This window comes from Microcaecilia unicolor, chromosome 2 (assembly GCF_901765095.1).
Source record: "Microcaecilia unicolor chromosome 2, aMicUni1.1, whole genome shotgun sequence".
NCBI classification, from domain to species: domain Eukaryota; kingdom Metazoa; phylum Chordata; class Amphibia; order Gymnophiona; family Siphonopidae; genus Microcaecilia; species Microcaecilia unicolor.
This window is the reverse complement of record NC_044032.1, coordinates 208,725,864-209,302,579: the sequence shown is the minus strand read 5'-3', so window position 1 is coordinate 209,302,579 and position 576,716 is coordinate 208,725,864. Positions and strand designations below refer to the sequence as shown.

Sequence of the window (576,716 nt, the reverse complement as noted above, 5' to 3'; positions counted from 1 at the left end):
AGGTCTGGAAGCTCCTTAGGAGGAGCTTACATTCAGAGCAAACACATCAGGAGTTAGATATGGAAGCGAGACGTGGCCTTGTAGGAAAGAGCTGATAAAGTAATTCCATGCATTTGAAATGTGGTGCTATAGGAAACTTCTGAAAATTAGCTCAAGGATGATTACAAATTAACATATGCTTGAGATCATGGGAGTTGAAAGGTCCTAGACAAATGACGTGGTCAAAAACGAAAGGAAGGTCATTCAAGATGGTCACAACTTTCTGAGCTCCCAGATGCATCCTCCCATAACCTCTCCGGAGCCACACTAATACCAACTAAAAAGGACAGCAACAGTTTGAAGAAGCCACATCTAAAAACCACAGGCTTACACCGGAGCTTCACACTGCTCTGAGCAGCAATTCGAGGGTGCAGAGCTCAGCATTGGCAGGTGGAGGACTCGGCGGTACTGCAGCAGTTGGGCTGGAGCCAGTTACTTCCTAGTGGTGGGAGAATGGAAGCGGCAGCAAGCAGAGTGTCTGAGCACTGCAGGAACTGCAATGTGGAAGGAAAACAGGAGTTCTTTTATTCTTTCTTACTTCTTTGGCTAGGCTAAGGAGATGCAAGCATAGCAAGTCCTAGTCATGTGGACACCCTTGTGTGCTCAGCCTTCTCTGTACTGCAGCAGGACCCTGTAAAAACCTCATGTGGGTCTTAACCTGATTCTCAAACCAAGCTGAGGTCCTGTCTGGGAGTGAATGTCTTTGAAATACAGGGACCCTGATAACACTGACTCTTAAGCGCAAATAAGTCTGAGAGGAGTGTCCTAATGCAGTGGGCTTTAATCCTGGCATCCTGGGTTCAATTCCCAGTGCAATTCCTTGTGATCTTGGGCAAGTCCTCCATTGCTTCATGTACAAAAACTTGTCAGCCCTCTAGGGACAGCGAAAGTTCCTGCTCATAAAGTGTGATTGTTCTCCGCCTTGAACTTGATGGTTAAGCAGACTGTAAATGCCAGAACCAAATTAAATTAAATAAGTACCTGCAAAGGAGGGAGAGCCTTCTCTGCTGCAGGGAATTTGAGAAGGAATGGTACACTTGAATTCTTACCATTGCAGATTTTTGTGTCACACAATGCCAAAACAAAATAAAGCCTAAACCACTGGCCTCCTCGATCAAGGATTATTACATGGTCTGTCCTACAAAACTCCCATAAGCTGGAGAGTAATTGGGGGATGGTAGGGCCACCAAGAAAGGGGGGGGGGGAGATTCCCCCGGGCCCGGCCTCCAAGGAGGGAGGGCCAAGAGTACCGGCCATAAACCTTGCTAAACCTGGCCATAAACCAGCATTAAATTCCTCCCCGCCTGGTTCAGTATCTCTCTCTCGTGCAGACTACCCTGGACCCTCCAACTAGCTTCGGACATGTTCCCTCTGATCCGTCCTGCCTCTTCTAACAACTTCCTGTTTTTGTACAGGCGAGACACACAGCAGAAGAAATATTTTGGAGGCCAGCCAAAAGTAAGCTGTTTCTTTTTTTTATGCTGCAGACAGCCAGCAGGAACACTGCTGAGGGAAAGACAAGAGAAATATTGTACCAGGTGAGGGGGCAGCACCATGGTGGCAGCGGCAGTAAGCAGGTGGGGGGGGTGGCAGCAGCAGCAGGCAGGCGGGGCGCACTGTTTGCCCCAGGCCCGGCTTTATCTCTCAGCTACCCTGGAGGATGGGCTCTCTCCTTGCCTCTCCGTAGCAAAAGATCTGATTACACCCTCAATCTCCAAAACATATCTGGGATTTGGTACTTAAGGAGATCTGGGCAGCTAAATCCGAAATAGTGAACCTAGTGGTGGAATGGCAGGAGAATCCCCTGAGTTACTCATAACTCGGGTGGAAAGCCTGGAGGGCAGAAAGTTGGAGGTGAATGAATCCCTACTAGATAAGGTAGAAGATAAAGAAACCAAAGTAGGAAGGCAAATCTCTGGATTCTGGAGTATCCCAGACGGAAGAGAAGGTACAGACACAATTTCTTATGTTCAAAAACTTCTAGCCTCTTGCTTTCCGAAAACAAAAGCTACCCCTCCATATGAAATTGATCACGCTCAGAGAATTAAGACCAATGCTGGACCCAAATTTACCGCTCAGAATAATAGTGGTAAACCAGATTTCAAGAAACAGTTTTGGTTCTAAAGAAAATCCACCAGGTTAAATCCTGTCAATTTGATGGGTTGGATGTAAACCTTTTTCCCGACCTAAGTACAGAGACAATTAGAAGATGCAAAGAGCTTCTCCCATTTTAAAAGGAGTTACAGGACAGAGGCTTTAGTGGGCATATGGTTCCCAGCGGATAGCAGTAAAACAGCACCGCAGAAAAGAGGGTCCTGTAAGTGGAGACTCAGTCTTGTAATCTTTTGGATTGTAAGCAAAATGTATCCCAGCAGTAGGGAACTTCCCCCCTGTAGAGGTCATGGGCAGCCTCTCAGCCCGTACAGTCACAGGGATCCAGCTCACTATCAGAATACAGTGATATGGCTCCTTCTGATGAGGAATACCGTATCTCTAAATCTCCAATGCTTGTAATGGAAGGCAGCAGCTCCTCAATAGATGGGGATGGGGACAAAAATTGTCCCCGTGTCACTTTCTACTTTGAAGCCTGTTAATGAACTGGACTGTTATTTATGTTTGATTGATGCAGATGACAATACCATATCTTTAAACCCCAGTTCGTTGTGCTCTTGTATACAGCATTCTTTGGAGCGGGGCGACAAACCCTGACTTGGATTGAAGTCCCGATGGTAAGCAGCCTATCTTTATAATGAATAATTAAAGTATAATAGAATGATTGAAACAAACATTACTTGTGCCTGCATTTGTATGTTTTTATATATATAATATAGATATCGGGCTTTGGTTCCTCCTGATGAAGGAAACTTCCGAAATGTGGTCTCGCACAGAGAAACTGGAGAAGATGTAGAATATCAGCTGGCTTTAAAAGGCTTTAAAAGGTTTTTCAACTGGAGTGAATGTTTGTGGATTGTGCCCCTCGTTAGCCTTTCTCACGCTGCGCTACGGGGTTCCGCATGGAACACAGTCTCAAATTGCCTTCCAGCACAGCTATCTGGGCTTAACAAAGACGTTTGAACTTTGAGGTTAATGAATTGAACTGACAGATCAGCATAAAAGCTAGTAAGCACTATAATCTGTGCTCAACAAGGATGCTTGAAATTGACCTGGACGCATCGAATTGAAGTAGTTCGAAACAAGGAATTGAAATAGTTGTGGATCTGCTGTTCTATATTAGAATGTGAATGTAAAAGCTAAGCGGTGGATTAAATGATAATGTGCTACAGATGTTTATTATATCGAGAGTATTGTGAGCTATGTGTGAATGTGAGTTTCGAGGATAGTGGTAAGAAACAGGCACATGTAACATAATAAATAAGTTTAAGATATATATGGTGTAAGGAGTACTTTGTGCAAGTAAATATATCTTTGCCATATTGTTTTAACTGAACTTATCAGAGTCTACAATATGGACAACATTGAAGTAGAGAAAGTGCATTGACTTTATAGCACAAGATATCAAAGGACTACAAATGTAAAGAGGACAAGAAGATATTTTATTATATATAGATAGAAGTTACAAGAATAGATGTTTTAACAATCACCAATTTAGAAGTGGAGAATGTTTTGAATATTTAATAAAGGAAGTTAATTGGTACTAACAACAGTAACAGTTTCAAAAAAATTTAGAAGTGTTCAATAACTAGGAACAGAGATATATAGCTACCCAAGTGTGTAGTTTATTAGTTACAATTTAATGCCAAGAAGTGCTCACTGATGCACTTGGGGTGCAGAAATCCAAAGGAGATGTACTGGATAGAAGGAGAGAGATTGATTTAAGCTCAGCTCAGAAGGACCTTAGTGATGGTGTCCGAGGATCTCAAGGTGATGAAAAAGCGAAAAGGTGGTGGCCACGGCGAGAAAGATGCTACCCTGCATAGAAAGGTGTCTGTATCTTGCTAAGGACATAAAAAGACTTGAAGCAGTTCAGAGAAAAGCAACGAAAATGATATGGGATTTGTGTCACAAGACGTACGAGGAGAGACTTGAGGACCTGAACATGTATACCCTGGAGGAAAGGAGAGACAGGTGATACGACACAGGCATTCTAAGATTTGAAAGATATTAATCTACAAACAAACCTTTTCCAGAGATGGTACAAGGACATGAATTGAGGCTGCAGGGGGCTAACTCAGAAATAATGTCAGGAAGTACTTTTCACAGAGAGGGTAGTAGATACCTGGAATTCTCTCTCATAGGCGGTGGTGGTGATGAAAACAGTAACGGAATTCAAATGTGTATGGGCTAAACACAAAGAAATCCTGTATAGAAGACATGGAACCAAAGAAACTTAGCAGTGATTAGATGGGAACACCAGTAATTAGGAAGCAAAGCCAGTGCTGGGCAGACTTCTGTGGTCTGTGCCCTGAAAATGACAAGGCCAAATCAAGAGTATATATATGCAGTGTCACATCAAAATGCTACGAGCTTATCTTGTTGGGCAGACTGGATGGACTATACAGGTCTTTATCTGTCATCATCTACCACGTTACTATGGGGCTCATTTTCAAAGAACTTAGACTTACAAAGTTTCATAGTAACCTATGGAACTTTGTAAGTCTAAGTGCTTTGAGAAGATGTATATTTGCAAAAAAAAAAGTCACATTAATATTTGCTTTTGCCTTTGATTTCAATTGTAATTTCGTTTTTGGATCAACATAAAGTTCATGCTGGATGTTGCACCTTATTATAATATTGTAAGTTACATATTCTTTTAACTATGACTCTGGAATGGTTATTAAAGATTGAATAATAAAAAATTCAATCTTTAATAACCATTCCAGAGTCATAATCTAAAAGCAAGCAGGGTAAAGGAAAGGAATGGCAAAAATAAAATAGGAAAGATATCAAATCGAAAGACCATACAAAAAAAAAAAATCATTATTTAATTCTGTACAGTATAACCCCACAGTCAGACCCTCCCCCCCCCCCCCCCCCACAAGCCAATGGCCCAACATCTGGGAAGGTGGTAAAACTAGAGGACACGAGTCAGTCTCTGGAAGAGAAGACCAGGGTGAAAAAAATGAGTTTTCAACACATTTTTAGGAATAAATCTTTCAGATATGTGAAAAGTAAAGAGCAAAATTCAGCAAAGCATATGATGGTGCACTGTAGTTGTTAACCTTCATATCAAAGACAGCTCTAGAAGACAAATGTTCTTTCTACTGGGGTAATTCCTAAACCTATGCTCTGTTTTAATGTTTTCCAGTTTCTCGTTGTTCTGGAATAACAGGTGTACCACTTATTATGGTCCAAACTCCTAAAGCATTTCTTTCCTACAGTCACAGTTTATGGTTATTAGCCCTTCATTTATAATTTGTATGACGTGCTGCATGGGGATCTTTCAAGGTTAAGGACTGTAGAACCCTTTATGTACTTTAGATTCTTAGTGATGCTCATTGCTAGACAGGAAGAAGCTTTTAAATGTGGCAGCCACTAGTTCTGAGCTGAATGGGCACACTACCAAGGGCCTAAGAAGCTCCCAGAGGTATATGAAAAAAAATTTAGACCCATAAAAAATTCAGATGGCCCAAAGCATACGAGATATTAAAACTGCTATCTCACATACACATCAGTACTGAAGCTTTTGTATTACAATTTGAAATATTTTGTGGTAACAAAATGTATAGACTGTTTTATAATATATTTAGGGGACAGTCCGGATTCCCCCATCTCCACCAAAATGAACTACTAGCTAAATACTTGTACAGAAAAAAAAACCCCATCAGAAATCTGTTAACCTTACTTTAAACTCTGTTGCTCTGACCTATAACCCATATTTAGTCAGTTACTGGGGAAGGAAACGCACTTTCTATCGCCCGAGACAACCGTGTTTACTTCGGTCTTATTTTTTAGAGTCACACTTTGCAACAATAGTTTAGATGCTGGTGTTGCAGTTCTTTATATATTGGGCTGAATGCTACATTTTTGTATAAACTGCAGTTAATTCAAAATATGGCAGTATGTTTAATTTTTCGTTTCAAAAAATTTGAGAGTGTCTTCATACTTCCAAAAGCTTCATTGGCACCCTCTTAGGGCACGCATTGTTTTTAAATCCATTTGCATAATGTTTCAGGTTTTATATGGTAACTAGTAAAAAAGGCCCGTTTCTGACACAAATGAAACGGGCGCTAGCAAGGTTTTCCTCGGAGTGTGTATGTTTGGGAGAGTGTATGTGAGAGTGACTGTGTGAGAGACAGAGTGAAAGTGTGAGTGTGTGTGTGTGAGAGAGAGAGTGAGTCTGGGTGTGAGTGTGTTTGTGAGAGTGTGTGTGTGAGAATGAGAGTGTGTGCAAGTGTGTATGTGAGACACAGTGTGAGAGAGAGTGTGTGTGTGTGTGCGAGAGAGAGAGTGTGTGTGAGACACAGATTCTCTGTGAGAGTGAGTGTATGAGACCAAGCGAGTGTGAGTGACTGTGTGGCACATAAAGAGTGAATGTGATACAGTGTGAGACAGAGTGTGTGAGAGTGAGAGTCAGAAAGACATTGTATATGAGAGAGTGTGAGCCCTGCCCTCCCAATCCATGGCCATCTGTCCCCTGCCCCCTCCATTCATCCTTTCCCAGCAATTCCCCTCTCTCCCTGAGCCCTGCCCTCCCAATCCATGCCCATCCATGCTCCTCTGTCACCTGCCCCCTCCATTCATCCCTATCCAGCAATTCCCCTCTCTCCCTGAGCCCTGCCCTGCAATCCATATCCATCCATGCCCATCTGTCCCCTCCATTTTCATCCCTATCCAGCAATTCCCCTCTCTCCCTGAGCCCTGCCCTCCCAATCCATGCCCATCCATACTCCTGTCACCTGCCCCCTCCATTCATCCCTATCCAGCAATTCCCCTCTCTCCCTGAGCCCTGCCCTGCAATCCATATCCATCCATGCCCATCTGTCCCCTCCATTCATCCCTATCCAGCAATTCCCCTCTCTCCCTGAGCCCTGCCCTCCCAATCCATGCTCCTCTGTCCCCTGCCCCCTCCATTCATCCCTTTCCAGCAATTCCCCTCTCTCCGAGCCCTGCCCTCCCAATCCATGCCCATCCATGCTCCTCTGTCCCCTGCCCCCTCCATTCATCCTTTTCCAGCAATTCCCCTCTCTCCCTGAGCCCTGCCCTCCCAATGCATGCCCATCCATGCTCCTCTGTCCCCTGCCCCCTCCATTCATCCCTATCCAGCAATTCCCCTCTCTCCCTGAGCCCTGCCCTCCCAATCCATGTCCATCCATGCTCCTCTGTCCCCTGCCCCCTCCATTCATCCTTTTCCAGCAATTCCCCTCTCTCTCTGAGCCCTGCCCTCCCAATGCATGCCCATCCATGCTCCTCTGTCCCCTGCCCCCTCCATTCATCCTTTTCCATCAATTCCCCTCTCTCCGAGCCCTGCCCTCCCAATCCATGCTCCTCTGTCCCCTGCCCCCTCCATTCATCCCTATCCAGCAATTCCCCTCTCTCCCTGAGCCCTGCCCTCCCAATCCATGTCCATCCATGCTCCTCTGTCCCCTGCCCCCCTCCATTCATCCTTTTCCAGCAATTCCCCTCTCTCCCTTCCATGACCCCCCCCCCCCCGCATCCATGCTCCTCTCTCTCCCATGTCCCAGGCTGGCCCGCCCTCTTCTCCCCCCCCCTTCGCATCCATGCTGTCGTTTCTCCCCTGCCCTCCCACTCCCATTGTTCTACTTTACTGCCCACCCTCTTCTCTCCCCCCAACATCCCTTTTCTTTTTTTTTTCTTTTTAAATTTACCTCCGTGGCGGTTCTGGCAGTGCAGAGTCAGGGAAGAAGGCGGCGCTCCCGACGTCTAGCCTTCCCTTCGCTGTGTTCCGCCTTCTTCTGACATCATCCTTGACGTCAGAAGAAGGCGGAACACAGCGAAGGGAAGGCTAGAGACGTCGGGAGCGCCGCCTCCTTCCCTGATGCTGCCGGAACCGCCACCACGGAGGTAAATCTAATATAATAAAACGCACCGTGCGTGGGTGCGATCCGTTTGTTTTTTTTTTTTTCCGCCCTCGACGTCATGACGTTTGACGTGAGGGCGGGGCAGAGACGGCTGGGTGGCTTCACACCATGAATCCACGAACCCTACAGGGAGTGTTTGAGTGACTTCAGAACGTTGTCCTCAGAACGTTCACGGTGCGCTTTATTATATTAGATACTTTAGAACTGTTTATTCAAATGTTTCCCAATTTTTACTTTTCTTCTAGATTATGTGATTATTTTTTTATTGAAATCTCAGTCATTTATGGGTATTCGATTTAAGTGCCATTTTGAGGCACTGTTCTCTTATTGAGCAAGTTTCATTTGAAACATTCTTACCATGCAAATCTGTTCTGAGATGAAAACTTTAAATTTTCTTGTTTGGTAAATTTTAATTGTACTTCAAGGTTATATCTATTTTTGTAATTCCTCATTTTTTCTGAGTTATCTTTTTGTTAATTGCCTTGAACCTTCTGTTGGGACTAGTGCAGTCTATACATTTCTGATTAGATTAGAAGGGAAGGAGGGTATCTATTTATCTGTCTTGGGAGCCTATAATTACGAATGCATCCACTCTATACAAATACCTTAATGCAGCTCTACTAGTTATTTGCAAAGAAATAAAATGAACAATGGAAAAGAGGGTATTCATGATTTAGTTTGCTTTCATAGAAAACTGAATTACAACATAGGTTTTGCTATTAGTGCTATCTTAAAATAGAACTTTCTATACTGAAGAGCTGATGTTTAACCTGTGTCAGCAAGTGCTGCTTTAACACGACTATTGTGTTGGGAATCTTTTTCAAGGCAGTAGTGAGATGTAAACATGTAGACTAAAAACCATGTTGCAGCTTTGCAGATCTCCTCAATGGTGGCTGACCTCAAGCGGGCCATGACATGACTCTCTAGAATCAGCCAGCTTTGACATAAGTAAAGGACATGCAATCTGTTGGCTAACTAGATAAAGTGTGTTTACTGATGGCTGCCCCCATCCTGTTTCTGTTAAAAGAAACAAAAAGCTTGGTGGACAATCTATGGGCTTTAGTCCACTCCAGATAGAGGGCTAAGGCTCATTTGCAGACCAAGGTGTGCAGTGAGCTTTCACCAAGATGGGCATGACATTTTGGGAAAAATGTTGGCAAAACAAGTGAATGGTTAAGGTAGAATTCTGACATCACCTTCGGAAGAAACTTAAGCTTTGCCTTCACACCACATGAGGACCCTTTCATCTAGGATGGGATGGAACGCCCCCCCCCCCCCCCTGTTTTTTGGGATGGGATGGAAGAGGGGCACAAGGAAGTACTTGGAATAAAATTCCTTCCCTTTTTCCTCTACTGGCACAGACTCGACTGCATGGGACTGCAGAAGAGCAGAGAGTTCCTCTACAAGCACATCTTGGTGCTGAGAGCTGAGCCTTCATGCTCTCGTTGGACAATTTGGAGGAAGGTGTCGGCAATTTAGGGTGTGACCTTCCCTGAAATATTTGAAGAAACCACTGGTCAAATGATACAAGGAGCCACTGTGCTTGGAAAAAATTCAGTCTTTCTCCTATTGACAGGCCATCTGGGACAGTCACTTTTCCTACAGCTATGCTCTTGTGGAACAAGTCAAAAGCTTATCCCGGGGTGCTGGCTAGGCCTTTATGTCTGCAGCTGCTGAGGGTGGGAGTAGGAACCCTGGGATGGTTGAGAAGGGCAGGCTGGAGTATACCTACTCCTTTGAGAAAAGTAGGATCTTCTCTGATCGTCGCCCGAAAACCTCTGAAAAGTGGAGGCAGTAGAAGGAGTGGGCAAAGAGAGGGACTTCATGGTATCAGTTCTCTTCTAGATAAAGTTAGCAACCTCTTCCACTTTGTCCTCAAAAAGATTATCACCTCAGCAAGTGATGTCTGCTAGTTTCTCCTGAACCACTAGTTCCAGGTTTGAAACATGCAGATAGGCAAGTCTGAACATGCCAATACCTAATGCAGAGACCCTGGATGCCCTAAAGGCATCAAAGGCTGTCCAGGCCCAGTGATTTTTGACACTCCTTCTCTTTGGCTACTGGCCCATGGAGCTCTTCGGCCTTTCCTGAAAGCAGAGAAAGTCTGCAAACTCTGCTACACTGCGCACCAAGTTCCACATGTAGATGCTCATGTATAGTTTGGTAGGACTGAACTCAGGACACAGATCACCAATGCCAGAGTTCTAGCTGTCACGTTTTCCAAAGCTGGAAACGGGGTTTGTGAGCCCTTGGGCCACTGCCGAGGAATGGCAGTGGCAGGTAAAACCACCCCACACCGGAGACTAGGCAGAACAGGACTGGAACTCCGGACTGGAGTTGCAGCTGAGGCAAACCGGCAGGACTAAAGCAGAGCAGGTACCCTTAAACTTCACCTGCACTTGGCCACTTTTCACCAGGAGTTGAGCTCCTGGCTGCAGGTGGCCAGTAGGACTTACTGGGCAAGGCAGGACTGGATACCCACTAGGCTGAACCAGGACTGAGGGTCAGATGGGAAAGGAACATACAGGGGCAGCAGGGCAAGGAAGGGAAAGCTAAAGGGCAGGACTGAAAGCTGCAAGCAGCCACAAAAACAGGGAACAAAACACTGATAACAAGACACAGAGCTGAAAGTTGCAGAACAGCCACTAAAGACACAAACAGACAAGGACTAGAGACACAACAGAAGAGAAAACCAGGAGACTAGCCGGGTCAGGGCAGGCAGTAGAAAAAACCAGGAAACAAGCCGGGTCTGGGCAGACAGCAGAATCAGGCAAGAAACTAGACTAGGCAGAAGTGCACAGAGCACCAACATACCAGGGACCTTAGACGAGGCAAAGGCAGAGAGTTTCCAAATGGCTAATAAGCCCAGCAGCAACTGAGGCTCAGCTGCAGCAATCACCAGGCAACTACGGAAGCTGTGCAGGTTCAAACAAGACAAAGAAATCCGGCAGCCTGGAAGATCCGGACTGGACTGGGCTAAAGTCTGGAACGGGTGATAGTCCATAGCAGCCACAGGTTCTGGCCACCAGAGGGCGAGGTGAGCACAGACGTAACACTAGCATCCCACCCTGGAGGTATTGAAACATGGGTCCAGGAACTCTTAGCTCTTTTGAGGGCAGATTTGGCCAGCACAAAATTGTGCTGTTGCTTCTCCAATCTGGGAGCCTTTTGGACCCTGTATGTGTATAGAGTCCACCTTTCTAGATACAGGATGCACAGAGATTGGGGTCTGCCAATTCCTCATTTATGCTGTTCGAAGGATGTCATGCACGGGCACTGTCACAGTTTCCTTAGGAATGGCGTCAGTCAAGGATTTCCAACATTTCAGCCCTGGTCTTGTCCTCAACCTCCAAATCAAAAGGGACTACCTTAGACATGGCTTTAAAAAACTGACAAAGGAGAGCTCCTAGGGGGGGAAGGCTCTCGTTTCCTGAGGTGGGGATGGGTCTGAAGGAAGACCAAGGGAGCCCTCCTCCAAGAACTCCTCTGGTTCAACTTTAAACACCCAAGAGCGGTTCAAGTAAGAGTCAGAAAAATACTCTTCATGAGAAGACTGGGTGTGTCCACCTCAGTCTACTGGACTCGTGTCCAGACTCTGCACAAGAGCACCAAGGGAGCTTCCTCTCCCAATGGGCTGGAGAGAAGCACTGCCTCTTCTGATGCAGACATCAGTTCCAGGCAAGGCACTGGTGTCAACAAAAGAGCAGTGGGCAGAGCATGGGCACCCAGGACTGGTTGGGGCAGAGGCATGGTCAACATCGATGCTCTTGAGGTTTTGGCATTATGCCAAGCCAATATCTGCTCCAACTTCTCCTGCAAAAGGGCCTACAGCCACTCCTTAAGGGCAGGCATCCATAAAGGCAGGGCTGGTGTCGGTGTGGAAGCAGCCTATGAGGAAGATGGAGCCGAATTGGAAGGCTGATCCCGGCATCAAGGAGACTGGAGCATCTGAACTGACTCAACAGAGGGGGAGCACTCCTCTCGGTGCCGCTTCTCGGACACTAGCAGTGCTGATGACCTGGAGCTCTTGGCACTGTGCTTCAAGAGGGTCCGATGTCGAAGCTCCTTTGCCTTCACTCTGTGCATGACATTCGGGTCCCTTGGTGCTGAGGATGATTTTGAATCCTGTCATGTCCTCAGTTTTGGGTCCAATGTCACTTGGTCTCACAGGCTCCTATCAGTGCCCAATGTTGAGATATTCTCAATGCCAGTGCACTCCCAATGTCCTATGTAGGTCCACCAGCCATGGGGACCATGCTGCCAATGCTGATATCTTGGACTTAGAAGCGTCAAAAAGTTTCTTGCACTGAGCCTCTCAACTCTTTTGGGCTCTTTTCTGCAATTTAGGAGACAATTAGAGGCCTTGTGGTTAGGTCCTAGGCACAGCAAGCATCAATTGTGAGGGTCAGTCACAGAAACAAAAAAATGTAGGCAAATAAAGACCATATAGCCTATTCCAGTCTGCCCATCTATGCCATCTACTCTCCCTATCACTCCTTTAGAGATCTAATGCTCTTGTCCCAAGCTCTCTTGAATTCAAAGATGACCATGCCACACCGAGAACAATTCTTATAAACAATGTGAGCTTTAAGGGACATCAGAGCAAAAATAGCCAAAGTGAAATAAAAAAGCTCAATGATTAAAAAAAAAAAAAAAACCTGACCAGGTGCTCAGGCCTAAGATGGCCGATGGAGCCATAGGAAAAGAGAGAAAACACACTTGCCGAAAAAACCATATAGAAATTTTGAAACAGGGGTTAAGGGACAAGGGAAAAAAAATGTCCCATGTACTGAAGGAAGGCACCAGAATATCTTGAAAGATACACACTGAAATGAGCTGGCCACAATGCAACTGCTCTGCTCCACAGATGAAAAAAAGGACTGCTGGTGTCATGTGCCCATGTCAATTGGGAAGGCGCCCATGCAAGCACAGTATGGCACTGCTAAAGGCTTCAGAAGAATCCAGAACATTGTGCGACATCTGTGATAGGACTCAGTCAGATGACATCACCCATATGCAGTAAGTATTGCTCTGTTTATCCTCGGAGAAGAGAGATTATCTATAGATTGGAACTGCTTAGACATATACATTTCTGACAAACCTGTCGCTTGCTAATTAGGTATAGATTTCATCTAACTATAAAACAAATTCTAAAACCTCTGAGACATTAAATAATGGAAACAAAAAATGATGAACCTGGTCCAGACCATTAAAAATATTGATACAATGCAAAAACAGAGCTATGGCTCCATGGACTGTGTGGCGTACTAACTGCAGACAAGACTGAAATCTGGATACGCTGGCCAGCATGAAAATATATTTCAGGAAACCAACCTACAATGACTTAGCACTACATACAAGCTGCAGTGGTTGCAGGAGGACAAATCTAATTTTCTTGAAAAAGGCTTACCTTTGAATCTTTTTTGTGACCTCCTGCCAGCAACTTCATAACTACAATATTGGGTTTTGCAACTTTTAGAATCTGAATAACCTAAATAGAAAGAAATATTAAATGTCTGTGATTACTATACAATACTGATTCAGTCTTTAAAACTATATATATATGATTTTTTAATCGCACGATCACAAAGCGGTCCCCTCACATTTCCTCCTATACAATATATAGATAGCAGCTCTAAATTCTGAAAACTGATGTATTTCAATTACTAAACAAAAAATAAAATCATTTATCTTACCGTTGTTGTCTGGTGATTTTATCTTTCCAATCATCTCGTTCCCTGTCTCTGATTCTGCTTCCCTGTGCTCTGAACTCTGCATCCAAGGCCTCCTGTCTAGTATTTACTTGTTATTTTCTCCTCTTTCTCATCCTGCCTTATATCCATCTTTTACATTCAACTTTTAGCCATTTTTTCCTCCTTTTCAAATCTGTCTGGTTTCCATCTCTTCCCTTCCATTCATGGGCACCATCTCCTCCATTCTCTCTTCCCTTCCCTGGGCACCTGTCTCTCTCTTCTCCCCTCCCCTTCTGTTCCTCTCCATGGGCACCGTCTCCTTCTGTCTCTCTTCTCTCCCCTTTCCCTCCAGAGGCACTGTCTCTTTCTGTCTCTCTTCTCTCCCCTTCCCTTCCCCCGTGGGCGTAGTTTGCCCCCCCCCAAAACGCAGGGCCAGCACAACACTGTAGGCAGCTCTGGTCCCTCCTTCCCGCCAGCCCTCCTCTTCGTTCCTTCCTGCCCCTCCCCCCCGCATTTAAATCTTTTATTTCAGTCGCAGAGACGGCAGTGAATAAAACAGCACAGCAAGCAGGCTCACCTCCAGCCTTTCCTTTCCCTTACAGAGTCCCGCCTTCCCATGATGACGTATTTCCTGTTTCTGTGAGGTCAGGACACTATCTGTGAGGGAAGGGAAAGGCTGGAGGCAAGCCTGCTGTGCTGTTTTCTTTATTGTTGTCACTGCAACTGAAAATAAAAGGTTTAAACGCTCGGTGGGGGGGAGGAAGGAACGGAGAGGAGGACTGTTGGGGAGCTGAGGGAGGGCAGGTGGGGCTGGGTTCGAACTGAAAAGGGGGAGCTGGGGAAGTTACTGGACATGGATAGGATGGGAGGGTGGAGGGGGGGTCAAAGGAGAATTATTGGACATAGATAGGAGGGAGGGGGAGGAGAATCACTGGACATGGAAGGGGAGGGCAGGGGAGAGAGGCGAAATCACTGGACGGGGAGGGGAGAGAAGAGAAATTGCTGGACATGGATGAATGGAGGGGGCGAGGGAGAGAGGACAGTTGCTGGATATGGATGGAGGAGAGGGCAGGGGATAATGGAGAGTTCTTGGACATGGAAAGAGGGAACTAGAACTCGGGGAAGCTGGGGAAGTCACTGGACATGGAGGGAAGGGTGGGGGGGGGGTCAAAGGAGAATTGCTGGACATGGATGGAGGGAGGTTCAAAGGAGAATTGCTGGACATGGATGGAGGTTGCAGGGGAGAGAGGAGAGTTGCTGGACATGGATGGAGGGTGCAGGGGAGAGAGGAGAGTTGCTGGACATGAATGGAGGAGACAGGGGAGAGAGGAGAGTTGCTGGACATGGATGGAGGGAGCAGGGGAGAGAGGAGAGTTGCTGGACATGAATGGAGGGGAGGAAAGACAGGAAGGAGATGCACATGGATGGAGGGTAGGGCAGGGTGAGAGAAATCGCTGGACATGGAAGGGAGGGCAGGGGAGAGAGGAGAATTGCTGGACATGGATGGATGGAGGGAAGGGCAGGGGAGAATGGAGAGTTGCTGGACATAGATGGATGGAGGGAAGGGAAGTCAGAAAGGAGATGCACATGGATGGAGGGGAGGGGAGAGAGGAGAAATACTGGATATGAATGGAGGGGAGGCAGGGAAGAGAGGAGAAATGTTGGACAGGGACGGAGGGAAGGAAAGTCAGAGAAAGGAGATGCATACAGATGGAGGGGAAGGAAGAGAGGAGAAATGCTGGACATGGATGGAGGGAAGGGAAGACAGAGGAAGTAGATGCTCATGGATGGAGGGGAGGGGAGTGAGGAGAAATGCTGGATATGGATAGAGGGGAAACTGCTGAATTTAAGGGCTGGATCAGAACACTTTGAGGGTAGATACTGAAACTCGAGGAAGGATAGGGCCAGGGCTACAGATGGTAGACAGGACGCATAAGGACACAGGGGGATGGTGGACATGGTGAGTGAAAAAATATCAAATGGAAATAAGACACTGCATAAAACAGAAGACACTAGGACCAAAGCAAATAGAAAAACTAAATGATCAGGACCCAAAGTGGTGAACTGGATTAGGAACTGGTTGACGGACAGACGCCAGAGGGTGGTGGTGAATGGAATTCGCTCGGAGGAGCGAAAGGTAAGTAGTGGAGTGCCTCAAGGATCGGTGCTGGGGCCGATTCTGTTCAATATATTTGTGAGTGACATTGCCGAAGGGTTAGAAGGTAAAGTTTGCCTATTTGCGGATGATACTAAGATCTGTAACAGAGTGGACACCCCGGAGGGAGTGGAAAACATGAAAAAGGACCTACGGAAGCTAGAAGAATAGTCTAAGGTTTGGCAATTAAAATTCAATGCGAAGAAATGCAAAGTGATGCACTTAGGAAGTAGAAATCCACGGGAGACGTATGTGTTAGGCGGGGAGAGTCTGATAGGTACGGGCGGAGAGAGGGACCTTGGGGTGATAGTATCTGAGGATTTGAAGGCGACGAAACAGTGTGACAAGGCGGTGGCCATAGCTAGAAGGTTGTTAGGCTGTATAAAGAGAGGTGTGACCAGCAGAACAAAGGGGGTGTTGATGCCCCTGTATAAGTCGTTGGTGAGGCCCCACCTGGAGTATTGTGTTCAGTTTTGGAGGCCGTATCTTGTTAAGGATGTAAAAAGAATTGAAGCGGTGCAAAGAAAAGCTACGGGAATGGTATGGGATTTGCGTTACAAGACGTATGAGGAGAGACTTGCTGAACTAAACATGTATACTCTGGAGGAAAGGAGAAACAGGGGTGATATGATACAGACGTTCAAATATTTGAAAGGTATTAATCCGCAAACGAACCTTTTCCGGAGATGGGAAGGTGGTAGAACGAGAGGACATGAAATGAGATTGAAGGGGGGCAGACTCAAGAAAAATGTCAGGAAGTATTTTTTCACGGAGAGAGTAGTGGATGCTTGGAATGCCCTCCCGCGGGAGGTGGTGGAAATGAAAACGGTAACGGAATTCAAACATGCGTGGGATAAGCATAAAGGAATCCTGTGCCGAAGGAATGGATCCTCAGGAGCTTAGTCAAGATCGGGAGGTGGGGCTGGTGGTTGGGAGGCGGGGATAGGGCTGGGCAGACTTATACGGTCTGTGCCAGAGCCGGTGGTGGGAAGTGGGACTGGTGGTTGGGAGGCGGGGATAGTGCTGGACAGACTTGTACGGTCTGTGCCAGAGCCGGTGGTTGGGAGGCAGGGCTGGTGGTTGGGAAGTGAGGATAGTGCTGGGCAGACTTATATGGTCTGTGCCTGTGCCAGAGCCGGTGGTTGGGAGGTGGGGCTGATGGTTGGGAGGTGAGGATAGTGCTGGGCAGACTTATACGGTCTGTGCCCTGAAGAGCACAGGTACAAATCAAAGTAGGGTATACACAAAAAGCAGCAAATATGAGTTATCTTGTTGGGCAGACTGGATGGACCGTGCATGTCTTTTTCTGCCGTTATCTATTATGTTACTATGTTACTATCAGACAACAAAGGTAGAAAAAAGTATTTTATTCTGAATTTATTATTTGGAATATATCAGCTTTTGGAAATGCGAATGTGTGATATTTTGCATGTAAATTTCAATTTTTCTAGTACTGCTGCATGCTGAGTCTGACTTCTTGAGGTAGTTTTCCAGTTTCAGTATTTTGCCTTCATATTTTTTTATTTCTAGTTCCTTGGGTCATATCTGTTGTGTCATGTGTTTTTCATGTGTGATCAAGGTACAGTATTCTGCTAGTGTGTAGTATTTGCAGCCCCTTTTTTTTTTCACTAGGTAGTGTACTGGTGTTTTAGAGCCCAGTGTAATTACAATGCTGCCTTTCCACACATAAGGTTGTAGCTCGTCCTGTCCTTGGAATTAGTGCTGTTATGGTTTGGTAAGGTTATGAGTGTATTTTTGCACAAGTTTGTGTATAGTGTTTTGCAGTGGAGAGATTGTGTGTTGGCCTTATTGAGGTGGCACCAAAGCATCAGAAAGGGTGTAGAGCCTAAATCATGACACACTACCTCTTGAAGGATCTACATATAGAGCCTATGCATTTCTAAGGTCAACACTGGCATGGTATGGGAAAGGGGGTGGGGAAATACTACTGGAGAGGAAGAGGGAGTCGTGGTTATTCTCCCCCCAAAAAAGCCAGATTTTTCTACCTTCCTTCCTCCATATTAGCATATTCATTTGTGTGTGTGTGTGTATATATATATATATATATATATATATATATATATATGCAAATGAATATGCTAATATGCCCCGCCCCATCCTTTGCCCCCCCCCCCCCCCCAAATAAAACAGTCAAACTACGCCCATGCCTTCCCCTCTAAAGGCACAGTCTCATCTCTTCCCTTTCCCTCTATGGGCACCATCTTTTCCCTCCCCCCACTCCATGGGCACTGGCACTTCCCTCCACGATCACCATCTCCCTTGTTTTTTCCATCACCTATTTCCAGCATCTGTCCTTCTCAAACACATCTCTTTCTCTCTCTCTCCCTCCCAGCAAATCTTCCTGTGCTTCTGAACCCCCTCCTCCCATGAACTCCATTCTCTCTCTCTCCCTCTCCCAACAAGTCTTCCTGTGCTTCTGAACACTCCCCTCCCCGGTCCCCTTTCTCTCTGTCTCCAAAACCTTCAGCAAAAAAAAAAAAAAAATCCTCTGGTAGTGCAAGCAAAAGGGAAGGCACATTTCCCTTTCAGAAAAGGGCAAATCACTCACGTACTGTGCTTCTTAAAAAGACAAATAGATATTGTGACCTATAATAATGAGCAGCATAAGCTGACCCAAGAGCTCTGCCAGTATTTATAACTAACAATAGCCTTTATGCACCAACTAATTAAATTTCCGAGTGAACAGAAAAATAATGGCCTATCTCCAAAGCAGGAAGAAGTATGAGCTGAATCTGACCAGTAGTAATGGGTAATTAATAACAGCTTTACGAAAGAAAAGCTCGTAAGGTAGAGGTAAAATAATGAAATTCAGTTAAAGGGTGTCTGTAAAGACATCAAAAGGTAAAAACAGGCAGAAAAGAATAAACAACAAACCAGCGCTTTGGAGGCTGGGTCTTAGAGTCCCCTAGGTCCTTAACAACCTTCTCTAAATCTAAGAGCAATTTGCCCCTAAAGCTTGATGAGACATTGTTTAGAGGCTGCACCAGATGAACAGTGGTGATGCCATAGGAAGCTCCTGGCTATAACAGATAAGGCAATCTGCTTCGCTAAAGCCCGAATAAGATTATATGAGATGTCTGTTAAGTATGCAAACTTGTCTCAATACTAGGAACTTTAAGGGAGGCATGAGAAGCCGGTTCCAAAAGGGTGTCAGCAGTGAAGAAAGCTCTAGCAGATGTCTGCAGGGATAACGCAGCAACTTCAAAAGAGTTTGTGAGAGAATTCAAGCTACCTATCTGGAACATCTTTAGCAAAATACCTTCCTCAACAGGAAGGGTTGTCTTTTTTGTCATCTACCTTGGGTAACTTCAATATGTCAAGCTCATCTTGGAATATAGGATAAAAATGTGCCATAGCCCTTGCTACCCTAAGGTTGGCATCTGGAGTCCCCCACTGAGTGGAGATTAACTCCTGTATAGCCTCATGGATAGTGAAGGACCTTGGGTGGGGGGGGGGGGGGGGGTGCTCAGTACTAGCCATCAAAGAATTTGAAGAACATCTCTTCTCCTGCTCGAGACACAGATGTTCAAAACGTCTAGAGCTTTACTTATAAAGGAAGGTAATTCTTTTTGATGGAACACGCGGACAGTAGTGGAGTCATCAGACTCATCTAAAGAGATCTCCCCTTGCTACAGCATCTCTGGTAAGGCAGAGGGGACAGACACGGTCCCCCTTCAGAAACTGGAGGAGAAACAGGGTCCATATCTAGGTACAGAATTTACTCTTCTTTTCTTAGAATCTGTGGCCAGAGACGTAGAGGGAGCAGGTTGCTGGGAATTGGTATTTAGGAGAGATCTTTTTAAGAGAAAAGCCTGGTGCATGAAAAGAAGAGGAAAGGACCTGAGAAGGCAAGGCTTAACAAGTATCAGAAGAAGTGAGAGGTGAAGAAACAGCCGTAATAAGAGGAACCCAGGGGGTCAAAAATGGCCGAAGGGAGCATGCTCAGCAGAAGAGTTTTTTTTTTTTGTTTCATATGTACCCCGCGCTTTCCTACTCGTGGCAGGCTCAATGCGGCTTACATGGGGCAATGGAGGGTTAAGTGACTTGCCCAGAGTCACAAGGAGCTGCTTGTGCCTGAAGTGGGAATCAAACTCAGTTCCTCAGATCCCCAGGACCAAAGTCCACCACCTTAACCACTAGGCCACTCCTCCACTGTTAGAATAGAGCATCACACAGGAATTTGACGTACCTGCCATGACTCCAACCGAGAATGCAGAAAGCAAGCCCTCCCCCCCAGAGAGCCTCGATGTGGAAAAAGGCTGCTGAAACTGGCACGATACACTAGTTCAGGAAGGGAGCAGCAGTGAAAAACAAGCCACAGCAGATGAGGAGCCGACAGCAATTAAGAATTTTTTTTAAAGGTGTACTCATCAGTAGCTGGCTGAAGAAAGAAGTTAATTTCTCTGCACAGAAGAATGCAGGAATTTCTCACCTCAAAAAACTCAATTCCCTCCAATTAAAAAGCTAAACACAGTTAATTCACTGTGTCACAGAGACAAAGAAAGTTCATTTCCCTTCAGACAACATTTTTTTTTCTGTGGGGAAAGTAAGGTAGCGACAGGGGGGGGGGGGGAACATACCTCCACCAGGTGTACCCCAATAAGGCACCAGCAGCAACCTAAACATTCCTAGGCTCAACCAGGACCAGAACACAAGCCACAAGTTTTGAAGAGACTAGAAGTTGAGGGACACTGTCTACCACCCTCTGGAAACAGAGAGATACTAACTGACCAGAATCCTCACTGTCCTATACAACAGAGTTCAGTTATATTCTACCTCCACCTGCTGGCAGATGGTCGTAACTCATCAGTTTCTAGATTCTTATGCTGCTGCTAACAAGGACAATGCCCTTTTAGGTTTACAAGTAACCACACACAAATCTTAAAAAAAAAAAAAGAACCAAAATCACAATACTGAAATGTAGATATTATTCAGACAAACTGCTTTCCATAAGAATGGGATTGGGCATAGTAGTGTTTTAGTCTTCCTCAATTGATGCATTTCTTAGAATTTGTGAATAGCATTATTTAAGGCCCCAGTAAGTTCATGATCTTAACTTTTGAACACCAGAGCACTATAAAAATTTCAACAAGCACTTTTGAATCTTGTTTACTGAGCAATAGTTTTAAGTAGTGGAAAAGGCTGTAAACTGCTTTATAAGTAGCATCCCTCACTTGGAGGGAAATTAAATTTAAGAAAACAAATTAGAGTTTTACTTAAGAATAATACCTTAATTTCACTTTAACTATTATACAACTTGAGTTTTCTTATTCTGCAAGCATTAAATTGGTAAAAGAATATCTTATTTTAAAAAAGAAAAGAAATAACTGATTTGGTCTCACCTCCTGGTCTGGGTTAGGAATATTTTCCAAAATCATTTTCGCCTGCTGAAAGTGCTTGCTGGCTGCCATGTAAAGGTCACAGGATTGAGGAGGAGGACTGTACTTGTTCAGGTCAGACATTTCCTAGAAAGCAAAGCATCTTGTCAAGTCAAAACAATTACAAATTTCACACAAAGGCTCCCCTTTTCAAAGTCTGAGCCACAGATTTCTAAGTGCACGCACAATTTCTTTGCACAAGCTAAGACAAGATAACAAGCTTTACACAAAGCAACTGATTTAAATTAGCTTAGATGGCAGTTAATTTTATATCACCCTCCCAAATGAGCATAGATGGAGCCACTGGCCAGGAGGCACAAACTGTAGAACCAGGCTATTGTGGACAGTACAGAGTTTTAGAAATACTTTTTGCGTGTAATGCATTTTTTTTCAGATGTAAGAAAGGGCCCTTATAAATTTGTGCAGTCAAATACATATGTATAAGCAAGCCAACAAGATGGTATGTACTTCAGGAATCCTATGTAAACATTCTCTGGTGCCTAGCTTTGACAGATCAGGGGCAGAGTTGTAATGTATGAACATGTTTTATAAAACATGCAAATACATATACGCATTTGCCTTAAAAAGGTGCATGTTGAAATCTATTAAAGAGCATTTGGGCACTGCAATGGTAGTCCTATAACGGAAATAAAAGCCTACATTGCTTTTACAAAAGACACCTTTTTGACTTTTCACATAGGTGCCCTGACAAAAAATTAGCCCCTAAGCATCAATGGTGGGCAGTGGCTGAGATTCCCTCCCACCGGGCACTGCAAAGTCTGCTTTTGCAGCCTCCCCAGCTTTGGTCAGCCTGAGCAGCAGAAACCCAGCATTCTACCCAGGTCTTCCAGCAGTGAATCACTAGGCTGGCAGAGAAGTTTTTTTTTTTTTTTTTGACTCAGTAGTTCCCTCTTGTTGCTTTAGGCTTATTTTATTTAATTTTATTTATAGCCCACCTATTACCTAAGTAGATACCAATAAAAAATGAATAATAAAATCAACAAACAAAACATACAATGAACATTTGTACTGAATCCTTGGTCATCAAGCAGTTTTCTCAACAACAATATGCTCGTGCAAATAAATGTTTTCAAATTTTTCTAGATCAGTTGAAACCAGGGTTAGATCCAGTGTCTTGAGCTTTCAGTTGCCACAACTTGTGAATTTTCCTCTATTTTATACATCCTCTCAATTTACACCAGTCACTGCAGAGACATTCCGCAGCCAAGATCAAGCACCAGGATCTAGAGCTAGCAATCAAGGGTTTTTAATTTGACCACTAGGTGTCATCAGTGTATGAGGACCAACTCCGTCACCCTTGTCTCTGCATCATCCTTAGCTATTCCTGGGGGAGAATCCCTCACCCTGTGGAACATGCAGAATTCTGCTCAGTGCCAACATCGGGTCTCTTTCCCCCTCAGATCACATGGCAGGAGGAGGCCGTGAACTGCTGCACATCAGGTCACTTCCTCCTCCTCTGCTGGCTTAGATCAGACCATTTTTAATTGCAGGCGTCCCACGGTTCACATAAGCAGTCAAGTCTAAGCCAGCAGAGGAGGAGGAAGTGATCCGATATGCTGCTATTCACTTTCTCCTCTTCCTGCCACGCAATCTCTGTGCCAGCTCCAGCTCCATGAAGAGGGAGGCGGCAGAAGAGAAATGTGAATGTGCCACTGGTGAAGGTGGGATGTGGGGGGCAGAGAAATGTTAAATCTGCCGTTGGGGAGGGTGGGAGAGGCTGGAGCTTGAAGAAGGAAATAGGAGAACATTTCAGGCCTTAGGATGGGGCCATTCTATGCAAAAAAAAAAACCTAAATTAACAGTGCAGAATTTTAAAAAATACTGCACAGAATTACCCCAGGAATATCCCTAGCCCTGGACAACCAGGGGAGTGGAAGACCAGAGCCAAGAATTGAACCCAGTTCAATTTGCAGGCCACTGAGCAACCAAGCCAGTCTTTTATTTAATTTTTAACTTCTATAACAGGGGCGGGCAACTTGCAGCCTGCCACTGAATTTTATGTGGCCCCTGACACCAGGGAAATACACACCAAAATCATCATTAACCAGAGTCTGGAAATTTTAAACACTGTTATTTTGCAAATATTTTCAGAATAGCCATTCTAGCAGTTGGTTTCCATTGTTTCTAGTTACATTTTTACTTAATTATCCCAGGTGGGAGGATCCAAGATGGCCGCCTGAGCAGACGCGCGGGACGGAGCTCCTGTTACCCGTCGGAAACTGCTTCGATTGTGACTCCTCGGACCCGTTATGGGAAAGAGGAAGGGGAAATCTGGAGTGCCTACCTCCACGGGCAAGGTTGAACCCCCTCTTTTGAGGCAGATGACGTTGGAGGAGTCGGGACTCCAGACACCGGGAGTTGGAGTGTTCGCTTCGGGAGGTCCGGGACAGCAAGCAGACCAGAGCGCTGCGGGAGTTTCTTTGAGTCCTCCCTCGATAACGGTCCCTCCAAGACCTGGAAAAGGTACTACGGGTGCGAGTGAACAGCACGCTGAGTCCGGAAGTCGGTCCCCAGCGGCTGTGTGTGGAGACCCCGCTGCCTCGTCAACGCCAGTGAGTTTGCCAGCTCAGACAGTTTTGCTGCCTGGAAGAAATCCTGACGAACCTTCCATAAGTCTTGGAACTTTAAAGAAACCTGCTACCGTTGCAATGGAATCATTATGGGATGCAATACAAGGACTGAATTCCAACCTGCTGCAAATGTCAGGTATTTTCTGTGCTGAAGTTGCGGATTTAAAGAAATCACAATCTGATTTGGTAAAGAAAGTTACAGAACAATCTATAAAAATGGAGCTTTTTGATAAAGAACTAAAAACGGTGAACCCTTTGACGAATGCGTTGATAAAAGATACTAGCCTCCAACAACGCAAATTGGAATATTTAGAAAACCAGATTAGGGGGAATAACTTACGTTTTCTTAATTTCTCTAAATCCCCTCTTATTCCAGCGATAGACATGCTTAAAAAGTATTTCACCGAAGTATTAGGTATCCCTTTAGAGGGATACCCACCTATTACTAAAGCAATGTATATTTCAGGAATCAGAGGGAGAGAATTGCTTCCTGACCCCCAATCTGGACTAAACTTAACGGAATTTCTAGAATCTTCACTTGAGGCAATAACTGAAAGAACTACTTTGTTGGTCACCTTCGCTCTACAACTAGATCGGAATAATATTTTCAAACTTTATTTCTGCCACACTAATTCACCCTTCCTTGGCTCAAAAATTCAGGTTTTTCCAGATTTTGCTCGAGAAACCCAAAGGAAAAGAAAGCAGTTTTTGTTGTTGAAAGAGAGGATGTTGCAAATAGGAGGGACCTTTTTTTTAAGATTCCCCTGTAGATAGATGTTGTGTTTCTTTGAATTCTGTAAATTATATATTTTTTGAACCAGAGAAGTTAAAAGAATTTATTGTATCAAAGGAATAATGCTGCAGCAGTCCTTGAGTGCAAAGCGTTTAACCGGTTAGCGACACTCCTTACCCTGTGTGCTCGATTATATGAAGTAATTCATTTTTATATTATTTGGGTTTTGTTTGAATTTCCTTTTCTTGGATCCACACTATGAGGACTAATGGTTAAAGATTTTTCTTGATATGATAATGTGTAATGTAAATTTCTTTTTTTTTCCTTTGTGTGAATTTATGTTAATTGCGTAAATCTAAATTGAATAATAACAAATAAAAAATAAAAATAAAAAAATTATCCCAGGTAGTCTATGAAGCTCTGTGCATTTCCGCTTCTGACAATATATAATGTTGTGGCCTGCTAGGGGCAGTATTGACATGCATGTGGCCCTCCCCTGTTCTATATTATACTCTCCACCAGACCCCTCAATAAAATCCCTTCTGAATTTTATCAGGATGGTTGGTGTCCCTGTATCTATTTTTTAATGAACCTATATTAAAAGATCATTTTATCTATAGTTTGTTGCTGTAATGGAACTGTGCCTAAGGGTGAGTAAGGAGTCTCTTGTGAATTCTGATGGCCTGCACTTGTCACTGCTCACACACTCCTACTGGTTACAGATCATCCCATATTTTAAATCAAAGTTTGCATTCTATCTTTCTAATGCAACCTTAGAAGCCTCCAGTGTCTGTTAAATCCTAGAATTGATTAGATATATTTAACCTCACAAAATCCACTTTTAAAACCCTTTTATTTCAACAATTAAGGGCTGTTATAGGGGAAATCTGTCTTTTAATACCAGTGCAACATTTCTACAGATTCCTCTTACTGTTTCTTCTGAAGCAAGAAGTAGATTTTCTATGGTTTGGCCACCACTTTGCTTTACTGTAATATATTTCAAATTTAGAAGAAATGGTAGAAATCTAACTGCAGCTTGTTTTCAGGTTTTAAAAACAAATACTTTCTTTTTAAGCACAAATTGAGGGCTCTGCACTGTGCTCAGCTGGAGGATGTCTGCTTATTTATGAATCATCATCTAATATTCAGCTGAATAGATTTCCTATGGCCTTGAGTCCACTGCAGGTGAAAGACAGCTCCTCTCTTGCAATTCATGGAATGAAGACCTTTTTCCATTTTTATAGAAATATGGTGTAGAGAAAAATGTTATATAAACGACCAATTACAGTAGAACCCACCCCCCCCCCCCCCCCCCCCCACACACACACACACACCTTCTGATGAAATTTGGGATAAGGTGAAGCTTGGTAAGTTCTGGTTCTCACCAGCTCTGTGAGGTTAAATGACCACCATCAAAATTTCAACCTTACAGACCAGATACCTGAGCTCCAATGAGTCCAGAGACTTGAAGAAAAAAAAATGTTGATATCGTGTAATACTTCAAAGCCTTAATGGGAGATCTCAATTAAAGAACATGTTTCTAAAAGGAGCTTTCATCAGCTGGCTCAAAACGACCAAGGTCCCATAACACTGTAGAGGGTTTGACAGGAGGCTTCAAGAGAAGCAAGCCCCTCAAAGTGAACTAAAGGCTGGGCAGAGATAGGTTTACTTTCTACTTGGTGATAAGTCCCAGTCACGATAAGGAAGACCTTAGGAAACTGGAAGGATGGTCATCCAAATGGCAGAAGAAAATTAATGTAGACAAATGTAGACAATTTGGGAAGAATACTCCAAATCATAGCTGTGATGCTAGGGTCCACTTTAGGAATCAGAACTCAGAAAAAAAGATCTAGGTGTCATTGTAGACAATACGCTGAAACCTTATGCCCAGTGTGCGGCAGCGACCAAAAAAGCAAACAGGATGCTAGGAATTAGGAAAGGGATGCAAAATAAGACCAAGAATATTATAATGCCTCTGTATCACTCCATGGTACAACTTCACCTTAAGTATTGTGTTCAATTCTGGTTGCTGTATCTCAAAAAATATATAGCAGAATTAGAAAAGGTTCAAAAAAGAATGAAAGTGATAACAGGGATGGAACTCCTCCCATATAAGGAAAGGCTAAACAGATTAGGTCTCTTCAATTGGGAAAAAGACGGATGAAGGGAGATATGATTGAAGATTACAAAATCCTGAGTGGTGTAGAACGGATAAAAGTGAGTCGGGTATCCTGCTGAAGGCAGTAGTGAGATGTGAATGTGTGGACTGAAGACCACACCGCAGCCTTGCAAATCTCTTCTATAGTGGCTGACTTCAAGTGGGCCACTGACGCTGCCATGGCTCTAACACTATGAGCCGTGACATGACCCTCAAGAGTCAGCCCAGCTTGGGCGTAAGTGAAGGAAATGCAATTTGCTAGCCAATTTGAAATGGTGCATTTCCCGACAGCAACTCCCCTTCTGTTGGGGTCAAAAGAAACAAATATTTGGGCGGACTGTCTAAAGGGGCTCGTCCGCTCCACATAGAAGGCCAATGCTCTCTTGCAGTCCAATGTATGCAACTGACGTTCAGCAGGGCGGGTATGAGGACGGGGAAAAATGTTGGCAAGACAATTGACTAGTACAGATGGAACACCACCTTCGGCAGGAACATAGGGTGAGTGCAGAGGACTACTCTGTTATGATGAAATTTAGTATAGGGAGCATGGGCTACCAAGGCTTGAAGCTCACTGACTCTACGAGCTGAAGTAACTGCCACCAAGAAAATGACCTTCCAGGTCAAATACTTCAGATGGCAGGAATTCAGTGGCTCAAACGGAGACTTCATCAGCTGGGAGAGAACGACGTTGAGATCCCATGACACTGGTGGAGGTTTGACAGGGGGCTTTGACAAAAGCAAACCTCTCATGAAGCGAAAAACTAAAGGCTGTCCAGAGATAGGCTTACCCTCTACACGTTGATGATAAGCACTAATTGCACTAAGGTGAACTCTTACGGAATTGGTCTTGAGACCAGACTCTGATAAATGTAGAAGGTATTCAAGCAGGGTCTGTGTAGGACAAGAGCGAGGATCTAGGGCCTTGCTGTCACACCAGACAGCAAACCTCCTCCATTTGAAAGAGTAACTCTTTTTAGTGGAATCTTTCCAGGAAGCAAGCAAGACTCGAGAGACACCCTCAGAAAGACCCAAGGAAGCGAACTCTACGCCCTCAACATCCAGGCCGTGAAAGCCAGAGACTGGAGGTTGGGATGCAGAAGCGCCCCCTCGTTCTGAGTAATGAGGGTTGGAAAACACTCCAATCTCCACGATTCTTCGGAGGACAACTCCAGAAGAAGAGGGAACCAGATCTGATGTGGCCAAAAAGGAGCTATCAGAATCATGGTTCCACAGTCTTGCTTGAGTTTCAGCAAAGTCTTCCCCACCAGAGGTGGCTCCCTCTTAAAGAACGTATAACTTTCAAAATCTGCACGTTAGTCCATAAAATCATTTACGGAGACACCCCGTCATACATGCTTGACCTAGTGGACCTCCCATCCAGAAATGCCAAAAGATCTGTTCGTACCTATCTTCATCTGCACTTCCCCAGCTGCAAAGGATTAAAATACAAACTGACACACACATCCAGCTTTTCCTACATGAGCACGCAGTTGTGGAATGCACTTCCAAAACACCTAAAAACAACCAATGAAATAACCAACTTCCGCAAATTGTTGAAAACCTCTCTCTTCACCAAAGCTTATCACGAAAATCCATAACTAACTACAACACACCACTACGCGTCCCTGATTATGAATGTCTTTTTTTTTTCTCTTCAACTGTCTGATCAGATCGATATGTTAAGTTTACTACTCTTGTCATCTTTTAACAGCAAATGTATTTCTATAACCTGGAATGGCGTTGCCATTACAGGTATTGTAAGCCACATTGAGCCTGCAAATAGGTGGGAAAATGTGAGATACACGTGCAATAAATAAATAAATATGCATACAGAAGACCCTTCTCCCAATGAAGGAGAAAAGCATCCGAAGCTAGTCTATCATGGGCCTGAAGTCTGATACAGAACTGAGGGACCTTGTGGTTGGTCTGAGTAGCAAAAAGATCCACCGAGGGGGTGCCCCACGCTCGAAAGATCTTGCGTACTATGCCCGAGTTGAGCGACCACTCGTGAGGTTGCATTATCCTGCTCAACCTGTCGGCCAGACTGCTGTTTACGCCTGCCAGATACGTGGCTTGGAGAAGCATGCCGTGAGCGCGAGCCCATAGCCACATCTAGACGGCCTCCCGACATAGGGGGCGAGATCCCGTGCCCCCCTGCTTGTTGATGCAGTACATCGCAACCTGATTGGCTATCCAATCAAATTATTCAAATTCAGACAATCTCTGAAAGCCTTTAGAGCGTTCCAGATCGCTCGTAATTCCAGGAGATTGATCTGAAGACCTGATTCCTAGAGAAGGACCAAGCTCCTTCAGTGTGAAGCCCATCTACATGGGCTCCCCACCCCAGGAGAGATGCATCCGTTGTCAGCACTTTTTGTGGCTGAGGAATTTGGAATAGACGTCCCAAGGTCAAATTGGATCGAATTGTCCACCACTGAAGGGAATTGTGAAGATCGGTGGATAGCTGGATTGCATCCTCTAGATCCCCTGTAGCCTGAAACCACTGGGAAGCTAGGGTCCATTGAGCTGATTGCATGTTTTGACGTGCCATGGGAGTCACATGAACTGTGGAGGCCATATGGCCCAGTAGTCTCAACATCTGCCGAGCTGTTATCTGCTGAGACGCTCTGGCCATGGACATAAGGGTTGTCTGCCCTCTTCTCGGGGAGATAGGCATGAGCCGTCTGTGAATCCAGCAGAGCTCCTATGAATTCTAGTTTCAGAACTGGAAGAAGGGACTTTGGGTAATTTATGACAAACCCCAGTAGCTCCAGGAGTTAAATAGTCATCTGCATGGACTGAAGAGCTCCTGCCTCTGAAGTGTTCTTGATGCCACGTCAAAGGTGTCGTAGGCGCCCCTGGCCAAGAACCTACAATACATCTTCTGCTCCTTGACCAACTTGTGAAGCGACTTGGCCTGCTCCAGTGGGAGTCAGCCAAGTCTAGTATCTTGCATATAGAGTCCGGCAAAGAGATGCTCGTGAAGAGCTGGTATGATTGTATCCATGACACAAGCATAGAGGCCTGAAACATCTTCCTCCCAAAGAGTCCAAGGTTCTAGCTTCTCTGCCTGGGGGCGCCAAAGCATAGTTTCTAGAACTCCTGGCTCTTTTGAGGGCAGATTCCACCACCATGGAATGGTAAGGCAACTGGGGCATATGGTATCAATCTTCTTGAGCAGTACCAGGACAGACAGAGGGAACTCCTAGTTCTGCACAAGAATGTCTTGTAGGATCTTGAACAGCAGTACAGTCACAGCCTCTCTATGAGAAGACTCATAGTTCAGGACCTCGAGCATCTTGGCCCTGGGCTCATCCTCCACCTCTGAAGGAAATGGAATGGCAGCTACCATTTCCTTGACAAAAGAGGGGAAGGAAAGGCTCTCAGGAGAAAACGTTCTCCTTTCCTGTGGAGGAGAGGGGTCGGAGACAACATAGAACTCATCCTCTGAGAAGTACTGTGGATCCTCCTCCAACTCCCTTGAGCGCTCCTCATCGGTGTCAGTCAAATGTTCTATGTTATCTTTCTATCACTTTTTTCTCTTTTTCTCTCATCTTTTCTTCCCTAATCTCCCTGCTGGGAGGGCTGAGTTTGAGCAACCATGTCCTCGACAGGGGCATCGAGTCGGCGGCTCCTGTCTTGACTCCTGCAAAGCTTCCTCCACCGACATCGAGGGAGTACTGGCTTGGGTGGCAGTCAACACCAGCGTTGGAGGCCGCACCACAGGCTGAGGGCCAAGTGGGACAGGGTAGACGCAAGCACCCCTGATGTGGATGCAGTCCGTTACATGAAGGCAGCCAGCAGCTCAGGAAGCAAGGCCCAGATGCACTTGAAGGCCAACACAGGAAAAGGCTGTGGCATCTGCTCAGAGACAGGCAGCTGCTGGGGTCGAGACGGGAGGCTGGTCCTGGGTGCCAGAAAACCAATGCACCAGCACCTCTTGTATGGAGGGGGAGTAGTACTCCCAGCGCAGATTCTTCTTGGTGTTGAGTCCCTCAACAATCTGTCCACCTGTACCTTTTGCTGCTACACACCCATTATACTTATAGCCATAGAAGCCAACCTCCCAAAATAATTGGGGGTGCTAAACCCAATGGAAATTAGAAATTACCTTTCCTTGGATGCAGTCAATCTGCTCAATATTGGGGATGCTCAGGCACCCACAGACCTGGATCCTATGTTTATAGTCTGGCCCTGCCTGGTCTAGCTGCCACCAGTTTGCTATCAGGGAGATATAGGCATGTGTTGTGTTATGACTAGTCACTGTAATGAATGGTTTTACTCTTTGCCTTGGTCAACTGTGCCTGCAGCTGGACATGGCATCAATTATTATAGATAGATATAAGTATAGATAAAAGGAATAGATAACACAGTATCTTAAGATTTCACTGCCCTCAGTGCCCATTCATTTGAATTGGCAACTGAAATAATCTTTGCACAGAGAAACCATAGAATCCCTTAGACTTGCCCTGGGTTTGTCTGGTATTTCATCTTAATTTGATGCTTACTTCCTGATGGCATGTAGATAATGAACTCTGTGGACACGCCACATTCCTTTAGCTGGTTAGAATTTCTAGCTAGCCAGGCTTATCATAATCCATATCTTCGTTTGTAGGCCAGGTCAAGCACCTTCAGCACTATCCATTGAACGCATAATTTATGACTACTGTAAAATCAGTTCCATCTATGTTTTAATTGAAACCTCATTATTATCCATAGATGTACACAAATTCTTTGCTTCCATTGGTCTAGGATTTTGCAACCACAAAACACCACCCCTAGCTATAGCATTGTATTCAAACCTTTCTGCTTTTCTCAAATCCATCTACTCTTAAGTATGCTTTGCATACTATCTACTGTGGATATTAATGAGAATTTAGCTCATTCTGGTCATTTGGTTTGTGTAAAGGGATGCAAACAGAAAATGCCTTTATTTGGCAGTTTCTAGTTTTAAAACTAAACAGCATCCTAGTGCCAGCACACTAAAATGTAATACTATCCATACCTCGGCCTATATTTTAGTGGGCAAAATTGGCAATGATGGAAGACTAGCAGATATGCAGGACAGAGAAAGAAGTGTTTCTTGGATATTCTGTAGTGGGAAGGATATGATTAAGGTAGTGAAGGAGGGGGTATTTTATAAATTTGAAGTTATTAACCAGCAAGTGACAAAAAAATAGTGGGGTATTTCCATTGGAGTGCAAAGGGTGGGCATGAGCTGCATCAGAAGTAGAAAGCAGTAGCAGCATCTATGCTCACTAATGACCTAAGGTCAGATTAATCTTTAAGGAGAGAATATGCAAACTCTTCAATCTTATGCACATATAAGCTCATGAACAGCTATGTAAAAATACAGTATAGCATTCTGAAGAACCTAAGAGAATCCAAGGTAATTAGAATCCTTCCATTGGGCTCTAAGGAGTGGCTTCTAGTTCTTGGCCCTCTTGAAAGCAGATTCAACCACCACAAGGTGGTGAGGAAGTTGTTACTTCTCAAATCTGGGAACCTTTCAAACTCCATCTTCTTGTGACAGGGTGCACAGGGGGTGTGGGGGGGGGGGGTATCTCTCACATTTTCATATGTATATTCTTCCAGATCTTATTAACCAGCACTGTCACACAGGATATACTTTGCAGTGCTCTATGGTCACAGAATGTAGTGTAATGTTACTGGGACACTAGAGAGCTAACAATGTTATAGATAAAACAGTTTATGCCTTATATCCTTTAACAACGATTATGCAGGATTTCAAAATGTATACATGAAAGACTAAATTGCTTACTAAAATCTATACGCGTTATTTCAATTTATGCTGGAAATTCAGCATATTTGTCTGAATGTACATATAACAACATCTGAAGATCATGAAGTAGCTTGCATACACCCGTACTGAAATTCCATATTTATTTATAGCATACACATGCAACAACTAATTTGTCTTTACAGATTACCCCGCTATAAATTTTCCATAGAGAAATCATTTCCTTTTTAACCCAAATAAGATCTTTCATCTTTTTAAAGGAAGGCTCTAAAACTCACCTTGAACTGCAAATAGTGCACCGGGGGTGGTGTGATAACATTGTTAAATGGAGCAAACCGATGCTCATATCGAACTTGTTCACTATCCAGCTCAAACTTGGGTTTTCTTACTTTGCCATCCATGTCAAAGGCTATCATGGTCTAACAAGGAGAAAACGAAAAAGAAAAAATAATCATTTTGTGCACTGTAAAACATTAGCATTCCAGCATTTTATCACACATATATAAAACTAGGATGCATCTATAAGGTAAAATTATGTATCATACCTGATAATTTTCTTTCCATTAATCATAGCTGATCAATCCATAGACTGGTGGGTTGTGTCCATCTACCAGCAGGTGGAGATAGAGAGCAAACTTTTGCCTCCCTATATGTGGTCATGTGCTGCCGGAAACTCCTCAGTATGTCGATATCAAAGCTCCATCCGCAGGACTCAGCACTTAGAGAATTACACCCACAAAGGGACACTCTGCCCAGCTCACCACCGCCGAAACGGGGGAGGGGAAATAACCCAGCTCATCCCCACACAAGTGGGGGAGGGGAATCCGTCCAGCTCATCCCCGCGGAGCGGGGGAGGGACACCACACCCGCCGATGCGGGGGGATCTGGCTTATCCTGCAACCGCAACCGCGGGAGGAGCTGACTGACCCTAACATCGCCGAAGCGGGAGGGGTACAAAGCTGCCCTACAGCCGCACGAAGCGGGAGGGAGTGCCGGCAGAATTTAAGTCTCAATCCAGCCCCGTAAAACGGAGGGGAGAGGAATGCAGCAGCTCACTGTAACACAAACTCGTCTCAACTCTTGAAGAATCCAAGTGAAAAAACTTGAACACGAAGTCCTCCTGAAGGAACTGAAGACTAAACTTGAACCTAAAATTCAACCAGAATATAAACAGTACAGATATCTGGGAGGGGCTATGGATTGATCAGCTATGATTAATGGAAAGAAAATTATCAGGTATGATACATAATTTTACCTTCCATATCATCATGCTGATCAATCCATAGACTGGTGGGATGTACCGAAGCAGTACTCACCCAGGGCGGGACATTGAAATCCCTGACCTCAACACTGAAGCTCCAAACCGGGCCTCCGCCCGAGCAGCCACAGTCAAGCGGTAATGCTTGGAGAATGTATGGGCCGATGCCCAAGTTGCTGCCTTGCATATCTCTGCCAAGGAGACGGACCCGGCCTCTGCCATCGAGGCCGCCTGAGCTCTAGTGGAGTGAGCCTTCAGCTGGATAGGCGGCACCTTCCCCGCGGCCACATAAGCCGCTGCAATGGCTTCCTTGACCCATCTTGCCACTGTAGGCTTAGCAGCCTGCAGACCCTTACGAGGACCTGCAAACAGGACAAACAGATGATCCGATTTCCGGAAATCATTGGTCACTTCCAAGTATCTGATGATGACCCGTCTCACATCCAGATATTTGAGAGCAGAATACTCTTCTGGGTAGTCCTCCCTACGAAAGGAAGGGAGACAGAGCTGCTGACTCACATGGAAGCGAGAAACAATCTTGGGTAGGAAGGAAGGCACTGTGCGAATAGTCACCCCTGCCTCAGTGAACTGCAGAAAAGGCTCTCGACAAGAGAGTGCCTGGAGCTCGGAAACTCTTCTGGCTGAAGTGATAGCCACCAAAAAGACTGCTTTCAACGTCAGGTCTTTCAGAGATGCCCTCGACAAGGGTTCAAAAGGCGGTTGTTGCAAGGCTCTAAGCATCAGGTTGAGATTCCACGCAGGCACCACTGAGTGCAGAGGAGGGCGCAGGTGATTAACTCCCTTGAGGAAATGCACCACATCTGGCTGCGAAGCCAGGGAAGCACCCTTCAGGCGGCCCCTGAAGCAAGCCAGGGCCGCTACCTGGACTTTCAGGGAACTGAGCGACAGGCCTTTCTCCAGACCTTCTTGCAGGAACGCCAGCACTGAAGAAATTGGAGCAGTAAATGGAGAAAGTGACCCTGCTTCACACCACGCTGCAAAGGTACGCCAAACCCTGGCGTAAGCAGTAGAAGTAGAGCGCTACCTCGCTCTCAGCAGAGTGGCGAGACCTTGTCTGAGAAGCCCTTCTTCCTCAGACTCTACCGCTCAATAGCCAGGCAGTAAGACCACAGGTGGAGGGATCCTCCATCACCACGGGACCCTGATGTAACAGGCCCTGCTCCACTGGCAGTCGCAGAGGTTCGTCCACTGAGAGCCTGATCAAGTCCGCATACCAGGGACGTCTGGGCCAATCCGGACCCACCAGGATTATCCGGCCCGGATGCTTTGCCACCCGGTCTAGCACCCTGCCCAACATGGGCCAGGGCGGGAACACATAGAGAATCTCTTGTGTCGGCCACTGTTGGAGAAGAGCATCTCTCCCAGGGATCGAGGGTCCCGTCCTCTGCTGAAAAAGCGCGGCAGTTGGCAATTGGCCGATGACGCCATCAGATCTAGGCTCGGCTGGCCCCAGCGCTTCGTGATGTCCAAGAACGCCTGAGCAGATAGCTGCCACTCTCCGGGCTCCAAGGTATGGCGACTGAGAAAGTCCGCCTTGACATTCATGACCCCGGCAATGTGGGCCGCTGACAGCTGTTCCAGGTTCGCTTCCGCCCACTGGCATAGATTCATGGCCTCCTTGGCTAGAGGGGCGCTCTTGGTACCTCCCTGGCGGTTGACATAGGCCACAGCCGTAGCATTGTCCGACAGGACCCGTACAGGCTTCAACGCCAGTACCGGGATGAACTCCAAAAGCGCCAACCGAATGGCTCTGAGTTCCAGGAGGTTGATAGACCACTTTGCCTCTGCAGGAGACCAGAGCCCCTGCGCTGTCCTTCTCAAGCAGTGGGCTCCCCAGCCCGACAAAGAGGCGTCCGTCGTGACGACAATCCACTCCGGGGTCACCAGAGGCATTCCTGCAGACAACTTGTCTGTCTGCGTCCACCAGCTCAGCGCCTTGCGCACTGCTGGGTCCAAGGGAAGGCGCACAGCATAATCCTCCGACATCGGAGTCCAGCGCTGCAGCAGAGAGTGTTGTAGTGGTCTCATATGAGCCCTGGCCCAGGGCACTACTTCCATCGTGGCTGTCATAGCCCAACAGCTGCACATAGTCCCAAGCCCGAAGAGGAGAGGCTACTAGGAACTGGTCCATCTGAGCCTGAAGCTTGACAATCCGATTGTCTGGCAGGAACACTCTGCCCACTTGGGTGTCGAATCGAACTCCCAGATACTCCAGGGACTGAGTTGGGCGCAGCTGGCTTTTCTCCCAGTTGATGATCCACCCCAGGGAGCTCAAAAGAGCAAACACCCGGTTCACAGCTTTGCCGCACTCTGCATAAGAGGGGGCTCGGATCAACCAGTCGTCCAGATAAGGATGGACTTGTACTCCTTCCTTCCTCAGGAAGGCCGCGATGACCACCATTACTTTGGAGAAGGTCCGCGGAGCAGTAGCCAACCCGAACGGGAGGGCTCTGAACTGGAAGTGTCGGCCCAGTACTGCAAAACGCAGAAAGCGTTGATGAGGAGGCCAGATGGGAATATGCAAGTCCGCTTCCTTGATGTCCAAGGATGCCAGGAACTCTCCTGCCTTCACTGCCGCTATAACAGAGCGGAGGGTCTCCATGCGAAAGTGCCTGATTGACCACTTTGAGGTCGAGGATAGGCCGTACAGAACCTCCTTTCTTTGGTACCACAAAGTAAATGGAGTAACATCCCTTGCCAAGCTGATTTTCTGGCACCGGAACGACCGCACCCAGGCGGATCAGATTGTCCAAGGTCTGCTGCACTGCCACAGCTTTGACCGGAGACTTGCAGGGAGAGAGTACAAACCCGTCTCTTAAGGGTCGGCAGAACTCTAGCTTGTAGCCGTCTCTGATGACTTCCAGCACCCAAGCGTCTGAAGTTATTGTGGTCCACTCGTCCCGAACCGAGGACAGCCGTCCTCCAATCTGCACTGGGGCGTGGACCAAGGCCCCGTCATTGGGTACAAGACCCTAGGGGAGGACCGGAGGGAGCACCTCCGGGACGGCGGTCTCTGCGAAAGGAATGCTGCTTGGGGGAGAAGTTCCTCTTGAAGGAAGAGGGGGCAGAGGAGCCCGACCTGCCCGGGCGGTACCGACGGGCTTCCTGAAACCGTCCTCTGGAGGTACCGGGGCGAGCACTAGCCCGAGCCCTGACCTCTGGTAACTTCTTGCCCTTAGACGTGTCGAAATCGGTCACGATTTTGTCCAGCTCGACCCCAAAGAGCAGCTTGCCTTTAAAAGGCAATCTAGCCAGGCGGGATTTAGAGGCGTGGTCAGCAGACCTATGCTTCAGTCAAAGCCACCGCCGCGCAGAGATTGTCTGAGCCATGCCTTTAGCTGAGGCCCTCAAGACATCATACAGCAAGTCTGCCAAATAGGCTAAGCCCGATTCCAGGGCCGGCCAATCAGCCCTCAAGGAATGATCCGAGGGGGAAGCCCGCTGCACCATAGACAGGCACGCCCTGGCCACATAGGAGCCGCAAACTGAGGCCTGCAAACTTAAAGCAGCCGCCTCAAAGGACGACCTTAAGGCCGCCTCCAATCTTCTGTCTTGGGCGTCCTTTAGGGCCGTGCCACCTTCCACCGGCAACGCCGTTTTCTTAGTCACCGCAGTGATTAAAAAAAACCACGGTAGGCCACAGATAGGCCTCACGTTCACTTTCAGGCAAAGGATAGAGGCGGGACATAGCCCTAGCCACTTTAAGGCTCGCTTCCGGGACATCCCATTGAGCAGAAATTAAGGTGTGCATGGCCTCATGCACGTGGAAGGTTCTATGCGGGCGCTTCGTCCCCAGCATAATGGCAGAGCCAACAGGGGCTGAGGGAGAGATGTCCTCCGGAGAGGAAATCCTCAAAATGCCCATGGCCTGCATTAACAGGTTGGGCAAATCCTCTGAGCTAAAGAGCCGCGCTGCAGAGGGGTCATCCGCTCCATCCGAGCGGGGATCCGTCTCCTCCAAGGAATCCGCAAAGGACCGTTGGGAGAACTCAGATACGCTGCCCTCATCTACATCGGAGGAGACAAAGTCCTCCAAGGCCTGGGAATCAACCCGAGGGCGTTTACCTCCGGGGCCTCAACCTCTTTACCAGACGAGGGAGCAGGGGCAGCGTTTTGCATAAAGGAGGCCTGATGCAGCAGCAAAACAAACTCGGGGGAGAAACCCCCCAGACTGTGCACTTCCGCAGCCTGGGCTACAGCCCTAGACGCACCCTCAACCGGCGCTCGCAAGAGCGGGGGAGAGACATGCTGCGCATCCAAGATGGCGTCCGGCGCGACACTCCGCGAAGGAGCCGCGCGGGAAAAACGGCGCTTAACTTTAGCCGCTTTTGTGCCGTCGCCGAAATTAAGGGCGTTCATGGCATCAATGTCTCCCACCTCAAGGGCAGCCCAAGAAGAAGCCGTCCGAGCCGCGTGGCCGGCCAATATGGCGGAGGCGAGCCGCGGGGGATGGGCGTTTATGGCGGGAAAAACCGCCACACCGAAGGAAGGACCGGGACACTCATCGGCCACGAAACTGTCACCCAACAAGGGCCATAGGCCACGTGGAGACCAATCGGGGAACCCCCTGCCCGCTATAAAAGGTAAACATTACCTGCTTTCCACTCCGAGCTGTAACGACCTGGTATCCCAGTGAGTAGCTGCAATAAACGTTTAAATAAACGTCGAAATAAACGCCTTTAAGGACGTTCAAAATTTTTTTTTTTTTTTTCAACGGAGCCAGCGGGAGGGGGGAGAAAAGGAGGGACCTGGCGCCACCAGGTTTGCACTTGCTCAAGAAGAGCCCTCAACCCCAGGCACTCAACAAAACCTAAAAATTAGGCTTGGAGGCCTAGCCAGAGCTGCTGCTGTGTGTGACCACCACCTGCTGAGATAGAGAACATACTGAGGAGTTTCCGGCAGCACATGACCACATATAGGGAGGCAAAAGTTTGCTCTCTATCTCCACCTGCTGGTAGATGGACACAACCCACCAGTCTATGGATTGATCAGCATGATGATATGGAAAGGAATAATGCCATAGAATATTTCATATTTTAGCTTCCATTCATAATCTCAAGGATATAGAATAACATCCTTCCCCTTTAAAAGAGGAGAGGTGTTTCAAGGAAGCAGTGGTAGGGTATTATACTTCCTTTTTCTCATTTGATCACACATTTAGGAGCCCTTTTACTGAAGCTTAGCACGTGCTAAACTCTAAGAGGTCCACAGATATATAATGGGCTTCTTAGCACTTAGTACACGCTAATATCTGTTAGCACTCACTAAGTCTGTGCCAAGTTTTTATAAAAAGAAATGGGGTTGGGATTTAATATATACCGCTTTTCTGTGGTTACAATCAAAGTAGTTTACATATTATTATACAAGACTTACTTTTTTGTACCTGAGGCAATGGAGGATTAAGTGATTTGCCCAGAGTCACAAGGAGCTGTAGTGGGAAATTGAGCCCAGTTCTCCTGGTTCTCAGGCCACTGCAATAATCATTAGGCCACTCCTCCAGGGTTGCCAGGTAGAAATTTTTTTTCCAGCCCAATCCAGGCCAGAAACCAGCCCAAAACCCGCCCAAACACAAACCCCGCCCCTGACACCCCCACCCCCGCATCACCGGCCCCGCCCCTGCCCCCGCCGTCACCGGCCCCGCCTCCCACGTCATCGGGCCCGCCTCCTCGTCATCAGCCCCGCCTCCCCATCATCGGCCCCGCCTCCCACGTCATCGGCCCCGCCTCCCACGTCATCGGCCCCGCCCAAAACGTCACTAACCCCGCCCAAAAACGTCACTAACCCCGCCCCCCGCGGCCGAAAAAAATCAAAAAGCCGCCCAAAAAGCCGCCCGGAAGCCCTAAAAACCGCCCAAAAAACCGCAACCCGCCGCGGGCAAAAATTTCCCGCGGCGGGTCGCGGAAAACCGCCCAATTGGGCGGTAAAACCGCCCACCTGGCAACACTGCACTCCTCCCCTTAGAGAGAATGGCACATGAAACAGAGGCCACAGCAGATCTGAACTCTTACCAAGGCAGTTATTGTGCTTTAAAGAACTCCAACTACCCTTAAGCCTAACTTTCTAAAACCCACATCAATTTAAAACTCAATAATATGGTAATGATACTGAATCTAAACCATTTGGTAATCCATATTTAGAGAAAAGAACTGTGATTTCTGATTCAGAAGTAGTTTTGGCCTAGAGGTTTCCTCCTGCTGACTGGGCTTCCAGTTAAATTCAAAGCAGCATTTGGGCTAAGCTGCTAAGGGTCTTCCCCTTTTCTCTCTTTCCAAATTAAGCGTAGTCATTGCAGTGACAATCACTTGCAAGGAAAATAGAAATTTAGATCCTAAGTCTGGTCATTAGGTGTTGCTACTGTACAATGATTAGTATTCGCCTTCAGCAGGGGCTAAGAATCCTCTCTTTTCATCACCCAAATTCCAGCCAGTCAAGAAAAATAAAATCCAGGACTTCTGCATGGCAGTATACAAGGCCAGTCCATGACTCCTAAACTATAATACAGCTGCAGAAGTTCTGGGAAGTTGTAGGGTAAGCCATATACAAATTTAAATTACAGAAGATATTATTACTCATCGTGTAAAACTGTGATACAGCTACCACACAAGGAATGCAGTTTTCTTCTAAAATATCAATTATTGTGGAACATGGGATGCGAAATAAGTTCCTAGGTTCCCATTCCTAAGATTCTTTAATATAATCAATTTTGTTTTATTTTTTATGCAGCACAAACAAGTATATAATTTTCTTCAGGGAAAAGCAGCACAAAAGCAATTTAAAAGAAGAATCTCAAATATTAGTTACCACTTTACAATTAGAATAAATCAGCAACAGAGGGCAAGCTATCTAACCCCCGTTTACATAGCCGTGCTAGCGGCTGCCGCGTGGCAATGCCAACATAGCCCATTCAAAGTGAATGGGCTGTGTCGGAATTACTGCACCACCAGCCACTAGCGCGGCTTTGTAAACAGGGGGGGTAAGAAACTCGCAAACATTTAAATATTGACACTAAATTATTCATTAAAAAGGAAATACAGATGACTGCTCATTTTCAGTCTCTCTCACAACATATGTGAATAATATACAAAGACAATTACTTTCCTGTAATGGCAACTCTGCAAAGACACCTCAGAATAGCACATATTTGAGAATTCTCTCTCAAACTTTAAACATTCAAGAATATCCACATCATTGGGTGATTTAAATAGCTACTGGGAGTAAATCTCAGCTTTTTATTTTTTTTTAAACCCTAGACAAGCTTCAGTTTCTTTAATACAGACAAGTGAACAAACTACCAAATAAAAAAAAGGATGTAAATGATTTATTTATAGCCACATCTCCAAATTGCTCAATGCAGTGTACAAGAGAAAAACATAAAACAATTGTATATTCAAGTATTTGGTATACCGCTATATCAGAGTCTGATCAAAGCAGTTAACAAAAAAAAAAGTATATAAAACAAAGGAAAAGAACATCAATTCTTGAAAGGAAAGTAAACACATTCATAGCTTAAAGAAATAAGAAGAGTAGACTCAGGTGGTAGAGGGTAGGGGGAAACAAGGATGGGATGACTGTCCTCAATCTTTCAGGCCCAATAGTATTAATTAGAATCATTAATTAGAATCATACCTTGAGAGGTTTGAAGCCTTATTCCAAATATGTTTTAAGGTGAGACTTAAATTTTATAAAGGAGAATTTCGATCTGATATATTTTGCCATCATTCCATAATCTAGGCGCTAGGAAAAAGAAAGCTGATGATCTGGTACTTTCATAGTGAGACTGGGTGAGGGTAGAATGAAACAATACCCATCCAAGGAACTCAATGCGTGCATCAGGCAATGTTCCCTCAAGGCTGAGCAGCTTGCTCAACACAGACACGCACCAGCTGCTGACAGTTGTGCATCAGGAGACAGAGTTTGTCCAAGTGTGTGTCCCGTTCCAGCCAATAGCTCCCCATTTGCTCTCCAGGCTCTGCATTGGCACCGATTACAAATCAGGGAAACAAAGTTTGATGGCCAATCAGCAGCTCTCTGCGAGCCTCAGCCGCATCAGAATGTGTGTCCTGTTTCAGCCAACAGGATGATCAGGGAGACAAAGTTTGCTGGCCAATCGGGAGTGCTTCAGTTGGCAGGTCTCCATGAGCCTCAGCATACCTGTTTGTCAGCATGTATCTCCTGCACCCATTTTCTCTCCAGGTTCCGCACCCATCAGTGAGCCTCAGCCATTAACAGGGCTCTGTCGCTGACCCCAAAACGTGCTGTCTGCCTCTGCCTGCCCTGCACCAACTCGATGTTGCATCCTGCTTGCTGTAGCCAACCTCTCCCCATCTGTTTTCCAGGCTCCGCGCCAGTTGGTGAGCTGCCCTCAACTGTATCAGGGCTCCATTGCTGACCCTAACTAAAGTGTGCCTGTTTGTCTACCTCTGCTCAAGTCGACATATAAAAAGGAACAAATATTCTGTACAACTGTTCTTTATAAGTCACAAATAGAAAACAAGAACAAAAATGAGCAACTATAATACCGCCCCCCTCGTCACCCTCTACCCTCTACCATTCCAACCCCAACAATAGCTGACTTCTACTACTCCAAGGAACTGTAATCCACCCTGTTAAAATGTCCAGGGGTAAAAAATACAACCCCTTTTTTGTATGCCCAAGCAGGGGAGAAATATACCTTATGAAGCACGGTTATGACTTTTTAATCAGGGGATGAATAATATATTTATGGCTATTTGATTTTATTACACACTGGTTTATGCCATAGTTTCAAGTACTGTACTCTCCCACTCCTCTGAGACAGTAGTTAGGGAGCTTCTCTGTCCCTGTCCTTCGAAGCAAGACAAAACTGGATGGAAGCATAACCTGCACTTCTGCAGAGTCCAATCTCCTCTTGAGGAAGAACCAGATTGGAGGAAGAGTAGCCTAGTGGTTAGTGCAATGGACTTTGATCCTGGGGAACTGAGTTCGATTCCCACTGCGGCTCCTTGTGACTCTGGGAAAGTCACTTAACCCTCCATTGCCCCTGGTACAAAATAAGTACCTGAATATATGTAAACCGCTTTGAATGTAGTTGCAAAAAACCTCAGAAAGGCGGTATATCAAGTCCCATTTCCCTTTTCCCTCAAGGAGGAACATTGTATCCTGAACCCACGGCGGCTCAAAAGTAGCAACCAAACATTGCAAGCATGAGAAGCATCCCAACAAAGACTGAGCCTCTCAATGACCAAGATCCTAAGACAGAAATAGTCAGGGGTCTTCCAAAAAAAAGATCTCTGCTTACATCCTCTTTTAGTTGAAGAATTTCCTCCTCTTAGTGTTTTGCCAGGTAAACTTGAAAAGAAGACTTACTGCACCCATAGAAGGGTAAAGGATGCTTCAGATGATTCTCATATTGTCAGGTGCCAAGAAGTCTCTTCCAACAACACTGTAGTGCACTGCACTCTGACAGTGATGGCTTTGTGAGTTGTAGCTAAGTTCTAAAGCGGAAAAGTCTGTCCTGGCCAAAGGATGGTTTACTTCCCCCAGTAGCTGAGGGCCAGAAGTGCTTTCCAGCATGTTCCCATTAAGCTAATGGAGTTGCAGAGTCTGACTGCCCCCAAATTACTTTACCCCAGGCTAGCATCCTGGATGGCCAGACCATAGGTAACTGACTTTCTCCCTGACCTGAGGCCACGTTAATCCCCCCCCCCCCCCCCATGGGGCCACTGCTACCTCATCAGCTGCTCCAGATAAGGAGTCTTGCAGCTCAGTAGATAACTAATTAACTGTTTCAAGCTCCTCAGGAGAAATCTGCAAAGAGCCACTCAAGTGTACCTGGATCCCCTAGATAGAGAAAGGGTATTGCAACTTTGCACACAGTGATTACACAAGAGGAAAGCAAAACATAGGAGAGACATGTGTACCTGTGTCCAATGTACTACATCAACTGCTGTCCTGGAACAGAGTTCACAGGAAGGACTATGATCTGGGCAGTCTTGGAAAAAGAAGGCTGGAATCAAGGAGTAAGACCTTGAGTCTTCTCCTCAAAGGCAACAAAATCTTTCCTTCTTTTGGAGACAAAGGAACTCTCTTATACTCCACAGGCTGGGAAAGAGTAACATTTCTCTTTCCATAATTTATCAGCCATTCCAGTAATTCTATGGGCTGCACTGCATAAAGGGGCCCTTTAACTAGGGTTACCATTTGGCTCCAGAAAAAGGAGGACGGATTGAGCCAGCCGGGTTTTACTTCCATTGCTTTCCATTGAAAGCAATTGGAAGTAAAACCCGGCTGGCTCAATTACTTCCATTGAAAGCAATGGAAGTAAAGCCCGGCTGGGGTAACCCTACCTTTAACTAAGCTGTGTTAGGTACCAGCGTGCATCTAATGTAGCTTAAAATGGCATACCACAGGAAGAATTCAAGCTTCCTGCAGTGTCAATTTAGCACACACTAATCAATGTCCTAAAAAATGTTTCTGGTTTTTTCTTGGGGGGGGGGGGGGTGCATGTCATGGGTGTTCCTGCACTAATCAGTTAGTGCAGCTTACATTACTGCACTTTCCCTGGTTAGCACAGGATTACCACAAGCCCTTACCGCCTACAAAATGGGTGGCGGTAACTGCTCACATGGTAATTTTTTTTTAATGGCCTACACTAATGACATTAGTGCGCGATTATTAATATAAAAAAAGTGGAAAATGGGCTTTTTAATGGCTGCGGCAAAAATTAGCATGCCCTTGTGTGGGTTTTTCCACATGCTAAGGCCACTCTTTGCCGTGGCTTATTAAGAGATTCCCATATTGAGTAGATAGTAAAATTTTCATAACAGTATGAAATCTCCCTTACAAAAAGGAAAAGTGCATTTGACCACTTTATTATGTGAATTTATAGTATTTTTATTTTATGTGATTCAAGCATTTTGTTTAGGTGTGAATAATTTTAATTGTTTATGTTGTTACTGGCTTAGAATTTTTAGATAACACAAGCTATACATTTTTTAAATAAATAAATCTTTCCTCTTTAGAGGAGGAAGGCTCTCAAACTTGCTAAAGGTTTTAATAGACTATACTGTCTCCTCCTCCACTTCCCCCAAGAGTCACTCATGAGAGGAGTTGTCCTGACCTATCATGATCTGGCCAAGATTACTTAGGGGGGGAGAAGGGGGGAGTAAATGCACCCAAGAAGAGTCATCAGAGGAAGCTCCAATTCAAGGAGTTATAGCTCTCACTCTCTACCAAACACCTGTAACTGTCACATCCGTCGCTCCCTCCAGCTGCTCCTCCGCGAGGAGCAGGAGCCGGCGTCCTCCACGACGAAGGCCGGCATTCTTGAGGCCACGGAGGGGAGCTGGGGCTCGCCGGGGTGATGGCCGCCCAGTCCGGGGCCGAGGCCGGAGATCGCGGCTCCCGGACTATCGATCGCCGGCTACGGTGGCTGTGTTTGCGCCAGTAAGGGAAATGGCGCCAAGGCGCGATGGCCGGCGTTCCCTTCATTCTTGGGTGCGGGAACCCCGAGCTCTGCCTCAGAGGAGTTAGACTGGAAGGCCAGCACGATACACCCGCCTGGGAGGTCGGTCAGAGCCAATCAGAAGAGTTCCGTCGATAACCAAGTTCTGATTGGCCGGCTATGTCTACAGGGGCTGGACGGCTGACTGCCGAACAGTATTTAAGGAATGAGTCTGAGGTAGGAGGTTGCTTCAGGTTCTGTTACCCGAGGCCAGTCTCCGTGGTTCCTGTGTTCCGTTGATTTCCTGGTGTTGCTGATTTTGGACTGTTTCCTGGTTTTCTCTGCTAGCTGCCTGCCTTGACCTTGCCTGACTCTGACCACGTTGTTAGCTGCCTGCCCAGATCTGCTGCCTGTTTGTGGACTCTCTATTCCATCTGCCCGCTTCTCTCCTGGTTCCAGTCCAGGTCAGTCCGTCAACCCCGCGGCTCCTGAAGTCCCGTTGACCGCCTGCAGCTGGGGGCTCAACCCTTGGTAAACGGCGGTCGCCACGGGTGAAGGCTTGGGGTTGCACGGCTGTCCTTTGAGGTCCTTCGAGGCCTTACGGGACCTAAGGGCTCACCATCCTTGCGGATAAGATAGGAACCTGAAGCCATGAGCTCGCCCACGCAACCCGACCTACGGGACCTGGCTAAAATTCTCCAGCAGCAGCAGGAGCAGTTGAACGCCCTGTCGGGGGCCCTGCAGAATGTCTGCTCTCAGCTAACCTCGGTCCAGGCACAGAACCAGGCTGCTGCGGCGCACCAGGTCGCCGCAGCGGCTCCCCGTCCGGGAGGGTCCTTCCCGGGACCACGGTTCCCTGAGCCCACTCGGTTTGATGGTGTCCCCGGAAGCTGCCGGGGGTTCCTCAACCAGTGCAACTTATACTTCAAGATGCAACCAGAAGCTTTTGCCTCAGACCAGATAAGAGTGGCCTATGTTATCTCTTTGCTTACGGGACGGGCCCTAGCCTGGGCGTCCCCGCTATGTGAACAACAAGATCCGCTTCTGGACAACTACGCCGAGTTCCAACGCCAATTTCGCATGGTGTTTGATCTTCCAGGAAGGCCGTCTTCCGCTGCTTCTGAGCTGCTGCGGATCCAACAGGGTGAAGGGACCGTGGCGGACTACGCGATCCAGTTCCGGACTCTGGCGACTGAGTTGCACTGGAACCAGGAGTCCCTATCCGCGATCTTCCTGGAGGGGCTTCAGGATCGAATCAAGGATGAGCTGGCTGGCCGGGAGGTTCCGGGGCAGTTGGACGCTTTGATCTCGCTCTGTGTCCGGGTGAATACCAGTTTTCAGGAGAGGGCCAAAGCCCGTGCGGACCGACGGAGGGGATCTGGAGGCGGGCCCCGGTCTAGTCGGGTACCTTCTCCCCGACGGGGCTCCAACGAATCCAGGGCGACCTCTGAGGAACCTATGGTCATCGGCCGTCAACGGTTAACCCCGTCGGAAAGGACTCAACGCCTTCGGGCCGGCCTGTGCCTGTACTGCGGCGAGGCCGGTCATTTCATCCGCACTTGCCCCGCGCGGCCGGGAAATGCCGCTCCCAAGGCGCCCTGAGGGGAAGAGTCTTGGGGCACTCGAATCCCCTACCAGACCATCTGATAACTCTCCCGGTGACCCTGCGGTGGCAGGAGACGATGGTTCACACCCGAGCTCTTTTGGACTCTGGGGCGGGGGGAAATTTCATTTGTCAGGAACTTTTGCGGCAAATGGGATGGCCTACTCTGCCCTATCGACCCACCTTGCAAGTGACATCCATCCAGGGAACAGCATTACCTCAGCCTATCACAGAGGTGACTCCCTTTTTGGGGCTCCAGGTAGGGGAAGACCACCGGGAGGACGCTCAATTTCTAATTTTACCCCGCACCATTCATCCTGTGGTGCTGGGTCTGCCCTGGTTACGGCGTCATACTCCTGTTATAGATTGGACTTTAGGGAGGATTCAAGCTTGGGGTGGCGCCTGTCTTGAGACCTGTTTGAAGGGCCGGGAATCCAGCTGTCCCGCGGTAGTAGCCAATCCTAGAACTGTGTCAGCCTGTCAAGTTGCTCTACCTGAGGAGTACTAGGAGTTCGCTGATGTGTTTAGTCCCGTGGAGGCGGATGTGCTACCCCCACATCGGTCCTTCGATTGCACTATTAACCTGATGGCTGACAAAATGCCGCCACGGGGCCGACTCTTTACTCTGTCCCGAGAGGAAACGAAGGTCATGCAGGCCTACATCTGGGAGAATCTCCAGAAAGGGTTTATTCGTCCCTCCACGTCCCCTGCCGGAGCAGGATTCTTCTTCGTGACCAAGAAAGATGGCTCCTTGACGCCCTGCATTGACTACCGGGGTCTAAATGCCATCACCGTTAAGGACCGATTTCCCCTGCCCCTTATTCCGGAGTTGTTTGATCGGCTGCAGGGGGCCCAGATCTTCACGAAATTGGACCTCCGTGGAGCATACAACTTGGTCCGTATCCGGCAGGGGGACGAATGGAAAACTGCATTTAATACGCATGAGGGGCACTTCGAATACCGGGTGATGCCTTTCGGCCTGTGCAACGCCCCAGCAATGTTCCAGAGATTCATAAACTTCGCTCTTGAAGACCTGCTTTATGCAACGGTAATTGTTTCCCTAGACGACATCCTGATTTTCTCCAAGGATCCCCAGGAGCATGTGGCCCACGTTCGGACTGTTCTTCAGTGCCTACGGCAATATCGCCTGTTTGCCAAACTAGGTAAATGCTCCTTCCACCAGCAGACTCTGCTGTTCCTGGGACATATTCTTTTACCTGGGGGTCTACGAATGGATCCAGACAAACTTCGCGCTATCCGGGAGTGGCCTCAACCCCAAGGCCTGAAGGCGCTGCAGCAGTTCCTGGGTTTCGCGAATTACTATCGTCAATTTATTCCTCACTATTCGCAATTGACAGCCCCACTGACAGCGCTCACTAAGAAGCATGCGGATGTTCGGAACTGGCCGGCCGAGGCGCAAGCAGCTTTTAGTCACGTGAAGAAGGCCTTCGAATCCGCTCCCATCCTTCAGGCCCCAGATCCTAACAAGCCTTTTGTGGTAGAGGTGGACGCCTCAGCTTTGGGCGCCGGGGCAGTCCTCTCTCAAGTTAACGCCAAGGGCCGGCGTCAACCTTGCTTCTTTTTCTCCCGGAAGTTCTCCCCTGCGGAACGCAATTATACAGTGGGAGACAGAGAATTGCTAGCCTTGAAGTTAGCTCTGCAAGAATGGAGACATTTGCTGGAGGAGGCAGAACATCGATTTACAGTGATTACGGACCACAAAAATCTTTTGTATCTGCAGGAGGCCCAAAGGCTGAATCCGCGGCAAGCCCGCTGGTCGCTGTTTTTTGCAAGATTCCGGTTTCAACGTGTTCCGGTCAGCTGCACAAAATACCCCTGCGGACTCCCTCTCCCGAGCCTTTGAAGCCCCAGAGGACCTTGAGGAGCCTCATCCTATGTTGGATCCGGCCTGCCTCTGTGCGGCCCCGGGAGGGGTCACCCCGATGCGGGAACTGGTGCCTCCTCAGGACCGGGAAAAAGTAATGCGTTGGGGACATTCCTCTGTATGGGCCGGACACTTTGGGTTCCAAAAAACCCTCCGCCTGATTTCTCGACAGTACCAGTGGCCTCATATGAGGCAAGATATCCTTCAGTTCGTCACGACCTGCCCGACCTGTGCCTGGACCAAGTCAGTAGTGGGGCGCCCCTGGGGAGATCTGCAGCCCTTGCCCGTTCCTGTAGCACCCTGGGAGGAGTTGTCGATGGATTTCATCACGGATCTTCCCCGCTCCCAGGGGCACACGGTGATTTGGGTGGTGGTGGACCGTTTTTCCCGGATGGCACACTTCGTTCCCCTGCCAGGTCTTCCGTCGGCAGCACTGTTAGCCCAACAGTTTATCCAACATATCTTCCGGCTCCATGGGTTACCGGTTAGAATCATCAGTGACCGCGGGGCCCAGTTCACTTCACGATTCTGGAGGGCCCTGTGTTCTACTCTGGGGGTTGCTACCCATTTCTCCTCTGCCTACCATCCGCAGACCAACGGGATGGTTGAAAGGATCAACCAAACGTTGAAGGGGTTCTTGCGGGCTTTCGTCAATAAGCGGCAAGACAACTGGGCATCCCTTCTTCCATGGGCCGAGTTCGCCTATAACCACAGCGAACGCTCTGCCTCTGGGCAGTCTCCATTTTTCATGGTGTATGGACAACATCCGCGGCTTCCTCCGCCCATCCCCTCTGACGCATCTACGCTCATGGTTACTCAAACCCTGGCTGACCTGCGGGAGGTCTGGAATATGGCCCGAGAGCAGTTACAGAGAGCAGCCACCAGGTATAAATCGTTTGCTGACCGTCACCGACGCCCTGCTCCGGTTTTGCAGCCAGGGCAAAAGGTATGGCTGAGCACCAAATACCTAAGGCTCCGGGTACCCTCTCGAAGGCTGGGGACACGATTCATCGGGCCGTTTGTTATCCAGTCTCGGATCGGAGCAGTGACATACCGCCTACGGCTACCCAGTACTTTGCGGATCCATAATGCCTTCCATGTTTCTCTACTGAAGATCTTTCGGGGGTCTAAATGGCATCCACAGAATAAAGAGTCATTGGTTCCAGAGACTGACCCCGATCCCGAGTATGAGGTGGAAGAAATCATCGACTCCAAGAGGCGCCGGGGAAAGCTGCTCTACTTATTGTCATGGAAGCATTTCGGTCCCGAAGATAATTCCTGGGAACCGGCTACCAATGTACATGCCCCTGAGTTGGTACGAGCCTTCCATGATCGATATCCTCAGAAACCTGGACCTAGGAGGAGGGGGGCATCCGGGGGGATACTGTCACATCCGTCGCTCCCTCCGGCTGCTCCTCCGCGGGGAGCAGGAGCCGGCATCCTCCACGATGAAGGCCGGCCTTCTTGAGGCCACGGAGGGGAGCCAGGGCTCGCCGGGGTGATGGCCGCCCAGTCCGGGGCCGAGGCCGGCGATCGCGGCTGCCGGACTATCGATCGCCGGCTACGGGGGCTGTGTTTGCGCCAGTAAGGGAAATGGCGCCGAGGCGCGATGGCCGGCGTTCCCTTCATTCTTGGGCGCGGGAACCCCGAGCTCCGCCTCAGAGGAGTTAGACTGGAAGGCCAGCACGATAGACCCGCCTGGAAGGTCGGTCAGAGCCAATCAGAAGAGTTCCGTCGTTAACCAAGTTCTGATTGGCCGGCTATGTCTACAGGGGCTGGACGGCTGACTGCCGAACAGTATTTAAGGAATGAGTCTGAGGTAGGAGGTTGCTTCAGGTTCTGTTACCCGAGGCCAGTCTCCGTGGTTCCTGTGTTCCGTTGATTTCCTGGTGTTGCTGATTTTGGACTGTTTCCTGGTTTTCTCTGCTAGCTGCCTGCCTTGACCTCTTGCCTGACTGACTACGTTGTTAGCTGCCTGCCTCGACCTCTGGCCCGACTCTAACCACGTTGTTAGCTGCCTGCCCAGATCTGCTGCCTGTTTGTGGACTCTCTATTCCATCTGCCCGCTTCTCTCCTGGTTCCAGTCCAGGTCAGTCCGTCAACCCCGCGGCTCCTGAAGTCCCGTTGACCGCCTGCAGCTGGGGGCTCAACCCTTGGTGAACGGCGGTCGCCGCGGGTGAAGACTTGGGGTTGCACGGCTGTCCTTTGAGGTCCTTCGGGGCCTTACGGGACCTAAGGGCTCACCTTCCTTGCGGATAAGACAGTAACTCACAGAATTCCTGGTGCATTCTCCCCCACTAGGCTGATTTTTTTCACCTACTTCCCAAATAACTAACTAGAATGGCTTCCCAGTGTAAGGGTATCTTGCAGACAAAGAAGCAGAGGGAAACGAGGAAGGTGATGGAAATAAGATATCACCCCTCCTAATCCACCCTGCTTGACCACAGGGTCACCATGGTTAGAAGCCCAACACTTACCAGCACCTGGTCCACCAAACACAACTAAAAACAAAACCCTGGGAGCATACACACAATCCCCTGCTCTACAAGAAACAGCCAACACTGAAGCACAACGCCGAGGGCCTGCTCAATCGAAAACTGGAGCCTCAGTAATATACTTATCAACACCTGCATTACCAGAGACTGCAGCAGACATAACCAAACCTTGACAGCTTACCTTGGAAGAATGTTTACCAGTACCTGCTCTACAATGGACAGCTGAAGGTTGAGACTGCTCAGCTAAAGGCTTGAGACCTATGAGCACACTTATCAGTCCCTGTTTTGTCAGAGGGCCAGCTGAAAAGCTAAATCCTGGAGACAGATAAACAGGATGTTGGAGAGCCCAAGGAACATACATATCAGCACCTGGTACAGCAAACGAAACAGATAGCTAAATCTTAGGAACCTGCTTAACAGGAAGCCAGAGCCCTGGGAGTACACTTACTAATACCTGCTGTACCAGAACTAGCTGTACAATGGTGAATATCCTGGAGCAGCTTGACAGGAGGTAAGAACCTTAAGAGTCCACTTACCGGTTCCTGCTACACCAAGTGAAATCAGCCCCAAAATACCCTGGGTGCCTGCTGAATCAGAGACCTGAGTCCCGTAAGCACACTTACTAATACCTGCTCAACTGGAACAAATCAGTCTGCAGATCACTGCCAGGGAACCAGGAAACCTTTTCCAACATGGGAATCACTCTGCAAACTGTCACCCTGGAAGCCCAATTGGTGTTCTGCTCCAGTGGAAAATAACTCAGAGATCAGTCCCTTTCAGCCAAGCAATCTTGCTGCACTAGTCCATATGTCTCCACCATCTGTTGGAGACAGAAATACACTAAAGAATGGAAAGCAGTACCACTTGTCAGTGAAGTCAGTTCTGAGCCTTTTTTCTTTGTCTTCATCGCTGGAAGGGGGATGTAAACTACTTGTCCAACATGAACAACAAGGAAGAAGTTCTTTAAAAGCAGATGACTTCTTAAGATAATAGAAATCAGTTTTGACTGCTCAAGTAAAGGAATTAATATGCTTCACTCCCTTAACCACCAGTAACTAGAAATGGGGGGAAGGCAGATAGTCGCTCAAAAGTGCATGGTTCGGGATAAGGTATCTTTCAAAGATATCACCAAAAGAGGGAAGATAGGGTATCCTGAAAGTGAGGTTGCAAAAGAGACCGTAGTAGATCAGGTGTCCTTAAATAAAAATAAAAATCAGACAAAAAATTACAAATTAATACTGTTAAGTACTAAGCATGATGTAAATAGGAACAACAAACATAGTTTGAAATGTCTATATGCAAATGCCAGGAGCCTAAGAAATAAGATGGGAGAGTTAGAATATATTGCACTAAACGAAAAATTAGATATAATAGGCATCTCTGAGATCTGGTGGAAGGAGGATAACCAGTGGGATACTGTCATACCGGGGTACAAATTATATCGTACTGATAGGGTGGATCGAATTGGTGGAGGGGTAGCATTGTATATTAACAAAAGCCTTGAATCAAATAGATTGAAAATTCTGCAGAAAACACTTCTTGGAATCACTGTGGATTGAAATTCCACATGTAAAGGGGAAAAGGATAGTGACAGGAGTGTACTACCATCGGCCTGGCCAGGATGAACAGACGGATGCAGAAAAGTTAAAGGAAATTAGGGATGCAAACAAACTGGGCAACACAATAATAATGGGTGATTTCAATGACCCTGATATTGACTGGGTAAATGTTACATCGGGGCACGCTAGGGAGGTAAAATTTCTTGATGAAATCAAAGACAGCTTTATAGAGCAGTTGGTACAGGAGCCGATGAGAAAAGGAAAAATTCTAGACCTAGTCCTTAGTGGAGCGCATGATCTGGTGCGGGAGGTAATGGTGTTGGGGCCGCTTGATAACAGTGATCATAATATGATCGGATTTGAGATTAGCTTTGAAGTAAGTATACATAGGAAATCAAATACGTTAGCATTTAACTTTAAAAAAGGAGACTATGATAAAATGAGAAGACCGGTGGAAAAAAATACCTTAGAGGAGCGACTGCGAGGGTCAAACATTTACATCAGGCGTGGATGCTGTTCAAAAACACCATCCTGGAAGCCCAGGCCAAATATATTCCGCGTATTTAAAAAAGGAGGATGGAAGACCAGACGACAGCCAGCTTGGTTAAAAAGTGAGGTGAAGGAAGCTATTAGAGCTAAAAGAAAACCCTTCAGAAAACGGAAGAAGGAACCAACTGAAAATAATGAGAAACAGCATAAAGAATGTCAAGTCAAATGCAAAGCGCTGATAAGGAAGGCTAAGAGGGACTTCGAAAAAAAGATTGTGTTGGAGGTAAAAACACATAGTAAAATTTTTTTTAGGTATACTAAAAGCAGGAAGCCAGCAAAAGAATCGGTTGGACCGCTAGATGACCGAGGAGTAAAAGGGGCGATCAGGGAAAACAAAGCCTTAGCAGAGAGATTAAATGAATTCTTTGCTTCGGTCTTCACCAAGGAAGATTTGGGTGGGATACCAATGCCAGAACTGGTATTCAAAGCTGACGAGTCAGAAAAACTTAATGAATTCTCTGTAAACCTGGAGGATGTAATGGGACAGTTCTACAAACTGAAGAGTAGCAAATCTCCTGGACAGGATGGTATTCATCCCAGAGTACTGACAGAACTGAAAAATTAGCTTGCGGAACTATTGTTAGTAATATGTAATTCATCCTTAAAATCGAGCGTGGTACCGGAAGATTGGAGAGTGGCCAATGTAACGCCAATTTTTAAAAAAAGGTTCCAGAGGAGATCCGGGAAATTATAGACCGGTGAGTCTGACGTCGGTGCCGGGCAAAATGGTAGAGACTATTAAGAACAAAATTACAGAGCATATTCAAAAGTATGGATTAATGAGACAAAGACAACATGGATTTAGTGAAGAGAAATCTTGCCTCACCAATCTACTACATTTCTTTGAAGGGGTGAACAAACATGTGGATAAAGGGGAGCCGGTTGATATTGTGTATCTGGTTTTTCAGAAGGCGTTTGACAAAGTACCTTATGAAAGACTCCAGAGGAAATTGGAGAGTCATGGGATAGGAGGTAGTGTTCTATTGTGGATTAAAAACTGGTTAAAAGATAGAAAACAGAGAGTAGGGTTAAATGGTCAGTATTCTCAATGGAGAAGGGTAGTAAGTGGGGTTCCCCAGGGGTCTGTGCTGGGACCGCTGCTTTTTAACATATTTATAAACTAGTAAAAAAGCCCCGTTTCTGATGCAAATGAAACGGTGGCTAGCAATGTTTTCTTCTGTGTGCATGTGGGAGTGTGTGTGTCCCTGCCCTCTGGCCTCTCTCCCCTCCCCCCTCTGAGTCCTTCACTGTTACAGAGCCAGCGATTTGATTTCATGCTCTGCTGTTTTCCTTCACTGACTGTGTTACAGAGAGGGCGGGGCAGACACTCATAGGGAAACCGGATATCTCGCCCCCTTCACACTTCCGGCTGGAGGCTTCATAGAACGTTGGTTTTGCCTTTTATATAGAGAGATGATCTAGAGATGGGAGTAACTAGTGAGGTAATTAAATTTGCTGATGACATAAAGTTATTCAAAGTCGTTAAATCGCAGGAGGATTGTGAAAAATTACAAGAGGACCTTACGAGACTGGGAAACTGGGCATCTAAATGGCAGATGACGTTTAATGTGAGCAAGTGCAAAGTGATGCATGTGGGAAAGAGGAACCCGAAGTATAGCTATGTTTTGCAAGGTTCCACATTAGGAGTCACGGACCAAGAAAGGGATCTAGGTGTCGTCGTCGATGATACGTTGAAACCTTCTGCTCAGTGTGCTGCTGTGGCTAAGAAAGCAAATAGAATGTTAGGTATTATTAGGAAAGGAATGGAAAACAAAAATGAGGATCTTATAATGCCTTGGTATCGCTCCATGGTGCGGCCGCATCTCAAAAAAATATAGTGGAATTAGAAAACGTGCAGAGAAGGGCGACGAAAATGATAAAGGGGATGGTATGACTTCCCTATGAGGAAATGCTAAAGCAGCTGGGGCTCTTCAGCTTGGAGAAAGGGCGGCTGAGGGGAGATATGATAGAGGTCTATAAAATATGTGAAGTGTCTGTTTACACTTTCCAAAAATACTAGGACTAGAGGGCATGCGATGAAGCTACAATGTAGTAAATTTAAAATAAATCGGAGAAAATGTTTCTTCACTCAACATGTAATTAAACTCTGGAATTCGTTGCCAGAGAATGTGGTAAAGGAGGTTAGCTTAGCGTAATTTAAAAAAGGTTTGGCCGGTTTCCTAAAGGAGAAGTCCATAGACCATTATTAAATGGACTTGGGGAAAATCCACTATTTCTGGGATAAGCAGTATAAAATGTTTTGTACTTTTGGGGGGATTTTGCCAGGTATTTGTGACCTGGATTGGCCACTGTTGGAAACAGGATGCTGGGCTTGATGGACCTTTGGTCTTTCCCAGTATGGCAATACTTACGTACTTATGTATATGTACTTATGTAACTCTTCATCAACCACATACTCTTTTCATCAGGTTTATTGACTAACCCGAAGCTGTGCTATTTTTTCTACTGGTAGGGACAGCTTTTCTAGTCTTAATTCTGACACTGAGTCATCCTCAAAGAGATTTTACATCCAGCAGCAGCGTATACACTTCTCCCACAAGGGACATCTTGTATCTTCAGCAGAAGCAGTTATTGCAGTTGCTAATGAGCTTAATGGGAACTCACAACTGAGCAGAAATAAGATCCAAGTAAAAGAAAAATTGCACTGACTAAAAAAAAAGGGCAAGGCATTCTAATTGTTTGGATGAGCTCCACTGATATTCAGTCCATAGAGGAAACACGAGGGGCATAATCGAAAGGGACGCCCAAGTTTTTCTGAGGACGTACTCGCAGGACGTCCCCTTGAACAGGGGTAGGGAAATTATCGAAACAAGATGGACGTCCATCTTTCGTTTCGATAATATGGTCGGGGATGTCCAAATCTGGAAATTTAGGTCAACCTTAGAGATGGTCGTCCTTAGACTTGGTTGTTTCTGATTTTCGGTGATAATGGAAACTAAGGACACTCATCTCAGAAACGACCAAACTCAAGCCCTTTGGTCATGGGAGGAGCCAGCTTTCATAGTGCACTGGTCCCCCTGACGTGCCAGGACACAAACCGGGCATCCTAGGGGGCACTGCAGTGGACTTCATAAATTGCTCTCAGGAACATAGCTCCATTACCATGTGTGTTGAGCCCCCCAAAACCCCCCGAAAACCCACTACCCACAACTGTACACCACTACCATAGTATCCCTTATGGGTGAAGGGGGGCACCTAGATGTGGGTACAGTGGGTTTCTGGTGGGTTCTGGAGGGACACAGCAGCAGTCACATAATTCAATTGTATATAATAACCTACTTATATTCAGAAACTATATAAACCAGCAGTTACAAAATGAGTCAAGGCACCAAATGGGATAGCACAATCCTCACATCTGGAGTCATGACCAGAGCAGAAAAAAAAAAAAAGCTAGAGCGGCGTCATCAGCTTGTGTAGGCTCAAAGGAAAGCAAAGGCCTGCAGTGGTAATGTCAAGCAGAAACGAAGTCAGTGTTGCATGAGGCACAGAAGGAAGAGGCAAGGCTGGAGTTTGCCAGAATATTTTCTGCTATCTAACTGGGTTGCATGCAAAAAAAAGTTTTGTAAGTACTGGTATACACCCTCAGTTCTTCTAGCAATTACCTTGTACATCCCAGCACACATGTTCTGATATGCCTGGCTCAATGTGATTTCTTTGCTCAGAGGTCGAACTGCAAATATATTTCAAAATTGTTAATGTCTAGCACTCAGATAAATGAATTTATCAATCAACTACAAGGTTTATTTCAGACTGTGGGATTAAACGAATCCTGTAGCCTCCTGCCCAAATTACACACACAGTTAATGACTAGAAACAAATATCTGAGGGGCCCCATTACTAAGGTGCAGTAATCAGTTATCATGTGAATCAGGCGAGGCAACAGTTGCCATACTGGCACGACAGCTACCATTTGCTAACTCACATATTACATGCATATCATGAAATGAAGTGAATGGAGGGGTACTGAAGTCTGCGATAGATGCAGTGGGAGTTGCACCAGTTACTAAATATGTATGGTAATGAGAGCACAATAGCTTGTTGGGTAGTGTTTGATGAGTGCCTCAGAGGAGGGAGTGGAGACTGGGAAAAAAGGGTTGTCAGAATTTGCACTGGCAATATAGAATTGTTGCTCACTTGATCACTTTGTAGTAGCTTGAACTATTCTGCTGAATGGTTGCAAGCTGAGCACAGCCCCTACAGCTGGAGATTATTTTTTTAAATAAAGGGGAGGGGTAGGTTTTGGGTAGGAAATGGGAATGGACTGCTTCTTGTAGTTAGTACACAGTAACTTACAACATGCTGCCTCTGATCCAGACAGCAAAGATACAACACCACTGTCAATGCACTTATCATACACTAAACATTGTTCCTCTGCTGTAACTGCACAGTAAGTGCAGGGATACGCCCAATAATTACCACACAAGCTTTGAATCTGCAGTGTGCTAATCTGGGTACTTTAAGGGCAATTCTATAAATTGGAGCCTAAAGATAGTTGCTAATTGGGTGCATAAGATATAGAAGCACTCACCGTGTGACTGGCGCCAGAAATGGGCATTTATGCATGAAAATGCTGGGTGCTATTCTATAAACACATGTGTCAAAAGTGCTTGGTATGTAGGTTTGAAGGGGGATGCACATGTGGGCAGAGTGTGGATGGGTCACATGTAAGTCCCTAAGGTATGTGTGTAACAGAATACTATTACTTATGTGAACTAGGTGCCGACACTTATGACTGCCATCTGCTTGGTATAACTGTTGGCAACTAACTTTAGGTGCAACAATGCCAACCTGAGTTTGTATTCTATAATGGAATCTTGATGCCCAGATGGCATTATAGAATTGGCGCTATGCCCAAGGTATTCGGGTCGCCTACATCTTGGTGTCAATTTAAAGAATTATAGTGCAAAACTTTACCACACTTTAGTACGAGGGTCCCCTAAGTTTCAATCAATGAGAAAATTAATAAAAAAAAAATATTGCCCTATAGGTCCACTTACATCTGTAAAAAAAAAAAGAAAAGTCAAGGTGCAGGTAACAAGATTTTCAGACCAAGGGGAAACATTCATAAGTAAATGGCAAAACTGCATGCAGAATAGTGCACGACATTTCAAATAAAAAGAAAACATACATGACTCACAAATACCAACAAAAAAAATAATAAGTTTAAATGTTTAAAGTGATGTGCTGAAGAAGCAAAATATTTTTACCTTTAAGTGTTTTCTGATAACAGAGAAATAAGCAACACACCTGGGTCATGTGAGTGTTGTACGTCAATGGAAATTTTTTGACTGTCTAGGCATGTGCTGCATATGATTTACTGTGCATCATCAGACCCACTGTCACTCAATGTATCAGTCAACTAAGTTTAGAAAGAAAGGTATACAGAAGTCCCTGCATAAGGAGGAAGGTAGGTTGTGTGACTCACTGCATTGATCTTGTTAAACAGCATCTACTAAAATTAAGGTGAAATTTAATCTTACCTGTTAATTTTCTTTCCTTGAGTCCTGAAAGACCAGTCCATACCAATGGAATATACCCCCAACCAGCAGATGAAGTTAGAGATAAAACAGAGAAGCTTCATTGACATCACCAGTACAATAGCAGATCCAGACCAAAGCTAGTTAGTAGGAGTCTAATCAAGCTTAAACAAGACCCCAACAAAACTTCCAAAACCTCACCAGGAAACTACAAACTCAACAGATACAATTTTACCCCATTCTCATCATATTCCCTTGATCTCTTTTTTTTTTTTTTTGAAAGAGAACACAGAATGGACTTACCACTACTCAGTCTGGAAGTTGCTTCATTTAGTTAGGGCTTTTGGCACTTGGTTAAGATTTATTATTTTACTCAGTGTGTTCTTCTCCCCTGTTTCATGAGGGAGCCTCCTTCATCCCCCAGGACAGCTCCCTTGACTTCAGACAGTCAGAATATATTGGACATGCACAGCCCAACATGTTGTCCTTCCAACTTGGGTCTCCACAGGGGGAGAATGCCAGGAGGTCATCAGAGTGAGCCACCACTGACCACCTGAAAATTCTTGCTAGGGATAAGGGGAGGACAGGGAGGAGGGGGAGGAAGGGAAGACAAAGCCCAAACTGCCCCCTGAGGTGAAACCTGTGATATCTGGTCACCACCATGCTACCGGGCCCTACTGAGTCCATCAGAAATGGCAGCTGCCAGCATGGGTTCCAAGTCCCAGTCAGGACCCTCAAGGGATCCAGAGGGCTTCAGACAAGAGGGTCTCAGGAATGCTATTATAGCAGTACCTGATAAACAAGGAAGGATTCCCTATGGAGAAAAATGCCAACCAGCAGGTAGGGAAGAGACGTAGGTCAACCAGAAAATAAAGACTTTAATCCCAGAGAGCAAATACAATATGCTCAAAGTCTTTATTTCCAAAGAGAACAGATAGAATGGAATTGACATGGTCCCGTGTTTCAGAAATGAAATTGCCTGCTTCAGGAGTCTAGCATCTGATAAACTGTCTCAATGTATAATCTCAAAGCGGATAAAGCATTTGCAGCAACAGTATTTGCATTTTCTTGTGGAGTTAAAGACCAATTATTATTGCAGCTGGTTTTATGCTCTCTCTCTCTGATTTGACCTCGCTCATCATCCATGCCAGACCATTCTAGGTAAGTGAGGGTTTTCTGTCTCTATTTTCTGGCAGATCATAACCCACTTTCATTGTTATCTGGCAAGTCTAAATTTCACATTTACTCGCATTATTCACTATATTGCACCCTTAACTTCTGCCTACCTATTAACAAGAAGCACCCAATTGTGGGTGTTATCACATCCTTTCCTCAGCACCCTGTAGAATAGAGTGGACAAGCACCCTGGGCTCTCTTCAGACTTCCACATCACAGCTTTTGCCATCCTCTGTAAAACCTGAAAAATGTGAAGCCTCATTCTGCATAAGCCAGCAAATAATTGCAATGTCCAGGTTGAGATGTGTACAATACACAATACTGAGCATTTTACAGGTGGCTTCCTAAACACTGAGCTTTTTGTAAAATTTACATAAGAACACCAGGAAATAAATTCTTAAGTGACAGCACATACAGTAAGAGCACCTACTTTAGTAAGAGACATGTTAAAAAACAAAAACAAAAAGAGTGGCATCACATAGGGTTCTGAACAAGTATGCACCGATTTTATGACCTGTGTTTGCAAGTGCCAGTTGTCAAGTCATAATCAGCTGTTAGTTGACACACCTACTTCTCAGTAGATGTTAATACAGATGTCTAATTTTTTATTGTTTGCTTTTACAGGTGCAAAAGTCACATAAGCCGGGGGGGGGGGGGGGGGGGGGGGGGGGGCAGGTACGAATCCCCGTTGACTGTGAAAACGTTTATGGACACCTGGAACAGTCCTCTTCAACACAACTCAAATGAATCAGGCTCAGAAATCTCAACCTCCAACTCCTTGAAAACGAGAAGTTTGGTGAAGAGTTAGACTGGGCACAACAGATGCCAAATGCATATGTTTGACACAGAAATGTCAGTAGTACAACTTCTAGCATTGAGAGAAAACCAGTGCACATGCATAGGAAGTTCTAGAAGCATCCTCACACTGAACAAAACAGTCACATGACCCATGTGTGTTGCTCTTTGCATATACTTGTCAGAGAACTCACAGTACCTTTTTTCTTTTTCTTTGTTTTCTTACTGCTACGGCCTTTCTGCTGCTCTTCCATTATTCTCTCTTCTGCTATCTGAGAGCTGTCAGCACGACTCAATGTCGACATTAGCCAAGCATAAAGAAACTCAGAAAGATACCTAAATACATTACAGAATACATAAACATATGTTAACGTAACATTGAGCAATATACAAAAAAAACAAAACAAAAAAAACATACAGAAAGAAACCAGCTATACAGATGTACGTACTCAAACAAATCAAGATATTTAATCATTTTTAACTCCTACACGAGATTCTTGATACAAAAGTGGCTAACATGTCTTGTCTATTGCCTATATTTCTACTAAATACAACCAAATACATTTATACAGACTAATTTTATAAAGGTTTTTCTGTATGTAAAGCAGATTTTATATGTGGAAAAGGTCTTTTATAACATGTGTATGTATGCCTACAGGACAGCATATACTTATAGGTGCACAGCACGGAGGCATTTCTAGGGGCATAGTTACAATGTATGCATTTTTTTTTTTAATAAAATATGCAGGTATAGGCATAGAAAACACAAATAGATTTACACCAGTTGAAGTTCCCGCGCCATCTGCATCAGGATTAGGGTGGAGCTGCTCCCACAGTTGCCAAGTTGTAAAATGGAGAATGGAGCGGCTCCCTTGATCAATAAGGTTTCTGTGCAATGGTCAGCATGGAATCCTGATAGTGATAAGTGTAACAAATTAAATTAACCTAAATGGGCCACTAATTGTCTTGTTACTATGGACTCCATTACCTTAACGCAGTAAGGAATAGATGCCACCACTCTATAATTAGCCGTATCTTCCTTAGTGGCTACAGGATTTTTTTTTTTTTCAATATAGGTGTCAAAATAATCTGAGACAGACGGCAGCCAAAACAGCAAACAGGATGCTAGGAATTATTAGGAAAATGATGGTGAACAAGACCGAAAATACTTTAATGCCTTTGTATCACTGCTTGGTGCGTCCGCATCTTGAGTATTGCGTTCAGTTCTGGTTGCCATAACTCAAAAAAGATATAGTGGAATTAGAAAAGGTTCAAAGAAGAGCAACCAAAATGATAAAGGGGATGGAACTTCTCTCGTACGAGGAAAGGCTAAAGAGGTTAGGGCTGTTCAGCTTGGAATGATGGGAGATATAACTGTGGTGTAGAACGAGTAGATGTAAATCAATTTTTTACTCGTTCCAAAAGTATAAAGGACAAGGGGACACTCGAGGAAGTTACATGGAAATAATTTTAAAACAAATAGGAGGAAATATTTTTTCACTCAACAGATAGTTAAGCTTGCCGGAGGATGTGGTAATAGCGGTTAGTGTATCTGGGTTTAAAAAAGGTTTGGACAAATTCCTGGAGGAAAAGTCTATAGTCTGCTATTGAGGCAGACATGGGAAGCAACTGCTTGCCCTGAGATTTGTAGTATGGAGTGTTGCCATGATTTGGGTTTCTGTCAGGTACTTGTGACCTGGCTTGGCCACTGTTTGGAAAACAGGATACTGGGCTAGATGGACCATTGGTCTGACACAGTAAGAATACTCTTATGTTCTTATGAGTACCATGGCCTCCGCGGGTCTGAATCGAGTTTGAGTACCATGGCTTGACAAAGATGGAATTCCTGATGCCGAAGCAGAAGGATCTTCAATGTAAAGTACCACCACTACCTCAGAAATAAGAGTACTAGGCTCCTCTTAATGAAATAACCTCAGTATTTTCAGATCACCCCCTCCTCAAGAGGAAGCTCTTTCTCATGTAACTGTTCCTCCAATGATTGCTCCTCTGACCAAGGCCACATCAGAAGAAGTGAACATAGCTTCTTCTGCCTACTCCTGGAGGTCTAAACAAGATCTCTTAGAAGCCGGAGGGGCAGCAGGGCAAGAAACTGAAGCACCTTGTAGTAAATCTGACTGTCCCTGATTCAGTAAATAGGCCTGGGTTAAGAGCAATATAAACTCCAAAGAAAACGAACATCACAATGCAGCTGAATTCTCTGCTGAACCCTGAGGCTATAAAATGGCAGCGTGCTCTGTGCGTGATCAGACAGAGACTGCTCCTCACTGCAAGCCATCTCCGACAAAAGTGGTGCCTGTTCCTGCGCTCTCCTGCATCAAACTGTGCACCGGCACTGTCAGAGGGCCCGAACGCCCCAGCATATTCAAACACTGTGCCGAATTCTAAGATGTGCTGCTGCTGACTGCATCCTCCGCGTCCCACAGGATTCTTGGCTTGCATACACTGCAACGTCCCAATGCCAGCCAGTGGGTCGCACGGTAGAAACACTGCTTAACTGCCTCTGCAGGAGTATCATTCACCCTGTCACCAGAGCAGCACAACCTGTCCCAAGCAGTAAAGCAGGACCCCTCCTCTGCCCCAAGTAGTACTTGCAGCCCTCCAAACAGTTGAGTCAAACTTTAGTCAGACTTGCCACTGCTGATTGCTCCCCCCATGCTCACAGTCTCCACAAGTCTTACAACAGATGAGAAAGGAGAAGGAAAGAGGTTTGCTGGAGAGCTTGGGAGCGTATAACTGTGCTGAGCATTTTTTTTTTTTTTTTTTTTAAGGCTGTTGTGCTGGAAAAGGAGAGCTCCAAAGAAAACAGGGGAGAAGTGAAGGAAAGGAAGAAAATTTGCGGGGCACCAGAGTCATGGCTCTAGAGACCTTCAGCTATTATCTGCAGACCCAAGCCACCCGCAAAGCTCAACTGCGAACCAAGTTGATCAACTGGACCAGGAGCAAGTCACTCAGAACCAGAGGCTGCAAACAGAAAATACTGAGGAGCTAGACTGGATGCCTTGAGAGATGTCTCAGCTCAGTTTTCAGTTCTCTATCTCCACCTGCTGGTTGATGGACACAACTATCCCACAGGTTCTGGAATAGTGGGAAGCTATGTAATGGAAACTGTAAGTTGTAGAACATTTCAGATCTAGGGAGAGACTTTGTCACTCTGGGTTTCGATCGTCTTCCTGGGTTTCGATCGTCATAGTGATATTGCCTGGCAATATCACTATGCATAGCGGTAAATACAAGCTGTCAATTTTAACTAATTTGTTATTCATTTTTTCTGCAACACTTCTATTTCCACAAATAAATTTGAATATATACCAATAAAGAAAAACTATTCAGATATCTTTTACCCTCCCCAGTTTACAGAATGCAAACTTACCAGTATATGTAGTAGTATTCATGCATGCTGTAGAGTTCCAGTTCAAAACCACTAAGCAAATACTGGATCATAATGCGAAGATTATGATAGAGGACCCAGGTACCCAAGCAGGCCAAGTGCTGTCTTTGAGGCTCCTGTTTCAGTAACATGCTGTGAAGGGCTGCATCTACCTTCTCTGCCTACCAGGAGTAAAGAAAGATATATCAGAAGAATGCACTGTTTTGAATTATGGGGAAGGAGAGAAGAAGGAAGAAATGCAGTATACTTGAAATGACTTGCCCACCCAGTTCTTCAATTTATACAAGGATCTGAAAATCAATTTGCACACTTGCCTAGTGTGGATGGATTTTTTCAGTGGGCAAGGTAGCACTATTTCTAGCCCCAATTAGGCCTTCAGGAGGCAGTGGCGGCAGCCATGTCACTAGCCCTGGGTGTTCAGCAGGCAGTGAGGAGAAGATGCAAACTATGAGGGGAGTCAGTATAGGCAAAGACGTGAATGGGAGGATAAAAGAAGAGGGAGTGGGAAGGTGTAATAGAGGATGAGAATGGTGGGGGGGGGGGGGGGAGGGAAAGGAGAAAGATAATTGTTCCCTGGTGAAGAGGGGAAGAAACAGCTACATGAGGGCGAGGTCAAGTGTGAGGAAATGCATTCACCTTATACTCTCATTATCTGTTTCCCTTCAAAATAAAATTATGAGGGGGAGACAGTTACTCCTAGAGGAAATTTTTTCAACTCTCAGGTCAATATTGTCACTGCAGTCAGCTGCTTTTTGATTTGTTCTTTTAAACCCTGGCCAAGGCAGTCATACAATATCTGGATATTTAATGTCATTATCTGGATAGCAGCCAGTGCTGAATATCTAGATAATACGATCAGCGCCAAAATTTACCTGGATAGCAGGCTGAATACTGCCACTATCTGGATAAATTCTGGGACTGACCTGGCTTCACCCATGCTCTGACCCAGAACTATCCAGACAGTACCAAAGCGGTCTGTAAGTGGCACTTATCCAGAAGGCAAGTGATGTTACCCAGATAAGTGCTTTTCAATACTAATCCACCTATTATACTGTCCTATTTCAGAGTACAAACTAGACTAATATTAAAGCCTGCAAGTCAAAAATTGTAATGTCCTTCATAGTTATTATCAGAGGAAATCTAAGTGAATACATCAATTTGTTCTGCAGGATATGAACACCATCTAGAAAAGCCCGGTGAAGGAAGGCGACTGTAATTCTGCTATGACATTCTCAGTGCTGGTACAGAAGAAAGTCACTTTACCGCAGGTTATAAATTTAATTTCTTCTGCAGTCACAAGGGAATCAATGAAAAGGAAGTGCAATACTCACAACAAGCACTGTGCTAAAGGTTAAAAAACAAATCCCATCATTAATTACGAACACAGACATTAAAAATATAATACCAGGAATTCAACTTAATGAGAAAATGTGAATACATGCTAGTTATTTTTTTTCTATTCTGGAAAATGCATATAGATCAAAGTTTAAATGCTATTAAGTTACTGAAAATGATAAACTAAAGAGAATGGTCAGGTGGACTGTAACAGTAATTTAATAGTTTAGATCGTTATATACATGCAATTATTGCTCTCCAAGGTAGCATCTGTCAGATTCAGACGGACACCAGCTTCACTGCTGAAGAAAACCAGATTTAAGAAAACAGCTCAAAAGCAGAACAAAAAAGTGCAAAAAGACTTAAAGTTGGCTTCTTTTTATAGTTTCAGTGTAGTATAGGTTTTATTTTGTAGGACAGGGCCCAAAGAATCTCTAGGTGTGCTAATGAGCAATAAACCTCATAAAGATAAGCCACTATAGGGGCAGTAGAGTGAAATCCAAATAAGTCCTTTCAGTTAAATTACACCTTGCCTATACCCTTGTGGTGCAGTGACATACAAATCCTGATTTAGCAGTATTAAGACTTTGAAAAAGTAGTAGTATTAAGACCTGGATTAGTAGTAATATTGAGTACCTGAATTTCTACCCAAGAATGATACTTTTGCAGCTGAATACAGAAGTGTTCTCAACATATTAGCATAGTAAGTGACAACAGATATCAATTCATGATTAAATGAACAATGAATATGATATTGTATACTTTATCTCAAGTCTTTCTTTGGCATTTCTGGGACATAGACAGAAATCCGCCTGGCTCTGTCCTTGTGTTCCACCTACTGAAGTTGCAATCAAAGTCCATTCCAGCCTATTCAAATTAAACTTGTTATTTGCGGGACTCAGACAATAAAAGTCTGCCCAGCACTGTCCTCGGTTCCAGCTACTGAAGATGCCATTGAAGCCCTTTCCAGCTTATCCTAAACTGGATTGCCATATCTAGATACAGACCTTTTATAAAGTCTGCCTGGCACAGACCTTAGTTCTTCACAACCGGAGTAGACATCGAAGCATCACTCACAAATCCACCCTCTGCAGCCATTTAAGGGGTATTTATTTATTTTGTTTTTCTACCAAGCCTTTTTGAATTCAGTCACTGTTTTTGTCTCTACCACCTCCCTCAAAGGGCATTCCAGGCATCAACACCCTCTCCGTGAAAAAGAATTTCCTGACGTTATTCCTAAGTATACCACCTTGAACCTCAGCTCATGTCCTCTAGTTTTACCATTTCCCCTTCTCTGGAAAAGATTTGTTTCTATATGAATACCTTCCAAGTAGTTAAATGTTTGTATCATATTTCCCCTTTCTCTTTTTTCCTCTAGGATATATATATTCAGGTCTTCCAGAGTGTGAACGGATATAGTCTTATTGGATAGCAATCCATGCTCAACTCCAAACAATGTTAGGCCGGCTAATACCAAAAACATTAGAACTTTGTATTTTGGATTATACAGATGGTATGAAGCTGCCCTCTTTAATACAGAAGTTATTTGTGCGAAAAACATACTTGATGGGAAAGAAAGATATTAGGTTACTATGGATATAACCAGATCCACCGACCTTTACTTTATGAAAAAATCAAATGAATCATCTACTGTGCACAGAGCGATTAAGCATTGAGACTGAGGGAACAAGCAATAAAGTGCTTTCTAGCCATTTGGGATCGATTTCTGTCCTCTAACCTCAAGAATGTGCAGTATCCTGTTGAACAGGTTGAGAATGTAAAGGGGACGGGAGGGGGGAACAGTGAAGGGATTAAACAAAAAATTGATTGCTGTATTTTTGATATTGGATGACTGGATTATCAGTTCAATGATGTGTTCTGTTTCAGTTGAATACGTAATACAACTGCCATATTATGTTATGTTCTTGTACAATAAAGAAGAATTTGTATTTAAAAACAAACAAAAAAAAGGTTAAAAATGTCATATCCATGTCATGTTTATTGCACATCACAAAAGTAGTACTTGACAATTCGTTTGTGGAAGAACCTACTGTCCACTCAACCTTAAACAGCCAGCTGCAGCTTCTTGGTTTCCCATTTTCAATCTGGAATAGACACCGTTTGACATCTAATTTTGTTGTCTTTCCTTGCAGATACAGATTATCAGGTTTTTACACAAAGCCCTTCAAATCTGGTGTGACAAATCAAGCCACATGGAGAGCTAATGTCCATCTTGGACAATAATGCAGCAAGGTGCTTTGAGCGAGTGTGAATCGATGTACTTCTCAGGTGCTAAGCAATATGCAAGATGTAATATCCTGAGGTACTCCAGGGCAAATGAAACAAGAAGCATATGCATGAGGGAAAGCATAAGGAGGACAACAGTCCCACTGAAAAGGCAACAAACCAGACCTTTTCACATTTTGGAATACTAAAGGGAAATCCACACAAAAAGCAGCTGATCTTCAAAATACAGTGGGGGAAATAAGTATTTGATCCCTTGCTGATTTTGTAAGTTTGCCCACTGACAAAGACATGAGCAGCCCATAATTGAAGGGTAGGTTATTGGTAACAGTGAGAGATAGCACATCACAAATTAAATCCGGAAAATCACATTGTGGAAAGTATATGAATTTATTTGCATTCTGCAGAGGGAAATAAGTATTTGATCCCTCTGGCAAACAAGACCTAATACTTGGTGGCAAAACCCTTGTTGGCAAGCACAGCGGTCAGACGTCTTCTGTAGTTGATGATGAGGTTTGCACACATGTCAGGAGGAATTTTGGTCCACTCCTCTTTGCAGATCATCTCTAAATCATTAAGAGTTCTGGGCTGTCGCTTGGCAACTCGCAGCTTCAGCTCCCTCCATAAGTTTTCAATGGGATTAAGGTCTGGTGACTGGCTAGGCCACTCCATGACCCTAATGTGCTTCTTCCTGAGCCACTCCTTTGTTGCCTTGGCTGTATGTTTTGGGTCATTGTCGTGCTGGAAGACCCAGCCACGACCCATTTTTAAGGCCCTGGCGGAGGGAAGGAGGTTGTCACTCAGAATTGTACGGTACATGGCCCCATCCATTCTCCCATTGATGCGGTGAAGTAGTCCTGTGCCCTTAGCAGAGAAACACCCCCAAAACATAACATTTCCGCCTCCATGCTTGACAGTGGGGACGGTGTTCTTTGGGTCATAGGCAGCATTTCTCTTCCTCCAAACACGGCGAGTTGAGTTCATGCCAAAGAGCTCAATTTTTGTCTCATCTGACCACAGCACCTTCTCCCAATCACTCTCGGCATCATCCAGGTGTTCACTGGCAAACTTCAGACGGGCCGTCACATGTGCCTTCCGGAGCAGGGGGACCTTGCGGGCACTGCAGGATTGCAATCCGTTATGTCGTAATGTGTTACCAATGGTTTTCGTGGTGACAGTGGTCCCAGCTGCCTTGAGATCATTGACAAGTTCCCCCCTTGTAGTTGTAGGCTGATTTCTAACCTTCCTCATGATCAAGGATACCCCACGAGGTGAGATTTTGCGTGGAGCCCCAGATCTTTGTCGATTGACAGTCATTTTGTACTTCTTCCATTTTCTTACTATGGCACCAACAGTTGTCTCCTTCTCGCCCAGCGTCTTACTGATGGTTTTGTAGCCCATTCCAGCCTTGTGCAGGTGTATGATCTTGTCCCTGACATCCTTAGACAGCTCCTTGCTCTTGGCCATTTTGTAGAGGTTAGAGTCTGACTGATTCACTGAGTCTGTGGACAGGTGTCTTTCATACAGGTGACCATTGCCGACAGCTGTCTGTCATGCAGGTAACGAGTTGATTTGGAGCATCTACCTGGTCTGTAGGGGCCAGATCTCTTACTGGTTGGTGGGGGATCAAATACTTATTTCCCTCTGCAGAATGCAAATAAATTCATATACTTTCCACAATGTGATTTTCCGGATTTAATTTGTGATGTGCTATCTCTCACTGTTACCAATAACCTACCCTTCAATTATGGGCTGCTCATGTCTTTGTCAGTGGGCAAACTTACAAAATCAGCAAGGGATCAAATACTTATTTCCCCCACTGTATCTTCGGCATGATGTGCGAGACTTGTAAGGCTGTATTTTCAGAACTTTATGTTGGGCATGCTAGAAAGACACCGGTAAATATTCAGCTGGCAGCGGTCTATGTTTTGTTTTGTTTTTTTTAAACACTGACTGCTGCCAGCTAAATTAGCTCCAGATATTCAATGCCGGGGCATTGTCCAAGCACCAGCACTGAATATCTGGTTCTCACCTGACATATGATCACTGCCAAAACCTACCCAGGTCCCAGCCAATATTCCACTGGCAGCAACATAAGAGGATCAGTCCTTTTCCGCTCTTACCAAGTCCAATCCTATCTAGCGAACTACCCCCCCAACTCACCTGTAGGTCTCCACCCAGGGCCTACCTATAGCTCCCTGGTGGTCTAGTGGGATTGGTTGAACAGGAACGAACTTCACTTGCACCTGCCCCTAGTGGCTTCCAGTAGAAAACAGCACTCTCCGAAATGCACCCTGAGGACCTCCTCAGGCGTACAAGGCTGTGCTACATGCAAACCTGAGTATGTGGCCTAAACACCATTCAGGATGTTGCTTCCGCCAGCAAAGGAAGGCAGCTACAACCTAAGTTGAGCCCTCAGCTTGGTAATATGTTCCTTTGTCAGGAGAAGTCTTATCATCCTGCTGTTGAATAGGGCCCCCAGATACTCCAGAGACTGAGATGGAGACAAACTACTATTTGTACAATTCAACCCAGCATAAACCCTCAAGTGCATAAACCCTCAAGTACATGAATCACTATGCTGGATGCAGTCTAACTGTTCATAGCCAACTTGGTCTGTATCAGCTAGCTGTCCAGGTAAGTTTAGTTTATTGGTTTCTTGCTTAACCACTTTTCCAAAGAAAATCAAAGCGGTGTGCAGTCTAAAAGGAAAAAGAAAGGAACTAAAAAATATGACAGAAAGGATAAGATAAAGTGAGAAAAAGGGGAAAAAAAGCACACACACAAAAAACAAAATAAAACAAAAAACAATGATCTCCCCTCTAAGAAGGCAGCCACCACCACCATGAACTTAGGGAAATCCCTTCTGGTGGTGGCCAAACAGAAGGGAAGGGCCCAGAACTAAAAGTGTCTTCCACGACTACAAACCGGGGATAGCTTTGCAGATCTTGACTGACTGAAATATGGAAATATGCTTTCAACAGGTCCAGTGAGAAAAAGAACTCTCCCTTTTGGAATGACACAACAGCAGACTTCAATGTCAACCAGAGATCATCTTTCATGTTGCTTCTCACTCCATTCCCACCCCCCTTACCACCTAGAAGAGGCACAATAGTATGAAACTAAAGAAACCTTATCACTGACTCCCTCGCCACAAGCCACAACACATGGTGAAAAAACCATAACGGTGTCAGCAAAAGGGAAGCCTCACTGCAGAATGTAGCCATTGGAACTTGCATGGCATAATAAAAAAAAAAACCTAATGACCTGGAAGACAACCTTAAGTCATATAACAAGTTGGACAAATAGGCTGTCCCTAACTCCAGCTACACAGCCTCTGCACTCTCAGGCATTTACTGAGGCCACAACAGAAGACTGCATGCCATATAACCAGACTAATCAAATCAAAGTTTATAAGGCCACAGCAAAAGAGGAAAAAACCTGCTCTGACAAAGCCTCAATCCTATAATCCTGAGAATTTTGTTTATGGCAATGCCATCTTCACCTGGGACAGTAGTCTTGCATATAACGATAGACACCAGGACACTGATCATAGGAAAATGGAATAGATTGTCCCTGTCCTCACTAGGGAGGGGGTATATCGGACTGTCCCTGTCCTCAGTAGGGAGGGGGTATATCCTGGTCACCACATTTATTCCCCTGCGAACTGAGTCCAGAACCTCCTATTCTGACGAAACCAACTTCCTCACTGCTTTATGGAAGGATAAAGCCTGAAAAGATTCCTTCAAGAATAGGAAATCCCCTTCTGAGGGTTCCTCCACAGCCAGCTCAACCATGTGCAAGGGGACTCAGTAACCTGTTCTTCCCTTCTAAACAGACAGACTGCACAGTCCTCTTCTCCCTTAACTGACAAGGCCTTTCCCCACTGCTCTGAACAGAGTCCTCAGGTCAACTCACTTAGTTATCCCCCCAGCTCTCAGCTCTCCCAAAGGGGAGCCTGGGAAAGGACAGTTCTCGGAAACATTTAGAGCCTCCACAAAAACCATGGGCTTCTTGACAATTGGACCCATGGAGCCCTCTAAGCCTTTAGGTATACTGCCAAGGGAGTAAAGTTCATCATCAATGTATTTGTGTGCATGAAGTCATTTGTATTCAGCCATTTATGCGCATCAAAATGAAAACCAATTAATTTTAGATATAGAATAATGTAACTAAACTAGCAAAGAATTTTTACAAATATATACATCACATTTATTTTACAGATTTGTAACTACAATATTTGAAAGTCTAAGACATCTTATAGAACAATAGCACATTTATCAAAAGTTCTTTTTTGTATTTTCATCATTTGTACTGCAATGTTTCATGTACTACCTTTTTTGGTTAGACTCATAACTTACAGTACATTAAAAAAAAAAAGCACATCGTCAAAGATGAAGTTGGTGCCCTCTTCTTACCTCATCCTGCAAGGTGGCAAATTCTTCAAGTATATGACCAAGTTTGTCTCTCTGACGAGCCCGGTTGTGCCCATGGATCTGAATAAGGCTGCAAAATGGCTGACAGGAAAAAGGTAATGAGAGTCAGAATCAAATATGCTGGCTTACTGCACTAAGGCGAATTACTAAGCTGCATCAGCTGTTTAAACAGAGCATTACTGCATGCTAACAGCTAAACACAGTGCCCAGTCAACATGTGGTAATTCCTGCATTCAACAGCTAATGTGGAAGGAGACATGGAATGGATTGAGACTGTGCTTTATAATTAACACGGAGATAATTAATATGGCACATAAGGTGAAACTGTTAATGCCACCTCAAGAACGGTACTATACTATCTGCCATGTAGTTAACGTGCAGTAAAGACATTTTCTCTGTGTTAACAATGGATAAACACTGGGCATGCCCTCAAAGTTAATACAGATGTATTGCTGTTTCAGCACATTACTAAAACAATGTTGAGAAAGAAATCCTATATGCTGGAAGCCATAAAGTTTACTGCTAAGTCAAATGTTTCAAAAATAAAACACAAATGTTTTATCTAATATCTCTGTTTTGATGCCTAGAGAGAGTCAGGTGCTTCCAATCTGTCCAGATCAAGGTAGGCCTAGAGCAAAAACGATGGAGCCCATGGCCTGCTAGGCCTAAATCAGAGAGGAGAAAATGCAAATCTCAGGGGGTCTGAAATTATGGATGTCTAGTTGTTCAAGGAAGTTTCTATCAAGAAGCCTGAAAGAACCCAGCAAGGGCAAACACCCAGGATTTCAAGTCCATTATAAAACATGAAATTTCATTGCTTTGTCACCCTCTGATCATCATGCATATCTCCCTGTCCCTCATCCTCTCAGCCCTCTCTGTTTCTCACCTAGCTCATCCCTCCCTCATCCTTTCAGACTGTCACTGAAATACTTTGATGTTTCACTTATATATGCTGTTACTTATCAAAATTTGATTATTTATGATCTGACAAAGAAGGGCTACCTTCGAAAGCTAATCAAAAGATGTATTAAGTTAGTCCAATAAAAAAGGTATCATCTTATTTTTCTATGCTTTATTTTATTCTATTTCTATTGATTACCTCATTGAGGAGGAAATTATTTCCTCCTCTTAATCAAAAGCAGCATAGAAAACTACCAATTATTGTTATAGCTAGAATCCACTAATAGAAGATTCCAATACAGATTAGGAGGAAACAAAGAGGAAACAAAGAAAACTGATGTAAAGAAAACACTGCATAAAAAGGAAAGTTAGAATAGCATGATATAGCTTGATCCTATGAGTAGCATCATCCCCTTTAAGTGGTTCCCTCCCGCCTGGAGGGGGTCCTTCAGCTCTAGTTGCCACTAATGAAATCAGATGAGAATGTTCCCAAAATATATACTTTGCTAAATGGTAAGTTATAATACATTTACAAGGGATCTTAAGGTAGATAGAGGCTCCCATCTAAACAGCACCAGGAGAAGCAAAAATTGTTTCCTCTGTTTTTAAGTTTCATTTGAAATGTCCAAGAAAATCAAGACCTTAGAACTTTTAAACAACTTATTCCTAATCCCGATGTACAGTTTCAATAAGTGATCCCTTTCAAAACTATTACCCAAAATGACTATCAAAGTAGCATACTGATCTTATTCCAGGTCTATCTCTTCATAAAACCAAAGAATCTCCCCCACAAAATGTGCTGAATCACGTGTCTTTCCAAGACAGATAATATACTTGACTTATTGGAAAAGGTCCTTCTATCAAATTTAGAACTTCTAATAAATACTTTTGGTAATACTCTAAATTTCTTTAGGAAAGCTCAACAATCTTAGATTTGCACTCCTTATAACATTTTCTATGCTTTCCACTTCTGAATGAATCGCAGCAACCAAAGCTGCTTGAACTAGTCATCAATTGAATTACATTTGTTTTCACATTCTGAAAGTTTCCAGCCTTAGATTGTAACTCAGCTATTTTCTCCAACTGAGATTGTAAACTAGTTTCTATACATTTAAACTTGTGGTTTCAAGTCCTGAACAATCAGTAGCAACGTTTTTGCAAGATCTGCAATTGCTAACCAAATAGTATCCAAAGAGATATTAGCAGGTCTCTGAGAAAATATCCCCAAGAAATTTGTAACACACATTTCAGCTCCACTATGTTTTACTTGTTTAATCTCTTTGGCTCCCAGGGCAGTTCTCTCCACTTTCATTCTCAAGAGTGAATTCACTCTCAAATCCTGCATTGTCTACATATCCCTGGGTGTCTGTAGTCGGGGGGGGGGGGAACGACACCTCCTGCCTCTCGACCACTTCGATACAAGCTGCTTGACACTTCTTCAGCATACGGACAAGCAAAACTACAGGAGCAGAGGCCTTAAGTCTGAGCTCAAAGATACATCTGGCCCAATGAAACAGTTCAAACTGCCTCCATTCGGATACGATCCAATTGGGCTCTGCACCAGACTCAAAAAATGCTCTCTTTCATGGACCACATAAGAATCAATAGGGCCAGATATTAGCATAGTTGGGGCTGTAGAAAGCCTTGCCCATTGACCGCCCTCTCTTTTCCCCATAATTTTCAAGGTAACTCCAATAACAATGGAGAAAAAAGGCAAGAATCTGCAGAATCAGATCATGCCACCACCATCTTGGAACCCCCTCTCCTGCCTCCATCTTTCAAAATGTTAGCACCAGAGGGTAGGAGTGACTGGGCATCACATCTGCCTTTAGAAGTGGGTGGGAAATTGGGAAATTCAGCCAGGGTTGGTGGAGAGGTTGTGGAGCATTCTGGATGGTTTAGGGCAAATTATGTGGGGCTTACAAGATTATACACACCTGCACGAATTATGCATGCAAATAATCATGTTATTCCCCGGGTGTAACTAGACCAATTATCTATTAAGTATGGATTCTAAGATTATTGCATTGTATTACTTATGCTACATAGTTTATATGCCCTAAACATATTAAGCATACAAACGTCCTTGAAGGAGGAAGTGACATCACCGGTGTGGACAGTCACCCTTGAGTGAAAAAGTGTTGATGCAGCACTAAATATATGCTATAAAATCTTTCACAGACACTCTTCTTAGCTGAAAAGTGACCAATTGCCCTTTTAGAGATGTGATGACCACAAGACTAAAGTTAGACAACTAGAGAAGTTCACGCACAGCAAATCTACCTCGGGATCACAAAAAGCACTCAGTCCCTGCAAGGAGTTAAAGATAGCAGCACCAGGAAAGGCAGTTACTACAAAAGATCTAACAGATGGATCTAGTGGTGGCCCAAGGGTGGAACTTCCTACCCATGCGAGTGGGAATTTACTAGTGCTGCTTACGAAACTGAAATCAGAGGTACAATATGTCTGAACTGATATTAAACAATTAGTGGCTGAAATTAGAGGTACAATATGTCTGAACTGATATTAAACAATTAGTGGCTGAAATTAAGCAATATCTAGTGGAGATAAAGCGGATGCCATTGTGGAGATATTATCTCACTAATTAGAATTGAGACTTCAGGGCTAAAGTGCAATGCAACTATTCTCTTAAATATCTCATTTATAAACCCTATTTTCTATAGAAGAAAACCTCCACCTACCCTCTTCTATGCAAAACAAAACCTAGCTACCAACTGGCCTCAGAAATGTCTCAGCAAACAGATCAGAAGCTTCACAGTATCTTTGCGACCACAGAAAAATACTGAGCATTCTAAGGCTGCACAGTATTTTTACAGGACGAAATGTGCCACATTTCTTTGTTTTTCTGGCTCCACCAACTGGTCAACAGACATAACCCACTGTTTCTGGATTATTTTGGTATGGACACTAAGGAAATTAATGTTTGAATTTTATATCCTACTAAGACTTCACCCGTGGATAATATTTTTTTCCTAATGCCAAATAGAAAAATTGATCACTTTCAATGGTGGTTCATCATAGACAGCAGGATAAATCAGACACACAGATGGAGCGACATTTCCTGATGGCAGCAAGAGTTTTTCTGAGCATGCGAATGTTACCTGAAGAGTTTCCTCAGTCTAACGTAGAGCCTAAGTGTCAACTCCCTGGACAAGTGGGTCTGCATCTCTGTCTGATTTATCTTACTGTCTACAGAGACCTCCCCCTATACAACTGGTTTTCAAGATAAAATTCAATTTTGCAAAGGAAAAGATGAACAGCAAAAGAAAATATCTTCAATGGCAAAAGAAAAAAAAATAACAGCACACTACTATGCCTGCAGAGGCATGCTCAGAAAATCAGCCAGGCTTTTTCTGAACTCAGAGAGATAATCATGCAGTTGCTGTCAGATGACATCACCTCATTTGTAGCTACAAAAATACATGCAACCAGAAATTTGTACTGTAAGGGGACCAAATGTTATTTAGAAACACTGGCTCTAAACTGTACTGTTCTGAGGAGAGTAGCTGCTTACCCGAACACAGTGGCTAACAAAGGAATCGATGTAGTCCTTAGCCTGGTGGTTATTATACAGACAACATCTGTAAGAAAACATATATAGTAAGAACAGCTGACGTTTTGGCTGTTCTAAACAACAGACTTCTTATTTGTATAAAAGTTTTAGAAAAACTTACTTAGGAGATAAAACTGGAGGACTAACAAATGATCTTAATGCGTCTTTCACCATATCCTGCATTAGGTGTGTCCCAAACACCTTCTTGTTATCCACCAGAAAAGTAGTCTTTTAAAAAAAAAAAAAAAAACTCATTATCTCCTAACACCCAGATCAGTCAATATGAACACAAGGAGACAAAGTTTTTAGCAGCCATAAATGACTGTTTGATGGAGCAGCTGGTTTTGGAACAGACAAGAGGAGGAAATTAGTCCTCACTGCAATGTAAGACCTAGTGCAAGGAGTAATGGTGGTTGGGCTGCTTGGTAATAATTAATGCAATCAAATTTGAAGTAATCACTTAGGCGTCCTTTTACTAAAGCTTAGTGTGCAGTAATGGAATTAGAGTACACTAAATAATTCTAGCGTGCTCTAAGCTTTAGTAAAAGGGCTCCTTAATTTGCTCCTTTAAGAAAAACTAAAGCAGCATTTAACATTAAAGACGATATTATGATATAAAAATGAGGACATTCATTAGAAAAATACTAAAACGAGTAGTTGCAAGAGTTAAAAAAAAAAGTTTACACTCAGCATGGACACAGAAACTCAGACCAAATGTATTCCACGTATTAGAAAGAGTTGAAAGATGACCAGCACGGTTAAAGTGTGGAGGCTATTAAAGCCTTTTAAAGCCTAAATATTTATTTATCACATTTGTATTTCACCTTTTCCCATTCAAAAAATGGAAAACAGACTAAAATGAAGAAAGTAGAAAACAGCATAACCATTAGAAAGTTAGATGTAAACAATTAATAAGACCAGCTAAAAGGGAATTTGAAAATACTTGGGACAGAGGCAAAAACTCCTTTGTCAAGAAACACTCAGAGCAAAAAGACTGTAAAGGATTCAGAGAAACCACTAAACCAGTGCTTCTCAACTCTATTGTGGAGGCACACATAGCCAGTCAAGTTTTCAGTAGAGCTAACAGAGACTCCTGCGGGTTCGTGATATGCACTAACAAATCATCTGCAAAAGCTGCAATTTTGAAACAATGTGTGCCTATCCGGACCCCACAAATTGAAGCATTTGCTACAACATCCCGAATCAGAGGGTCTAGTGTCAACACAAACAATAGAGCTGACAGAGGACATCCCTGTCTCATGCCCCGCAGTATAGGAAAGGACTGGGAGCTCAATCCATTCACCCCTACCCGTGCACTTGGCTCTGCATATAACGCCCATAGAGCTGAAATAAAGTGTCCTGAAAATCCATAGGTCTTCAATGTATCAAACAAAAAAAATCCCGTCTGACCCTGTCAAAAGCTTTTTCTGCATCAAAGCTAATGAGCACTGACTGTATATTACCTCTGCGCCTGCAAGCCAGAGATGCCAATATCTTCCGAAGACTCTTAGCCACCGACCTACCTGACACAAACCCCACCTGAGCCTCATGCACCAGGTCCGGCAAAAAAAAAAAAACAGGTACCCAAGATCCTCGCCAGCAATTTAGTTTCAAAATTCAAAAGTGATATAGGCTGGTAAGATTCTGGTCTCTGGGGATCTTTACCTGGTTTAGGTAACACAATAATTTGTGCCTGTGCCAAGTTGGAGGGAGGTTGTTCCACATCTACAATATGGTTCATGAAATTTGTAAGCACTGGGAGAATTGCCTTACCCAAGAGCTTATAAAACTCGGCCCTAAAGCCATCAGGTCCTGGGGCCTTGTGCAAAGGACTACGCGCTATTGCTAATTCCACTTCTTCCTCTCTAATAGGAGCATTTAAAAAAATCTACATCCTCCTGTTTAAGCCTTGGCAAAGACGCATTATCTAAATACAGTTGCCCCAGCAGCTCCTGACTGGCAGGTGAGGCATACAGCTGTTTATAAAACTCAAAAAACTTTTACATATTTCTTCATCCGAATGAACGAATCTCCTGCTGTCATCTTTAAGTGATATAATTTTCTTAACCCCACCTTGAGGACAAATCAATCTGGCCAGCAAACTACCCGCTTTATTCCCATACTTATACAACCTGTATCTAAAATATGTTTGAGAGTTAAGGGCCCGACTATGTAAACATTCGTTGAGAGCCATCTGCAAACTCAGTAGATGTTGTTTATGTTCCTCCTTATGAGTCAACCCATACTGTCTCCTGGCCTTATCCAATTGTGAGCTCAGCCGCAGTATCTCTCTGTCCCTAGACTGCTTCACAAAATGAGAATAGCTTATGATTTCACCTCTCAAAACCGCTTTCACCGTTTCCCAATATAAAAAAAGAGGTTAGTACATAAGCACTGCCACGCTGGGAAAAGACCAAAGGTACATCAATCCCAGCACTCCGTCTCCAACAGCGGCCAATCCAGGCCCCAAGAACCTGGCAAAATCCCAAAATTTAATAACGATCAATGGACTTTTCCTTCAGGAATCTGTCCAGACCCCCTTTAAACTCAGCAAGGCCAGCTGCTGTCACTACCTTCTCCGGCAATGAGTTCCAGAGTCTAACCACGCGCTGAGTAAAGAAAAACTTTCTCCAATTTGTTTTAAACCTACCACATTCTAATTTCATCTTGTGTCCCCTAGTTCTATTATTGTTAGAAAGCTTAAACAAACGCTTCACATCTGTCCACTCTACCCCACTCAAAATTTTGTAGACCTCTATCATATCACCCCTCAGCCGCTAAAGAGTCCTAGCCTTCTTAACCTCTCCTTATAAGGTAGGCGTCCCATCCCTTTTATCATTTTCGTCACCCTTCTCTGCACCTTCTCCAATTCCTTTATATCTTTTTTGAGATAAGGCGACCATAACTGAACACAATACTCCAGGTGCGGTCGCACCATGGAGCGATATAACGGCATTATAACATCCTCATGCTTGTTTTCCATCCCTTTTCTAATAATACTCAACATTCTGTTCGCCTTCTTGGCCGCCGCAGCGCACTGAGCAGAAGATTTCAACGTCCTATCCACGATGACTCCCAGATCCCTTTCTTGGTCTGTAACTCCTAAAGCAAAACCTTGCATGACATAGCTGTAATTTGGGTTCCTCCTTCCCACGTGCATCACTTTGCACTTGTCAATGTTGAACTTCATCTGCCATTTGGATGCCCAATCCCCCAGTCATAAGTACATAAGTACATAAGTAGTGCCATACTGGGAAAGACCAAAGGTCCATCTAGCCCAGCATCCTGTCACCGACAGTGGCCAATCCAGGTCAAGGGCACCTGGCACGCTCCCCAAACGTAAAAACATTCCAGACAAGTTATACCTAAAAATGCGGAATTTTTCCAAGTCCATTTAATAGCGGTCTATGGACTTGTCCTTTAGGAATCTATCTAACCCCTTTTTAAACTCCGTCAAGCTAACCGCCCGTACCACGTTCTCCGGCAACGAATTCCAGAGTCTAATTACACGTTGGGTGAAGAAAAATTTTCTCCGATTCGTTTTAAATTTACCACACTGTAGCTTCAACTCATGCCCTCTAGTCCTATTATTTTTGGATAGCGTGAACAGTCGCTTCACATCCACCCGATCCATTCCACTCATTATTTTATACACTTCTATCATATCTCCCCTCAGCCGTCTCTTCTCCAAGCTGAAAAGCCCTAGCCTTCTCAGCCTCTCTTCATAGGAAAGTCGTCCCATCCCCATTATCATTTTCGTCGCCCTTCGCTGTACCTTTTCCAATTCTACTATATCTTTTTTGAGATACGGAGACCAGTACTGAACACAATACTCCAGGTGCGGTCGCACCATGGAGCGATACAACGGCATTATAACATCCGCACACCTGGACTCCATACCCTTCCTAATAACACCCAACATTCTATTTGCTTTCCTAGCCGCAGCAGCACACTGAGCAGAAGGTTTCAGCGTATCATCGACGACGACACCCAGATCCCTTTCTTGATCCGTAACTCCTAACGCGGAACCTTGCAAGACGTAGCTATAATTCGGGTTCCTCTTACCCACATGCATCACTTTGCACTTGTCAACATTGAACTTCATCTGCCACTTGCACGCCCATTCTCCCAGTCTCGCAAGGTCCTCCTGTAATCGTTCACATTCCTCCTGCGACTTGACGACCCTGAATAATTTTGTGTCATCGGCGAATTTAATTACCTCACTAGTTATTCCCATCTCTAGGTCATTTATAAATACATTAAAAAGCAACGGACCCAGCACAGACCCCTGCGGGACCCCACTAACTACCCTTCTCCATCGAGAATACTGACCATTCAACCCTACTCTCTGCTTCCTATCTTTTAACCAGCTCTTAATCCATAATAATACACTGCCTCCGATCCAATGACTCTCCAGTTTCCTTTGGAGTCTTTCATGAGGCACTTTGTCAAACGCCTTCTGAAAATCTAGATATACAATATCCACCGGCTCCCCTTTGTCCACATGTCCTACATTACAGCACTCAAATATTTCCCAACACTTCATAAGCTTTCCTTGAAACTTCGAGTTGTTTTGTAAATCCAATGGGAATCTCCAATGAATTCTTTCTTTGGCCCCTATGCCCACCTCCTACTCCATGCAAACCCACACGTGATTGGAAATGGCATAAGGCCCTATCTTCGCCCTTGACACTGAACTAAACAAACGACTCGATATTAATAATCTATCCGTGCCTGAGTGGAGTGAGCCCTCGAAAGGTGTGCATAATCTCTATCCATTGGTGGAGCACTCTCCAGACATCTACTAAATCAAGCAGTTGACCTACCCAGAGCAACCCCCTGTTGGAGTAATAATGCCCAGCCTGCTCTTTCCCAGATCTATCCATCAAAGGATCCCACGCAGCATTAAAATCCCCGCCTATCATCAAATCTCTATTCTGATAACGTAATAAGACCTGAATCATCTCTTGATAAAATGCTACACACTCTCCCACCCACCAGGTTTTAACTTAGCATGTTCTAAATGATTAAGGTGTGTCTCCTGTAACAAGGCAATATCTACTCTATGTCTGTTTAACTGTTGTAAAATTTTTGATCTTTTAATAGGTGACCTCCCACATTCCATGTTACAATTTTTACCATGTCAAACAATCCAATAAAGAGACAATAAGTACATTAAATTGTACAAAATGCCTAGAAGGGGTCAACAGTCATAAAGGTTAACAGACATCAATAGCATCTTCTTCCACACATAAGCTTCTTCTCCCCTCACCACTTCCCAACCCACCCCAACATACCTCTGTAGACCCCAGTTTGACCTCCCCTCTCCCATCCTTCGAACCCCTCCCTCTCCTCCCCCCCTGTGCCACCCCTTTCCAGACCTTGTTCCTCGTATGGGAACCATCACGTCTAACACCTCCCTGTGCTCCCTCCCGACATACACAGTCAAATAAACCCTCAGATCCCTAACAAGAACAATCTAAGGATACCAGCAAGAGATGCGTATATATATATATATAAAAAATCAAAACAAAACTCTCTCTCTATATATGCACTTGTATTCTCAAACGCCCTCCGACATCCACATACCCATACATACACATCCATGTTAGAACACTGTATAGTCAATCTCTTTCTCAAAACTTTCAATTCAGACTCTCCCACACCCAAAGCAGTCTGTTGTATTGATTAAGAGCTTGCTTCCTCTCCGATCTGGCACTGTCTGTGGTCCATTAAATCACCCTTCTTGTAGTCAACAAATATATGAGGACCCTATATAACTAAGTTCTCTTTAGCAGCTGTTCAAATGCTGTGCTTACCAAAACACAACACCGTCCACTGTACCAGTTGGGTTTCCACATCCTCGCCAACCTTGTTCTACCTGGGAACCATTCCTTTAGTCACTAAATATAGATCAACAAGACACCACACCAGCTGTCAATAAAAAAAAAAAAAAAAAAAAGTGTACAACTTATGTCCTTGCCAAAGCATTAGGTCTGCACGCTCTCCAAATTAGAGGTCTCATAGCTTCACCATCCTTGCTCTATCTCTAAATTCCAATGTGTTAGACCTCAATTGTAATCCAATAGGCCTCGGCGCCAGTGAGCAGTCACTGTGAACCTTCTATAGATGGCTCTGTCCTTGCACTCCCATTTTCCAACTGTGCCATAAATTTCCTCGCTGCTTCCACCAAGTCATAAGTCTTCGTGGATCCTTGATATGTAATTTTTAATGTGGCTAGGTATTGCAAGGTGAACCTGACTTTCATAGAAAAAAGTTTGGAACAAATTGGTACAAAAGCTTTGCGTTTCGCCGCCACCATAGCAGAGTAATCTTGGACACAAAGGATCTTCTGATTCTCATAAGTTAGTACCTTTCCCGAGCGGATGCTTTGCAATACAGCCTGCTTGTGGGCAAAATTTAACACCCGCAGTATGACAACAAGCGGTCTGGATGCATTAGGGCACTGAACCCCCACTCTATGTGCCAGCTCCAATCGCACCGGGCCCAAGCTCTCTGGCAGTTGTAGTTCTTTTGGGAGCCACTGTTCCAAAAAAACTCTTATCTCTCTATCATTAATCGCTTCAGGCAGCCCCACCAGGCGAAGGTTATTCCTCCGCGATCAATTTTCCAGCTCGTCCACTTTTGCTTCCAGGACCTCCACTTGAGATTTTAGCCGCTCATGGGTGCCTTCCACAGTTGAGACTCTATCCTCCATCTCGCTCGTCCGTTACTGAAAAGCCACGCACTCCCAGGCCAAATCCTCCAGCTGCGATTGCATCCGCTCTTATTTTGTATCAATAGGAGTCAATTGTCTCTCCAACAAATTTTCTAATATCATAGACATTTCTGATGTTATCTCCGCTATCCAGGTCGATGATACAGAGGGGCCTGCTGGGCTCGAAGGGGCCGCCATTTTATCCTCCACGTCTCCCTCTGCTCTTCTCTTTAGAAGAGGATTTCGTCGCCATCTTGTCAAATCAGAGGTACCAAACCAAACGCGCCGATGTTCCACAACCTTATTAGACCTTTTACACCTTCACTGATGGATCCATGCAGATATAAAACTCGGGGGGGGGGGGGGGGGGGGACACACTTCAGGGCCGGAGAACCTCTCACCAGCGGCTTCTCCCAGACATGACATCACGTGACCCCCCTTTTTAAAGAATTTTAAAGTAGCTCTTAATTTTTTTTCAAAACTCGTGAGTTTTGTGATTTGTAGAACAATAGAGCTTGAAGAGCATGCAGTAGTTGTACAGCTATATTTTATTTGTATTCTTGTATGATTGATTTATTTCCTGTTTATTTTTGGCGTTCCATTTCTTTTTCTTTGATTTTATCTATTTTACACAGCTTTGATTTATTTGTTAAAAAAAAGCGATTCGAGTCTAAATAAACAAAGGAAGTTTAGTGCCCAATGGATCTCTACTGGGGTCAATGCCCAATGGATCTCTACTGGGGTCAATGTTTTATTTTGTTTTTAATATATTTATAAATGATTCAGAAAAGGGAGCATGGGTAAGGTAAATACATATATAAATAATGAAAAATTATTCATAGTTGTTAAATCACGAGAAGACTGAGGAATTGCAAGATTGGGGGATTGAGCATTTAAACAGCTGATGAAATTAAATGAGCACAAATGCAAAGTAATGCATATAGGGAAAAATTATTCTGTGGGGTTACCGTATTTTTCGGACTATAAGACGCACTTTTTCCCCCCCAAATTTGGGAGGAAAATGGGGGGGTTCGTCTTATAGTCCGAAGGTAGATTTGGTTGGCTGGCTGGCCGGCCGCCCACCCTCCGAGTTCCGGATCGCTGTCAGGGTTACCTCCTCCCCCCCTGGCCCTGTCACCACTTCTCCCTACTCACGTGATCTTCCCTGGTGGTCTAGTGACGTCGGGGCAGGAAAGAGCCCCCTCTTTCCTGCCCAGCGCGCTGCTCTCCATCTTCCTGTATGCAGGACTCTTTCCTGCCCCAACGTCACTAGACCACCAGGGAAGATCGCGTGAGTAGGGAGAAGTGGTGACAGGGCCGGGGGGAGGGCGATCCCAAACTCGGAGGGAGGGAATCGGACAAGACGCACCGGAGCACCTAGGTTTTAGAGGAGGGAAAAAGGAAAAAAAAATTTTTCCTATTTCCCTCCTCTAAAACCTAGGTGCGTCTTATGGTCCGGTGCGTCTTATAGTCCGAAAAATACGGTAACTTTATAAACAGGGCACCAAGGAAGAAGAGGTATATATATTGTGCTTATTTATAAAATAAACATATGTACCTATGTGTCTTTATATAAAACAACCTCCCTGAATACTATCACACAAAATTATACCTGTCCAAGGCCTCATCTGCAGAGGCTTAATCTCATCTAATCTACAGCAGTTGAGCTCTTACACAATGCCATCACTATGATCAAAAACTGGAACAAGACGGACTGTTACAGATTCCTACACAGACACATGTCAGCAGAATCCTTCACCTCAGTTGCAGATGCAGGACATCTCACCTGATACAAAATAGGCAACCGCAGAAAACACGCAGACAAACTGAAAACAGAGATACCGGACTCTGCATGTCATGCAACACCACAGAAACAGAAAGAAATGCACGTCCTCCCGTACAGAGCAAAATAAAGTTGACAGATGTAAATTCTCACCACCAATTGAATCACTAAACCAAAGATAAAATAATTTTTCCTACCTTTGTAGTCTGGTGATTTTATTATTCCAATCATCTTGTTCTCAATCTTTTTGCTTTCTTCTTCTCTGTTTCCAGGGACTCCTTTCCATTTGCTATTTCTTTTTCTCACCTCTTGCCCTGGCACTCTTCCACATTCAGCTTTCTTCAATTTCTCTGCCTCCTTCTCAAATCTTCCCCTCTCCCCCCTTCCCTTCCATGTGCAGCCTGTCTCCCCTCTTCCCTTCATGTGCAACATTTCACTCATTTTCCTCTGTGCTATTGTCTCTCTTCCTCCCCATCCTCATTGCCTCCTGCGGGTCCAATATCTTTTCCTACCTTCCTCTTCCTACCATTCAGGCCTCTCTCTCCTGACTGCCGTAACGCTACAAACTTTGTGGTTACTGGCAGCTATTAGAACAGGTCTTCCTCTGGCCATCCACAGGCTTTCCCTCTGCCACGTCCCTCCCTAGTGGCAAAAATGAAGTTGTGTCAGAAGGAAGGACCCTGGGGCTGGCCAGAGGAAGGCCCATTCTAATAGATGCCGGCAACCACAAAGTTTGTAGAATTGCAGCAGAGAGGAGAGAGACCCGAAGGGTGGGAGAAGGAAGATAGTGAAGCAAACCCAGACCTGAAGGGGAAGTGTGCCGATTTTTTTGGGGAGTGGTAAAGCTATTATTTGGGCTGGCACTTGCCACCCTGTGCCACCCCATAGCAACGCCTATGACCTGGAGGAGATCCCCGCAGACTCTACAGCACATCAATGTGCCACACAGCACACCAGTTAAAAAATGCTGCCCTAGTCTTTACAGGCTCTTTGGAATTAGCACCCAATTATTTACATCAACTCTTGGTTCCTTACCAACTTTGCTCTTCCTAACAGACCCTTTCATCCCCTTCCACCTCCTTTCTGTGCAAGACTTGATGTTATTTGCTCCTCAGCTTTTGCTTACATTGGCCCAAAGCTTTGAAACTCTCTACCTTCATTTTGAAATAAGTAGTACTTCTCCATTTTTAAAGCATTGATCAAAACCTGGCTATTTAGACAAGCCTTTGGCATATATATTATTCAGCTCATCTATCTCCTGTGGGTTATTTTGCTTTGTTTTTGATTGTAAACCGCTTAGCGGTACATCAAGTGTTTGTAAATAAACAAATAAGCTTCTAACAGTTTTCCTCTGCCTCCCTGGACATCACGATTTTGGCTATTTTAAGACCAAAGGAACTTTAAACAAGTGAGCCCTTGTTTGGGGAAAAGCTCGCAAACCATTTTTAGCCATGTAGGCTTTGGAAAGCCCCTGCTTAACTCTGGGTATGAGCGAATAGGAATGGATCTATTTTTTAGGATGTGGTTTGGTATTTGTGGACTGGACCAACTACTGGCCCCGATAACAGCTAGGTTTGATAGACCTCTGATCTGACCTCATATGGCGCATTTTATGTTCTTAAGACCAGCATCCTATTTCCAATAGTTAACAATGCAGGTCACTTGAAGTTACCCCTTTCACAAATTTTCTTTTTCAGACTGAATAAAGTACTGTGTTTGCCATGTCAATCCCCACAGATATACAGAAATAGTAAGTCAACAGTTGCAGGCAATACCATTTTATTGAAAACTAAATTACAACTGTTTTTTTCCAGTGGAAAGTTACTGCCATCAACTTGTTTGACCTTTATTCTAAAATTATTCATGTAAATGAACAACACAGTTGTCACTTACTACAGAAGGCTCTGATTTTAGAAACCACATTTATTTTCAAATGTGGAGCTTCTTATATTGTACTGTGAGAATGGGAACTTAGCTTCTAACACATGAAATTTTTTGTGAAAAATATCACTATATGGGGGGGAAAAAAAGTCTTCCCCTCTTTGGATCACAATCCTGGCTTGAGCAGAGACGTTAGCCTTATTTTAAGGCAGTACTTGCAGCACAAATATGGAACTTGAGTTCTTCACAAAAATTCAACTGGTAGGAGCAAGAATAGAGTCACAGGATATCTACTGAAAAATGATTATTGAATAATACCCAAAAAGATTTGACTTACCTGCAACAAAGATCTTGAAAGAACACAAGGTGATTGTTCACTAAATTCACAGAAAAAATCCTAAATAGTAATTTAAAAGAATAGAGAAGCACTGTTAGTAAACATTGTTCCACTAAAACATGCTATCTCAGTTTATGACTTTCACAGCAAAAAGAGTTATAGACTTGTGAAACACTTCCTAATTTAACAATTTTGAAACTCGTTTTTCTTTAAACATATTTTAACTGTTACTATAAAGGAGATTCCTGTTGCAGTGGGCAGAGTAAACTTGCTAAACTGTAATGGGAGCTCACCTGTGAAGACAGCAGGGGAATGTGACCAACATGAAGGAGGATATCATCCTTGGAAGCTGCTCACAAGTTCAGAAACCAGCAAGAATAACATCACCCTCAGTAGGGATATATCTCCCCTAACTGTCCACAGAGAATATGATTATTTTAAAGGTATATCATTTAAATAATCATCCAATGTATGTTTACAATACATAGGAGCAAAAAGTACAGGAATATATTATGTTGTGGTAATACAGAAAGAGAACATTCATCAGAATTCTAGAAAAACATCTCTCCCAATATATAAAAGATTTTTTTAAATCAAAAACTCACTTTAATATCCGATTTCCAACAGTCTACCACAGGGGTGGACAATCTTTATACAAAGAGGGCCACCTGAATGTCAGTACTATACCTAGAGAGCTGCAACATTAAGTAATATGGAAACGGAAATGCAGAGCTGTATAGACGTTCTGTGATATGTAAAAAATTAACTAAAAATGACAAACTTCTAGAATGGCTATTCTGAATATAATTGTGGAATACAGAATTTAAGATTGCCAAAACTGTGCTCGCTTCGGAAGCACATAAAATTGGAACGATACAGAGAAGATTAGCATGGCCCCTGCGCAAGGATGACACGCTAATTCGTGAAGTGTTCCATATTTTTAGAGCACAGGAATGTGGGATTGGGGCAGGGGGGAAGGCAGAGAATGCTTGTGGGGGAGGTGAGAAAGGTGATACGTTGTTGGTGGGTACCTGGAACGTGAATGGGTTAAATAATCAGGGAAAATGCAGCAGAGTATTTAAGGAGTTGGGTAGACTGAAGTGGGATGTTACGTTTTTGCAAGAAACACATTTAAGATCAAGGGATACGCATTTGCTGAATCATAGGCCTTTTTTGGAGGTGGTGGTGCATCAGGGAATAGGACCAAAAAAGATGGGGGGTGTGGCTATACTGATCCGACAAACTTGTGGATTTGTGATTAAAGAGATGTTTCGAGACACTAGTGGGCGGTGTGTGGGTCTAAGAGGCTTACAGGGGAAAGAGCTGACATTGATTAACATTTATGCTCCGAATGTAGGGCAGAGGGAATTTTGTCAAACACTAAAAGAAGAAATCTTGGGATTTGTGAGAGGGCAAGTTGTAGTAGGAGGGGATTTCAATATTGCCCCAGATGCAAGACTAGATCAGTCGACAGGAGGAGGGCAGCAGAGCGGTCTTGGGAGGAAGGCATTGTTGCAATGTTTGAAGGAGTTGGAGGTGGTGGATTGTTGGAGGTTGTTACATGGGATGCAGCGGAATTACACCTTTTACTCAAATGTAGCTCAGACGTATTCCCGGATAGATGGATTATGGGTTCATCAAAACGGATGGCTTATGGTGAAAGCTGCTGAGATAGAGACCATTTGTGTTTCTGATCATGCACCAATGTGGATTAAATTACATGGGTTGGGTCAGAGTAGGGAACAAGTAGTCTGGAAAATGAATGAATCGTTACTTGGGGATGAGGAAGTGAGGGAAGATATTCAACGTACTATCTGGGAGTATTGACGTTTCAATGATAATGGGGAAGTAAAAGATGGGGTGTTATGGGATGCGCTGAAAGTTGTGGTGAGGGGTGTTTTGATTAAGTGGAGGGCACGTAAGAAAAGAGAAAAAGGACAACTGGTGTTGTCCTTACAAAAGAGGATATTTTATTTAGAGCAGATGCATAAAAGGAACCCTACAACGCAGATATGGGCAGAATTAAAACAAGTGTGAGAGGAACTAGCACAATTACAGACAGCAGAGGAAGATTTTATGAGAACTAAGCTTAAGCAACAATATTTTGAATTTGCTAATAAATCTAGTGCAATGTTGGCCCGCTATCTGCGGGCGAGAAGACGGCGTTCCCTTATTCAGAAGTTGAGGGATGAGAGTGGAGGATGGCACTATACTGAATTATAGGGAAATGTTTTGTGGAATAGTACCAAAAACGTTATAGTGCGTCTGGAGAACCACAGATGGTAGATATGGATCGGTTCTTGGATCAGATTCCTTTGCCATGTTTGGATGAATCTGAAAGAGCTCAGTTTGGGGAACCCATTAGATTAGGGGAAGTTCAAGGGGTGATAAAAAGACTCTCTAATGGAAAAGCGCCAGGCTTAGATGAATATTCGGCAAGGTTCTATAAATGTTTCGTAGGGGAGGTGGGGGACCTTTTGGTGCGAGTGGGGAATGGTGCTTTGGAGGGTAATGGGCTTCTGGAATCCATGTCTGAGGCTAGGATAATTGTTTTGCCAAAGCCTGGGAAAGATCCAGTAGAATGCAGTGCCTATAGACCCATATCCCTTCTAAATGTGGATGCAAAGATTGTGGCTAAGGTACTGGCTAATAGGCTGGCTAGAGTGCTTCCGAAGTTGGTCCATATTGACCAATCGGGATTTACACCGAAGAGACAGGTAGGGGATAATATCAGGCGTACTCTTCATTTGATCTGGGAGGCACAAAGATCTGGGGATAGTACAGTTTTGTTGGCCATAGATGCTGAAAAGGCTTTTGACCAGGTAAGCTGGGGGGTTTTGCGTGCAGTGATTAATAGAATGGGCTTGGGAGATAATTTTGGGGCTTGGTTGTCAGCGTTGTACACAGCACCGAAGGCACGCCTTAACATTAATGGGGGCTATACTGCCTTCTTCCCAATAGGTAGGGGGACCAGGCAGGGTTGTCCCTGGTCTCCACTCCTTTTTGCTATGTACATGGAACTGTTGGCTGTATTGATAAGGCAACACCCAGAATTTAAGGATATTAAGGTTGGGGGGATGGAACATCGAATTGCGTTATTTGCAGATGATGTGCTGCTTTATGTGGTAGATCTGGAGAGGTCACTTCCGGTGGTTTGGGGGATTTTTGAGGACTTTGAACGATATGCTGGCCTAAGAGTTAATATGGATAAGCGTGAACTTATGGGGATATCTTTGCAACATAGGGAAAAAAGTAGATTGAGAGCACTGTTCGAGTTTCGGTGGACCAAGCACCATATTCGATACCTAGGGATTCAAATTCCTAGGGAATTGGGTAGGGTGTATAGTCTCAATTATGGGAAGATAATAGATCAAATTCGGGGAGAGTTGTCTCAATGGAAGGGATTGTGGCTATCGTGGTGGGGGCGTATGGCTGTGGTGAAAAATAAATGTGTTGCCTAGATTGCAAGTTTTGTTTCAGGTGTTACCAGTAGAGGTTCTGAAACGGATATTGAAGCAATTGCAGGGTCTGGTGGGACAGTTTATATGGGGGGGGGGGTATGTATCCCTGTTTGGCGAGGCGAGTGTTATGGGGAGATCCTGAGAGGGGGGGTAGAGGGGTACCTAATTTTGAATGGAATTACATTGCTGCTCAATTGAGGATGATTGTAGATTGGGAGAGGGGAATAACTAAGCTGGCCAGTCAGTTGGAGCAATCATGTAGCCCTTGGAGCAATCATGTAGCCCGCAAAGGCCACTGAGCTCTTATTTGTGGACTTCTGAAGTAATGGGGGGGGGGGGGGGATATTGGCAGGGATACAGAACCCATATGTGAGGCATCTGCTTGAAGTGTGGGGAGGAGTGAGGAGGAAATGGGGGCAGTTGGAAGGGGTGTCAACACTGGCGTCTTTGCGGTGGGAACCAAGATTTGGGGCAGGGAGAGCAAATGCTAGGTTTGTGAGGTGGGAGCAAGCGGGCATTGTGAATTTCCGAGCAGTATTACAGGAGGGGAGGGTGAAGAGTTTCGATATGTTGTGTTCTATGTTTGGTTTATCAGGAGGTGACATGTTTTCTTACATACAGATTCAACATTTTGTGGGGGCACTGGGTTGGAAGGGGGGGAACCCACAGGAGAAGGAGAGTTTGGAAAATCTGTGGCTTTTGTTGAAGAAGGTTCCCAGGCCAATATCAGTGATATATAAATTCTTGAGGGGATATGACCCTAAGCCATTTGGTTTTCAGGGGGCTTGGGAGTAGGATTTAGGTTACCGCTTTTCGGATCAAAAGTGGTAAGTTATTTGTGGGGAGGTGCGGAAAGCCTCAGTATGTGTTTTGGTGTAGGAAAATGCATATAACGTTTTATTTCGTTGGTATTATACTCTGGAGAGGTTGAGGAGGATGTACCCTAACGTGTCGGATCTGTGTTGGAGGTGTGGTCTACAAAGGGGTTCCTTTTTGCATATTTAGTGGACATGCCCCGGGGTGGCACCTTTTTGGCAAGGGGTTATGAAGGCCTTAGTAAAGTTAATTGGATCATCATTGGTGTGCAGCCCTGTGGTGTGCCTTTTGGGCTTACACAATGAGAGGGAAACTTGGAAGGAGCGGAAATGGCTGTGCTGGGGGCTGGCGGCAGCTAAGTGCCTCATAGCACAGTATTGGAAGAGGGTGGATCCCCCGACATTGAGTGATTGGAAATGTAAATTGGGTCAGTTAATGCAAATGGAGAGATTAACGGCCTGCCGTAGGGAGGGGCAAGGAGGCATGATGGAAGATGGGCCCGCTTACAACAGCTACAGACAAGTATTTAAGTTAATGAAGTTATATAAGGGGGGTGGTTGAGGGGGGGAGAGAGTGTATCAAAGAATCATGGGGTGACTTCATGTTGGGTAGAGGTGAGGGTGGGTTAGAATGAATGGGTGGGGGGATAATGTATTTAGGGGCATAAAGTTGAGCTGGGTGGTGTTACAGTTATGATTTTGTTGTTCTTTGTTGCAGTGGGTACAAGAGGGAGTTGGTTTCAGAAATAATAATGTACTAGTTTAGTGCATATGGGCCCCTGCGAGGGTAAATGTGAGCGAGATGTGCTCTTGTTACGGAGTTATGCAAAATAAAAACAAATTATTTTAAAGTGAAAAAAAATATATTGGGCACCGCTCTGCCCCCCCCTCTCAGGAGCCCCCAACAATATACGTCCTGCCAAACGGGGATGTCTGCTCTCCCAAATAAACTGTGACAGAAAACCCTGCAGTTGTTTAAGTGTCCGCCTCGGAACCGCCACTGGCAGTAACAAACAGAAATAACAATCTAGGCAGCACATTCGTCTTCACAACCGCCATGCACCCCCACCAGGAAAGCCACAACCCACTTCCATCGGGATAACTCCACCCGTCCCAGACTTTTTCTTGTCATGCCTTTTGCTGGAAGCAAACCTTTCCTCAGAAACTACTGAAGGAGTCAAGTTACTGTGAAATATATGCTTCTGCTTTTTGTTTTTCTTCTTAAGAACCTACTTTTCATTGACCCCTTGTAAGCACGAACTAGTAGCCGGTAAGGAAGGAGGAGGTAGAACAGAGCCGCAGTCCTGTTGAGCAGGGAACATGACATGCACTGCTTGCCCCATGAGAGAAAGTGGAAAAAGTTTGTGCCACCTCGTGAAACTCCAGAACGGGGCCCAGAGGGGGTTGATGCTGAAAAAGTTGGCTTTTGCTTTGGAGCCGTGGCCGTAAAATAAAATTGCTTAAGTGAAACCGAAAATGAAACAGTCTACAATAAGGACCATGGTAGTGATTTGAAGAGAGGGCCGCAATTGTCCATGTCAGCAAAAGTATACTGAATGCTTATGGCAGTCTCGCCCAATGCGGGAATTCCATGTAGCTGAACTAGCAAAAAGACACCTATCAGTTGGAGGAGGGGTCCCAGCACCTAGCAGTATCAGAGGACATCACCATAAAGTGTGCCTGCATTTACCCTGCTTGTCTATGAAGAATATTCCCTCTCCCTAAATTTAGACACTATCTATACATTTCAGGTATATGATTGATGTCTCCAAATTGATGACATCAGTTCTTGATATTAAGCAAACAATAGGACTAATGTTCTAGATACCTACCCAAATGATGAACCTGTAGAATAATTTCACTTTCTTCTTTGTACTCATGTAGAAAATGTATACTATCACTTGTGTGGAAGTAAAAATTGTAATTGCTGAATGAACCTTCATATGTTATTTGTTATATCCAAACACTGGCTTTCATACTTACCAATATACTGTGCAAATTGGTTGAATTGACGACTTCACACACATTTTTTATTCTATCTATAAGTTTTGCAAAGTAGTTGACCATTTCTTCTTTCTTAATTATTTTTGCATATCGTGGAAAGGTTGGAGGAAGCAACCTCTGATTAACTAGAGGTTCAAACCCCATCATAATAGGATGATCTAAAATAAAATAAATTTAACATCTGTGAAAAGGAACAGGTAAATGCACTGGACAGAGTGTGATCATGTAACCCACATGGAAAAATTACAACTGAACCAATCTGACATTTTTCTGTCATCATTTACTATATGGAACCTCAGATGCTTTCAAAAATGATGGGATAGGATACCATTGCTCTATTCCATTTCTCTGTCCCTTGGAGTATCTACTCCTTAACCAAGAAACAGTACATGTATTGATCCCTGGGCATACTTTTATCTGGGAAAAGTGAGGACAGTTTTCAGACAACCAATACATCCAGATAAACAAGCATTTATCCATGTACTGGTACATGGCTTCTGGAAATTGCTTAACTGTACATTTTTATTTGATGCAGACACTTTATAAAGAGAATAAAGGCGTGCATGCCAACTCTTGAAAGACCAGGTGTACTACCTACAAAAAAGCAAAAATACTTACCTGTAGCAGGTATTCTCTGAGAACAGAAGGCTGATTGTTCTAACATGTGGGGTCGACGTCCGCGTCGGCCCAGGAATCGGCATTTTGCAAGCAAAATATAAACAAAGTTTTGCCAGAGTCTTCTGGCGTGCGGGTAGCGTGCACCGCGCATGCGCAGACTGATACGTCTCATCGGTTAAATCAAAAAGCATATAAAGAAATAAATAACTCCAAAGGGGAGGTGGGCGGGTTTGTGAGAACAATCAGCCTGCTGTCCTCGGAGAAGACCTGCTACAGGTAAGTATCTTAGCTTTCTCCGAGGACAAGCAGGCTGCTTGTTCTCACATGTAGGGTATCCCTAGCAACCAGGCTCACTCAAAACAATGAACATTGGTCAATTGGGACTCGCAACAGCGAGGACATAACATAGATTAACCTGAAACCATAAACAACTAACAGAGTGCAGCCTGGAACAGAACAAAAATGGGTCTAGGGGGGTGGAGTTGGATTCTAAACCCCAAACAGATTCTGCAGGACTGACTGCCCAAACCGACTGTCGCGTTGGGTATCCTGCTGAAGGCAGTAGTGAGATGTGAATGTGTGGACTGCTGACCACGTTGCAGCCTTGCAAATCTCTTCAATAGAGGCTGACTTTAAGTGGGCCACTGACGCAGCCATGGCTCTAACATTATGAGCCGTGACATGGCTTGGGCATAAGCGAAGGAAATGCAATCTGCTAGCCAACTGGAGATTGTGCGTTTTCCCGATGGTGACTCCCCTCCTGTTGGGATCAAAAGAAACAAACAACTGGGCGGACTGTCTGAAGGGCTTTGTCCACTCCACATAGAAGGCTAATACTCTCTTGCAGTCCAAGGTATGCAAACTGCTTTCGCCAGGGCGGGTATGAGGACGGGGAAAGAATGCTGGCAAGACAATTGACTGGTTCAGATGGAACTCCAACACCACCTTCGGCAGGAACTTAGGGTGCATGCGGAGGACTACTCTGTTGTGATGAAACTTGATATAAGGTGCATGCACTACCAAGGCCTGAAGCTCACTGACCCTACGAGCTGAAGTAACAGCAGGAATTCAGTGGCTCAAAAGGAGGCTTCATCAGCTGGGTGAGAACGACGTTGAGATCCCATGACACTGGTGGAGGTTGGACAGGGGGCTTTGACAAAAGCAAACCTCTCATGAAGCGAACAACTAAAGGCTGTCCAGAGATAGGCTTACCCTCTATACGGCGATATAGGCACTAATCGCACTAAGATGAACCCTTACTGAGTTGGTTTTGAGGCCAGACTCTGATAAGTGTAGAAGGTATTCAAGCAGGGTCTGTGTAGGACAAGAAAGAGGATCTAGGGCCTTGCTGTCACACCAGACGGCAAACCTCCTCCATTTGAAAAAGAGTAACATCTCTTCGTGGAGTCTTTTCTGGAAGCAAGACTCGGGAGACACCCTCTGAAACACCCAAGGAGGCAAATTCTAAGCTCTCAATATCCAGGCCGTGAGAGCCAGAGACTGGAGGTTGGGATGTAGAAGCGACCCCTCGTTCTGGGTGATGAGGGTTGGAAAACATTACAATCTTCACGATTCCTCGGAGGACAACTAAAGAAGAAGAGGGATCCAAATCTGACGCGGCCAGAAGGGTGCAATCAGGATCATGGTTCCACAGTCTTGCTTGAGTTTCAGCAAAGTCTTCCCTACTAGAGGTATGGGAGAATACGCATACAGAAGGCCTGTCCCCCAATGCAGGAGAAAGGCATCTGACGCTAGTCTGTCGTGGGCCTGAACCCTGGAACAGAACTGAGGGACCTTGTGATTGATCTGAGTGGCAAAAAGATCCACCGAGGGGATGCCCCACGCTCGGAAGATCTTGCGGACTACGCCCATGTTCATTGACCACTCGTGAGGTTGCATTATCCTGCTCAATCTGTCAGCCAGACTGCTGTTTACGCCTGCCAGATAAGTGGCTCGGAGAAACATGCCGTGACGGCATGCCCAAAGCCACATCTGGATGGCTTCCTGACACAGAGGGCGAGATCCGGTGCCCCCCTGCTTGTTGGTGTAATACATGGCAACCTGATTGTCTGTCTGAATCAAAATGATTTGGTTGGACAGCCAATCTCTGAAAGCCTTTAGAGCGTTCCAGATCGCTCGCAATTCCAGGAGGTTGATCTGAAGACTTTTTTCCTGAAAGAACCAAGCTCCTTGAGTGTGAAGCCCATTTACATGAGCACCCCACCCCAGGAGGGATGCATCCGTCATCAGCACTTTTTGTGGCTGAAGAATTTGGAATGGACGTCCCAAGGTCAAATTGGATCGAATCATCCACCACTGAAGGGAAACATGAAAGTTGGTGGACAGTTGGATCACATCCTCTAGATCCCCTGCAGCTTGACACCACTGGGAAGCTAGGGTCCATTGAGCTGGTCTCGTGTGTAGATGTGCCATGGGAGTTACATGAACTGTGGAGGCCATGTGCCCCAGGAGTCTCAACATCTGCCGAGCCGTGATCTGTTGAGACGTTCACACTATGGACACTAGGGACAGGAGGTTGTCTGCCCTTGTCTCGGAAAGATAAGCACGAGCTGTCTTTGTGTTCAACAAAGCTCCAATGAATTCCAATTTTTTGAACTGGGGTGAGATGGGACTTGGAATAATCTATCACAAACCCCAATAGTTCTAGCACTTGAATAGTCATTCGCATGGACTGCAGAGCACCTGCTTCCGAGGTGCTCTTTACCAGCCAATCGTCGAGATAAGGGAAGACATGCACTCCCAGACGCAAGACCAAAGGGCAGTACACAGTACTGAAAGTGCTGTGTTCCTAGCTGAAATTGAAGATACCTCCTGTGAGCTGGAAGTATCAAGATATGTGTGTAAGCATCCTTTAAGTCCAGAGACAATAGCCAATCGTTCTCTTGAATCATGGGAAGAAGGGAGCCCAGGGAAACCATCCTGAATTTTTCTCGGACTAGAAATTTGTTCAAGGCCCTTAGGTCTATGATGAGACACATCCCCCCTGTTTTCTTTTGCACAAGGAAGTACCTGGAATAGAATCCCCAGCCCTTCTTCCCATTCCACCACTTGGGCCTTTAGAAGGGCGGAGAGTTCCTCTGCAAGTATCTGCTTGTGCTGGGAGCTGTAAGAATGAGCTTCCGGTGGGCAATTTGAAGGTTTGGATTCCAGATTGAGGGTGTATCCTAACCGGACTATTTGAAGAACCCACCGGTCGGAGGTTATGAGAGGCCACCTTTGGTGAAAAAACATCAACCTCCCACCTACCGGCAAGTCATCTGGTACTGACACTTTTACTGAGGCTATGCTGAACTGGAGCCAGTCAAAAGCCCGTCCCTTGCTTTTGCTGGGGAGCATCAGGGGCCTTAGGCGCATGCTGTTGACGAGAACGAGCGTGCTGGGTATGAGCCTGGGCAGGCTGCCGAGAAGCAGGAGTGTACCTACGCCTAGGATAGGAATAGGGAGCACTCCTCTTCCCCTCCCAAAACCTCCTAGATGAGGAGGTAGTAGCAGAAGACGCCCGGCGGGAGAGAGAATCCATAGAATCATTATGCTTCTTGATCTGGTCAACTATATCCTCTACTTTATCACCAAAAAGGTTATTCCCCCCGGCAAGGAACATCTGCCATCTGCTGCTGGACCAAATGATCCAGATCAGAAACACGCAGCCATGAGAGTCTGCGCATCACTATACCTTGAGCAGCGATCCTGGATGCTACATCAAAAGTGTCGTATGTACCCCTGGCCAGGAATTTTCGACACTCTTCTGCTGCCTAACCACCTGGCGAAAATCAACCAAGCTGGGCAGTTGCCTCACGAAGTTCCGCAAGTGGACGCTTGTGAAGAGCTGGTATGTCTGGATCTTGGCAGTGAACGTAGCGGCCCGATACGTCTTCCTCCCAAAAGAGTCCAAGATTCTAGATTCTCTGCCTGGGGGCGCCGAGGCATAGTCCCTAGTGCTCTTGGCTCTTTTGAGAGCGGAGTCCACCACCATGGAATTGTGAGGTAGCTGAGACTTCATCAATCCAGGTTCACCGTGGATCCGATATTGGGATTCAGCTTTTTTTGGGATCATGGGATTAGACAGAGGGAACGACCAGTTTCCTTCAGTACGTTATGCAAAGGAGCCGTTGCAGCCTCTCTAAGTGGCGAAGGATAATCCAGGACCTCGAGCATCTCAGCCCTGGGCTCATCCTCAACCTCCATAGGGAAGGGAATAGCTGCAGCCATTTCCCTGACAAAGGAGGTAAAGGATAGACTATCCAGCGGAGAAAGTCTCCTTTCTGGTGGAGGGGAAGGTTCCACAGGGCTCGTCAGAAGAAAAGTACCTGGGATCTTCCTCTTCCTCCCACGAACGCTCATCTTCAGTATTGGACAAGTCATCCCTCAGAGCAGTCCGAAACTGAGCCTGCCTCGACGCCGTGGAACGACATCCTTGATGGCGGTGCCGAGAAGTCGACACCCACCTGGACTGCGGTGAAGCTTCCTCCACCGACGTCGAAGGGGAGTCGACCTGGGTGGCAGCCGATGCCACAGGCAGCACCGAGGTCGAGGACCTCACCACAGGCGAAGGGCCAGATGTCGCTACAGCAGATGGTACGGAAGGCGCAAGCACCCCCGACACGGAAGCAAACTGGCGCAGCAATCCTTCCAGAAACTACAGAAGCAGGGCCCTGATGCGCTCGTCGAAAGCCGCTGTCGGACAAGGCTGCGGGGTAAGTGGCAGAATCTGTTGAGGCTCGGGAGCAGGTACCGGGCTGCCAAAAGACCGACGCATCGGCACCTCCTGTACAGAGGGGGCGCGATCCTCTTGGCGCCGACGCTTCTCGGGTGCCAATTCCTTCCACGCCCTGGAGCTCCCAGCACCTTGTGTCGAAAGAGAACGATGACGGTGCTTCTTCGCCTTCGCTCAACGCCCGTCATCAAGACTCCTCGGTACCGATGAGGAGGATGTGGAATTCTCACGCCTCCTCAGGGTCGGGCCTGCATAACAGGAGGCCTCAAGGCAGGTGGAGACCTACTCGATGCCTCACTGCTCCTCCTAGCGCGAGTTGGTCTTTCAGCAGCCATTACCTCCGCTCCCGACGTCAACGCCGCCGACCTCAGTACCGATGTCGACGTTGACAACAAAGGACCGGACCGAGCCCCAAAAACTTTTTCTAACAGACACTACGGGAAATTTTTTTTTTTTTTTTTAATAGACAATTGAAGTAAAATAAAAGAAAATTTAGAACAAAAAAGCGAAAAAAAACTCGAATGACTCTTTCCTGGACGATTGTGCCTGTTAACAGAAAAAGGGCACAAAAAATAAGGGGACAACCCGGCCGCATCGAAAAACAAAGGAAACTTTAAAAAGTGAAAAAAATGACAAGACTTGCGGGAAATCAGTCCGCAAATGCGCGGTGCGCGCTGCACGTGCGCCAGAAGACTCTGGCAAAACTTTGTTTATATTTTGCTTGCAAAATGCCGATTCCTGGGCCGACGCAGACGTCGACCCCACATATGAGAACAAGCAGCCTGCTTGTCCTCGGAGAACTTTAATAACTTAGGGTTTTCTTTTACAAAACCATGCTACCAATTCTCGGTGAGGCAAATGGGCTTCCTCTCATCTGTCATGCGAGAATTGCTAGCATGGCTTTGTAAAAGAAGCCCTTAAGTATTCAATTAGAGTTCCAAAGACTAGGAACAAGACTGACACTAGTTTCCCTGACATCACCAGTCCTTTGATAAATGATCCCAGACACTAGACCAAAGTGAGATTATCATGAGCTGTTTAGTGCTGCAAAACTAGATCAAGTGGGGTACTTGGCAGAAATACTGTACAATAAAAGTTACAACTTGTTCTGTCCAACAGAGCACAGGCAGCAGTGTGAAAAAGGGACAAACAGGCCAATGTGTACAGTACCTCCTTTGGTGGTGTCATTTTGGGCCTGAATGCCATGATGTAGGGAGTGCTGAATGGCAGAAAGGAGGTCTGCTGCTTGGCTTATCAGCTTCTGAGCTTCTTGTACTGCACTTGTCTGGAAAAAAAGGGACAATAAGGGACAATATTCACATTCTTTCCATAATCAGCAACGTACAAAAACCAAACCCCAAACTAAAATTTCAAAATAAATTCTTTCCACCAAATTATATAAAAGTAATTAAACTAAAGAACATATTAGATTACTGGCTATCACGAAACACCTAGCCACCCATTTGGGGTTACCCACGGCCACTTAAGAGTGTCTATCCCCAGCACAGCTCAGGTCCACCTGCCGCTTGTGCTCTACACTAGCACCCCCTCTTCCCACAGACTGGGTCCCAACCGCCTCAGGGCGAGTCTCCGCTCTCAAGTTATCCCCAGTGATTTCTAGGTTACTGAGGCCACACTCCCAGTGGTCCCATAGTTCCCAGAAAGCACTCACAGACCACAAGGATTCTTCATCAATCCAGACAAGCAAAATGAACAAACAAATGTGTTTATTCTCAGAACTTCGAACAGTGGACAAAAAAAAACATGCATTTAACAAACAATAACCAGTAGCTGAAAAAAAATGATCAATTAAAAAACTAACTAAACATTTGCATACTTCCTAGAAAGTACCTGGGGAGAGGACATATATAGCTGTTCACCAGTTATAAAATAACTGTTTTTTACAGGGCTTCAGCAAAGAGCTCTCTCTCGCTTTTCTCCCAGGCTGAAACTGAAGCAACGGCCAGCCACTGCTGGGTAATTTCAAAACTCGAGGCCAATCAGAGCCCAGAACAGTCATGTTTCAAATAAAAACTGGCTACATCACTGCAATGCACTTCCTATTATCTGTGTGCTAACTAAGAAAGAGGGGTCAAGCCTCTGTAACAGTTTTAAGCATAAACATACATCATCTGCTGGCCAAACCAGAGAAATACAGAATCAATTAAAGCAGGAAAATATCCACTGTAGACACCAAGAATGGGTGTCTTTTCCTGAGATGGTCCGGTTATACCGGGTACAGCATTTGAAGTCACTGGGAGTCTTCGATGACATGAAAGGAAAAATGGCTTCACCGAAATTAAAAGTCGCAATGGTGCCTAAAAAGGGGAAAAGGGTACAAAAAGGATACCCAACCGAGCAGGCCTAAAACCGGCACGCACCGAAAAAGAACTAAAACTTAAATACAGGCAAACGTAACTAATTATAAGGGACTTTTTTTTTGTCAAATTAAAAACAAAGGAAGAAAAAAAGGGAGCAGGTAGAGAAAAAAAAATCGCTGAAAAAGCACAAAAACAGCTCTCTCCTGGACGTGTGAGGAACAAGCGAAAGAAAGCTGGCGTTCCTCATGCAGAGAAAATGAAATTGAAAGGCGCAGTCGTGCCGCAGGCAGGAAGGTACATGCACATGCACAGTGGGGCACTGCTCATGCTCCAGAAAGCTCTCTTTAATCTCTGGTATTTTGCTGGCCCGGGCAGCACAGGATGCGTTAACCCACTTGTGAGAATGATAAGCCTCAGAGAATAAAGAAGTCCTCTAGTTAAGGAGAATAACAATTAATAGTTCATGCAAGTCAGTAAACAAATCAACAAATTTCAGCTTCAAATAGATGAGCTTAAGGCCTTCCTGAACAAAGAATAGGAGTCAAATTGCCTTATTTGAAGATGTAGCTGATACCAAATTGACACACCCTCATAGGCAAAAGTAAGCTCTAAGAGATGCTTATGACGAGTATTTCTCATCGATGGATAATTAAGTTTCATACAAGTCAGCTGAGTAGATGGAAAAGATCTTGGAATATTCAACTATACACCAATTTCTCAGAGGCCAGGCCATATAGTAACTTTAAAAAACAAGGCACGCCACTTTAAATTTTATTCTCGCTCTACCAATGCAACTTCGCCAACAAAGGAAAGGCTCTCTCAAACTTTCATAATTGAAAATTAAATCTAGCAGCAGGCTGGGATCACGTGATGCTGAGCTGAGTTCCCAGCTCCCCTGACTTAACATCTATCCCCAGCGTTATTTTAGTTTGCCTTTTTCCTTATCAAGTCTGCAGTGCTTAATTCCTGACAGCATCAGTGAGTAGTCTGAGGCTTTTGGTACACAAATCGGGCTGAAATGTCGACTAAACAGCCGAAGAAAGATGGTGCTCGGGGACGTGCAGGAGAGGCTAGAACGGCGGATGGATATTCCTTGACCTCACAATCAGTGGGCTCTGCGTGGGCCGCGGAAGTCGCAGCGAAAGTTTCTCACATGCTGGAGTCCTCAGTAAATCGTAAGCTGCAAAAGGTAACTGATAAATTAGAAGGAATTGATGGTAAACTGGGAACAATTTGCTCAGATCTCTCAGCATATCAACAATGCCTCTCTGATAGAAGATAAGGTTCAACAACAAATTACGTAACTGCAAATCATGCAACAGAAAACAGATCACATTGAAACCAAGCTGGAGGACTTAGAGAACCAGGCACATCGGAGCAATATTCATATGACTGGGCTTCCGGAAACAATTAAGGAGACAGAGTTACGTGAGTTTCTGGAGAGTTGGCTCCCCTAAGGCATTAAAGTTGCAGCTCCCAGCAGGTTTGCTGCGCACTGAGCGCACACATCGTTTGGGACCCGTGAAGCCTCAGGACTCGCGTCCTCGGAGTGTAATATTTAAATTGCTGAATTTCGCCCACAAGCAGGAGATATTTCGGGCCTTACGTCATGAAAGCCCTCTGCAGTATGAGACTAATCAGATTCACTGTTTCCAGGATTTTTTAGGGGAGCTTGTAACCTCTTATATACCAAAAAGATCCAGTCTGCTCTACTTTACCTGGCACAATTGAGGATTTCGTAAGAAGGAAAGGTACATGTGTTTACCTCAGCTGATGAGGCGCTGCAGTTTGCGAACCGGGTGACTGGTCCTTCAGAATTGCATTGAGCTTCTCCTCCTTGGACACAACTTTGGTATTAAGGGCTTGCTGTGAGGGCTTGAAATTTCAGTACAGAGAGACTATTTGAGACGTTTCTCTTAGAATATTGATGAATGTGGGTTGTTTTGTTTTGTTTTTATTTTTTTTTTTACACAGCAGGGAGGGGGGGTGGGGAGCTCTCATGATCTGGTCCTGGAAGAGGATGTGCTTGGTTTAATGGGGAAGGGGAAAATGGGCAGGGAGGGATTGGTTGGATGTGGGGGTGGGATGTGTGTGTAGGTATGTTTTGGTTCTGGATGGAGTGGTATTGTGGGAGGGTTGGTGATTAGGATGAGTGTGGGAGGGTGCCCGGGGTCTGGGGGGTATCCCTTCTGGAGTCCTTTTTTTCTGAAGTTATTTTTTGTTGCCATGAGGGATTATTGGGCCCTTGGGATCACTTACGGTAGTATCGTGGAACTTGGATGGGGTTTCCTCTCCTATTAAAAGGACCAAGGTGCTACAGGCTTTACAAAGACAAAGGTCAGACTTTGCTTTTGTGCAAGAAATGCATTAAACTTCAGCAGAACATGTTAAATTTCAGAAAGGGTGGGTTGGTAGTTTGTTCAAGGCCCCTGCAGTCCACCGGAAGGCAGTAGTGATGATCCTTATCCAAAGAGGATTAAATGTACAGGTTAAGTCTACAGTCAAGGACCCAGGGGGAGTTATATTTTTGCTTCAATTGAGCTTGCTGGCCGTCTCCTGGTGCTATGTAATGTTTATGCCCCGAACATTTTAAAGTTTTCTATCAAGGCTTAATTGCATTATTGACCCCTTGCAAGGCTGGGCAGCTGATTCTCAGGGGGGATTTTAATTTAGTCCTGGACTCTTCTTTAGATAGATCAGCTTGTGGTATTCGGGGTCCTGGGGGAGGTCATGGCACCCTGGCATTGCTCTGTAATACACTAGATCTAGTGGATGTGTGGAGGTCCTTCACCCTATGGATCAGGATTATACCCATCTCGACAGAGCACATGCATCTCAATCCCGATTAGATTATTTGTTTCTAGTTTCCTCCTTTCTCAAATTCCCAGGGCAGAGATTGGTCCTTATGAAGTGTCAGATCATGCCATGATATGGTTTCAATTGAATTTGGGGTCTGGAGCAAAGGGGGGTTACACATGCAGATATCCTTTGGACTTAGTGGGAGACCAAAAGTTCCATGCCTTTCTAACGGAACATTGGGAGGACTATGAGTTTCATAATGGGGTTCATAGGCATCAGCCTGCTCTCTATTGGGGAAACAACGAAAGCTGTGTTAAGGGGGGACATGATTTCCTACAGAGCTCAGGCTCAGAAAATGAGAGATAAAAGAAATTCTTAGATTGGAAAAAGTGATAAGAAATCATAGAATTAAGTATGGACACTTCCCCTCCGAGACACAGAGAGTGGCTTTGATGACATCCCATAGGGAATTAAATGAACTTTTACATCAGCGGGCGGTGAAGTCGCAACTTTATTATAAACTAGTAAAAAAGGCCCATTTCCGAAACCAATGAAACGGGCGCTAGCATGTGGTTTTTTGTGTGTGTGTATGTGTCACAGAGTTATTTTGTGTGTGTGTGTGTGTGTGTGAGGGTGTGGTGTGTGTGCAGGTTGTTGACGTGTGTCTTTTTTTGTTTTGTTTTTTGCTTTGGGGTTGGGGGATGTGCTGTGCTTTGCTGGCAAAGTGGGTTGGATTGGTGTGTGGCTTTGAGGGTGTGTTTCTGTTGTATTGTGTGTGTGTGGTTTTGTCTGTCAAGGAGGTTTGTGGAGGGGGGGTCTTTCTGTTGGTGAAATGTAAATGTGGTTGTAGGGGGGTCAGCCTTTGTTGAGTGTTGTTTTTTTTTTCCATGTTTTGTTTTGTGTTGTGCTGAGGCAGCAGTGTTGTTTTAGATGGGCGGAAGGTAGAGGAGCACGTTCTTTGTCTGTCGGTATTTTTTGGCCGTTTCAGGGCTGCTGTAGGGGAATGCTGGAAGAAAAATGTGCTGTTGGAAGCAGCGCCATCTTTTTCCATTGGGCTGGGGTTCTGGGCATCCTGGAGGTGGGTGACGGCTTGCCTGAGTACGGGGATGGTTGTTTTAAGTTGGCGGAAGGGAGAAGAGCACGGTCTCGGGCCGTCGGGGGGTGATCCGGTATGTTTGGTCCATTTCAGGCCGGCTGCAGGGGAATGCTGGAACATTTATGCGCTGCAGGAATCAGCGCCGTCTTTTTCCGGGTGCTCGGGGAATCCCCGAGGTGGGAGACAGCTTGCCTGAGGCTGGGGATGGTTGGGCACGTCCTTGGCCGCTTCGGCAAAAGGGGAAGAGGAAGGGGGTGGGGAGTTACCTGCAGCCGCCTGAGAAACCATGTATTCTTTGTTTGTTTTGTATTATTAGTTTGCATTTCTGTTGAAGAAAAAGTGGATGCCTTTCGAATGATGGAGGTGGTGCGTCGGTGTGCGGTTGTTTCATTAGTTTGGCAGCCAGTCTCCAGCGATTCTTAGGCAGGGAAGGAGTACTCCTCCCCCTTCCTTGGTCGCTGTTTGCTGCTGGCTGGGTCACGGGTAATCCTTCCAGCTGGGCTGCAGCTTGTCTTGTTCGCCCACGTCCCAGATGGTGATGGGCACGTTGTTTTCCAGCTCCTCTGACTCCATGTCAAGCGATCCCAAATAAAGTCTGTGCTATAGGCCCTCTGGCACTCTTCAGTACTGGCATTAGGCATTTAAAAATTTCTCCCCCCCCCCTCCCCCGGTCTATTTTTGCACATACCCACAGCAGGAATATTCTTCTCTCATTCCAGCGGTGGTTCTGTGCTCTCCGTGCTGCACAGATAATGAGCCATTCTGCTGGGGAATGCTCCTCCCTTATTGTCACGTAGTTTCCTCTGATTGGTCCGTCTTACGTTGCCTAGTGTTGCCTGGGAACGGTGTTGTGATGGTCCTTTGTGTTTCAGAATGTTGAGGGTGTTTTTTCTGATTGGTCCGTCATGCGAGGGCGGGGCAGAGAGACATGGTCAGTGTTGTGGCTTCACCACCATGAATCCATGAACCCTTCAGTGAGTGACTGAGTGACTTCAGAACGTTGAGGGTGAGTTTTATTATAGTAGATATCAGATGTTTCGTCATGGTAACAAGGTGGGACGATTCCTGGCCCGTCTGGTCGGGAGATGGGCTTTCGTGGGTTCTTGGATGGAGGAATCCTAAGGATAAGCTGTTATGCTCAGATACCGATATAGCCGATTGTTTTCATACATATTATAAATCTCTTTATGCGTCGCCGGAGGGGGATGAATTGGATAGTGATTTGTATTTAAATAACTTAGTGTTACCTAATCTTTCCTCACAGCAGTGTCAAATTTTAAATAAGCCTTTGGCGGAAGGGGACCCCATGTTGGCTTTACAGCAGAGTGCGCGGCATAAAACTCCTGGCCCTGATGGGTATCGCGTGGAATTTTATAAACAATTTTATGAACAGGTTAAATTCCCGAAGCTTGCTATGTTCAATGCGATGGTGGCAGATCGTGCTCTCCCGGATACCTTGAAGTTAGCACAAATAATTGTGTTGCCTGAAGTGGGGAAAAACCCAGAGGATCCTGGTTCTTATAGACCAATCTCTCTCCTTAATGTTGATGTAAAATTGTATGCAAAAATACTAGCTAACAGATTAGCACAGGTGCTTCCAGACCTGGTTGACTTGGCCCAGGTCAGGTTTGTTCGGGGGAGAGGGGCGGCTAAAAATATGCGTTCTATCCTGGCTTCTTTAGAGGTTGTGGTCCAGAGACGTTTGTCGTCTATTCTTGTTAGTTTTGACGTGGAAAAAGAGTTTGATCGGATCTTATGGCCCTTTTTGTTTGCAGTGTTAAGGCATTATGGCTTTGAAGGGTTTTTTGTAGAAGCAATTCGGGTTCTTTGCACAGATCCACAGGCCTATATGTGGGTGAATGGGGTGTGGTCTCAGCAGTTTTGTATTTCAAGGGGTACGCGTCAGGGGTGCCAGTTATCTCCTCTCCTGTTTGTTTTGTCTTTGGACCCTTTAATTAGAGAGATACGCCAACATCCGGAGATTGAGGGAGTTCCTATTGGTCAGTCACAATTTACTTTGTCAGCTTTTGCAAATGATTTATTAATGCACCTCACCGATCACATAAGGTCACTATCTGCCTTATTGGAGTTATTTCAGGAGTTTGGAGACTATGCTGGATTTAAACTTAACTACTCTAAGTCACTAGCACTGGCGTCGACAGTGGAGGTGCAAAAATGGTGGGGGATGGTTTCCCACTGTGCTGGGCACGAGGCTCAGTCTCTTATTTGGGTGTGTGCCTTTCAATGAAGACGTCTGATTTGTACCATCTGAATATCACCTGGTTGTTGCAGGCTGCAGCGAAGCGATTGAAGGCATGGCTGGCACTGCCGCTCACGCTGCATGGTAGAATTCAGTTGCATCGCATGGTGGAGTTTCCGCCCTGGCTTTATATGATGCAGCTAATGCCGTTTTATATTCTAAAGAAAGATCTGAACTGTTGGGATGCTTCTGCTGGGGGGGGGGTAAAAAGTCCAAGCTCTCACTGCCACTTATGATGGGTTCATGGAGGGAGGGTGGGTTAGGTTTGCCAGATTTCAGGCGGCATAACCAGGCCACCTACTCCGTTATCTAGGGGATTGGTTTTTTCATAGGCAGGATTATACGCCGCGACAGCTGAAACTTAGTTATTTTGCTCCCTGCCACTTTTATTTTTTATTACAAGCGCCGTGCTCGGCTAGTCCCACTCCTTTTAGAACTAGTTTATTGTTGCACCCGCTGAGAATGTTCTGGAGGGATGTGGTTAGATTTTGGGGCCTGGACCCTCACACGTCTGATTTGCTCCCCATCGGAGGGAATCCGCTGTTTTCACCTGGAAATAAAAATACTACTTTTCGTAGTTGGGTACAAATGGATATTACCCGGTTGGAACATGTTCTGACTAATAGGGGTTCACTGTTGAGCTTGGGAACTCTGTGGATTGCTATAGAAATTAATAATATCTTTGCTTATAATCAATTGATTCATTATGTTCATTCTTTAACTGCAGAGGCCTTGGGGTCACGACATAGTCATCGCCTGCGACAATTTTTTAAGCCGGTGAGGGGAGATAAGCTATCCGTGTCTGGCCTCTGCAGAGCATTTACTACTCTCCCAACTCAGCGGGACAAAGAGTCTATTGTTACGCTGGGCTAGGGACCTGGTCCAGCCTAATCTTTCCTTGGATTTCACTATTTTGACATCTCGGATTCCCACACTGACTGTTAATGCAGACTTTAGGGAGTGCCAGTATCATATTTTGCATAGGGCATACCTAACCAGAATTCACATTTTTAAAATGGAAGGTGTGGAGACGCCCTTGTGTGCAAAATGCCAGCGAATACCTAGAACATTTTTTCATTCCCTTTGGGATTGTCCTTTGGTGCAGAGATTCTGGACCTCAATTTTGCAATATCTGAAGCTTCTCCTGGGCTCAAGGATTCCGCTTACCCCTTTCGGAGTTCTTTTGGATAAATATGAATTTTTTGTATTACAGAGCGGTCCTGGCTAGACAATTGATTCGCAAAGCCTGTCTGGTTGGCAAGCGTATTATTTTGAGTCTTTGGGTTAGTGACTCTCTGCCAGACTACTGGCACTGGCGGAATACATTTCATGGGCTTATGTTATTTGAGAGACGTGGGGCGCGTTCCTCTTTTAAGAGGAGGAGGGAGTTCCTTAACATTTGGGGACCATACATACAGTCTTTGCACCCACGAGAGAGAAACCTAGTGGTGAATTCTTTGTAGTATCTTTAACTTTGTGAATCTTATCCACTCTAAGTTTTGACCACTGAATGGTTTTGCTTTGTTTTACCTACATACACAGCTGTTTATTTTTTTTCTCACAAGGTGGGGGGCTAGGGTGGGTGGGAGGTTTGCTAAAATGGAAACATCAGTGCATACCTACTTCCTGGGTTACAGGTCATTTTATTGTTAAATACTCCTTAAGTAACTTTGACTATGTCTTGGGTTGTTTTGGTTTATTGTTGGGGAGCGGTAATAATACCTGGCAATTGTGGGACATAGGGATGTTATATTATTTGCCTGTGGATTAGACTGCGAAAGTGTTATTGAGGTTCTATTTAGGGGGCGTACCCATCTTTAGTTAAGAGGGAGAGAAGAATATTTAGATGGGACTGCCAGTTTGTTAAGTGGGATTGAGGATTTTTGCTATGTTGGCAAATGAAGTTTATGGATCAAATTAACCTTTTGGGTTATAGTAGGTTATGAGTGAAGGGGGGGGGAGGGAGGGAGGAGTTAGGAGGGAGAGGTGGGGGTTAATGCTAAAAATTGATGATGATATGTTATTATGAATAGCTGTGCGTACGATCACACAGTGTAATTTCTAACACGATAGGTCATGCTCTTTCTTTTGTATACTTGTGGTTTGTATGTCACCAATAAACAGTTTTAAACATAAATCTAGCAGAAGTATTCTGCAATAGTTGCAGCTTGCTTAACGATTTATCCTAAAGTCCACAGTACAGCGAGTTACATTAATCTACAAATGGAAACAGTATAGCCTGAGCAATATTCCTAAAACCCTGAGGACTCAACACTGATGAAATTGCCCTCAACTGTGTCAATAAAAAGAATAATTTTTTCGCCAGAGAATTAATTTGAGGTTAAAAAGTTAGATTAGAATCAATTAAGATTCCAAGAATTTTAGATTTATCTTCGAACTTCAAGATCTCACCAGAAAGCACTGTAAAATCCCTGTCAGTAAGGAGTTCATATTGACCAAACCAGACTCTTCGTTTTGGGCTTAACTTTAAGAACATAAGAATAGCCATACTGAGTCAGACCAATGGTCCATCTAGCTCAGTATCCTGCTTTTAACAGTGGCCAATCCAGGTCACAGGTACCTGGCAGAAACCCAAATACTAGCAACATTCCATGCTACCAATCCCAGGGCAACAAGTGGCTTCCTCCATGTCATCTCAATAACAGACTATATAGACTTTTCCTCCAGAAACCTGTCCAAACCTTTTTTTAAACCCAGATATGCTGAATGCTGCAATATCCTCTGGCAACTAGTTACAGAGCTTAATTATTAATTGAGTGAAAAAATATTTTCTCCTATTTGTTTTATAAGTATTTTCACGTAATTTCATTGAGTGTCCTCTGGTCTTTGTACTTTTTGAAAAAGATACTTACTGTAGCTGGGCTGTCTCTCTATGAGGACGTAAGCATCCTTTAAAACCAGAGGTCACAACCAGTCTCCTTTTTTGAAGGTAGGGAGTGAGGGTAAACCAGGAAACCATCTGGAACTTTTCTCAAACCAGATGTTTATTCAGGGTCCTTAAGACTATGATAGGACGGAATCCTCCCATGTTCTCTGTGATCAAAAAATACTTGGGAGTAAAATCCCTTCTCACTTTCCCTTGATGGAACAAGCTCAACTACTGCATCGGCCTCTAAGAGGGAAGAGAGCTCCACAGTATTTCCTAAGGTGGTAGGTTTGACCATAATATTCTCGCTGGGAAATTTGGTGGTATGTCAATCAGATGAAGAGGGTATCCTAGTCAAATCATTTTAATACCTAAATGCCAGAAATTATAATGGACCAGCAGTTTACAAAAGCCTGAATCTCCCTCCCACTGGAACCCTGTCCAGAACAGATACTGAAACACTTATGTTCTCATGGAGGCAGTAAAAACCTTATTACTAGTTTTGGCCAGTAAGCTGGTTGGGAATTCTGGGCCCTCTGTTGTCTTGGATGGCAGCAAGATCCTTGCCATGTCCAGGAAGAGAAAGAGAGACTGTTTTCTGCTTTCTTTTTGCCCATTACTGAATTGCTTCACCCTCTCTTAAGGAAAAGTCTGATAAGCAATGCAGAAAGTGAGCATAGCATTCTGAAAAAGTTTTCTCCCAAAAGATCCTAATGTCCGAGCCTCTTGGGGGGGAGGGGGGATGGCAGTGAAGACTGAGTGAGATTTGGAGCTCTCGACTCTTTTGACAGCAAATTGAACCCCAATTTTTAGCAGACTGAAATCTAATCAAAGATCATAACCCTGTCAGCGTGGTCTCATAATAGTCACATTCCACAACACCCGAATGCCTTTGTCTAAATATCAATACCATTAATAAATGCATTTATATTAGCAAGGAAATGTAATAATTTCATCAAAATGGAAAAAATATAATCAAATGAGTCTGCTTACCTCCTTCTTTGTAAATGCTATGAGAACCGTCAGTAACACTCGAGTAAATTTCATTCTGCTGAATACTGCTAAACACTGCTGGTGCTGAAAATGGGAAACATACCACACTACAGTTACAATGCACTGTTTCTCTTTCGAGAAATAGAAAATACACCAGAATTATTTGTTCATATTTACACAGAGGTACCAGAGGCAGGGCTTCAAACTACTTCCTTGTGTCTTCTGTAATCAGTCTGTACTTTTTTGTGACAATTGATCACAGATCTATTTGATGACATATCGTTTAAGATATCTTACTTTAACTTTCATTCTCCTCTGTGAAGATCATATCTGCTGAGCCAAGCCGTTTGAATGTTCTATTTTGTTTTCCCTTTCTATGCACTACAGAGGTATTTAAAACATGTTCGGGCTATGAGAAAAAGTGTTACTATTTCCTTCATCATTACTACACTCCTCATCATTTTTTTAAAATATACAATTCATCGATCATAACCTAACATTTCCTCAAATCCAAGCAACCTTCAAGAACTGCTTCTATTATTTGCGACAGCTACGCTACCTCTCTCCTTACATCGAGAAAGTAAATCTTATCTCAGCTGTGCATGCCATGATAACATCAAGACTGGGTTACTGCAATGCACTATACAGTGGTCTGACTACAAAGGGCTTGCACCAGCTCCAGTTGATTCAGAATGCAGCAGCAAGACTCACCGAAGGTTGCAAGCAACTTGACCATATCATGCCATTTTTGCAAAAACTTCATTGGCTACCAGTACAATACAGGGCTAAATTTAAAAATCTATGTCTGATCTTCAAGGCCCTTAAAGGAAATGGTCCCGAGTACCTGAAGAATAGGATGATCCTCCACACACTGCCAAGGACACTAAGGTCCTCTCAAGGACTATCACTAACCACATCCTCTCCAAAAAACATTACACGATATGATACCTGCAAGCGAGCCTTCTCTGGAGTAGCCCCCACACTTAGGAATGCACCGCCTGAAAGGCTCCGCTTAACACAAGACTATCTCTACTTCAGGAAGCATATGAAAGCTTGGCTCTTCAACCAGGCCTAAAATGGCAGAAGTAACTAACTTGTTAGTCTCACTCACACACACAAGGACTGACATGGGCTGCACATACTGCAGGAGGACATGTTTATCCACTCCTACCCTAGCTGAGATAATATTTAACTATCTCTCTGACCTCATGTGCAACTTTCTTTAAATTAGTCACCTTACCTTCGAACACTTCTTACTCTCTTACCTATCTATATGTTTCATCTTTGCTTTACCCTTCACTATCAATTAAAATGTTCTATTAAGTATTGTGTTAACATTGTAAGTAGTATACTATGCCATACTTTGTATTGTTATTTGAATATCTTTATTGTTGTTGTTGCCTATTGCTCATGTTTGATCTATTCTTATTGTATACTGCCTTGAGTGAATTCCTTCAAAAAGGCAGTAAATAAATCCTAATAAAATAAATAAACATAAGTATTGTGAACTAGTCTTGACATATTGTTAAGCTTTTTTGATACAGTTCACATGAAGGCTTTTCTTTTAGATATGGTTCACACCTTTTTCAGTAGTGGCTCAAGACAAGTTATATTATAAGCCTTCTAAGGTCAGGAAAATACCTCCTGTTCCTAAACCTATGTTGGTGCTGCAAAGAAATATCCAATCCTTTTTGGCCTACTCACAGTTACATATACCTAAACAGAGTAGTAGACCATAGCAATAAAGGCAAGTTGAAAAGTGCACACTTACATGATGACATAAGTCTATCTGTGTGTCTCTGTGTGTTCAGTGACGAATGGAGTGAGCCTCTCCAATATGTGCTATTGCTTGGCCAAAACACATTTAAAACCAACTCATCCAGTCTGCACAAATATTATCTATATTGTCCCAGCTTCGAAGCTCCAAAACATGTCCATATGTAACAATCACCCCTTATACAACGATAAATTATGTTTACCTGTTAATTTTTTTTCCTTTATTCCTATCAGACCAGTCCAAAACATTTGGTTGTGCCTGTCAGTTAGCTAATGGAGATAAAGGCTAAAGACTTGTGGGCTCTGCCCTTATAAGGGTACCCTGCAGACAGAGGTCTTCAGTATTTTAAATAGTGAAGTGTTATGACTCAGGGTAGTGAGCCCGTGGTTGGTAGGCAGAACCTATGAAAGACTAAGTCCCCACAGGCAAGAAACCCAGCCAGCTGTAGACAACCAGTTAGGGTAAAACAAGGCAGGCCAAACACAGATTACAAGGCTAAACGGGAACCCAGGAAAGCAGGAGAGAAAACAGGAGAGAAGGTATGCATACAGGGCACAAAGCCTGTACATGCGAGAATCCACTCACTCGGGCCGCAAGGCCGAGCTGGAACCCGTGCACACCAAAAGTAGGAAAGATAAGGCAGTAAGAGATACACTTAAGTAGCAGAACGGCTACACATACATACGAGGGAAAAGAACAAAGAAAGACCAGGATGGAACCCCTCACATAAGCAACGGCAAGCTACAATGTAACACAAGCACTCAAATACGGGAGAAAACAGAAATCCTTGCAGGCAGGCGGAAAATGACACAAAGTGGAGTGTCTGCAGGGATGGCATCTCAGGACCTAAAAAACAGGAATGCAGGCAGGGTGGCTTCCATGTGAGAGCACCAGCACTGGGAGCTGAGCAGTTTAAATCTCCCCTCTTCAGCATCTTGACATCACAGGAATGCGCCGGCACTGAACGCTGCAGGTCCCACAATGGGCGGCATCTACCTTTGCACGTTGGTAGCACGATTTGGACCCGGACTCAAAGTATGGTCGTGATGAAAAGGGTACTTCCCCATTCTTCTAAAGATACATTTGAGTACATTAAGAACATTATCTTGCTTTGTGCTTTGGGAATTTAAAGATTGGGGTTTAAAGGTAAAATTATGTATCATACCTGATAATTTTCTTTCCATTAATCATAGCTGATCAATCCATAGACTGGTGGGTTGTGTCCATCTACCAGCAGGTGGAGATAGAGAGCAAACTTTTGCCTCCCTATATGTGGTCATGTGCTGCCGGAAACTCCTCAGTATGTCGATATCAAAGCTCCATCCGCAGGACTCAGCACTTAGAGAATTACACCCACGAAGGGACACTCTGCCCAGCTCACCACCGCCGAAACGGGGGAGGGGAATTAACCCAGCTCATCCCCACACAAGTGGGGGAGGGGAATCCGTCCAGCTCATCCCCGCGGAGCGGGGGAGGGACACCACACCCGCCGATGCGGGGGGATCTGGCTTATCCTGCAACCGCAACCGCGGGAGGAGCTGACTGACCCTAACACCGCCGAAGCTGGAGGGGTACAAAGCTGCCCTACAGCCGCACGAAGCGGGAGGGAGTGCCGGCAGAATTTAAATCTCAATCCAGCCCCGTAAAACGGAGGGGAGAGGAATGCAGCAGCTCACTGTAACACAAACTCGTCTCAACTCTTGAAGAATCCAAGTGAAAGAAGAACTTGAACACGAAGTCCTCCTGAAGTAACTGAAGGCTAAACTTGAACCTAAAATTCAACCAGAATATAAACAGTACAGATATCTGGGAGGGGCTATGGATTGATCAGCTATGATTAATGGAAAGAAAATTATCAGGTATGATACATAATTTTACCTTCCATATCATCAAGCTGATCAATCCATAGACTGGTGGGATGTACCGAAGCAGTACTCACCCAGGGCGGGACATAGAAATCCCTGACCGCAACACTGAAGCTCCAAACCGGGCCTCCGCCCGAGCAGCCACAGTCAAGCGGTAATGCCTGGCAAAGGGATGGGCCTTCCCCGCGGCCACCCAAGCCGCTGCAATGGCTTCCTTGCCCATCTTGCCACTGTAGGCTTAGAATCCTGCAGACCCTTACGAGGACCTGGAAACAGGACAAACAGATGATCCGATTTCCGGAAATCATTGGTCACTTCCAAGTATCTGATGATGACTCGTCTCACATCCAGAAATTGAGAGCAGAGTATTCCTCTGGGTAGACCTCCCTACGAAAGGAAGGGAGACAGAGCTGCTGAATCACATGGAAGCGAAAAACAATCTTGGGCAGGAAGGAAGGCACTGTGCGAATAGTCACTCCTGCCTCAGTGAACTGCAGAAAAAGCTCTCGACATGAGAGTGCCTGGAGCTCGGAAACTCTTCTGGCTGAAGAGGTAGCCACCAAAAAGACTGCTTTCAACGTCAGGTCTTTCAGAGATGCCCTCGACAAGGGTTCAAAAGGCGGCTTCTGCAAGGCTCTTAGCACCAGGTTGAGATTCCACGCAGGCACCACTGAGTGCAGAGGAGGGTGCAGGTGATTAACTCCCTTGAGAAAGCGCACCACATCTGGCTGCGAAGCCAGGGAAGCACCCTTCAGGCGGCCCCTGAAGCAAGCCAGAGCCGCTACCTGAACTTTCAGGGAACTGAGCGACAGGCCTTTGTCCAGACCTTCTTGCAGGAACGCCAACACTGAAGAAATTGGAGCAGTGAAGGGAGAAAGTGAGCCTGCTTCACACCACGCTGCAAAGATACGCCAAACCCTGGCGTAAGCAGTAGAAGTAGAGCGCTTCCTCGCTCTCAGCATAGTGGCGATGACCTTGTCTGAGAAGTCCTTCTTTCTCAGACGCTGCCGCTCAATAGCCAGGCCGTAAGACCAAAGGGGGAGGGATCCTCCATCACCACGGGACCCTGATGTAACAGGCCCTGCTCCACTGGCAGCCGCAGAGGATCGCCGACTGAGAGCCTGATCAAGTCCTCATACCAGGGACGTCTGGGCCAATCCGGACCCACCAGGATTACCCTGCCGGGATGCTTTGCCACCCGGTCTAGCACCCTGCCCAACATGGGCCAGGGCGGGAACACATAGAGAAGCTCTTGTGTCGGCCACCGTTGGAGAAGAGCATCTACTCCCAGAGATCGAGGGTCCCGTCCTCTGCTGAAAAAACGCGGCACTTGGCAATCGGCCGATGACGCCATCAGATCTAGGCTCGGCTGGTCCCAGCACTTCGTGATGCCCAAGAACGCCTGAGCAGATAGCTGCCACTCTCCGGGCTCCAAGGTATGGCGACTGAGAAAGTCCGCCTTGACATTCATGACTCCGGCAATGTGGGCCGCTGACAGTTGTACCAGGTTCGCTTCCGCCCACTGGCATAGACTCATAGCCTCCTTGGCTAGAGGGGCGCTCTTGGTACCTCCCTGGCGGTTGACATAGGCCACAGCAGTGGCATTGTCCGACAGGACCCGTACAGGCTTCAACACCAGTACCGGGATGAACTCCAACAACACCAACCGAATGGCTCTGAGTTCCAGGAGGTTGATAGACCACTTGCCTCTGCAGGAGACCAGAGCCCCTGCGCTGTCCTTCCCAAGCAGTGGGCTCCCCAGCCCATCAAAGAGGCGTCTGTCGTGACGACAATCCACTCCGGGGTCACCAGAGGCATTCCTGCAGACAACTTGTCCGTCTGCGTCCACCAGCTCAGCGCCTTGCGCACTGCTGTGTCCAAGGGAAGGCGCACAGCATAATCCTCCGACATCGGAGTTCAGCGCAGCAGCAGAGATTGTTGTAGTGGTCTCATATGAGCCCTGGCCCAGGGCACTACTTCCATCGTGGCCGTCATAGAGCCCAACAGCTGCACGTAGTCCCAAGCCCGAATAGGAGAGGCTACTAGGAACTAGTCCACCTGAGCCTGAAACTTGACAATCCGATTGTCTGGCAGGAACACTCTGCCCACTTGGGTGTCGAATCGAACTCCCAGATACTCCAGGGACTGAGTCGGGCGCAGCTGGCTTTACTCCCAGTTGATGATCCACCCCAGGGAGCTCAAAAGAGCAACCACCCGGTTCACAGCTTTGCCGCACTCTGCATAAGAGGGTCTTGGATCAACCAGTCGTCCAGATAAGGATGGACTTGAACTCCTTCCTTCCTCAGGAAGGCCGCGAAGACCACCATTACTTTGGAGAAGGTCCGCGGAGCAGTAGCCAACCCGAACGGGAGGGCTCTGAACTGGAAGTGTCGGCCCATTACTGCAAAACGCAGAAAGCGTTGATGAGGAGGCCAGATGGGAATATGCAAGTACGCTTCCTTGATGTCCAAGGATGCCAGGAACTCTCCTGCCTTCACTGCCGCTATAACAGAGCGGAGGGTCTCCATGCGAAAGTGCTGAACTTTCAAGGCCCAATTGACCCCTTTGAGGTCGAGGATAGGCCGTACAGAACCTCCTTTCTTTGGAACCACACAGAAAAAGGAGTAACATCCCTTGCCAAGCTGATTTTCTGGCACCGGAACGACCGCCCCCAGGCGGATCAGATTGTTCAAGGTCTGCTGCACTACCACAGCTTGGACCGGAGACTTGCAGGGAGAGAGTACAAACCCGTCTTTTAAGGGTCGGCAGAACTCTAGCTTGTAGCCGTCTCTGATGACTTCCAGCGCCCAAGCGTCTGAAGTTATTGTGGTCCACTCGCCCATAAACGAGGACAGCCGTCCTCCAATCTGCACTGGGGCGTGGACCAAGACCCCGTCATTGGGTACGAGACCCTGGGGGAGGACCGGAGGGAGCACCTCCGGGACGGCGGTCTCTGCGAAAGGAATGCTGCTTGGGGGAGAAGTTCCTCTTGAAGGAAGAGGGGGCAGAGGAGCCCGACCTGCCCGGGCGGTACCGACGGGTTTCCTGAAACCGTCCTCTGGAGGTACCAGGGCGAGTACTAGCCCAAGCCCTGACCTCTGGTAACTTCTTGCCCTTAGACGTGCCGAAATCGGTCACGATTTTGTCCAGCTCGACCCCAAAGAGCAGCTTGCCTTTAAAAGGCAATCTAGCCAGGCGGGATTTAGAGGCGTGGTCAGCAGACCAATGTTTCAGCCAAAGCCACTGCCGCGCAGAGATTGTCTGAGCCATGCCTTTCGCTGAGGCCCTCAAGACATCATACAGCAAGTCTGCCAAATAGGCTAAGCCCGATTCCAGGGCCGGCCAATCAGCCCTCAAGGAAAGATCCGAGGGGAAAGCCCGCTGCAACATAGTCAGGTACGCCCTGGCCACATAGGAGCCGCAAATTGAGGCCTGCAAACTTAAAGCAGCTGCCTCAAAGGACGACCTTAAGGCCGCCTCCAATCTTCTGTCTTGGGCGTCCTTTAGGGCCGTGCCACCTTCCACCGGCAACGCCGTTTTCTTAGTCACCGCAGTGATTAAAGAATCCACGGTAGGCCACAGATAGGCCTCACGTTCACTTTCAGTCAAAGGATAGAGGCGGGACATAGCCCTAGCCACTTTAAGGCTCGCTTCCGGGACATCCCATTGAGCTGCAATTAAGGTGTGCATGGCATCATGCACGTGGAAGGTTCTAGGCGGGCGCTTCGTCCCCAGCATAATGGCAGAGCCAACAGGGGCTGAGGGAGAGACGTCCTCCGGAGAGGAAATCTTCAAAGTGTCCATGGCCTGTACCAACAGGTTGGACAAATCCTCTGAGCTAAAAAGCCGCGCTGCAGAGGGGTCATCCGCTCCAACCGAGCGGGGATCCGTCTCCTCCAAGGAATCTGCAAAGGACCGTTGGGAGACCTCAGATACGCTGCCCTCATCTACATCGGAGGAGACAAAGTCCTCCAAGGCCTGTGAATCAACCCGAGGGCGTTTACCTCTGGGAACCTCAACCTCTTTACCAGACGAGGGAGCAGGGGCAGCGTTTTGCATAAGGAAGGCCTGATGCAGCAGCAAAACAAACTCGGGGGAGAAACCCCCCAGACTGTGTACTTCCGCAGCCTGGGCAACAGCCCTAGACGCACCCTCAACCGGCGCTCGCAAGAGCGGGGGAGAGACATGCTGCGCATCCAAAATGGCGTCCGGCGCGACACTCCACGAAGGAGCCGCGCGGGAAGAACGGCGCTTAACTTTAGCCGCTTTTGTGCCGTCGCCCAAATTAAGGGCGTTTATGGCATTAATGTCTCCAACCTCAAGGGCGGCCCAAGAAGAAGCCGTCCGAGCCGCGAGGCCGGCCAAGATGGCGGAGGCGAGGAGCGGGGGATGGGCGTTTATGGCGGGAAAAATCGTCACGCCGGAGGAAGGACCGGGACATTCATCGGCCACGAAACTGTCACCCAACAAGGGCGAATCAGGCTTTAAGACCCCCGCATCCCCTCTAGAAGCGCCCAAGCGATCCGGGGAGCGACTCTTTACGCCCTCGCCCTCCGACGCCATATGCCACGTGGAGATAAATCGGGGAACCCCCTGCCCGCTATAAAAAGGTAAAAATTACCTGCTGTCCGCTCCGAGCTGTAACGACCTGGTGTCCCAGTGAGTAGCTGCAATAAACGTTTAAATAAACGTCGAAATAAACGCCTTTAAGGACGTTCAAAATTTTTTTTTTTTTTTTTAACGGAGCCAGCGGGAGGGAGGAGAAAAGGAGGGACCTGACACCACCAGGTTTGCACTTGCTCAAAAGAGCCCTCAACCCCAGGCACTCAACAAAACCTAAGAATTAGGCTCGGAGGCCTAGCCAGAGCTGCTGCTGTGTGTGACCACCACCTGCTGAGATAGAGAACATACTGAGGAGTTTCCGGCAGCACATGACCACATATAGGGAGGCAAAAGTTTGCTCTCTATCTCCACCTGCTGGTAGATGGACACAACCCACCAGTCTATGGATTGATCAGCTTGATGATATGGAATGAGGAAATGTAGGTTAGTGATAGGCAGAATAAAAATATAAGAAACCAAACTATCAACTAATCTCCATACTCTTTTCCCCTAGTTTTAAAACTTGAACTCCGTATCACAGCATTAACAGATAGCCCCTAGCAGACACTGCAGGACCTAGTTTAGTCATCATCCCGCTCACCCTCCCCAACACCCACCCACCCCTAGCAGAACTCATCACTTATAGTCATTGTAATTAGGATAACAAGCAAGAATACATTTCATTACCTTCTAAGAAAAAACACTAAATAAAATCACACAATATACCATTTAAAGACATTTTTATATTAAAGATATTAGCCTAATACCTTAGCGAGTTTTAAATTATAGAAAAACTCAAAAATACTAAGATGGTGTCAGAAGTCCAACAGCAAGAGGGGTGCTATCCAGTCTTTTGCATTGAGTGTCACATGTATGATTACCTACCAGTTGGTGAGCGGTTATGTGTGTGTGCCCGATGCAAACAGCTCCTAGCTCTCAGAGAATGGGTCCGTTCTCTTGAGGCTCAAGTAGCAGGCTTGGTGGAGCTAAGGAAGACATAGAGGAAACCTACAGGGATGTTGTAGAGAAGTCCCACCTCCAGTCTGATAGCCCTGTGCTTTCTTGGAGGAGGGAGGTCTCCTAAAAAGGAAAGTATCAACCTGAAGTAGGAAGTACTCCTGTAGCTAGGACCTCCCCACCAGGGGATGTACTATCCTCTCGCAACAAGGATATGTCTCCAACTACTGCCCAGGAGGGAAGGGTTAGGACAGCTGTTGTAGTTGGTGATTCGATCATTAGGTAAACAGATAGCTGGGTGGCTGGTGGACGTGCTGACTTGCTTGCCTGGTGCAAAGGTGGCGGACATCACGCATCACCTAGACAGGATATTAGATAGTGCTGGGGAGGAGCTAGCTGTCTTGATACATGTGGGTACCAATAACATAGGAAAATGTGGGAGGGAGGTTGTGGAAGCCAAATTTAGGCTCTTAGGTAGAAAGCTGAAGTCCAGATCCTTCAGGGTCGCATTTTCAGAAATGCTCCCTGTTCCACGTGCAGGCCTCAAAAGGAAGGCAGAGCTCCTTAGTCTCAATGCGTGGTTGAAACAATGGTGCAGGGATGAGGGATTTAGATTTCTTAGAAACTGGGCAATATTCTGGGAAAGGGGGAGACTGTTCCGAAAGGATGGGCTCCACCTTAACCGGGATGGAACCGGGCTGCTGGAGCTTTTAAAAAGGAGATAGAGTAGCTTTTAAACTAGAATGGGGGGGAAGCAGACAGTTGCCCAGGAGCACATGGTTCGGTGTGGAGTATCCTTGAATGATACTATTGAAACAGGACATTTAGGGAGTCCCAATAGAGAAGTTTCAACAATGCTGAAAGTAAGCCAGGTGTGCTTAATAAGAGAGCAGGATAAAAGATACGCACTATCCCCTTCAACTTCTAAGTAGCTTGTAGATCAAAGGAAAAAACACAATTTGAAGTGTTGTATACAAATGCTAGAAGCCTAAAAAATAATATGGGAGAGTTAGAATATATAGCGCTAAATGATGAGATAGATATAAGAGGCATCTCAGAGACTTGGTGGAAAATGGATATTCAATGGGACACTGTGATAGAAGGGTACAAATTGTATCGCAATGATAGAGAGGATCAAATTAGAGGGGGGAGGGGTTGCGCTATATGTTAAAGAGGGAATTGAGTCAAATAAAATAAACATTCCACATGACACAGATAGCAGCGTGGAATCATTACAAATTCCATGTGTGAAGGGAAGGAGTATTCTTGTAGGGATGTACTAACGTCTGCCGGAACAGAATGAACAGATGGATGAAGAAATGTTTACAGAGATTAGGAAAGCTGGCAAATTGGGCAATGCTATAATAATGGGTTATTTCAATTACCCCGATGTTGACTGGATAAATGTTACATCGGGCTGCCAAGGAGATAAAATTTCTAAATTTGATAAAAACAATTGCTTCTTGGAGCAGCTGGTCCAGGAACAGACGAGAGAGGGAGCCATTTTGGATCTCGTCCTTGGTGACGTGCAGGGCACAGTGCGAGAGGTACTGGTGTTGGGTCCCCTGGGAAACAGTGATCATAACATGATCAAGTTTGAGCTACTATCTGGGATGAACCCGCAAAAAAAATCTACTGTAGCTGCATTTAATTTTTGAAAGGGCGACTATAATAAAATGAGGAAAATAGTTAAAAAGAAACTAAAAGGATCAGCTGCAAAGGTTAGGACATTAAATCAAGCGTGGACGTTATTCAAAAATGCCATCTTGGAAGCCCAGTCCAGATGCATTCCGCGTACTTGCAAAGGTGGAAAGAAGAGAAAACGTCAGCCTGCATGGTTAAAAGGTGAAGTAAAAGAGGCCACTATAGCCAAAAGATCGTCCTTCAAAGAATGGAAAAAGGACCTGAAGAAAAAAAAAAGCAACATAAGGCAAGTCAGATACAAAGCATTAATAAAGAAGGCTAAAAGAGAATATGAAGAGAAACTTGCCGCAGAGGCTAAAACTCGCAGTAACAACTTTTTCAGGTATATTAGAAGAAGAAAACCTGCGAGGGAATCCATGGGACCGTCAGATCACAAAAGAGCAAAAGGGGCGCGCTCAGGGAGGACAAGGCTATAGCGGAGAAACTGAATGAATTCTTTGCTTCTGTCTTTATGGAAAAAGATGTAAGAGATCTGCCTGTACCGGAAATGGTTTTCAATGGTGATGATGCGGAGGAATTGAAAGAAATCTCGGTGAACCTGGAAGATGTACTGAGCCAAACTTACAAATTAAAGAGTAGTAAATCACCTGGACCAGATGGCATACATCCAAGGTTACTCAAAGAACTCAAGCATGAAATTGCTGATCTGCTACTAGTAATATGTAACCTGTCGTTAAAATCATCCGTAGTACCTGAAGATTGGAGGGTGGCCAAAGTGACACCGATTTTTAAAAAGGGTTCTAGGGGTGATCCGGGAAATTTTAGACCGGTAAGCCTGACGTCGGTGCCGGGCAAAAGAGTGGAAGCTATTATAAAGAATAAAATTATAGAACATGTAGACAAATATGGTTTAATGGGACAGAGTCAGCATGGGTTCAGCCAGGGGAAGTCTTAACCTCACCAATTTGCTTCACTTCTTTGAAGGCATGAATAAACATGTGGATAAAGGTGAGCCAGTTGATGTAGTGTATTTAGATTTTCAGAAAGCTATTGATAAAGTTCCTCATGAGAGACTCCTGAGAAAATTAGAGTCATGGGATAAGAGGCAAGGTTCTGGTATGGATTAGGAATTGGTTATTGGACAGAAAACAGAGGGTAGGGTTAAATGGTCATTTATCTCAATGGAGGAGAGTGAACAGTGGAGTGCCGCAGGGATCTCTACTGGGACCGGTACTATTTAACATATTTATACATGATATGGCAACCAAAACGACGAGTGAGGTGACCACATCTGCAGATGATACTATTCAAGGTTGTTAAACAAGTGTGGACTGTGAAATATTGCAAGAAGACTTTAGGAAATTGGAAGACTGGATGTCCAAATGGCAGATGAAAAAAATGTAGACAAATGCAAGGTAATGCACATTGGAAAGAATAATCCGAATCACAGTTACCCGATGCTAGGGTCTACACCTTGGGGGTCAGCGCTCAAGAAAAAGATCTGGGTGTCATTTTAGATAATATGCTGAAATCTTCTGCTCAGTGTGCGGCGGCGGCAGCCAAAAAAGCAAACAGGATGCTAGGAATTATTAGAAAAAAATGGTGAATAAGACCAAAAATACTAAAATGCCTTTGTATCGCTCCATGGTGCATCCACACCTTGAGTACTGCATTCTGTTCTGGTCGCCGTATCTCAAAAAAGATATAGCGGAATTAAAAAAGGTTCAAAGAAGAGCAACTAAAATGATAAAGGGGATGGAATGCCTCTCGAATGAGGAAAAGAGGCTAGGGCTCTTCAGCTTGGAAAAGAGATGGCTGAGGGGAGATACGATTGAGGTCTACAAAATCCTGAGTGGTGTAGAACGAGTAGAAGTAAATAGATTTTTTACTTGTTCCACAAGTACAAACACTAGGGGACACTTGAGGAAGTTACGTGGAAATACTTTTAAAACAAATAGGAAGGAAATATTTTTTCACTCAACGAATAGGTAAGCTCTGGAACTCTTTGCCAGAGGAAATGGCTGTTAGCGTATCTGTGGTAAAAAAGGTTTGGACAAATTCCTGGAGGAAAAGTCCATAGTCTGCTATTGGGACAGACTTTTTTGACACGGTGCCCCACAGGAGGCTCTTAAATAAACTCGATGGGCTGAAGATAGGTCCCGAAGTGGTGAACTGGATTAGGAGCTGGTTGACGGACAGACGACAGAGGGTGGTGGTAAATGGAGTTCGCTCGGAGGAGGGAAAGGTGAGTAGTGGAGTGCCTCAGGGATCGGTGCTGGGGCCGATTCTGTTCAATATATTTGTGAGTGACATTGCCGAAGGGTTAGAAGGTAAAGTTTGCCTATTTGCGGATGATACTAAGATTTGCAACAGAGTGGACACCCCAGAGGGAGTGGAAAACATGAAAAAAGATCTGCGGAAGCTAGAAGAATGGCGTAAGGTTTGGCAGTTAAAATTCAATGCGAAGAAATGCAAAGTGATGCACCTAGGGAGTAGAAACCCACGAGAGACTTATGTGTTAGGCGGTGATATGTACTGAGGGGGAGAGGGATCTTGGGGTGATAGTATCCGAGGATCTGAAGGCGACAAAACAGTGTGACAAGGCGGTGGCCGAAGCAAGAAGGTTGCTAGGCTGTATAGAGAGGTGTGACCAGCAGAAGAAAGGAAGTGTTGATGCCCCTGTATAAGTCGTTGGTGAGGCCCCACCTGGAGTACTGTGTTCAGTTTTGGAGGCCGTACCTGGCTAAGGATGTAAAAAAAATTGAAGCGGTGCAAAGAAAAGCTACGAGAATGGTATGGGATTTGCGTTCCAAGACGTATGAGGAGAGACATGCTGACCTGAACATGTATACCCTGGAGGAAAGGAGGAACAGGGGTGATATGATACAGACGTTCAAATATTTGAAAGTTATTAATCCGCAAACAAATCTTTTCCGGAGATGGGAAGGCGGTAGAACGAGAGGACATGAAATGAGATTGAAGGGAGGCAGACTCAAAAAAGATGTCAGGAAGTATTTTTTCACAGAGAGAGTGGTGGATGCTTAGAATGCCCTCCCGCGGGAGGTGGTGGAGAAGAAAACGGTAACGGAATTCAAACATGCGTGGGATATACATAAAGGAATCCTGTGCAGAAGGAATGGATCCTCAGAAGCTTAGCCGAAATAGGGTGGCGGAGCCGGTGGGGGGAAGAGGGGTTGGTGGTTGGGAGGCGAACATAGTGGTGGGCAGACTTATACGGTCTGTGCCAGATCCGGTGGTAGGAGGCAGGACTGGTGGTTGGGAGGCGGGGAATAGTGCTGGGCAGACTTATACGGTCTGTGCCAGAGCTGGTGGTGGGAGGCGGGGCTGGTGGTTGGGAGGAGGGGATAGTGCTGGGCAGACTTATACGGTCTGTGCCCTGAAAAAGACAGGTACAAATCAAGGTAAGGTATACACATGAGTTCATCGTGTTGGGCTGACTGGATGGACCATGCAGGTCTTTTTCTGCCGTCATCTACTATGTTACTATGACTTGGGAAACAATTGCTTGCCCGGGGATTTAGTATGGAGTGTTGCCACTATTTGGGTTTCTACCAGGTATTGGTTGGCCACTGTTTGGAAAACAGCATAATGGACTAGATGGACCATTAGTCTGGTCCAGTATGGCTACTTTTTCATATACTGAAAATTCTTAATAACTTAATTTTGAAAACAGAAACTTCATTCAGCAAAAATAAATTGAGAATAACTAAGAAACCCAGCTACGGAGAACAGCAACAATCAAATCAGTAATATCTGACTGTAAAAAGAAATCAGCATAATTTCTCCTTCCTTAGTGTCATTAACAGGTGGTATAAAAGCAATCCTTAAGAAGGGTAGGATTGTTTAACTCCTGCTCTGTGCTCCAAAAACTGCATCAAGCATGTACTGCCTTGTAAAATGTCAAGGAGAGATTTGCTTCCCTTTTAAGATAAAGGCTGAGGAACTCAACTAAGCCAGCGAACAACAGCAGTTTTAGAGGCTGCTTCACCCTTTCTTGGTCTGCCAAATTCATTAGTCACTTAAAACGTATTTGAAGAGGACTCATCCAACAAATGAAGCATCTTAAAATCCTCTCTGTAATCTTCTCTACAGAAGGAAGGTAGAAGCAGAACTTGATTCATATGAAAGACACTACCTTTGAAGAAAGAAAGGAATTGTCTTAATACAACCCCTCATCTCTGTGGAACAAAGAAAAGGACCTCTGTATGAAAAGGTCTACCAAACAAAAATTCTGCACATCGCCAACAAAAATATAACTTTAAGAGTTGCTCTCAAAATGGCTGAAAGAGGGGAGGGGGAGAAAGTCTCAGAATCTTAAGAATCAAGTTTTGGTCCATAGTTGCGCTTAGTGAGCATATGGGGGAAAGTGAATGATACATACCTGTAGCAGGTGTTCTCCGAGGACAGCAGGCTGATTGTTCTCACGACTGGGTGACGTCCGCGGCAGCCCCCACCAACCGGAAGAAGCTTCGCGGGTGGTCCGCACGCAGGGCACGCCCACCGCGCATGCGCGGCCGTCCTCCCGCCCGTGCGCGACCGTTCCCGCCAGTTGAATGACAAGCAAAAAACTATGAAACGCAACTCCAAAGGGGAGGAGGGAGGGTAGGTGAGAACAATCAGCCTGCTGTCCTCGGAGAACACCTGCTACAGGTATGTATCATTCACTTTCTCCGAGGACAAGCAGGCTGCTTGTTCTCACGACTGGGGTATCCCCTAGCTCTCAGGCTCACTCGAAACAAGAACCCAGGTCAATTGAACCTCGCAACGGCGAGGATACAACAGAAAATTGACCTACGAAGAACAACTAACTGAGAGTGCAGCCTGACCAGAATAAATGCGGGTCCTGGAGGGTGGAGTTGGATTTATACCCCAAACAGATTCTGCAGCACCGACTGCCCGAACCGACTGTCGCGTCGGGTATCCTGCTGGAGGCAGTAATGTGATGTGAATGTGTGAACAGATGACCACGTCGCAGCCTTGCACATCTCTTCAATAGTGGCTGACTTCAAGTGGGCCACTGACGCTGCCATGGCTCTAACATTATGAGCCGTGACATGACCCTCAAGAGCCAGTCCAGCCTGGGCGTAAGTGAAGGAAATGCAATCTGCTAGCCAATTGGAGATGGTGCGTTTCCCGACAGCGACCCCTAGCCTGTTAGGGTCGAAAGAAACAAACAATTGGGCGGACTGTCTGTGGGGCTGCGTCCGCTCCAAGTAGAAGGCCAATGCTCTCTTGCAGTCCAATGTGTGCAACTGACGTTCAGCAGGGCGGGTATGCGGCCTGGGGAAGAATGTTGGCAAGACAATTGACTGGTTAAGATGGAACTCCGACACCACCTTTGGCAGGAACTTTGGGTGGGTGCGGAGCACTACTCTGTTGTGATGAAATTTGGTATATGGAGCATGAGCTACCAGGGCTTGAAGCTCACTGACCCTACGAGCTGAAGTAACTGCCACCAAGAAAATGACCTTCCAGGTCAAGTACTTCAGATGGCAGGTATGCAGTGGCTCAAAAGGAGGTTTCATCAGCTGGGTGAGGACGACGTTGAGATCCCATGACACTGCAGGAGGCCTGATAGGGGGCTTTGACAGAAGCAAGCCTTTCATGAATCGAACGACTAAAGGCTGTCCAGAGATGGCTTTACCTTCCACACGATAATGGTAAGCACTAATCGCACTAAGGTGATTCCTTACTGAGTTGGTCTTGAGGCCAGACTCTGATAAGTGCAGAAGGTATTCAAGCAGGTTCTGTGCAGGACAAGAACGAGGTTCTAGGGCCTTGCTCTCACACCAAACGACAAACCTCCTCCACTTGAAAAAGTAACTCTTTTTAGTGGAATCCTTCCTAGAGGCAAGCAAGACACGGGAGACACCCTCCGACAGACCCAACGCAGCGAAGTCTACGCCCTCAACATCCAGGCCGTGAGAGCCAGAGACTGAAGGTTGGGGTGCAGCAACGCTCCGTCGTTCTGCGAAATGAGAGTCGGAAAACACTCCAATCTCCACGGTTCTTCTGAGGACAACTCCAGAAGAAGAGGGAACCAGATCTGACGGGGCCAAAAGGGCGCTATCAGAATCATGGTGCCGCAGTCTTGCTTGAGCTTCAGTAAGGTCTTCCCCACCAAAGGTATGGGAGGATAAGCATACAGGAGGCCGATCCCCCAATGAAGGAGAAAGGCATCCGACGCTAGCCTGCCGTGTGCCTGAAGTCTGGAACAGAACAGAGGCAGCTTGTGGTTGGTCTGAGAGGCGAAAAGGTCCACCGAGGGGGTGCCCCACTCTCGGAAGATCTTGCGTACCACTCTGGAATGGAGCGACCACTCGTGCGGTTGCATGACTCTGCTCAGTCTGTCGGCCAGACTGTTGTTTACGCCTGCCAGGTATGTGGCTTGGAGGAGCATGCCGAACTGGCAAGCCCAACGCCACATCCCGACGGCTTCCTGACACAAGGGGCGAGATCCGGTGCCCCCCTGCTTGTTGGTGTAATACATTGCAACCTGATTGTCTGTCCGAATTTGGATAATTTGGCAGGACAGCCGATCTCTGAAAGCCTTCAGTGCGTTCCAGATCGCTCGGAGCTCCAGGAGGTTGATCTGCAGATCCTTTTCCTGGAGGGACCACAGACCCTGGGTGTGAAGCCCATCGACATGAGCTCCCCACCCCAGGCGAGATGCATCCGTCGTCAGCACTTTCGTGGGCTGTGGAATTTGGAATGGACGTCCCAGGGTCAAATTGGTCCGAATGGTCCACCAGAGCAGTGAAGTGCGGCAACTGGTGGAGAGGCGGATGACATCTTCTAGATTCCCGGTGGCTTGGAACCACTGGGAATCTAGGGTCCATTGAGCAGATCTCATGTGAAGACGAGCCATGGGAGTCACATGGACTGTGGAGGCCATATGACCCAGAAGTCTCAACATCTGCCGAGCTGTGACCTGCTGAGACGCTCTGGTCTGCAAAGCGAGGGACAGGAGGTTGTTGGCCCTCGCTTCGGGAAGGAAGGCCTGAGCCGTCTGGGTATTCAGCAGAGCTCCTATGAATTCCAGAGACTGGGTTGGCTGGAGATGGGACTTTGGGTAATTTATCACAAACCCCAGCAGCTCCAGGAGGTGAATAGTGCACTGCATGGACCGGAGAGCTCCTGCCTCTGAGGTGTTCTTGACCAGCCAATCGTCGCGATATGGGAACACGTGCACTCCCAGCTTGCGGAGATACACCGCAACCACCACGAGGCACTTTGTAAACACCCGTGGGGCAGAGGCGAGCCCAAAGGGCAGCACACAATACTGAAAGTGCCGTGTGCCCAGGCGGAATCTGAGATACTGTCTGTGAGCTGGCAGTATCGGGATGTGAGTGTATGCGTCCTTTAAATCCAGGGAACATAGCCAATCGTTCTTCTGAATCATTGGCAGAAGGGTGCCCAAGGAAAGCATCCTGAACTTTTCTTTGACCAGGAATTTGTTCAGGCCTCTCAGGTCTAGGATGGGACGCATCCCCCCTGTTTTCTTTTCCACAAGGAAGTACCTGGAATAGAATCCCTGCCCTTCCTGCCCGGGTGGTACGGGCTCGACCGCATTGGCGCTGAGAAGGGCGGAGAGTTCCTCTGCAAGTACCTGCTTGTGGTGGGAGCTGAAGGATTGAGCTCCCGGAGGACAATTTGGTGGCAGGGAGGCCAAATTCAGGGCGTATCCGTACCGCACTATTTGGAGAACCCACTGGTCGGAGGTTATGAGAGGCCACCTTTGGTGAAAAAATTTTAACCTCCCTCCGACCGGCAGATCGTCCGGTACGGACACTTTGGCGGCTATGTTCCCGTGGATCCAGTCAAAAGCCCGTCCCCGGCTTTTGCTGTGGAGGCGCAGGGGGCTGCTTAGGCGCACGCTGTTGACGAGAACGAGCGCGCTGGGGCTGTCCCTGTGCCTGACGAGGCATTCGGGCCGGCTGGGTGTACCTACGCTTGGTAAAAGCATAGGGCGCAGCCTGCCAGGCCCGGGAAAAACGTCCACCTGCTGAGGTGGATGCTGAAGGCGCCCGGTGGGAGAGCTTGTCGAGGGCGGTTTCCCGCTGATGCAGTTGGTCCACCAGCTGCTCGACCTTCTCGCCAAAAATGTTATCCCCCCGGCAAGGGACGTCGGCCAGTCTCTGCTGGGTGCGGTTGTCCAGGTCAGAGGCATGCAGCCATGAGAGCCTGCGCATCACTATACCTTGGGCCGCAGCACGAGATGCCACGTCACAGGTGTCATATATACCCCTGGACAGGAACTTTCTGCACGCCTTCAGCTGCCTGACCACCTCCTGAAAAGGCCTGGACTGCTCCGGCGGGAGCTTGTCAACCAGGTCCGCCAGTTGCTTCACATTGTTCCGCATGTGGATGCTCGTGTAGAGCTGGTAAGACTGGATGCAGGTCACGAGCATGGAAGATTGGTAGGCCTTCCTCCCAAACGAGTCCAGAGTGCGAGACTCCCGCCCCGGGGGCGCCGAGGCGGTATCCCTCGAACTCCGTGCCCTCTTGAGAGCAGAATCCACGACCGCCGAGTCATGAGGCAATTGGGGCCGCATTAACTCTGGGTCCAAGTGGATTCTGTACTGAGACTCTGCTTTCTTGGGGATGGTGGGATTAGATAATGGTCGCATCCAGTTCTGAAGCAGTGTCTCTTTGAGGACATTGTGCAACGGCACCGTGGAGGACTCTCTAGGTGGTGATGGATAGTCGAGGACCTCTAGCATCTCAGCCCTCGGCTCATCCACAGAGACCACGGGAAAGGGAATGCAAATAGACATATCCCTGACGAAGGAGGCAAAGGAGAGGCTCTCAGGAGGCGAGAGCTTCCTCTCTGGTGAAGGCGTGGGGTCGGAGGGAAGGCCCACAGACTCCTCTGAGGAGAAATATCTGGGGTCCTCCTCCTCCCCCCACGAGGCCTCTTCCTCGGTATCGGACATAAGCTCATGCAGCTGAGTCCTCAACCGGGCCCGGCTCGACGTCGAGGCACCGAGGCCTCGGTGTCGTCGAGCGGTGGACTCCCGCGCCGGCGGGGATGAAGCTCCCTCCATCGACATCGACGGGGACTCCACCTGCGTGGCGGTCGAGACCGGCGCCACAAGCGGCGTGGAAGGCCTCGGCACCGGGCTAGAGCTCGCCGGCGCCACAGTCAACGGCGCCGAGGGCGCAAGCACCCCCGGCGCCGGCACTGCCTGGCGCATCAGCCCTTCCAGGATCCCCGGAAGGATGGCTCGGAGGCACTCGTCCAGGCCCGCTGCCGGGAAAGACGGGGGGCCGGTAGAGGCGTCGGTGCCGGAAGCTGCTCGGGTCCAGGAGACTGCACCGAAGTGCTGGGACCCTGACGCGTCGGTACCTCCACTACCGAGGGGGACCTTTCCTCTCGGCGCTGACGCTTACTCGGCGTCGACTCCTCTCCGGCGCCGGGGGCCGGATGCATCGATGGCGACCGATGACGGTGCTTCTTTGATTTTTTGCGGTGCCTGTCATCGGCGCCAGGTGGAATGGAGGAGGAGGAGGTCGATCCCCCTCGGTCTCGAGGGGCCGGGTCAGACAGGGTTCGGTCCCGAGGGCCATGAGCAGAGGGAGTGACCGGGGCCGATTGCCCACGCGGCCTCTCACCCCTACCGTCACCGGAGGACCGGCGGGCCGACGGGACCTGTACTCCTGGGGTCGATGCCATCGGTGCCGATTTCGCGGACATCGATACCGGTACCGAAGAACCGGCCGTCGATACCGATGCCGTCGAGGTCGACGTCGAGGGGCCGGCGCAAGTTCCAAAAAGACGGTCCCGAAGAACTTGCCTCGCAACTTGAGTCCGTTTCCGGAGACCAAGACACAAAGTACACGACTTGGTATCGTGCTCCGGCCCGAGGCACTGGAGGCATCAAGCGTGGGTGTCGGTCTGCGAGATAGGCCGGCCGCACCGACCACACTTCTTAAATCCACTCGGGACCTTCGAGGATATCGACGGAAAAATCGCGTCGGCGAAATCAAAGTCGTCGATGGTGGCGGTAAAATCACACCTCGAAAAACAACTCGACCGCGCGGCCACAAGGCCGCAACGCGACGCCCCCACTAGAAAACGAGGGAAAAAAACACAGCGCGTTCTTTTTTTTTTTTTAACAAAAGAAAAAAGCTTTTGGGGAACACGCAACGAAGGAACTGAAAAATAACGAAGGTTCGCGAACACGCGACGGTTTTCCGGGGCTGACTAAGAGAGAGCGGATAAACACGACTCTCTCCAGGTGCGGAAAAGAAAAGACTGGCGGGAACGGTCGCGCACGGGCGGGAGGACGGCCGCGCATGCGCGGTGGGCGTGCCCTGCGTGCGGACCGCCCGCGAAGCTTCTTCCGGTTGGTGGGGGCTGCCGCGGACGTCACCCAGTCGTGAGAACAAGCAGCCTGCTTGTCCTCGGAGAAAGGAGGGTTACTCCCCTAAGAAATCAAACATCCAGATGTGCCCCCTAAAGGTCATCTTCTTCAAAAGCCCTCTAAAACAGAATAACACTGCCACTAGCATTTTCAAAGAAGCAAGGGATAAACCTCTGTTAAGATCATCCTGAAGAAAAGCCAAAATGTTAGCTATGAAGGCAATATAAGGGGGACAGTGCTTGATCAGGACACCAGGATTCAAAAAACAGAAAGTAGAAATCGTTCTAGCAAGAAGCAGTGTTGCAACAGCATGCGACCTCTCAAAAGCCAGGCTTGAAGACCAAAAGGATCTTCCATGATTATCCATCCCTGAAGAAGTCTTTCTTTGGGGAAGAAGCAGTTGATCTACCTTGAGGACTACAAAATCTGCAAACCATGGCCTCCTGGCCTCTCTGGAGCTACTAGAATTACTGGTTCAGAATGGAAACTGGTCCTTTAAAAGGACTCCACTACCATCAGAAAAGGCAGAAATAAAGAAGCTGACCTTGCAGCCAAGGCAGGAAAAGCACATGACCCCTAGATCAGATGTCTTTAGCTCTCCTGTAATAAAGTGGCAGCCTGACATTTACTCTTGCTGCCATAAGATCCATCAATGGCTGCCCCAATGTCTTGTTATTAAAAACAATGCTTCAGGAAACATATATAAGTAATGCCACTCTCCCGGATCTAAGGTCCATTTGCTAAGAAAATTCACCTGGGTCTTTTGAACTCCAGCAATACATGTTGCCGGAAGATTCAGAAAGTGTGTTACACCCAAATCAGCAAATTCCTGCTTCCTTCACCACAGCTACACTTCTGGTTCCTCCTCGTTTGTCTATGTAGACTACTGCTGTCACACTGTCAGAAAGCACCCTGCTCTTCACACTCTGGTAAAGGACTGGAAGATTAGATGAACTGCTCCGAGTTCCAAATAGGTGATCAACTAGGATGATTCTCTTTGAAACTACGTGCCTTGCACCACTTAGTTGTTGCAGCAGTATACTCCCCATCTGAACAGACTCACATCTACAGGTCACTCAGGAGACTGTAGGATTAGTCACCAAAGCAGACTGTGTGGATAAAGCTACCACTTCATAGTAAACCTTGCCTGCAAAGTCCACAAAGGTCAAACTTCATAATCCTGCTTCAATGGAGACCAATGGGTCAGTAACAATATCTGTAGAGGCCTCATGTAAGCACCATAGTGATACAAAGGCATTATAATGCCCTTGTATCTATATAAAAAAAAAAACAAGCTCTAGAGACTTAAGTGCTACAAACAGCCACTTGCAGAATAAGTGCCAAAACATCAAAAGCTCGCTTAAGTCTCTAATTTGGAGGAAATGACATCACAGCTCTGGATGGCAGCCTTATTCCTGAGCTCCTGCTTCCTCACTAACTCAATTTGCTTAATCCCTTGCCATCCGCCTTTGCATTAGCCTTACCTGTGTTTCTGAAGTGTTGGAGAAACAGTATTACAGCTTCCCGAACTGTATCTGCTACTAAGGAGAGAGGTAAGCTCCCCCTTAAGTCAGGCCACAATTCTATATCTGAGTCGAAGTCTTTGCAGTCAGCGGCTGAACATCAGGAGGCCACCTCCTTTCGCAGAGTGTCTCGAGGTTTTAAGCACTATTTCATGGAAATGCGCCAAGAGTTGAAAAGCATATGGGAGAAGATTTTGGAGAAAATTTTACAGTACGCGCAAGTGAAGGACTTGAGAGACCCAGCTGATCAGCATACTGAGACTCTAGAAACACTGCACACTCAGACGGGATCGCTTTGTATGCAAATATGAAAACATGTTGCTTAAACTTCAAGATCTGGAGAACAGAGGGCGGCGGAACAACCTGAGATTCTACAGAGTGCCCGAGGCAACAGGAGTGGAAGATGTTCCTGCCATTCTGCAGCTGCTTTGCACTCAGCTCCTTGGCAGATGGGAATGCAGCCCCAGCTGAGCTTCAGCGTAAACATCAAGCACTGGGTCAGCCCCCCCACCCCCAATCGCCCTAGGGACACTGTGGTACAATTTGACTGGTATGATGTAAAGGAGCACATCTATCAGCAAGATCATCAGAAGGGTGCTTTACATTATCAGGATTCTCTAGTCCAAGTGTTCCAGGATCTTTCTGCGCTTACTTTGCTTAAGCAAAATGATTTTAAACCTGTGTTGGAGGACTTTACAAAAGGAAAAAAAAGCTTCATACCGATGGAGCTTCCCCTTTGCCTTGTCTTTTGTGTTTGAAGGTAAGACTCACCAAGTGAAAACCATCTCCAAGGCTTGGCAGATCCTGCCATCATCTTCATCTATGGTGGTTCCAGCTACTCGTTCTGAACTTCAATAGTGACAGCAAGTCCCGGATAAAGAGCAGATGTGGCAGTTCCTTTCTCCTGGGATTCGTTGAACTTTGACTTCTCTGTAATGTCAATCAACTTGATACCTATTAATTGTTAAATTTGGAGCTACTACTTCTCTCCTTTGAAGTGACATCCTTCTATATTTGGGTGTACTTTTACTGTTTGCAAAAGTGGGCTTGAGATCTAGCTTCAGGGATGCTCTCTATTGTATTGTTATGTTTCAATCATTTTGTATTAAAAAAATGAACAGAAATTACAGAAGATCATCAAGTAAATTACTGTCTACACCCCAATCCCCCCCTCCCCCAAAACCCAGCTACAAAAATCGGTAAATGCTCTGTCATAGAACATATAAAGACAGGCTCATGAACCTCAACATGTATACACTGGAAGAAAGGCGGGAGAGAGGAGATATGATGTTTAAATACCTCAGTGGCATTAATGTACAGGAAGTGCGCTTTTTCAAATAAAGGAAAACTCTGGAATGAGTGGACATAGGATGACATTTAGAGGAAACAGGCTTAGGAGGAATCTAAGAAAAAAAAAAAAACTTTCACAGAAAGGGTGGTGGATGTGTGGAATGGCCTCCAGCGGAGGTCATGGAGACAAGGACTGTGTCAGAATTAAGAAAGCGTGGGGCAGGCACATGGATCTCATAGAAAAAGGAGGAGTTAGTGGATGGGCATTTGGCTCCTATCTGAAGTCATGTTTCTAAGTTTCTGTTCGGAGCTGCTGTATAATATAGGTCCACCAACATTGTAAAGAAGGCGTGCGAGTTTGTAACCAGAAATGCATGGTTTTTAGTCCAAACAAAAGAGAGTCTAAGGAAATGCTTAAAAGTCTTAGGGACTGGATCGTTCAGTACATATTTACCAAAAAGGATGAGAGAGTGCAGTGTAACTTCACAGAACCACCAAAAAAGCCTGGAGCAAAGAATACCAAAACGACAGAATCAGGGGATGGTGCCAAAACATATGACAAATTCGTACTCCCAGACTCACACTTAGGGTAGTTCCCAACCACCACTACTCCAACTCGACTAGTTCGATGTGGAGAAATGTACAGTCTCAATACAAACTTGTAGAGGGTTTCTTTATGGTGTTCATTGACCACGTTTGTGAAGGTAGAGGAGGTAATCCTGTAGCAATTGAGAAGGCAGCAGACAACTACTACTACTACTGCTAATCATTTCTATAGCACTACTAGATATATGCAGCGCTGTACACATTATATGCAGGTTCTTTCTCTGTCCCTAGAGGGCTCACAATCTAAATTTTGGTAACTGAGGCAATGGAGGGTTAAGTGACTTGTCCAAGGTCACAAGGAGCTGCAGTGGGAATCGAACCCAGTTGCCCAGGATCAAGGTCCACTGCACTAACCACTAGGCTACTCCTCCAACCAACAAGGTAGTTCATGGGCCCAGACCTCTGCCAAAACCACATAATTGATATCCACAGTGGTCTCTTGTAAATGCCTGTGATGAAAAGTGAGAGGCATGCCCTCCCGTGCTCCCAAGGTCAAGGATTACATAATAGCATCCTGAATGTCCTCTATCAAGTCAGGCTATAGTAGAGAGGACAAATAGTGAGGCACTTGCATTTAAGAAAAAAAATGAGTGGATGGTAAACCACAGGCATTCTAACTCCTGAAAAGACTTAATTTTACAGTCATCAGAAACAACATGCAAAACATACTTAATTCCTTTTGCCACCCATAAAGTAAAACTCCCTCGCCACTGGGTCGGGGGAAATGGAGGATTATCACAGATAGACAGGAAAGGGGACACCGATGCCAAGAAACCACAACGGTGACAAAGCCAGCACCAAACCCAGCGGCTGGCAGAAAAAAATCTGAAAGTTCTTAAAAATACCAGAGGATAAGGGACGTGTGCCATGCAGAATGTGGCTCAAATGTATCCAAGGAACCAGTCCCACCTCCACAAATGTAGCAGAAAACTGCTGTTCCCCTGAGCCGATCATGGATAAGCTGCATACCACTGGCCACCCTGTCAGATAACGAATATTAAGTAACCCCATGCCTCCATGTAACTGACTTGTGTATGGCTGCAATAGGTAGCCAAGGTTGTTTGCCCTTCCACAAGAATTTCTGCAAAAGCCTATGCAGTATCCTCTCTTCTCTATTCCTTAGGTATAAGGGCAAGAGTTGAAATAATATAGCCAATGAGGTGCCACAATCATGTTGAAAAGATGTAGAAAAGATGTATACGGCCCTACAAGGAGGGTACGTGATCTACAGCTGTAGCTTACAAGCCGTGTCAACCGGTAAAGGTATGTTAAGATGGTACAGAGCAGACAAAGTCCACTGGAAGATAAATCCCTAAATTCTTTAACATTCGGTCCTCTCGTGTCAATGGAAAAGGCCTCTTCCAAGTTGTGCTTACTTCCAGCAATGCCTGGAGGGCTTTAGACATAAATTAAGCGGAAAACCCGAGATTTGTCCACATTTCTGAATTAACTATAATAGCAGAGGCTCTAAGCATAGTACAAATAAGGGAGAGAGCGGGCACCCCTTGGCAAGTGTCTAAACTGATCACCAATGCTGGGAGGTTCTGTAGCTTAAAAACTGTCATGGCTAGTAGGATCTTTCAGATGTTATGGACTGATTGTATATACCAGACAAAATCTGTCTGTACTACACCAACCACAGTAGGGAAATAGGGCGCCAACCAGTTCGCCAAAATATTTGCCAAGAGCTTCACATCTACATTCAACAACGATATCGGTCTATAGGAATCTGCCTCCTCTCTCGGCTTCCCTGGTTTATGAGTCAGTATAACGAGGGCCACGTTATCATGAAGGGGAAAGGCCTTCTGTATGCTAAGAGAGGGGAAAGGCCTTCTGTATGCTAAGAAAAGGCCCAGGATCTGGAACTGCCTAAGTTTGTAAAAAGCCCCAGAATACCCATCCGCTCCTGATGCCAAGTATGGATATAAGGACTTGATGGCCTCTTGCAACTCTTTTGCCTGTAGGGGGGCATTTAAATTATCTACCACCCCCAGGGGTAACCAGGGCTAGGCTGCCTGGTCAATAAAAACCTGAGAGGTGGTACTAGGAATGGAAGGGACGAAGTATCCACATAAAGAGATCAGAAATGTTCCAAAAAGACAATGGCTATATGATCACTGTGATTCTTGCCACTCCCTGCTGGATCTTTTAATGTGGAAACTGCGCAGGTTCCTCCCAGGATTTAACCATCTGGGCCAGAAGGCAACCTGCCTTGTACCAAACCTATGATATTTGTAACAGTAATACACCATGCTACGAGGTACAAGTTGTCTGTTCATGAATAAATGTATTGAGAGTCACTTGGTCGAGACAAAATTATCTTTATGGGCCTAGGTGGGCACTCTAGCATAGTGCCGCTGCGCCCACTGCAATTGGTGTTCCAGCTGTATAATATCCCCACCACCAGCCTTTTCCTCCCGAGACTGGTAGAGGCTATTATGTCACCCCGGAATACTGCCTTAGCTGTGTCCCAAAACAACAGGGCCTGATCTGTACATTGAGAATTATGATGTAAAAAATCCTCCCACCGTTCCTGCAAATAGCGTTGAAATTCTGGTTTATGCATTAAGTAGGAGGAAAAACACCAGCCTAGGATGGCTCAATAGTGAGAGAGCACTTCCAACACCAACCACACCATGGCATGGTTGGAGATAGCCTTTAAACCAATCCAATCTCCACTGCTGCACAGCTGCAAACAGACCCCTTGTAACAAACGCGTAAACTAGCCAAGAGAGTCATGAGCTCTACAGCGATGAATAAAATCGTGTTTGCTAGGATGTAATAACTGTCAAGCGTCCACTAGGTCAAGGGCTTGGACAAAAGAAGCTAAAACCCCTCAACCTGCCCTTCCCAACCCAAAAGAGTTCATGTAGGATTACTATCTAAGAGATCCATCACGAGGTTCATGTCACCAACCACTCGTACACGATCAGTATAAGGAAGCATATGATGCAGGTGGGTTTGGAAATAAGGAACCCTCAAAGGGAGTAGGGCCATAGACCCCTAATAAGTAGAACTCTCTGCTCTGCATCCATAAATGTAAAAACACCATAGGGATCTGCATGCCAAGGTTTTTCTTTAAAAAAAAAAAAACCTGCTATGCCCACTCTCCTGGCTTCCAATGAGGAATAAAACACTTCACCCACCCAATGTCTCCTAAGTTTTTGGTGGTTGACATCAGTGAGACAAGTCTCCTGGAGACACGCTATGTCAATCACACAGCAATCAAGCGCAGTTAATATTTTGGTCCTCTTTATTGATGGGGTAATACCTTCCACATTCCAGGAGGTAATTTTACACATATTAGCTGCAAAAGGCACTTGCAACAAAGAGGACCAAAGAGAACTGTAGCATGAGAAGTAGCACTGGAGGGACGCCCAGCCTCACCCCAGATAGAAAACTTCACGGGCAGCATTTATTTTTTATTTTTCATTTTCTATTTCTTAGCGTGACCTACACAATATGTTACATAATAATTGTTCCTTACAATTTAGTCGGTTGGACAGATCACATCACACAGTACCTTTATAACCCGCAAGCATATGCCCCTTTAGTAGCTGATTTAAACAGTAGTTTCTTTGACATTTATAATCGAAAGTAGTTCCATTTTACTAATTTCTTAGTTTGCTGATTTGATACAGATTGCTGGCATATGTATTCATGTACATGTAACACTCTCTTCATTTGCAACATTTTTGAGGTCCTGGAGCTCAAACGTACAAATATGCTGCTCGCTACTGGCGTCATTTTGCGCTGTGTATGGGAGGAGACGCTGCGATTTTCACGCAGATACTGTTCAACTTGGTATATCCAAGGTATGTTCATATTCTATTTCATTTTCACTCATGTTTGATTAATTCATCCGTTCGGCACTAAGTTTATCATCAACCTGGGCAAGTTTTTTTTTTTTTTAACAATGGCACTGCACAGCTCTGTTCAGCTATAATTTTAAGTGCACTCTGCTCCAACATAGTTCTGGTTAAAATAACATGGATTAATACTTTGAAGACCGGCATGATACTTCCTCTGCCTTTACTGTTTGTTGTTCTTAATCTCAAAGAGATCGCTATTTGAGGCCAGGCTCGTCTAGGGATCTACATGTTTTTGGTCCGGGTCTCTAAGATGTATGCTAGCATGGAACCTTTTGTTACACTTATGGTTCATTCTATGCAACAAGAATATTCTTCACCACTGTCAGTCACTGGGTCATATCTTTTCATTATTTTTTTTACTTTGCAGCTTGGTGTAACTCATACCCCATGTATCCTTGAGATGTTTATGTAGATTTGACAACTGGAATAATTATCAGCATATTTGCTAAAAATTGGTTGCTGTCTTGACAGGTAGAGTCCCTTATTTTGAGATATTTTCACCTCTCACTACCAATGGTTGATGGTTTGCTTTTACTTACAGTCACTGACCCTTTTTATATATATATTCCTTATATTTTTTTACATTTTCACAATATCTTTTCACTGCTGCTTTTGGCTCCTAGCCACTACTCATTTGCCCTCCCCTTGTTCCTTCCCTCCTTCTCACCCAGTACTTCCCTCACCCGTTACTGTCTTGTCTGTCTGTATTACTTAGATTATAAGCTCTATTGAGCAGGGACTGTCTCTGTGTCAGGTGTTCAGCGCTGCGTGCGTCTGGTAGCACTATACAAATGCTAATAATAATAATATATTATATATTCACAACACTTGTATTTTGTCACATTTATCACCTCTCTTGTTTTATTATTGGTTCCTGATATTCATGTTTATTAAGTTATAGTAATCAATTTTATCACAACTTCATTTTCACTAATCACCCAATTTTTATTTTTAAGTTTCTTTTAAATTTCAATTATGTATATTATATACAACTAGTAAAAAAAAGGCCCATTTCTGTATGTAATGAAACGGGCGCTAGCAAGATTATATGCAAATGTTGACTGTTGTTAAGCAAACAGTGCATTGAAAAGTGCAGTAATGCCAATGTTCGAGTGTGTGTTTGTGACAGAGAGTGAGACTGTGTGCGAGTGTGTCTGTGAGAGAGAGTGTGTGTGAGAATGAGTGTGTGCCAGGTTGGCCCCCCTCCCTGCCTGGGGCCCCCCTCCCTCTCTCCCTGCCAGGTACGAGTGTGTGTTTGTGACAGAGAGAGAGTGAATGTGTGTGGGAATGAGAGTGTGTGTGGGAATGAGTATGTGTGCCAGGGTGGCCCCCCTCCCCCAGGGTGCCCCCCCTCCCTCCAAGCCAGGAGCCCCCCCCTCCCTTTCTCCCTGCCAGGTGCGAGTGTGTATTTGTGACAGAGAGTGAGACTGTGTGCAAGTGTCTCTGAGAGAGAGAGAGTGTGAGTGTGTGGGAATGAGAGTGTGTGTGTGTGGAAATGAGAGTGTGTGCCAGGGTGCCCTCCCTTCCTCCCTCCCTGCCAATGTTCGAGTGCGTGTTTGTGACAGAGAGAGAGAGACTGTGTGCAAGTGTGTCTGTGAGAGAGAGTGTGTGTGTGTGGGAATGAGAGTGTGTGTGAGAATGAGAGTGTGTGCCAGGGTGGCCCCCCTCCCCCAGGGTGCCCCCACTCCCTTCCCCCTCCCTGCCAGGGGCCCCCTCCCTCCCTCTCTCCCTGCCAGGTGCGAGTGTGTGTTTATGACAGAGAGAGAGAGTGTGTGTGAGTGTGTCTGTGAGAGAGTGTGTATGTGGGAATGAGAGTGTGTGCCAGGGTGGCCCCCTCCCCCAGGGTGCCCTCCCTCTCTGCCAATGTGCGAGTGTGTGTTTGTGACAGAAAGATAGTGAGACTGTGTGCGAGTGTGTCTGTGAGAGAGAGTGTGTGTGTGTGTGTGTGGGAATGAGAGTGTTTGTGAGAATGAGAGTGTGTGCCAGGGTGGCCACCCCTCCCTCCCTCCCAGTTCCAGGGTTCCCCGTACCCTCTCTCTCCCTCCCTTCCTCTTAGTTCCAGGGTCGTTGTCCCCCAGTTCCAGGTTCATCGCTTCCCTCCCTCCCTCGTGATACGTTTTTTTGATGCTGAGCCAATGTAGTTTTTGTTGTTTCTGTTCAGTGACAGCTTGTTTCTGCTACACACCCAACTCCTCCACCTCCGGCTCTCCCTGTCGTACCTACTCCTCCCCCTGCCTGCTAGCAGGTGCGTGCGCCTCAACGCCATTACTGATGACGGAGGGAGAGCGGGCGGTGTCCCACACTCCGCTAAAGCCCTTCTCCCACTTCAGCGTGGAAGGGCTTCTAAAAGCCTCCTCACGCTCCTTGTCTGTGCTGTCACTTTATCCGCGACGGAGAAGCCGTTACCGACAACAGAGGGAGAGCGGGCAGGCGGTCTTGGACACTCCACTAAAGCCCTTCTCCCAGCTCAGCGGGGAATGACTGGCAGTTTGAAGGTTAGCAGTGCGCGAAGCTCTGACAAGTAGTGCGCGGGACAGCTGAGGGGCGCGCGCTGTATGTCTCTCTCTCGTGCGCTGTACGTTTGGTCCAACAGTTCGGGGTTTCTTCCTTTATTGTCCCCTGCAGAGCGGTAACTTTGCAGGGAGGCTGTGGTCCGCGTCTGTGGTGGAGGGCGGGTGTTGAGCACGTCAGGCAGTCGCGTGTCTTTTCTGTTTTTTTTTTTTGTTGTTGTTGTTGCTGCTGTCAAATTTGCACGTGCCGGTTTTGGGGGGGGGGGGGGGGGGGTTGGATCAGCTGTGAGGGTTTTTTTTTCACCGGGTGCGCGTCATAATGGCAACAGTGACGTCAGCCTTACTTCGGAGCCTAACTCAACAACTCTGAAGGAGGCACGGTCCCAGGCAACCAGATTAGAACGTTGGAGGTGCTTTTTATTATATAGGATAATCATTCCTTTGTTTTTGTCCACTTACTGTACCTGTGTTATATTTTATTTATGAGGACACCTGATGAAGACCAAACATGGCTCATGTCAGGTACATCTTTGTCAGCACCCTCTTCCACTCTTTTTTGATTCATTTACCTTGTGTGGAAGTATTTGTTTCCTGTTTTTGTTTTTCTTGGCTGATGAACACAGCCACAATTTCAGGACTGATAAGAATGCAAAGAAAAACAGGTTTATCAATAATATTTTAATTGATAAGATATTACTTGTTAGGCATACTTGTGAAACACTGCATTTAATAGACAACACATTACTTAAAAATAATTCAAACATGCAAAAGTTTAAATTACCTCAAGTTCAACTTCGGGATCCCTCTCTTCTCCTTGACGACTTCTAGTGCTCTAAAATTAAAGATGTTATAATGTAGACTCCTTGTTTCTATTTATAATTCCTTGCTTTTAAGCAAGCTTCATCATGATTTCACTTTCTCTTGCACCTTGTACCATTTCACTGGAACAATCTACAATCTATTATCCAAAAAGGCAGTCTCTCTAGCTAACTTCCAGTCAAAACTAAACATCTCCAAGTGGTGGATACTTGGAATGCCCTCCCGCGGGAGGTGGTGGAGATGAAAACGGTAACAGAATTCAAAAATGCGTGGGATAAACATAAAGGAATCCTGTTCAGAAGGAATGGATCCTCAGAAGCTTAGCGGAGATTGAGTGGCAGAGCTGGTGGTGGGAGGCGGGGCTAGTGCTGGGCAGACTTCTACGATCTGTGCCCTGAAAATGGCAGATACAAATCAAGGTCAGGTATACACAACGTAGCACATATAAGTTTATTTTGTTGGGCAGACTGCATGGACTGTACAGGTCTTTCTCAGCCGTCATCTACTATGTAAGTTGCCATATCTACAGATTTTGAGGCTAATTTTCAAAGCACATAGATTTACAAAGTTACATGTTACTATGTAACTTTGTAAGTCTATGTGCTTTGAAAATGAGCACCTAAATCTTTCATTTTTCCATTTAACTATGTACCATTGCATTTATCTATCATTTTCGATTGCCACCTCTCTCACGTGATGTGCTATATAAACAACCTGGTCCTGGAAGAAATTATTCAAGCACAGTTCTTGCGACGTACTGTGCTCTTACTCTCTGAGTTCTAGTGCTACCTGTTGAAAGAGTATCTTTTGTTTTTGAGTCTTGCAGATTCTAGGTCTGACCCATCACTGGAATCGCTATTGCTATCAGTGCTCCCCCCCCCCCCCCCCCCCCAGATTGCTGCCTCTCCCACACGACGTGCTACATAAGCAACCCGGTCCCAGAAGAAACTATTTTAGTTAAGCTCCTGCAGTGTACCGCACTGCGGCGGAACAGGTACTGTTCCTTGGGGTAATGCTTTGAGGGTCAAGACTCACTGATGATCTGTAACAGCGGCTTTCCTTCTCCCTTGCTGGGATAAAATTCCTTGGATACCTTTTACTTTGGCTCTGTGACCTAAGCAGTATAGCCTTCTTCCATTCGGAGGCTCTACCTGAGGCCTTCTTCATCCTAGTACTATGGAATTATCGACCCAAGGTAAATCATTCTACTCGTTTTCCCACCATTGCACACTTTCTGACCTCATTACCTTGAGCACCTGCTACCCCTTTCCACTTGAACACTCATTCCACTCTACTGAACTGTTGGTTCATGAAAGCAAAAACTCCTCTGCTTTGGGATTTTATTCTGAATCAAAAATTGAAATTCCTTTTCTTGACTGAAACATGGCTGAATGCAGAAGCATTACATCTATAATTCTCTTCCATCTGGATACGACTCCCTTTTTCGCTCAGGGAATCTCATAAGGGTGGTGGCCTCACCGCCATTTCTTTTTCACAGACTATCACGTTTCTGAAGTATCCACTTCTCTCCCTTACCCTGAACTTTTAGTGCTAAATATTTCTGCTCCCCCATCACTTAATGTCCTTTTACAATTGAGACTGCTGTTTGTAGTCCATTTCTGAAGCTACCATACTTTTCCCTAACCTGCTAATTCTCGGGTACTTTAACATCCATGTCGATATGACACAGCATCCTTGTGTGGCACATTTCCTAGATTTTATCCACAAGCTCAATCTTCACCAATGAGTACACTTTCCCACCCACCAGGCTGGCCCATACTTTAGACCTTGTCCTCAAACCAATCACTCCTAGTCTCTCCAACTCATCTATGTCAACAATAACCATTTCTTGGTCTGACCATTCTGCTGTGTCCTTTAACTTTACACTCCCTTTTATAAAAAATAAAAACACACTATAATCCTTCAGGTTTCTGGACCCATAGCTTTCACCGTGTAGACTCTGATACTCTTTATCTCGCTTTATTCATCATTCCAGCTGACCTCAATGACAAACCCTAGGACAAACAAGCTACACTCTGGCATACATAACTGTCCCAGGTTTCTGATTCTCTCGCTCCACTTAGGTTTATTCGTCCATCACATTGCATCAGAAAGCCCTGGTACCATGCCAGATTACATCTTCTGAAGTGTTAAGTCCCAAAAGCGGAATGTATGTGGAGAAAGACCCAAATGGCCTTGTTTCTGTTTCTTTGCAAGACTCAGCAGAGTATAACTAACATCTAAAAAAAATCTAAGGCATCCAATTTTAGCCTGCAATTAACCAGCGCCCCTAATCTCTCAAAGGAACTGTGTGCCATTTATCGGTCTCTCACTTCGGCCCCATTTCTGCAGTCTTCCGCACAACCGCTTGCCTGTGATCTTGCTGCTTACTTTAGTTCCAAGGTAAGCACTTTAACAGGCTTCCTCCTCAGACCTCCCCTCTGTATTCATCACCTAGGATACTGTATTGTTCCACTTGGTCTTCTTTTCACCTACAAACGGTTTCCTCTCCTTCTATTGTTCTTTAACATATGAAACCCTCTTTCTGCCCTATCAACCAATCCCTTCTACATAGCTTAGAAAGCCTCACCTAGGTTTACTCACCATTGTTTTGTCTCTTATCAACCTTAGTCTCACCCAGGGTCAATTTCCATCATCCTAGAAGACTGTGGATGTATGCCCCATCTAAAAGAAGCCCTTTCTTGACCCAGCCAATTCAGCCCATTACAGACCTGTTTCTAACCTTAGCTTTATTTCCAAAATCTTAGAAAAATTAGTTTTTTGATCAACTCCTTTCCTTTGCTGAAAAGATCTCCGCTCTCCACCCATCCCAATCTGGCTACAGAACACATTTTAGAACAGAATCTGTACAGACCAGTGTCCTCAATGAAGTGTTTTCCAATCTTGAAAAAGGAAACAGTGCCCTTACTATTTCATTATATCTTATTGATCATTACCTTTTATCTCTACTTTCCTCTTTCTGTTTCTCTGGCAACGTACTGAACTGGTTTTCTTCTTCCCTAACAGACTATTCTTTTAGAGGCTTACCCAGTTCATCTACAGTACCAGAATCAACTGACATCCCTTACATGCAGTGTACCTCAAGGATCTTTCCTCTCTCCCTTAATATTCAATTTGTTTCTCCATCCCTTGGCCAGAATTATCAAAGAACACGCCATCTATATCTAAGCCAACATCCTTCTCATTTACTTTATCAACCCAGAGGCCCCAGTACTTGGTCCCCTTCTTACTTCGACTCCACTGCCTTGTGGCTTTCCTCCCATCATCTGGTTCTCAACGCAGATACAACTGTAGCATGCTGGTTTACTAATAGTTCTTCCACACCCTCTAAATCCCTTTTTCTTTGCTGGGTTCATCTATCCAACCTGTCAACTCCTTCCGTTACCTCGCAGTTATACTTGACACCCATTTTTCTTTTAAACAGCATATCTCCTCTATTGTCAGCTTTCTATGTCCTACGACAGCTTCAAGCCAATCCTAATTGAACCATGACACATTCCAGAATCTCATTTTGTAACATCATCTTTTTGGAAATTCCTCAGGTTTCTCTCAAGAAATTTCAAATCGGTTCAGAAAATGGCGATTCACTTACTTTGTCATGCTTTGATGTTTCTCTTATATATACTATCTGCTAACACATTTGCTTATTTCCGATCTGACGAAGAAGGGCAACCTTCGAAAGCTAATCAAGAAATGTATTAAGTTATGTCCAATAAAAAAGGTATCACCTTATTTTCTTTTCCATGTTTTATTTTGCTTGATTTCTATTGATAACCTTTAAGAGTGGACTAACACGGCTACCACACCTCTCTACTTTGTCATGCCAAAAAGTCTGACAGAGTATCACCCCTTCTTATGTCTTACCACGGGTTTCTGGTCTCCTTTAGAATTTGCTACAAGATCCTACTTTTAACCTTCAAAGCTTTGTGTCTTGAAACTCTGTCCTCTCTCTCAGTTCTTACTATTCCTTACACTCCCTCTCGAATCTTATGCTCCCTAAATGACCACAGTTTGGATTTGCCTAGTCATGAGTTTGTACAAAAAGAACAAACCAGGCATCGTGTCTTCCTTTCCCTGGAACAGCACCCCTCTTTCCATTTGTAGCAAGCTATCCTTGCACAAATTCAAAACATTTACAAAAACACTGCTGTTCTCTCAAGCCTTCAGCATCCAGTGCGATGTGGTTTAAACATGGTCTCTCTGAATATCTAGTTACATATTGCTCCAGTGAAGATTGTTTTTTCTCCACTGTATCTGCTGTCCTTTTCTCCTAGATCATATGATTTTTTTTTTCTTTCTATCCTATCATAAGAACATAAGTGTTGCCATACTGGGACAGACCGAAGGTCCATCAAGCCTAGCATCCTGTTTCCAACAGTGGCCAATATAGGTTACAAATATGCTGCTTATCCTAGATGCAAGTAGTGGATTTTCCTCAAGTCCATCTTAATAATGGCTTATGGACGTCTTTTATAGGAAGCTATCTAAACCATTTTTAAACACCGCTATTTTTACTACGTTCTCTGGCAATGAATTCCAGAATTTAATTACATGTTGCGTGAAGAAATATTTTCTGCGATGCATTTACATTTACGCTAACTGCTTTTACTACACTCTCAGACAATGAATTCCAGAATTTAATTACACGTTGAGTGAAGAAATAGTTTCACTAATTTGTTTTAAATTTATGACTTTGTAGCTTCATTGCATGCCCTCTAGTCCTAGTATTTTTAGAAAGAGTAAGCAAATGATTCACATCCACCCCTTCCACTCCATTCATTATTTTATAGACCTCCATCATATCTCCCCTCAGCCATCTTTTCTCCAAACTGAAGAGCCCTAGCCACTTTAGCCTTTCCTCATATGGAAGTCATCCGTTCCCCTTTATCATTTTCGTCGCCCTTCTCTGTACCTTTTCTAATTCCGCTATATCTTTTTTGAGATGCGGTGACCAGAATTGAACACAGAATTTGAAGTGTGATCGCACCATAGAGCGATACAAAGGCATTATAACATCCTCATTTTTGGTTTTCCATTCCTTTCCTAATACCTAACATTCTATTTGCTTTCGTAGTGGCAGCCACACACTGAGCAGATGGTTTCCACGTATCATCGACAATGACACCTAAATCCTTCCCAGTCGGTGACTCCAAATGTGGAACCTTGCATCACGTAACTATAGTATGTATGGGTTCCTCTTTCCCAAATGCATCACTTTGCACTTGCTCACGTTAAATGTCATCTGCCATTTGGATGCCCAGTCTCCCAGTCTTGTAAGGTCCTCTTGTAATTTTTAACAATTCTCTTGCGATTTAACAACTTTGAATAACTTTAGTGTAGTCACCAAATTTAATTACCTCACTAGTTATTCTCATATCTAGATAATTTATAAATATGTTAAAAAGCAACAGTCCCAGCACAGACCCCTGGGGAACCCCACTATCTACCCTTATCCATTGACAATACTGACCATTTAACCCTACTTTCTGTTTTCTATCTTTTAACCAGTTTTTAACCCACAGTAGGACACTACCTCCTATCCCATGACTCCTTTGGAGTCTTTCATGAGGTACTTTGTCAAACGCCTTTTGAAAATCCAGATACACAATATTGACCGGCTCACCTTTATCCACATGTTTGTTGTTCACCCCTTCAAAGAAATGTAATAGACTGGTGAGGCAAGATTTCCCTTCACTAAATCCATGTTTGTCTCATTAAACCATGCTTTGGAATATGCTGTGTAATTTTGTTCTTTATAATAGACTATCAATTTGTCCAGCGCTGTTGTCAGGCTCACTAACATCCCGGATCTCCTCTGGAACCTTTTTTAAAAATCAGCGTTACATTGGCCACCTTCCAATCTTCTGGAACCATGCTTGATTTTAAAGATAAATTACATATTACTAACAGTTCCACAAGTTTATTTTTCAATTCTATCAGTACTCGGGGATGAATACCATCCGGTCCAGGAGATTTGCTACTCTTCAATTTGTCAAATTAACCCATTACATCCTCTAAGTTTATACAGATTTCATTCAGTTTCTCTGACTCGTCAGCTTTGAATACCATTTCTGGCACCGGTATCTATCTCTCGGTGAAGACTGAAGCAAAGGATTCATTTAATCTCTCCGCTATGGCTTTGTCTTCCCTGAGTGTCCCTTTTACACCTTGGTCATCTAGCGGTCCAACCGATTCCTTTGCCAGCTTCTTGTTTTTAATATACCTAAAAAAATGGTTACTATGTGTTTTTGCCTCCAATGCAATCTTTTTTTCAAAGTCCCTCTTTGCCTTCCTTATCAGCGCTCTGCATTTGACTTGCCATTCCTTATGCTGTTTCTTATTATTTTCAGTTGGATCCTTCTTCCATTTTCTTTAGGATTTTCTTTTAGCTCTAATAGCTTCCTTCACCTCACTTTTTTACCATACTGGCTGTCATTTGGTCTTCCTTCCTCCTTTTTTAATATACGGAATGTAGGCCTGGGCTTCCAGGATGGTATTTTTGAACAGCATCCACAGCTTTTGACCTTCGCAGCTGCCCCCCTTGTTTTTTTTTTCACCGTTCTTCTTTTATCAGTCTTCTTTTTGAAAATTAAATGCTAACATATTAGAGTTCCTGTGTGTACTTACTCCAAAGCCGGTATCAAATCTGATCATATTACGATCACTGTTATCAAGCGGCCCCAGCACAGTTACCTCCTGCACCAGATCATGTGCTCCACTAAGGACTAGGTCTAGAATTTTTCCTTCTCTTGTTGGCTCCTGTACCAGCTGCTCCATAAAGCAATCCTTGATTTCGTCAATAAATTTTACCTCCCTAGCATGCCCTGATGTTGCATTTACCCAGTCAATATCGGGGTAATTGAAATCACTCATTAGTATTGTGCTGCCCAGTTTGTTAGCCTCCCTAATTTTTGATAAGATTTCTACATCTGTCTGTTCATCCTGGCCAGGTGGACGGTAGTACACTCCTATCACTGCCCTTTTCCCTTTACACATGGAATTTCAATCCACAGAGATTCCAGCATGTGTTTTGTTTCCTGCAGAATTTTCAATCTATTTGATTCAAGGCCCTCCTTAACATACAATGCCACTCCTCCACCAAGTCGATCCACCCTATCACTACAATATAATTTGTACCCTGGTATGACAGTGTCCCACTGGTTACCCTCCTTCCACTAGGTCTCAGAGATGTCTATTATATCTAATTTTTCATTTAGTGCAATATATTCTAACTCTCCCATCTTATTTTTTAGGTTTCTGTCATTCGTATATAGACATTTCAAACTATGTTTGTTGTTCCTATTTGCATCTTGCTCAATAGTTGACAGTGTTAATTTGCAATCTTTTGTCTGATTTTTTTTATTTAAGGACACCTGATCTACTACAGTCTCTTTTGCAACCTCACTATCGGGATACTCTATCTTCCTTGTTTTGGTGATATCTTTGAATGATATCTTGTTCCGAACCATGCGTTTTTGAACAACTGTCGGCCTTCCCCCAGGTTCTACTTTAAAAGCTGCTCTATCTCCTTTTTAAATGCCAATGCCAGCAGCCTGGTCCCAGCCTGGTTAAGGTGTAGCCCATCATTCCAGAATAGGCTCCTCCTTCCCCAGAATGTTGCCCAGATCCCTAAAAATCTAAAACGCTCCTCCCTGCACTATCACCTCATCCACGTATTAAGACTCCAGAGCTCTGTCTCTTGGGCCCTGCATGTGGAACGAGTAGCACTTTGGAAAATGCGACCATACAGGTTCTGGATTTGAGCTTTTAACCCAAGAGCGCATGGGGACAGACTTAAAGATCTCAATATGTATACTTCGGAAGAAAGGCTAGAGAGGGGAGATATGATAAGAGACATTTAAATACCTATAAATGAACAGGAGGAAAGTCTCTTACAATTGAAAAGACGCTCTCGAATGAGGGCATAGGATAAAGATGAAAGGGGATTTAGTCCGAAGTAACTTGAGGAAATACTTCTTCACGGTGGCAAATTCGTGGAATGGCCATTGGTGGAAACAAAAATAGTATCTCAATTCAAGAGAGTTTGGGTCAAGTGCACAGGATATCTAAGAGAGTGATATGGAGAGGAGATAGCATGGATGTGCAGACTAGATAGCCTACATTTTCTATGTTTAAAGTAGCACTACTTCTGGCCTTTCTATGGAAGAATTAATGGAAATATATGAAAGCATCACTTTTTTTTTTTAAAGAAAGTTATGGAGTTCTCCTCTCTCTTTGCATAACAATGCTAAAGCATCATTATGACCAGAAAGGGATAAAACTGCATCTGTGAAAATAAGGATTGATCTATAAATATTGATGGTTATCAGAATTAAACAGCAAAACTTTCAAGTTATTTCATCATCCAGGGTGTTTGAAAAATATTTTCCTACTGTCCTCTGAGGCAGTGTTTCTCATCCCTTTCCTGCAGGCACACCTACCAGTCAGGTTTTCATGATTACCACAACGAATATCCTGAAAACTCAATTGGCTAGACTGCCTCCAGGAGAGGGATGAGGGCACTGCTCTAAGGAGCATTAAATGCCTCAGAAGACAACTAGGGAAACAGGAGAACTTGTATATGAACATTATAGACATCAGTCAAACATTACAAAACCTCTACTGAACCTAAAGATTATTCTGTGGGTATCATGGATATTAAGGTCCAATCATGATGGAATTTTAAGAGTACATGTTGGCAGCATGAACAACTGATTTTGGGCATAAGATCTCCACCACATATTAAGGAATGCCAGAATGCAACTACTAAAAACATAACTATTTCCTTATTTGGTCGAAACTGCCCAGCAAAAATGTCAAGACACTACTGATGCAACATCAAATACATGGTTCAATGGAGTGCCAATTATCTTCTGTTACCTGTTCAACTGCCTTAACAAATACAAAGGCTCTAGACTCACATTTAGTGGCCCTTAGTATCTGTGCTTTTGTTTTTTTTACTGATATTGATGGAGCTGTATCAGAATCTAGCTCTGGAGGAAGCGGGAAATGACCAAGGCAACCAGATGAGTAAGAGCATTCAAAAGTTTATTGCCAAAGGTGAACAAGTTTTCTTAGATTTTTCTTGTGGAAGGTGTGTGGACCTTTTCCTTTTTTTCTCTCAGAATCTAGCTCACCATTTTAACATCTCTCCTTGATTCCAGATGGCAGTGTATAATTAAACTACATTATATAATTGTACGTTGTTTACCGCTGTCATTTATGCTTGGCTTGGTTTTTGGTATTTAAGAATATTTTTCCTACATTTGTTGTTTTTCTTGAATTATCCCTGGATTTATTAACTAAATGACACTTTTCATGAGAAAACCAACTGCAACTTCCCTTTTCCTGCACTGGGATTAATCGATACACCAGTTGATGTGAAAAAACTGGGGTATTTATTTCATACAAACTATTTTTTGAATTCTTGGATAATCATAATGAGCTTGCATTTTCAAAATAAATAATATTGGTAATATATTTACAATTGGTTTTAAAATAGAAGTGCATTTTTTTTTCTATTAGTATATATACTTTAATGTATTCAGCAATACGAGACTACTTTTCATAAAGTAATGCAACAATTTCTCATTTATATTCTTACTATTCTACATGTGTTCAAGAAAATAGGATTTATGAGAGAATAAAAATAACCTTTATGTGGGATAATAGACGTTTGGACCTTATCTTTAATATTAATACTTTTTTAATTATTATTATTGACTTGGCTTTTCTATTTGGCTCTCCTGTGATCTTCAATAGAGATTTCTGCCTATTATTATTGTATAATTTGGCTTTCCTTCTTTATCCAATGTAAATCATTTCAAGGACTTCATTTTGATGGTGAAGGTGTTATTTACTTCTCTTTAAGTAGTGCTTTGGAAAAATCAATATTACCTTTACTCTCCTCTGCAGGTCATCTTCTACATCTTTTAACATACCTGAAAAGGCAACAGCATTATGTTTAGAAGGGATGAACTTGGAAGCACAGTGAAAGAAAAAGCCATTAACACTAACATTCAGGACACCATGCCAATCTGGTTTTCATGATAGCCGCAACAAATACACATGAGTTAAGTTTATATTACAGCTGTTTTTTATCAAAACTTTAAATCTCAATTAAATTTTTAACTGTGATTAATCACATTTTTAATCCCAGTCCTGAAGTCCCCCCCCCCCCCCCTCCTGAAGGTCCCTGGAAGAACCCCTTCCATCACAAAGACACCTGTAAGTGCATCCATCATCCTTCAGAAGACCCTCCACTACCTTGTAGGCCCCAGTCCTACCTAAAAGATGTCCGGTGGTCTACAACAGGACAAGCAGCAGCGATAACCACTCGCTGCTGCCTGTGCCACTCCAGGTTCAAAATGGTGGTCACAACTTCTAGCAGTAGTCTTGCAAAAATACCAACACTGGTCGCGGCTGCAATTTGAACCCAGAGTAGCACGGAGATTGCTACTGCTGCCTGCCCTAGACCACAAAGACAACTTTCAGGTAGGCCCAGGGGGCGTACAAAAGGGTGGATATTCTTGAGTGAGGGGAGGGATGCCCTTGGGGGGAGCTTCAGGTATGGAGGCTCAATGCAGTCAATGGGGTGATGCGTTTATTTTTTGTGATTGCCATTTAACATTTGTGCGTAAAACCACACACATTAATGAAAATTAACAGCAGTAAATTCTACATACACAAGTATATCTATATAAAAAGCTGTTGATCAATCACAGCTACTAATTTTAATCGCCACTAAAAACTGAGTTAATCATGACTGTTACTGTGATCAATCAATAGCACTAGGTTTAAATAGAACAGAGAGCATACAACTCTCTCTCATGCATTTTTAACGTGGGCATCCTGAAAACCCGACTAGTGCGGTATGCGAGAACCACTAAATTACACAATGCCACTAGGTTTTACCGGTTACTCGAAGATCTGTCACACTGTTCGCCATTTTAAATCCATAGGTCATGGACTGAAAATCCTCCTACATAAAATTACCATAAATAGAGGAAAAGAAAAAAAAAATTTAATCAGGTTAATAAGCAACAATATCAAAACTGAAAAAGGTACCAAAAATTCCCAAATGAAGATTTAAAAATAAATTCTGCACAAGGCTGGTGTTAGGCAGGGGCGGCATGTCCGCCTGACTCGGGCCCACCCTCCCACTACATACATTGTTTAGTAAAGCTTAACTTGAGTTATCTGCAGTAGGGCCCATTTTATTCCTATGAGATCTGTTGCAGATAACTCGAGCTAAGCTTTAGTAAACAACCCCCTTAATGTGTACCTGTATTTTAGAATAGAGAAAGGTGGGCAGCAGCATCAATTTGCACATCCCATTGACTGCAGAGCCCATATCCTGTTCTCTGCTACATCCTGTTCCCTCTTGATGTCACTTTCTGCTTCCACAAGGGCAGTATGCAGCAGAGAGCAGACTCCAGGCTTGGCGGCCAACAGGATATGCAAATGTTGCTTGCTTGCTGAAATATTGGCGCACATTAAAAGGTACAGGGGAGGGAGGTTCTGACAGCAAGATAGGGGGACATGCTGCCAGAGTCAGACCATTGGTGGGGGGGGGGGGGGGGAGCAAGAGAAAGAAAAAAAACTGGATGGGGGAATAAGACGGGATATTTTAGACTCTTACTGGGGAGGGATGGGAGCGCTTGTTTAACATTTGCTCAGTTTAAGTGGCAGATGATTTATGTTTCAGTTGGATAATCCTGTAGTAGTGTTTTTTTTCCTTTCCACATTTTCTCTTGCTATACTGTTTGTTATCAGTTTGGATAAGGTTGAACTGTATTTTAAAACATAAAAAGGTGATATCCAATGTTTTTGAATATCTGACAGCTATTCTACAGTATACTCTACTTGATTGTGATCTTTTTGTTCATGTTATGTTCAATGTGTTTCCTTTTTTCAATAAAGATATCAAACTTAAAAAAGAAAAAGAGGAGATGGAAATTTCATCACAAAACCATGGGAAGAAAGAAAAAGGGAGGGAGGGAAGAGATGCAGACCATATGGGGGGGCAGGGGAGAAAATACTAGCATGTCTCTGGGGTGGGGGCTGGGATAGGAAGGGGTTTAGGAGGAAAGGAAGAGAGAGTGCAGGGACAGGGACACAGAATATATGGGTAGGGGGAGCATTAGGGACAGAGGGACAAGGATGGAAAACAGTATGTGAGAATGAGGTAGGTAGGGATACAAAGAGGAGCAATGCTGGAAAAGGGGTGAGATAAGGAACAGAGCGGTAAATGAGAGGTGAGCTAGAGCAAAGAAGGGCAAATGTTGGGCACGGGGAAGAAGAAAGGGACTCAAAACACTAACTGTAATATGTTGGCTTTGGGAAATGTGCATTATAAAGCGATCTGTATTGTGTGCAATTGGGTTGTTTTTTTTTCCAGTGTTTCATGAGTTTGACTTCTTGGGGTTCCCAGTTCATTTTTTGTCATCCTATTTCTAATTTTGCAATCCTTTGATATGTATTTGGTAAGGGTCTGTCTGTTTTGCCTGTGGTAGTGTATTGGTGTCTTAGGACTCAGTTTAATAGCTGTTTATTTCGCCATTTGCTTCATATTAGAAAGATTTATGTTGCTATTGCTCAAATGGCCAAGAATCAGAATATTTTTTTTTGTATAGTGACTTCCATGGAGAAATTTCCTAGTTCTGATCTGCTATCTGTTGTTGGGAGGATTTTTGTGGATGCAGAGCATGTTAATATTTAACTCATAAGAACTGCTATACTGTCCATAAAAGTCATGTATGCAGTGTGTTACACTGTCCGTCAGGTGTGTCCCAGTTGCAAAAAGGTTGAAAACCACTACCCTAGAGCATTTAGAAAACAAAACATACAGATCATTACCTGGCTACAGGGCTAGTATGATTTAATGACTTTGTAAAGTTCTTGAATAAGTTCTCCTTTGCTTAATATGATTTTAGAGTTTGCGATTAAAGAAATAAATAAATCCCCAACACCTCACTTGAAATCTTATGTCCAGGGTGGGGGCATCTGACTGGTCTCCATAGGGCCCCACAATTACTAAGACTGGCCCTGATCCTGCACATACAATCATATTCAACATTCTTCATACACCCGAATCTCTGAGTTATAATCACACTTACAAGGACACAAAAAGGAGTACACTAGCTGTATAATTTTAATTAGCAATGCTAATGCTTAACTACACTACCATTCGTGGTCCTTAAGTCTGGACAATCCGAACCTCTCATAATACTACACATTATTATTTTCCTTTTATTCACATCTCCCTTTTACACTTCTTCCATTTCTGTAACCAGTCACTGCCATCCTGGATCAGACCTAAGGAAGCACCCTTCCCCCACCCCAAGATAACTCATGGGCTAAGGCAGGGGTGGACAACCTTAGGCCTCGAGGGCAGCAACCCAGTTGGGTTTTCAGAATTTCCCCAGTGAATATCCAAGAGATCTCAAGCACCAAGGTTGCCCACCCCTGCCTTAGCCCATGAGTTATCTTGGGGGGGGGGGGGGGGGGAGGAGTTGCATCCTTAGGCTTGGTCCATCTTTTTCTCAAGTCAGGAGAATCAAAAGAAATACTGCCAGACATAGCCAGGTGAGAATGCAGTGAATCGCTGTGATCAAACCACCACTTCCTGCAGCACAGGTCTAAACCAAGAAAACACATGAAGTCTTCACTATTACAAAAATCCTCAAGCTTTACAGGCCTAAAATAATAGTCAAAATATTTGCATCATCAGAAAACAAATAGAAAATGAAGCTAGTAACTGGACATTTATTACTAAGAGGAAAATAAAGTAATTTAACGGCAACTTTTGTTCAAAATCTAAACCTGTTCTGGCCACTCACACACAACCAGTTTGAGATACATGCTGAAGGTGTTGGAAAGTATTCCATTAGCCATGCTCTGTATCCTTTCCCATTGGTTTCATTTGTTTGTTATGTTCCCTGTTAGTGAATAACACCTGGGAAACTAAAAACACATGCTGGATAAGAAACACCAATCTCATATCTGCTGTTGCCCATTGCTTATTGCCACAGTGACAATGGGATAGAGATTAAGATCCCCTGGAGAAAGAGTTGCATGGTTGGGAACCTGTATAACAACTGGATGGTTGTCAAAACACTGATTTTGCTACTATGTCAACTGTTGACAGATCTGGCACATACATATTCTGTATTCTCATGTCTGTCCCAAGCCAGTTGGCTTAATTGAATCCAAAACCCTTTTCTAGACCTAGACTACTGGAGAAATTAACATAAGACTCTTCACTTCTCCATGAGAAAGCCTGGAAACTTCAGAGAAGAACCAAATGTATAAAGCATTTGAAAATGGAAAAGCATACCTCCTCAAACACAGCAGCTTTGTTTACTTTTTCTCTGGCAATGTCACATATTTTTAAGATCCCCAGAGCAAATGCCTTCATCACCGGATCCTCTATGAAGTCAGGGTTGTGAACATATAGGCAAGTAAATACAGTCTGTGCCAAAGAATGGCCTTCCAACCAGGTGATCTAAAGTGACAAAACAGATACACACTTAAAATTCACAGGACCTGATTTCCTCCAAAACGTCACTAGAAAAAAGCCACACACACAATATAAGCATACAGTGCTACAGAATAGCTGAAATGCAAAGTTTGAAAAACACATGCTGTGTACATGCTGTTATATTAGCATCTCTCTCGGACTATATACTTTTTATCAATTTTTTTTTACCTCTGGAAATCCAAGTACTGCTCTTTTATTGTATTCTGCCATGACCAAAGGTGCTGTTTTGGAGATAATTTGGGTATAAAATGAGTTATGAAGTATGGCTACTCAACTGGGCACATCAAAATCAAAAGTGCTTAATTTATAGGACCTATCTATCCATCCAGTGAGGATTACTTTTTAATTATTATACAAGACTTGTAAACCGCAAATTCCATATATAGTTTAACACTGGTAACAAAGAAACATGAACCAGTCGTTCAGATGATACACAAAAACTAATTAACAATATAAGTAGATTATTTATCAATAACTAATTACAAATAGCCACATATGTCACTTAAAATTCGATGTAGGAAAGAAATCCGTCAAAAGACGGAGAACTCTAGACACCCCACGGACAACAACACAATGAGAAAAAAGTGGGAGGACGACCAAGGATTCCAAAGGCTGAGAAGATGTTTAATAATAAAAATGTTTATTAAGGTATAAAGACTTAAAATTGAACACCATATATTTCTTAAATGAGGTCATCTTGAGCAACTTTCTAAAAATTAGATAATTACTCGTTGACCTAAGATCAACAGGCAAAGAGTTCCACAACTTCGGAATTTGATGAGAGAAAAGCATATAAAAATTTAGTAGACAAATTTCCAACCAAAAGATGAGTTAATAAAAGTTGTTCACACAACAGACTTGATTTTTGATGTAACATCAAGTTGGCCACATCTACCAAATAAGGTGGAGCAATACCGTGCAGAATCTGAAGACATAATCCCTATTTAAAATAAAACCTGGACTTCAACAGGAAGCCAGTGTAATTTAAGCATATAAAGATCATATCTACCAAAAAATAATATCAATCAAATTGCCGTATTTTGCACAAGTTGCAAATGCCCCCAAGAGGCCTTAGTAAATCCCGAAGAAACTAAAGTGTACGGGGACAGACTTAAAGATCTCAATATGTTTACTTTGGAAGAAGATGGGAGATATGATAGAGACGTTTAAATACCTACATGGCATAAAAGCACAGGAAACGAGTCTCTTTCAACTGAAAGGAAGCTCTGGAATAAGGGGACATAGGATGAAGGTGAAAGAAGTAACCTACAGAAATACTTCATGGAAAGGCTGGTGAATTCACCGAACAGCCTCTCAGTGGAGGTGGTGCAGACAAGATCTGTATCTGAATTTAAGAAAGCTTGGGACAAGTACACAGGATCTCTAAGCAAGTGAAAGGGAGAGTAGATGGCAAGGATGGGCAGACTGGACAAGCCATATAGTATTTATCTGCCTTCATTTTTCTCTGTTTCTCCTTGGGCTGGCAACAAACCACCAGAAAAAACCCCCAACACATTAGCACAAAATCCAGTTTAACTTCTAATTGCCAGTTCTTTATACAACAATGTCCATACCTTCTGAATCACTTGCAGACAATGGGGCAATAGTACCCAGATGCCCTGGTCAAGGACAGCCTCTAGTTCCAAGGGCTCTGGCTGCTCTCCTCTCTGCCTCAGGCCATTTTTCAGGACTGTGCCCTAACTCATGCGAACTTGGAGCTCCTCCCCTTTCCTGTCCCCTAGAAAGGACATCATAGTTTAGTTAGTTTATTTGTGCTTACTATACTGCCTTTGCCAACTCAGCAGATCAAAGCGGTTTACAAAATATCAGAGGAAACAAAGAACTACAGTACTTATAGAAAAGAATAGAGGCCCATCCATACATGCTGTATCAGGGGAGAGACTGGAACAGAGCAAGGGAAAAGGGATGGGGGTGGGGGAAGGGAAAAGAGGGGCAGGGTAAAAAGCCAAAAAAGAGAAGAGAAGATAAAGAGAAATAACCCAGTTAAGAGGTTCCAAAAGGTAACATAAAAAGCCAGGTATTTTAAGGCTTTTAAATCATTGTAAATTTATCATACAATGATTCACATCTAATTTCTTTTGGAAGAGAGTTCCAATGAAAGGGGGCAGAGAAAAAGAAGGCACAGTAGCATGTAAACTCCAGGCTGGTCATTTTTGGCCCAGGGAAAACTAAACAGTGGTCACTGAGCGAACCTGAAGTGTAATGAGAAGAATAATGAATGGTAAGACTCGAGACACAACACGGAAGACATGGCCTAAAAGCCCTAAAAGTGAATGTGAAGTATGAACAAGATTCTTTGCTGAACAGGAAGCCAATGATGATTTTTTTTTTTTTAACAGGGGTGAAGAGTCCTCAAAACAATGTTTGCGACAGAGAACACAAATAGCTGTGGTTTGCAAAGATTGGAGCTTTTTTAATTAGTAACGAGACAACCAAGATCGACTAGTTGAGCCTTGTGATTAGAAGGGGCTGTTTCACAGTCTTTAAGTCCTCTAGTGAATAAGTTATCCAGATCTGGTTGTCCTCTAGATGTAATTCTCTTACTTGTTAAAGGATCCTCCTGTTGAGCTATTGGACTGGCTTGTTTCATCTGTTAAATTCTGATCTGTAACTAGGATGGTTTTCTAAAGATTTAGGACACATTGTTTTGTCACCTATATTAAAACAGCTTAATGGAGATCTAGTCTCTAACCTTATCATTAATATTCCCTGTCTTACAAAATTGCTCAAGTTTATAGTGTTATCACAGTTAATTAAGTATATAGAAGATAATGATCTTCTGCATGATTCTCAGCATAGCTTTCGATCATTTCACAGTAGGGAGATCTTGTTGCTTTTGACATCCAAAGTGAGGTGTGTCCTGTGCAGTGGCGGACAGTTGGTATTGTCACAACTCGATATTTCTGCTGCCTTTGGCACTGTTAATCATGATATCTTATTGCATATGTTGTTAGAATTTGGTTTCAGTACTGTCTTTAATTGGTTTGGTTCTTTTTTGATAAACAGACAGTACTTAGTGTTAAAGGATGGCAGTTATTCATCCTTATGGGAATTCCCCCTGTGGTGTTCCCCAAGGTTCTCTCTCTCTGCTCCTGTATAATCTATATACGAGTTCTCTTGGTCAAATTTTACAGAAACCTAGTGAACTTATGTTGTCTTATGCAGATGACATTATTTTTCCCGATTCCTGTGGCTCGGGGTGTGAACTCTATTCTTTCTGTTATCAACAGTTGTATAAATAGGGTAAAAGCTTGGTCGGCCAGGTTCAAACTCAAGCTTAATGGTTTTCTTTGGATCTAGGAAAAATTCCCCAGATGATTTTGGGCGATGATGGGTCCATGTTGAATATAGTGAAAACCTCCAAAGTTATGGATGTAGTTTTGAATTCATCTCAGACTATGAAATCCCAGATTAATGATCTAATTAGAAAAGCCTATTTTAAACTGAAACAATTGCGATTGTTAAGATCTTGTTTTTTACAACATCATTTCAGGGTTATTGTGCAATTAACTTATCACTGTTAGATTATGGAAATTCATTATATTTGGGTATGTCTTCTAGGCAACTTTCAAGGATTCAAATGATCCAAAATTCAGCAGCTAGGCTATTATTTTGGAAAACACAGATGGATCATATAACTCCTCTGCTGTGTGCTTTACACTGGCTGCCTGTTCCGGCTCAAATTATTTTTAAAGATACTTAAAGAACTTTAATTTTATATTCAAGTTTTTGGATGGTACTGGCCCATAAGGTGGATATCAATTAAGTTTGTTAAGATTCATGACAAGCTCCAGGAGTTGTAATTTGATGTTAGCGTTTCCATCAACTAAAGGTGTATGGCTTAAAGCTGCTTTTTCTCTTTTTTTTTTCTTCTCAGCTGTTCATCGCTGGAAAAATCTTCCTTCAGATCTGCGTTCAATGAGTAGTTACTTATTTCAAAAAGCTTTAAAGACTTATTTGTCTTCTAGGTTGGGGAGGGGTTGTGATTTTCTTTTACTTATCTGTATTTTTTAGTCTTGTGTTAATTCCTACTTGATTGTACCAGTTTCTTACTTAACAGATGTATCTCGCCTTGAATCTTGATTAAGTTGGCGAGTATTAAGTTTCTAATAGCATAGCAGTATGAGAGAGTGAAAAGATTGAGGGTTGAAATAACGATGAAGAGAGCGCAACTGACGTAAGGTATAGAAATCTGTTTTATAAATAGTAGAAATGCGGTGTGCAAAGGAAAGTTGAGAGTCTAGAATAACCCCTAAGTTAACTGGTAAAACATCTGTCCCCATTAGGTGAAGGGGGAAGTAGGAATTGAAGGACCCCCGGTAAACCAACAGGCTACCATTTTTTGTGGGTTTAAGACCATTTTATGATCAAGGTGAGCCAGTTTTGAAGAGGGATAGTGAACGGGGAATATATGTGGGGAAAAAAAAAAAGTAAAATGTCATCAGTTTAACAGTAACTAGAAATACATGACGATTGGCTAAGAGTAGCAAGGGGATTGAAGAAAAGATTAAAGAGAAGAGGGGATAATATAGAGACCTAAGTAACACCACAGAGAAGTGACTGGAGAGAGGATATAGAATCAGTTACAACCTTATAGGATCGGTTTGAGAGAAAAGATCGGAACCAAGAGAGAACTGTACCTTGGAATCCGAGAGAAGAAAGGCAAGATATTAAAAGATCAAGTGAAACATTAAGTACAATATTGTGCCTATCTAGGTAAGTATGAATTTCATTGAGACGACCAGCTAAGATTGTTTCGGTGCTAAAGCTAATCCTGAAGCCAGATTGCCTGGGGTGCAAAGCAGAAGTGTTCTCAATAAAGGAAGAAGCTTGAAGGAAAACTACTTTTTCCAACATCTTGGAGAGAAAAGACGGGTTGGAAACTGGATGGTAATGAACTGGCACTAAAGGATCCAGAGAGAGTTTGTTTGGTTTTTTTTTAAAGAGATTGGACAAACTATGGCCATATTCCAGAGAGTGGGAACATGAGCAGAAGACAGACTAGTGTTTATAACAGTCAAGATAACAGGTAGTAAATTTAAGTTTGGAAGCTGGAACCACATTGACAGAAGATGGTTCAGCTAACAGTATATGGTACGCATGGTTTGAAAAGCCTCTGAGAGTGAGAACAGAGTCTGAAGATAACATGAAGACCAAGATGAGCACCCATGTGTTGAAGGAAGATTGTTGAGAGAAGATGTAGAGACAGACAGGGACAAGGGAGAACAAGGCACTGAGAAAGAAGAAACACAGGGAAGGGGAAAGGGAAATGGGACTTGATATACTGCCTTTCTGTGGTATTTTGCAACTACATTCTAAGCGGTTTACATATATACAGGTACTTATTTTGTACCTGGGGCAATGGAGGGTTAAGTGACTTGCCCACAGTCACAAGGAGCTGCAGTGGGAATGGCCAGGAGGAGGAGGTTAGGGGAATCCTAGGAATAGTTTTTAGGAGATTTGAAACCTTTGTACAGAAACAGAGGGAAAAAGTCTCTGCTTGTTCGAAGCTTAAGTAAGGTATGAACTGAGGATGTAAGATTACAAAAATTGAATATAATTCGCTAGTGGTTTGGGGCACTGCATTTCTTACTTGAAAAATATTCTCCTTTTGCCTTCCTAAGATGGAAATTGTAATCCCAGAGTATAAGTTTTAGATGGGCCGCTCAGTCTTTTGGAGCTAGTGTCTATGTAAGTGAAGACCACTATGATACCAAGGTTTAGTAGATTTTGAGGAAACATGCTGGACTAGTACCAGAGTATGGGAAACGACTGAATGCAACTCATTAGCCTGGTCATCAAGACTAAGCAAGGTAAAACTGGAAGGAAACAAAAAAGTGCTAGAAGGAAGTGTGCAGGGTTTGTATAGGACAGGTGCTAAGACCATTTCAGAGAACCGATACCGGATTAACATAAGCTGGAAAATGGAAAAAGTGACTGCAAGGCAATCAGGCCATGGAACCAGATTATAGAAAAAGTCAGAGGGGGAGAAGAGTGAATCTGATGGGACGAGAACCAGATCCAGGGTGTGATCACCCCGGTGAGTAGGGCAAGAAACCCACTGAGAGAGATAAAGATCAGAAATAAGAGACAGAAAAGTATTGGAGCGAGGCTGCTGGGGGACATCAACATGGGTGTTGAAATTACCAAGAATTAGAACATTGGGGAAATGAGTAGAATAGTAGAAATATCACTAAGAGCTTGGTATACAAGATCCCACTGATCCAAAGTGAGAGAAGTGGGCAGTAAACAAGCAATAGGGTAAGAGGAGTTGGTGCAGAAATGCGAATAGCAAGTACTTCTGAATAGGAAAGGGAGGAGGGATGGAAATTCCATAATTTGGAGAGAAATGTAAAAAAATAGCGAGGCCACCCCTTTCCTAGTTGACCTAGCAAGGGAGAAGACCTCATAATATGCAGCGAGAGATTCAAACAAAGTAACTTTCTTCCCCATTCCGAATCTAAGTTTTGGTAAAGTAAAGAAGGTAGAGTTTAGAGGAAGTAATGAAATCTGAATTTTGCTAGTTTTTGCACATATTGATCTACAATTTAAGAGACCGATAGAGAGGCATTTAACAGGATTATCAGGAGGGGCAACAGAGGGTGAAAGAGTTAAGAGGAAGCACACTTGGGATCACATGTGGGATCCCTCTAGATCACACGTGGGTAGCCTACCTCTAGACATGTTGTAACATGGACCAGGATCAGGTATTCGACCGGAAGAGTCCTTGGGGCACAGCCGTCAAGATAATAACAGCTCAGAATGAACGGGATATAAGTGGAAAAAGAATAACTCAGGAGTTAAGAGCCATCGAAAAGAGAATTAAAAAGAAAACCCATCAAAAATGTAAACTTGTGATGTGCAGCTTTGAAATAGTATGAAGGGGCAGAGAAATCGGTAGTGCATCCTTACATCTGGGAGAGTGGGCAGCTCTTGGGGTCGCTACAATAAGCGGGAAATAGTAGAGAACCAACACAGATTCACAGGAGAAAGAGTGGGAGGTGCTCAAGTATCTTGGGGGTGGGGGAACTGAAGTAAGCGGGCAATGGTAGAGAACCAACACAGATTCACAGGAGATGTCCGAGAGAGTGGGCAGTGCTCATAGATTTTGAATAGGGAAAAAACTAAGTTCCTGTGGCTGGGTCCTGTTGACCATCCATTGAATATCCCAAAATTCTACCATCGCTATGGATCAGTTTTCTTTCGAGACTTCATCAAACTCTTGGGGTGGAGGATGATAGTGCCCTTACTGTGAAAACCCAGAAAGAGTGATCAAGAAACCTATTTACTTAAAAAAAAAACAACTCCAAAAAACCCACTTTGCATCATCAGAAAGAACTTTGATCAATCAGCATTTAAGCTTATAGTACAAAGTTTGATATTGTCAAGAATGGATTATTGTAATGTTTTTTCTGACTGCACCAAAGCTTCCCTAAGGTGTTTACAGGTAGTTCAAAATACTAAGATCCGACTGATCTACTCATTAGGCAAATTTGATTCAGTGAATACTTTTATGATAGAACTGCATTGGCTACTTGCAGAAGTCAGGGTTCAATTTAAATAGGTGTAATGATCTCTAAACACTTTTATGGAAAGGCCCCACCTTACAGGGTTGACCTGGTTTACTTATCAGGTCATAGACCTTGCAGATTGCATGATTTAGCATTATTACGCTATCCTACTGTGAAAAAGATTAATCTGTAAATTTCTGCCATCTTCCTTTTCATATCAGGATGTTTCTACATGGAATTCCCTACCATTAGAGATTAGATTACTGTAAATAGAAGCTATTTAGAATTCAGAAAAACGCTTTAAGACTTTATTTTGAAAATTTGTTGTACTTGATGGATCCTGAATTAGCTAAGACTATCTGTGATTACATAATTCTTCTGTAAACATTTTGAACAAATGGTTCAATTATCGATGATTATGTAACCAGAAGGGAACTACACAGGTATCTACAGGTATAAGTTCTATAAAATGTGTAAAGCAGTGGTTTCCAAACCTGGTCCTGGAGGCACCCCAGCCAGTCAGATTTTCAGGATAGCCACAATGAATATTCATGAGATAGATTTGCATGAGATGGAGGCAGTGCCTGCAAATCTCTCTCATAAATATTCATTGTGGCTATCCTGAAATCCTAACCCACTGGTGTAATGTAAGTCCAAACAAAATACAAACTCAAAATTCCTGTGGTCTCCTTGCCCTCCCTTGTCTAAAAGGGTTCAATGAGGACAGATATCGCATTTTCTGTTTCCTCCCACAGACTCTTCCCTTGGCATGGTAGCACTCCACTGATTGCTATCACAGTGCTATCAGATTATGCAAATACAGTGCTCTCTTAGGTCACTGGACTAGAATTTTTCTTCTTTTCCTTAAGCAACAAAAAGACTAACCTTCTTTCCTTGCAGTTACAATTTCCTTTCACAGAGCAGGCCTGTCTGTAGCTGCCCCTGCTTTACACTCCTCTCAGTGAGACTCTACAACTCCCAAGAAATCTACCTTGACTGTTGCATAATATTGAAAATGCTCCCATCTGGGAATAGATCATGCAAATGGAAGTAACCCAATTCTATATGATCCGAGAGTTGAGGATATTCTAAGACATCCATGAGGTTGCACTCAATTTAGGCATACTATCAAAACAATAAAAAATTCACCTTATCAACGCCTCCTTGCATATTGGTTCTCTGTGAAGGATCTGGATCTTTACATCTACTATAATAAAACTCACCCTCAACGTTCTGAGGACACTGACGTCAGTGAAGCCAAGCTCTGACTTCCTTCAAGAAGGTTCGTGGTGGTGAAGCCACCAAAATCGCTCCGGGCCCCGCCCTCGAGGGCGGAGCAATGGTAGAACAACGAAGGGGTTGGCAGGGAGTGAGGCAGGGAGGCGGGGGGGGGGGGGGGTGGGAAATCGCTCCGGGCCCCAATGGCAGAACAACGAAGGGGTTGGCAGGGAGGGAGGCGGGGGGTGGGAAATCGCTCCGGGCCCCGCCCTCGCATCAAATGTCATGACGTTGGGGGCGGAGCAATGCCAGAACAACGAAAGGGTTGCCCAGGGACGGAGGGGGGTGTTGGCGACGAAAACCTTGCTAGCGCCCGTTTCATTTGCTCTGAAACGGGCTTCTTTTACTAGTGCTTAGATAAAATTCAAAGTGTTATAGTTGAAACGTGTTGAAAGTTTGCTTTTTTGGTCATTTTAACTGCATCAGTGTTACCAGATGTAGATGGCAAATGGGTCTGTCATCTTTTAGTTCAGAAAAATCCAAGAAGCAGCTTTTAATGAAGAAATTTTAATATTTTGAACCGACTTCTTTCAGTCTAGATAACACTAAGCTTTCACAGTTTGAAACATGTTCACTAAATGTTAGCGTGCGGTAATAGGCACTAGCGTATGTCAACACTTAATAAACATACCCCTTTATAACCACAAAAATGTTTCAGTTTATACTATCATTTGTTTCAAACTTGCTTCTTCACAAAAGGAATACACAAGAAATAAGAAGTTGAATCTTAAAACAAAATGACCCTCCTCTAGCATATAAATGTCCATGTATCACAGAGATGAGCTGGGAGGCGAGGTCTGATTTAGGGTCCAAGTGAATAGATTTTGCAAGCTGGAATCTAAGCATTCAATTTAAAATACAGAAAATAAAAACACTCTAGGAAAAGCTAAAATTTCTTACCAGGCAACAAAAGCAGGTGTCTATGATCCCTATAAGCTCAGGCATGGTCAAATCTTTTATTTTAATTGTGGCATCCTAGAACATAAAAGCAAAAGAAAATGGAAATTTCCAGCAACTGGTTACTTGTTCTTTGCATAGATAATATAATTAGTTGTGATGAGAGGACGATACAAAGGAAAACTGGAGCAACAAAACCTCAGACACACCTCTTAGATGTTTCTTATTAATAGCTTTAATTTCTTAAACCATGTAGAATGTGCTGAAGATATATACCCAGGTATGGCACACACAAACATATGAAGACCCCACAAATACACACAAAGAGAATGTAAATAATTCCCTACCCCAGTGGTTCCCAAACTTTCTCAGATCATGGTGCCCCTAGGCTACACATTTCTTCTCAAGTGTCCCCCCCCCCCCCCAGCCCTGGTCCCTCCTCCCCCATCCCCCTCCCCCCATACTCAACAGTACTTTCTACCTTTGCTGGCGGGGATGCCCAAGCCCCACTAGCGAAGAGATCCACTGTCTGAGGTTCAAGCTCCATGCTGCTTGCACAAGCAAATCAGTAGCCTGCTTCAGCCACCAACACCTGCATTCCCATGCATGCCCTCCTTCTCTCCGCCTTCCATCCAGCCTCTGCCCTCCCTCACACTCCCCCTTCAATCCAGCTTAAGCCCCTTCTCTGTTTCTTCCCTCAATACAGCGTCTGCCTCATCTCTGTGCCCGCTCCCCCCAATAAACAAATCCCTGCATCTGCCACTTTTCTAGATCAGCGGCAAAACAAACTCAGCCACGAGGAACCAGACTCTCCATACACATGGCTGCCAGCTATGCCCCGGAACAAGAAGTGATGTTCGAGGGGGCAGAATCATCAGCCGTGTGTATGAAGAGTCTGGCGCCTCATGGCTGTGGCTTGTTTTGCTGCTGCTGCAGGAATGTGTGTGTGTGAGGGCTGCAGGGACAGAGAGGATGCAGACGCTGGATTGGGGGAGCAGTAGCGGTTTGTGCAATAGCGGGAGGGAGGTCAGGATTTACCATGACACCCCTAAGAGTTCACTGCGGTGCACAGTTTGAGAACTGCTGCCCTATCTCCTTTATTTCATTTTCTTTCTTGTTAATTCTGCTATGAAAAGTACTTCACATATTTTCTTAATGGCTGCCAATTTGTGTCTGCCAATTTGTGTCACATATTTTGAGGTGGAGGGGGGGGGCACATGTAAGATGTGTTAAGGAGGTTAGGACTGCCAACTGTCTGGCATTTTTCAGAAGTCAGCAGAATTTTATATCAATGTCTTAAGGTGAAAAGATGGGTAATATATCTGGCCATTTTTCTGAGTTTAAAACCTTTAACTGCAGTTCTCTAGTGCCCCCCCCCCCCCCCCCCATGTGAGTGAGCCTGCCCTCTATGCTTTCACTGTAACCAGCAGTAGAGATTGTAGGTAGGATTCAGCCAATGAGAAGGCAGTTGGGACTGAAGAAGTGAAGATTCTCCATGTGGTGGGGGTTGGAAGAAGAATGAATACCCTCCAAAAAATGACCCAAAATATATTATATGGGAGCAGCAGCTCCAGTATACATACACTGATTTCACTGTAACATAGTGATTAAGGAATTACACCTTTCAAAACTGCCTTCCTCACTCACTCTCCTAATCACACACACACACACACACACATCTACACATGTATATTCACCAAACCCCATCCCACACATATGCATGTATATGCAGAGGAGTTTGACAGGTACAAAAAAACTTAAGAGTGTAATTCCATCAGAGCCAGAGAAAGCACCCGTTTCTAATATGTGAACTATGGTTGTTAAGTGACCATGCTGCCCCAGAAGTAGTTTTCTTTTCATTTAGCTCTGGTAAGGAGCTTCAGGAGGTTTTAGAGCTCCAGGTGGAAAGAGAAACCTGGAATGAAATCCAGTCAAGTGGAAGGGAGTTGCTTTAACCAGAAGCTATACCTGGGAGCTCCTCAGGTTGCTGGGAGGGTTTTGACAGGGGTGGAGCATGGGCTCTGTAGGAAACCGGGAGCCTACCTGAGGGGAGAAGTTTACAGGCTCCCTCAGTTCCTAGCTGTCCATGGGATGGCCGAAAAGGAAAGGTTGAAGGACTCCAGCAGCCAGAGAGAGGGAAAGAAAGGGCAGGGAAAAATAGGAAAAAGGGAGAGCACCAGCCGAGAGAGAGAGAGAGAGAGAGAGAGAGAGAGAGAGAGAGAGAGGAGGAGATAGAGAGAGTCCCCCCTCATAGACAGCAAGGCCAGCTAGGAGTAAAACAAGCTATCCAACCCAGGGCAAGAGGACCCCAAAGTAAAAGCCTGAGCCAGGAAGCTCTTGAATGGCAAAGGAGCTGTATGAAGATAATGAACCTAAGGGAGCCAAGGGCCCTGAAGCTGACATGGCAGTAAAGTTAAGTTACTAGTGTTATGCTGTGTTTTGGGAAGCTGAATTCTTTATTAGTCTTGGTGAACCCGGGGCTATGCATGAGAGATAGTGTGAGTGGAACACAGAACGGGGAGATACTGCCCTAGCCTTGGGGTAGGAATTATATAAGCCTCAATGCTGGAGTGTTGTTTACTGAACTGCAGAAGAATGGAGACACAAGCCGACTCCCAGAGAATTCAACAAGAACAAAGGATTCCAGTAAAAAGGATTTTCCTTATTTATTTGGATTTATTTACTACATTTTTGAAAGAAATCACTCCAGGCAGTGAACTTTTTCCCAGCATAAGGAGGCTGGAAGCGTCCACTGGGGGGGGGGGGGGGGGGGGCAGCAGAGGTGCTTGTTCTGGTCCTAAAGATAAAGTGGTGACTACAGTACTGCATTGAGAATGCATCTGGGCAAGCTCAGGCTGTGTTCTACAGTGGAATGAAGCAATACTGAAAGGAGCGCTGTTGTGAATATGTGTCGGGGAACAAAGCTACAGATGGTGCCAATGTCCCCCCAACATGTACCACAGAAAGATGGTACATTTAATCTAATCTAATACTTGATATACTGCTAAATTCCTCTAATGGGTCCTAAGCAGTGTACAGTAAAATTACTCAAATATGCATTTAAGTAATCATACATACAAAAGCACAGTCAGGATAAAAAAAAAAGCTAAGCTGTCTATTTAAGACTAAATGGTCTTGAAATAAAGTTTTCAAATTTTTATGAAATAAAAAAAAAACGTCCTGTCTAAAATCTAATGACAGTGAATTCCAATGATGAGTAACCTTGAATGAATAAAAGTTCATGGCTACATTTCGAAGCAATGTGTTTGACAGTTGGATATAGAAAGTTACCATCCTTAATTCTAGATGTCCTAAAATAGTTAGAATGATGCAACAAATTATATAGAGTCCAAACCATTGAGAGACTTAAAGACCAGACACATTAACTTATGATTCTGGCCCTAACCGGCAACCAGTGCAGTTCAATCAATAATGGCGTTGCTCTATCATATTTGATGTCCAAAAATCAACTTGGCACCAGTACTCTATAGCAGTCGTAATTGTTGCAAATGCTTCCAAGGTAATCCTATATAAACTGAATTACAGTTATCCAGCTGAGACAGTGTATATGCCTGTATCAACAAAGCGAAATGTTTCCTACAAAAACAGAAGCATACTGATCTTAGCTGTCTTAATTTAAAAAAAAATACTCTCTTTACTACGTTGTTAATTTGTGGTACAAGAGAAAGAGTGGTATCAAAAATAATTCCCAAAACCCTAGATGATTTCACCACAGGAAATAACTAAGATGTATCCACAGGTTTGGAAGTAACCTGTCCCAAAAGAGACAATGGCAGCTGAACAACAGGAATCGACTTGGGGACACTGTTGCTGAACCACAAGATCTTTGATTTGTCAGCATTTTATTCTAGCATATTTGCAGTTGCCCATGATGTTGCACAAAAAATACATGCAGCAGCAGCCTTGTAGGTATGTTTAGAATCATCTAATGTCGGAAGCAACACAAAAATATCATCTGCATATGACCATAAGTAAGCCCCTGGAGCCAGAGATAAACTTACTCGAAGAACTCATAATAATATTTTAAAAAAATAGGGGAGAGGGCAAACCCTGAGGCACCCCCACATTCCGGTATCCAGGGGTCTGGCTCATCACCATATTTCAAAACTGATTAACTCCAATTAATCAAATACATCACCCCTTTCAGTCCATGAGATATGATCTGCATGCTTTCTCTACTTGTTTATTCATCACAAAATTGAATAGGAAGCTCTTTCAAGAAACTATCTGTAAGAAAGCACTAAGAGTAACCTGCATAGAGTGGAAGTTGCAACACTAAAAGGCAATGGTACTACTTTGAAACTTTACATGAGACACAGGAGACTGGGCTCCATATGGTCATTTCTGTGCACATCTGCCTGAAGTAGACAAAAATCATTGTGCAGAGTAGATGATTTTTTATAAACCATCAGCTACTATGCTATTAAAGACACATTTGGGCTCTTTCGCCAGTATTTTTGTTCAGTGTGGGATCTGCTATGATGGCCAGGGCATACCTGTACTGGTTACTAGTAGTAGTCGTCCTCAGGTTTCTTTCAGAACTAGTTCTGAAACTAGTTCAGAACTAGTTCTACTCTTTTCAATCTGATTGATTGCTCACAAGCTATGACTCACTAGACTGCTACTAATATTAGAGGAAGAAGATATGATAAGTTGCATAAAAAGCATTACTCCTCTTCCAGAACTAAGAATAGGAGTCTGGCATATTTTAAATTTTTAGAAGGAAAAGATAGATCTTTTACTCGGGTTCCCTGTTTATATGCTAATGCAAGACCTGCAGTTAATAAGGCAGATATTATTAGAAAGTTAATTGAAGATACACAACCTGGCTTAATACTTAACTAAAAATTATCAAAAAAGCAAGTGTGGATTACAAAAATGCACACATAGAATCACAAAAGAAATCCACTGTGAAAACATAACCATAAAGGAAAAATGGAAGGAAAAGCATCAAAGAGCTCAAGAACGAACTAACGAGCTGAAATAATCCAATGATCACTTATTCCTTCATCCATACAAAATATATCAAAATATCCAAATATATCAAAAGCAAGCAAAACACAGTCTCTCTCAATTGCTTTTCTAAGTATAAACACATCAAAAAAAGTAAATCCAAAAGCACTTATCTTTAAGGGTTCCAAGCCCTAGTGTGTCCACAATTTGACAGATAAGGCTAAACTCACTGCTTATTCCATAATTATCATAATTTTGAGGAGGCATAGTGGACTGTTGTGACTTGTTCTGAGTTAATTAAGCAGGGAACAGGAGAGGGGATGAGATAGAGGGTTAAGCTCCTGCAGGGTGTTGGGAAGGGGGATTATGTTTACACTGTTCTTTGTCATGGCTTTAGAGCATACTCACTTGTAAGCAATTTATCTTTACTGTTCTCTCAGATGAGATGTATGGATTTTTCTGCATGTGATGACAAAGATATTTCACATAAAAAAAACAAAAATATTGTTGGCTGACCATCCTTACTCTCCACTCACTCCTTCACTGTTGGACACTCTCATCACCCATTCACCAACCAATGTCCTGTTTCTTTACATTTTCCCTAAACACATCAAATATGTTGCCTCCGGCATTTAAAAAAAAAAAAAACAACTCTTTCCTTTAGCTAATCTTCCAGTCTGGGCTTTTTTGTGTAAGGCACCAAATATAGGTAAACAATAATACAAGACCACTGGCAATTTATAATATGGACACCACTCAGAGAAAGAAAATGAGAAAACCTGCAGTACCACACCAGGTAACACTGATACATAGGACAAGAAGAGTAAGGGAAGCCAACCTTGATAGCTTGTTCAAAATTAAGAACCTTTCGATTGACCTGGTTTCCAATCATACCAGCATCCATTTTAGGATCCATCATTTCAATAGCTGACATAGCTTCAAAGAGACCAAACCTAGTGACAGGAAAGAAAAAATAACTATTTTATTTTTGCTTTGGTTTCTTCTTATTAAAAACAGGTATAGGGCTTGTGAAATGAGGACCTATTTGCATTTGAGATGTATATAAACCATATTTTATCCTGATGCTGTTACAAAGACCAGTTTCCCTTGCTAATCTAGCATTTGGGGAAGACAAAAACTACTAGGGGATTAAGAGGACCAACTCCCCCACCCTGCAGTGGAGTGCTGCTCAATAGTAGCTATCATTTTTTTTAAACATCCTTGGTAGCGGGAGTAACTTTCGAAGTCGATCTTTTGGCCACCCACATTTACTCCCCTTCCAAGAATAAACATGAATTTACCTGAACTCCCTTGTCCTTCCCAAAATGCACCCAGACCACGCCCCCTGGTTCTTTGCACACACTTGGGTTTGAGACGTGCATATCCCAGTTTTGTAAAATGCAGACAGACATTTATTCAAGATAAATGTTTAAGTGCCAGTTGTTTCTAAAACCACAAAAATAAAAGGATATGTATCAGCACATACCTGTTTATATGTGCTGGCTGTGAACCCATTGCTACTTTCTACATTTATTTTGCTAAAATGGACATTTGTGCTGCATGTACCCGGCATATAAAATGTCCACTTCTCCTGTATTTTAGAAAAAGCTCTATGTCAGCATGTTCAAAGAACGTAAGCATTTCCATATTGTGACAGACGGAAGGTCCATCAAGCCCAGTATCCTGTTTCCTACAGTAGCCAATCCAAGTCACAAGTATCTGGAAAGATCCCAGAAAGTGAATGATACATACCTGTAGCAGGTGTTCTCCGAGGACAGCAGGCTGATTGTTCTCACGAATGGGTGACGTCCGCGGCAGCCCCCACCAACCGGAAGAAGCTTCACGGGCGGTCCGCTCGCAGGGCACGCCCACCGCGCATGCGCGGCCGTCTTCCCGCCCGTGCGCGACCGTTCCCGCCAGTTGAATGACAAGCAAAAGATGAAAACGCAACTCCAAAGGGGAGGAGGGAGGGTAGGTGAGAACAATCAGCCTGCTGTCCTCGGAGAACACCTGCTACAGGTATGTATCATTCACTTTCTCCGAGGACAAGCAGGCTGCTTGTTCTCACGACTGGGGTATCCCTAGCTCTCAGGCTCACTCAAAACAAGAACCCAGGTCAATGGAACCTCGCAACGGCGAGGGTATAACAGAAATTGACCTACGAAGAACAACTAACTGAAGAGTGCAGCCTGACCAGAATAAATTCGGGTCCTGGAGGGTGGAGTTGGATTTAAACCCCAAACAGATTCTGCAGCACCGACTGCCCGAACCGACTGTCGCGTCGGGTATACTGCTGGAGGCAGTAATGTGATGTGAATGTGTGGACAGATGACCACGTCGCAGCCTTGCAGATCTCTTCAATAGTGGCTGACTTCAAGTGGGCCACTGACGCTGCCATGGCTCTAACACTATGAGCCGTGACATGACCCTCAAGAGCCAGCCCAGCCTGGGCGTAAGTGAAAGAAATGCAATCTGCTAGCCAATTGGAGATGGTGCGTTTCCCGACAGCGACCCCTAGCCTGTTAGGGTCGAAAGAAACAAACAATTGGGCGGACTGTCTGTGGGGCTGTGTCCGCTCCAAGTAGAAGGCCAATGCTCTCTTGCAGTCCAATGTGTGCAACTGATGTTCAGCAGGGCGGGTATGCGGCCTGGGGAAGAATGTTGGCAAGACAATTGACTGGTTAAGATGGAACTCCGACACCACCTTCGGCAGGAACTTTGGGTGGGTGCGGAGCACTACTCTGTTGTGATGAAATTTGGTATATGGAGCATGAGCTACTAGGGCTTGAAGCTCACTGACCCTAGGAGCTGAAGTAACTGCCACCAAGAAAATGACCTTCCAGGTCAAGTACTTCAGGTGGCAGGTATTCAGTGGCTCAAAAGGAGGTTTCATCAGCTGGGTGAGGACGACGTTGAGATCCCATGACACTGCGGAAGGCTTGATAGGGGGCTTTGACAAAAGCAAGCCTCTCATGAATCGAACGACTAAAGGCTCTCCAGAGATGGCTTTACCTTCCACACGATAATGGTAAGCACTAATCGCACTAAGGTGATTCCTTACTGAGTTGGTCTTGAGGCCAGACTCTGATAAGTGCAGAAGGTATTCAAGCAGGTTCTGTGCAGGGCAAGAACGAGGTTCTAGGGCCTTGCTCTCACACCAAACGACAAACCTCCTCCACTTGAAAAAGTAACTCTTTTTAGTGGAATCCTTCCTAGAGGCAAGCAAGACACGGGAGACACCCTCCGACAGACCCAACGCAGTGAAGTCTACGCCCTCAACATCCAGGCTGTGAGAGCCAGGGACTGAAGGTTGGGGTGCAGCAACGCTCCGTCGTTCTGCGAAATGAGAGTCGGAAAACACTCCAATCTCCACGGTTCTTCTGAGGACAACTCCAGAAGAAGAGGGAACCAGATCTGACGGGGCCAAAAGGGCGCTATCAGAATCATGGTGCCGTGGTCTTGCTTGAGCTTCAGTAAGGTCTTCCCCACTAAAGGTATGGGAGGATAAGCATACAGGAGGCCGGTCCCCCAATGGAGGAGAAAGGCATCCGACGCTAGCCTGCCGTGTGCCTGTAGTCTGGAACAGAACAGAGGCAGCTTGTGGTTGGTCCGAGAGGCGAAAAGGTCCACCGAGGGGGTGCCCCACTCTCGGAAGATCTTGCGTACCACTCTGGAATGAAGCGACCACTCGTGCGGTTGCATGACTCTGCTCAGTCTGTCAGCCAGACTGTTGTTTACACCTGCCAGGTATGTGGCTTGGAGGAGCATGCCGAACTGGCAAGCCCAACGCCACATCCCGACGGCTTCCTGACACAAGGGGCGAGATCCGGTGCCCCCCTGCTTGTTGGTGTAATACATTGCAACCTGATTGTCTGTCCGAATTTGGATAATTTGGTAGGACAGCCGATCTCTGAAAGCCTTCAGTGCGTTCCAGATCGCTCGGAGCTCCAGGAGGTTGATCTGCAGATCCTTTTCCTGGAGGGACCACAGACCCTGGGTGTGAAGCCCATCGACATGAGCTCCCCACCCCAGGCGAGATGCATCCGTTGTCAGCACTTTCGTGGGCTGCGGAATTTGGAATGGACGTCCCAGGGTCAAATTGGTCCGGATGGTCCACCAGAGCAGTGAAGTGCGGCAACTGGTGGAGAGGCGGATGACATCTTCTAGATTCCCGGTGGCTTGAAACCACTGGGAAGCTAGGGTCCATTGAGCAGATCTCATGTGAAGACGGGCCATGGGAGTCACATGAACTGTGGAGGCCATATGACCCAGAAGTCTCAACATCTGCCGAGCTGTGACCTGCTGAGACGCTCTGGTCTGCGAAGCGAGGGACAGGAGGTTGTGGGCCCTCGCTTCGGGAAGGAAGGCCTGAGCCGTCTGGGTATTCAGCAGAGCTCCTATGAATTCCAGAGACTGTGTTGGCTGGAGATGGGGCTTTGGGTAATTTATCACAAACCCCAGCAGCTCCAGAAGTTGAATAGTGCACTGCATAGACCGGAGGGCTCCCGCCTCCGAGGTGTTCTTGACCAGCCAATCGTCGAGATATGGGAACATGTGCACTCCCAACTTGCGTAGGTACGCCGCTACCACCACGAGGCACTTTGTAAACACTCGTGGGGCAGAGGCGAGCCCAAAGGGCAGCACACAATACTGAAAGTGCCGTGCGCCCAGGCGGAATCTGAGATACTGTCTGTGAGCTGGCAGTATCGGGATGTGAGTGTATGCGTCCTTTAAATCCAGGGAACATAGCCAATCGGTTTTCTGAATCATTGGCAGAAGGGTGCCCAAGGAAAGCATCCTGAACTTTTCTTTGACCAGGAATTTGTTCAGGCCTCTCAGGTCTAGGATGGGATGCATCCCCCCTGTTTTCTTTTCCACAAGGAAGTACCTGGAATAGAATCCCTGCCCTTCCTGCCCGGGTGGTACGGGCTCGACCGCATTGGCGCTGAGAAGGGCGGAGAGTTCCTCTGCAAGTACCTGCTTGTGATGGGAGCTGTAGGATTGAGCTCCCAGAGGACAATTTGGAGGCAGGGAGGCCAAATTCAGGGCGTATCCGCACCGCACTATTTGGAGAACCCACTGGTCAGAGGTTATGAGAGGCCACCTTTGGTGAAAAAATTTTAACCTCCCTCCGACCGGCAGATCGTCCGGTACGGACACTTTGAGGGCGGCTATGTTCCCGTGGATCCAGTCAAAAGCCCGTCCCCGGCTTTTGCTGTGGAGGCGCAGGGGGCTGCTTAGGCGCACGCTGTCGACGAGAACGAGTGCGCTGGGGCTGTCCCCGTGCCTGACGAGGCCTTCGGGCCGGCTGGGTGTACCTACGCTTTGCAAAAGAATAGGGCACAGCCTGCCGGGCCCGGGAAAAACGTCCACCTGCTGAGGTGGGTGCTGAAGGCGCCCGGTGGGAGAGCTTGTCGAGGGCGGTTTCCCGCTGATGCAGTTGGTCCACCAGCTGCTCGACCTTCTCACCAAAAATATTATCCCCCCGGCAAGGGACGTCGGCCAGTCTCTGCTGGGTGCGGTTGTCCAGGTCAGAGGCACGCAGCCATGAGAGCCTGCGCATCACTATACCTTGGGCCGCAGCACGAGATGCCACGTCACAGGTGTCATAAATACCCCTGGACAGGAACTTTCTGCACGCCTTCAGCTGCCTGACCACCTCCTGATAAGGCCTGGACAGCTCCGGCGGGAGCTTATCGACCAGGTCCGCCAGTTGCTTCACATTGTTCCGCATGTGGATGCTCGTGTAGAGCTGGTACGACTGGATGCGGGTCATGAGCATGGAGGATTGGTAGGCCTTCCTCCCAAACGAGTCCAGAGTGCGAGACTCTCGCCCCGGGGGCACCGAGGCGGTATCCCTCGAACTCCGTGCCCTCTTGAGAGCAGAATCCACGACCGCCGAGTCATGGGGCAATTGGGGCCGCATTAACTCTGGGTCCGAGTGGATTCTGTACTGGGACTCTGCTTTCTTGGGAATGGTGGGATTAGATAATGGTCTCATCCAGTTCCGAAGCAGTGTCTCTTTGAGGACATTGTGCAACGGCACCGTGGAGGACTCTCTAGGTGGTGATAGATAGTCGAGGACCTCGAGCATCTCAGCCCTCGGCTCATCCACAGAGATCACGGGGAAGGGAATGCAAATAGACATGTCCCTTACAAAGGAGGCAAAGGAGAGGCTCTCAGGAGGCGAGAGCTTTCTCTCTGGTGAAGGCGTGGGGTCCGAGGGAAGACCCGCAAACTCCTCTGAGGAGAAATATCTGGGGTCTTCCTCTTCCCCCCACGAGGCCTCTTCCTCGGTATTGGACATAAGCTCATGTAGCTGAGTCCTTAACCGGGCCCGGCTCGACGTCGAGGCACCGAGGCCTCGGTGTCGTCGAGCGGTGGACTCCCGCGCCGGCGGGGACGAAGCTCCCTCCATCGACGTCGACGGGGACTCCACCTGCGTGGCGGTCGAGACCGGCGCCGCAAGCGGCGGCGGTGTCGACGGCCTCGGCACCGGGCTAGAGCTCGCCGGCGCCACAGTCAACGGCGCCGAGGGCGCAAGCACCCCCGGCGCCGGCACAGCCTGGCGCATCAGCCCTTCCAGGATCCCCGGAAGGATGGCTCGGAGGCACTCATCCAGGCCCGCTGCCGGGAAAGACGGGGGGGGCCGGTAGAGGTGTCGGTGCCGGAAGCTGCTCGGGTCCAGAAGACTGCACCGAAGTGCTGGGACCCTGACGCGTCGGTACCTCCACTACCGAAGGGGATCTCTCCTCTCGACGCGGACGCTTCGGCGTCGACTCCTCGCCGGTACCGAGAGCCGGATGCATCGAAGGCGACCGATGACGGTGCTTCTTAGATTTCTTGCGGTGCCCGTCATCGGTGCCAGGTGGAACGGAGGAGGAGGAGGTCGATCCCCCTCGGTCTCGAGGAACCGGGTCAGACAGGGTTCGGTCCCGAGGGCCATGGGCCGAGGGAGTGACCGGGGCCGATTGCCCACGCAGCCTCTCACCCCTACCCTCACCGGAGGACCGGCGGGCCGACGGGACCTGTGCTCCTGGGGTCGATGCCATCGGTGCCGATTTCGCGGGCATCGATACCGGTACCGAAGAACCGGCCGTCGATACCGATGCCGTCGACGTCGAGGGGCCGGCGCAAGTTCCGAAAAGACGGTCCCGTAGAACTTGCCTCGCAACCTGAGTCCGTTTCCGGAGACCAAGACACAAAGAACACGACTTGATATTGTGCTCCGGCCCGAGGCACTGGAGGCACCAAGCGTGGGTGTCGGTCTGCGAGATAGGCCGGCCGCACCGACCACACTTCTTAAATCCACTCGGGACCTTCGAGGTCATCGACGGAAAAATCGCGTTGGCGAAATTAAAGCCGTCGATGGTGGGGGTAAATCATACCTCGAAAAATAAATCGACCGCGCGGCCACAAGGCCGCAACGCGACGCCCCCGCTAGAAAACGAGGGAAAACAAGCGTGTTCACACTTTTTTTTTTTTTTTTTTTTAAGAAAAGAAAAAGGGTCCGGAACGCGCCCAGAAACAAACAAAAAACTAAGAAAATTCGCGAAACGCGACGGTTTTTCGGGGCTGAACAAGAGAGAGCGGCGACGCACGACTCTCTCCAGCGCGGAAAAAACAAGACTGGCGGGAACGGTCGCGCACGGGCCAGAAGACGGCCGCGCATGCGCGGTGGGCGTGCCCTGCGAGCGGACCGCCCGCGAAGCTTCTTCCGGTTGGTGGGGGCTGCCGCGGACGTCACCCAGTCGTGAGAACAAGCAGCCTGCTTGTCCTCGGAGAATAGTAAAACACTGCTTATCCTAGAAATAAGCAGTGGATTTTCCCATGTCCATTTTAATAATGTCTTATCGACTTTTCTTTTAGTAAAGTATACAAACCTTTTTTAAACCTTGCTAAGCTAACTGTAAAATTTGAGACGTACTAACCTGCACATCTCAATTCCAACTTCTATGACCTGTCTAAAATGGAGCTGGTAACTTATTGTGCACCCTCATTAAAAGCAAATAGGAGAAAATATTTTTTTCACTCAACATTTAAGCTCTAAACCTTAGTGCCAGAGATTGTGGTAAAAGCACTTAGCATCCTAGAGAAAGGTCCATAAACTGCTATTAAGGTATAAGAGGGAAAGTCGCTACTTATCCCTGGAGTGGGTAATATGACATCTTGGTACTTTTTGTCCTGGATTGGCCACTGTTGGATACAGGATGCTGGGCTAGATGGACATCGGTCTTATCCAATATGGCGATGTTTATGTTCTTATATCATATCATGCATTGAAATTCTGTACATCACAGACATAACCATATGCTCATCACCAGGGTGTTGACTCTGAAAAGCTGTTCCTTATTAACCAAGATCAACCTATACAAGGACAACCCTAAGGCAACTAATGAGGACTACATAATTCAAAAGGTACCCAATGTAAAAAAAAAAAAACAACCCTAAACCAGTACCAAAAGATGCACAACTTTATCTTTATTTGCCAGCTAAGAGGAGCTGTAACATGCTTTATTTTGGTATTTTTACTACAAATTGCAATGTAGTCTGCAAGTTCACTTGAACTCATTTTAAGAAACAGAATTTTTAAGCAATTTTGGAGCCAAAAACCACACTGTAATAGAAGAAACAGACTGGGAAAAATTCTAGGGGGACCAATCAGCAGAACTCTTGAAACAGTGTCCCTTATATGCACCCCTCATGTGCAGGGGTAAATACTGGGACACAGGCAATATAGTTTATAGTTTATTTGGTACTTGATATACCACCATTACAAAAGCATCTGGTCACAGTGATTTATAGTAAAAACAAATCAACTAAAATAATGTAAAAGAAAGCCATTTTTTGACAGGAAAGTTGGCCAATGACACAGGTAGAGGAAGGAAGCCTGAGGAGTCTTTTAGCTACGGATTGTACTATAACAGCAAAATCGTAAGTCTCCAAACTCGGTGCCAAAGGCCATGCGAAAAAGATGAATTTTCAAATATGTTTGAAGCGGATAGAAGATATGCCGAGGAAGACATCCAGAGGCTCAATTCATACCTTTCATGCAGTCACACATCAGGGCTTTGTGTGGGGATAACCCCAAATTTACTAGTTCAATAGATCAATTATGATACGTAAAGCCCCTTCTTTATGACTGATACACAGCTACTTAAAAATATTTTAATAGGATGTACAATATTTTGAAAAACCTTTTATCCTGTGAAGACAGAACAGTGGAATTATACAATACTATGAAAAAGAACATTTTAATACATGGTTAAGATGATTACAAAATGAAATGCCTAGCAAAAATATGATCACATTTAAGTGGCAATGGAAGGACACAGATGCAATATACAATACTCCTAATACAACATTCATAAAGTGCTCTCTGCCCAGTCTAAACATTCCTTAATACAGTGGGCATATTTTGTTAAGTTTATTCCTTCCCTTGCTTCTTTTCTTTGTCTTTGGAAATTAAGAAAAATGTCTATTAAAAGACAAATAGAAATTTTATTAAGGAACATTAAGGGCTTCTTTACCAAAATGTGCTAGCAATTCCCACACGGCAACGCTGACGAAGCCTATTCAAAGTGAATGGGCTTTATCGGCATTACTGCACCATGAATCGCTAGCGTGGTTTGGTAAAGAAGCCCTTAATATTCCTTAATAAAATTTGCCCTAAATGAGTTTTTTTTATTTTATTTTTGTTACATTTGTACCCCGCACTTTCCCACTCATGGCAGGCTCAATGCGGCTTACATGGGGCAATGGAGGGTTAAGTGACTTGCCCAGAGTCACAAGGAGCTGCCTGTGCCTGAGGTGGGAAGCGAACTCAGTTCCTCAGTTCCCCAGGACCAAAGTCCACCACCCTAACCACTAGGCCTTACCCATTTTATAAAGATACAAAGTTCACACATCTAAGATGTACAAGAGACCAATTTTAACAATATAGAGGGCAAATGTCAAAGCAATTTACACAGGCAAAAGTGTTTTACTCCTGCTGTTTGTCCGAGAATTGCTCTCCCATAATGCCCAGAAGCTGCATAGTTCTAGCTAGAGCAAACTCCATAGGGCAGTGATTTTCAACCTTTTTCATCTCACAGCACATTTACAAGGAGCAAACAATTGTCAAGGCACACCATTGGAAGATAAAGCGAATGCTACATACCTGTAGAAGGTATTCTCCGAGGACAGCAGGCTGATTGTTCTCACTGATGGGGTGACGTCCACGGCAGCCCCTCCAATCGGAATCTTCACTAGCAAAGTCCTTTGCTAGTCCTCGCGCACCCGCGCATGCGCGGCCGTCTTCCCGCCCGAAACCGGCTCGAGCCGGCCAGTCCAGTATGTAGCAAGACAATACAAGGGAAGACACAACTCCAAAGGGGAGGCGGGCGGGTTTGTGAGAACAATCAGCCTGCTGTCCTCGGAGAATACCTTCTACAGGTATGTAGCATTCGCTTTCTCCGAGGACAAGCAGGCTGCTTGTTCTCACTGATGGGGTATCCCTAGCCCCCAGGCTCACTCAAAACAACAACCATGGTCAATTGGGCCTCGCAACGGCGAGGACATAACTGAGATTGACCTAAAAAATTTACCAACTAACTGACAGTGCAGCCTGGAACAGAACAAACAGGGCCCTCGGGGGGTGGAGTTGGATCCTAAAGCCCAAACAGGTTCTGAAGAACTGACTGCCCGAACCGACTGTCGCGTCGGGTATCCTGCTGCAGGCAGTAATGAGATGTGAATGTGTGGACAGATGACCACGTCGCAGCTTTGCAAATTTCTTCAATAGAGGCTGACTTCAAGTGGGCTACCGACGCAGCCATGGCTCTAACATTATGAGCCATGACATGACCCTCAAGAGCCAGCCCCGCCTGGGCGTAAGTGAAGGAAATGCAATCTGCTAGCCAATTGGATATGGTGCGTTTCCCCACAGCCACTCCCCTCCTATTGGGATCAAAAGAAACAAACAATTGGGCGGACTGTCTGTTGGGCTGTGTCCGCTCCAAATAGAAGGCCAATGCTCTCTTGCAGTCCAATGTGTGCAGCTGACGTTCAGCAGGGCAGGAATGAGGACGGGGAAAGAATGTTGGCAAGACAATTGACTGGTTCAGATGGAACTCCGACACGACCTTTGGCAAGAACTTAGGGTGAGTGCGGAGGACTACTCTGTTATGATGAAATTTGGTGTAAGGGGCCTGGGCTACCAGGGCCTGAAGCTCACTGACTCTACGAGCTGAAGTAACTGCCACCAAGAAAATGACCTTCCAGGTCAAGTACTTCAGATGGCAGGAATTCAGTGGCTCAAAAGGAGGTTTCATCAGCTGGGTGAGAACGACATTGAGATCCCATGACACTGTAGGAGGCTTGACAGGGGGCTTTGACAAAAGCAAACCTCTCATGAAGCGAACAACTAAAGGCTGTCCTGAGATCGGCTTACCTTCCACACGGTAATGGTATGCACTGATTGCACTAAGGTGAACCCTTACAGAGTTGGTCTTGAGACCAGACTCAGACAAGTGCAGAAGGTATTCAAGCAGGGTCTGTGTAGGACAAGAGCGAGGATCTAGGGCCTTGCTGTCACACCAGACGGCAAACCTCCTCCATAAAAAGAAGTAACTCCTCTTAGTGGACTCTTTCCTGGAAGCAAGCAAGATGCGGGAGACACCCTCTGACAGACCCAAAGAGGCAAAGTCTACGCTCTCAACATCCAGGCCGTGAGAGCCAGGGACCGGAGGCTGGGATGCAGAAGAGCCCCTTCGTCCTGCGTGATGAGGGTCGGAAAACACTCCAATCTCCACGGTTCTTCGGAGGATAACTCCAGAAGAAGAGGGAACCAGATCTGACGCGGCCAAAAAGGAGCAATCAGAATCATGGTGCCTCGGTCTTGCTTGAGTTTCAACAAAGTCTTCCCCACCAGAGGAATGGGAGGATAAGCATACAGCAGGCCCTCCCCCCAATTCAGGAGGAAGGCATCCGATGCCAGTCTGCCGGGGGCCTGAAGCCTGGAACAGAACTGAGGGACTTTGTGGTTCGCTCGAGATGCGAAGAGATCTACCAAGGGGGTGCCCCACGCTTGGAAGATCTGGTGCACCACTCGGGAGTTGAGCGACCACTCGTGAGGATGCATAATCCTGCTCAGTCTGTCGGCCAGACTGTTGTTTACGCCTGCCAGATATGTGGCTTGGAGCCCCATGCCGTGACGGCGAGCCCAGAGCCACATGCTGATGGCTTCCTGACACAGGGGGCGAGATCCGGTGCCCCCCTGCTTGTTGACATAGTACATGGCAACCTGGTTGTCTGTCTGAATTTGGATAATTTGGTGGGACAGCCGATCTCTGAAAGCCTTCAGAGCGTTCCAGATCGCTCGCAACTCCAGGAGATTGATCTGTAGACCGCGTTCCTGGAGGGACCAGCTTCCTTGGGTGTGAAGCCCATCGACATGAGCTCCCCATCCCAGGAGAGACGCATCCGTGGTCAGCACTTTTTGTGGCTGAGGAATTTGGAAAGGATGTCCCAGAGTCAAATTGGACCAAATCGTCCACCAATACAGGGATTCGAGAAAACTCGTGGACAGGTGGATCAGGTCTTCTAGATCCACAGCAGCCTGAAACCACTGAGAAGCTAGGGTCCATTGAGCAGATCTCATGTGAAGGCGGGCCATGGGAGTCACATGAACTGTGGAGGCCATGTGGCCCAGCAATCTCAACATCTGCCGAGCTGTGATCTGCTGGGACGTTCGCACCCGCGAGACGAGGGACAACAAGTTGTTGGCTCTCGTCTCTGGGAGATAGGCGCGAGCCGTCCGAGAATCCAGCAGAGCTCCTATGAATTCGAGTCTCTGTGCTGGGAGAAGATGGGACTTTGGGTAATTTATCACAAACCCCAGTAGCTCCAGGAGGCGAATAGTCATCTGCATGGACTGCAGGGCTCCTGCCTCGGACGAGTTCTTCACCAGCCAATCGTCGAGATATGGGAAGACGTGCACCCCCAGCCTGCGAAGTGCTGCTGCTACTACAGCCAAGCACTTTGTGAACACCCTGGGCGCAGAGGCGAGCCCAAAGGGTAGCACACAGTACTGGAAGTGACGTGTGCCCAGCTGAAATCGCAGATACTGTCTGTGAGCTGGCAGTATCGGGATGTGTGTGTAGGCATCCTTCAAGTCCAGAGAGCATAGCCAATCGTTTTCCTGAATCATGGGAAGTAGGGTGCCCAGGGAAAGCATCCTGAACTTTTCTTTTACGAGATATTTGTTCAGGGCCCTTAGGTCTAGGATGGGACGCATCCCCCCTGTTTTCTTCTCTACAAGGAAGTACCTGGAATAGAATCCCAGCCCTTCTTGCCCGGATGGCACGGGCTCGACCGCATTGGCGCTGAGAAGGGCGGAGAGTTCCTCTGCAAGTACCTGCTTGTGCTGGAAGCTGTAAGACTGAGCTCCCGGTGGACAATTTGGAGGTTTTGAGGCCAAATTGAGGGTGTATCCTTGCCGGACTATTTGCAGAACCCACTGATCGGAGGTTATGAGAGGCCACCTTTGGTGAAAAGCTTTCAACCTCCCCCCGACCGGCAGGTCACCCGGCACGGACACTTGGATGTCGGCTATGCTCTGCTGGAGCCAGTCAAAAGCTCGCCCCTTGCTTTTGCTGGGGAGCCGCGGGGCCTTGCTGAGGCGCACGCTGCTGACGAGAGCGAGCGCGCTGGGGCTTAGCCTGGGCCGCAGGCTGTCGAGAAGGGGGATTGTACCTACGCTTGCCAGAAGAGTAGGGAACAGTCCTCCTTCCCCCAAAAAATCTTCTACCTGTAGAGGTAGAGGCTGAAGGCTGCCGGCGGGAGAACTTGTCAAATGCGGTGTCCCGCTGGTGGAGATGCTCTACCACCTGCTCGACCTTCTCTCCAAAAATATTGTCCGCACGGCAAGGCGAGTCCGCAATCCGCTGCTGGAGTCTATTCTCCAGGTCGGAGGCACGCAGCCATGAGAGCCTGCGCATCACCACACCTTGAGCAGCGGCCCTGGACGCAACATCAAAGGTGTCATACACCCCTCTGGCCAGGAATTTTCTGCACGCCTTCAGCTGCCTGACCACCTCCTGAAAAGGCTTGGCTTGCTCAGGGGGGAGCGCATCAACCAAGCCCGCCAACTACCGCACATTGTTCCGCATGTGTATGCTCGTGTAGAGCTGGTAAGACTGGATTTTGGCCACGAGCATAGAGGAATGGTAGGCCTTCCTCCCAAAGGAGTCTAAGGTTCTAGAGTCTTTGCCCGGGGGCGCCGAAGCATGCTCCCTAGAACTCTTAGCCTTCTTTAGGGCCAGATCCACAACTCCAGAGTCGTGAGGCAACTGGGTGCGCATCAGCTCTGGGTCCCCATGGATCCGGTACTGGGACTCGATCTTCTTGGGAATGTGGGGATTACTTAATGGCTTGGTCCAGTTCGCAAGCAATGTCTTTTTCAGGACATGGTGCAAGGGAACAGTGGACGCTTCCTTAGGTGGAGAAGGATAGTCCAGGAGCTCAAACATTTCAGCCCTGGGCTCGTCCTCCACAACCACCGGGAAGGGGATGGCCGTAGACATCTCCCGGACAAAGGAAGCGAAAGACAGACTCTCAGGAGGAGAAAGCTGTCTTTCAGGGGAGGGAGTGGGATCGGAAGGAAGACCCTCAGACTCCTCGTCAGAGAAATATCTGGGGTCTTCCTCTTCTTCCCACGAGGCCTCACCTTCGGTGTCAGACACAAGTTCACGAACCTGTGTCTGCAACCTCGCCCGGCTCGACTCAGTGGAGCCACGTCCACGATGAGGGCGTCGAGAGGTAGACTCCCTCGCCCGCATCGGCGAAGCTCCCTCCGCCGACGTAGTCGGGGAGCCTTCCTGGGAGGTGGCCGCAGTCGGCACCGCACGCGGTACCGACGTCGGGGACCTCACCCCGGGCGATGGGCCAGCCGGCGCCACGCTCGACGGTACCGGAGGCGCAAGCACCGCCGGTACCGGAGGGGTAGGGCGCAACAGCTCTCCCAGAATCTCTGGGAGAACGGCCCGGAGGCTCTCGTTCAGAGCGGCTGCAGAGAAAGGCATGGAGGTCGATGCAGGCGTCGACGTCAGAACCTGTTCCGGGCGTGGAGGCTGTTCCGGGCTGTCCAGAGTGGAGCGCATCGACACCTCCTGAACAGAGGGTGAGCGGTCCTCTCGGTGCCGATGCCTGCTGGGTGCCGACTCCCTCGGCGACCCAGAGCTCTCGGTGCCGACGCAGGGAGGAGACCGGTGTCGATGCTTCTTCGACTTCTTCCGAAGCATGTCACCGGAGCTCCCCGGCACCGACGAGGAGGACGTAGAATCCAGCCGTCGCTTCCTCGGGGCCGAGGTCGAAGGAGGTCGATCTCGGGGGGGGCTGTACCGCAGGAGCCCTCAGGGTAGGGGGAGACCCACCCGAAGGCTCACCGCCACCAGCAGGGGAATGGACAGCCCTCACCTGCACTCCTGACGATGCACCACCGTCCGACGACATCAGCAGACGAGGTCCCGGTACCACCGACGTCGATGCAGCTATCCGATGTCTCGGCGCCGATGCAGAGGGCCGATGCCTCGATGCACTCGATGCACTGGCGGCCGAGGATGAAGGTCTGGACGCTGACGACGTCGATGCACTCGATGACCTTGGTGTCGATGCCGACGAAGAGCCCGAGAACAAAACGTTCCACTGGGCCAATCTCGCTACCTGAGTCCGCCTTTGTAACAGGGAACACAGACTACAGTTCTGAGGACGGTGCTCGGCCCCCAGACACTGAAGACACGACGAGTGCCTATCAGTGAGCGAGATTACCCGGGCGCACTGGGTGCACTTCTTGAAGCCGCTGGAAGGCTTCGATGTCATGGGCGGAAAAATCACGCCGGCGAAATCAAAATCCGAAATGGCGAATTTGAGCACCAAAAAGTTTTAGGGAGAAAATCTCGACCGAGGTCGAAAGAGGCCTACCCCGACGACGAAAGAAAACTTACCGGGGCAAAGACTGAAAAATACGGGAAGGGACAAACGAAGCCCGGGGGGCTTCCGGAGCACTTCCCAACAATTTTTTAAAGATTTTCCGAAGAAAACACACGTCAACGAAAAAAGGACGCACGAGGTCGACTTTCCGGGGCTCGACACGGCGAAAACACGACCGTACCGAGTGCGGACAAAAGAAGACTGGCCGGCTCGAGCCGGTTTCGGGCGGGAAGATGGCCGCGCATGCGCGGTGCGCGCGGGCGCGCAAGGACTAGCAAAGGACTTTGCTAGTGAAGATTCCGATTGGAGGGGCTGCCGTGGACGTCACCCCATCAGTGAGAACAAGCAGCCTGCTTGTCCTCGGAGAACCCATATCTGCCTGTCCCCACTAAAATTCATTCCATCCCTACCCATTTGCAAGTAATTTCCTCTAGCCATATCCGTACCTGTACCCTTCAGAAGTAGTTATTTCACTTTATTACACAGCCTTGAATGAATTCCTTCAAAAAGGCAGTAAATAAATACTAATAAAAATATGCTACTAAAATACAATGGAGCACCAATATACCTGCTACTGGGAAACTGTAACAAAACACTGGAACACTCCTCCCAGGTCCGAGCCCAGGCCCAACACCTCTAGCTCATTGTCACACTCCCTCAGCCCCAGCACCTCTCCTTCATTGTCATACTACCCAGACCCAGCCCAGCACCTCTCCCTTACTGTCACACTTTTCCAGCCTAGCCCCTCTAGCTCATCATCACACAACCCCAAGCCCCAGGCACAGCACCTCTAGCTCATCATCAGACGCCCATAGCCCCAGTACAGCACCTCTAGCTCATCATCAGACGTCCACAGCCCCAGTACAGCACCTCTAGCTCCTCGTCACACGACCCCAGTCCCAGCACCTTTCCCTCATTGTCATACTCCCACAGACCCAGCCCCTCTCCCTTATCGTCACACTCCCCCAGCACCTCTAGCTCCTCGTCACACTCCCCCAGTTCCAGCCCCAGCACCTCTAGCTCCTCGTCACGCTCCCCCAGTTCCAGCCCCAGCACCTCTAGCTCCTCGTCACACTCCCCCAGTTCCAGCCCCAGCACCTCTAGCTCCTCGTCACACTTCCCCAAGTTCCAGCCCCAGCACCTCTAGCTCCTCATCACCATCACGAAACACCTATCACCCACTTGGGACTAACCCTGTAGCCACTTAGGTGCTCTGTCCCCAGGACAACTCAGGTCCGCCTGCAGCTGCCGCTTGTGCTTTACACTAGCACCCTTCCCCCCCAGGTCCCACTTGCCTCTGGGCAAGTCTCCCATTCTCACTATTTCCTGGTGATTTCTAGGGCAATGGGACCACACTGCAGGGGTCCCACAGCTCCGAGAAAGCACCCACAGTCCCAAATCCACAAACCAGGATTCTTAGTCAGTCCAGAACAGCAAAATCAATAAACTAAAATAGGTTTATTATCACAGAACTTGAACAGTGATCAGAAAAAGGTGAATTCAGCAAACAATAACAGGTAACTGAATATGGATCAATTATAAAGCTATCTAAACATTTGTTTACTACCTGGGGAGTTCAGGAAATTAGCTGCTCACATGTAATAAAATATAACTGCTCACAGGGCTTCAGTAAAGAGATCTTTCTCTCTTTGCTCCCTGGCTTAGACTGGGGAAAATCCAGTACCTTCAGGCTAGATTTGAAATCCAGGGCCAATCAGTGCCCAGGACATCAATTTTGAAAGTAGCTGCCCAATGGTACTGCAGATTGCCCTTCCATAAGCTTAAACTGGAAGAGAGAGACTTTTTCTGCAATAGCTTTAAAACTCAAAACAAGCACTATCTGCTGGCCAATTAGGAGAAATACACTTCATGAAATAATACAGTTTTCAGGCTTAGAAACCCAGTTTCATCTTAGAAACCCAGTTTCATCAGTCACACTCCTCCAGCCCCAGCCCAACACCTCTCCCTCATTCTCAAGCCCCCAGCCCAATACCTTTCCCTCATTCTCAGACCCCCAGCCCAACACCTTTCCCTCATTCTCAGACCCCCAGCCCAACACCTTTCCCTCATTCTCGGACTCCCAGCCCAACACCTTTCCCTCATTCTCAAATTCCCCACCTCTGCATCCCACCTTCGAACTTGTGTTCGAAGTCACCCGCAACAGGCCCCGCGGCTTCTCTTCTCCAGCGTCCTGCCCCCCCCCCCCCCCTTCTGATGCAATTTCCTATTTTTTCCTGGCAGAGCAGCAGATAAATTGTGTCAGAGTGGGTGGGGCGCCAGAGAAGGAAAGACATAGGGGACCTCAGACAAGATTTTGAAGGTAGGCAGGTCAGTGTGAGACTGAGGGAAGAGGCACCAGATCAGGGAGGGCCTCTGGATTGATCTGATGGGACTAATGGAAAGAAAATTATCAGGTAAGAACTAATTTTATCTTCCAATCAATCCTCAAGTAGGGCGGGACCAAACTCCTCCAGAAGCCAACACAGAGGCACCGAAGGCCGCATCCCGACACGCCGCAACATCTAGCCGGTAATGCTTGGAAAAGGTGTGCACCGACGCCCAAGTAGCTGCTCTACAAATGTCTTCCAACGGCACCAGCTGGTATTCTGCAAAGGAAGTGGCTTGAGCTCTAGTCGACTGCGCGCGAACCTGCAGAGGAGGCGACTTCCTCGAGGACAGGTAAGCCAACGCAATCGCCTCCCGAAGCCACCTGGCAACCGTGGCTTTGGAGGCCATTTCTCCCTTCTTATGCCCATCAAAAAGCACAAAAAGGTGATCTGACCGACGGAAAGAATTAGTAGCCTCCAAATAGTGAATCAGAACCCGTCTGACATCCAAACACCGTAACCCCGAAAATCATTAAGGTAATCCTCCTGCCTGAAGGCTGGTAAAACTACCTCCTGGTTAACGTGAAAATGAGTCACCACCTTTGGCAGAAAGGAAGGAACCATCGTAATCGACACTCCTGCTTCTGAAAAACAAAGAAATGGATCTCTGCACGACAGAGCCTGAAGCTCCGACACTCTTCTAGCAGAAGCCATCGCCACCAGAAACAGTCTTCAAAGTAAGATCCTTCAAGAACGTTTTACACAGGGGCTCAAAAGGAGGACGCTGCAAGGCTCGCAGCACCAGGTTCAAATTCCATTCCAGCAAAACCGGAACCCGAGGAGGTCTAACATGGTTGACGCCCCTGAAAAAACGAACCATGTCTGGATGCAAAGCCAACAAGCAACCGCAGACACGGCCTCAGAAACAAGACAAGGCCGCCACTTGGACCTTTAAAGAGCTCAAGGAGAGTGCCTTATCTAGTCCCTCTTGCAAGAAGGCCAAGATAGACGCGAGCGAAGCTGACTCCGCTGATATCCCTGACAACAAACACCAAGAGACAAACATTCGCCAGACTCTCGCGTAAGCGGAAGATGTGGAACGCTTGCGCACCTGCAGCATGGTAACGATTACAGACTTGGGATAGCTTTTTCGCCTGAGACGAGTCCTTCCAATAGCCAAGCCGTAAGCCCAAAGGGGGTGGGATCCTCCATGACCACTGGTCCCTGAATCAAAAGATCGGGGATTTTCGACAAGGGCAAAGATCGTCTTATCAGCAGACGAACTAGAGCCACGTACCAAGGACGCCTGGGCCAATCTGGGGCCACCAGAATTACTGCTCCCAGATGACGCGCAATCCTAACGATCACCCGTCCAATCATGGGCCACGGAGGAAAAACATACAGCAGGTCCTGCGGCCACTGTTGCAGTAGTGCGTATACGCCTTCGGATCCGAACAAACCGGGGCACCTTAGCATTTGAGAAGCGTGCCATCAGATCGATCACCGGAACCCCCCAAAGGGACATGATCTGGTCAAAAGCTGCTCGAGAGAGTTCCCACTCCGCATCCAGCCGGTTCCGGCTGAGGAAATCCGCTAAGTACATTCAGGACTCCTGCAATGTGAGCTGCTGCCAAGAGCGAGAGATGCTTCTCCGCCCAAAGGCAGAGGGTAGAGGTTTCCACCGCCAACTGAGCACTCCTGGTCCCCCCCCCCTGCCAGTTGACATGTGCTACTGCTGTCGCACTGTCACACAGAACTTGAAACGACTGGTTCCAAATTAATGCCTCGAAGGCTTGAAGCGCTAGGCGAATCACCCGCAACTCCAAGAGATTGATTGGCAACCATGACTCCATCAGAGTCCAGACGCCCTGTGCCGTCCAGCCGAGACAGTGAGCCCCTCAACCAGACAGGCTGGCATCCGTCGTCACTACAAGCCACTCCGGAGTGGCGAGAGGCATGCTGCGTTGAAGATTCTCCGGCAGGAGCCACCAGCGCATGGCGATGCGAGCCCATGCCGTCCAAGAAAGTCGAATCGCATAATCCTCAGACAACGGAGACCAATGGCTGAGCAGGGACCAATATAACGGCCGTATATGACCTCTGGCCCATAGAACAACATCCAGAGTCGCTGCCATCGACCCCAGTACCTGTACATAGTCCCAGGCCTTTGGCGCTGAAACCTGAAGGGAGGAAAGCTGTCGGTGAAGCTTCATCTGGCGCGGTTCTGAAAGAAAAACTCTGCCCTGGCGAATATCGAAAAGAACTCCCAGGTACTCCAGTCTGGGTCGGCACCAGATGACACTTCTGAAGGTTGACCACCCAACCCAGTGAACGCAGCAGACCCATTAGCATTCTGCCCAAGATAGAGCATGTATAAGCCAGTCGTTGAGATACAGGTGCACTTGCACCCCCCCCTGGCCTGCAGGTAAGCCGCAACCACCACCATCACCACCGGAACTGGTAATGCTGTCCTAACACTGCAAAACGCAGAAAGCGTTGATGAGGTAGCCAAATGGGAATGTGCAAGTAGGCCTCTTTTAGATCGAGAGCTGACAGGAACTCCCCCGGCTGCACCGCTGCCAAGACGGAACGCAGAGTTTCCATTTGGAAATGCCATACTCTTAGCACTCTGTTGACTGCCTTGAGATCTAGAACTGGGCGAAACGAGCCACCTTTCTTTGGCACCACAAAGTAAATAGAGTAGCGACCCTGGCCAACTTCAGCAGAAGGAACTGGAATGACTGCCTCCAAGCGCAGCAACTTGGACAAAGTTTCCAGAACCACTGCTCGCTTTACGGCGGACTTGCAAGGAGACTCGACAAAACAGTCTGCCAATGGTCGGGCGAACTCGAGCTTGTAGCAATCCTGAATAATTTCCAAGACCCATTCTTCCAAAGTCATCCTGGCCCACTCTTCCCAAAACTGAGATAGCCATCCCCCTATTGAAGGAAGAGAGTGGGCCAGGGCCCCATCACTGGGCCCCTCTGTTGCCCTGCTGTCCTCAGGAATCCGAGGAGACTGCTCAGCGTCAGACCGAAAGGGCTGCTGTTTCTGTTGAAAACGGAGCTTCTGAAAACCACCAGACCGCCCAGGACTATGCCTGGCCTCCCGAAAACGGGGGCGGGTAGATTTCGATTGTGACTTACTTCTATCCTCCAGCAGGCGCTGACCCTTAGAATCTCCAAGCTCCTTCACTATCTGAGCAAGCTCCTCACCAAACAGAAGCCTCCCCCGAAAAGGCAAGCATGCCAAGCGGGACTTAGAGGCTACATCTGCTGCCCAGTGTTTAGGTTAAATCCATCGACGGGCTGTCACTGCCAAGGAAATCCCCTTGGCCGAAGCTCTAAGAATATCATAGAGGACATCCGCAAGATAAGCCAGACCTGACTCTAATGCCGGTAAGCATTCAATAAGGTTGTCTGGTGAAGACGTCTTTTGAACCCAAGAAAGACAAGCCCTCGCAGTGTACAATCTACAGACCGAGGCCTGAAAGCTCAACGTGGCTACCTCAAAGGACGCCTTCACCGAAGCCTCAAGCTTTCGGTCCTGCGAGTCCCTCAGAGCTGTGCAGCCCTCCACCGGCAAGGTGGTCTTCTTTGTCACCGCCATAATTAAAGAATCCACCGCTGGTAAACAAATGGACTCAAAATCTTCCTGTTGCAACGGACAGAGCTTGGCCATGGCTCGCGTTACTCTAAGGTTGGCTTCTGGAGAATCCCACTGCGCTTTAATGAGGACCTGCATGGCCTCATGAATATGAAAGGCCTTAGAAGGGGTCCTGGTCCCCGACATGATGGAGGGTGCAACCCCCGCTGGAGGCGCGGACTCAGGGGCTGAAATATTTAAAACTTCCAACGCCCGCACAATCAGGGAAGGGAGATCTTCCTTACGGAACAGCCTCGCCGCGGTAGGGTCATCCCCATCTCCCGACGGCAGCTCCCCCTCCTCAAGAGTGCCCTGCAGGGAGTCCCCTGAAAAATGAGCCTCATCGGAATCAGACTGGCCAGACAACTCATCCCCCGATCCTAAAAACTCCAAACGAGGTCTTTTAGGCAAGCCCTGAGGCAGGTCAGGACGAGGGCCATGCTGGCTCTCCAAAATGGCGTCCACTGAGCTTCCCCCAGCTGCCTTCAATAAAAAAGCTTTGTGCATAAGAAGCACACACTCTGGGGAGAAGGCCACTGTGCCTGCAGCTCCCAGCAGGGAAGAGCCAGACCCTCCTACTTCTGAAGCACTGAGGCATGCGTCGCGGGCAGAAACGGCTTTCCCGCCACCTGGGACTCAGCCAATTCTGACGCTTCCCCCACCAGAGCGCGCTCCGATGAGTCTGTCCGCTGCTTGCCTGCGATCCCTGCACAGCTTTCATATGACCCGGACGCTGCCCTATGTGCGCCGCAGCGCAAGCAGCGCTTCCCCATCTCTGATGGGACCGACATCGCTCCCGTGACTGTCTGCCAAGCCTCCCCCCCCCCGCTACCACGCGGTCCCAGCCCAGCGTACCTCTGAATAGCCTGAGAGGAGGAGGATCTGCAGCAACTCAGCACACGCGATGTGCCTTCTTTTTTTTTTTTCACCTTAGAAAAGGCAGAAGAGAAAACACAGGCAGATTCAAACAAATGTCCCCAAAGGGAAGCTGGTGGGGGGAGAAGGGTAGGGACCTGGCACCACCAGGTGTATCCCCAAAAGTGCTTCACACACCTCAACCCCACTAAAGACTCAACAGCACCCGAGGGAACGGGATAGGAGCCAGTTAATAGCAGAGCTGCACAGTATGTCCCTCCACCTGCTAGACAGAGAGAATACTGAAGTTAAACTGGCTGCACATGCCCACTTGTGGCGAACTTCGGAGTTCTCTCTATCTCCACCTGCTGGTTGAGGGACATAACCCACAAGTCTCTGGATTGATCTGGGAATGCAATGGAACTGGACATTACAAAAGTTTTAGCACTTTAAAACCAGCCCCCTTAACAAGCGCAGCCAAAAAATAACCAGAAAAACTAAAGGTTAAAGATATACTTACAACTTGTCATGAAGCAGCTCTCCTAAATTCAGTTCTGAAAACAAAAGTAAAGAGCATATTACTTTTTCTCCAAGTCTCCCAGTACAACAGGTTTACTTCTAGGAAATGCATCTGAGCATCTGTAACCCATTTCCCATTTTCTACGTTTTAGTCTATATATTAAAGTTTATAGAAATTATACTCTCACCATCAAAACAACAGGAAAGAGTTCAGTCCATTTCAAATAAGCAGCATTTCCCTGCAAAGAAAGAACCTGCACAGGATCCTCCTTACTCATCTCAACTTGTACACTGACCACAAAAATTCCTACTCTAGCTTCTTTACAAAAGTTTCCCTCTAAAGCACAATCTCACAGCTGCTTTACACCAATGTTCTGAGTGTCACTAAACGCACAGGTGCTCTGATTCGCAAAGAACACTACAATGTCCATAAAGAATGACAGCAAAAAATGCATCAATTTTCCCATGCCTAGCAGCCTGAGTTCTTCATAGTTTTTCATCAAACCTCAGTCACACAGAAAAATCCATATTATTGCCAAGTAAACACTATGACAAACTGCCAAGCAACATCAATTATTCCAGTTTTTATTGCTGGTTTCCATCACCACTAATGATGATGAATCCTTAAGCTTGTGCATGCACTTGCCAACAACTGTGCAGCATTTCAGAGATCAATATTCCAGAGCTGACAAGTTATCTGGTTCCAGGAGAGGGACTTTCTAGCTACTCCTGGCTTCAACTTTACATCCAATACTTTGTGTGTGTAACTCTGACTTCAGCCATTGAAACAAAATTCTGCAAATCTCATAACGCACCAAAGCAGACTTGATAGAAATCTATGACTGATTTAAAAACTCCCTTCTGGTACTGGGTAACTTAGCAGTTCGAACTCAAATTTTTATTTTTATCCTAAATTTCTAAAACAATTTTAGAGCACTGAGCAAAAGTAGGTTAAAATGTTTCCAATATTCCAACAGGTAATTTCTTGAAATAAGAAAAAAGGTGGTCTTCTCAGTATCAAACTCCAACCCCCAATTTGCACTGTGTACAAGCAAGCCCCCCGCCCCCCAATACCTCCGTTCACAGGATAAATCTCAGTACCCTTCTCCACCACCGCCAACTCCAGGCTCCGCTCATTCTGCCTCGCCTCACCCTATGCTTGGAACAACCTTCCTGAGCCCTTACGCCAAGCCCCCTCCCTGCCCGTCTTCAAGTCTTTGCTTAAAGCCCACCTCTTCAATGCTGCGTTCGGCACCTAACCCTTACCGTTCAGTGAATCCAGACTGCCCCAAATTGACTGCCCCTATCGGACCAACCGTTCACTTGTCTATTAGATTGTAAGCTCTTTGAGCAGGGACTGTCTCTCTTTGTTAAATTGTACAGCGCTGCATAACCCTAGTAGCGCTCTAGAAATGTTAAGTAGTAGTAGTAGTATATTGGAGTTTGTTATGACTGAATTTCTTCTCCTTTCAGTTGTCTGAACTTTGTTAACTGTGCAGCTCTATCTTCCAGTACTGCACAGTGGCTTTAACTTTATCTCATCATCACAATGCAAATCACCGCTAGCTACTATTGTAAGAGCACCACTGGCCAGAAGGAGTTGTGATAAACACAGGACTGCCCTACCCTGAGGAGGCCGCCAGAGAGCTCTGTCCTAGGAAAAGTCTGGAAAATGCCCTGATCTGGTCCCTAGAGGGAGCCAAAAGGGGTAGGTCCAAGTAATGACCTGAAGGGACAGCTAGGGGGTACTCATGGTATATGACCTGCCCTTCCATGAAGAGGCCACCAGGGGGAGCTCTCAGAGTAGGTGATGGAAAATTGGAGAGATTTCTGGGCCTGGACCTTTCTGGAACCAGAGGGAGGGACCTAAAGAGGTGAGGAGGATAATTAGCCACCCTATAAAGAGCATCCTCCAAGAAGAGAAAAAGAGAGGAGATGGGGGACCTGAAGCCAGTTGGAGGAGATTCCTGGAATATGGGAGAGAAGGATCCCTCTAAAAGCCCAGAAGGTACTGACCTGATAGGCCTTTTGGTAGAAATTAAAGTGTGTATTATTGGAAGTTGAATGATATGCAGGGAAGGAGGAGATTCCTGAAAGTGAGAGAGAAGGGTCCCTCTACAAACCAAGAAGGTGCTGACCTAGGATATCTTTTGGGGTAGAAATGAAACTGTATTATTGAAAGTTGAATGATATGCTGGACACTGTGTCCACACCCAGGAACTGGGTGCTAATAAAGAGTTACTGTTAATTTGCATCTGGTGTGGAGTGAATTTGCATATGGCTGAAAGCTGAGAAACCTGAGTTATATTCCCAAGAAGGGTGACCAGGGGGCCCATCAGAGGAACTGGTAAGGTGGCCTGTTACCAGGGGATACAGCTGGGAAGCAGGTCCACGAATGGGTGTTAATGAAGATGTCACCCCGAGTGAAAGAGGAGCCCAAAACATAGAGACCAGATTTACAGGAGTCACAGAGAAGCCTTGTTTCTGGGTGGTTCATTAGCAGAGTGCTAACGAACCCTGGCTGAGAATGGAGGACGGTGGACAGGAGCCACAAGAGGGTCCTCAGCACATGAGACCCCTGGGGGTTTACAGAGTCAAGCTGTTTAAACTAATTGTTTAGCCTAAAGGATGAATGACTATCACCATGCCATATCTTACAGAAAGACACCAGGAGCTACTACCACAGCCAGGCTTGCAATATCAAGAAGCCACAACCTAAAAAAGTCCATACAGGATGAGGAGATACGATAAAAACTTTTAAATATCTCCAGGGTAAAAATTCACTGGAAAAGGGCCTCCTTTGGAAAGAGGAGTCATAAAATGAAAGTAAACAGGGGACTGAATTGACAGTAATCTGAGAGGAGTTCTTTATGGAAAGGGTGATGGATACATGAAAACAGTCTCTCAGGGGAGGTAACGGAGAAAGAATAGTATCCGAACTCAAGAAAGCAGGGTACAAGCACAGAGGATGAATTGTAGAGCTTTGCAGTTGGTATAGATAGGCAGACTGGATAGGCCACATGATCCTTATCTGCCATCATTTTTTGTTTCAAAAACAGGAAGAGAACTGATCATGAATACATTTAACTCAAATCCTAGAATACCCTTCGTTTCCCTATTTTGTTTTCTTCTCACCATCTAACAATCAGTATAAAACTAACACTGTAGATTCACTAGTTTGTTCACCTAAATGAGGTACATTTGATATTCAAAGGTCTACAGAGGTGGAAGCTTTTTCTTACAGAACTTGGACACCAGCCAACAGTTTTATCCACCAGAAAAATTATTTCCTGTCCCTTATAAATTTACTTCATGTTTGACAATTTGTTGTAGTATGCGTTTCATTTTTGCTCTCTTCTTTGACTTCCTCCAGTCTCTTCCACTTGATGTAGCCTGGCACCAGGGTATTCCCCAGTGGCACCAAGTCCTCTCTGCAACTCAGCAAAGTAAAGCCATCCGGAAAGCAACTCCAACTGGTATCAGGTATTATCCAGCCCTGCAGGTTTGTGATTCTGAAACAAATTATCTCCAGAGACAGCATCATGCTTTCAATCAGTTTAGTGCACTATCAACATATGGTATAAACCAGCTGCAAGAATAACACCACATTCTGCACTGTAAGAAAGCTGAATGAGCTTCAACAAATATTGTGGAATAGACTGGAGAAAAAAAAAAAAAAAGAGAGAATTGTGTTCCTTGAAAAGAAAAAAAATACATTTTTTAGCTTTAGGATATCTCACACCATAAAAAAATATGAAGCCACAGCAGGCGAGATCATAGTTACTGATGCTAGACCAAGAAGTAGTAAGTCTGCATTCTCCTGCTAGCTTGGTATTAAGAGCTTTTAAGGGTTTCTGGGTGATGGAGAGAGATGATGGGGGAGGGGGAATCATTTGTTTTGCAAAAAAACAGGTGAAGCAGTCATTACTTTTGTATTGAACAGGTTGGATGGGGGACCTAGGGGTGATGGAGCATGTGTTCACTATTGGTCAGGTGGAAAAGAAAAATTATGAAGTGGAGGGTAGACAGCCATTTGCCTTATTAGCAGGCTGGAGAAGCGGAATCTGAAGGGACAGTGTCATTTGTTTTGGATCAGTTGGGGTGGGGAAATCAAGCGATGGAAATTATTTTTGTTGCAAGCAAGTAGGAGACTGGTTGGGAGGTAGAAGCTTTTCTTTTGTTTTTACTTTTAGTTGAGAGAAGGAAAAAGCCGAAGACTTGCCCTTCCCCAAGTAAAACTGCTAATGAACCTAAGTAATATGCTAAAAGTTTATTTAGAGGCATACTTCAAAACACTTAAGACTTACAAAGTTACACAGAAACCTATGGAACTTTGTAAGTCTAAGTGCTTTGAAAATCAGCGCCTTAATATTTTAGTTCCTGGCAAAAGTTAAAGTAGCATATTAGATTTAGCTTCTGACTTTGGGCCCAATGTACACTGCATGCTACATACCTGTTCAACAATGCCAGTGAATTAACATTTAACACACATTTAAAACATCATCCTCTTAATTAAATCCCTCATTTACAATTCATTATGACAGGAGTTTGAATTCATATAGTTTTTCTCTCTATGTTAATATATTTAATATATAGCTAGTACTCTACTGCCTATGCAGCGTGCTAAATCTTAAAAAACATGCACACTGGCGCTTTATCCTAAGGCCTTTCTTCAGGCTTCATTACCTCTGCAGGCCTCTTTGAAATCCTGAGTAATATCTATCCAGCTTGTATTGCTCTTCTCCATTTTGTCAGGTATAGGGAGTTCCCATCCTGAATCATCCTCCGCTGAGGCTTTCATGACCATGGCACCTGGAAGCAAAAGGATTTATACAGTAAAAAGAACAAACCAATGAGAGGTGCTCTAAAGAATACTGCATTCAAGAAAGAAAATAAAAAGCTAGTAAAAAAGAAGGCAGATGAGTCACCACTGCCAAGACTAATCAGATTTCTAGACCAAGTAAGTAGAGCTATTTAAAAAAATTGTATTAATCCATGCAAGCAACTAATTGAGTAGAGTAGCCTAGTGATTACAGTATCTGGTGGTCTTTTTCCTCCCTTATTCTAAAACATTAATAAAAATTAGGTGAGAGTGTTTGAATCGAGATTCACTGTTATATTGTCGAGACAAACAGGAAAGCCAAATCACACTGCTGCTCCTTGTGATCTTGGGCAAGTCACTTAGCCCTCCACTGTGTCAGGTACAAAGTTAGATTATAAATCCTCCAGTGACAGGAAAATAAAGTACCAGAATATAATTCACCTTGAGCTACAACTGAAAAAGGTGCGAGATAAAGTCAAATTAAAAAATTTTTTTTGAACTATTATGACATCAATTGTGGCAAATCATCATGTTCAGTTAATGCTGCATCATATCAATCAAATAAGGCTTTTGAAAACATTATGCAACATGAAGCACTTATGGAATGTGAAGTGGCAAAATCCACACAGTTCTAGATCAGTTTAAAGCTGGAAAGGTCACTATTGCATTCCTAGCTTTCCCTTGCCTATGGTAGAAAGGCTTTTGTCGGAGGTGTATCTTACAAAGCTCCAATGAATTCCAATTGTGGTGATGGGCTTAGTTGGAACTTGGAGTAGCCTATAACTAACCCTAGTAACTACAGCACTTAAGATGTTTGTGTGCAGCAAGCTTTCTGACTCTTCTCGAGATGTGCTCTTTACCAGCCAGTCATCCAAACAAGGAAACGCATGCTCTCCTAGTCTGAATAGGTACACTGCTACGACCACAAGGCTTTTGTGAATGCCTGAAGAGCTTGCACAAGGCCAAACTGCAGTACACGATGCTGGTAGTGATGTTTCTTAAAGATGAATCAGAGATTCCTCCTGCAATTGGGATGTATTTGTATGCGAATGGAAGCGAAGATCACCAGTTTCCAAGACTTGACTTGGAGTAGTTCCTTTAATAATTATGTCGAGCTACTACTACTACTATTTAGCATTTCTATAGCGCTACAAGGCGTACGCAGCGCTGCACAAACATAGAAGAAAGACAGTCCATGCTCAAAGAGCTTACAATCTAATAGACAAAAAATAAAGTAAGCAAATCAAATCAATTAATGTGTACAGGAAGGAGGAGAGGAGGGTAGGTGGAAGCGAGTGGTTACAAGTGGTTACGAGTCAAAAGCAATGTTAAAGAGGTGGGCTTTCAGTCTAGATTTAAAGGTGGCCAAGGATGGGGCAAGACGTAGGGGCTCAGGAAGTTTATTCCAGGCGTAGGATGCAGCGAGACAGAAGGCGCGAAGTCTGGAGTTGGCAGTAGTGGAGAAGGGAACAGCATAACGGCATAAGGGGGAAGTCCTTGAAACAGCGGGGAGGCGAAACATGCATGTCGGACATATTTGAGCCCCTAGTCCGTACATATTTAAGATAAGTACCTTAAAGAAGTTTATAAAATGAATTGAAGCCTATGAAGAATTTAGTGCTGTTTTAATTGCCATAAATCATTGTTGGTCAATTAGCACTACTGAGGCAAGAGTTAAATTGTTTAGAAATTGTTTGTGAGAAAACTGAAGAGTGAAGATGGAGTGGTGAGAGAAATAATAGCTGGGACTGAGAAAAGTATAGTGTGACAGAAAAAAGAAAGCCATATAATACATAAAAACTTCAATTACACAGCCAAGGGAAAAAAGAAAATGATACAACCAAAGGAATGGTACAAACAACATACATGACCCATTCCCATTTTGTATATATAAACCCCCCTTCCTACCCCCCAAATCCCTCCACGCCCAGTTCCTTCCCCCTTACTATGTATCCTCAATCAAATGAAGTGACTGAATTCCAGGTTGGTCCTGAAAAGCCTTCCAAAGGGCACCATATAATGTCATCTTGCCCCTCCATGACTGCAATATCCACAAAAGCTCCCAAAAGGCCATCCGAGACATACAACCTTCCACTTAGCAAGGGATGGAGGTTCTTTCCTCACCAGTGCTAACAGTACAAACTGTCTCTGCTAGTCCACTAGACTCTGGGCACGCAGAGCAACATCGGATCCCAACAACAGCACCCCATATGACCACTCATATGCTGTCCCCAAGACAGCCTCTATAGCAGAGATAACCCCACAACACAAAGGCTGCAACTTTGAGCATTCCAAAAAAATGATGCATCGTAGTGCCTCTCCCCACTTCACATGTCACACATATCAGAGTCCCAAAGTCCCATGGAGACATATTTTCAAAGCACTTAGCCTTCCAAAGTTCCATAGAAACCTGTGGAACTTTGGAAGGCTAAGTGCTTTGAAAATATGCCCAATGGTCTTCTTCCCTTTACTCTTGAAAATATATGCATCATGTAAAATTTTTAGTTGGATCTCATGGAGACCCATGTTGGGAGTAACTCAAAGCCAGAACAAAGGACGACAAATCCTATTCAGAAACTGCGTCCCCCAGGCAGGAACACTACCATTCAGCCATCTTTGCAACCCAAGGGAAAGGTTGCTGCTCATTCCCCAACCTGTACCACACTGACAATTTATTAGAGGGTGCTGGCATCTCCACAAAAAGGGTATCTAGCTGGGTAAAAATGGGGTGTGGGCGACCAGAACTCCTCAAAGAAAGAAGGCGCCGATGCATAGAAGTCCCCGGAAAGAATTGTTCACTATTTCCACCTCGGTAAAAATTACCAAGGTGGAAATAGTGAGCGATTCTCAAAACAAAATTGCATGCAAATTAGCTGCACAGACCTTTAGGGTGCAGCTCGGTAGGGAAAGTGCCAGGGCATGTGCATAGCAGTCAATCAGTAAGCGTGGCTGCTATGCGCATGCCCTGAATGCGCCTCCACAGCGTTTCATACATACGCAGCTGTGACTTTTTTTGTGGCCTGGAAGCTCTTGGAGCCAGAGACCCTTCCAGTGTACCAGCTCGGAGACTCACCAGTTCTAACGCCTTTGATCTTTTGTCCCAGGGCCTGCGGTGCTTTGTTCTCCCCCAGTAGGGCAAGGCTTTCTCCCAGAAGCTGGGCGGAGTTCTCTCGCAGCCATCGCATCAGTCCCTCAGGGGGCTTTCTCCCCACCATCTCCAGGTCCTTCAGGGGTTCAGTCCAGAACTTCTCCATCCTCCTGCTCAGAGCTTGGGACGGGAATGAAGGTTCAGTTTTGGGAACGTCCCAATCCAGTGCTGCATGGATATCAGTGGGATCCACCCCAGGCAAGCTGGGCCAGCTGCGAGTGGTAACCAGTGCGGGGAGAGGGATAAGAGTGAGCACCTACATGATAGGCAGAGAAACAGCCCCAATGCAAATCAAGAGAGCAGCCAGGCTCCTGATTAGCAGATTCCGAGGCTTCCTCGGCACCCATCAAGCTATCCCTCCTGTGATCACCTTCCACCTGCCTCATGAAAACACTGAACAGAAACAAGCGACACATAACCTGATGGAAGTTTTCCATGATGAAATCCAAACCCTAGTAATAAGAATTTTTCCTTGATCCATTTCTGATCAGTCACACTTTCCTTGCTACCGTTCTCTCTGCAACTAGACAGTTTAAAGAACAGCTGTCTACTTTTGTACAATGGACCATTCAGGAATGCCAATACAGAAAATATGAGGCGAGATCCAGAAGTCACTGCTACGACAGTTACTGACCACCTTTTACAAATCCCTCATAAAAGGTAGGCTTTTCTTTATGTGCATTGCTCAGGAATGGCTGTGCATCGCTTGGAATGAACATTTGAATAGTAATCAGCTCATTTACATACATTTTGCCTAGAATACTTATTGTCTGCTGCCACAAATGGTAAGAAGCTTGCAGAGCCCCTTTGTGCATTTTCTACCGAAGACTGTGCTCTCTAAACCGGCTGGAACCGGTCAAAAAATGCACATTACTGGCATGGTAAGTTTTGTGCATTGGGACCTGAATCTTTTGGGCACTCTACTGTGTGGATCAACAGCAAGAGCCCTGTCTAAACTAGGAAGAGAAGGAGGGAGGAAGATACCTCCACTTTTGAAAGTAGTAGCATCTCCTTTGCCCTCCACTCTGGTACCTCCTGAAAGAGGAGGCTGAGTCAGAAGTCATCATGGAGATGATCTTAAAAGCATCACTGCTGCTTGATTGGGGTAGCAGCCTCCTGCATCTTATCTCCAAATAAATTCTCTCCACAGCACTGCGTATCAGCAGGCTCTTCCTGCTTATCATAACTGAAATCTGAAGCCCAGAACCAGGCGAGTTTCCCTACTGAAAATATCATAAATCGCTCAGCCTGTGTATTTTCTATACTCTTCTCTTTTCTCACTAGTGAATGGAGTTGCTCAAGTTCTCCCAAAGGAGAATGTCAACAAACTCTGCTATACTGCACATTATGTTCTTTGACGGCATGCCGATAAAGAGCTGCTAAGAAGCTATGCAGGAAGCAAGCACAGCATTCTGAAAAAAAAAAAAAATCCTCCTTAAAAGACTCCAATGTCCAAGCTCTCCCAGGGGGTACTAAGGAATGAGACTTCAGAATTTCTGGCTCTTTTCAGAGTGGTTTCAACCACCATGGAATGATAAAGAAGCTGCTTCAGTAGCTATATGAATCTAGACACAGAATTGACCTTATTGTAAATTAGAGTGAGGGTTCCAAAATTCTCATCTACATATCCTTCAGGATTCTGTGACTAGGCACAATCACAGCCTCCTTGAGGGAGGGGTTGAGGAATTGAAGGATGTCCAGCATTTCTGCCCTAGTTTCCTCCTCTACCTTTAACTTAAATGGAACAGCATCAGCCATTTCCCTCAAAATCAATGAATGAGAGCTCCTCTGGTTGTGTTATGTTTATGCACTCACTTTTACATTCCTTTACTGCCCACTGTTTCCACATTTCTAGAAGATTTTAAATTGTATTTGTTTTTCAACTATGTGTTTGGTAACTACCCTATACCCTCTCACAGCAGGTTGAACTACAGTTTGTCTTTTGTTATAAGATTCGCAAGGTGCCAACTTAGCACAGCTTAATTTTAACGAAACGTCAGTGGTAACCTCACAAGCATTGTTCTAATAGATACTTTACACACACTGCTCTTAAGTGCTTTCTGTTTGATAGTGGTACTACGAGTCCCATGGTGAACACTGACAAACATTTTATGCTGTATACATGAGTTACTTTTTTATATTTTGTACATATATAGATATATTATTGTTCTACATAAGTGTTTTAATACATCTGTTTTTAGTGCCATCAGACACTTGAAACATCTACCCATCTCACATTCATGCAGTATGCACAGTTCCATTCTTTAACACCTTTATTTATATGTTTCCCTCTTATATAAATTTTTTTATTCCCCCTATCATTTTTTGTTTTGCTTGGGTGTGCCGCTTTGAGATCTGGGATTAGATTAGAATTTTGGAATCATCATTTATTTATTTAGATTTTGCTCACACCTTTTTCAGTAGTAGCTCAAGGTGAGATAAATTCAGATACTCTGGATATTTCTCTGTCCCAGGAGGGCTCACAATCTAAGTTTGTACCTGAGGCAATGGAGGGTTAAGTGACTTGCCCGAGATCACGAGGAGCAGCAGTGGAATTTGAACCGGCCACCTCTGTATTGCAAGACTGGTGCTCTAACCACTAGGCCACTCCTCCACTCCACATATGTAACATATTACATATCATGTAATATGTTACATATGTGGACCAACAGTTTTTTCAAATTACTAGTTACACATAATTCCAGTTTAATTGATGTGTTTTCACGAATCTGTCAAAAGTAGTTGCATCATGCATTTTCTTGAAGCATGTGTCTGTGTTTGAATGGCCATACATTGCCAGCACATGCACAGCAGCTAGCTCATGGAACAGCACCAGAATCTTTGAAAGTCCTTCTAAAGCAGCCCTATGTACTTAAAACCACAAGCTAAATAACTGGGGTTTTTAGTAGCAATAAATGATAGATGACCTATATCCAATCTATCTTAGGCTGTTAACCAAGCAGATGGAAAATGCCAAACAAGATCGAGCAACTTGGACAATACAAAAATATAGATAACAGATCACTAAAGACCAGTAGGCTAGGAACAGCAAAAAGGTGTACAGGTAGCACTGCTAAATATTATGCAGTCTACTCAGTGGTCAACAACAGCAACAACAACAAAAAAGGAATAAGCAAATTCCCCTTGTGGATGGAAGCCATGGGCTGTCACCATTCTGGCAGATCACTACTAACCCATTAAAATAACTCCAGAACTCTAACCCAAAAACAAAACGTACTGCCCTGGCCTTTTTGGCCTTGCGTCTGCTCCTCAGGTACTCACAAACAAGCCTAGCTTACTAGACATTCACAGTTAATAATATATATCAAGTCTATCTGTACAGATTGGTTACCTGTAAAACTAATCCCTGTGATATTTGGGAATCAGAGTTGTGTACCTCTGTCCCACCCATGTCATGCAAATCTACAGACAAGCCAATCTGTGCTCTTGATTGCTGTTATCTATCTGGTACCTGTAACAAAAATTACTTCTGTACCAACCATTCTCACTAACAAAAAAAAAAAAAGATGCACATAGGAGGTCAATACTCCTGGTCTAGAACTGTGTTGTCAGCGACTTCCACCCCACCGACCGTGCTAATAACAGCACAGTGCATACCTACAAGATGTACTATAGAAACCATAATGACAATAATAATAATAACTGTAATCACCCCCCCCCCCCCCCCCAAATCATCATCATATCTTTCAATGCTACAGTGGAGGCGGAAGTGGACAGGAAAGGAACGAAGAATCAGACATTGTTGTCCCTACCCCACGGAAGGTACGATTCAAACTCCACCCACAGCTCGTGCGCTCAGCACCGGTACTATCCCACCACGCAACAAACCACCAGCATGCAACACACCGCAACCGACTCCGCGCGTGCGCCCTGCACTGCACTCACTGCAGTAACCAATCAACTGCCTGATCCAACACAGGCACACAGCCTGAGAACGAATGTTTGAATTACGGTATTAGCCTCGCGAGAAAGTTTACGTAACCCCAGGAGGGGAGACAGCTCTCGCGATATCTAAATGTATCCCAAACTGTGCATAGCAGCCTAAGAGCCGAAGTAAAGATAGGGGGCGCGCTGACTAAGGAAGTTGGATTAAAAAAAAACAGGACAAAGGATGACGTCAAAGGCTGAAGCCATTTAGTGTAATCTCAATTTCCCTTCCCGCGCAGCCGTCATCCCCATACACGCAAAACAAAGCAAACCTATGAGCTGTTGCATCTATGCTGTTCTTTATTACAGGTAGCATTTTTATCTCACTTATATTTTTAAAATGCCGGCTTGTGCAGCATACGGATGTACACAGAGGAAGAATAATAACGGAATAACATCATAGGTAAAGTGGTCTGGTAACGTGTTAGTCCTCTTTTAAAGGTAAAAAGTAGAAATAAATCAAAACATATTAAAGAAAATAAGATAATACCTTAACTTAATACATAGTAACATGGAGGGGCATAATTGAACGGCGCCGGCCATCTTCGGGGCAGGCGCCACAAGGGGGCTGAGCCAACCGTATTTTCGAAATACGGTTGGGGCCGGCTAAATTGATCGCCGGGTGTAGAAGAGATGGCCGGCTTCGTTTTTCAGCCATAATGGAAACCGGGACCGGCCATCTCAAACCCGGCGAAATGCAAGGCATTTGGTCGGGGGAGGAGCCAGCATTTGTAGTGCACTGGCCCCCCTCACATGCCAGGACACCAACTGGGCACCCTAGGGGGCACTTCTAAAAATTAAAAATAAAACTAGCTCCCAGGTACATAGCTCCCATACCTTGTGTACTGAGCCCCCCAAATCCCCCCCAAAACCCATTACCCACAACTGTACACCACTACCATAGCCCTTAGGGATGAAGGGGGGCACCTAGATGTGGGTACAGTGGGTTGTGGGGGGGGGGGGTTGGAGGGCTCCCAGTTACCACCACAAGTGTAACAGGTGGGGGGGAGATGGGCCTGGGTCCACCTGCCTGAAGTGCACAGCACCCACTAAAAACTGCTCCAGGGACTTGCATACTGCTGTCAGGGAGCTGGGTATGACATTTGAGGCTGGCATAGAGGCTGGCAAAAAATATTTTTTTGGAGTGGGAGGGGGTTGGTGACCACTGGGGGAGTAAGGAGAGGTGATCCCCGATTCCCTCCGGTGGTCAGTTGGGGCTCCCTTGTGAAGCTTGGTCGTGAAAAAAAAGGGACCAAGTAAAGCCAGCGAAATGCTTATCAAGCCTGGCTTTTTTTTTTTTCCATTATCAGGCGAAGCCGGCCATCTCGTGAGCATGCCCCTGTCTCGCCCCGCCCCCGTCCTGCCTTCACTACCCTACCGACACGCCCCCTTGAAGTTTCACCAGCTCCGCGACAGAAAGCAGTTGAACCCGGCCAAAATCGGCTTTCGACTATACCAATTTGGCCGGTTTCAGGAGATCGCCGGCCATCTCCCGATCTGTGTCGGAAGATGGTCAGGGATCTCTTTCGAAAATGAGCTGGATAGTAATATAGTAGATGACAGTCTGCCCAACAAGATAAACTCATATGTGCTACTTTTTTGTGTTACCTGACCTTGATTTGTATCTGCCATTTTCAGGGCACAAACCGTAGAAGTCTGCCCAGCACTAGCCCCACCTCCCAACCACCAATCCCGCCTCCCCCCACTGGCTCTGCCACCCAACCTCCGCTAAGCTTATGAGGATCCATTCCTTCTGAACAGGATTCCTTTATGTTTATCCCACGCATTTTTGAATTCCGTTACCGTTTTCATCTCCACCACCTCCTGCGGGAAGGCATTCCAACTATCCATCACTCTCTCCGTGAAAAAATGCTTCCTGACATTTTTCTTGAGTCTGCCCCCCTTCAATCTCATTTCATGTCCTCTAGTTCTACCGCCTTCCCATCTACGGAAAAGGTTCATTTGCGGATTAATACCTTTCAAATATTTGAACGTCTGTATCATATCACCCCTGTTTCTCCTTTCCTCCAGTGTATACATGTTCAGGTCAGCAAGTCTCTCCTCATACGTCTTGTAACGCAAATCCCATACCATTCTTGTAGCTTTTCTTTGCACCACTGCAATTCTTTTTACATCCTTAGCAAGATACGGCCTGCAAAACTGAACACAATACTCCAGACGGGGCCTCACCAACAACTTATAATACAGGGGCATCAACACTTCCTTTCTTCTGCTGGTCACACCTCTCTCTATACAGCCTAGCAACCTTCTAGCTCCGGCCACCACCTTGTCACACTGTTTCATTGCCTTCAGATCCTCAGATACTATCACCCTCTCCCCGTCTGTATATATCAGACTCTCACAGCCTAACACATACGTCTCCTATTTCTATTCCCTAAGTGCATCACTTTGCATTTGTTTGCATTGAATTTTAATTGCCAACCTTAGACCATTCTTCTAGCTTCTGCAGATCCTTTTTCATGTTTTCTGTTAGAATATGTTTTGTATTTTTCATGCATTATCTGTCCAGCAATTTCTCTATGATTACCCTGTGACCTCTAATGTCACTTGCCTGGTGAGGTCACAACCATGTATTTCCTGTGGGTGTGGTTAAGGATTTTATAATGCCTTTTGGCCACACATGAGCTCTCTCTTGTTTTTCTTTTTCATAACCTGAGAGGACATCCTTGATAGAATCCATTGTCATCTGAGCACATGTAAAAAGTTGATAAACTAAATATACTGTTATATGTTTTTCTAAGCCTGCCTGCATATACATGCAAGATGTATTTTCTCTTTCTAACCACAAACTGTGAGTAAAAAGATGTTTTTACTTCATCTTTAAAAGAGACTGAGCTGTGGTTATTCTGGGGTGTGTAAGAGAGAGAGAGAGATGAAGATAAGAAGTTAATATTAATTGCTGTTACCATAAAAAGGGAACTTATTCTTATTTTTGCTAACGCTGAAGCTGTGTGTGTGTAAATCTGAAAAATACTCTGATAAGTATTTAATAATCCAACATTTTCCACTCCCTCCCGGGTGTCCACTCTGTTACAAATCTTAGTGTCATCCGCAAAAAGGCAAACTTTACCTTCTAACCCTTCGGCAATGTCACTCACAAATATATTGAACAGAATCGGCCCCAGCACCGCCTGTGGCACTTCACTGCTCACCTTTCCCTCATCCGATCGAATTCCATTTACCACCACCCTCTGGCGTCTGTCCATCAACCAGTTCCTAATCCAGTTCACCACGTCTGGTCCTATCTTCAGCCTATTCAAGAGCCTCCTGTGGGGAACCGTGTCAAAAGCTTTGCTGAAATCTAAGTAGATTACATCTATAGCACGTCCCTGATTCAATTCTCCGGTCACCCAGTCAAAGAATTCAATGAGATTCGTTTGGCACGATTTCCCTTTGGTAAAACCATGTTGTCTCGGATCTTGCAACTTATTGGCTTCAAGGAAATTTACTATCCTTTCCTTCAGCATCGCTTCCATTACTTTTCCAATAATCGATGTGAGGCTTACCGGCCTGTAGTTTCCAGCTTCTTCCCTATCACCACTTTTGTGAAGAGGGATCACATCCGCCGTTCTCCAATCCCATGGAACCAATCCCGTCTCCAAGGATTTATTAAACAAATCTTTAAGAGGACCCACCAGAACCTCTCTGAGCTCCTTCAATATCCTGGGGTGGATCCCGTCCAGTCCCACGGCTTTGTCCACCTTTAGCTTTTCAAGTTGTTCATACACATTCTCTTCCGTGAATGTTGCTATATCCACTCCATTATCGTTTGTAGTTTTGCCAGTCAATCACGATCCTTCTCCAGGATTTTCTTTTGTGAAAACAGAACAAAAGTATCTATTTAGCAAATTTGCTTTTTCTTCATCATTATCTACATAGCGGTTCACAGCATCTTTCAGTCTCACAATTCCCTTTTTAGTCTTCCTCCTTTCACTAATATACCTGAAGAAATTTTTGTCACCCCTCCTTACCTTTCTAGCCATTTTTTCTTCCGCTTGCGCTTTTATCAGACATATCTCTCTCTTGGCTTCTTTCAGTTTCATCCAGTATTCCTCTCTGTGTTCCTCTTCTTGAGTTTTTCTGTATTTCAGGAACGCCATCTCTTTGGCCTTTATTTTCTCGGCCACTTGCTTAGAGAACCATATCGGTTTCCTTTTTCTCTTGCTTTTATTTACTCTCCTTACATAAAGGTTTGTGGCCCTATTTATAGCTTCTTTCAGCTTGGACCACTGTCCTTCCACTTCTCATTCGTCCTCCCAGCCCATCAGCTCCTTCCTCAGGTATTCCCCCATTTTACTAAAGTGAGCATGCTTGAAATCCAAGACTTTGAGTTTTGAGTGGCCGCCCTCCACTTCAGCCGTCATATCAAACCAAACTGTTTGATGGTCACTGCTGCCCAGGTGGGCACCCACTCGGACATTTGACACACTATCCCCATTTATGAGCACCAGATCCAGCGTCGCTCCCTCCCTCGTGGGTTCTGTCACCATTTGTCTGAGCAGAGCACTTTGGAAAGCATCCATGATCTCTCTACTTCTTTCCGATTCCGCAGACGGAACCTTCCAATGTACATCTGGCAGATTGAAATCTCCCATCAACAGAACCTCTCTCTTCTTTCCCAAGTTTTGAATATCTGCGATCAGATCTTTATCTAGTTCCTCCAATTGTGTCGGGGGTCTGTAGACAACACCCACATGGACAGAGGTTCTATTCTCTCGTTTTAAGGTGATCCATATCGCTTCTTCCTTTCCCCAGGTCCCTGTCATTTCAGTCGCTGCGATATAATTTCTCACATACAGAGCTACTCCTCCACCTTTACGACCATCTCTATCCTTCCTAAATAGATTATAGCCTGGTATGTTTGCATCCCATTCATGGGAACCATTGAGCCACGTCTCCGTGATTGCAACAACATCTAAGTCTGCCTCCAACATCAGGGCTTGGAGGTCATGAACTTTATTGCTTAGACTGCGAGCATTTGTGGTCATCGCTTTCCATCTACATTTCCTGGTATGTGTTTCAACATTAGTGATTTGGGGGTGTCTTTTCTCTTTGGGTACCTTCATATCTTTTTGTTTCACCTTCATTGCTTTTTCTTCCGCTTCAGTTCTATTTTCAGGAACATCACAGTTCTGTAATGGAGCAAAAGAATTCTGTAGGGGCAACACTTGTGACGGCGGATGCTTTTGTGTCACATAACGAAGTCTGCCTGAGCCTACCGTGATCCATCTATTAGGTGGTTTTATCCTTTGAAGCAGTGGTGAGAATTTGGTATGATTCTGTGCAGTATGATTTTGTGCAGTCCCAGATGTTGCTTTAAGTGCATCTTTTGATTAGCTTTCGAAGGTAACTCTTCTAGGTAGAGTAGTAATTTGTTATAAATCGTAATCAGTGTGTCATTTGCAGGGGCTGGTTTATACAGACCTGCCAAGGGGTGAGGGGTCCAGATTTTTGAGAGGAAGATTTTAGTACATGCCTCCAGCCTCGCCCCACAGCCTCTGCCTTGGCCCTGCCCACTCTACCTCACAGCTCCGCCACTGGCACACCTCAATCCCGCAGCTATTGCAGAAAATATTTTATTTACACCAGTGACAGCAGGGATGGGGTAAGAGGGAGTGTTTCAGTTCACTCTATTATACCCCCTATCCAGCATCTATTCCCCCCAGGGGCATAACCACAAGACGGCCTCACACCCCCCTCCCCCACTATGAGCTTAAGGCAACTCCAAAATTGTGGCACCAGTTGAATTGCTGGCGGAGATGCCCAAGCCCTGCTAGCTGAAGAGGTCCACTACATGAGCCCCCTACTGTGCTGTTTGCGCAGTGCAGCAGTCGGCAGCATGCTTCAGCCACCGATGCTGGACCTCCTGCATATGCTCAGTTCAGGTACTTGAAAATCGAAAATAAGATGATACCTCTTTATTGGGCTAATGTGACAAAACAGTGGGTTTTTAAGCCTGTAAAACTGTATTAATCTTTCTTGAAGCATATTTCTCTAGTTTTGCCAGCAGGTGCTGTTTCCTTACTTTAAAGCTTTTACAGAGTAATGACTGTTTTTTCTTTAGTCTGGCACAAATAGGAAGTAAGATGCAGTGTACTTTTGAAACCTTGTTGTTCTGGGCTCTGATTGGCCCAGGATCTTAATTCATCTAGGATGTATTGGCTTTTTGCCCCAGTCTTAGCCAGGGAGAATAGAGAGAAAGATCTCTTTGCTGAGACCATGTGAACAGTTATATTTGATAAACTGTGAGCAGCTATATGTTCCTAATCTCCCAAGGTACTATTCAGCTAAAATACCAGCACCAGCATTGGCTCAGTGGAGCTGAGGTTAAGACCCTGGAGGACTGCCAAACCCTGATGGTCCTGGAGCAGTTTATTCAGTGCTATCATCCAGAGGTGAGGGAACATGTTCAAGATCACTAGACCCATACTCCACAGAAGGCAGCTGAGTTAGCTGACATCTTTATGGCTAATCTTCCCTGGTTGGCAAAGAGAAGCCGTCCTTATCCTTAGCAGCCGGGATCCAAGGGCAGCTAGGGCCCTAAGCCAAATATCCCTGCAGCCTCAGAGACTATCAGCAAACCCTCCAGTGTTCCCCCCCAAACCTGAAGACTTTAGTAATGAGCGTCCTTGTTATCAGTGTGGGTGTCCAGGACATGTCAAAGTGGATTGCCCAGATAATCCCAAGCCTGCACTAAAGAACATTTCAGTTCCTGCATCAAAGCTGGTGGCTTTCGTAGGTGGCTCCAGTTCCATATCAGTATCGATACTGAAGTGTGTGGTAACACGCTGCCATCTTCTGGAGAGCGATTCAACTTTTGAATAAGTAACTGTGCTGGTTTTTTACTTGCTATGGGGCCATAGTCATTTGGCCATCAATTGTATATGGTGCAAACTAGAGTACACACTATTTAAGCCATTTGGTGATAAAGATCACTGTATAGCTCCTGATGCAGCCCCTTTGGGCAAAACATGGATTGTGTCTGGCGTTTTAGGCTGAAATCCTATAATAATGATTTATCTGTACCTTCTACTGATCTGCTTTGCTTGTTTCCACATCAAAGATCATAATCCATTGGTTTAGCTTAAGAGAGTCTTGGGAGAGAATGGGAAGCTACTCCAGTGGATCCTGTCCCTGCAGATGTACAACTTCACTGTACAGCACCGGAAAGCAGTGAACATGGCATTGCTGATGGACTCTCCAGAAAGGAAGAGCCAGAACCGCCCTGACACTGGACTGCTGAGACACAACCAGCAGTCTGTAGAGATTGCAGTCCGGGATCTGTCTCTTAAGCAGGGAGGTGTGACAAAACAGTGGGTTTTTAAGGCTGTAAAACTGTATTCTTTCTTGAAGTATAGTTCTCTAGTTTGGCCAGCAGGTGGTGTTTCCTTACTTTAAAGCTGTTACAAAGTAATGACTGTTTTTTCTTTAGTCTGGCATTGAAACATATAAACATGATTTATTTATTATTTGGATTCTGCTCACACCTTTTTCAGTAGTAGCTTAAGGTGAGTTATATTCAGGTACACTGGATATTTCTCTTTCCCAGGAGGGCTCATAATCTAAGTTTGTACCTGAGGCAATGGAGGGTTAAGTGACTTGCCCAAGATCACAAGGAGCAGCAGTGGGGTTTGAACTGGCCACCTCTTTTTTTCCCTGTACCTAGATCAGAATAGAAAGATGGTTTGTGGGAAATTGCTCCTTTTGTTTTGTGGAATGCAGTGGTATATTATAAAAATGCACTTAATATTTTTTATTATTACTATTTACTACTGGTTGATATACAACAGAAGTTAGCCAAGTCAACTTCTTGCTTTCTAATACAATTTTTTATGTTTAAATCTTTTTATTATTATTATTATGAGTATTAAACATAGTAAAAATACAAAAGTCTCATTGATACACAATCTCATAGCAATAACCCCTCCCATTAAGCATGAAACAATGGTAGTTAAAGCCACTCCAGGAACACAAGCTTGATTGACTTCATAATACTAACTAAATGATATTGTCTAAATTTAGAAAAACTTTCACTTTCCCCTTCTAATACAATTTTTTAACAGCATTTTCTCAGTTATTACCCAAATGCAAACACAATGTTAATACGTTTTGGATGTTACTGAATTATATTATTCTATCTCACTGTATTTCCAGTTTTGGCACAGTATAAGTCATCACAAGAACAAAATATAAGAAAACCAATGGACTGCTTTAGGGGCTTAAAGTCCATTTAGTTATGTTTAAATGAATGAGAGATCTGCATGAAAGAAAATATTTATTTATATTATTTTCACTTATGAAAATCACTTGTCCCTGAAAGATGCTCAAAACAGAATAATCCATTTGTACAAAAGAGATGAGGTGAAGATGTGATTCCATGTGCCCCAATGAAAGGAGAGTTTAATTTTACTTCCAATCTTTATAACACCAGGCTTTCCATGGCAGATTACAACAACAGTTAAGATGAACCCATCAAGAAACAGGATGTCCTCACTGAAATTTGGCCATGTATTACTATATAGTATAGAACAGTGTAGAAAAATTAGCACAAAATGCAACCTTTATTAGTGCTATTTCCACCAGCTATAATAACTTTTGATTCAGTTTTAGTGATATTCAGTTTTTATTTCATTATGTTTATATCTACATATGGGAAGCTTTCAAATAAATTAAAAAGCTGTCAAATAAGTTAAAAAAATCTTTTGTCCTCCACCTTTTTAGGCACTACCTATCCAACTGGAACAGCTTTTGTCTTTTTATTGATGGACCATGCATAGGCAGTCCCTTATTTCTAATAATCTTTTTGCTATTGTTTTCAATAATGTTTGCTACTGTTTTGGATGAACCGGTGTGACGGCAATCTCCGCCTACTGGCTTCAGCCATATAATGGGCTAGATAAGCTCATCCCACCTCCTGTTTTATCTAACCTCCTTGGCGCTGACAGCCAAAGAGGTTTAATGACTAGAGACGGCATGAGTCTATCTGGATAACTGTGTGGGCTGAAGTCAGTGGGCAGAGCTTGCTGCCATATTGAGAGACACAAAACATTTGCAGATGCAATTGAAAACAATAGCAAACTTGTACAGTTTCTATTGTTTTATTAAACCGCCTTGGTTCTTGCATTCTTTATCTTAGGAGAAGAGCTGGGGGGGATGTAAGGGGTGTTAGAGAGGGTGTTTGGGGAGTTTTCAAGGGGTATGTGATGGGAAGGAGGGTTAAATTCAAAATGTATTTGTCAGTGCTCCAGAGTTTGCTTTGTTATTTGCAATGCTGTTGTGGTTTTCAGTGTTGCGCTATATGCCTTTATTTTTGCTTATACTGACAATAAAGCTATTTCTATATAAAAGCAATAGAAGCAATAGCAAACTGGATTTTTTTAACAGATTGATTGATTTAGTTATTGGGATTTATTAACCGCCTTTATGAAGAGATTCACCTAAGGTGGTATATAACAGGTACAGTTAAACATAAAACTTACAATTTTGTTAACAGCATAACAATAGCAAAATGACCAAGTATAAACATAAATACAATAAATGAGGTAAATGAGAGCAGCAAATTAAAACTTAATAATAGAACTAACATTAAACAATATAAAAAATATACACATTTAAGTGCACTGAAATTCAAATAACATAGATATATTACAATAGCAGCATAATATTAATGAAACACCTTATAAGCATGCATTAGTACATTCAAATCACATAGCTATGATGTTAATGCTTTTCTACAGCTTACCATGTGGCCGAAGTGCAGATATTTAGATGGGGACAAGAATGAGTGGTACAAAGTCAGATGGGATAAATAGATGGGGGGCTAAACTCTAGGCAAGTTCTTTGTACAGTTAAACAAGATATAAGAAACTGTTCTAAGTTACAGTGTATGTAGCAAGCTAGTCCAGGTGCAGAATGAATGTACAATTAGTCACCCTATGTATTAAAGGCTTGGGAGAAGAGCCAGGCTTTCTCCTGCTTCCTGAAGTAGAGGTAGTCTCAAGTTAGATGTAGCCCTTCTGGGAATAAATTCCAGAGCATGGGGGCTACTCCTGAGAAGACTTGCTGGTGGGTATCACATCCTGCAATTGCTTTTGATGAGGGTACAGATAGTAGTGCTCTTTGAGAGGAGGAGTAGCCTAGTGGTTAGTGCAGTGGACTTTGATCCTGGGGAACTGAGTTCAATTCCCACTGCAGCTCCTTGTGACTCTGGGCAAGTCACATAACCCTCCATTGTGCCTGGTATAAAATAAGTACCTGAATATATGTAAACCACTTTGAATGTATTTATTTATTGCATTTGTATCCCACATTTTCCCACCTATTTGCAGGCTCAGTGTGGCTTACAATGCTCCGTTATGGCTTTCGCCATTCCAGAATAGAAGATAACAATTGATGTTTCATAAAGATCATGTATGGTATAATAGGATTAATTAAACAGATATAGGAAGAAACAGTTCAGCATTTAAGGTAACTTGATGATGCATTGCAAAATCCTCAGAAAGGCAGTATATCAAGTCCCATTTCCCTTTCCCCTTAAAGGTCTTGAAGGTGTGTAAATGTCTAACTTATTACTACTACTACTTAACATTTCTAGAGCGCTACTAGGGTTACGCAGCGCTGTACAATTTAACAAAGAGAGACAGTCCCTGCTCAAAGAGCTTACAATCTAATAGACAAGTGAACGGTCGGTCCGATAGGGGCAGTCAAATTGGGGCAGTCTGGATTCACTGAACGGTAAGGGTTAGGTGCCGAACGCAGCATTGAAGAGGTGGGCTTTAAGCAAAGACTTGAAGACGGGCAGGGAGGGGGCTTGGCGTAAGGGTTCAGGAAGGTTGTTCCAAGCATAGGGTGAGGCGAGGCAGAATGAGCGGAGCCTGGAGTTGGCGGTGGTGGAGAAGGGTACTGAGAGGAGGGATTTATCCTGTGAACGGAGGTTATGGGCGGGAACGTAAGGGGAGATGAGGGTAGAAAGATAGTGAGGGGCAGCAGACTGAGTGCATTTGTAGGTAAGAAGGAGAAGCTTGAATTGAATGCAGTATCTGATCGGAAGCCAGTGAAGTGACCTGAGGAGAGGGGTGATATGAGTATATCGGTTCTGGCGGAATATGAGACATGCAGCAGAGTTCTGAACAGATTGAAGGGGGGATAGATGGCTAAGTGGGAGGCGGGTGAGGAGTAAGTTGCAGTAGTCCAGGCGAGAGGTAATGAGAGCGTGGACGAGAGTTCGGGTGGTGTGTTCAGAGAGGAAAGGGTGAATTTTGCTGATGTTAAAGAGGAAGAAGCGACAGGTCTTGGCTATCTGCTGGATATGCGCAGAGAAGGAGAGAGAGGAGTCAAAGATGACTCCGAGGTTGCGGGCAGATGAGACAGGGAGGATGAGGGTGTTATCAACTGAGATAGAAAGTGGAGGAAGAGGAGAAGTGGGTTTTGGTGGAAAGACGATAAGCTCGGTCTTGGACATGTTCAGTTTCAGGTGGCGGTTGGACATCCAGGCAGCAATGTCGGATAAGCAGGCTGATACCTTTGCCTGGGTCTCCGCGGTGATGTCTGGTGTGGAGAGATACAGTTGGGTGTCATCAGCATAGAGATGATACTGGAAACCATGAGATGAGATGAGATCAGGGAGCCCAGGGAAGAGGTGTAGATTGAGAAGAGAAGGGGTCCAAGGACCGATCCCTGCGGAACACCAACAGATAAGGGGATGGGGGTGGAGGAAGATCCATGAGAGTGAACTTTGAAGGTGCGGTGGGAGAGATAGGAGGAGAACCAGGAGAGGACAGAGCCCTGGAACCCAAATGAGGACAGTGTGGCAAGAAGTAAGTCATGATTGACAGTGTCAAAAGCAGCGGATAGATCCAGGAGGATGAGGATGGAGTAGTGGCCTCTGGATTTGGCAAGGAACAGGTCATTACAGACTTTAGAGAGTGCTGTTTCTGTCGAGTGAAGAGGGCGAAAACCGGATTGAAGCAGATCGAGGATGGCATGAGAGGAGAGAAAATCAAGGCAGCGGCTGTGGACTGCGCGCTCAAGTATCTTTGAGAGGAAGGGTAGGAGGGAGATGGGGCGGTAGTTAGAGGGACAGGTAGGGTCTAGTGATGGTTTTTTGAGGAGTGGCGTGACTACGGCACGACTTATTCTTTAAGAACTCTGGCCCACTTTGTCTGAAGACCTTGAAAATCAAACATAGGTGCCCTTTTACTAAGTGGTGGTAAGCCCAATGCAGTTTTACTGCTCACCATTCCAGAGCTACCGCTGGGCTACCACAGGAGCCCGGTGGTAGTTCCCACCCCCAGCGCACATCATTTCCAGTGCTACAAAAATATTTTCTATTTGTGTAACGCCAGTGATTACTCGGCAGTAATCGCTTCCTGGTTACCACCAGGTCAGCACAGGAGCCCTTACCATCACCTCAATGGGTGGTAGTAAGAGCTCCCAAAATGACCACACTGTAAGTGGTCCACTTATTTTTTTTTTTGTTACATTTGTACCCCGCGCTTTCCCACTCATGGCAGGCTCAATGCGGCTTACATATTGTATACAGGTACTTATTTGTACCTGGGGCAATGGAGGGTTAAGTGACTTGCCCAGAGTCACAAGGAGCTGCCAGTGCCTGAAGTGGGAATCGAACTCAGTTCCTCAGTTCTCCAGGACCAAAGTCCACCACCCTAACCACTAGGCCAAAAAGTGCAAACAAACTGAAACTCTAAAGCCGTGAGTAACCAAACAATATAATGAAGAGTCCAGTGATGATTTTTTAACAGTACACAAGATTTCTTTAAAAACGAGGAAAAGACCTCAAAACACCCAAATGCTTACTTTAATTTCAGCATCTTTAGCTGGGGTCGTGGTATTCATCATTGGTCAGAAAAACCTTGTGACTTTTTCTTTATTTTAATTAATATATTATGTCATATTTTATTCATCCTTTGTTAAAATAACTATTTACCTTTTTTGTTTTTGAAAAAAAGGTCTAACTTGTTTGACCATACATTCACAATTGTCTTGCACAATAATTCATAAGACAATTCGTACAGCAGAAGAAGTCGAGCACTTAACTGACACCCGACGGCGGCCAGACCCGTTTCACTCTGTCGGCTTATTCAGGGGTTGTGTATCGACATTTAAAACAAGAAAGGACAGTGTCATTCCTTTAATGATCACCTACAAAACATGTACCACAATATTAATTTATAGGGTTGTAATGAAAACTGACTATTTTTTAGCATATTTTGTGTATTATTCTTAACATACTGGTTGTTTTACTAATACAAAATAATTTTTCCAGTCACATTCTATCCTGCTGGCAGTTTGCTCGACAAAATGTCAGATGCTGAACTTGAAAAAACTCACCATTTAAATCATTTATTTTTTGGGAAAAAAGACGGCCTTTTACCCACTGTGGTAAAAGGGAGCCTCAGCCATAGGCGGTCGGTGGCCCAACTGTTTGGGGACGCTAAAGGGGGCGGGGTTAGGGGTGGGGCCATGGGTGGAGCTTAAATCCATAATTGTCTGATAACACAGAAAAAATAAATAAATAAAAATAAAAGTCACAATTAATACCTTTTATTAAATTTAGATATTAGCTATGTATCATATGTCAAAGAATAAAGTGGTTGCTCAAAGCATATACTAACCACAATCACTCAACTGCAAAACACTATGCACAACTTTGTGCAAAAACACACTCAGAACCTTACTGTACCATAAATATTACACTGGGCAGAACCTAATACACCAATATACCACCCATACGGAAAATGCAGACCGTCAACAATATGAAACAAGGGATTATAATATCACAATTCTCATGTAGAGCCACAAAACACCCTAATTCATGTTTAATGTGGGATAAAATGCCATAAATAAGTAAAAAATATAAACTTTTAATGTTGAGCACCTGATTCTCAAAGTGGACATATTCCAAACACTATAATGAAAATAAAATGATCTTTTCTACCTTTGTTGTCTGGTGACTGTTTTTCTGATCATGCTGGCCAAGTATCCGATTCTGCTGCTATCTGTCCTCTTAACTCCGTTTCCAGGGCTTCCTTTCCATTTATTTCTTTACTTTCCGCCTTTCTTCTTCATTTCTTGCCTTACATCCGTAAGTAAAAGCTGGGTCCTTTCCAGACTTGACTGTCCAGTGGATCCAGCTTCTGCCTATTATCTCCATCAATGTGCAGGTTTTCTCCCTTTTCCCTCATCTTATCTCCTTCCTCTCTCTTCCTTCCCCTCCATCCATGCCCAGCATTTTTTCTCTCTCCCTTCCCCTCCATCCATGTGCATCTCCTTCCTCTGTCTTCCCTCCTCTCCATGCATGTCCAGAATTTCTCCCCTTCATTCATGTGCATCTCCTTCCTGTCTTCCCTTCCCTCCATCCATGTCCAGCAACCCTCCTCTCTCCCCTGTCCTCCATCCATCCAAGTCCACCAACCCTCTTCTCCCCTCTAGCCACCCATGTCCAGCAACCCTCCTCTCTCTCCCCTGCCTCCCCTCCATCCACCCATGTCCAGCAACCCTCCTCTCCCCTCTAGCCACCCACCCATGTCCAGCAAATCTTCTCTCCCCTGACCTCCCCTCCACCCATGTCCAGCAACCCTCCTCTGTCCCCTGCCATCCCCTCTATCCACCCATTCCAGCAACCCTCCTCTCTCCCCTGATCTCCCCTCCATCCATGTCCAGCAACCCTGTTCTCTCCCCTGCCCTCCATCCACCCATGTCCAGCAACCCTGCTCTCCCCTCTAGCCACCCACCCATGTCCAGCAACCCTCCTCTGTCCCCTGCCATCCCCTCTATCCACCCACCCATGTCCAGCAACCCTCCTCTCTCCCCTGCCATCCCCTCTATCCATCCACCCATTCCAGCAACCCTCCTCTCCCCTGCCCTCCATGCACATCCAGCAATTCCCTTCTGTCCCCTGCCCCCCCTCCATCCATACCCAGCCCGATTCTCCTCTCCCCTGCCTCCATCCATCTGGGCCAGTGGCGCCCTGGGTCTCCCCTTTCCCTCCCCTTGCTTACTATCTGCCCCGCGCCATCTTTAATTTACCTCCTCTCCGTCCCCAGTGTCGACTCGGCCGCATCATTTCAAAACCCGCCCTGCTGCCCGTCTCTATTCTCCCCTCGCTCCCTTCGCGACGTGATTCATTCTGCAGACAGAGTCCCGCCTTCTGACATCATTTCCTCGAGGGCGGGACTCTGTCTGCAGAACGAATCACGTCGCGAAGGGAGCGAGGGGAGAATAGAGACGGGCAGCAGGGCAGGCTTTGAAATGATGCGGCCAACGCTGGGGACGGAGCGGAAGTAAATTAAAGATGGCGCGGGGCAGGCAGTAATTAATGGAAAGGGAGGGAAGGGACACTCATGGCGCCACTCGCCCGGCTGGGGAGGCTTAGCCTCCCCAAGCCTCTTATACTGGGCGCCTATGGCCTCAGCACTCGTCAAAAACATGCACTGACACTAACGCAGGCCCCCTTTTACCACAGCTTAGTAAAAGGACCCCTCAATTTTAAATTTAGCCCTGTAAGGTACTGGTAGCCAGTGTAGCTTTTGCAGGAAGGGTGCAATGTGGTCACGCCGATTGCAGCCTTCTATCAGTCGTGCTGCAGCATTCTTAATTAGTTGGAGCTGAAGCAAACTCTTTTTGGCTTGACCAGTGTTCATGGCATTACACTAGTCTAGTCGTGATGTTATGGCATGGACCACTGTGGTCAGACTCATATTATCAATATGTGAAGAGAGATTTCGTAGCTGCTGCAGGTGATAGAGACAGTTTTTAAAGGTTATTTGAAATTTGTGGGATCAGGGTGAGTGATGAGTCTAGCAGTATCCCAAGATTCCTGACCTGTGATTATAAGGGAAGTTCATACTGCTCAAAAGGTATTCTGAAGTCACGTATTTGTCCACTTGTTAGGTACCCAAAGAATCAGGATTCAGCAGAATATCAGAAATTTAGAGATAATGTAAGTTATAGATATGAACTTCAACTCACAAATTGTAGTGATGGTTTCATTTTGCAGTTTCTGATCCTGATGTCCTTTGATGATCCAATTGATGCAGATCCCTGGATGCTTTATTTTTTTGTGTGTGTAGATCCAGCTCAGATCACAAGCAAAGAAAAAGAGTGCTTGTTTGAAAAGTACTGGGAGGCAAAAAGTTGCCTTTATCCAAACAAAAACAAATTAAGTTAACTAAGTGAAGGAAAGAAAACAAAACAAAACTCAGCACTGGTACTCCAACATAGACTGAGCAGAAGTATGTAAAACTTTCAGCAGTAAATAAGCAATTGGTGTATTATTTATTTGAAAGCTTATTTATTTATTATTTATTTGAAAGCTTCCCATATGTACATATATATATATCTCATGAAATAAAATTTGAAATCACTAAGGAGTGTCGTGTTCTCGAGGACCTTGGCATTCTGTCAGGCTTCTTCCCCGGGAACCCTGGGTACGTGAGTACTTGGACCACGGCCGAGGAACGGCAGTGGCAGGCAAGATCACCTTCGGAGCGGAGAGAAGAGACAAGGCTGGACTGGAACCCCGGACTGGAGTCCTGCACTGGAACACTCGGGACTGGAACGCACCGGACCAGAACACACTGGAGTAGGCTTCACCTAAGCTTAGCTGCCTTTCCCCGAGGGTTGAGCCCTCAGGTTCGAGCAGCCGGTAGGGCTTACAGGAAAACCAGAACTGGAACCAGCAACAGGAACAACCGGAGTCAGGATCCAGTGATGCTCCCAGGTACCTAGGCTAAAGCAAGGCAGACAGGCAGGGAAGAGAACACAGGAGCTACATACAAGCTAAGCTCAAGGGAATGGGAATGACAGCTACGCTTGCCAGAGGAAGGGTTAGACTGGAGCTACAGTAGCTAACAGATAGAAAGGAGAGAAATGGCTGCAGCATCAGCCGCTGACCAACCTCAGACAGAGAGCAGCACCACTGCACAGGGATAACAGAAAGGCTAGAAGCCCACAGAGAATAATAAACACAGAAAGGCTGAAAGCCTGCAGGTCAGAGAGATACACCCAGAAAGGCTAGAAGCCCACAGAAAGGCTGGAAACCCCCAGGCCACAGTAATACCCCCAGAAGGCCTGGAAGCCCACAGGTAAAAGGGATATACGCAGATAGACTGGAGGCCCTCAGAGCAATGGGCACAGAAGGGCTGGAGGCCCTCAGAGCAATAGACACAGAAAGGCTAAAAGCCCACAGAGCAATAAACACAGAAGAGCTGAAAGCCCACAGAGCAATAAACACAGAAGGGCTAAAAGCCCACAGAGCAATAATACCCTGAGCCAGAAGGCAAGGCCCACAGATGATAGTAACTTGCAAAGCAGCAGGGCCGGAAGCCCACAAGAAAAGACAAGGAAAGCTAACTGTGCAAACAGCACACTAACCTCGGGACCTAAGGCACTGCGGAGGGATTGGCAATGCAAAGGCAAAGGCTGCAGTCTCTAAGTGCTTAATAAAGCCCTAGAACACCAAAGGCACAGCTGCAGCAATCTCTAAGCACTACGGAGGCTGTTCAGGCACAAACCACAGAGCAGGCAGAAAGCACAGTGAAACACAGAGAGGCTTCCCACACCCAGGTGTAGTGTAGTGAAGCAATTAGAGTCATGCTGGAAGCAGCCAGCACAGAGAGAGAGAGAGAGCTAACCCAGGCAACACCCACAGGTGCAGTATAGTGAGGCAATTAGTGTCATGCTGCTGGATGCAGCCAGCACAGAGAGCCAGAGCTAGCTCAGAAAGGACAGACAGAAGAAACAGGAGCCAGCTAGGAAGCTGACCCCCAGGAATAAGGTAAGTCTGAGGGTGGTCACGGCCACAGACGTGACAGGAGCCCTTTTACAATGCTACTACTACTACTACTATTTAGCATTTCTATAGCGCTACAAGGCATACGCAGCACTGCACAAACATAGAAGAAAGACAGTCCCTGCTCAAAGAGCTTACAATCTAATAGACAAAAAATAAATAAAGTAATCAAATCAATTAATGTGAACGGGAAGTAAGAGAGGAGGGTAGGTGGAGGCGAGTGGTTACAAGTGGTTACGAGTCAAAAGCAATGTTAAAGAGGTGGGCTTTCAGTCTAGATTTAAAGGTGGCCAAGGATGGGGCAAGACGTAGGGGCTCAGGAAGTTTATTCCAGGCGTAGGGTGCAGCGAGACAGAAGGCGCGAAGTCTGGAGTTGGCAGTAGTGGAGAAGGGAACAGATAAGAAGGATTTATCCATGGAGCGGAGTACACGGGAAGGGGTGTAGGGAAGGACGAGTGTGGAGAGATACTGGGGAGCAGCAGAGTGAATACATGGTAGAGCTACTGCGGCGTTGTCAAGTGCCAATCCAGCTCTACCACCAGCCTTCTGCAGGTAGTGCTTCCTCCAGCGGGCACCATTTCAGGTGTAACAGGAATTTTTTTTTTTTTTACCGCCAGGGGCTTACCTGGTGGGAATTGGGCAGCACCACGTTCTGCCCGCTTACTGCAGAGTTAGTGCTGAAGACCTTACCACCTCCTAAATAAGTGGCGGTAAGGACGCCCCCCGGAAATGGCCACATGGCAAATGTGCACTTATTGCACAGCTATTTCCTTTTTTTAGCCTTTTACCCACTGCAGTAAAAGGGGCCTCGACGTGCAGCAAATCCACACACTGACGTTACTGCAGGGTCCCTTTTACTGCAGCTTGGTAAAAGGGGCCCTAAGGGTCTCTTTTATCAAACCGCTCTAGTGGCTCCCGGTGTGATAATGCCGACAAAGCCCCTTGCGTGGCTTGAAAAAAGAAGCATAAAAAAGCATTAAAAATAATTGTAGCTGGTAGAAACAGCAGTAATAAACTAACTGTATTTTGTGCTAATTTTTCTACATTGTTCTATACAGTAATACATGGCCAAATCTCAGTGAAGATATCCTGCTTACTGATGGGTTCATCTTAACTGCTGTTGTAATCTGCCTTGGGAAACCCGGTGTTAAAAAGATGGACTATTTTGAAATTTACTGACAGTAAAATAAAACTCTCCTTTCATTGGAGTACAAGGAATCACATCTTCACTTCATCTCATTTGTAGAAGTTTGCATTTTAGATACACAAATGGATTATTCTGTTTTGAGCATGTTTCAGGGACAAGTGGTTTTATAAATCAAAATTTAAAAAAATTAATATTTTGTTTCATGCAGATCTCTCATTTGTTTATACATAACTAAATGGGCTATAATCCCTTAATGCAATACATTGGTTTTCTTATATTTTGTTCTTGTGATGACTTATACTGTGCCAAAACTCTTATCTCTTCCATCTGGTCAATAATAAAAGGAGTTCATTGTGAACACCCTAAAAGGTTGTTTTGTGGCTGTACATGAGGAATTGTGATATTGCATAAATAGTGTGTTTTTGTTCCTAGTAATGCATCCAAAGGTTATACAACCCTTTTAAGAAAGCCAGTTAATCATTTAACTTATTAGTGGAACATGGTATGGTCACATTTTCAGTATGGTAACACTAGAGCCCAGATAAAGAACAGGTTATTTTGACTTAGTCTTCGCTGGACCAAACTTGCTTTCCTTGTGCCATCACCAGCCAGTTGAATAGGCAATGCCTTAAAAGGTGGAGGATAAAGGCTTTTAAAAAAACATTTATATCCCACATTATTTAAGCAAACTCGGTTCAATGTGGCTTTCATTTGAAAATACAGTGTGACAGAATAATAGAATTCAGTAACATCATGGGAGCAAGTAGATGGATGTGTCTAAAACATTTAACAAAGTTGAGATTAGCATACATACCCAACTGGGCATTTAAAAGTCTGTCCTTTAATAGTGCCCCATGTTCAGAAATCATAGCCATAAGTATAGACAGTTATTCAAACATTATTACATGCACAAACCAGAACAGGCATCCATACACACATTGCAAAAGTAAACAACACTTAATTTTTATTTCCTCATTTCCATCTTCCAAAATTCTAGACAGCAGATGTACAGATCAGTAGGACCCAAAGCAGTCCAAAACAAGTCAGAAAGAATACAGTTTATTCCTAATTGTGTAACCACCCTTAGGTTTCACCTTTGGGTTTAAAAAGCAATACCACGTGCATACAAGTCTGGATAAATGAATTAAGGCCATAGTAGTAACATAGTAGATGCTGGCAGATAAAGACCTGTACAGTCCATCCAGTCAAAGTTTTAAGCAAATGCCCAAATATGTAGTACTTGGTAGCAATAATGAAACAGTGATGGGATATTCACATAGCAGGCAGCCAACCGATTTATTTTCCACTGAAAAATTAACTGTGTATCAACTTGGCAGCTACTAGTGTGCTGCTTGCATTTACATCCAAACAGACTTTAAATAGAAATAAATATATACAACAGAATTGGCACATTTAGGGTCCTGTTTACTAAGCTGCACTGTAGGCGCGCTAACTTTTCAGTGCGTGCTAATGTTAGAGACACCCGTGGTGTCTTTAGCATTAGTACACGCTAATTTTTAGCACGTGCTAAAAAGTTAGTGCGCTTACAGCTTGGCTTAGTAAATAGGGCCCTTAGACTGACTCTGGACCTTTACAAAGGTAACACTTCTCTCATTATTTAATACCTCTCTTTTAAATAGTAGTAATAAAAAATATCACATGCATTTTTAAAATATACCACTACATTCCACAAAACAAAAGGAGTAAGTTCCCACATACCATCTTTCTCTTTTGATGTACCCACAGGAAAAAAATTTTTTTAATGCTCCCAGGTATTCAACTTGATTAATGTTTTAAAAAAACGTTGCACTTATAAATAGAAACTCTGAATGTTGAGCACCTGATTCTCATAACATGATGTCTGTTTTGGTGGCCCTTTACTAGGTGAAAACATCTCAGCACCAATACTACTACTACTACTACTATTTAACATTTCTAAAGCGCTACTAGGGTTACACAGCGCTGTACAATTTAACATAGAAGGACAGTCCCTGCTCAAAGAGCTTACAATCTAATGGACAAATGTACAGTCAGTCAAGTAGGGGCAGTCAAATTGGGGCAGTCTAGATTTCCTGAAAGGTATAAAGGTTAGGTGCCGAAAGCAACATTGAAGAGGTGGGCTTTGAGCAAGGATTTGAAGATGGGTAAGGAGGAGGCTTGGCGTAGGGGCTCAGGAAGTTTGTTCCATGCATAGGGTGAGGCGAGGCAGAATGGGCGGAGCCTGGAGTTGGCGGTGGTGGAGAAGGGTACTGAGAGGAGGGATTTGTCCTGTGAGCGGAGGTTTCGGGTGGGAACGTAAGGGCAGATGAGGGTAGAGAGGTAATGAGGGGCTGCAGACTGAGTGCATTTGTAGGTAAGAAGGAGAAGCTTGAACTGTATGCGGTATCTGATCGGAAGCCAGTGAAGTGACCTGAGGAGAGGGGTGATGTGAGTATAATGGTTCAGGCGGAATATGAGACGTGCAGCAGAGTTCTGAACGCATTGAAGGGGGGATAGATGGCTAAGTGGGAGGCCAGTGAGGAGTAGGTTGCAGTAGTCAAGGCGAGAGGTGATGAGAGCGTGGATGAGAGTTCGGGTGGTGTGCTCAGAGAGGAAAGGACGAATTTTGCTGATGTTAAAGAGGAAGAAGCGACAGGTCTTGGCTGTCTGCTGGATATGCGCAGAGAAGGAGAGGGATGTTTTGGTGGCCCTTTACTAGGTGAAAACATCTTAGCACCAATACAATGCATGCTAGGGTGTCCCTATAACCAGCGCTTTGAAATTACACACTGGTTACTACTCTAATCAATGCAAGGTTATTCCATTCTGATGGTTCTTTTGTGTACAGCCATATGCTGCACAAGCCAGCATGTTTCTGTAACAGAGATGAAATAAAAATGCTGCCAACAAGCTTGCAACAGTGGATAGTTTTGCATTCACCAATATGGAGGGGGGGATGACTTCAACATTTTGACGTCATGACATCTCCTGTCATTAAATGTCCTTACTGACAACCAGATGGAAGTGGTCACAGTGACAACAAATCAGCAGCCTGCAAGGAGGAGGAGGATTTACAATGATGTCATAGAGCAGCTACATGTTTTAAGAAGGAACTTAAAACATGGCTGTTTTATGAGGCATATAGAAATTAGATCTACCCGTTTTTTTCTCTGCCATATGTTATGAAGTACATTTAAATTAGATCTACCCATTTCTCTTCTGTCATGTTATACCATGAAATTTTGTGATTATAGACATTTTATGAAAGATATGAGCATTAAGTGTTGATATTAAATTGTTTTTTTATGTCTTTGATTTTTATTATGAAAGTATTTTTGTAACCCGCTCAGAACTTTAGATGGAGTAGGATATAAATTTGTTAAATAAATAAAAAGGGGTGGAGGAATTGGAAACCATACCGTTATGAGTCTAAGCACTGTCAGATTAACAACAAAACTCAGGATTTGAACTTATTTGCTCTTTCTTTAACCAGTAGCGTTATTTATTGTCTTTATTTTGTAAGTGGTTTCTTTTTAATTTAATCATTTGGATATTAATATTATAATAAGTCCATTTCCCCCCTGTTTACTAAAGCTTAGCTCAAGTTATCTGCAGCAGGGCCCATTTTATTCCTATGGGCCCTGCCGCAGATAACTCGAGCTAAGCTTAAGTAAACAACCCCCTTAAGTTGAGAGGGCAAGAAGGTACCTATTTTTACTTAACTAGCTAAGAGGCCCTTTTACAAAGCAGCGGTAGAGCTACCACCACTTTGTCACGCACCAATCTGACACTGTTGCCGGCTTACAGCGGGAGCCTATGGCAGTGCCACCCCCACCATGTGCCATTTCCAGCATGTTGGAAATTATTTTACATTTTTTTCAACTGATGGTTTACCCGGTGGTAATCGGGCAGCACTGTGTGCTGCCTTAGCGTGGGAGCCCCTACTGCCTCCTAAATAGAAGGAGGTAAGAGCTCCCCCAGGAAATGGCCACTTAGCAAATATATACTTTCTGCATAGCCATTTCCTTTTTTTTCCACAAAAACACCTCTTCAGTAAAGGGGACCTCGGCATGCGGCAAATCCACGTGCTGAGGAAGGACACCGCAGGGCACCTTTTACCACAGCGTAGTAAAAAGGGCCCCTATTTCCTAATAAAATTACTGCTGAAAAATCTACAATTTTTGTAGTTTATGTTATCTACAACATAAAGCTGTGGATATTTATGCCTGTTTAGAAACAAATGTCAATTTTTTCAGATAAATTGTCACTTTGTTCAGGCCCCACCCAAAAGTACACAGTCTTGTCATCTTGCATAATTGTCTGTGGTAATTTTATAAGACACATTTTACATAGATGTACCTGTCATATATGCATGGAAAGCAATTTTATTCACCTGTAACAGGTATTTTCTGAAAACAGCAGGACTGAATCAGGCACACAAGTGAGAGATGTCATCCACTAGGGCTGAGATGGAACTACTTTGTAGAGCTTAGAATATTAATGTAAAGTTCTGAGCATGATGTGCCCTTCCTGCATATAGTGGTTTGTGCAGCTTCGTAGTTGGTTCCACAACTCTCCACAAGGTGGAAGGATTGTGTTCTTTATCCATCCTGCTGAATCGATAAACTTGCGAAGTACTTCAATTAAAAAATTGTAAACCTATGCAACACGCTACCTCAGAACAACACCGACATTGAAAACTTCCTTAATGAATTGGACCCAGCCACTGGAGAATACCCGGCAGATCGGACCTGGTTAAACTTCGCCCTCCTTACCGTTGAAACAGTTACCCAGGCGATTAGTAGGTTTTCCAACACTCACTGTAAACTAGATACCTGTCCTAGCTACCTAATGAAATCCGCCCCTGACCGCTTTATAGCAGACCTCACATTCCACCTAAATTACATGCTTCAGCAAGGCCTCTTCCCTAAGGAAAATGGCAATATCCTATTCACCCCAATACCAAAAGATACCAAGAAAAAAACAAACAAAATCACTAACTACCGTCCAGTAGCATCTATCCCGTTGGTGGTCAAACTGATGGAAAGCATGGTAACCAAACAACTTACAGATTACATAAACAAATCCTATATAATAATTCTCACCACCAACATTCTAATGTGTCTGCCTGTGTCCATGGCTCCTTCAGAGTTACTGAGCTACTACTACTACTACTATTTAGCATTTCTATAGCGCTACAAGGCGTACGCAGCGCTGCACAAACATAGAAGAAAGACAGTCCCTGCTCAAAGAGCTTACAATCTAATAGACAAGAAATAAAGTAAGCAAATCAATTAATGTGTACAGGAAGGAGGAGAGGAGGGTAGGTGGAGGCGCTTGGTTACAAGTGGTTACGAGTCAAAAGCAATGTTAAAGAGGTGGGCTTTCAGTCTAGATTTAAATGTGGCCAAGGATGGGGCAAGACGTATGGGCTCAGGAAGTTTATTCCAGGCGTAGGGTGCAGCGAGACAGAAGGCGCGAAGTCTGGAGTTGGCAGTAGTGGAGAAGGGAACAGATAAGAAGGATTTATCCATGGAGCGGAGTGCACGGCAAGGGGTGTAGGGAAGGACGAGTGTGGAGAGATACTGGGGAGCAGCAGAGTGAGTACATTTATAGGTTAGTAGAAGAAGCTTGAACAGGATGCGAAAACAGATAGGGAGCCAGTGAAGCGACTTGAGGAGAGGGGTAGTATGATTAAAGCGACCCTGGAGGAAGACGAGACGGGCAGCAGAGTTTTGAACCGATTGGAGAGGGGAGAGGTGACTAAGTGGGAGGCCAGCAAGAAGCAGATTGCAGTAGTCTAAACGAGAGGTGACAAGGGTGTGGACGAGGGTTTTGGTAGAGTGCTCAGAAAGAAAGGGGCGGCCATTGGTGAAAGTTCTCACTTGACTAAATTTTAATTATCTAGCCAGAGGGAAGATGCAGATCTCTGCTGGATGAGAAACACAACTGCCAGTAGCCAATTCTGAAGGATTTTGAAGGGGTTGTCAGAACTCCAGCACCACTTGTCAACAAAGTGCCTTGACAGTAGAATGCTAGATGTGCATAGAGTTGTAAAGAATGTAGTGTTGCTCCCTTGAACCTTTATTCTTTATATCTGAATATGCTCATAAGAGACTCGTGCAATAAAAGTTGACATAAAATGTGTGTGTATTGTACACCAAGGTTTATCTTATTCAGAGAGGTCTCTTTTCCATTTCAGTCATAATCACTGTGTACCTTTCACTTCCCCAGGGAAAGCCACAGCACTATTGTTGCCAGCCAATGACCAGAGGGTGAGGTGACCCAAACATTTCACCAGCCTTCTCATAGTGTGGAAGTCTTGTGGCTTTTTGATATAAGCAACAGTAGAGGGGGGGCCCCAGTCAGAATTTAAAATGCTACACCTTGGTTCAGCTAATTCAAATGGGACCTGCCACAGCTATTTGAGTGTAAAGGTTAACCACACTCAACTGAAGGTGCAGGTTAATGAGTGTTTCTGGAGACCCCCTGTCTTCTTTGTCAGCAATTTATATTTTTTGGGAAAGAACTACACCAATAGCTGTCCTAGGGAATAGCATAACACCTTTCCATATAGAGTAATATTGACTTTGGCCAGGGGCGTCTCATCCCTGGTCTGTGGACACACCTAGGCAGTCATGTTTTTCAGAATACCTTGAATGATTAGGCCTCAGATGTATTTTGTGGCCATGGAGGTAGGGCATGTGATTCTGTCAGCCCTAGTCGTAGGTATCCCTAGCACCCTCATGTGTCCAGATTGTGATGGTTTCTCTCATTATGTGGGTAGGTGTGTTGGTCATAGGCACATAAGAGAAAAAGAGGACATTTCCCTAAAAATTAAAAAGCCTTGTTTAAACTGAGGTGTTTCCCAGGAACAATAATTTTGAAGTTAATTTTATTTTCTCCATTCATCAAATTCTTCCAGTCAGTGATTTCATTCAACTTCCTGCTTAAAAAATATTTTCCAGATTTTCCAGTAATACATACAAAAAAGCAGATAAAACACCATGGCAATATGTTTAATTGTACAGCCCTATTCTCACACAAAACTGTACTTAAGTGATAATTCTCAGAATTAATTTCCAAAACTTTGAAATGTGTGATTCCTCACAAAAAAAAACCAAAAACAAAATTCTGATTTCTAGACTACTCTCCTTCCAACTGCCTGAAAAATCGGTTATTTTCCACAAACCTCTCTCACTCGCCTTTGGACTGTGTGTGGTTACCCTAGCAACCACAAAGGCTGGCATGAGCTCTACTTCAGGCACTCATGCAGTTCTCACACATACAAACTCACACACACAGCACTGTCTGCCTTAGGGTTGCCAACATTTTGACACTGGTGGGCCGATGATCAGAAACAAACATGGGCGCTAGAGACTATTAGCGCCATACTAGACCCTGTGATTGCTACCGCCTCATGATCAGAGCCCCCGAGCATGTGGAGCAACAAACTTGCGGGCTTTGACCACTATTAATACTACTACTACAAATCATTTTTATAGCACTACCATGCAAATGCATGCTAAACAGGGCTCATACCGCAAGTAGCATGCAAATGCATGCTAAACATATTCCACCCCAATGATCAGTGGGCAGCATGCCAAACATTGGCGTACTGTCCGCAGCAAACCCTATGCCAGCTCGGAGCTGGAATTAGAGTTTGCAAACCATTGGGGAGGAATGGTGAGCCCTGTCTAGCATGCTAGCAGGCCCCCTATTCCCCCCAATAGACCCCCCCACCCCGCAGGAGCAGGAATCCCAACACCCCCACCCCAAACCAGCACAGCAGACCTCCAGTTCTACCGACTCACCCTAACACTTCATGGGGGGGGGGCGCTGGAGATCTGGTGGATCTCCAAGCCCCCTGAACCCTCCCTTGCATCCCCCCCCCCCAAAAAGCCCTGGTGGCAGGGCCGCAGAGAGACTAAGCCGGGCCCGGGGCAAGGCTGCCGCCCCCCCCCCCCCCCGCTGCTGCTGCAGTCCTCAGTCTCACCTGCCTGCCCTCGGCTCTGTCTGCCACCGGACCACCTGCATTAAAATCGGCAGTGCCTCAGCTCCGTTTGGAAAGGCAGATCGCCTCCCTTCGGGCCTTCTCTCACTGTGTCCCGCCCTCGTCTGATGTAACGTCAGGTTTCCATGAAGGCAGGACACAGGGAGGGCCTGAAGGGCGGCAATATCACCTGCCTTTCCAAACGGAGCTGAGGCGCTGCCGATTTTAATGCAGGGGGCCCAGTGGCGGACGGAGCCGAGGGCAGGCAGGTGAGGCCGGGGACTGCAGTGCTGGTGGCCTGACCCCGGCGCCGGGCCCCCCTTGGAGGACCGGCCCGGGAATTTTGCCCCCCTTCTCGATGGCCCTGCTTGGTGGCCCAGTGGGCCACAAACCAAGCCTCCCCAAGGTGGCCCTCTTCCCCGCCCCCCCCGTACCTTTGTTTGAGGAGAGAGTAGTACACATCCTCCTCTTCCAATGCCGCCTTGAAAATGGCATCCTGGGATGCGCTGGGCGGGGCTTCACACCATATAAGGGAGAAACAAGATTAACAAGTGTTATGTTACTAATCAGTATTATGTATATGTACTAACAAGCCATGTATGTATTATCCTGAGTTTATTTATGGAAACCACAATATTGTAACGCTATATAGGATGCAGCACAATGCCTTGTAATTCAGACAGAGAATCTAATTGCTGAATCCCTGTCTCTCAGCGCTGATACAATAAACACTTTCTTATAATGCTATGAGAACTGGTTATTTAATTCTCTACCAGTGTTGGTGGATGGGAATCTGAAGACTTTGAATTGGACTGTTTGGATTGCCCAGGGATACCGGTTACTGCCTGGCACCAGGTAAGAAAATTTCTTCTTACTACGGTGCTGTGTATGGCTGAGCTTTCTCAATGGTCCCTTCAATGCTTCTTGATCTCTCACTTTTCTTTCCTCCTGCTAGTACAAAGCCAATATAACATTACAGAGACTTTGAAGGTGGTTTATTTCTTTGAAGGTGGTTTATTTAACTGAATAATTTGGCCAAATATTTCCGCTTGCACTTTTGTTACTTCTATCTCACAGCTGGGAATTTTTCTGTTCTTATCTCAGTGTGGTTTCAGGGATATCCTTCTTTTCAGTTTGAAAGATCCTCAAGCCCCCTCTGGGTCACACCCCTCTTTCCTTGTTAAGGGATTCCCAGGTCTGTCCCATCACCCTCTAGTCCACTCAAAATTTGGGAATATACGTTTTATAATGTGAAAATGATTGTTGGATTTGGGGATATCCTTCTTTCCAGTTTGAAAGATCCCCGAGCCCCTCTCGGTGACACCCCTCTTTCCTTGTTAAGGGGCTCCCAGGTCTGTCCCATCACCTTACAATCCACTTAAAATTTGTGAATATATTGTTTTATAATCTGAAAATGGTTGTTAATAAACAAATATTCTGAAACAGTGTATGACCCTGATTGTTGTACTGTATGTGTGTGTGCAATAACATGGCTGTGTGGCCAGGAATTTGTTGTGTGAAACCCCTCTAAGGGCTTCTGTAAAACAGAGACAGTTTGTTGAAACACATGATACTGTATGTGAGCTGGATGATAAGTGCCTGTCAGCTTTTAAATTCAGGACAGTGTTATGTTTTCAGTTTCCCAGGAATAAAGTTAACCCAGGGAATAAAGTTGACTCATTTCAGCCAAACTATGTTGATTCTGGGTTCTTGGCAGCAGCAGGTTCTCAAGAATAGTATGTAAGGGGAAGGGAGCAACATATTACATAGTCATTCTGTCTCCAAGTTTGGGCAGCACACCCTATGAAGGAGTGGCCTCTGGTCAGAGCAGCAGGCTGAGGACCAGGGAAACTGCTGCTCCTTGTGACCTTGGGTAAGTCACTCAATCCTCTATTGCCCCAGGTACAAATTTAGATTGTAAGCCCTCTGGGGATAGGGAAATACCTACTGTTCTTGAATGTAACTCACTTTGACCTACCTGTGAAAAGGTGTGAGCTAAAATGGATAAATAAAACTAAAAGTTTGCTTGCAATCTCTTTACTCGTATAGAAAGAAGCACACGGGTATTTAAACTAACACAGCAACCAATAGCTAAAAACAACTTTCCAGGGTGCAATCAAATGATAGAATTTTTATACGATTTATAACTATAGTTTTCCCAGGAGAAGCTGGACACGATATTTCACATATAGGGTGATGTCATCTGAAGGAGCCCAGGAGAAACACTTCCCAGCATCTTCCAGAAACCTTTGGTAGACTGTCCCACACATTCGTGCACACCTTCCCTCCTGCTGCCACTGATACATGGGACCAGTTTCTTCTTATCTGCGGAGCAGTGAGTACATGCTGCATCGTTCTCTCCTCAGCTCACATTTGAGTTCAGCTTTCGCTATCTTCTTTGCAAATTTTTCATTGTAAGTACTGTGTGGGACCAGTTTCCCCTTCAATTATTATTTTTTTTCCTTTTAGTTTTTGTTAGCATTTTTTGACGCTTATCCTTTATTTTCCACAGCTTGTCAGCTGAACCTGTTGTTTCATTCCTGTTTGGGCTGCTCTCTCACTTAGCTGTGTGGCACAGCCCTGAGCTGCCTTTCTGTGGTTTCCCTTTTACCTTCTATTTGTTCTTGTTGGTACTGTTTGTACCTGTGTGTTTGGTCTTGTGACCTTCCATTGGTGGCTGTGTTTTGCACAGTGTGCGCGGCCTACATAGTATTCCCTTCTGGAACTTTGTTCTTTTCCTTTTTCCCTTCCGTCTTGTTTGTTTGGGTTCCAATTTGGCCTTGCGGCCCGTACGCCTGGACTCTGTTACGTGTGGGTTCCAGTTCGGCCTTGCGGCCCTGTATGAGTGTTCTATCTTTCCTTTCTGGTGATGCTCTCTGGTCTCCCTGAGCGTGCTGAGCTTTGTAGCCTTTAGTTTCTGTGCTTGTGTGGGCTCAGTCTGCCTTAGGCCTCAGCCTAGGTCCAAGGGCTCACGACCAAACATGACAGCCACTTACCCGGCGGGAAAGAGCAACTGTCTGGTGGATAGACTGGGCAGGGTGATGCAGCTGCATGAGGGGTCGCTCAACATGGATGCAGCCAAGGAGATCATCCAAGAGTGAGACACCCCCTTAGTAGATCTCTTTGCTACTCACTTGAACAACAGAGCCCCTCAGTTCTGCTTCAGACTAAGATTATACAGCACGATAACCTTGAATGACTTCCTCCTCCATTGGGGGACAGGACTTCTGTATGCCTATCCTTCCATACCTCTCATAGGGAAAACTTTACTGAAATTCAAGCGGGACTGAGGGACCAGGATCCTCATTGCCCCCTACTGACCAAATCAGATATGGTTCCCTCTATTTCTGGAGCTAGCCTCTGGAGAACCGTGGAGACTGATTTGTTTTCTGACCTTCATCACCCAGAATGAGGGTCACTTCTGCATCCCAACCTCTAGTCCCTAGTCCTCATAGTTTGGATGTTAAAAGGTTTGAAGCTGATTCTCTTCAACTGCATGAGGATGTCTCCTATGTCCTGCTTACTTCCAGAAAAGATTCCACTAAGAGGTCATATAATTTTAAATGGAAGAGATTTGCCATTAACCTTTAGACTCTTTGCAGTCCACCAACCCCCCCCCCCCCCCCCCACGTCCCATTAATTATGATCATCCTGTGGTACCATGAGGGAGGACGGGCCATGGAGCCTGGTAAGACAAGCTACACACACACTGCAAGTTACAGTGAAAACAAATGATATTTTATTAAAGGTGTCCATGAAGGGCTCCTGTTTACTTCACAGGCGGGAAGAAAACAATATCCAAAGCTAATTCTATAACCACAACAGTGTCTTTGGGTGGCCTGCTCCTTCAGGGCCACAAGATACGTGAATGTCTTTTCCTCAGCAGCAATTCCTACTAGTCTCTGGCCCGGTCCATGGACCTAGAGTTATCAGCACGGTCTCTAGCAGGCACACAAGGCTGGCCTGCAACCGGCCAAGTCACAACACAAACTCTTCGACGTTCCAAGCTGAGCTTGACCTACCTGAACGTAGTGGCTGCAGTTTCTCAGCTTCAGGGTGGAGGCATCTGCAGTGGCCATTGCTGCTTTCCTCTGGCCTCCTCTAACCTAGCTCTGGCCTGGCTTTTTATACTTTCTGGGTCATGCCCTCCTGACTCCACTCCTCCCATGTCACGTCCCCCTTAGGCGGGGCTAGTGGTTTTAAACTGGCTCCGCCCCATCCCCGCAGGTTCTGTCTCTGTCCCCGCAGATTCTGTCTCTGTCCCCGTTCCCGTGGGCTCTGTCCTCATCTACAGAAGCCTTGAACACTTATGATTTTATATTTAAATCTTTTTATTAAAGTATAAAAAGGAACAATATGCTGTGCAACTGTTGTGTATAAATTGCAAATAGCAAACAATAATAACAATGAGCAGCTATAATAACCCTCCTTCCCACCACCACCCTCTACCCTTCCCACTAGAAAATGATACAGGGACAAAGTTTGTCCCCGTCCCTGTGGGCTCTGCCCCATCCCCGTCCCGTCCCCATGGGATCTGCCCCTGCCCCATCCCCGTGGTCTCTGTCCCCATCCCCAACCCCGCAGTTACTGCGGTTCCCTGTCCCCATGTCATTCTCTAGCTCTGACACTGTGAAGAAATGAAAGTGTCCTATAGACTCTCTCACACATCCCTACAACTAGCCTTCCCAAAATAATCTGGGTAAATGAGCTATTTCAAAACACATCATCTCTCCTACAAGTAAAAGATCCTCTGGTTATTTCTTTGAGCTTATGCCAGGATCTATTGTTTTGCTTTGACTTCAGCTGCACTTTGGCATGCTCCAGAAACTGCTGACCTAGGTGACTGTCTAGTCTTACTTAAGGTTTGGGCCAGCCTTGAGGCCTTTTATTCCAAAACCGTAAAAAGTACAAAGAATATAAGACAGAAGAGAAAGCAATTCTAGGACTAACATCAGCAACTGAAACTGCACAAGGAGGTATTTTTAGTAATTCACATTGCACTGCTGCTGTACCGGTGGATCCCCTGAGAGCAGGGTGTGTGAAAAGCAGTTGCTACAGCACAACCCAGTTGCTGGTTGCCCACTATGCTCTGTGCGATTATATAAGGTTGTTCACTATATTTTGCATTGCATACTTGTGTTCTGGTTAAGTAATTTTGAATCTATGTTGAGACAGAGGATACAGCATGGAACATAAAAACCAAATTACATAAAGTAAAACATTGTGTAGAGGAAGACTAAAAATAAATAAATAAATAAATAAATAAATAAATAAATCTACCTATGATTCAACTGCTAGGTGTTTGGTGATTTACTTTTATATGAACAAAAAGGACTGGGAGACCAAGAGGGGCATTTTCGAAAGGGACGTCCAAGTTGCGATTTGTACGTCCTTGCAAAACGGCCAAATCCAGGGGCGGGGAAACCCGCATTTTCAAAACAAGATGGATGTCCATCTTTTGTTTCTAAACTACCGTCAGGGACGTTCAAATCCTTAAATTTTGCTGTCCCTAAATTTGGACGTCCCTAGACATGGACATTTCAGATTTTCGGCGATTTTTGAAACCAAAGACGTCCATGTCAAAATGACCAAACGCAAGCCATTTGGTTGTGGGAGGAGTCAGCATTTGTAGTACACTGGTCCCCCTGACATGCCAGGACACCAACTGGGCACCCTAGGGGGCACTGCAGTGGACTTTATAAATTGCTCCCAGGAACATAGCTCTCTTACCTTGTGTGCTGAGCCCCCCAAAACCCACTACCTACAACTTTACACCACTACCATAGCCCTGACGGGTGAAGCAGGGCACCTAGATGTGGGTACAGTGGGTTTGTGGTGGGTTTTGGAGGGCTCGCTGTTTCCTCCACAAATGTAACAGGTAGGGGGGGATGGGGCTGGGTCCGCCTGTCTGAAGTGCACTGCAGTACCCACTAAAACTGCTCCAGGGACCTGCATACTGCTATCATGGACTTGAGTATGACATCTGAGGCTGGCATAGAGGCTGGCACAAAATATTTTTAAAGATGTTTTTTGAGGGTGGGAGGGGGTTGGTGACCACTGGGGGAGTAACAGGAGGTCATCCCCAATTCCCTCCGGTGGTCATCTGGTCATTTCGGGCACCTATTTGTGCCTTAGTCGTAAGAAAAACAGGTCTGGGAGAAAACGTCGAAGTGCTTGTCAGGGATGTCCTTGTTTTTTTTGATTGAGTCAAGGACGTCCAAGTGTTAGGCACGCCCATGTCCCACCTTCGCTATGCCTCCGACACACCCCCCTTGAACTTTGGCCGTCCTTGTGACGGAGTGCAGTTGAAGACGTCCTAAATCGAGCTTCGATTATACAGATTTGGTCGTCCCTGGGAGAAGGACGTCCATCTTCCGATTTATGTCGAAAGATGGACGTCCTTCTCTTTCTAAAATGAGCCCGCAAGTGATGCCTTGAGGAGAGAAGACATTTCTTCGCCCTCTATACCTGCTTTAATTGCCTTCCCTGGATGCTGGTTTCTCTTTGTCTTATGGACAAATTTCTTATTAAACCAAGTAGAATCATGTCTCCTAAAGGGGTTAAAAAATAAAAAGATCTGCCATGGCCTAGTGACTTTAAGATGGCGGTGCAATCTCCTATGGACACTTACACTTTTACCGACGTGCAGCTTCAACAAATCATGGCGCCAGTGGAGGTCCCTCTGAACCCTGCCTAGGTCAGATGTCCGGACAATTGAGTCAGCTAAAGTCATTTATGACTGACACCACAGCTTGACTGGGAGTACTTGAGACGAGCATCTGCAAACTTGAGGACACGAGGGAGGCTCTAGCGGCTTAAAAACAACAGGTGCAGCAGCAAGTGGCCCGAATTGACGACTTAGAAAATCGCAGAAGACAGTGTAATTTGAGACTTATTGGATTCCCTGAGCTTGTTTCGGATCGCTCCCTGCTTACAGTGCTGAAGCCTTGGTTGGCTAAAGTGTTTGCTCTCTTTGATAGTGCGGGGCCATTTAGCATTGACAGGGCACATCCTCTTGTCTGTGCTCAGGAGAGCCGGAGGCAGCCTCATGCTGTGACCATTAAGGTCCAGCATTACTTTCACAAAATGGAAATCCTTCATGGGTACCAACAAAAGAGGAATGCGCTGGCTTATGATAGGTAACCTATACAAATTTACCAGGATTATTTGGTGGCTCTATAGGAACGTCGTAAACAATTCATTCCAATATGTGCAGCTTTACATGAGGACAGTCAATGCTTCATGCATTTGTACCTGGCTACTTTGAAAGTTTTTGTCAATGGCTGTTGGTGTACATATTATTCACCTGACTCTGCAAAAACATGTCTGTAACAACAAGTGAAGTCCTCAGCTACAGGGACATGATGATTTTCATTTGACATGTGATTTCTACTCTTATCTTATCTTGATCCAGTACTAATTTGTTCTTGTTATGTTTTTGGTCAAACAGGTTTTAGATTACTAAGGGGCAGTATAAATGTTTGTATATCTGTTGTTTCAGGGCTATACAATTGATTTGAGGGTGGCGGGAGCGCAGGACCCCAAGCACTATTTATGGTCTGTCACTTTTTCACAGCACAATGTTGTGGCATAAAGTTTTGAGGGAATATCACAGGGAGGTTGTAGAGGGTGGGGGGGGGGGTTGTATTAATGGGTTGTTATTGGGGTTTCTGATGTTTCTTATCTCCTTTTTCTTTGCATATATCTTCTTGGGGGAGGGGTAGGAGGGTTATGGGAGATGAGTTCAGTATGGTGGGGAGGGTTTAGCTCATGTACTCTGGGTGGGTGTATTCATCCTTGCACACACATGTGACCTGTGGGCACTACTGCTAGCTCTCAATCTGGAGTAGAGACTGGGCCAGTGGCGTAGACAAGGGTGGGCTTGGGTGGTCCCATGCCCACCCACTTTGGGATCAGGCCCACCCAGTAGCAGCATACCTTTGATATGGCTGGCAGGGATCCCCAAGCCCCACCAGCTGAAAACTCCCAACAAGTGTCTCTCCTGCATACTTTGTAAGTAGCAGATCTTCGCCTGCAGTGAGCAGTGACATACAGACTGCTCGCACCAGCCCCACAGCCTTCCCTCTGATGTATTTCTGCCTAGGCGGAAACAGGAAGTTGCATCAGAGGGAAGGGTGTGGGGCCAACATGAGCAGTGTGTATTAGTTGCTGCTTGCTGCTGGTGAAAATCTACTATTTAAAAAGTATACAGGAGAGGGGGGATGTTTGAGAGACCAGATGGCATGCAGGCGAGAGAAGGAGAGACCAAATCACGTGTGGGACGGGGCGAGGTTCTTCTGCCCACCCATCTTGGGCCCAGGCCCACCCAAAATTGGGTGTCTGGCTACGCCCCTGGACTGGGCACCCCGGTCCTTTCTTTATTAAATTTTTTGTTGTTCAGCTTGTTTTCCTGTTTTCAGAGGGATGTCTGCCCCTAGTTGCAGGATAATCACGTGGCACATGGGTGGCATATTGTTCACCGTGAAACATACCAAAATTTTAACAGAGCTATAGCGTCAGGGGGAGAATGTGGCCTGTTTGCAGGAAACATAATTGACAGATCAGGAACCTTAAAGCTTCAGCGAAGCTGGGTGGGGGAAGTCTACTTTGCCTCCTCAGGAGGACGTAAAGGAAGTGTAGCAGTTCTTATTCGGAAGTCACTGGCTTGCACAGCAGAAACTTTGGTGAAAAATCAGTCGGGGCAATATCTTCTTTTGTGGCTGCAGGGTTGGGAACTTTATCTATTAATGGTATATGGCTCTACCCCATATGTTAAGGCTTTTTATCCACCTTATTGATACAGCTGCTTCCCTATATGGAGAAAACTCTTTTGGTAGTGGGAGATTTTAATCTTACCATGGATCCTGCAGTAGATAGTACTCCAGTCTCTTCAGTTCAAAATGGGAACGGTTTACTGCCTGCTTTTTGTGGGTCTTTGGATTTAGTAGATGCCTGGTGTCTGCTGCACCCTCTGGAGCTTGATTATATTCACCGGTCTTGGGCCTATGGCTCCCCGTCTTGGTTAGATTATACTTTTCTTTCCAGTACATTGTTCTTCTCAGTCATGGAAGCCGTCATTGGGCCAGAGAAGGTCTCTGATCACACTCTAGTGTGGATAGATTTGGAGGCCCCTATTCAATTCCGAATTTCTACGGGTTGGCAGTTCCCCACTTATTTGGTACACAACTCTGATTTTCAGACTAATCTTATTCATATGTGGGAAGAGTTTCAAGCTTTTAATGCTCAACATATTGATCAGCCTGAGCTTTACTGGCCAAAGCTGTATTGCGAGGGGTCATCATTGCGTATACAGCAGCACGCCGTAAAAAACTAGAGGTGAACTCCTACTGGCTAAGAGGGATTTTCTTAGAACCTCTACCCCTCAAGCAAAAGAAATATACCTTTCTACATGGGTGGCCCTTAATACCTTTATTCATGAACAAACTTATCCTAGAATTGTGTATCAAAAATACAGATTCGCTAAATTTGGCAATAAACCTACATTACTGGTCAGTATTGTCAAAGCATTGGGGGTGGGGGTGATAGAACTATAGCTTCTCTGAGAGATTCCTCTAGTCAGGTGGTAAAATCCCCAGATCATATTTTTCAATTGTTTCAAGATCATTTTCAAACTTTGTATTCAAAACAGCCTGAAGTGGATCCCTTTTTGATCTCTACTTTTCTAGATAAGGCAGGTCTGCCTCATCTGAGGGAAGAGGTCTGTCAATTGCTAAATGACAACTGCTAAATTGCTTTGAGCATTAGGGAGTTCAGTGGGAGGATTGTGCTTGGTGCATGTGAAGAAGAGTTCAGTGGTAAGCTCAGCTCCTCTGCGCATGCGCCTGGTAAAAACTGAACGTGAAGATCACACTGGCGTCTGTTTTCTGCAGCCTAAATATAAGCGTTTAAAATTTTTTTTTTCTGGATGCTTATATTTAGATGCAAGTAACAGATGCCAATGTGTGCTTTGGGTTTTTTTGTTTTTTTTAAGCATGGCCACTTTCTGATTTAGACACAGGACAAGAACGTCAATGTGTGCTTCATGTTCGGGTCTGCCGTTTCTCACAACCAGCGCTCAAGGGTTTGCACAGGCTTTCTTCTGCTTCCAAAAGCAATCAAATCCAGTACATTTTGCAGAAAGAAGCATGAGAATCACGGGGAAGCCTCTCTTCCAACACCCTAATGCCTGCTTGAACCTGGCGTTATGTTTTACAGCGGTAAGGCACCTTTGTTTACGGCGCTGTTTTCTGATCATCGGGGAGGAATATAAAATGACCTAATTTAAATGAGCTTGACTTAATTTCCATGCTATCTGCGCTAAGTCCTGGTGTGCTCATTGTTTGCTGTGCTACACCCCTCTGATCATTCTGCGCTGCCAAATGCGTGCGCCTGTATGGCGCTAATGACCTCTAGCACTCGCGTTTACTTTTGATCATCAGCCCCTCAGTACAGCAGCTTTATCCAGTTTAAGTGGTCCTAGCTCATTGCTGCCATAAGGCAAAGGCTCTTGTTTGTGTTGTGTTTTGTCTGTCTCACTTAACAAAACAGTAAGACCTAAGGAGTGGAGGAGTGGTCTAGTGGTTAGAGCACTGGTCTTGCAATCCAGAGGTGGCCAGTTCAATTCTCACTGCTGCTCCTTGTGATCTTGGGCAAGTCAGTACAAACTTAGATTATGAGCCCTCCTGGGACAGAGAAATATCCAGGGTACCTGAAAGTAACTCACCTTGAGCTACTACTGAAAAAGGTGTGAGCAAAATCTAAATAAATAATGAGTAAGGTTTATCAACTGTATGTGTCTGGAAAGCACTGTATACATCTGGTAGCATTATACGAAGAAAAATAATGAATACTGCCCTATTTGACTGACTGTACATTTGTCCTTTAGATTGTAAGCTCCTTGAGCAGGGACTGTCCTTCTATGTTAAACTGTACAGCGCTGCGTAACCCTAGTAGCGCTTTAGAAATGTTAAGTAGTAGTAGTAGTAATATACATTTATTAATTTTTTTTGCCTGGCAGTTTTCCTCTGCCCCTTTGGGCTTCCAGTTCATTCTGTACTGGTCTCTGCTAGAGTGCAATGAAATGTACAAACGTTTTACTATAAGATACCTATAAAAAGTCGCCCATCTCAGAAACGACCAAATGCAAGCCATTTGGTCATGGGAGGAACCAGCATTCGTAGTGCACTGGTCCCCCTCACATGCCAGGACACCAACCGGGCACCCTAGGGGGCACTGCAGAAATTGCTCCCAGGTGCATAGCTCCCTTACCTTGTGTGCTGAGCCCCTCAACCCCCCCCCCCCCAAACCCCACTACCCACAACTGTACACCACTACCATAGCCCTAAGGGGTGAAGGGGGGCACCTACATGTGGGTACAGTGGGTTTCTGGTGGGTTTTGAAGGGCTCACATTTACCACCACAAGTGTAACAGGTAGAGAGGATGGGCCTGGGTCCGCCTGCCTGAAGTGCACTGCATCCACTAAAACTGCTCCAGGGACCTGCATACTGCTGTCAGTAGTTGAGGACGCCCAAAATCGGCTTTCAATTATGCCAATTTGGGCAACCTTGGGAGAAGGACCCCCATCTCCCGATTTGTGTCGAAAGATGGGCGCCCTTCTCTTTCGAAAATAAGCCTGATAGGAAATCAAATATGTTAGCGTTTAACTTTAAAAAAGGAGAATATGATAAAATGAGAAGAATGGTGAAAAACAACTTAGAGGAGCGGCTGCGAGGGCCAAAAATTTACATCAGGTGTGGATGCTGCTCAAAAACACCGTCCTGGAAGCCCAGGCCAAATATATTCCACGTATTAAAAAAGGAGGACGGAAGACCAAACGACAGCCAGCATGGTTAAAAAGTGAGGTGAAGGATGCTATTAGAGCTAAAAGAAAATCCTTCAGAAAATGGAAGAAGGAACCGACTGAGAATAATAAGAAACAGCGTAAGGAATGTCAAGTCAAATGCAAAGCGCTGATAAGGAAGGCAAAGAGGGACTTAGAAAAAAAGATTATGTTGGAGGCAAAAACACATAGTAAAAACCTTTTTAGGTATATTAAAAGCAGGAAGCCAGCAAAAGATTCGGTTGGACCGCTAGATGACTGAGGAGTAAAAGGGACGATCAGGGAAGACAAAGCCGTAGCGGAGAGATTAAATGAATTCTTTGCTTCGGTCTTCACCGAGGAAGATTTGGGTGGGATACCGGTGCCAGACATGGTATTCGAAGCTGATGAGTCAGAGAAACTGAATGAATTCTCTGTAAACCTGGAGGATGTAATGGGGCAGTTCTACAAACTGAAGAGTAGCAAATCTTCTGGATCAGATGGTATTCATCCCAGAGTACTGATAAAACTGAAAAATTAGCTTGCGGAGCTATTGTTAGTAATATGTAAAATCCTTAAAATCGAGCGTGGTACCGGAAGATTAGAGGGTGACCAATGTAACGCTGATTTTTTAAAAAAGATTCCAGAGGAGATCCGGGAAATTATAGACCGGTGAGTCTGACGTCGGTGTCGGGCAAAATGGTAGGGACTACTATTAAGAACAAAATTACAGAGCATATTCAAAAGCATGGATTAATGAGACAAAGTCAACATGGATTTAGTGAAGGGAAATCTTGCCTCACCAATCTACTACATTTCTTTGAAGGGGTGAACAAACATGTGGATAAAGGTGAGCCGGTTTATTTATTTATTCTGCTGCATTTGTATCCCACAGTTTCCCCACCCCTTTGCAGGCTCAATGTGGCTTACAGTATGCCGTAATGGCGATCGCCATTTCCGGAATGAGAAGTACAGAATATTATTGCAATTAAAGTACAGAAAATATAAAGTAAATTAGAAGTAAATAGATATAAAATTCATTTCTAGTATTTGAGATCAAAGGTAATATATAACATTCAGTAATGACAAAGTAATTAAAGTAACCAAATAAAAAGAGTTCAGTGTTAACTTGTTCTGGTAAAGTTTTGATGTCAGGTCATTGTGAAGGATCCTTTTGATAAGTCTCTTTAAACAGGTTATTCTTTAGTAATTTCCGGAAAGTTGTCAGATCATGCGTTGTTTTTATGGCCTTCGGTAGTGCATTCCATAGTTGCATGCAGATGTAGGAAAAGCTAGATGAATAAATCGATTTATATTTAAGTCCTTTGCAATTGGGGTGTTATGCTTCTGCTAAACAGGCCAAGGAGAGGCTGGAACCCACTCTGGTAACAGGCTAGGGAGGGGCTGGAAACCTCTCTGCTCGGGAAGCTGGGTGGGACTTGCATCTGATTGGGCAGCTGGGTGGGGGGCTGACGTCTGCAGCTACAGACATCAGTAGCCAGGATCTACTTTAACCTGCAGTTTCAGGTAAACGCTGCTTTGGCGTTAGGATTTTCCTGCTATAAGCCTCTGACCTTTATTTCTTGTGAGCTGGTTGCTCTGTGCTCTGGGGGGAGTCTGTTTCCTCCCTCTTTGTGTTTGTCTGGTTGCTGGCTTGTCAGAGTTTTCTCCGTGTTCCGTCTTTGTCTTTAGCTACTCTCTGCAGCTGGGCTGTGCTCTCTGTTTGACTAGCTGTAGTGTTTGTCTTCTGTGTCCTTCTAGTTTGTTTGTTTTAGTTATTCTTCTGTTGTGGTCTTGCCTTTGTTTTCTTTGGGTGTGTGCTATTGTTAGCACTGCAGTCTCAGTCCTGGCTGTGTGGGTTGTTTGTGCCTAGTGTTTGTCTTCTGTGTCCTTCTAGCTTGTTTGTTTTAGTTATCTTTCTGTTGTGGTCTTGCCTTTGTTTCCTTTGGGTTTGTGCTATTGTTAGCACTGTAGCCTCAGTTCTGGCTGTGTGGGTTGTTTGTGCCTTGGAGTTCTGTGTGCTCCCTATTTTCCCTTCTGGTTTAAGTTTTCCTATTTTCCCTGTTGTGCTGGGCTCTGCCTGGTATGCCTAGTTTCTGTCAGTCTGGTTCAGCTTTGCCCGCTTCAACTTCTGCTTCCGCTGTTTGTCCATCAAGTCCTGCCGGCTGCCTACACCCAGGGGCTCAACCCCTGGGGAACGGTGGCCAAGCGCAGGTGAAGTCCTGGTTAGCTGCTCCAGTATTTTGTTCCTGCTTCACCACTTGCAGTACCCTATTGCTGCCAGCCGGTTCCTGTGTCTCCTCCTTCGGTATCTGGGTCCTGCCTATCTGCTGGTGCAGTACGAACGTCGTCTGTAGTTCCCTTTCCTTGGAGGTGTTTGGCCCCATTCCTTGGGTGCCTGGACTTCTAGGTGAGTACCCTGAGTTCTATTATTGTCCTGTTGCGGTTCAGTCAACCCAGGCCTTTCCTAGACTCCTTTTGACTTCGGCCTAGGCCTAAGGGCTCACGACCAGTGGATCTGAGTAATATGGGGTAATGGAGGTTCAAGAATGTGTGTGATGAAGTTTTTAAATTCCTTGATGGCAGGTCTATGAGGTCTGACAAAGAAAACGGGGTTTCACCATAAATTATTTTATGAACCAGAGTACAGGTTTTGAATGTAATACGATTTTTTAATGGGAGCCAGTGTAATCTCTGAGGGACTTGGCGCTTTCATATTTTGCTTTGCCAAATATGGGTCTGGCTGCAATGTTTTGGGCTGTTTTGAAGTTTTTAAATAATTTGTGCTTTACATTCAGCATAGATGGAATTGCAATAGTCCAAATGGTTTAACACCATTGATAGCACCAGATTGCGGAATATCTCTCTTGAGAAGAAAGGTTTTACTCTTTTAAGCTTCCACACTTCATGGAACATTTTCTTTGTTACATTTGTTGATATTGTGTATCTGGATTTTCAGAAGGCATTTGACAAAGTACCTCATGAAAGACTCCAGAGGAAATTGGAGAGTCATGGGGTAGGAGGTAGTGTTCTATTGTGGATTAAAAACTGGTTAAAAGATAGAAAACAGAAAGTAGGGTTAAATGGTGTCACATACTCAAAGTTGGAAACTGGGTTGTGAGCCCTTGGACCACTGCCGAGGAGCGGCAGTGGCAGGCAAAACCACCCCACACAGGAGACTAAGCAGAACAGGACTGGACCCCGGACTGGAGTTGCAGCACAGGCAAACAAGCAGGACTAAAGCAGAGCAAGTATCCTTAAACTTCACCAGCACTAGGCCACTTTTCACCAAGAGTTGAGCTCCTGGCTTCAGGTGGCTGGCAGGACTTGCTGGACAGAGCAGGACTGGATAACAGCTAGGCAGCACAGGGACTGAGGGTCAGAGGGAAAAGGCATAAACAGGGACAGCAAGGCAGGGAAAGGATAGGCTAAAGGACAGGACTGAAAGCTGCTAGCAGCCACTGAAACAGGGAACAAACACAGCTAGACAGGAGACTGAACTGAAAGCTGCAAACAGCCACTGAAGCAGGGAACAAACACAGACAAACCCAGAACTAGGCAAAGACATACAAACAAGACACCAGACTGGGAAACAAGCAATACAGTAAACAAGCAATACCCCAAACTAAACATAGACTAACTAGAACAGGCAAGATTTCAGGCAAGAACTAGAGCAAGGAAACAAAACTCAGGCTGAAGTGAAAAAGCACCAACATACCAGGGCCTTAGACGCAATGCAAAGGCAAAGGCAGAGAGTATCAAAATGGCTAATAATCCCAGCAGCACCTGGAGCTCACTGCAACAATCACCAGGCAGGTATGGGTGCTGTGCAGGGCCAAACAACACAGACAAGTCTGGCAGCCTGGAAGATCCAGAATGGACTGGGCTAAAGTCTGGAACGGGTAATAGTCCATAGCAGCCACTGGTTCTGGCCACCAGAGGGCGAGGTGAGCACAGATGTAACAAATGGTCAGTATTCTCAATAGAGAAGGGTAGTTAGTGGGGTTCCTCAGGGGTCTGTCCTGGGACTGCTGCTTTTTAACATATTTATAAATGACCTAGAAATGGGAGTAACTAGTGAGATAATTAAATTTGCTGATGACACAAAGTTATTCAAAGTCATTAAATCGCGGGAGGATTGTGAAAAATTATAAGACGACCTTATGAGACTGGGAGACTGGGCGTCTAAATGGCAGATGACATTTAATGTGAGCAAGTGCAAAGTGATGCATGTGGGAAAGAGGAGCCCGAATTATAGCTATGTCATGCAAGGTTCCATGTTAGGAGTCACAAACCAAGTAAGGGATCTAGGTGTCGTCGTTGATGATACATTGAAACCTTCTGCTCAGTGTGTTGCTGTGGCTAAGAAAGCAAATAGAATGTTAGGTATTATTAGGAAAGGAATGGAAAACAAAAATGAGGATGTTATAATGCCTTTGTACCGCTCCATGGTACCACTGCACCTCGAATATTTTGTTCAATTCTGGTCGCTGCATCTCAAAAAAGATATAGTGGGCAACCAGGTCTTCTGGGTACTTCGACTCCTTCTGCAGCTATTGACGCTTTGACGTCGATAGAGAACGGTGACAACCGGGAAGTGAGTTGTTCGCAGCAGCCCATTCAGAGACGGACACCGGAGGGGTGAAACCGAAGCTGTTAGAGGGGAGGATTGCAGCGAATACGAGCGGGACCCAGGCTGCAGGTATTTCGGCTCAGTTGGCTTTGAAAGTATTGCCTCAAGACATTGTTTCTAAACTTTCCCAAAGCAAGGCCCTGCCACACTCCCCATTACCATCAAGCAGTATAACTAAACCGGCCAATGTGATGTTAGAGTCACTGTGGGATATGGTCTACAATACACATTCCTCTATGCAAGATACGTTGAAAGAAAATACTAAGGATATTAAAGTTCTTTCGGAAGCCGTTCTGATACAGGTACAAGTGACTGCACAGCAGTCCCTTAAAATTGAAAAAGTGGAAACTAAGATTCAAGAAATGGGAACTTTGGAAACTGCTTTGGTTAAGGATAGTAACTATTTGCATAAACGTTTGGAATACCTGGAGAACCAGGCAAGAAGACTTAACCTTAGGTTTCTTAATTTCCCTAAGTCTCCTTTAATTCCTCCAGTGGAAATGGTGAAAAAATATATGTCGGAGATCCTAGGAATGGACAAAGATTCATTACCTCCCATCACACGAGCCTATTACATCTGGAATTTTAAGGGGAACTTAGGAGAACCCCCTTTACATGCGGTGGGTGAAGGAATGAACCTTACTTCTTTCCTCGAGAGCTCGTTGGATGTTGTTACTCACAGGACAACTATGCTGGTCACTTTTGTGCTGGAGCCAGACCGGAACGCAGTTTTAAGGCTTTCCTTAAGACATTTGGAAAAATTGCTTATGGGCTCAAAAGTTAGAATTTTTCCTGATCTCTCCATGCCAACACAGGTGCGATGCAGGGCCTTTTTGGAACTGCGTTCCAGAGTCGAGGCTTTGAGAGCGAATTTCATATTACGGTTTCCTTGTATTTGTAATATTATGCTAGAGGGTAAACAATTTCAATTTATGGACCCTAAGCAACTTAAAGATTTTCTAGATGCTAGAGTTGATGTGAATGTAGTATGCCATCCCACACAGCAGGCTGGAGTCTGAACACAGAGGTAGCAACTGTATATTTCTTTATATTTCCTTGTTACTGATATGTTTAATCTTGGAATCACTTTTCTTTAATTGTGGATGGAAGAATTGATTTTTTTTTTTCCTTGGAGATTTTTATTTTCTATTGTTAAATTGAATGCTGATTACAAGATCACATTGTTTTGTGAGATGTTATAAAATACTAATAAAGAGAAATAAAAAAAAAAAGATATAGTGGAATTAGAAAAGGTGCAGAGAAGAGCGATGAAAATGATAAAGGGGATGGGATGACTTCCCTATGAGGAAAGGCTAAAGTGGCTAGGGCTCTTCAGCTTGGAGAAAAGGTGGCTGAGGGGAGATACGATAGAGGTCTATAAAATAATGAGTGGAGTGGAACGGGTAGATATGAAGTGTCTGTTTACGCTTTCCAAAAATACTAGGACTAGGGGGCATGCGATGAAGCTACAATGTAGTAAATTTAAAATGAATCGGAGAAACATTTTCTTCACTCAACGGGTAATTAAACTCTGGAATTCATTGCCAGAGAATGTGGTAAAGGCGGTTAGCTTAGAGGAGTTTTAAAAAGGTTTGGACGGCTTCCTACAGGAAAAGTCCATGGATCATCATTAAATGGGCTTGGGGAAAATCCACTATTTCTGGGATAAGCAGTATAAAACGTTTTGTACTTTTTTGGGATCTTGCCAGGTATTTGTGACCTGGATTGGCCACTGTGGGAAATAGAATGCTGGGCTTTATGGACCTTTGGTCTTTCCCAGTATGGCAATACTTATGTAGTTTCCTAATCACTAGAACATATCAAGTGAAATCAAATTCAAACATATCATCACTGTGGAAGCAGACTGCGGAGTACCTCAAGGATCACCACTATCACCAATCCTTTTCAACCTAATGATGACCCCATTAGCCAAGTCCCTATCCGACCAAGGTCTTAACCCTTTCATCTATGCGGACGATGTCACAATATACATTCCTTACAAACATGATCTGACAGAAATCACCAACGAAATTAAGCTCAGCTTGAACACCATGGACTTATGGGCAAATGCATTTCAACTAAACCTCAATACAGAATAAACACACTGTCTTATCCTCTCATCCCAATACAATGCGAACAACCCCACAAATATAAACACCCCAGATTACACCCTCCCCATCTCAGACAGCCTGAAAATCCTCGGCGTTACAATCAACCACAACCTGACAGTAGAGAGCCATGTGAAATCTACAACAAAGAAAATGTTCCACTCAATGTGGAAACTCAAACGTGTGAAACCATTCTTCCCGAAGGAAACATTTTGCAACCTGATACAATCAATGGTACTAAGCCATGTAGATTACTGCAATGGAATTTATGCAGGATACAGGCTTATATTTGGAAAACGCGATTCGAAAGCGCCAAACCCCTCCGAGAAAAATTGCACTGGCTCCCAATCAAAGAACGTATTGCTTTCAAAATCTGCACCCTGGTTCATAAAATTATCTACGGCGAGGCCCCGGGATACATGACAGACCTCATCGACCTACCATCCAGAAATACAACCGGATCAGTACGAATATATCTAAACCTCCACTACCCAAGCTGCAAAGGACTCAAATACAAATCAACTTATGCAACCAGCTTTTCCTACATAAGCACACAACTATGGAACTCATTACCAAAAGCTGTGAAAACAACGTATAACCACTTAAACTTCCGGAAATCACTAAAAACTTACCTGTTCAAAAAGGCAAACCCTACCGACTCTACTTAAATGCCTGAACCCTGCAATACTACGAAACCAAAGCACGTAATGGACATAACATAACTCTTCCTCTATACGATTCCCTAATGTGTCTGTTCCACATGAACCTCATTCTACCAGAACATCACTGTGTAACTGTTTATACCGGAATTGGCGAACGTCTTTACGGTACTATGTAAGCCACATTGAGCCTGCAAATAGGTGGGAAAATGTGGGATACAAAATGTAACAAATAAAGAAAAATATTTATGTACTTTGTAAATTGTCCTAGCTTTATGAATTGTAACTTCTGGAATTTTGTTGCCCAGCTTCTTGATTATTGTAATCCGCATAAAACTTTATAGGTAAATGTGGAATAGAAATAAAGGGTAGCATAAAATAACATTAAGGAGGGGTCATGCCTTCATCCCTCCAGTGGTCAGCTGCTCAATCAGGGCACCTGACGTGATTTCAAACAAGTCTAGATAAAAATATTCTTCTTTTTTGCCTTGGCGTTTCTTCCAATTCCATTATCCTAATTTTCCAGACACCCTAATTTTGGACCAGCCCTAGTCCTGCCAGAACACGCCTCCAACACCCTCCCTTGCTATTTATTGTGGGTGAGAGACTGGGATAAGTCAATGCCTTTGTTGTTAACTCCCTGCATTTCTGGGATAAATATTCTTTTGATTCATTTGTTAAAAGTATTATGCATTATTTCGCAAGAAAAGTTTATCTTCATCTTCGATACCTAAGGCAAATTCACGTTACTCAGGTGATTGTACTCTTCCAATTAGACTGCTGTAACATCATATGCTTAGCAGTTTCTGGTGTATTATTGAATAAAGATTTTGCAGAATATGGTCGCAAAGTTGCTGTTCAGGGATACTAAAAGCCCACCTTTTTGATGCTGCTTTTAACTCCTAACCCCTATTCACTTGTTCAGAACCCTTATTTTATCATCCTCACTTTAATATTCCCTTATCTCTTGTTTGTCCTGTTTGTCTGTCCTAATTAGATTGTAAGCTCTGTTGAGCAGGGACTGTCTATTCATGGTCAAGTGTACAGTGCTGCATACGTCCAGTAGCGCTATAGAAATGATAAGTAGTAGCAGTAGGAATGAGCTGCACTCTTTTTAACAGAATTTCATTGGATGCCAGGTTGAGCTAGAGTGTGGTAATGTGACTCCGCGGACAGACCTGGGCCCTCAGTAAACACAGCCACACGCCTAGGTACATGTTTTTTTTCAGCACCGATTTTTTAGCCATGACTTATAGAATCTAGCCATATGGGTTCTATTTCAAGCCTGTGACTTATTTCTAAGTGATTAATTTTGAATATTATGTATTTGTTTTATCTGTTAGAATGGATTTTATTAGATATTTGAATGCACTTCTTTACATATCAGTGTTCTTGGTATATACTATTTTATTATATGATATTATAATGTGTATGATTTCTTATTCCCTGTATTCATACAGATCCCTTGAACCAAATCCAGGGCACCTTGAGGGTCACTGTAGATCACACCTTCATTTTCAAAAAAACACATTGAATTTGGCAGTTAAGCTAAAGCTACATAACAAACTGATCTAAAAGCTGGCTGGAAGAAATGGAGGCGCATTCACAAAGACCTTGAGAACATACACTGGCACTCTGTTACTTCATGGCAGAGTACTGTGCACAAGCCTGTGCCCAATCTGCTCATGTGCATACAGTGCATTTGGTGGATACATAGCTAAATTCCACAATGTGGATCATTAGTGTTATTCTGCAACCTACTGATTGATACCCAGTGGCTACCAGTGTTAATATTGCTCCACCACACCTTTGCTCTGGTACGGTCATTGGAGCACCACAGCAAGCTTACCCACTTCCATCCAAAAATTCCCAGAGGTTCCACTTTGCCGCAACATTTACAGCCCCCACCAAGATGCCTGCTGTCGAGAAATCCAATGTAGATTCACCTTCCAGACCAAGACCTGACTATAGACAGTCTGTGGCACAAAAGATGGTTGACTATGAACACACACAACTCTGGACTTACACAAAATCTGGCAAGTTTTGACATTCCACATTGATTTTGGTCATGGCTACACCAATTTCTATCAGGCTTTGGGCAATGCACATTTGACGAATGGCACCGGGGTTTCAGAAATGATCCATACTGCCCTATGAGGTCAGTTAGAGGATGAATAATCTACTAACATGTCTAGCTGGATGGTTTTGAAGCTCTGTATGCTGCATTGAAATCTGGCTTAGTCAAGTGACAAGCATACACTAAGAAAGAGGACACAAAATGCAGTCAAATTATATAACTCAGTGGTTCTTGGTTCCCACACCCCTTAAATGAAACCCTTGTGCACCCTTCCTAAAACATGTGTCCATTAGTAGCTACTGACAGTTACATATGTCAATAACTGTTAGACGCTAATTATGCTAACGTTTCTAAAATTACATTAGTACACAGTTATACTACCACTAATTGTCCTAATAACTGCCTTCACTATGTCTAGGAAGTTTTGATAAATTGAATCAGAATTGAAGACCCTTCTCTGTACCCTGTTTGAATTCTCTGGGCAAGTCATTTAACCCTCCATTTACCCAGGTACAAATAAGTACCTGTATATAATGTGGCTATGCCACATGAACTTGATCTTACCACAACATCACCCTGTATTTGTTCACACCGGAGCCTGCAAAGGCCTCTCCGGTACTATGTAAGCCACATTGAGCCTATAAATAGGTGGAAAAATGTGGGATACAAATGTAACAAATAAATAAATAAACCGCTTTGAATGTAGTTGCAAAAACCACAGAAAGGCAGTATATCAAGTCCTAATTCCCTTCTTATATCCATGGGGTTGCAGGCACTACTGGTTGAGGACCCCTGATATAATGGATCTCCCTTTCAGAGTGTGTGATTCTTGCAGTTTGGTATGTATCTGGGTTTCTAATATCCAAAAATAATCCTGTATTGGATTCAGGCAATGGCAAAGTTGAGCACATCATGAGAACAATCAAATAGTGTCATGCCACTATGATTGTAGGGCCGATGTTATGGTATCGGGCGCCATAGGTGAACATTTAGATTTGCACCACTTCCTCAATTAACTTTTAAGCCCAAAGAACACACCCTCAAGATTTTAATAATTAAACTCAATTATGATCACACAAATACCACCTCTTCCAGAACAATCCTGCAAAAAAGCACAAAGTGGTCCCCCAGCAAAAAAGAGGAGGTGGGAGCTCATAACATGACTGAACCTGAGCCTACTTGTTTGGTGTGTGTGGGGGGGGGGGGGGGGGGGGGGGGGGGGGAGGGGGGAGGAAGCAGAAAGGTGAAGTAAAAGAGTTTTGCGTGGGAGATGAGTAGGAGGTGCTTATCTTAGAAGCGATGGGAGTTTGGGTGAAGGAGAGGGTGACTTGGTGAGAAGTGAAGAATAAAAACATAAAAAGAATCAATTTAGCGGTGGTGGAATTATTGACTGGCTTTGAGGAACTTCACTGGAAAGCTGTGATTCAGGTCAAGATGGTAGTAGCAGGAAGTTGCAGCTGTTTTGATCTGAGGGACACGGTGTTACTGAAATTGCAGAATGTGGTGCTTTGAGACATCATGAGGAGAGCTGGAGTCACAATTCAGCTGCCCTTTTGTGAGGGACTGAGTTTATGCTGACTGATTCAGCACTACAATTTAAAGAGATGGTGCACCCTTTTGGTATGTGTGATTCAAAACATAATAAAGAAAGAAAATCAGCATAAGCTGAAGAAGAGGAACGTTGATTACATGTGTGGGATAGTTAAATTTGTTGAAGGGTGTATTGGAGGATTGTTTGGGGGGCTGTGAAGAATGAAACTGACTTGATGCTGCCACACAAGAGGGGTAGGGATGGGAAGTGGATGAGGGGGATGGAAAATGAGTTGCCAAGATGCTGGAGTGATATATTGAGATGAGCAGGGACAGGCAGGTGTCAAGAGGTGGTGGGGGAAGAAAGGGACAATGGGAGGGGTATGGGAAAGACTCTGAATAGCGGGATGGGCAATAAAATAAAGGTAAGGGGATAGAAACACAGAAAAATGTAGGAAGATAAAGACCATATAGCCTATCTAGTCTGCCCATCCATGGCATCTACTCTCCCTATCACTCCCTTAGAGATCCTAAGTACTTATCCCAAACTCTCTTGAATTCAGATATTGATTTCATCTTTACCACTTCCACTGAAAGGCCGTTCAACGAATTCACCACCCTTGCCGTGAAAAAGTATTCCTTCAAGCTACTTCTGAGTCTATCCCCTTTCACAATCATCTTATGCCCCCTCGTTCCTGAGCTTCCTTTCCACTGAGACTTGCTTCCTGTGCACTTATGCTGTGTAGGTATTTAAATGTCTCTATCCTATCGTTAGTCTTCTGCCTTTCTTCCAAAGTACACAAATTGAGATTTTTTAGTCTGTTCCCATATGCTTTATGAAGACCTCTGACCACTTTAGTAGCTGCCCTCTGGACCGATTCCAACCTATTTATATCTTTTTGAAGATGCGGTCTCCAGAATTTTACAAAATATTCTAAATGAGGTGTCACCAAAGTCTTATAAAAGGGGCATCATCACCTCCTGTCCCTATTGCCCAAGCATCCTTCTAGCTTTTGCCGTCGCCTTTTCTACCTGTTTGGCCACCTTAAGATCATCACATACGATCACACCCAAGTCCCATTCCTCATTCCTCTTTCGTGCATAAAAATTCTTCACCCCCTAAACTGTACTATTTCCTCAGGTTTTGGCAGCCCAAATGCATTTTTTAGCATTAAATCTAAGCTGCCAAATTCCAGACCATTCCTTTAGCTTCGCTCAGGTCTGCTCTATTGCAGATTTTGGTATCATCTGAAAGAGGCAAATCTTACCAGAAAGCCCTTGAACAATATCACTTACAAAAATGTTAAAAAGAACTGACCCAAGAACTGAACCTTGCAACACACCACTGGTAACATCCTTTTCCTCAGAGTGAGTTCCATTTACCACTACCCTCTGTCGCCTTCCACTCAACCAGTTCCTAACCCAGTCAGTCACTTTAGGTCTATACTGAGGACACTCGGTTTATTTATTAGTCGTTTATGTGGAACCATATCAAAGGCTTTGCTAAAATCTAAATACACTACATCTAGCGCTCTCCCTTGATCCAAGTCCTTGGTCACCCAGTTATAAAAATTAATCACATATCTGACAACACCTGCCTCTAGTGAAACCATGTTGCCTCGGGTCCTGTAATTCATTGGACTCAAAAACTTGTACTGTACTCTGTTTTAAAAAGCATTTCCATTAATTTACTTACTGCAGAAGTCAGACTTACCAGCCTTCAGTTTCCACCCTCTTCCTCACTTCCGCTTTTTGTGGAGAGGGACCACATCTGCTCTTCTCCAATAATCCCAACTCTAGAGGAAGGCTGGAAGAGGTAGAGGGCAGGGTTCTAGGGTACCAGACAGCTCTGGTAGTGTTGTGTCTGAGCAGCTTGCAGATGAAAATGCAACAGCATTTACTTCAAATGGTGTCATGAGCAGTGCTGAAATCAGATGAGAATGTCCTAAAGCAGATGGATTTTGAAGAATTGGGTGATCAAGGTCTGTATGATATGGAGTTGCATGGTGGGTCAGGACTGCCTAATATGGGTGGAGCTGGACTTTCTCAGGCTAAGAAAGGGGATGGGGGCTAATGAAATGCTTGTGTGATAAGTTGTTTTAGAGATGTTGGAGGAGGGGTGTGAAGTGGATAGAGTTTGAAAAATGCAGGTGAAGATGAAAAGAGGTTGTGCTGGAATTAGTGTGGGAGTTTGATTGTTTGGAGTCATCAGTATATTCATAATCATCAGCACATAAGGTAAGGGAGCTATACACCTTGGAGCAATTTCTGAAGTCCACTGCAGTGCCCCCTAGGGTGCCCGGTTGGTGTCCTGGCATGTGAGGGGGACAAGTGCACTACGAATGCTGGCTCCTCCCATGACTAAATGGCTTGGATTTGGTCATTTCTGAGATGAGCGTCCTCGGTTTCCATTATTGCCGAAAATCGGGGACGACCATCTCTAAGGATGACCATCTCTAAGGTTGACCTAAATTTTGTGATTTGGGCATCCCCGACCGTATTATTGAAATGAAAGATGGACACCCATCTTGCTTCGATAATACGGGTTTCCCTGCCCCTTCACCGGGACGTCCTGCGATGACGTCCTAAGGAAAACTTGGGCGCCCCCTTCGATTAAGCCCCTCTATGTTACATGAGTCATTCTGAACATGCTAATTACATCATTGTAGGGAATATCCCCCTACTCCAGCTGTGTCATTGGAATGAGACCTCCCTTCCCCCCCCCCAGAATGTTGGATGCATTGCCCAGCAATATTCTTAGCTGTCACATTGAAATTTTCTTCTGAAAATTTGCTTGATAAATAGTGCCTTAGATGAACCCTCAGCTCTGTATACTCTTAATTACCTTTCAGACACCTGCCCCACCCCTTCCCAAGATACTCATGGTCACCATCCATCTCTCTCAGAGCAATCAAATGCAAAACAGGAACCTGTATGTTTCCATATGAATCTGTGTGTGTGTGCGTGTATGCACACACACACACACATATACAATATACATACATGCATACATATACACAGGTCATTTGAAAAATTTTCACCCTCACTACTATGGGTAGCATTACACACTAATGGTTGTTTGAGTGTGTGGCTATCAGAACTTATTTATTATTGCATTCTAAGTGCTGCAGCTCTATGCAAGTCTGCCTATTTGGATTACTGTTCTTCCAAACTGGCTAGATACCAGCCACTTACATTAATTACATTTTAAATTGATAGGCCTTCCTTCATAAATACAAGCTCATAAGGCAATCCTAGGTAGTTCACCAACTTGTCTTGGCTTATTCAGAAGATCCTCCTGGCTTTTAGCCCAATTTCTTAACGTCTGACAGTATGCAGTCTTTCATTACATAATCTGTCATATATCCCAAGGTGCAACAAAGAACTCTTACAATGATTTAAGGTTTGACTACTGCTGCATAACTACATAGCAGATTCCTTGGATCTTCCATATGAATTTTAATTTCCGTTTGGCTTGTTGCTACCTTCTTCCAGATGTCAGATGGTTCAACGCTAGACAGTAGCGAATAAAAAGAGATTGTAGACAGAAGCAGAGAATGTTCAGGCGAAAATATAGAAGAAGGGAATAAAAGGGATACTGACAAGACAGTGGGGGTTGGTGTGAGTGAAAAAGCTAATGAGTTCTTCATCCTAAAGAAGTTGGCAATAAAACTCCTGCTTTTCACTATCCAATTGCCAGGCAATCTCTGATCATTCCGTTTCTCACTTCTCACCACCAGGCACCCATCCACACTCCACACATTGGCCTGATGATGGGCGGTGGGCCATGCCCTGGGGGCGGGGCGTGCGTGCTGATGTCACAGAGGCCGCAGACAGGTTCCTTGGCGTTCGGGAAAGGTTGTCTGGGGATTGTTTGGCGAATGCTGAGCGTTCGGACCGCCGGCGGCTGCCACCAGATCCACGCTGCGGCCGAGAAGAACCAAGTAACCTGTGAGTAGTATGTAATAGTGCGTGCCTCTTCTTGATTTTCCATTTTACGACTCTTGTTAGACATTCCGAATATTTCTACCTTAGTGTTGGGATGTGAAAACTTTAAATTGTATGGTTGTCGCAGTGGTGCAGCCTAAGGGTTCTTTTCTCCCCCCCCCCCCCCCCCCCAGTCCTTCATGCGGGGCTTGGTAGGATTGAGCAGCGGTAGCGACGGAAGGGAGGGAGGGAGGGATCGTACAGGGCAGCTCTAGTATTGGGGTGGGTTAAGGGAGCGATTTGTGGTGGTAGGTTGATGGTTGTGCTTGTGCTTGCTTCGCGTATTCTCGAGATCTGCTACTTCCATGTTTTGACAGCAGTATTCACCCTGTATTTTCGTGCAGATCTATTAGCTAGCTGCTTTCTCTTTGTTTAGTCCCCGATGTCCGGATTCTGTGTGCAGAGGCTGCTGACAGTTTATGAAGGTGAAGTGTTGTCCTTGCAGGGCAGGGGTTCTCCGCTGCAGTCCCTGCAATATTTTTGTCTCCCCTGCACTTGCTACACTATTCTGTATTTCAGCGGTGTCTCCCCACCATCAGCTCAAGGAAAATCAATTAGATTCCATTTTCTAGGGATTTTCGGAGCGAAACTGGAGGGACTTTTTCCCGTAGGTATGTTAAGTACAGACATATGTGAACCTATAGAATATATTGGGTTCCTCTGGAAACTGAATAGGTCTTTTTTGATAGTTCTCTTGAACTTGTTCTGCGTTGTCCTGAAAGCCTTTTTAAAGGGTATGTTTTATTTTCCAAGCAGCAGGCATGAGCGCCTTATCTGAGGTACCCATTCAGCACAAGCCTAGCAGATAACGATGTGCATGCACTTCTAATGGAAGGGTGGGGTGATTCAATTAATCCAAGGGATCCAGAAGCACAGGCAGGAGTTTCTGCAAATGGCTTCGTTTTATCTAACCACTCCGTTAGCCAAGTGCCTTAAGTTTAATCACTGAAGAGGCATTTCCCCTCTATTAGGTTAGAATAATAGATCATGCTATAGCTTTGTCAGTGTACTGATGCAGTTAATAGCATTTTCCTCCCCCCAGAATTCAGTGTAATCCGAAAATGTGAAAAAACTTGGAGTAATGTGTTGAATGTATTGATATTGCTTTTCCTTAAAAATAAATAAAAAAAAAAACCAAAACTGCAGCTAAATGCTTTAAACATGTATTTTTAAGGAGGAAACAGGCCTAGGGTATTTTCACCAAAGATATGTAGTTGTTCCTTATAGTATAAAGGCACTACCAGTAAATGTTGTCTTTAGTACTTCTTGATTTAACTGTGTATTTGAATGTAGTATTATCAGAATTTATATTTGGGGACTGCAGAGTTTTCAAGAAAAGGGTCGAGTGACATTTGAAATCACAGGTAGCATGCCAATGTTGAGACTACATGTTTTACTGTTTTGATGATTTGCATTGTTAGGAAAGGGGGTTTCTAGGTATGTTGTAGATAAGTGTTGAGAGATGAGTACCAGGAAGAAACCTCCATGTCCGTATACAGAGAGCAGAGGTGACCAAGAGAGAAAAACACCCCAGAGAGGTCACCAAGGTCCTTAATAAGTTGACCCAACACGGCACATGTTTAATGTTTTTAGAGACGTGATGCTGGCATTTTTGTCAAAATCCAGCCATGTTGAGCCAGTTTATTAATAAAGGACCTTGCTGACCTCTCTGGGGTGTTCTTTTTTTTTTCTCTTAGCCATCTCTGCTCTTCTGGGTCAGTTAAGTGTTCACATTTTTAGGTTTCTTAGAAGTTGGTAACTTTGCGTTCATCTTTTTCCTGCACCTGCCTTTTGAGATAGAGATGTGGTGCATGTCCTCCTCTCAACCACTCGCTTTTCTCTTTATTCACACCCTCCCCTCTCCTCTCTCTCACCTACCCAGGGGTTGATGCAGTTTAGCTTGTGCTTCAATTTATCTACCCATTGTAGTAATTTAAATAGTATACAAATAGGCCCTGCACAAAAAAATATGCAGTAACATGGGAGAACATATCGGATATATAGGCACACGGGTCTGCACTAGTGTCAACTAGAGATCTTGCACAAGAGCTCCAGTTGATACTAGTGCAGGGCCAACTATCCTTAAGGTGCTTTACCCTTTCCCCTGATGTTGCTGACACCTGTGATTCTCTGAACCCCTGACAACCCAACCTGAAAATTTTCCCTGGGGCCTAAGTGGCTCCGTTACTCCCCTCTCTTAAAAAAATACACTGAGGCTGAATGGACCATCCTCAGCATTTGTAAGCGGATAGGCAGGAATAAGTGGGCCTTGCTTCTGCCTTCCAACTTAGATTTGCATGAGATGAGGGATCTAGGGAACACACTGGGGCCATCGGGAACATTTTTGGGATGGAGGGCCCGGGGGGATGCAGGGGCTTTTTTTTGGTGGTCTGAGGTGGAGTACAGCACTGAACCACCGCCTGTTTCATCTTTGTCACTGCTACAAAATGAGTGTAAGAAAAATAAAAAGTGTAGTTTTTTAAAAAACATAGGAAGCAATTTAATTACCACTGCATTTACCCTTGAGCACAGTGGTTTTACACTGACTTTCCAATGTGTAGTGCATGGGGAAGGGAGGGAGCAATGCAGTAAGATGCATCACCTTCATCTCTAGCTAGTGAGCGTTGGTTTCCCTGCCAGTGATTTTTAGAGTGTGGGTCAGCTAGCTCTTCTCCCATGTATGGGGCCTGGAAGGCATCACTAGCCTTCCTGTTATTGACGTTACACATGGCAAATAATTAAACAGCCTCTTCTTCCATAGACCTGATCAGGCCACAGTGAAAAGCAAACCTCAACATCCGACTCAAACTTGGGTTCTTCTCAGGTGAAATATTTGGTTACAGTGTTCTAAGGTTTGGGGCACTTTCATTAGTCCTTCGGAATCCACTCCCTAAAGCAGTTCAAGTAAAAGATTTGGAGTTTCATGAAGGAGCTAAAGGCCTGATTTGGGAGCAGCCATATGGATAAAACTGTAGAAAGATAAATAAGATCATCTTGGGGGAATTAGATATTAGGTGTGCGTGATAAATTAGTATCAAAACTATAGCACAGGTCTCGGAAGTTGTTTATTAATGGAGTAGCCTAATGGTTACAGCACTGGGTTGGGAACCAGAAGGCCAAGGTTCAAATTCTTTGGCAGCTCTTGTGGCCTTGGGCAAGTGACTTAACCTCTGTGTCTTGTGAGAAGGCCATGGCAAACTGTACCTGTATCATGCCAAGAAAACTTGGGGAGGAGGAGGAGGATCCCCTCTTTGTGTGAGATCACCAGGAGTCAGTTTGACTCCAGGGTACATCTGGATCTGGAGTGAGTCCTTTACCTTTCCACAAAGAGGAATGTTCTAGAGTCCTTGCTCTCATGTTAAACCTAATTATACTATGATATAATGGAGGCTGAACAGATGTCATTCACAGGGTAGCAGGAGTCCCCATTACTTAAATTGGAGAGAACTATAAAAGGGCCTTGCATGCTGGAGCCACAGTTTTCCTTCCACAGTAAAGCAGGAGACATTGAGCCCATAGCCCCAGGATGTATTTGAAATAACTACCTCAGAAGAACTGCAGCTCACCCACTATCTTGGCTCAGCATCAGGCTGACAGGAGGAGGAAAATACAGATATGGGGAGGCCTTTAAGAAAATACAGATCTATGTAACAAGACGGGCCAGTCGGAATAAGAGAAGGAAAAGGGTAAAACAGGTCCGGTCCCTTCTTCTCACTCTTATCTTCCAGGTGTATCCTTACCTGTCTGCCTAGGGGCTTAACATTTTTTGTCCATTTTATGTTTTGTCGCAAGCATACTCCTACTTTGTTTCTTTGGAAGCATACTGCTTTATAGTTAGACCAGAGGTGTTTTATAGTGCGGAGCTAATATAGTCTGCTGGCACTTAAAGTTGCAGTGCTTTGGAGCTACTGCAAGCATCAGAAGAAAGGAAGGGGATGCTGTCTACCTGGATGCCACCAGAGGAAAGGAGAAGAGGCTGCATCTTAACGGGTAGAAGTTAATCAATTTCAATCTTTCAAAAAGTGCAAGTACATGGGACACTCTGTGAAATTACATGGAAATACTTTTAAAACAAATAGGAGAATATATTTTTTTCGCTCAAAAATAGTTAAGCTCTGGAACTTGCTGCCAGAGGATGTTAGTGTATTGGGGTTTTAAAATGGTTTCGACAAGTTCCTGGAGGAAAGGTCCGTAGTCAGTTATTGAGATGGACATGGGGGGAAGCCCCAGGATTGGTAGCATGGAGTGTTAATACTAATTGGGTTTGTTACCTGGATTGGCCACTGTTGGAAGTGGGATACTGGGCTAGATGGACTACTGGTCTGACCCGGTATGACTATTCTTATGTTCTTAAGGATTGTGAACCATTATGTTAAGGAGCTTTGTTGCTTTTAACTTTGTGTTGATTTTTGCCTGACTTTAAAGGAGTACAGATCACTGAATAAGAGTGTTCACTCAAATATTCTTTTATCTATTTGGCCTTTGACCTTTTTTTTAATTTTCCTCCAGTTTAGGCCTTGAGCTGTTTGTCCCTGTCCACCAGAACCCTTTTTATTTTATTATAGGTACATGACTTTGTTGGCCTTTCCTTACTTAGATACAGGCACGCACCACACACAGACACTCTGATGCAGTGCCTTCAGTTCTGTCCTGGACCCCAAGTGACAGGTTTGCTATATTTGTTTAGAAAAAAGTCTTGTGGCAGGTAAAAAAACAAGATGCAGAAAAACAACTGCAAATGATTAATAGGAAAAAAAGAAGCAATGGAATACCAGGTTCCCAATAACCATAAATATTTATTCTATATATAAAAAAAAGATTTAAATAAATTAAGAAGGCAAAACAGGGCAGCCTAGTAGGAGTAAATCAGTCCAGTTGCGATTCAATGTATATAATGTCTCAGCATTCCAGTCTGAATCGGGCATAAATGTTAGTCATTCAAAAACTGGACATGAGTTAAACAATTCCCTTGCACCAAAATGACCATTATAAGAACCACAGCATACAAGGAAGGAGGAAAAAGGGAAAAAAAATTTAAAAAGCCATAATATATATTTTAAGATCTAAAGGATCACAATAGTTCACGATAATCCAACAAGCTGCAAGATGCATTGACCTACAAAAATCCCATAGCAGGCCTTTTGGAAGTTAGTGTACCTTTTCCAGCAATAGTGTATTAACTACTTATACTGATTTTTGATTGTATGAACGATGTCTTAGTAAAAATTCAAGAATGTGTTAGAGCCTCAATTTCTAAACCGCGCTAGTGATTCTCGGCGCGGTAAATGCACTGCAGCCCATTCTGGGCTGCATTATATTTGCCACACGGGAGTTGCTAGCATGATTTAGTAAAAGAAAATGGAGCTACTTTTCATCTTTTTTCAGCTTAATAAGGTTAAAATCAAAGTACCTTCTTGTGACAGTGGAAACAACTTTCCTTTGGAATCCTCTATCCCAGTCTTTCTATGGACTTCCAGATTAAGAAATGTAGTTGAGAAAGTGTTTTTCCAACTTGGACAACTTTGATGTGTTGGGCACTTTTTCTTTCCTTATCAGTTGAAGAAAGCTATGCAGGCAGTAATGTTTATATTACGTAGTTATTTATAGCAGTATTTATATCCCACATTTTCCAAACATGTTTGGTTTGATGTGGCTTACAAAATTTAGTTGTTGTGATGAGAATTACATTTTAATAGCATAGATGGGGTATAATGAGAGGGGGAATTGAATTTTAGAAAGTTTATAGCAAAATGATGTAGGGAATTGAAAGAGAGGTAGGTCTTGGTTAGGAAGAGATGGTAGATGGAGGGAGGGGGAAGGTCAGGTAGCTTGTTCGTTTTTGTTGTCCGTTTTTAGGAACGTTTTGAATAGGTAGGTTTTGAGGTGTTTCCGAAAGTTGATGTAGGGTGTTAAGGACCTTAGTGATTTTGGGAGAGCATTCCACTGCTTGAAGCTTTGGTAGGCGAAGTTCGCTGTGTGAACGGATTTGTAGATAAGCTTTTGACATGTGGGATAGTGAAGGGTCAGGTAATTCCTTGCCTCCTTTAGAGTGTTCTTGAAAGGAAGGATGATCATGTCGGATAGGTATTCAGGTGCATCACTGTGGATTATGAGCCGGACCATGGTGCACAGTTTAAAGGTTATGCAGGCTTTGATTGGGAGCCAGTGGGGTGCTTGATAACTTTTGCTATCTTTTATACTTGCTTAAGAGACTCTTCAGACATTACAAAACACTGCTGCTAGGCTATTGTTAAAGGCCAGAAAATTTGATAGAGCTACCCCTTTCCTCATGGAATTACATTGGCTCTCTATGCTTGTTGCATTTTCAAACTTTGATATACAAAATATTATTTGGCTTGGCTCCATTTTATTTAACCTGTTTAATACCCCTCATTTCCTCCAAATGAGTGACCAAAAAGTATTACTAATGTGCTATTTTCTTCTTCAGCAAAAGGGATGCTATTTCTAAGTCAATATTTGACTCTTCACTTCCTTACAAAGCAGCAATCTGTTGGAGTTCTCTCTCTGTCTCCCAGGATTAAACTGGAAACTAATTATTTAGTATTTGGAAAGAATTAGTTTAAATATGTTTATTATCAAAATAGTAAAACAACTATTACAATAGGTGCAAAGAACAAAATGCTCTTTTTACCACAATGAGAAACAAGTAAATTGCGTTTACAAAATCCCCTCTTCTCCAAATCCAGCTAGAACTTCTCTCTCCCCCCCCCCAGTTCCCCCCCATCTCCTCAGAAACATAGGTCTACCCTTTCCTCTCAAACCCCCCAAACAAATATACATCAGAATAGGAGCAACCAATATGAGCAGTAAGACTGTCACAAGATCAGATGGAGAGTGGAGGAGTAGCCTAGTGGTTATTGCAGCAGATTTTGTGATCCTGGGGAACTGGGTTTGATTCCCACTGCAGCTCCTTGTGACTCTGGGCAAGTCACCTATCTGGGTTTCTCTCTGGACCAGATAGTATACATCCGTACTGAAAACTCAAAACTGAAATTGTGGATCCACTATTGGTAATTGGTAACATCATTAAAATCCGTCTACAGTACCTGAAGATTGGAAGGTAGCCAACATAACCCCAATTTTTAAAAAGGATTCACGAAACTACAGACTGGTAAAGCCTGATGTCAGTGCCAGGCAGAACGGTAGAAGCTATATGATAAAGAACAAAATGACTGAACGCATAGACAAATATGGTATGAGACGGTCAACATGGATTCTGCCAAGGTAAGTCGTCATTCTCCGTGACAGGATAAATGCAGCGCTGTGTCCTCCCATTGAGGTAGGAATGAAACCAGTTTAATGCATTGCCAGACTTTCTGCAAGCCTTTAAATGATCCACATCAAATGCAGCAGATATGTTCCAACAGTATGAGAAAATAACTGGAACAGTGATCCAACCCTTGTCTATTTAGATCAGTCATTGACAGCAGAGCCAACTCTGTACTGTGGTCCCTACAGAAGCCAAACTGAAAGGGATCCAGTACATCAGCTCATTGTAAATTTCGAATATTGACTTAAAAACAGTTGTTTTCAATCAATTTAGCCAGCATTGGTAATGAGGAAATCAGCCTATAATTATTAGGGCTTGCAGTATCCAAGCTCTTTTTTATTTATTTATTTATATAACAGTCTATACAGTTGCAACCTTAAATACTGATGGTAATGACCTTCGCTTTAAGCCATTAGTCCTGGTAGCAACTTTTGCTCCAGCTGCATGCAGTACCGCAGGTGAACAGATGATATCTCAAGAGGCAATCATCAGATGCAAAGAACTAACCTCGACCTCATTCATCTCTCTAAAATCACTCCATCTTTCATTACCTACCACAAGTTTTTTTTTTTTTTTTTTTTCCAGCAAGGAGAAAAGAATCAAAACCCGATACTAGCTTTTTAACGCCTTCAATAAAAGAAAACACTAGGAGTCTCGGGCTTGATAGGAACAAGAATATTAGACTGCTGTTTCTGCACCAGTTGCTTCATTACTCCATATAACTCCTTTGGCCTATTCAACCCCTCACTGATTCTCCCACGGTAAGTTGGTTCGTACGTTTATCGGACCTCAGCCAGTTCAATGAAGCCCATCTTCCTCCTAGACTTAGGGACTTAGGATGGGTAAACTTTCATAGCCAAATGGGTGAAGACAATGAGGTTCTGACGTTTTATTTTTGGCGTGATGGAAGTGTCATGCTCTTGCTGACATCTATAGGTACGAGCTTTTAACACCACAGGCTGGTTGTGGCTTCCTGGATACAGTTTGCCCACCTCTGTGTTAGGTGGTGACTAGGACATTCCTTGATCAGATGGTTGGCTGCTTTCTTTCCCCATGTTCATAGGCTTCTTTCCCCATGTTCATAGGCTGCTGGGTTCTCACTATACCATGTCAATGTTAGCAAAATTTTGTAAACTAATGTGACTTGCAAAATCACAGCTGTCTTCCTTGGTTGGTGAAGAACATGTTTTATTTTCTTTACAAAAATGTTTTGCTTGTTCCTTGTTATCACCTTTTATAGAGTGTAAGTGTATCCTATATTGGGTACCTGTAAGGAGTTGAAAATTGGGTCTAAATGGGACCCAAACTAACTATTTAGAAAAGTGCGTTATATGTATGAAAATACAAATAATGTTGGACTTTAGAAGACATACTTACTTTTTCTATAGTAGGTGGAGCCATTCAAGTACATTATTCGTGGTGGTAAAACAGATTTTATTTCCATTTCATTAAAAATGTTTTTTTCTTAAGCATTCTTTTGTAAAAGAGAAACAAATCATAACACATGACCAGCTTGTGTTAGACTGCCTATCTGTGCCTGTGCAGTTTTATCCAACTTCCTTCTGAAGTTGCTGTATCTTGAGTTCCCCTGAAGATGCCGTTTGACTGGCGAAACATGGCCCATGTAGGGAACTGGGGAAGTTGTGTTGTCTTTATTGGATGTTTTGAATGAAGAAGTTTTGCACTATATAAAAAAAAGTTATACACTAACCAGGAATCTGCATGAAACGACTTATACACACCACTGACTGCATCAAACCCACTGATTAAGTTAAGTAACAGCGCTAAATAATTTGCATTAGCAAATTTTTTTGGTTTACTTTGAAGATTTGATTGAGCTATAACTTATCAGGAGGAGGCAGGGTGTGCTATGATGTATGGAAAGGTGCTAGAACATCTCAGTTCCTGAGTTTAAGTGTAGACACCTAAAACTGAGCACATATCATAAAAAATGTTTTAATTTTTTTTCATTGCTTGTATATTTAAAATTTGAGTTAAAATTGGAGTTTCTGATTTCTACTTATATTCATATATAAGAAACTTGACTTTTAAGAATACCCAGTGTATATACTCAGTTTTATCCATTTGCCATATGGAGGTACTATGAGCTGCAGTTAGTGTAAGACTGTTAGTTATGCTGCCTTCTTGCATCTAGTACAGTGAATGTAGTGTAATTATGTTGCACTCCTTCACTTTGTTCAGTCTCTCTTCCTACTACTATGGCAGTTCCAGTGCTTTTAGAAACTGCCCTGAGATACAATGGCACTTCTCTGTGTAGGCTGTGTGACTTGTTCCTTGTGATCAAAACAATAGTTGTGTAGCTTTTCTATTTAGCTTTGCTCATCCCTGTGCATTCTTTTGACCATGTTTCCAGCTGCTACATCTCTCCCCCCCCCCAGTAATGTCTAAATGCTCTTGTTTAAAAGCGAGGAAGAGGGAAACCAAAATACACTCGCACAAGGAGCCTTCAAAATAGGGGATGTCAACTCAAATTATTGGACAAACACGACTTGGTCCGTGTTTTGGCAAAATTGCCTGCGTTAGAGTCTTAATAGTACACAATGCCACAAGATGTATAAAATTTCAGTGAGGTACAAATGTTTCTCTGCCGGTCTCTGGTCAAGTAGTGATGCGGTTATGTTGGCAAATCAAATATCCAGCAGCATTTGTGATTTACATTTGGTGTCTTGGCGTCTTCTGATTGATTAGTGTGTTGCAATTTTATGCCTATTGTGGAGGCTTCTAGTGCTTTTGTTTTTTTCGCTAAAAGAAAGGAATAACCAAAAGTGGCTGAGTGCTTTTAAATGAAATCTTTCCAGGGTGGCCCATGTAGAAGACCTGGATTTGATTCCAAGGTTGAATTTCTGCACATTGGGATGGTGTGGTGGAGGGAATCTTGGCTGTTGCATATTTTTGAGATGTAATGCTCAGACTTGATGAATTCTCATACGTTCTAGGCTCTAGAAGAAGATTAGTCTGTAGGTCCAGGGCAGTGGCGTAGGAAGGGGGGGTGGTCCCGAGACAGAGAGAGCAGTGAACCATCGCGGAGCTGACATACCCCAGCAACGTGCAGTCGGGGCGGATCGGCCCTCCTGCCCGTCCCTCGCCGCAGGTATGCGCTCCAGCGGGAGGAGGGTGCGCAGTGCTGCACCCGGGGGGGGGGTGCGAAGCGGCGACCCACCCCGGGTGTCAGCTCCCCTCGCTACAGCTCTGGTCCAGGGTCATTGCTGTAATGAGGCTGAGGAGTTCATAAAATGGAGTAAAATCCTACATAGTTGTAATCGGAGGCTTAGGGCTTCAGATTTCATTTGAGGTTGGTTCCAGTTGAGGAGGAGGCACAGATGAGCAGGTGAAATTGTTGAACCACATAACAAAAAAAAGAAGCGTACCACTGCAGATGGCAACTTAAACATGAAAATGTTAAATAACAGATGAGGAGCACTCATTAGAGTGCACTTTTCAAAATATGGTATAATGCATTGAGTAATTTTTTTTAAAGTATGATATTTAACTACACATGTCCCCCCCCTAAGCGGTGTGGCAGTGCCATCCTAGCCCATTCAAAGTGAATGGGCTGTGTCGGCATTAGTGCAAGTCAGCTGCTAGCATGGCTTAGTAAATGGGGGGGGGGTTACTCTTTCATTTTGTGTTTTCAAACTTCTATGTCAAAACTTATTTTGCTTACCTAGCAGGGATTTAGTGAGCTTCAGCAGTCCACCAGGTGTGTTTATTTCAATTTGTCCTGTAAACTTTAACTGTAGGGGAGAGATGCTTTGAAAAAAATGTTAAAATTTGCTCTTAAATACTGTTCACTAAGCCATTTGGCAATGCCGACAGCCCATACAAAGTGAATGGGCTGTGTCGGCATTAGCGTACAGCAGCTGCTAGTGCGGCTTAGTAAATAGGGAGGTTATTTTTAAATTGTCCTTTTAATTTTCCTTGCCTGAGAAACTTCTAGGATGAAGCCCTAATGGCACCCTTAGGCTTGTAGCATTCTATTGTTTCTACCTTAATTTCATGCAGTTTTATACAAAATCTAAGTGTCACGTCCCATACCGTAACTCTGGCAGCCTTCTTGGGTGGCGCAGTGTTCTTGCCATTGGACTGACATGGCGCTGCATGTCGGAACTCCTGCGGGTCCCGCTGTTTGTACCGGCGCTCGTCGGGGTGTTCCTGGGCAGCGTGGTCCTGATGCTCCGTCCTGACTCTTGTCCCACCGAGAATGGCTGCTCACACAGCTTGCTTCCTTGACTCCTGCCCTGGGCTGTTTCTTTGACTGTTGGCTGCTCTCCTATTGGGCAGCTGGTTATTTTTCCTTCTCTTCGCCCTAAGGCTGCTTTCCCTTTCCCTGCTGGCTTCTGCTGATGTCAGATGCCAGCACTATTTCAGCTGATCTTCCTGTTCCACTTGTTGCTTCGGCTTCTACTTTGGTAGGTTGCTCCAGTGTTCTTGTGTGTTATCTCTCCATCTAGTCTCTGACCCCTTCCTACCAACCCAGCGCTTACCTTGACTACCCTTTGTGCCTGCTGCCTGCCTACCGACCCAACGCATACCTTGGCTACTCTTCGTGCCTGCTGCCTGCCTACCTACCGACCCAGTGCTTACCTTGACTACCCTTTGTGCCTGCTGCCTGCCTACCGACCCAACGCATACCTTGGCTACTCTTCGTGCCTGCTGCCTGCCTACCTACCGACCCAGTGCTTACCTTGACTACCCTTCGTGCCTGCTGCCTGCCTACCGACCCAGCGCATACCTTGACTACTCTTTGTGTTTGCCGCCTGCCACTGGCCTTTTGGGCTCGATCAGTTCCCTGATTCCATAAGCCCTGCCGGCTGCCCGCACCTAGGGGCTCATCCTCTGGGGAATGGCGGTCACTGCGGGTGAAGTCTCAGGGTTGCCCAACCGCCGAGTCAGGACCCGGGCCTCCTCGTCTTTAGGGCACGTCAGTGTTCTACTCGGCATAAAGACTCACTAGTTTGATGCTAAACTCTGGTGAAAGTAGAAACTTGCGCATAGATTTGGTAGGAAATTCAAAGGCATTCCTGTCATGTATGGTGGCCAGTACTTTGATATAACCTTCTGAACTGAAAATTCACTGCAGAGAAGACATTTTTGAGCTGGCCTCTGGCACAATGCTGCTGTGATCTGGAAGATGCCAGTTGCCAGAGCACAATGGAGAGATGATGCAGTCAAGTCTAGAGAATGAGAAATTGGCAGCTGTTCCTTTGTGGTCATCTGTACTGGAGTGCACTTTACAAGCTAATCCTGAGCTGTTTGGGCTTGCCATTAAGGGAAAGACAGCAGGAGAAAGAGCAAAGGACAAAACTGGGGTACTGAGAGAGAGGGAATTCTTATTTTAATTAGCTGCTTGCAAACTATGGCATTAGTGCTAATTAATTATTTAGAGGTAAAGGCTTCTAATCACATTAAAGCTTTTAAGCGGCCTCTGCTTCCTTTTCTTCTGCTTTACCATATTGCTGCTCTTTGAGATTTGCAATTTAAATGTCGACAGTTTCTTTTGCTAGCATTACAGCACATGATTATATTTACGGGATTTTTTTCTTTGTATATTTAATCTGCCTTTCCCTGTTCATTGTTTAATCATGTTTTCCCTTCTATTGGGATTTGTGCTTCTAGTCACCCTTGTCCATAATACAAGTCAAGTACATTTCTTCTTGCTGCTGACTGGTATTTAATCCTCATCTGTTCCCCCCCCCCCCCCCCCCCGCTCCCATGGTCCTTTTTTCTACCATCTGTGTCTCCAATATCTACTTGTTAATGTAATCTTACCTTTCCACACTTTCAAACCATAAGTCATCTTTTTCCTCCTCTCTGCAGTCTATCTTCATCTTTTTCCTAGCTTATATATTAGCTATGCTTGTACATGTACCTTTACATATGCTTACTGTAACTTTTTCTGATCTGAGGCAATTTGGTGAGTGAGTAGATAGGAAGGCCTGAATATATATACCCTGGAGGAGAGGAGGGACAGGGGAGATAAGATACAGATATTAAATACTTGAAAGCTATTAATAAACCTCTTCCAGACAGCTGTAGAATTAAAGGACATGAAATGAAGCTACAAAAAGGTAAATTTGCAATATCGGGAAATACTTTTTCCCAGAAAGGGTGGTGAGGACAAAAGCAGTGATGGAATTTGAGAGAGGCTAGGATAACTATAGAAGATCCCTATATAACAAGAGGGTGGAGTCAAAGAAAAACTTAAATTACTTTCACACCTCCTCCTGGGATACTGAAAAACCTCAAAAATGAAACGATCTACCACTGGCAATCATTAAAATCTGTCTACTGTACCTGAAGATTGGAAGGTGGCCAACATAACGCCAATTTTTAAAAAGGATCCAGGAAACTACAGACTGCTAAGCTTCATATCAGTGTTGGGCAAAATGATAGAAACCATATTATAAAGACAAAAAATTACTGAACAGACAGACGTGGTATAATGAGACAGTCAATGTGGATTCAGCCGAGGTAAGTCCTCACTTTCTGTAGCAGGGTGAATGCTTTGCTGCATTTTGCTAACACTGCTTGCTAGCACTTAAGCCAGCTTGCCTACAATAGGGCAAGACTTTGGTACCATAGTCTCGGGTGACTTGCTTGGATTTCATGGGGCCTACTTGGTAAGCTGGCTGAGGAGAAAGCAGCAAGATGAAAATGTATCTACTGCATTCTTCCTGCAGTGGAGAGCAGTCTGTTTCAACACATATTATCACAACCATAGTCAGGGGAACACAAAATGCTTCCCCAAATACTTTCCAATCTTACAAAACAGTGATAAAATCCATCATCAAAGAGAGCAGATAGTCTAATGGGAGATGGAGAAAAAGAAGTTGAGGGACAGGAACATTGAAGGAGGAGAATGAGCAAGGAGGGGTAATTATAGGAAAAAGAGGAAAGGGGGACATCCAAAATGGCGGTGGGCTAGTAAAGCTGACCTGTAAGAGCTTCAGATTTGTTCGTTTCTTGTGGTGGGGTTTGCTTTTTTTTTACCCTCCCTCTTGTCCATGAATAAAGTTTGGGTCTTCCTCCCTGACCTATTTGTGTACAACTTCACTCCAGGTGACACTGGATTTTTTTCTTATGGTGAGGAACAAGAGCTGTTAGGATCCCAACACTGGTGCCCTTACAGTGCCAGACATTGAGAACGTGGAAGTTCTGGAGCATTGCGGTCTCTTCCCTCCCCTCCCCCCCAGATATGGAAGCAATACTGCTTGGAGGCTGGTTTGGGGTGGGGGTGCTGTAGTGATATCCTGTGGTGGTTTTGGCAAATGGAACAGTGTTGGTAACTTCAGGTGCTGTGCTTCATAGTGAAATTTGAAGCAGCACCTGAGAAGTCTTGAAGGAAACTAAGCTGTTCCAGATTTGAAGAGTTAAGGTTGGAGATCTCTTATCAGTGAGAATGAGCAGTCCTTTCCCTTCCATAACCTTGGAAGCTCTTTGGCAAGCAATTGCTTTGATAGAGAAATCATTGTTATCTTGTATACATCAACTTCTGGAGTTACTACTGAACTTGGAAACAAATGTTAATGCAGAGAACAGATTCCAGAGTAGATGCCCTATTGAATAAAGTGGTGTAAGTCAGAAAAGGTGTGGTGGTCCTAGAAAAATATCCTAGGCTTTCAGTCAAGGTAATAGACTTATTTTCTACTTTTTCAATTTCCCCATGGTTCAATCAGATGAGCCAGATTAGGAAGCTCTTTATCAAGACATTGGGGATTCCAATGGAACATATGCTCTCTACAATGTGTTTTTTTTTTATTTGACATCTAAGAGGAGAGAGGAAGAAGATGCTTTAGAAATAATTTTTATCTGTCTTTGGAGACCACTTGGATTTCAGTAGCTATCTTATTAAAAATAATGTAATACCTTTTTATTGTACTAACTTAATTCATTTTTGATGAGCTTTCAGAGTCAAAAATCACCTTCTTTACATCAAGTCACTGTGAGCAAAAGATGGCAAAGACAATGTATAAGTGAAAAGCAATCCAATTGAAGTCTCTGAAACAGAAAAATAGTGGGTCTGGCTCTATATGCTTCCAGTTGACTTTGGTTGTGATCTTTGCTTTAGAGTATGGCAGGGATTGGATACTGAAATTGTATTTCCATCATAAAAAATGATTTATTTTTAGGAAAGAATTAGTAATTTTGTGATTTATCTAAAGTATTGCAAAAGAAGGAAAGAATTTTAACAGCTTAGAGCTAATGCCTTGGCAGAAGCTTTCTTTCTGTTGTATTTTCCTTGTAAATGTTTAAATTTTGATTATGATGAACAGTGTAAGATGTTGATGCTAAATGTCACTGTGGAATAGTTTCATAATGGGGGAGGGGGTAATCAGAAGCTGAATAAAATATATACTGTTAGCAATCAGCCTTTATTGCTTATGGTTTGATTATTTACTTGGAATATTTCACTTTTTTTCTTTATGGCACTTGGATTGGCCTTGTTCCTTTTGCGAGCTGGCATTGTATGCAGAATGTTACTTGATTTTATTTCTATACTAGTAAAAAAGGCCCGTTTCCGAAACCAATGAAACGGGCGCTAGCATGTGTTTTTTTTTTTTGTGTGTGTGTGTCAGAGTTATTTTGTGTGTGTGTGAGGGTGCGGTGTGTGTGTGCAGGTTGTTGATGTGTGGTTTTTTTTTGTTTTTTGGGTTGGGGGATGTGCTATACTGGCAAAGTGGGTTGGATTGGTGTGTGGCTTTGAGGGTGTGTTTCTGTTGTATTGTGTGTGGTTTTGTTTGTCAAGGAGGTTTGTGGAGGGGGTCTTTCTGTTGGTGAAATGTAAATGTGGTTGTAGGGGGGATCAGCCTTTGTTGAGTTTTTTTTTTTTTTTTTTCATGTTTTTTTTTTTTGTGTTGTGCTGAGGCAGCAGTGTTGTTTTAGATGGGCGGAAGGTAGAGGAGCACGTTCTTTGTCTGTCTGTATTTTTTGGCCATTTCAGGGCTGCTGTAGGAGAATGCTGGAAGAGAAATGTGCTGTTGGAAGCAGCGCCATCTTTTTCCATTGGGCTGGGGTTCTGGGCATCCTGGAGGTGGGTGACTGCTTGCCAGAGGACGGGGATGGTTGTTTTAAGTTGGCGGAAGGGAGAAGAGCACGGTCTCGGGCCGTCGGGGGGTGATCCGGTATGTTTGGTCCATTTCAGGCCGGCTGCAGGGGAATGCTGGAACATTTATGCGCTGCAGGAATCAGCGCCGTCTTTTTCCGGGTGCTCAGGGAATCCCCGAGGTGGGAGACAGCTTGCCTGAGGCTGGGGATGGTTGGGCACGTCCTTGGCCGCTTCGGTAAAAGGGGAAGAGGAAGGAGGTGGGGAGTTACCTGCAGCCGCCTGAGAAACCATGTATTCTTTGTTTGTTTTGTATTATTAGTTTGCATTTCTGTTGAAGAAAGAGTGGATGCCTTTCGAATGATGGAGGTGGTCTCATATTCCGCCAGAACTGATATACTCATATCACCCCTCTCCTCAGGTCACTTCACTGGCTTCCGATCAGATACCGCATTCAATTCAAGCTTCTCCTTCTTACCTACAAATGCACTCAGTCTGCTGCCCCTCACTATCTTTCTACCCTCATCTCCCCTTACGTTCCCGCCCGTAACCTCCGTTCACAGGATAAATCCCTCCTCTCAGTACCCTTCTCCACCACCGCCAACTCCAGGCTCCGCTCATTCTGCCTCGCCTCACCCTATGCTTGGAACAACCTTCCTGAGCCCTTACGCCAAGCCCCCTCCCTGCCCGTCTTCAAGTCTTTGCTTAAAGCCCACCTCTTCAATGCTGCGTTCGGCACCTAACCCTTACCGTTCGGTGATTCCAGACTGCCCCAATTTGACTGCCCCTATCGGACCGACCGTTCACTTGTCTATTAGATTGTAAGCTCTTTGAGCAGGGACTGTCTCTCTTTGTTAAATTGTACAGCACTGCGTAACCCTAGTAGCGCTCTAGAAATGTTAAGTAGTAGTAGTAGTGGTGCGTCAGTGTGCGGTTGTTTCGTTAGTTTGGCAGCCAGTCTCCAATGATTCCTAGGCAGGGAAGGAGTACTCCTCCCCCTTCCTTGGTCGCTGTTTGCTGCTGGCTGGGTCGCGGGTAATCTTTCCAGCTGGGCCGCAGCTTGTCCTGTTCGCCCACGTCCCAGATGGTGACGGGCACATTGTTTTCCGGCTCCTCTGACTCCATGTCAAGCAATCCAAAATATAGTCTGTGCTGTAGGCCCTCTGGCACTCTTCAGTACTGGCATTAGGCATTTTAAAATTTCTCCCACCCCCCCTCCCCCGGTCTATTTTTGCACATACCCACAGCAGGAATATTCTTCTCTCATTCCAGCGGTGGTTCTGTGCTCTCCGTGCTGCACAGATAATGAGCCATTCTGCTGGGGAATGCTCCTCCCTTATTGTCACGTAGTTTCCTCTGGTCCGTCTTAGGTTGCCTAGTGTTGCCTGGGAACAGTGTTGTGATGGTCCTTTGTGTTTCAGAATGTTGAGGGTGTTTTTTCTGATTGGTCCGTCATGCGAGGGCGGGGCAGAGAGACATGGTCAGTGTTCTGGCTTCACCACCATGAATCCATGAACCCTTCAGGGAGTGTCTGAGTGACTTCAGAATGTTGTCTTCAGAACGTTGAGGGTGAGTTTTATTATAGTAGATGTTTGTTATTAATTTGGTTTCTTTCTGTGCCGTCTGTAATACCTTGGCTTGCTGTTTCAACTGTTTTACTTTATGTTAACTTTATTACTAGAGAACAGTAATACATATCTGCACAAAAAACTGCAAAGCATTATACAAAAATGGCAAGATTCTGGTTTCTTATAGCTTCCTGCGAATGTGAACAAATAGGTTCCCCCCGAAACCTGTACTCCAAAAAGGGTCAAGAAAAATGCAAGCACATTGTTTCAAAACCAAACTCCTGACAACAAGAGGAATATAAATGATTTAGGCTCAAACTCCTTGCAGCTGGGGATACTTCCTCCCCCCACAGTTGCACCTCATCTCCATGGGTCCTGAAACATTCTGGGGCGTCGGCCTGTGTTCCCGTTCCGGAGGTTGGCTTCCACACCATTCCTGTGATTCCCTGCTCCAACCCCATGGCAACTTCTCATGTCCTTGGGTGCTTGCGTGCGCCAAAGAGGCTGTTCTAAAGGGCCAGTGGTGCGAATCCTGGAGGGAGTGCTGGGAGCATCGCCTCGGACCTGGGCATTTTTTCCATTCAGAATACTGATCGTTTAACCCTACTCTCTGTTTTCTGTCTTAACCTATTTTTAATCCACAATAAGACACTACTTCCTATTCCATGACTCTCCAGTTTCTTGTGGAGTCTTTTATGAGATACTTAGTCAAATGTCTTTTGAAAATCCAGGTACACAATTTCTCATGTTTAATTGTCGACAGATGAGTTTCCTGCAAAAAAAAGCCACATCTGCTCAGTGTCTATTTAAAGCCTGCAGGATTATTATACATTTTATTGGGGAGGATACCCCCACATTCCAGGAAATCAGCCTAACCATAATATCCAGCAAAAGGCCTTGTCAGCTGCACTCCAGTGTCCTAGATAGAAAATAGAGAGGGGGTCTCCCAGCCGCCCACCCCTCTCTCAACAAAGGTCATCCCACAGACTCTGTGCAATCTCTTCCAACCACCAGAGCACTCTCCTCCTCTGTGGAAACCCCATCATACCTTGAATCCTCCTGCTTACATCCAGCAATGTAAGGAATTTGTTTTTAAATGCCCTACCCTCCTCCATCCCATAGAGTAATTTTCCGCCTGGTAAGGGAACAGGACTTCCATCCTGAACACCCCTGTCTGGTAACCATGTGGCAAAAAAAAAAAAAGATAAAAGTCCAGACAGTAGTATCAAACCGTACAGCCCCCTAAGGAGGCTGCACTTTCTCCACAGGGGACTGACAAGTTCATGGTACCTGCTTCTGGGAAAGCAAAGCAGCAGTCATCCCAGGAGATAAGGGTTCGGTTCATTGTCTTCGTAAGATCCTGCAGAGACTGGATCTTCCTCAGCTTGTTCAACATGTTGAAAAGGGGAAGTGGGCTGCATTGCGCATCTGTTCTCCATATGAGGCTCCCGGGTCCTCGGAGGCAGGCTGCAGTCTCATGTTGGCATCTGTATGTGAAGTGCACCCTTCCTGGGTCTAGATAGGTGGGATGTGGAAGGTTCTGGTGAATTCTTTGTGCGCTTCCTTCAGGGTAGTCAGAAACTTGTGCCCACCATTAACTGTCACTACCAATTTGGCAGGATACCACATACCCACTTGTAGACCTCTATTTTGGATCTCTACCTTTATAAGGGAGGAGCTCCTTACGTTTCTGTAAAGTTTCTAGGCTTAAGTCTGGGAACACCCAAATCTCTGCTTGATCATAAGAACACACTTTTTAAGCTGTCATGCTCTCTTGAGCACCAACCATGTCTGTCTCCTGGAAGCATAGAAGCTTCACCACAAAGGCCCGACGGGATAGGGTAGCCTCTGGCCGAGGTTTCTGTTCTCTATGGGCCCATTCAATTTCAAATTGCAGTGCCACAGGAGACTCAGTGAAGCAGGTACTCAGTAGTTTTTGAACATAGGTCACAGGGTCTCTGCTTTCTCTATCCTCTGGTACTGCAAGGATCCGCAGGTTAGAACGCCTGCTCCTGGTCTTCCATTTTGTCCAACAATTACTCCAGTTTCTTCTGAAGTGTGCTGCTAGAGGATTTCTCCTCTTCAAGTGTATGGCTCTTTTGATTCAAGTGAAACCAAATGGGTGGTAAGGTCATAAAATTGTTTTTTGTAGCCTTGCCACCACCACAAGGTCCACAATTTCTGTCTTAGCCCTTCTAATTTCTTTTTGGACCAAGTCCCACATCACTTCTAGCATCGTCTTCTCTCTGACCAGCATCCAGGGGAGCCAGAGACAGCAAATTAGCCGTGCTACTAGGTTCCTTGCTCGAAGGTCCTGCTAGTAGGTCCCTTGCTCGAAGCTGCATACAATTTTCCTTGATAGTAAGTGGTGTTTTGGGCCCGAGTTATTTCAGCATAGCGTGGTGAGAGCAGAGTTTCCAGGGACCTGGAGGAAGGGCAGACAGGCTATGTGAGCACAAGACTCCTCAAACAGAGCAAGTCTCAAACCTGTTCTCCAGGGGGCAGGATGGCCATCTGCTCACCAGCCAGCCACCATGGTTTCTGGCCCGTGTCCACTGACCCTACTGTGTTCCAGGGTCTGCCTCCTGGCTTTTCAGGTCCCAAGATCTCCTTCAAAGGGCGTCTGACCCGGTGCAGGAAGATGTAATGCAGCCCAAGGCGGTACCAGCCACCTCCTGCCGCCCGCAACAACCAACCTTACACAGTTCTGCGGCGGAGTCCAGGGTCGAGTGCTCCACCTGCTGTTCTCTCCTTGCTGGGGCGCTGTGCACTCCAGACTGGAACTGGCCTCTTCAGTGACACCTGAGGCGTGCTTGTTCTGCTTCTTGTCGCCGCACGCCAGTCGCTACTCTCTGGGCTTGGTGCTCATGGTCCTTGACCTCGGCCTGGGCAGTACCGTTGCTTCTGCCCACCACGGCGCCCCACATGGGCTTTTTCTAACTCGAGAGCTGACGCAGGTGCCAAATCTCTGGCGATGCTCACTCGTTGATCTGCGACCGGGGTCTCTGAGCTCCAAATCTATTGCCGTATCTCTTGAACGAGGTTTAGAGCACTTAGGGGGAGGGGGGGACCACTGGGGGCGAGGTGAAGGAGGACATTCTGCAGAGCTACTTCAGTATGTGGCCATCTTGGCTGCGAGCGCTGCCTGGAACTCCTCAAATGTTTACTTGAATATTTTGAAAATTAAAAAATTAAGCTAAAAAGATGGGAGCTGGAGGGATGAAAATGCAAGGGATGCCAGGGTATATTGGTAATCAAGGGAATGGGTGTGGGGGGAATAAGGGATTGAGAGAGTCAGGGAGATTGAATGATCAAGTAGAATTGGAGCGTTAGGTAGAAAATAAGCACTTTTTGTGAAAGAGAAGGGGGAAAGTGACAAGAATATACCTGATGAGGCTATGCATCATTTGATCCAGATTGGAAACCCAGGAACTGGTAGGCCTACCAGCCATTAAATGAGTGAAACACACTGATAAGATCATCTATTGCCTCTCCCCCCGCCTCACCCTTGTCTCCCCCCCCCCCCGGGGGGGAAGGGCGCCTAGCAGCTGACTTAGAACTGGTGCGGACCGGGGAATCCGACTGTTTAATTTAATTTATGTATGCTCTTTCAAATAATACTCAAGGCAGCTTTTAATAATGCATATATGGTAAAGGGGCAGTTCTACAACCAGGCATCTCCGTTTCAGGCATCCTAAGGACGTGTGATAGGAGCCTGTTCTAGAACATTCAGATTCCATTACAGAATACTAGCGTAACCTGGTATCCGTGCATTTAATGTTTAGGCGCCTGCAGTTAGGTCAGTCAGAGAGCTGGTGTAAGTGCAGACACCTGAAGATGGCAGGGATGCGCATAATTTAGAATATTCTGTAAGTTTTATATAAATGGGAGCACTGCCCATGTTCCCTCCCTTTGTGTGCTCTTCTAGGTAAATTAGGTGTGCTGTTAATGAATGGAGCTTGGACGCTCTGCTGGCACTTCTAATTTCAATTTATTTCAATATTTGATAGACTGCTGTTAGCACAATCCTGGGAGATATCACATGATTGGGGGGAGTGGGGTTGGTGGTTTTTGCTGTGGGCTATAGCAAAAAGCATGCTATATCCTATATAATAAAACTCACCCTCAACGTTCTGGAGACACTGACGTCAGTGAAGCCAAGCCACTGACATCACTTCCTTCAAGACGGATTCGAAGGGTTCGTGGTGGTGAAGCCACCAAAATCGCCAAGTCTTGGGGCCCTGCCCTCGCGTCAAACGTGATGACGTCGAGGGCGGAGCAGTGGCGTACGGTGCGTTCAGGAGGTGCGGAGCAATGGCGTCAGAACGACGAAGGGGTCGGCAGGGAGGGAGGGAGAAGGGGGGGGTGTTGGGGAGGAAAACCTTGCTAGCGCCTGTTTCATTTGCTCCAGAAATGGGCCTCTTTTACTAGTTTTAACATAAAAGGATGTCTTTTAGCTTAAGATTTTTTTTCTTTCCAGGACAGATATCTTGTTCATAATTTTACTTATATTTGTAGTGTGCATCTCCAGAAAATGTTCTATGCAGTGAAATTAGTTTATGGTTGGGATTTGTTTTCCTCTGTTTTTTTTTTTTTTTTTTTTAAAACCAGCATATTTTAAAGTTTCTGGTCTTAGCAATAAAATCAGATTAATTGAGTTCTGTTAGCAGCGTAAATTCTGCCCAAGCATCTCCAGTGGCATATATGTGAGGGGTGCTTTCGGGACTACTATTGGCCACTCCGGGGTCTCGTGTGGTGGAACCCCTTTACTCCGAGGGCCTCTTCTGAAATAGTGCTCTTAGCTGTATGTCAAGATAAAAGACATTTGGAGGTCAGCTGTAATTTAGTGATTGTGTGGGAAAATGCAGATATAGTTATGACAATTATAAACTGCTGCCAACTAAACCCGGTCACCACTGAAATGAATGAAACCATTCATGAGTTGCCAAGGCAACTTCTGGAATGCCACAGATAGCCAGCCAGCCAGCCAGCCAGCCATCCATGCATTTATTACTGTGCACATTTTCTAGACCACATGCCCCATCTTTGTTACCATTGATGACAATATGTCTCCAAAGAGAAGCCAAACTGATTTAATGACCTGAGAGAGGCATTGTTTAGAGAGACCATGGAGTCAGATTAATTTACCTGCAAATAATCTGGATGGCTTCAAATAATTAAGGATAGGCCTGCTAAAGGAAAGGACCAATTCAGTCTTGGTTCTTTCTGTTGGCATGCATAAACTTGTACTTGTTTTCTTAGATCAGTGGAGGAAAACGGGATGGATTTATTCTGTCCCTGATAATGTGTTACAGTCTGAGTTATTTATGTGCAGGTAGTTTTCAGGGGCACTTGACACACATTATCCCATGCTCTTTGTCAGATCTTGCTTTGTGTTGTCAGAATATGGTTAAGCATAAGCACATAAGTATTGCCACACTGGGACAGACCAAAGGTCCATCAAGCCCAATATCCTGTTTCTAATAGTGGCCAATCCAGGTCACAAATACCTGGCAAGATCCCAAAAACGTTCAATACATTTTATGCTGCTTATCCCAGAAATAAGCAGTGGATTTTCCCCAAGTCATTTTAATAATGGTCTATGAACTTTTCCTTTAGGAAGCCGTCCAAACCTTTTTAAAACCCCGCTAAGCTAACCGCCTTAATTTAATTGTGTTGAGTGAAGAAAAATTTTCTCCGATTCGTATTAAATTTACTACTTTGTAGTACAGAAACGGTTTTGACTTCATTCCTGAGTGAAATTCATTCCAGATTAGAACAAGGATACATTGCATTAGTTGTTTCATTGGACTTATCTGCAGCATTTGATTTAATAAATCATACCTTATTATTAAAGCGGCTAACGGAAATTGGGATCTCAGGTACAATTTATGATTGGTTTACTTCTTTTCTTTCAAACTGCTCATTCAAAGTTATTCAAAATCATTCAACTTCTAATTCTTATTCCAGTCTTTGTGGGGTACCACAAGGATCAATGTTGTCACCTATGTTATTCAATCTTTTATGTTAGTCCACTTTCATTACTCATTCAAGCTTTAGGCATTAGTTCCTATTCATATGTCGACGATTTTCTTTTAATACATTATGTTAAGACAGCAAACATTGATCTGGTACCAATCCAAAATTGTCTTGATAAGGTGGCAGATTGTCTTACAACCCATAAACTAGTATTAAATCCAGATAAAACAATAACTTCATGGATAACAGGCCTTGGGCCCGTTCCATCTCTAACACCTGTTTTGTTTGGTAAACAAGTTCCGACAGTGAAGTCATTTAGATACTTGGGTATTATTATTGATTCTTCCTTGTCCTTCAATGAGCAAATATCTGATGTAACAAGGAAATCTTTTTATCAATTGCGTAAGTTACGTTCAAGTAGAAACTCCTTAAATAAATCATTATGCACACTAACTCATGCATACATTACATCACGTCTAGACTACTGTAATATAGTTTATGGAGGTCTATGAAAACTTAATCTAAAACGACTACAGATGATTCAAAATACAGCAGCTTGTATTATTTGCAGAGCTTCAAAATATGATAGAATCACCCCATTGCTATATCATTTGCACTGGCTTCCAATAGAATCTAGAATAAAATTTAAAATTTTAGCATTGACACACAAAGCTTTCTATGTATCTAGCCCTTCATATCTGTTTAATCTTATTATACCCTATACGCCAACTCGGACTCTTCGATCATTAACAGATAATAGACTGGTGATTCCGCCACCATATAAAGCTAGATGGGAATCTACTCGAAAATCTGCATTTTTTTTTCTGGCTCCAACACTTTGGAACTGCCTTCCTAAAGAACTTAGGCTTGAGGATTCTTACACTCATTTTTGTAAAATTCTTAAAACACATTTTTTTCTAGAATCTTTTGGAAACACTGCTTAGAATCAAACTGAAAGAAAAAAAAGGGGATTAATACCCCTTGCTGTTTTTGATATATATGAATGTTTTTATTAATTGTATATTTTTAGTTTGGATGGTTTGCTGTGCTTTTCTATCACATATGGATTTCCGATTTTGTGTATTTTAATTGTTTTAATGTTATATTTGATTGTAAACCGTTCTGATTTACTCTGTAATAAGAAACGGTCTAGTAAATGATAAATGATTCATCGCATGCCCCCTAGTCCTAGTATTTTTGGAAAGAGTAAACAGGTGATTCACATCTTGCCATTCCACTCCACTCATTATTTTATAAACCTCTATCATATCTCCCCTCAGCCGTCTTTTCTCCAAGCTGAAGAGCCCTAGTTGCAGGGAAGTCATCCCATCCCTGTAATTATTTTTGTCATCCTTCTCTGTACCTTTTCTAATTCCACTATATCTTTTTTGAGATGGGGTGACCAGAATTGACCACAATATTCGAGGTGCGGTCGCACATGGAACACTGCCAGGGCACCAGAAAGGTCTGGCAGTTTTCCTCCATCTCGGTCAGAAGCAAGGCTGAGAGGTGATGCCAAGAACCTTTTATAGCTACCTGGTTTTTCCACCCCTTGTTTTATATCCCTCTAAGCGCACTGTTCTTAGCCAGGGGTAATGCACTATAGCTCTATCTGGAACTCTGCAATCATGGGCCCAAATTTGGTTCACTAGCTGTCACTGATGCATGGTGACTGGGGCTGTGAGCACTACTGACTTGGGAGCAGGTGCAGAAACATTCTTGGTAGATTGTAATTCTCCCGCAAACCTAGCAAAGGAAAATTGCCACAGCATGCTCAGAGTAATGAGCATGGAAATTAATGCCCCGTTAAAATCGGAGCAGTAATTTGCTGCTAGGAACTGCATGCTTGCTTGTCTGTGCTCAAGCGCTCATTGGCTCTGGAAAGGGAAAGGGGGCGGGATTTGATTATTGCCTTTCTGTGGTTAACGATCAAAGCAGTTTATGTACTAAATATAGGTTCTTATTTTGTACCAGAGGCAGTGGAGGGTTAAGTGATTTTGTCCAGAGTCATAAGAAGCTGTAGTGGAATCGAATCCAGTTCCTCAGCCTAACCATTAGGCAACTCATTCCCCCCCCCCCCAACTTAAAAAAAAAAGTCCTGGTGGTTTAGTGGATCCCCCTCCCAGCCTCTGTTCTCACAGCTGTTTCCCCCTCCCAAGTATCACTAGTGTCTAGTGGCCCCCTAATCCCTCCCCAAGGCCTCTTGTGAGCTAAGGGGATCTGGAAAGCTTGGGGAAGGGGTCGAGGTGCCACTAAACACTGGGAATACTTTGGAGAAAGTTGGGTGTTGAAGGAGCTGCGAGAGTTGAGGCTGGGGGTCCAGTAGACCACCAGAACTTTTTTTTTTTTTAAAATCTGGGGCAGGGATGTCTGGTTTGGTGAAGGGCACGGGCTGCTAGGTATATCTTCTCTTGAGCAATTTTTGGGCATTAACAAATAACCACATTGAAACGCATTTAAATGCAGTCTCTGTTAATGGTTTCAGTGCCCATGCTGAAAACAGAGCATTTTGCACACAATAATGTGCACGCTAACTTGACACTAACCACCTTTTAGCACTGGTGTTAGCTTTTGAGCATCGGCCCCTTGGGAAGCTGAAGATCTGATACACAAGCTGATGATCTCGGGTCCAAGGCACTGCCTTTGAGCCACCAGCTTGCCCCTGTGACAGTATAATTTAAGTATGTGCATCCAGTTTGGTAGCATGTCTTTTAAAACTGATTTTATGTGCTCTAAATTTAACATGTGTCAACCTACAAATTATTGCATTAGAAGGTTTTATTGAAATCAGTATCTGAAATGATCTGAAAAAGCATGGATACCATTTTGGATTTTTTGGACTGAAATTTTTTTCCTGTACCTGGCCCTAGTACATTTTATATTTGGTTTGACAATGGCGGCTCCAGCGCCTTAGGAGTCGGGGCTGTCCAGAGAAGACAGGATGAGAATATGTTTTGCTGTTCTCATTCAACAGTATGAGGTTCTTTGAATGGACAGTGTGCGTACTGTGTTTTATTTATTTAGATTTTGCTCACACCTTTTTCAGTAGTAGCTCAAGGTGTTACATTCAATTACACTGGATGTTTCTCTGTCCCAGGAAGGCTCACAATCTAAGTTTGTACCTGAGGCAATGGAGGGTTAAGTGACTTGCCCAAGATCACAGGGAGCAGAGCAGCAGTGGGATTTGAACTGGCCACCTCTGGATTGCAAGACCAGTGCTCTAACCACTAGGCCACTCCTCCACTCCTTTCAAAACAGTACTTTCAAACAGTACTCCTTGAATTCAGCCATTCAGTTCTTTTTTTTTTTTTTGCTTTGTTCTTTGTGTTTCAATCTTTCATATCATTGGAAAGCTGATTTTTTTTAAATAAGTCACTAATAGTTACCTATTATATTTATACAAAAGTACAAATAAATACATTAGTAAATTTATTCATAACATAGTACGGTAAAGACTTCAATACATTAAAATTCACAAGACCATAATGTAGTATAACATGTCTATGGTTCTAAATTGTCACTTTAAACTCCTTATCTGCCTTCTTCTATTTCAGGAGACCTGTGTCTATAGCTTCACTGCGGCTGCCCCTTCCCCTCCTTCAAGAGTGATGTCAGCAAGGTGAGCTATATGAAGCAGGTTATTCAAGGAAACTACCAATTACCAAGTGTTTCAGTGTGGAGTGCAAAATGTCTGGAAATAAAAGTTTACAGAGCAATTTTCAAGAGACATTTACCAATGTAAATGGCTATATATGCCGTTAAAAGGGCTATTGGAAAGTTGCCTACTTTGTGAACAAGTAAAAGTATATCGTTTTCTTTTACAAAGCATCTACTTTTTCCCTGTATTCAATGGAGGCATTCCTAGTGTCTGGTTTAGGTTAAGGGTTGTTTCTATGTGTGTGCAGTTTTGTGTTTTTAAAATTGATGCATGTGTTGGAAAAAGTACCACAGAATAAGGACCTTTGCAGTTTGCATAGTGAAAGTATATGTGTACTTTCACATTGAAAATGTATCCAAAGACTTCAGGTAAAATGTTATCTGTGAACTTGGCCATAAGTGGGTGATTTGAAAATTGCTCTCATATTAGTCTGCTTGGTTGGGGATGGGAAATGGTTTGCTTGATAGTAAGTAATTTTCCTGGTATTGCACACCAAAAACAAGAGGTATTTTTTTGTTTTGTTTTTGTAATATGTAATGAATTGGCCATGCAGCTCTTAACCTATTCAGCTGGCATACTATGTTTACAGGAAGACAGAATTAGCCTGAAGTATTTTTCAAGTACTTATATTCTGCTGATCCAGCATATACTTGGTGGGTTACAAAGCATTTTCAGTAGACATGTGTGTTTTTTTTTTTTTTTTTTTTTTTGCCTGTTAGAAGAGGGTGCTGGAGGAAGTAAGTGGTAGCAGTTCAGGGCTTGAGGATCAGTGGTAGCTTTAAGGGGTGAGAATCTGGACAGCTGTCAATGCTTTAGACTCTTGGTTCTCAACTGGTATGTTGTGAGCCCTCGGGCAGTGTCATGGAGCTGGCATACAGCAGTGGGGAGATAATGCACGCAGCCATGGAGTGGGGAGATAGATTTGTAGATAAATATATTCATATGTTAAATATACTTTAATTATATATTTTTAAATATATTTTTATTACATATATATTTCATATTTTTTTACATTTATATATATCTGCTGTATGCCAGCTTCATGACTCCCCTTCTCCCTCCCTCTGTGGAACCTGCACCGCTTCCTGTTCTTTACTCAGCTCCCTCCCCTCAGTCCATCAAACCAGTTTTTGTTTGCTGCCCTTGCAGCAATAACAGGCTACCTGAGCCGGTGCCGGACCCTTCCATCTGCCGCGATCCACCCTTGTGTAAACAGGAAGTCGCTCAGTGTCCCGTCTTCTTCTGACATCATTTCTGATGTCAGAAGAAGGCGGAACTGAGTGAAGGGAAGACTGACACGTCGGGGCGGGGGAGCGCCGCCTCCTTCTCACTAACGCTACGCTGCCGCCGGACAGAGGTAAATTTAAACAAAAGGAAAAGGATCTGGGGAGAAGAGGGCGAGGTAAGCATTGTGTGACGGGGTGCCCCCCCAGAGGATGGTGCCCTCCTGCCTTGCTTACCTCGCTTACCGTGTTGGCACGGCCCCGGAGGGAGGAGAGCAAGTGGTGCTGGACTTGAGGGGAATTGAGGGAAGAAAGGCGATGCAGGACTCATAGTGGGGGCTGACGGGGAAAAAAAAGTAGTAGTGCTGGACTCATAGTGGGGGCTGAGGGAAAAAGAGGGGAGCAGTGCTGGACTCGGAGGTAGACGCTGAGGGAAAAATAGGGACATGTCCTAGACTTGGAGAGAGGGACTTTGAAACAAAGATTGCTTTGGAGGCAAAAACACATAGTAAAATTTTTTTTTAGGTATATTAAAAGTAAGAAGCCGGCAAAAGAATCAGTTGGAAAGCTAAATGACTGAGTGGTAACTCGGGGAACACGAAGACATAGCGGAGAGATTAAATGAATTCTTTGCTTCGGTCTTCACCGAGGAAGATTTGGGAGAGATACTGGTGCCAGAAATGGTATTCAAAGCTGACAAGTCAGAGAAACTGAATGAAATCTCTCTAAACCTGGAGGATGTAATGGTGCAATTTGACAACTTGAAGAGTAGCAAATCTCCTGGACCAGGTGGTATTCATCCCAGAGTAATAATAAAATTGAAAAATGAACTTGCAGAACTATTGTTAGTAATATGTAATTTATCTTTAAAATCAAGCATTGTAGTGGAAGATTGGAGGGTGGGCAATGTAACACTGATTTTTAAAAAGGGTTCCAGAGGTGATCTGGGAAATTTACAGACCGGTGAGCCTGACATTGGTGCTAGGCAAAATGGTAGAGACTATTATAAAGAACAAAATTACAGAGTATATTTAAAAGCATGGATTAATGAGACAAAGCAAACATGGATTTAGTGAAGGGAAATCTTACCTCATCACACATGTGGATAAAGGTGAGCTGGTTGATATTGTGTATCTAGATTTTCAAAAGGTATTTGACAAAGTACCTCATGAAAGACTCGGAGGAAATGGAAAGCCATAAGATTGGAGGTAGTGTTCTATTGTGGATTAAAAACTGGTTAAAAGATAGTAGGGTTAAATGGTCAGTATTTTCAATGGAGAAGGGTAGATAGTTGGGTTCCCCAGGGGTCTGTGCTGGGACCACTGCTTTTTATCATATTTATAAATGATCTAGAGATGGGAGTAACTAGTGAGGTAATTATATTTGCTGATGACACAAAGTTATTCAAATGTGTTAAATCATAAGAGTATTGTGAAAAATTACAAGAGGACCTTACAAGACAGGAAAACTGGACATCCAAATGGCAGATGATGATTAGTTTGAGCAAGTGTAAAGCGATGCATGTGGGAAAGAGGAACCTGAGCTATAGCTATGTAATGCAGTGTTCTACATTAGGAGTCATTGACCAAGAAAGGGATCTAGGCGTCATCATTGTGAATTTCCCGGAATCCAATTGGTTACAAGATCCAAGACAGCATGGTTTTACCAAAGGTAAATCGTGCCAAACAAATTTGTTTGACTTCTTTGACTGGGAATCTACTTAGATTTCAACAAAGCTTTTGACATGGTTTCTCATAGGGAGGCTCTTTAATAAACTTGACAGGCTGAAGTTAGGACCCAAAATGGTGAACTGGATTAGGACCTGGTCTGCCAGGGATTGGTAAGAAGTTATGATACAGGGAATTTTGGGTTTTGGGAAAGAGGGCTGTGCTAGCTGCTTGGATTTCAGCTGAACCAGCATTATTTTGTATATGGAGAAGTATGGTGCACCATTTTCTGTAACTAGATCATATGTGGGTATGAGGGAATCTCTGGTGGAAACATTCCTTTGTGGACATATGGACACATTGCACCCTGCATGAGAAGTAGTATTTTTAATTATTGTTGTTGCATAAGACTTTGAAAAATGAAGGATATGGATCCAGGGGTTTGTTCCCTAATGGATGGCTTGATTTGCTCCTGATTTCCTGTAAAGAGAGGGGGATGGATTGGGCTGGGAAGACAAGGTGGGGTGACGGGGTGGATTTTGGTTCCAAGATTGTTGCAGTTTGAAGGGTAAGAGGAGGGTGTGGTGTTGTGGGCCTAAGAACCGCAACACTTGGCTTATTTACATGTAGTGTTGGGCTGCTGTCCAGGGTGGATGGGGCAAGTTATAATGGAGAAAGGGAGAGCGACACAAAATTTGGCAAAAACATGGATGTTCATTGGAATATTAATACTTTGCCTTAGTTCTTATTGTGGTGATAACCATGTACTGTGGCTGGTGACTTATGCCAATAAAGAAATTTGAGCATAAGAAAACCGTGCTAGCTATGTCTTGGCTGCATTTGCCATGTTCCAATAAATCCATTATACTTTCAGACCTAAATATTTCTGCTTAACCTTCTTACTTCCAGCAAACAGTGGGAACCTGAAACAGGCAAAGTGGGAGCAATTTTTCCTATCCACTGCACACCTCCCCACAGTTTGGGGCTGCATTATGTTACAGTGCTATGTAATTAGGTGTGTATGCTTAGTGTTCTGGCAGTTAACTCTGAATACTTGTGTGAGCACGTGTATAGATTTCTTTATTTTTTTTACACGTGGTGAAAGCCAGGGGAAATGTTGGACTAGGCAGAGTATTTGCGGTTCGGGTCAATACATTTTGATGATCCTCTGATCATGTTGGTAGCTGACATAAGTAACGGAATGGGGTGAGCCACAGGGGCCATGGTCTCAACAAAATTTTGGCCAACTCAGCACCGGCCACTAGAGAGCTTTGGGGCAGGACTAATAATTTTTGTTTTCGTTGGCCCCTCCAACCAAAACGTTGTTCTGCTGTCTCTCAGTAGCTAAGTACTGTTATCTTGCAAAGTCATGTGTCTTTGTGATAGTTTAGATTTCCATTGACATTGGAAAGCAGAAGAAAGGAGCTTATTGGGTTTTTTTCCTTTAATGTAATATGAATAGGACCTTCTGTGTTTGTACAGTGTGTGTACTTCAGTGCCTTGTTTGTGTGTGGTTTGTTGTAGAAACAGAGGAGCAAGACACTAATCTTTCAGTGTTGCATGGCTAGTGGTAGTTGAAACCTTGTGCCCAGAAAACACAAGGTATAATTATCTTATCTTAAGTTTACTTAAAGTTTTATGGTATTTTTTACAGTGTATAAAAGGGAAACACATGCCTTTCTTTAACTTTGGTTGCTTGCTGTCAGGTATAATTTAGTTGTAAAATCTCTTTAACAGATGGTATTGTTGGAAATTTGGGGCATGGTTTATCAAGATCTTTTCCCATAGATGCAGAATGGGAGAAAAACCATAATGAATCAGGTCTTTGTTATTCCATGTGTAATTGTGCCATGCCCTCATTATAGAGTAATTGGTTGCCAATGGTTAGTCAGATGCTGTAGTGAACCCGGGGGTAAAACACATTTTCCTATGACTAGATATTTCTGCAGAAGATGGAACAAACTTGGGTAGTACAGATCAGAGCAGGAGTGGGCAATCTCTGTCCTTGAGGACCGCAGCCCAGTTGAGTTTTCAGAATTTCCCCAATGAATATGCTTGAGATGTATTTGCATATAATGGAGGCAGTGCATGCAGATAGATCTCATGCATATTCATTGGGAAGATCTGAGTGGGTTGCAGCCATTGAGGGCTGAGGTTGCCCACTCCTGGATTAGAGGATACTTGCCTGTCGAATTCCTTTTAAGTAACACGAGACTGGTCTGGACTCGCATTACAAAGGTCAGTTTATTTGCAGGGAGATATTAGGTCCCTTTCATAGGCACCTCGTAAGCCAATTAAATCAATTTCTGAGCATAGACCTTGAAAACAAAAGACAAATATCAAGCCTTGAGACTTTACGTTCTAGGTGCTGCTAACTAATTGAAGATTTGTAAACCCCTGCCCTTGATTAGCTTGTAGCTTTTTCTTAACAGCTGCTTTTTTGTATCCTCCATATGCTATAATTGTGTGAATAGCTTAATATTTTGGTTAATAGGTTTGACATTCTACAGCATGTGTTAATCCTCCAAGTATCCAGCATGGCCACCTTGCGGACTTTATTAGAAGCCTAAGCATGGAGTGCTTTGTTTTGTTGCATCAGAGTTTGGTGCTTTATTTCACTAACAAGTTTTATTTTTTTGTGCATCCTGCAGGATATGGTGAATAAAAAAAGTAACTTGTCCAAGATGAACAAAGTAAAAGTGCCAACAGAAAAATGGTAAGTTCAAGAGGATGCTTAAGTTGCAACAATTTTCATACATTTAGCTATCGATTCAGTTTAGAATTTCCATTCTAAGTGCTAGTTTAGAGCTACAGTATTCAGTTCTTGATGGAAGTTCAGGTTTTTAAATTTTGTGTATTCTTATTTTTGTGGAATTGGAAATAATCACATTTATTCATACATTCTTGAGGACTGAGTGCCCCAGTCTTTTTCTCAAAAAAAGAAATTTTGATGATCCAAATTGTTGAAATCGTATAAATATAGGATAAGTTCATACTTGTACAGCAAAGACAAATACCAGTTTCAGAAATATCAAAAAGAAAAACGCCATTTCTAACTGAAAGTCCAAGTCCACAAAATTTAAATTGAGCAACTCCAGTTCTACTTAAGGAGAAATAAATAAGGAGATATACACTAAGGGGGTCTTTTACAAAGGCATGCTAACATTTTTAGTAGTGAGCACTAATGCTAGAGACGCCCATAGAAATATATGGGTATCTCTAGCGTTTTTAGTGCATGTTTATTTTTAACAGGGGTGCACCTTTGTAACAGGGGCGTACCAAACAGTTAGATCTTCCACTGAAGCAGCTGAAGTGGCCACAGACAAATGCTTGGTAGTTAGGAAAGTTGAAAGAAATAATTAAAAAAAATCAGTAGTATAACAAAAACTGTTTTCGCAGTCCAAGTGTTTCTGGAAACATCTGGAAAGAAATGAACTTTATAGTTCAATAATGCCAATATTTAAAATTGTAGAAGCCATTTTGTGTCAGACATCAAAGCAAGAGTTGTGATCAAAGTAGCAGAACAGCCAGTTGAGCATCAGATTGCTCTAATATAGTAGAAAGATTGAAATCCTCCATTTCTGGAGCGGCCCCTTGCATCAGTGAATTTATTTTTTTTCTTTCTTTAGCATGGTGAAGGCAGTAGAAGTAAATGGTGGCAAATTCTCAACAGGAACCTTTTAAAGTCTTAATAAGATATCTCTAAATGACACACTAGGTAGCTGGAATAGTTAATAAGCACAGATTACATCACTTAGAAAAATTCTCCAAATTCTCAACCTCAGTTCTGAAATTGGTAATATTTAATTATTTTTACTGCAAAAATAGCAAGCTAGTACTCATTTTACCCCTCGAAGGAAAAGACCTCAGAAGCTCAGCCTGTGGAGTTTGATTTCTACCTCAGTTGCTGAGCGAACTTCCTCACTGGTCCGTTAGCCTTCTTTTTTATTGTACATATTTTTTTCTTTCTTTTTTTCAATTTTTGATATTTGTCTCCTTCACTCTTTCATTTATTTTTTTGTTTAAGTTGTCATATAAATGAATAAAACAAGCACTTAGCTGAATGTATCTGCCAGCTTGCTTGGTGAGCTCAACAGAGCGCTTCCGTTTCACTTTACTGCTTCGTCAGGAGCTGTACCTGTGGAGATGATTTCAGATAGACCTTTGTCTGAGTGCCTTCCCTCTTTGTTTACAGTGAGAGGGAAGGCACTCAGACAAAGGTCTATCTGAAATCATAACTCTGCAGGTGCAGCTCTCGACGAAGCAGTAAAGTGAAACGGAAGCGCTCTGTTGAGCTCACCAAGCAAGCTGGCAGATACATTCAGCTAAGTGCTTGTTTTATTCATTTATATGACAACTTAAACAAAAAAATAAATGAAAGAGTGAAGGAGACAAATATCAAAAATTGAAAAAAAGAAAAAAATATGTACAAAAAAAGAAGGCTAACGGACCAATGAGGAAGTTCGCTCAGCGACTGAGGTAGAAATCAAACTCCACAGGCTGAGCTTCTGAGTTCTTTTCCTTCGAAGGGTAAAATGAGTACTAGCTTGCTGTTTTTGCAGTAAAAATATCATTTTGAGCACAACAGCCAGACAAGTTAGTAATATTTAATTATAGAAGTTTGAACAGATTGACAGACTTCTAGTGTCTTTTCCATTGTCCTCTGTTAGCTAAACAAAATCCATAGATCTGTTCTCTGTTTTCAATTCCAGTTGTTCCATAGAACTAGATAAGTCTTTGTTTCCATGTGATTACTCAAGTCAACTGTTCCTTTTAGAGCTACAGAAGTAGGATTATCAGATATTTTGGTAGTAAACTGTGCTTATCCCAATGCCACTCAGTCGTTTCTCCACAAGGTACCGTGAACAGCCCATTGCTGCTGCCTTCCAACGCTTTCCACTCTTGTCTGCGTTTGGTACAGTCAACGTTTGCTCCAACAGGCTCTAACACTCCTCTCATTTCAGCCTCTCCCACAGTAAACATCAGTGTTGTGTATTCTAAAGCATAGCATCTCAAGTAGGCTAATAGCAGAACTGCTTCTTTTGGCCTCTGTTTACATAACAAAGCCATTGCATAGGGTCTGGCTTGGACATTGCTGCTGGCTGAAAGTTTGCCCTTACTCTTGTCCAATTTTAGAAAAAAAAAAAAAAGAATCAACTAGGAATGCAGCAGCATATTTCTGCCATCTTGGCACTGCTGAAAGGCTGCTTCAGTAATGTTGTTCTAATGCAGCATGTTCCTTTTTCTCTGTTCTCCAAAGTCCCCTCCTTTCCACTTTTCAACCCATCCTCAAAACCACTTTAATTTAGAATATGTTCAGGTCCTGAGACACAGTTACACTTTCTCTCTTTACCCTTGAAGTAGGACAGTGCCTATACGTCTTGCTCCATCTCTACCTGTTTTCAAGTCTATGCTGAAAAACCCACCCTTTCACCACTGCTTTTGGCTCCTAACCGCTATGCAATTACCTCCCCTTGTTCCTTCTCACCCAGTACTTCCCTCGCCCTTAATTGTCTTGTCTGTCTATTTTTTAGATTGTAAGCTCTATTGAGCAGGGACTGTCTCTCTGTGTCAGGTGTTCAGCGCTGCGTGCGTCTGGTAGCGCTATACAAATGTTAATAATAATAATTAGTTATTCAGGTGAGAGAGATCCCTGTTAAAAGAGCTTACAGTCTAAGGGGCCCTTTTTACTAAAGGTTAGTGCACACTAACAGAATTTGCATACGCTAAATTTTACATCTTTGTGCCACGTGGCACTTAGTGTATGCTAATGTTCATTAATGTGTGCTAAGCTTTAGGAAAAGGGCCTCTAAGTGAGTACCTGAGGTAGTGAGAGTGATTTGTCCAACTTCACATGGAGAGTTGGTGGTAGAAGTGTAATTTTCAATCATTGCTTCCCTGGTTCTCATCCTGTTCCGAATTGAGGGTCCTCAACCCAGTTCTTGGGATGACTCCAGCCAGTCAGATTTTCACAATGTCTATGCATGAGAGAGATTTTACATATAACAAAGGCACCACAGGAACATCTCTTTCACGTGTTCATTGTGAAAATTTGACTGGCTGGTTTGAGAACCATTTGCTGTGATTGTTAAGCCATTTGATTTGCATTCCTATTTTGTCTGTCAGTGCTTATTAAACTTTCTGTGGCTGCGACTCCTGAAGATGTGACCTGATACTTTTATTTACAGCCTGCCCATGTTCTGATCCTTGGTCTATCAATTTACTTTTCACTTACGGGTCATTTTTACTAAGCTGCATTAGGTGCCAACATGTACCTAGTGCAGCAAAAAGTGGATTAATGTAGGACACACTACAGCATCACAGGGGAGTTTTTCTGAGTGGTTAATGTATACACATTTTTTTGTGTTTTTTTTTTTTTGTGTGTGTGTGTGTTTTTTTTTTAAAGGTGTGTGTCAGGGGTGGACTGGGTGTTCCTGTGCTAACCAGTTAGTGCAGGGATAATGCAGGAGCCCTCACAGCCTACAAAAGAGGAGGTGGTGAGTGCTCCCACTGTAATATTTAAAAATGGTCATGTGCTAATGGAAACATTGGCACATACCGTATTTTTCGGACCATAAGACGCACCTAGGTTTTAGAGGAGGGAAATAGGAAAATTTTTTTTTTCCTTTTTCCCTCCTCTAAAACCTAGGTGCTCCGGTGCGTCTTGTCCGAATCCCTCCCTCCGAGTTCGGGATCGCCCTCCCCCCGGCCCTGTCACCACTTCTCCCTACTCACGTCACGCGATCTTCCCTGGTGGTTTAGTGACGTCGGGGCAGGAAAGAGTCCTGCCCCGACGTCACTAGACCACCAGGGAAGATCGCGTGACGTGAGTAGGGAGAAGTGGTGACAGGGCCGGGGGGAGGGCGATCCCGAACTCGGAGGGTGGCCAGCCAGCTAGCCAAATCTACCTTTGGACTAAGACGCACCCCCCATTTTCCTCCCAAATTTTGGGGGAAAAAAGTGCGTCTTATAGTCCGAAAAATACGGTAAATCAAAACAGTAGGTTTAGGAAGAAGAATTCAAGTTGCAACAATTGTTACTATCCCCAATTGATTCAAACAGGGTATACTACGACCATCCTGAGGTGGGAGGAAAAGCCTCAAAGAGCTTCAGGCAAAAACACCCTCGTAGCTGAGACCCTTCATCATTGGCAGAAAAACCTCTTCAATTTTTCAATATTCTATCAAAGTTCTTCAAAAAAAACAAAATTTTTTTGAACAGCAGTACTTTTAGAAAAAGTGTACTGCTTCTAAATGCACTCATCGCCCTTATAGATGTCATTGGAGTCTAGCGTCAGGATCAGTCTTCCGATGAGGATATGGATGTTTTCAGGTATGTCATTCGCTACACTCCCATGACACCCAGTTTAATAAGGTGAGGAAACATGGGGGTGTGTTCACGACTTCGGCTGCTTTTTCTACAGCGTTATTGAGGTTTCTGTTTAGCCGTGGGAAAAATCTTAAAGACCTTTTATGTCCGTCTGCTTTACCTTTAAGAGCTAGAGTCCGGAATCGGCTGAGCTGGGTCACAAGAAGTGTGGTAGCTGCAAGTTTTGTGATCATATGATAATAGAGATAGCTGAAGAATTTTGATGAGTATTGATAGAATATAGAATTTTGATAGAATATTGAAAAATTGACCTAAGAGGTGCAGAGGTTTTTCTGCCGATGATGAAGAGTATCTTGGCTCCAAGGGCGTTTCTGCCTGGAGATCTTTGAGGCTTTTCCTCCCACCTCAGGATGTTTTAATCATTTGGGGATAGTAACAATTGTTGTGACTTAACATTGGCACATAGCCATTAATGGGCAAAATAGAAAATCAGAGGTTTTTACAGCTGTGGTAAAAATGCCCTAGCACGCAGGAAAGCCCTTTGTAAGGGTGCCCCAAGGACTAGTTTTACTGCAGCTTTGTAAAAGAATCCCTTACTTCCTAAGCCTTTGAGAGTTCCTGTATTTCTTTTTTATTATTTTTTTTTTTTTTCAGTGGTTGCTAATTTTGTATTCCTTGTCTTGTGTGGCTCTTTTCTCTCTACGTATATGCAGTGTGTACAGATGATGCTCCGTAAACACTGAGTAGTAGAACTAGGCAGCTTAGTGACTTCTGAAAGGGGTGCCTTATAAGTCTATAATATTTGTTTTTCCATTTTTCTTCAGCTAGATACTAATACACATGTCTAACTGAAATATTAAAAATTAATGTGTGATGGAAATAGCAGTGAAGCTTTGCAGAATGACTCAGGAATGTTCTTGAGCCCAGTTTGAGCTCCTTGTGAAATAAGGCATGGTTCAGACACTATTTGGCATGTCATTGCACATCCTGCTAAAGCCAGCAGCTTGCCCACATGTATCTAATTTTTGAACAGAATATGTGTCCAGATGTACTTATTGTAGTGCTTTTGAAATTATATACAAATTTTGTTAAAAAGTATAGCATGGATTTTTATACTATAGATACAAGTATAAATTTATGTGACCCAGCTTATCACTTATGTATTCAAATATCCTTTTTACATTTTTTTTCACTGTCCTGAATCTAGCGATAAACATAGTTCAAAGTATGATTGTTTCTGGTTTGGTGATATTTTTTTTTCTAGGTGCTCTTTAAGGGAAGAGGTGATTATGTACTGCTAAGTGCTGTTTTAAGTGAGCAGTTTTCAGAAGTACAGATAGAAAGATGTTAATTTTTAGACAGCAGCATTGTATTAGAAAAGCACAAGTCTAGGAATAGCCACTTAAACAGAAATGATATTCCTTGGCTGTGTAGCATCATTTGAGATTGAATTAAAGGAAACATTTTTGCTATATAAAATGAGGCTCATATAGTCAATATGATAATGCTTAAATGAGCACAGTTGGGGGAAGAGCTAAGAGAGCAGCTGACATCTAAATGCCCCCAGAGCTCTACCGAATGCCAAGGAGATGATTTGTTTGTCTTTGGGCTGACCTCAAAGCCAATAGAAGCGACGGAGGAGAACAGGATATGAGCCTTTGACTAGCCTTCCTTCCCTTTGTGAGAGGGAAAACAGTACCAAGCTGACCAATAGGGGTCAACGTAGGATGTGTTTAAAAAATAAAAATGATATTGAATTTTATTTTTGTTACATTTGTACCCCACATTTTCTCACTCATGGCAGGCTCAATGCTGCTTACATGGGGCAATGAAGGGTTAAGTGACTTGCCCATAGTCACAAGGAGCTGCCTGTGCCTGAAGTGGGAATCGAACTCAGTTTCTCAGTTCCCCAGGACCAAAGTCCACCACCCTAACCACTAGGCCGCTCCTCCACTCATCTATGGGGAACTACAGGTGTAAAGGTCCCAGAGTTCAGAATTCCCAACTATTATTCACTAAGCTATAAGGACCACATGTAACAAAAAAGGGCATATTTATAAGGGCAAAGTATAAAATAAAAGTGTAAACAGAAGTAAAATCAGAATTCAAAAGTTCCTAAAACAAATATTTAGAATGTTACAGAAGTCGGATGAGCTCAATACAATTACACAATCCCTATGGCAAGTTGCCTAGGAGCAGAGAGTGAGACTTTAGAGTAAAAGGTATAACTCCTGATTCTGGTGGTATTGGGTCATCTATGTAGGTAGTTGGCGATGCAGGCTGGTGGGAGGAATCTTCTCTGTTGATGTTTGTCCTGTGTATGACTGCATTCTTGGTGGTTTGGTTGAGTGCAGATATTGCCTTTGCAGGTTTATCTTTTACGCAAAGATAGCATCTTGATATGTGATTGGTCTGTACCTGATTGTTATAGATATGGTAACCACAAGTATGTCTTTGATGTCATCTGAATATCACCCCCTTCCCCTGCCACCAAATTCTTGAGACTCCAAGCAGTTTGGGGCTGAATATGCAAATGTCCTTGCCCATGGAAAGCACATGTTGCCAGATGTGTCACTGGATAGACGGTTTCAAAGTCACAGTCGAGTCTTTCTTAGATGCAAGGCAGGCATGTCTGGGCAAGTCTTTCAGGTACAGACTACAGTGCAGTAGGATGACGACCCAAGCCAGCATAGCAGATTGGAAATAAACTTAGGTTTGTGATAAACTGAAGATATTATGGTAGGGCGGGAGAGGGATGTTTAATCCTCACACGCTCCCCCTAGATCTCTGACTCTTTGAGCTTATGTTTGTTTATTCGAGTCTTATATCGTTATGGTTCTATCTGATATGCCATCTTTCAAGGGGGTCTATACAAATCGGTTTACAATTTAAAATTTAGAATGGAAAGGAGCGACACATTGAAATAGGAAAGCTTTAAGAAGTTATAAGAGGCAGGAGGCATAGAGAAATAGAGAGAAATGCAGAAGCTCTACATAACCTGACTCCTTCCGGAACCTACCTTTTGCTAAAAGCCTCATTTAAAAAGTAGTTTTCAAAGTTTTTGAATTTTGTAAATGGTGCTTTGAGTCGAATAATTGGCAAGAGAAGGATCTATAAGGTTGGAGTTGGGAAGAAAAAAAGCTGAACATCTTGTAGTATTGAGACACACTGAAGAAACTGGTAGAATGAAGCGTTGCAATGTGTTTGAGCAAAGAAGGTGGGAGGACGAGTACGGTGTGATAGCTGAAGCCAAGTAAGCAAGGCAACCTGTATAGATGTCTGTGGGAGAGAACCAAGATTTTAAACTTAATCCAAAATGTAATTGGGAGCCAGTGGTGCTGACGTAATAAAGGGATGACATAGTTCAATCTGTGCAAAATACAGCTATCCGTCTCCTCTGCCATGCCCATAGATTTAAGTTTTTAAGTGCCAGTGGAAACCCTGCATATACAGAGTTAAAATAGTCTAATCTGTACATAAGTAACATAGTAGATGACGGCAGAAAAAGACCTGCATGGTCCAGTCTGCCCAACAAGATAAACGCATATGTGAATACCTTACCTTGATTTGTACCTGCCTTTTTCAGGACACAAGACCATACAAGTCTGCCCAGCAGTATTTCCCGCCTCCCATCACTGGCTCTGGCACAGACCGTATAAGTCTGCCCTCCACTATCCTCACCTCCCAACCACCAACCCCTCTTCCCCCACCTGCTCCGCCATCCAATTTCGGCTAAGCTTTCAGGGAATATTTAGGTAACTGATTTAATATTCTTTTGAAACTAGGGTAAACAAAAATATATTTACTTGCCACTTTTTTTTTTTTACTTCTTGCTGTTATATATATTTGAGACATTGCTTTTTAGAGAAAAAAAACACACACAAAGTGCCACATACCTAATCAAGGTTCCCCAACCAAATAACCTGCCTATCAAACTAAACAGAGTTCCTCACCTCCAAAAAAGTACAGGTACCTGTGGTTTCTTCAGACACCTAAAATCAACATTCTCAACCTGCCCCTCTACCCCCCCCCCCCCACCCATCCTATATCCAATGTCAATTCCCTCCATTCTTTCCCCTCTGGATCAAAACTTCCCTTACATTTATCAGTTAATTTTTCCCATATCTCCCAATCTATTTCTCCAATCATCTACTGTTGGGGTTTTGTTTTATGCTTCGTTTTGAGCCCAGGAATGTGGCAGGGGCCCAATGTCAATCAAATGGAGAAACCCACTCGGCGGTTTAGCATTTGTGTATGAAATTAATGCACACAGATGCCAATAAAAACTTCTTGGAGTATGTATGAGATTTCAGGGGAGGCTGTAGTGTTGAGAGCTGTGCTTAATGCAGAAGACAAGCTCGGGGTATTATTTTCTAAAGCAAAAAGGGTTACTATTTGGACAGGGCAGCCTCACACTTAGATGCTAGAAGAAAGAAGTCAATAGAATTAAAGTTTCATGAAAACTTAATTGTTTGAGAAGAGGGTGCAGAAATGCTGTTCTTGACCATTTCTACTGTCATTAAATAATGGTCTGTCTGAGAGTGGGACTGACAATGTGGTTAGTAAGATAGCAAGAAAGGCAAAGAGTAAAGATTAGATCTAGTCTCTTAGAATGGTCTACTGAGTGAGCAGGAAAGTAGATAAATTGAGAAAAGCTTAGTGCCTTCATTAAAAAAAATAAAAAATAAAAAGGAAAGTATAGTGAATATTCACCAAAAATCAGAGCCAGGCAAAACAAGCAGCTAAATAATAGTTGAAATATGCCTCACTCAGTTAGTGGGCAAAACAGAATCTAACAATGCTTTGAGGTAGGCCAGATCAGTTGACCTGACTTCAGCTAATGACAAGGACTGATAAGGGCAATGCCGCCACTTTAACAAGACTGATGGCACTTGTAAAAAAAAAAAAAAAAAAATTCCGGTGGTTGGTATAGTTTATCAAATATGTCTTATCTCCAGGTTTTAATCAACTTTCACAAAGACTCAAAATTGAGAATTGGCTGTGAGGTCATCAGTAGTTGAGATGGTCCTCTTTAATGATCTAGCATTGTTGAGGGAGGGAGAGTGTCTATGCATATGGTAGATGAAGAGGGCAACTGGAGTAGCAGAGGGTATAGATGGAATGCAAGTAATTTTATCATTTCTGAAGAAGCTAGTGGTCTAAAGGGCAGATCTGGAAAAAAAAAAACAATCCATAGATGAAACAGCAAATCAAAAGGATAGTTAGAAGGCAAAAAACTAATAAGAGAACTCAGAGCAGCTGTCATGGCAGCTCCTCATAGCCACCCTAAGGTGTGTGACCTGTTCTTTGATTGTATGAAGCCACTGTTCGGGTTCTCCTAAGTGCAGAGCATTAGTGATGTCACCTCATGAGTCTTTTGGGTGGAGTTCTAGTTGGACCCCAAGTTGGTGGTGGGAGAGGTGGTAAAGTAATAATGGAATCCTGAAACCAGAGACAAAAGCATCCAGTACAGATTGCAGAGGTTATAGAAGACAGCACCTCCCATATTCAGTAGAGTTTTGTACAGGGAGTTTTGCCATAAAGAAGATGGTGGTGGTGGTGGGGGGTTAATGACTGAAAGTAAAGTAGCTGGTCTTTTGGTAGGATAGGAGTCATACTTACTATATTCGGATATAATCAGGACCTATACAGTGCTAGGCAAACTTTCTTAGTTGCCTTTTTTCCTTTCACCTGTTAGACTTGTTGGTAGTTAACAAAAGGGGGGGGGGGTCAGGGGGAGTTTAGGGGGGAAGGGGGAGGCAGTGGGGTAATAGTTAAAAACAACAGGTTGATGACGGTTTATGTCAAGCTATTGTTACTTTGTATGCTTTCCTAATGACTCTTTGGTTTCTGTATATAAACCTGTCATCAATAAAAAATTGTTGAAACATAAAATCAAAAATATGTGCTCAAAAATGTTTGTTTAATATGCAAGTAAAATAAAAAATGCCTCATAAGAGGCCTCTAGGTGCATGCAAACATCAATAGTAATTTTAACATATGGGCCTTCTTCAGGGAGACATACACCCTCAAAATTATTTTGTATTGCATTTCCCAAAGGAACATGTGATGAGAATGCAACATCAAGTTCTTCAGACCAGCTAAATTCACTTCTCGTAATTGTACTCCCAGCTCAGAAGTTCCAGACAATGGCAGTTTATTATAATCCACCCAGGGGGTACACTCTTGAAGGTGTTTTATGATGAAACTTTAAGGGAATCTTCATCTGAGAACCCAATGTATATGCCTCAGATAGTGTCTCATGTATCTCCAACTGTGTAGATGATTAGGGTTTAAATCTGCCAAATAATGCTGAAGCCGGAGATAAGCAAATATCTCACTGTTTGGGAGATGAAATTCTTCCTGTAACTTGGGAAATTGTTTCAAATGTCCCTGCTTAGACTACGTGAAATTTAGTGGATTCCATGAATTTCTCAGGTAAGGATTGCTTGCTGGATTATCCAAACGTGGGGGAAAACATATATTAATGTCTAATAGGCAAAAAAATAGTAATCTGAGTATTAACATCATGGAAACTTGCAGACCATTTCCACACCTTCTTTCGCAAAGTCTTGTACAAATGATAATCCTGGACCTAAGAATTGGCAGATACCCTACCTGCATGTAACTAGGCACTGAAGTGTTCTATATGAAATAAGTGTAGTTCCAAGGGAGTACAACCCCCCCCCCCCCAAAAAAAAACAGTGGCCCAAAACCAATCAATGTTTCTCATTCTGCAGCTTGTTGTCATATAAATTAAATTAAACTTAGAAGCCCCAAACCTACTCTGTCCTTGGGGAACATAATTTTTATGGAAAGATGAGGAAACAGTAAAACTAGAGGACACGAATTGAGGTTGCGGGATGGTAGACTTAGCAGTAATGTTACCAAAAAAAATCAGTTTGTGTAATTAAGCTACCAATCATTCACAGTTTCCTTCTAGACAATGCAAAAATTAAATGAAACCTCAAATCTCCAAGTGAGGAAATTTGCCAGAAATGTGTACCACCACTTGATACACCCTCAACTGGTATTACAGGAGTAAGTTACCATCATTGGTTTCCCCAAAAAACAGAGGAAAAAAGAACCAATTAAAAAAAATCTCCAACACGTGGAAAAAAAAGTTTGTTCCAAAAAACCTCCCATTTGTCTTTTCAGCTTAAACCGTGAAAGAATGCTTAAAAAAATAACAAAGTTCTTAATAGCAATTGACAAAGAACCAGTAGGGCTAGGTGCAATATTTGTAATGCAGATTTTTCATATCTACTACTACTACTATTTAGCATTTCTATAGCGCTACAAGGTGTACACAGCGCTGCACAAACCTAGAAGAAAGACAGTCCCTGATGAAAGAGCTTACAATCTAATAGACAAGAAATAAAGTAAGCAAATCAATTAATGTGTACAAGAAGGAGGAGAGGAGGGTAGGTGGAGGCGAGTGGTTAGAAGTGTTTGAGTCAAAAGCAATGTTAAAGAGGTGGGCTTTCAGTCTAGATTTAAAGGTGGCCAAGGATGGGGCAAGACGTATGGGCTCAGGAAGTTTATTCCAGGCGTAGGGTGCAGCGAGACAGAAGGCGCGAAGTCTGGAGTTGGCAGTAGTGGAGAAGGGAACAGATAAGAAGGATTTATCCATGGAGTGGAGTGCACGGGAAGGGGTGTAGGGAGGGACGAGTGTTGAGAGATACTGGGGAGCAGCATGTTACTGTTTGAGCTCGGTTATACTAGTGCTGATTTGGTATGGCAGCTTTGAAACATATATATGTTTATTTTTTTATTTTTTAATGGTTTTGTTACTTATGATGTGCCTGGCATTGGAGGGAGTTTGCTGTTGTCATGGAGCAGCCTAGTGTTTCTTGTGTTCTTGGGCAAATCACTTTAACCCTCTGTTCCCTCAGGTACAAACTTAGATAGTAAGCCCTCTGAGCCGAGCCTGCACTCAGGCCAAGCACTTAATCTCCTTCAGGGTGAGCAACGACAATCCCTGATACCTGCATCACAGCTTGCTGTACTGGAATCGAGTGCTTGTGTGGGCTGAGGGAAACTCTCCCCCAGATATCTCCGCAGTCCCAGGGGCATCACTTCTTCTATGTATGAAAATATTTTCAGAAGTTTTGAGGTACTTTGTAGCTAAACAGTTAAACACTGATAAAGGTGACCTGTTTCTCCAATTATATTTCTTATTTTATAAGAGATTCTTAGAATAAGTGTTAATTGTATTTTCAAAATTTCCTATGCTCATACTTATAATGCAAGAAGATGCTGCCAGCATGGGCACATAAAATGATCAACAGAGAAGCACCCAACTTTTTTTTCTAAAACAATCTGCTACTCAGACTGCATCATTGGAGACATTACAGTTTCCTATCCAGTTTGGCTGACTGAGGTCAGGCAGCCTGAGGTGGCAATTAAGCTTGATCCCAGAGAGGAAAGAAAGTTTTATCAATCCTGCACTGATCCATACCACCCAAACAACCAATCGGGAAGAAAAGTTATGTCTCTGAGGAGGCTGCCATTGAGCATTTATGACTGGCAAAGACACGTTAGGAGCACATACCATCTATAGTGAGAAGTGCTTTTAAAAGAGGAATATGAAAAAAAAAGTGAAATTTGCTAATATCTCTTGCCTATTCTTGGGTAACAACTACAATACAGAAATAAAGGAACTGAAACTTTCTAAAACTCAAAACTGAAACTACTGAAGTATTGTCAACCCTGACCAAAGGACACAAGGCAGAACCATAACAAAAAAAAAACCAAAAAAAAAAAGAACAATTCTCAAAATACAGTGAGAATTGCAAAACAGTTTAGATACTATTGCTGATTGGATGAACCTAAACTGCTTGTAACTGAAACCATGTAAAGTGGAACTGGTGGAAGTTATATGGCTTAGCACGTCTATGAATTTTCAAAAACCTCCAGTTAAATGCAGAAGGCTGTTTTATTGCAGTTAAAAGACCAAGTAGGATGTTAAGGAGCAGGGCTGTGTGAGCATGGGAGAAGGCACCAAAAATGCTCCATATCTGTTGTCTTCCACCGTGGCATTTTGGGCAAGCTAGGGACAAATCCTGGTAAGAAGTGTGTTTGCACTGCCTCCTTTCTGTGGAGTTCTGCATTCCATTTTCAGTAAGTTGTCATTTTCGTTTGAGATAGTTGAGATCTATTCAGTCTTTATTCTCAAGAGAGACCTTAGTAGCTTTGCCCACTTGTCTTTAGCTGCTTGATTAGTTTACTGCAACCTTTTTTTTTTTTTTTTTTTTTTTTTTTGAATTCACCTAAATGAACAATAGCTGAGCTGCTGCATTTTGGATTAACTGCAGCCTATTAATCGACTTTGAGCTCAAGGATCACATTTCACCTGTTGTGAGTTCTACTAGCTGAAAGTACAGAAGTGTCAACTTTGATTTATAAGATGTTTCATATAATAGGCCCCACTTATGTTAAAATTTTATCAGCTGATCTTGTTCTCCAATTTCAAATGTAGAATGTATTACAACTTCCTGTGATGAGTAATTAAGTTTTTTTGTTCAATAAATACATCCACTTGTAATATCTAATAAAAGATATACATCAAATAAAAATGAGTCCTTAACTGCATGTCCAAATTCTTATAATGATCCTTTAAATACATCTAAATTGAACAGCAAATATTTGAATACATGTCAATTTAGATATTACAAGTTGATGTATTTATTGAACAAAAAAGGTAATTTATGTATATTTTTATATTTTTAATGATATACAATATATATTTTAAAAAAAGATTTGATACCTTTTTTTATAGACTCCATATTTTGATGGTTATATTTAATTAAGGATGTTTTATCACCTTATTTTTCATATACATTTAGGAATAATGGCTTTAAGATGAAGCTGTATAACGTTTTAAAGCTTGAAAGCTGCAAAGACATTTAATCGCAATATATCAATGTCGTTTTGAAACAATATAGTATCTTTCTTTCCAGTTAAATGAAAGTAATCATCAATAGGCATTTTTCATTCAATTTGAGTTATTATTACCGTGTCAAAACTTGTTCTAATACTTTGTTTATAATGTTACTTTTAATTCAATTTTATTTTAGTTATTGATTTTATATGTTGTTTTGTAAATAGACTGCTGATGCAGGCCTCATAGGCTGAAATACAGCTGTGTCGACTCTTGTTCATCCATCAATAAGAGTTATTTTTATCTGGAACGTCATCCACTCTTTGAGTCATCTTCGCTGTTTGTTTGACGCTACATATTTCTGCGGAGATGTTTCTTCTGTTACATAAAGAATAATCTGAATCATAGTTACCTGATGCTAGGGTCCAGCTTGGGGGGTCAGCACTCAAGAAAAAGATATAGGTGTCATTCTAGATAATACGCTGAAATCTTCTGCTCAGTGTGTGGCTGTGGCCAAAAAAGCCTGCAGTGCCTGCTAGAGGCTATCGGTTAATGCTGTGGTACAAAGTTCAAGTTTTAAAAGAGTATGGAGATTAGTTGATAAAGTTTGTATTCTGCCTATCACTAACCTACAATTCCTCCTTTTAAATCCCAATCTTTAAGTTCACAAAGCAAAATAATGTTCTTATCGCTGCGTGACCTTTTGTGTATTGCGTTCAGTTCTGGTTGCTGTAGCTCAAAAAAGATATAGCTCAATTAGCAAAGATTCAAAGACGAGCAACCAGAATGATAAAGGGGATGGAACTCCTTTCATATGTTTCTTTCAAGCCATCCATTTTTTTTTTTTTAGTTGCACGACATGTATTAGAGAAAAAAATTAACACATATAAATCTTCTTTCTAGTCTTCCTAATAATTCCCGCATCTTCAGTCTCCTGTCTCAACTGGAGAAGGTCAATACAGAATCCTCATTGGTGGATCCAGAGAATACCAGATATGTTACAGCAAAGATCCTTCATCTGGCTCAAACGCAAGGTATTCCATCTGTTTTAACTCTCTCAACACAGTTTTCCTCATTACTGTGTCTCTTGTGCTAAATATTTTCTACCTATGTACTATTGGCGTGCTTTTACCAGTAGCGTCTCTAAATGGAAATGTGGGGTGGAACAAGTGGGCAAGGTAGTTAGTACTGTAGAGTCAGCCAGTGACATTTCTGAACACAGTCCCCCGTGGTCTTCTATGCATAAAGAAGCCCCTTACCCCCAGCTAGTTTGGGTCACCTAGTAAAATTACCATTATGATTGTCAGCAGCATTTAGAATCCAGGATCATGTTCACCAACAGACTTTTATATGTTTTATATGTATATGTTTTAAAACCCCCGGCTTTGTATCAAACAAGCTCACGGGGGCTGGCTGTTTCATCACAGGCAAACACCTCGGGTATAAAGTAATTTTTTGTATAAATATATACTCATTTCTTCTATCATTGATATTTAGACCATAGAGAGCTATTTTGCTACTTAGCTTTCACTTAGCTTTTCAGAACGGTCCGAAAATACAAATTTTCTGTTTCTTGATATGACGCCAAACTCGACCATGACCTACGATGGCCAGCGTTTCGTTACCTGCCTCAGGGTCATTTGGTCTGCGTCTATCTAAACTCGAAATCAATCACTTCTACGTCCGTAGAAGTGATTGATTTCGAGTTTAGATAGACGCAGACCAAATGACCCTGAGGCAGGTAACGAAACGCTGGCCATCGTAGGTCATGGTCGAGTTTGGCGTCATATCAAGATACAGAAAATTTGTATTTTCGGACCTTTCTGAAAAGCTAAGTGAAAGCTAAGTAGCAAAATAGCTCTCCATGGTCTAAATATCAATGATAGAAGAAATGAGTATATATTTATACAAAAAATTACTTTATACCCGAGGTGTTTGCCTGTGATGAAACAGCCCAGCCCCCGTGAGCTTGTTTGATACAAAGCCGGGGGTTTTTGAGGCAACACCTTTAGGTCAAAAAACGCTAGTTGTGTTTTCATATCTTCTCCATTTTTTCACTTTTGTTATATAAACAGCTCTAATAGGAGGAGATTATCTTCTAAATTTACTAGAATTATATGTATATGTGACATATTATGCTGTGTTACTGTTAGTGCTTATTTTTTATCCACTTAGGAGTATAGTGATGAATATGATGTAAATAACACAAATCATTCAGCATATTCTGTGTGGGAGTGAAATCTGAATTCTGTGGAGGATTGGAGATAATCTCAATATAGAAGCTGCACATACTCCTTGTTCCTTCAATGGAGCTTCTCATGCTCCCTCTATCAACTTCCTCCCACTTCGTTTCAACATTCTTTCCCCTTCTTAATCCTGCCTGTTTATACCACCTCTTAATTCTTCCTAGACCCTCTAGATCCTTGAAACCATCTCTCCATTCCTTCCTCCAGACACCCTTACCTGTTCTCACACCCTCCCCTTTCTAACTTTGTTTTTTCCTTTATTTATGGTTCATTTATACCCCACAGTTTCCCACAATTGCAGGCACAATGTGGCTTACATGAAGTACAACACATGAATTTTACAGCAGAATAAGGAGAGAACAGGAAATCCAATATGTTATGATAAAATGAGAAGAACAGTGAAAAAACAAACAAACAAAAAAAAAACTTAGAGGAGCGGCTGCGAAAGTAAAAAATTTACATCCGGTGTGGATACTGTTCAAAAATACCACCCTGGAAGCCCAGACCAAATATATTCCATGTGTTAAAAAGTGAGGTGAAGGAAGCTATTAGAGCTAAAAGAAAATCCTTCAGAAAGTGGACGAAGGAACAGACTGAAAATAATAAGAAACGCCATAAGGAATGGCAAGTCAAATGCAAAGTGCTTTAGATGTTTCTCCCCCTTTTTCCCTTTTTCTTTTATCTCTCTTGAAGCTCTTCCCCCTTCACCTGCTCTTTCCTCTCGAGACTTCTCCCTTCTTAAACACTTCCTATAAAAACTTGTTCCCACTTTCTCATCTCCTCTCACAGGAACTCCTTGTGGCTGCTGAGTAGAGACCTGCACGGGAACGAGGTTCGCGGGATTCCCGTGGGGACGGAAGCAGTTCCTGTGGGGTTCTTGTGGAAGTGTATGCTGCACTTGTGCCAGCCTCTCACTTACCGAGTACCAAGTTCTTTGAGTGCTGTCTCCTCCTCCTCCTCCTTGCTTTAACAGCACAGATGCGGAAAGTCTCCATTAAGGAGGTGGTAGAGATACAAATGGTGATGAAATTCAAAAAGGGATGAACACAGAGAATCTCTCATTAGAAAATGGAAGTTATAAAAAAACTAAACTTAAATGGCTGCTTGTGTATGAATGTGTCAAGTGACACTTAGATGGCGACTCTGGCTGTGATGAACTAGGACTGATAGCGGGAGACCTGTATGGTCTGTGTCTCATATATGACAATCTGGTTTAGGATGGGCTGGAAAGGGCTTAGACAGCAACTTTAGTGGCTGGAACATGAGGACAGTGCTGGACAGACTTTTACGGTCTGTGTCCTACAAATCAGAAGATGAATAGGTTGGAGTGGACTTCAAGGGCAACTCCAGCAGTTGGAACATAAGGATAGGGCCAGGCGGACTTCTATGGTCTATGTCCCAGAAACGCCACAGAAAGACCATAATCAAGTATATAATATCACATTCATTGTTGATTTAATCATGAATTGGTAATGATTGTGACTATTGGGCAGACTGGATGGACCGATCTGGTTTTTATCTGCTGTCATTTACTATGTCCCTATTAATCCTCTCTGCTACTGGGCTGATGCGCAGACCTCAGCTCCGACATAGGCATGAGCATCAGATGTCACCTGACCTACTGCCGCGTGCATGTGGCGATCTCTTAGCACACAGTGCCAGTGAATCAGAGAAGTCTTTACATGTGTGAACCAGTGTGTTCCAGCTTCCGTTCCTTCCTTGCCTGCAGTGCTGCAGCTTAAACCCAGAGAGAGAGAGAGAGCCGACAGCAATTTTTTTTATGTACCGCTAAATTCTTGTGGGAGTGAGTGAGGACAGGTTAAATTCTTGCGGGGATGGGTTAGATTCCCTACGGGGACGAATGGGAATGGGTTGGATTTCTGCCCCCGTGCAACTCTCTACTGCTGAGCCAACTGACCCCATGGTTCATTCTCCCTATTACCCTTGCCTGACCCTTCTCCCCTACATTGCTCAGCCCCCATTCACCCCTCCCTTTTGGCAGCAGGAGAAGCGCTTAATGAGACTAGTCTCATGAAGCACTTGTTCTGCTGATGGGGGTGGGGGAGTAGGCTGTATCTCTGATAGAGGGATCAGGCTGGAGTAGTAGGAAGGCTGCGAGGTAGGTATAGGGATTGGGCTGGGGTACAGGAAGGCTGCTTAGTGGGGAACAGAGATGGGCAAAAGTATCCAGGGTAGCAAGCTATCAGATTGGTCGTTGGTTTATTGAAGGCCCGATGCCTGTACCTGGGGTGGCAAAGAGTTGGCATGACATTTATTTATATTTATTTTTGGAGTTTCACTGCCACCCCCTGCCACCCTGTAGTAATGCCTTTTGGCTTTACTGAAATAATGTCTGTTGTGTAGTTTAGAGTTAAAAGGTTTATTATGTTTTGGGAGTGGTGTCTTTGATATCATAGCCATGTAAGATTATTGTGTGATCACTGGGATCTTTGCCGTGTAGCTTTACAGGAAGGACTGCAAAATCAGAAGGACTCTAGTTTTATTTTCACATGCCCATAAAATTAAGCACTTTGTCTTCACAGTATAAGCAGAAACAGTGCCAGACACCAGGAGGTGATTCCTACCAGGACTTATCTCCAGGATCTCACCAAAACTGATAGTGTTTCTAAACCTAGCAAACTACTGGCCTTAACTACATCCTCCAGCAACAAAATCCACTGCTTTTGTGTGCTCACTGACTAGATACTTAAATTTTGTTACACATTTAACTATCAGTTTTATGGCGTGTTTTCCTAGCCCTATTATTAATCGAAAAGGTAAATGAACATTCTTTCTGCTAACTTGCTTCACACCACTGGCATCAGTATTTAAAAGGAGATAGAGCAGCTTTTAAACTAGAAACTGGGGAAGGCCGACAGTCGCTCAGAAGCTCATGGTTCTGAATAAGGCATCTTTCAAAGATAACACCAAAACAGGGAAGATAGGGCATCCCAATAGTGAAGTTGCAGTAGAGATCATAGTAGACCAGGTGTCTTTAAACAAAAAGCAGACAGATTTTCGAGATTACATGTTATCACTGTCAACTGCTGAGCAAGATGTAAACAGGAACAACAAACATAGTTTGAAATGTCTATATGCAAATGCCAGGAGCCTAAGAAATAAGATGGGAGAGTTAGAATTTATTGCACTAAATGAAGAAATAGATATAATAGGCATCTCTGTGTTATGATTCTGCCGGTTTGGCTGAGGGGGAGGGGGGGACGTCTCTTCTGATTGGCTGCCAGGGGTTGTGCTGACGTCAGGGGATAGTACTTTAGCCTGCAGCTGAAGAGTTTCTCTGCTTTTGCGTTACTTGGTGGTAACAGGAAAGCCTGATAGTTTTCTCTCAGAACGTGCTCTAGGTTCTGACAGGGATCTGTGTTGTATTAGAGTATTCTTTTCCTTCCCTCTGGGTTAGCTGCTGCTGTGTGTGTGTGCGTAGCTCTGTAATCAGGGTCAGCTGCTAGTTTGTTTAGTGGGGGCTGGGCATTGCTCAGCCTCCGGGGGCTCTGGGTTGAGTGAGAGCGTTCTCCTTTGTTTGTTTTAAGGATTTCTCTTCCCAGTGTCCCGGCCTGCTGGCTCAGTGAGTTTAACCCTTTGTGTACTGTGTGTATTGTATTCCTGACTGTGCCAGTGTGTGTGTTGGATGGGCCCCGCTCCCTCTCGGGAGGGGAGTTCTCTCTGATTGTTTGTTGATTTATGGCACTCTCTCTCTGCTGGCTCTACAAGCTTAACCCTTTCTGTTCTGTGTGCCTCTGTCTACAGTGGGTTTGAGGCAAAGGCTTTCTGCCTTCCTTTTGTGTCTGGTTCCTCTGGCTTCTGCCTGGGGCTCCTACCCTGGTGGGGGGGGGGGGGGGGGGGTTGCTGTGTTAGTTCCCCTGTCCTGCGCTCGTCCCCTGGGTGGGCGTGGCCCGCTCTGGTCCTTTGTTTCCCCCTCTGCCCTATTGCTGGTGTTCAGCGCGTGTCTGGCATCTTGGGGCCCTCTGGGTTCTTTCACCCCTCCCTGTGTGTGATTGGGTTCCAGTTCAGCCGTGAGGCTCGCACGAGTGGCTCTGTGTGCGTGGGTTCCGGCGAGGCCCGCCTGTATGCCTATTTCCCTTCTTCCTGAGGGACTGTGGGGAGGGGTAGCTTAGGGGGTATTGTGTAGCTGGGGTGTGCGGTGGTGGGTCGGTCTCCCCTTGGCCTGGGTCGGCGCCCTGCTGGCCTCGGCCAGGGCCCAAGGGCTCACGACCAACCCAACGGATTACACTCTGAGACCTGGTGGAAGGAAGATAACCAGTGGGACACTGTCATGCCGGGATCAAATTGGTGCAGGGGTATTATTGTATGATAAGGAGGGCCTTGAATCCAATAGATTGAAAATTCTGCAGGAAACACTTCGGAGTGTACTACTGCCCAACTGGCTAGGATGAACAGACAGAAATGTTTTCACAAATTAGGGAGGCTAACAAACTAGGGAACACAATAATGGGTGATTTCAATTACCCCATATTGACTGGGTAAATGTAACAGGGCATGCTAGAGAGGTAAAATTTCCTTGATGAAATCAAGGATTGCTTTATGAAGCAGCTGATACAGGAACCAACAAGAGGGGGAACAATTCTAGACCTAGTCCTTAGTGAAGCGCATGAGCTGGTGCAGGAGGTAATAGTTCTGGGGCTACTTGATAACAGTGATCATAACATGATCAGATTTGATAAGTTCTGGAGTGAGTGCACACAGGAAATCCAATACATTAGTCTCCTTTTTGAAAGTTAAATGCTATGATAAAATGAGAAGAACAGTGAGAAAAAAAACCAGAGGACCAGCTTTGAAGGTCAAAAATTTACATCAGGCGTGGATGCTCTTAAAAAAAAAAAATACCATCCCATCCTGGAAGCCCAGGCCAAATATATTTCATGTATTAAAATGGAGGAAGGAAGACCAAGCGACAGCCAGCATGGTTAATAAGTATTTAGATCTAAAAGAAAATCCTTCAGAATATGGAAGAAGGATCCAACTGAAGTAATACGAAACAGTACAAAGAACTGCAAGTCAAATACAAAGCGCTGATAAGGAACGCAAAGAGAGACTTTGAAAAAAAGATTGCGTTGGAGGCAAAAACATATAGTAAAACATTTTTTTTTAGGTATATTAAAAGCAAGAAGCTGACAAAAGAATCTGTTGGACTTCTAGATTACTGAGGGGTAAAAGGAGCACTCTTGGAAGACAAAGGCCATAGCAGAAAGATTAATTCTTTGCTTTGGTCTTCACTGAGAAAGATGTGGGAGAGATACCGGTGCCAGAAATGGTATTCAGTGCTAACAAGTCAGAGAAACTGAATCAAATCTCTGTAAACCTGGAAGATGTAATAAGGAAATTTGACAAAGAGTAGCAAATCACCTGGACCGGATGGTATATATCCCAGAGTGTTGATAGAATTGAAAAATGAACTTGCAGAAGTATTGTTAGTAATATGTAATTTATCTTTAAAAATCAAGCATGGTACTGGAAGATTGGAAGGTGGCCATTGTAAAGCTGATTTTTAAAAAGGGTTCCGGAGGTGATCTGTGAAATTACAGACCAGTGAGCCTGACGTCGGTGCAGGGCAAAATTTATAAGTTAGAAAGCATATACATAAGCATGGATTAATGAGACGAAGCCAACATGGATTTAGTGAAGGGAAATCTTGCCTCACCAATCTACTACATTTCTTTGAAGGGTGAACAAACATGTGGATAAAGGTGAGCAGGTCGATGTTCAAAGCAAGTGGCTGAGAAAATAAAGATTAAAGAGTTAGCGTTCCAGAAATATGGAAAATCTCAAGAGGAGGAACACGGGGAGGAATACCGGATGAAACTGAAAGAAGCCAAGAGAGAGGTACGTCTGGCGAAGGCGCAAGCGGAAGAACAAATGGCTAGAAATGTAAGGAGGGGAGACAAAAACTTCTTCAGGTATATTAGTGAAAGGAGAAAGACTATAAAGGGAATTGTGAGACTAAAAGATACAACGAAACGCTATGTAGAAAATGATGAAGAAAAAGCCAATTTGCTAAATAGATACTTTTGTTCTGTTTTCACTGAAGAAAATCCTGGGGAAGGACCGAGAGGGACTGGCAAAAGTACACCTGAGAACCAGGTGGATAGAGCACCGTTCACGGAAGAGAGTGTGTATCAACAACTTGGAAAGCTAAAGGTGGACAAAGCCATGGGATCGGACAGTGGAGGAGTGGCCTAGTGGTTAGGGTGGAGGACTTTGGTCCTGGGGAACTGAGGAACTGAGTTCAATTCCCACTTCAGGCACAGGCAGCTCCTTGTGACTCTGGGCAAGTCACTTAACCCTCCATTGCCCTATGTAAGCCGCATTGAGCCTGCCACGAGTGGGAAAGCACGGGGTACAAATGTAACAAAAATAAATAAATAAATAAAATCCAACCCAGAATACTGAGGGAGCTCAGAGAGGTTCTGGCGGGTCCTCTTAAAGACTTGTTTAATAAATCCTTGGAGATGGGAGAGGTTCCGAGGGATTGGAGAACGGCGGAGGTGGTCCCTCTTCACAAAAGTGGGGATAGGGAAGAAGCTGGAAACTACAGGCCGGTAAACCTCACTTCGGTTATTGGAAAAGTAATGGAAGCCATGCTGAAGGAAAGGATAGTGAATTTCCTGGAAGCCAATAAGTTGCAAGATCGGAGACAACATGGCTTCACCAAAGGGAAATTGTGCCAAACGAATCTCATTGAATTCTTTGACTGGGTGACAGGAGAATTAAATCAAGGACGTGCTATGGACGTAATCTACTTAGATTTCAGCAAGGCTTTTGACACGGTTCCCCACAGGAGGCTCTTAAATAAACTAGACGGGCTGAAGATAGGACCTCAAGTGGTAAACTGGATTAGGAACTGGTTGACGGGCAGACGCCAGAGGGTGGTGGTGAATGGAGTTCGCTCGGAGGAGGGAAAGGTGAGTAGTGGAGTGCCTCAGGGATCGGTGCTGGGGCCCATTCTGTTCAAGATATTTGTGAGTGACATTGCCGAAGGGTTACAAGGTAAAGTTTGCCTTTTTGCGGATGACACCAAGATTTCCAACAGAGTGGACACCCCGGAGGGGGTGGAAAACATGAAAAAAGATCTGAAGAAGCTAGAAGAATGGTCTAACGTATGGCAATTAAAATTCAATGCGAAGAAATGCAAAGTGATGCACTTAGGGAGTAGAAATCCAAGGGAGACGTATGTGTTAGGCGGGGAGAGTCTGATAGGCACGGACGGGAAGAGGGATCTTGGGGTGATAGTATCTGAGGACCTGAAGGCGACGAAACAGTGCGACAAGGCGGTGGCCGTAGCGAGAAGATTGCTAGGCTGTATAGAGAGAGGAGTAACCAGCAGAAGAAAGGAGGTTTTAATGCCCCTGTATAAGACGTTGGTGAGGCCCCACCTGGAGTATTGTGTTCAGTTTTGGAGACCGTATCTTGCGAAGGATGTTAAAAAAAAAAATGGAAACGGTGCAAAGAAAAGCTATGAGGATGGTATGGGATTTGCGTTCCAAGACGTATGAAGAGAGACTTGCTGACCTGAACATGTGTACCCTGGAGGAAAGGAGGAACAGGGGTGATATGATACAGACGTTCAAATATTTGAAAGGTATTAATCCACAAACAAATCTTTTCCGGAGATGGGAAGGCGGTAGAACGAGAGGACATGAAATGAGATTGAAGGGGGGCAGACTCAGGAAAGATGTCAGGAAGTATTTTTTCACGGCGAGGGTGGTGGATGCTTGGAATGCCCTCCCGCAGGAGGTGGTTGAGATGAAAACGGTAACGGAGTTAAAACATGTGTGGGATATGCATAAAGGAATCCTGTGCATAAGGAATGGATCCTCAGAAGTTTAGCTGAAATTGGGTGGCGGAGCAGGTGAGGGGAAGGAGGGGTTGGTGGTTGGGAGGCGAGGATAGGGGAGGGCAGACGTATACGGTCTGTACCAGAGCCGATGATGGGAGGCGGGACTGGTGGTTGGGAGGCGGGAAATACTGCTAGGCAGACTTATACGGTCTGTGCCCTGAAAAGGACAGGTACAAATTCAAGGTAAGGTATACACATATGAGTTTGTCTTGGGCAGACTGGATGGACCATGCAGGTCTTTTTCTGCCGTCATCTACTATGTTACTATGTGTATCTGGATTTTCAAAATGCTTTTGACAAAGTACCTCATGAAAAACTCCAGAGGAATTGGAAAGTCATGGGATAGGAGGTAGTGTTCTATTGTGGATTAAAAAAAGATCGAAAACAGAGAGTAGGTTTAAATTGTCAGTACTCTCAATGGAGAAGAGTTAGTTAGTGGGGTTCCCCAGGGGTTTGTGTTGGTACTGCTGCTTTTTAACATATTTATAAATGATCTAGAGATGGCAGTAACTAGTGAGGTAATTAAGGGCATCTTTTACTAAGGCGTGCTCACGTTTTTAGCACTCGCTAAAATTGTGGGCACGCTAAACGTTAGAGACGTCCATAGGAATGCATTGGTGTCTCTGTTTAGTGCGCCCACAATTGAGCGCGCCTTAGTAAAAGACCCTCTAAATTTGCTGATGACACCAAGTTATTCAAAGTTGTTAAATCGCAAGAGGATTGTGAAAAATTGGAAGAGAACCTTCAATCTTTCCACTCACTTGATCTTAGTTCACTGTTCAAGCTTCGGAGCGGATCAAAGGCCTGAATAGAGATCCCGGGCAATGGGGATGTACAGTTAAGGATTCATAAGAGTGCTCTGCGAGTCTGGGAAAGCAAACATCCTCACTCTTACTCCAAAGAACCACTCTGTACTCAAAGGATTTGCTTTTTTTTTTTTTTTTTTTGCCAAACTCAACTTTTTACTGAACATTCTGCAACCAGCAGGCAAAACAAGTTATTACACCTTCTGTACAGTTCTGAATCTTCAAATGTCTCCTTTCTGTTCGAGTATGTGTATTACAACCCCAGCTGCCTTCCGTGTTGGTTCATGTGGTAAACCCAAAAGTAGTATATACATATGTACAGCTCTACCAGTCCTTTGTTTACCCCCATCCCTTTGGGCTAGTAATAATCCAGTGCTGCTCCTTATATCTCTGATAACAATCCTTCTCTTTCAGGCACAGACCCTTCAGGCTGTCCTCCTTCCAGCGATGCACTTCTCAGAGCTGTTCCTGGGCTGAGTTCCCCTTACCCACTTGGAGCACATTCCTCAGTTCCTACTGTTAGGGCAACAACTGCTCCTTTAGTCAGTCTTGATTTATTCTGCCTGTCCAGGAACCCCCTATCCTAGTGGGGGTGCAGACAACCAAAAACACTTTGTTCTTCTCTACAATCCCCTTTATCAACTCTAACTCCTTCCCAACTATCAATCATTGCTCAGAAGCACTTTTCTTCTGCAAGTTATCTCAGAACCCACCCCCTTGGGCTAGATTATCATACCTCTCATATCTCAAATCCTCCCTCAGTGAGACTTGAGAGTTCTACATATCAGCCCTTAGACATCCCCATTATAATGGGGCATTGCAGTATGCTTTATGTTCGACAAGTACAGAGGCTTGCTAAAGGAGAGGAAGTATGAGTGGGCAGATTGATGACAGCAGATGAAGACCAGATGGCCTGTGTTTTACTCTTGGGGGCATTTTGTGCAAATCTGTGTGTTGCAGAATTTGCACAGAATTCCCCCAGGGTATAGAATAAAGAGTTGCATGGGGACAGAAATCTTACCCATCCCCGCAAGACTTTAACCTGTCCCCACTCAGTTCCACAAGAATTTAATGGTACATAAAAAAAATTCTGAGGCAAGATGGCGTCTGAATAGGACGTGTGTTAAGCAGCTCCTCACTCAACTCCCTCTCGCTGTTTTTTTTTTCCCTTAAAATAATACATTTCCATGCCCAAGAGAAGGGGCAAACAGAGGGCTTACCCTGCTCCCTCTGCGAGACAGGAATTGGGACTGATGGACCGTTTCACTGTTCCCAGTGTAGAACTGACTGGGCAACAACCCTTGCTGCAGGAGGGATCGATGAGAGGAGAACCAACCTACCTGCCTGAGGGAGAGATCACGTTGAGCCCAGAGGAACGGAGTCCTCCTTCGATGCCGGCAATGCTGGCAGATCAGAGCCCTGGATTGACTACACCCGATGAGATGTCTGATCTGGGAGCAGGGGCAGACTCTGCTAGCAGAACGCCGAGTGCAGCAGTGCTGGTGGTTAGTGCTGAGAATACCAAAGGAGCAGGAGTTGAATCACAGGAGAGCAAGACTGGCTCTGAGAAAGGAGCTCAGGAAGAGGTAACATTGAAATTATTTCCTAAAAAACCGGAGAAGAAAACCCTTGAAAAAATTTGGGATGCTTTGGAATGTTTAGAAGATTCTTTAACCCAGAAACTATCTCCAATAGTTAGTCACTCAATCAAATCAAGCTAAAATAGCAGACTTGGAAAAACAGTTGGAACAATCTAAAACTTTTGAACAAACAATTATACTTGAAACAAATCAAATTAAAGAGAGTCAAATAACTTTAATAAAAGAAATTGTATACTTACATAGGAAAATAGAAACTTTAGAAAATTTACAAAGGATGAGAACATTGAGATTTATAAATTTTCCTAAAGTTCCAGCAGTGGCTCCTTTAATAACATTTAAAAGATATCTTTCTGAAGTATTAAAAATTACTGAACAATTGTTTCCACCTGTAGCAAGGATTTATTATTTGGCTCCCTATGTTAAGAAACCAAGTGAGCGCATAATACCATCTATGGAAACCCCATTTGAGGAGCTAAATTTGAATTTATCACAAACAATTGAAGATGAACTATGTGGAGTACAACCTGCTACATTAATTATAGACTTTGTTCTACAGCCGGATCGGGACTGGATCTTGAAAACTTTAAACATAGACATAAAGTCTTTCTGAATTGCAAAGTCAAAGTATTTCCTGATATTGCTAGACAAACTCAGAAAAGACGTCAGTCTTTTTTTGAAACTTCGTGATCGTGTATTGTCACAGGGGGGAATTTTCTGGCTTAATTTTCCTTGCAAATGTGTTGTTAAATATGTTTTTCTTTGAGAGTGATCAGTTAGCAAAATTCCTGGACTCCAGACAAGAACCAGCCGTAAACTCTCTGGTGCTTCCTCCATTAGTATCTACTCCGTGATAGGATAAGTGGGAATATGTTGTACTCATTTTTTTCCTATGTTAACCAATTTTTGAATAGTGCCTTGCCTATAATTGTGGACTTTAACAGTAATTATCATTTAATAGATTTTCTTTATAAAATATTTTCTTGTATGGTAATGCTCCTTTTCTGTACAAGTGTTTCTTGTAAAATTCATTAAAATTACAAATAAATTAAAAAAAAAAATTGTCAGCTCTGTCTCTCACTCTGGGTTCGAGCCGCAGCACTGCAGGCAAGGAAGGAATAGAAGTTGGAACTTTGAACACTGGTGCGCACATGTAAGACTTTTCTGATTCACTGGCACTGTGTACTAAGAGGTCACCACATGCACGTGAAAGTAGGTCAGGTGACATCTGATGCTTGGGCCTGTGTCAAACCTGAGGTCTATGCATCAGCCCGGGAGCAGGGAGGATTAATAATAACATAGTAAGTGACAGCAGATAAAAACCTGAACAGTCCATCCAGTCTGCCCAATAGTCACACTCATTATCGATTCATGATTAAATCAACAATGAACATATTATATACTTGATTATGGTCTTTCTTTGGCGTTTCTGGGACATAGACCATAGAAGTCTTCCCGCCCCTATCCTTATGTTCCAACTGCTGGAGTTGCTGTCGAAGCCCACTCTAGCCTATTTGTCTTCTCATTTGTGGAACACATACCGTAAAAGTCTGTCCAGCACTGTCCTCATGTTCCAGCCCCTGAAGTTGCTGTCTAATTTGGTTGGGGGGGTGTGGAACTGTGGAAAACAGAGTTTAAAATGGGCCAGACTGGCCTAAAGCTTGTAGAAAGAAATTACCCCCAATGACACAGTGCATTTCTGTGAGAGTAATTACTACTGACTGTCCTGGTGCTATCTAAACACTGCTAACTTGCTTCACATCATTGGATAACAGGACATAAAACAAACTTTTTTAAGCTATCTGGATTCATATGCATATAATGGTGGACATAAGAATAGCCATACTGGGTTAGACCAATGGTCCATCTAGCCCAGTATTCTGTTTTCCATACAATGACCAAGCCAGGTCACAATTACCTGGAAGAAACCCAAATCGTGGCAACACTCCATACTACAAATCCCAGGGCAAGCAGTTCCTTCCCATGTCTGTCTCAATAGCAGACTATGGACTTTTCCTCCAGGAATTTGTCCAAACCTTTTTTAAACCAGATACACTAACCACTGTTACCACCTCCTCCGGCAAAGAGTTCCAGAGCTTAACTATTCGTTCAGTAAAAAAATATTTCCTTCTATTTGTTTTTAAAGTAGTTCCATGTAACTTCCTTGAGTGTCCTCTAGTCTTTGCACTTTTGGAACGAGTAAAAAATCGATTTACTTCTACTCGTTCTACACCACTCAGGATTTTGTAGACCTCAATCATCTCCTCTCATCCATCTCTTTTTCCAAACTGAAGTACCCTAACCTCTTTAGCCTTTCCTCATACGAGAGGAGTTCCATCCCCTTTATTATTTTAGTCGCTCTTCTTTGAACCTTTTCTAATTCCACTATATTTTTTTTTGAGATACGGTTACCAGAACTGAACGCAATACTTGAGGTGCGGACGCACAATGGAGCATTATACCTGCAGATGTCAATGGACACTGAATATCTGGGAGTTGAGATATTGCCCTGTTACTTCCCTACCATGCCCTGAGAAAATATTTACATAATTAATATTGGGTTAGTTGAAATCTCTCATTATTGTTTTTGACTTTCATAGCCTGGCTAATCTCCAACATTTCAATATCTGTCTCTTCAGTCGTTACAGTACATCGCAGCATTATTTTGGGGTTTAGCACTTTAGAATTGTGTTTTAAGGTCTTTAACAAAATAGTAGTCTGTCTCTTCTTTCTCTTAGGTGTGTTGTCTATGTTTCTGGTCTGCCTTAAGATTGTGTAACTGAAGGTCCTGTCCTGCCAGCTACACCCCCATTGTCTGAGACAGGACCCCTACACCTTCAAGCTCCTTGAGCTTTTAAATTCAGTACACCAGATTCTGGAAGCAGAATTCTGGGACTTGTCAGATGGAGCTGGGATGCTTTTGAACAGAGGAGTTAATTGCTGAAAATGCTCCTGCGATGTGCCCCTTTGTACTACGTAAGTCGCCAGTCTACAGGCAGTGCATAATAGTGATACACAGCTTTACTAGCATCTACCGGTTAAACACACTAAAGTCAACATAGAATAATGAAGCAGATTAGACCTCAGGCAGCAAAGAAGTACATAACCAATTAAGGTATCCCTCACACTGTTGAGGTATTATGGTTACAGTCCTTGGCTAGTAACATGAGGAACCTGAAGAGGGTTGAGGGGCGTAGAACAAAGGAGAAAAACCAGATCAGCTTGCAGCTAAAATAACTAAAACTGTTTAGACAAAAAATAAATAATGTTAAAAATAGAAAAAACAAAAAGCCAAAGATTGCAGTGTGGCTACTGGGTGTAGTATAAGCAGTGCGTTTTTTTTCTAGCAAAAAAGTTGCCGGTACTCAAATGCCAGGCCATCCTTCAGGGGTGGGGCGATCACTGAGGGACCCACCCCACAGTAGCCAGGTCCCCTGCAACCAGTCACAGAATCTATTACAAGACAGAATTGGTGTGTAAAACCTGAGCTCTATCATTAAAACTTGGGGTCCATGTGTCAATTTTAGCAGACAATGAAAAAGGTGCCAGTACTCAGTACCCCCAAGTACCCCCTCAAAAAAAGCCCTGATTATAAGACTTTGTGTTCTGAACCAGCATAGCTGCTAATTCCTTTAGGAGACTATTAACAAGTATTGGTGGTTGGTAAGAAATATTTTTCCCAATTAAGCAGTCTTTATTGGTCACTTCTAAATAAAGTAAAACCTCTTGAGTTCTGCCGAATCTGAAGGGGCTTTTCAGTCTGGCTGCACACCTTTACTCTGTTCCATTTCCTCACTTTGACCTTCTAAGACACTTGGTCCCTGTGTTTACCTTGGTAGTTGGAGGGATATCTTTTTCATGGATTGCTTGATTTTTTACCTCTTTCTCAGGCACTCTGTATCTCAGCAGTGGAGTAACTGAAAATATTCAAATTTCTCTTCAGTTTGGCAGCGGAACAACTGTATCTGTTTACGCTTACTAGTCTCTTTCTTCACTGCTGCAAGCTTCATGGGGGTGGTTTGTGTTTGGTCTGAGGGGCATCCCCCACTGCTGCAGTCTTGGCTCATTCACATACATCTTTGCAGTCATGCTGTGCCTTTTTCCAGCATGAATGGCTTTTGAGGAAATTAGAAGGTTATGGGATAGGAGGTAATGTGCTACTTTGGATTAAGAACTGGTTAAATGGACAGTATTCTCAATGGAGAAGGGTAGATAGTGGGCCTCCCCAGGGGTCTCAGCTGGTACTGATGCTTTTTAACATATTTATAAATGATCTAGAGATGAGAATCCGACAGTGCTTCTACAAATGTGACAAATCCGCTCAATTCGCCCTTTCATTGACTCACCTGCACTAAATATACTTATCCATTCTTTCATTATCAGTAAACCAGACTATTGTAATTTATTCTATATAGGTCTTAGAACATCTGACATTAGGCATCAGGTAAAAGGTGTTATCCTATAACCCGCAGACACACACCTGCCCTGTCCTGCCCATGCCCCCTTGCAGTTGCATGCTCTGGATTTTGCATGTGCAGTTTATAGAATACTGGTTAATGACACATACCTAATTGATGTCAATACCTATTAACACTGATAGCCAATAATTGGTCATTAATGGCAATTTGTAGCTAATTAAGCTATTAAGTAATGTGTACAATTACCCTTACTTAACTTGTGCACACAGCTTTGCATGGTAAGTGTAAAATTGACAGCACAAATTTATAGACTTTGGAGGTAAAAGTTCATAAAAGGGAGCAACAGAGAATCAGGTTGGGAACCATGTCTTACCACTCGCAGTTATATTTGAGAGCTGTGAAAAATTATTTTCATTTCTTAATTGAAGGCTGTATTCCACATGGCCTGAAACAATTCATTGTCTGAGGTTTAAGCAAGGAGCCCTAGGCTCTGGTAGTTGTGGGAGCTATAGGCCAGAATCTGATCTCCAAGTTATAGTTAAAATTTGTTAGTATATGTAATCCCCTGTTAGGCTGAGATTACCAAAAAGAGTAAGGCCCTGTAAAGTCACTAGGAGGAATTACTGGGAGGTCCCTGGGTGGGAGGAGGCCCAGTCCAATGGGAAGAATTTGGAAATAAAATGCAGAGAGAGTGTGCCATGAGATGGAAGAGTGACGGAGGGGGAGCAGACTAGGAGGAGATAAGTGTTTGCCCTTTAGAGAGGTATTGGTTGCCTGCAAGCCCCTGCCAAGTGACTTGAAGAAGGGGGATCCTGGAGCGTCACCTTAAGATTGGGCTAGTAATGAGGATTTCCCCATTTACAATAACTGGTGAAGGAGTCAGAGCTTTGGGCAGATTGGGGAGTCCAGCCCATACGCAGGGTTCAGTGTAGAATGTAGTCTGCTTAGGGCTGGGGTGCCACCCTGTGAGGTACACCCATGGAAGGAGGACAGCCATAAGGGACTGTGCCTGGTGGTAGCGGAGTGAATTGGGGGAGAAGAGAGCAGCCCTGCTGTTAAATCTGGTGAACAGGATAAGCATGGACAGGGGTGCTCGTAAATATGTGAATAGTTATGACAAATAAAGAAAAGAATTTGGTTTTTGCCTTGTTTTGAATATTTCTATAATTACACTAAAAGAATAGTGTTACGTAGATCAGTGAAAGAAAATTCCCAACTTTATCTTTTGAATTGTAGTTTTTAGATGGCAGAATATGAAAAATGTATAAGGCTGTTAGGGCCTTATGCAAGGCACTGTACATTTGAGAAGAGATACCATGAAGCTTCTGAATTATTTAGCCATCTGTAAGGTAACATTTTTCAAGCTAGAGCTTAGAGTGAGAAAACAAATCCTTTTTTTTTTTTTAATGAAAGACCAAATGTTTGGTTGTGACAGTGTTCTGAAATGTGTGCCAGTGGTATTTCTGTACTATAGCACAATGTATGTAGCTTTCTTTGACTTAATTATTCCTTCAGTTTGGAAATAACTATGAAAATACTTTTAGTCATGTAAAAAAATTTTTAAAAATTATGTTTTTGAACTTGCAGAGAAAACCAGGAAAGAAATAACAGCCAAAGGATCCACCGGGATGGATGTTATTCTTTCTACACTAGAGGTAAAACTTTGTAATGCTGACTTTTCCAATAGAAGCAAGGGAAAAATACTTAATATATTTTTAAATGTATTTTTTAAAACTGAACATGAGTGGGAGTTTTGTTTTTCAGTTTGTTTTTGTTTTAACTTGAAAGCAGAAATAAACAGTAGCACAGTCCTCCCAAAATAAAGTTAACTAGGGCATGCATAAACATAGTCAGCACTAAGGGGGCCATTTTCAAAAGTTATATGTGTCTGTTTTGGAAGCTAGGCACCTAAATTGGTCCATTTTGAAAACTGATTAGAGCTCTGCATTTCAGTTTCTAATGAAAATAAATTCCTAGTGGGTTGATAGTTTATCTTATTTATTCATATGTGTATCCCACAATTATCCAAAAGCAAGTTTCGGTTCAATGTGGCTTACATTTAACAGTTGTTGGAGATTACATTGATTCAATTACATTTGCAAGGTTGTTAAGATACTGTGTTTTACAGTGGTTGGCAACAGAGGCTTAGGCAGACGACAGAATTTGGGTGGGCCTAGGCAAGAAGTGGGTGGGCCCCAAGTGTTCCCCCCCCCCCCCCCCCTAAAAAAAAAATATCTCAGCTAGTGGGAAAATGCTTCTTTCCACCTTGGCAGTCTACAGCAGGCATGCACTGAAAACTGAGCATGTGCAGGTGCTAGTTTCATGGAGAGTAGCATTTTCATTAACATCAGGGGAAACTCTTCAGCTGGTGGAGCTAGGGATCCCCACCAGCTACCGCTAAAAGTGCTACTCTTGGGTGGGCCCCGGCCCACCCAGGCCCACCTGTGGCTATGCCACTGGTTGGCAAGATAACTAGTAGTATGTATGGAATAGTCATTGGGTTTCTTGAGAAGATACGTCTTAGTTCATTTCTTAACTGGAAAGGTTCGTTACAGTTAGAGGTTGTGTTTTGCATTGTTGTTAAAAGCATATATCCACATAACATCATCTGCTACCCAGATAAATGCTGTTGACCGGTGTTCCCTCTAAGCTGTGCACGTGTTCGCATGCACAAGGGCCAGGAAGGGAGTGCACAACATTTCTGTCACTTTTTTGTTTTTGTGAATCTAGACTATATTGCACACAAAAATTCTAGACTGACTTCTTGCTCACAGTATTTTTCGTGCACACATGGAGGGGCATAATCGAACGCGAACGCCCATCTCCATGGGCGTCTATGTCCGAGAATGGGTGCGTGAAGGGGCAGGACAGACCGTATTTTCGAAAAAAAATGGGCGGCTATCTTTTTTTTTTTCGATAGATAATACGATTTGTGCCGGGCAAATGCATCGGATATGTGTGGATTTGAGCTGGGCAGTTTCTTTTTTCAGCCATAATGGAAAATGAAGGCGCCCAGCTCAAAAACGAACAAATCCAAGGCATTGGGTCATGGGAGGGGCCAGGATTTGTAGTGCACTGGTCCCCCTCACATGCCAGGACACCAACCGGGCACCCTAGGGGGCACTTGTAACAAGTAAAAAAAAAAGTAAAATACTTCCCAAGTCCATAGCTCCCTTCCCTTGGGTGCTGAGCCCCCCAAATCCCCCCCCCCCCCCAAACCCACTGCCCACAACTCAACAGCATTACCATAGCACTTATGGCTGAAGGGGGGCACCTAGATGTGGGTACAGTGGGTTTTGGGGTTTTTTGGAGGGCTCAACATTAATCACCACAAGTGTAACAGGTAGGGGGGGTGGGCCTGGGTCCACCTGCCTGAAGTCCACTGCACTCGCTAACAACTGATCCACGGACCTGCATACTGCTGTGATGGAGCTGGCATACAGGCTGGAAAAAAAGTTGTTAAAGTTTTTTTTTTTTTTTTGCTGGGAGGGGGTTAGTGACCACTGGGGGAGTCAGGGGTGGTCATCTGGTCATTTAGGGCACTTTTTTGGGACTTGTTCGTGAAAAAAAGGGTCCAAAAAAAGTGACCTAAATTCTCGCTAAAAACGGCCATTTTTTTTTCGATTATCGTCCGAAGGCACCCATCTCTGCTCGGCTGATAAACACGCCTCAGTCCCGCCTTCACCACGCCTCTGACATGCCCCCATCAACTTTGTTCGTTCCCGCGATGGAGTGCAGTTGCCGACGCCTAAAATCGGCTTTCGATTATACCGATTTGGGCGCCTTTGCAAGATGGGCGCCCATCTCCCAATTTGGGTCGAAATATGGGCATCCATTACTTTTGAAAATAAGGCTAACAGGCCAGTAAAAATTAGGAAGAACATTGCTGTTGACCGATGTCAGTTACTGATTTTCAGGGAGTGGAGCTAAGTAGTCAGAGCAGAGCCAGAAAATATCCATATATTGGCGATATTCAGTGCCATTATCCAGATATCTGCAGTGGTCAGCAGCATACCCAGATATTCTGTGCTGCTACCCGGATAGGGACTGAATAGGTATATATATACAGTGGTGGAAATAAGTATTTGATCCCTTGCTGATTTTGTAAGTTTGCCCACTGACAAAGACATGAGCAGCCCATAATTGAAGGGTAGGTTATTGGTAACAGTGAGAGATAGCACATCACAAATTAAATCCGGAAAATCACATTGTGGAAAGTATATGAATTTATTTGCATTCTGCAGAGGGAAATAAGTATTTGATCCCCCACCAACCAGTAAGAGATCTGGCCCCTACAGACCAGGTAGATGCTCCAAATCAACTCGTTACCTGCATGACAGACAGCTGTCGGCAATGGTCACCTGTATGAAAGACACCTGTCCACAGACTCAGTGAATCAGTCAGACTCTAACCTCTACAAAATGGCCAAGAGCAAGGAGCTGTCTAAGGATGTCAGGGACAAGATCATACACCTGCACAAGGCTGGAATGGGCTACAAAACCATCAGTAAGACGCTGGGCGAGAAGGAGACAACTGTTGGTGCCATAGTAAGAAAATGGAAGAAGTACAAAATGACTGTCAATCGACAAAGATCTGGGGCTCCACGCAAAATCTCACCTCGTGGGGTATCCTTGATCATGAGGAAGGTTAGAAATCAGCCTACAACTACAAGGGGGGAACTTGTCAATGATCTCAAGGCAGCTGGGACCACTGTCACCACGAAAACCATTGGTAACACATTACGACATAACGGATTGCAATCCTGCAGTGCCCGCAAGGTCCCCCTGCTCCGGAAGGCACATGTGACGGCCCGTCTGAAGTTTGCCAGTGAACACCTGGATGATGCCGAGAGTGATTGGGAGAAGGTGCTGTGGTCAGATGAGACAAAAATTGAGCTCTTTGGCATGAACTCAACTCGCCGTGTTTGGAGGAAGAGAAATGCTGCCTATGACCCAAAGAACACCGTCCCCACTGTCAAGCATGGAGGTGGAAATGTTATGTTTTGGGGGTGTTTCTCTGCTAAGGGCACAGGACTACTTCACCGCATCAATGGGAGAATGGATGGGGCCATGTACCGTACAATTCTGAGTGACAACCTCCTTCCCTCCGCCAGGGCCTTAAAAATGGGTCGTGGCTGGGTCTTCCAGCACGACAATGACCCAAAACATACAGCCAAGGCAACAAAGGAGTGGCTCAGGAAGAAGCACATTAGGGTCATGGAGTGGCCTAGCCAGTCACCAGACCTTAATCCCATTGAAAACTTATGGAGGGAGCTGAAGCTGCGAGTTGCCAAGCGACAGCCCAGAACTCTTAATGATTTAGAGATGATCTGCAAAGAGGAGTGGACCAAAATTCCTCCTGACATGTGTGCAAACCTCATCATCAACTACAGAAGACGTCTGACAGCTGTGCTTGCCAACAAGGGTTTTGCCACCAAGTATTAGGTCTTGTTTGCCAGAGGGATTAAATACTTATTTCCCTCTGCAGAATGCAAATAAATTCATATACTTTCCACAATGTGATTTTCCGGATTTAATTTGTGATGTGCTATCTCTCACTGTTACCAATAACCTACCCTTCAATTATGGGCTGCTCATGTCTTTGTCAGTGGGCAAACTTACAAAATCAGCAAGGGATCAAATACTTATTTCCACCACTGTATATATATATATATATATATATATATATATATATATATAATTTTTTTTTTTTACTGTTTAAACTGTTTTATTGATGTCACAGTCAATAACAAATATAGTCAATAAACATTTACTTAAACCAAGTCTTTGTCCGTTTTGTTTCTTAACATAATCATATCTAAAGTGTCATCAAAAGTTTTAAAGGTACCCTTCCCCTTCCCCCCACCCCCCTTCCCCCCCTATACCTGAACCGTATAATTCTCATATCACCATTAATCAATAAACATATATATCATTAACTTTCCTTCCCTTCCTTTCCCGTGAGTGTGTTCACCAATAAACTACGAGCTCTGCTTGATAGAGCCTGTACATATGGTTCCCAGACTTCCCAAAACCGTTGTCTACTTCTAGGGCTACTGGACATAGCACGTGCTTCCATTCGCACCAGGGAGTGAAGCGAGCTCCTCCATTGCCAGAAGGATGGTCCTATATCTTGTGTCCAATGTTGTAATATACATTGCTTCCCAACAATTAGTACATTATAGATAAATAGACTTTCTTTATGTCGCATTATTGACCCTCGTCCCCTTAGTCCAAGCACAACAGTTTTAGTCTCTAGCCGAAGCTTCCTGTGCAGCAAGGCCTCACAATATTCCAGCACTGGACCCCAAAATTTTTGTATAACCAGACATCCCCAAAACATGTGATACAGTGTTGCTCTCTGAAAATTACATTTACTGCAATGTGTTTCTTGCAATCTACCTGCGTAATAAGCCTGTATGGGAGAAAAATACGCTCTCATAATGATTCTAAATTGTATCTCCCTATATCTGGCACTAGCCACTTTATGTACTATCTCCTTTAGTGATTGGACTATATCTCCACTGCTGATCTCTACCTGTAAATCCTCAGACCATCGTCTTGCCACTGCTTCATAACTACGTTGCTTGGCAATCAAGCTTAGCTGTTTATACAGTGTGGACACCGTAGTCTGTTCTCTTCCCTGAGGCAAAAACAATTTCACCAGCAACTCATACATCCCTCTATCACATTTTTCTCTAAGTAATTTCTCAATATAGCTGTGGATCTGGCAGTAAGCATACCATGTCACGTTCTCTACTCCCACCAAGTCCTCTAAAGCCTCCCTTGATAAAATCTTTCCCGTATCTTGCATAACATCTGCCACTAATACCACTCCCTCCTGTGCCCACTTAATAAATTTCGGGTAAGCATTCCCTGGTTCGAATGCTCCATTTCCTACTAGTGGGAGGAGGTCCGTACATCATGGGTTCTTATTTAGTCTCCTCAATATGTACTGCCATATACATCTCATTGGGTGCAATAAAATATGATGTTTCCATTCCTTTGGTAACATTTTACTCTCAACGTGCATCATATAATAGGGATGATATGGTCTAAACAATGCACACTCAATATTCCATGCCGTATGCTCTTCTGTTTCCATAATCCAATCTGCTAAGTGTCTAGCTAAACAGGCCCAATTATATTGTTTAATGTCAGGCAACCCCAGGCCTCCCTCTGTTCTTTTCCCATAGAGATATTCCAATTTAACTTTAGCCTTTTTCCCACTCCAACAGAACCTAGTCAACATGCCTCGAATCTTCTTTATATCTTTAGTCTGTAAAACTAGTGGCAACTGTCTTAATACATAGAGCCATTTTGGAAAAAGTATCATCGTAAATAAACCCACTCGCCCACTTAAAGTTAAGGGTAGTCCCTCCCATATTGCTAGTTTGTGGCGCGTATATTGCAATAACTTATCAATATTCTGTCTATATAATCTACTTGGATCACTTGTTAGAGTTATGCCTAGGTATTTAAATTCCTTGTTCGCCCATCTCAGTGGGAACCTACCCTTCCATTTCTCCCTTACCTGATTAGTTGTGGGCAATCCCTCTGATTTTTGGAAATTCAATTTAAATCCCGAAAAGGCCCCATATTCTTCAAAAACCTCCATCAACACCGGTAGCGAGCTCTCCGGTCTAGCTAGATGAACCAAAATGTCATCGGCAAACGCCGAGATCTTAAATTCTCTGGTTCCCAGATTTATACCTTCAATCTCAGGGTTATCTATGATTTCCCTGACCAACGGGTCTAGCGTAATAGCAAACAGTAAAGGGGACAGAGGGCATCCCTGTCTGGTACCTCTATTAATTACAAAATTTCGAGAGTACGCTCCATTAACCAGCACTCTCGCCATAGGGTTCTTATATAATATAGAGATTGCTTGTGTAAAGAAGCCTTCAAATCCGTACGCTCTTAATGAAGCGAACAGGAACTCCCACTCTACTCGATCAAACGCCTTTTCGGCGTCGAAGCTAATCAATAGTGAATCTCTACCCCCTCTGCACACATTCTCTATTGATGCCAATATCAGTCTAATATTTTTCCCACTCTGTCTCCCTTGTATAAATCCCACCTGAGGAGTTGCAACTATGCTGGGAAGCACTTTTGCCAATCTCGAGGCCAGAATTTTTGCTAGCAGCTTAGCTTCATAACTAATCAGTGAAATTGGTCTGTATGAGTCTGGTATGGTTGGATCCCTCTCAGGTTTTGGAAATATCACTAAATCCGCAAGTCGCAAAGACTGTGGAAGTTCCCCTAATTCAACTGATCTATTAAAGGCTTTAGTTAAGGGACCTCCTATGTCCTGCATTAATATTTTATAGAATTCAGCCCTATATCCATCTGGCCCCGCAGCTTTATGTAAAGCACTAGCTTTAATTTCTTTAAGGACCTCCTCAGTCTCAATCGGTGTATTTAGCGCCCTTTTCTGTTGTTCTGAGATCTTTGTCTTGTTGATATTCTCTAAATATATGTCAGGGTCTAAATCATCTTCGTCTTTTTTGGCATATAGCCTAGCATAATAATCTTTAAATACTTCTCGTATCTCTGTATCATCATGTACTAGGTTCCCCCTCTGTGTCTTGACCGCCAACACTCTCCTCTGCCCCTTCGCCTTCCTCACCAGCCCTGCCATCAGCTTCCCTGGTTTATTTCCAAATCTATGCAATTGATATCTATAATATTCAACAGATTTACTGGCTCGCTGATGTAGCAGTTCATTTAAATTTACCTGAGTGGCTAACAATTGCTCTCGGATATGATTTGCTGCCCCTTGTCCATATGCCCTCCTCAATTGCACCAACTGTTTCCCCAATCTAATGATCTCCCAATCTCTCTGTTTTTTCTTTCTGACACTGTATGCTATAATCTCTCCTCTTAACACAGCCTTCCAGAACAATATTGGTGTATCAGTATGAGATGCATTGTACAGTGCATATTCCTCCCATTTTCTCCTAATATATGGTCTGAAATCCTGATCATAATACAGATCCAAGGGAAATATCCATCTAAGCTGTCTGCTTTGTGAATTCAGATCTTTAAATTCAATAGATATTGCCGCATGATCCGATACTATCGTAGGATCAATTGCTGCCTCCATGATATCTGCAAAGCTGTCTTCATCTATCAGTATGTAGTCTATTCATGATTGCGTGTGGTGAGCTCTAGAATAGTGCGTATAATCTTTGGTATTTGGGTTAAGAACCCTCCACACATCAACCACTCCCAGAGCTCCACACATCAAATTGATACCTTTATCCATCTCCCCTCTCGCACCTGCTACATTATGTGATTTGTCCATGGTGGGATCTGCTACTACATTGAAATCACCCCCAATTATCTTCTTCGAAACATTAAATTGCTGCATCTTGCTTATGAGAGTATGGAAGAATTTCTTACTGTACACATTAGGGGCATATATGTTGCTAATGAGGTAGGCTGTGTTATTCACCTTGACCTGTGCCAGAATGTATCTCCCTTCAGAATCAATACACAGCTGCCCCACCTCAACCTGGAGTGATTTATGGAACAATATCACTACCCCAGCCTTCTTCCCCACCGCAGGGGTCTCCAATACTGTCCCCACCCACCAGGTTTTGAGCTTAAGATGCTCCTGAGACGATAGATGTGTCTCCTGGAGGAGTGCTATATCTGCTCTTTTCTTTTTGAGACTATGTAATATTTTCTTTCTCTTAATGGGAGATGTGATACCTCCTACATTCCAGGAGTATATCCTTAAACCCATCAGTCTCCCAAATCTCGCTCATGCATCAACCAATATTCCACATCCACATAAGGGCAGTCATGGTGTCCCAGCAGCACCACTCCTACTATTTGTTCAAGCAGCCGCTCATCATTCAACTCACTCATGTTTCTCTTCTGACTCCATGTATCTAATTGAGAATCTGTTAGCCAAGTTCTATATGTCTCCCTATCTCCCATCCCCCCCCTCCCTCCCTCCCATCTCCCATCCTTCAAATCCTCCCTCCCTCCCTCCTGTTCAAAGAACTAGTCACTTATTAACACCTGCATTCACCCTGCAGTTATCATTTACCCCTCCAACTCTTCCCATTCTTAACGACCTACTCATTCACAAATTAACAGGTCACTTTTCATATACCAGTCTTTGATCATCTTCTGTTGCAACCACCTTTCAATAGTTCAGCATACTGTGCTGTGTTTCAGTTCTGTGTGGTCTTTCAGCCTTATTTGCATTCCGCCTCTCCATGCTCGTACGACCTTGAAATTCCATATTATATTCCACAGTCCATGTCTGTTTCCCCTATTGTCATCTATGTATTGTATCGTCAATAAGATCCCATATATTCAAGCATGAACATGTCTAATTAAATCTCTGTTTCATCATTCAATGTTCAATCTTTGAGAGATCAAAATGTTTCCCAAGGGTGGTTTTCCATAGCAAAATAGTTTCAATTAAACCTCTGTCCTGTAAAGCTCCAGAAAATGCTTCTGTAATTATATCCTTCCTCTTAGAGGGTCTATTCACCCCCATGTTGTTGAATGTATGCTTTAGCTGCTTCAACTGTGTCAAAAAATTTGGTGACTCCATTGATCGTGAGGCGCAGCTTAGCCGGATATAGGAGCGCAAATTTTATTTTTTTATTGAAAAGGTCCGTACATATAGGTGCGAAGGACTTCCTCCTCGCCTGCACCTGCTGGGAATAATCCTGAAAACACAGGATCTTCTTATCTTGGTAGGTGAGGGTATTGCCTCCTCTTATCGCTTCCAGAATATGTTGTTTATGTCGAAAGTTCAGAGATTTTAGTATGACTACTCGCGGCCTGTTCTCATGCTGTCTCGGAGGCCCAACTCTATGAGCCCTTTCAATACAAAAACTCTGTAATTTGTCCTCTAAGTGCAATGATTTCGGCAGCCAATCCTCCAAAAAGGTGGGCAGATCTTTATCCATGAGCGATTCTGGAAGCCCAACCAGAAGCAGGTTATTTCGCCTGCTCCTATTCTCCATATCATCGATCTTTGTCTCCAGATCCTGTACTCTCCGCTCCAATTTCTTGTTGATCTCTTTCTGCGCCCCTACCGTCTCCTCCATCTCTGAAATCTGCTGTAAACCTTCATCTAGCTCCATATTTATACTATCAATACGCTCCGTCCGATCGAGCAATTGCTGAAGTTTTTTGTCCAGCGCAGCTTCGACCGCCGCTGTAACCTCGGCCGTGATTTCCGTCAGCCATGCGGATCCCACCGCTAATTCTCCGGGATCTCTCTGGTCGGCCATCTTGTTTTCTGGCAGTTTCGATTTGTCTCGCTCTCTCCTCACCGATTTCGCTGCCATTCTATGTTTCTCCACTCGATCTCCACTCGCCAATCGCTCTCCCACCGATTATGAGTAAAAATGTGGCGTTTCACTCCTTGGGTAAGTCAAATTATCTCTATAATTTTTTTTTAATATAGCCTTTTATTGTTAACCAAGCATTATACAATCAAACCGAAACAGAACAAGCAATCATCCCCATCCCCAACTGTATAGTTTCCCTCCCCCTCCCCCCTACTCCAGTGGTGGCTGATCCTGCTCTTTAGATTGTTCGTATAGCATCCATATTTTTGTGAAGGCCTGCATAGTCCCTCTCCGTATTGCCGTTAGCTTTGACATCTGGTAAAGGAAATCCACTTTGAGTCACCACCTGCATTTCTGGCATTTCCACCTGTTTCCATGCTCTGGCCAAGGCGATTTTAGCTGCTACAAAGTATTGGCTCGCCAGTCTATGATGCCAGCCTAAAATGTAGCAGGCATTGTTCTGCGCCCCCTGGGTATGGTTTTAGGATTACTTTATTGACCAGCTCTACCACCTTAGCCCAATATGTTCGTGACTGAATAGGTATATTTGAACCCTTCAGAACAAAAGTGGGCAATGTCCACCTTTTGCATAATTTCAGCTGTGCGCTGATCCTGAGCCTCTATGCCTAAAGACTTAGAAGAAAAGGAGTTAAAAAGCAGCATCAAAAATGTGGGTTATGTCCATTCCTAACCAATACTGCTGTCTAGTGAATGACTTTTTATGCACTCTACTTTCGTCATAGTCTTTAGAGCAAGAATGGGGCGTGTCCACATGTTAAGTCTTGTAGAGTTGAGATTGCTGATAGACTAGATTCAGGCATTGCTTGTTATTTTTACTGAAATATATAGCTCACAACTTAGATGACAAATATTTCCCCAGAACTGCAGGCTGCCTGATAAATCAAAAAGGACTGAAGCACTTTTTAATGAAGTTACTTGATGGACATTGGGGAAACTAAGTAACATCTGATTTCTCGTATTTTAAAGCTTGTTACTGTTAAGGGCTGAAAAAACCTGCCATTGTGGCTGGTAATTCCCCATTTAAAAAAATTGAGTGCATAATTTAAATTGCCTCGATTGGAAACCAGTGAAGTTCTAGATAATAAGAAATTGATATTTCTAGGCAGCATATATCATATGAATATTGGCATTATTAATTTGCTGTAGCTTACTAAAAAGCAGTTTTTAGCACCCTGTACAGTACTACATTACAGTAGTCAAATTGTGCCAAAATCACTGACTGGACCTTCAACCTGAACACATTTTGATAAAAAAATTTCCCAATTGTGTTTTGTCTGTGTCTCTAAATATAGCTACATCTACCTTGGAGGAAAGGAGAAACAGGGGTGACATGATACAGACATTCAAATATTTGAAAGGTATTAATTCGCAGATGAAACGTTTTCGGAGATGGGAAGGCGGTAGAACAAGAGGACATGAATTGAGGTCGAAGGGGGGGGGGGGGGTAGACTCAGGACTAATGTCAGGAAGTATTTTTTCACGGAGAGGGTGGTGGATATGTGGAATGCCCTCCCACGGGAGGTGGTGGAGATGAAAACGGTAATGGAATTCAAACATGCGTGGGATAAACACAGAGGAATCCTGTTTAGAAGGAATGGTTCCGTGGGAGCTGGGCAGACGTCTACAGTCTACGTCCTGATCGTGACTGAATAGATAGGGCTGGGCTGGAGTATAAATTTTAAGGGGCTTCGATGTTAGCTTCAGAACGTAGTACAAGAACAGTGCTGGGTAGACTTCTACGGTGTGTGCCCTGAAAAAGGCAAGGACAAATCAAACTCTGGTATACATATAAAGTATCTTGTTGGCAGATTGGATGGACCGTACAGGTCTTTATCTGTCGTCATTTACTATGTTACTATGCTCCAAGGCCAGAGTAACTGTGCACGTATGCGCCAGTAAGAAGAGGCACATATACACATTTTATAAGTGCTGGCTCCTCTTTGCTCATTCTTTATTCCATTAGGTATATCACATAAAATTATATATGTTTTCTGAATCATACTTTATTGGTGCTTATCTCTGGACAGTCTTACAAGTACCTACTTAAGCATTTGGAAGTGTTGTTTATTACTAAATTACTCCTCATGGAGGCAATCATACAGCAAAGAAAACATTTAGAAGCTTAATATGGCTTTTCAGGACTAAACAGGAAGTAATTGTAAGATGTTGACACTCAAAACAGAGCTTTATGCATAGAAATAGGTTCTTACACATTTTTGTATAGAAAGTACACATGAATTTCTCAAATCTTGTGTTTGTTAAATAGTAGAAGCTTGCCAGGTGCCCTTGGCCTGGATTGGCTGCTGTCATGGACAGGATGCTGGGCTCGATGGACCCTTGGTCTTTTCCCAGTATGGCATTACTTATGTACATGTGCATGCAGTTTCAGTGGGATCATTTTCAAAGGGAACGTGTGTGTATTTTATCATTGAAAAATGGTATCACGTCTTGGGCCATCTAGGCACCTGTCAAATTTACTGTCTTAGGCACATAAATCTAGGCATGTGAATTGCACAGTTAAACGTAGGGGGTCACTTCAGCCAAAAACCATAGGGTGCTAATTGAAGCACTAGATGTTTTTGATTTTTAAATTCACCACTCTGAGATTTAGGTGGGAACAAAGTAGAACTGGTCAGAAATCTGGGGAGGGGAGGGTCAGGTGGGAAGATGGTAGGAGTGAGGAGGATTTTAGCATGTAAAGTTATGAAACGACATTGGCCTTACATTCACCCAGTGAAAGGTTTCACAATCCAACCAAATGTGTCTTCAGCACCAGCCTGACCATCAGAATGCTACACTAGAGAGAAGAGATGTAGATAGCAGAGGAACCCTTGTAGATGTCAGAATGCCCTAAAGAAGCCTTATACTTCTTTTGCGTACATTAAGTGGTATTCTGGCCCATCAACAAGGGTCCCTCTGCTATCTACATCTCTTCTCTCTAGTGTAGCATTCTGATTGTCAGGCTGGTGCTGGAAACAGCTAGATTCTTGGTCATTGTTTCATAATTTTGCATGATTTGTATCATTTAAATACAAATAAAACACCCTAGTTAAATAAAAATAGAAGATGTGTTTATTGAATAAACTGCTAGCCCACTAGGGACAGAGAAGGTGCCTACATATAATAAATAACCACTTGTGTTGTACCACAGAAAGGTAGTATATCAAATGCATGACCTGAAAACGCACTATTTTCCGTAGTAATCCCTAACCCCTCTCCTGGCTTATTTTGTATTGTTCACTCTATTTTCATTCCTTCTCTGTGCTGACCACTTTCAAATGACTCAAGCATATGTATTTGATTCCACTGGAAAAGATATTAAGCAATAGTGTCTGTGTACAGAGGGTGTTTTTTTTTGGGTGGGGGGCGGAAGCTAGAAAGGGTGTTTAGGGATTGTTTTATTATGTTAAAAAAACAACGAAATGTATAATTTATAAACTTCTAACAATAAAAGCCCTAAATATGAGTTCCATCTCCAGAGCTCTTAGCAATATGCTCTCAAGATTCAAAAAGCAATGAGTCAAGTTGAACTTGATTTGCTTGCGACATTGATTTCTTCTAAATAATTTAAAGAGTCCAGAGGCAAAATGGTTTATATGAATATTTACATTTTCTTGAATGTCCTAAGACAGTGAGGGTAATTCTGTAAGTGGGCATCTCCTTCTATGCACCCTAATGTCATATAATGGTGTCTTGGTGCCCAGATTCTGTTATAGAATACTGGCACAGCCCGGTATTGGTGTGCCTTAAATCTAGGCAACTACAGTTACACCACCCATAGATCAGACGTAATTGTGGGCACCTAAATGCAGTGTTGGCGTGTGTTGTTTGAAGTGTTCTGTAAGTGGCAGCACTGCCCATTCTCCGCCCATGTGATTCCTTGCGATTGTGTTCTGTGCCACTTAAGCATTGCTTTAACAGAGGCCAAAAAAGCAAACAGGATGCTAAGAATTATGAAAGGGGTGTAAAATAAGACCAAGAATATTATAATGCCTCTGTATCGCTCCATGGTACGGCCTCACCTTGAGTATTGCGTTCAATTCTGGTCACCATATATCTACAAAGATATATCAGAATTTAAAAAAAAAAAAAGGTTCAAAGAAGATTGACCAAAATGATAAAGGATGGAACTCTTCCCATATGAGGAAAGGCTTAAGAGGTTAGGCTTCTTCAGCTTTGAAATTAGATGGCTGGGGGGGGGGGGGGGGGCGGGGGGGGGGGGGCGGGGGGGGGGAGGAACGATTGTGGTCTACAAAAACCTGAGTGGCGTAGAAAGGGTAAAAGTGAATTTTTTTTTTACTCTTTCAGTAGTTCAGAATAGCTAAGCTCCGTCCAGTTAGATTGTAAGCTCTGTTGAGCAGGGACTGTCTTTTCATGTTCAAATGAACAGCGCTGCGTACATGTAGTAGTAGAAAAGCTCTGTTCATTATTTGCTACATATTATACTCTGTTGGGGTTTTTATTTTCTTTAATATCTGAATAATTACAAACTGGCTTCTTTGACAATTTTGAATAAACATTTATTATGTTTAATACTTATTTAGTAGCCAGAGGTTTTCTTGCCTGGGGGGGCAAGGGTCCACCCTCCAGGAGACCTCCAGAAGGGTTACTCCTGTCTCTGAGGCAAAGACAGAAGTGTGCAATTCTAAAGCAGTTTAACTGGGCAGTAGAGGCTCAGTTAAATATTGCTGGCTCGGGAGCAGATATTCAGTGGCACACCGGTTGACAGCCGCTGCCTTAGAAAGTTAATTTATTCTTCAGTTACTGTGGTCCATTTTGTCTGAGGACCTTGAAAATCAAAGGTAGAGTTAAAAATTTGGCCCTGTAAGGTACCGGTAGGCAGTGTAGTTTCTGCTTAAAGGGTGTGATGTGATCATGCAGCCTTCCCGATCACTTTAATTTGCCACTTTTTTAAAGGTCTTATTTCATTGCACCTTTCACTTACATACATGATAAAATCTAATGCAGAGACTCTCTAGAGATGTGGTGCTTTTGCTTAATATTTTTATAATTGTCTCAGAATTTTGAAAGATGTGCTGCAGAGCTTGCTACCCTGTTTGCTGTAGGTGCAAAGGTGTGAGTCATAGGCGCCCGGTATAAGAGGCTTGGGGAGGCTAAGCCTCCCCAGCCAGAAGTGCAGCAAGGGCAGGGTGGTGGGCGGATCGTGCGATCCCCGTCTAGTGCGGTATCGCTTCTCCCCCGCCGCTCCTGTCACGTCGGCTTTCAACTTCGAGGCTTCCGATCTTTGCCCCCCCCCCCCCCCGTCTGGTGCGGTGTCGCATCTCCCCCTCTGCTCCTGTACGTCGTCTTTCAACTTCGAGGCTTCCTTTCAGTAGCAGCAGCAGCATCAGCAATGATGTAAGCGCTGCTTTCAGCCTGCCCCGGAAGCACTCTCTTTACAGCTTCCCGCGTAGGAGGGACGCTGTCCAAAGAAGGCTTCCGGGGCAGGCTGAAAGCAGCGCTTACATCATTGCTGCTACTGCTACCGGAAGGAAGCTTCGAAGTTGAAAGACGACGTACAGGAGCGGAGGGGGAGAGCGATACCGTGGGTGTTGTCTATAGACCCCCGACACAATTGGAAGGACTAGATAAAGATCTGATCGCTGATATTCAAAAGTTGGGGAAGAAAAGAGAGGTGCTGCTGTTGGGAGATTTTAATCTGCCGGATGTAGATTGGAAGGTTCCGTCTGCAAAATCGGAAAGAAGTAGAGAGATTGTGGATGCTTTCCAAAGTGCTCTGCTCAGACAAATGGTGAACAAACCCACGAGGGAGGGAGCCACGTTGGATCTGGTGCTCACGAATGGGGATAGTGTGTCAAATGTCCGAGTGGCTGCACACCTGGGAAACAGTGACCATCAAACGGTTTGTTTTGATGTAACGGCTCATGTGGATGGCGGCCACTCTAAACTCAAAGTCCTGGATTTCAAGCGAGCTGACTTTAACAAAATGGAAGAATACCTGAGGAAGGAGCTGATGGGCTGGGAGGACATACGAGAAGTGGAAGGACAGTGGTCCAGGCTAAAAGAAGTAATAAACAGGGCCACAGACTTTTATGTAAGGAGGGTAAATAAAAGCAAGAGAAAAAGGAAACCGATATGGTTTTCAAAGCAAGTGGCTGAGAAAATAAAGGCTAAAGAGTTAGCGTTCCAGAAATACAAAAAATCTCAAGTAGAGGAACACGGGGAGGAATACCGGATGAAACTGAAAGAAGCCAAGAGAGAGGTACGTCTGACGAAGGCGCAAGCGGAAGAACAAATGGCTAGAAATGTAAGGAGGGGAGACAAAAACTTCTTCAGGTATATTAGTGAAAGGAGAAAGACTAAAAAGGGGATTGTGAGACTAAAGGATACAGCAAAACGCTATGTAGAAAATGATGAAGAAAAAGCCAATTTGCTAAATAGATACTTTTGTTCTGTTTTTACTGAAGAAAATCCTGGGGAAGGACCGAGAGGGACTGGCAAAAGTACACCTGAAAACGAAGTGGATAGAGCACCGTTCACGGAAGAGAGTGTATATGAACAACTTGGAAAGCTAAAGGTGGACAAAGCCATGGGGCCGGACGGGATCCACCCCAGAATACTGAGGGAACTCAGAGAGATTCTGGTGGGTCCTCTTAAAGATTTGTTTAATAAATCCTTGGAGACAGGAGAGGTTCCGAGGGATTGGAGAATGGCGGAGGTGGTCCCTCTTCACAAAAGTGGGGATAGGGAAGAAGCTGGAAACTACAAGCCGGTAAGCCTCACTTCGGTTATTGGAAAAGTAATGGAAGCCATGCTGAAGGAAAGGATAGTGAATTTCCTGGAAGCCAATAAGTTGCAAGATCCGAGACAACATGGTTTCACCAAAGGGAAGTCGTGCCAAACGAATCTCATTGAATTCTTTGACTGGGTGACGGGAGAATTAAATCAAGGACGTGCTATGGACGTCATCTACTTAGATTTCAGCAAGGCTTTTGACACGGTTCCCCACAGGAGGCTCTTGAATAAACTAGAAGGGCTGAAGATAGGACCCGAAGTGGTGAACTGGATTAGGAACTGGTTGACGGGCAGACGCCAGAGGGTGGTAGTGAATGGAGTTCGCTCGGAGGAGGGAAAGGTGAGTAGTGGAGTGCCTCAGGGATCGGTGCTGGGGCCCATTCTGTTCAATATATTTGTGAGTGACATTGCCGAAGGGTTACAAGGTAAAGTTTGCCTTTTTGCGGATGACACCAAGATTTGCAACAGAGTGGACACCCCGGAGGGAGTGGAAAACATGAAAAAAGATCTGAAGAAGCTGGAAAAATGGTCTAACGTTTGGCAATTAAAATTCAATGCGAAGAAATGCAAAGTGATGCACTTAGGGAGTAGAAATCCAAGGGAGACGTATGTGTTAGGCGGGGAGAGTCTGATAGGCACGGACGGGAAGAGGGATCTTGGGGTGATAGTATCTGAGGACCTGAAGGCGACGAAACAGTGCGACAAGGCGGTGGCCGTAGCGAGAAGATTGCTAGGCTGTATAGAGAGAGGAGTAACCAGCAGAAGAAAGGAGGTTTTAATGCCCCTGTATAAGACGTTGGTGAGGCCCCACCTGGAGTATTGTGTTCAGTTTTGGAGGCCGTATCTTGCGAAGGATGTTAAAAAAAAAAAAAATGGAAGCGGTGCAAAGAAAAGCTATGAGGATGGTATGGGATTTGCGTTCCAAGACGTATGAAGAGAGACTTGCTGACCTGAACATGTATACTCTGGAGGAAAGGAGGAACAGGGGTGATATGATACAGGCGTTCAAATATTTGAAAGGTATTAATCCGCAAACGAATCTTTTCCGGAGATGGGAAGGCGGTAGAACGAGAGGACATGAAATGAGATTGAAGGGGGGCAGACTCAGGAAAGATGTCAGGAAGTATTTCTTCACGGAGAGGGTGGTGAACGCTTGGAATGCCCTCCCGCGGGAGGTGGTGGAGATGAAAACAGTAACGGAATTCAAGCATGCGTGGGACAGGCATAAAGGAATCCTATGCAGAAGGAATGGATCCACAGAAGCTTAGCTGAAATTGGGTGGCGGGGGGAAGAGGGGTTGGTGGTTGAGAGGCTAGGATGGGGGAGGGCAGACTTATACGGGGTCTGTGCCAGAGCCGGTGATGGGAGGCGGGACTGGTGGTTGGGAGGCGGGAAATACTGCTGCACAGACTTATACGGTCTGTGCCCTGAAAAAGACAGGTACAAATCAAGGTAAGGTATACACATATGAGTTTATCGTGGGCAGACAAGATGGACCGTGCAGGTCTTTTTCTGCCGTCATCTACTATGTTACTATGTTAGTCCGGTTGGTGGGTGGGGGTGGGAAGCGATGCCAGCCAGCCAGCTGCCAGATCAAAGGGAAAGGGGGGTGGAGAGAGGAGGATGTGAGATGCCACATCTAAAGGGAAGAGGGAGGAAGGAAAGCAATGGCAGGGCATGGGAATGGGAAAAAGGAGGGGATGGAGAAAGGAGTGAGAGTGATGGAAGCAAGAAGGGGAGGCAAGAGAAAGGTGGGATGCATGAAGGAGAGGAGAGATGCATGAAGACGCTGGAGGAGAGAGAAAGTGGAAAAGTGCAGGGGAGAGTCAGGGACATGCAAAAGAGCAGGGGAGAGCCAGAGAGAGATGGGGAGAGAAAAAGGGGACATGCAAAAGAGCAGGGGAGAGCCAGAGAGAAAATGCTGGATGGAAGAGGGGTACAGAGAGAGAGATTAGTGGAAAGATGGGGAGAGAAAGAAGGGACATGGGCAGGAGAGAGAGAGAGAAGCTACTGGGGGAGACCCTAGCTGTCAGACGGAGAAATGCTGAATGAAAGGAGAGAGAAAGAGGGAAAATGCTGGAAGGAGGGGGCAAAAAGAGGGAAGACAGACACTGGACTTAAGGGTAGGGAGTGAAAGAGGAAAGACACTGGAAGGATGGGGATAGAGAGGACATGCTGAATGGAAAAGGGTCGAGAGAGAGAACTGTTTAGAAGGAAGGGGAGATAGAGGGAGACAATGGATGGAAGGAGAGGGAGACAATAGACAAAAGGATTGAGAGAGGGTAATGGGTAGAAGGATGGAGAGAGAAAGAGGGATGACACTGGATGGAAGGGTAGAAGAGAAAGAGGGAAGGTGCTGGACATGGATGGACGGAGGGGAGGGAAGAGAGGAGAAATCTGGACATGGATGTAGTGGAGGGCAGGGAAGACAGGAGAAAAGTTGGATAAGGATGGAGGGAAGGAAAGACAAAGGAAGGAGATGTACACGGATGGAGTGGAAGGGAGAGAGGAGAAATGCTGGACATGGATGGAGGGAAGGGAAGACAGGAAGTACATGCACATGGGGAGGGGAGAAATGCTGGATATGGATGGAGGGAAAATTGCTGAATTTAAGGGCTGGATTGGAACACTTTGAGTGCAGATGCTGAAACTGGAGAAAGGTTAGGGACAGGGCTACAGGTGGTAGACAGGACGCATAAGGACACAGGAGGATGGTGGACATGTTGAGAGAAAAAATATCAAATGGAAAGAAGATACTGGGACCAAAGCGAATAGAAAAACAAAATGATCAGACAACAAAGGTAGAAAAAAGTATTTTATTCAGAATTTATTAACTGGAATATGTCAGCTTTTGGAAATGTGCATCTGTGATATTTTGCATGTAAGTTTCAATTTTTCTAGTATTGCTGCATGCTGAGTCTGACTTCTTGAGGTAACTTTCCAGTTTTGCCTTCATATCTGTTGTGTCATGTGTTTTTCATGTGTAATCAAGGTGCAGTATTCTACTAGTGTGTAGTATTTACAGCCCTTTTTGGTTTTTTTTTTTTGTTTGTTTCACTTGGTTGTGTACTGGTGTTTTAGAGCCCAGAGTAATTACAGTGCTGCCTTTCCACGCATAAGGTTGTAGCTCGTCCTGTCCTTGGAATTAGTGCTGTTATGGTTTGCTAAGGTTGTGAGTGTGTTTTTGCACAAGTTTGTGTATAGTATTTTGCAGTGGAGAGATTGTGTATTGGCTTTACTGAGGTGGCACCAAAACATCGGAAAGGGTTTTAGAGCCTAAATCATGAAACACTACCTCTTGAAGGATCTACATATAGTCGTTAATAAAAGGAGCTCATTGTGAACACTATCCACCCTAAAAGGGTGTTTTGTGGCTCTACATGAGAATTGTGTTATTATGATCCCTTGTTTCATATTGTCTGCATTTTCCATATGGGTGGTATATTGGTGTATTAGGGTCTGCCTAGTGTTATGGTACAGTAAGGTTCTGAGTGTGTTTTTGCACAAATTTGTGCATAGTGTTTTACAGTTGAGCGATTGTGGTTAGTATATGCTTTGAGCAACCACTTTATTCTTTGACATATGATACATATCTAATATCTAAATTTAATAAAAGGTATTAATTGTGACTATTTTATTTTTACTTATTTTTTTTTGTTAATTGTGGCTATAAGCTCCGCCCCTGGCTCCACCCCTAACCCGCCCCCTTTAGCCTCCCCAAACAGTTGGGCCACCGACCGCCTATGGTGTGAGTAGTACATGGAAACAAAAATGTGCAGAAACTCTGAACATACAAATTAAAAGCTGTTCTGTCACCAACTTTTAATCATAGGTGTAGTTTGCTTGGGTGAGAAGTAGGGAGGTCAGATTGGTAGCAAGTTGCCAAGGGCTGGATTTTGCCCTATCACTTGGGGCCGAGGGCTGAATTTTGTCCTACCACATGGGGCAGTGCCTCTGAGAGATCCTAGAGCTATTGCTATGTGATCCTAGTTATTCAGCCTCGAGTCCCAGGTGGCTTACCTAACTCTGTTAAAACACCCCCCCTCAGGTCGCATTCAATCAACCCTTCCATTCCCAGCTCATGTTGGTCTTGTCATGATCAACTGGGCACTATCAAACATCTTATTTTTGAGTGTGTATGTAATAAACCATTTTGGGATGACGTATGCCTCACTTTAACAGATGTGTTTCATTTCACTGGTCCTATGTTATACAAATATGTGTTGCTTTGAGACCAGTGTTTTCAATCTATTTACAGTGGGGGAAATAAGTATTTGATCCCTTGCTGATTTTGTAAGTTTGCCCACTGACAAAGACATGAGCAGCCCATAATTGAAGGGTAGGTTATTGGTAACAGTGAGAGATAGCACATCACAAATTAAATCCGGAAAATCACATTGTGGAAAGTATATGAATTTATTTGCATTCTGCAGAGGGAAATAAGTATTTGATCCCCCACCAACCAGTAAGAGATCTGGCCCCTACAGACCAGGTAGATGCTCCAAATCAACTCGTTACCTGCATGACAGACAGCTGTCGGCAATGGTCACCTGTATGAAAGACACCTGTCCACAGACTCAGTGAATCAGTCAGACTCTAACCTCTACAAAATGGCCAAGAGCAAGGAGCTGTCTAAGGATGTCAGGGACAAGATCATACACCTGCACAAGGCTGGAATGGGCTACAAAACCATCAGTAAGACGCTGGGCGAGAAGGAGACAACTGTTGGTGCCATAGTAAGAAAATGGAAGAAGTACAAAATGACTGTCAATCGACAAAGATCTGGGGCTCCACGTAAAATCTCACCTCGTGGGGTATCCTTGATCATGAGGAAGGTTAGAAATCAGCCTACAACTACAAGGGGGGAACTTGTCAATGATCTCAAGGCAGCTGGGACCACTGTCACCACGAAAACCATTGGTAACACATTACGACATAACGGATTGCAATCCTGCAGTGCCCGCAAGGTCCCCCTGCTCCGGAAGGCACATGTGACGGCCCATCTGAAGTTTGCCAGTGAACACCTGGATGATGCCGAGAGTGATTGGGAGAAGGTGCTGTGGTCAGATGAGACAAAAATTGAGCTCTTTGGCATGAACTCAACTCGCCGTGTTTGGAGGGAGAGAAATGCTGCCTATGACCCAAAGAACACCGTCCCCACTGTCAAGCATGGAGGTGGAAATGTTATGTTTTGGGGGTGTTTCTCTGCTAAGGGCACAGGACTACTTCACCGCATCAATGGGAGAATGGATGGGGCCATGTACCGTACAATTCTGAGTGACAACCTCCTTCCCTCCGCCAGGGCCTTAAAAATGGGTCGTGGCTGGGTCTTCCAGCACGACAATGACCCAAAACATACAGCCAAGGCAACAAAGGAGTGGCTCAGGAAGAAGCACATTAGGGTCATGGAGTGGCCTAGCCAGTCACCAGACCTTAATCCCATTGAAAACTTATGGAGGGAGCTGAAGCTGCGAGTTGCCAAGCGACAGCCCAGAACTCTTAATGATTTAGAGATGATCTGCAAAGAGGAGTGGACCAAAATTCCTCCTGACATGTGTGCAAACCTCATCATCAACTACAGAAGACGTCTGACCGCTGTGCTTGCCAACAAGGGTTTTGCCACCAAGTATTAGGTCTTGTTTGCCAGAGGGATTAAATACTTATTTCCCTCTGCAGAATGCAAATAAATTCATATACTTTCCACAATGTGATTTTCCGGATTTAATTTGTGATGTGCTATCTCTCACTGTTACCAATAACCTACCCTTCAATTATGGGCTGCTCATGTCTTTGTCAGTGGGCAAACTTACAAAATCAGCAAGGGATCAAATACTTATTTCCCCCACTGTAAGTCAGAATGATTCCATGCTTGTTAATACTTTACTTGCTTTAGCCTTGAAAATTGTATTCTGCCACTGGAAGACTCTGGATCAAGCCACACATCAAGGCTGGTGGAATTTAGTATTTCAGACTTATAGAATTATTCCTTGCTAAAAAGTCACATTGCTATATTTCTTACAAGGAGAAGTGGTCTTTGTTGCTTGTGTACTTTAGAGATGCCTCCACCTACCCTTCTCTCTCTTTCCTCTACACATTAATTGATTTTGTTTGCTTTATTTTTTTGTCTACTAGATTGTAAGCTCTTTGAGCAGGGACTGTCTTTCTTCTATGTTTGTGCAGCGCTGCATACGCTTTGTAGCGCTATAGAAATGCTAAATAGTAGTAGTAGTAGATGCATGTTGAGAAGTCCTTTCCCTCCTGGGTGTTTTTTTTTTTTCTTGTTTTGTTTTTTTTTAAATTGCTTCTTTTTCTCTCTTTTCCCTCCCTCACGCTTTTTGGCATTTGTATGATGTTATAATGCTTTCTAATATGTTGTTCTGTTCTTAAATCAATAAAAATACGAAGACTTAAAATAAAAAAAAAACAACAAAAATAAAACAAACTTATTCTTCCTGCCTTGTTGTAAATTATACTGGGTATAATTTTGTAACAGTGCCTATAAAAATTGCCTGTTTATGCTTATATAAGCAACACAAGTGTCCAGGATGATCCCCGATAGCAAGAAATGCTGCATTAGAAACTTTCACCTGCTCTGAGGGAGGTGCAAATGTGTGCATGTGATATGTATTTTACAAAGTACTGAGGAGCAATACAAAGTAGAGGGTGACATGTGACTCTCAAGATAGCAGTATCGGATGAAAGACTTTATTGAGGTACCAAGACATGACACGGGTCCATGTTTTGGTAGTCTGGACCTCCTCATACGTAAAAAAGAATATGACTTCAGCACTACAAGACAGACAGATAGGAATGCCTTCCTTTATTATTCCAGCTTTTGTAACCCATCGCTTTTTTATTTGCTGTACTGCCAGTGTCTGCGACTAAAGAACATACGTTCTGGTTACAATGATTTTGAAAAACAGTCAGCTATTATGTTGGAAAGATTCAGCAGAGAGAATGTACCAACAGCTGCATTACAAGAAGGACTTGACAAAGCAAAAAGTAAATTGAAGAGTGACCTTTTGTTAGAATGCCAAGATAAGAGTAATCTGGATGTCATTTGCACTTTGAGATACTCCCATATAGCAGGAAAGATACAAAGGATTATCAGAAAAAATGGCACATATTGGAGGGCCACGAGTGCTTTAAGAATAAAAATTTGGTAGTGGCGTATTCCAGAGGATGAAGCCTAAAGAAATAAAGAATCGTACCATCAGCTCATCCAGATCCTACTGCTGACCTTCTACAGGGGATTTATCTTGGAAATAGACCTTGCAGGAGATGCAGTGTTTGCCCTCATGCTATATCACCTTCATTCATCCACAGTCAAAAAAGGTTTTCACTCTTGGACATTCCTTAAACTACAACACAGCATATATGATGTACATTATCCAGTGTCCTTATCAGCTTCTTAATGAGACCTTTGTGCATCTGGCTCTCGGTATCTTGGAGAGAAGGTTCATTTCTGTGAAACTGTTCTAGAATTGTTGGCATCTTTCAGTCTCCTTGTAAACTTGGCATCCATTATTCAGTTTTTTTTAAGCAGACCATGTGATCATATGGATAAAAGATTTCTAGCCCATGAATTGCAAGAATGGTCTGTTTTTGATTGCTTTGCAACTGTTCCATAATGGATAATTGAACTTTTTAAATATCAACAGTTTACCTGATTGGCCCGCAGATACTGCAGTTTAAGTAAAAATGAAACCTCTCCATGATCTTGTAGGCATGCATAGATTGAGGTGTGGAAGTGGGCATACAGCCTTTTCAGCACTGACAAACCTATATAAGATCTCCCAGTGTCTGGACGCTTACTTTTTAACCACGTATCCCCTGGATAATTTCTTAAGAATCTACTTAATACATAAAATGTTGTTCTACATGCTCAAGCCCCTTATAAAATTATTCCCTAGGTAATTGTTTTTATCCTTGAATATTCCTCTTTTATATTATTGGGCAGCAGTTGACAGGAAAGGGTGCTACCTCACTACAGAACAGTGATGCACAGCAGTGTAGCATTGGGTTGAACGTTAGTTGACTGCAAATTGGTACAATTTTTGTCAGAGGATCTAGTACGTAAAATTATTGTTTTTTTTTTTTCCAGAATACAACGGATGCTCAGACTACTCAAAATATCTTAAATATTCTCATCGAGCTGGTATCAGCTGGTAAGATATATTTTCATCAAACTGATCCAAACTATTTGTCTGTTTTTGGTACTATAGTAAAATAACCAAAGATGCCAAAATAATTATTAGAAAAATACTCTAGGAAAAAGAATGTTCCAGTAATCCAGCACTCTTCGATATCTTTTAATCCTTGCACACCCAAAAGAACTTGACAAAAATATTGTTTTAAAATAATTTATGAAATAGATGAATATATTTCTGCAAATATAATAAATTTCAAACTCTAGGAAAAAATGTGTCAATAACTAAGCACCCTTTGGTATGTTTTAATCCTTGCACTCCCAAAAGAGCTTGACAAAAATATTGCTTTAAAATAAATTTTTAAAGAAATAAATGAATATATTTCTGCAAATATAATCAATTTCAAAAATATAAACAGCTAATCACTTCACTTAAGTACTGGCTTAATCCTCCAGCACAGTCCTCTGACATAGTGTCAGTGTTGGAGTGGCCTAGTGGTTAGAGCACTGGTCTTGCAATCCAGAGGTGGCCAGTTCAAACCCCACTGCTGCTCTTTGTGATCTTCGGCAAGTCACTTAACCCTCCATTGCCTCAGGTTCAAACTTAGATTGTGAGCCCTTCTGGGACAGAAAAATATCCAGTGTACCTGAATGTAACTCACCTTGAGCTACTACTGAAAAAGGTGTGAGCAAAATCTAAATAATAAATAAATGGTACATTAAATAATGGCTTCCTCAGGGAGATCTAAAGTCCACATCGCTAATAAAGAATAATACTTTCATATAACTTAATAACAAAAAAAATTAAACACCAAAGAAGCACCAGCTTATTTCTCGAAGGTCAATTTTTTTTGTGGTAGACATGCACACATGTCTAATGACAGATGCATGTTCAAGACAATCTCATTATTGTTCTCACAGTGTACTGTATTAAACATAAGTGTCAAATGTAGAAATTTTTTAAAATATATTTGTGTTATCTGCTGCATCTCATATGCATATCCATGTCCCTCTCTTTTTTTTTTTTTTTTTTAATTTTCCAGGTGGTGCTCGGAGAACAAGTTTGTTGGTGTCCAAGGGAGGGACACAAGTCTTACTGCAGTTGCTATTAGCTGCCAGCAAGGACTCCTTACAAAGTGAAGAGCTAATGATTCAGCTTCATACGCTTCTTGTAAAAATTGGATCTAAAGGTAAGAAGTCCATATTCTACCAGATAAAGCTTTATCACCTTGTAATATACTAGTATTGCTAATAACTACCAATTTTGTCAGGAAAATGAAGTTCTGTAGCTTTCCTTAAGCAGCCATAACGCAACACTGTTAAACTTGGTATATAGAAAATCAGATCTTTACATAGTAACATAGTAGATGACGGCAGAAAAAGACCTGCATGGTCCATCTAGTCTGCCCAACAAGATAAACTCATATGTGCTACTTTTTGTGTATACCTTACCTTGATTTGTACCTGTCCCTTTCAGGGCACAGGCTGTGTAAGTCTGCCCAGCACTATCCCTGCCTCCCAACCACCAGTCCCGCCTTCCACCACCGGCTCTGGCACAGACTGTATAAGTCTGCCCAGCACCATCCCCGCCTCCCGCCACCGGCTCAGCTTGCTTTGACATCCCACAATTCAGGTAACTGCTGAGGGTCTTAGATGTTGAAGGTGCCAGGAACCCAGCCCTGAAAAGCATTCTCCCATTTACTTTAGGCTTCTCTTCCAGTGCTTCTTCAAAGATAAACAACCATAGCATTGTGCCAGTACTCCCACTCTTGCTTTCCAGTTTCCAGGGACCCCCTCTCCCCTCTTGGCTCCTTGAGTTACAAGGGAGGATCCATACCCTCACCCTTTCGTGCTGCCTATAGGTGCCAATACCTAAATTGTGATTTAGTGTGAGAAGCAGATAAGTATTTTTCTAAATGAACCACTTGTAACATTTGATACATTGTGAGATGATTTCATAGACAGGGCCCTGGCATTCCAGAATTAAGGGTCTGTGTTAATGCTAATGTTGATCTTCATGGTATTACTATACTGGTGTGCTATTTACGTATGTCATGTGAGGTTTCGTTATATACATAATGTCGCCAGGGTAAGAGCAGTGTGGTCCCATGTATTCGAGTTTATCCATGGTGATGTCAAATTGCTGTTCTATAATGTGTATTCATCAGCATTGCAATACTGTATCAGTAGGATCCTGTCAATGTGGCCTGTTTGGCAGCCTTGGAAGGGCAGGGCTTCAGCTAGATGTCGCTGGAATAACTTAAACTCCACAGTTTCGTCTTGCATCTTCAGTTCTTTCAGTAAAATCTAATGTTCTGATCTTCTTTAATGAAGAATGTGCTCCTCTTGATATTAGTCACCCTCATGTGAACATCTCTGTGGTGGCATTGTCTCTGTAGGGGTTGACAGTAGGGTACCTCACAGGCTTTTGTCAAAATTAATTGATTTCGACAGGTGACATCTCACTTCCGGGTTTTCAGCCACTTCTGGGTATTCATTCAGAGGTGAGGACACACCCAAGCCATGCCCACTCACCACCCAAATCATGCCCACTCCCTGTCCCCCTTGGATGACATCACCAGATGTGATGTCTTGACCCCACCCAAACTCCACCCCTTTTGTATAACCATACCCCTACTATACCTTATTTACATAAACCTGCCCTAACCCCCACCCCTTTTGGTGACATCACAGGAATTGATATCATAGCCATGCCCCTTTTCAAGATGGCAGCCACTACTGTATGCATCACATCACTTCCTGTTTCCATTACTAACTTCCATCTTGGATTTGGTCATGTGATGGGAAATGACATTAAAAAACCCACGACACTGCCCCTTATAGCTTTGGTGGAATTTAGTCATGCATATGCACCTTAACCTTTTTTTTTCCCTTACAGGACATTTTTGTTTTCTTTTTCTTATAATATTTGTCTTTCAAAAGGATACCTTGTGCTTACTTTTAAAGGTGTTTCTTCACTTTTTTTCTCACAGGAAAGACAATAGGCATTTGTTTTCTTTGAAAAGGATACCTTGTGCTTTTAAAACTGTTTTTACTGAATGACAGCCGTTTTAGGTTTAAAACAAAAAGAATAACCTGACCCTCTTTGTCGTCCTCTTTGCTTTTAGCTACATAAGAATGCAAGAGTTGGGCCCCCCATCTGTTTTCAAGAGACAACTGTGTGAGATCATGCCCTAAACGGCTGAAGTGAGACAGAAAAAATGCCAGGGGGTTGCTTGTGTAAGAGCCAAGCTGGTTTTCTCTGCAGCCACTTCGAAACAAAATCCCCTTTTCCGACTCATCTCTCAAGGCAGAGCGCTGCTGCGTTATGTCTCCCCCCTCCCTTCTTCCTAGCTAGCAACAAAAATTACAGGGAGAATCACAGCTCTGCTGTAAGACACCTCAACTTTAAAAAATTACAGACTAGCAAAGTTTTTTTTTCTTTTCAATGCTTTTATTTTAAATGAAAAAGTGGAATGACAGAACAAATGCTTTTCTATAGGTATTGTTATGTCCCCCTTTCTTGGCAGTTCGAAAGTGTATATTTCCATCTCTTAGCCCCCCCCCAGGGAGGGAAAAAACAGATAAGAAAGAGAACTTAGACTCCATTAGGCGCAGTCAGGAAATTACTTTTATTAGCTTGTCACAGAGCCAAAAAGTACAAATAATAGTTCTCTCTCTTGGAGCAGGTTGTCAGTCAGCAGCGCACATCCTGAAAAACAAACTGCTCTCCTAACACCTCCTGGACATCACATATATACTGTTGCAAATTCCATTTCTCATAAATCATGTGATTTCCTATAAACTAGCACCATTAGGTTGCCTTCTACCTTATATGGATTGTTCCTGTATTCTATCAGTCTCTCCTGATGGGAGTTCACATGCAAAATCGGTACCTATTGGCTAGTCAGTTATCTGTTCTGCGTGCACAGTCAGAACAATACCCTTGTGTCCTCTCTCTGTCTGTCTCCACAAATGCAACATACTGGTAGGCTTCACTGTGTCCTCAGTCCCTTAGCAACTCTCAAGGTTAGATCCAGTTTATATGAAAAACATACTCAGCTGCAAACAAATGTTATGAAGTGTCAGTTCTCAGCTCCTGAGAAAACAATGATTGTTACACAAGATGCTGAGTTAGTAGGCTACCTTGTGAGAACCAAACTGACTGTACAGGCCTTAGGCCTAGCCCTTAGTCATAGGCCAAGCATAGGAAGGCATATACAAAAGGAAAAAAATCTCTCATTCTCTGAATCCCCCCCGACCCCCACCTTTGTGTGTAGTCTCCTCCCCTTTCTCCTAGTAAACCCGTTTATCATATAGTCAAATGAATAAAAATGTAATAACGTGGCAAAGCTAGACATGTCTGGACAAGTCTGCAGACAGAACATAAGGACTTGTTCAACATGTGACTGATAGATATAAAAGATGTTACGACCATTGTAAATACTTTCCATCTATTGGGGGATCAGAAAAATGCTACAGCTAAATATGGAGTCCTATGAAACTCCTAATATGCAGAGGATCAGAAGGGGTAAACAACTCTTGTGAGAGAGAGGGCGAAACATCAGTCTTTATCTTAAGCAGCAGTTAAAAATCCTTGCAGTTGAGTTTTTCTTTACCCACTGGTAATCGGCTTGTCAGAATCACAGAACATCATCTGTGAGCAGAACGTGCAGTGTATGGCTGAAACGGAACAGGAGGACCTGTTGCTGGGCCAGGAAATGACGAGTCCTTGGTGAATGAACTACCATGTGGGCAATCTAGGTCCTCTGTTAGTGAGATATTAACTTCTTTACAGTCAAGTCAATATCTTATTAACAGAGGGCCTAGATTGTGAACAGAATATAACTGCAGATTTTACAGAAGACACGTTTGGAGATGCTGTTGATGATGCAGAAATATATCAAGTGGCTGAGGATATGGAACTCATGGATCTTCTAAACCAGACGGAGGCATTGTCTTCCCCGGTTTCACAGGTACACATGTAATTTTGTTTTCTTTTTTTGACAAAATATGTTATGGGGTATAGCTTTGTGGATGTTTTTCTTGATCCACCTTTTTACAGACTGTCCATATTCTCTTGTAGGTGAACGACGAAGGGTATAGAGACACTGCAAAGCCACAGCTGGTCAGCATCATGTGTTTGTGCTGCTTATGTTGCTGTCAGGATGCTGGTGAAAATGTGCAAGTTATACAGAGACTATGCAAATGGACCTCCAGACCCGAGGATGCCCAAGACATGGGATGGTGGTGATCCACGCGCTCTACCGGAAAGGCATATTCAATTCGCTCGTACGAATAGTGGTTTACAGCATTATACATCCCTTCTGGGCCGAGGCTGTGGCAAAAGACTGTTAAGGTTGTGCATTGGAAAGGTGGGGGCTGAGCCAACATGCGTGCTTGAGATGGCACCCTGATGTTGCTGAGAATCACTGAAGTTGTTCTCAAGTATATTACTGAAATTAGAACCAGTGTTTCTGACCCATCTTTACAACATCTGCAATTTTAGATAAGGCATTACCCTTGATGCAGGCATATTTGTATGCTGAAACACAACTGTGTCGGGGTTACCCTCATTTATAGTTGTTGAGTAAAAAAAAAATAATCTGGTTCCATTTTTATCCATTGATTCTGCTGTTTGACTTTCGGTTTGCTCCATTCGTGGAGGTTTTATCCTTCTTGTTGCTGTAAAATCTGTAAAACCACAGATTTGGTTGTCTTTTAGTTTACCATATCCTCCATTCTTTGATGTGCCTAGCTCTTATCCTTGATTGGAACACCTAGAATTCAATTGCAAGGATTTTTAACAGCTGCTTAAGGCCTGCGAGCCTTCCCCAATGCTCTTCATTACTCTGTCTTGGATGGCTAACTTGGACTGAAGTAATGTATAACCAGAAAAGACTTTTTCAAATTTAAGAGTAAGGAAGGAATGCAGAGATTTTGGGGCATCCCATGTGCTGTTAGAATTACTATAATGCAGGGGTGTAGCCAGACTTTGGCGGGAGGGGGGTCCAGAGCCCCAGGTGAGGGGGCACATTTTAGCCCCCCCCCCCCCCCCGCCACCACCACCACCAACTTTGCCCCCCCCCCGCTGACGACCCTCTCGACCCCCCCCCTTCCCTCCCCTGCCGCCGTCTTCACCTACCTTTGCTGGCGGGGGACCCCAATCCCCGCCAGCCGAGGTCCTCTTCTTCCGGCGCAAGGCTTCGTTCTGTTTCTGCGAGTCTGGTGTCCTGTTGTTGTACGTGCAGGACGTCAGACTCACAGAAACAGAACGAAGCCTTGCGCCGGAAGAAGAGGACCTCGGCTGGCGGGGGTTGGGATCCCCCACCAGCAAAGGTAGCCGACAGCGACGGCGGGGGAGGGTTGGCGGCGGGAGGGGAGTCGAGAGGGCCGTCGGCAGGGGTGTCCAGGGCCAAATCTACAGGGTCCCAGGCCCCCGTGGCCCCACGTAGTTATGCCACTGCTATAATGGGTCTAACCAACACGGGTGCATTCCATCCCAAGGTGTTCTCCATCACCAACTCCAATCCTGAAGGCCATCTGTGTGTACTGCTCCAATTTCCCTACACATTGTAGCCAGTCCAACCTCCCTTTTGATTCAGAGAGAACTGGAGGATTGGTGGAGACACCTTCCCAGGCAAACAGGATCTACTACTGTTGTGATCTTTGATTTTTTTGGAACCAGGTGCCCCCCCTGCCCCAACTGTGTACCTAATCCTCCACAGTTGGATGGCAGTACAGTGAACCCTGGTGGGGTGAATTGTACTAGGACTGTTGAAACACTCTCCACAAAAGGGTTGTTCGATCATCTTGGAATTTCAGCTTCAGAAAATACAAAATTTAGCCCAAAATGCCTACTTCCTCCGTTCCATCTTAGGCTACAGAACGACATTTTCTAAAAAATGGCATACTAACAGTTTTGGTACTGAGTCTTTATTGTAAAAAGCTGGATGAAAGGAAGACAGACATAGTAAGACCAAGGACATGTAGCAGAAAGAAACAGAAATATTTCCACAGGCCTGAATAAAAGGAATTTTCAAGTACACGTAGATATATTGCCTATACACATTACATGCTAGGAACTCCAGAAGGAATCTCACTTTGACATAATGCCAGTAGTTCATGAGTGTTAGTAGTAAATTTGTGAGACTGAGATCATATGCCACATACCCTGGCTTAAGAGTTAACTTCATTACTGTCATGGTAAATGCAAAACTAACCCATGTGGAGACATTGCCCCCAGGAGATATTTTGAGTATCTGATTATTATATTCCAGATCACCAAACCACATCATAGCTATTTATTAATTAAATTAAAGCAATTTAATTATCATATTACTTTTCTGTTCTCTCTGCCTCTGGCCTTTACCTTTTTTTGTTGTTCGTAATATATAATTGGATTGTCAAAGAATTTTTTTAGATAAAAATCTGTTCCCCTGGTCTGACAGTGGCTTATCTAAATGTCATTATCCTAGGAAGAAGGCCTTTCTTCAGATACACAAAGGGGCCAATATTCAACCGACAGCGGTGAGCATTTTGCTAACTGCTGCTGGTTTTATTCCTGGATATTTGGTGCCGGGGCCATATCTGGGTTTCGGCATTGAATATCTGGTTTATGCTGAGCTGGATAATGCATAGCAAGTTAGTTTGATATTTACCACTTAAGTGGCTATGGGTTACTGCATAAAGATAGGACTGTGTTTTGTGCTGTCCCGTTTATGCGGTTACCCTGGCCAGCTAAATGCTGAATATTGGCACTTAACCAGCCAACTGTTGACTCCACCCCTGGAACAGCCCAAAATACCTGATTTTCATTTAGTTGCTAACCGCTAATTTTCAGTGGCAATAACCGGTTAAGTGTTTCTGAAAATTAGCGGATAGCCCCGAACCAGTGATTTTAAATGGTCAACGGCTGTTTCTGGCTGGTTAAATCGTTTTGAATATCAACCAGAAAATGAATAGGCTGCCAGGGTATAAGGCCAGAAGAACTTTCATACTTCCTATTTCTAGATTTAACTTAAAAACTATCATGCACTAGCTGTAATGCTTCATTAGGTTTTCTCTCTCTTGCGTTCACTCCTGTGTACAGGCCAAGTGAAACTTGTAGCTGGCTGACTGGCAGAAATATTCAGTTTTGGAATTCCACACATTTTAGAAAATAACAAGTGCTTACTAGTGTACAGCTAGAAAATGTCTATGCTGTGGCATTTCCAGGAATGTTCAGTTCAGGCATGTAGCCAGACCTCAAAATAATAATTCTTTTTTTTTTTTGGGGGGGGGGGGGGAGCTTGAGCCCAAAGTGGGAGGGTCACATTTTGCCTCACCACAACCTGAACATACCTGGGTTGGTGGGGGTCCCCAAGCCCACCCCCAGCAGAAACCTTACTTCAGTTTGTTCACTGCCACGCTGCCTGCCTATGCTCGGTTTTAAGGAAATGGAGCACGTATGAAGCCTTGCGCATGACTTCGGGACCCCCACCAGCTAAACCAGCAGACCTTGGAGGGCCCAAATCCAATTTGGGGTGGCCAGGCCCCACTCCACTGTGGCTGTGCCACTGGTTCAGTTTGTTTGGGCTTTTCTATTATGTTGTCACAGAAGTTGTGTTGTTAATAGTGTGTGGTGTTTCAAAAAGAGCGCACACTTTTGAAACAGGGTGCCATGTTGACGGCACATGAAAACACAATCTCAGAATTTTCTGTGTGCGTTTGTCAATGACATGAAACAGTATAGCAAATGTTCAATGCACATTTCTAGTGCTTACTGTGTTAGCTCACATTAAAGGTTAACAAATAGAAATAAAGAAAAATAAGATGATACCTTTTCTTTTTTTGATTGAACTAACTTAATACATTTTCTGACTAGCTTTTGAAGGCTGGAACCTCCTTCCTCAGGCGCTGAGGAAGATGACAAGAGGCCTTCAAGAAACATTTTTCCCAAATATTTTAATAGAACTTACTTTTTTATTTTTTCTGCAGATAAAAAGTTTGGAATAAAAGCGAGAGTTAATGGAGTTATAAATGTAACCTTGAATTTGGTGAAGCATAATTTGCAAAATTCTAGATTGATATTGCCTTGCCTTCAGGTTCTACGAGTCTATGCTACCAATTGTGAGTATTATGCAAATTTTTCTTTACATACAGTACCAGTGTCAGATGTTTGACCCTCCGAGGTTTTGCTTCACTCAGGGGAGTTTTATTAGCATTCACTATTGTAATCACCATATATTAAAAATGTGCTCTTGAACAGAGTTTCCCATTTTCTGTTTCAGCTGTGAATGCAGTGTCTCTAGGGAGGAACGGAGCTGTTGAACTTATGTTTAAAATCATTGGTCCCTATAGTAGAAAGAATACTGGCCTTATAAAGTGAGTATGTGGCTGGGTAGTAATTTTTTAGGGCTGTGGGAATGAACCCCCCCCCCCCCCAGACAACAAAGAGGGATAGAAGGGGATATAGTGGACATGGTGGGAGTAAGACATAAGAGTGGAGATGCTTGAATTGGGATGGGGGGGGGGAGAGATGTACTGGAATGGGACAGAAGAAGATGCTGACTTGGAGGAGGGAGAAAGAGATGATGCTAGATCAGGTATGGAGAAAAAAGATATTGGAGGATGCTGGACATGGGGTGAGTAGAAAGACAGGAGATGCTGGAAATGGGGGAGGGAGTGCTAGACATTGGATAGGAACAGAGGGGAGATATGCTGAACATTGGAGGAATAGGGATATAGAGGAAATGTTGACATGAAAGGTTAGAGGGACATGGAGGGATGCTGGATATGAGGAGGAGTAATGTGATGGGGAGAGATGCTGGATTGAGGGTAAGGGAAGGAGGATATGCTGGACAGAAGGGGGCAAGAGAATGAGGGAAGATACTGGTCAGAGGAGTGAAAATAGAGAGTGCCGTACTGAAGGGAGGAAATAGAGAAGTTACTGGAAGAGGGGAGTTAGCAAAAAACAGGAATAACAGAATGAAGAATGGGATGATTGGGGTGAGGGAGATAAAAAGCTTGTAGGCAATATTTGTGTTGCATTATCCTAGGTAGGTTCCTTGTTGTGTTACTTCTCTAATTTAATGGTGTTATGGTAAAGTAGATTAGCGCTATAGGTCCTGAGTGATTTTTGTAGGCTGCGAGGCTCATTTTCAAAGCACATAGGGCCCTGTTTACTAAGGTACACTAGCATTTTTAGCACACACTAAAAATTAGTGTGTGCTTACACTAGAGACACCTATAAGAATATATGGGTGTGTCTAGCGTTAGTGCACCCTAAAAAAAGCTAGTGCACCTACAGCGTGGCTTAGTAAACAGGGCCCATAGACTTATAAAGTTCCATAGGTTACTATTGGGCTCATTTTCAAAACAGCCTCTTTCATAAAGCCTCATTTGAACGTTTTTTTCTCAAAAACGTCTAAATCAGTATTTTTGAAACCTATTTTTAGACGTTTTTCTTTGAAGTCCATCAGAAGTGCGTCCAGATCTCAAGGGGTGTATCAGGGGCATGTTCATGAGCTAGACCTGTTTTTATAACGAATAAGGCACTAAAAGGTGCCCTAAATACCCAGATGCCCACTGGAGGGAATCAGGGATGACTTCCCCTAATTCTCCCAGTGGTTACTAACCCCCTCCCACCTCCCTCAAAAATGTGATGAAAAACATTATTTGCCAGCCTCAGATGCTATACTCAGGTCCATTAGAACAGCATGCAGATCCCTGGAGTAGTCTAGTGGTGGGTGCAGTGCACTGCAGACAGGTGAACCCAGGCTCCTACCTCCCCCTACCTGTTACACTTGTGGACGAAACTGTAAGCCCTCCAAAACTCACCAGAAACCCACTGTACCCACATATAGGTGCCCCCTTCACACGTAAGGGCTATGGTAGTGGTGTACAGTTGGGGGTAGTGGATTTTGGGGGGCTCAGCACACAAGGTAAGGTAGCAAAGGTGAGATATGTACCTTGGAGTGTTTTATGAAGTCCACTGCAGTGTCCCCTAGGGTGCCGTATTGCTTTCCTTGGATGTCATGGGGACAAGTCTACTAAAAATGCTGGCTGCTCCTTGATTTTGTGTGTTTTGCACTTGGACGTTTTTTTTTTTTTGTGAAAATGGACCAAAAAGCAAAATGTCCAAATCACAAAACCTTGTTCAAAATGGTATTTTTGAAAAAAGAAAGGTAGTCTTTTTTTTCTTTTTTGAAAATGGCTGCCTTTCCTATTCAGATTTTGGACGTTTTTTTCAAAACATCCAAAGTCGGACTTAGTCGTCTTATCAAAAATTCCCCTCTAACTTTGTAAGTCTTAAGTGCTTTCAAACTATGCCTCTTTGTATTATAGATACAGTACTTCACAATATGCTTGGGACTGGAAAGGATCTTTGTTTTTGAGATTACACCAAAATCAACTTTTTTATATGGCAAGTTCCTGGGGAAATGCCCTTTTTCAGCTTTGCATCCATTCTTAGAGGAGAAGCTATGGGAATTTCTGTGGATGCAAAATGTTTAAATTAACAGCTTGATACTCCAGTGTGCAGTGTTAGGGGTTGACATTTTTTATATTAGATTTCTTAGGCTACATATTTAAACTGCTACTTCAAAAGTATGTACCTGTTTTATTAATACACATTATTAAGGTGTTTATTATAAAACAAAGTTGAAGGATATGTACCATTTGCGGTAATTATTTTGGAGGGTATTGTGATGTGTGTATCGTAGAGTTGAGTCTGGTCAACATTTCAAGTGGCAAAGTTTGTTATGTAATAATGCAAATTTTATTTTAAAATATCAGTGTTTCCAAAGGGCTGCTTTTACAAAGCTGTGGTAGTGATTCCCATGCTGCAAACGTGACGAAGCTCATAGGAATTGAATGGGTTTTGTTGCATTTGCCACACTGGGATTCACTACCATGGCTTTGTGAAAGGATCCCAAGAGTTCCATAAGTATATGTGGGGTTTATGTTTGATGCAGGATAGACTGTTCACTTAGAAATCAGTCATCAAGTGCATGCTGAGGCATTATTTAGGAGTATACCCATTACTACGCACACCTTACATGCCCAGTGCCCCATCAAGTCTGACTATGCCACTTTGTCTACCTATACTTTATTTCTACAATCAGAGAGTGACATGTTGACACTTTCCCTCGTGCAGCAGCACAGTAGGAGACTCTCCTCAGAGTAAGCCAGCCAGTTCACAGGTTTCTTGGGTATAGGTCACAAAGGTGCTTTGACGTGACTGAACAATGAGCTACTCTGTTATAAATGAGAAGGTGACAATAGCCAATTAAAATGCTTAACCTTTGACAGGCTGTAAATATCCCAGGTATCTAACGTTCTGCACCTTCTGCTGGTATGGAGTCAAGACGAGCTGGGACCAAGAAGGATGACCAGGGCTAAGGGCATCCCTTGTAACCAAGCCACAAGGAGAGAGACTGGAGAAGAGGGGTGTGGAGGGAGGAAATAAATGAGACGAAAAATGGTCAGGGCAAGAAGGAAAAAGGAAACACAAAACACAAAAATAAACGAAAATTTAAAAACTAGTACAAACATTTTGAGAATTTTTTTCCCCCTTGTTGAAAAAATGGTTGCTGATAACCAAGTTTGCTAATCATAACGCTTTAGCCTTTGATTTATAAGCACTACTATGTGGGCTATAAACCTTAAGCCAATAAAACATAGCTTTTAATGAGCATAAATATCCAATTTGTCTTTCCTTTGCTGTACTTCTGGTTGTGCTTTGACTCTTGCAGAGTTCTTGCACTGTTGTTTGACCAGTGGCATTGCAGATCTTGTGGGGGAAAGATGTGTCCAACACACACACACACACACACACACACTACCCTGAAGATGATTAAAGCTGGAAAGGGTTTTCAGTTTCAGGATATTGTACTTTTGTCCAGAAATGAGTATGTGGAAGAGAGCACACATCAGAGCTTTGCTACATGATGGTAGTTCACTTGTTTATCAGCTATTAGGGATGTATGCAGGGCAAATATTTTATGATTAGTTTTACTTCCCCCCCCCCCCCCTAGGTTTTGCTTGTGAGATGAGTTCGTCACACATTTGTTGCACTAAAAACTTAATATGCATTAATTGACTTAACACATGCTAATTCATAAGTAAATGTCATTAATTTGATTTAGCATACACTAAATATTTTAAGGCACACTAATGAGCTGAATGCGCACTGACAAGTGTAAATCCATGTCAGCTACTATGCGTGAACTGAAATGCTGCTTAAAAGTATGTCAGTAAAAACAGGGAGGGAGCTTGAGAATTTGCAGTGACTGGTTTGGTGTAACTGCATGGTTTCTCCAGTAAAGTGGCTTGGGAAAGGTGAATGGATGATGAACTGATCTGTAAAGCTGCCTCATGGATTTCTCTGTTTTGTTGACTAACTCGTGCTTTTCTTGTTACGTTGACAGGGTTACTTTCGACACCCTTGCTGCATTGCTCAAGTCAAGTAAGTGTTCAATCAGGGGTAGCCTGTGGAGTAATACAGAGCCAAGTGTGGAGACTGATTGGTGGGGTCTCATTTGTAAAACCAGGAGAAACTGAAAAGCAGGGCCATATGCAACCCCCCCCCCCCACACACACACACAAATTGCTCAATGATAGGGCTAGCCCTGAGTTTAGAACCCTAAGGATATTTATGCTCATAATATTTAGAGGATAATTTTGATATTGCTTATGAATGCGTGCCTGCAAGTTTTTTGTTTTTTTTTCTTGAGGGGAAATCCTAAGGGACATGAATAATGCAGGTGCCTCTGTCACCCACATGTTTGCTTTCAGGCAAGTGAAAATTATGCACCTGAAATACACAGTGATTTGAAAATGGAATTGCTGTGTGTATTTTCTGTCCCCCCAAGCAACCCCTACCCATTTTATGGATGTTTACTTACATATAAGGAGAAGGTGATGGATGGAGGGGTAAGGACATTTTTATTTAAATTTAGCTCACTCCTCTTTTGGTAGATCTTGATATTTTACACAGATGTATATCTGCTAAAAAATTAAACAACAAAAAAACAAAATTTTTTTTATTATAGCCTCAGATTTAGGTCTTCTTTTACAAAGCTGCTCTACCAATTACTGCGTGGCAAATGAGGAAGCCCATAGGAACTGAATGGGCTTCCTCATTTGCTGCACCGAAAATTGGTAGTGCTGCTTTCCTCACTTAGATTTCCATGCCTGGAAGCTTTTAGAGCAAAATGTTTTTACAAATCCTTATGTTTTTCGTAAAAATGATCTTTGGTTACTAATGCTGAGGACACCAAAGGTGAAAAGAGCCTCTTTGAGAATTTATTTTTGAAATCCTACACATGCGTTATTGAGTTAAAAAATGTTGCTTTTTAAACTCATTTATAGCATGTGGCAACTGTTTATGAAAGGGTGTAAGTAAAAAGATCTCTGTGGATGTTTGTTGGTTTGAAAATCTATTCTCACCTTTTAGTGGCTGTTCAATATATTTCACATAGTTGTCACACCAAGAAGCAAAAATTAGTGACTCCTCTGCCTTCTGGTCAGAAGCTGGCCTTTCATTGAATTCCCTTACCCCCTGGTTCAGCACCACTGGAGTTGGCTTCCCATGCTAGGGCAGAGTTTTCTAAGTTGGGTTTGTAATGTTTACAATAGTGCTGCTTTAAAATTTTTTGCTTTAGAGTTGACAGGTAAGAACTATTATGAAATAAAAGTATGAGGCTGGTCTGGAAAGCTGCTACTAGACTGGATGAACTAGATTTTCCTTAAGAAGGATGTTAAATAAAATAAAAGGACCGCTTCTAAAGAATGTATGTAAGCTGCTAACATGTGTTTTGCTGATGTGACAACATAAGAGTGAGGACTCTTGCCAGAAAGCATTACTTGTGATACCCATGCACTCTTGTACCTCTTGTCACCAAGGAACAAATGCCAGGAAAGCAGTGGACAGAAACTATGTGGAGTTGCTGTTATCCATCTATATTGATTGGCACCGTCATGACATCCGGCACAGACACATGCTGATTCGAAAGGGCATTTTACAGTGTATCAAATCTGTGACACATATCAAACTGGGAAGGAAAGCGTTCCTTGATTGTAATGGCATGAAAGTTCTTTATAACGCTTCACAGGTAAGTACAGGCCTTCGTTTTCTTTTTCCGTATTTCAGCTATTAGTCATTCACTGCAGAATGGTGTTTGTCTAGTGAAATATTGAAAAGGGGGGCATATTAGATTGTAAGCTCCTTTGAGCAGGGACTGTCCTTTTTTGTTAAACTGTACAGCGCTGCCTAACCCTAGTAGCGCTCTAGAAATGTTAAGTAGTAGTAGTAGTAGTAGTAGTCTTAGCTGGTCTGCTTTGCAAGAATTCATAATGAATATGCATGGAACTCATTTGTATATCGAAACCAGAAAAAGTAGAGATGAAAGAAAGGCCTTTCAATAACAATCCAGAGACAAAACTTGAAGGTGGCTAAAATGTAAACTTTATTGGTAGCAATAACTAAGACTAGACTCCACATGCATCAGTATATAAAGACTCAACACGAACCTGTGCTTCGGCACCCAGTGCCTGTGTCTGGATTCATGCAATCTTACAAGAGTCCTGCTTTGCCAATAAATGTCGGAGGAGATGCTGAGAAACAGCGCCAACTTGCAACACAGAGAAATGTGAATGAATATGATGAGAACCTCTTGTTAATGGTGGGTATTTTTTCCTCAGAAGCTTCTCTCCGTCTGCTCTGACTTCAGGCAGCATGGGGATCCACTTTGTACCCAGGGGCGCCTTTTGTTATAAAACAGGCAAAAACCTCTCTTTTGGTGGAAGCTGTGTAGCAGTTCATCTGTGCTTTCTGGTTTGGAAATATTCTGGCTTGCTGGAGCCCCTGGAAATTAGAGGCTAAATCCTGTGGATTGCTGTGGCCCATCTCCATGACTCTTGTAAAATCATATGACTCCTGATGTGCTGGGCTCCGAAACACAGGTGTGTGTCTAGTCTCTCTATATACTGATGCATGTGAAGTCTGGACATAGTTGCTACCAATAAAGTTTACAGTTTATCTACCTTCAAGTTTCGCCTCTGGATTATTATTGGAAGGCCTTTCATCCATCCTTAGGTTTTCTGGTTTTGCTGTGGTGTTGCGTCCTCTTTTGTGTTTACTCATTTGCATATGCCAGTCAGAGTGTTAGATCTGAACAGATGCAACCATGTCCCATGTATATATTCATTATAAAACAGCCGGAAAATCATGTTGGCGTGCTGTTGAGGCCTAGGTGGAGAACAGCAGCCATACTGAACATAAAGGAGATTTGTCATTTTCTGTTGACAAGCAGGACTGAGTCAAGCATTCGATGATGCAGAGACAGAACTGCTTTCCCAGAGCTCAGAACTTAATGTAATGTTTTGAGCATGCATGGCCCTTCTCGCATGACGTGATCTCAGTTTTGTTTCTTCCACTCTGCCAAACAGACATGAAAAATGCTTTCCCAAGAAAATTCCTTTTGTTTTTTATACAGCATACTATCACATTCTTCAGCATTCATTATTCCTTTGACTACATGAGCAATTTATTAAGTAAAACGTTGACATTTTCAGGTTTTTCCCTCTGTGTGGTAAACCTCCACTTACAAGGCCTTTTTACCTGCTCTACTTCAGCTGTGTGGCCTAGACTTGACTTGGAAAGCTGCATGTTCTCTATAGTCAGTTGCCATTTGGAATAACAGGCTTAAACAACTCTGTCGTCATCATGCCTGTTGGTGACTGCAGTTGTGATACACTAGATGGTTCGACTCATGAGGTGTTTTTTTTCCTCTATCATTTAGCTTGAAACACTGCACAGAGGCCCAAAAGTTCCAGATGCAGATGGAGCAATTCATGGTGTTGTCATCTTTAATTATTTGGAGATTCTCAGCTCATTCAAAGTTATTCTTTTTTTTTTTTTTTTACTTAGGCTGGTTCTGGGCTTTATGTGGCTTCTTATGCTCAGTCAGCTTCTTATGTTCTGCTCATTCTTCGTCAGTGACTGGGTTTATGGACAACAGTTTTTTTATCCTGTTAACACAATAGTGCTGGCTCACAGCCTCTCTCTTGCCAGCATTATGCTTCATAAGAACATAAAAATTGACATATTGGGTCAGACCAAAAGACCATCTTGCCCAGCATCCTGTTTCCAACAGTGACCAGTCCAGGTCACATGTACCTGTCATCTCAAAAATTAGCTAGATTCGATGCTACCTACTCCCAATAATGAGCAATGGCTTTCTCCTAGTCTACCTTAATGGATTATAGAATTTTCTTACAGGAATTTGTCCAAACATTTTTTAAACTCGGCTACACTAGCTACTTTTACCACATCTTCTTGCAGTGGGTTTGAGTTAAGCTATACATTGAGAGAAAAAAAATATTTTGTCTGATCTTATTTTAAATGCACACTTTAGTAACTTAATAGCATGTCTCCTGGTCTTTGTACTTTGTCTCCAAGCTGAAGAGCCTCAACCTTAGCCTTTTTTTCCATTCATTTAGTCATTTTGGTTGCCCTTCTCTGTACCTTTTTTTTAATTTATTTCCATTTAATCATCAAAAATAACTTAAAATGTTAATTACAGAAAGAAAAAGGAAAAAAAATGTTATCAAGTATACATAGGTAAATTTACAACTTTTAGACCACTACTTAAGGACAAGATACAAAGTAAAGATTTCTGAATAAATTCACAAGAAAAAAAGAGCAAACCACAGGGCAGAGGCATGAGGAACTCCCACAGCCAGAGAACTCAGCACTTTAACTCTCTATTGGGCGGCCTGGGTTAATCTATCACTACTTTCTTTGACAATTAAAAATTCTCTCAATTTCTTGGGTTCCATAAATATATAATTAGCTGAATCCGGGGATATTATACAACGACATGGAAATATTAACTTAAATGAGCCCCCTATAGCAAGGGTTCTAGCTTTTAAATTCAAGAACTCTCGCCGACGGGCTTGAGTCTCCCTGGTTAAATCAGGAAATATGTGCACAGTTTCTCCAAGAAATTTATCATTCAAATGACGAAAATATAATTTAAAGGTATTCATCTTATCCATTTCAAGTGCAAAGGAAACGAGTAAGAGTAGTTCTCTCTGTTACCAGTTCTATAGAGTTTTCTAAAAACTCTGTAAGTTCATCTCAGGTTGTTGTGGTGAAGAATTCAAAGGATTAGACTTTCTTCCAGTTATGTATTGAAGCTGAACGATAGGGAGAAATCCCTCTGCTGTCAATCCAAGCATGTCTGTATAATATTTACGTAGCATCTCCATAGCTGGAATTAGGGGCGATTTGGGAAAATTGATAAACAGCAAATTGTTCTTCCTCCCTTGATTTTCGTGAGATTCTAGTTTCCTAACTAGAACCTCTCTATCTTTAACCACAGTCCCTGCAAAATTCTGAAGAGCAGAGAGTTCAAACTTTAAAGATTCCATTTGACCTTCTTGGATTTGCATTTTCTCTGTAAACTGTTTCTGAACTTGTTTCACATTATCAAATTCTTGAGTAAAAGAATTGGTTACCTGAGAAAGTAGAGAGTTCATACCCTGGATAACATCCCATATAGAGTCTAACGTTACCACTTGAGGTCCCTTCACCTCCCGAAACACCAGTGCAGCTCCCATTGGAGTGGGGGGTAGAAGTGCACGAAACCCCCTGTTGATCAATACCAATTGGGGAAAGACCACCGACTAGGCCTCCTGAACGCGGTACAATCTTTTCCACTCTGGGCGTTCCATCAGTCTTCTCCGTCGAGGTCATACTGCTTCCGGGTTGTGGAGGAATGGTACTCCCCGGCGGACTCAATGAGATCGCCTCCATGCTGTTTTCCGCCGATGTCATTGCGAAAAGCTCCGAAGCGGGCGCCCGCATAGCCAACGGTTGAATCCCGATCTGCTCCAAGATTGCTTGGCAAGGAGGGGGAACATACCCAGGTACCGAGGAGGCCGACTCCTTGGGTCTTCCCTTCCGTTTCCCCATGATCAGCACAGGGTACGTATCCAACTTCTCGTTTCACAGTCTGGTGAGTCAGGAGCTCAAACACGCACGTCTGCTCTATTTGGCCATCTTGATCACACTCCTCTGTACCTTTTCTAATTCCACTATATATATACATATATATATATATATTTTTTGAGATGTGGCAACCAGAACTGCACGTGATATTCAAGGAGCCCTGTTTACTAAGGTGCGCTAGTGTTTTTAGCACACGCTAAACACTAGAGACACATATATTCCTATAGGTGTCTCTAGCATTGGAGCGCGCTAATTTTTAGTGTGCGCTAAAAATGCTAGTGCGGCTTATTAAACAGAGCCCCAGGTGCGGTAACGCCATGGAGCGATACAGATATTCTTTGTTTTACTCTATTCCTTTCTTATAATTCCTTTTTTATAATAACTTGCTGTTTTTACTACCGCCAGTCACTGAGTAGAATATTTCAATATATTGTCCTCTTAGATCCTTTTCCTGGATGGTGACTCCTAATGTGGAACCTAGCATTGTATACCTATAATTTGGGTTCTTCTTCCCTTTATATATCACTTTGCACTTGTCCAAATTTCATCAGCCATTTAGATGCCCAGTCTCCCAAGATCCTCCTGCAATTTCTCACACTGCGTGCGATTAACCAGCAGTTGGTCCTTTGTGCAGAGGACTGAGCCTGAGCACCGGATGAGACCTTTTCTCCTTCCTTCGTACACCAGCAGTACTAGTGCTACCACTCTGTGCAGATGCTGCTGGCATAGGTCTCTTTTTGTAAGACATGCCTGATTGTTACAGAAAGGATCCTTCAAGAGTACAACCTCCCTTCCACTTGTGAAATGGATTATGAGTATTTGAGCAGTCGCAAGGCACATGGTTTGCTTCTGAAGTCCCTGTATTATTCATTTCTATATTTTAAACCTGTTTAGTTTCAGGCTATTAATTTTTTTTTATGTTCTGTTTAATTGTAGTATTCCTTGCTGAATTCTTGTACTAAGGGGACACTAAGATTTCTTTTAGATAATATAGAGGGGAATAATCGAACGTCGCCGGCGAAATAGGTCGCCGGCGATCTATTTTGGCGGCGGCGCAACAGCCGGCCGGAACCGTATTTTCAAAAAAGATGGACGGCCATCTTTTTTTCCGATAATACGGTGTGGGCTGGCGAAATGCCTTGGATTTCGCCGGGTTTGAGATTGCCACTCTTGTTTTCCGCGATAATGGAAAAAACTGCCGGCGATCTCAAACCCGGCGAAATCCAAGGCATTTGGCCGTGGGAGGAGTCAGCATTTGTAGTGCAATGGTCCCCCTCACATGCCAGGACACCAACCGGGCACCCTAGGGGGCACTTCAAACATCTTTTATAAACAACCAAATTAGCTTCCAGGTGCATAGCACCCTTCCCTTGTGTGCCGAGTCCCCTAAATCCCCTCCAAAACCCACTGCTCACAAGTGTGCACCATTACCCTAGCCCTAAGGGCTGAAGGGGGGCACCTACATGTGGGTACAGTGGGTTTTGGGGGGTTTGGGAGGGCTCCACATTACCCACCACAAGTGGAACAGGTAGGGGGGGATGGGCCTGGCTCTGCCTTTCTGCAGTCCACTGTAACCAACAACAACTGTTCCAGGGACCTGCATACTGCTGTCAGGGTGCTGGGTATGCCATTTGAGGCTGGCATACAGGCTGGCAAAAAAGGTTTGTATTTTAATAATTTTAGTGTGGGAGGGGGTTGGCGACCACTGGGGGAGTAAGGGGAGGTCATCCCCCATTCTCTCCGGTGGTCATCTGGTCAGTTGGGGCACCTTTTTGAGACTTGGTCGTGAAAATAAAAGGACCAAGTAAACCGGGCGAAATACTGCTTATCGCCAGGATTTATTTTTCCATTATCCGCGAAAGCCGGCCATCTGTTAGCCACGCCCAAGCCTGCCCATGTCCCGCCTTCGCTTCGCCGCCAACACGCCCCTTTGAACTTTCGCCGGCGCGGCGAAGCTATCACAAATGTAGCTTTCGATTATACGCTTTTCGCCGGCCATATCCCGATTTGTGTCGGGAAGTAGCCGGCGATTACTTTCGATTATAAGCTGGATAGTAACACAGTAAATGATGGGAAAGAGAGAACACAAAAAATAAGATGACCTTTCCCTAATGCAAAGAAACACAATGAAGAAAGAGAAAAAATTGGGGAGGACCAATTCGATTCCAACAGAGGTTGAACACAGATTTCATTTTTCAGAGCTTTAAAAAAGGACTTGACACAGATCTGTGTGTTGGCACAAAAGCGCCTGCTTCAGGAGTCTTCAAATATCGGTATGAATTGTTCAAGAGAAACCAAAATTTCAGTTTCTTGAAGCCACGCTGCCTTTTTGTGTTTTTAAAGTAGTTTTTTCAGTTTATATACTTCTGTGGCTGGTGTGGCTTTTACTGGGACACTGAACTTTTCTGTATGAAACTGAGATAAATGAACCCTTCATACTGATATTTGCTGACTCCTGATGCAGGCTTCACAGCCAAAACATGGTTACTGTGTCAGATCCCATTAATAAAGGCTGTTTGGTTTAGTATCACATCCTACCATATACCAGTGGTTCCAAAACCTGGTTCTGGGGGCACCCCAGCCAGTCAAGCTTTCTGGATATCCACAATGAATATTCAAGAGAGATTTGCTTGCAGTGGAGGCACTGCATACAAATCTCTCATGAATATTCATTGTGAATATCCTGAAAAACCTGACTTGCTGGGGTGCCTCCAGGACCAGGTTTGGGAACCACTACCAAATACTATGAATTGTTGGGTAGACTGGGTGGGATCATACAGGTCTTTATCTGCTATCATCTACTGTGTTACTATGTTCTTTACAGATTACTTTTATAAGAGAGTTTCCAGATGAAATTAGAAAAATTATTTCCACATATTGCTCTTGAAAATATAATATGGTTAAGAATAAAGGTGGGGTCCATTTCACAAATATTCTGTTGAGAGGAAGAAAGTAAACCTTCCTGGTTGAAGATGAAAAGACACATTTCTTTTGTCTGTGTGACATTTCATGGATTGTTCCTAACAATATCATTAAGAAAAGCATAGTAGTAATATCAACTAGAGAATTTTGGAAATTGGATGAATCATGGAAAATTACATGGAAAGAGACAACTAAAATGTTTGTGTTGTAATCTAAAATCTTACAGCATTAATTGGCCTTGGATGACAGACAAAGCTTATAGATATTGAATTGGACATTGAGAGAGAGCTTTGAGATTGTAAAGCATGAAATTTACTGCATTCTCAAAAGATTTAAATGGCTTCAATATGAGGTATTGTAAATTATCATGGAAAATCAATATCCATTTATTGCAAAATGTAGTGGAGTTTTTAAAGAACTTGTGATAAATTGACAGTTGCATTTTGTCAGTCTTAAAACACATTTGGTGTTTCAGATAGCAGGGGAGCAAATTTTCCTGTGATGCTTTACATCCCTATACTGTGAAATTACTTTCAAACTGAGTGCTGTTTTTCAGTGACACACAGGAAGAGGCTTCCAGAGGCCTTTTGAGATCCCCTTGATATATTAAAAAGTTTTACCCAAGTATAGCAGAACAGTGAAGTATTCCCAGTAAATATCTCTCGATGCTCACTCTTTTCTTCCTCTTAGGAATGCCTGGCAGTAAGGACGTTGGATCCCCTAGTCAACATGTCCAGCTTGATCATGAGAAAATCTTTCCCAAAGAACCGTCTTCCGCTGCCAACCATAAAAAGTGTGTTCCATTTTGAGCTACCTGTTGTACCGGTTACAGGACCAGTTGCTCAGCTGTACAGTTTACCTCCTGAAGGTAGGGTTCCTTCAGCAAACAGCCTGCATTTCCACCTCCAGAAATACAAATTACAAAATTCATTGCACTTAAATTCTCCTTAATGAAAAGCTGTTCGAATTCAAAAATTTTTACAGGAGGATGAGGAGCAGTCAGACCTATATAATGGGAGCAATATGAATGCACAGGTGGAATTTTCTTAATTTGGGATGACTGGGTGGGATGCAAATATTTTTCTCTTCTGCTAGGTCAGATCCTTCTGGCCTGTGTTAGCTAGCATGAGCACAGCTGCAACCTCATGTTCCTCCTCCTTCTAGCTAATAAACAGGGCCCTAAATGTATAGTGATCATCTTAATCTAAATATTTGTGTCCTTGAGATTTGACCCACCTAAAGAGGTTTTCTTTTTCTTAACATATATTACCAACAGTTGATGATGTACTTGATGAAAGCGATGATGATGTGGAGTCAGAAATAGAGGCGGAGAATGAAGATGAAGATGATGATGATCAACCCTTTAAGGTTTGTGCTAGCCCTTCTTTAGTGGGTGTCATGGATCACTGCGGCATGATTGCATATTTCCTGGGCCCTGAACATCCTGTTATGAAACATTTTGAACCTCAGCATGTTAAGTCAGGGGTGGGCAACCTGAGGCCTCAAGGGTTGCAACCCAGTCGGGTTTTCAGGATTTCCCCAGTGAATATACATGAGATCTATTAGCATGCACTGTCTCCCATTTTATGCAAATAGATCTCATGCATATTCATTCAGGAAATCCTGAAAACTCGACTGGGTTGCGGCCCTCGACTACGGTTGCCCACCCCTATGTTAACCCACCCCTATGTTAAATGCTATTTGGAAGCTTAATCAGTGTCAAGGATCTAACATGTCTAGTTGTCTTGTAATCTAGGCTTTCTATCACCCTGGCAATGGTATTGGTATGGAATCCAAAATTGAATAAACCTGTTGAACTTTTCTGTGAGGGAAGGGGGGAAATCCTTAATTTCTCCTAGTATTTTGTTGCTCTGAAGGGGACAACATTTGCTTATGAAAGTTCTTTATGAACTTAATTAGTTTTATAGTGTTGGGCTCTAGAGCACATTGTATGGCATTTCTTGGTAACATTTGCAGTAGGGATGACTCTCGGAATTTCTTTCTCGGACCTGCAGTTGTTGAATCAGAAGACTTTATTCATTTTCAGCACCTTTATGCTGTAGGTGCTGAGCTAATCTTGTGAAAAACAGTACAGTGTGTTGTAAATAAGCTTCTTAATGATATCTACCTTCATGGTGGAATCCAAACTGACTTGCAGCAGCCACGGTTAATAAAACTAACTCTGTAGTGAAGCTTAGCACACACCTGCTGAACACTCGTGTAGATATATGTTGAGTCATGGGGTAAGGATTCCTGAAAAAGTGATAGACAAATAACTGCATGTTACTGTAACAAAGCTAGCCAAGTTATTTAGATGCACAACTGATCCTGGTTTATTATCTTTTTAAATTACTGAATAAGGGATCAAACTGGTAAGATGCAAAGCTACAAATCCAAAAGCCACTTTGTTAATTGAGCTTATCTCACAATCCGTTTTTTCGATGATTAAATATTAACCAAACAGGAGACCTCAGAGTGAGACTATTCTTTACAGAATCCTTGCTCCCATACTGGGTGCGACTCAACATAGATTGGAGCAATTTTTGATCATCGGTCTCTATAGTATTACTAAGAAGGGCAAAAACCGAACCAATGCAAAAAAAACTCTCTGTTGCCGAGAAAAATCATTGGTTCCTCAAAAAACCCTTCTTTTAGAGAAAATTAACGGCTGTGAGAGAAAGTGCTCATGTAAAAAGAATAACTGCAATCTAACTGTGACCACAACAAAAGAGCAAAAAACATTATTTATTAACCCCCCCCTCCCAAAAGTGGTGCACCACTAGACTTACCTGTAAAGAGGAACCTCGTTTTTCCTTATTTTATAATGATATGACGTGTTGTTCCTATCCATTTGCTAGTGCTCAATCTCAATCATAATGCAACCGATTAGGGTAGTAACCAAAACATTCCTTCGGTCACTATTTGTCAGGTACTTCACCACCAACCAAATCTTCTACAAGAGCGTCTTATTTCGCTGGAGCTCGCTGCTTCAGGAAGATATATTAAATATCTTTTTAGTCTTACTGTATTTTCACAAGTTCCTAATTTGATGAAAAAAAAAGCCACCTCTAAGTTAACTTGCTTTTCTTATGAATTCAATCTCTCAGTATGATACCTGTGTGAATTTCTTTTGAGGGTCAGCACACTAATAATCCCGTTAAGTTCCTTTTTTGGGCAGGATGAGGGCCCAAAAGTTTCCTCCTCCTTTTTTTGAATTTTCAGTTCAACAGAACTGGAGCCAAGATCTCAACTTTCTGGTGATTTTTTTTCTCCTTATTTATATCCCTTCCTAATGTACTTGAAAATGTGTTGCTGCTATGATTGGACTTCCTCCCTCCCACACATCATCCGTGTCCTGGCCAGCCCAGGATGTACTTCTACTTGGGAATCGAAATCAGGTTCTCTGTATTGCATCGAGGTACACAGTACTGCTACTGGACTGACTTGACTGTTGATCTTAATGATGGATGTGATTAAGCCCTGAGGAGCTTTCAAAGCCTCAATATTAGACAAGTGGTTTTCATACTGTGAGCATGAGCATAATTTTCTGTACAGCCTTGGCCAGATTTTCATGACATACGTGGGCAAGTACTTTCGCTTTGAAAATTTGCTGCAGGAAAATTGCATTTATAAATTTTAATTAGCATGCACAAGTTTTCAAGGGTAAGCTTCACAAATATTGGGAATTTTCAAAATTTGTTCATGTAAATGCAATGCTGTCTTCCTCCTCCCAATCTTAGCCTTGGGAATGTTTCCATTTAGTCTGGATAAACCTTATAACGTAGAATAGCCATACTTGGTGAGAGCCAAGATTCATATAGCCCAGCATCCTGTTTCCAAGAGTAACCAATCCAAGACACAAGTACCTGTTAAAATCCCTACCCCTAGGAATAAGAAGTGGCTTTCCCCAGATCTACCTTAATAGTTTATGGACTTCCTCTAGGAATTTGCCCACGCTTTTTTTTTTTTTTTTTTAAATACAGCTACACTAACTGCTTTTACTGCAACATCCTCTGGAGGTAGGTTCCAGAGCTTAACTATCTGCCACATCTTTATCTACACGTGGTGATTGCAACTGTGCACAATACTCTAGATGCTGTCGAACCATAGAGCAGTACAGAAGCATTATGATATTCTCTGTTCTCTTTGGAAAACAGCAATTACAGTTAAATTATTAGCTCTTTCATTTAAATGCACTTATGTATCCTTTCACTTCTAAAGTTTAGGAATTACATTTTTGAATTCTGAAAAAACTGATGCAATTATTTTTTTTTTCTTAACACTTTTTTTTTCCCTCAATTGGAATGCACTGTTATACAGCTAAAAACATTTGAGCATAGGAAAGCCGGTGAAGGAAAAAATTAAATTTGTTTCATGAATAATGGAATGATTTCTGCCAGGGGGCAATATTTCCTAATGGTTTGGTTTTGCCCACACCGTGACAGAAATGAACTTCACTCCTAAGACCCAGGGTACGTGGAGTATGATCTCAGTTTCTTAAATTTACTGCTGATGCGTACCCTAGTATTTGTATGGTTCCCAAAAGAGTTTCCCTATAGCATTCCTAGGATGTAACACATGTAAGCAACCTATCCACGTGTGCTTGAAAATTCTTTTTCATCAAGCTTATGACACCCAAAACAATGGGGAATATTTCTTATCTTTCTGCCACTTTTTCTTGGTCTTGAACTGCATTTTTGAGGATCTTCGCTCTCGCTATGTGAGTCAGAGTAATCACTTGGGACTGATACCTCTGTGATCAAGCTGCTCTGGTGATTTTTGTTATTCACCACTATGTCTAGTTTTCTTGCATCTATCTGTCAGAATAGGGATGTCCCAGGTGATCACAACCTCTTCATTCTTCAAACTATTTTTAGGGTCATAATCCCAGTGCAATTTTGTAATGTTTACAAAGTTTCCAGTGAATAAGATGTGCCACTTTGTGCCTTTCTGTATAAACATTTTCAGCAATCTGCAGATATCTGTTGTACTGATTCTTGCTGTGAGCCATTTCATCAGTATTGTAACCCAGTTTCCTAAACTGCAACTGTCACTCATCCTTAGGGTTCAGTTCTCCTGTTCTTAACCATTCATGTGTCCAGACTTGATCTGCCTACAGTTCCTGGAATAACACTTTATATTTCCCACTGTATTTGTGCATTTTCCAATTTCTTAATGCTTGTTTGCTGAACTGCTCCTAGCCAATCAAAACCTTAACCCCTACATATATGCGAGATCAACCAGAGCCTCCAAATCATGCACTCTTGGGCGGACTTATTCCAGTTAAAACTTAACGCAGAAAAAACTCAATGTCTAGTTCTCACTTCCCAATATAACACAAACAAATACCCTACCATAACCACACCATACTGCACACTTCCTATCTCAGAAAATCTGAAAATTCTCGGAGTCACTATTGATCGAAACCTCACACTCGATACCCACATGAAGAATACAACGAAAAAAATGTTCTACTCGATGTGGAAACTCAAAAGAATAAAACCTTTTTTCCCAAGAAACATCTTCCACACACTAGTACAGTCTTTAGTGATAAGTCACTTGGACTACTGTAACACCCTGTACGCAGGCTGTAAAGAACAGACCATTAAAAAACTCCAAACAGCCCAGAACACTGCAGCCAGACTCATTTTTGGAAAAACCAAATACGAAAGTGCGAAGCCCCTAAGAGAGAAACTGCATTGGCTCCCTCTCAAGGAACGAATTGAGTTCAAGATCTGCACAACCGTTCACAAAATCATCCACGCAGATGCCCCACTCTATATGTTAAACCTAGTGGACTTACCGCCCAGAAACGCCAAAAGATCGGCCCGCAATTTCCTCAATCTGAACTTCCCCAGCTGTAAAGGAATTAAATACAAACAGTCATATGCCACTACTTTTGCGTACAAAAGCACACAGATATGGAACGCACTACCCATGACCCTGAAAACCACGGGCAATCTAACCAGCTTTCGCAAATCGTTGAAGACACATCTCTTCAACAAAGCCTACAAAAGACATCCTTAATGAAACAAACCATTCCTTAAACCTCTCAGGTTCATCAAAAAACACCTCTCTCATGACCTTACCCAACACCTTCCCATCTAAATCCCCATCTACCTCCAGCCTACTATCGATTGTATTCAAGATCATGTAATGACTACATCATAATAACACTCTGTAAGCCACATTGAACCTGCAAAAAGGTGGGAAAATGTGGGGTACAAATGCAATAAATAATAATAATAATAAATAATAATAAAGTGCTTTTTCTCTTGCTTTGCGTATTTTGTTTCTATTCCTGTACAGGTGGATTCTCATTTGTACCTTCTGTTTTTCAGAGTGCCTGTCCAGGTTTAACGATGAAACTGGATTCTGGCCATATGATTTTGTTGTTGCTGTTAAATAGGCTCAGAGGCCTATGATGGTATCTACATATGCATAATCTGTTTTTATGAGGCCCATTCCTCCTTTGATTTTAAGAATGTACACCTTCAGTATACACTAATTCTTATAGGCTACCTTGTGAGCATGGAAGAGTTTTCTTGTTCATACATCCAATTTTTCAAGATATTTAAGATTCCAGTCCATTGTGATATTTTCATAGTTCACTTTATATTATGATTAAAGACTGTCAAAGGAATATTTAAGCCCCCTTCATATTTGTTGTAGTAGTATTGTGATTCTGAATTTTGTTCATTTCATCCCTTTATGTCCGTATCCTTCATACATGTGCAATATATCAGCTGGCAAATGTGTTTTTGTGAAAATTGTAGCTGGTACAGAATTTTTTTTAACCCTAATATCTGAATATTAGGAGCAATTCCCCAGTGTCCCAGGCATCTTGTTTTAAGACATTTCTTCTATACATAATAATTAAGTGAGAGAAGCAATTCTAGCTAGTTTAAGATAACAGCGTATACAACAGTTGCAACAGACATGCTTGCCTATCCTTTTTTTTTTTTACAGTTGAGCATTAGTTTATTTGAATCTTTGGAACAGTTAGAATTTGAGATGCTTGTCATGTAACGTGCCATGGCGGTTCAATTAGTTAAGGTGTTTTTCTTGCTTACAGAATGATGACATTGAAACGGATATCAACAAGTTGATGCCCACGCAAAATTTGGGACTAACAGTGGAGGATCTGAAAATGTATGAAGGCTTCTTTCCAGAGCTGACAGATAACTTTCAGGTAAAGTAGGACATATACCTTTATTTTTTCCATGCTAATATATTGAATAGTATTCAGCTGGAAACCTTGATCTGCAGCGATTGTGGAATGAACTGATGTACACAAGCTTCTGTTAGCTAATGCAAGGATTTGTTAGATTGAAAAGGGGGAAAGGAAAAAACAAACCCTAGCTGTTCTGAAACTTGTTGAAGCTTCCTGTGAAATTATAACAGTTTTTCTCTGACACAAAATAGTCATTTTTGACAGATTGTATTTTCTTTGTATTGAAAAGGTTTCAACATGCTTGAGTTTCCCTTTTTTGCATTATATTGGAGTGAATTCCTTCAGAAAGGCGGTAAATAAATCCTAATAAATGTAGTAGACCATGCCAAGTAGAATGTAGCAGACCGTGCCAAGTAGAATGTATTCTTACTTGACTTCTTTCTTGTATTTTGCCAAGAATTCAATTGACACAACATCATGATCTAACATGACATGATTCATCCTAAATTAAAATTGTCCATTGTTTCTGGCCTTCGCAAGTTATCCATTTTCCCCTTCCCCTTTCCCAATGCTGTATCCTCCTTTGGCTTTTATTTGTTTAAATTTGCCTGATTTTTACATCTTCAATTTATGATCTTGTTCATTCCTCCAGACTCACCGTGTCTTTGGATAGTCTTCCCTTTGGTATAACCTTATTGCTTTGCTCATTTGTTAGAAATTTAGTCTTTTACTTCTGATTTTTCCTCCCAATTTCCTGCTTTTATAAGTGTTATGAAAACCAAAACAAAAAAACTAATTAAAGCACAACAACTGTCCAAAATGGTGATGCTGTAGGCAGCCATCTACAGAAGTAGTCCAGCAGGTATATATTAGCAGAGACCCAGAGTATACATAAAATTCTCAAGTACCAGAATCCTGATCTTGACAGGCCAGCCTATTCAGTTCAGAAGTCACTCAAGTCACATCCAGATGAGACAGGGTGGAGGCAGGATCAGTATCAGTGGAATACATCAGGAAGGCTGGTATGGGAGCAGAATTTTAGGAAAGTAGTGCTTGAATCCAGTGGAGGAGCAGTCTAATGGTTTGTTTAGTGGGCTGAACCTGGGGAACTGGGCTTGATTCCCACTGACTCCTTGTGATCCTGGGCAAGTCACTTACCCTCATTTGTCTCTGGTACATAAACTTAGATTGAGAGCCCACTAGAGACAGAGAGTACCTGCATACAATAAATGATATACCACAAAGTAGTGTACAAATCCATGACCCTTTTATATAGCCACTGGATTGAAATATTGTGGTAAATCAGAGTAGCCAAGGAGATTCTTATCCAATTGAGTCTGCATTTCTGTTAACAGGAGATCAATAATTGATTTCTATTGATAACCTTTAAGAGTGGACTAACACGGCTACCACACCCTCTCTACTGTTAACAGGAGATAAATTACTTATTCCCCTCTATAGTCGAAGAAGCTTGTGGCACTCTTGGAAGCCCTCTGGTTCTCTGTATCCAGGGTCTGATACCAAGCCACCTCAGAACTCTGTTTTCAGTAAATATAGACCCCTTTCTCACTTCTCATGCAGCTATTTAAATTCTTTAGTTCTGCATTATTGAAGCTTTGCTTCTAGTTCGCTAGTGTTTGGCTCTTTTCTGTTTTCTTTATTTTGATTTGCTTTCCATTTTTTGTACAATATACTTTTGGCTTCAGTAGCCAATTTTTGCCTCCATCTTTCAACCAAGCTGAAAATGATCCATTCTGTCAGCTTATAAATATGTAGAATACCATTTGTTCTGGGATTCTAAGATAGTATTTTTCAAGCAGTGTATACTTTGCTTTTAATTGTTTAACCTTTGCAACCCCTCTTTAAGTTATTTGTTATAAGAGTATAACAGGAGATGAAGAGTAGGCAGGTAAGGCAGGTCAATGAAGAGTCAAGAAGGAAGATGAGACAAGCAATTGGAAGAATTTACAATTGTGTTGCTTGATTGTATAGAGATCCAATGTGCTGAAACGGCGAAAGAGAGACTAGGCTGGCATGAGTGGCTAACTTGATGTTTTAAGTGAAATCTGTGATCATTAAAATCAACAGGCTGAATGTTCAAAAGCACTTAACACAGTTACTTGGTGAAAGAACTGGGGGAAACTAAGCCTGATCATCAGCAGTATGGTCAAAACTCCCCCTCTTTCAGACACGCCAATCTTCCTCTTATGCGGACAGGAAGTCCTTCTTTCAGTCAGCTAGAGCACCCAGTGCCTCCAGAGTTTCGCAGTGATTCGAGGCTAGTACACTCTGCTCTTCCTCTGGTGGGAGGATGTCTTCAGGAGTTTCAGGAGGAGTTGGCCACAATCACGTCAGACCAGTGGGTTTGGATATACTTATGGAAGGTTACAAGTTAAGAGTTCTCCTGCCTGGTCATTCATTTCTTCTTGCAGTCTCCTTGTCAAAAGGGAGTCAAGGCTGCCGAAGTTATCGCGATATGGGTGAACCGATTCCCTGGCATGGAAGGAAGGCCGCCGCCACCACTACCATAAACTTGGTAAACATTCTTGGAACTGTGGCAAGACCAAAGAAAAAAAGCCCTGACTGGCTCTCCGGGCTATTGTTCCAGTTCCCCAGGCTGAACAGAGACAAGGCAGATACTTCATCTACTTCATTGTCCCAAAGAAGGAAGACAACTTTAGTCCGGTCATAGATCTCAAAGGTCTGTACTGCTGCCTCTTGAGTGTCCTCCTTTTGCATGTAGACACTAAGAGCAGTCATAGCCTCGGCTCAGCGGGAGAATTTCTCACTGTCCTCGATCCAGAGGCGTACTTACATATACCCATATGGCCACCATATCAGAGGTTTCTATGTTTTGCAGTGTTGGGCCATAACTTCCAGTCAGGGCTTTTTTTCTTTGGTCTTGCCACAGCTCCAAGAATGTTTACCAAGTTTATGGTAGTGGTGGCGGCGGCCTTCCTTCCATGCCAGGGAATTGGTTCACCCATATCTCGATAACTGGGTCATTCATGTGTTGTCCTGTTCGGACATGACAACGACAGTCAAAGTTGTCCGTCTTCTGCAGTCGTCGGGTTGGATGATCAATTTTGAGATGAGTAGTTGCTGAAGTATCTGGACGTTCTATTCGATACAGTATGGAAGAGGATATTCCTCATGGAGTGCAGGAGGTCGAAGCTGGTTCAACAGATTAGTCATCTTAGTCAAGGCAGGTCAATGGTCTGGGACTATGTTCAGGTTTTGGGATCAATGACGGTGGCGGTGAGTGGTGCCATGAGCAAGGTCTCAAATGCAGCTGTTACAGGAATCTCTTCTCAGCCGCTAGTGTTCGGTGTCACAGAAGTATGACCTTCATTTTCCTTGGATACTGGTTGCTGGATGGAGTATGCAGTGGTGGTTGTCACTCAGGAATTTGACTGTTTGAGCTCCCTATCCGATAGCACAATGGGAGGGGGGGGGGGGGACATCAGACACCAGTTGGGTTGGGAAGCTCATTATAAGTTCCATCTGGCACAGGGCACCTGGCTGGAACAGGAGCTCAGGGCAGTGCAGAATGCTTACTCAACTTTGCTCCCTTTCTGGCGGTGGCCCCTTTCCAAATTTTCTTTGACAGTGTGAGGGAGGTGACTTATGTCAATAAGCAAGGCAGTACCTGCTGATGTCTGATGGCAGTGGAGGTAGTCTCTCTCCTGAGTTGGGCAGAAAATATCTTCTCTGCTTGTCAGAAGCTTACATCACAGGATACTTGAATGTGGAGGCAGGCTTTCTCAGCAGGCACTCGTTGGACCTAGGAGAATGGGAACTATCTAGCCAGGGATATCAGCTGATAGTGGACCGATGGGGTTCTCCACTTCTCAACTTGATGGTGATGAATAAGAATGCTAAAGTGCCCAAGTTCTTCAGCTGTCAGAAATTACTGGGCTCAATGGGGATTGATGCCCTACTGCAGTCCTGGTCGGGGACACAAGTACTGTATGTCTTTCCTCTTTGGCCCATTGTAGGTCACGTTTTGAAAAGATTGCATTGCACCAGGGTTGAATAATTGTCGTAGCTCTGGATTGGCTTATGAGGTTGTGGCATGTGGACCTGATTCAACTTCTGGATGGGAGTCCTCTTTGTCTTCCACAGGTATACAGCCTACTGAAGCAAAGTATGGTGCTCATTGAGGATCTGTACTCTTTTGATCTTATGGCTTGGCCATTGAAAGGGGTCGGTTGAGATGAAAAGGTTATTCTGATTCGGTCATTGCTACTTTGCTTCAGGCTCGGAAATGATCTACATCCATGGCATATGCGAGGGTGTGGAGGACATTCAAGGGCTGGTGTTCTGTGTGGACTTTCTACCTTCTATGATCAGATTATGCATATCCCAGGCAGGCCTTCAGAAAGGATCAGCATTGGGTTCTCCATTTAGATTGCGGCTTTAGTCTGTTTCAGGGGCTGACTACAGAAGACGTCTCTTGCAGCTCACCCAGATATTTGATTCTCACTGAGTATGGGCTGCTTTCAGCCTCCCTTTCATATGCCGTGTCCAGAGTTGAAGTTTAATTTAGTCCTTTGGGCTCTTCAGAAGCCTCCTTTTGAGCCACTCTGGAAGGCCTTCTTGAAAAATCTTATGCTTAAGACAGTGTTCTTGGTGGCTGCTGCATCAGCACATAGGGTTTCAGAACTTGAGGCTCTCTTGTCGGGTCCCCTTCTTCGCTTTTCAGAGGTAGGGGCTTCCCTGCGCATGGTTCCTTCCTTTCTTCCGAAGGTGGTATCAGCCTTTCTTCTCAACCAATTTGGAGCTTCCGTCCTTTTGCTGAGAGGACGAAGAAGCTCAGTATTCTTCCATGAAGCTTCTCAATGTGCATAAACTCCTCATTAGATATCTGGAAGTCGCGAATGAGTTTCACAAATTGCACAGGTTGTTTGTGCTTTTTGGAAAGCAGAGGCTTGGTCTCATGGCTTCCAAGCCCACAATTGCTAGATGGCCGAAGAAGACTGTTGCATCAACTTATTTGCTTGCAGGAAAGCAGGTCCTCAGGCATTGTGGTCTCTATTTATATTAGGTCTACAGAAACATCCTGGGTGGAGATTATGTTATTGTCTCCGGCTGATGTTTACAAGGTATCAGCGTGGTCAACACTGCATACCTTTGCCAAGCACTACATGGTGGACTTTGCGGCACTCTCGGAAGTCAGTTTTGGGACTTCTGTCCTCAGGGTGGCAGCACCAGGATCCCACCCACTCTAGGGATTGCTTTTGAACATCCCACAAGTTCTGGAATAGTGAGAAGCTACGTAATCAAAGGATAAACTAGGTCTTAACTGATAATTGTCTTTCCATTAGTCCTTTCCATTATTCCAGAGACTGACCCGAAGTTTCTGAGATGTTTAGTCAGTGTGAAGTAATGGATCAAAGAATGACAGTCACCTTGCATGGTGCTTCCTGCATATCTCTTGTTCTCTACAAGTTATACAGAGATGAGAGGTCCACATATTTGTTTGCTTATCTGGTTTGTGTTAAGTTAGCAAGTTGTTTTAATGTTGTGCTGAGTTGCTCCTTACTTGTCTAGGTAAATACTGAGGAGATGGACTGTTGTGCCTGAGGACAAGTCCACCAAATATGGTACATGTCTCCAACTGCTCCACAGTTCCGCCAGCACAGGCCTGAACCCTGATGAAACATCTTCACAATACGTTATGGTGTGTAATACCAATGACCGAGAACTTTATAGCCGTTTTCAACTAAATTACTATAGTTAGTTTATTGGGTCTAGTATACCACCATTAGCAAACTCGCAGATCACAGTGGGTCACAATTTCTAAAAACATGAAGATGACAACAGAAAGGAATTACAATATGAATAGGACAGACCGGAAGGACTCAATCACACAAGAAAAAGGTCAGTTCAGAGAGATATAGGGAGAACAGGGAAAAATAGGGATGAAAAGGTCAAGCCAAGAAGGGATAGCATGGAAAAGTGCGGGAAAAGACAGAGAGATAAGCATTGCAGGAACCAGGTGAAAAACGACTAATACCTCAGGGCAAATTGAATACCTGGTGAAATAGCCAGTTTTTTTAGAGCAGTTTAAAACTTTTTGAATGATAGTTCCTCACTGATTTGGAGTGGCATAGAGTTCCATAAGAAAGGAGCTGCAAAAAAGAAGGCCCAATGGCAGGTTTACTCTAGCTGGGCAGCACAGGGATTAGGAAGACAAAGGCGGTGATCATTGAACGAAGTAGCCGTGTAGTGGGACAAGGGGATAGTGAGGTTAGATAAATATTCGGGTTGACCTAATTGGTAAGCTTTTAAAATCAAGTGTAAGAGTCTTAAAAATGATCTGTTTTTCTACTGGGAGCCAGTGGGGAGACATGATCATATTTCTGGACATGATAGAGTAGCTACTGAAACCTTAAGCAAATATTTGAAAATTCATTCCCATTGCTTATACTCTTACATATTTCCCACATCTCATTCCCACTTGAGCACATAATGCATGATAGGTTCACTATAGGACAGTATGGCCTGATGCGAGATATACACCCCCCCCCCCCCCCTCTTCCTCAGTGCTCACTCTAAAAGTGTCTCCTGTAAACGTAGCTCCCCCGGGCTCTACGATATTTAAGTTGTCATTACTGATACTCATGCTATGGGTCAGTCTCCCAGTTTTTATCTCTCATATACCTATTAGCTATCTCTATCATCTCATTCCTTCTTGATCCTCCTAGTCCATTTTTTTTCACATACTCCCTACTCCTCTTATTTCCAAATTTGTACTCGACCTTTCCAGCCTACATATATTTTCTCTGCCTCTCATCTCACCAGTCCCCAACATCTTTCCTGATACTCATTCCTAGACCACTTTTGTTTCCTCCTATACAATCTCCATTTCCTGTTCTCCTATATTTCTGTCATCTTCATTGTCCTGCTCCTGCTGCTTCCAACTGCTTCTCTCTCACTTGTCTCTATGTCCTTACTAGCTTGACGTGTTCTCCAACTTTCAGCCCTTGTCTCCTAGCCTCAGCTCTATTTAATTGACTCCCACATATATTCTCCTCATAGTTATCAGTCATACCCCTCACCCAGTCACCATTTCCCAATCCTTGAGTCCCCACTCATTAACTTATCCCCAAAGACTCTTTCTTTCCTCAGATCTTCACTAGTTGTCATCCAATCACTGGGTCCTCATTCACCCTTCTGTTAGGAGTAGCCTAATGGTTAGAGCAATGGGCAGAGAACCAGGAAAGATCCTTATGATCTTGAGTAAGTCACTCAACCTCCATTGCCTCAGATATAAACAAAATAAAAATAAAAAGTGTGTGAATCCTTACACTTCCACTCTAATCTGAGTGCCTTCCTCCATGTATTCACTGAATTTCTGCTTTTCTACCCAAATTCTGGCTCCTATAATGCTGCTTAAATCCCAATCCCTTCTTCCCACAACCACTGTTGTAGCTTTAAACCTGGTTCTTCCACCTCCCCCCTGCCCCCCAAGGGCTCGCACTTCCTAAACTTTACCTACCATGTACTGGCACTTCTAACCTATTCCTTTCTACTCTAGCTGGTACCTCATTCTCTTGCATAGATCGGGATCTACAAAGCATTGTGTGGTTTTGACTGTTCATAATAGTTTTCAACTCTGAGACAATCAGTGGCGTAGACATGGGATCTTCTGCCTCCTCACTTTAGGCCTGGACCACTTCCAAAATTGTGGCACCAGTTCAGTAGCTGGTGGGGATGCTCATGCCCTGCCATCTGAAGTGGTTCGCTGCCCAAGTTGGCAACATGCTTCAGCTGTCGATGCTGGCACTCCCAACATGTGCTCAGTTCAGCAGCATGAACTGAACACCTACAGGAGTGTGGCCATCAGTGACTGAAGCACGCTGATTACTTCTGTGGTGCTCATTCAGCGCGGGAGTGGGCTTGGACAGTGAACCGCAACAGATGGCGGGACTTGGACATCCCCACAAGCAAATGTAGGATTTAATGCTACCGGAGGTGGGGTGGGGGAGAAGAAATAAGAGGAAATGCATGCCCTGCCCACAATTCACTCCCCTAAGACCTGCCTATGCCCCTGGTGAGGATATTTAAGACACTGGGTACCAGAATGAAGCTGGTAAGGCACTCTGGAGTTGGGCTCCAGATAGGGGCAGGAGAAGGAGTTAAGGCACAGCAGAGCCAGTAAGAATGCAATAAATCAAGGAGGAATTCTCAGTCTAGTCCATGGGACACACCTAGCCAATCAGGTTTTCAAGGCACTACCTCCATTGTAAGCAGATCTATCTCATGGATATTCATTGTGGATATCCTGAAAACCAGACTGGCTGGATGAGTACCGAGGAGTGGTTTGAGAACCCCTGTGTTATAGGGAGGTATGCTGGAGTGAAGTGCAGGGGTGGAGAAAAGGAGTGGCCCACTGCTTGTAAACAAGAGATGCCTTCAACTGTGTGAGCCTCATAATTCACTATAGACCGCCTAAAATTAGGTTCTGAGATGATGATCTTGAGTGGAGTGGAGGAGTGGCCTAGTGGTTAGGGTGGTGGACTTTGGTCCTGAGGAACTGAGTTCGATTCCCACTTCAGGCACAGGCAGCTTCTTGTGACTCTGGGCAAGTCACTTAACCCTCCATTGCCCCATGTAAGCCGCATTGAGCCTGCCATGAGTGGGAAAGCGCGGGGTACAAAAATAAAATAATAAAATAAATGAGTGCTAAGTGCAAATTCTATAATGGCAGTTGTGTGCACAACAGCCTTTATAGAATACTAGCGTAAGTCTGAATTTATGCACCTAACTGCTCACGTCTAACTGTAGGCCATTAGTGCGTAAATGCTAGTTTTCTATAACCCACAAGTGTAACTGCCTGACATGCCCATGCCCCTCCCAGGTCCACCCTATCCCTCCTGTTGAAGTTGCACTACTAAGGGCAGTTGCACGCATAACTGCTAATTGGTGCCAGTTAGCTGCCAATTAAGGCTGATTATAGCCTACTGCTCGTTAACCCTAATTATCAGCTCATTAAATTGTTATGCATGCAACTGACTTTATTCTTTAACTTGTGTGCATAGATTTGGGCACTAGTCACAAATCTGGGCGTGCAGCTTTCTAGAATTCGAGGATAATGAATGCCTCATGTTATGTCTGGGAGGTGGAGACTCAGTACTGGTGGTTAGCTTAGCAGTGATTAAAAAAGGTTTGGATGACTTCCTAAAGGAAAAGTCTATAGACTGTTATTAAATGGACTCGGGGGGAAAAGCCACTATTTCTGGGATACGCAGTATAAAATGTTTTGTACTTCTTTGGGATCTTGTCAGGTATTTGTGACCTGGATTGGTTACTGTTGGAAACAGGATGCTGGGCTTGATGGTTCTTTGGTCTGTCCCAGTATGGCAATACTTATGCTACCAGTGCTGACCGTGGTCTTGGTGCACATCTGGTTAAAACACTGCAAGCTGTGAAGTTGTCAAAGAAATGCTTTCAAGAGAGAGTCGGCAGAGGGGGTAATATTCAGCAACAGTAGTCAGTTTACATTTAAATGTTTACAGTGACTTTTACATTAATATTTATATTCAGCATCATCAAATATACATAGTAGCCACTGCCAGCCACCACTGAATGTTCCCTCTGTATAAATTGATTTGGTTGCCACCCTTCATCTGTTCATTCTATGGATAATGCTGCAGCAGCTAGACATATTTATACCCTTGTACTATATGTACAGGTAAGGAAATTAAGATGAAGTGTCAAAAGAGCACCAAGAGCCTCCAAATATGGAGCAAAGGTTCCTTTAATCACACAGTGAGGACAACAGTCTTCAAAAGAAAAGACCCGACATGGGCCGTTTTTTGGCGCACAGCACCTTCGTCAGGGGTCGCAGTAGTAATAATATAAAATGTGTGATTAAAGGAACTTTTGTTCCATATTTGGAGGTTCTTGGTGCTCTTTTGACACTTGGACTTTGTTCTGTACTTCCAACCCTCTCTGTGTTGTGTTAAGGAAATTAAGATGAACAAGAGGCCAAAGGCTGCAGGAATTGAGCATCAACAGGGCCTTTCTTGTTCGCTCTGGTGACAGATAAGGAGATAATACATTTATCACCTGTTGGTTAACTTATAACTTCCTTTGAAAATGGTCCACATAGTGTCATTTAATAGTTGCTGTGTGTAATATGGGGTCGATATTCGTCAATTTTTTTAGTTGGGCAGGAGAGGCTCCTGTCCAATTAAACCAGGTTGTGCAGGGTGGCTGCTGATATTCTGCGGCACTTAACCAGGCGACACTGCTGAATATCGGCTCTGACCACCATGGCACTACCTGGGTAGTGCCCCGGTGGTCCAGTGGCAGAGTCAGGGGGGTACTGGCCATAATCATACAACCACACAAAGGCAGTCCTATCCTTGCCTCTTTAGCTATACGGGTGGCTGGCACCCTCATACTGTTGGGTCAGCACCTGACCCTGGATATAAAATGCTGGTGTCTGGTCATGGCCTGGTGTTGAATATGTGGGCTTAAATATGGCTACAGCTGTCGGTGGCTTAAAAACTACTGATTGCCGCAGGCTGAATATCGGCCTGTATATTCTCAAATGTTTTCTAAGGAGAGGACCTGTGCATCTGTTATAGAACCAAGTTTTCCTGGCTCTTAGTGTGTCAAACTTAGCAGTAATTGAGTGAGCAGCAGTGGGGAAAAAGTGAACCGTGAAATGGTTACATTTTATGTCATTCATTTGGTGTCATTAAAGCCGAGTAAGCAATATGTATGTATTAAGGGCTGGATTCAGTAAATGGTGCCGAAAAATAGGCACCCTAAAAGCTTAGCACTGTTTTATAAAGAGCACTCGGGATGAGCACTCTTTATAGAATAACACCTAGCGGGGATTCCCATTGCCAACTTTGGGTTTGAGGACTTAAGCCAGGTGAAACCTAGTGTAAATCCTGGCATGCAACTTGAGCATGCATCCCTCAGATTCAGTTAACACTGTGTGTTGACACTTTGGAATTCTCCTGACCTGCCCATGGCCTCCTCCCTCCCCCCTTTTGGGTGGCATGTGAGAAAATTTGGGCACAGATTGTTCTAGAATCATGTGCAGCCAGACTTGTATGCCAATTAATGTCAGTAATTGATAGCAGTCATAGCAGCTGGTTAACTAATTTATTTGAGCACAGATCTCAGGATCACGTGCAAATTTGGGCGCCATTTATAGAATCCAGGTGTTAAGACATTATCTCAAGAATAAGCATAGAATGGTGTAATATTTTTTTCCTATAAAACAAAAGTTACATTTACTGTTTTACGCTGTCTTTTGTTGGTTGCAGTTTAATTTGTGAAAGTCTAGCTTTTTACTAACTCTGATTTGTTCATAAAGGAATGTGAATTTATGTCCATGGAATCAAAGCCTTTATCAGCAGGAGCAAATCGAGGCAGTCCAATTATTGTCCCAACAGCAGAAGAGGAGCAGCCTGTCAAATCCAATTCCATCTTGAAGAGGTTTGCTTCAAAGAGCAACACCGTTGCCCATTGGGAGGAGTATGACAAGAGACCAACTTTTTTGGATTTGACCAAGAAGGACTTGAAGAAAGATCTTGGCTTTTCAATGCTACAGCAACCAAGGGATCTCAGTAGACCGTTTTCGGCACAAAACTGTGGAAGCAACGACATAGTGAAGGGCTTGGACAGAATCACGTTGCAGAATGACTACAAAGAACACCGGTGCTGCAGTGCAGGCTGTAGGTCCACAAGAGAGGTCAAGTCCATTCAACCCTGTATTCATTTTCCCTGCGATAAAGAGTGCCAGCAGCTCTCCATGTCTGGGAACTCTTTGTTTGACAAGGGATCTGTCCATCTCAGCCAGTTATGCTGTACCAGGGTTGATCCTGAGGATGATGATGACTCAGGCTTACATTCCTCAGGGGAGCAAGTGATCTTAGGGATACATGACATAGAAGAATTGATGCCCCTTCATGACTCTGACCTCTATATCGATGTTACAAGAAATACAAAATCTATCCCCAGTTACACCGATGTAGCGTACCCTGATTACTTTGGGCATATCCCACCACCTTTTAAAGAAACCATTCTTGAAAGACTTTATGGTGTGCAAAGGTGAGTTTTCCTTTTGTTTTTGTGTTTTTTTTTTTTTCTTTCTTTCTTTCGAAAAACAGGTACAGACTTTTTTTTGTGGGTTGACACAGGCAAAAGGGCTTTATTCATCTTTGATTTGTGTGTTAATTTTTAGGTCAAATACAATAATTGTTAAAGTACCATACATAAATATACTTTGCACTCTATTTTAATATGATACCAAATATGAGATTTTTTTTCTACTGCTATATATCACTTATATGTGGAAGAATTATTTCTCCCAATATATCAGTTTCCTCCTAGTTACAGGTCTTTTTATTAACAGAGCAGAGATCTGGTGTTGTGAACCTTCATTACAGCAAGCTGTTGTGTTCCCCCCCCCCCCCCCCCCCCTGGTTATTGGGGCCAGGTCGAGGGTAAGGCACAATGTCTAAGGAAAACTGAGTTCTATGTTTTCATTTATGGAATGGACAGAAGTCATGGACGTGAGGGGCAAGAGAATCTGGAAGGGGAGTGTAGGGGCCCTAAGTATTATCTCATAGGATTTGAAGAGTGGTGGTGGTAGCATGAAATGGGGTAGCTGAAAGGAGCTGTAGATGGAAGGCTAGATGAGGTGGTGGCAGGAGTATATGAAGTAAAGCAGTAGGGAGGATTTGAGGACCGGTGGTGGTAGCTGGAGGAGTGCAGCAGCTGAACAGAGATCTGAAGATTGGCAGTATGAGGTAGTTATGAAACATAGAAAATGACGGCCTATCTGCCATCAAGTCTGCCAATCCATATGGTTGTCTGTTCCTTCTCTCCCTTAGAGATCCTATATGCTTGTATCTGATTTCAAGAAATCATGGGACAGTCTGTCTCCACCACCATAGGGAGGCCATTCCACATATTCTTCACCTTTTCTGTAAAGAAGTATTTCTTTAGATTACTACTAAGTATCCTCTTTAACCTTCATCCTATGCCCCCTCATTACTGAGATTCCTTTTAATTGAAAGAGACTTGCCTCCTTTGTATTCTTGCCACAGAGACATTTAAATACCTCTGTCACATCTCCCTTCTTCTGCTTTTCTCCAAAGTATATGTAGAAGACCACTTTAGTGGCCACCCCCTGGACCAGTTCCATCTAGTGGTATCCAGAATTGCACACAAGCTTCTCCCCTGCCAGTGTACAGACTGTTGTCATTTGAATCACGCTGCTAGCTCTGACGTCAGCACTTTCTAACAACATAGGGAGACCTTGCTCCAAGGTGTCGCACAAAAGGGGTGTGCCAAAGGGGCATGTCCCTTTGTGCGTCCCTTCATGTGGAACTTCGGGTGGTGTTGGGTATGGCTCTTCAGAGTAGGGCAACTCCATTGTCCTTCGTCTGCCCTGGACAAATCTGTAAGTGTGACTTTTACTATGCTGCATGAAGTGAACATTGTTCCTGGGCTCTGCTGTTTTTTGATTTGTGCTTTGTTGCTCTGGCTTCATGCTGCTGCACTGGAGGTTCAGTGTTCGATCCCTATTATAATTTCTCATTAGGATTAATCGCTCAGTCCCTTCCCGTATAACCTTATTCCGGGCAAGCTTCTCTTGTACTCATGCGAGACAAGGAACCACCTCCTCCAGATGCCATTTAACCACTTTACCTTCATTTAGTTCGGTCTCCACCTCCTACCTCCCTTTTCCAATTGGGTATGTAAATGCTAGGTCAGTGGTCAATAAAACTGATGTTACTAAGGATTGGTTGGTGGAGAAACAATTTGGGTTGTTGATGGTCTCTGAAATGTGGCTTCATTCAACAGAGTATCCTTTACGCAATGCTGTATGTCCCCCCCCCCCCCCCCCCCCCCCCGGGTTATAAGGTCCTTCATCAAACTAGAGCTAAACAGAGAGTGGGTGGAATCACCATCATTTATAAGGCCTTCTTCAAAGTAGAACTATTGTCCCAACTGATCTCTTCTGGTTTCGATTATTGCCTGCAAATTAAGTGATCCTGCGTTGTTGGAATCCATATGCCTTGTTCTTTTCTATCACCCTCCAGGAAGCTAGTCTGCCTCGGAAAGCTATTTTACTGAAATCCTCTTGAATATTTGTGCTAAGTTTGCTAATGTGATATTAATTTGCATCTTATAACCCTAGGGATGTTAAGACTAAGAGCTTGATTTTCTCGCCTTCTGGTGATTCTGTCTGCCACATTCCCAATCCTCCCATATTAGGGGTCATCTGCTGGATCTGCTGGTTTATAGAACTGTACATATGGAGAATTTCTACCTGGGTGACCCAGCCTGTTGCCATGTAGATTTCCTTTGCGGGTTCATCCCAGATAGTAGCTCAGGGATGAACCCACAAAGGAAATCTACTGAGGCTGCATTTAATTTTCGGAAGGGCAACCATAATAAAATGAGGAAAATGGTTAAAAAGAAACTAAAAGGATTGGCTGCAAAGGTTAGGACACTAAATCAGGTGTGGACATTATTCAAAAATACCATCTTGGAAGCCCAGATGCATTCCACGTATTCACAAAGGTGGAAAGAAGTGAAAACGTCAGCCAGCATGGTTAAAAGGTGAAGTAAAAGAGGCCATTACAGCCAAAAGATTGTCCTTCAAAGAATGGAAAAAGGACTCAAATGAAAAAAATAAGAAGCAGCATAAGCACTGTCAAGTCAGATGCAAAGCATTAATAAAGAAGGATAAAAGGGAATTTGAAGAGAAACTTGCTGCGGAGGCTAAAACTCACAGTAACAAATTTTTCAGGTACATCAGAAGCAGAAAGCCTGAATGGTCAGTCCACCCCTGCTCATGAGTAACATCAGAAAATATTTTCTCATGGAAAGGATGGTGGATGCATAGGCTAGAACAGCAGGGGAGGTGATGGAGATACAGAGAGGACTACTGCCAGAGTTAACATGTGGTTAACACCAGGTTTGCACGCATTTTATTCTGCGCCAGTTAGCTCAAAATGTTTCAGTGCAGGTATCCTGCTGAAACCATTATCACAGACCGCATTATAGTGCATGTTAAAGCAGTTATTATCCTCCCTGGAGCCAAGCTCAAAATTTTTTCCAGTGTGTGTTTAGCATGGGGAAACTTTTCTTCAGGTCCGGGGAAGCATAGAACATAGTAACATAGTAAATGATGGCAGATAAATACCTGTAAGGTGCATCTAGTCTGCCCAACAGAATAAACTCATAGCATAACATATGCAGACTTGATCTTGATTTGTCCTTGCCAAGGCACAGACTGTAGAAGTCTGTCCGGCACTGGCCTTGTTCTTTATCTACTGAAGCTGTCATCAAAGCATCACTCCAGCCCATCCAGACCTGTCCAGCCATGATCAGGGCACAGACTGTAGAAGTGCCTGGCACTGGATTTGTTTCCCAATTACTAGAGTTGGCATCTAAGCACTGCTAAGTTTATTTGGTTCCATTCTTTTTCAATAAAGGATTCATTTGTTTTTATCTTACGCATTTTTGATTTCTGTTAACATTTTCATCACCACCTCCTGCGGGAGGGCATTCTAGATATCTACCATCCTCTCCGTGAAAAAGTACTTCCTGATGTTCCTGGGTTGGCACCCCCCTCTGCAACCTAAATTCATGTCCTGTACTTCAACTGCCTTCTTGTCTCTGAAAAAGGTTTGTTTGTACATTAATACCTTTTAAATATTTGAATGTCTGCATCATATAGAAGGGTTGGTTGACAGGAGAGGTGCCTGGTGCACCCTTTTTCTCCCTTCCCTGGTCTGCTTTGTGCAGTGACCCCCCCCCCCCCCAACCTACTCGAACATCTCCTGTACTCAGCTTAAAAATTCAGCCCCCTTCCCGACCTGACTTTACCCCTCACCTTTTTCCTAAACATTAAAAAACTACTACTACTTATCATTTCTATAGCGCTACTGGACATACGCAGTGCTGTACACTTGAACATGAAGAGACAGTCCCTGCTCAACAGAGCTTACTTACAATCTAATTTAAAAAATGTTCTGATGGTCTAGTGGACTCCTTGCCCTCCTCCTGACCCAACCACCTCCTCTCCTAGTGTTTAAACAACAACAACAAAAATCCTGGTGATCTACTGGACCCCTCACCCCCTTTTATGTTCCCCTCCAAAAATCTCTGGTAGTCTAGTGGGCCTCCCACCGCCCTCAAACCTAGCCAGCTCCCATACCTTGAAGGAGGCAGGAGTGATGCTCATTCGCTCCTGCGTGAAGGCGCCGTCATCTGCAAGATAGCGGTGTCCTGCCCAAGCTGGTGCACCCTAGGAAGCACTGGGCAGGGTCTATTTTCTACATAAGGGGGTTTCCTGTCAAGCAGAAGGTGCAACCTGACAGTGCATCTGAATGCGGGCCTGTAGAGGAAGGCCCCGTGCTGGCGCCAAAGCTGCTTTATAATCCTGGCAACATATATGTCAGAAAGCAGCAGCATGGGGAAGGAAGGGTAGACACCTTGCATATGTCCCCCTCACCTTCCTTTCACTGAATTTAGCTCTTAAAAATGGTCAAACGTTTGTGACCTATACACAGCTATATGTGGTATGCTGAACATGAAATCTCTAGCGTGCACACTAGACTGTATTAAGAAAAATACTAGCTTGTATGTGCATGTAAATGAAGGAACTTCAGAAGCTTTGCTAAATAGAATTGTGTTCTGTCCTCCATGCTCTATTTAGTATACTTTAAGTTGAAAATTAATATGCGCCTTAGACCAGGTGTTAACTCTTTGGGGGTGTATGCTGTTTCAAGGGCTTAGCTAACAGGGTGCTGTGAAAGTTGGAGGGAATGGAGCTTTTCAAGCAAGAGATGTTGGATGTGTGGATGCGAGGAGAGGGGAAGAGGGGAGGTGGCCAGGAAGGAGACACTAGCATGTACTTCAAAGAAACATTAATATTTGTTTAGACAAGACAATTTCTTTTTTTTTTTTTTTAATTCTTTATTTATCATTTTTCATTTAGTTACAAGTATTACACTTGAATAGGAAAAAAAACAGTCAGTAATCTATTAAATTAAGAAAACAAACAATTTGTAGTAATATGTATGACTTACATTAGACCACCAAAATAGGGGGTTAGGAGTCGTTCCTTCGGAGATAGGATTCTTAACTATTAGGAATAGTTTAAAATAGCAAAAGAAAAGGCTTAACGATTATATCCACACTAAATTCTACTTAATTACCCATTCAGGTTGTGTTCAGGCTACGAGACATAAACTAGTACTTTATTACTTTTTTCTGTTCTATGAATACTTTCAAATGTTCAGGAAAAAGGAAAACATATTTCACACCCATATATTTTATATTACATTTGCATGGATAGTTCAAATTAAAAGTTGCTCCCAACGCTACTGTTGCAGCTCTCAATGAAAGAAAGTCTTTCCTTCTGGCTTGAGTTTGTTTTGTAATATCTGGGAAAACCCAGATTTTCCCTCCATAAAATGGAGTTTGTATATTTCTTAGCGCCATCTTCCTCACTAAATCCAGATCTTGCTGAAATACAAACGAAGCCAAAAGAGTTCTTCTCTCCGTTATAGAGGTTAATGAGGATTCTAATAAATCTGATACATTTAAGTCTCCTTGTGGTGGTATTTCACCATTCTTTTTTGTAGGTAGAAAATAAATTTTGTTAAGTGGTGGTATATTCTCTGGAGAAAATTTCAAATGTTCTATTAGATCTCTCTTAAATATCTCCAATGGAGGATAAACTGGAGTACAAGGAAAGTTTAATAAACGCAAGTTCAATCTCCTGTTGTAATTTTCAAAGTATTCCAGTCTATTTTTTATCATTGTAGTATCTTTTATCAGATTTAACGATGTTTCCTTCAATTTAATATTTTCTGAATTTAGATGGTTAATTTTCTCAGTTATCTCATTTTTCATCGATGCAAAAGAAACAGATAATTCTTGAACATTACTCACAAGCCCTACTATTTTACCAGTTGATGCCATCACAGTCTGTAACGTTTCCCAAATCGCCGCAAGCGTTACCACCTCAGATGAACCCTTCCCTGGATTCTGTAATGCTGTTCTAGAAATCCCAGCAGAAACCTCGACCGCAGGCCCCACTCGGGCGGTCCGTTCCTCGCTGTCGCGGTCTTTGGTACCGCCCCCACTATCGGGCTCTGCGGGCTGAGGCGGCGGGTAATGCGATGGAGGGGACAATGAAACGTCCTGTCCCAAGAGAATGGACTCTTCCTGGTCCAATATCTCAGCGGGATCTCCTGTCGCTATTGTTGCGGATCTCACGAGGTAACTTTCCATAGTTTGCTGGGTTGGTGTTGATGTTAGAGCCGGATGGGTCACGGCCCTTACCAAACCCTTTCTCTTCGTGTGTGGCATTATAGGCTATTGTTCAAGAAGAAAATATTTGAGGAAAAATTCACTCGAAGATAGGGTTTTAAACCTCGCATACACGGAGTTACTCGTGGAGCGTTCTCATCGCCGCCGCCATCTTGCTCCGCCCCCCTCAATTTCTTTTAAACTAAAGGTTCACAAATGACGATGGTTTGTTAAACATTGTTGTGCACATGTCGCAGTACTGTAGCGTAAATAAAGGTCCATCTCTCATTCCGTTAAATTGACATGCTTGTGCAGACATGTTCCGTTGCATGTGTGTTGTGTTCTGCTTGCTCTCAATTAGTGCAAACAGTCTGCAAGAAAGGTGTTGCAGCAAAGACTAAACTGTTGCAGTTGAGATATAATTCCTTTATATTGAATGGGAATTAAGTGGGTTGCTTATGAGGTAGTCTCTTCCTACCCAGTGCTGACCATCTTTCTGTAGCCTTTCTATCTATTGTCCATGGCCTGTTGAGACACACTTGGCATGGTATGGATGGATGGAACACCATAGAAAGGGGAGGGCACGTAATGCTCTTCTCAGGTGTATGGCCACAGCTGTGCTCTGGTTAGTTTGCCCAAAGATAATTGCAGGTGTTCTGAGACTTCACCATGAAGAGTTGTCAAAGTTCTATCGCCACCCAAATACTGCAGGGCTGTTCATTGGTGTGTGTGTGGGGGGGGTGGGGGGGTGTTGACTGGATGCCAGTGTCCTCTGGTTCAAGGCTACCAGATTTCCATCCCTGGCATAAATGGGATGGATGTGTTGGAGCTAGCTCATTCACTTTCTAATGCCAGTCATTCTTGACAGAACAACTAAATTGCATTCCTTTTGGTTTGCTTCTGTTTTTTAGCATCTCTCCTGGGTTCTGGGTGTTCTTTGGATTCTGCTCTGACAAACAGCTGTTATGTCAGCTTTATTTTTATATAGGTTTAGAACAAGAGGTCTCAGCAATGCATTAGAGTCTGTGTGCTTCATTCACTGTATGCTTGGTAATGAACGTACAAGTACTATTGGAAAATAAGAAGCATTGGCATACCATCCTAATAGTGTTCACAGGCCACAGAAGCTATGTTTTGTGCATACCTGCTAAAATGTAGCTCATTGACCATGAAGCGGTTCAACTTGCAGATTACATTTTTATCATCATGCATGCTAAAAATATTCAAGTTGATTTTCTAAAGGACTTTTCTGTATAGGGGCTGCCACTATCCCTAAGAATTTTCAGTGGCACTATCTGTGTATTGCCGCTGAAAGTTCAGCCTTACCCCAGTACCATCCATATAATGCTGGGGCAGAGCGTGGGTGTTCTGCTTAACTCTTTAGATAGTCAGTGATATGTGACCTGATAGCTATGAGGGTTAATTTAGGACAGAAAAAAACCTGCCTAAATTAAACAGCTTAGCCATACAGATATTAAACTTGAGTATTGCTGCTATCTACAGTATACTTAGCACTGCTTGGTATGTGATAGAGGCATAGAGTATACATGGCTAATTTTAAACACTGACTGCTATATTTGAATAGTGACCTGATTGTCGTGCCACTTGTAGTGCACAGGTTTTTAAATGTAGCTTCTCTAGCCAGGAATAGACTTTTCCTTTGGCCATTCATTTATTCATTGTATTTTAAAAATTTATTTGACATAATCGAAGGGCTTATTTCCAAAACCTGCCAAATCCAATGCAACTAATAGACTGGGCAGATTTTGGAAATAAGCCCTTCAGTTAGACTCCGTGTATGCATATCTTTGTATAGCACAGATGTAGAAGAACGTACAGTAACATCAAATTTGCACCTCAGTAAATTTTGTTTGCTTCTGCAGTAGTCATGGTATGAAAGTGACAACTCCTTTCTTATGACAGGACTAAAATTGCTCAAGATATTGAGAGACTGATTTATCCAAGTGATGTTATAGACAAAGTGGTATACGATCTTGATAATCCAAGGTAGGTCCACTGTATTTCCACAAGTAGTGATGTCTGCTTTTGTTAGCCTTTGTCTTATAATTGCTGGGTTTTGATGCAGATGTTATAGTAACTAAAATGTTGGGGAATTTCTGATCGTCAGTTGGACATCATGTAACACAGGTTCTGTTTATTGGGTGTGTGAGGAGGTATATAGAACACTGCTTCTCGCCCTTAAGAACAATCCCTCAGGTACTGCGAGCCACCTTAAAACCCTTAGTTCCAACTACAGATGAAGTGAACAGGAAATAAAAGCCCAGTCTGGCAGAACAGATCAGGGAGGCCCTGGGAGAAGAGTAGCCGCCATGCAGTATAGGTCTCCCCAGCTTATATACAAGCTACCAGAACCTGGGTAAGGTAGGCTGAGTTTAATTTTTGTTTTACAAGAATACTGTCTTTGGGGTCTGGCTGGAGCCAGACCTGTGCTGTGCAGTCCTGCAGGTAGCTGTGTGTACTATGGGCTTGAGGCCTGTTAGCTGCAGGCCTGTGTGAACTTTGCCTCTGAAACTAAAGAGACCCTTATTTTTTACTGTACCAGTGAGGGTTCAGTTTTTGTTTAATAAGAGGAGTTTTGTTTTCTTTTTTACTTGTCTGGTTATATTTTATGAAGGCCTTTTGCTCCAACTCCGCTCACGCGACCATAGAGTGATAGCCGTATGGCATTACTGGGAACAATGTTGCTTAAAACAGCGATGGTACACAGGAAAGCCAGAGTAATTTAAGTAGTATGAACAAAATTACAGCCTTCCTTTACTAATTTTCATTAACATGAGTTGGCACATGTTATTTGATGCAAGCCCCATTATTCTCAATGGTGTTTTTGTACAAATACCTAACTTGCATTAATGCATGTTTCTTGCATTAATGCAGTTAGTGAAGGAGAGACCCCTTAGTTTATAAGCCCTTTGGGAACAGGAAATATTGCTTTGTGTCTGAATGTCACATTGAGCTTCCAATGAAAAAGCATGAGCTAAATCTAAATAAATGAGGGATAGAGGGGATGGAAATGTCTAAGATAACCGTAACTATGAGTAATAAAGTCTATCGACATGATGGGTACATCTTGAAGTAAATTGGTATAAAACAATAGTGCTAGCTATGGTCCTGGATTAGAGAAGAATTAGTGAGATTGTCCTTGATATAAAATGGAGAGAGAGCATTATAATAGAGGATATTAACGACTATGAGATTGCAGTGAGTCAATTTTATGAGCATAGAATGGAAAGCAAGTTGTATATAGTAAGATAATGTTTTGCATGTGATGGAGAGGGATCTGTGCAATGGTATCTATTATGCAAAATTCTGATGTATTGGTATATAAGTAGGAACAGGAGTAGATACCCATCATATACAGCTGAATATCCACAAAGTTTACTTTCCATTCCATGCTCATAATATTGACTTGGCTAGCTCTGTTGACCGCATCTTCTGGCAACAAATTCCATAGCTTAATTGTAGTTTGACAGAAAAAAACAGAAAATATATATTCTTTCGTTTATTTGTACTACCTGTCAATTTCATGAAGTGTCTTCTTATCATAGTACTATTTGAAAGGATGAACAATCTCTTTGTTTACCTGCTCCACCAAGCTTGTGATTTTATTTACCTGTATTATATCTCAGACATCTGTACCTGAACTTGAAGAGTTCCCATAAATTGAGTCTTAACAACTGTCAAGGTTGCAAGCCATAGCAAGTTCTTTATTATTCAGTCAGGTACTTTTAGAGAGAGGTTTTTTTTACCAAATGCCAGAATTCCATATGGTCATCTGTCCTTTTAATCTTGTCTTGCAGAGAGTTGCATTTCACTACTGTATGGAATGAAAACAGCCTGTCTAAGGTTCTTTGATAATCTAATTTAGAACAATAGGATACATCAGTACATTAGTCCCACTAGTACACAATGTTTTCTTTTCATAACTAGATAATTCTACTTTGATAAATATAAACCGGGGCAGTGCCATGTAAGGTTTTAAATACTAAATACTATTTAAATATGATTGATAAGATACCAGCAGCCAGAGCAACTGAATTAAATGAGACTTCTTGATCATTTGCTTGACAGTTAAAAATGTATTTAGCTGCTGTGTTCTGTAACAACTGAAGTCTCTACTTCTTTGACAACATTCCCAACTATAAGATGTTAAAATAGGGGACACTGGGCACAGGTGTTTCGGTTTAAACTAAACAAGGATAATACTCAATGTATCATGCTCTCATCCCCCCATAACAAAATTACCGATGCAGCACTTCCCATTAAGGATTATGTTCTTCCAATCTCCAGCAATCTGCGACTTTTGGGAGTGCATCTGGACATACAGTTAGACAACACCCACCGAAGGTAATCTCTCCACAGGAGAAAGCCAAAACACACAAACAGTGGATCCAAAAGAGTCCTCTCTCAGGTGATGTTTTCTCAAACAAGGTCTGTACTTCAAATCAATAAAAACAACCCAACACGAATCGTGTTTCAGCCATAAAGGCCTTCGTCAGGGGTCTACAGTTAGACAACCATGTACATTTGGTCTCTAGAAGAATGTTTAATGCTATGTGGCACCTCCGGCGCATAAGATATTTCCTTACCAGGGAGCTGTTCTGTACCCTTGTATATTGGTTAGTCCTATCCCACCTAGATTATTGCAGTGGGATTTATGCGTGCTGCAAGGTCTCTTTATTGAGGAAATTCCAAACTGTCCAGAATACGGCCGCGAGACTGATTCTGGGAAAACACCGATTTGCACATGTACAGCCTCTGCACTACAACTTACATTAGCTACCTGTAGAGGAACGTATTATTTTTAAAATCTGCTCTTTAACCCATAAAATCATCTATGGCCATGCTCCGGAATATATGCTCAGCTTGATTGATCTCCCACCAAAGAATGCCATGCCTGCAGCTCAGACATATCTCCAACTGCACTTCCCGAACTGCAAGGGTGTCAAATATAAGTTGATTTTCACCTCTTCTCTACTGGAGTCCTAAATACTGGAATGCTCTTCCACAGCACCTCAGAATGCAAATGGACCACACCCTCTTCAAACAAATACTAAAGACCTTATTTCTTTGTTAAAACGTACTCCCCTAATTACTCTGCTGATTAATATACCCTTTATCATCCCCCACCCTGCTTAGTTCCCCACTGTTAGCTTCTGCTTCCCTGGTCTTTCCGTTGTCAACTTTAACTGCATTTTCTTAATTTGTAATTTTCCTAATTTTCTGTAAGCCACATTGTGTGCCTGCATGTGTGGGAAAATGTGGGATACAAATGAACCTTAAATAAATAAATATATTGCCTTTCTGTGGATACAATCAAAGCAGTTTGTTATATACAGGTACTTTATTTTGTACCTGGAGCAGCGAAGGGTTATTTACTTGCCCAGAATCACAAATAAGCTGCAGAGGGAATCAAAGCCGATCCCCCTGAATCTCAGGCTGCTGCACTAACTACAATAATCAGTTGAGTCAAGAGAATTGTTGCTTATATCAAGCTCCTCAGATGTTTCTCAGTTTGTCCAACATTTTCTTTACAACGTGGGATATTTGAGAGTCGTTAGATAAAGCAGAGTTTAATATTTTTGGACAAGTTTCATTTTTGCCGACATTGGGCTTTATCTTGTGACTTCACTAGCCACAACAACTTATTTCTCCCCATTTAATTTAAGATGATGGTAACTCATCCAGCCAGCAACCAAAACATAGCTCTTATTTAACAGGGCATAAGTTTCTCTTCCAACGTACATTGGAACGGATGTAAGCAGCAAAATATCATCTACATATGAACAAAATGAGAGACCCATATCCTGCATTCCCCCACCAAATGAGCTTAAGAAGATATTGGGAAAATGAGGAGACTTGGAACCCTGTATTCTGTTCTCAGTCCCTCTGACATTTCAGAACCCAACCTAATTTTGTAACTTCTATTCTTTCAAAATTCCCTAAACCAATTGAAAACAGTTCTGCAATTCCCAGTGCATGCGGTTTTATCAGTTAAAAGTTCACGATTTATAGGTTAAATATATCAGGTGTGTCCAGCTGCATTAAAATTGCTTGCTTACCCTTGTACAGGAGCAGGTAATCCAGTAAGATCTCAGTATTTTAAGAACATCAGAAACTCGGTTGAACTGGTTGTAGGATATAGTGGTAGTCCGGAAATTGTTGTTCCTTAATAGAGCTTCTATTTGTTGGGCCATTGCTAGAACTCTTTAACGTTTGACAGGTGCCATTGCTGATTTTTTATGGCAAATTACAGATCAGTAATAGGCCTGCAGGTTCATTTTTGAGTTTTCAGAACTCTTCGATGTATACCAATCCAGTCCTGGTAATTTGTTGTTCTTTACTTGGTCAGCTTGCTCCATTATTACATATTTCAGGCTCACAATAATGTTTATTTCCTCAGTCATCACCATCAAGGCATTTCTGTCATGGGTATCTCCATCATCCTCTTCATTAACAATGGAATCAAATAATTCATTTAGTTTCTGCTATGGTCTTTTACTGAGAGCCTCTTTTAAGTGCTTGCTAATCTAATGATCCAGCAGACACCTTCACAGATTTTTTGTTTTTGCTTCAAATGTACTTGAAAAAGTTCTTATTAGTTTTTGCTGTGGTGAACTACTTTACAGATCATTTTTTTATCTATTTTATTAGAACTTGACATATAACAAACTGCTTATGCCCTTTACTGTTTTCTTAATGCTTTCTGAGGAGAAAAAAAGGTTCTGCACTGATTATCTCAAAATGTGTCCATTTATTGATTTCACTAATTGGCAGAGAAAGGCCAGTGAAATTGAGGTGTGTGTGCCTGGAAATGAATTGGTACAGTAGGATAGTTTTGGTTATGTCTATGACCAGATTTCTGAACTGGTAGAGTAAGCACCTACCTGAAGCTAATACAATGGAATGGGTGACATTCAGAGGCATAGAGAGGATTGAATGGACCTCAGGTGCAAAAATCAAGATGAGCACCTGTAACACCATCTCTTCCAAGGTAGTGAGGACTTGGGGGGAGAGACAGCCCTTCATAGCTTCAGAACTAAACCCCAAATAATGTTCCAGACCTATATAGAAAACCTGTTATAACAAAGTAGCACCAATATTTGTTACTCCAATAGCAACAATCCTACCTTTTAAAGGCAGCAGCTTAGAATATCAATATACTTCCTTCTGGAAAAACAGATCAAGTTAAACTGCTGTAGATCCTTACACAGAAACCAGCCACTAGTAGAATACCTCACTTCTATTCTTGCAGAATACAGACAGAGCCTGAAATACAAAATATGCAACCACTAACTGGAAGTAGGGACTCTGTGAAGTGTAAATGCAATGCAGCATGGGAGAAACAGAGCAGTATCAACATACCAATCTGTGAAAAGACAGCACTGTTAATATTACATTGGGCTGTAAAACACCAATACACCATTTAGTGAGAAAACAGATCAAATGGGGCTGCTACAAATCTGTACATAGAAACTACATGCTTGCAGACTATTGGACCATAGTCATGTGTGAAAGTTGCTCTCTCTCTCTCACTCACAAAGGATCTCAGTAATAGAGATATGAAGGCAAAAACCAGAACTGGAAACCTCAAGAAGTCAGACTGTGCATGTACAGCAAAACTAAAGAGAAATAGAAATGCAAATGCTAGATAAGAGATTTCCCAAAGCTGACATATTCCACTTAAGAATTTCAGAATAAAATGTTTTCCTGCCTTTGTGGTCTGAGCATTTTGTTTTTCCATTTGCTTTGGTTCCAGTGTCTTCTTATTTTCTCTTTTCTGCTATCTTTCTGTGGTCTCCTGTCCATTTGAATTTCTTCTCTCTCCATGCCCACCATCCATCTTCCCTCTGTGTCCCTATTCTCCCACTATATTCAGTGTCTCCCCTATCTTGCTCTATCCAGCTTCTCTCCTCAGTGTCCCTGTGTTCCCTTCATACCCAATACCTCTCTTCTGTGTCCCTGTTTCTCTTCTCACTTTTCTTCCTCCTAAAACCCCACCTTGACTCCAGGGTAAGCATCTTCCTCCTTTGCCTCCTCCCAGAGTGCAGCATCTCTTTCCCTCCCTCTGTTGGTCCAGTATCTCTCCCCGGGTTCAGTTTCTTTCTTTTTTTTTCTTTTTTTCTTTTTTTTGTAGGTGGGATGTGGCAGAGGGAAGGTGTCCAGGAAAACCATTAAAAGTTTGGAGGACTGTGGTGAGGGCACTTCTGCCCAGCAGCATCAGGCTCTGGCCTTTTTGTCGGGCTTGCTCAGTTGGTGTCTGTGGCCCGCTATCCTGAGCACTGTTCATCCTGAGCAGTAGCATTTCTTTAGAGTCATCCTTTAAAAGCACAGGAGTTTGTCTGTGATAGTATTCGTATCACTGTAAACCAGAAGCACTGCTGTACCACTACCTCTAATGGTGGTTCTGATTGTCTGTTATCACTCAGGTTCAACATTGCTTAAGTGGGAGAAGACTGGAGAAGTAGGCATGTATTTTGGCACTTAAGATCTTTAAAGGAGCACCTTCCTACTTCTGCTTTCATGGGCACACCACTCTAACAATAGATATTCTCCCAGCAATATACAGCTCTGCAGGGTTCATCCATAGACCGAATGTTGACACATTCCTTTTAAAATATGTATATTCTGCCTGAACAAAGCCCTAGATGGTGGTAGATCAATAATTGTAAGATAAAATTAAGACAGGACAAGGATAATTCAGGAGAATTGAAAGGAAGATAAATTAGCCAAACTTCATAGCTATTTGGAGATGTCTGTCTTTTTTTTCTTAAAAAGTAATGACAAATTTTATTGGGTAAAGTAGTGTGGTTGTTTTGTTAGTTCATTTGAATGCACAGAAACTCTTGGATCTATTTACAGTGATTTATAGTTAGGTATGTATACTTTTTATTTCTGTTTTAAAGTTTCCTGATACCAGAGGACAGCGAAGTTTTGAAGTTTAACTCCAAATTTGAATCTGGAAATCTGCGTAAAGTTATTCAGATTCGAAAGTAAGGCATCTTCCTGTGTTTTCCCATTCTGCATTTGTACTAAACTGCAGTCACAGCCATTAGGTGTATTTCTCTTTTGTTCACAGAAATGAATATGATCTTATTCTGAACTCTGATGTAAACAGCAGCCATTATCACCAATGGTTCTACTTCGAAGTCAGTGGAATGAGGACAGGAATGTATTACCGCTTTAACATCATTAACTGTGAAAAGTCCAACAGTCAGTTTAATTATGGTAAAGACCATCTCTTATTTTTCTCAAGTAGAAAAGGGATGTGAAAAGAGTTTGATTACGTTGTCCACAATGAGTTTTTCACTAAGACCAAAAGCATCAATTAGATGTGATTGATAGTGCTTTAGTATTCAGCATAATGAGAGGGTTCATGCCTGGAATGGAATTGGTGTGAGTTGGATATCCTACATAGCAGAACAATTGGTGTCAAAAATACTCTTAAAAAAAAAAAAAAAAGACAGAAAGACGAGTCAGTGTAATAACTTTGTAGGTGCCAATAGAACGTCTGGGGTTTCACACCTGGGCCTGGTCCAGCTGTTCAAGAGCCAAAGTGAGACTTGGAGTGTCATGCAGAGGCTTTGCTTGAAGTTCCAGGGAAAGGGCCATAGGTACTGCCTTTTTAGTAACGTCTAGAATACTAGAACACATTGGCTGTAAATTTGGTGAGATGCGTTGATGGGTATGTGGCATAATTTGTTTTCAGGAATATACATAGAAATGACTTGGCTTATATTTTTCTGAATGGAAACTGGTGTGTTACGTAATTTAATTTTATTGATGTTGACTGTATTTTAATGGCTATATTTGTAAAGTGGGTAAGAATTACTACTACTTATCACTTCTATAGTGCTACAAGGCATACGCAGCGCTATACACCATACACAAAAACAGTCCCTGCTCAAAGAGCTCACAATCTAAGTAGGACAGGCAAACAGACAGAACAACTAAGAGGTGAGGGAATTAAAGAGGTGGGGATAAAGGATACAGGGCAAGTGAGTAGTGGTTAGGAGTCAAAAGCAGCGTTAAAGAGGTGGGCTTTTAGCCTGGATTTGAAAACGGCCAAAGACGGAGCTAGACGTACAGGCTCGGGAAGTCTATTCCAGGCGTGAGGTGCAGCGAGATAAAAGGAACGGAGTCTGGAATTAGCAGTAGAGGAGAAGGGGACAGACAAGAGAGATCCATAGAATGGAGTACTCGAGGGGGGCGTAAGGAGAGCAAGAGTGGAGAGATACTGGGGAGCGGTAGAGTGAATGCACTTACAGGTCAGTAAGAGAAGTTTGAATTGAATGCGGAAACGGATAGGGAGCCAGTGAAGTGACGAGGAGAGGGCTAATGTGAGCATCGTGACTCTGGCGGAAAATGAGTCGCGCAGCAGAGTTTTGGACTGATTGAAGAGGAGAGAGATGGCTAAGTGGGAGGCTGGTGAGAAGCAGGTTACAATAATCTAGGTGAGAGGTGATAAGAGTGTGGATAAGGGTTCTGGTAGCGTGCTCAGAGAGGAAGGGACAGATTTTGCTGATATATGTAATCCTGCCTTGAACTCTTTAGGTGTAAAGCAGATAACGAAATACCTTATTAAAAGCATAGTTTGGGGTGGCATGAAGAGTAGGGGAGTAGAGCTTGGTAATGCTGATTTGGTTTCCCTACTTCTACTCCCACTCCCAAAAATTAGCAGGCAGACCACACACGTGGGATTGAATTTAATTAAAGTGCTCTTGCTGCTGCAGAACCCACTACTTCATAATAGCTTGAATTAAGAGGTTTAGAAGGGATGCTGCTTAATTATATTTAAAAAGGATAAAATATGTAGTTGAATGGGTCCCAGGTCCAGAATGTCCTTATCAAGAAAGAAGATTGGGTGATCTGAAACAAATCCTAAACTAGCTTAGGGGCCATTGTACAAAAGCATGTCAACAGTAGCACAACTGTTAAACATGCCTTACTATAATCATATGGCAGATAATTGGCCTAACTGGTATGCCCAGTAAGGTGGTTAATTAGTAGCTACCACATCATGCAGACTACCTTCCAACTTAGAAATCTAAAGAGTGATTTCACTGTTCTGAGTTGAGGTGCCCAATACTTGGTTTCCATCCTCTCGTCATTAAGGAAACCTCTTTATCTCACACTTTTATTGAATACCATCACTGTCTCCACCACCTCCGCTGATGTTACCCATCATAAGCTGTTAATGTGTATAATCTAGCTTCCAGATGCTGTTGAAAACTTAGCTATAAGAAGAGGTGGTTTAGTTTTTAATTTACTGCCATATTGACGTGTGGTTTACTGTCGTTGGTAACATGTGACTCATTTGCATCTAATTAATATAACAGATTAAGCAACCGATGTCTGTGCTGTTTAGTAGCACATCCACCCCTTAGATTGTGAAAGTAATGGAGGAAGTTTAGGACACAGGGGAAAAAAAATGCAGTGCCTTGCAAAAATATTCACAGCAATTACACTTGCATGCTCTGCTGTCTAAAATATGCAATTCAGAATGTATAAATGTAGGTATTTAGTCTTCACAACATACTCTAGTTATAAAAAAAAATGAACAATTATAGAAATATTTATAGACTAAATCTTGGTTGCCTAAGTCTTCACACACTGTCATAGCAAACCTAAATTAGCTCCAGATTCAAAAATTGGCTTGACAGGGCCCATAACAAACTTGAGTTAATTTTAATGCTGCTGGATTAGGGATTGCATTGTTGTAGGAAGTGAATTTGAAACAAGTCTAAACATGTCAAAGATTGAGCTGCCACAAGAACTTGGAGTTTAACTTATTTTAAAGTACAGATTGGGGAAGGCTATAAGAATTTGTGTCTTTGAATATTGAATGGGGCATTATCAGACCAATCATGTAAAAACAGTTTGGCACCAGCAGTACTCTTCCTTGATTAGGCCATCCTTCCAGAGTCAATAGTATGAGTAAAGTAAACTTCTAAGGAAAGCAGTGTAAAGCATAGTATTACTTTAATAGATAGAGGTCTGTGACTGAAACTGGAAGAAGTTGACTCTTTTAACAAGTTGAAGATTACTCTACAGGCATGGGCCTGTATTGGAGAGTGGCAAGAAGGAAGCCACTGTATGTTGGGGATGGGGGAACACTACATGCATATATGTGGAAGAGTGTTTTGCGGTCTGAGACTTGGGTCTCAAAGCTAAGTGGTGTATGTGGCATAAAATACAAACAGTATATCACCCTCCTAACACCATCCTTACAATAAAGGATGGTGTTTGGCAGCATTCAGTTAGGTTATGTTGCAGGCAGGGAGAGGAGGAGGGGAGAGAGATGCTTGTGAAATTGAGGAAAAAATGGTTAGTGCAGATCCTGGAGGAAAACCTCTTCCAGACAACCTTAAACCTGGGTCTAGGACAAGGATTTTATCCTTCAGCAGCACAATGATCAAAGAGCAACAGTGATTCGGCAGAAAGAATAATCTTAAAAATCTGAGGACATAAGAGTCTTAAGACTTTTTATTTTGAGTAACTTAAGTTCATCTTCAAAGGATTTATTGTTTTGCTGTTTTAGGTATCTTAGGTAATGATTATATCTTGTGTTTTATGGTTATATTTTGAATATTATGTTTTTGTATTTTTATTTTTTCTATTAATTTGTGTTGATGTTTAACTGCTTAGATTAGTAGGTAGACAGTCTATAAATTGAATAAATATATAAATAGATAAAATAATACAGAAGTATTTGTCCTCAAGTGGCCCAGTCAAAGTCCAGATATATGAATCCAATAGAAGATCTATGGCCAAACCTTGGAAGACTTCAGTTCATAGATAATCCCCACACAACCTGAAAGAACTTGAGATATTTTGCCAAGACAAATGGCCAAAAACTGTATTATTCTGTTGTGCAAAGTTAATAGACAGTGGACATATCCTTGATGATTCATGGCTGCTAGTTGCAGAAAGGGTTTACACCAACTATCGATTCAAGGAGGGGGTTTTGGCTTACAAGTCAGATATTTTGTTTTCCTGTTCTTAATTACTTTTTGAATATTTCTGTAATCTTTCACATTGAAATATTGAATTTGTTGTGTAGATCAGTGAAACTACTACTTTAGAGTTTCTTTTACAAAGCTGAGCTAGCGATTCCTGCGCGGCAAATGAAAGGAAGCCCATAGGAATTGAATGGGTTTCCTCTCATTTACTGCGCCAGAATCGCTAGTGCGGTGTTGTAAAAGAGGCCCTTAATTTGTTTTCATGTGTATTATTTAGTTAAGAGATGCAGAAAGTGTCCAAGGGTATGAAGCCTTTTGTAAGGCACTGTATTAATAATAGTTGGAAGCTGCAAAGAGGGAGGGAGCATGAGAACTATCAAAGCTTTATTTAGAACTGTGGGGAGGTTTACAGACCCATCCTGTCGCGAGTGAAAATGACCTGAATGTGAGCTGACAAAGATGAAATGGCATGAGCTAAATGGACCAGAAATGATGGGGCAGAAGCTCAGTATGAGTCCTCAGGCTCTGGCATATAACTAGAAACTATTTATTTTCTTATTCTTCCTCAGTGTACAGTAGTTTCATGGGCTAGCAGTCAATGAGATGATTGTCTGTAATAGTCATGTTATTTCCACTTCGGCTGCTAGGCTGTGCTGTAGAGTCCCTTAATTTCTACTCCCCCCATATCCTTCATCTAGGTTAGTGTGTGGCTGAAAGAATGGATTGTTTGAGGGTCTCAAATGGAGAAGCTTGTTTAAAAAAACAAACAAAAAACCTTTGTCAACCTTGAGTTATTTTTAGCACTTTGGAAAATGCCCTTTAGGGTATTGTGTTTCTGCCCCATCCTTTGTTTCCCTGACTGCAGGGAACATAAAGCTTATGGTTTATTAGCCCGTTCTTAAAAACGAAAATGATACACAAGCATGTTTGGCTTTAAAACAATTGACATATGTAACAGTTTGCGCACATTTAAATAGTTATCTGGTTTTAAGAATCTAGAATCAGCTACTAGTGTGTGGACATCAACAAAAATCCCTCTCATTTTATAGCTTGGTTCCTACTATTCATCAAGTGGTCGTGTAGTTTATAGAATCCTAACAACTTAATGCACTAGAGGCACTAATAATTGGAATTTACGCACGTAAGTTCTGGGCGCTACTCTATAAAGAATGCACCAAAGTCACTTAACATGTAACTCCAAGGGGTGGAACATGGGCGGACCATAGGCATGTTGCTAAGTGTTATAGGATACTATCAATTGCATCCATTGCATGGCATACTTGGGCATGCCAACTTAGCCAGCCATTGACCTGTTGTGGGTGTGCCAATGTGGTTTTGTGCTAGTTTTCTATAGCAACTTAGGCATGCTTAATTGCTATTATTAAATTGGCGCTAAGCATGCCCCATTGTGGTCCCTACGTCTTGGCTCCAGGTTATAGAATTGCCCCTAATATATGTATTCTTAACGGACTAAAGATGTCTCTGGATTAGATTTTGGGAGCTACAGGCTCTTCAGGTCAAAAAAGAATGAGCAGCTTAAGGCGGCTGGAATATGAATATATGAGTAATTCACAGATCATGTTACATCACTATGGAACTAAAAATGTTTGTGTTTCTGTAGGGTAGTCTATTTTGAATGTGAAGGATGGAGTGTTTTAAGAGAACTGTAAAACTGTTGAAGGCCAAATGAGACCTTTCAATGCAACTATGATGTTGATGATACCAAAATGAAAAGTCAGAATTACCCTATATCATAAAATATTTGAAATTGAAATGATCTGACATTTCAGTGAAGGGGGCCTGGGTTTCCTTATGTCAGGCATAATTCTGTTTCACTGACACTCTACCACATTGCCATTCTCTTTTCCATCACCGTTAGAACAAATTTTTACTGTTCATTCAGTGATGACCTGATATAGGGGAGAGTAGCTCTTAACATAGCATTTCTTGACAAGCTTTTTATTTCAGTAGAAAAGTATCACCCAATATGCAAGTTTCTTCTTCACCTCTTTTTCCCACATCTTCAAGTGGATTAAGATGTGGGAAAAAGATCATTAGTTTCAGTACTATCAAAATGGGCCTCTTTGGAGATTTGTAATCCTAACCCACTAGAAATGCCTTTCTGTAGATTACATAAAAATAAGATTTCTTTTAAGTTGATGCAGTTGAGTTGAATAGAAATGCTTTTAGCAATCCCTGGCATACGAACTTCCTATGACAACGTCGAGTAGCTTATGTTTCTCATTTTCTTCTACATGTTGCTTCTGAAACTTACTGAGAAGGCGATGCTTAACTCTGCCTGCCATTTCATGGATAATGAATGCAAAGATTTGGAAAAACAGTTCCCAAGTTGTATAGAACGTCGTCATCATCATCATCATCTTTAAAAATCACTGAATAAAATTAAGAAGCAGAGAGTAGTCATTTAAAAAGTTAAAATTGTATTATATTTGAAGCCCTATTTTTGCATAGGACATCCAAATAGGAATTGGGATGTCCAGGTTAGGAGGATCACAATTCCTAAAGTTATAAAAGCCTCTGCTGAATGTGTGAAGCCTTTTGCAAAATAGGTAAAAGAATGTTGGCAGATACACGTGTATTTCCTGGTACATAAAGTAGGAGCATCGATTTCACAAACCTGCACATTGTGGGGAAAAAAGTGATATCACTTGAGGCGTTACACATGTAAGCACAAGCAACTACGTGTGTAAGTGCCGATTTTGCAGCATACGTGTATATTTGCTGCCACTTAAAGAAGGGTGCCAGTTATGGAGCAGAGTGAAATAACTTTTTATTTATTAATTTAATTTAAATTTTTTATGCACTCACGATCAAAAGCAAACGCCTAGAGGCTGTTAGCACCATACTAGCATCGGCGTTTCTACAGCCCCATGATTAGAGCCCTTGAGCGCGTGAAACAACGCCCGCACTTCTACCCCATGATCAGAGATAATTGCACTGCTTAAATTTGCATGCATTATCTCTGATCATCGTTGCGGTAAAGCCCCACGCTGTTCCAGCGCTATTTTAGAGCGCTGTTCGGAACAGCGCGGTGCTTTTGATCATCTGCCTGTTAGTTGGTGTTGGACACCACACAGAGTAAGCACAATTACCACCTCAGTCATTGGTGGAGACCACAGGTCCAAATGGGCAGGTAGCTGACACTTTTATGTGTGCCTCAGAGCTGGTGTAAATCGCTCACATTGTGATATGGGACGTGTGTGTCTTTTTTTTTGGGGGGGGGGCTGCCTGGAACATGCCCCTCTTCAAATCTGTGTGTCCCTCAGCAATCCTATATGTAAATAGCTGCATTTTAAATGTTGGTATTTACACATGTACACAGTCTATGTGTACTGATGCTGCCATTTACATGTGGAATTGCATGCAAAATGTCAGTGTTAAGCAGAATATTTATTGCACCTGACTTTTTTCAAAAGTTGTTCTGATATTGACAAAATGGGAGATGAGCTTCAGATAAACTGGTTAGTTCTGCCCTACATCTTGTCTCCTGGCTTCACTCTGCCTTTGCTGAAGCTAGTGCCTATTCTGACTTGTGGATTAAGAGATGCACTGTAAATTTGTTCTTTTTTTGTTTTTCACCCAGCCAAGAATGCAATCTGCGATTGAAAAGTGGCATCTTGTGTAGGCCATGCTGTCTGATCTACATTAAAGAATATGTATATATTTTTTCTTAAAGGTATGCAGCCCTTAATGTATTCTGTTCAGGAGGCGTTACAAGGCAGACCGTGGTGGCTTCGTGTTGGATCTGACATTTGTTATTACAAGTAAGTTTTACTATTGCAAATATAGGTGAGCATTTAATGGCTGAATTAAGAGGGGAGAGACATGCTAATAGACAGTAGCTGTTCATATAGGAAGGGGCTAAGAAAAAGTGCCAGATTTCCAGTGTAAGTTAACAAGTTTTCTGGGGAGTATTGTGGATTGTCCACAGAAGTCTAGTCGGTTTGAACTGTAGTGCATCTAAGCTGATCATGTAGGGAAGCACTTATTTTTAAGCACAATCAAAACTAGTTTACCCACTGTGAAGGCACATGGAAGGTCACTCGCATGTAATTCCTGGGCGCCCTTGTTTAGGTAGGAAAAAAAGATGGTGAGTAGTTGCAAGGGACCAGAGTCTGGTTGTTGAACTAGTAGATAGGGCTGTACTGAATACTTGTATTCAATTCGATTCAGCCCCGAATAGTGCCCCAAATACATCATTTGTATTTGGCCGAATAGTGATTTAAATTCAAATATGAATAATCTGGGGCTCTATTGTGCTAATTCCTACTGAAATAAACACTTGATCTCTGACTTCACGTTGCTGCTTTTATTATTTATGTTAAAAGCTCAATGCCCATTATTCGTAGTCGGCCGAATAATATTTTTTCATCATTCGTGTTCGGCCGAATAGTGAAATATGCTATTCGGTACAACTTTACTAGTAGGAGCCACGTTTTACATAGAACGTAGACATCGGAATAAAACATCCAGGTCAGGATGCATTCATTTTATGAGGGATCCATCGAAGCAAGAGTGCACATGTATTTGCTGGCAGGTGCAGCGGGAGCAGCTGGTTTACCAATGAACACGTTGAAAAAATGAACAGCACAGCTCCCACAGCTTCCATATGTAGATGTCAGCAATTAAGTATTGGAAGTATCTGTTTCACAACTTCAGTGTATAAGTGGCGTCTGGCTTCTTGTGTAGCTGCCCCATTTTGCAAACCTATATGTGTAAATGCTGCCTGTTAAGTAATGATGCTGCAATTTTAAATTTATTTCATTCTGTATGAGGAAATAAACAATACAGGATTAAGGCGAATGACTCCCTTAATCCTTTGTGTAAAGCCCTGGGCAAAATGAGCACTTAAAAATCTTTACTTGCCTTTGAGCTGGTATAAAATCTGATGTTTAAATTTTACCACGTACACATGTCTTCAGTTTATAAAATGTAGATTTTAGTTTTGTCCGAGAGGCGCCAAACCGTGCCCCATCAGTCTCTGCGTGGTGTCGATTTCCATGTGTAAGTAGAGGATTTCTGAAGTTCGTATTGACGTGCATGTGTGTGACATACATATGTAAATGTTATTTACATGTTGATATGTTTCTAAAATAATGGCCTAAACCTCTGAACTGAATTGCTCATAAACTTTCCTACTTGATAAAAACATGAAAGGCTTTGGCTTGTTTTAGTACTTGTATTTGTTCTTTTGACTTATTGGTAATCTGAAAACCAAGAGTTCCCTAAACATTGCTGGTGATCCTGTGGCCAGTTGGATTTTTGGGCCAGTTAAAATAAGTATGCATGAGAGAGATCTTTACATTGGAGGTCCAAATTCATCTCATTCATTTTCACTGTGTGCAAGTAAAAAAAAAACAGGGCAGGTTTGGGGTGTGTTGTATTAAAATTTTAGTAGCCTGCTCAGTAAGGGATTTTATTTAAACAATTTATATATACCCCTTTACTACTGTATTCAGTCTATTCAGAGTGCTGTACAAGAATCAACACTGTAGAAACTAATATATTGAATCATGGCAGACACTTAAGCCACTTAACGTTGTCCCAAATAGTTTCAAAAAGAGAGAATTCTAGTGCAAAAAGATAATATAGTTTTCTATTAAAAAATGGTGATCATTCAGGTGGAATCGAGTGTCTGACAAAGTTGAAGTTATTATAGCTGAAATCTGTAGTAGAGCCTTCTATTTCCTTTGGCAGTTCATGGGAAGGTTCTGTGCAATTATTAGAAAATATAAACTTGTTTTCTTATTATTTTGTAGGGTTTGGATAATTTATTTTGTTCTGTTGTTAGTGAGGAAATAGATCTTAGTCGGTGCTTGGAAGGGGATAGAGTTTTTGTAACGAAACAGTGGGTTTTAAGCCTATAACTTTATTATTTCTTGAAGTTTATTTCTCTAGTTTGACCAGTAGGTGGTGCATGTTTATGTTTAAGGCTGTTACAGAGAAAAGACCTGCAGTAATGTGGCCAGCTATTTTTGAAACTTGTTGTTCTGTGTTCTGGCCCAGGAGCTCAATTTGCTCTAGAACGTACTGGCTTTTGCTCCAGTCTTAGCCAGGAAAAAAATAGAGTAGGATCTCTTTGCTGAGGCTCTGTGAACAGTTATATGTCCTGATCTTCCCAGGTACTACGTAGATAGTATACAGATGTTTGGGTAGTATTATAATTGATCCATATTGTAGTTACCTGTTGTTCTGCTGATTGCACGTTATCTGATTCACTGTTCAGTTTTTCAGACAATAAACATTCCTTTTAGTTCATTGCCTCTGCTTGTCTGGACTGATAAAGAATCCTGGTGGTTTGTGTGTTGGGTCTGTGGGTGCTTTCTGGGAACTGTTGGACCACTGGGAGTGTGGCTTCAGTAACTTAGAAACCACTGGGGATAATTTGAGAGCAGAAGACTTGCCCAGAGGTGATTGTGACTGTCGGTGGGAGGAGAGTGCTAGTGTAGAGCACAAGCAGCAGGTGCAGGCGAACCTGAGTTGTGCTGGGGATAAACCCTCTAAGTGGCCGCAGGGGTAGCCCCAGGCGGGTGGTTAGGTGTTTCATGCAGTTTTTGAATGGTGCTGAGAAGAGGAAGAAGTAATCTTAGGGGACATTGCTGGGGGGAGAGGGGTTGGAATATGGCAGAGATTTAGGAAAGACTTAGGAATATGGTGAATTGGGAGGAGAGGGAAGATTGGGGTGAAAGAGGGAAGATTGTGAAGGGGGAGGAGAGGGAGATCCTCAGTTGGGGAGGGAGGAAGGATAGATGCTTGCACACCTCCCCTCCATAGGCGTAGTTTGACTGTTTCATTTGGGGGGGGGGGGGGGGCAAAGGATGGGCGGAGCATATTAGCATATGGGTGGAGCTTATTAGCATATTCATTTGCATATATACATATGCAAATGAATATGCTAATGTGGAGGAAGGAATTGAAATTTACAGGCAAAATATCACAGATGCACATTTCAAAAAGCTGACATATTTCAATTTATAAATTCTGAATAAAATACTTGTATCTACCTTTGTTGTCTGATCATTTAGTTTTTCTATTCGCTTTGGTCCCAGTGTCTTCTGTTTTATGCAGTGTCTTCTTTCCAGTAGGCTTCCCTCTGCTCCCCATCCCTCCGTCCCATCCATCTTCTGCTCCTTCCCTCTGCTGTGCCTGACCTGTCCCAATCCCATCCATCTCCTGGTCCTTCCCTCTGCTCCCCACCCCTCCCAGTCCCATCCATCTCTTGCTCCTTCCCTCTGCTCCCCACCCCTCCCAGTCCCATCCATCTTCCATCTGCTGCCCCCTATGCAGGAACAGGAACTTGAAGAGAAGGCTTCGGGGCAGAGCCAAAGGCAGCGTGTACAAAGCTACCGCTGCCAGGAACGCTGGAAAAGACTGCTGCCTGCGCTGGAGGGAGAGAGGAAGAGAGGAGGGTAGACGGACACGCTCCTCTCCGTCCGCTTGGCTTCCCTGCCCTCTCTGTCTGCGTCCCGCCTTCCTCTGACGTCATTTCCTTTTGGGCTGGACGCAGACAGAGAGGGCAGGGAAGCCAAGCGGACCGAGAGGAGCGCGTGCCTGCTTGTTTTTTTTTTTTTTTTTTTTTTTTTTTTTTTTTTTTTTTTAACTAGTGCGCTGGCGCCTCGTCGTCGTTTGGGGGGGCATTGCCCCCCCAGTCTACGCCCATGCTCCCTTCCCTCCCTGCCTCAATTTTATGCTTTTAAGCCTACTCCTGTAACCTCTATAATCTCCTCTTTCACCCCAGTCCCATCAGTCCACACATTAGGCACATACCTCCTTTATCAATTCACTTCCACACTTGCACCACACCCACTGCTATCCTGTTACCTGTGCACTTTGAGTATCTAATGCACAGAGTTAAATTTTAGCGACTGGCTAACAGCAAGTGATGCACAAAGGGGATCGCATGCAAATGCACTGCTTCCAGTGCAATCAGATCTCTCTCATGAATATTCATTGTGGCTATCCTGAAAACCTGACTGGCTGGGGTGCCTCCTGGGCCAGGTTTGGGAAACCCTGGCCTAGAGAGTGCACACTAATTCAGTCTTCAGCCTGGGCTTCTTGACATATCTGATACACACAGACCTGAGGCTAGCTGCTACTTCATGCAGAACAGATCTGCTTGAAGAGAGGTTTTGAAGAAAACTTGTAAGTGATGGTGAGGGCAGGTTGTGAAGGGGTAAAGATCCAAGCAGAGGGATGTTTAGTTGAGACAGGAGGAGGGTGTTGGATATAGGCTCCCATAGCTCATGTTCCTACCTTAGTCTGGGGAATTGCATACTAAGCTTTGGATTTTGCAGCCCTTATTGCGGCTGTGGAATTGTAAGAGACCAGAGAAAGTAGTAATAAACTTAGAAACATTTCAGGAAACTTGGGAAGTTGTAGATCATCAGGAATCCCAGGAGTTGTAATTGCAACATTTTCTATTATAATATAAACTGTGTTACCCAATCTGATAGTGGTCTCCTTACAGATAAGTTGTTGTATTTATTAATTGTATATAAAACTTCTTTTGAATTCAGTCGAAATGTACAAATGTGGAGGGTAATTTTATATAGGTCGGCCAAAAGTATGTATGCCAGAAAAAAAAAAAAAAGGTCGGTAAGATGTATGTGGGTAGCTTATAAACAGCATGTAGTTAGGTGCGCATTTTACAAAATAGGCATATACTCGCCAACTTGCCATAGGTAGCTAATGACCGTTTGTATTTTCAGCATCTGAGAGAACATTTAGATGATGTGCACACTGACATGTCCAAAATGGTGACCTGAGCCAGAAAGCCAAACTTTGGAGTGCTGGACACCCTCCTCCTCACTAAGATCTTTCTAGGATGGGAGAATGGCCTGTTCCCAATGCCTGGTCAGAGGAGGAACATGCTAGAATGTGTTAGGTCTGGGAAAGGCTGACCAGGCACTTTAATCACCATGCATTTACCTTGGCCAGTTAAGTGCTGACTCTGCCCCCAAAATAGCCAGTTTTGACATAGGCGCTAACCAGTTAAAAGTTGCTGAAAATGACTGGTTAGCCTCAACATTCTGTCCTCCAAATAGTTATCAATAGAAATCAAACAAAATAAAACATGGAAAAGAAAATAAGATGATACCTTTTTTATTGGACATAACTTAATACATTTCTTGATTAGCTTTCGAAGGTTGCCCTTCTTCGTCAGATCGGAAATAAGCAAATGTGGTAGCAGATAGTATATATAAGAGAAACATCAAAGCATTACTTTGACAGTCTGACAGAGTGGGAGGGTGGGGGTATGCATGGGGACATCAAAGCATTTCATTGATATTCTAACAGAATGGGTGTTGGTAGGTGAGAGGAGGGTAATAAACTGAGAAATAAACAGAGAAATACAGCTTGTGGTTTATAATGGGTTAGAAAACCCAGATCCTTATTCAGTTCTGTTTGTTGTGTGTCAAAATATTCAATCATTCTTATTTCAAAGGTCTTATGTTCCTGTATTGTTTTAAAATTACCTTTCAGTATTCTTACTGTGAAATCTCTGGTGCAGTGTTCTGGTCTTGTGAAGTGTTGCCCCACAGGGACTAACACGGCTACCACACCTCTCTACTCCAAATAGTTGAAACTGTAGATCCCATTGTTACTCTGAAATTCGTGCTTTCAAAATTCTTCATACCAGTTACGTACCCTCCTATAACTTTACTCACTTAGAAAAAGCACCATGTAATAAATGCGATCAAAGGTTGATGCCAGGTCAAATGGAGTAATACTGCTTGATGATCCTTAGATTAAATGTATTTTAGTTAATTTGTATAATTGAATATACTGCCTTTCAACAGATATCAAAGCAGTTTACGAAGTAAAAATTACATTCATCACAGTGGGCAAACAGCAAAATCATACACACGACTGGAACAAAAGGGAGGCAGAGAAATTGCACAACAATAAAAACCAGCATACAATTTTTAATATGTTAAAAACATAAGGATAGGAAAATAGAACAAGTAAACTCCACTTCTCAGACATTGAAGACATAGTAGCAAAAACATCACTAAATAGCCACATCTAATTTCAGCTGTTAAAGCACCTAAAAGTTTCTTGGTAATAAAACCAGTTCTAAAATCTGACCTATTCCCCTCTTTTAAAATCATGGTTAGCACATTTCTTGCCATATATGTGCATTTATGGCAAATTTTGACTCGTGGTGCTTATAAAATTATCTCTACTGAGCAGCAGAGGTTTATGTTTGGGGAAACTACTCATGTAATAGAAATTTCTTGCCTTTTGTGTATATACCATCTTCCCAGTGTTGTCACTGCAGCATTTTGCTGCTAAGTAAGGAGAGTGTAATGAGCACAGATGCTGCAGAGCATGCCAGAGCTATTTTGCCTGGAGTGGCAATCTTGTTTCATGCATGCTCTGTTTTAATTGTGCCATTACTATTTGTATGATTAATTTCAGAGCAAGCAGACAGGAGAAGCTGGTTTCTTGGAAGCTAAATTAAGCTTGGTGCAGTGCATGTCGTTAGAATGTAAAATTTTTTCTGGATGCCGAAGCAAACCATCAGAAGGATGACCGGTGGATCTGCACCATAGCACAGTTTACTCCCTTTACCTCAATAATGGGCAAGTGGCAGGGAAAGACTAAGCAAAGCGTACCGAGTACCCAAGCTTTACTCCAGACTTCCACATTTCGATATGCTGTTTCAACGATGTCTTTGGGCAGAGCTGGAGGCTGCTTTGATGCTGCATTGGGACAGAGAAGTCTCCCGAACCTTGTGGAAGGTGTTACATTTAATTCTCCTGCTCATACCTCTCCACAGCCTACTGCTAAGAGCACCCCACTGGTGGGGGGAGGAGGTAGTAGGGGGAAGCTGTTACCCAATGCCACAGTAATGGGTGCATCTGTTCTAGTAGGCCAGGTCCCGTTGCAGGGAGCTACATCAAAATTTTGCTGTGGTTATGCTTTGAACACAGATTCCTGGAAAGTCCTGTAAAGGGTTAATTACCCTGCAAAATGGTAGTGCACTTCCATCTGCACCAGTGGCAAGTGAGTACCAGGAGAGAGAAACTGTTTGAAGTAGAGAAAGTCTGACTTGGCAGGCTTTACAACTGAATTAAATGAAATTTGAAACAGGTTTGGTGGGAGCCTCAGCCGTAGTGAAAGAACTTGGGAGGCAAATGGCTGAAGTACAGGGGGTGCAAAGTGAAATGTTTCTGGATTTTGGGGGATTACATCAAAATTTGGAAAACAACTTAAGGAAGTTAAAACCTGAGGTTTTTGAATTTTCCTCAGATGCCCCATATGACGCCTAGGAACATTTTCAAGAAATGGGTGACATTTTAAAAATTCCCCAAGAAGTTTTCCCCCACTCAGTAAGGCATTTTATTTGCCATATAAGAGTTGACAAGCTGTGGAACAGCCTGCAGGAAAGGGAATGTCAGCTGTCTCGCCTGATAGCTTAAATATTAGTTATATTAGAGTCCTTCATTGAATTGATTGAAGATTATATGACTTCTTCATTGAATTGATTGAAGATTGTATGACTTTTTCATTTGTGTATGAGACTGTGAGAAAGGAAAAGGAAGGCTGAAGCGCCGAGCCTGCTCGCCTTTCACTGCTGCTGCCGGGACCCTGAGGTAAGATGACTTCTGGGCGGCACGCAGGAAGGCAAGGGCGGACCGGCGGAGGACTGCTGTGGGAGAAGAGGTCGGACTTGCACTTGGAGGAGAGGGAGGAGGGGCCTGGAACTTTGAGGAGGGAGAGGAGGGGGAGGGGGAATGCACCACCTGTTAAAAAAAAAATTTCAGCACCCCCATTCATTTTGAAAAGTTGGCTCCTATGCCTGCTACTGAGGGGGTTTGGGAATGCACAGTCCCCCGCTGCTGCGAGAACCACAACTGTTGGTGTCCAGTTTGGGGTAGCCATGTGTCTGAACCATGGCCCCTCAGTGTTGTGGTAAGTGCGGTGGCAGCCGTGACAGTGTATTTATGTATATCTATATATTTTAAATAGTCACAAAGCAGTTTACAAAGGGGTCCTTTTACTAAGCTGCACTATGAAGTGGCCTTAGTACACCTTTATGCTGGTTTTTCCTGCATGCTAAGAACAATTTTAGTGCAGCTGTAAAATGGTTGATTTTTTTTTTTTTGCATTAATGACCATTCACTATTCTCTCGTACTTGGCACTACTAACTCTGTCTTTAAGAGCCCTTCAACTGTAACTACTCTCCTAACAAGGCTCATATATGATTTTAACCTCCACCTTAACCATATATCATATAGAGATCATTCATATGTTTTTTGTTTTTTATCGCCTCAGCAGTGCACATGACCAACTTCACTCTTTTATTGGAAATCCAGAAAGAAAACATTGCGAGGCTGGTACTAAGAACGGCTAAGGGGGAGCCCTTGACACAGCCTTTTAGGGCGAAACATGCATGTCGGGCATTGTTGAACCCCTGGTCTGACCGTTCAGTGCAAGTTAAGTATTGCTTATAAGTAACTTAGAGATTAAAAAGTAAAATGAACAGTTAAATAAGTAAATGAAGAAACAGTTTAATAAAATATTATCGCCAGTGAGAATTTGGGTGCTGTTGAATGTCCAATAAAAGAGTGAAGTTGGTCATGTGCACTGCTGAGGCGATAAAAAACATAAAAAACATATGAATGATCTCTATATGATATATGGTTAAGGTGGAGGTTAAAATCATATATGAGCCTTGTTAGGGGAGTAGGTACATTCACTATTCTCACCATTAGCTTGTGGCCATGAAAAAAAAATTACCACCTTAGTACTTACTCCCTATTTTATAGTCAGTAAGGGCTCACACAGTAATGCTGCACTAACTGAATATTGCAGAATCACCTAATCTGTGCCTCCAGACATGCCCCCCTTGCACAAAACTTAAAAAAAAATGTATGCACCGTTAGCATGCTCCGATTTTAAACTTACAGTGGAACACCTGAGCATATGCCAAGGTAAGCCATTTTAAGCTGCAGAAAGTGTGAACCACAGCGTAGTAAAAGGACCCCAAAGACTCATAAAAATCAATCAAATAATAAAATGCAAATGAAAATAATTACAATTTCAAATAGAAATAATAAATTAGCTGCTATTATCCTTGCTTCTTTCTCACTTCCCCAACAAATTGCAGTGCAGTTAAATCCACTGATATTTTATTGATTGTACCAATCTGTTTTTTATGGTGTGTGCCTATTGCTACTCTGAAAATTACTTTAACTGTTTATGGAAAAGTAATGCTGTTTAGATTATGGGGCTTGGAGACTGTGTTGATGGGCCAGCTTTAATTTCACTGTGCTTCTGTTACTCAAGTGGGTTGTAAATAATACTACCCTGGCTGTCATTTATTGTCTGAGCTAACCAATTAAACTCAACAGTCCATGATCAGCCACACACTTTGCAGGCATATGAAAATGTTCTTATTTTATAAGTATTTGATAGAAATGAGCATATGTTAGCTATTTGGTATCAAGATAAAATTATACATGGTCAAATTCTGTTAATGGCACCTGAAAACTCGGCGCTGGAAAAAAAAGTTAGGCATGGTTTATAAAATATCCATAGTGCCTGTCCCTGTGACTAAAATTTAAGCACAACCGTTTACACTTTTTAAAACCTGATGTAAATGCCTACACCTAACTTAAATAATAACATGACTACTATCTACTGAAGAAAAAGAAATTAATTTCAAGTTAAAACAGTAGACTATTGATTCACTTACAAATAAATATAAGGTGTAAGGGGAAAGTCTCATACTGTCACAGGGTTATAATTTCTTTGTGATCTGCCCCCACAATGTGGGTGAAACCCTTTTTTTCGTGACTCGTATAATCATCTACAAAACCCCCACCTTCCAAGTATTCTATATATTGCAATGTGATAATTTTATATATGTCAGTGTATATTCTTTATTCAATTTGTTTCAATATATTGTGCAATTTAAGCAATTGTGGCAGCAAAATTGACAAAGTGAACTGTCTACATTTTAACTTGAAGTTTCGCCTAACTTAGACATGAATCAGACATATTCTAGAATACTGTACATACCCTTTTGTGATCCACACGTCAGAATTTATGCGCACCGTTATACAGAATACGCTTAGAAAGTTGTGTAAATTCTAATGAGAACTGATAATTGCTTGTTAATGGCCAATTATCAGCGCTGATCACTTTAAGCAATTAAGTTGTGTGCATAAATCGACTATGTTTGCTGATTTGTGTGTGCAACTTTAGTCACTGTTTATAAAATCTGGGGGATAATTCTATTTGTGTGTTCCACTATTAATATAGCAATATGGAGGTAATTCTATAATTGGTCATCTGGTAGGAGCCCTTTTACTAAAGCTTATGCATGCTAATGGACATTAGCATGAACTAAGTGCCACGTAGCACATAGGTATAAAACAGGATGTGCAACATTTAGTGCACACTAACCCTCAGATTCTATATATCATGCTGAGATTTCTACGCAGAAATCAAAGCATATTCCATAACGATGCGCATAACCTAATTGGTTAACAATTGCTAATTAAGCAACTGACACTAATTGGCATTAGAATTTATGTGCAGATCTGTCTGTGTATTCTGTAACGTGCTGCATGTAAATTCTAAGTTGTATGGTTGGAAAGTGGGCGTGAAATGGATGGGTGATGGGCGTTACTAAAATCTATGCGCATTTTTATAGTCCATGCCTAATTTAGATGTCTGCATTTACACCAGGTTTTACTTGGCATAATTGCCTGTGACTAAATTTAATTGCGTAGACCGGTGCACGTATATTCTATAAACAACGCAGAAATTTAGGCTTATTCTATAAAGTATGCCTAAATTAAGGTGTACTTTATAGAATGTGCTTAGGCAAATTTCATTTCGGCACCAAATTTTTAGGTGTGATGTATAGAATCTTGTCCTAATTCTGTTAGCATGTGCTACGCTTTAGTACTATGGTTCCTTAGGCACCTACTTTCCTTTATAGAATACTAATGCAATTACAAAAATACGTGCCTATAATTTAGGCGCATGCAACTTAAGCCATGGAGCTGGAAAAAGTGTGTGCGTGCTTAAGTTCCGGTGACACGTGCGTATTTTGTAAGCTGTGTAAGTCATGCCCAGACTTCAGTTGTGTGGGTATGGGTATATGTATGCCTACCTGTAAGATATAGGGCCCTTTTACTAAGCCGCGTAAGCGTCTATAAATGCCAGAATGGAGTTACCGCCCGGTTACTGCATGGCTCTTGTAATTTAATTTTTGGCGCGTGTCCCATAAGCGTGGCTGAAAAATTTGAAGCGCGTAGGTCAGTACCCCCCCCCCCCTCGGTTACCGCATGAGACTTTACTACTAGGTCAATGGCTGGCGGTAAGGTCACACGTCCATTTTTGGCAAATATGTAAAAAAAAAAAAAAAAAGGCCTTTTTTACAGGCATACTGAAAAACCCACGCCTATACTACCTCAAGCCATTTTTCAGTGCACCTTAGTAAAAGGACCCCAGAGTAACATAGTAAGTGATGGCAGAGAGACACAGCATCTTTTAAAAAGAACGAAGTTAGGTCAGACGAAGCTGGTATTGGAAGTATTGGGCTTACCCTCTTCCAGTTTTAACATTGTCCTAGCATATGCTTACCTTCTATAATTACCCTAATCACTCCCTTCCTTCTTCTTTCTTCCCTTACTTAATCTCTGCACAAAACTAAATGTATCTGTTATCCTGTAATGACAATGTTAACAAAATTATGTAAGCCACATTGAGCCTGCAAATTGGTGGGAAAATGTGGGATACAAATGCAATAAATAATAATATGCTGCCCCAGGGTTCCTTCTCCACTCATCACAGATGGAACTACTAGTCAGTCTCGAACTAGACCTAAATAGGACTGTCATAATGGCGATTTTAATCTGAAGATAGATATAAAGGAGTAACACAACACAACTGTGAATTTTATAGAATCTCTGGATTCACGAGGATGGAGACAAATCATGGACACTCCAATTCATACTGCAGGTCACACTTTTAGGTTTGGTATTTGAACCAACAGCCGTGGGGAAAGATTTTATGCATATAAGATCAGTTGAGTTTGTGCCATGGTCAGATCATGCCTTAATCTCACTAATACTAAACTGCAACACACACAACGAGGGAAAAAAAAGTTTGATGCATTTGTTTGAATAAACATTTATTTTAGTGGCATATTTTGGGTTATGCACTTGTCATTGTTTTGACTGATTTGCATGCTTTAAACATTTTAGTGCAGACAAAATGAATTAATGCATATTAACCTATCAATTAACATGTGCCCAGTCAATTTGTATGACATTCAGGCCATATTGAAATGGTTTTAAACAATATTACCGCTAAAGGACTTCAACAACATTCAGTCAAATGGTAATCTATATCAAAAATTCACCGTAGGGACTCACTCTAAATTCCAAAATTACATATTCACAATTCTTTATTAACATATTCAATAAAACAATACAATATTACAAAGTCTTACATTTCTCCAAGACCATTGATACTTTATATGATCTCATATCCTCAACAATGGGAAACAACAAAGTGTTCTACCTTGATTTTTAATTTATTCTCGAAGCCTCAAGTGAACTTGAAGAACATCCTTAAGATATTGGAATGCACTTGAATGGTCTTATAGAAATGTAATACTTTGTCATATTGAAATGGTGACACATTTGTTCTGGAAACTGGACTTAAAACTCATTTCACATAGGTCACTATTGGGTTCATTTTCAAAAGAGAAGGGTGTCCATCTTTCGACACAAATCGGAAGGTGGATGTCTTTCACTCAGGTACGTCCAAATCGGTATGATCGAAACCAGATTTAGGACGTCTCCAACTGCACTCCGTTGCAAGGATGGCCAATGTTCAAGCGTGCGTGTCGGAGGCGTGGTGAAGGTGAGACGTGGGCATGCCTAACACTTGGACGTCCTTGACCCATAATCGAAAAAAACAAGGATGTCCCTGACTAACACTTTGGGACGTTTTCACGCGGACCTGTTTTTCTTATGACTAAGGCACAAAAAGGTGCCTGAAATGACCACATGACCACCAGAGAGAATCGGGGATGACCTCCGGATACCCCCCCAGAGGTCACTAACCCCCTACCACCCTCAAAAGATATCTTTAAAAAAAATGTCGTGCCAGCCTCAGATGTCATACTCAGGCCCGTGACAGCAGTATGCAGGTCCCTGGAGCAGTTTTAGTGGGTGCAGTGCACTTCAGACAGGCGGACCCAGCCCCATCCTTCCCTACCTGTTACGTTTGTGGCAGAAACAGTGAGCCCTCCAAAACCCACTGTACCCACATCTAGGTGCCCCTCTACCGGTAAGGGCTATGGTAGTGGTGTACAATTGTGGGTAGTGGGTTTTGGGGGACTCAGCACACAAGGTAAGGGAGCTATGTACCTGGGAGCAGGTTGGTGTCCTGGCATGTCAGGGGGACCAGGGCACTACAAATGCTGGCTCCTCCCATGACCAAATGGCTTGCATTTGGTCATTTTTGACATAGGATGTCTTTGGTTTTGAAAATCGCTGAAAATCAGAAACGTCCATGTCTAGGGACGGCGAAATTTTAGGATTTGGACGTCCCTGACGGTATTTTTGAAATGAAAGGTGGACGTCCATCTTGTTTCAAAAATACGGGTTTCCCCGCCGCTGGATTTCGCCATTTTGCAAGGACGTCCAAATTGCAACTTCGACGGCCCTTTCGAAAATGCCCCTCCACATGACTTGTAGATTGAAGTAACCTTTGACCATTAATCACCTCAGCCAGAATTGATCCAGAGGTCAGAGATAAAAGGCCTCGTAGATGTGTATAAGTCCTTATGAGCTGATCATTTGCCATAGTCTTGTTTCCTTAAATTTTAATGCAATTATTTTGTCTTCATAGAAATCACTTTTCTAGAAGTACAGTTGCTACTGGTGGTCTGAAAGGGAAATCGTACTACACGATGACATTTACGATGAGCTTCCCTCATAAGGATGACGTCTGCTACTTTGCCTACCACTATCCATATACGTACTCAACTTTAAAGGTAAGCTGATCGCTAGCCTTGCTTACTTTATTCAGATTTATTATAGATATGATAAAGCAAATTTTTCTGACCCTTGCAAGTAGTCTTTTAATGACTCATTTATTGCTACTGGATTTTAAAAACGGTTGTTAATTCTGCTAAATAGCAGTATTCATATGCAGGAATGATTTTCAGTGTTCAATCAAATGAAAAATTGCAAGTACGATCCTTAACTGAAGGTGTTACGGGATAAGTAAATCGAAGTAAAAATGTTCCATCAGCTAAGTACAATTTTTATATCTGTGAAAAATTCGGAGTCCTATGTATTTGGAGGAGTGACCTAATGTTTAGTGCATCGGGTTGCAGACCTGGTGATTCAATTCTGTCTGCAGCTCCATGTGACCCTAGGCAAGTCACTTAGCCCTCTATTGGCCCAGGTACAATATACTACTTAGATTGTGAGTCCATTAGGGACAGTGACAGTAGCTGTAATGAAAATTGTAAACCACTTAAGTCGAGGTTATATATAAATAAAAATAAAAAACTAAAACTTAGTGTGCCCACTAGACTGGTTTCAACGTTAGGCTGTATATATGCATATATTAAGTACGTCATATGTAAACGCGGCTATTCTTGTGGCAGAATAATTACATGGTAAGGTCTGATGCATGTACTCTTTTGGCATACAAACATTAATTAAAACCTAAAATTTAACACCTGCGATGCCATGATGTATTTTAGGTTTAAAATGGAGGTGGTGTAGCTTATCATGAAGCCGCTTTGGCAAGACTGAAAATGTGTACAGGGAATAGACAGGAGGGGATGAGAATGAGACCGAGGAGGGGATATAGAGGAGAGACAGAGATAACAATGGGGAATAGATAGGGGAAGCTGAGAGGAACAGAAAGCAGAAGGCCAGGAATGCTCCTAGGGTAGGAGGGCAGGAACAGCAGACATGAGAGATTCTCAGTTTAGACTTCAGAGACCATCTGACTAGTCTGATTTTCATGATAATCACAATGAATATACAGTGGTGGAAATAAGTATTTGATCCCTTGCTGATTTTGTAAGTTTGCCCACTGACAAAGACATGAGCAGCCCATAATTGAAGGGTAGGTTATTGGTAACAGTGAGAGATAGCACATCACAAATTAAATCCGGAAAATCACATTGTGGAAAGTATATGAATTTATTTGCATTCTGCAGAGGGAAATAAGTATTTGATCCCCCACCAACCAGTAAGAGATCTGGCCCCTACAGACCAGGTAGATGCTCCAAATCAACTCGTTACCTGCATGACAGACAGCTGTCGGCAATGGTCACCTGTATGAAAGACACCTGTCCACAGACTCAGTGAATCAGTCAGACTCTAACCTCTACAAAATGGCCAAGAGCAAGGAGCTGTCTAAGGATGTCAGGGACAAGATCATACACCTGCACAAGGCTGGAATGGGCTACAAAACCATCAGTAAGACGCTGGGCGAGAAGGAGACAACTGTTGGTGCCATAGTAAGAAAATGGAAGAAGTACAAAATGACTGTCAATCGACAAAGATCTGGGGCTCCACGCAAAATCTCACCTCGTGGGGTATCCTTGATCATGAGGAAGGTTAGAAATCAGCCTACAACTACAAGGGGGGAACTTGTCAATGATCTCAAGGCAGCTGGGACCACTGTCACCACGAAAACCATTGGTAACACATTACGACATAACGGATTGCAATCCTGCAGTGCCCGCAAGGTCCCCCTGCTCCGGAAGGCACATGTGACGGCCCGTCTGAAGTTTGCCAGTGAACACCTGGATGATGCCGAGAGTGATTGGGAGAAGGTGCTGTGGTCAGATGAGACAAAAATTGAGCTCTTTGGCATGAACTCAACTCGCCGTGTTTGGAGGAAGAGAAATGCTGCCTATGACCCAAAGAACACCGTCCCCACTGTCAAGCACGGAGGTGGAAATGTTATGTTTTGGGGGTGTTTCTCTGCTAAGGGCACAGGACTACTTCACCGCATCAATAGGAGAATGGATGGGGCCATGTACCGTACAATTCTGAGTGACAACCTCCTTCCCTCCGCCAGGGCCTTAAAAATGGGTCGTGGCTGGGTCTTCCAGCACGACAATGACCCAAAACATACAGCCAAGGCAACAAAGGAGTGGCTCAGGAAGAAGCACATTAGGGTCATGGAGTGGCCTAGCCAGTCACCAGACCTTAATCCCATTGAAAACTTATGGAGGGAGCTGAAGCTGCGAGTTGCCAAGCGACCGCCCAGAACTCTTAATGATTTAGAGATGATCTGCAAAGAGGAGTGGACCAAAATTCCTCCTGACATGTGTGCAAACCTCATCATCAACTACTGAAGACGTCTGACCGCTGTGCTTGCCAACAAGGGTTTTGCCACCAAGTATTAGGTCTTGTTTGCCAGAGGGATTAAATACTTATTTCCCTCTGCAGAATGCAAATAAATTCATATACTTTCCACAATGTGATTTTCCGGATTTAATTTGTGATGTGCTATCTCTCACTGTTACCAATAACCTACCCTTCAATTATGGGCTGCTCATGTCTTTGTCAGTGGGCAAACTTACAAAATCAGCAAGGGATCAAATACTTATTTCCACCACTGTACCTATGGAAATCACTATCAAGCTGTGCGACCAACCTTTAACAGTTAACTGATATATTTGTGGGCACATTGACATCTGTGTTGCTTTCCTAAAGCAGAAGCGCATTTTATAAAATAAATTCCTACAATAATCCCCAGTGGATTCACAAATGCTCTAACACAAATTTACCTTTCCCCCGAGGAAGGTGCAGATATCTGCACATACTGTATATATGTATTTTATGAAGTGCATGTGCGTTTTGCAGCTCTGTCCAAACGCCGCCCCAGGGAAGCTCTGTGTACAGACTTCGTAAAAGTACATGATCTGAAGAGCTGCTGAGGGTGCCTGATGTTTGAGAGTAAAATTTTAAGACATGCCCCAGCCCCACCCACTCTGCTTCCTGGCTCACCCAAATTCTGCAGGCCACAGCACCAACATGCCACCTCTCCCTCTGACAGCAGGAGTTGCCTTAAAACAACATATGCTGCAGCAAGACTAGTCTGGCAGTAAGAGCTGTGAGATTTTGCTGGTCCTACTGACATCTTAATTCATCTGCTGATGGATAAGGGTTCCTAACCTTTTGACTGAAAAACCGGACACCTGCCCTGCTCCATGCCTCTTCCTTGCTCCAGCATGTCCAGCCCTTATCCTGTCTCTGTGCCCTGCCCCAAGTCCTTTGCCACATCTAATGTTTCACCCTTCCCCCGTCCTACTCCTCTATAACCAACTTTGTCCAATTAGGGTTGCCATCTCAGAAGAAAAACTGCCATATGTTCTAGGATTCTTTCACAAACGCCATCTGATGTTACAGCAAACTAAGAAGTTTTCATGCCGCCTTAAGGCAAACACACAGTCCCTCTCCTGGAAAACACTATGCACAAACTTGTATAAAAACACACTTGAGCCTTACCATACCATAACAACACTGCCACCTACGATTCAAAGACCATCAACATTATCTGTGAAAAGGAAACACTATAAAGATGATACCAAGCCCTTAAACACCAATCCACTACCTGGTGAGAAAACAAAACAAATTGGACTGTTACAAGTTCTCCATACAAAATACATGCTAGCAGAATACCGCACCTTGGTAACATGCACAAAGCACCGACACACATGAAACAAGGGACCACACATCAGTAATAGTGATATGAAGGCAAAAAACTGTAAACTTCAAGAAGTTAGACTTGCATGTATAACATTACTAGAGAAATAGAAACTGAGATGCACATATCCCAAAGCTCTGACGTGTTCCAATTTATACATTCAAAATAAGTTTTGTTTTTTTTTCCCCCACCTTTTGTATTCTGAGCATTTAATTTTTCCAGTCGATTGGATCCAAGTGTCTCCTCTGCTTTTCTCTGTTCTTCTTGTCTTTCCAGAGTCTCTTGTACATTTGACATTTCTTCTCTTTCCATATCTTTTCTCCATCTTCTCTCTATGTAGCTATCTGTCCTGCCCAGCATCTGTTCTGTCTGTGCGCATCCCACCCCGCCCCATGTTCAGCATCTGACCTCTTTGTATCTCTATCCTCAACTTATGTTTAACGTCACCCCTCTTTTCCTATCTCACCCTTTTTCATCATTGCCTCTGTGTACCCATTCTTACACCATGCCCAACATATCTTCTTTGATCCCTGTCTCTCCCTTTTCTCTTCCCTTCCTCCTGGACCCCACACCTTGTGACCTGAGTCCTCCAACTTGTTGACCAGCAGCAGTACAATCAAGGCAGACTCTCTGCCAACATTGGGTTCTCTCTGTATGGTGTTCCACCCACACGGAAACAATATATTGCATCATAGGAGAGCATAGGGTTCCATATGGGGACAGCTCCAACATTGCCAGAGGTAGGCTGCCTTAATCGCAGCTGCTACCTGCATTACAGGCCAGGTGAGAGGATGGGGTGAAGGACAGATGCTGGGGGAGGGGGGCTGGAGAGAAATGCTGGACTCAGGAGTGGAGGGTAGGGAGAGGAAAAGGGAGAGAGAGAGAAAAATGCTGACTGCACCTGTGTGTAGGAGGGAGTAGCTGGTTTGACCATTAAAAAAAAAAGCCAGTTGGGTGGCTGCTGAGGGTGGGACATGTCCCATTGAATGTGGGAAACTTGGCAGGTCTGGGTCTGTCATCATACATATCTGTATGTAAATATTCAACTGTAAACTTCTGTAAGGACTGTTTTCCAACGTGATTTACTTGCAGAATATTCTTTATGAAACTAACTCCCCTAAAGGTTATATGTAGTATTTTCAGCAGCACTGCCCCTATAAATGCCAGCTTTAAAGTTACACCTGCAATTAACCAATGGCACATCAACAGATCAGTGGTGAAATTCATTCCCTGACCGCTGGATTCCATATATGGGCACCTAATGTGCAAATAAATTAGATAATGAGCAAATTTTAATGATCTAATTGGCACGCATTAAAATTTGCATGCACATCTGGACAGAGCACCAATATAGTTAAAAGTCAAATATAAAAGTTTAAATTGATGTATTTTATTGACAAAATCAACACAATGTTGTGAGTAAGGGTGACAATATTATCAAAGGGGTAAAAAGTTCCCATCCCTACTACAGATTAAAGGGCCCTCTTACAAAGGTGCGGGAGGGCCTATGCACGTACAATGTGTGCCAAATTGGCACTACCGCCGGGCAGTAATTCTGAATTTGGCGTGCGTCGAATCACGTGGTAGAAAATAATTTTGTATTTTCTACCACGGGCCGCTTATCCGGTGGTAAACAGCAATTGGTGTGTGCTACATGCTTACCATGCGGTTTGTGCAGAAGACCTTACCGCTAGGTCAATGGATGGCAGTAAGGTCTCAGGCCAAAAATGGACACAAGCTGATTTCAGTTTTAGCGCACGTCCATTTTCTGGTCCCTTAAAAAAGGCCCTTTTTCCTAGATGCGGTTAAAAAATGGCCCAGCTCACACCCAAAAGACGAGCCCACACTACCGCAGGCCACTTTTTACTGCGGCATAGGAAAAGGACCACTAAGTCTCCAAAACTTCCATGGTAGATTTCCCATTTTTGGAGACTTTATTAGTTTGTAAGTGAAACATATGTGTATTGTATGTGATATAAAGACTCGTTACAGAGCCTGACAGGTAGTTGCTGACATAGAAATCTGCACAGGCTGAAGGAAAAATGTCAGATTTATATTCTTCAAAATCAAAATTTCAATGAACTTACAGTCTTCTTATTTTGGGTGAGAAGATGCATCTTCAGAAATTGGAATCCATGCATGACCCTCAACAGATCTATTTTCGGCAAGATGTATTATGTAAAACCTTGGGTGGAAACAGCTGTCCAGTCGTCACCATCACAGCCATGCCAGAGTCCAAGTACTATGAACACATTTATCAGTTTCGTAAGTAATTGCTGCTTTATTCTCTTAAATACTTTAAAGATGTTTAAATTCTTTAACAGATGGTTTTCAATGAGATGGAATATAGACATTGCACTTCTATTCATTTGTGACTGGGTATACTTGTTTTATGCAGCCTTCTGATGCTTATTGCCTTATAGATGATGATCAAACAATATCTGCAAATGTTGGATAAATCAGTAAAATGAAGGTCTTGTTACTTAGTGGTGTAAGTACAGTATTGCTGAGTCTTCATAACAGTTCTCCTTGGTTTACCTTCTCTTGCTGTTGACCATGATGTTGGAGCTTATCTGTTTCAAGAATAAATATTTCAAGCTAGTGAAAAGGATTTTAATAGGCATGATTATTTTTGTTCCTGTATTGGCAAAGCCATCAGGCCAATGGTTTGGATCCTCCGTGGATCCATCAACCTGTCTTTTGGGATTCGTTGTCCCTAGTGGAAGTTTTATAGTTTGTGATAGCCTTTATTGTACAAACAAAAGATATGTATAAGCTTTCAAGGCCACACTAGTACCTTCCTCAAATGAGCGTACATGTGTCAGGCTTTGAAGGGACGTTTCAAGGTTCAGGCTCTTTCCATGTGTATCGTTGTTTCTTCTTTGCTGATTTTGAAATTAGCAAAGATGAAAATGATACATGGGAAGAGACTGAACCTTGAAACAGTGTTATGCGAAAGTGAATCCATGTAGGTGATTGATTCTCTGTTGTGAAGAGTCGATCTGCAGTTCATTTGAAAAAGATAAGTTTTACAGGTTAATAAAATAGAATATGAAGTAGAAGATAAAGAATAACATAAAAACAGGAAAAAAATATATATGTATAAAAAATAGACTGATTTAAGATTTGTGGTATTTATATATGTGTGTGTATATGTATGTATATATATATATATATATATATATATTAGGACAGCTGTTGTAGTTGGTGATTTGATCATTAGGCATATAGATAGCTGGGTGGCTGGTGGACATGAGGATCACCTGGTGACTTGCCTGCCTGGTGCGAAAGTGGCGATCACCTGGTGAATTGCCTGTCTGGTGCGAAGGTGGCGGACCTCACGCGTCACCTAGATAGGATTTTAGATAGTGCTGGGGAGGAGCTGGCTGTCTTGGTACATGTGGGTACCAATGACATAGGAAAATGTGGGAGAGAGGTTCTGGAAGCCAAATTTAGGCTCTTAGGTAGAAAGCTCAAATCCAGATCCTCTAGGGTAGCATTTTCTGAAATGCTACCCGTTCCACGTGCAGGGCCCAAGAGACAGGCAGAGCTCCGGAGTCTCAATGCGTGGATGAGATGATGGTGCAGGGAGGAGGGTTTTGGATTTGTTAGGAACTGGGCAACGTTCTGGGAAGAGGGAGCCCAGGCCAAATATATTCCGCGTATTAAAAAAGGAGGACCGAAGACCAAATGACAGCCGGCGTGGTTACAAAGTGAAGTGAAGGAAGCTATTAGAGCTAAAAGAAAATCCTTCAGAAAATGGAAGAAGTGAGGTAATTGAATAACTTAGTGTCATCAGCAAATTTAAAGTCGTTAAATCTCTGGAGGATTGTGAAAAATTACAAGAAGACCTTACGAGACTGGGAGACTGGGCATCTAAATGGCAGATGACATTTAATGTGAGCAAGTGCAAAGTGATGCGTGTGGGAAAGAGGAACACGAATTATAGCTACGTCATGCAAGGTTCCACGTTAGGAGTCACCGACCAAGAAAGGGATCTAGGTGTCGTCGTTGATACATTGAAACTTTCTGCTCAGTGTGCTGCTGCGGCTAAGAAAGCAAATAGAATGTTAGGTATTACTAGGAAAGAAAACAAAAATGAGGATGTTATAATGCCTTTGTATCGCTCCATGGTGCGACCGCACCTCGAATATTGTGTTCAATTCTGGTCGCCGCATCTCAAAAAAGGTACAGTGGAATTAGAAAAGGTGCAAAGAAGGGCGATGAAAAAATGATAAAGGGGATGGGATGACTTCCCTATGAGGAAAGGCTAAAGCGGCTAGGGCTCTTCAGCTTGGAGAAAAGGCAGCTGAGGGGAGATATGATAGAGGTCTATGAAATAATGAGTGAAGTTGAACGAGTAGATGTGAAGCGTCTGTTTACGCTTGCCAAAAATACTAGGACTAGGGGGCATGCGATGAAGCTACAATGTAGTAAATTTAAAATGAATCGGAGAAAACTTTTCTTCGCTCAACGTGTAGTTAAACTCTGGAATTTGTTGCCAGAGATTGTGGTAAAGGCGGTTAGCTTAGCGGAGTTTAAAAAAGGTTTGGATGGCTTCCTAAAGGAAAAGTCCATAGACCATTATTAAATGGACTTGGGAGAATCCACTATTTCTGGAATAAGCAGTATAAAATGTTTTGTACTTTTCAGGTATTTGTGACCTGGATTGGCCACTGTTGGAAACTGGATGCTGGGCTTGATGGACCTTTGGTCTTTCCCAGTATACAATACTTATGTACTTGTGTGTGTATGTATGTATGTATATGTGTGTGTGTATGTATGTATGTATATATGTATATATATATATATATATATATGTATATATAGCCCTTAGATGTTTATTTTGGGTTACTAGCTCTCATAGTTTTTTATTACAATTTCTTGATGTACCACAATATCTAAACAAGCAGGTCACTGTGGTTAGCAGTACTAAAACGTCAGGTATAGAAAAGTGCCAAAAATGTGACAGGATAGTAATATACAGTCGTACAAATCCAAACTGAGAGATCCGAGTTTCGCGTAAGAAGTAGATAAAGGGGAAGCTTTCGAAGGAGCCAGAACCAGCCTCTTGTCTGGAAGATTGTCACTGGGATGGAGTAGCTGAATGGAAGATGTGGAATGAAATAGGCCAATAAAAAAAAAAACCCCAGACAAACAAATCAGCCACAAGTGAGTGCTTGTGGTACCATAGTTCAGTTAAAACAGGTCACTCTTGAGCCACATTTTTTAAAAAGAAGCCATAAATAAACTGCCAAGCCAAAAACAAGTAGAGAAAATATGCAAAACATGGCTCACTTAATCTCTTCCACCTCTGTGTGTGTGTATATGTGTGTTTCTATGTTTCTTTGACTTGGAGAGTAGATGGGTGGGACAGATTTTGAATAGAACAGTAACCAAACATTCTATTGGTTTTGAGGGAAAAATAATATTCTAGTGTGATGTAGCTAACCATTGTTACCATTCATTACATTCCAAAGGTTGAATTTTGTAGTCTAGTCATAGGGTGCCACTCTTTAATGGCAACAGGTATTGCCTTGATTCTCCATCACTAGTTAGGACACATAGCAGCCATTAGCAACTTATGTGTTTGTCACTAGGTTTCGCTGTACATAGTAACCATTATGAGAGCTATGTGCTTCAGTCACTAGATTCCACAGTAAAATTTGCAACTAAGAATCTGAATCGCTAAGTGCAACCCACCAATGATAGGGATGTAGCAGCAATGGTGGGGAGAGTACATGTTGGGGAAAAACACATGGAGCATGCCTTACGGAATTATTCCCAATCCCTCTGCATGTGTGTGTCTGTTTTCTGTTTGTGTGGATTTGCATTTTGGATTGGATTTTAGATTTATTACTTACATTTTCCAGTTCTATGATCAAGGTGAATTACATTCAAGTACACAAGTGAGGCAGTGGAGAGAAGTGAATTCAAGTTCATGTGGCGAGGCATAATCGAACGGGGACGGCCATCTCTAAGGGCGCCCATCTCTAAGGACGTCCTGGCGAAGGGGCGGGGAAACCGCTATTATCGAAACAAGATGGACGTCCATCTTTTGTTTCGATAATACAGTTGGGGACGCCCAAATCTCAACATTTAGGTCGTCCCTGGTTTTCGGCGATAATGGAAACCGAAGAGTCCCATTTCAAAAACGACCAAATCCAAGGCATTTGGTTGTCGGAGGAGCAACATTCGTAGTGCACTGGTCCCCCTCACATGCCAGGACACCAACCGGGCACCCTAGGGGGCACTGCAGTGGACTTCACAAATTGCTCCCAGGTACATAGCTCTCTTACCTTCGGTGCTTAGCCCCCCAACCCCCCACCCTCGAAACCCACTTCCCACAACTGTACACTACTACTATAGCCCTAAGGGATGAAGGGGGGCACTGCATGTGGGTACAGTGGGTTTCGGGTGGGTTTTGAAGGGCTCACATTTACCAGCACAAGTGTAACAGGTAGGGGGGGATGGGCCTGGGTCCGCCTGCCTGAAGTGCACTGCACCCACTAAAACTGCTCCAGGGACCTGCATACTGCCGTCATGGAGCTGGGTATGACATTTGAGGCTGGCAAAAAAAAATTTTAACCTTTTTTTTTTTTTTAGGATGGGAGGGGGTTGGTGACCACTGGGGGAGTAAGAGGAGGTCATCCCCGATTGCCTCCGGTGGTCATCTGGTCAGTTTGGGCACCTTTTTGAGGCTTGGTCATGAAAAAAAAATGGACCAAGTAAAGTCGACCAAATGCTCGTCAGGGACGCCCTTCTTTTTTCCATTATCAGCCAAGGATGCCCATCTCTTAAGCATGCCCCAGTCCCGCCTTCGCTACGCCTCCGACACGCTCCCGTGAACTTTGGTCTCCCCCGCGATGGAGTGCAGTTGAGGACTCCCAAAATCAGCTTTCGATTACGCCAATTTGGGCAACCCTGAGAGAAGGACGCCCATCTCCCGATTTATGTCAGAAGATGGGCGCCCTTCTCTTTTGAAAATGCCCCTGAAAGTGTGTCAGTGGGTGAAGTCACAGAAATGATCTAGTTTTTACTAGTATACAGGACCTGATGTGTGTGTGTATGTGTGTGTGTTTGGGAGGGGGGGGTAATGGTAGAGCTACTAGGCAGTAGTAATTATAATGTGTAATGTGAACAGTTTGTAATTAGTTGAAAGGAAGACATGCCAATGTTTTCTAAGGTGCACTACGGGCACGTTAGCGTTTTTACTAAGTGTAAATGGTTCACGCGCGCTAAACGCTAATGCGCCTATAGAAATTATAGGCATGTTAGCTTTAAACGCGCCTTAAAAATTTAAGGGTGCATTAGAAACGCTAATGCACCTTAGTAAACCTACCCCTTAAAATGTTACTGCTATAGCACTTAATTAAAAAAAAAGACTGATAAAAATTGCATTATATGTGGATGTGACTTTAAAAAGACCTTCTTAGAAGCCCAGATAAAGATACATTCTACATTTTTAATAAAGGTCAAAGGAAGGCAAGATGGTCAGCATGGTTTAATAGTGAAGTGGAAGAGGCAGTGATATCTAAAAGGGTAACTTAAAAAAAAATGGAAAGCACGCCATAATGAAGGGAATAGGGGTGAGCACAAATACTACAAAGTAGAGGTTATATAGTAAAAAAGGTAAGGTAAGCTGAAAGACTTGAAAAAGAAATTTCCTGTAGAGGCAAGAAATAATACCAAACACTTTTTCAAGTACATATGGTGGTGGGAGGGGGGGGGGGGGGGGGGGGAGCCTGTGAGGGAGTCTGATTTCCAAGGAATAAAAGGAGTGCTCAGAAAGAATAAAGTATAAGAAAAAGTGAATAATTTCTTTGCCTCTGTCTTAACTGAGTAAGATGTTGGGGGTCATACCCACACTAGAAACCTTCTTTGATAGTGATCTGGAGCAACTAAAGCATATCACAGTAAGACTAGAAGATGTAATAGATCAAATTGACAAACTCTGGAGCATCGAATTACCAGTACTGCATAGTATTCATTCTGGAGTCCTGAAAGAGCTCAGTCATGAAATTGCTAAGCTGTTACTATTAATCTCTAATTTATCATTTAAAATGGCCACAATACGTGAAACTTGGTGGGTGGGTCAGTTTATAAAAAGGCCCCCAGAGGTGATCCAGGAAACAATATTAGACAGGTATGCTTGGTGTTGGTTCCAGGCAAAATGGTTGAAGCTACACTAAAATCAAAAAGCAAAATTACTGACCATGTAGATAACGTGGCTTCAGTGAGCCAGCCTAGCTAGGTTCATCAAAGGCAAGTCTTGCTTACTAATTTTTTTTTTTTTAAGGTATAATCCAGGGTTGTCCAACCTTAGGCCTCACCAGGTTAGGTTTTCAGGATTTCCACTATGAATATACATGACATGTATTTGCATACAATGAAGGCAGTTCATGCAAATAGACCTCATGCATATTCATTGGGGAAATCCTGAAAACCTGATTGGGTTGTAAACCTCAGACTGATGTTGGGCACCTCTAGTGTAATCAAACAAGTGAGTAACAGCTGTTTGATATTGTATATTTTGATTTTTCATAAAGCTTTGATAAAGTCCATTAAGAGAGACTTCTTTAGAAATTAGAGCCCAGGATAGGAGGCAGTGCCCTCTCATGGATAGCAGACAGAATAAAAAACAGGAACCAGAGTAGGGCTAAATGATCAATTATTCGAATGGAAGCGTGTCAGTAGTGGATTGCCGCAAGGGTCTGTATGGAGACCTATGGTGGTTGATTAGTCACTCCTATCTCCAAATCTTTTATTAATAACTGAGGTGATCAGATTTGCAGATGATGTTAAAAAGGAGAAGATTGTGAGGATTTACAGAATGATCTTGTGGAGCTTGGGCATCTAAATGACACATCAAATTTAATCTAGACAAGCACAAAGTAATGCAGGTAGGAAAAATCTTAACCACTGTTGGAAAATTATAGTAGTTTTTGAAGCCGTTATGGACAGTGGACTTTCCAGGCTGATTTCCAGGACTGAAATTTTCAACTCACTGTCCACATAGCTGCTAAAAGAGCAAATAGAATGTTATTTGAAAAGGAATGGAGGACAAAACTGAGATTATCTTTATGCTTCTGTATAGGACCATTGTGCAATCCCACCTTGAGTACTGTGTGCAACAGTTCTGGTTGTTCCATCTTAAAAAGGATATAGCAGAACTAGAAAAGGTTCAGAGAGAGGCAACAAAAATGATAAAGGGGATGCAACGCCTCACTTATAAAGAAAGGCGAAACAGGTTACGGCTCTTCAGTTTGGAAAAAAGGTGAATGAGAAGGGGATGATATGATCATAGAATTATGAATAGGTGGTACTTTCATTTTCCAAACAGCATAGAAACAATAGTCTATGAAACTGAGCAGCAGGTTGAAAAGAAACCATGGAAAGTTGTTTTATTCAAGCAGCATATAATTAAGCTGTAGAATGTTGCCAGAGGATGTGGTCAAGGTGACAACATAGAAGTGTTCAAAAGAAATGTGTGAGTTCCTGGAGGAAAGGTTGATTTAAAAAAAAATCAGATAGGCTTGGGAGAGCCATTACTCATCCCTGGAAATGAGCTATGAGAAATAGATCTACCTTTTGGGATCTAGTGGATACTTATGATATAGGCTGACACTGTCTGAGATAGGATACTGGACTGGATGGACCTTGGTCTAACTCTGCATGGCTCTTCATGTACTTAGGGAATCTATTACTTTGTAATTTTTAGTCTAATCTGTTTTTTTTTTTTTACATTGGGGTGTGTCCCCTCAGTAAGTACTTTTTCCTTTAAATTTGTACTTACTTTACTCCTACTCCTCCCCCTCCACCTCCTGACAGACTAAACATTCTTGACCCCTTGTGTGTGATTTTTTTTTTTTTTGAACACCCGCTGGGTTGTAAAGAATAGAAGGGCATAGAGCAAATTTTTGTTAGATGCTCAGGGACACCCATTTGAGCTGGTTGTAATCTCTGTTCACACAACTACCAAAGAATTCAGGCAGACCCAAAGAACCATACAACGCGCTCAGCCAAGATGAATGGACGCTGACAAAGTAGGAATATCCCTAAAACAGCTGCATATTGTCTACATTGCCATGAAACTATATTGAAATAAACTTGTTTTATCTCTTTTCCTAGTGAGTGCTGCATATTGCTCTCCTTTTTGAGCTGCTGGAGGCAGTGCAGTATGATGGCATGAACAAAAATGAATTTTTTTTTTTGAGGGGGGGGGGGGGGGGGGGGGAAGCTAATGATTAATATGCCCGGGTTAAGATACAGTTCCAGGCCTCTTCTCCATGTAAACTTTTTTGAGTGAGAGAACTTGAAAATTTTAAAGGAATAGAGTTCCAGTGGCTTTTTGTCCCTGAATGCTTATGTTTAATCACCAAAAGCATGGGATTCAGAGGAACTAGCTGCTTCCTTATTTGTTGCTGTCTCATGGTGCCATACCAATTTGTATATATGAGATTTTTTGGGGGAAAGTTTTATGCATACTTAGCTGACCATACTAAAGCAGAATTTTTCTGTAATTTGGGGCATTAGTCACCCCAATTCGTCTGCTTCTCTTTTCCTCTTCTCTCCCTGCCCAAACCCACCACCAAAATTAAAATGAAAAATACCTTATCTGGGGGGATCTCCAAGCCCTGCCAGCTGAAGAAGTCCAGAAACCACCCCAATGCTCACGTTGCTGGCATCAGCGGCTCATAGTGCTGCTGCTGTCTTCTGTGCTGTTTCACTATAGTGCACAGCTAATTCAGGATGGGCTCCAGGTTTCTTAAGCTGGCAGGGCTTGAAAATCCCCACCAGCTACACAAACGTTCTACCTGGCTGCTGGGTGGGCCTGTGGCAGAAGTGGAGGGGCCCAGGTCTACCTGTGGCTATGCCTAGTACAACTTCATTTTTAATAAATAAATGTTTTCTCACCTCTCTGCTCTCCAGTCTCCAGTCGGGGATGGTTTTAAAATTGGAGTGTATCGTACTAGCCTTGCTTTAAAAAGCAACTGTTCATATCTGAATTGTTTTTTTTTAACTTGCACTTTCCTGTGTTCTGTACACAATGTAGGGAATCGCCCATATATCTTTCTGACTTCTCGTGTTCATCCTGGAGAGACTAATGCCAGCTGGGTTATGAAGGGGACTTTGGAGTTTCTGATGAGCAGCAACCCAACTGCCCAAAGCTTACGTGAAACTTTTATTTTTAAAATTGTTCCTATGCTGAATCCAGATGGTGTTATTAATGGAAAGTAAGTGTAATTGTATCTGCGTTTCTTTCATTTTTCAGTCTCAGTGCAGCATGGAATGTAAAAGGTTTCTTAGAATATGTTCCCATGCTTGATTTTCTTTTCTCCCATGGAAAGTATTCCTTTTCTAAAAACTGTTTGGTAAAATTCTTTAGTAGTGACTGAATGCCCAATACAATGGTAGACAACTGTAGCAATTTTTAGTTTAGAATTTTTCATTCTACATTTAACTACATGTGGAGGGTTTTGCCTTTTGTGTAAGGCATGTAGAAAAGGCATCTTTTAAAATTACATAGGGATATATACACTTTAAAAATAGGGGCATGGAAAGAGGGCAGCTACTTATACCCTATTAGTGTATAAGTATTTGCAGGGGCATAGTTTGGGCAGTGCTGGGGTGAAGTTGCGATATATATGCATCTTTTGAAATTTTTACAAACTGAGTGCATACACATATTCCTCATTGTCCCACCAGACCAGTCCAGACACTTGGGTTTGTTCCATCCTACTAGCAGGTGGAGACTAGGAACTACTGAGCTGTGTTGTTATACCTTAATTCTGTGCAGCAGCTTGGCCAGCCAGTATTTCTGTCTCCAGCAATTAAGTCTGCTGTCCTGTGCAGCCAGTGGTGGTCTGGCAGGACTATCTGGTACTTAATTAAAAAAAAAAAAAAAACACTGCTTGGCAAATTATTGTAACTTTTCTCTCTCTTATTCTGGGGTATTAAGACTTGGAGGTTCAAGGTCTCTCACACCCTCTTCTGCTCAGCTGTGTTTCTATATTTAGAAGGTAGAACAATTGTACATCGTTTTTTAATTTTGAACAGGAGATCTCTAGCTTTCCCAAATTAATTTTGCTGATCAACATACAAATTGTCTATGTGGAGATGCTTTCAGCACTGACTGCAGCTGAGGAAAAGGAGGTTGGCAAGTGAAAATTTCTTCTTTGCCAGTTGTGTATGTGCAGTGCTTTTTTTGTAGGAAAAAAGGTACCGGTACTCATTATGGGTGGGGGTCACCATCTATGGCTCCACCCCCTACGGTAGCCACACCCACAGTAGCCACACCCCTTATATCAGCCGTGGCGCATATAAGCAGTGTCATTAAAAATACTATACCAGTATAGAAGCAAAAAATAAATTGTGATATTTTTTCATTATAAATAATTTCTATAAGCTGTTACAGCTCTAGTATACCCAGTGCAAAATAAGACAGCAGATGTAAATTCTCAAATTGGGCAAAATGAAAATAAAATGATTTTTTTCAACCTTTGTTGTCTGGTGACTGTTTTTCTGAACATGTTGGTCCCAGTCTCTGATTCTGATGCTCTTTATCTGATCCCTTAACTCTGTTTCCAGGGCTTCCTTTCTGTTTATTTCTTTACTTTCCTCCTTCATTTCTTGCCCTACATCCATAGGTAAAAGCTGGGTCCTCTGCAGACTTGACTGGAGGAGGTATCGAGTGGATCCAGCTTTTGCCTATCATCCATGTGCAGATTTTCTCCTCTTTTCCCTTTCCCTCACCTTGTCAGTGTGCATCTCCTTCCTTTCTCCATCAGGTCCAGCATTTCCATCCATGTCCAGCATTTCTCCTCTCTCTCCTCCCCTCCATCCATGTCCAAAATGTCTCCTCTCTCCCCTAAATCCATGTGCATCCGCTCATCTGTCTTCCCTGCCCTCCATCCATGTCCAGCTTTTCTCCTCTCTCCCTCCACTCCATCCACATGCATCTACGTCCTCTGTCTTCCCTCCCCTCCATCCATGTCCATTATTTCTCTCTCTCTTTTTAAACTATTTTCTTTCCAGCTGTATTTTACTGTGTGTGTATATACATTTGAAGAAGGTCTGTTGAGACGCTCTTAATTCTTCTCAATGAAGAATTCTCAAAATGTCTATTCCAAGCTGCTGCACAGGATTATTAAAGTATTGAGCTGTGATGTCATAGACCTCAGTCTCCACCTGCTGATAGGATGGCACAAATGTAAGTGTCTGGTCTGTTCTGGAGGGTCTCAAGGAAAGAAAATTAGCAAATAAGAACTAATTTAACCTTTATACCACTTTCAAGATAAATGAATACTTGTACAAAAACATTTGTTCACTACTGGGGCAGGGCACATTTTAGCCCCCCCCCCCCCCCCCCCGGTGCCGCCAGCCAGCCATTGCCGACACTGACCCCCCTCGACCCACCCGCCATTGCCGACACATCCAACAAGTTTGACCCCCCCCCCCCCCCCCCCCGCCGATGACCTTCTTGACCTCCCGCCAGCTGAAGTCTTCTTCCTTCATTTGGTTTCTGACTGAGTCTGCGTCAGACTCACAGAAACAGAACGAAGCCTTGTGATCTGCAGGGCTTCGTTCTGTTTCTGTGAGTCTGACGTCCTGCACGTACTACGTGCAGGACGTCAGAGTCAGAAACCAAACGAAGGAAGAAAACTTTGGCTGGCATGGGTTGGGGTCCCCCGCCAGCAAAGGTAGCAGGCGGCGGGAGGGGGGGGGGGGGTTGAGAGGGTTGCTGGCAGGTGGGTCCAGGGCCAAATCTACAGGGGCCCAGGCCCCCGTGGCCCCATAGCAGCTACGCCCCTGTTTTGCCCACAAAGATGGCTTATAAAATTACTGCTTAAGGGACCTTTCTACTAAAGGGTTGGCATGTGGCAATAAGCGTGCCATGCGCCAATCTGGAACTACCACCAGGCTACTGCAGCAGCCTGGCAGTAATTCTGCCCCCAGCACATGCCATTTCCGGTGCTACGGAAATTTATTTCTGTGTATTTACCGCCGGGTTAGTTCAGGAGCCCCTACCACCACCTCAATGGGTGGCGGTAACTACTCCCCCTATGAAATGGCTGTGCGACAAGTGCAAACTTACTGCACATCCGTTTTTTTTTTCAGCCTTTTTACCCTCTATGGTAAAAGGGGTCTCAGTGTGCGGCTAAAACAGGTTTCCCATGTTAAATTTTCTTTAACGAAAATGGAGTGCTTCCTGATGAGGAGCAGTGATAGCAAGAGCCCCTTGCTTTAGAAAGAATTTAAAAAAATCAATTGCAGTCGTTTTGCATGTGGTTGGAATAAAGCCATGTCTCTTTAGAAAAGGAAAGACAAGACCAGAAGAATTTCCTGTTTCTATGGTAAGTGGCTGCAGCAGTCTTCCTTCTCCTGCGTGGCCTGGCTGCTGCAATCGTCATGCAATTCGTGCAACTGGTTTCATATGACTCATATTTTTACATAGGGTTCCCAGTGGAGATTAAATGATTTATTTTTATAGTCTGCAAAGTATCCCAGCATTCTTCACATTGCTATATTCTATTTTGCTTTTTTTTTTTTTTTTTTTGCTAAATGAAATGTAATGGAACATGTCGTTGAGGTTCTGCTGGTTACTAAGTAACTGCAGAGGAAATAGTATTTCTAGAAAGGCAACTGTATATTTGTAGCTCTTTCTTGTCAGTAGGCGTCATTGATTAGAATGTTATATAACAAACATTTTTCTGTTCCGTGGTCATTGAATAGCAGGTTCTAGATGTGGGTAGGGAAGATGAGCCATAGTTCCCCCCCCCCCCCCCCCCCCCCCCCCCCCCCCCCCCCCCAAAAGAGTAGTGGTAGTATTATCTTTTGTCCTTGCTATCATTTGAGAGCCTAGATGTCAAAGTATTCCATTAGTATGCGTAATCACCAAACTATAGACACCTGAAGGCACACCTTTAGCTCTGTGCTTGCAGTGAACGGAAAGAGAAAAATTTCTTAAAAGGTCATCCTGTGGAAATGTATTTTTATGTTATGAATGGCATCTACTCCTTATGAAATGGGCTATAATCCTCCACTGTGGAATATATTTCTTTTAAAGCTGTTGTTTCATTATGGTAGTTTCTTTCAAATGACAGCTAATCGTGAGTACTAAAGCATCAGTTGCATATCTGATTCTTTCCCATCTCCGTCTATTGCAGTGCAATGATATTTTAATTTAGCAAACTGTAAAACTCCTACGTTATACTTGGTAAAAGAATGAGCCACTGCTTAGCTGCTGAGCTTGCAGTATGGCTGGTAAGCATAAGAACCACCACAGAGAAACAAATGTCTGGCGGCATGAGCCAGGTGGAATGCTGCAGTGTCCAGTCTTAAAGCTGAACTAACCTTTTTTTTTAAAAAAAAAACATGAAGCTAATTGCTCTGAATAACCTCTCTCATAGCCATCGCTGTTCTTTAAGTGGAGAAGATCTGAATAGACAATGGCAGAGCCCAAACCCTGATCTGCATCCAACCATCTATCATGCAAAGGGTCTGCTGCAGTATATGTCTGCTATAAGACGCTTGCCTCTGGTAAGTGTGATCGTAATGGTTGCCAAATTGAAATGTGATGATTTTTTTTGGTAGTCTAGAAGGAAACTCTTACGGATGGAGTGCACTGTTTACAATTTGCATTAGTGTGCATTAATTTCTGAATTAATAGCGAACAGTAGGAGGTAATTTCTGTGTTAACCACCTACTGTGATTAGGGGTGTGAAATTGGCAGGAAATATACGTTATAGTTAACACGTTAGTGGTTAATGCAGCAGGTAACTCAGAGCAGTTAGTGCCACTTCAAGGGGTTGTGCATAGCTATATCTGCCATTCAATTAACACATGGTAAAGGTATTTTGTCTGCATTAACTGAAGGGCAAAATGTTGGACATACCCCCAACAATTAACATGGAAACTCTACAGTTATTTTGCATTAATTTTGAGTAACTACAAAACCTTCCCACACTTTACTAAATTTTTCTGAGTATCCAGTTCATATGGGACAGTGCTACAGACTTTTGCATATTCCCTAATAAATATAGACAGACTATTCAACTCAGCAAGTTTAGTGATATCAGAAATTTTTGTGTTTCTTGGCAAGCCACTGACAGTTGTTTCTGGATGAGAGAGAACCCTGCTAGAAACTTTTAAATAAAATAATTAGCTGCAAAGCAAAAGCTGGAAAGCCATCCAAATTTGATTCTAAATAATCTAATTTTTATTATCACTTTCAACCAAATCTTTGGGAATTGTCTCAAATCTCTTGGTTCCAAAAAGGAAATCACACGACTTCGTGATTTAACACAGCTTTCTATAGGCTGACAAAAGTACTTTTTTCCAGTGAGTTAGAAAATTGCCCGACACAGAGTCCATAAATCCTGTCTTAAATATTTAGAATTGCAAGACTTCCTTGAGGCAAAAGTGCTCGCGATTTTCTTCAGAAGAGCAGCTAGTCAGTGTCTTAATTGCACTGACTATTCCTTTGACTTTGCTCTTAGCTCTTTCTTTTTGCCATATTACTTTGCATTTTTTTAGGTGGTAACCTAATTTCGTAGTGCGTGTTTCATTTTAGCTTTCACATTGCCTGCTTTTAAAATATCTTATTACCTAGATTCGCTTGTCAGTTGTTTGTACTCTGTCCATGCATACATTTATAAATGTGTGATGCCTACAATGAGTTTGTAATGAGGATCAGCACAGCAGCATTCCAGTGCTTTTGCATTCATAGAGTACAAGTGGCTAAGTAATTGGCACTTTTCAAAATGCGTAGGGGATTAAATATTGGTATAGAGGTCAACCCAGAGTCTTGTCAAAGCACTTCAACACAGACAACTTTATTTACAGCACTGCATACCTCTAGTAATATTACAGAAATAAATAGTGGTAGCCGTTTGTGCAGCAGAAAGCCCAGGACAAGTTCTTAAAACCTCAAGAAACTGGTTTAATCTGAAATATTGTATTTATATTGTAGCAAACAGCCATTATCCTGCCCTGGCTTGTCCGTTCTGTTAACGTCCATTCATCATGGTGATACACTGAGATGGTAGTGTATTAAGCAGCAGACTGGTATGAAACCCTGCATTTCATATGGCCAGCTTCATTCAGTCTAAAAAGAATTAATTCAATCATTATTTATTCTGGCCCCCATTTAGAAATGTTGTACTAAACTGATTTCTGCAATGTATGGTTACTTAATGCTCTTGACAAGGAATTGCTGTCATTCTTACATGTGAGCTTTCTGTACCGTTGTGAAAAGTGCTGTGGGTAGAGAGGAGAAGGCTGAAATAGAGGCAGCAGTAGGTTAATACAATTTTTTTCTCCAACTGACCTATTGAAGAAACAGTTTGATTGCTTTGTAAGAGAGCTGCCAACCCTAGCTGGAAGTTGATGTAAATTTAAAAGTTATTTCTGCAGGCAAAGCTGCATTTTATGCACAGAAATGCCTTTTTCTTTAAATTTCCATTTATTCATTTTTAAGTACAATTAAGTATAAACTTAACAAGAGCTAGAACTACATACAAATATACAAATGAAGAAAATAAGGGAAACCTCAATAAACAAACCAGAAATATAAAAGAATAGACACCTAAAAGCAAAAGGAAGACTAAGGGAACACCTTTGGGAGTAGGAAGAAAAGAGAAACAATTACAAAGGAAGGGGCCCCCCAAAATTTCCATAACATGGGTTTGATGACCATTACTTACTCGTCAAAAGATCGTTCATATCCTGTCCTAGAATGTCCCAGTCTGTGTACATCCAAAAAAGTACTAAACTGTGAAGGTTTAAAGAATACATATTTAACATTTTGGAACAATTTGCAAGGAAACAATAACAAAAGCACCAATAGACAGAACCTCCTAGCACATAGCAATACATTTCTTCCTTTGCTCTTGAGGGGATTACCGAGATCGGTAAATTCCACATGTCTTCATCAGAAAGTAAGTCTAAAAATAAGACTGTATCCATGAGAGATACAGAGAAGACTAACAAAGTTGCTCCCCAAGCAGCTCCATCTTCAGATTTCTTCCAAATTCTAGTAAGTTCCAAACTATCTGCAGATACGTTGCCCTCCCCTCTAAGACTTAACCTCCTTCCTCCAGGTGGTAAGAAAAAAGCCTTAATAGGTATGAGATCAACTACTTCTACCTGGAGAACTTCATGTTAATACTTCATAAATGTGTCCAGTCCAGGGTGGGACAATGTCACTTGAGGGAAGTTCAGAAGGCATAGATTTAGAGCACACATCTGGTTTTCCACCATTTCTACTGTAACTACTTATGAACTGAGAACTTCTCAGATCAAATCTGCTTGGACAGATGACAAGGAGTCCACTCCAGATTTCAGACCCTAAACTTGAGTTGTACATCTCTTAGGACGAGTGCTTGAGATTGTACAGCACTTTGATTTTCTAAACACACAGTAACGGAGTAGAAATTCAAGAAAAAAAACAGGCAAGAAATCCGCAAGATCCAGTACAGCAGGAAAAAGAGCACAGCAGCGTAGAATGTCAATATACCAATTATTTCACCACAAGCAAATAAAATAAAAACTCTCTAAGAGCCTGACATGGCCATGTTTTGCCCTCTTAAGGGCTGTGTCAGGGGCGGAATAAGAACTGTTAATAAATAATACATAAAAGGATGTTAGTTTGTGGTATGTCAGTGCTTTATGATTTATACTATCGAATTGTACAAAAACATGTATAAGCTTAAATAAGAGTACAAACCAAAGAGTAATATAAAAATATTAAAAGCTATAGCACATAAATGCTAAGAATAAAATAAAGGACCAAAAAATACTTTCACTAAAAATCAAGTTACATACAATCACAGAATATAGAGGTGAAATAGGAGTTAACCTACCTAGCAGGTGTAATCACTGAGCCTTACCTATCTGGTTGGAAGCTAAAAGAATAAATAAATATAAAACACCATGGTCAAATCATAAAAAGCCCAAAAAAACCAAGATGCTATCTAAATTAATGCCTTACTAGCTCTCATTGCAACAGCAGCTCGTGTATAGCACAAATCTGCTTGCAGTGAATCTGCTGCAGATGTGAGAGAGCTATTTATGTACATGAGCCAAGAGGGGCCAAAAGTCACATTTCTGATTAACAACAAAATGTAGCAAATAGGAAGTAAATCACATAATTGTTTTAAGAGCAGGATTGCTGAAAACAACCACTCATATAGCTGTAAAAACTAGAGCTGTACTAAATAGCATATTTTACTTTTCGGTCAAATACAAATAATGGAAAATATTCTGCCGAATAGGAGTTCCAAATATAAATAATGGGCATTGAGCTTTAACATAAAAAAGAAGCAATGTGAAATCAGAGATCAAGTGTTTATTCCAGTAGGATTTAGCACCCTAGAGCCCCGGATTTATTCGTATTTGAATTTAAATCACTATTCAGGACCGAATCAAATAAGAATATTTGGTACAGCCCTAATTAAAAAAAAAAAAAAAATTTTTTTTTTTTGTCAAAACCACTAATAAATTAAAATGCGCAAAATTGTAAAACTGAAGGGTTCAGAGGAGAGAGATCCTTACAATTTGAGGAATCGCTGTGTTTTTGGAATTTTTTCATGGTAAATTGTGCTTAAAAAAATGCAAAAATAAAAACCCAAAAGAAAGGCGCAATTTTAATGCATAGTAACTTCCAAAGTGGCTCATGTTGCATCTTTTCCTGATACATAGCCCCATCTGTTGCAGCAGCATCCACTGAAACAAAGGTCAAGTTGTTAGCATTTCCCTTCATATCCAGAGTACGTCTCTGAAGGGCGCTGCCTCCCGCTCATGAAGCCTCAATAACCACTTTAGGGTTAATCGCACTGCAATCTAATTCCAGTGATCAGGGCTCAGACGGACATTGAGCTCAATCCAAGAAGGACTTGCTTTACCTCCCATAACAGCAAGCTCTTCAGCTCCCAACTTCACTAACAGTGGCCCAGTGAGGTGCTCAGAATCATGCTGGTATGCCAATATGGTCCTGGAGAGGAACCGGGAGGGACTTCTTACAGCCTATTCTTCCATTTCAGTATAGCCTCTTCTAACAAGATAAACTTAAAAAAAAAAGAGGATGGATCATCTCACACAGCTTCTTCTCAAGCTGCCATCTTGGTCCCTCAGAAAAGGCCTTTCTAAATTTGCTTGGCATATATGAGCTTCAACTTGCATGCCTATAGCCTGTATACATATGTTTATCTGACCTGGGCAGAGGCGTTTCCAGAGGTTGGGACTTGAGTGCATATATTATAAAATATGTGCACACATGTATGTTAGAGATCCCTGTAAAGGTGTGTATATACTTTGTTTAAAAATTGTCCCATGGAAAGTATGTGCATGCTCTTATAAATTGGTGTAACTTATGCATATACCTGCTGCACATGCTATGCAACCTGTTGAAAAAATTGAATGAATAGAAAGGTTAGATATATTCAAAGAACTGGCTGCCATTTCTCGTATGATATGTGAAGCCTGAGTGTTGGACTAAATGTGGAAAAATCTGCTCAGTCTCCTGGAAGAGTAGAGGTGAGAAAGCGAAACGGGAGAAGTCCAAGTAGGCTTCAAGAAACTGGTGTATGACTGCATCTGAAGAAAAGAAAGCAAATTCTACTAAACTGAAGGGCTGCTAAGCTTTGGTACATTATTGGATATAATTAGGAGTTTCATAGCAAGGGCTGCAAGCTGAGTTGGCTACACATCACACACAAGGACAAAAGAAGAAGCTACAATATATTATAGGCAGTCAAGCTTTAGAACTGATAACTGTGAGTGGAGGAGGAGTGGCCTAGTGGTTAGAATACTGGTCTTGACGTCCAGAGGTGGCCAGTTCAAATCCCACTGCTGCTCCTTGAGATCTTGAGCAAGTCATTTGACCCTCCATTGCCTCAGGTACAAACTTAGATTGTGAGCCTTCCAGGAACAGGGAAATACCCAGTGTACCTGAATGTAACTCAGCTTGAGCTACTATTGAAAAAAGTGTGAGGAGAAATCCAAACAAATAAATGTACTTAGCTAGAGTAGTAGTGTAGGTCTGACATTAAAGTTGGTAAAATTATCCTAATCTGCTGACATCTGCTATGCTGATGAGATCTCTCATAAGACAATATTTGTATGCAAACTATTCCTGTGTCAGGAATTCCATCAGGTAGAATAATTGGTTAACCTTAAGATATGTGAGTAGCAGCAGTCGTCAGTGGCCACCCACAAAGATGTGGTGAGCAGGCAGGCTCAGGCACCTGTTGCTTTTAGTGGTTGACTCTTTGCAGAAGGTCCTGGATGATAGAGCTGCTCCTGAATGTAGTGGTGATCTTTTATAGGTCTACTGTGATTATCATGGCCATTCTCGTAAGAAGAACGTCTTCATGTATGGCTGCAGCTTGAAGGAAACTGTTTGGCATACAACTGCCAGTGAAGCCTCTTGTGAGCTGATTGAAGATGTGGGATACAGGGTAAGCAAAAGCTGGTTCACCTTTATCATTGGAACTATTTTATCAAAAACAAGGAACTTGACACTAGCTGTATATGGGTACATTTTTCATCTTGGGGAGAGGTTCTTTGAGTTAAATTTTATTTCATTTTTATTTATTTATTTATTTTTAGTACATGCTACTTGCAAATAACGTGCATTAGAAATGGAATGAAATATTTAATTTAACTCGCTTTATTTTGAAATCAAACAGCTTATTTTGGAGGAAGGGCTGAAGCTGCTCCTACAACATTCCAATGTCTCTCATTGCGGTAACCATCTCCTGACGTCAGGCAAGCAGGCTTCTACTGCGGGAGAGTGACGTCAGGAGATGGTTACGAACGCAGGCAGAGACATTGGAACGTTGCAGAAGCAAAACAGAAGACTGAAGATTATTGTAGTTGATCTTGGAAAGCTGTTCAAATAGAATGTGTGCTTACACTGCCACCTTCTGTCCTGATTGAGTGAAGGGAGTTTTAGCCTCTGAAAGCTAGTCAATTGTTTTAAAGCTGTTTTTCTCAACTTCTGCTATACGGTAAAAGAAAATAATCTTAATGCCAACATATACAATACAGTAATAAACAACAGAACAAGTGTCATAACCCTCACCCTTCCCAATCCCTCCCCCATGCCTTCCTATCCAGTAAAAAGGTCACCTTCTTACTTTGTTTTTGTTTATATTTTATGTTCAAATGAACTAACATGGCTAGCACACTACTTGTGATAGTTATGACATTTAATTGCATAAGGAGCAGGGCGGTTGAGATAATGCATGCACAGATTACAAACAGTCGTTCCAAACTTTCCAGAATGTTGTGTTTTGGAAAAGTGGTATTGTGGTATAATGAGGTATATGTATGGTAGGAAACAGTTGGGGGGAACTTAGAGAGGGAAAGGAGGAAGAAGAGTCAAGTAATGTCCGTTGCAGTCTTTGGTTATGTTGTGTCACAAGTGATCAGTATTTTTTATGTTGTGTCAGTATAGTAATGAGAGATTTAGAAAGGGGAAATACCATTATACTTTCCTTTCCAAAGCTTCCATTTACATATCTATCTAGAGGCCGCAGGCACACATGTATATTTATGCCTGCTCTGCTGGGATTTACATGAATACTTTGCATCTGTCAAAATATTTGTGAAAACAGTAAAAGCGTGGGGGGGGGGGGGAATGTTATTTTACTGTTCATCGCAGTTGTTGGTAGCTAGTTCTCATTGCATGAAATGGGACCTGTGTTAAATGACACGTTAGTGCTAGAATAACATGTCTTAACGGTAGCACCACCGTGATAACTAAGGTCCTAAACTTTTTGCAACGCTATCCCTCAAAAACTTTAAAACCTGTTTAAAAGTTCATGTAGGATCGCTCTTTGACTGTTCTTGTGTGTGTATTTGGTATATTATTTTAGAAATGGCTCTTTCCATATGAGAAACCCAGTTCAACATGTAGAAAAGCCTTTCTAAAATGACATCCTATGAAGGTTTTTCAGTGCCTAGAGATTGTTTCGAAATCCAAGCGGATTCTTTAACAATGCGTATAACTTAACACGCTTGCAGATGACAGCACTGAGCAAGCAATAGTGAGCATTAGTTGGCACTAATTAGAATTTACGCGCATAACTCGCTAAGCGTATTCTGTAATTAAGTGCACCAAACTTTTAGTGTGCACAGGCAAAAAGGGGCGTGGTTATGGGCAGGGAAATGGGTGTTTTGTGGTCATTTCCAAATTTACATGCGTAGGTATAGAATATGACTCAGTGTACCTAAATCTGCATGCTGGGATTTACGTTTTTGTTGGTGTAAATGGATGTGCATAGTTGTAGGTGCTGAGATAATCAGCTAAGTACATTCTATATACCATGCATAAAGCTAGGCGCCACTTATAGAATACCCTTAACCAGCACTGATTTCTGCGCCAAATTTTTAGGTACCATAAATAGAATCTAGACTATTGCAACCTGCTTTTCACCGGCCTCCCACTTAGCCATCTCTCTCCTCTTCAGTCAGTCCAAAACTCTGCTGTGCAACTCATTCTCCTCCAGTCGCTATGCTCACATTAGCCCTCTCCTCAAGTCACTTCATTGGCTCCCTATCCATTTCCGCATTCAATTCAAACTTCTCTTACTGACATGTAAGTGCATTCATTCTACTGCTCCCCAGTATCTCTCCACTCTTGTCTCTCCCTCGGGTACTCCGTTCTGTGGATACATCTCTCTTGTCTGTCCCCTTATCCTCTACTGCTAATTCCAGACTCCGTTCCTTTTATCTCGCTGTCTTTGGCCGTTTTCAAATCCAGGCTAAAAGCCCAGCTCTTTAACGTTGTTTTTGACTCCTAACCACCACTCACTTGCCTTGTCCCTTTTTATCCCCACCTCTCTTTAATTTCCTTACCTCTTAGTTGTCTGTCTGTGTGTTTGTCCTATTTAGATTGTGAGCTCTTTGAGCAGGGACTGTCTTTTTCATGTATGGTGTACAGCGCTGCGTATGCCTTGTAGCGCTATAGGAGTGATAAGTAGTAGTAGTAATAACGTGTTCCAGCAAGAACATGTATACTTACAAATGTGTTGTCAAGGGGGCATAGTTATGGTGTATTCATGTATTTTATAAAATATGTGAGAACACCACTGAAGTGGAAAGAACACCAGAGTCCCATGTGAAAGACACAACCAAACAAGAAGTGGAACAGGATCAGGCTTTTCAAAACAGACCAAGGACTCTCGATATGTAGCCCTTGGCCTGCTTTGAAGAGCCTGATCCTGTTCCCACTGCTTGTTTGGCTTTTATAAAATACTAGCCGTTAAGCCTGTTAAAACGGGCGAGATTTCCAGCTACCCTCCTCGCCGCCGTTCCCTCCCCCCTCCCCCCCTCTGTGCTGGGCCCCCTGCACTGACCTGACAGCACCTCTCACCTCCGTGTGAAAGCGCTGCAGGCAGCAGCAGATCGCTCTGCTGCTGCCTGCAGCGCTTCCACACGGAGGTGAGAGGCGCTGTCAGGTCAGTGCAGGCGCCCCGATACGGAGGGGGGCGGGAGCGGCGGCGGGGATGGGGGGAGAGGGTGGAGGTTGGTGCTCGCGATGTTCATTTCCAGGTTCCAGCGGCAGCGTCCGACAGTCCGACTCCGTTCCGCCCTCTGACGTCATCACGTCTTGACGTGAGGGCGGGACAGAGAGGGAAGTCTCTACTGCGCATTTGCAGGTGAGTCGGTCACTTGCCATTTATATGTTTGATGTGCATCTGGACATAAAGAATGTGCACACATTTGCACCGGTGTAAATCAAGTTATTTCTAGGTGCTTATTTTATAAAGGCATATAGGTTATCTGTATTGTGTACCCTTTTTACATTTCTGTTTTTGGCACTCTGTTATAAACTTCTCTTCATTATGTTGTAATTTCTATGACTGACTTTTATTACCAGTGCCTATGCATTAGGGATACATCACCAGTTTGTTTTTTCCACAAATGCAGTTGCAGCATTAGATTTAAGGACTGTGAATGTATTGGGAGGGGGGGGGGGTGTTGGGAGAATTAGGTAAATATTTTACTCACAATGGACCAATAGCAGTTAGACATAAACTGCCATCGGTTCATGACGTTCTTTTAGAGAATCTGGCAGATTTGCTAATGTTATTTTTGTGAAGTTGTCATTGCAAAAATTGCACAAGCAATAAAATGGGTTATAATGCATAAAACTGATCCATACATGGAACAGCTGCCTAGTGGGTATAGCAGTGCTTTTATACCACCAACTTTCACAAGTTCTCCACTAGAGGGCAGTGCTAGTGTTCTAGTTCCTATACTGGTTGCTTTTCCTGGTGAGCTGTCTGTTTCTTATAATAAGTAGGTTGTCTCCTTGGTTGATGTTTGGAGTGCTGTTACTAGAACTTAGGCTGTTAAAGGGGTTGGTTACACAACTGTTTGTTTTCTAAGCAGTCGACTAGACTTTGTTTAATGGGGAAGAAAGTGAGGAATATAGAATTTCATGTTGTGACTCTTAAAAAGAAAGGCTTGCCTGGAATTGAGGATAGTTTAGTTTTATGTCACAACTGTGGAAATTTTGTCACTGTCTGAGGCAGACCGGATTCTTATTTCCAATATATATTTACCTTTTTATAAAGTACATGAAAGTGAGGAGGGGGTGGACTTTTTGAACTGGAATCCTGTGCAGATTTTTAATTTTTGTTCTTGGAAGATTCACAGGATGGCATTTCTTCTTGGGCCACGTTTTTAGTGCATGCTAACCGTGTAGATGTAATATTCCTTTGGGCGCATTTTTAGCACATGCTAAATATGCTAGCACATCTTAGTAAACAGGGCTCTTAGTTTTTAAAGACTACCTTAAGAAAAGAGCTGCTTCTTTGTGGACAGAATTGCAAATATTCTTTTTTTTATTGGACTAAATATATTGTTTGATTAGCTTTTGAAGGCAATGCCACCTTCTTCAGATCAGAAATGAGCAAATGATGACATTTTAAGCGGTTATTAAAGACTTCCATTTTTGATGAAGCATTTATGTACCAATGGCTGCTATATCCCCCCTTCAGTCCGTTCAAAACTCTGCTGCACGTCTTATCTTCCGCCTGAACCGGTACACTTATATCACCCCTCTCCTCAAGTCACTTCACTGGCTTCCGATCAGGTACCGCATACAGTTTAAGCTTCTCCTTTTAACCTACAAATGCACTCGATCTACAGCCCCTCCCTACCTCTCTACCCTCATCTCCTCTTACATTCCTACCCGTAACCTCCGTTCACAAGACAATTTCCTCCTGTCAGTACCCTTCTCCACCACGGCCAACTCCAGGCTCCGCCCTTTCTGCTTCGCCTCACCCCATGCCTGGAATAAACTCCCTGAGCCCATATGCCAGGCCCCCTCCCTGCCCATCTTCAAAGCCTTGCTCAAAGCCCACCTCTTCAATGTTGCCTTCGGCACCTAATCATCATACCTCTATTCAGGAAATCTGGACTGCCCCTACTTGACATTTCGCCCATTAGATTGTAAGCTCCTTGGAGCAGGGACTGTCCTTTATGTTAATCTGTACAGCGCTGTGTAACCCTAGTAGCGCTCTAGAAATGTTAAGTAGTAGTAATAGTGATGCAGTTCTGATGCAAGTCATGGATTTGAGACATCAGTGGAAGTATATACTTTCCAAATATTTTATTCCATATCATCATGCTGATCAATCCATAGACTGGTGGGTTGTGTCCATCTACCAGCAGGTGGAGATAGAGAGCAAAGCTTTTGCCTCCCTATATGTGGTCATGTGCTGCCGGAAACTCCTCAGTATGTTCTCTATCTCAGCAGGTGGTGGTCACACACAGCAGCAGCTCTGGCTAGGTCTCCAAGCCTAATTTTTAGGTTTTGTTGAGTACCTGGGGTTGAGGGCTCTTCTTGAGCCAAGTGCAAACCTGGTGGTGCCAGGTTCCTCCTTTTCTCCCCCCTCCCGCTGGCTCCGTTTAAAAAAAAAAAAAAAAAAAAATTTTTGGTCGTCCTTAAGGGCGTTTATTTCGACGTTTATTTAAACGTTTATTGCAGCTACTCACTGGGACACCAGGTCGTTACAGCTCGGAGCGGAAAGCAGGTAATTTTTACCTTTTTGTAGCGGGCAGGGGGTTCCCCGATTGATCTCCACGTGGCTGATGGCGTCGGAGGGCGAGGGCGCAAAGAATTGCTCCCCGGACCGCGTGTGCGCGTCTAGCGGGGATGCGGGGGTTTTAAAGTCTGATTCGCCCTTGTTGGGTGTCTGTTTGGAGGCTGGTCAGTGTCCCGGTTCTTCCTCTGGTGCGGCGGTTTTTCCTGCCATAAACGCCCATCCCCCGCTGATCGCCTCCGCCATCTTGGCCGGCCACGCTGTTCGGACGGCTTCTTCTTGGGCCGCCCTTGAGGTGGGAGACGTTAATGCCATGGCCGCCCTTGATTTGGGCGACGGCAAAAAAGCGGCTAAGTTAAGCGCCGTTCTTCCCGCGCGGCTCCTTCGCGGAGTGTCGCGCCGGACGCCATCTTGGATGCACAGCATGTTTCTCCCCCGCTCTTGCGAGCGCCGGTTGAGGTTGCGTCTAGGGCTGTGGCCCAGGCTGCTGAAGTGCACAGTCTGGGGGGTTTCTCCCCCGAGTTTATTTTGCTGCTGCATCAGGCCTTCCTTATGCAAAACGCTGCCCCTGCTCCCTTGTCCGATAAAGGGGTTGAGGCCCCCGGAAGTAAACGCCCTCGGGTGGATTTCCAGGCCTTAGAGGACTCTGTCTCCTCTGATGTAGATGAGGGCAGCGTATCTGAGTTCTCCCAACGGTCCTTTGGGGATTCCTTGGAGGAGACGATTCCCGCTCGGATGGAGCGGATGACCCCTCTGCAGCGCGGATCTTTCGCTCAGAGGACTTGCCCAACCTGTTAATGCAGGCCATGAGCATTTTGAAGATTTCCTCTCCGGAGGACGTCTCTCCCTCAGCCCCTGTTGGCTCCGCCATTATGCTGGGGACGAAGCGCCCGCCTAGAACCTTCCACGTGCATGATGCCATGCGCACCTTGATTTCGGCTCAATGGGATGTCCCGGAAGCGAGCCTCAAAGTGGCTAGGGCTATGTCCCGCCTCTCTGCTTTGCCTGAAAGTGAACGGGAGAACTTTCTTTGGCCTACCGTGGATTCTTTAATCACTGCGGTGACTAAGAAAACGGCGTTGCCGGTGGAAGGTGGCACGGCCCTAAAGGACGCCCAAGACAGAAGATTGGAGGCGGCCTTAAGGTCGTCCTTCGAGGCGGCTGCTTTAAGTTTGCAGGCCTCAGTTTGTGGCTCCTATGTGGCCAGGGCGTGCCTGACGATTGTGCAGCGGGCTTCCCCCTCGGATCCTTCCTTGAGGGCTGACTGGCTGGCCCTGGAATCGGGCCTGGCTTATTTGGCAGACTTACTGTATGATGTCTTGAGAGCCTCGGCTAAAGGTATGGCTCAGACAGTCTCTGCGCGGCGGTGGCTTTGGCTGAAGCATTGGTCTGCTGACCACGCATCTAAGTCCCGCCTGGCTAAGCTGCTCTTTGGGGTCGAGCTGGACAAAATTGTGACCGATCTCGGCACGTCTAAGTGCAAGAGGTTACCAGAGGTCAGGGCTCAGGCCAGTGGTGCTCGCCCTGGTAACTCCAGAGGACGGTTTCAGGAAGCCCGTCGGTACCGCCCGGGCAAGTCGGGCTCCTCTGCCCCCTCTTCCTTCAAAAGGAACTTCTCCCCCAAGCAGCATTCCTTTCGCAGAGACCGCCGTCCCGGAGGTGCGCCCTCCGGTCCTCCCCCAGGGCCTCGTACCCAATGACGGGGCCCTGGTCCATGGCCCAGTGCAGATTGGAGGATGCCTGTTTCTGGGCGAGTGGACCAGAGTAACTTCAGACGCTTGGGTTCTGGAAGTCATCAGAGACGGCTACAAGCTAGAGTTCTGCCGACTCTTAAGAGACGGGTTTGTACTCTCTCCCTGCAAGTCTCCGGTCAAAGCTGTGGCAGTGCAGCAGACCTTGGACAACCTGATACGCCTGGGTGCGGTCGTTCCGGTGCCAGAAAATCAGCTTGGCAAGGGACGTTACTCCATTTACTTTGTGGTACCAAAGAAAGGAGGTTCTGTCCGGCCTATCCTCGACCTCAAAGGGGTCAATCGGGCCTTGAAAGTGCTGCACTTTCGCATGGAGACTCTCCGCTCTGTTATAGCGGCAGTGAAGGCAGGGGAGTTCCTGGCTTCCTTGGACATCAAGGAAGCGTACCTGCATATTCCCATCTGGCCTCCTCATCAACGCTTTCTGCGTTTTGCAGTCCTGGGCTGACACTTCCAGTTCAGAGCCCTCCCTTTCGGGTTGGCTACTGCTCCGCGGACCTTCTCCAAAGTAATGGTGGTCATCGCGGCCTTCCTGCGAAAGGAAGGAGTACAAGTCCATCCTTATCTGGATGACTGGTTGATCCGAGCCCCCTCTTATGCAGAGTGCGGCAAAGCTGTGGACCGGGTGATTGCTCTTTTGAGCTCCCTGGGGTGGATCATCAACTGGGAGAAGAGCCAGCTGCGCCCGACTCAGTCCCTGGAGTATCTGGGAGTTCGATTCGACACCCAAGTGGGCAGAGTGTTCTGCCAGACAATCGGATTGTCAAACTTCAGGCTCAGTTGGACCAGTTCCTAGTAGCCTCTCCTCTTCGGGCTTGGGACTATGTGCAGCTGTTGGGCTCTATGACGGCCACGATGGAAGTAGTGCCCTGGGCCAGGGCTCATATGAGACCACTATAACACTCTCTGCTGCAGCGCTGGACTCCGGTGTCGGAGGATTATGCTGTGCACCTTCCCTTGGACCCAGCAGTGCGCAAGGCGCTGAGCTGGTGGCTGCAGACAGACAAGTTGTCTGCAGGAATGCCTCTTGTGACCCCGGAGTGGATTGTTGTCACGACAGACGCCTCTTTGACGGGCTGGGGAGCCCACTGCTTGGGAAGGACAGCGCAGGGGCTCTGGTCTCCTGCAGAGGCAAAGTGGTCTATCAACCTCCTGGAACTCAGAGCCATTCGGTTGGCACTTTTGGAGTTCCTCCTGGTACTGGCGTTGAAGCCAGTACGGGTCCTGTCGGACAATGCCACGGCTGTGGCCTATGTCAATCGCCAGGGAGGTACCAAGAGCGCCCCTCTAGCCAAGGAGGCCATGAATCTATGCCAGTGGGCGGAAGCGAACCTGGAACAGCTGTCAGCAGCCCACATTGCCGGAGTCATGAATGTCAAGGCGGACTTTCTCAGTCGCCATACCTTGGATCCCGGAGAGTGGCAGCTATCTGCTCAGGCGTTCTTGGACATCACGAAGCGCTGGGGCCAGCCGAGCCTAGATCTGAAGGCGTCATCGGCCAATTGCCAAGTGCCGCGTTTTTTCAGCAGAGGACGGGACCCTCGATCCCTGGGAGTAGATGCTCTTCTCCAACAGTGGCCGACACAGGAGCTTCTCTATGTGTTCCCGCCCTGGCCCGTGTTGGGCAGGGTGCTAGACCGGGTGGCAAAGCATCCGGGCCGGATAATCCTGGTGGGTCCGGACTGGCCCAGACATCCCTGGTATGCGGACTTGATCAGGCTCTCAGTGGACGATCCTCTGCGGCTGCCAGTGGAGCAGGGCCTGTTGCATCAGGGTCCCGTGGTGATGGAGGATCCCTCCCCCTTTGGTCTTACGGCCTGGCTATTGAGCTGCAGCGTCTGAGGAAGAAGGGCTTCTCAGACAAGGTCATCGCCACTATGCTGAGAGCGAGGAAGCGCTCTACTTCTACTGCTTACGCCAGGGTTTGGCGTACCTTTGCAGCGTGGTGTGAAGCAGGCTCACTTTCTCCCTTCACTGCTCCAATTTCTTCAGTGTTGGCGTTACTGCAAGAAGGTCTGGAGAAAGGCCTGTCGCTCAGTTCCCTTAAAGTCCAGGTAGCGGCTCTGGCTTGCTTCAGGGGCTGCCTGAAGGGTGTTTCCCTGGCTTCACAGCCAGATGTGGTGCGTTTTCTCAAGGGAGTTAATCACCTGCGCCCTCCTCTGCACTCAGTGGTGCCTGCGTGGAATCTCAACCTAGTGCTAAGAGCCTTGCAGAAGCCGCCTTTTGAACCCTTGTCGAGGGCATCTCTGAAAGACCTGACGTTGAAAGCAGTCTTTTTGGTGGCTATCACTTCAGCCAGAAGAGTTTCCGAGCTCCAGGCACTCTCATGTCGAGAGCCCTTTCTGCAGTTCACTGAGGCAGGAGTGTCTATTCGCACAGTGCCTTCCTTCCTGCCCAAGATTGTTTCTCGCTTCCATGTGAATCAGCAGCTCTGTCTCCCTTCCTTTCGTAGGGAGGACTACCCAGAGGAATACTCTGCTCTCAAATATCTGGATGTGAGATGAGTCATTATCAGATACTTGGAAGTGACCAATGATTTCCGGAAGTCGGATCATCTGTTTGTCCTGTTTGCAGGTCCTCGTAAGGGTCTGCAGGCTGCTAAGCCTACAGTGGCAAGATGGGTCAAGGAAGCCATTGCAGCGGCTTATGTGGCCGCGGGGAAGGTGCCGCCTATCCAGCTGAAGGCTCACTCCACTAGAGCTCAGGCGGCCTCGATGGCAGAGGCCGGGTCCGTCTCCTTGGAAGAGATTTGCAAGGCGGCAACTTGGGCATCGGCCCATACCTTCTCCAGACATTACCGCTTGACTTTGGCTGCTCGGGCGGAGGCCCGGTTTGGAGCTTCAGTGTTGCGGTCAGGGATTTCAATGTCCCGCCCTGGGTGAGTACTGCTTCGGTACATCCCACCAGTCTATGGATTGATCAGCATGATGATATGGAAGGTAAAATTATGTATCATACCTGATAATTTTCTTTCCATTAATCATAGCTGATCAATCCATAGCCCCTCCCAGATATCTGTATTGTTTATATTCTGGTTGCATTTCAGGTTCAAGTTTAGTCTTCAGTTCCTGTTCAGGAAGACTTCGTGTTCAAGTTTTTTCAATTGGATTCTTCAAGAGTTGGGACGAGTTTGTGTTACAGTGAGCTGCTGCATTCCTCTCCCCTCCGTTTTACGGGGCTGGATTGAGACTTAAATTCTGCCGCGCTCTCTCCCGCTTCGTGCGGCTGTAGGGCAGCTTTGTACCCCTCCCGCTTCGGCGGTGTTAGGGTCAGTCAGCTCCTCCCGCGGTTGCAGGATAAGCCAGATCCCCCCGCATCGGCGGGTGTGGTGTCCCTCCCCCGCTCCGCGGGGATGAGCTGGACTGATTCCCCTCCCCCACTTGTGTGGGGATGAGCTGGGTTAATTCCCCTCCCCCGTTTCGGCGGTGGTGAGCTGGGCAGAGTGTCCCTTTGTGGGTGTAATTCTCTAAGTGCTGAGTCCTGCGGATGGAGCTTGGATATCGACATACTGAGGAGTTTCCGGCAGCACATGACCACATATAGGGAGGCAAAAGGATTGCTCTCTATCTCCACCTGCTGGTAGATGGACACAACCCACCAGTCTATGGATTGATCAGCTATGATTAATGGAAAGAAAATGATCAGGTATGATACATAATTTTACCTTCATTTTATTGTTTGTGTTGTATGTATTCTGCTTTGTATATTTTTTTTTGTAAACTGTTTTGATTTAAGCAGTCTATAAATGTGTAAATAAATAACAGCACGTAAGCAAAAGCATTCCAAATACATTCTCATGGGGGAGGGTCGGAGAGAGGAACAGGGAGAGATGGATGGGTGATAAAGCTGTAGAATTTTATGGTTTATTATGCGATGGGAAACCCAAACTTTTAAGTCATGTCTGGTGGGCGTCAAAATATTTCATCATTGTAACTTCAAAAGTTTTATGTTCCTGGATGGTTTAAAATTGTCATTTATTCCACCCCCCCCCCCCCCCCAAAAAAAAAAAAAAAGTCTCTCAAAAACAATAACTGCTAGCCTGCCATTATCAAACAGCAAAAAAAAAAAGCTTGGCCAAAAAAGTGAGTTTTTCAATAACTTCCTAAATTATTCCACATTAGCACAAAGATGCAAATAGCCAATCAGAGCATTCCACATTACTGGACCTGCAATTGAGAATGCTGCAGCCCTTGTCAGAGCATAATGTGCAGTTGCTGACAAATCCGTTGCTAACTTCTTCACAGAATCAGATCTCAAACCCCTAGCATATACAAACACTTTAATATTCTCATCATAAAATCATTAATGTATATAGATGTTTATATATAGCTATTGTTGATAGAGACTGTGGTGTCCAGAAATTTGACTTTCTGTGGAGGATTCCATTTTGAATCTGATTGAAGAATGGTATGCATTGAATGAACTGTAAAGTTGTTTGAGAGTCTCTTCTCCCTCAGTCCAAATCATAAAAATGTCATCAATATACTGGTAGTATTTTGAGGGTTTAGTCTGATACATATTCAAAAAGCTTTCTCCAGTTCTGCCATGAAAAGGATTAAATATTGTGGTACCAGAGCTAGAAAAATCAAGAAGAATCATAAAAGATCTACAGCCACGACTCCAGGAGGATGAACGACTGAAAGAGATAGTAACATAACATAGTAGATGACGGCAGAGAAAGACCTATACGGTCCATCCAGTCTGCCCAACAAGAAACTCATATGTGCTACTTTATATGTATACCTGACCTTGATTTGTATCTGCCATTTTTAGGGCACAGACTGTAGAAGTCTGCCCAGCCCTAGCTCCGCCTCCTAACAACTAATCCTGCCTCCCAACCACCAGTGCTGCCACCCAATCTCTGCCAAGCTTTTGAGGATCCATTCCTTCTGAACAGGATTCCTTTGTTTATCCCACACATTTTTGAATTCCGTTACCGCTTTCATCTCCACCACCTCCCGCGGGAGGGTATTCCAAGTATCCACCACTCTCTCCATGAAAAAATACTTCCTGACATTTTTCTTGTCTGCCCCCCTTCAGCCTCATTTCATGTCCTCTAGTTCTACCGCCTTCCCGTCTCCGGAAAAGGTTTGCGGATTAATACCTTTCAAATATTTGAACGTCTGTATCATATCACCTGTTCCTCCTTTCCTCCAGGGTATACATGTTCAGGTCAGCAAGTCTCTCCTCATATGTCTTCTAACGCAAATCCCATACCATTTTTGTAACTTTGCTTTGCACCGCTTCAATTCTTTTTACATCCTTAGCAAGATACGGCCTCCAAAACTGAACACAATACTCCAGGTGGGGCCTCACCAACGACTTGTACAGGGGAATCAACATCTCCTCTCTTCTGCTGGTCACACCTCTCTCTATACAGCCTAGCAACCTTCTGGCTACGGCTACCACCTTGTCACACTGTTTCGTCGCCTTCAGATCCTCAGATACTATCACCCCAAGATCCCTCTCCCCGTCTGTACATATCAGACTCTCACCACCTAACAAATACATCTCCCGTGGATTTCTACTCCCTAAGAGCATCACTTTGCATTGAATTTTAATTGCCAAACATTAGACCATTTATCTAGTTTCTTCAGATCCTTTTAAAGATATATCAACCTCTAAGGTCTTTAAGATCAGCAAGCCAAGACACTTCTAGATGTTCCTTCTTTTCATAAGGTACATCTAGAGGAATATCGTGCGACTGTTTCTGTATCATTGGACCAAAACTTTGGAATGTACTACCACAAGAACTGAGAGCATTACAGGGCATTGGACAGTTCAAAAAGATCTGAAACTTTTTGTTTGAACAATCTTTTGGGGTAGGCTAATCTAATCTTTTAAGTATGCTGGATTGATGTGAAGTAGTGGTTATAACAGACAAAGTTATGAGTTATTGTGCAGGTTTTTATATATGTGTTCATATTGATCGTCTGGTTTATATTAATATAATATTTTATTTTGTTATGTATTCGTACTTGTTAACTGTTGAGAAGTTTTAGATCATGCGGATTATAAATATTTTTAAATTGGATGTGACTAGGACCACTCAACTGAGACAGAATTCATTTTTGGCACTTAAGTTGAGAACACTGGCCTTATTTTTCTTTTTATTGGAAGTTCTCATGTTGATTTTTTGGTCACTTTTCAGAATAGGCATTTTTGGACCTAGGTCATCTGTTGAAATTTTTTCTGGTTAGGGAGACTGGTCAGAAAATGAGTTTTAACTAGGAGGATTGAAGGGCCAAGATGTATTCAGTCAGTTGTTGGGAGTTGAGGAATGACTCCATAATAGCTCAAAAACAAGAAAAGTTCAAATTAAGCAATCTTCTTTCCCATAAATGGGGACTTGTGAATTGCTTGATTATATTTGGTTAATGGTAACTCAGGGGTCCTTTTACTAAGGTACGCAAAAAGGACTTTTTAAAATTTTTGCCAAAAATGGCCGTGCGATAAAATCAAAATTGCCGTGTGTCCATTTTGGTTCTGAGACCTGACCGCCAGCCATTGACCTACTGGTAAAGACTCACTCGGTAACCGGTCGGTAATGACCTATGCGCGTCAAGTGCCACTTGGCGTGTGTCCAATACGTGCATCCGAAAATAATTATTTTTCAGACATACTTATCGGACGTGCGCCAAAAATGAAATTACCACAAGAGCCGTATGGTAACTCCATTTTGGCGCGCGTTGGGCACGCGTAGACGCTTAAGTGGCTTAGTAAAAGGGCCCCTCAATTCTTTGCTGTAATTTTCTTATAATCTCAGTTAAAAATAAATTAATTCACGAGTGCTTGTTTAATAGACCTTTTATGTACACTTATGTATTCTTATTGAAGGAACTTATGCATAAGTTTATCCCTCCGTACAAGAAATCTGTGTACAACTCATGCTTACTTGCTACAATTTACTATTGCTGTATAAAATATTTCAGCTGCATTATTATAGAAAAGAAAAATGTATGGTTCACAAATGTGATGATACCTATTAAAAGTAGAATTAATGAATCAGCAGTTGGAAAAATAACAAAATACTGCAATTTGCAAGTTAGAAAGAGAAAGTAGAAAGACTTTGGAGAGAAAAATTGATGGTAACACCAATTGTGATTGGAGTTCATGGAGCAATATCGATTACACAACCAAAGTGCTTGGAAACTTTTAAATTTAAGAGAGAATCCCATCAATTTTTCAAGAATAAAAATAAAAGCAGCCCTATTTGGAACAGCATACATTTCGTGCCAAAATCTGATTCCCAGGCTCTTGGGATGTAGTTGAATTCATGTAATTTAAACCAGTCGATATTGGCTGTGATGTCACATGTTAATTATAGCAATAACAAAATTATTATTACTATCATTGTCGTATAGTTATTGCTTTATTATTTAAGAAACTCTGAGCACTGGTAAAATTAGAATAGGAAAAGTTTTTTTTAATTATAAATCTTGGGATTCTAAAATGCAGAGACTCCATTTCTTACTTCTGGTACATGTAAATCTTTGGGCAGATCTTTAGAGAACATTCACAAATTAGCATTCGTTTACATTGAGAAGAAACTAAAATACTTTGTGCAAACCCCAAATTATTCATGTTAATGAGGGATCAAAAATTTGATTACATAGACTTAGTATTAAAATATTGACTTAATACAGGGTGAGTAATTCCCTGTGTGCTGAGTAATAATTCCCATGGCAGTGTGTTAATATATATATATTTTTTTTCACTAACTTAGGACTATTCTTTTTTAGCTGGAAGGACAAGGAGATAAGGTAACTTATCCAAAGTCACAGAACACAGCCTTGAATTTAAGTGCCAGGATGTCTCCTTTATCCACAGCTCAATGGTTTTTATTCATGTGAGCAGATTGTTGTTTTTACACTTTTGCATTCTGGGTTCATATGCCTGCAGGCCAAAGACTGCTGCTTATTCCTACAATGACTTCTCTTAAAGTTTAAGAACGCAGTTCAAAAGCTTTCTTTTCCTTTCTGTCATTGGAACTCTTCTCCTTTAGGTGCTCCCCAAAATTCTGAGTAGCATTGCTCCAGCATTCTGCATGAACAGCTGCAGTTTTGTGGTGGAGAAATCCAAGGAATCAACAGCTCGTGTTGTGGTGTGGCGGGAGATTGGTGTGCAAAAGAGCTATACTATGGAGAGCACGCTCTGTGGCTGTGACCAGGGAAAGTATAAGGTAAAGAAGGAGCCATTGTGAGACTAAAAGCAAGCAACAGACTACCACTGAACAAATGAAAACCCTCAACAGTTCATGTTGTTAAATGCATATATTAAGGGGCCAATTGTTTTTGTTATGCTGTAAATATTTAGAAGACTATCATATATGCACGTAGAGCTCGGATATGCACCGAAGCGCTATGCTGTAACTATGGGCCTCTTTTACAAAATCGTACTATAGATTCTCGGTGCGGCAAACGAGAGGAAGCCCATTCAATTCCTATGGGCTTCCTCTCATTTGCCGCATGGGAATCGCTAGTGCAGCTTTGTAAAAGAAGCCCTATGTGAATATATCTCTAATAACGATTAGTTTGCCTGGGAAGGGCATACATATAGGCGGAGTCTGGGTGAAACGCGGGCAGGGTGCAAAGTCGTATCCTTCTAAGTGAAAACAAAAGTAATTTTTATAAATAGATTTCAATTTTGGCTTTCCTTTGTGTTATGTGATATGTGCAGTGAACACAGCAGTTTCCCTTCAGTTGTCAAATCATCATACATTTACCTAACAGAAAAAAAAACAGCAAAACAAGGAATGTATACTTTCTAGTGCATGTTCTTGTTAAGCCCACTGAAGAACAAGGTCCGCTTTGCGTGTAGCAGTTACGTTTTCTCTTCATTTCAGTTTGTAAGAATGAAACTTTTGTATTTACTTTTGTACAGTGATTTCTAGGTCTGTACTTCAGAGTTCTAAAGTTTATTATTTTTACTGTCATTATTCAGCCCAGGCATACCGTCCTGGAAGAGAAGTTCTTTGGTTGAATTCTATAGTTGGGTCTTTGGCAGCCTAGGTCAGCTGGGGGTGATATGCTCTGGAGGTAGCATGTAGAGCCTCCTTGTGAGGGGTGGGGGTTATGATCAGCATTGACAGTGATGCTTGGTAAATGTAGGTAATTTGATATTGGGTTCTGTAAGGAACCTTCATGCATGTCTTCTGGCCTCGGGAACCCTTCCTTATTGTCCATGCCAGACCAGTTCAGATGAGTGAGTTATGTCCCTCTGCCAGTAGATGGAGCCAGAGCTGACTTAATTTCCTTTATAGTGGGTTGGTGTTGGTTTCAGCTTCTCAGTATTTCTCTGGCTTCAGCAGGTGATGCAAATATGTAGCCTGCTGCAACAATTACAAGTAGAATGCTCCCAGGAAGACTATAGGACCAGAATTTTTGTATAGCAAAGACCGAGGCCAGGGGACACTGTAGACAGCAGTCCTTTGGGGATGATTTCCCTTTCCTCTTGGGAACAGAGACTAGAGGGCTAGGATTGATGGACAATCCACAGAGCCCCTAGGGTGCTAAAACAGGTGGTGTTGTGTCCTTCTTTCGGCACTCTCTCTCTCCCCCCCCCCCCCCCCCCCGGATCCCTAAGGGATTTGTAGCTGAAGTGTCTACTGTCCTCATTTTGAGAGGGGGCTAGAGATGTTCCTGAATGCAGGCTATAAACAAACCTTCAGTGCACCTCTTTCCAGACTGCCTCCATTCTACTATGATGCTGTGTCAGATTGGGACTCCCACCCTTGCCTTCAAAGAATTCAGAAGGACAACAGCTCTCTGCCATGTAATGAATTTCGTTTGGGGAGACAAGATTTTTGCTAATCTTTATTTTTTATGTTTCTAGAATATGCAGATAGGGACAAGGCAACTCGAAGAAATGGGAGCCAAATTCTGTATTGCACTGCTACGATTGAAAAGATTGACCTCCCCTCTGGACTACCTGCCTACCAACCTTCTCGACCTTGAAAATGAATTGATTGAATCCAGCTGCAAAGTGACAAGGTATTGCCAAATTTTGGTTTAATTGCCTATCTTTTAGTAAGAGAGCTTTTAAGAACTGCCCGCAATTTGTCACTTGGTACATTTTATCAACATTAAACCTTTAAGATGGATCTTTTCCTGTCAAATGTGTTTTATTTTCATTGTAAATTGATGAAGCTTAAATTTAGCCTGACAACTGTACTGAGTGCTTATGGACTATTTTCTTTCAGAGTTGGCAGTGAAAGCATCAGGCATTGTTAAGGTCTTCCTTCGTAGACATGCTTTGCTCTAGTGATAGCGCCTATTGGCAAGGTGTTCTGTACACATGAACAGAAAGACATATCAGCCTGACAAGAAACGCTCTACAATTTCACTTCACAATGAATTCCCAAACAGACATGCGCGAGTTGTCAGTGGAGAAAAGGAAACACACCGTTCTGTCACACTATAATTGTGCACTTTCCAACTTAAGTTTGCTTCATATTTCATAGGAGTAATATCTCTAAATGGGCATACTGTGACAGGAATGGAGCTTGTAAGCAATATTGATATTCTACCAGTTTGTTGATCTGGACCCTCTGATCTTCCTTTTCCCTGTTACTGGAGTGAAAAAGCAACATCCCCGCTGTCCCTAAGCTGATAGGTTTTTGTGGTGGTGGTTTTAAAGGAAATACCACTGGTATAATCTTAGGGCCCTGTTTACTAAGCCGCGTTATAGGCGTGTCAACATTTTAACACGTGCTAACCTTGTATGCGCCTACAATATCTCTATAGGCGCCTACACAGCACACATGCTAATTGTAGGCACGTTAAAAACGCTAACACGCCTTAGTAAACAGGGCCCTTAGTCTCTCAGATGTATTTCTAATATCTTAATTTTATTGTGCCAAAGAATGTATTCTGGAGTTTACAGGATATATTGTATACTTATTACTAGCAAGGTGTGCTTAAATGTGTTTTAAATCAAGCTGGTGGCACCCAATATACTTGGGATTATTTCTGCCATATTTTCTTGATCTCTGATTGCATCATTAGGTACTTGAGAATTTTCTTCCTTCATAAGATGTAGAGAATAGTTGCCTGCTCCATACCATGTTTTCCTGTCACAGTATCTAGTTTTCTGCATCAAGCTTTTTAGTGGTTTATCGTAATTGAGGAGACAGTTGTGGAAAGTTGGAAGAAACATTTCTTGGCTACTCTCACCACCACAGTACAGGTATCAGGTGGACACCGAACACCAAAAACCAGAATACAGAACTAAAAATTGTACTCAAAAAGGAAATTCTTCTTAATGACAAGTACTGTTTTACCAAAAGACTTACCTGTTTTCTTATTTGTAAAAGCATGAGGGATAAAATATAAATACAGAGGAGGAGGATTCTTTGCCAATTTGTACTGTCTTATTGGACCAATTTTGGCGACTATAGAAAGGATCCATGTGTTCTCAGATTGATGTAGATTAATGTCATTCTGGTTCCATCAAAAGAAAAAAAATTATATACTGTGAAAAATTCCAGTTTACAAGGAAGGGGACTGCACCACATTGGTTCCCCAGTTTTGTTGCATGTTGAACTACCTTTGTCTGAAAATAAGTATCAACAAACTGCACACATCACAAGTGAGTCCATTAGTTGTGATTCTTCTAGATCATGAACAAAACATCTACCAGTTTATTTTGTATTATAGAAAGGATAAAAAGTTTTTATTTAAAATTTGTTTGTAATTTTATTCTTACTCAAGCAAATAATTAAGGCAATCAAAATGTATACAACTGATCTCACTCCCATTTGGTTGCTTTTTGTATAAGAAAATGTTCCCCACCCCAAACTCTGGGGGTCTTTCACTAAAGTTTAACTCGAGTTATCTGCAGCAAGGCTTATTTTATTCCCATGGGCCCTGCTGCAGATAACTCCAGCTAAGCTTTAGTAAAAGACCCCCTCTGTTACTTGTTTATTTTCACCTTGAGGTATGCAGACTTAGAACCCATAGCTGCATGCAGTAGTTTCTCCTGCAGACTGTTTTTCTAACAAAATAACTAATCCAGCTTTCTTGTAGCTTTCATACCCCCCCCTACCCTCAACCATTCAGACTCTCCTAAATGAGCCATATACTCTGATGATAGCATTGAGGGTTTCCTGTATTTCTCCCATCTCTTCATCCTCATCTGTCTTAATTTCTCATTTGCCACTATGATAGACTTTTTTTTTTCCTACCTTTGTACGGTGAGCGCTTCCCTTCTCTTCCAATAAGCCACCAGTTCACACCTTGCAGCCACAATACCTATTTAATGTGCCTTCTCCTGGATCCCGGATTCTTCCCCATATACCAAGCAAAAATATCCGAGCTTTCCAAGAAAGGGTACTCAAATACATCCTATTTATTGCCCGCAGACATCCTTCCTAAAAGTCTGCATCTGGAGGCATTCCCGCCAACTATGAAAAAATTGTTCCCTTGAGGGGTGGAATTTTAAACTATAATTTAGAAGAGAAAAAAAAAAACCTGAAAAGTATGTTATTTCAGATGTGATCTAGAGGTTTGGGAAGGAGGGTTTGCTTCACGATATTATCTTTTTGTTACTGTAGAATGTGATACTGTCCAACCAGTGATGCTGGGAATAGGGATAGAAGTTTTTGCTTGCCATATACAATAGGGATAAATCATCCAAGTTTTATGTCATATTTTTAACATTTAAATTTTATATTTAGCTTAGTTTTAATCTCTTATATTCAGTGGTATGCTGAAGCGGGCTCTCACGGGCTCACAAGAGCCTACATTTTTAAGAATGTTTGGGAGCCTATTGTGAAGGTAAGCCCCCCTAAGGCTACTTTAACAACAGGCCCCCTCCTGAATTCTCGTTTACTTTGCTGGCGGGGATGCTGAGTCCCACCAGCCAAGTACCGTACTTTTCAGACTATAAGACGCACTTTTTTCCCCCAAATTTGGGAGGAAAATGTGGGTGCGTCTTATAGCCCGAATGTAGCTTACCTGCTCGCTGTGGGGGGGGGGGGGGGGCATGGCCAGGGCCGGTCTTAGACCGAGGCGAGCATTGCGACCGCATAGGGCCTCGCGTTCAATGGGGCCCCGCGCGGCATGCCTCAACTCCGCCCAGTGCTTTTTTTGTGAGGTCCGGCTCACCTGCCTGCTCCCTTCCATTCGTGCACCTGTGCTCCCTGTTTTGAAATCTTTAATTTACCCAAAGTCGTGACGAACCAGCAGTAAAAGCAGCAGGCAGGCTCGCCTTTTCGTCGCTTCCCTTCCCTCTCAGCGCGTCCTGCCTTCCTCTGATGTAACTTCCTTTCCGTGAGGGCGGGACGTGCTGAGGGAAGCGACGAGGAGGCGAGCCTGCCTGCCTGCTGCTTTTACTTACTGCTGGTTCGCCGTGACTTCGGGTATGTAAATGAAAGATTTCAAGGTAGGGAGCACGGTTGTACGAACGGAAAGTCGGGGAGCTGAGGGCAGACAGGCAGGCAGGTGGGCGAGGGTTGAATGAATCGCTGGACATGGGGAGGAGAATTGCTGGATATGGATGGCAGGGGAGGACAAATTCCACTGCAGAGCCACACAGGTTGTGCAAAACTGCTGTCCCCATACAAGAGTGTTGCACAACCCGTGGTCCTCCAGCAGACCTCCGCCACACTTTTTGCTTCAAAATTTTTTTTCCTGTTTTCCTCCTCTAAAACCTAGGTGCGTCTTATAGTCCGAAAAATACGGTAAATAGACTGCTGCTGCTCACCACTCCTTGTTTCCAGCTCTGAGCTGCAGGGACATCTCATGCATGCAAGAGAAGTCCCAGCAAGCTGCTCAGAGTCAGAAATAAGCAGGGGGGAGTGGTGGGGCTTGGCATCCCTGCCAGCAAAGGTATGCCTAGCGTGCCCACACAAGGGGAGGGGGAAGAGAGGCATGGGTCACCCCCTCCCCCAAATTGCACTGGATATGCCCAGAGAGAGAGCCCATTGCTAAAAATTTACCAGCGCACCCCTGCTTATATTTAAAATTCATGCTGTAGACCCCTTTTACTAATTCCTAGTGGAAGCTAATGGCACTAGCGCAGGCTATCTGCTTCCACAGCACATTCTGTTCCTATGAACACGGTATTCATGGCTTTCAGGGGAAGGCAGTCGGAGACTCAACAGTTGTTCTTGTACCTTGAGAGAGTGAAGCAAAGACTTAATGAGAGTGCTGACAAAATGCTGTAAGTTCACGTTTTTGATTGATTTTCAGTTTCAGTTGTATCACTTTGATATGTAAAAGCACGCACACAATGAGAAAAAAAAAAAAGAGTAGCCCGATGAAAGAAGTGCTATGCCACTGGGCAATAGAAATGTGATTGCCTGAAAACTGTGGAATTTACTGAGGGTACTCTTAAGATTAAGTAAAAGAAAGATGAAAAATAGAAAAAAAGAAAAGTAAAAGCATATACTTTTTTATATATGGCTTAATAGTGTGGGTTTAAATTATCACTAGCTATTATGGTGTAGTAGCGGTAGTCTTGGTTCTAGTAAAATATACCTATGGACATGGTGACAGACAACATGCGCTAAAGCCATTAGCTGTGTGCTATGATGCCACGGCACATGATAATCCTTTGGACGTAGTGGCAGCATGCACTAGCACCCTTTAGCATTCAGAAGCCTTAGGAAAAGGAGTCCTGAGGGTTTTTGTTTTTTTTAATTGCAGGTGGTTTCTCAGGTATCTTCCAAGTTGCATATTGAAACAAAACTCAGACTCAGAATTTCTTTGAATGTTGAATTGCTACATAGCCATTAGGCAAGTGCATTAGTATACATTCAATCAGTTAGTGCACCTTAAACTTCTTAGTGTGTACTAAATAGATTTAATAAATAAATGCATGCTAAGTTTGATTAGTGCACGTGAAAAACTTCTAGTACTTTAAAAAATGTCTTTTAAAACAAATGTGTGAAACAATCAAAAAAAAAAAAAGCATCCAAAATTGAGAAGAAAAGTCAAATGAATTAAAAATGAACTGAAAATCTTTGACTTGTGCATATCCCTAAAGGCCACTTTATATCCTGAATATAACAGTGATGTTTCAAGGGTTAAAAACAGTATCATGGCCTTGTCCTTTCCTCCCTTTGTGGTTACACAAGATAATCATCTTTGCATTTAATTCCAGTGATCCCATTTAAAATACACACAGGGACACAAAAAAGCATCACAATGAAAGGCAGTTGCATGTTTTAAATAGATTATTTAGCAAGATATTTTATGGGTTGTTCCCTGGCCATGCAATCTCAACTCAAACTCCACTGCAGTTTGTAGAGAATGATTTAGTTAAAATGATCTCCAGGCCAAATAATCGATAAGTTTAAGAATCTTTATCAAGCACCAGTGCCACTCTTTGGTTAATTGCAGAGATAAGATCCTGCTGTAAATCACCAAAATAAGAGAGTGATGCTGAAAAGCAAGATAAACAGAGCTATAAAAAGAAGCCAGGCTAAGAGGGCTCTATAGAAGCTGTTAATGCCAAGACCATTTAGACCACTGACATTTGCAGTCCCTCAGTTTCTAACTGTTGTGCAACTACGTTGAGGAACAAGTGACATTTACAGTGACTTTAATGAAGATGTATGTTTAATTTTTCCCTGGAATATCATACACATTCATTGCACAATTAACATTGTTAGTCTAACAGATAGTAAAGTAGGGTAAGGTAAACAGAGGTGGGGGGGGGGGGAGGCTCAGAGCTCACATTCTGATTTCTATAAAGGAGATTTTATGGTTGGTACCTAAAGTTAGATTTGTGGGGTATTTTTTTATGTAGGAATATTTGGTTTATAGCTGTGACATATTCCTCTAGTGCAGCTGTTTTCAGTCTAGTTCTCAGGATATACCCAGCAAGTCAGATTCCAGGATATCCACAATGAATATAGAAACATAAAAAAATGAAGGCAGATAAAGACCATATGGCCTATTCAGTCTGCTCATCCATGCCATCTACTATTCCTTCTCTCCCCTATAGATTCTATGTACCTGTCCTAAGTTTTCTTGAATTCAGTTAGTTTTCTTCTCCATCACCTCCACTAGGAGGCAGTTTCATGCATTCACCACCCTTTCCACGAAGATGTATTTTCTCAGGTTACTTCTGAGTTTATCCCCTTTCACCTTCATCTTATGCCCCCTCATTCCAGAGCTTCCTTCCAGTTGAAAGAGACTCACCTCCTGTGCATTTATGCCACATAGGTATTTAAACATCTCCATCATATCTCCCCTCTTCCACCTTTCATGCAAAGTATACATATTGAGATCTTTACTCTGTCCCCATACGCTTTATGATGAAGACCACTGACCATTTTAGTAGCCATCCTCTGGACAGATTCCCTTCTATTTATGTCTTTTTGAAGGTTCAGTCTCCAGAATTGTACACAATACTCTAAATGAGGTCTCACCAGAGTCTTAGGGCATCATCACCTCCATTTTTGTTTTTCCTTCTAGTCACTTCCTTCGCTATGCACCCAAGCATCCTTCTGGCTTTTTCCTTCGGCTTTTCTACCTGTTTGGTCACCTTAAGATCATCACATACAATATGGGTGAGAGAGATCCCCACACAGTGAAGGCCGTGCATGTACATCCTGAAAACCAAACTGTCTGCGTGCATCCTGAAAACTGGGTTAAGCACAGTCCCGGTACTGATGAAAGCTGTATGAAAATGAGAACTTCAGTTTCAGTTTTTTAATAAAAGGTAGTACGATTTTGTTTTCCTTACTTAGTTTACAGTGAGAAAGGGAGAAAGGAATTCCATCTATCACACAATAAGATGGTTTAAAAATGTCAGCTGATCTAACGGCATTGGCAAGACAAAGCACAGTCCTCAACGTTTTGGTTCACCTTAACCATATATTAGAAAAAAAAACATGATTTCTATAATCCTCTAAACTAGAGGTGTGCACGGGGACATAATTTTGTCCCATCCCCACCTATCCCCAATTAGTTTGGATCGGTCCCCACTCCATCCCCAGTCATTTCTTTTCCATTTCCACTCCATCCTTGTCGTAAATGTCATCAATACCGCAGATTCCAGAAATCCCCATCCTCGTGCACACCTCTTTGCTCTGAACTAAGTTAACTAGTATTTTAAGCAGAGTGATCTTTAGGCTAGTATGCTGGAAGGGCTGTGCATGGTTGAGACAAGAAAAAAGGTGGGGCAGACGAATGAGAGTGGGAGACAGTTTGTGAGAGTCATACAGGCAGACACAATATATAACCACTGACATCAGTTTCTAAGATAAGTGAAGTCTCTTAAAATTTAAATGTAACCAGCTCAATTTAAGTAAATTTTTAGGTGTATACATTGAAAAATAGGAGGTGTTTTGACAGATGAATGAGAATTGAGTCACAATTTGCAACCTGCAAAGTTGGCTTGTAACGGGAGCCGTTTACGGAATTCATATGACTGAGGTCTTTAACCTCCTTATCAAGAAAACCGATATTAATATGAAGTAGAATTACTTTTATCTTTCAGACCTATTGGTTATTCTTGTGAACTCAATTATTTGGTCTGATATTATTTCAGTTGAGTAAGCTGTTGAAGAATGCAAGAAAAGGCAAATAGGATAGTACACGGGTGTCTCTGCTCCTAAGGCAAACTGTGAAATCCTAATCTTATCAAATTAAAATTTTCTTTTATAAATTACTGATATATAAAAGTTTCTATGAACAAAAAATAGTGTATTTCTTCTAACACCCCTCCCCCCCCCCCCCCCCCCCCCCACACACACATTCTTTTCCTTAACGGAATGTGTTTATTCTGTAGAGTTAACCAAGAAACATTCTCTCTTAATTACCATGTGGTTCTGAAGTAGTAAATTACATTCCTGATATTTAGCTGGACCAACCAGTGTATAAGGTTAACGCCACCCCAGTGCTTAACTTTTTCAACGTTCAACGGCGCAGTGTGTTTAAGTAGTGCTGCTGAATAAACCTCCAGCCAGTGACTGCACCAGCTCTTGTCAATAGAGCATTTGTCCTTCTGTTTCACAGGCCTGATTTCAAACTCACAACACATTCCATTTAGCAGCTGAATATTACCACAATATTTAAGTGCCTTTGCTCCTCCCCAGTACTAATCTTATATTTTATCTGAAGGAAAAAAAATCTGTTTAGCAAGTTAAATAGCCCAGTTTTATCTGTATAAGCATTACAAATACATGCATAAGCGAGTTAGGTATTTGCCAGCTGCCAGTAACTGTATAATGTACTTGTTTGCTTGCCTGAAACATAAATAGTTTAACAACTTTGCAACATTAAGCAGCAATTCATTGTGTAGCATAAAATATGATAGGAGAAGCTTTTATGTTCCCTACAACTAAAAATAGCAGCAGCAGATACACCTTTGGGGTTTTTAGGTCCTAATTTGGGGAATATGGACACCTAAATCAGCCTCTTTGAACTGGTTAAGGTTGAGGCCCTAAATTTTAGGGGCCTATTTCCATTAGGTACCTAAATTTGAGCCTAAAAAGTGGCACCAGTGGAGGTAGGTCAGTGCCTTAATTTGTATCCCCAGCCAAGCACTGACATCTAGACATGTAACTTAGCTACGCAGACCCAAATGTAGAAATACTTTGGGTAGACACTGAGCATTTTTAGAAAATGTAGTGCTGTGCTAGTTCAAACCAAAGGTCCATCAAATCCAGGGAGTCTTTTAAGTAGACGCGCTGGTGTTTTTAGTGCGCGCTAAAAATAGGCGTACGCTAAAGACGCCAATGTATTTCTATGGGTGTCTTTTGCGTTTAGCGCACACCTATTTTTAGCATGCGCTAAAAACGCCAGCGCGCCTATGTAAAAGACCCCCCCCCCCCCCCCCCAGTATCCTGTTTCCAACAGTGGCCATGCCAAGTCACAGTTACTTGACAGTCTTTCTGGTTAATTATAGTTTATAGACTTCCAGGAACTTGTCCAGACCGTTTTTTTATACACCTTGCTAAGCTATCTTTTACCATACCCATGAAAAAATATGTAATTATAAAACAAAATTTATCCAGAATCTATTAAGCCAAAGAGATGCTCATTGCCCTGCTGCTTCTGCTGATGCATCTTGGGGGGCGGGGGGGGGGGGGGTGGATTAATGCTGCCAGTCCTGTTCTTTTCCTGATGGAACCAGGGAAAGGCTGTGAAATAATGCTTCTGGCCTGGCACCTCCTACTGCATCCTAAGATTAGCCAGCCCTGCACCTCTATCTGATGAGATGAGGTCTTGAGGAGCACAAAAACTACTGCCATTGGATTGTTTCCTCGTTCTAAAGCAGCACTTGAGGACCCAAGGAATAGCAATACTGAAATAATAACTCTTATAAGATAAATAACTGGTATTGGAAGAAAAAATAAGCTCATAATACCATTGCCCTATAAGCAGCAAAAATGATAGATTTGATTTTTTTTGTAAATATCTGGAACTGACCCTGTCTCATCTGTGCAGTTGTTACAGGGATTAACGCTCTCGTTTTGCACTTTGCAAATTAGTGTAGACTGAAGGCTGCTATTAAGATATTTCTATCTGAATCCAAAAAATAGTTTGAAACTTTGTATCGCAGTCATATGTTCATATTAAACTTAACTTTAAGCAAGACCTCAAATCTCCCGATAGAGACATATATACAAGGTATTGCAACCCACCACTATCTTTCAAGAGAGTAAGGTATTATTATTGGTCTGTTTTAAAAAAAGAAGAGGGAAAAAGAATCTGCATTAAAAACTCCCCAAAAACCAGAGAAAATCTACTGATTAAAAAAAAACCCTTCTCTTTAAATTCTACTAGAACAAAGTGAATGAACATACAAAGGTTTGTTCAAAAATACAACCAATCCTTGATTCACAACTACATTTTAAACTATCAAGCTGAAAACTAGCAAGAAACTTACTGCATATAGTGTCAATGGCACAAAATCAAAGGAACATATATAGAAAAAAAACCCCACAAAAGACCATGGCCAGCCCCAAAAATCCATTTAGCTGCAACTGCTGCTTGTGAATCACTCCATGTATCCCCCGATGTAATTCAAACCAAGCTTCACCGTCCGACAAAAAAGCAGTGCACTTCCAGTTCCCCTTGGTACTTCTTATTTGTTGGATTTAGCTTGACATCTGTTTACATAGTTTGAAGTCCCTTTTGAGGTAGTATAGGTTCTTTATATTAAGATACTTCTAAAACATAGCTGGATTAGTTACTGGGAAGAAGTGAAATTCTATTTAAATGTATCTCATGTTTTGTAAGTGAAACGTTTGGTGGTTCCAGATTAGTCCCCAGGGCACATTAGCTCACTGTTAAGAAACCACTATTTGTAAGTCAGCATAATTTATCATGACTTAATATAATTGTTTCAGATCTTGGAACAGTGATAGTAGTGTTTATCCCCATTATGGTTCACCACTTCAGAGCGTATCTTTGTTAAAATACAGCTATTGAAAAGCCGTAGCCTAGGTGGTTTCTTTGCTTCCTTTTCAGATTTTGTCTTAAAGGTACATATATTACTTCCTAGCACTTAAAACAATTAGAAATGTTGTGTAATAGACTACAGTGAGATATTTGTGTCTATCATTTTTCTCATTATTTACTGCTAGATTTTTTTTCTTTACATGTTTCTAGTTTGTTTTGAATTAACCCTAACTGCATGCTACAAAGGACATTTGTGTCAGACTTGTGAGTTCTTGTACCAAGTAGAGCGCTGCTGAGCCTGGTACTCGGACCAGGTTCTGCTTGGTGGCCGGACAACCCCGGGTTTCACCTGCGCTTACAGCCGTTCCACAGAAGTTGAGCCCCTAAGAGGGGCATAATTGAACGGGGCACCCAAGTTTTTTCTCAGGGCGTCCTCGCAGGTCGTCCCCGCGAAGGGGCGGGGACACCCATATTATCGAAACAAGATGGTCATCCATCATTTGTTTCGATAATACGGTCGGGGACACACAAATCTCAACATTTAGGTTGACTTTAGAGATGGTCGACATAAATGTTGAGATAGTTGTCCCCGGTTTTCGGCGATAATGGAAACCGAGGACGCCCATCTCAAAAATGACCAAATCCAACTCATTTGGTCGTGGGAGGAGCCAGCATTCGTAGTGCACTGGTCCCCCTGACATGCCAGGACACATACCGGGCACCCTAGGGGGCACTGCAGTGGACTAACTGATGCACTAATTGAACGGAAAAAGCCCTTCCCTTACCGATCCCTTAGAGATTTGGAAAGGAACGGGCATGCATGAAGGAAATCGCATGCAAATGAGCTGCTCGCTGTTAGCTCATTTGCACACAATTTCCTTCCTAAGGAGGGGAAGCCAGTGCAGAGCAGCCAAGCATTATGCGTGGCTGCTCTGCACATGCCAAAGATGGCTTCATAACGCAGTCAAGCTTCATAGACGCAGACAAGCTGCGTGTATAATAGCTATGTACAACCTTAAAAAAACACAAGTCCAGGTGAAAATGTCCAAGTGCTCGTCAGGGGCGTCTTTTTTTTTTTTTTTTTTTTTTGAGTAAGGATGAAGTGTTAGGCGCCTTCGCTATGCCTCCGTTCCTGCGACGGGCAGTTGAAGATGTCCAAAATGTGGATGTTTCTGTGAGGAGGACATCCATGCCTTTGCTATGCCTCCGACCCCCTTTATTTATTTGGATTTGGGATCACAAGTAGCAGCAGTGGGATTTGAACCAGCCACCTCTGGATTGCAAGACCAGTGCTCTAACCACTAGGCCACTCCTCCACTCCCTTGAAATTTGTCCGTCCCTGTGGGGGGGAGGGGGGGGCAGTTCAGGACGTCCAAAATGTTTGAAAGAAGGATGTCCACGCCTTTGCTGTGCCTCCGCATATCCTGAAGCATGGCTGTGTCGAGTCTCTTTCACAGTAAACTATTGGATTTGGTTCTACACTGTTGAATCCTCATTTCTTGCCTCACTTTTTTGCTACTCAATTGTAACATGTTGTGAACCCCACTAAACCCATGTGGGGATTTAGCGGTATATAAGAGCTGCATTGATGTTGGTACTTTTGACCAACTTGAATTTCCTCAAAGCAGTTCTTGGTGTTTTACCCTTCCAGATATAAGAATGACCACTTCAAAATGTCATTAATTAACCACAGCATCACCTCTTAAGTTCTAAAGAAAGCTCCATAGAATTACTATAACACACCCTCAAATACGTCAGCTTATCAGGAATCCACACAAGAGGGTCACACAGATGCTGCCTATGGGCATGTACATTAAAGGGCATATCATTGACTTTACTCAGTTAATCTTATAACCAGGTATTCCAGAAAATTTGTCGATAAAGGCAAACAGAGAAGTCAGATTGCATATGTGTATAAAATAACAAGTCATCTGTATAAACAGACTGTTTGTAACTTTCTTCCCGACACTTCATCCTTACAAATATTATCAGCCTCTCTAATAGCTATAAGAAGAGGCATTAAAGCCAGATTACAAGCACTTTGATGGAGTTTTTGAAGAGAGGTATATCGGATCTCTTCCAGTAAATAAATCATGTCCCATTTCTTTGAGTTTTTCCATTGGAAGGAGGAAGGAGTGGTTCCATGTCATAGAGCCTGGTATTCCTTTCTGGTTTCATTTCAAGGGAGAGGGAGGGGGACAAACCACTGGGAGATTCATGAGGGGTCATGCCCTGATCCCTCCAGTTTTCAGCTGCTCAGAGCACCGTTTTGTACCCTGGACATGAGTCTAAGTACAAATCACCTTCTTTTTAGTCTCTTTAGTCACGGACATTTCTTCCTGTTCAATTATCACTGTTTGGCATCTTAATTTTGGACCCACAACATGCCACCTTGCTATTTGGAAAAATTGCAGTATAAGATGTCCAAATTCTGCTGTTCCAAAATCACAATTTAGATGGTTTTGGCAGATGGACATTTTTTGCCATTTTGAGATGTCCATGTGCTTTAAACATTAGCCCTATAGGCACCTAATTAGGTGCCTACTTGTCTTTTTTAACCAGGCATCTTGTTACAACATCCCCTCTTTATATCTGTCTTAGACATCAAACTTTGGCAAATGCATTCCAACAGAAAAAAAGCCTACCAGGCTTATGTCTTAAAAATTAAACTGTTAACTATAAGCTAAGGACAGAGCCGTTATCCACCAGCTGAGAAATAAAAGAAACTACAACTTTATGATGTCACCAGAATTTCTCTGGTGGAATGAACAGCTTTGTTCTATACACTAGTCTGTTAGATGTGTACAGTATGTCAGCAGGAAAGAAATATTGCTGGATGATATGGAGGAGTATCATGTCCTGGAAAAACTCTTATTTATAATGGCCTCCAGGAGATTGAGGGAGACTGTGATTTTTTTTTTTTTTTTTTTGTGTGTATTTAGTCCTTCAGAAACTTTTCCAAGTATAAGATAGCTGGGTTGGTTTCATCTATGTCGGGTTTCCATCATGCTGATGACAACCATACACTAGACAGGATGCAAGTGTAGTGTACTGCGTGGAGCTTATCAGATTTGTGATAACTTCTATTTACAGTCTGAACAGTGTCTCTGGATTTTGTCTGAAGCTTTGTCCCAGCTAAATTATTTTTTTTTTAAATCTGCTTTAAGAAAATGACTGCTTCCAAGCATTCTTACTTGCACTATGTATGTCCTCCACGCTTCTCCCTGTACTTTGCCTAGCGCAAGTCTCGTGTTGGTTACAACTGTTGCCAGTATCCAGAGTTGCATTCTATTAGTGTTTCATCTGTTAGGTGCAAGGCACCAAGTTTAACTATGTGGTGTGTTTTGTGTGTGTGGGAAGAAGGGGGGGGGCAGCCCTGACCAACCGTATCAAATTATTTTCTGGGGATGCTGCTGGATTTACTGGTTCATTACTATTTTGTTTCTTCAAATCACTTCAGTTCACATTTTTATCTTTCCAGGCTTGGGGAAAAAAGTTGACAAAACATGAATTCCATTTGTTTTATATTATAAAATGGATGAGCACAGCAAAAGAATCCTCACAGAATATACCGAGCCTGGAATAGTGAGGATGTTGTCGAGGAGAAAAAAAGATTAAAAATATAAAATACTTTAATCAAATGTCCTTCAACATGCAAATGAACTTGCTCAACTACAGATATGTGTGGCACAGGGAAAAGGACTTCAGACAGCCGTGTTTTGGCGATGTTGCCTGTATCAGGAGTCACTCAATGTGAACGTAGTATCACACAACATTCAATGGTGAGCTTATATAGAGTAGTTGTATGGAAACTCCAAAGGAGTAGAGGATGACACATGACTTTCAGGCTGGGAGTTGCGGATAAAACAACTTTATTATAGCATTAACAGTTGAGGCCCGACACGGGTCTGTGTTTCAGCAGGTGAACCACCTGCTTCAGCATTTCACCTTGGAGAACAGATATTTTTTTTGCCTCGGACACATCTTTTTGCTGGTCATAAAGCACATAGCATTATCTGCAGAGTGTTTGTACATGACCCCTCAAGCAGGCGGTTCACCTGCCAAAAAACGGACTCATGTCGGGTCTCAACTGTTGGTGCTATAATAAAGGCCTTGTTTTATCCGCAACTCGCAGCCTGAAAGTCATGTCATTCCCTTCTCCTTTGGTGTTTCCCTTGGATTGTCGTAGAGGAACATCTGTTTTTTTGTTAACTTTGGAGTAGTTGTGTGATCCACACCAGACACTTTTGAATGAGCCCGCATGTAAACTGTCACACAGAAATCTCATCAAACATGCAGCAGTTTGAAATTTGTTTCTTGGACTTCAGTTGTAGTCACAGTTCCTTTTTCATCTGTCTCGGGCTCCAGAACTGCACACTGCACATGTGATGAGATTTCTTTGAGACAGTTTACATATGGGCACATTCAAAAGTGTCTGGTGTGGACCATATGACCACTCTACAAGCTCACCATTGAATGTTTTATGATACGTTTCAATTGAGTGGCTCCTGATGCAGGCAACATCACCGAAGCACAGCCACATTGAGTCCTATTCCCTGTGCCACACACATCTGTAGTTGAGCAAGTTCATTTGCATGTTGAAGGACGCTTGATAAAAGTATTTTATATAGTTTAATCTTTTTTTTTCTCCTTTGTTGACATCTTATAAAATGGCCCAAACATTCTCTTCTCATCCTATTCTTCTCTTGAAATGCAGCATTTTAATAGAGCCAGCTCCAGAGCCTATATTGAAATGGTGTGCATGGAATGGTTGTGAAATATTTCATGTAATTTTAAGCAGTTGGAATCACTTCTCCATGTCAGATTGATTATTTATTTTGAATTCTTATATACCACCTACGAGCCTCCAAGGAAGCAATCACTGCAGTTCCCTCAACATAGTATCTACTGGGAACTGGGATTTTCCATTGTACCCATGATTAAAATTTCTATCTCTTTGCATATTCAAAGCCAGCCTATTCCCCACTAATCAATGCTCAATAACCTAAAGAGTCTCGTTCAAACTAATCAGGGCCGTATCCTCATCTTGCCCAGCGTAACGGAAAGCTGAACAACCTCTACATAAAGAAAACCCACCATGCCCAGATGCATAATCAGATGTCCCAAAGGGCATAAAAAATCTCTCTATATAAAAGGCAACACCAACGTTCTATGAAGCCTCCAGACGGAAGTGTGAAGGGGGAGAGATATCCGGTTTCCCCATGAGTGTCTGCCCCGCCCTCTCTGTAACACAAACAGTCAGTGAAGGAAAACAGCAGAACACGAAATCAAATCGCTGGCTCTGTAACAGTGAAGGACTCAGAGGGGGGAGGGGAGAGAGGGCAGGGACATACACACTCCCACATGCACACAGAAGAAAACCTTGCTAGCCCCCGTTTCATTTGCATCAGAAACAGGGCTTTTTTACTGAAGGACTCAGAGGGGGGAGGGGAGAGAGGGCAGAGGGCAGGGACACACACACTCCCACATGCACACAGAAGAAAACATTGCTAGCCCCCGTTTCATTTGCATCAGAAACGGGGCTTTTTTTTTTTACTAGTGTTTAATAATAGAGACAAATGTGACCCATGTAGTACCTCACAAGGGAAAGTCACAAATGCACTTCTCATTAGTCACCACCTGAGTTCACTGATCTGTAACACAAGAACGTATCCAACTTAGGGCCATGCCAGTCTTGTTACAACACAGTACCAGTTAATCTGGATGCACCAAATCAAAAGCTGACGCAAAATCAATCCCCCACCACCACTCCTCTTTATCCAAGCACTTGCAGATCTCATCTTGCAAAGCCACTAATACTGTTTCTGTGCCATTCTGCTTATGAAAACTTGACTGAATATCTACTAATTCAGCCACCTCATCTATAAAAGCCTACAATTCCAAAACAAACCAAAAAAATGTTCTGTAGAATCTTCGTTAAAAAGGGCAGATTCTTCATAGGATCCAAATCCAATTTCTTTAGCAGTGCTGTAATAACTGCATATGTCAACTTGTCTGGGGCCTTCCCTTCTTGAAGTCAATAGCATAATATTCCCCTAAAATTATGTAATGCATCTTCATGGGGTACCTGAATGTAAAACTCATTGAGCTAAAAAGCATGAGCTAAATCTAAATCCAAAATCCTACATCAGGCATATTGTGAAGTAATACAAAACTCTACAAAAGTCACTCAGAGCATATAATGCAGTTCTGTACCATGTATACAAAAAGGTACCCCCAAGCATACTCGCCAAGAAAACAGTAAATGATAAACAAGTGCCCTTGTGTTGGAATTCAATTGGTCTCCCCCTCTTTTTTTTAAAAACTTTCTATTGTACTATACCATAACATCACCAGCTTCAGTTGCACAGCAAGGTCCTATAAAGGAAAAGGTAGCACCATTAACATAGCAGTGAGTACTAAAACCTCAGTACATCTACTGGAAAACTAAACAAGCCAGATTAATACAGATTGGTCCTATACCAACATTCAACACTTAACAGCATAACTGGTTTCTTTAACTCCAGTTCAGCATTGCCCTGTTTCTCTCTCCCCAGCTCTGAATATCAGGCTGGCACCCACATAACCTTTTTTTCCCTCTAAAACAAAACAAAAAAAAGCCTCCGAGCCCCCTCCTGCTCGCCGACCAATGTCTCCTCTTTCCCTCCCCTCAGTCTGCGTCAAGACCCTGCCCCCAACTGTGAAGGTAAGCCCTACATCCCTGGTGGTCCAGCAGGGTTGTCGGGGGCAGGAGCGCAGCCCCCTCACTCCTGCCCTTTGCGGCGCCTCTGTAAAATGGGGTCTAAGAAAGGTTAAATATTTATTTGTATTTGTAATTAGACTCATTATAATTTTCCTATTTTTTCATTTATGACAGAAATGTAAATTTCTATTTGAATGAGAATGTTACATTCTTAAATTTAAATATTTCTTACCTGTATTGCTTTAACAAGGTTATCCTTGTGAATTATAATTAAAACTATAAATAAATAAAAAAAATAAAAATAAAAGAAATGGCCACCTTGACCTCTAATGGTACTTTGTGTAGTACTGCCAGCTGCTGTGAGAGGTTGTGGCAGCCATTTTAAAGAGGCCCTGCAAGGGGCAAGAGTAAGGGGGCTACGCTCCTGCCTCCAACAACCCTGCTTGACCACCAGGGGTATAGGTAAGCCCAGGGGCTTGCCTTCATGGTTACGGGGGGTGGGCAGACTGATGGGGGGAGGAGGAAAAGGGGGACATTGGGGCAGGGGGGAGAGCTTGGGGGCTTTTTCTTTTTTTTTTTTTTACAGAAAAGGTTATGTGGTCCTGTCCCAATATTATTCATCCATGGCTGAATATTGGCCGGACCTGCATAAGCTCCTGGTGGCCAGGCAGCCCAAAATTATCCCTGATATTCAGTCTCGGTGTTTAAAAAAAATGCTGCCCGCCACTGGCTGAATATCGGAGGGGGGAGGGATATGTGCCAGAAAAACCATTGTTACTGCTTAATAATAAAGGCTACAGCTGATCCAATATTTAAAAAAAAACAAAAAACATAAAATTTGATTTATTATTACAGCTGTTAGGGATTGGGACAGGACCAGTGGTGTACCAAGGGGGGGGGGGGGGGGGGGGCGGTGGGGGCGGTCCGCCCCAGGTGTCGGCAGGTGGGGGGGGGGGGGGTGCTCCGTCGTCTCCTGCCACCACCCTGCGTTTTTAAAGAAAATCCATTCAGCGAGCGACGCAGACAGCGCCTCGTGTCTGCCCTGCTGTGTGCTGTGAAAAAAGAAAATCTCTTCGCTCGGCGTCGGGCCTTCTCTCTCTATGTCCCGCCCACTATTGAGGTAACTTCCTATTTCCTCACGTGTGGGACATAGCAAGAGAAGGCCCGATGCCAGCGAAGCGATTTTCTTTTTTCACAGCACACAGCACAGCAGGGCAGACACGAGTCGCTGCCTGCGTCGCTGCATGGATTAAAAAAAAAAACACAGGGTGGAGGCAGGAGAAGAGGGCTCTGTCGCTCTCCACGGAAGGGGGGGGGGGGCTCAGATGGGAGAAGGAGGTGGGGGAGCTCAGAGGGGAGAAGGGAATTGGTGAGGTGTGGGGGGAGCTCAGAGGGGTTCTCAGAAGGGAGAAGGGAACTGGGGAGGGGTGGTGGAGCTCAGAGGGGTTCGCAGAGGGGAGAAGGGAATTGGGAGGGGTGGGGGAGCTCAGAGGGGTTCACAGAGGAGAGAAGGGAATTGGGGAGGGGTGGGGGGAACTCAGAAGGGAGAAGGGAACTGGGGAGGGGTGGGGGAGCTCAGAGGGGAGAAGGGAATTGGGGAGGGGTGGGGGGAGCTCAGAGGGGTTCCCAGAGGGGAGAAGGGAATTGGGAAGGGGTGGGGGGAGCTCAGAGGGGTTCGCAGAGGGGAGAAGGGAATTGGGAGGGGTGGGGGAGCTCAGGGGTTCACAGAGGGGAGAAGGGAATTGGGGAGGGGTGGGGGGAACTCAGAGGGGTTCTCAGAGGGTAGAAGGGAACTGGGGAGGGGTGGGGGGAACTCAGAGGGGTTCTCAGAGGAGAGAAGGGAACTGGGGAGGGGTGGGGGAGCTCAGAGGGGTTCTCAGAGGAGAGAAGGGAACTGGTGAGGGGTGGGGGGAGCTCAGAGAGGTTCTCAGAAGGGAGAAGGGAACTGGGGAGGGATGGTGGAGCTCAGAGGGGTTCTCAGAAGGGAGAAGGGAACTGGGGAGGGGTGGGGAGCTCAGAGGGGTTCGGGGAGGGGTGGGGGGAGCTCAGAGGGGTTCGCAGAGGGGAGAAGGGAACTGGGGAGGGGTGGGGGAGCTCAGAGGGGTTCTCAGAAGGGAGAAGGGGATTGGGGAGGGGTGGGAGTGCTCAGAGGGGAGAAGGGGTCTGAAGCTGGAACTGGGGTCTGACAAGGGGGCAGGAAGGAGAATGGGTCCATGCCTAGGGCAGGTGGGAGAATGGGTCTGGGGCTGAAAAGGGGGGATGCAAAGCATGAGGTGGATGAAGGGGGCTGGAACTGGGGGCTGAAAAGGAGGGTATTTGGGATAAGGGGGCTAGTGCTGGAACTGTGGGCTGAAACGGGGCAGGGGCTGAAACTGGGGGCTTTAAAGGGGACAGAGAACTGGCTGGGGCTGAAGCTCAGGACTGGTGAGAGAAAAGGTCTGGGGTTGAAACTAGGGGCTGAAAAGGGGACAGGGAGAAGTGGCTGGGGGCTGAAGCTCAGGACTGATGGGAGAAAAGGTCTGGGGACTGGTGGGATAGTGGGGCTGAAAAGGGGGGCAGGTGGGAGATGTGGGCTGGAGCTGGAACTAGGGGCAGGTGGAACTGGGGGCTGAAAGGGGGGGCAGAGAGATAAGGGAACAACAGACCCTGGATGGAAGTGGGGAGCATGAGGGAGGGCAGACCCTGGATGGATGGGAGAGGGAGGGCAGACGGATTGAAGGGGCAGAGAGAAAGGGCAGATGGTGGGTGGAAGGGGGAGAGAGAAAGAGGGCAGACTGGGGCAAATGGTGGATGGAAGGGAGAGAGAGGGCAGACAGTGGATGGAAGGAGCAGAGAGAGAGAGAGGGCAGACAGTGGATGGCAGGGAGAGAGAGAGGGCAGACAGTGGATGGCAGGGACATTAGAGAGGGCAGACACTGGATGGCAGAGAGAGAGCAAAGACAGATCCTGGATGGAAGGAAGACAGTGAAAAGAAGATGAGGAAAGCAGAAACCAGAGACAACAAACTGTAAATATATTTTTTTATTATTTTGCTTTAGGATATAGTATTGTAGCTGTGTTGTTTATAAATAGAACATGTAAATAAGGTAATCTTTTTATTGGACTAATTTTAATATATTTTGACTTAACTTTCAGAGAACAAAACCCCCCTTCCTCAGGTCAGGATAAGATACTGTAACAGCACTATACTGTACTGACCTGAGGAAGGAGATTTTGGCCTCTGGAAGCTAAATGTATTAGTCCAGTAAAATGGTATTATTTTATTTTCTGTATTTTATTTCTATTTGTTAATTTGTAAAGTGGTGATTGGTATTTTAGTTTTTTCAAATTTACATCTGCTGTCTTTATATTTTGCACAGTACTAGGGGACATTTTCTGTTTCTGTGGTGTTGCATTGTATGCAGAGTCTGGCATCGGGGGTTCAGTTTAATTTTTGTTTAAATAGAAAGTTTATGATTACTTATTCTATAGTGGATTAGGGTATATCTGTGTTTGTGAAAAAGACATGGCTTTCGGTTGGCATTGACTGTGCAGGATAGACGATCTGTCTGTTTTCGTTTTACAATAGGTGAATTGATGTTCTAGTCCTCACTGTAGTGTTTAAGATGCTTTCCTTTTCCTTGTGTGACTCGTACAAATTACTGCTTATGGTATGGTAGAATTGCTCTATAGGTCCTGAGTGTTTTGTATTCTCGGTATGCCTAGTACTGGATTTGGGGGGGGGGGGGGTGTTAAAAAATGACCGGCCCCGGGTGTCAACTACCCTAGGTACGCCACTGGACAGGACAAACATTTTTGGTTTAATAAGCATGTTTTTGTTGTACACCAGTTGACTGAATGCCCATTAATTCATAGGTTAACATATATTAAATTGATATAGAGGTGTATTTTGAAAACACTTAGACTTACAAAGTTCCATAGTAACCTATGGAACTTTGTAAGTCTAAGTTCTTTGAAAAGGAGCCCCTAATTAGTGTGCTGTTCAAAAAGTCATTTCTTGGTGAGTGTAAATAAGTATGAAAGATTAGAAATGGGTCTATAGTTAGAGGGGATAGCAGTATCTAGGGAAAACTTTTGTAGTATGGGCCGAACTATTGCCCTTTTCCAAGCACGGGAAACTGCTCCAGTAGAAGAAAGACTGCTTTTAGTAGTTAGGAAAGCAAGGGGAATGAAACCATGAAGTGGAAGTCAAAACCAGTTGGAGGGTAAAGGATCCAGTACACAGGATGTGGGCCATGTAGATCAAACTATCTTTGTGAGAGAAAAATGAATCAAGACCATATCCTAAAAAAGTGGGTTAAACGGAGTTGGTTGAAGGCTGCAGCAAAAGTTGAAGGAGAAGTTGAGGATACTACCTGGGTAGAGGAAGATGCAGTAAAAGGTGCTAGCCCCTTTAATGCTCAAACTCCAATGATCAGAGCCAGCAAGAGAAGGAAGGAGGTGTGCCATTGGTGTATCATGGGTGGTAATCGCCACCTATTCAGCTGATAATGGGTGGGGATCATGGTTGTGGAAGCAGAATCCAGGCTGCTTGTGATGGTGATCAAAGCGGAGGGAGCAAGATGTAGCATTTGTAGCTGAGACTAACAGTGGCAGCATATGTGGTTAAGAACTGGTGGTGGCGATTGCTGGGTGGAGAGTGAGTAGACTTGCAACATTTTCAGTCTTTGCTGGTAGCAGCAGTGACCCTGAAAGTGGGAGTGTAGCTGTAACAAGGTTGTAAAATATTATTATTATTATTATTATATTTGTATCCCACATTATCCCACCTCTTTGCAGGCTCAATGTGGCTCACAATTCATCGTGGATACTGGAAATAGAAAAGAATGTACATTTGGTTTTACAGCAAGTTTTGGGTACATGATGGTGAAATACATAATATCTGGCTCCCCACTACTTGGGGAAGTTCAAGGGCAGGAAGATCCTGCAGCATTTTCATGGGAAGGAGCCAGAAGGCGTACTGATGCTAATATCAAAAACTGATCTCCCTTCTTTGTACTTTCCCACTGCCTGTATGTAGCTGTTAGGAAAAGGTCAGATTTGCTGTCTAGGTTATGTTTTTGGTGACACTGCAGTGTGTCACAACACCCTGGGGGGCGAAACATGATCATGTCGGACGTCATGTCCCCCGTATGACAATGCTTTGCTTGAAGATAAGTTAAATCAATCCATAGTTAATCTAAAAATTGAAATATATAAGATAGATGTATATGCAGCGGGAAAGTGGAGGGAAGTTTATATTCATTCCGTATTAAAACACTGGAGAACCGATGATGAGGTGGGTGCAAGAAATCCTTGCAACAGAGTAAAATCATTGGCAAGGTACACCGCTGAGGTTTTCAGGGTTTTGTTTAAATCTTAGTGGGAGAAACAGCGTTGTTACTAACATTATTTGTCATGGCATATGACACTTGTCTTGTAGACCATGAGGCATATTTTCAAAGCAATTAGACTTCCATGTAATTTTGTAAGTCTAAGTGCTTTGAAAATGAACCCTCATGTGTATTTTGAAGCTGAGATGACCTTCTGGCATGACTGGCCTTCAAGAAGTTTGACCATGAGGCCTTGAGGTTGTTTAAATTAAGCAGCTTGGCTCAAATTAGATATAATCATGTAATAAATAAACAAACAACCTTGGTCAGCTTCCTCTCTCCTCTGTGAAATGTTTAACATTTGCCTAGTCATCATCTTTCTTTGGTATGGAGTAGTCAGCAAGTAATTACCTTCTGTTTTTATACACTAGAGGATTACTTGTGGTTGTGAAGAGATGTTGCTTTTCATACAGTGGTGAAGATACCATCTATAAGCTAAAGAATGTGGTCTCGGCACACCCAGAGGTGCACTATTATTTGGCATCAACAAATACATGTCCAGAGTCACTTAACAGCGAAGCCTGAAAAATGCAATTACTTTAAACAAAAACAAGAATATTTCATCGCAAGAAACTGCCTGAAGCATTCAGTACTCTTATCGAAACAGAAAATGTGAGAGTAGATAAGGACCACAGGCCCATCTAGATAATAAAGTGTTCTGAGTGGCTATGTAATGGAAGAAGCTGGTTGGATGATGCCTTGTTTTGATTTGCAGGACACCAGCTTTATCAAATTTGCAACTGCAGCTCTCTTTTCACATTTACTGTGGCCTTCATTGAAAGGACAATAAAGCAGAATATCTTAATGCAGCTGTCAGATTTTTTACTCTGGTTTCTAAGGGATTCCTTAGACTCGTGCCTTCCCTGGCCCTCCCTCTTCCCATATACAAAAATCTAGTAAATCAATGGGATATGATTTGATTATAAAGAAAAATGGACAAGCTGCAGCCTTTAATAGGGAGCTTGTCTGAATTCTAAGCTACTTAAGTAATGAAATATTTAGCAGCACTTAGTGCTTCTGAGCAAATATGTTTATCTGATCCCAGAGGGATGCAGAGAAAGTGGGTTTGGAATATTCGTTGGTTTTATTTCTTTGCCTAACGCAGCGTGTTTGCCATGTTTGGTCTTTTCAATGGCTAGCTTTTGGGAGCTGTCACTTCTTTCATCGGGTCTAAACAAAATGGAGGGACATATTAATGCATTTCTTTACTAGCTATCAGGAGTTAACTTAAATGTAAACCGTTCTGTTTTGCAGTCGCAATAAGATATGGTATATAAATGGACATAAATAAATTATTGATATGAAAAGGTATCAGCTTATATAACTGGACCAGAAAGGTCGGTGTTCACCATTCTGCAGTTTTCTTTGACAACTTCTACTTGCATTAGCATCTTGTTAGAACTTATTTTAGTGCAGGTTCTACAGCAGGATACTTTTGTCACAAAGTTTCTGAAATTCTGCGGCAATTATGTCACAGGTCTGTATTTGTTTGCGTATTAAATTATGTACACTTTTATTTTACTTCCCAAAAAGTCATTTTCTTACATTTCTCGCCTGTCCTGTTAGTTTATTTTGCCCTCGTTGAGGGGAAAATTGAAATTAGTGATTTGCTTCTGGGAAGGAAGAAGGGGAAAAGGGATATGGAAGATGAGTAGAGAATGAATAAAATGGATGGAGGTATTGAATGAAGGGAAATGGGGGGGGGGGGGGGGTGGAATTATATAGAAGGAGAGGGTTGGAGAAAGGTATTTGTGATCAGGAGAAAGAGGAATAATATATTGTAGTATAAGTACAGTTTTTATCCTTATTTTCTTTATTTCAATTTTAAAAAATAATTCCAAGTAAAACATACTTGTGCAGAAAATCAGCTACCACAAGATATTACAGGAAATTAGAATTACTAATACAAACATGAATGGTAAGTAATCCAGTCCTCAAATTGAGAGAAGCAAGACATAATACCTAAATCTCCACTACCCAAGCTGCAAAGGACTCAAATACAAATCAACCTGTGCATCCAGCTTTTCCTCCATAAGCACACAACTATGGAACGCATTACCAAAAGCCATGAAAACAACTTATGATCCCCTAAACTTCCGGAAATCATTAAAAACTAACCTGTTCAAAAAGGCATACCCTACCCACCCAAATTAAATGCCTGTACCCTGCAACACAACAAAACCAAAGATCATAATGGACATATAATAACTCTTCCTCTCTACAATTCCCTAATGTGTCTGTACGCACGAACCTTATTCTACCACAACATTACTGTATTTGTTCATATTGGAATTGGCGAACGCCTTTATGGTACTATGTAAGCCATATTGAGCCTGCAAATAGGTGGGAAAATGTGGGATACAAATGTAACAAATGAATAATGAAATAACCAGCAAACAAGTGTTTTAGATAATCACTATAACTAAGAAATTAACCCTAAATGGAGGACCTATTTTTACTTTCAAGTGAGATAGCTAATACAATCATGATTGGGGTGTCCTCTGACTTGGTAGAAGAGCCCTGACCAGTAACCACAAATTTATTACTCAAGAACATAACTTGAGAGGGTTAAAAAAAATGTAAGTTTGAGACTGATATTTCACTACACTTTTACAAGGGAATTTCAGGGGGGAAAAAAACATACCACCCAAGGATAAAACCCTTGGATGCATAAGTACAGTTTTATGCATGAAACGGTGGAATGTTCTGTATGGATGTAGAGGAAGAATTCTGTAAAGTAGCTACATGAAAATTACTAATGTAGGATTTGTGTGTGTTCTCGGTTGCAGCCCTACCACCTATGTACTAGAAGATGATGAACCTCGCTTTATTGAAGAAGTAGATTACAGTGCTGAGAGCAATGATGAACATGACACTGACCTGGCTGAAAATCTGGGTGACACTGAGTCTTCCACTTTGGAGGATAGATTGTCTGACTCGGAGACAAGGATGTGTTTGCACTGACCAACTCCCCAGTTGCTGTCATTGAGGAAAGATGCTGAGGATCTGATGCACAGGAAAACAGATGACAGTGGGGGCTATGGAAATGGCGAAGACTATCTAGACCCAGTTTGCTTACCAGACAATAAATGGTTTTCTGAATTATGGTAAAATTGTAGTTTTTATTTGATGCTTTCAATCGGTATTAAATATACAAAGGGAAAGATTTTATTACTTATAGTTTCAAATAATGTTGCATGGCTGCTTTTGTCCCTCTCCATCCATCCAATGAAAACCAAATGGATTATAACCATAACTTGCAATGTGCTGGTTGGAGCGTGCAAAATTTTATTTTTCTTGTGATCTGGTAGTTATTGAAGATAGTGAATATGTACAGCTTGTTTTCCCCTCTTTCCCTATGTACTGTAGCTAATGAAAAACGTTATTTATTTCTTTAAAATCATGTTAACTGTTTTATTGTGTTTGAAATAATCCAGAGCTTGCTTTAATACTGTCATGCTATGTTTGCTACATTAAAAAAATATAGAAAAATTATAAAGTCGATTGTTGCTTGTTTATTGATGCTGCCACCATATTAATGTTGGAGTATTTTCATAATGGCTTTGATTGCCGATATACCAAGCAGATGCACATTTGCAGAAATGTATGATCTTTACATGAAGTCTGGCTCAAACTAGTTAAAAGGCTTTTATGAAGACCACTGTCACTTATAAACAAAGCTGGCAGTAAATCCTTTTACTTAAGTGTATTATGCGAAGCCCCTGTTCTAAAGATTTCATGGTCTATCATTGTAATTATTTTTGCTGTTGCCCATTTAAGGTTAGGTACACTGGAGGCATCAATAAGTATAGTAATTTATTCTAAATTCAGTAGGTGTGCCAGGGTTAGAACCCACAAGGAGAAATGCTACTGTCTCTCAGTACACTATTCTGCCCATGCCTCCTCTCTAGAGTATAAATGTATTAAATCATTACCTGATTTATGCTAACTATATCAACTCAAGTTACGGAAGCAGAAATCTCGTGCACAGAATGCATTCAAGTTAGAGTGGAGGAGTAACTTGATGGTTATAGAAAAAGATGATGAACCAGAGAAGCTAGGGTGCAAATCCTATGTGGCCTTGTAGAAGTCATTTCGTCCTCTGTTGCTGCCTCAAGTACAGACTTAGATTATAAGCACAGTTGGGCAGGGAAATGATGAGAAATAAATCCAAGTGCAAAGCAGTGCCTGTTGAGGCTTGTAATGTAATTTGGGTTTTGAGAGCCACGCCATTTGGGTTTTAGTTTGAAAATACTCATTTCTTTTGAATCTATGGCCGAGCCCCCGTATTCTATATATGGTGCCCAGATTTTGGAACCCTCATGGCAACTTAATTGACTAAAAAGCTCATAACATCAATAATTGCCCTATTCTATAATGCTGGGTGTCAGCATCCCATAGTGCATATCTCAAATGGGGACACAGCCATTGGAGGGGTTGTGGGCATGTCAGTTGCACATGATACTGCTGAATAATGGATCAGTGCGCCCACCGTGGGTGCCAGCATTAATTCCAGGTTTCAGTGGGCATGTCTGGTGCCCAAAGTTAGGGGTGTGAATTGTCGCTAAGCAAGATTCTATAAAGGGTGCGTGCCCTTTATAGAATCTCACTTAGTGATGATCTTTTTTTAGGTCCCACTTTTGAGTGTCATTTATGTAGAATCTGGCCCAAGGTGAGTTACAATTTAGGAACCGTGGTTAGTTCCCTGCCTACGGGGCTTACAATCTGAAGCAATGATGGATAAAACGAGTTGCCCAAGGTCACAAGGAACGTTAGTGAGAGAAGCAACATTTAAGCCCCAGGTCCTCGACACACCGCTCTAACACAATAGCACTGCATGTTACACAATACAGTGCCTTGTAAGTGTCTCTACACTCATATACACTTTTCTCATTCTGCTGTCTAAAAACTGCAATTTAAAATGCCTTTAAATAGGAGTTTGCTTCATTGCTTTACGCAACTATCTTTGCATTTTCAGCCTGAAAGAACAATTATAGAAAGTAATTAAGAATAAGAAGCCAAAAAGGCTTAATTGTATATAGTTCTTCACACCCCTTGTCATTGCAAACTCAAGAGCTGTTTCCAAAAATTGCTTGAACAAGGCCCATAATAAGGTAAAGTCCACCTATATCTAAAGACATTAGTTAATTTGCTTTGAGTACCTCTAGATAAAAAATCAAGCTGTTTCTGTTGTGTGAGCTGAATTTGAAGGAAAAGTCTAAACTGCTTGCCCCAGGATTGATAGCATAGACTATTGCTACTAATTGGATTTTTGCCAAGCACTTGTGATCTGGCTTGGCCACTATTTGGAAACAGGATACTGGGCTAGATGGACCATTGGTCTGACCCAGTATGGCTACTCTTATGTTCATGCTGAATATGAAACTGCTGAAAGAACGTCAAAAGTACAGTTTGGAGCAGTGCTTCTCAGTCCAGTCCTTAAACATTTATCCAGTCAGATTTTCAGGCTACCCACCTTGAGTATGCATGAGATAAATTTGCGTGCACTGTCTCCATTGTATGCAAATCTACCTCTTGCCATATTCATTGTGGATAGCCTGAAAACCTGACTGGCTGGATATGTCCCAAGGACTGGGTTGAGAACCCCTGGACTGGAAAAAGGCTATAAGAAAATTTTCAATGCGTTTCAGTATTGCCTGTGACACTGTCAAATCCGTGATGAGGAAATAATTTGGCATCATGAAGACTCTACCTTGATCTGCCCTGTAGGTAACAAAAGGGTAAATAACTAGTACAATCTCTGCACATACCAATTCAATAAATCACAATTATCCTGCAATAGCACAGCTTAGCTGGTTTCAGTTCAGTAAAGTTTTGTTTTGGGCTAAATTTAGCACATAATGTTAACACATATAATAAAGCAGCAAATTTTGTTTCATGCATATTCATTGTGGATATCATGATAAGCAGACTGTCCAGGAAATGTTTCAGGAATAGCTTGGGAAACGCTGCAAAATAAATGGAAGGTTGAAGCAAAAACAATTTCTCTGCCAATTGAAGGCACCTTAATTTCTGGATGCAGGTAAGGAATATTTCAGGCCCAAGCTCCAGCTCTCATTTCTTGGACTGCAAGCTGGCCAGAGGGAGTAATTTAAGGTGGTAGTTTGGGCATGCCAAAAGGAATTTCATTAAAGTTTTAGGGTGGCTCCCATTCCTTTGCCTTGGAGTATCTTTTTAACCCTTTCTCTGCCTGATCAGTTCTTTATGCAAATATAAGAGACTCTAAAAGTGTCCTAGCTGATTGGTTATAGCAGAGCATATTGGTACATAATGGTAAATCAAAAGCCCTTTGGGGACAGTTAAACTCCTGGCAGAAAAAGAATGAGATGCAAGTGAGCAATCCTATGCAATGAATTTGCCCTTCCCTTGCTTGATATAAGGTATCCTCCGAGGTCACTGGACTACTATAGACGGCTGTGTTTCTTCAGGCTAGGGTCAGCAGAAAGAGTAAGGAGAAAATGCATACAATGACAAAATGGTGCCTTACCCCTGTACGTCTCTGTGATGGACTTCGTGGGAGGAGACATGGTCAGTCATGTCTCAGGATGACAGGGGCTGAGGGTTAATATGAGTTGTGTATATTTGAATCTGTCTTGAGAGTGTAGATATGGGTGGGGCATTTGTGTGTCTGCATGCAGGTTGTAGGGTGGGAATATGGGGTAGGATGGGAGGGGGGTGGATGGTGAGATGATATGGTGAGGTCCCTTCTTGCCATGTATGCATTCATTCCTTTCCTACATGCACTCTTCCCTACCATTTCTGAACCTTATCTTCCCCCATCCTACTCCCCCATGTTTGCACTCTATCCCTTTATCCACCGCCTATTGTACTGTCTTCATCCATCCTGCAGTCCCACTTCCCCTTGCATTATCTTTGGGTCTCTTTTCCTTCTCTGTTTCCTCACCCCATTCACATTGTCTTCACCTTTGCCCGTCTCTCTCACACACTTTCTTCCCCCATCTCTCTTGTACTCTATTCCACGTCTTCATCCCCTTCCCCCATCATGCTCCTCTAGACCAGTGGTTCTCTGCCTAGTCATCAGCACAGATCTAACCACTCTGGTTTTCAGGATACTCACAGTGAATATGTATATGAGAGATTTCCATACGATGGAGAATAGTGCATGCCAAATTTCTCAAGCATATTCAGTGTGGATATCCTGAAAACCTGACTGGCTGGGACTGGGTTTAGAACGCCAGACACAAGACTTCATCACTGCAGGAGCAGCTTTATTTTTTTTTCTAATAGCAGATCCTGAATCGCTTCCCCATGGCAGCATCTTTCATCTGGTGGCTCTTGGGGGTCCCTGTCAGCCCTTTAAAGCAACACTACTGTGGGTTTTCATTTTTTTTGTGTTGCGGGAGTTAAGACACCGCAGAAGATGGATTCTCCAAACTGCACGTGCCATCCTTTATCCAAAGGCATTGATTCATTTCTACGAGTACAAACAAACCTAAACATTGGCTAGATGACAAATGTCACTACCCACTATGTGTTATTAGTTGAGCAAATTATGTATAATAAAGGCAATATTCTTCATAAAGAAGGCTGTCTGGCTACAGCATCCCAGACTCATTTGCATCTAAGGTTCATTTTCTTTGGTGCATGGAGAACACAACTCTATAAATGGAGACCTCTTCTGTATTCCTGTAAACTGTTCCATCAGTCAGTAGACAGGGGTTACTGAAGTATCAGTGAGAGGCCTAATATACGAATTAGTCATCTCTTAACATGGGGGGAAAATTTATGACTGTTCAAAAACATTGATTGTTCTACAAACAGAACTGGGGAAGTGGAGGTGGCAAGAAGGAAACCACTGTTGAAGAAAAGCCATAGTTATTCTTGATGTGGTTGGGTGGCTGTTGGGGGGGGGGGGGGTATTTAGGAGTGTCTGTATTAGATGCACTGAAAGAGCCACTGTGTATCTCTATCATTGTGTCAGTTTGGTGTTCATTGTGTTGTTAAAGGCTTGTTAAAAAAAAAAAAAAAGCCATAGTTCTTTGAAATTTTTTCACATCTTTTTCAGTAATAGCTAAAGGTAATTTACATTAAGATAAATTAGGGCATACTGCATGAGTGTGAGAGAAGACGTTGAGCTCTTTTTTTTTTTTTGGTCTCGGTACCAAGCAATGTGTGACATGAAACAAACAGAACATCACCTTACAGTGAGCCTTCATTAAAGCATGATGATGACAGCATTATGTTGCTGGGATTCTTTTGTGAAAATCAAGGGAAAAGATGGATGATGCAAAATACACACAGATCTGGCGGTGGGGGTGGGGGTGGGGGGGGGGGAAATTTCTCTTTCAGCTGGATAATGATCCTAAGCATAGAGCAGAAACAACACTAGAATGGTGTAGCAAAAGGAAAGTGAATATCTTTGAGTGACCCAGTCAAAAGCCCAAAACTGAATCCAAGAGAAAATCTGTGGTCAGACTTGAAGACTGCAGAGCAGAGATGATCTCCAGTCAACTGAAGACTTTGAGCTAGTCTGCCAAGAAAAATGGATACACACCGCACTGTTCTGTTGTACAAAGATAGAAATCATTCTAAACAACTTATGGCGATTACTTGGTGGAAGCCCCTTTTAGAGCGGTATTGAGTCGAGAGATGTGAAGCCTTAAGTAATCAAGACTTTTTGTTTTCTATTCTTACTTACTTTTTAAAAAAATATTTTTATAACTATTATAACTGTGCACTGCAGTTTTGCGCACTGTGGAGCTGAGGCGAAAGCTACTGCAAGCTGAGTGCATCCTTAACAAGCAGTTTTCCTGCTCATTAATGGCCGCTGAATATTTAAAGTTTTCCTGTGCAGAGTTTTACTCCGGTGGTAGACATCAGCGCACAGCATATTAAAATCCAAGTTAGCTACCCCGCAGCAGTGCAGGACTGTGTGCTGATGTCTAATGCAGAAGCTCAACACCAGAAACCTACTCCTAGGTCTGAGGTTGGTGTAGACCTCCTACAGCTGTATCGGGCCAAAATTTTAAATAAATGATTTCCCTCTCACCCCCTGACAGGACTGGCCCCCTCTAGACCTCCCCCAACTTAAAAAAAAAGAATTTCCCTGATGTCTAGTAGCCCTTCCCCCCTCACAGACAGGACTGACTAATGGACCTCCTCCCTCCTTAAATATGTTGTCTTAGGGTCTAGTGAATTAAACAAAAATAGTCCCCTCGCCAAGCCCCCTTTTGACTCCCAAACCTCTAAATGAGGTAGGAATAATACCCACTTGCTCTTGTCTCTGCTGCTGTCCTCTCCAAACTGTAGTGTCCTGCCCTGCATAGTCACTAGTGCATCCTGGGATGCACCAGGCAGGGCTAGTCTTTCACTAGAAAGCTTTATTTTCAGTGGAGGGGGGGAGGTGCACTAGCTTAAGTCCTGTGGGGAAGGGGGGTTTGGGTTGCTTTTTCTTCAAATGCCACCTTGTCAGTGTGTAAGTCAATCACCACTGCTAACGCACTGACAGGTAGGATGACATTTTTCAATGAACTGCGGATTACTGCTATGATTTTTATCACAGCAGTAATTTCCATGCTCTTTGAATACTGCATCCCCTGGCCAACTTTTAGCTGAAAGTTCATGGTTGAAGCCATGCAGTCAGCAGCTCTGTCGCATGGCTCTCTGTATCGGACTCCGTGTGCATGTAAATGCAGCAAGAAGTGCCACTTACATGTTCATGCATCCTAAGCACTGTTCTGTAAGGGCGTACAGAAGTGGCATAGCATGTAATTGTAAGCAGGTGTACTTCCAGATGGAGCATGGGTGTGTCTCCCACTTAACATACACAAGTTTTAGAAGAATGTAAGTTGTGCACATTACTTGATGCACTTAGGCACTAGAGAGTTGCATGGGACAGAAATCAAACCTGTCCCCGCCCGTCCCCACAAAAATGTAACCCGTCACCACCCATCCCTGCAAGAATTTAATGGTACCTAAAAAAAAAAAAAAAAATTCTGGTTGGCTCTCTCTGTCTCTGGGTTTGAGCCGCAGCATTTCAGGCAAGGAAGAAATGAAAGTTGGAACACTTTGGTGCGCACATGTAAGGTTCGTCTCTGATAAGCTGACACTGTGTCCTGAGAGGTCACCACATGCATGCATCAATAGGTCAGGTGACCTCTGATGCTTATGTTTATGCCTATGTCAGAGCTGAGGCCTGTGCATCCGCCCAGGAGCAGAGAGGATTAATGGAAGACTTTCTACATCTATGCTGTTCAAGCAAAGAGGAGCAGGAGGTGGCACTCAAAGAACTTGGTAGGTGAGAGGCTGGCGCGGGTGCAGCTTACATTTCCTGATTCTGTCCCCATGGGAACCCCCCAGAGCTGCTTTCGTCCTCATGGGAACCCCACTGCCTCGGAGGGAATTCCTGCGAACCCCCTTCCCATGCAGGTCTCTATTAAGCATGTCTATTTATGCCTGACATAAATCTGGTGAAATGGGCATGTCTACATTTAGACACTGATGTGGGTTAATGCAGCTATTCTACAATAGAAACTGAGTGCACAGAGGCTTTTCTAGAATAGGTGGCCCTCCATCTAAGCACTCCTTTTAAAGTATTGCAACCTAAAAGTGTAACATACAATGTATAGATCATTGAAAAAAATGTGTTTTAAATTGAAATTTTTAGATAATAGAATGTCCAAAATGTTCATTGATGTAAAGACTTTTACAAAGCACTGTATATGGGGAAAATATAATTTTCTAAATGTTAAACATCCATAACTATCCCAGTATGTTTATGATATTGTATTGTAAAATTGGATTCTTACAACAAATTACTTTTCTTATGTATTATTCTTGGTTATGTATCCAATACTGTTTATTGTAAGCCACTTTGAACTCAAACTTGTTTGAGATAATGTGGGATATAAATGTCATAAATAAATAAATAAATGGTTCTGATTACCTATAAAAGCTCAATAGAGGAGTCTTAACAAAACCTTGAAGGTATAAATTTCTCTTGAACAGCTGAATTGAATACAAAGGGCACTCTGTCATGATGTGTGCTTTAAGAGAAATTTATATCACAAGGTTTTCTTTTTCTTTTTTTTTTTTAATCTCTTTCTTGAGTTTTATAATCATAGAGTTTACAGACTTCATATTCCCAATCTAGTTCAATGCGGCTCACAAAGAATTATTACAGCAAAAATCATTAAAGTTAAAACGGATAGAAAGTCACCAAATAGTTTTGCTGCTTGGGATCTGAATCCCAGCCAAATTTTCGATAGCTGTTGGAGTTAACAAGTTGATATTGTCCCATGCAGTTTGCTCATGAATAAACTGAGCAGCTTGTGATTGGTTACCAAGATGTTGGAAAGGATTAGGAATTGGTTTAGTAATAGAGAACAAAGGGTACTACCACATGGGTTTCACTTGCAGAGAAAGAGGCAATCAGTGGAGTGCCTCAGGGGTCTGTCTTGGTGACAGTTCTGTTAATAGTTTTGTAAGTGATATGGAAATATTTGAAGAAAACGTTTCTCTTTTTAGGTGACATGAAGATCTGCAACAGAGTGGACACCTCTAGGAAAGCAGGCAGAATGAGAACTGATGTAAAAAGATGGAGGGAAGATTCAAAGCTGTGTCCGGGGGTGGGGAGTGGGAGGATCTTGGAATGATCATGCATGATGAACTCAAGGCAGGGTGAAAAGGTGGTGGCTAGAACTAAAGGGATGCTAGGCTGCATAAAGAAAGACACAACCAGTAGAAAAAAAGGAAATGATAATACCCCTGTTCAGGTCATTGGCGTGGCCTTACTTAGAACACTATGTTCACTTTTGGAGGATGCACTCTCAGGAATGGCTGTGCCATGAGGTGGGTTAAGTGCAGGGCTTTTTTTGAGGGGGTACTGAGTACCAGCACCTTTTCCATTGTCTGCTAAAATTGACCCATGGTCCCCAAGTGAGTTCGATTCCCACTTCAGGCACAGGCAGCTCCTTGTGACTCTGGGCAAGTCACTTAACCCTCCATTGCCCCATGTAAGCGGCATTGAGCGTGCCATGAGTGGGAAAGCGCGGGGTAGAAATGTAACAAAAATAAATAAATAAATGAAAGAGCTCAGGCTCTACACACCAATTCTGCCTTGTCACAGATTCTGTGACTGGTTGCAGGGGGCCTGGCTATTGTGGGTCTCTCAGTAATCACCCCACCCCTGAAGGGTGACCTGGCATTTGAGTACCGGCACCTTTTTTGATAGAAAAAACACACTGGTTAAGTGTACACCGAGGGCAGCAAAATGTTTGTGTATGTGTGTGTGTGGGGGGGGGGGGGGGAGGGAGGGATAAGTGCAGTTCTGGAAAGGCAGAAGAGCAGCATATTAGTACTTCATCTGTACAGGCCCATTGCTCAAGTGCTGCTGTGTTCTGCCCCTCTGACAGGAAGTGTGCATTGTACAGTGTTGTCCAAAGTACTAGGTAGCATGGAGGAAGGAGTCATCCTCAATAAAAGTTTATCATTTATATTAAGCGTCCTTGGTCTGTTTTGAAGAGCCAGATCCAGTTCCCACTGTTGGTGTTGCTGTGTGCCTCCCCGTGGGACTTTCGTGTTCTCTCTACTTTTTGTGTTTTTCCTGCATTTTGTCACTCATTAATCCAGCACAGCTAAAAAGGTGATCAACCACTGCAATAGCAGGAACTGGACTGTTCAGTCTGATAAGAAGTTTCTTCAAATCAGGTCAGGCTGCAAAACTACCGACGTCTTCTGACTTGGTCTGCAGGTATTGATCAAGGGAATCTCTATCGGAAACATTTGACTTCCATATAGCAAAGAATACTTTATCATCATCATTGTCATTATCATCTGCATTATTAGCGCTGTAATTCATCACTTACATCTTCATCTTCCTTATCATTGTCATGCTGTTTAATTACAGAGAAGGCTTTCACCAAGTTGGAATCATTGTCTGTTGTTGTTCTAACAACTCTTCATCTGGTGGCAAAGTCTGTTTGAATATCTTCGAGAATGGATGCAAGAACATCAAATGTGTGCGAACCCTTTAATCTTCTAAAGGCCTGACAAGTAGACTTCGACTCTAAAGACTCTGTCAATCAAGTGGACAGTCACCACAATGTAACATTTTCCAGGGGATGAACAACAGTCTGTTGTGGTAGAACATATGTCTGTTCACCAAGAATTGCAACCAGCTTCAGCTTAATTTCTGCTTCAAAGTGATTCAACTCATCACTGTTTGGCTGGAGACCAGTAACCAGTTCAACACAAACAGACAACTCCAATGTTCTCATAGGCTGTATTCCCTGAACAGCAAAATTTAAGATGAGATAATCTACTGTTTGTGTGATGAGGTTTGCAACAGCAAAATCCTGCTTCAGGTTTTGCTGTTTCATATGGTGTATTGAGAAATCATCACTTACATCTTGCTTCCACTTTTACTTTTAACTGCAAGCATCAGATGTAACTGAGTAAAAGTAGTAAAAATTTGTGAAATTATTATTTTGGTGAAGGTAAAAGTAACAGATGTTTCCTGTGCTTTACAAATAAAAGTGACAAAAACTTTACTTAAGTACAGTAACTAGTTATATTTACTTTATTACTGTACAACTCTGGCATTGGAGAAGGTGGGGGTATGACAGGGTTTGAGCACAAGCTTGTACTGAAAGGCCCACCACTGTGCTGAGTACCATTGCAGCTTCAGTCCTGTGAAGAGATACAGGGGTGGCCTCCATTGCATATAAATCTATCTGGTGCATATTTATTGTTGATATCCTGAAACCCAACTAGGGTCCCTCAGATCAGGTTTGGGAATGATCCAGGGCTTGGAATCCTGCAATCATGGTCCCTGAGTTATGATCACAACTGCCCCCCCTCTCCTGAGAGGGCTTGGAATGCAGCCTCTGATGAATACCCAGCCAGCTTGGGGACTAAATTGGGGGATCTTCCCTGGTGATAGGCTTGTGCATTTCATTAACTTGAAAGAGAATGGGATTTGATTTACCACCTTTCTGTGGTTTTTGCAACTTTACATAGTATATAGTTCCCCAGGATCAAAGTCCACTGCACTAACCACTAGGCTACTCCTGAGTGTAATATAGAAACCTCTCATTATTATTATTATTATTAGCATTTGTATAGCACTACCAGACGCACGCAGCAATGAACACCTGATACAAAGAGACAGTCCCTGCTCAAAAGAGCTTACAATCTAAATAATACAGACAGGCAAGACAGTTAAGGGTGAGGGAAGTAATGGGAGCTAAAAAGCAGCAGTGAAAAGGTGGGTTTTCAGCATAGATTTGAAAACAGGTAGAGATGGAGCTAGACGTATAGGTCCAGAAAGTCTCTCATGAGGGGGTAAGGGTAGCCTATAGGCAAACACCATCATTTTCTATGTTTAGGTAGCAAAGTTCCTCAATTCATGTGGATTACTGTCTCTCAGTCTTGGGACCTGAAGCATAAGTACATAAGTATTTCCATACTGAGACAGAACAAAGGTCCATTCCTCCTTTTGTATTTTTCTCATCTGGGAAATGCAGACCTGCCAAGTCTCAGCGGGAGACTCCCGCTTTGGTGGGTCATTTCCTGCACTCCTGCTAAAGCGGGAAAGTCTGCAGCTGAGATGAGGCATCACTGTTTTTCTCACCGCTGCTGCTGCTTCTCCCAATGCAGCAGCGGCGGCAAAACAAACAAGAACAAAAAAAATCAAGCGCAGGGCTGCAGCAGCATTCAGGCATGTGCTGTCAGTTCTGCCTGGTCCTCTGCCCCCGAAACTCGACGTTGACGTCAGCGGGGTCACAGGACCAGAAGAGCCAACAGCGCATGCCTGAAAGCTGCTGCGGCTCTGTGCTTGCTTGCTTTTTTTTTTTTTTTTTTGTCGTGGCTGCTGCAGAGGTTGCATGAAAACAGGAGGGAGATGGGATGAAATCAAAGTTGAAGCCAATAGATTAGTCTCTGTTTCCCCTTCAAAACAAAGCAAGCAAACCTATGAGCTGCTGCATCCACGTTGTCATTCTTTATTGTCGGTAGCATTTTAAAAATTTAATCTCACTTATATTTTCAAACATGCTGGCTTGTGCAGTATACAGATGTACACAGAGGAAGTATAATAAGGGAATAACGTTTCATAGGTAGAGTAGTAATTTGTTAGAAATCGTAATCAGTCTGTGTCATTTGGAGGGGCTGGTTATAAGGACACCCTAGCATTGTTATATTTGTGCAGAGATTTTTTTTCTCAAGGTAAAGGGTCTCTAAAACAGACATCAAGTTATGAGAATCTGTACTGAGATCTTCTGATACTGGACTCTATGGCCGATCCTCCTAACCTAGATCCCCCCCTGGATCTCAAACTCTTCTTTCTGCCTTATTCAAGCTTGTAGCTTGTGACCTGCTCCCCTCTCCCCCAGGAAGGAATATTGAGCTACAGAAGGAGAGGAAGAAATCTCTGGTCAAAGGGGATTTTGAAAAGCAGGACTGAGGTAAGTTGTCTGAGAGAGAAAGAAAACATTCTAATATATTGTGTTCTGGCAGCAGCAGGCCTGTGAGAGGAATGTATCCATTTGAACATTGTTATATGTTATATCACTGAGCTAGGAGGGAGATGGAGATGAACAGCCCAGTGGGAAAGATATGTAAATTGCTCATTGGGATAATAAAGGCAACTGAGACTGGGAAGGGGGGGGGGGGGGCAAGGAAAACTCCTTACCTGAAGATAGTTGGGTGCAGTCTAGCTGTGACTTCCCTAGAATTCAGACCCAGATTCAATTTTTCTGTGATATACAGAGGTTTTGTCTAGGATCTGTGGCTTTTGGACTTTTGGCTGAGAGGGAGGCTTCTTGTCATTTGGGAAACCCTGGAACTGGAGGCCACAGCCTCTGAACTGTTAGGAGCTGTGGACCTGGCAGGAAAGAGACCTCTGGAGGCTCCTCCTGAAGATAGTAGTGGAACAGCCCTTGAGAGCAGGCTAAGGGCAGCGAAATCCTTGGGAGCACACAGGGTAGAAAACAGGCCACTGAGGGCACAAGCAGTGCCTGAGGCCAAGAAACAGAGCAGCCCTTGGGAGCAGGCTCAGGGCGGGAGGCCTTTGGGAGCAAGCTGAGGGCAAGATGGAAGGCCTTTGGGGCACAGTCGGTGCCCAGGGCCCAGAAGTAGAACGGCTGTTGGGAGCAGGCTTGAAGCAAGGATTTTGGGGGCACAGTCAGTGCCCAAAACCCATCAGCAGAGATGCTCCTGGGATTGCAATCCAGGAGGAGGTAGAAGCACCTGGGAGCGTAATCGGCACTTGGAGCCCAGCAGAGGCTCTTGGGAATGAAAACATCACTCAGGGCCAGAAGGAGTTGGAGGCTCCTGGTAGTGCAATTGGCACTTAGACCTCAGCAGCAAAGACTGGCAAGCCAGACTAACTCAGCCCCTCACTGGATGTCCAGCAGCCACTGATCCAGAGTGCTCCAGCAGGAGGGTGAAATCTGGGGAGCCTGGTGGGGATGGACAAAGGGGAAAGACTTAGAGAAGGAGTAAGTAATACTGCCACTCCAATAAAAAGACTTAAAGGACCAGAGAGATCTGTTTCAAGCTGCCACATTGGCAAGGAGATTGGGTTCAAAAGCACTGTTTAAAGGTTTTTAGTAGTCTGCATATTGAATACCATTCACTTAGAAGATTTAATAAGTTTACCACATTCTCATTAGCCAATGTTGTAATGCATTCATATAGTATAAATTGTAAATAGTTAAAAAAAACTGTTTAACATTTTGGGGGGGAGATGTGGGAGTGGCCTAATGGTCAGTGCAGTGGGGCTTTGATCCTGACAACCTGAGTTCAATTCCCACTGCAGCTCCTTGTGACCTTGAGCAAGTTTAAGCCCCCATTGCCCCAGGTTCAAAAAACTTAGATTGTGAGACCTCTAGGGACAGAGAAAGTACCTGCATAAAATGTGTACAGTGCTGTGTATGTCTAGTAGCACTATAGAAATGATTAGTAGTAGTAGTAGTTCTTCCTCGGGTGGAGGGAGACTCTAGCTTGTTCGGCCCCAGACCCAGGAATGCTCACAAGGGGCCTTACACTTGGATAAACGTAGTTGGTTTATGAGATAGTAAAGTGACCTAGTTGGCCACCATGCAGGCAGCTCCCTCAGGCTCTTTCAGAACCCTCTTTGGACTCCCACACCCTCTTCTACTTGCCCAGGCTATTTTGGAGGAAAGAAGAGGTTGCCAAGACCTCGTGTGTAGGGCTATTTATTCCTCCAAAATCATAAAGGGAGATACTCCCTGCCTGGCAGGTTGGCCCAACCTCCATGACGCTGAACCCCCCCCCCCCCCCAAAAAAAAGAAAAAAACAACAGCTCAGGTAGGAAGCAGTGATGTCAAAATTTTCTCATTGTGGACTAAGAGGACGTGTTATGGTGATCTGCTATACTGTTTGCTGCTTCATTAAGTAACGAAAGGAGTTTATGTTCCCAACGCATCGAGTAACTATTCAACAACCAAACTGATAATCTGCCTATTTCTTAGGGAAGAAACTTGACATTTGAACACAGTCAACCTCTGACGCAGGCGCTGTGTGCCGAAACACAGCCCATGTCATGTCCATATTGGAACATTGATTTTCTCTAACATAGAACTGTGCCCCGTCTCTGAAGGCTCCTGGTGCTTTTTGTTGTATTTTGGACATTGTTCTGTACTTTGAACCCTCTCTGTACTGTTACAATCTGCTATACTTAACACAAACTTTTCAACTGTAAACGTTGATTATAAAACAAGTTCTTTATAATAGCAGAGAACTCCTACATTGTGATCCATTCAGAGAAGGTTTTGTTAATAAATTGAGTACTATACAGCACACAACAATAGCGAAATTAAACAAACAAACAAAAAAAAAAACCAAAGCAAATAAAAGCCAAATTGAATATATGCTTTTCTTTCTAAGTTATATCAGAACTTCACTAATATACAACTGTCAGGGCAGAGAATTTGAATCACGCTCACGGCTGTTTTAACAGGCAAAAAATATAAAATAAAAAGAAATACAAAAAAAAGAAAACATCTAAATAAAAGTGATGTGCTGTTTCCATGCACAGGCTGAGATAAATTGAACAGAGAAGATAACACAAAGGAGTAGGGTGTATGATGCCCCTTCCCACAACAAGGAGCCAGGAGGCTAGTGTCCAATACAAGGACTTTATTGTAGTGAATGCAACACTAAGACTGGACACGGTGCCATCTTTTGGCAATTCCGCCCGCGTCAGGAGTCTGTAGGTGTGCCGCCTAATAGATCAAGACATGTTTGTGCAGCGCTGCGTACGCCTTGTAGCGCTATAGAAATGCTAAATAGTAGTAGTAGTACTAAAAGTAGTGCTTATACCAGAATCCAAAGTATGCACTTTGTGGTAAGATGTGGTTTCTTTACCTTGAACAGAGAAGTCCCATAAACACTAGCTCAGGTGTTCTAAGGCTGCAGCAAACCATCCTGCTATAATTCTTGGGGGTCATGTGATAAGAGACCATAGGAAGCTGCATTCTATAGTGTGAGCTTATCTGCTCTTTGGAAAACAGTCTTAAGCTGTGTGTTATTTCTCTTTTACTATTTATTACAGGTGATGAAACTAGTGCAAAATTATTCTGTCCAGCAGGTAAAGGTCCTATATTATTCTATCTTTATTTTCTTCTTTATGTTTCAAGGGAAGAGATTAAAAAATAAGAAACATATCAGGCAGCAAGAGGGATGAAAGAACTTTCTTGCTAGACTCACAGATTAGTCGTAGTGATTGTGAATTGTTTGGTGATCAGAGTTATGTAAGAAGGAACCTGATTTCTAATCTGGGGCCTTCCTTAATAAAGCCCTAATGGAATTATCCATATGTGGAAATAAAAGGACTGCATAATGACGACTTCTCACAGCTAGGCTTGCTCTACTTCCCTTGCCTGACAGGGCTGTGTTTTGACATATTGTGCATTCTTCAGCACGCTCAGTATCAGGTTGACTATGTGTTTGTCGGTGCTTCCTTGTTGATATGAAGTCAAGAAAGTCATTTATAAATCTGCCATTCTGTAGAAAGCTAATGTAAATTGATTAGCTTTAGATTCATCAGGAGTGCTGTCCAGAGCCTTGGATAAAAGAGCTCAATAAATACAACAAAAAGGGTTGACATTAATGAAAGACTCAAAGCTTCAAATATCTATTAAAACAGAATGTTTTGATATTAAGTGTGAGATGTAAAGCAAAGCCTCGTTGTCTCTGAGAGGGCAGCATTTCAGTGAGTATCAATATCCAACCTATTTATATTTACATGGTGTCCCTCTATTTCTTCCTGCCATACTTATGCACTGAAATGAAAAGAGAATGGGTCGCTGGACATGGGTGGCTGGAGGGGGGCAGGTGGAGGGTAGGGTCGCTGGACATGGATGGCTGCAGGGGGGGCAGGGAAGAGGGAGGTGGGGAGGGGGTCCTGAGACCAGATGGGTGGCTGCAGGGGAGGGCAGGGGAAACAGAAGGGACGCTGCAGGGGGGGCAGGGGGAGAGGAGGGTCGCTGGACATGGATGGCTGCAGGGGGGGCAGGGGAGAGAGGTGGGTCTCTGGACATGGGTGGCTGCTGGGGGGGCAAGGGAGAGGAGGGTCGCTGGACATGGGTAGCTGCAGGGGGAGAGGAGGGTTGCTGGACATGGGTGGCTGCAGGGGGAGCAGGGGAGAGAGGAGGGCCGCTGCATATGCGTGGCTTCAGGGGCAGAAGAGGGTTGGTGGGGAGGGGATCCTGAGACCAGATGGGTGGCTGCAGGGGAGGCAGGGGAGACAGGAAAGACGCTGCGGGGGGGGGGGGGGATTACCTTGCTAGCGCCCGTATCATTGCCTACCGAAACGGGCCTTTTATACTAGTAAATATATAATTCATAAACGTAAAATTAAAAAAAGAAAACAAAGGGCACAGACGTCTGCCTGCATCAGCAGTTAATGTCGTAAATATTATGCTAAATAATAATTTAAAAAACACATCTAAAAACAGATCTGAAGCATAGCAGCTAAAACAGATTTGAAAAATAAAATAAAAAGGACTAAATGCCGTGAACCCACGTTTTGACCGTAGGGTAAAAGATGGTGATTATCTCAATTTTAAGATACCCCAAAGCACAATATTAATGCCTCATACTGGATAAAATCTAAAATGTTTAAAAAGATCGAACACTTCCCAGCTAGAGTGGTTTAAAAGAAGTAAAAAACTAAGGGGCCCTTTTTCTAAGCTGAGTAAGGGGCTACGCATGTACAGCATGCACCAAATCAGCTAGCACATGAGCCAGGTGGTAATTCCAAATTTGGCACGGAGGTCGCTTACCCGGTGGTAAACAGCAGTTGATGCACGCTGCATGCTTACAGTGCGGGGTAGCTCGTAAGACCTTACCGCTAGGTCCATGGGTGGCAGTAAGGTCTCAGGCCGAAAATGGAGACACGCTGGCTTCAATTTTAGCGCACTTCCATTTTCCGGCCCTTTAAGAAAAAGCCCTTTTCCTAGATGCGGTAAAAAATGGCCCAGTGCACGCTCAAAAGACGAGCACACATTACCGGAGGCCACTTTTTACCATTGGCTTAGTAAAAGGACCACTAAGGCCCCTGTTTACAAAGCTTCACAGCAACGCTGACACAGCCCATGCAAAATGAACGGGCTATGTCAGCACTAGCGCACCGCTAGCCGCTAGTGCAGCTTTGTAAACGGTGGGTAAATATCGCTAAGATAAATGATGGTACATTCTTCAAACTTGAAATGCTCCAAACACAGTGTTCGCACCGCATACGGTTGCCAAATCCAGAATGTTTTAAAACTTTCAGCAAACATCTTAATTGACTCAAAGCCATCAGCGATGCAATGTAAATGATATGTAATAAAAGAAAATATAAACTTTAAGAGCAAACGTGTATAACCAAAAATATAAGTCACGGTAGCATTTTTAGTGTGCGCAAATGATAAGCACATGCTAAATGCTAGAGTTTCCCATAGGAACATATGGGCATCTCTAGTGTTTAGCGCATGTTAATCAGAGCGCGCTAAAAACACTACTGTGGCTTAGTAAAAGACCCCCTTAGTGAACAAATTAATGAATACTAAAAATCATAAGTAAAACGTGAATAAGCAAATATGAGTAAATCCATTAGTATTAAATATACAAATATAAGCACAAATAAAGAGGAATAAAAACTGAATAAATTAATTTAAAAAAATATGAGTGTGTGAAACATATGTGCATATTATTTGAAACTCCTGATAGAAGAATAAGTAAAACTTATAAAAACATCTTGAGTAACAAGGTGGATAAAGGTTTAAAACTCTTGAATAACACATTAATGTGTATGGCATACATAGATATCGTTTAGGACTTCCAGTTAATATAAATCTCTGCAGCAAGTACTCATAACTAAATAAACAAGAAACATAATAGAGAATGCCCAAACCAGAAGTACAACCTATAAAATATAATGTATTTCATATATGTAAAAGATACCTGTAAAATAAAACTTATGTTTATAAGTTAAAACAAATCTTATAGAAAATTAATCATTTTGGCAGAACTAAGATGGCATCGTGACAAGATGCCTGGAGTGGTTGCTTATGTAGAGTCCTCCACGTCAGGACTTGGTACATTATGGGGAAAAGGAAGGCGATGCCACAAACCTATCCCTCTGGTTCTGGCGAGCTCCCCAGAATGGTCCAGTCAACATTGGATTTTGCGACTACCTACTCAGATCCAATGAATTTGGTGACTTTGGGTGGCCCCAGGATTTCTCTGGGGCATAGTTTGGAAGGGGCTTCTTTCAGCCCCGTACAACATGTTATATTGCCCCAACTCAGAAGTGCTACCACGGAGAGGTCGAAGGAATGCCAGACACTGGAGCAGCAAGCTGGGACATTGACTCCAGAGAGAACCCCATTGGCTGTGTCTTTCCCGAGGGAGGAAGATGCTTCAGGAGTGGTGGAGCTAAAAGAAGGTCCCCACATCAAAGCAAGGAATACTCAGCTTTCCTTTGTGTTGGAGCATTTCCTAAGAAACCAGTGCCAATTACTTTGGAGTCAGTCTGGGAAGCTCTTAAGGTACTGGATAACTCAGTGCAGGTCTGCGTTTCACATTTTTCTACTAAATTTTGACTTATTAAGGTCTCAGATGATGGTTCAGTCTACAGCGCAAATTGACTAACTCGTGTTGTCCAATTGGAGAGTCAAAGTAGTAAATGTACAACAGGTTAAAGAGCATGATTTGTTATTGAGAAGGATGGAATATTTAGAAGAAACAACCTCTATTTTTTTTAACTTCCCCAGGTCACTGTTGATATTATCAACTGATATGGTTAGGAGATACCTAAAGGAAATACTGAAGTTTTTAGATGACAATTTACCACCTCTTGTAAGGGCTACTTATCTATCACTGCCTGGGACAGATGTACCTGGTGTTGAAGTATGTGAGAAACCCCAAGAAGAAAATTTGAATTTAACTGACTTTCTTGAGTCATCTATCTATCTATTTATTTATTACATTTGTATCCCACATTTTCCCGCATAGCAGTAGGCTCAATGTGGCTTACAGGTTCCAGAGAGGAGAGTACCAACTCCGGGAATATATACAGAGCGGGAAGATGGTTCCACAGTGCATAATGCCATCTGTATTTAACTATTTTCAATACAAGAAAATGTAGATCTTCGACAGTGTGTTGTTTAAGAACCCAATGTTGCACAAGTGGTGTGAAAGAATCTGTCTGTTAATACAGCTGCGATGTTCCACCATTCTAGTTCTAACCATCCTTTTTGTCTTTCCTACGTATAAAAGTTTACAGGGATACACAATCACGCATATGACATTAGCCATATTACAGTTACTCGTGAAGTTCAGGTTATATACCTTTCTAGCCTACTGCTATGCGGGAAAATGTGGGATACAAATGTAATAAATAAATAGATAGATAGATGACTCAAGAAAGTCAGTTAAATTCAAATTTTCTTCTTGGGGTTTCTCACGTACTTCATATAAACTCAGAAAATATAAATGAATGTTTACACACAGAACAAGAACCGCACAGACTGTGTCCTCTGTGTAATGTCTCTCTGGTGGCATATTCCGGTAAAACTGAAGGGACCAAATAATTCCTCAGATTCTGATTGTGTGAATAAGCAATCATGGGTCTTATATGTTTAAAACACACATCTTTGCAAAACACTGTAATTAGATGTCTTTGTCATGATAGAACTATCACCAAGAAATGCAAGACCAGAAGCAAGAGGTTACTTACTACTCCATTTACCCAACTGTAGAAACGTAACTTACAAATCCATCTACATAGCTGGTTTCAGCTATCTGGGTTCTAAATGGTGCAATTCAATTCCAAGGCCACAAGAAGCAATACCAACTACCTTCATTTCAGAAAAGACCTAGAAACCTATCTTTTCAAGAAATGTTATGGTTAATCATATGACACAAATGTTCAATAATATCTGTAACTGTATTTGTAATTGTAAGTTCAAAACAACACTATAACTTCTAAATGTTAATTATAAGCCACTTTGAACCAAAACTTGTTTTTGGAAAATAGTGGGATAGAAGAATGAATGAATGAATGAATAAATAAATAAATAAATAAATGCTTGGCATTATGACAGCAAAAACAAAAAGGAGGTAAAAGTCCTCACGAAACCGTGAGATAAAAAACAAAAAGTGAGGAGAATGGATGAGGATACCAAAAATTATGTATTTATTCACATGAAAAATAAAAATTAAAAAGTAACAAATTTGTACATAAAATGGACCCAACACGGCCGTGTTTCGGCCCTAAGGCCTGCCTCAGGGGTCTTTGCAACCTCAGAAGATATACCTCAGAATGTGTGCTCCAAGGGAAATATCGAGACGAAAATCTATTAGGTCTCCTCTCCTCTAAAAAATATATATAAAATATGCTAAAAAGCAAAACGAACTTGTAATAAATTGATTATCACCATCCAAACCTGCTGTAGAACAAGCAGCCATAATTTTTGGTATCCTCATCCATTCTCCTCACTTTTTGTTTTTTATTTTATGGCATTATGACAGTACATCCCCCCTCCTAAAATCTCACCATTGGCTCCCCCATCAAACAGAGTCATGTTTAAGCTTCTCACTCTCACCTCTAAGGCCTTTCGTCTAAGCCTTCCTCAGTATCTTTCGAATCTCACTATTCCCTATACCTCTACTTGCTCCCTCTGCTCTGCTAACGATCATAGGTTGGTGCTGCTGGGTACCAACAAGCTACTCTAGAATCTACACACCATAGCATATTCCCCTCCTCCTGGAATTCACTCCCACTACATAGTCAGTGTGAAACTTCTTTCGACAAATTTAAGTCTGCTCTAAAGACTTGGTTGTTTAAACTAGTCTTTAACTGAAACTCCTCGTCACTGGAGTCCCACCTCCATACCTGTTGTTCCCCTGTTACCATCCCATCATCCTTTAACCTTCTACCTCTTTTACCTCTATTCTTCAACTATGTGTGTGAAGTATGTTGGCTCCTTGGATAGTCCCTTCTTTCCTATCTAGAATGTTATAGTTCTTTTCATCCTCCCTTGATTTTAAATACGTTAACCACTTTGATCTTCTTAGTTAGCAAAAGTCAGTATAGCAAATGCAAACAAATAAATAAAATAAAATCTCTCCTGGTTGTTTTCTTTTTTTTTTCTTTTCAGCACCTGGATGGTATTACAAGCTCACTCAGTGTCAGCAGCTATAGCACAGAGCAGTGTAATACTATCCTTTCTGACATCCAGGCAAAGCAGTAGTGTCTGCTGATCAGGGTGTGTGCACCAGCAGCACCACCACAGAAGAGACTTCTGTCCTATCTTACAGCTGTAGAAAAAAAATAGCTATTTACATTTCTGTGAGAATTGACTGAGAAATCTGAAGGGACATTCCTGCAAAACCACTACCACCCCCAACATAAAATAGCATGCTTTCAAAGTGACTAAGATCAACAAGAAAGAAACAGAAAAATTTATAGAAGATGCTCTAATGGGATTTAATCTACTTGTTGCTGGCTTCCCTGATTTATTCTCTCTCAGAGGAGCCTGTGCAAAGTGTGCCACATCTTTCTCTCCCTCCTTGTGCAATGAAGATCTGGATGTAATTTACAACTTCAGCTGTGCAGGTCTCCATGTCTTTAGCTCAGTTTGGAAACAATCCAAACAGTATGAAAATGTATATGTTTATCTAGCTGGATGCATAGTGCATACTTCAGTGAAAGGCATCCTTGTGGCTTGTGTTTGCCTTTCCTAAATCACTTTGTGAGAATTCATAAGGGTAAGTTAGGGGGCTGCTCTACACAGCTCATATGCTGTAAGTACACAGATGCTTTTCGTCTGTATTGCTTGAAACATTTTCTTTGTCAGGATCCTCTTTCTTTCATTTAGCCAAAGTACACATTCATTGTGGGAAATCTGCCTTGTTAAAAAAAAGTCATATTAATTTCATAGTAATAACCTTGTGTCTGAAGTGTGCTGTCCATTTCCCTTTACAATACTCTGGAAAAATTTTTTCTCTATCCTTTAAAGCATAGGTCCTTATCACACATGCATACCCCAAGCTACACGAGCCCTCAGCAGAGGGTATGCAGTACCCAGTAAAAGACCTGCCTCACCTACCTCCCGCTGTCACCCTCCAGAGCAGTAACAGCAGCAAAACAAAGCAGCTGACTCGTAACCACTTGTAACCACTCGCCTCCACCTACCCTCCTCTCCTCCTTCCTGTACACATTAATTGATTTGATTTGCTTACTTTATTTTTTGTCTATTAGATTGTAAGCTCTTTGAGCAGGGACTGTCTTTCTTCTATGTTTGTACAGCACTGCGTATGCCTTGTAGCGCTATAGAAATGCTAAATAGTAGTAGTAGTAGTAGTAGTAGTAGCTGCAGGGCCATAGTCTCCTTGTGCACACTGTCAGCTCTGTTAGTCCCTCACCCGCTCTGACATCTACTTCCTGATCTGGGACAAGGGACTGCAGAGCCAACAGTGTATGCATGGGGACAGAAGATGAGAGAGTAGACACTGGATGAAAGAGAGAAAGGGGGGGGGGGGACTGGATGGAAGGGTGGCGAGAGAACGAGAAGAGAAGCTGGATGGAAAAGGGGTAGAGAAAGAGAGGGGAGACACTGGATGGAAGGGTGGGGAGAAAGAGGAGAGAAGCTAGATGAAAGTGGAAAAGAAAAAGGGGAAATGCTGGATGGAAGAATAGAGAAAGACGGAAGATGCTAGATGGAAGGATGGGGAGAGAAACAGGGGAGACATTGGATGGAAGGGGGAGGGAAAGGGGAAATGCTGGGTGGAAGAGAACAGAGTTAGTGAAAAACTAGGGAATAAGAGGAAGGAGAATAGGAGAGCTGGGAGGAAAGAGGTGGAAAGTTGTGGGCAGGAACAGTAAAACGAGGTACATTGAAGACAGAATAGAAAGAATGAATTAAATCTGGACAGAGAGGCAGAAAATAAAATTGAAGAAAGCTGAAAAGGAAAAGGAGAGAGAAAAATGACAAGAGAAGATAGAGGAAAGAAGAAACTAGATCAAACATAGAAAAAGTAATTTTATTTTCCATTTCACAAATGCAATGCAATATTTATTCAGATTTTGCCCACACCTTTTTCAGTGGTAGCTTAAGGTGAGTTACATTCAGGTACTCTGGATATTTCTCTGTCCCAGGAGGGCTCACAATCTAAGTTGAACCTGAGGCAATGGAGGGTAAAGTGGCTTGCCCAAGATCACAAGGAGCAGCAGTGAGATTTGAACTGGCCACCTCTGGATATCAAGACCAGTGCTCTAACCACCAGGCCACTCCTCCACTATGTCAGTTTTTGGAATGTCCACTTCAAAATCTCTACTGATCAGAGGTACTTGGTTGAAATTTGTTCAGCTTAGTGTGTACGTGCCTTGGAGAAGCTGAGAAACATTGCCTTAAAAAACAACCTTCCCAAAGTATTGTGCAAGATATTTGCACAAACAGTGTTCAAATCTGTACCAAATATTTCTGTGTTCATTGGCAAGCCATTTATTCACAATAGCAGCAATGTGGCTGTCTTCTTTGCTTTTCACCCCCCCCCCCCCCCCACCTCTGAAAAACAAAAAACAGATCCAAAAATGCAAATCAAGTCAGTTCTCACAACAAATGTATGCAAATATTTTCTAGGCATATTTGTAAGGGTTTTCTTGAACGTCAGGACTCACAGAAACAGAATCCAGACCAGCAATGTGCCGGAGACTGGCGCTGAAGAGGAGTTCGGCTGGCGGGGGTTGGGGACACCCACCAGCAAAGGTACCTGATGGCAGCAGCAGGGGAAGGTTGGTGGCGGCGGAAGGTGGGGTCGAATGGGGGGGGGGGGAGGGTCGGTGGTGGGGATGGTGAAAGCAGGGGGGCCAGGGCTAAATCTGCAGGACTCTTGCTCCCGTGGCCCCACCTAGCTACGCCCCTGGTTTTAACTATCTTAAAATTTCTTTGATTGGTGGGTTTTTCTGAGTTGTGACCTTTCAGACTCTAAGGGGCCTTTTACTAAAGGGCATTAACCCCTAGATTCTATACACTGCGCTTACATTTAGGTGCTGCACGTAACTTAATTGGCTTAACAAGCTAATGAGCACTGATAACAGCACTTAACAAGCAATAATGAACACTAATTGGCACTGATTAGAATTTAGGCGCACAACTTGCTAAGCGTATTCTGAAATGATGTGCGTTGAACTTCTAATGTATGGAGGCAAATAGGGGCATGGTTTTGGGTGGGGAAATGGGCGTTTCATGGGCATTCTAAAATTTAGGTGCATAGTTATTGAATATGGCCCAGTGCGCCTAAATCTACTCATTGAGATTTCCACCACATTTTCATTGGCTTGAATGGATGCGCGCAGATATCTGCACTGAAATATCAACTAAGCATATTCTATAATCGGCACCTAGATTATAGAATCTCCTCCTAAGCCCTTAACGTGCTTAGTACACACTAACAAGCCTTCGCAGAAATTCATTGCGGTGTTTTGCCTGCCTGCATGCGCTAAGACACGCTGATTTTTAAAAAGTAATTTGGGAGGGGGTGTGTCATGGGTGTCCCGGTGTTATCCAGGCAGCGTGTTAGGATTAGCGTCACTAATTGGATAATGCAGGGTTAACATGGGAGCACTTAGCGCCTCCTAAATAGGAAGTGATAAGTTCTCCCACGTTAACTTTTTGCAGGTTCTGTGTGCTAATGGGAACATTATCTCACAATCTAAAAAAAAAGAAGAAAAAAGAAATGCCCTACAAAGTGTTGCGTTAAATCTGGGTTTAGCACATGGGAAAATCCTGTGTAAGATCATGTTAAAACCCAGATTTGACCATACTTTAGTACAAGGGCCCCTATGTTCATAATTCTGTCCCCAAACTCTGCACCTTGTGTTCCAGGAATTGAACTGGAAGCATATGACCATAAGAGCATATGATGCCAGCAGCGACCCAAAGTGAGAAAAATAGAAGCTTAGGTTCTTGCTTTGTGAGGGTCATTTTAGATGGGAAGTGTCCTGTGTAGTTTGTGTGAGAGAAGAAACATTCTGTATTACATGAGGAACCTTTTCTAATTTCGCTATATCTTTTTGAGATATGGCGACCAGAACCAAATGCAATACTTATGGTGAGGTCGCACCATGGAGCAATACAGAGGCACGATAGCATTCTAAGTCTTATTTACCATCCTTTTCCTAATAATTCCTAGCATCCTGTTTGCTTTTTTGGCTGCTATCGCACACTGGACAGAGGATTTCAGCATATTGACTACAACAACACCTAGTTACTTAGGAACAGGTAACTATGGTTCAGATTATTATCATTTTGCATTTGTCCACATTAAGTTTCATCTGCTACTTGGATGCCCAGTCTTACAATTTCCTGTCTTCCTGCTGTTTTTCACAGTCCACATGTGTTTTAACAACCTTGAATAGTTTTGTGTCATCTGCAAATTTTATCACCTCACTCATCGTTCCGATTTCCATACTATTTATAAATATGTTAAAAAGCACCGGTCCAAGTACAGATCCCTGTGGCACTCCATTAAACCATGTTTATTTATGTGTTCCATAATTGTATTCTTTATAATAGTTTCCACTATTTTACCTGATAGTGACATCGGGCTTACCGGTCTGTAATTTCTCGGATCCCCCTGGAACCCTTTTTAAAACTCTTGTCAGGGCCTATGGATCAATAACATTGTTTTACTATATCTGTAGCATCCTCCATTTCATCAAACTGATGGGAGTAGGGCCATAATTATTTCTGTTGCTGTCTCCCTTTCTGAAGTCTAAGCACCAGTAAAGCAATACAGTTATAAAGGAAGAAAAGCTATTTAATGTCTGATTCCAAAATATTCTAGGCTACAGATTCACATCGTTGTAGGTGTTTTCACTGGAACATGTTTTCAGAATTCAAACATGAACTGCAGTATTTGCTGTAATCAAATTTTCTCCCCTTTTTTCTTGTACTCTTGTGATTTTATTTCTATTTCCAGCCAGGTCTGTAATAGCAGCTCAGATTATCACTGTAAGGCCAGAATGTTCCATAAGGAGAAACATTTTCCCAGAATAGAGTCATGCTATGTGTGTGTGTGTCTAAACTAAAAGTACTTTATATGTACTGAATTATATTTGTACAACATATATATTTGCATCTGGCATATATTATTGGATTGCTATTTGTATAAATATTTTTGCTATTGGCCTTGGTTCAGTCAAGAATTAGTTTTATTGCAGATAAAGTAAATATAATTCATAAGAAAAAAAACAAATGACCTCACCAATTACCACCCAGTCACATCTATCCCACTTGTAGTTAAACTGATGGAGAGCATGGTGACCAAACAGCTCTCTGACTATTTGGATAAGTTCTCTTTACTGCATGAATCTGAATCTGGATTCCGCCCATCCCACAATACCGAAAATGTGCTGGGCACTCTCCTGGCCAAATTCAAGAGTGAAATAGCCTTAGGTAATAGCATACTTCTCCTCCAATTCGACATGTCGAGTGCATTCGATATGGTTAAGCATAATATACTTCTTCGACTTCTAGAACAATTCGGAATTGGTGGAAATATACTTAACTGGTTCAAGAGTTTTCTGACCACCAGGTCATACCAAGTAAAATCTAACACAAACATATCACCAATGTGGAAATCAGACTGCGGAGTTCCTCAAGGTTCACCATTATCACCAATACTCTTCAATATATTAATGATCCCATTGGCCAAGTCCCTATCAAATCAAGGTCTCCACCCATTCATCTATGCTGATGATGTTACAATCTACATCCCTTTTAGACACAATTTATCAGAAATCTCCAATGACATCAAGCATGGTTTGAACACCATGCACTCATGGGCAAACTCATTTCAACTGAAGCTGAACACCGATAAAACACATTGCCTTATCCTCTCATCCCAGCACAACAATTACAAACCCACAGCCTTAACCACTTCAGATCATTCCCTCCCCATTTCTGATAGTCTCAAAATACTAGGTGTTACTATTGATCGCAATCTTACACTTGAGACCCAAGTCAACTCCATCATAAAGAAAATGTTTCATTCAATGTGGAAACTCAAGCGTATAAAATCTTTCTTCCCGAGGGACATTTTCCGTAATTTAATTCAATCAATGGTACTAAGCCACATTGATTACTGCAATGGAATCTATGCGGGATGTAAAGAACAACTCACAAAGAAACTCCAGACAGCCCAAAACACAGCAGCCAGGTTGATATTTGGTAAAACACGATTCCAAAGCGCCACATCACTCCGTGAAAAACTGCACTGGCTTCCAATCAGAGAACGTATCACTTTCAAAACCTGCACCCTGGTCCATAAGACTATCTATGGTGAAGTCCCAGGTTACATGATTGACCTGATTAATCTCCTAAACAGAAATAGTATCAGTTCATCACGGACTTACCTGAATCTCCACTACCCAAATTGCAAAGGACTTAAATACAAGACAATCCATGCGTCCAACTTCTTTTACATAAGCACACGACTGTGGAACGCACTGCCACAAGCTGTGAAAACAATCTACGATCACCTAAAATTCAGAAAATCATTAAAGACTCATTTATTCGGAAAGGCATACCCGACTGATCCAACTTAAATGCCTCAACTCTGCAACACTTCACTACCAAAGATCGTTTTGGACATTATCAAACCCTCCTTACCTTTAACCCCACGTGCCTGAATCTTATCTTCCCTATTCCACCATAACATCTTTTGTACTTGTCTCCTACAGGACTTGGCGAATGCTTTTACGGTACTATGTAAGCCACATTGAACCTGCAAATAGGTGGGAAAATGTGGGATACAAATGTAACAAATAAATAAATAATTTGGCTCCAGGGAGTATATTGGTCTCTCTCTATTCTGGCTTTGAAATGTCAGTCTATAAATAAGACATACAGTGGACCATTAATGGGAACATGAGCTTACAAGTATCCATACTTAATCCAGGGGTCCTTTTACTAAGGTGTGCTGAAAAATGGCTTGCAGTATTGTAGGCATGGGTTTTGGGCTTGCGCCAATCCATTTTCAGCACGCCTGTAAAAGAGGCCTTTTAAAATTTTTGCCGAAAATCGACATGCGGCAAAATCAAAATTACCATGTGTCCATTTTGGGTCTGTGTCCTTTCCACCAGCCATTGACCTAGTGGTAAAGTCTCATATGGTAACCGGGTGGTAATGACTTACGCACATCAAATGCCACTTGGCGCGCATCCGATATGCGCATCTGAAAATAAAATGTATTTTTCAGCTGCGCATATTGGACATGCGCCAAAAATGAAATTACCACAAGAGCCACGCGGTAGCCGGGGGTATCTCCATTTTGGTGCATGTTGGGTGTGCTTAGACACTTACATGGCTTATAAAAGGGCCCCTCGGTACCCATTTCCATGTCCCTCTCCATCCCCACTACCCGCCACAAAAATAAAAACATGACTAGTACTTATTTTTCACCTCTCTTCCCACTGCAAAACAATTTCATTGAAAAAGATTTAATCTGGCACCCTCTGGCTGTGGAAGAAGTGCTCACACTACGCACATGCTGTAGACTCAAAGTCCTATATTCCCATTTTGTGATAGAAATTGGCCTTTTAAGACCATCTTTCCCTTACTAAGGCCCAAGTCATTCTCTAACACAGAGAAATGGTACAGTGCTCTGCAACCATTTCAATGTCTAGTAGATGATTTAGTTGAGTTTATTTATATTTGCTTAACTGCCATTCAAAATATTCCAATCAAACAGTATACAATAACATTCTTAGGTGTAAAAACTTTAAAAACACCCAATAAAGTAAGTTAAGAAATGAGAGTAAATTAAAAGAGCAAAGCTGTGAGTGATAGCTGTTGTCTGTTGCTCCCAGCTGGCCAGTCCATCGTAGGCCTGTTCAAAGAAACTGATTTTAATCCTGTTTTAAACTTATGTATGAAAAGAGAGGTTACATAAAGGTCCCTGTAGATGAAGGGAGAGTTCCTTTTCAATATATAGTTGTTTGTATGTTTATTTTAGCTATTTGATTGTGATTCAAAGCAATTTAAATGGCCAGAAATGGCTCCTTGTAAAAGAACACCATTTAAATACAGGAAAGCACACAATCATACAGGGAAGAAGGGATAATCTGAGGAGACTGCTTGCTGGAATCCACATAGATAACATTAGAACCAGGAATCATAAGTCTAATTCAATACCAAAAGCCAAATGAAAAAAAATAGTTTTAAAGTAATTTGAATTTGGAAAAATAGTTTCTAAATGAATTTGTAGGCTCAGTCCACAATTTAGGGGCAAGAAAATAAACAGCCGAAGAGCGAGTGGCCTCATAATGAGCCAAACAAGGCGGAGGTAAGATAAAGTGGTTAGCATCAAGAGACTGAAGAGTGTAGTTTGGAATATAGGGAACAGTCAAAGAAGAGAGATAAAAAGGAGAGCCCAAATGAAGAGCCTTATGGGTAAGACAAAGTATTTTAAAAGGTGCACAATATTGAACAGGAAGCCATGTTAATAAGGGAGAATCACAATCAAATCTGCAAGCTCTAAGCAACAGTCAAGCGACTGAATTCTGAAGTCTGTAAACGTAAAAGAGAAGATTTAGAGATATTGCAATAAACAACTTTGAATAGTTTTGTCTCATCTGCAAATTTAATCACCTCACTTGCTCCGTTTTCCAGATCATTTATAAATATATTAAATAGCATTGGTCCCAGTACAGATCCCTGTAGTACTCCACTATTCACCCTCCTCCTTTGACAAAAATGGCCATTTAACCCCACCCTCTGTTTTGTGTCCAATAACCAATCCCTAATTCGCAGCAGAAAATTGTCTCCTATCCCATGTCTCTAATTTTCTCAGGAGTCTCTCATGAGGAACATTGTCTAAATTCATCTTCAGGGTTCAGTGTGTAAACAGCCAATAACCTACTCACCTCCGATACAAGTTGCATATATTTATTATCTGATAATTTTTATGGGCCAGGTATTAACACAAGCCTACATCATAAAGTTCTCAGTTTTTTGAAGTACAGAGATATAGTTATGGTTGTAACACATCTGACCCAAAATTTGAAAATTAGAATTGAAGATGACAATTTTCCAACTTGCTATCCTGTTTGTTCCCCTTTGAAAATACCATGGTGGGTTGATGCTGTGGTGATTCTTCGCCTTCCATTCTTTACAAATGCAGAGTAAATTGTGTAAAGAGATTGAAATTCCAGTGCAAACGTTACAGGACCTGCCCTAACCTTACCCCTGATGCTGTCCTATTTTCCCATATAGAGGGGGCAGTGCAGATTTTAAATAGAATAGAATAGTGATTATCAACAGACAAACACTATCTCAAATCGCAAACATTAAACTTTTATTGACTGCATAAAAAATACCAAGTGATTATATTAAGTACAATACAACCTCGAGCTGCAGTCAACCCTTAATAAGCATAAGGACTAATTCAGAAAGTGCTCTCTCGCATTTGATACTTAGGGAAAAAGCCATTTATAAAGCAGACTCAGAGAGTCCACCTGCAGAAGATAACAGTCAGTGGAACCAGTTCTCAGTGTGAGTGAATTATTAACCATAAAACGCAAGTAATGTAGAGAGATGGAATAATGCAGCAGAAGGACTCATTAGAAATGCTTCTAAAGGAACACTTAATTCATCTGCAAGGATTTTTTTGTTATGTTATATCAAGGACCATTTCAGCCTTTTTTCCTGATTTGTAATTCCCACATAAAGGATTTAATTGACAGAATCAGCATATTATGTCTACTTGGCATTTTTTGGCACACAAATTTTGTAGACCTTTAACTAAAGTATACTAAAAAGGCAATTCTGCAACTACACACCTGCAGTTATGCACACCTTCTGTCAGAGACGGGTACTAACACAGTACTTGTACTTTGGGAATCAGCACCTTGTACTGGCAGTACTTTTACTTGTAACAAGTTACATTTTTTTGCAATACTTTTTTACTTGTAACAAGTTACAAATAAGGTGTACTTTTGTACTTAGTACTGAAGCAGAAATCTATGAAGTATTTTTTTTTTTAAAGTATTTTCCATACCTCTGCTTCTTGTCCTCTGCAGGTGATGTCAGATTCGGCTTGTAGTTGAAGGGGCCTGAACTTCCGGTCCCAGAAACAGCTGAGCTGTGACTGGATGTCCGGGCCAAATCAGATGCAAGACAGTGTCTGACATCACTTGGAAACCCTAGTCTGTCCCCCTCCTCCCAGGTATGATTGGGCGAAGAAGTGTACCATCAGCCTTTCACCTACTACCCAGATTCTTCCAAGGTGGTTCCTGCTCCTGCCTCCTCCGAATTTAGCAGCAGATTAGTGCGGCTGCGCTTATTGACGCGAGGAGGACTCAGAGGAAGCGGTTCTTATACAGTGAAGTTGTCACGTGCATGTTGTGTTCAGAGAAGTTCAGCCTATGTTCAACCTGACCAAGTTGCCCATTAGTGCTGCTCATTTATCTCCAGCTGCCAGGGTTGCAGGACCTGGTTCAGCTTCTTGGAGGAGATGAGTTGACACTGCTCTGCAAGTGTGCAATCAATCTGCAGGGAAATCCTCCCCCTGAACTAAGCCCTCACTGCCCGGGCTGATGTAGGCTCACACTGTCTGACACACACATGGGCCAGCAGCATTAGAGATCATCTCATGACTACTGGTGCAAGCATGTGGGGACCTCCATGCACAGCTGAGCAAATTTTCCAGAGACTTCCACATGCAGCCAGGAAGTAGTACTGCTGCTCACCTGCTGCCTGAGATGTAGCATTAGTCACTGCCACTAACTAGTAGTCAGCTAGCTGTCAGTCTCAGAGTCTTCACTTTGCAGCAGTACCGGGTTGGGTGTATTATTTTTTGCTACAGCAAGCTAAGCAATCAGCCTACCACTTAGCCAAGAGGGAGCTGACTGGATATTTGCAGGCACCATTCCCTGGCTTGTCTGACCTCTTTAGGGTTGCAGAGGAGGTGGGGTGGGGGAAGGGGAAGCAATGGGCACTTGTGGCTGATTGAGCTCTTGGATGGATTATTCTTTTGTAGGGTATCTGGGTTGTGAGGTACCTCTTTGGTGGTAACCAAAGGTACCCCTACCCCAGTTGTGCAGTCCAGATATTTCATTACAAATGGGGACTCATAACTCAGTCAAATATGTCTGGACATTCTTCTCCTTTCTGATCCATCCTTCATTCTGACCAAGAATGAATGATGTGAGCATTATTTGGTAACCTCTGCCTTCCTCCAGTCATTGTGGTCATCAATTTTGACTAATTCAATCTGACCTTTTTTTGGGATTGGTCTTTCCTTGGTCCTTTTATTGTAATAGTAGGCCTGTTTATCCTTAAGTGATAATATATTGTCTGTGCTGACAGAGTTTCCAACAGAGCATTCATAGTAGACGGAAGAATCTGGGGCCGTATCCGAACATGATTTGAGCTGGAGATTATCATAATGCCTCTGATGGAATAACCTCATCTATTTTAATTGTTAAGATCCACTAACTCCTTTAATTTGTTTCACTTGCCCGTATGGTATGAAGCGATTAACCTGCGTCCACATTATCTGCTGAATATAGTCCAGGACAGGGCAAAACTGCTTCAAGAGCTCATTACCTACCAGTAGCTCTTCCCCTGAAAACCTGGTCATGATTACTGGGTGCTTTACTTTCATTTTACCAAAATTGAAGTGTGAGCCATGTCTGACCCAGGGTTTCTATGGTTTGGTTACCATAGGCTAAGAATGGAGTATTATAGGAAGTCAAATAGAGGGCCCTAGGCTCCTCCACAGAGGCCTCTGGCTTCTGATGCTGTGTCTATCAACCTCCTGAACCAAAAGACTCCCTGAACCCAAACCAAAAGGGTATATCATTGGCCCCTCGACTGGAGTTTACTTAGGAAGTAATGGTGGCTTTGTAATGAGTCTCAAGTTTTGGCCACATTCTCATAGGGTATAACATTAACAGAATTGGCTGAACTTATAGGAGCAATAGGTGAGCTTATTACCAGTCTGGAAATATCAGGAGTTAGTGGATCACAGACATTAACATGCAATGTTATTGAAAGTAGTAGGTGAAAGTACTTAAGTAAAAGTAAAAATAAATGTATATTTTACTACTTAAGTAAAAGTAAAAAGAACAGTGAAGAACACCGTTAAACAATTACTTAAGTGAAAGTACAAAAGCTACTTTTTGAGTAAAATGTAAAAGTACCGCAACTACAATGAGTGCAACTATTGTTAACATTGTTATCCCAATAAATTGCTGCTCTACAATTAAATCCACTATACTAAATTTTGAAAATGACCGTTACTTATGTGAATGCGCTTGTGAATCATTAACCTAGTACAGCTAAAAAAAAAAAATATTGAACTGCACTGTCAGGAAATGGAGCTTTCAGGCTGATAAAATGTTCCTTCAAATTAGACCAGGCTGATAAACTACTGATGTCTTCTGACAGGGTCTGCAGGTGTTGATCAAGGGAATCTCTGTCTGAAACACTTGACATCCATATAGCAAAGAATACTTTATCATCATCATTGTCATTATCTGCATTAGAAGTAGTGCTCATCATTTGCATCTTCATCTTTATCTTCACTATCATCATCATGGTATCCAAATACAAAGAAGGCTTTTACAAAGTTGGAATCATTGTCTGTTGGTCTAACAGTTTTTTTTGTCTGATGCCACTCTCTTTGAATATCTTCAAGAACTGATGTTAGAACATTAAAGAGGCTCATTTTCAAAGCACATAGACTGACAAAGTTACATTGGTTACTCACGTAACTTTATAAGTCTATAACTCCACTGTTCTCATAGGCTGTATTCCCTGAACAGCAAAACTTAACATGAGATGATCCACTGTTTGTGTGATGAGGTTTGTAAAAAGCAAAATCCTGTTCAAGGATTTGCTGTTTCATTTGGTTTACCAAGGAAGCATCATTTATGTCTTGCTTCTGCTTTTTACTTTTTACTTTTAACTGCAAGCATCAGATGTAACTGATTAAAAGTAGTAAAAAATGGTGAAATTATTATTTCAGTAAAAGTAAAATTAACAAATGCTATCCTGTACTTCTTTTCAAGTAAAGGTGACAAAACCTTTACTTAAGTATAGTAACTAGTTACATTTACTATACAACACTGTTAAGATGTCAATGACTCAGTTCTCCTATAGAAGAACCGGCTTGTACTTTGGGCTGAGCGGAGCTAGGGGTTCCAGATTCTATTCTCTCAGGGGACTTCCAACACTTTAAGAGGTTGACTTGTCGTTGTGTCCCTCTGCGCCAACAGGTACATCACCAGGGTCTTCAGACCATCTAACCACTTCTGGTATTCCATGTCTGGAGTGTCCCTGCTCTGTCTGGGGACTGGCCTTGTGGAAGAGTCCTGGGAGATTTCCCTCTTCCCTGTGTATTTGGCTGACCTAAGAGGTGAGTTTTGCGGACCCCCGGATGACTAGTTGTGGTCAACTGATAGGTCTTGCTGGCAGGTGGCCTAGCAAATGATTTCCCTCCACCCTGTGGAGGTACAGGGGGTGCATCTGCCTCCAATGACAAGGAATTTTGTACAGAGATGACTTCCAGCTTATGATTCTCGAAGGTGAGCCAGTTATTAAGATCTAAAGACGAGGCCTCCAAATGTGTTGCATAAAGGATCATGTAATAATTTGCAAAATCATTTATATAGAATCTGATTCTCTTCTGCATTAATTTGATATATCATGATTTGGTTCTCATCTTCCTCAGTTGCATTGATGATATCAGGAGCAACCTATTAGATTTATTAGTGTTTCATAACAGTGCTTTTTTAAGTAGTTGCATCCTCCATGCCAAGTGCATTGTATCTGCCTTTTAAAATACTGCAGTCTTTAGAGGTTTTATGTAAGGCTTCCAAATGACTCAGCTACTACTACTACTACTACTTATCAGCTCTGCTTGTAATGCATTTCTTTTAGTCTGGACCTTCCTTTTGAGCATGCAAAAAACAGAAGTTATTTGTTCCAGAAAGACAGCTTTGACTGTATAAGTCGAGTCATTTCAAGTCAATAATCTAACACCAGTAGGACAGTCCAACAGGAGCTGTGGTGGCCATGGCAAAGGCATCTGTAATGAGTCTATACTGCAGTTCTTCAGGACCAACTGCATTGGAAGAATCATTCATGCATAGATGGAATCATTTTGCTTCAGCCTTGATTGTGCCAGGTCTTTCTTGCAGTACTTGTTCTAACCTTCCAACCATTTTGACAGTCGTTTTACCTCCAATCTGCAGATATAGCCAAACCAGTGGAAAGCATGATTGTCTTATCTTTTCTTCCACTGTAGATTGTTTATTACAAATTTCTCAAATGGTTTCATTGTACCAGTGGTCAAGCAGTGAGATGCCAAAAATCGTGCACCAGCATTTAGTCTTGAACACTTCCAGCTTGGGCAAGTCCTCAGCTACCACTGTCCACGTTTCTGATGCATACAGAAGGACTGGTGTGATTCAGGCAGTAAACCTTTTCATCTTGGTTTTCCGTGTAGCATTATGCTTCTTCCACACACACCATTTTAGGACCAGTAAATGCTGCTTGGGTGCTACCAGTTTTGGCTGCAGTAATTGCAGTTGCAGCAATTTTCAATATTGAGATCACTGATCCTAGATATTTCCTTCATCTGGTCTACTGGCTATGTGTATCAACATAGGGACTGAAAGGCAGAAACCTCATAAAAAGCACAGTTCAACTTGGAATTGTTCATTATATGACATAAGAACATAAGCTTTGCATACTGGGACAGACCAAAGGTTCATCAATCCCAGCATCCTTTTTCCAACAGTGGCCAATCCAGGTTACATGCACCTGGCAAGATCCCAATACAATACAATATAATACAATACATTTTATGCTGCTTATCCTAGAAATAAGCAGTGGATTTTCCACAAATCCATCTTAATAATGGCCTATGAACTTTTCTTTTAAGAAGTTATCCAAACCTTTTTTAAACCCCACTAAGCGAACTGCTTTTACCACATCCTCTGGCAATGAATTCCAGAGTTTAATTACACATTGAGTGAAGAAATATTTTCTCTGATTTGATTTAAATTTACTACTTTGTAGCTTCATTGCAGGCCCCCTAGTCCTACTAAAGTGATTCACATCTACCCGCTCCACTCCACTCATTATTTTATAGAACTCTATCATATCTCCCCTCAGTCCATGCTGTAATTGAGGTGGTGGTTTATGATGTTAGCTTGATCTTCCATCTTATGAGATGGTGATTGGACCCTACCTTTGCTATATGTAGCTGTTGGTCATCATTCACAAATGAACAGAAACATCTTATCAGAAAGTAGTCATTTATATGGGCTGTATTTAAAGCACCATAATACCAGGACAGTTGTTGAATTGTTTTATGTCAGAACCAGTGTTGCAAACCACTAGGGACTTGTGTCCCAAAAAAACCTCAAAAAATGTTTTTTGCAGTCAGAGTAGTCAACACATTGGTGTTGGTGGTTATTGGGGCACCTTTGACAAGTAAGCAACTGGATACTCCTGCGATGATGCTAGCAACTACTAGGATGCTCCACTGGTCTGACCTATTGGATGCTTCTGGAAAACTTGAGAAAATTGCAACACCAAAGAACTGACTCAGTTTGTAACTTGGAATGTATTGAGTGATGCTAAAGTTGGCAAAATGGAACAAATTTGCAGTGAACTATTGAGATATCGCTTTGATGTGGCCATCCTGACTGAACTTCAACTACCCGGATACAACGGCATTATAACATCCTTGTTTTTATTTTCCATTCCTTTTCTAATAATACCTCTGCCAAAGTCCACAAGTTCTTCTAATCTCTGCTGCATATTAACTGCATATTCAATTACAGGGGTGTCGGAGGTATCAACTTTCCCCTCCCAATGTTCTCTTATTAGGTCAAGGAGCCCTCTCACCTTCCGACCATAAAGCAACTCAAATGGGGAGAATCCTGTAGAATCCTGAGGTACTTCTCTATATGCAAATAGTAGGTAGGATAAGAATTTTTCCCAGTCAAGGTCTCCCATTTCTATGAAAGTCTTTAACATATGCTTTAATGTCCCATTAAATTTCTCCACCTACCCATTAGTTTCAGGGTGATATGGTATGGTACGTACAGACTTCAATCCAGAGTTTGCCCACAGATTTTGAATCAGATCAGACATAAATTGTGTCTCTTGGTATGAGAGTATTTCTCGTGGATACCCTAACCGGGAAAATATTTCTAGCAGGGCAGTGGCAATCTTCTCTGATTCTATGGAGGATATGGCTACCACTTCAGGATATCTGGTAGCAAAGTCCACCACTGTCAATATATGTCTTTTCCCAGTCCAGCTAAGGGACAGCTAGAAGCCCAATTATATCCACAGCTATTCTCTGAAAGGGCTCACTGATAATGGGTAAAGGTTTCAGGGGAGCTCGGGGATGATCTTGGGTCTTACCCACTCTTTGGCACTCATCACAGGTTTGACAATAATTAGCTACGACTCAAGATACTCCCGGCCAATAGAAGTTCTGGGTCAATCTAGTATGTGTGTGGGTCACCCCCTGATGTCCTGCTAGTGGAATGTCGTGTACAATTTGCAGAAGTTGTTCTCTGTATGCCCTGGGCACTATATGCTGCCTGCCTGCTGTCCAGGGCCTATAAAGATCAGCAGAATCAGTCTTTCTGTACAACAAGCCCCCTTTCCATAGGATATGATCTTTGGAATTCTCACTGGTTGGTTGACCAGTCTTCTGCCTCAGGGCTTCCAGGTCAGGGTCAGAGCGCTGTGCTTCCTGAAAAGCATGTCTCTGTCCTATATCAGTATCCATATCTAGAAGGATCTCTACTGGTGACTCTGACGAATCAAGTCTGATCAATTGGTGTGTCAGTTAAGTCAGGCTGCTCTGTACTCATGGCTCCAGTCACTTCTGGAACTTATGCTGCTGGAAGCACTGGAGTGCCTCCTCTGGTTTCTTGGTCAGCTGGTTCCACCTGGACTGGCTCAGGATCTGGAACTAGAGAGGTGATCTCTGCTGCTTGTGCTTGTTGGGCCGCCCGGGCCTGACTAAGGGTCACCATAGCAGAAATGTTGACTCCGCTATCAAGGGTAATATTCACTGAACCCATGTCAGTCCCACACAGCATTGGTACCGGCATGTTTTTCATTATGCCTACTTCTCTGTATCCAGGCCCCCAGTCCAGGAATACTCGAGCAGTGAGTACAGTCTCTCTGGATCCTTGTCACCTCTCGTTTAGACTACTGCAATCTGCTTCTTGCTGGCCTCCCACTTAGTCACCTCTCCCCTCTCCAGTCGGTTCAAAACTCTGCTGCCCGTCTCATCTTCCGCCAGGGTCGCTTTACTCATACTACCCCTCTCCTCAAGACCCTTCACTGGCTCCCTATCCATTTTTGCATCCTGTTCAAACTTCTTCTACTAACCTATAAATGTATTCACTCTGCTGCTCCCCAGTATCTCTCCACACTCGTCCTTCCCTACACCCCTTCCTGTGCACTCCGCTCCATGGATAAATCCTTCTTATCTGTTCCCTTCTCCACTACTGCCAACTCCAGACTTCGCGCCTTCTGTCTCGCTGCACCCTACGCCTGGAATAAACTTCCTGAGCCCCTACGTCTTGCCCCATCCTTGGCCACCTTTAAATCTAGACTGAAAGCCCACCTCTTTAACATTGCTTTTGACTCGTAACCACTCGCCTCCACCTACCCTCCTCTCTTCCTTCCCGTCCACACTAATTGATTTGATTTGCTTACTTTATTTATTTTTTGTCTATTAGATTGTAAGCTCTTTGAGCAGGGACTGTCTTTCTTCTATGTTTGTGCAGCGCTGCGTACGCCTTGTAGCGCTATAGAAATGCTAAATAGTAGTAGTAGTAGTAGTAGTAGTGGCTTGCACTACCTGTGCAATGCACCCTGGTAGAATAGCATCTTCCGGTATTAGCTCTGGTTGTAACAAAGTTATGCTAGAACCAGTGTCCAGAAGCCCAGCCACCTGGATCTGATTCACAGTTACTGGGGTGCTGTAATGTTGTGGAAACCCATCTGCTTCCTTGCTTGATGGATGGTCAGTAACTTTTTATGCTGAAAGAACTGTGTGCGGTTCCTTCATGGTACTGGAGCCACCCACGAAAGCTGCCAGCCTTGGTGTAGGATCTGGAATGATCTTTAGTGCAGGCTTGGGATTATCTGGGCAATCCGCTTTCAAATGTCCTGTGCGCCCACACCAGTAACAAGAATGTTCATACTTAAAGTCTTTAGATTTTTGAGGAACACTGGAGGGTTTGCTGAGGTTGCAGGGATATTTGGCTTAGGGCCCTGGCTGCCTTTAGATCCCGGTTGCTATGGATAAGGACGGCTTCTCTTTGCAAACGAGGGACAGTTAGCCATAAAGAAGTCAGCCAACTCAGCAATCTTCTCTGGAGTATGGGGCTGGTGATCTTGGACATGTTCTCTCACCTCTGGACGACAATGCTGATGAAACTGCTCCAGGACCATCAGGTTTTGGCAGTCCTCTAGGGTTTTAACTTCAACTCCACTGAGCCACTGCCACTGCTGGTATCTTAGCTGAATCAAGATACCAGCATACCCCCACCCTCCCACTCTGTCAGACTGTCAAAGTAATGCTTTGATGTTTCTCTTATATATACTATCTGCTAACACATTTGCTTATTTCCGATCTGACGAAGAAGGGCAACCTTTGAAAGCTAATCAAGAAATGTATTAAGTTATGTCCAATAAAAAAGGTATCATCTTATTTTCTTTTCCATGTTTTATTTTGTTTGATTTCTATTGATAACCTTAGCTGAATCAGAAACTCACTATGAGTATCATCTGCCCCCTTTTGCAAAGTTTGGAAAACTTTGTGCACCTCCTCAAGCTGGGAGCATGCCTCCATGGACAGTCCTTGGAATGCCTCAAGTGCTCTACCAGTGAACTTTCCTCCCAGATAAAACATCTAGACATACACAGCGCTGTACACATTATATATAGATACTTTCTCTGTCCCTAGGGGGCTCACCTGGGGTAATGGAGGGTTAAGTGACTTGCCCAAGGTCACAAGGAGCTGCAGTGGGAATCAAACCCAGGAGGCCAGGATGAATGGCCACTGCACTAACCATTAGGCTACTCCTATGCTGTAGGATAGCAGTATCATTTATACCAACATGGATGAACAGCAAAGGACAGTGGTCAGTAGGCTTGATGAGTCTCAGCAAACTTTCTGCTACATCTTGAACCTTGGCACCAGACAGACAGCACACCTCCCTGGACATCACCTCTGAACCCCTCAGAAGAATACAATAAATCAGTGGAATTCATTTCCACCCTCCCTCCCACCCCAAAATAATCTTTAATAGAAAAGAGATAATAGAAGACCAAATCCCAAGTCACCCAATCCAGAAGCCAAAATTTTCACATCCTGGGGAGAGTAAGATGGACCAAAGTATCTCAAATACTCACACTCCTCTTGGCCATACTTATAATGAAGCCCTCCATTAATACTGATGGAGAAGAAGCAACTCGAGAGTCAACAATTAACCAGCAGACTTTCACAAAAACCTTCAGGAATCAAACAGTGGTTCCCTTCTTCAAAACAAAAAGTCATTGCAATAATTAAGCAAGCACAGCTTTGTCCATAGAGTCCTCTTTAGAATCTTATAATTGCAGCTTTTATCCATTTGCAACCTTCCTCCTCTTGTAAAAAGTTAAGCGGTATAGCAAGTTTAATAAACTGTAACTGTAAAGGTAGGTTTGGAAGTCTTCCATTCTGATCCCAAGGGTAAATGGGGATCTCTCGTTATCTCTTTCTTGCCAAGTTCTGCCACCAGGTCTATCTAATCTTCAGGTTTCATAATATAAAACATGGAGGGGCATTTTTGATATGAGGTTTAAGTTCGATTTTGGACGTTTTGCAAAAAACGTCCAAAATCTGAATAGCAAAGAAGGTCATTTTCAATAAAGGAAAACATCTATCTTTTGTTTTCAAAAATAGAAGGTTTTGTGATTTGAACATTTTAGAAAAAAAACATCCAAGTGCAAAACATGCAAAATCAAGCCATTGGGATATAGGAGGAGCCAGCATTTTTAGTACACTGGCCCCCTGACATCCCAGGAAAGCAATAGGGCACCCTAGGGGGCAGTGCAGTGGACTTTGTAAAATGCACAAACGTACACATCTCATCATTGCGCCCTTACCTTGTCTGCTGAGCCCACTCCAAACCCCACCCAAAACCCATTACCCTCAACTGTACACCATTACTATAGCCCTTACGGGTGAAGGGGACATCTATATGTGGGCACAGTGGGTTTCTGGTGAGTTTTGGAGGGTTCACAGTTTCTTCCACAAGTGTAACAGGTAGGGAGAGGTAGGAGCCTGGGTCCACCTGTCTGCAGTGTACTGCACCCACCACTAGACTACTCCAGGGACCTGCTTGCTATTACTGAAAGAAACAAACTCCAGCTAATGTCATTCAAAATAAACTGTGCTTTAAATCATCTTTTGGAGAAAGCCCTCAGAAACCAAAGGCAAATTGCCGTAGGTTTTAAACGCTATTACTTGGTATAAACATACATGTAAAAAGTGCTTGATTTCTAGCATTGGGCTGTAAAGACTCCAAAGAGAATATTTTATGTTTTATTTTTTATCTTTATGCTTTCTAAGATCAACCAAATTTACTTCAATTGGTCAAATTTGCTGTCTGATTCTCTCAGCAAAAAAATGTATGAACGCATCATTCACAAAACTGCACTTAGCTTAATTCCCGTTTTCTTAATCCAGCACTATCACTTTTGCGTTCAACGGGGGCCACCGTTTCACTCCAACAGAAAGGCTTCCTCAGGAACAAATGCTGAATAATGATGCTGAGAGTCTGAAAAAATGGAATTCACCATTAGAATAATACAAAAAAATTGAAGTAAAAAATATGCACAATCCTCAGCAACCCACAAGTCCACTTACTTACAATGAAAGAGTTACAAAATGGCGCTTTGGCGTCACACGTTGAACAGCTGAGTTTAAATAAGCTCATCCTATAAATTCTTAAAGGGACATCATGTGAAGAAACTTCTGTGATTGGTAATGTGATATGTTAATAGAAAATGTGCCAATCCATTGAGCTGTTCAAACAACACGGTTCATGCTATTCTGATAGACCTGAGTATAACATCTGAGGGTGGCACAGAGGCTGGCAAGTAATGTTTTTCATCACATTTTGGGGGTGGGGTGGGAGGGGGTTTGTGACCACTGAGGAAATAAGGGGAGGTCATTCCTGATTCCCTCCAGTGATCATCTGGTTATTTAGAGCACCTTTTTGAGCCTTATTCGTTATAAAAACAGGTCTAGCTCAAAACGTCTAAGTCTTAGGAATGCCCAAGTTCCACCCTGAACACGCCCCCTGGAAACCCCCTTGAGATATGGATGCCCTTCTGGGGGACTTCAGAGAAAAACGTCTAAAAATAGATTCTGAAAATGCTGATTTGGATGTTTTTGTTAGAAAAATGTCCAAATGCAGACTTATGACACTTTTTGGACATTTTTCTCTTTTGAAAATGAGCCCAATAGCGTTGTTACAGTCAAATGACAATGCAATGGGGAAAACCAATGATGGGAGACACCCTTTGACAGGCGCAGCTGTGTTAGTGGTCTGCAGTTACTTCTTCTTTCCAAAGTATAGTGAGAGATGTCAGAAAAGATTTGACTGTCATGTCCTTAGAAGCTGAAAAGCTGTATACCTCTAATATAGTTAATTAGAGTTTGCTTGTCAATGAAATAGTGGAAACAGACAGCAATCAGTCTGGACCAGTACACATTGCAAAGCCTCTGTGTGCTTTCTCTAAACAAATTGAGTGAGGTGTACCCCATACACAGGAGGCATATATATCCTGTACCACTCAAACCACATCCTTCAAAGCATATTTAGGTTGTGGAATGTACGTTATACCAAAATTATACCCCCTCTGCCTGTTTTCTAAATCAGTATTCCCCTCTCTTACATCTTTCAAAGCCAATTCCAAAAACTTTTTTTTTTTGAGAAAGAGAGCTGTGGATTCCATTAGCTCTCCAATATATAGTTTATTTTGTGTGATGCAATCATCCAACGTCTTTACTTCCGATCTAAGGCCTCCTACCACTCAGAAGAGTTCTAGTCAAACTCTAAAACGTCGACACCATGGAAACCTGAATGCGGAGTACCACAAGAATCACCGCTCTCACCAACCCTTTTTAACCTAATGATGACACCTTTAGCCAAATCGCTATCCAACCAAGGACTCAACCCGTACATCTATGTAGACGATGTCATGATATACATCCCATTCAAACACGATATAATCGAAATCACAAATGAAATCAAACACAGCCTCCAAATAATGAACTCATGGGCGGATGCATTACAACTAAAGCTAGATGCAGAAAAGACACAATGTCTCATCCTATCCTCACAATATAACACAAACAAACCCAATACTATAAACACCCCAGACTACACCCTTCCGGTCTCAGGCAGTCTGAAAATTCTGGGAGTCACAATTGACCAAAATCTCACACTCGAAGACCATGCGAAAAATACTGCAAAGAAAATGTTCTACTCAATGTGGAAACTTAAAAGGATCAAGCCTTTCTTCCCAAAGGAAGTATTCCGCAGGCTAGTACAATCAATGGTATTAAGCCATCTAGATTACTGCAATGCCATTTATGCCGGATGCAAAGAACAAATCATTAAGAAGCTTCAAACCGCCCAAAACACAGCAGCCAGACTCATATTTGGGAAAGCGAAATACAAAAGCGCCAAGCCCCTAAGAGAAAAACTGCACTGGCTCCCATTAAAAGAACGAATTGCGTTTAAAGTTTGCACCCTGGTCCACAAAATCGTTCACGGGGAAGCCCCGGCCTATAGATCAGCACGCTCATTCCTCAATCTCTGCTACCCCAATTGTAAAGGGCTAAAATATAAATCTACATACACAACCAGTTTCTCCTCCATCTGCACACAACTATGGAACGCACTACCGAAGGCCATAAAAACAACGCAAGACCTAACTATCTTCCGAAGGTTACTGAAAACTGAACTGTTCAAGAAGGCATACCAATAACATCCACCCTCAATACTAAAGAATAAGATTGCACATGAACTAGAAAACCGAACTCTTTATCACTTGAATGCATAACCTCTTTGTTAATAATGATCAAGCACTACCACTTTAATCATTATGTCGATTATGGTCTCTCTATAGTCGATGACCTAATGTATGTTACAATCCAATCTATCACTCAGGAACCAATAGGCAATACCATAATGTATTCTTCTTTACCTTGTATGTATGCACCTTAATGCAATGCCTTTTGTAATTCTGTTACCTGGAAATGGCAACCGCCATTACGGCAAATGTAAGCCACATTGAGCCTGCAAATCGGTGGGAAAATGTGGGATACAAATGCTACAAATAAATAAATAAATAAATAAATAAATAAAGAAATAAAATATTTTGATTTCTTGAAGGACCTTTGCAAGGTCTGGGTTCTCCAGATTCTGTAAGGACAGACACTGTCCCTTTGCTCTTCACTTCTGCTATGGAGGAATGTGTGGCCAAAGTTTTACTGGTGATTTTAAGAAACTTAGCCAGAACATCTGAGTAGGTAGCTTCAATCTGCATAGAGTAGCAAAACAGTCAAAAACAGCAAAACTCTAATATGTAGCAAACATCCTCCAAGTTTTAGTAAGATAAGGACAGACCAAGGATGGAAAAATACAGCAAAAGGAGTCTCTTTAAGATATGCAGCCATACTAGAACATCACAGTTGGGTCTTGTAGCTAGTAATATACACATCTCAGCAGCAATTCTGCACTGAAAAGTCATCTTACCATTGGCTGGCCTGAAGCTTAAATGCATATCAGCATAAAAGTACCTCTATATAGTTCCACATCATTTAGCAAACACTCCTACCAATATTCAATATCGCAAATTCTTGCCACCATAGTTAACTTCTACTTCTCCCTACAAACTCCAAATTGGGTGGGTCGCTGTGCCAATAATCAGAGCTGCTCAGGTCCACTGGGTTGCTGCATTCTCCTTAGTGCTCACATGAAATGTCATGGATATCATGTTCTACACCAGGAGGCCCAACAGCCCAGGAACCACCTAAAGATCGTGACAACTTTGGCACAAGCAAAAAGAGCTTAGGTAATAGTATATCTGTCTGCCATCTAAGATGGAAGCCCACCACAATTAAAAAATGATGAAATTCTCTCAGAGGGGTGAGAGGACCCCAGGATTATGCAGCCATCTTGGAAGGCTCGCTAGCTCCGCTGGTGGAATTCTTTTTTGGCATGACACTTGCCTCCTGTTTGCCACACCTTAGTGACACCCATGTCTGTCAATTACAGTGCATATGCACTGTAGAGCCAAAGCCCAGGAGACATATGGCATCCCATGAATATCCTGTTTGTCCTACTATTGTACCCTTTCCCACTATCTTCTAATGACATACTTTCTTCCTCTGCATTTTCCCATATGTAACATTTATTTTTCCTGAAAACAACATTGAAGAAACAGTAGGAGAAATGTACTACCAGACCAAAGCCGTATACTGTTTGGAAATGTAGATTTTGCTTATCTGCTCCTCCTGCCTTAATTATTGTAACATGGTCATTGTCTTTAATTATTCCTGTCATTGTCTTCTTAATGCTATTGATTAATTCAGTAAGTGCTCTTAGCTAGACTTGAATTCACATTTACTGCGTTTAAATTGTTGGGTCACATCCAGCAGTGAAAAGTCACTGAAGTCTAAAATTACCCGTTATACCAAACAGATAAGTATCCCATTTGCATCCCATCACGAGCTTTATCTAACTAGCACAAACCAGTTATCAGGGAGTAAATTATTAGGGGATGCAGAAATTAAATGTACTGTAACTTTGATTTCTTTCTGCTCTGCTTTTTTTTTTGGTGGAAGAGCAAAGCAGATTTGATTCCTACTGTGGACAAGTTGGTTTCTATAGTAATGTGTAGTCATGAAATATGATCAGATGACATGTTGAGGTCAATTTTCGAAAGGCACACATTCAGTGTAGTGCTGCATGTAATATTAGGGTGGAGCTTATTTTTGAAGTTTGTAAAAATGACCTTCTTACCCATAATTTTGTTTGTATATATGAAGAAATATTTCAGGCAAAACATCAGTTAAATTGGTGAACATTTTCAGGTAGCTCAAAAATACTGATGATGTTCTGAATGCATCAGAAAATAATAATTTCACAAACTGCGTAAGGCATTCTTGAATATGGGCAGTTTGAACCAAATTAGGCTGCACATATCTATCTGAAGTCTTGGATAACAGTTCCTCTCACAGCAAATGGTCTGCACAATGACTCTAAGCTGCTAAAGTCACTTCTGAACTACTCAACATTCAACCCTGCAAAATCAAAGGCTACATAAGAACATAGGGACATAAGAACAGCCATACTGGTACTAGGTCAGAGCAATGGTCCATCTAGCCTAGTATCCAAGTATACCACATCTAGCTCTCTTCCCACGTTCAACTGTTTGGTCACCCAGTCAATGAAATCAATCAGATTTGTCTGACATGTCCATGAACACAGAACAGAAATAATTGTTAAGCAGTTCATATAAGGATAATGTTGTGTTCTATTTGCTCTGTTCTAGATACACAAACTATTTGGACCCTCATTCTAATATTAGTCACCAGCTGCTTTGATGCTGTAATTCATTACTTCACCACCCACCGGCTTCCTCTCTCAGATTACTTCAAATAATACAAAATACAGCAATGAAGTTGATTATATGCTCCAACAGATAAGATCATATCACTCCCTTTCTGAGGAATGAACATTAGCTTCCTATTCCATTCAGAATTCCTTTCAAGATCCTAATGGTTATACATCAGATCCTCTTCTCTAGTCTTCCCACGTTTCTAACTAGTCTACTCATTCCATATGTTACTTTCCTCAATTCCATTCTATTCAATTCAACAGATCCTCCTTGTAGTCCTGTCACACAGAACAGTAACACCAGATCTAGGTACTCTGCCTTTGGAGCTATCTATCGCCCCATATCTATGGAATGATTTCTCTCTGCCTTCCCAGCAACAATCACCTCATAAGAAATTCATATCAACTTTAAAACCCTATTTCAATAATGCTGTCCCTTCATAAACTTTCCTGGACTTTCATCCCATGGCTGGACAGTGCTTGGTTATAGGATGCCCTGACTGAGTTAGCCGACAACATGCTAACCCTCCATATAACTTATAGTGTTAGTCCCTGTTACTATATTTATTTATTAGGATTTATTTATTGCATTTTTGAAGAAATTCACCCAAGGAAGTGTGCATCAAGAATAAGATGGACGTAGGCAATAGAAATAACTGTACACATTATGGCATAGTATGTTACCTACAATGTCAACACAATACACATTATAACATCTTAATAGACAGCACAGTCTATGAGAGGAGGTGGAATATATGTCAGAGTAACAGGATTTAAACAGAAAATAAGGGTGACCAAAGGAAAAATTGCACAGGAAGTCAGAAAAGGTGCATGAAAATGATCTCAGCTAGAGAAGGCGTGGATAAGCAAGGGGATGGAACTCCTCTTATATGAGGAAAGGCTAAAGAGGTTAGGGCTCTAGAGCTTGGAAAAGAAGATGGCTGAGTGGAGATATGATTGAGGTCTAGAAAATCCTGAGTGGTGTAGAATGAGTAGAAGTGAATCAATTTTTTACTCTTTCAAAAAGTGCAAAGATCAGGGCACATTCAATGAAATTACATGGAAATAATTTTAAAACAAATAGGAGGAAATAGTTTTTCACTCAAAGAATACTTAAGCTCTGGAACTCGTTGCAGGAGGATGTGGTAATGGTGGTAGTCTATCTGGGTTTAAAAAAGGTTTGGACAAGTTTCTGGAGGAAAGGTCCATAGTCTGCTTTTGAAAATGGGGGAAGCCACTGCTTGCCCCAGGATTGGTAACATGGAATGTTGCTACTAATTAGGTTTGTGTCAGGTACTTGTGATCCGGATTGGCCACTATTGGAAGCAGGATACTGGGCTAGATGGTAGACCATTGGTCTGACCAAGTATGGCTATTTTTATGTTCTTAATTCCTTCTACAGCATCTATAGTAGCTCCTTGTGACTTTGGGCCGGTCACTTAACCCTCCATTTCCTCAGGTACCTGTATATAATATGTAAAATGCTTGGATAGTATCCACAGAAAGGCAGAACAGTATTTCAAACCCCATCCCCTTTCCCTTTTTGTATGTTTTGAGGCTTCCCTTTTCCAATTATCTCTGCCCTCTCCTGAGTTCCCATAAATCTTGCATTTCTTTTAATTTCACTCTGTTATGCTTCCATTTGTTTATGGATTATTTTAACAATTTATTTATCCTAAACCACTTAGCTGCCAGTTGATAGGCAGTATATCAAATCAAATTGAAAAAATGTGAAACAAGAGGGTGCACAAAATCATTTGTAAAACTGAATGTGAATGAGGCAGGCAGAATGTCTCAAAGTCTTCAATGAATAACTCACCGATAAATTAGAAAAATCTGCTCCACTCAGAAACAAATGCCCACTTAGCTGTGCTCTAAATAATAAAAGCTCACTTTTATTTGGTGACATTTTCAATTTAAAAGTGCACAGAAAATCAAAAGATATCGTAGCATTGAAAGAAAATCAAATTCCTCTTTAACTTGGTGTATTCAGATAGATGACCTCCTGGATTTTCTGGGACGAGATTCCTCATAGCCTGCTCCTCCTCTTCTTCTCTAGGTTTTGGGCTTGGTCTCCCATCTTGGCACATAGATACTGATATAGAACTGGCACTCAGTGTGTGGCATTGGCTCACCTAAAGCACCTAGTTATAGAACTGCCACCCAAAAGTACATAACATTGCAACTTCTTTTTACTGTGTGCTGGGGAAGTACTGACAGTTTGTTCCTTCCACAGTTTGTACCCGAGATATTAAGTGGGATGCACCCTCTAGATCCCACCAGAGACAGCCCTCTTCCCTCCTCAACTTTCAGGCCTCTAGTCTGCGGCTTCCCAAAATTTTGATAATTAAATTCAATAACCATGATCACCATTCAAAAATCTCATAAAAATGTAGGTTAAAGTACATGATGATCAGGGCCAGCTTAACCATTGGACCAGGTGAGGCTCTGGCTCAGGGTGCCGATGAATAAGGGTACCAAAATACCCAGCCTCTGACCTCACCTGGTCTTCAGGTTAAGCCATTTCTTCCCCTCCCCTTGGGTCTGGCAGTGCTCCTCATCTCTCTCCCTCCCCTGTGGCCTGTAAAGTCTATGTTCATTGTCACCATTGGCCAGCCCCTGAGTCTTCCTTCTGCTGCATCCTGCCCACTGGAAATTGCATCAAGGAGGAAGGACACGGCAGAGGGAAGGCCCACGCGCTGGCCGAAGGCAGCTTGTCATGCTGCTGTTGGCAACCAATGTAGACTTTACAAGATACATTTAGATGGCACAGCTTTTTATTTTATTTTAAAGGAGATCCATGGACAGCTACATCCTTTCTTCATATCATACGGTTATCAGATTTTGGTTTGCAAATCTGGGACACCTGGGTGGGGTTGAGTGGGGTGGGGCAGGGGAGGGAGTGGACATATGGGGTTGCAAGGGGCCTTTCCATGGCAATTTTCCACCATAAAAATGATAATAAACTAAAAATAAATATTTTATTCCTTTTATATCTTAAAAGTCCTTTCTTTAAGTTGCTTAACACAAAATATTTAGGGTCCAGTACCAATGTCATATGTTGGGTTATGTATCTCACATAAAATAAAATTATGCAGTGAAAAAGCCAAATCAGCTGACAAAATCCAGCTATTTAACATGTAACATTATGTGGAACATATGTTCAGATTCTGAATCTTTGAACTGGGTCTCAAGACATTGTACACTGATGATTTATCTATCTGACAATAAAAATTTCCAACATTTGCCCTCCTGTTTACTAAGCCGTGTGCTAATGCCAACACAGCCCACTTTGAGTGGGCTGTGTCGGCATTGCTCTGCAGCTTAGAAAATGGGGGGGGGGGGGGGGGGGGGGAGGTGTCCCTGGCTTGGTTTTATTCTTCAGAATCCCTCTGTCTGTCTGTCTGTCTGTCTCTTCTCACTCTGGTCTCATCTGTTCCTGTTCCTTTTGTTTTTCTCTTTGGTGTCTTCCTCCTTTTTCTTTTCACTTTCCATTCTTGTCAACTTTTCTCTTTCCTTGAATACTTTTCCTTCTCTATGTATGTTTCTATCTCTTTCCTTATTCTTCCTGTACTTCTTCCCATTCCTTCTTTCTCTCCTTATGTTTTCTTCATCATTTTATTCCCACATTCTCTCCATTTCTCCTATGGTTATTCTTATTCCTTTTTACTCTCTCTCTCCCTTCTAACCCAACCTCTCCCCAGCATCTCCACCTCTCTCTCCTTTCCCAGTCCAGCATCTTCCCCTTTCTCTCCTCTGCCCTTCCAGTCTTGCATTTCCACCCCTCCTTCTTTCCCTTCCAGTCCAGGCACCTTAACTTCTTTTTTTTCTCTCTCTCTGCTCCCCCTTACAGTCCAGCCACCTTTTCCTCTCTTTCTCCCCCATCTAGTCCCACATCTACAACCCCCCTCCTTCCCTTCCAGTCCAGCCACCTTCACCTCTTTCTCGCCTCTCCTCTTTCAGTTCAGCCATCTCTCTCTTCACTTTCTGACCCAGTCCTGCCCTTGCACCTCTCTCCTCTCTTGTTCCCCTTTTGGTCAAGCATCTAATTCTCTCCCCCTCCCCTCCTCTCAAATCTCCTTTTCCAGTTTGCAGCACTTTCCCTCTGGTATCAGCATGTAAAAGTCCAAGCACAATGCAGATCCTCCGCTTGGCACACTGTGCATATCTGTCAGGTCCTGTCCCTTCAGATGTGCACTTTCTGTGGCCATGAGGCCAGAAGAGATGCACATAGGGTTACCATATGTCCGGATTTACCCGGACATGTCCTCTTTTTGAAGACATGTCCGGGCAACCGGCGGGTTTTGCCAATTTGCCCGTTTGTCTAGATTTCTGGACAAACGGGCAGGCTGGTGGGCAGGTCGTCCTATAATATAGTAACATAGTAACATAGTAGGTGACGGCAGAAAAAGACCTGCACGGTCCATCCAGTCTGCCCAACAAGATAACTCATATGTGCTAATTTTGTGTATACCCTACTTTGATTTGTACCTGTGTTCTTCAGGGCACAGACCATATAAGTCTGCCCAGCACTATCCCTGCCTCCCAACCACCAGCCCCGCCTCCCACCACCGGCTCTGGCACAGACCGTATAAGTCTGCCCAGCACTATCCCTGCCTCCCAACCACCAGTCCCGCTTCCCACCACCGGCTCTGGCACAGACCGTATAAGTCTGCCCAGCACTATCCCCGCCTCCCAACCACCAGCCCCGCCTCCCGATCTTGACTAAGCTCCTGAGGATCTGTAGGACGGCCCACCCACCAGCCTGCCCGTTTGTCCAGAAATCTGGACAAACGGGCAGATTGCTAGCCTCCCCTCCCCTTACTTACTACTGCCCTGGTGGTCTAGTGACCTCTTCTGCCTTCGGGGCAGGAAAGAGCCCCCTCTTTCCTGCCTGGAGTGCTGCCCTGCATGCATCCTTCCTGTTGGTGATCTCGGTGCCGATTCAAATGGCCGCCGAGAGTTGAAGTGACCTCGTGAGACTTCAACTCTCGGCGGCCATTTTGAATCGGCGCCGAGATCACCAACAGGAAGGATGCATGCAGGGCAGCGCTCCAGGCAGGAAAGAGGGGGCTCTTTCCTGCCCTGAAGAGGTCACTAGACCACCAGGGCAGTAGTAAGGTAAGGGGAGGGGGTGACGGGGAGGGGGGGTATGTGACAGGGGAGAGGGGAAAATGTGACAGAGGGGCGGAGCGAGGGCGTGAAAGGGGGCGGGGTGGGGTGTGGGGTGGGGGCGGGGCATGTGTCCTCCTTTTTGGGGGGACAAAATATGGTAACCCTAGATGCACAGCATGCTGGAGAGGAACCTTCGCATAGTGCCAATGTACTTTTACATGCCGACACTGGAAGGAAGGAGCAGTGAGCCACAAAGGAAGTTTTGAAGGAAGGGGCTTATCCCAAGGAGGTGGTGGCAGCAAGAGGGGGAGATGATGCACCATGGATCGGAGGCAGGCAAGGCAAGTCCAAACTAATACTGCACCTCTGCTCCATTACTAAAATTGGGCACTGAAATTTGCCAAACACAAAGGAGTCGGGGACAGGAGTCTGAAGTCGGGGACAGTCCCTGATTATCGAGGACATCTGGTAATCTTATCTTACCAGCAAGGGAGCCTGTTATACAGTCTCCAGCTCCAGCAATTAGAAGGCATACTATGGCCTCAATACAGTAACTGTACATTCAAATACTGGTCTGAGATGTACACCCTAAAAAAACACCTTTTACTTCTGATGCAGTAAGCTAATGACATGCAAATTAGCACAACATTAAAAAGTGTGTGCTGACAGAAAAAAAAAACCAATGTCAATTTATAGCAGTATGCTACATGGTGATTAAAATATCTCCCTTCTTGTCAATGCATGAATGGTGATTAGCTCAGCACTGACAAGAAGGGAGACATTAAAAAAAAAGAATGGCCAATCAAACTCTCTGACTCCTGGCCCCTCAAATTCCCAAACCTTCCAATCCTCCTCATGAGTTATCTGGGTCAGGGCAGCCCTGGTTCAGGCACTCAGCACAAGGAGGCCCTGGACCAAAGAACCTCCAGTCCAGTGCAGCTAGAACCCCTTTTCTGGTCTGAGGAACATCCAGTAGCACCCTTCTCATCCACTGCCATCTTGAAAAACATCACATGACACCTAGCGATGCATCAGGATGCATCATTAGGAGCCAGATTCTGTCATTTTATAAGATGGCAACAGTGAGAGAGAGAGAGAGAGAGAGAGAGAGAGAGAGAGAGAGAGAGAGAGAGAGAGAGAGAGAGAGAGAGAGAGAGAGAGAGAAGCCACTGAATGCCTGTCCAAACCAGGTAATTATAATTGGTCAGAGGGAGGGGAGTCAAGCTGCATTGGAGGGTCTCTGGTCTGCACCAGTAAATGGCAGACTTTTTAGGTGCCCAAGTCTGTTACAAAAAGCAGCACACACAACTCTTACACAATGAAAAGGTGGTGTAAGTTAAACAAATAATGGTTAGAGTCTCTGCAGTTATTCATGATTTGTAATTAAATAGCTAAGATATATAGGGGCTCATTTTCGAAATAGAAAAATGTCCAAAAAGCACCACTTGGATGGATTTCTTCTCTAAATGTCCAAATCGGTATTTTTGAAACCTGTTTTGCAGATGTTTATCTATGCATCCAAATCACAAGGGAGTGTGTGTTGAGGGTGTTTTGAAGGTGGGATTAGGGTGGGCTTAGGGTGTGCCTAGCACTTGGACGTTTTACAGCCATAATGGAACAAAACAAAAAACATCTAGGGTGAAAACATCAACGTTTTGGTCAAGACCTGTTTTCAGAATGAATAAAGCTACTAGCCACCTTATAATTGAAAGAGAAAAACGCCTAGATTTCGACCCAGATCGGGAGATAGACGTTTATCTCACAAAAACGAATAAATCGGTATAATGGAAAGCTGATTTTGGACGTTTTCAACTGCACTCCATCGCGGAAGCGTACAAAGTTGACAGGGGCGTGTCGGAGGCATGGCGAAGGTGGAACTGGGGCGTGGTTATCGGCCGAGGAGAGATGGGCGCCTTTCGCCGATAATGGAAAAAAAGTATGCGTTTGTAGCTAGAATTTAGGGCACTTTTCCTGGACCCTGTTTTTTCACGAATAAGGCCACAAAAAGTGCCCTAAATGACCAGATTACCACCAGAGGGAATCGGGGATGACCTCCCCTGACTCCCCCAGTGGTCACTAACCCCCTCCCACCACAAAAAATGATGTTTCACAACTTTTTATTTTCACCCTCAAATGTCATACCCACCTCCCTGGCAGCAGTATGCAGGTCCCTGGAGCAGTTGTTAGGGGGTGCAGTGGACTTCAGGCAGGTGGACCCAGGCCCATCCCCCCCCTACCTGTTACAATTGTGCTGCTTAATGCTTAGTCGTCCAACCCCCCCAAACCCACTGTACCCACATGTAGGTGCCCCCCTTCACCCCTTAGGGCTATAGTAATGGTGTAGACTTGTGGGCAGTGGGGTTTTGAGGGGGATTTGGGGGGCTCAACACACAAGGGAAGGGTGCTATGCACCTGGGAGCTCTTTTACCTTTTTTTTTGTTTTTCTAAAAGTGCCCCCTAGGGTGCCCGGTTGGTGTCCTGGCATGTGAGGGGGACCAGTGCACCATGACTCCTGGCCCCTCCCACGAACAAATGCCTTGCATTTATTTGTTTTTGAGCTGGGCGCTTTCATTTTCCATTATTGCTGAAAAACAAAAACACCCAGCTCAAAAATTGTCGAATAAAACATGGACGTCTATTTTTTTCAAAAATACGGTTCGGTCCGCCCCTTCACGGACCCGTTCTCGGAGATAAACGCCCATGGAGATAGACGTTTTCGTTCAATTATGCCCCTCCATGTGTCACAATTGATCGGAACCTGACCCTAGATATCCAAATAAATTGCACCACAAAGAAAATGTTCTACTCGATGTGGAAACTTAAACGTATAAAACCTTTTTTTCCCTGAGATGTTTTTCGCAAATTGATACAGTCATTGGTAGTAAACCATTTAAATTACTGCAACGATATCTATGCAGGATGCAAAGAACAACTAATCAAGAAACTTCAGACCACCCAGAACACAGCAGCGAGACTGGCAAATCAAAATTTGAATCTGCCAAGCCCCTTCGTGAAAAAGTACACTGGCTTCCCATTAAGGAACGTATTGCCTTTAAGGTCTGCACCTTGATTCATAGGATTATTTACGGAGAAGTTCCTGGATACATGCTAAATCTAATTGATCTACCACCCAGAAACAGCTCCAGTTTCTCCTGATCCTACTTAAATTTACATTATCCAGTTTGCAATGGCCTTAAATACAGATCTACCTACGCATCCAGCTTCTCCTTCATAGGCACATGGCTATGGAATGCATTACCCAAAATCTTAAAATTAACTCAGAATCATCTAAATTTTAGAAAACTACTGAAGACCACCCTGTTCAAGAAGGCTTACCCTCCAGACCCAACCTAACTTACTTCTTCTTTGTTATTGCAAAATTCATGGACCTTACTATCTTTTTTTCTCTTATTATCTTTGTTGTTTTTACGATACCTATGCGATTATTATCATACATTACATTGTCTAATTGTATTTTCTGAATTGTAACCTGCCCTACGGTTTTGTGTAAGCCACATTGAGCCTACAACTAGTGGGAAAATATGGGGTATAAATGTGTTAAATAAATAAATAAGGCATGAAAAGGTGTCCTAAATGACCACTGGTAGGAATGAGGGATGACCCCCCCCCTTACTCCCCCAGTAGTCACTGACCCCCTCCCACCCCCCCACCCCCCCCAAAATATGAATAAAAATAGTACTCACTAGCATCTATGACAGCCTTAGATGTTATAGCCAGGTCCATTAAAACAACATGCAAGTCCCCAGAGTAGCATAGTGGTGAGTGTAGTGCACTGCTGACAGGTGAACCCAGGCCCATTCCTCCCCCTACCTATTACACTTGTGGTGGAAACTGTGAATCCTCCAAAACTCACCAGAAACCCACTGTACCCACATATAGGTGCCCCCTTCATCCATAAGGGCTATTGCAGTGGTGCACAGTTGGGGTAATGGGTTTTGGGTGAGTTTTAGAGGGTTCAACAGAGAAGATAAGGGAGCAATGGTGAAATGTGTACCTGGGAGCATTTATATGAAGTCCATAGCAGTTCCCCCTAAAGTGCCCCACCGCCTCTCCAGGGATGTCTCAGGGATCAGTCTGCTAAATATTCTGGCCCCTCATACATACCAATGGCTTCATTTTCTACATTTTGCACATGTAAGGTTTTTTTTCCCCGAAAATGGCCTGAAATGATAAATGCAAGAGCACATAACCTTGTTACAAATGGTATTTAAAAAAAAAGGATAATGTTTTGCTTTTTTGTTAATGGTTATATTTGCTATTTGGATTTGGGCGTTTACCACAAAATATCCAAAGTCTGACCTAGACATCATTTCGAAAATGCCCCTCATAGTTAGATTCTATAGGAATATCTATCTATCTATCTAGGAAAACAGGAGGGGCTTCGCTGTTTGACATTTTGAAAATAATATCTTATATTGTTGCCATAGCAATGTAAGCGCTCTGGTAAATATGAGTTTTATCATATGAATCTACAAGAAGAACCTAAGCTAACAAACACTATCATTGAAATGTCATCTGCTTAAAGGCAAATGTGGCTTTTTCTGAGAGGTTTTCCTGTGATCCACGCAGATCTGCTCAGAATTTTAATGGCTATTTACTGAGTGGAGCACGCAGCGGAAAGGGCAAGATGTTGCCAGCTATACAAGATGTGGATGTCATTCCAGATTGGAAAATAGAGCTATGCTTTCTCTGAATATGTTTTCTGATTGAGCTTACAATTTGGCAAAATTTGCTTTTGTGTGAGCAAGTACATGTGAAGTGCTGTCTTTGAAAGGTTTACCATATGAATCTATGTAATCCATAAGTTACGGTCTCCGGGTATTACACATTTTTTTTTAGATTGCCTCACCCTGTGAGAGGAAAGCTGTTCTATAGTGAATATATCCAGAAACTGAGAAAAATAAGGAAGGATAATTGACAGCCAGAGTTCCGTTTGGCTTGACGTTAATAAAGCCTTTATGGCTCTGGTATATATTTTCTGTAAAACAAAGCTACAAGAGGCTTCCAGGCAGCTCAGTTTATATCAGGATGAGCTAATGATCTTGCACCACGGCACAAACAGACTTCAATTTTGCATTCCCCAAGAAAATCTGAACTGCAGATCTGGGATTGGATCAACCTTCTTCTAATAACAGGGGCCAGTTGGCAACTAAGCTGGGAGGTCACATCAAATATACTCGAGCTTATACATAGACTTCAATATAATGCAATATAATAAAGAGCTTATTAACCACTTTATCCCAAAAAGGTCCAATGCGGTTTACAAAACAAGAGACCAATGTAAAAATTGAGAAGAAACAGTAGCTCATTAAAAATATATATTTATTTTAAAAACAGTCAATATTTATCAAGTAAAAAAATTTTTTTTGTTTTTTTCCGAAATGATAAATAATTTGTTTCAACTCAAATGTAGATAATTCATCCCTTGGTAACATGTGACATATACACATACTTTTTCAGCTCACCCAAACCACATATTAAAAAAAAAAAAGCAGAAGGAAGGCCAAGCAATAGCCAGCATGGTTAAAAAGTAAGATGAAGGAGGCTAAAAGAGCATCATCCAGAAAATGGAAGAAGGATTCAAAAATAGATAACTGGAAGCAGAATAATCAGTGACAAGCGAAATGCAAAGCACTGATAAAAAAGGCAAAGAGAGGCTTTGAAAGGAGGTTGCCTATTAGGAAAACCACGTATCATTCACAGCAAGAAGCCAGTAAGAAAATCAGTTGGATCCCCAGATGATTAAGAGGTAAAAGAGGCACTCTTTATTTTTATGTTTATTAAGATTTGTTGAATCGCCTTTTTTAATGCAAAAATCAAAGTGATGTACAATAAAACAATTTTTCTGAAAAGAACTTCAATTAAAGGAAAACACAGAAAACACTCAAGACGCCATTCAGATAACTTGGCAATGAACTGCAGTCTCACTGTTTGTTTCCCACAGAATATGCAATGTCTAATGATAAACTTTAGTAAAAAAGTAACCCCCTCCCTCCCGATGTTCAAACGTTTAACTGTCCAGACACGGCCGCTAATCAGTTAAATAGCATATTGGCACCTAACCATGGATATTCAGCAGGAGATGACCGGTTATGTCCCACTACATATCCGCAGTTAGCATCTAGCTGCTAATTGGCTGTATTGCGCGACATATGCCAGTTAGGCGCAGAGATTCATCCCTTACCTGGTTATGTTTAGCAGTTAAAATAGGCTACAAACCAGTTAGTGCTGAATATTGGCTTTACCAGTTAACTTTAGCAGTTAAAAACCCCGGCTATTCAATGCCGCTCACCGGAAGCAGCCCGGTATTGAATATCTGGGTTTAACAGCAGCAGATGCTCCTGCTGGTGGCTAAATATTGGGCTCTATGGGTCCTTATACAAAGGCGTGTAAGGGCCTACACATATCCAGCATCCACCAAATCAGCATTACCACCCAGCTACCATGTGCCCCGGGCTGTAATTCTGAATTTGGTGCACACCAAAAACACACGGTAGAAAATATTTTCGATTTTTTACTGCATGGCGCTTATCCAGTGGTAAAGAGCAGTGGGCACATGCTGCATGTCTACCGGCCGGGTAGCACATGAGACCTTACCGCTAAGTCAATGGATGGCAGTAGGGTCTCATGCCGAAAATGGATGAGTGCTGGTTTTATTTTGCTGCACGTCCATTTTCCGGCCCCTAGTCTCTCGGTGGCCCTGGACTGAACAGATGTGAATTGCTTGTGAATTGCACTTAAATGCGTATGTGTGCACATTCCAGCATACAGTAAGTGGCAGGAGGGTACCTAAGTGGAAATACATGCTTAATTTACATAGCATATATTTTCAAGGGGAGAGTACACAGCATGGGCAGAACATAGGTGGGCTCCCACTTACATGAATAACTTACAAAATACTGAAAGTTATTTATCTTTTTCAGTAGTAGCTCAAGGTGAGTTACATGCAGGTACACTGGATATTTCTCTGTCCCAGGAGGGCTCATAATCTAAGTTGTATCTGAGGCAATGGAGGGTTAAGTGACTTGCCCGAGATCACAAGGAGCAGCAGCAGGATTTGAACCGGCCACCGGTGCTCTAACCACTAGGCCACTCCTCCACTCTGTGTCTCTGCTGCATTTAGGCACTCACACTTATGGTAGCTTTGTGGGTGTGTACAGGCATTCCATTTTACTTGTCTAGACTATTGATCTTTATGTGACTCAGGGGCGTAGCCAGAGCCGAGGTGAGGGGGCACATTTTAGCCCCCTCCGATGCCGCTGACCCCACCCGCCACCACTGCTGACAACCCGCCCCGCCATTGCCGACACCAACAACTTTGATCCCCCCTGCCGATGACCCTCTCAACCCCCCCTCCTGCCGCCAACCCGCCGTCAACCCGCCGTCGCCGTCTGCTACCTTTGCTGGCGGGGGATCCCAACCCCGCCAGCCGAAGTCTTCTTCCTTCATTTTGTTTCTGAGTCTGTACGTGCAGGATGTCAGACTCAGAAACAAAACAAAGGAAGAAAACTTTGACTGGCAGGGGTTGGGGTCCCCCACCAGCAAAGGTAGCAGACGGCAACGGCGGGTTGACGGTGGGTTGACGGCGGGTTGGTGGCGGGAGGGGGGTTGAGAGGGTCGTCGGCAGGGGGGTCCAGGGCCAAATCTACGGGGGCCCAGGCCCCCATGGCCCCATAGTAGCTACCCCCTGTGACTAAGATCAGCTAGTTATTCTATCACTTTGTATTATCGGGTTAGACACCATACTGTCTTGTATATTCAGTGTCGCTGGACCCTCTCTCTGGAATGCTATTCCATTATCACTTCTTCTAGAAGAATCACTGCCATATTTTAAGAAACAATTAAAATCCTTTTTATTTCAAGATGTCTTTGGAACCTGATTATATGGTATCACATAGACACTCTGCGGTCCCTTATTGACCGCTGACATCGGACTGGGGGCTGGGTTGAACATCTGTGTATATGTTTGTTTCTCTCATTTAATACCTCTTCCTATCCTATTCAGCACTGGAGTTCTTTTCACCCTTTTAATTTTGGATTTTGTAAACCGCTCAAAAGCCCTATCAATTGGGCAGTATATCAGATTTTAAATAAACTTAAGTGTGCCGATACTGGATTACACTAATTCAATTCCATTCCCAGTTTTTAGATCTCACAAATTTCCAACATGAATCATAGCGAGTTACAATAAGAATTAATTCACAGTTTAAAATTTTCATAGATCAAAGTGCATATCAAATAAGAAAGTTTTCAAGGCTCGTCTAAACTGAAAATAACCTTCTATACATTGGAGATGAATTGGAATTGAGTTCCACAGCTTAACTGTGAAGCAGCTAAAATAGCTGTCCTAAGGACATTTACAATGAATCTTATTAACCGCTGGAACGCTCAAATTCAATGAGTAGTTAAATGGAAAGGACCGAGGAGATGTTGGATAAGACACTAAAGAGTATGATCCAATGGGCAACAGCCACAAAAAATCTTATAAATCAAACAGGAAACTTTAGTTTCATTTAGATTTACTAATCCGCCAGCTGGGAGTACCACCTAGGCGGCTTACAATTTATTCAATACAAGAAAACAATAAAGTGTGCATATAGGCAGACGAATTGAAAGTGGAAAAAGGGGGGAGAAACTCCTTATTTTTCAGTGAAAGAGGAGGAAAGAACAAATGATAGGAAGGCCTTTGGTAATTCAGCTGGGTGCTCTGCGAATAAAAGATCTAACTGAAAGCATCTTGAAAGCAGAGCCGTAGGAAGACCTCAAATTTTGGAAGGCCCACTGGGCAAATTTGGTGGACACATGTACTGTAGTCTCTAACCCCCCCCCCCCCCCCGGTGACAAGTAAAAACTTTGCAGTAAATTCAGTGGTGGAAATAAGTATTTGATCCCTTGCTGATTTTGTAAGTTTGCCCACTGACAAAGACATGAGCAGCCCATAATTGAAGGGTAGGTTATTGGTAACAGTGAGAGATAGCACATCACAAATTAAATCCGGAAAATCACATTGTGGAAAGTATATGAATTTATTTGCATTCTGCAGAGGGAAATAAGTATTTGATCCCTCTGGCAAACAAGACCTAATACTTGGTGGCAAAACCCTTGTTGGCAAGCACAGCGGTCAGACGTCTTCTGTAGTTGATGATGAGGTTTGCACACATGTCAGGAGGAATTTTGGTCCACTCCTCTTTGCAGATCATCTCTAAATCATTAAGAGTTCTGGGCTGTCGCTTGGCAACTCGCAGCTTCAGCTCCCTCCATAAGTTTTCAATGGGATTAAGGTCTGGTGACTGGCTAGGCCACTCCATGACCCTAATGTGCTTCTTCCTGAGCCACTCCTTTGTTGCCTTGGCTGTATGTTTTGGGTCATTGTCGTGCTGGAAGACCCAGCCACGACCCATTTTTAAGGCCCTGGCGGAGGGAAGGAGGTTGTCACTCAGAATTGTACGGTACATGGCCCCATCCATTCTCCCATTGATGCGGTGAAGTAGTCCTGTGCCCTTAGCAGAGAAACACCCCCAAAACATAACATTTCCACCTCCATGCTTGACAGTGGGGACGGTGTTCTTTGGGTCATAGGCAGCATTTCTCTTCCTCCAAACACGGCGAGTTGAGTTCATGCCAAAGAGCTCAATTTTTGTCTCATCTGACCACAGCACCTTCTCCCAATCACTCTCGGCATCATCCAGGTGTTCACTGGCAAACTTCAGACGGGCCGTCACATGTGCCTTCCGGAGCAGGGGGACCTTGCGGGCACTGCAGGATTGCAATCCGTTATGTCGTAATGTGTTACCAATGGTTTTCGTGGTGACAGTGGTCCCAGCTGCCTTGAGATCATTGACAAGTTCCCCCCTTGTAGTTGTAGGCTGATTTCTAACCTTCCTCATGATCAAGGATACCCCACGAGGTGAGATTTTGCGTGGAGCCCCAGATCTTTGTCGATTGACAGTCATTTTGTACTTCTTCCATTTTCTTACTATGGCACCAACAGTTGTCTCCTTCTCGCCCAGCGTCTTACTGATGGTTTTGTAGCCCATTCCAGCCTTGTGCAGGTGTATGATCTTGTCCCTGACATCCTTAGACAGCTCCTTGCTCTTGGCCATTTTGTAGAGGTTAGAGTCTGACTGATTCACTGAGTCTGTGGACAGGTGTCTTTCATACAGGTGACCATTGCCGACAGCTGTCTGTCATGCAGGTAACGAGTTGATTTGGAGCATCTACCTGGTCTGTAGGGGCCAGATCTCTTACTGGTTGGTGGGGGATCAAATACTTATTTCCCTCTGCAGAATGCAAATAAATTCATATACTTTCCACAATGTGATTTTCCGGATTTAATTTGTGATGTGCTATCTCTCACTGTTACCAATAACCTACCCTTCAATTATGGGCTGCTCATGTCTTTGTCAGTGGGCAAACTTACAAAATCAGCAAGGGATCAAATACTTATTTCCACCACTGTAACTATGCTGGTGGGGATCTCCAAGCCCCACCAGCCGCAGGGGTCCTCTGGTGGTAAGAACAGCTCCCTCTCCTTCTTGCTGCAACTGGCGGTACTGTCCACACGCTGCCACTGTCCCACCCCTTTGTGCATGCTCAGTTTTCACACAAGCGTGAAAACTGAGTGTGTGTGGCAGAGGAAGGCCAGCGAGACGGCAGCGTTTAGACATTGACGTTGGCTGGAACAAGTAGGAAAGGAAGCATTCTTGCTGCCAGAGGATCCCTGCAGCTGGTGAAGCTTGGGGATACCCACCAGCCAATAACAAGCTTCCAAGAATTTTGGGTGGGCCTGAGCCCAAGGTAGGTGGGTCCAGGCCCACCCATGGCTACACCACTGCTTGAAAGAGAAACGTCTTAACTTCAGACTTTAAAATCTATTCTAGCCCTAACTGGCAGGTTCCTCAGTACAAGTGTAACATGCTCAAACTTTTTACAGTAAAAAATTAGTCTAGCTGTACAAGTCTGCAAAAACTGCAATCTTTCCTGAAGGGTTTGGTGGATACCAGCATATAGAGAGCTGCAGTAATCTATATATGGTAAAATAATAGCTTGAACTAATACTCTGAATTGAGCAGGTAAAAAAAAGATGATCTAATTGCCCTAAGCTGTCCTAATTGAAACAGCAGCTTTTTCACGTGTAGACTGGCATATACATGTAAGAGTTATTTTAGAAAGGGGGCTATTAACACATGTTACTCACCATGTTTACTACGCCAGGAGATGTGATAGGTGCAGGGGGGGCAGGGAATGGTTTGGGTGGGTCTAGCATATTGTCATGGATTCCCCATCTTACAAGGGAAATCCACATCAATGAAAAATATTCTAGATGTTGGCATAAATGCCTGTCACTAGGCAGGCATAAGTACCTGTTTCAGGGGCAGATGCTAATGCTGAGCACTGGCTTCCCTCAATCGCATTTGATCACTCCTGTCTGCTTCCAATCCACCCCATCCACAACCCTGGCAGTCTGTTGAATAAGTGACTGCCCTTATTTGGCAGCCAACCCACTAGCAGTAATACTAGGTTAACAGCTGCAGCAGCCATTTTGGAACCAGAGGCCATACTAGCAGGATCCAGTGGGCATCACTCTTGCTCCCAATAGAAAGCAGGAATCCTGGTAAGGCTGGAGATGTGGATCGAGGAGGGGGGAGTGAGGCCTTGGGGTGATTTGGTGTTGCTGGGGTGTAGTTTCTGGTAGTGGTAATGGTGTTTCATGCTGGGGGGGGGGGTGGGTGGGGAGATTGGATGCTTTGAGGGGATTGGATGCCTTGTTGGGAGTGATTGTAGCAGGGAGGGGGTGGGGGGGGGGGGAGAACAGATGTTGCAGGATCAAAACACAACAAAAAAATGAAGTGGAGAGGACCAAATATCAAGAGATGCTCCAGAATAACCTTTATTAGGTCCTAATAAAGGTTATTCTGGAGCATCTTACCCTTGTGTGTGGCGACAGATCTCTTGATATTTGGTCCTCTCCACTCCATTTTTTTTTTTTGTTGTATTCGATTACTGTGGAGAGTGCGAACCCCTCTCTGTTTTTCTGTGCAGGATCAAAGCATGCATAGAACTGTTCCCTCGCACATTTCTATGTGTGTATGTGTGTGTGTAGAGGGGGGAAGGGGGTTGCACATTTCTTATCTTCATGAGCAGCTTTTTGAAATCACTGTCCTCACTTGATATGGGGAGCCATGAAAGTGCAGTCCTGCACCTACTGCTTCTTGTAAAATACTTGGGAATTTCTAATGTTCTGACTTTGACATTTGAATTCCCCTTTCCGGATCCTTTCTAAACTAGGGCTTAATATACCCTAGTGGTAAAAGAAAGAAATAACCTGGCTGTTTTATAGTAAAATTGATGAAGACAGACGTAGAACTACTTCTTGATGAGCTTTACATCATGTGTTTCCTCTCCCCTCTGTCCCCAACAATATACTTTTAATAGTAATTTCATCATTACACTCAAGGGATGCTATTAGCATTGATCCATTGCTTTTTGATGCTTTGGACCACTGACCTTCAAGGTGGTATGTTTGGATTGAATATAGTGGTTGCAAATTATATTCACCTCTAAATAATTAATGGTGCATGTTTGCTTTTCAGTGAAGCTGGGGATTTCCTTTTAGAAACAATGCAGATATAAAGTACTACCTGACTAAAGACACTAATTATTTTTCCTTTTAATTAAAATAAATAAAAGGAACAGACTTATCCTTCCTCTTCCTTCACAACATACAACATTCATTTTTCACATCACTCTGGGAAGGGGGGTGTGGGTAGTGTGTAATGGATGAACTGTATGATAAAAAATGATCATGTATTGAACAAATTTGCATACACCAAATCAAATCAGTAAATGCTAAATGGATTTTAGTGTACTCGGTACTATAACAAAACAAGATAAAACAAAATGAAAAAAAAAAAAAAGTCAACTGAAGTGAAATGAAACATTTTCAGTTCCACACATCCTCAGTATGTATGGTTTCATAAAAATTATTGTTTTAGAGTGCAAAAACACATTTTTGAAACCCTCTATCATCCTGTCTCAAAAGAGATATTTTTCATCAGGACTAGATGTCTCTTAAGGTTTTAGAGTTTGGAAGCAGTGGTGTGGGAAGACAGGGCTTACTTCTGCCCCCTACCCCTTTGCTGTTGCCACCGTCACCCTAACTCTACTCGGCTGCCCCGAAGTCCTGTAAACTGGTGTGCATGGCACAGTGCATCTCAGCGCATGTATGCACTCAAGCTCTGCAGGATCAGTGTCTCCTCTGATGTCCTGTAGGGGGTGGGACCCAGTAGAGCTTGAGCACATGCCTACTGCATTCTGAGGCTCTGAAGCCATACACATTGCTTTACTGAACTTTAAGGTGGCCAGGAAGAGGTAGGGAGGTGTGGCAGTGGTGAGTGGTAAAAACAGGGCTGATGTGGGAGAGATACTGGGCATGGGAAGAGGAACATAAAGAAGGAAAGATGGTGGACACGGCAGGGAACAGAAGAGAAAAGGAGATGCTGGACATGGCGGGGGGGGGGGGGGGCAGTGTAGGAAGGATAAAAAGAGATGATGGCAGGGCTTTTTTTTGAGGGGGTACTCAGGGGTACTGAGTACCGGCACCTTTTCCAGTGTCTGCTAAAATTGACCCATGGACCACAAGTTTTAATGAAAGAGCTCAGGCTCAACATACCAATTCTGCCTTGTCATAGATTCTGTGACTGGTTGCAGGGGGCCTGGCTATTGTGGGGTGGGTCCCTCAGTGATCACTCCACCCCTGAAGGGTGGCCTAGCATTTCAGTACCGGCACCTTTTTTGCTAGAAAAATTGCACTGGATGATGGGCACCTGGTAGGGGGTTTGGGAGGGGAAGCGGGAATACTGGGCACCTCGTTGGGGGGTAGGAAGGAATGGGGAGATGCATGTGTATGTGAGTGTGTGTGTGGAGGGAGGCAGGGTTTCATAGTTCAAGGTTTGCCTAGAGCTGCCCTTGGCTTATATAATAAAGTACATGTTGGTCTAGTCAAAGCTGTTGCATAATTTATTTGTCTTTAATATGTGCTTTCAAACTGTTTTGCAGTCAAAGTGGATTTGATTGGGAATGGATGGAGGATGTAGATTCAGATGATCCTTGCTGCTCATGGGAATCCTCTACATAAAGGCCATATTGACTTAACATGATTGACTGATTTAACCTTTCCAGGAACAGATTACTCCTCTTTTGGATACACAGAGATAGATAAAGTTTGCATTTGCCACTCACTCTTCTGCTTAACACTTTCCAGTCCCATTTGCACCACAGTGTTCAATTTTGACAACTGAGTTGGAATGGTGATGGAGGGTGAGGAATTTTCAAAGGACTTTTCATGCCTAAAACAGTTTTTCTAAAAGCCGAAATAGGGCTTTTGAAAACAATCTCCCCCCTCCCCCCCATATGCACAAATGCATGCACACATTGTTGAGGGGTTGGGAGGAGTGTGTACTTACAGACATACTTGTGGATTTCAAAAACAATACACATACGTTTTCACAGCAAAAGTAACCATACAAATAGCAGATACAAATCAGGGTGCATTCTTTTCTTAAGTCAGTTTTCAAAAGTACACTTTTCCTTTTGAAATTTGAGGTACACAGATTTTACAAACATGTAACTTGGAAGCAGCTGCCTGTGGTTTTGGGGAGATAGTCTCGGGTTACTTTTTATCAATTAACTCTTCCCCAGTGTTTAAAATAAAAGTACACCCATTTTTAACTTTGAAGCTTGCTATAGAAACAAAGGAACAAATTCTGTAAAGGGTGCCTTAAAAATTGATACCGAAAAACCATGCAGTTAGTGTGAGTCTATAAACTTCACCTAAAGTTAGGTGTAGTTTATAGAAAATGCCTATGCACTGTTCTTGTGATTAAAATTTAGTTGCACTCATTTAGGCTACCTGAAACCAGGCTTAAATACCTGCACCTAAATTAGGTGCAGATCGGGTGTATTCCATAACAGTGCTCATAGTTTTTTGAAACGCCTACAACCTGCTCATTCCACACCTTTGGCCACGCCTACTCTTTGACTGTGCGCATTAGAATTTATGTGCACCACGTTATAGAATATGCCTAGAAAGTTGTGAACGTAAATTCTAATTAAAGCCAATTAGTGCAGCTAATTGATTATCATCGCTGATTGGTTTGTTAATCAATTAAGTTGTGTACTCAATTTGGCCATTTAGACAAATTAGTGCTCACAACTTAAGTCGCTATATATAGAATTTGGGGGAAAGTAAAAAGGGGGAATTCTTTAAATGTAAGGCCAGAATAACATCATAAAAAAGAAAAGAAACCAAAGACATAAGCTACAATGTAACTTTAGAATTTAAAAAAGAAAGCGGACACTTCTATAAATTGGCGCCTCAGTTTAGGTGCCCTAAGGCTGTGTGCTTAGTACTAATTCTATAATGGCATCTTGGCACGTGGAGGGGCATAATCAAAAGGGGCACCCAAGATTTCCTGAAGACGTCCTCGCAGGACGTCCCGGTGAAGGGGCAGGGAAACCCGTATTATCAAAATAAGATGGGCGTCCATCTTTTGTTTCAACAATACAGTTGGGGATGCCCAAATTGCGAAATTTAGGTCAACCTTAGAGATGATCGTCCTTAGAGATGGTCGTCCCCGATTTTAGGCGATAATGGAAACCGAGGACGCCCATCTCAGAAATAACCAAATCCAAGCTATTTGGTCGTGGGAGGAGCCAGCATTCGTAGCACACTGATCCCCCTGACATGCCAGGGCACCAACCGGGCATCATAGGGGGCACTGCAGTGGACTTCACAAATTGCTCCCAGGTGCATAGCTTCCTTACCTTGGATGCTGAGCCCCCCAACCCCCACAAACCCACTCCCCATAACTTTACACCACTACCATAGCCCTAAGGGGTGAAGGGGGCACCTACATGTGGGTACAGTGGGTTTCTGGTGGGTTTTGAAGGGCTCACATTTACCACGACAAGTGTAACAGGTAGGGGGGATGGGCCTGGGTCCGCCTGCCTGATGTGCACTGTACCCACTAAAACTGCTCCAGGGACCTGCATACTGCTGTCATGGAGCTGGGTATGACATTTGAGGCTGGCAAAAAATATTTAAAAAGTTTTTTTTTTTTAGGGTGGGAGGGGGTTAGTGACCACTGGGTAAGAAAGGGGAGGTCATCCCCAATTCCCTCCAGTGGTCATCTGGTCAGTTTGGGCATCTTTTTGAGGCTTGATCATAACCTTCAATGGACCAAGTAAAGTCGCCCAAGTGCTCGTCAGGGACGCCCTTCTTTTTTCCATTATCGGTCGAGGACGCCCATGTGTTAGGCATGCTCCAGTCCCACCTTCGCTACGCTTCTGACATGTCCCTGTGAACTTTGGTTGTCCCCATGATGGAAAGTAGTTGAGGACGCCCAAAATTGGCTTTCGATTATGCCAATTTGGGTGACCCTTGGAGAAGAACACCCATCTCCCGATTTGTGTTCGAAAGATGGGTGCCTTTCTCTTTCGAAAATAAGCCTGATAGTAATATAGTAGATTATGGCATATAAAGAGCTGTATGGTCCCTCCAGTCTGCCCATGATAAACTCATAGCAAAAGGTATGATGTGATACTACATATGCATACTTGATATTGATTTGTCCTTGCCATTTTCAGGGCACAGACCATAGAAGTCTGCCCAGCACTGGCCTTATTCTCCAACTACTAAAGCTGTCATCGAAGCCCCATTCTAGCCCATCCAAATCTGTCCAGCCATGATTAGGGCACAGACTGTAGAAGTCTGCCGGGCTCCGGCTTTATTATTCTCCAACTTCTGAAGTTGTCATAGATGCCCCACTCCAGCCCATCCAAATCTGTCCAGCCAATGATCAAGGCACAGACCATAGAAGTCTGCCCAGCACTGGCTTTGTTTCCCAATTACTGGTATTGCCATCTAATCAACGCTAAGCTTGTTTGGTCCCATGCCTTCTATTCAAGATTCCTTTGAGTTTATCCCATATATTTTTGAATTCCGTTGCTGTTTTCAACTCTCCTGCGGGAGGGCGTTCCAGATATCTATCACTCTCTCTTTGAAAAAGTACTTCCTGACATTATTCCTGAGTCAGCCACCCTGCAACCTGGTGTAAGTTGGCATTGGCATGCCCATGTGTAGGCACTACCTCTTATGTCATGCCAATGGCAGGCATAAGTTGGTGCGCCTAGGTTTGCCAAGTGAAATGCATGATTTACTGTATAGTATTCTATAAACTATGCTCATAACTGGGAGACACACCTATGGCCCGCTTATGTACTACCCACTATACCCTATGGTACTTAGGCACTACCTTATAGAATGGGCACCTGTGAATTAACGGCACTTCTGATGTTCATACAAGGTGCGTGACCTCTAGGTGCCAGTTTATAGAATTATCCCAAAGGAGTTCAATCACATCTTCATGATGAAATAGTGAAAAGATCACCATAACTTCTTAATTATCATACACTAAAAAACCTTATGAAAAAACACTTCAACAATGTAAAAAAAAGATTGACCTGCTTATAATCGAACGAGAAAAACGCCCAAGTTCCGACCTATATCGGGAGATGGACGTTTATCTCACAAAAACGAATATAGCGATATAATCGAAAGCCGATTTTGGGACGTTTTCAACTGCAATCCGTCGCGGATGCGGACAAAGTTGATGGGGGCGTGTCAGAGGTTTGGCGAAGGCGGAGCTGGGGCGTGGTTATCTGCCGAACAGAGATGGGCGCATTTCACCGATAATGGGAAAAAAGTATGCGTTTTTAGCTAGAATTTAGGACACTTTTCCTGGACCCTGTTTTTTCACGAATAAGGCCCCAAAAAGTGCCCTAAATGACCAGATGACCACTGGAGGGAATTGGGGATGACCTCCCCTGACTCCCCCAGTGGTCACTAACCCCCTCCCACCACAAAAAATGAAGTTTCTCAACTTTTTATTTTCACCCTCAAATGTCATACCCAGCTCCCTGACAGCAGTATGCAGGTCACTGGAGGAGTTGTTAGGGGGTGCAGTGGACTTCAGGCAGGTGGACCCAGGCCCATCCCCCCTACCTGTTACAATTGTGCTGCTTAATGCTTATTAGTCGTCCAACCCCCCCAAACCCACTGTACCCACATGTAGGTGCCCCCCTTCACCCCTTAGGGCTATAGTAATGGTGTAGACTTGTGGGCAGTGGGTTTTGAGGGGGATTTGGGGGGCTCAACACACAAGGGAAGGGTGCTATGCACCTGGGAGCTCTTTTACCTTTTTTTTTTTGTTTTGTAAAAGTGCCCCCTAGGGTGCCCGGTTGATGTCCTGGCATGTGAGGGGGACCAGTGCACTACGAATCCTGGCCCCTCCCACGAACAAATGCCTTGGATTTATTCGTTTTTGAGCTGGGCGCTTTCATTTTCCATTATCGCTGAAAAACAAAAACACCCAGCTCACACATTGTTGAATAAAACATGGGCGTCTATTTTTTCCCAAAATACGGTTCGGTCCGCCCCTTCACGGACCCGTTCTTGGAGATAAACGCCCATGGAGATAGGCGTTTTCATTCAATTATGCCCCTCTGAATATTAGTATGCCATTCCACAAGGATCAAAAATCAAACATTTGTTCATAGAAAGTGAGAACCTATCTTAGCTGAAAAAAGGATTTATAACAAAACTTGAATTTTCACATCAGAACTTCATTTGGCTGACTCTTGTAGCTGAAAAACTCCATCCTCTTACATGGTTCCATGTTTCGTCTGGCAGGGCTTCATCAGGGAGGAAACATATTTTACCATTACTCTTGAAATATGAGTCATGATTATTTATTTATCTATTTGTCATATTTATATCCCACTTGATCTTGAAATTCTCGGTGGGTCACAATAAAAAAAAACCATATTCCATCAAATTAAAACAGAAAAACAATAAAAAAACTACACTAAGCAGTAACAAGTTCATCCACTTTTTACGTTCAAAAAACCACTTCAGCTATTCCACATAATCACTACTCCTCACAATTGAAAATCCTATAATCTTCTTTATATAGTACATCTTGTAAAATCATGCTTCTTATAGTGCACCCTAGTTCCCATAATACTGCTTGAACAACATTATCTTCAGATTCTTTTTAAATGCTTTGAGTGTCTCAACCTTCCTCGGTGTTATAGGTAGAGTGTTCCATAATTTAGGTCCTACTACTTTAAAAGTTTAACAACGATACTCTTCTAATCTAATCACTCGATATGAAGGGATCTCAGTCGAAGATTTAGACTCTGACCTTACAGATCTTGGTGGATGATAAATCCTTGAAATCGCTGCAATCACCGGAGAGACCAAAATTTTCAGAACTAAGCAAGAAGCAATATGATTTTAAATTGAGTTCTGTACTTGATAGGAAGCCTATGGAGGTCTTACAAGACTGGAGAAAAATGAGTATAGTGTGACATGCCAGTCAATACTCTTGCAGCTGAGTTTTGCGTAACCTGTAGAGCTTTGAGGGGTCCTTTTACAAAGGTGCGCTGAAAAATGGCTTGTGGTAGTGTAGGCGTGGGTTTTGGGCATGCGCCTATCCATTTTTCTGCGCGCCTGTGAAAAAGGCCTTTTGTAAATTTTTGCTGAAAATGGAGGTGCGGCAAAATGAAAATTGCCGCGCATCCATTTTGGGTCTGAGACCTTGCCACCAGCCATTGACCTAGTAGTAAAGACTCATGGGGTAACCGGGCGGTAATGACCTACGTGCGCCAAATGCCACTTGGCACGCGCCCATTACGAGCACACGAAAATAAAAAAATATTTTCCAGATGCATGTATTGGACGCACGCCAAAAATGAAATTACTGCAATAGCCACGTGGTAGTCGGGCCATAACTCCATTTTTGCACGTTGGGCGCAAGTAGACGCTTACACAGATTAGTAAAAGGACCCCTGAGTGAATTAAGTGAGTTCTGCAAAACAATTTTAACACAAAATACATTATGGGGCAACCATATAGACTTTCAGCAGCTCCTACTCACTCACCAGGGCCAGCCTCTGGTTTCCAGTGCCATTATCTACTTAATGCTGTATAAAATCCTAGCACTACTGGATAGTGCTGGGGCGGTCCAGGGGGCAGAGCCAGAATGTACCTGGACACCACTGATATTTATCTGTCCTAACTTGTGCAGATAGTGAATATTAGCATTACCCAAATACATTTTGGTGGCCACTTTATACTTGGATATTCAGTGCTGCTATCCAGGTGTGGTCTGGCGCTGAATATCCAGGTATATGTTTATCACTGAATGTGTAGCTTAAATAACGAGGGGAGAGATACATAAATAACTTGAGCAGTAGTGCAGTCTGTGTGAGATGTAAGATAATATTTAAATGATAGCAATGGATGAATTATATCGTCAGTTCCAGTGTATGAGGCAAAACGTCACAATGGCCACATTTGTATTGACCTTTCTGTCAGTCCTTTAGTAGATGTTTATAGAAAAGAACACAGTTCTACAATTAAGGTCTCAGCAAGGACATGTACAGAGGTAATATGATGTCCTCTTTCCACCAGTGATACCTCTCTTTGTGCACCAAATATACTTTTAGCTTTTCCAACTGAGTTATCGTACAGACTGGTTACCTTCATGATATTGGACATGAAGACTATCTAGGTCTCTTTCCTGTTTGCCAATTTATAGTTTTTCCCCTTCCAAAATTAAGCCCTTAATTTCTTTCACCCTAAATGCATCATTTGAAATGGCTGCTAGTCATGAGGGTTTCTTGGTAATTGGCTGGTAGGAAGGTGATGGATCTCACACATTTAATCCTGGTGACATCGGTTTTACTCCCACTGCAGCTCCTTGGGCAAGTCACTCTCGGGCCCTTTTACTAAGCCGTGTAAGGGTCTACATGCACCCAATGTGCACCAAATTGGAGTTACTGCATGGCTACCACATGGCTCTTGCGGTAATTTCATTTTGGCACGCGTCCGATACACGTGGCTGAAAAATAATGTTTATTTTCTGCCAGCATATCGGACGTGCACCAAGTGGCATTTGGCACGCATAGGTCATTACTGTCCGGTTACTGCATGAGACTTTACTACTAGGTCAATGACTGGCGGTAAGGTCGCAGACCCAAAATGGACACGCAGCAATTTTGATTTTGCCGCGCGTCCATTTTTGGCAAAAATGTAAAAAGGGCCTTTTTGACAGACGTGCTGAAAAATGGATTGGCACGCGCCTAAAACCCGCGCCTATACTACCGCAAGCCATTTTTCAGCGCACCTTAGTAAAAGGACTCCTTAATCCTCTATTGTCCCAGATACAAAAACAGATTGTGAGCCCTCTAGGGACAGAGAAAGTACCTGTATGTAATGTGTACAGCACTGTGTAGGTCTAGTAGCACTATAGAAATGATTATAGTACTGTTTAGTCTCTGATTCTATGCTCTCCCATCCAAACGATGAGTCCCCACTCCCCATACCAGAGTTCTATTCTCAAGACCTCATTATCTTTTTACTCTTCCCCTCATCCCTAAATCCACACTGCAGCTCCATGCAGAACTTTTAAGTTGCTCTTCCCAGAGTCTTCTCTCTCCATTCAGAACGGACACAGTGCTGCTGCTGCCCCTCCCCTCCCCCACATTATGCAACTCTTATATTCCCTCCCCTATTTCCTAGTCTCCCAGGGCAAACCTTCTCAAGCTGCAACATTTACATTTAGACAGTAAACAGCTGGCCATGGCATTTACTTTGTTGACTCCAGGACCTCCCCAGTGGTTGCACATGCCCACGTCTCGTCTCCTGTGCTGGAAATATCATCTATGTTAGCATCTCCAAGCACCGCCTTTTGCTGCTGCCGTTTGGGGTTGGCCCTGTTCATACTGGAAGTGAACCTTGACAGCCAGTTCTTCTCACCTTCTTTTTCATTGCTTCTATTAGTGTCTTTTCCTTCCATGAGGTGCTCAGTAAAATGCTCTGAGAATGTGTGGTTCAGACGTCTGATTATCTGAACCATGTGGGAGGAAGAGACCTCAGATGCAGCACTGAGTGGAGCAAGAACCTCTCTGACTGATGGGCTGATGATCAGAAGCAAACGCAGGTGCTAGAGACTGTTAGTACCATATTAGCACCTGCGTTTGCTACCACCCCACGATCAGAGCCCCAAAGCATAGGGCTTTTGATCATCTGCCTAAGTTTCTCCCTTATATGGTGTGAAGCCCCACCCAACGCATCCCAGGATACACTGGGCAGGGTGCCGCCATTTTGCAGGCGGCACTGAAGGAAGAGGAGGGAGGCCACCTCTCTCCTCCAAACTAAGATAGGGGGTGGGGGATTGACCACGGCCCACTGGGTCACCAGGTACTTCTTACCAATGCTGTGGGGGGGGGGGGGGGCGGTAGGGAGACCCAATGGATCTCCAGCCCCCTCGAACCCGTGTCGGTTGTGAGGGTCAGGGGGACCGGAGGTCCACTGGACCTACAGCCCTCTGTCACTGGTGGGTGGGGTCATTGGTCACCCACTGGGCCACCAAGTACTTCTTATGAATGCTGGGGGGGGGGAGTTAGGGGGGGCTGGAGGCCCACCGGATCTCCAGCTCTCCCTGAATCTGTGTTGGGGGGGGGGGGGGTCAGGGGGACCAGAGGTTTGCTGGACCTCTGGCCCCCATTTTGCCTTGCTTGGGGCAGGGGTAGTTGGGGTTTGGTGGTCCCATGGACCTCCAACCCCTGTGTATGACAGGTCTGGGCTTTTGACAGCCCAAACCTGTCAAATAAGTGCAGGAGGATTAAGCTCAGGCACAATCCTCCTGCACTTCTACTCCATGATCAGCGGGAATTGCATGCTTAAATTTGCATGCAATTATCTCTGATCATAGGTGCGGTAAAGCCCCGCATTGTTCCAGCGCTATTTTTAGAGCGCTGTTTGGAACAGCACAGGGCTTTTGATCATCTGCCCTGTATTTCCTGCTTGGCCTGCAGAAGAGGGGAAGGAGGATTTCAGCTGGAGTGACAAGGCATTTTTTAATGGTGGCAGATTCAAACCCTTGTATTCCCATAGCGACGCCCATGGCAGGAGTTTGAAGCCCACATGTACTTTCAGCTATTCAGTCAATCACTACTTACTTGTAAAAGTAAGAGAACAATTTTCATTTATACATCTCAGAAGGTTTTAGTTTTCCCTGGTACTGCTCATTCATATATCATACACATCACAGCTCTCACTGGTAGTTGTGAATGACCTACTTTTAATTTCTTTCTAATCAATGAATTGGTTATTTTTGAAGAACAATTTCCTGACACCACTATACAGGTTTCATTATTTTCACAAGATCTTTTCACTTTTCACTCCCCCCTTATATTTGAGCCAGTTAATGCCTCAGGAAATAAATCAATTTTAAAAAGCTAATCAAACTGTAGTTTATTGTGTGTTATCTGTAGGGAAGGGGAACAGTGGGCAATGGATGGAAAAATGATTTAGGATAAAATTTAATGGCTAAAGAAGAAAGTGCTGCACAGAAAGAAGACTTATATGCAGTGTGTTAAAATAAGGGCCTAGTGGCCCAGCGACAGCCTTATTTGAGAGTGACAAGATGTCCTCCTTTGGACAGGTTCTTTAGGTTTTGGATTTCTGTGTAGGTTCATCACTAGGTGGCGCTGCTATACAGCTATTCCTTCCTGCTATTCCTTGAGATGAGTATGTTGCTGCAGTATTTCTGCATGCTATTCAGTGTGTAGTATGGTGAGATCAACTTTGCAATGGTGCAGGTCAAGAGGGGAGAGAAGGTAACAATGATTCTGAATGCCATATTCATCTACCTGATGTATAAGAACATAAGAATAGCATACTGAGTCAAACCAATGGTCCATCTAGCTCAGTATCCTGTTTCCAACAGTGGCCATGCCAGGTCACAAAACCCAAATAGTAGCAACATTCCATGTTACCAATCCCAGGGCAAGCAGTGGCTTCCCCCATGTCCTTCTCAATAACAGACTATGGACTTTTCCTCCAGGAACTTAGCCAAACCTTTTTAAAACCCAGATATGCTAACCTCTGTTACCACATCCTCTGGCAATGAATTCCAGAGCTTAACTATTCATTGAGTGATAAAAGAGGCTTAATCACCTCTTTCTTCTAAAGCTTCCCGCCAGTGCTTTTCAGTGATCAGTGGTCTCACCACTACTCATAAACCAAATACCGTGGTTTTGTACTCCTTTCTGCTGTTAGAAAACGTTTATCAAACGTACTCAGCTGGATTCATTTGGTGCACAGACACATGGCTCAGTGCCTCAGCCTGTAAGTAGATGGTGTAAGAAATGCTATAGTAATATTTGATACCTGTAAATCATAGATTGAGAAATGTTTTATGATTTAATTATTTATTGAAATTTCAAAATTTTTACAAGTCAAGTACGCTTGTTAAGAAATACAGAGAGAAACAAATAACAGGTAAAAACATTCCTTTAGTGGCGTACCAAGGGGGGGCGGTGGGGGCGGTTCGCCCCGGGTGCACACCGCTGGGGGGGGGGGATGGGGGAGAGGGGGGCGTAACGCATAGAAAGGAGAAATGTTACCACTATGTTTGAATAAATCGACTTAGCCTCAAAACCACATAATATTCCTTTAACTGACTATTGTTGTTTCTTTAAAACGGCTGTTTAGCTTTTTCATGTCCAGAAAAACCTGTAATTGAGAAGGGTCAAAAAAGGTATACTTATTCCCTTGATAGGTTATTCTACATTTACAAGGATAGGCCAACATAAATGTAGCCCCAATAGCTCTTGTTTCATTTCGCAAGTTTAAAATTTTTTTCCTCCGTTCCTGTGTTGACTTTGCAACATCAGAATAAATCCATATTTTCTGACCATGAAATAATTTTGAAGAATTTTTAAAGTACAATTTCAAAGCTTGATTCAAATCTTGTTCAAAAACAAATTGAGCAATCAAAGTTCCAAGACAAATTATTTCAAAGTTGGAATCTTCTAGGAAAGCAGTAAAATTTTGAGGTTCCTGCATTTCTCTTTGACCATTTGTTGTTGAGATTACATCCAGATCTCTTTTTTGAGGCAAATAATAAACCTTATTACAAGGAGGTATGTTAGAGGACGGAATCTGTAGGATTTCTTGTAGGTACATTTTAAATATGTCATTTGAGTTAATTAAAGACGATTTTGAAAAGTTCAGGAGTCTCAGGTTTAGGTGTCTGCTATGATTTTCCATTTGTTTGATTTTCCATTTGATGAATTTTGAGTTTATCTTCTATCAAAACACCAACTGAGGTCTTAATGTCATTTATTTCCAGTTTAGATTGCTGAGCTTGGTTAACAAAATCTGTTTTTACTTTTTCCAACGAGGCATCTATATTCTCTATTTTACTCACTATTTGATGAAACTCACTTGTAGACTATTTTACCGCCTCAGTCAGGTCCTGGACAGATTGAGAAATGTTTTAATACACAGTAGGTATCTCCATTCATTAATGTGCCTCTGGTTTGTTAGAGCATCTTAAAAATATTGTAGGTAGTCATTTTAGAAGCATCTACAGATGTAAATAGTAGCATTTAAAAGTGGGGATTGGATGTGGTCTCTATTTTAAAAGCACCCTCCTTCACATATAAAGAGAAGTATTTACATATAACTCCCCCCCCCCTTTACAAAGCCGCGTGACA

At 43.5% G+C, this 576,716-nt stretch overlaps 2 protein-coding genes and 1 non-coding gene across 7 annotated transcripts in view; 2 read left to right on the top strand and 1 right to left on the bottom strand.

Annotated features, from left to right (window-relative positions):
- Positions 1-207,724, bottom strand: part of NAA35 (N(alpha)-acetyltransferase 35, NatC auxiliary subunit) — a 212,113-nt gene extending 4,389 nt beyond the window's left edge. Inside the window, exons 1-23 of one of the 3 annotated variants that reach the window (XM_030193674.1) lie at positions 207,685-207,724; positions 200,495-200,620; positions 195,810-195,843; positions 173,332-173,446; positions 172,902-172,952; positions 167,523-167,597; positions 157,609-157,776; positions 154,185-154,251; positions 153,168-153,211; positions 143,212-143,262; positions 111,397-111,480; positions 100,211-100,325; positions 93,667-93,845; positions 87,408-87,467; positions 76,810-76,916; positions 76,650-76,716; positions 72,197-72,295; positions 64,182-64,360; positions 60,990-61,126; positions 56,945-57,012; positions 32,808-32,948; positions 21,251-21,373; positions 13,450-13,530 (exon numbers count right to left, since the gene is read on the bottom strand). In XM_030193674.1, the coding sequence (XP_030049534.1) occupies positions 13,450-13,530; positions 21,251-21,373; positions 32,808-32,948; positions 56,945-57,012; positions 60,990-61,126; positions 64,182-64,360; positions 72,197-72,295; positions 76,650-76,716; positions 76,810-76,916; positions 87,408-87,467; positions 93,667-93,845; positions 100,211-100,325; positions 111,397-111,480; positions 143,212-143,262; positions 153,168-153,211; positions 154,185-154,251; positions 157,609-157,776; positions 167,523-167,597; positions 172,902-172,952; positions 173,332-173,446; positions 195,810-195,843; positions 200,495-200,615 (2,166 nt within the window). In that variant the 5' untranslated portion in view covers positions 200,616-200,620; positions 207,685-207,724. The other 2 variants (XM_030193673.1, XM_030193676.1) reach the window with 2 other exon arrangements.
- On the top strand, positions 88,248-88,349 carry LOC115463903. The gene has a single exon (XR_003941164.1). It is a non-coding gene; the product is annotated as a U6 spliceosomal RNA (small nuclear RNA).
- Positions 207,725-261,361: 53,637 nt separating the features above from the next.
- Positions 261,362-499,186, top strand: AGTPBP1 (ATP/GTP binding protein 1). Of its 3 annotated transcripts, none has more exons than XM_030193670.1 (27): positions 261,362-261,455; positions 288,948-289,012; positions 294,593-294,657; positions 310,057-310,187; positions 327,682-327,749; positions 352,299-352,362; positions 353,387-353,533; positions 361,323-361,454; positions 361,616-361,709; positions 365,756-365,793; positions 367,233-367,441; positions 374,956-375,133; positions 375,542-375,633; positions 381,341-381,457; positions 392,784-393,520; positions 401,672-401,755; positions 408,673-408,759; positions 408,846-408,994; positions 416,426-416,513; positions 430,637-430,781; positions 436,582-436,735; positions 445,527-445,707; positions 449,884-450,013; positions 455,800-455,931; positions 471,289-471,465; positions 473,118-473,275; positions 498,508-499,186. In XM_030193670.1, exons 3-27 carry the CDS (start codon positions 294,596-294,598, stop codon positions 498,680-498,682), a joined length of 3,729 nt encoding a protein of 1,242 aa, XP_030049530.1. In that variant the 5' UTR covers positions 261,362-261,455; positions 288,948-289,012; positions 294,593-294,595; the 3' UTR covers positions 498,683-499,186. The 3 variants fall into 3 exon arrangements, with proteins under 3 accessions (XP_030049530.1, XP_030049531.1, XP_030049532.1); XM_030193671.1 differs by having other exon boundaries at positions 261,362-261,472; XM_030193672.1 differs by lacking the exons at positions 261,362-261,455; positions 288,948-289,012; positions 294,593-294,657; ... (2 more) ...; positions 352,299-352,362; positions 353,387-353,533 and adding an exon at positions 355,508-355,583.
- The last annotated feature ends 77,530 nt before the right edge of the window (positions 499,187-576,716 follow it).

What these genes read in the sequence shown, in the direction of transcription:
- AGTPBP1 (XM_030193670.1), top strand. Translation starts at nt 294,596, where the DNA reads ATGGTGAATAAAAAAAGTAACTTGTCCAAGATGAACAAAGTAAAAGTG. An exon ending in CATCGAGCTGGTATCAGCTG is followed by an intron (nt 352,363 to 353,386) that starts GTAAGATATATT and finishes TTAATTTTCCAG; the next exon opens with GTGGTGCTCGGAGAACAAGT. An exon ending in ATGATGATCAACCCTTTAAG is followed by an intron (nt 375,634 to 381,340) that starts GTTTGTGCTAGC and finishes TCTTGCTTACAG; the next exon opens with AATGATGACATTGAAACGGA.